Source organism: Coloeus monedula (genome assembly GCF_965178545.1).
Source record: "Coloeus monedula genome assembly, chromosome: 10".
Lineage (NCBI taxonomy): Eukaryota > Metazoa > Chordata > Aves > Passeriformes > Corvidae > Coloeus > Coloeus monedula.
Genome location: NC_138790.1, coordinates 5,129,686 through 5,653,659, shown reverse-complemented (window position 1 = coordinate 5,653,659; position 523,974 = coordinate 5,129,686). Strand labels below are relative to the sequence as shown.

Genomic DNA, 523,974 nt, shown 5'->3' with positions numbered 1-523,974 from the left:
GCAAAGAATCTATCCTGCAGAGCTGAAATCATAATGACAGGTAGAAATGGGCTTAAGTGCTGCTTTAAATCAGCCAAGTCACTGCTTTGCAGACACGGTTCTGCACTCTCCTTTTAATCATTGTTCACTTCGTCACTCAGGGAATCAGCAGGAAAACTCACCTGCAAGTGGAAAAAGCAGATGTGCATTCACATTCAGTGGCATCAGTGACCCACAGGGAGAGATTTTACAGAAGCTTCAGGTTCACATCTCACTAAAGGCTGAGCTGCAGCAGACATTCAGAAAGGCAATAAACCTTCATTTTTACCTAATAGCAAGTGGCTCAATCATATAAGATTTCCCAAGGTTTTTAATCACACAAGTGATTAGAGGATCTGATAACGATGATCCCTGCTGGCTCAACATCTAAGAGCACTTTATACAGAAAGCATCTCATTTCATCTCCTAGTTTTTTCAGCAGCACAATTACAATTAAAAGAACATTCAAAGGAACCACTTGTATTTCACACTTCACTGACAAGCTACCCAGTCAAGTAGCACAGACTTCAAGCACATCTGAAGCCACCAGGAATGCTCTTCAAACACAAACATGTCCAGCAGCTGGGCCACCCTACCCTAGGAAGCAAAGTCTGTCCTTGGTGAAGCAGTTATAGTGAAAGCTCTAAAATGTAGGTCAGCATTCTAAGAAGGGCTATATGGTTAAGACAAAGCATCAGATTGATTCATAATGCTCTCTGATTGCTAATCCTGTGCAGAATTGTGATTTACATCACTCTTCCAAAATCTGAGGGCTATGGAAAAGGTCTGGATACTTCGTAAATGATCATCAAAACAATTCTGTCAGACCTTTTACACTGATCTTTATGAATGTTGAGTAGAGAACAGGAAAACGACATTTTCACCAGCAGCTGTGCACACCACTGAACCTCTCCTGTGGAAAGGGACGAGGACCGTGACTCTGCAGCACCATTTCTGTCCTTCCAAAAACTGTCAATGCAACAGAGCAAGGGTGTGAGGAGAAGCACTGGCAGTCAAAGAACTTTAGTTCAAACATCTCCTCCACATCAGTCAGCTTGAGAGCAAAGGGAATTTGCTCTGATTCCTCCAGCCCGGAGCAGGACAGGAGCTGGGTGAGACTGTGCTGCCCAAGTGCTCTGGTTAAGGTGTCTGTGTGGGCAGTGTTGGGGACACACCCCCTCGGCGCAGAGCTGCCCTTCAGCGCCTGCCTGTCCTCCGACAGAGGCCACAGGGACAAAAGCCTCTGAATACACAGTAATCTGCTCCTGCAGCAGTTTCCCTTGCACCGCTGTCTCAAGGACAGTTAGGATTCAGAACATTACTGGCTGCATCTGCTCTGCCCTTCATTATACCACCCCTGCCCATCTCATACTGGCACCTCTAATTCCTCTCGTGTATTCCCAGCTCCTGCAGGAAATGACTCTGCCAGCAGTCACTGCAAAACAAGGTTTAAGTAACTCACCTATTTTGTCCCTAGAAAACTAGGTCTCCGTGAACAATGATACACCTACATTTCCACTCTTTGGTTTTAACCAAGTTAAAGGGCTCAAAACCAGCAGCCACCAGAGCAGGCAGCCTGCTCAAAGCCACATCAACAAATATTTTTGTGTCCAGGAATTAAGTTGATATGATCACATATTCCTCTTTCCTGAAACCTAACCTCACATTTGCTGTCAGCAGGAGACACATACACACCAAACAGAGCACTGCAGCTCCAGTGATAATGTGGCAACTCACTAATGTGCTGATCTCAATTTTCAGGCCACGCACCACTTTTGCCAGAGGCACACGTTTCAGCAGAGGACCCCACAATGTTCCCACAAACCCACAAAACACAACTCCTTCCACCGTACTTAGCTTACCTAAGAGAAGCAACCATTACATGAGAAAAGAAAAGCAGCACATAGATTTATCTGGAGCCAAGCTGCAGCTTTGCATGGCTGTCCTGTCCCCAACACTGACAGAGCACACACCTTGGCACTACAGAGCTGCTCATCCCTGCAGCACCATCACCCAACCAATGTATCTGCTAAACCAGAAGAAAAGAGACGATTTGTCTCGACTCAGCAGCTGCATCACCTCCAGAGCAGTCGCTTATGCCCAGGTGAGGCAGTCAGCTGCCCAGAGCAGAGCAGACCTGGAGATGGGCTGCCTGCCCGCTGAGATTCCCACATCAGCTGACTCCAAGCCCCCAAGCCTTCACCCTCCCACATCAAGAACTGCAGCTAACAGGAAAAGTCTGCCTCATTAGACACTCTTGGCCTCCATCCCAGGGGCCTTTTGGGGAAGATTTTTCCTGGTAATATTCTTCCTCTTGGGGAAGATTTAGCATCACTTTTATCTATATGAGCGCAGGTATTTAAAGCTCCACTTCAGCCTTCCCTGACACAGTGACCCAGGGCACTGTGATGAAACACAAGGGATGAGTGTTTGTTACCTTATTTTGTCCTGAACACCAGGAGATGAGGACAACTTTCCAGGATGCACAACCAAGGTCAGTACAATACTCAGTTTTTGCAGCAAAAGCTGAGGACAGAAAGCTGTCCCTTTCCCCCTCGGTAACACACCTTATGTACACTTCCCCCGCCCTGCTGGGGTCTCCTTCCACTGATTCCCCTCTGAGAGCAGGAGGATGATGCAGCCTTGCATCACAGCACTCCCATCTATTTAAAGTTATCCCAGCTCAGAAAAATTATTCCAGGTTAGCTACCAGTCTTTAGGCAAGTGCAGTCCTGTGAGTGTGCCACTAAAGAAGGAGTCACAGAGAGAGAGTTAGACTCATTCCTCACACATTAATAGGCAGCTCTGGTTTCTCACTCCCTCACAGCCAAGAAAATCTCCTGCTACATCCAGCTGCTATCCCATGGCACCTTTCTCCTTGCAGATTATTTCTGTTTTGACACTGTCAGTGATTAGATCCAGTTGTGGCAAGCAGATATGGAAACAGCATAAAGCAGCAGCAGTTCCCACTCCTTCACCCCCTGGTCCCCATCCACTGCCCTGATTTACCGGGGGCTCATAAATGCAGGAACAGAGACTTGCCCTGAAAGACTAGTACGCAGCAGCACAAAAAACACGCTACACATTATTTATTCTCTCTGCAGCCTGACCTGCTGTGTGCTATTAGAGACGAATGTAGGTACTTCTAAAATTACTCACATAGTAAATCCCTTGCTACGACTCGCGGGTCCCTGCGGGCTGACCCAGGCCAGCAGGGATCTGTCAAATTCAGGCGAGGGTGAGCACAAACCGGAGGAAGGCAGGAGCCGGGGTCTGCCTCATCCCCCGCCCATCCTCTCTCCCGCGGTGCCGCCACCGGGCGGGCTCCGCAGCCACCATGTGCTGCCAAAGCCCCGGCGGGGACAGGAGTAGGAGCAGGGGGGACAGGCAGCCCGGGCAGCCGCGGCCATACACATCTGCCGCTCTTAGAAGTTTATACTGATGGGGTTATAAACATAAATAATAAGAATTAACAGAAGTTACGCCGCAGCGGAGCTGGCGCTCGTCCGCCCCACGCTGCCCACCGGAGCCCACTCGCACCCGGGGGCCGCCTAACGCCGGAGCCGAGACCCCGAGGGCGGCGGGACCGGGCCGGGCGGGGCACGGCCCTTCCCGCCCTCCCGCGGCACCTGCGACCCCGCTGCCCCTCAGTCCTGGCTCACCGCCGACGCTCGGTCGCTCATTCACCGCCACTCCGGCCCCGCTGCCCCTCGTTCACCGCCGGCCCTCCGTCGCTCACCGCCAGCCCGGCCCCGCTGCCCCTCACTCACCACCGACCCTCGGTCACTCACCGCCAGCCCCGCCTCGCCGACCCTCACTCGGCCCTCACTCACAGCCGCCGCCCGCCTTTGTTGCCGCCGCGGCCGAGGCATTTAAAGCGCTGAGGCGGGGGGAGGCGGGGGCCGCCGCGCGGGGGAGGTGCCGCCGCCAGCCCGGCTGCCTCGGCGGGCACGGGGCATCCTCCTCACCCTCCTCACCCTCCCGCCGCTCACGGCACAGCTGCGGAGAGGAGGAGCGGCTGCCCGGGAGCAGCAGCCCCCGAGCCGCCCCCCAGCACAGCCCGGGTGCTCCATCCGGGCTGCGGAGCGCAGCCCCAGCCGAGGGGGCTCGCTCGGTGCCGCACGCGGCTGGGACAAAGTGCCCCACACCCTGCAGCACCCTCGGTGGCAGCCCCAGCGCCGGCCCTGTGCGCCCGGCTCGGGAGCTCTGTGTGGAAAAGCACAAAAAAGCGATCGTACCCCGTTACAGACAGGGGCAGAGCCCCGCGCTGGCAGAGCTGCCATCTAACTCCATCACTATGGGCTCATTTCGAATATACACTGCAGATACATCAATACTTCATTAACGAGCCGCAGGCAGCTTCCCCCAGCACCTATTTCAGTGCTGCCCAGGGAGAGCCCTCCGGGCCGTGGCTCCCTCAGGGCCCACCCTGCACCCCCAGGGATGCCCACATCGTGGAAAATGGGGTGCATGGCTAACGTCTGGCTGCAGCTGGCTTCAGCCTTTAACTCCTTTTGGCCTCTTCTCTGTCAAAGTCACAAGCAGGGATCAGTGCATGCAATACGTTTTGCCAAGCTATGTACTAATCAGGCTCCAGGCAAAGTAACCTGATTATTGTGATCATAAAAGTTCAAACTCTGAGCTCTTGCCGTGCAAGCCAAAACAAAGGTCCTGCTTAAATCAGCGCCGGTCCCCACTGGGGCTGCAGAACACAGTACCACTGTACCTATCCTGGCTGCTGTGCTTCCAATGCTTAACTGGAAAGAGCAAGCAAACTGTATCTGGGGTTCATCCATGTTTTTCCAACTTGAAAGGAGTCGGCTTCTGGTGTGGGTTATAGGCTTATATCCTACAAGTTTGTGTCCAAAATCAGCATCTCACTATGCATTACTCCCACCTTGGCTGCAGATGATGTTCCCTCGTACAGTGCACCTCTCTGCTCCCACTGGACGGAGCAAGGTCTTCACAAGCGCTTTCCAGCATCAGAGATCATGTAACATCTGCAGAGATACATAAAGTATTACAAAATAAACCCTCAGAAAATAAATATCCCACAGTGCTGTTGCAGCATTCAGGTTCACATTGCAACCCTGTGCACTCCCCGGGTACTCCCGTTATGGCTGGTACCAGTCTGAGCCAGGTGCTGGGGGGAGAGCTGACAGGGGAGAATTGTGGCTTTCATGTGCAATGCAGCCGTTTCCTGGTGCCTCTCCCTGGCTGCAGAGGGGCTGGATGGGATGTTCCCTGCAAGCAGTTTGATGCACTGCCCGGGAGAATCAGGGAGGCAGAGCCTGCTTGCCTGGACAAGGTGCAGGACTCGGGTTCTGGGTGGGTTTACACACCCTGTGCCCTTCAGAACCCTTGGCTGAGAGCGCTGCTCTTGGAGCATGAGCACTGGAGCTGGGGGTTCACAGCAGGCAGACACTTTTCTGGACAGGCAAAGTGGTTTAAGGCACTTTCTGGCCTTTAAAAGCTGGTTAAACCGTACATATGTGCTGAACCCGAAGGCAGATGAGTTCCTGTGGCTCTTTTGAGTAGGGACATAAGTGAGATGGGCAGCTGGCCAGCCCACACTTACCACTAATTGGGGTATGTTTATGTGGATATTTGCTCAAAAAGGTCTTAGCCTGGGCTGAGATCCTTCACTCAGCATCTTCTCAGTTCTTTTGCACTTAGACCGTGTGGAGGTAGGTACCTGCTGTCAGTGCAAGGAGCTGCACAAAAGCCTCCTGCCCTCCCCTTCAGGGCTCCAGATCAGGAACACACAGGCTTGCTTTCTGCCTCTTCTCTCTACTCACTCCCTTCTCGCAGAAGTCCCCTTCTCACTGGTCCTTGGCTCAATCACAGATTCCCCTTGTGCTGTGCTGCTTGCAGAAAGGAGCATAATTTAACAATTTTACCTGCCTGGATAGTACAGAAATCCCCAAACCACTGTAACACTCCCCCAACACACACACACACACACACACACACACACACACACGTGAAGTGCTCATCCCTCCCTTCTTGCTGTAATGAGGTTTCAGACCATAAGGGTACCTGAACAGGGACCACCCATGGTAGAGAAAACCTTTCCCCTACCTTTGGAAACTCTTACAAAATCTGCAGATAACCAAAAGCAGTGTGCTGGAGCCCAGGAGCCTCTGGGGGGTGAACCTCACCCACTCACCTTGCCATGCCCCCGGGCAAGCAGCACAGGAGACCACAGGGAGAGTGAGGGAGAGCATCCAAATTCCAGAGGGCTGTGCTGAGCTGTGCTGGCTTTCTCAGGCTCATGACTCCTACCTTCCAGCAGAGCTTCTTTCTGGAGAACAAAGCTGGCATCAGCATCTTCATCCAAGTAATTTTTTCCTATGTTGCAGAACAAGCAGTTCAGGGGAAAGTGCTGGGAGTCATAGTCACCCCTCTCGATTTGTCACTCTAAAGAGATGGGCAGAGTCAGAAGAAGAACAGCATATAAAGGTGGCTTTTGTCCAAGCATCCTCTTGTCCTGTCCCAGCCACATCCCAGGCCAGTTCCAGGACTCCTGTACCACCCCCGGCATTGGCAGCTGCTGCTGCAGGTCCCAGCAGGAGTGATTTTCTGGGCTGTATGTGTGTGACTTCTACTCATGACTGAATCAGTGGGGAAGGGGCACACTTACCTATGCAGTGCTAGAAACATCACAGACCAGCACTCAATGAAGTGATTAATATTTATGCTCTGTGCCTGCTAATATTAGAAGTTCAAGAACAATACATAATGCTTTTATGGGGGTTTTAAACAGAATCTTCCTCAAAGACTCCTTCCTTTACCAAGAGGTCTGTAAAGGTGGATTTGAGTGGCTCTTACATGAAAAAATATTTTGTCACATCTTCAATTCCTTAGCTCTTTGCTTAAAGCTCTAATAGCTTTAGGATAAAAAGTTGTCACTTCCTCAATTGCCTGACCTGACTGTCCTTGAACTGCAGGGAAGCCACACATGCTGGGCAGAGTGGTTGCAGGGAAGTCCCAGCATGCTCAGGATGTGCATGAATAGCTTCACCCTGTGCAATGGCAGAAATTTTCTCCAGAAGCTTCTGGCTTAAACACAATGAAACCAGCTAACAAAAACCACTGAAATTAATCTTAACACCCCACATTGTCCTTCCTTGCTGCCAAAACCTACATTCTTGACAGAGGTTTGTCTAACCTGGTCTTATAAACATCTGTTCAGGGAGATATGCCAACCTGTATCTTTTCCAGTCCTTATTTATCCTGCAGTTGGAAAGTTCCTCTCAATGTCTTTTCAAAAATATTATTGTAATTTTCCCCTATCCCCAGTGGGAGACCGATTTGTTTCTTTACTCTGTGGTAGTCTTTTATTCACTTAAAGGCTTAACTTGTCTCCCTAGTCCTCCTTCCTCATTAACCAATGCCAGTTCACTCCACCTGTTCTCACAGGTTATGTTTCCAAGTCCTCCAGTCTTCCTTGCTGACCATCTCTGGTTCTTCCCCAGTCAGGCTTTGTCTTTTGGCACCTATCCTGAAGCCTGCCCTGAGCAGGGGGAAAGTTTTGCATGGTATGTACAAGTGCACTTTTGTCTGTATTCTTCATTTCATTTATTCTTCTCATAGTGGGAGTGTTGTTAGAGGCTTGTGTTCAGCTTGCTGTGCTCTGCACTGACCAAGGAATTTTTGGTAAGACCAATGCCCTCCAGCCCCTGGCCAGGCTCCTCAGGCAGCAGCAGCAGCCAGACCCCTCCTCAGAGAGGGACATTGAGCAGAGAGGAGCACGATGCCACTTAGCCCTCTTGGCCCCTGCACATGCTTTTCCTCCTGGCCCATTTATGATCCTTGGATTCTTACACAGGCAGGATGAGTATTGTTTTCTGAATCCCCATGGGTGCACTTTTCAGGCAATAGTGAAGGAAACAAGAGTTAGACCACGGTGTTTCATCCCTTGGCCTGTTCCAGTCTCCTGGGACTAAGCAAGTCCACCAGAGCCTGTGATTCATTATGCCTGTGTTGTATTTCTCTCTTTGGTTGGGACGTTGCTATTCAATAAAAATATGACACATTTAACTATGGCAGAAACAGCACACCCCAGGCAGCAGGAGCAAGGAGAAGGGAGGATGTATAATCCATGCTGGCACACATGCAGCATATACACACAGCAACAATTAGGCAGGTTCAATTGTCTCAGATCACAGTTGCAGACATTACAAATGCAAGTCTACACACAGCCCAAGCTAAAACAGACACATCCCATCTTTTTGGCTTGAAAATTCTGTGTCACTGAGTTGCCTCCCATGGAAGAAAGCAAAATCTCACTCTGAGCTAGGATTCTGCTTGCAAATGAATGGGTCAGCACAAATCCCACCAGCCTGTGGGCCATGGTATCTTCTCCAATTCTACCAGCACAAGCACAGAGTTTAGGATGGCACAGCAGCTCATCCTCCCTTCATCTGTCAGAGGAGGGAGAAGGGACCAGACCCTGAGCCAGGATGTGGCTCACCAGGGATGTCCCTGTGCTCAGCTCCCTGTCAGAGCAGCCCAGGTTTGCCTCTGTGCACAGCCATGGGGTCAGGGCAGTGAGGAAGGGTGTGAGGCTAAGTACACAGCACATCTTAAACACAGCAGTCACTCTTTGCTCTGCCCAGGCACTGCATTTACCAGGGCCTGGCAGGGTGTTGGATTCTTTGCACAATCCGGCCCCTGCCCAGCAGAATGAGTGAAACCCAGTGTGGCAGGTCACAGCAGCTGAGCCTTTCTCAGATGTGGTTTTTGGTCACGGGGATTGACCACGTTGCTCCTCTGCCTCCGGGGCCCCAGGCCGTGCTCTGGGCACAGCACAACCCCATGTACACTGTTTTATAACCTCCCAGGGCTGTGATTATTATTTTACAGCAGTGGGGCAGAACAGCATATACACAGACACAGATAACACAGCCCCACTCACCACCCACTTCCTCCCATGCTGGCACTGGAGGAGGTTGCTCTGGAGCCAGATCATGAGATGCCAATGAGAAAAAGCACACCGCTCCCTTTGCTGTTATGCTCCACCCAAGGTAAAAATAAACTGCAGGTAGAATTTTCTTTGTTTCCTTCATATGGTTGAGAAGATTCAAGTCCAAACAATGAAGACCTAGAATGATTCCTGCAACCAGTATCCATGATTATGTACATTGCTGATGTCTTCAGCTCTTTGAGAGTATAAAGTGGGGAAGAAAACGGCATTGAGAGTTATTTAGGTAAGAGAAGAAATCATATATTTTTAAGCTTACTAGAATCAGATTATGAGTGAGTTTTTCCCCTCACCCTTGCACATTATCTTGATCATGGTTAGAAAAAGAAAAATAGGGGGCACGTTAGCCTTTCTACAAAGAAAATAAGGAAATCCTTTTCTGCAGATCATGGAGGTTACACAACATCAGCAGGGAGAACTTGAGGCCCTTGCTGTTGCCACAGAACCCGCTGTCCTCCAAAGACCAATTTGTAGACTGGTTAAGTTCTGAATGTAACTGAAACATCTTTAAATTACTGCCTGAACATCTAAGGTAATGTCCTAATTATGGAAGAAAGTCCAGTGTCACCTACCCTGCGAGCCATAACCCACTAAGGCAGCAGCAGGAGGCAACTGGGATTTCCCAGGCAAAGCTCTTACCAGCAGAAAGGGATGGGGAGTACTGGTAATTTTTCACTAACTCTTTTCCTGGAGGTAAGGCTGCTGCATCCACATCAGTGCTCTAGAGGAGGATATCTTCCTTGGAGCGCCGCCAACAGTCTGGGAGGTCAAGAGATGAGCAAGAGAAATTTCCTTGGACAGGAACAGAGTTCCCCAACCCAGGGTCTTGGTCAAGAGGAGCCCTCATGCAGAGTCTTGTTTCTTTCTCCTGGATGCTCGTTTTTTCAGGCTGGCAGGAAGAGTGCAGTTGACTGCAGCCACTCCATGGTCAGTGTTCATTCCTGACAGCAGAGGCCAGTGCCCATCCTTGAAAAACCTGGCTGCAGAAGAGCTGCCCTTCCTTCTAGAGATGCAGAGTGCAGCTGTCACAGCCAAGACATGACCATCAGCTGTCCCCAGTCAGCCTTCAGTTGAAGACAGTCCCAAAACTTTGCTTACTTTGTGGTAATCCAGCTTCAGACAGCTTTGGATTAGCCCCCTGGCCCAGCTCGGAGAGCAGCAGTTTGCTTCTCCACAAAACCAGCCCACATCTGCCTGACTTTGCACTTAAGTGCAAAGAGCTTTTACAGGCTCTGTTCTCTTGCTCTCTGGGGTCTCTGAAGTGTTTGGGTTTGTGTTTTGGCACTTTTATTTTAATTTTTTTTTTGAGCCGGTGGGGGGGGAGTGGGTAGAGGTGGAGAAAGGAATGACTGGGGAGGCAACAGCCTTCCCCATGAAGGTGAACTGCACATCCCTGAAATAGTAACACACCAAACCCTTCTTCTCTTCTGTCTCTACTGTAAACCATCACAGATCAAAGACAGAAGCACATCTGACATGGTCACAGTGCCCTGAAGTTGTGCAGGGTCTTTCTTTTGTTGTCCAGAGGAATATTCTGAACCACAAGTTGCTTTTACAGGAGTATTATAATTTTGTCCCCTGTGAAATGCAAACAGTCCACATGGCTCAAAAATCCAATGAACTTAATCTGGGGCTGGCTGAGTTATCCTGTTTGATTGCCATTCTATAGTAATTAGACTGAGAACAATAAACCATTTCATTATAAGGCAGTCCAGAGTCAGACCCTGAAAAAAACACTTCAGCCACTCTGGTCAGCACCTGCCATTAGTGGTAACAGAATGTTTTAATGAAAACCAAAAACTCCAACATGAAAACCACTCAATTCAAAGTGCTTTTATTGATGGAATGTAATAAAATAGTTTTCTTACATTTGTTAGGGGAAAAAAAACCCCACTCGAAACACTCAGAAAAGGTTAGTTAATTGGAAAAATAAATTCAAGAAAACATTTTAAAGTAGTTCTCATCAGGACACCCAACTCCTCAGAATCCTGGACAGATGCAACATCTCCTACAGAGATGTTTCTGCCCAGCCCAGAATTAAGCAACAGCGTATCCAGACTCCCTATTTCATAGCCGATCTGGTGTATGTTTGTGGGGAGTTGCAGAATTAGGAGCTTATCTGAGCTGAACTCAGATACAGTAGGTCTAAGAAACCTTTAAAGATGCATCAAAACAGCACACACTGAACAGAGAAAGGTGGCCTTGGCAGAAACCACCATTTTCAGTGTCATGTGGACCGTGGAGTGTGTTTGTACCCACCATGTGATCCCAATGTACGCAGGGAATGCTTTGGCTTGGGCCAGAGATTCTGGGCTGTGCTCACCAGAGGGTACCACTTCTCACAGTTCCTGCCTGTCCGCTGCAAAGAGAGGCAGCGATGAGGGGCCCTGCACAGGCTCCATCCACACTTCTGCAGGGTGTTCTCATCTGACTCACTACAGCAGGCCTGAAATTAAAGGATATATTAGGCAAAATTTAAGAAATTATTACTTACCTTCCTTTTTAGTGAACTCATGATAAGCCAACTCATGTCCAAACATATGCCATTCCTGCCTGCTTCTCCAAACTCTACATTACCCCTTCTTTCCTTTAAATCTAGAACTGTGCTTTGAATTGATGAAAGCGCAACATTTCTTCCTGAAGTGATCAGCTACCTGACATTGAGCAATGCTGAGCTGGAAAGGGAATGGCTTTGTACCACCCCTAGCAGGGAGGCAGCAGGATATTTTTGCCATGTATCACTCACATTAAAAGTTTGCAGTTTCCCCTTGGTTCTCCCGAGTATAGTTTTATTGTCATACATGTACCTGCATTCTTAATACACTCTATACCTTCAGATCCTGAACTCATCATCCTGAGATATGCAAAATAAATAACTGCATTTTCAAGTCACAAATATGGAAGTTCAGGGACTGATTTTAAAGCCCTTACCCTGTTGATCCACACTCCTTTGGGAAAGAAGCTCCACCTCACAGTCCCAGCAAGATGTTGCTTAACACTGCAATGTGCAGATTCTGCATTTCTAAGATTTCCAGAGAACTGTCTGGGGTAGTGAGAGGTATTTGGTTTCTCATTTTGTGACAGTTCATTGGAAATTCAAGTGTACTTCCTCCTGATTCTGGAGCCTGCTATTCAGGGGATTTTAAGATCAACAAATAAAATTATTTTGCATTCAGTCTTGATGCGGGTTTCCGGAAGGAGTGCAAGAGAAGGTTATTGTAAGGGTGCTGTAAATGCTGATTACAGCATGTCCTGTGCCCATGCTTTGAATCCTTGTTTGAGAAAAGACAATAGGGGAGGCAAGGTATCCAACAGGATGCAGCTATCTGGTGTGCTGACTTTTTAAACTACGTCCAAAATAGGCTTTAAAAGAGCTCACACAGCACCTACTTCAGCAGTGCCTGAAAAGGCACTTTCCAGGAATGACAATGCTTGTGATACTTGGTTGCATTTGTAGCATCACAGCAAAATTTACTCCAAATGAGCCCTGATGTGACAAACTGGGGACTGGGACTGTGCTCACTCTGAGCCACATAGCTTCATGACTTAATAAAATATCTAGAATTTCTTCTACTAGAAGCATAGCATTGAGATTGTCAGGAAAGCTTGTCAGTCCATTACTATAATTTAACATTAAGATGCATTTTTTTGGGGATGATTTCCAAAATACTCTCAGGGGAAATGTCTGTCACTGCTCCAGTGACTGGCCACCACATGACTCCTGTGTGTCAGACCACTCCATGCGGCCACAGTCCTGCTTGCCTCCTGTCACAGGAATGAGACCTAAGCCCACCAACAGCCACCTCCCCCGCGGTGTCCACTGCCTGCATGGTGCCAATTAGGAATGAAAGAGAATCGGCAGTGGATTTACACAAGGCAGAGGCATCCCCTGAGCCAGTGGCTGCTCCTTTCCAGCCTCTTCCCAGAGCAGATGGAATCTAATGTTTGTCTCAATAGCATTTCGATGCTGCAGCATCACCAGCCAGTTTGGGTATTGCGCTGCCCTGGCTGGTGCCGCAGGAGCAGCTCAGCCCTGCTCTTCTCCTGCACCAGCAAGAACAGGCTCCTCTCTGCTGCCAGGATTGCCCCTCCTGCCCACTGCTCCCAGAAAATTCCCCAGCACTGCCACTTGTATGACAAGGATAATTAAAGTTTTCTCTCTTTAAAATTCACAGCATGCATACTGTTTTAGAGAAATTGCTGTCCTTCACCATGTTTCCAGTGGACTCACCCAGCAGCACTAATTACTAGGTGACTGCTGGTTTCTCAGTAAAAAATTGGGAAAGAGAAGGTGCAAAAACAAAACAAAAAAAAAAGCAGCACATCCAGGTGGATTTTTAGCCTTGCTGTCGGAAGTGTGGCTCCACTAATGCAGGACATGTGGTGCAGGACAGACCCAGCATTTCTTTTGAAACTTCAGCAGCGTAACTTGTCAAAGTAACAAAAATAAAATATTTGAACTTTAGGTTATACTAGTTACACCTGTGGGCCAGGATCAAAAAAAACCCCTTCCCACTGTCCTGCAAAATGCAGGTTCTGATGGCCAGGCTACCTGTGCCTTGGTCCTTCCACATCCTTTGTGCTTCCTGGCACCAAGAGGGACCACTCCCCATGCTGGAACAGGATTCAAGGGTCAGAGAAGAGCTCTGGCTGCAGGGGAGTGCTGTGGAACACTGCTGACGGCAAACCCTGCTCTGCAGGATGTCCACTAGCACCAGGGCACTTATGGTAAAGCCCAGTGTCCCTAAAAGCACCAGAATTACCCTGGGGACCCACAGCCCACTGGAAAGCATGCAGCTGAGGCAAGAGAGAAGTGATGTTTATACTGCTGAAGGAAAACACATACAGGATTCATCTCTGACCTTGAGATTCCAGATAAATAAGGAATCAGGGCTAATAAAGATGTCACCGGTTGGTAACATATGTACAGGAATTTCAGACAGTGATTTATACTTACTGGTATATTTAATTACAAAAATACAGTAACAAGCCAAGCAATTGGGAGGCAGCACTCCTTCCTCCTAAGGCCACCCTGCCCATGCCATTTGCTCTGGTTTGCTGTGGAAGTGTTTAAGTGAGGCTGTGGGGGTGCCTCCCAAGCATCCATGCAGAACCATCTTAGCTGGTGGCCCTTGACACCTCGCTGCTTTTGTGCAGAGTACTCAAGAAACTCAGGTACAACCTTCCTGCCTTACTCATGGCTGGTGTGGGTACCTGTTCAAAGTCCCTGATACAAAGAGCTCTCCAGCCCACAGGCTTGACCATCCCTTGGCATAGAGGGTTGTGTTCAAAGCACAGCCTGGATGGCACCCACCTGCCCTGCTGTACAGCACAGCTACCTGCCTGCAGCTGGCCGTGCCTGCAAAGTAGCTGCACACCTGGCTTTGAAGCACCAACCCTTTGCTGTCCGTCCCCTCACTTGCAGCTGCCAGTTGAGCTCTGCCGGACCCGTGGCAGGGTGAGGATGTACCCTGTGTCCCTCTCAGCAGCTTTCACACAGAATGGATGCACCTCTTCAGACAGAGGAGGGACCATCTGATACAGGAGATTTAAATGCAGTGTAGAAAATCAAACAAAAACACTGTCTCCTCGTGGCACTGACTTAAAACTGTCACCTCCTTCCCAGCTTGACAAGGAATACAGAAACCTCCCACCCTGCACATGTCTAGGTGATTGCTGCTGCTTTCACTTTAATTTCACTGCTTTGCCTCCTTGCAAAACTAAGAGAGAACTTTACAAAGTTGAGGAAAATGGCAAAAATTTTCCATTCCCTGCTTATTTCCTACCCTGCTTCCCTTTCCAGTCTGCTGAAGCACAAATGGTATATCAGAGGAATTGAGCCTATTCTTAAAACAGTCTCCGTCTCACCCACTGCTTTCTGCAAGACTGACCCCAGTTACTGTCACCTTGAATTTTTATAGTGCCAACAATAACCCTACTCCTCTAGCATCATTTGGGTGTGTAGGATCATATTTCTTCACAGTTGCTATAACTATTTTCTTTCACAAGTTTTAAGTGCTGCCTGCTTTGCCCATGCTTTCTTGATACATTTTATTTTTAATGCCACGACGATTTTGTCTTTCATGCATTTAACACTTTGTTCCTACAGGTATTACAGCAGCCTTCTCCTCTTTCTTTTCACATATTTCCCACTTCTAACAAGGAACACTTCAGCCCCCATGCCCACACTGTCTTGCAAGGTGCCTTTCTCATATCTCCAACACTTGGGCTCTTCTTTTACTTGCTCACCATTACATTCTGAACTGCCTGTGACTTGATCCTGTCTCCATGCCACAAAACCTTTCCACATGTTATTTTTATGCCTACCTGGCTGTGGTCGTGGCTTTCTGAAGCATTTCTGGAGCTGCAGGCTTCTCAGCAATGCCTTCCCTGCCCCGTGCAGCCTTTTGCCCACACTTTCCCTGCCAGATTGGCTTCACTGCTTTCTCTTAGCCTATTTCAACCTCAGGAAGGTCCCATTTCCACCTAGGCATGGGCAGAATCACTGACACCATTTAGGCCCATGACACAGGCCAAACCCCTCTCTGGTGGGAAGCAGTGACTCTCCAGGCTCAGGCACAGGCATGAGCACTTCATGGCCAGCTCAGAAGCTCAGCATCCTGTGAGCTCCTGCTCTCCTTTGTTTCCACAGTCGTACAGCTGATGCAGAGGTACACAAGCTTCAGGCCCTCTCCTCCTGCTTGTGAGGCTGAGATGGCAGCAAAGGCAGCACCATCTCTGCCCTTCCCCAGGGACTTGTGTGGAGACAGCCCCGAGGCAAGGGAAGGGATGGCATGGATTCTATGTCAGCCATCACCCCCATGGCTGTGGTGCCTTTAAGACCTGCTCAGCTGGTCTTAAAGCCACCACCCAGATTTGGGGGCTGCCATTCCAAGGATGATTTATCTCCTGCCAGGGAGGTGGCCTGTGTGTCCAAAAGGCAGAGGGAGGAGAGCAGTGATACGGATCAATGTGCTGCAGGAAATGTCAAAACATGCAGTGTTTTAACAAAGTGTTAAATGCATGAAAGACAAAATCAGTGAACAGAGGCTCCCCACCAATACTCCCAGGATGTCTGCATTAGCACAGGGTCCCCAGGGACAAGGCTTTCCCTCCAAAGGTAGTGCTGTGATTAATTTTCTAATTAAAGGAGGGGGCAGAACATCTGCCCTTGCAGCCTGCCCAGCTCAGAACACAGGAAACACAGCCCTCCGCTCTCCTGCACCCTTCATCACATTTTCTAAGAATTCTTAGTGTCACCAAATCTATTTACTTAGAACTTCCCCGTGCCAGAGAAGATGATCAAATACATTTTTCTTAACACTTAATGAAATAAAAGCTCAGACCAAGCCTGATAACTCCAGTCTCCATGGGCATCCTCCAGGGTGTCCTTCCACCTGTAAAGGCAGCAGACCCACTGCAGGAGTGGTCTGTCCTTCTGGGGGCACAACACCCACTCCCTGGATGCCAGCAGCCTGACACGTGCTACCCCAGCCCAGGCTCTGCCCCTCCACACACCCATCAATGCACATGAGACTGTTCACAGGCACTGTGTTCTCTGCCTGTTCTGGAGCTTTATCCTTCCATCTGTTTGTGCACAAACAAGGCACCAACTGCAAATCCCCAAACCCCATAGCTCTAAACAGGGGTTACCCTTGGCCTCCCTCAGCCCACATCTCTGGCATCTCTTCTTTTCAAGACACAGCTTCAGAATCAGATGTGACCAGAGAATGTTACATAATGGGGTGTGAAGGGGAAGCTGTGAACTGAAAAAAGATCCTGCATAAATGAGGTTCAAAAGGAAGACGACTTTTGCATTACCTACAATAACACAGGAAGCAAAGACTCACTGTTAGTTAAGAATAACAAATAACTCTTCACTTTCTCAATAGCCAACCGAACCCTAAAAAAAAGTTTAGCCTCTTACCATTTCCTGTTTCCATGGAGGCAAGGTGCATCCCCTGCTGACCTCTGGCAGCAGATTTGGCCCTGGTTTACTGCAGGGCTGATGAAGCCAAATGTCCCCAAGGGGAAGATGTGTGGTCACCAGCCCTTGCCATACAGCAGAGGGACGAGCACCAGAGCCCACTCCATGTGTCTGGCTGGAAAGAGGGAGCTGGCCTGGACAGCATCTTCCTTGAAGAAGAAGTCAAGATTTACCCAGGCCTGCTTTGAATGTGTTGGCAGAGGGCCACCTGCAGCCACTGTCCCCTTCCCTCACGCACAAGTATTCACTCCCAGGAGCCCAGGGGCAGGGCCAGGCTCTGCACAGATCCCTAAGTATGGAGCTGGAGGAGGAGGCTGAGGTTTGCAGCCCCATCTGCAAGGGGTTGGGATTGCAAATGCCAGAAAGCTCCAGCTGAAAGGTGGTTTGGGTTTAGAGCAGCTGTTGTTATTTCAGCAGCTGCAACCTGAGAGAAACATGCAAATCTTTCCCTACATTATATTAGTGACTTGTCCAAATCACCTTGCAAAGTCCTTCCTAGAGATCACAATGATGCAGGGGACAAAAGGTGAGGGTCTAAACACAGAACAGGGAACAGGTGGGAAAAGCAGGTATGGAATGTGGAAGAGAGTAGCTATAAAATCTAATCTACCTCAGCCTCTCCAAAATACTTGTGGCAGTTGAAAAAGATTCAAGCAAAAACTTCAGCTTTTCAAGGAGGCAAAGGGAGCCTGGAAGGGGAGATGAATAAAAGCCACATTTTTTATTTAATATGTCTAAATCAGAGGCAGGTCTGCTCAAAAGTTAAATGGAGAAGAGTGAGCAGGTTATTGTAGTGTGCCACAGAGATTTTAAAGATACTGAATTCATAGATCAAACTCCAAAAAATGTTGGATTTAAGAGAAACAAAAGGAGCATGAAACTTGTTAAGAAGCTTTTATACACTGCACAAAACCACCCAAATTATACATTCACTTCTGGAGGACAGGGGAATTCTTCACTCAGGCTCAGAAATTAAAAAGAAGAGATTCCCAGAATATTCCTCCTCAAATATAGAAAAGCACAGCTGGAACAGGGCAGCATGCACAGCACAAGAAGGAGTGGGGCTGCATGGCCGGGTGGGAAAGCAGAGCAATATCACAGCAGACCAGCATGGAAACCACAGGAACGTGCCAAAGGGGGCAGAAATAGGAGCTCTGAGGAAATGCTTCCTGCAAAATTCACACCAAGCAAAAAGGCAGGAGACGGTCAGAAGGAGCATGGAGATGGTGGGAATAAAGAGAGGCCAGAGCAGGGCCAGCCTGTAGGCAGAGCTGCCACGTGGGCAAGGTGCCAGATAGAACCTGAGGGAACGGTAAAAGTAATCATCTCAGAAAAGTGAGAGAGACAACAGAGTTGGCTCCTTTTCTATGAAAAACAAAGGATGACAACGCTTGCCTGTGTTCAGAGCTAAACAAGTATGCAGAACAGTAATTTCCCTCTGCTCAGTGTAAGAGGTTGTATTTGGTAGTGAGGCAGGCAGCAGATGCTTTTCGACACTGGAGGCTTCAGCTGATTTCCTCCAGGGGTAAGAACAACCAACTTCATCCCACCCTAAGATCTCTCTGTACTCTTAGGAAGGCATTGATTTAGGAAATAGCCATTTGGACTGCACCCTGTGCCTCAGCCCTTCCACAGGCAGGGGGGCCACCATAAACCTTAGGGTAATATAAGCAATACACTGATGTGCTGATAAGCAATAGAAAAACACAGCCAAAACTTCAGAAGCCTTATGAAAGACTGCTGGTTTAAAACCCAACAGCAGCACCTTAACAACCTCCTTAGAAAACAGAGTAACCTAGAGATGACTGTGGGTAAAGTCCTGTCCTTTGCAAGGAGTCAGCCACAGACCTCACCTTCAAAACCAGACTTGCTGGGAAAAGAGAGTTTTGCCATGAAATGCAATATCCCAGTCTCTGCTGCAGCTGCACACTCTCTGGCTTCCCTGCATAAAGCAGAGGGGCAGCTACAGGGGACACTCTGGGGAAAGCACATTCTCAATTCAGGAGTAAGAGAGGCTGCAGAGGAACTGGCAGCCCAGACAGAGAGGATGGAGCTGAGCAATACTGAGAGCAAATCACACTAGAGGTTTCCACACTGCCGCTGACTCACCGGGGCTGCGACAGCGCTGAACCGCCGGGTTTCACTGCCTGCCTCCAGAAGGAAACAGCAGCAGGGTTTCTGTATGAGGCCAGGCCACCATGCAGCAGCCTCAGCATAGGCTGGTAGAGAGGAGCTGCAGCTGAGCCAGGTTCCCACACACACTCCTTTCCTACCTCTTGTCATCAGTGCTTCCTTACCCACCTGTAGCAAACCTCATCATGCGTAAGGTCTCAACCATAGCCCTGTTATTAGCCAGGTTGATTTATGCTTCTGACACTAGCAATGGAAAATATGATTCCAATGCTGCCAGGTTCATGTCATGCTCAGGACTGGCTGCAAATAACAAACTGAATGTACAGAGGGTGAGGAAAAAGCAATCACTGGCTGAACAGTGCCAGAAACAAGAGTAACAAACTGATGGAGAGAAGCTGGATAAAGTTACCAGGACAGGGACAGAAGAATATTTCTTCTGGGCAATGCAACATGGCCAATGCTCCTCTTTGATAAGCATGAATGAAACCTTCCTGCAGGTGACAAAGCTGCTCTGGGAAGCTGGAGAGCCAAAGCTTTGGACCTATATGGCCAAGGAGAACCCTGTCACCTAGGTGAGATAGCAGAAGCCTATTGGGACAAGTAGAGAACTTTGTGGTTAATTTAATTGTATTTATTCCTCTTCAAAAATCAAGTAAACTCAGTCTTGGAAAAATGCTTTAGCAACGTCCTTGGGGCTACATTTTATCTCTATTTCAGAGCATCAGAAACACTCTGCATTTGGGAGTCATTGCAGTGCAGCCAGAGCATTCTGTCCCAGAGGGAAGGGCTGGTTTAATACCTTACACTCACAATGTTATCAAGGTAGCAAATGCTTTGCCAGGATAGTGGCAGGGTCTGTTGGGGAAATGTCATAACATTTTTAATTGAACCATAAAGACACACACTGTGTGAGCAGCAGTCACCAGGGGACACATGCAGAGATGCTGCTTTCCTACTTTCCAGAAAAAAATACAAAAGAATGACCAAGATGTGAAGTCAATTATTTTCAGAGGTATCAGAAAAGGCACCATGCACTGAGGGCAGAGTGGGAGACAAACAGAGTCCAGAAACAAAAGCAAGAGATGACAGAGTCACTGAGCACAAAAGCACCTGGATTATCTCCGGCACGCACACGCTGGTGCTCGCAGGCTCACAAAAACCCCCACGGCAGAGCTGTGAGCAATTACTTCTGGTTCAGCTGGGTACAAATATTTACAGAGAGCAAACCAAGAGACAACAAACAAACAAGCAGTGGGGTTCAGGGGCTGGATTTTGCCCCTCATGCCTCCAGAAACCCAGCAGGGACAGTGATGGCACTGGCGCAGTCTGGTGCTGGTGCCCACTGGGGCAAGTGACACCTGCATTTTTGGAAGACAGACCAGTGCTGCACAGCCATGCGGGGCAGGTGAGGTCTCAGTGCCCACATGCCACCAGCAGTCCCCTCCAAAGACACTGATGGGAAGTTTGCCCAAGGGTTTCCTTGCTGAGAGAGCCAGTGGGATGAAAAGGGCCTGGGGTCAGCAAGCACCGGCGCCCTGCCCTGCTGTGGGAAAATGAGGCAATGCCATTCCTGCCTCCAGTCTGCAGCCTTGATCAAGCACAGGAATGGCTTGTGTGATGATAGGAATTAAATTACTTTTTAGCTGAACCACTTGCCCACTGCAGTCCCAGATTGCAGGCCCTGGGGTGTTTCCCATGAAGAATACCTATACCATATCTCATTTGGATTCTCTGAATTTCCTTACTCTTTCCTCTTTGGCTGTGGGGAAAAAAGCCCCTTTCTCACTCCTCTCCTCCTGTGAGACTCTCTCTGATGTCTCCATCTCCATCTATGAGCCAGCTGTGTGCTTCACTGGCAGAGCCTTGTGGATGCAGGCACATGAAAAGGAAAAATCTAAAGTACTGGGGGGAATTTTCCATGAGGCGGCTATGTGTATCATGAGGTGGATATGTGTAGCTGGCCTGGAAAAAGAAAGCATCTAAGCTGTTTCTTTTTGTTTTCTCTCTTTGCTATTCAGAGAACTTCTGTGTCATCTGAGCAGAGACACAGCAGGGAGCTGCTGTTTGCTTTGCCAAAGCAATGAGAAGGAATAGTCTTTGTTAAAGACACCACCCTCGTAGGGATTATAAATACAAAAGGAGATGTAATTATCCAGTTGAACCCAATCCACAGAAAACACTGCAGTGAGGAGCAGGAGGAAGGGGAGTGCCTGGCTGTGGGCGATGGGCCAGGCAGGGACATATGAATCACATTAAAAACCTATAAAGGAGCACCAGAAAATGTGTTTTCTATAGAAATACTTTCACTCCCACCTGCCTGTCTAGCTCTACAGCTTTTGCAGGAGGAGACTCCAATAATGCCAAGATGGCAGGATCTAGCCCAGCACACCAGGGCACCCTGAGGCTCACGGTCAGTGTACCCATCCTGCCAGGGGGGACAGCCAGGTCATGGCAGGAGCAGGAGGCTGTGTGAAATGGCAGGAGAATTCAGGACATCTGGTTTGCCTGTGAGTTCAGTGTCCAGGGGTCCAGTCCCCCAGGACTGCCATGAGAGCACGGAAGCTGTCTCAAGCCCAGATGAGCAGCACTAAGGGTCTCATGGCTGCTGTGTGCCCGGAGCAAAGGGTCTTCAGCATGCAGCCATGACTGAGCTCCAGCTCAGGGGCACTGGCACAAAACAACACAAGTTTTGTGCATGCATTTGTAAAGGATTTTTAAAACATCAGGTCATAGCTCTGCCCAGGCCAAGCTGCAAGCATGAAGGAGCAAGCTCTCACTAGGCTGCTGACCACAGCCTACCACAGCTAGCACAACAGCCTGAATATGTCTTATCAGTCCTCCAGAGTTCCTCTAGTTCCTCATATCTGCTGGGACAGGGTGTTGAGGCCCCCAGTGTGCTCCCAGCTGCCAGATCTGCTTATCCTGCTCACATGTACACTCCTGGCAGCCACAAGGCAAGGTGCTGCGGGCACAAAGGCTGCTGGGTCAGCCGGCTGCCACCCAAGCTGCCAGAATGGCGTTCCAAAGAAAGGTGCTTTCCAAAGCCAGAAACATATAAAATGTTGTGATGGCTGAGGGAACCACCATTGTTTTTCATGTGGAACAGAGGCAAAGTGGAGGCAAAGTCATCTGATTCCAGAAAAAACCCCGTAATTTACTGCCAGTAACAGTGTGGTTTTGACTGTTCAAGTCAGGAGAACAAGCACTTATAAAAATGAATAATTGAAGATACCATAAGCCTTTATTAGTCCTATGGTAAACATAAACGCCTTCTGCAAAACACAAAGAAATGCCCTATCAAAAGTGTCACGGATGTGTCATTCTCTGTGACTTCCCAAAGAGCACTTTGGAATGATTTACGCCCAAAGTAAAAATGCAGAGTAATAATTTTTTAACAGATTTACAGTTTCTTGGTGAAACATGCATCGCTCAGACTGAGCAATTATATTTCACATTATAGACAGTGTAAGATTCCTGATGCCTTTAATTAATCACACTCTCATTTCTAAGTGAATAGATTTTGTAGATGAGAGAAACACGCAAACTTATCCCTTAGCACCTCACTGGTGTTTTCAAAGATTATTGAATTTGAGCACAGACCCTCTGTGCAAGCAGGCAGGGAGTAGTTGCCTGATCTGAGAACACAGTGTCTCAGTCTCACTGGCAGCGGAATGACAGTCCAGGAGAGTCTTGCACTGGGAAAAGAGCCCCAGACTCCAGCAGGCCAGCGCCAAATCCCCCCCGTGCCCTAACGCTACACCCATCATCATCCAAAGGTGGCAAGCAGCTAATGCACGGCAGAGGTTACCGGGCTCTGGATCGATACCTCAGTGAATGGAAAAACCTTTATGGCCAAAAATTGTTCTGCTGAATTTGCATAATGCACAGCAAAGTGTGATGGGAAGCAGTCATCTCCCCTGCGGGCTCCTGACTTTCACCCCAGTGCTGGGGTGACCACGGACATGGATCTGTGACCACGGACATGGATCTGTCACCAGGCAGCGCTTCCAAACACAGCCGACGAGGGCTGTGGTTTATGGAGCCATGAGGAACCCTGCCCGTGCCCTCCCTGTGCCCTGCCTGCGCCTTCTCTGCGCCCTCCCAGTGCCCTGCCGGCTCCCTGCCTGTGCCCTCCCTGTACCCTCCCTGCGCCCTCCCTGCCTGCGCCCTCCCTGCACCCTCCCTGCGCCCTCCCTGCACCCTCCCTGCCTGCACCCTCCCTGTGCCCTGCCTGTGCCTTCTCTGTGCCCTCTCTGCGCCCTCCCTGTGCCCTGCCTGTGCCTTCTCTGTGCCCTCTCTGCGCCCTCCCTGTGCCCTGCCTGTGCCTTCTCTGTGCCCTCTCTGTGCCCTCTCTGCGCCCTGCCTGTGCCTTTTCTGTGCCCTCCCTGCACCCTCCCTGCACCCTCCCTGCACCCTCCCTGTGCCCTGCCTGTGCCTTTTCTGTGCCTTCCCTGTACCCTCCCTGCACCCTCCCTGTGTCCTGCCTGTGCCTTTTCTGTGCCTTTTCTGTGCCTTCCCTGCACCCTCCCTGCACCCTCCCTGCACCCTCCCTGTGCCCTGCCTGTGTCCTGCCTGTGCCTTTTCTGTGCCTTCCCTGCACCCTCCCTGCACCCTCCCTGCGCCCTCCCTGCTCGGGGCTGCACTCGGGAGGGCACCAGCACCCACACACCTGCCTGCAGTGAGAGCAACTGTCCTGTTTGCAGTGGGGGATAACGGGGGGAAGGGACAGAGAGAGGGAAAGAAAATCCCCTTGCGAGGAGTCCTAAATCCCAACTGGCTGCTGTGTGGAGGGCTGGGGGTACTCTGAAATGCCAGTAACAGGAGCTCCAGCATCCCACGGCTCCTTGCTACCTGCACTGGGCCCTAGCGTGGAGCCACCAACTACCCCCAGGCTCTGCCAAACCGCTTGGAGTTTTGCGGATCCACATGCTCCCTTTGCCATCAGACCCAGAGCAAATAGACTCCTCTGGTTTGTGCAGTTCCCCCAGACAACCCGGCAACACTGTTACCCCAAGTCGAGAGCAGCAGGTATGGCATCTGAAAGAAGAGATATGTCCAGTGATGTGAAGTGCTGACAAGGGGAGATGATGCCATTTCTGTCCCTCAGCAACCAAAAGCGAATAAAAATAGGGGACTGGGAGCAGACACCTCTTTTAAAAGGACAAAAGCGTGATGTGGACCGGGAAGACCGTGGAAACTGTGCTGGGATTACCCCCACCACATTGCGCAAATGTTGCAAAGCCCCAGACACAACCCAATTTTCCTCTTCCACTTTGTTTGCTGCTGGCTGGGGTTACAGCTCCCTCACCCCTACTGCCCACCCACCGGCAGAGAGAAGTGCCTGGCTGCCCCCGGAGGGTCTTGGGGCTCTCCCCGAGCTCGGTGGCTCTTTGGGGGTGTCTTCGGTCCAGCAGCCTCGGCCAGGCGTGCGGAGCCAGGGCGGTGAGCTCCATCTATTGTCCAAGCCGCGGAGGGGCTGGCTAGGATAACTCCTCTGCGCGAAGGAAATGCGCTTTTCCTTGCCTGAATGACTCAGAAACGCTCTCCTAATAAATAATTCCTGTACTCTGTAAAAATGCGGTCCCGCTGAACGCAAGCGGGCTGCGGGGGGCTGCGTGGTTAGCAGCTGCCAGCTCTCCTTCCTTGCCTGCGCTGAGCCGCTCATTTCAGCGGGCAAGTGGCAATCTCATTAAGTACCTCATTAACAGCTCAGCCCGTGGAGCCGGGCTGAAGAGGGCAGCCGGGCAGAGGTGCGCTCCCAGGTGCCTCGTTGGAAAGATGCGATCTCTGCAGGGAGTGAAAGCTGGGGGGGCCGTTTCGGCTGGGGATGTCACAGGGGAGTGACCCGCATACCAGATCACTGAGGTTATTCTGTTCCCTGCCCAGTTTCTTCCCAGCTTAGAGTGAGCGCCCAAACGAGACCAGATTGTGCTGAAAGCCGCCAGTACCTTACTCGGCTGGGGGCTGGCGTGGGAGCAGGGGGGGAGCTGGATGCAATCGTGCAGAACCCCCTCCCCGGGCCCTTGGCTGCCTTCCCCTGGCCAGCCTGGGGAGGCCAAAGCAGCACCCTGAACTTGCAGTGCAGAAATGAGCACCCTGGGAACAGCTATGACATTCATAAAAGAAGCATTGAGCAGTGTTTACAGGGCTCCGTTTCCTGGACAAATGCATCTCAATGTCCCTTTCGGCATGAGAAATCCTGCTGTGCCAAGATCCCTTGCCGGGAGCCAAGTGGGGATCCCCTGAGGCCAGGGAAATTTATTTGCAATCACCAAGAAGAGAAACGCGCTGTTGCTCAAGCCTGGCAAGGAGCTGTTCTGTCCAAGCTGCCCATCACAGGGAAGAAAAGAGCCCGTTTGTGCGTGTGAAATGGGCCGAGAAATCGGTAACCCCAGTGCTGAGCAGGAGGGTGGACTCAAGCAAAGGCAGAGTGTGGCAGTGGGTCCTGTGTCCTGCAGCCAGGGCCAGGCTTCCCCCCAGCCCACCAAGTGGGGTGTGTCACCTTCTCCCTGGACCCAAACGCTGCCTCAGCATCCCCACTGTAGCATGTCCTGTCCCACTCCACCCCTTATCACACTACCATGGCCTTGGGGGAGCAGCCACCCTGCACAGCCCAGCTGGGCCTTCACATGGCCACAGAAAGGCACTGTCCCCTGCTGCAGGCTGGCACCCACACACTGGCCTTGGGCACTGGTGCCAGATCTGCCTGTCCCTGTACCTGTGCCACCTCCCCACGCTCATGTAGGAAAATCCAGGGGGAACATCAGGGCCAGTAACAGGAAAGGCTGTGTCACACGCCATGTCAATGACCCTTGTGCCTCCCTTCTGGCACTGCTGGGGACATCAATGGCACACGGTGCACCCACCAGCACAGCTGATCCCACAGGATGCAGCTTCAGGGGGAGGGGGCTGAGCAGGCCCCAGAGGCACGCAGGACCAGGCTGATACCCTCCAGCCTGGCACAGGGAGAGCTCTCATTAATAATTAGCCACTAGAGGGAAGTACAAGGCTGTACAGGGAAGGGTTTGGGCGTACAAGGATGCCTGGGATCAGGGGGAATTGCAGTTTGGTGAGATGGCAGCACAGGCCATTTTACTGCTTTTTCTTTGGAGCTGGCTCCTCAGCACTCGCTGGTGTCTTGCACCCAATGCAGGTGCCCATGAGGCAGTGGCAGGAACAGGCACAGGTCTGGCTGGCCACAGGAGTGGACTTGGCCTGAGCTGACTTTGTCCGAGCTGCCTGCAGTGCCCTGAAATGGAGCCAGTAGCACCCTTGGCATGGAGACTGCAGACCCTGGCATAGAGGCCATGGTCCCTCCAGGGTGCATGGCCTCAGACAGCACCAAAATAGCAGGGAGCAGCCTGCCAGGCCGCCTGCCAGACAGCATCAGCAGTTTTGGCCATTTTTAGCAAAGTGGGGAATGTGTGTTGTTTCTGGGACATGCGGTATCCAGGGCCAGAGGGAAGACAAGGGAATGACCTGGCATCCCGGGGGGACAGCAAACTGGAGCACAGTGCTCGGGACAGATCCCAGTGGAGGAACCCCAGCTCTGGATGGGAAGAGCAGTCTCAGGAAGGGACAACTAGGGGGATGAGGGTTCCCATGGAACTGGGCTCCACGGTGGTGCTGGTTTGATCCCGTTGGGAGAAGACAGTGGTGGGCAGCTGAGGGCTCCTGCCCCATCCCCATGGCACAGACCCTGCCAAACAGGGCCTGGACAGTCACCAACCATCCCAACCTCCCTGGCCAAAGCAGCTTTCTACCCCTGAAACAACACCAGCAGGGATCTGACAGAGCATAGCTGATAATGAGCCTCTGCTCTATTTTATTCCTGTTTACAGACGGCTAAATATAACCTTGTGCTTATTTTTAATTCTTACTGAAAGCTGCGAGCCACAATCCATCAAGTCAGTTTTGTGTTTTTCTTATTGGCTGGCTTGCATCAGATCCAAGAGAGGAAACATCCAGGCTCAGCACGAGGCCTGTAGCCAAGTTAGGTACGTGTCCCACACAGGAGAGCTGTTGACCATGGAGCAAAGCAGAGAAGGCATTGCAGGACTTGTGAGCAGCAGCCTTCTCTGTGCCAAAACACCCCCAGTCCATCCAGAGCTGCTGTCCCTGAGCACCGCAGCTGTGGGCACTGCCAGGACAGCCCACATTTGGTGGCAGGTTTTTCTTGTCCCCAGGCAGAGCCAAAGCGTTTGATTTGTTTTCCTATCACAAAGCCAGAAGCAACTCCCTGGATTGTACAATATCTCCCTCTGCAGCAGGAACAGGAGCCAGCACCAATCTGCAAACCAAGTGTGCAACATAACATAACCACAAGCAAGTGTGCCAGGGGGTGTATCAGCTGGGTGTACCCCCAGAGATAAACTTCCACCTCTCTCCTGGGAGGCAGGGATAATGTCTGGGAAGATGTTTGATGGACCACTGAAAAATTTATCACTGTGGTATTTCCCTGACAACTGAATTGAAAGACCATGAGGTAATTGCAGCACTACCTGTTAAGCACCTTAGGTCCAGTCCTCAACTCCTGGCAGCCTAATAAATACCCCAATCATACATTTCAGGGTTCAACCCAAAAGTTGGCAGGGGAACCAGCCTTGTCCTGCTCACACCTGGGGCAGGGGCAGCTGAAAACCTCTCACTCCACAGCAAAAGCTGATCCAATTTCAGTTCCAAGGTCTTGCTCCTCCATTCATTACTCAGGAGACTTCAACGGAAACATTCGCATTGCATGCACACAAATGCACATGGCTCTAGAAAATCACATTTATAACAAAACAGATCCAACTAGATCACTGTCATAGTTTACTGGGGTTGCATGAGAGATTCAGTCTCAACATTGCATGGAAAACCCATCATCCAACAAAAACTAAAAATATTCTTCAAATGCTGGGCTAAGGGCTTGACCAAAACAAGGCAGGCAGTATGCAGTTGTCCTGTGGCTCCTCCCTTCTGCACCTTCTCCTCAGGCTTAAAAATTCACTCATTCTGACTCCCAGCACTACATATAAAATGTTACTTATGTGCTCATTTATACATCTTTTTAGTCTCTCCAGTTAGCCAGCTCTTGAAAAGAACTCAGCAATTCAGAATACTGCCATGCTGGCATTCACTTGGATGAGTTTCCCCTCTCACAAGCACACCAGCTCCCCATGCCCAGTTGCAACATCACACATCACATTGTTTTTTCCTGGTATGATTTGGGAGCTCAGGTTTGCCAAGGTTCCACCTAGCTAACTTTGAGCTGCCCGAGAGCAGCTGCAGAGGAAAGCGTCTGCTAGCTAAGGTTCAACCTCTGCTTTGGAAGGAGACAGATACAGGGAGAAAGAGACTTTGTTTTGACCTAAAGCCAAAAATCTCGATAGGTAGAAAGCCAACCTAGGGCGGAAATTACTCCAGTCATTTACAATAGTGCTGGCATATGCTTGGGTGCCTTAAAAAGGAACTCTCCCCCAGTGCTGCTCTCCCCCTCAGGCAGCTTTGCCCTTCTTTGGTGTGGCAGCAGCCTCCAGGCAGGAATGGTTCTTGCAGTTAAAAGGAGAAGTCCAAACTTATTCCACAATAATTCATTTACTAACACACTGAAAGCCCCATGTGCGTGCATTACTGCAAGCTGGACACACTTTCTCCACCAGCCACTAACAACATTTCCCAATTTGCAGAGAGCAGCAGCTGGTGCTGGGCAAGCACAGCCCTGGTTGAACAGGCTCTCACACAGGCTCTCCAGGAAACCACTGCTCTTCCAGTTCCCGTCCAATTCCCAAACCCATCTTTTCCCTGTAAGGCCATCTTCACAAGCTATCCCAGTGGATTATATATGTGTTCCAAAACTTAAGTTATGTCCAGGAAAAATTAATGGGAAAATCCAACTTTTAGGTCAGCATGCGCAATAGCAAATGGAAACAGCAGTGTCTGAGCTGACAGCTCCCCGTGCCCTTAGGGATAGCGATGCGATAGCCAGACCTCATTCTCTAAACAGACTGCAGCAAGCCAACCAGGACTCAAAGCAGCTGGTAAGCATGATTTTTTTTTCCCTCCTTACTAAGTTCAGGAGTTTCTTTTCTTTTGGGCTGAATTGGACAGACTTTTCTGCTTGCAAGAAGTTATCTTTCTCTGAGTTATTCTTGTAATAGCCAGAGGGTATTTTAAACCAAGAATAGTTGATCTCCTTTAGATTCATACTCCCCTTTTTGGAAACACTATTTAGAGAACAGAACTCCTAAATCAAAAAGTAGTCAGGAACAACAGTGAAAAACGGCATGGCTGTAACAGTAAATACTGCACTGGCACCTTTCAATTCACCTCTTTCCTCAAAGACTCCAGGGAAGATTGGGTTTGCCCCAAATCTCCTTGAGTCGCATAAGTTCCTCACCAGAAACCTGCACCACTCACATTTAAGGTGTGAGCCTCTGGGACAAGCCACTGCTGGAACATCAGCAAAAACTATGCTAGGAGAATTACAAAAAGAAAAACGTTTGACATAAGCCAAAGCCCTGGTTAATACCTTTTGAGGGAAATTCTCTAGTGGGAAAACAGATGGATTTTTTGGTCTGTTTTGCACAGAAAGGTGTGGGGGCTGTATATAATTTTTATATAGTGCTATCTGAAATTTAAATTCTGAATCATTACGTAGCCCTTAGGAATGGCATTGTTCTCACAGATGCTACTCTGGTTTCTACTGATAAATGAATAAGCTTCATATAATGCATATGTGCTTTTAATACAGCAGCTGCCAAGGCAATAACTGAAAGCCACCAGCAGTACAGAGTTCATCTATTTCTTGTTCATCTATTTCTTGCCCGAAAGGTTTGACTGACATTCAAATATAGCAGATTATTTCATGTTAAACTGATGCTAAGCATCAAATGGAAAACCAAGACAAAATAGGAAAGACCAAGTAAAGGGATGTCACTTCTAAACCAGAGTTTAAGCTCAGATCTAGTAGACACAGCTTAAAACTTCCCCTTTGTAAGACATGCTTATGCCAGAGAACTGCTTGGCTTCTCAAGCACAGAAATCACCTGTGCTTGAGTTAAACTGTAGGGATAGAAGTAGTTTTCTCCTTGCATATTACAGCACTTTTCTCACGAGAAAGGAGAGCACTGTGTGTGATGAGTGTGCACTGATGCTGGGGAGGGCATGGCTCTGAGCCCTCCAGAGCAAACTGGCCAAGCAGCTGCCAGAAAAGCTCCCTGCAGCCCTGCTTTGGGCTCCTCATACCTGCACTGCTTGTGACCTTATAGGAGAGGGTTATTTTGCACCAGAAGACCTGGTTGTGGGGCACACCACAAAAATTGAAATGGTATTTGAGTTCTAGGCAGCACACCAGAAAGCAGAACTAACCCCAACAAAATCACCAAAACATGGCTCAAGAAACACAATTTTGAGCCAGATTTTTATGGTTCACCACCATGTTTTAACAGAGTTAGGTGTCCCCAGGCAGCCTGGGCTGATTTGGAGGGGTACATATATGTGCCCCCAGGCAGGGGGGACGAAGATCCCTCTGCTTGGTGCCAACCACTGGGACATGGCAAGGGGGTCATGTCTCAGTGTGATCACTATGCACACCCTTGCTTAGCAAACCAAGCCACTTTCAAGATTTGTAGACATCAGTTTCACTGGTCCACGCTGGTTCATGAACAATCACTACTACATCCCTTGCTGCAAAGGGGCATTTCACTTCCCAAAGCGCAGGGACACAGGAACACTGCCTAAGGCTCAGGCTGTGCTCACTGGACCCCACAGCACACCCCCAGCCCCAAAACTGCCCCCAAGCCAGGGCACTGGCCCCATCTCAGAGTGCTGTGTGGCTGCTGGATGGCTGGAGCCTGGCTGGGTGGGCGGGCATGGATTTTGGAGTTTTCTGATTTTAGGTGTTAGGCACTGCCCACCAAAGCCATTAGACAGAGCTTTTAAGTTTTTTTTCAAAGCTCCTTCAATGTCCTGCAAAAACTGAAATCATGGCAACCTCTTTGTTACTGTTGTGGTTTAACCCAGCTAGCAGCTGAGCCCCACAGAGCCACTCACTCACCCCTGCTACAGCAGGATGGGAGAGAGAGAATTGCACTGGTAAAAGTGAGAACACTCATGGGTAGAGATAAGAATAATGCAATAATTGAAATAAAATAGTAATAATAACAAAAAGAAATTGTTGTGGAAAGGAAAATAACAAAGAGAGACAAATAAACCCCAAGAAAGACAAGTGATGCAAATGGAAACAGTTGCTCCTCACAAACTGACTGATGCCTGGCCAGTCCCCGAGCAGCAGCCCGGGGCCAGCCTTACCCCTGCTTTATAGCTGAGCGTGATGCCATGGTATGGAACACCCCTCAGGTCAGTCGGGGTCAGCTGTCCTGAAGGTGTTCCCTCCCAACTCCCCGTGCACCCCCAGCCTCCTCACTGGTGGCGTGAGGAGCAGAAAAAGCCTTGATGCTGTGCAAGCACTGCTCAGCAATAAGAAAAACACCCCTGTGTTATCAACCCTGTGTTCAGCACAAATCCAAAGCACAACCCATGCTACCCAAAGAAAATTAACCCTGCCCCAGCTAAAACCAGCACATTCCTTTAGCTTTCTTTGAAGCAATTACACCAGAGCTAGTAAGACATTATTTAAAGTACGACATTTGAATAGCTTGCCTAGGAAAATCAACCCTGCAAAGAAATTGCTCCAAAATATTATTTTTCTTGAAAATTACAGAGGTAAGGGACTCTAATTGCCATGATGTTGCTCACTTTTTATTGCCTATTATGCCACTTACAATGCTTCTAACAGGATACTCTTACTGTTCCATAGTATAAACCCTGCCCGGGGAGCAGTATCACACAACAATGGTCATTTTAAAATATCTTGTGTTCTAAAAACCTGACCCAAAGCCCACCAAGGCCTGGGAACACAGGACAAAGCCAGGCTGGCTGCAGGGTGCCACCACCCACCTGATTTTGGGCAGCTGCACTAATTGCTCTGACCAGCAAAGCAGCCAGATTAAAGAGAAATACAGTCCTAGAATGCCTCAACACTGTGGAATTTGTCTTCCTGTAATCAAAAAACAATTCAGATGGAAAAAACTCCAGTATCATAATTTTATATGGTGGCTCAGAGGAACTGGGAAGCCTGGCTGTGGTTCCTGTTTGTGTTAGGTAAACCCAGATGAGCAGGCTGTTTGTGCAGTGACAAACCACCCCTGCCTGGCTTCAAGGCTGTAGAGGGTTTGAGACAGGCTCTGCCAGACCTGTACCTTCCACTGGCTGCTCATTCACCCGGGGAGGAGTCAGGGCTTATTGTGGCTAATTGAGCAGAGCTTTGCAAGGACATCAGCCACAGATACCCTGGCATTTGCCATGCTCAGTCCTGAAACATCTGTGCCTGTGCACAGAGCCCGTGAAGCTGGAGGAGTAGCTGGTGTTTGCTCCTCTCTGCACTGGATGTGCCCCCAGGGGTCCAGCTTGGCTCATGGAGCTCACACCAGCAGCACGCTGGATGCAGAGAGGCCCTTGGGGCCAGCAGCACTGCTTTCCTTCAGATGTACTGACTCAAACTTCAGTCTTCTGTGCCTCTCTGTTATTTGGGGGGGGAGAGTGTTCACTTTTTTTCCCTATTAACCTATAAAGTTAACAAAGCCATTGTCCACATCAGGAACCAACAATGAGGGGCCCGGCAGGCTTCCTGCTGTTCTCGTTGCTGCTGATGGCCCCCCACTCCACAGGGGTGGCTGCCCAGGACACCCAGCCTGACCCCAAAATGCCATGTGCCAACTGGATGGGAGGAGCACCGGGCTACCCTGGCCACAACGGGGTCCCTGGCCGGGATGGGAAAGATGGAAGAGATGGACTAAAGGGAGATAAAGGAGATGAAGGTTGGTGAGGAACAGGTGGTATGTTGATGCTCGAGTCCACAGGCAGCCCCAGCCCCAGCCCCAGTCCCAGTCCCAACAGGTTTCATGTCTGGTGGGTTCATGCCTGATCTTTATCCAGATGGCTTTTGATTATCTCCTGGGGTGGAGATTCCATAACCTAAATCAAACAGTTTGGTGTGGGGTTTGTTTCCCCAGTTAATGATGTTTTTTCTGACATGCTGCTCTCAGCAGCTCTGCACACAGCCAGGGTGGGGGGTGAGCAGAGTTTCCACTCGCTGCCTCAGTGGAACGTCCTGGGGGCTCTTGAAGTCCCTGAGCCTTTCCTCAGCTCCGTGCTGCCAAGCAGGGCTCACGCCACAGCCCCCTCTGCATTTCAGTAGCAGCCGCTAACACAGTGCAAACACAGCTCCCAGTCCCCACTCTGTCCTGCAGGTCCAGCAGGTCCCAAAGGTGAACCAGGCCCAGTAGGAAGCCGAGGCTTTCCCGGACCTCCTGGATCTCCTGGAATTCCTGGAACCCCAGGGCAGAAGGGCAAAGATGCTTTTGTCCACCGCTCTGCCTTCAGCGTAGGGCTGACAGAGCGAAGCCCTGCCCCCAACGTCCCCATCCGCTTCAGCAAGATCTTCTACAACGAGCAGGGCCACTACGACCCCAGCACGGGCAAGTTCCTCTGCAACGTCCCTGGCACCTACTACTTCGCCTACCACCTCACGGTCTACCTGTCGGACGTCAAGGTCAGCCTCTACAGGAAGGACAAGGCCGTGATCTTCACCTATGACCAGTTCCAGAACAACAACGTTGACCAAGCGAGTGGCTCTGTCCTGCTGCACCTCAGCTCCGGGGACGAGGTCTGGCTTCAGGTGTATGGGAATGGGGACAAAAACGGTGTCTATGCTGACAACCTCAATGATTCCACTTTCATGGGCTTCCTCCTGTACCCTGACCCAGATAACTACTAAAGTAGGGGGTGCTGCATGGAAAAGGATCAGGTGGCTTAACCCCAGACGTGTCCTGGGGCACTGGCGCTATAGCTATAATGTATTTACCAGAAAACTGCCTTTTACAAGGGCAACGATTGCCAAGGGGGGGACCTTTTCTCCTGTGAAATCAGTGAGATTGTACCAGTACTTCCATGGAACCAAGAGCTCACTCCTACCTCTGCTCTTGCTTTCCTGTGGAAACCTCAGCCCAAAGTCAATACCACTCCTGCCATGTCATGAAAAAGTAACTCTCAATATGGCTTAACCTTCTTTTAAATTTAAAAGTGAGAAGAGAAAAATTGGTTGCATTTAAATATGACATTCTAAATCTCCCCTTTTTAGCCACCTAAATCAATTTAAACCAAATGTAGAAATTTTAGCCAGCATTTTAAAGTTTGAGTAGAAGAGGGAAAATACTACTCACAAAAGTAGAGTGCTCTTGTTTTCAGCTGAACTGGTAGCTCATTTTTTTTAACTCCCCCTTGTTAGGGCCTTTGATTTCCACTCCTGGTTTGTTGTCTCCCTTGTTTTAGCCCAGATCTTTGAATATATTCAGGTTATTAACTTCCACTGATTTTAATCCTTTGATTTTCCTTTTATGTTTATCCCCTATTGTTATCCCTAATGCAGACAGCAGGCTGGTTTAGGGCAGGGATCTTCTCTTGTGATTTATCTGAGAAGCCTTATGAGCACCGGTGAGGCCACACAACAAAAGCAGCCCACTGACTGTGTGATTTCAGGGGCCCTGAGGTGACCACAAAGATCCTGTCCCATCTCCCCTCTAAACAGCTCCCAAGTGCACCCAGAAGTTGAGATCTATCAGCTGTGTTTCTACTTTTCCAGGCCCTAAGTGTGCCATAAGCCATGGTTTGCTCACCAGCTAGGCAGAGCTTCAGGTGGTTTTGAAGCTTCCCATGTGGAGTGGGCTCCTGGGATGAACACCCCCAGGCCTGTCCCCAGCTCTGGGCTGAATGCAGAAGATTTTTAAGGCTGGAATTAGTGTCAATCCCGTCAAACTGCTCTCCAAGGAGCTTGCTTGACTTTTAGCTGAAAGAGGATTTGATGGTTTCTCAGATACATTCAAGAAGACTCCTGCTACTAAGCTTCAGAACAAGCTAACACAGATCAGAGCTAATGCAGTATTACAAGCACAAAACAGCATTAAGAGCTTCAACTGAAATTACTTGCAACATCATTTTCCACACTCCAGTGAATTACCACACTGCAAGTAAAAAACAATAAAAAACTCTCTCAATGAGAATGTTTCCACATTTTTGTGTGAGTTGTTGGGAAGGACTTGAAGAGAGGGATTTACTCCTAGCCTCACCAGGCAATTTTATTTTTTTTCCCAGCAAGGTGGGGGCATCATAGGCTGGCAAACACAGGGATACCCCCCCCTTTTGCTTTCTCAAGAAACACTCCACACTCTAACTTTCATCAAAGCTTCAGCATCTCACCACCTTACACTGTATTGCATCCTTTTTGGATAAAATGAGCTCTGGTTTTCAGACTATTTCCCCAACCAAATATCCCAAATCCAGCCTAAATGGCCATCCAGAGCAGGGGCCTCTGCTGGCCCTGAGGGCTTCAAGCACACTGGATTTAGCAAGGGTGAAACTGATGCTCAATCTGGTCATGCTAAATTCAGAAATCTGGGAAAAACCCTGCTCTTATCGTGGGAATTAATGGGAAAGGAACAGGGCAAAGGTTAAAAAAAAACCAAAACAAAACATAAATCCATAAATCCACAAACAAAAGGAGATTTAAAAATGCAGCATTTGCTGGATCAAATGCCATAAGAGGCTTAAATTGAAAGGAGCAAGTCAGAGCTTTTGCACTGTTTCTTTCAATGTTTTCAGATGGATCTTCAGAAGACAGGGAAAATTGAAACAGCCACAGTACTAAGAGGCATTTGGGATAAACATTAGGAGGCTATACAAGTTTAAAGACTAGTTCAAGAGGGAGCCAAAACAAATTACTGCTTTCTTTGCTGCCATGCAGCAGGAACAAACATGCTTACAGCTCTATCCAGTACACCAGTACTCAGAGGTTTAGACCCTGGGAAAAATTTTAAAGAAAGCCATTAAGGCACTGCTGTTCCATGTAATGACTCTTCCACCTTCTCACAGACACAAATACTGAACTGCAGCTTCACCATGATACTCAAGGAGAGTACCTGCATTGCTCATGCATGTCCCAGCCAGGCACCTCAAAACCCAGCAAACACAGCAGCCCAGGCAGCAGGCTGTGAACAAGGTAAACACCCAGGGCATGGAAACAGGGGTCAAACCCCGCCCTTTAGGGATTGGGACTGTTTTAAGAAGTCTTCCACCTCAAATCTCTGTAAGATTCTTGCTCAGCTGAGACATGCACTTTCCCAGCAGGCACCAGATTCCAGTTTAAGCCACCTTCCATCTCTCCTATAAGGCACATGCTCCCAACAGAGACTCACTCCATCAACAAAGCAAGCACAGACACAGGACAGGCAGAGAAGCACCCCCACCTCTGCCCCACTGCAGCCCCACAGCTGCCCTTTTACCTCTGTTCCTGCCTCCTGAGGCTGCCCAGCCCCTGAAGGAGTCTGCATGGGGGTCTCAGCCAGCCAAAACCTGCTGACAAGCTTTGGGAGCAGCAGCTAAGCATGGCCATCAATCACCCTGGGGAGTCCTTATAGCCCAGCACATCCAAATTCCTGCATGTGGGATGGATATCAAACCTCCACCTCACCAGCTCTGCCACGTCAAGGCCACACGGCCAGGCTGACCATGGTAGCCCATGGACAGAGAGCTGCAGGGCACCATGCTGGCCTTGGGCTGCTTTCAAGATAGAGCTGCAAATAGGGTTTGGGGGGGATAACAAGGTCCTGGGAGATGAGCTCAGGGGAGTTCCTAAGGAATCTGGCCTTTTTCCATTATGGAGTTGCTGGGGTTTTACTATCCCTCCATGCTTCATAAACCCATGGGAGAGGAAAACCTGGCCAACATAGGCGCATCTCCAAGGCCCAGGCTGGCTGCTGAGGATCACACTGCATTGAACACACAATTACCTTGTAACAAAAGAGCAAGAACAACACTGACATGCTGAGAGGGCACAGAATCACCTACTCTCTTAACAAATTTAAGTTTTAGTTTGTGGTTTTTAATCAATCCTGACAGTAGATGCCTTGTACAAAGTTATGTCTCACTATTTACTGCCTCTCTGGCTGTGGTAGGTTTAAATGGACACTCTTCCCTTTAGAGGCTAATATCCTCTTAGAGCCAGAAAGCAGGAACACTCCCCAATGAAAGATTGAAGTCACTGCACTAACAATCAGAAAGAACTAACATGGAAAGCTGGAGACAGCTGGAGAGACTGGCCAGTCTCATCCAGCAGGGAAACCATCTGTAAAAGCATCCATAGGCCTTTCAAACACAATTATAGGCTGGTCCTAATTGTACTTCAACCCCATGTAATCACTTGTGCCAGTAATTAATTGGAATACAAATAGCAGCTGCACTAAACCATGAAGAGCTACAAGAAAAAGATAAATTGCTTGCAAGGCTTGCATTTCTGAAGTATAAACTCACTAGAGGGTTTTTATCACGGAAGCAGGCAGAGGGATTAGGATCAAGTCTGATATTTGGCTAATCAGCTACTCTTCTTCCATACAAGAAATGCCATCAGGTTTAAAGTCTTTGAAATACTGTGGATGAAACCAGAGCATGCCCAGGCTGCCACATGCTTCTATGACTGTATTTGTGCTGGGTGTAGGTACTTGACGAAAAGACTCAGGCTGCCATGGGACTGTGAGTCAGCAAACCCACCCTCAGCTCATCCGAGGATGATCAGCCCAGTCCACTGCTCTTTGAGAACACTGTGAGACTTCCTTACATGGAGGTGCAGTTCATTACCCTCCAGCCAATCCAGGGGGAAAGAAAGCTTTATTCCCAATGAAATGGAAGCATTAAATGTCAATATTTATTTCTTCCTGCAGGGATTCCCACCCTCAAGGAAATCTGTGGGATCCCTCCCATAAAGCAGGACAGATTTATGGAGAGGCATCACGGAGGGAGGCAGAGAGATCACACTTGAAGACAAATCTTTAATTCCCTTCTGGAGTCAGGCAGGGAAGGAGAGGGGATATGAGCCAACACACCCAGCTCCCTCTGAAAATCTGGGCATCTGTGGAAGTGGAGCTCTGCCTAAAGGAGAGGACAGCACAGCTTCTCTGCTCCTTGACAGGGATTTCCAAAGAAGCCATTCTAGATCTGTACCATGTTTTGGCAAGTGTTGTAAGGCCAAGGTGGATCTGTCATCCTGGATGAGGTACAACACAGGGAAGGTGATTCCCACACCACAGCACCTGTACCCCAGTGATGCAGAGGCAGCTCCAAAGCAGTAGATCATCAAAAGGCCACAGTGGGACACTGCTCAGCAAGCTGCACTGGAAGTTGAGGCACACCCTGACTCGGAAGCTCTCTGACAGGACAGAGCCACTGTCCTGTGACAGGAGTTGCCTCCGAAGTGCCCTCGCCAAAGCACCCCCAGCTGGGACTCCCTTGGTGGGACAGCTCTTGTCAGCACCAGGGATGCTTTGTCACATTCCCTTGGCGACAGGTATCCCCTTGCCACATCACCCACCTCATACACAACATTCTCAGCTGTGCATCTGTTTATTCACAATATTCAAAATAGAGTCCTTTCTTCCACAAGGCTTTAAGTTAACATGAGTTCATACAAGATTACCTAAGACTTTTTTCATAAATAAGGAAGCATCATTCACAAAATAGTCCTACTTGTGAATTTTAAAAACTTTAAAAGATACTGCTCCTGTCTCCCTCTGTTCTGAACTCCTTATAGCAGCTTGACTAAAAGGTTTGTAATAAGGGTCAGGATTCTAACCCTGCTGCTTGGCAAAGGCCAATGAGCAAATATAAAAGCCAAACTAAAAAAAAAATAAACCTGGAAGCAAAAACATGGAAGCAAATTTTCATGCTCAAAGCCACCCCTGCTGCCAAGGACAGACTTGTATTGTGCTTTTCCAAAATATCCCTGATGTGATGCTGGCATTCCAGCCCCATCACCAACAGGGACACGCAGAGAACAGGGCTGCTCTATCGTCTGCCCAGCATGTTCTTATGTGCTGAAAAACTGCACATTGAGAGCAGGAAGATGCCTGCCAGCTTCTCAACACCCCAGGGAAGCAGGAAGAAGTCCATTTATTCATCTAAATGAATTCCTTCGTTATCAAGAAAAATACCTTCCACTTCAATTATTGAAATAAAATATTAAAGGGAAAACTTTTAATTCCCCGGAAGTAAACTAAGCAAAATGCCATCAAGGAAAACCCACTATTGCCACATTAGGTCTGAGCTTGCCTGTTCCTGCTCATATGAAGAACAGTGCAGCACTGGATACTGCATAACCTGGAAACCAGCCCAGAAGCAGCACTGCAGAAATATTATACACAGATGACAGCCAGCTTCCTTTAGCATGGCAACTTTCTCTCCCTCACAATGACTGGATTCTTTTCAGCTCAAAACAGATTGCACATTCTTATTTCCAAAGAATGTACTGGGACAGTCTGCAGTTCCCGACAAACAGAACCCTGGCCTGTTGAGAGTCTTGAAGGGAACAGGCTGGCATTTAAGTGTTTTGAAGCAATTACTTTTCATCTGTGCTGCACCACTGGCTACACCCTTCTAAGGCATTTCAGCACTTGGGACCTCATCCTGCCAAGTCTCAGGCAGGTCAGCTTTATAGATTGCCAGCTGTCCCACTGCAATCACTGGGACAATTCACAAATCCATTCAGACTAGAGCCTTTATCTGGATGTTGAAATACCGAGCAGTACCCAGCAGCTTATAACCTAATACACATCAGTCTAAATGTGTACTTATTGCTGTTAGAACAGCCTTATTCCCTAAGAAACACTTATTATGAAATGTGTCAATCTCAACAAAAGGGACAGGAATCAAAGCTCAATAAGTGAATTGGCCAAGGCAGTCAAATGCCCTGTACATCAATTTTTATTAGAGATTTTGACATCTTGTGATTATTTCCTGACAACAGGCTGAGTGCCCAGACTAATTAGAATGAAAGCCTTGACAAATGGTAACACAGAAACAATGTGAAGCTGAAGGGCATTTTGTTCTTCATCTAACACCATTCCAGAAGGGACCCAAACAAATTACAGCTCCTGCTGGAAGTTTAACACACTCAGAGTCCTCTTTAGAGATGATGTGATACACACCCTCAGCCTCACTGTGCAGGAGGGAACTTCACACTCCAGACAGCTACAAGATGCATGTTTGGCAATATCCCATCCCAACTCTGCACGTTCCTCCTATTTCATTCCACCCCAGGAGACCCACACAGGTATCAGATTGAAGGCCAAGCTCAGTTAGCAGGAGAGCAGCTGGGAATACCCAAGAAACCCCAGAAGCTGCAGCCAGAGCAGCATTAGCTGCACACCCAGGCAGTTAATGAGATTCCACAGCTTTCTTCGTTAGGACTTAAACACTTTTAAACACCCACAGACTAGGTTCCCTCCCCACAGACACACATACCATATTTCCCAGGTGCCAGCAGTACTATTTATGCTGCTTTTCTACATGAAACCCTGAGTTTCTGGGAATCTTCACAAAAAGGTATGTTAGCTATACCTACCTAGAATGGATGGTTATATCCTACCAGGATAAAAACTCCTGCTGGACCCAGGAGCATTATTTGCCCTCTACCCAGTTCCTCAGAGAGAGTTCCATGTTTTGATCAGGTGAGATGTTACAAAACTAGAACCACTCACCTTTAGCACCTTCAAACCAATGTTCACTGAGGTTTTAGACATTTTTAAAGGAGAGAACACCATCCATACTGAAGTGTAACTGTTCAAGGTGGGTTTGTATCACAGAATATACCCTGCTGCTGTGATCAAACTTAATGCTCAAGTTTCTTACAGATTAAGAAAGCAAATGAAAAACAAAGAAGTATGTACAAAACGTGGACAAGGATGTTTTCCAAAACCAAGATGACCATAATGAGAAATCAGCAAAAGTAGATAAAAGAGCAGAGGAGAGTTGCTTCTTGAATCTTATTTCTTCTTCTGCACCTGCCCAAAATGTTGCCTCCATTTCCTGGCAGCAACTCATTTCTCAAAAGCTAGTTTGGAGAAAGCACAGCACCAAAGCCAGAGACAGTCCAAGCACACTTGCCACCACTCAAATTGTTTTACCTTGGTCTCAATGAGGAAAACTGGAAACCCCAGGCTCTCAGCAAAGCAAGCACTAGGAGGGAAAGGACACTGCCTGAGCAAGGCTGCTCCTTCAGGGACACAGCACAATGTCAGGCACCAAGCAGAGTAAATGTCAGAATGCTGATTTAGAGTACACTGCATGATGAAACACAGGCTGTTCAGAAATCCACAGCAACACAGTCAAAAGACGTCTAAACCCTACTGGGTTTATTGTGCTTACAGTTTTAAGTTTATTTAAAAATGGTCAGAACAGTTACTGTTAGATTTAAGATTTCCTTTTTTAAGGCAAACTAAAGAAATAAAAATGTGATAGAAGTATGAAAGGGTTTCCCTGCAGGTACAATTTTAGTGTGAAGTATTTAAAGAAAGATCAGTCACAGTATTACGTTTGTGATCAATTTATGGAATACAGATTGCATTTGAGATTAGACAGGATTACACTCTTGACTCTGAGAAAATATACTAAAAACTCACCTGTTCTTTTCATTCTGAGATCCAGTTTGGTCACTGAAGGGTAAAAATGAAACATTCCTATGTTCTGAAAAACTTAGGTCAAAAATCTGAACTAGTATTTCAACAGCCTGATTCATATACACTATACCTCTAAGCACAAATAAGTGCATTAGCATCTGCAAGAGAAGAAAATAATTTTATGTTTCTTTTTCTATAAAGTACAATTTCAAGAATGAAATTATATTTTTAAATCCAAGCATTCCCATGGTCTGGGGTCAGAACATTTCTCTGCTTAATGTATCAAGGTGAAATTACTTTTTGTTTCTGTGTTCCTTAAATTAAAAATGCAGTACTGATGGTAGCTCTCTGTCTTGAAACAAAAGACAACCCACACTCTTCTCAGTCCAACCAACAAATGAGTTGGACTATACAGAACAAGCAACCATCTTATCCCGAGACAATCTTTTACAACAAACTTTTCTAGGCAGCAATGTGCCCTATTGCATATCTTTTACGTAATATCCAAAAGGAACAATGATTATTTAATACCAAAATACTCAGTCTAAGGGAGCTCAGAAGACAGCAATATCTACTTTTAAAGTATAAGCCAGAGAGAGAGGGTTTTCTTCAGTATTTTATTCAATAAGCACATCAGCAAATAAAATTTCCAGGAAAATCTACACACCGCTTCGTAGAAATAACAGTGCACAGCTCCCTCCTTAGTTATCTTTAACCATCTGGTTTTCATATTCCCCAAGCAGCTTATACAGGTTTTTTTCCCTCCCTCTGTGATTTTCCCATTTTGATTTAATTTAATAAATAATGGACTGCACAGGCAATCCTAGAGAAAAATCCACATCTCGGCACTGCATAGCTGGACAACTAAGTTCACTGGATGTCATCGTCATCAAAGAGATCTTCAAAATCTAGTCAGAAAAATAAGACAAAAATTAACCTCAAGTTTCCATGTTACAAATGCACATACAAGTACAGTACTTCATTACTTGGATTAAGGACAGAAGTAAAGGTGAATTCAGTGAATGAGAGTTACTGCACCATCAGTTACTAGAAATGTGCATCAGGGTGAGAAGAGACAGCAAAGGCAGACAGACCCATGCACACAGTCTGTAGCACGGACAAATTAAACTGCTTCACCTGCACAATACAAGCTTTGCAGGTAAATTCACAAAAGCAAAGCTTCAAAGGAAGGACTTTCATAAAGTTATTAAGTATCCATCACGAGGGGCTCAAGCACGAATCCCAAAGTTCAGAACTGAGCAAGTACTAGCTTTATGCATGCAGCAAGTCTCAGTGTAGACAATCCTGCAGAATTCTGGCTTTTGGTCATAGCATCCAAGCACACCCCCTCAAATTTTGCAGATTAATGAATTGAAATTTGTGTTAAAAACCCCTTCCTTAAAAATATTTGATTGCTTTAAAGGTGCCAATAACATTTCTGTCTCAGAACACATCTCCCACTAGTGAAATGGTTCTAGGCCCCTTTGGAAGCACTTTTAACTACTCAGCTTTGCATCTTCTTTGTATACTGAACATAAACTAAAAACCTAACTGAATACAAGTCTTTATCCTTACAGAAAGTAGTTTACAAGTACTGTGCAAAGAACTGAGGATGAATCTTCATTTAGAAGAGTCCTAAACTACCACTGGAACACAGTGCCACAGCGTGATGTTAAAAATACATGGAAATAGCTACTCCTGAATATGCTGGCTCCAACAGAGCTGGGTGTCCCTCACAACTGCTGAGAGTAGAACTGCCTTTTACTCCTGTATTCTAAGTCTTGAGCAAAATGAGAAACATACTTTATTTTGGAATTAACACCAGTTTGTGATATTAACACAGTAATACCACAGCAATCAGATTTAATAACATCTAAAACTCACTGCTGAAATGTCTAAATGTGTTTCTTCAGAAGTGTAAAAACCCCTTTAGCAACTAAGTGCATAGTTGTATATTCTACCCCTAAGTGGCCTAATACATAGCTCTTCTCTGTAAAAGCAGCTGTAAATACTTACATATAGGCCGAGAGAATTGAGATTGTTCAGCCTGGAAAAGAGAAGCTTCAGGGTGGCCTAACTGTAGCCTTTTAGTACCTGAGGGAGCCTACAAGAAAGACTGAGAGACTATTTGCAAGGGCCTGGAGTGACAGCATAAGAGGGAATAGCCTCAAACTGACAGAATGCAGGCTTAGGTATTTGGGAAAAAGCTCTTCCCCGTGAGGGTGGTGAGGCCCTGGCACAGGCTGTCCAGAGAAGCTGTGGCTCCCTCATCCCTGGAAGTGTTCAAAGACTTGTGGGATGGGGCTTGGAGCAACCTGGGATAGTGGAAAATGTCCCTGCCCATGGCACGGGGTGGAACGAGATATCTTTAAGGTCCCTTCCACCTCAGGCCATTCTATAAGTCTATGATTCTATATTCATACAGCTGACTTTCAAATGCAGAAAGTATATTAAAAACAACGTTTTACTTCCATTTGGGTACATATGCACGTATACTTTGAGAATTAATGAACTACCTGTAAACTACTAACACTCAGAGATAAATTTTTAAAGTCCTGCCCACATTTTTACACGTATTTGCACTGTTTAACATAAGCTATTTGTTATGCGAACAGACGAAGGTATTTTTCCTTGTAAAGATTAATACGCTAAACCTTCCAGGAGAGAAACCCCCGCATTTTACCGCTCCCACCTGCATCATTTGGCACTGAAGCGCTCTCACACCGCTCCCCAGATGGGGTGAGCGACAAGTTTAGCGAGCACCAGGCACCACAGCCACGAGAGAGAAACCAGGCGAGGTTTGCTGAGATAGCCCTCCAGCTCCCCCGGAGCAGGGCGGTCCTTACCGTTGAAGAAGTCAGCGTGCACCGCTTTCTCGTTGGCGGCCAGATCCATCAGCAGCCCCGTGCTTCCCCCTGCCTGCGAAAGCAGCCGCTGAGCGCCTCCGCGCCGTGGCACCACAGCCCCGCCACCGGCACCAGAGCACCCGCCTCACCTCATCCAGGTCCACGTAGGGGCCGGCTCCCTCCGGGAACATCTCGTCCACCGCCGGCTTCATGGCGGCCCCTCCGCGCCGTCACTTCCGCCGCCGGGGCGGAGCCGCGGCCCATGGCCGCCCCCGCGTGGGGCCGCGCCGTTGCCTTGGCGACCAGCCCTGGGGGCCGCCATCTTGCTCCTCACGCCCTGGTCGCCATGGCGACGGTGGGCCCAGCGCCTCTTCAGGCCTGAGTGAGGCATCACTTTGCAAAGGATGTGGGTGCGACTGACACTCGCGGCCCTTCCGGCCCCCAAGATGAATAATTCCTGTACACACAGAGCGGTAAATAGCTGTCTACGCAGAAAGCAGTTTCCCAAGATGAAGCTGAGAGCATCACCTGTAAAAAAACCCCAAAAAAACTCCCAAAACCATGCAGCAGAATGGAGGAGTTTATTGTTTCATACAGAAGCATAAATTGTAAAAAAGAGACTAATTTAAAGCCTGAAGTGCTGCATGTAGCTGCAGTGTCATTTAGTGGCTGAAGCGCAGTCCAGGTACATTTGCTGGCAGTCAGGTATTCACTCAAACACCCTTACAAGAAATGGTAAAAAAGAGACTCATCAAAACCATAAAATGCTGCACATGACCATGGTATCACGAAGCAGCTGAAGGCAGCCCAGGAGCATTCACTGGCAGACAGCTGCTCACCCAAATACCTGGGCAGCAGCGCTGACGAAGCTGAGTGAGGCACTCAATGCTCATGGTCAGGTACGTGGTAGCCAAGGTGGCTCCCAAAAGGGAACTGGGCAAAGAAGGCTCTGGCCATGTCATTGATCCTGTTGTAGGCTCCCAAGGTCCGGAAATATTCCACATATGACCAGAAATCACTGGATGAGAAGGGCCAGTACGGCAAGGCTGCAGCTTCCTGGTAGAGATCTAAAAAACCCAACCAAAATAAAATATTGCAGATTACTATAACATGAAGTGCTTTTGTTGAACTGTTGGGCCTGGAGCCACCATGGTTTGGGGTTGTGAGTTCCCTTTGGGGGCTGCTGTGCTCTTCTGGCAGGAGAGAGGCAAGGAAAGCCATTGACCCCTCTCTCCATGACCCACTCTGCAGAAAATGGAGCCAGTATTCCTTGTTCCAGATGCATCAGGAGTGACAGAGTGGGACAAGATTAGGAGCAGAAATGAAGGGACACATCCACATTTATGCCAATTAAAGAATTCATCAGGCTGGCTTAATTTCTAGAAGGCTGCTGGTTATTTAGAAGCAAGGAGTGATTGCAATTGAAAGCCATTTTTCCTCATTCCACATAATTTGCTTTGCCCAATATAAACATAGAAGGAATAAGGCACCACCCTCTATGCCATGCCCCTGTAGCTGACTGCACTGCCCACAGAACTTCCAGGGACTGGGACCATCCTTCCCTGATATTGCCTGGAACTGCAGAGTTGTGCCTCTTGTGAGGGGACTGTAGGAAATGAGGTGAGGGGATGGAGAGGAAAGGCTTTGCCACCTGGGAGACAGCTGCTGCATTTGGGCCTGGTCTAGCAATATCAGAATTTGATATAATCATCGAAACAAGATTTCAAATTCAGCAGGAAAACAAAATCAGTTCTGAAAATGCAGGAGCTGACCACCCATGGGCCCAAATATGGGCCAACATAGCAAAGCATATATAAAATATAAATAGCAGCTGAGACCACAGTCACAAATGCCTTTCTTTGCAGCAAAGCTAAACATAGTATTTTATTTTGATTTAAAGCCCATTTAGATAAATGAAAGTTTTCCACTCAGCTTGGAGCCAGAGTCTTTAGTAGGAATTAAGAGCCTTCAACAATCCTGTTGTCAGACTTAAATTTTATGGAGTAAAGTTTGCAGCATCTGCAGAGAGGGACTCACTGTTTATACCAGCTGACCTTAGAGTCACTTTGCAGGCTGCTGCTTGGTCCAGTGTGAAAGAAAACAATAATTGCTGGTAATGAGAGCAACAGGACACTGCCTTAACAGTGTTCTAATTCTAGATTGATGCAGGCTGTCCTGACTGACTCAAAAGTTGCCACAAAAATATTTGCTGTACACAAACAGATGATATATTAAAAATATTTTAGAGGCATAAAGAAATAGAATGGAGCATAGGGAAAAAAGGTTTGAATTATAAGTAATCATATTATTAGAGCTTATTCTGTATTTGTCCTGTTCATATCTGTTATAATACTCTCTGCATATTTGTGCACTGGAGATGCTGCTGGCTGTCCTGCTGGTTAACTGAGATGTACACCAGCAACAGCAGTTACTTGGTTATTACAGATACTTCTCTGCAACTTTGTTGACAATTCTGTCAACAAAGCCAAAGAGAGGTTAAATAATAGAATCATCAGTAAACCAGTATAAACATCATTAGGGTGTTGAGGGTTTTTTAAATCAAAGGCAAACACTAATCCAATGGACTAATCACACAAAGTGACATGAACCACAGGGTAGCTGTGCTAAGGGATTTAGTCCAACATTTCTTTAATTGGTTTTATGGCAATTTGTAAATTTTAAGCTTTTTGTCATGAAAGTCCGTATTTCTTGCCAAAAACCAGATATACATACAGCATTATTGTCCAGGACAGACAAAATTCTCAGATGTCCTATACATTTATCAGTCTGGTGCTTTCCAGTTATCATTCTGTACAACAGAATTAGTGACTTGACTGTAATCCCTTTTCATTTTAAGACTGGATATTAGCTCTACTATTATACATTAATATGTCACCAGCTTTTAATAAATTCTAAAGGATTTTTCTTAAATTTGCTATTCTTTTTCCACCAGAACTAATTGAAAGCTTTTCCATAGTCCACTGAGGTTAATAAGCATTCCTACCAAAGTCACTGCTGGGCATCAAGTCTGGGAGTTACAAATTACTCTCCTAATTATTAGCGATACAAAGGAAATAAAGACACATTAGGAATTACCATCTCCATCCTGGATGGATCGGGCATCTGTAAACAAAGAGGAAATGCATCAGTACCAGCTCCTGCACCAAAAGACTTTCTGTTAACAAAACATTCTCCGTGTATAACTGGAAGCTGACAAGTTCTTTAGTGCCCACATAGGACCCTCTGTGCAGGCAAAGGATTTTTGTTTCTTGAACACCAGGGCAAGGAGTTCCCCGTTTGCAATCAGTCAGTGCTATGAACCAACTTAGTCTGGCTGTTAGTCATAACTCACAGCCTAAACAGTTAGGATTAATATGTGAGCAATACTAAACAGAAGATACTGTATTTGTAACAATATTTCTGGCAGCTTGCAAAATAAACAAGAATATAAATTCAGTAGTAATCTTACCTGTTAGCATGTTCATCAGCATACAGAAGAAAAATAAGCCAGTAAATGTCATCTTGTCTGCAAGATACTGCTTGTGCTTCTGAAAAGTAATCTGTACAATTGAGGATTATTACAAGAAATTAATAATTATGCAAACTCTATGTTGCATAATTCTATTCTATAAACTCTATGTTGTTTTAACAGAATAGACTCCAAAATAGATTCTAGTTACTAATTTAGGCATAAAAAAATGCAATTACATTTCTTACAGCTTCTGAAGTGCAACACAGTATTAAAAGACCATCAGTCCTGAAATGCATATTGATATTTTGGTTTTAGATGGCATAAATCCAAAAGGTGCCTCTGAATTGACATGAAATTAAGTGTCTTTGGAAATGTTTGATTTTGTGGTTAATTTAATTTCACTTTAGAAACTACCTCTCTCTTTCTCTTTTCTTCTTCTTGCAGCTCTGAGTCAGCTACAAAACTCCAAAAGGATTTCTATTGCTGTAAAATAGCAGTGCTTTGTAAGGAAGGGTGGGGGGGAAACGTCACTGAGTTACTACACCAATCTGATTTTGTCTTCTTCAGGTATTTTAACTGCTCACAGCTGCGTTATACTTCAGCACTGCCCATGGAAGACACAGTGGACAGTTTCTGAGAGGAAATCAGAATTAACTTTGGCAATAACACTTGTTTTTGGAAGACAAAGAGAAAAAATCCAGAAGCAAATTCAATGATTATTACAGTTGCTGCCCTCCTGATTTTCTTTCTGTCCCTTCAGAAAAACTGATTTTCAAAAATACTACTTGAGCAAATTGCTAAAAGGTTATTGAGTTCCCTCTCCAGCTCAGTCACAAAACCCAGAAATACTTGACACTGCTTTATGTTCTTACTTAGGATCCTTAAAATCTAGAGCTTAAAATGTACACAGGCACCAAGTGCCCACAAAAATCAGTTGGGTTACAGTATGTAAAGAAGGCAGTCCCCGATGACTGCAGCTATGCTGATGGTGCAGGTACCTTCAGAGAGTCAATAAAGTACATTGAAATGCATTTTCACATTATACTGATTTCCTGGAAAGACTTCTTTCCCACACCAAGCAGGTGCTTTGGGCTCCAGCCTGTGCAGGTTGCTATATGGATCTAGCACTTTGAAAAACCTGGAGGGGAGACACGGTTTGGAGAACATTCAATTGACACACACATCTTGATTGATTTTCTTTTAGCACACAACCCCTGATGGCAGCAGGTGTGGTCAAGGACTAAGATGTAGCAGAAAGTGTGCTGTGACTCACAGGGAGATGTGAGGATTTCCGTGCTTCTTGAAGATGTGGCCGTTCAGGTCATCTTGCCAAACCTGGCAGCTACTTCCAGATGGCTCCTCTCTTGAGAGGAGCTACTGAGATGCCAGTGCAGAGCTCACTGTGCATGTTCATGCTGTGAGATCTGACTACAGATGCTGATCTGAGCTGCACCCTCTTGCTGGGCATTTTCAGTTGCCTTTATGGTCTACAAAATAATTTCTCTGTGTCAGTTCTAGGCACCTGCATTTCCCAACTGCATGTGTGGGCCCTGACATTGGTGCCTTTGCTGTACCACATCCACCCATCTGCCACAGGAGCGCAGAGAAAATCTACGTACTCACAGAGTCCTGGAGCAGAGAGACCCGGGTGAGTGGCCTTGCAGGAGGACCCAGCTTGGCTGGAGTTTGTTCCTATCTACACACAGAGTTGGATAGCTTTGCCAAGAATTAATTCAAGATGTTCTGAGCAAGGGAAAAAAAGGGTGCTTTGTAGCGCACTAAGCTGTGCCAACTCTTGTGGAGACTGAAAAGAAAAATATTATGAAAGAAGAACCTGTTCCATCTTTGAAAGGCTTTAATCCTCCTGCTTAATATATTTTTCCCAGACCTGTAGGAAGGGTCCCTACATGAGCCACATTCTTCCAGCACCTCAGCCCACTCACCTGGGTTGCAGCAGCTGTGGGTGGGAAAAGGCACTTCCCTGCTTGGAGTCCTGTGGTGCATCCATGTACCTGGGCCCACCCACCAGCACTGCCTGCAGAGCCAGACTTTCCCTTTTACTGCCTAGTCCACGTATCCTGCTGAAATAAAAAATCAGAAGCACTGAGGTGTGCTGATACATGCACAAAACAGTTATCAGCTGTAACTGAATAATTGCTATAGAGCTACTTTCACACACATCCAAAAGTAGCTTTTTGTTTTGGCAGTTGATAAGGCAGGTATAGTTCCAAGTGGGAGGTGAGATAACATGTTTTGGATGATGACAAAGGAGAATAATGATACTCCTAATGCAGCCACACCCTGCAGCTCTCTCCTTGGAATATTAACAGTGTTGTAGGAGGATGACAGTCCCAGAGGTTATCAGATTTAGGGTCAAACTAGTCACAATATGGTCTGCTACAACACTGGATGATCTCAGGAGGACTTGCATAGCTATTGGGCTGACATACACCTTTACACCTTCTTATTCTTTCTTGTGAAGCTTGGAGTTACCCTTTTCCAGAGCTAGAGGGATCACTGATCTGACATTGTGTGGCAGTCTTCTAACAATTACATGCTTGCAACTTAATTCAAATCAAGTTTTTCCACTTGCTAGTGCACATATTGGAGATGCAAATAAGTTATCAAGGTTTCCATGCTAAAGCAGACCTAGGAAATAAAAAGGATGAGAATTAGCACTGCAAACAACTTGCATTACACAACACAACCTCTTCTATCAACACTTCTGTTGCTGTACATGAGTACTTGTCCCAACTGGGTCTGTTTTAAACACAACATTGGACTAGAGAAAACTGATGAGTTTGATGAGCTCTCATCAGCTGCTTGAAGGACTGTGCCTGGTGGGTTCAGTGTGCCAAACAGTGCACAGTGTGCTCTCTGGCTAGTCCCAGAAGACATGTTGCTCTGACTTGCAGCATTTGTATCACCCTGCAAGCACATTCATTTCATCCCCTCTCTTTTTTTTCCCCCCCCTTTTCTTTCTCTAGGAGCACTTTCCTTTTTTCAAACTCAACACTGATACACAGGACTCCTTAAACATATGAATCATACAACTCCCTTAACATAAGTGCTTTAGTATAAAGTATAGATTAATAAAAGTTGGGTGTCAGCTGCTATGCTCAACCCAACTGCTTTTGCAAGACAAGAAGCCTAGCCCTGGAATGGGCTATGACGAAAAGTGAATAGGAGATGCTATGCCTAACACTAACTGCTCTTGAAAAAAACCAAACCTGAGTGGACTAGGATAATAAGGGAATGAAATGCGAGCTAATGGGTTTGGCTAACTGCTTGTCTGCAAAACAAGGGCCTAACCCCTACAGGCTAAGCAATAAGGAGGAAGACGCATCCCAACTGCCGTTTTAATGACAGACAGAGGAACTGTCACAAAAGGGCAGAAAAATGTAATAGGAGAATAGGAATATAATCAACACACAATTATAAATGAAGCATAACTAATATAGCAACAAAGTGTGTAATAGTAGAATTAAATGTGTATTAGCAAAATAGATGTGATAACATATTAAGAATAGTGTGCTGTGTTTGTAACCCTAAGATAAGGAAACCACAAGTCATCTAAGACCCCTTAGGACTGTAACTTTAGAGGAAGTGACCAAAACAAGGGCAGAGGACAAACTTGTAAATGTATAAAAAAACCTCTGTAAGATGACCATGGCGGACACACACATGGAGGTGTTAACCCCTGTGTGCATTAAAGGTGTGCTTTACTTTACAGTACCTTGCTGTGGAGTAGATTCCTTTGAATCAACACAGAGGGCAATTAAAATAACAACACTGGATGTCCAGCACAAGTGCTGGCATGGATCAGTTAGCAGAGCCCTCTTCTAATAGTTGCTGCCCTGCAGGCTTCTTCACTGCTGAGCAGTAGTTGGAGATGCCATGGTGCCCGTAAATGCAAATCTTGCTCAGCAGCAGCCACATTTCAGCAGACACTACAGCACTTAACAGGGCAGCTGCTTAATGAGTTCAGTGTCTTAATTTCTACTTATTTTGGAAATAAATTTACTGTTCTACTCTTTTTCAGAGAAGCCCATTAGCTCAAAATGCTGTTAATCATGCTGACAAGAAGTTATTTGGATTCTCTAAAGTTTGCATAAAGTTTTTTAGCTAAGGCCATTCACTCATAAAAGCTTTGCTACACAGTAGAAAGGGCTGTTGTTTTTTCCTACCCACCCATCCCAGGAGGATCCAATCAATATATACTTTTTGTAGATGGCTCTCAAAGCCAGAAAATCCCACACAGAGCTGTGTCAGAGACAGAAATCAATTGGAGCACAGAGGACATTCCCTTGGGAATAGGGGAATGCAATTTGGGCAGCACACTTGTTTGTGTGACTCGATGGGGAGCAGTCCTGGAGCTGCCAGCCTGCCTTCAGATAGGCCTCTCACTAAAGGGCTGTTTTATCCAGAGCCAACCCCCGTGGAGGAATTCAGCTCTCCTTGTCAATTAACTTGAAACAAAGATAAAGGAATACATAAAAGCAAGTTTATGGATGCCTTTGTTTTCTCAATAGCTATGTTAGACTAGGTATCACACACACGAAAATCTATAATCCTCCAGGCACTGAAAAACACCTTGTACATAATTTTAAAAAACCAGAATCTTTCCTGTTTAATCAATAGGCAAAAGCAAATGCATGCAGAGCTCCATAGGAACGTATTTAAAAACTAAATAGGACTTACAGTTGCCTCTGAAGTGCTTTGCCCTTGGACTGAGCAGACAAATGTTCTCCATAGGGCTACAACACTTTTGTACATCAGAAACAACTAATGACAGTGATATATTGACCATCCCTAAAAACAACAAATGTTTGATTATTTCTTCCAGCAATTTGTCCAAATAATACAGGTCAAAAGGGGATTCCTGTGACTAGAATATGATTTGCTCAGAAAGGTGTAAGGACCTCACAGTACCAACAAGCTGAGTAACAAAGCGGCCAGAAGAAGTAAATGTAAAATTAGGTACCTGTGTAAATTTCTCCCACTTTCAAGACATGTGGTTTCTGACCATTCCCACTCAAACTAGATTTGGAGCTACAAAAGATAGTAATGGTATAATATCCTTTAATGCTCAGTCACAGAAAAAGACAAATCAAATAAGAAGACAGGAAACAAAACCCATAAGGCATCACTTCGCCATTGTGCCAGTTGGTCCCATTTTGAGTATTGCCTGTGTTTTTGGTCTCACACAACAAAAGGTCATGATTGAACAAGACAAGATACAAAGAACAGCATAAGGGGAATTAGCAGACAAGGACCAGCTGAAGCTGACTGGGACTCCTCAGGCCAGCAAAAGGATGACCTTGATTTCTACTAAGAGATACCAAATTAGTCTGGCAATAGTGGGGGTTTGATACAGTTAAGCTGTGGAATGTCTTGTCATGATGTATTATCAACTACACAGTGTCCTGGCTGTAGTGTCTGAGCCTGGCCTGGGAGCAGAACTGCACTGCACTTTTGCTCTGTGGCTCACTCCTCTGATACCCTCTGCTGCTGGGCCAGGTGAGCTCCCAGGCTGACCCTGTGCTTGATCTTACAGTCAGTTTTACTGAAATATTACATATTTCCAGTTCTTGTGAACAGACAGCTTTCCTGACAGCAAGTGGCTTGATCATCCTGGTAATAGTAGCCCTGGAAGCAATTGAAAGGAGACATAGCAGATGGATTTGGATAGTTACAAAACCATTAACAGAATAACTGCAGCACAATTAGAGAGAGCCCAGTGAAAATGAGCCACTTTCAGATGTCCTAGAGCTAATTGTGAAGGTCAGAGTTACAAACCATAGGGTTAAGGAGTAGTTCTACATTTAAATCAATCACTCTTAAGAGCCAAAAAGCAAGTGCATCTGTCCACATGTATTTCAACTAACCATTTTAACCTCTATCTGAAGAAAGGTTATATTCATAGATGCAACTGAGCTTCCAGGGATTTACAGGTAGCAGGCAGTGCCGCATGCAGCAGCAGGTACCGAAAGCAAAGGAGGGGAGCAATTCTACTGGCATTGGGACTAGTGCAGCTTGCCTCCCAAGGAGATGATCCTGCCAGGTATCCCAATGCCACTCCTCAGGAACATCCTAGGTATCCTTAGCTCTCCCCCACTGTGCCTTTCCCTCTCAGGGCAGCACTGCCAGCTCCAAGCACCAGGTTTGGCTTTCTCCAGGATCCATGCAAGGCTGCTGGCACAACACAGAAGGATGGTGCTCCTTCTCACCAGTCAAGCAGATGCTCCTGAGCCAGCAAAGAACAGCTGCAGGCTGACTTCTCCCTTCCTATCACCACTGACACCAACAAATTTTTTCTACCATCCATCTGCAAATTTTCATATGAATGCCAAGAACCTCCCACCCAGCCTGCCACCCAAGTGGGTTAGGATTTGATAACATTTCAAACTATTTTTGCTATAGGCAGTATTAGAGCCAACAAGTCCACTTGGTTTCTTGCATCTTGTTTCCTCAGGAGACACAGCTGGCAATGCCTGTCAGCATCACAGAAGGTATGGGGCAGTGAGGAGCACCTGCTTCCAAGCAATTGTCCTGCAGGGAGAATAAGAGGCAGCAGCAATGGTATTCTAGTAGCAGGACATCCAGGACTTGTACTCTCCCTTCCTGCACACATATTAGGCCTAAGCTTGTCCACAGCACCTTTTTGGATAAATTGGTCAGTTCTTTGCTTTAGCCTTACTCAGCTATTCAGCACAGCCACAGATGACTGAACTCAGGAGGGAATCTAATAAACTGGTCACCAACTAACAGGTTTATTCAAGAACTCTCAAGAGAGGATATATTTTTCCCATTGCCATTAAGGTTAGATGTATCATAGCAATAACCTCCACCATTTTGAAATAAACTCAATATTTTCAGATTGATTGAATGCTCCAGCTACACTTAAGCTATTAAGCCATCAGCAGCTGTTTATTGTTTTCATTTCACAGAGATGTTTCTTTACATAAAAGTTCATTAAATATTTCATTACCGAAGTTAAGATTTTAGTAGGATAAATAGAAGCTTCTTTACACCCAGAGTCTCCTCTTCCCTTTGATTCATATTCCAAAGCTACTTCAATATCACCAATTATACCTGTCCACAAGCAGCTCTGCCCTAGGGACAATAAAATTGATTAACCTGATGGATGAAGAGATGAGCTTGATTACAAAAAATCCATCACAAATGTGAGCAAGTTGCCAGTATATTTGATACCAGCAATCAATGAGACCTGTTAGTGGATGTATCATTGCAGCTGTTGCCAGACCAAAAACCACATAGGCAGGGAGAAAGTGCTGCACAGTTCCTTGCCATGCTGGTAGCAACCTGGCTATCCAGAAGCAGGGCTTTAGCACAGGGAGACCATCGAACTGTCAAGAGATTGTTTCAGCTGCAAGTGGAGATGTCTACATGTGAAAGACTTCTACCAAGGAGGCAGGTTCAATATATTCATCTGGGTGGTGTGACTGAGGAGTGCAGTCACCCTGCGTGCTCCCTGCTGGAGATGCTGCTCAGCACTGCAAGCAGCACCTACACCCTACCTCCCCTCAGCCTTCCAGCACTTGGTGAAACAAGCTCAACTTGTTAAAGTTTAACAAGCACATTGATGCACTGGAAGGAACAGCTGAGAAGCAGGGAGAATTTGGGAACACTCTTCTCTGTTTCCTCAAGGTTAGGAAACCCAAGGAACATCACATGTGGGTCAGGAAAGAATTATTCTGTTTCTCCACCTTACAAAGTTCTGCTGTTTTAAAGACTGGCAGGGTGAGGACTATCGGTCACCATCCCAAAATAAAACAGTGGTTACCTTCTGCCCTAGGTTTTCTGGGTAACAGCAATCAGTACTAACACTGCAATTGGAGAACAAACCCTGCACAGCTCTAGGAGCTTGTAAATTATGGTTACTCAGATTATTGTCTTGTATATTGAAGGCAGAGATTAGCCTTATAAATTAGTGGTCTTACCAAGCTATACAAGCTACTTTGTAGAGATAATGTTTGAGGTTCTAGTTTGGACTGCTGTGATAAACTCCAGTGCACTTGAACAAGACTGAACCTGTTATAAAGGGTGACCAAATAAATTAATCTCTAAAACAGCATTGCTGACACTCAAATTCCTTGATGCATACAGTTAAACACAGGGAAAGCAGTTCTTGCCTGCAGCATTTATTGCTATGTAGATCATAAATTGATGATCATAGCCCATGTTTGACACACAACTTTGCAGTCAGTTCGCATCTGACCTTGCCTGGCAGCTCAGACTATGACCTGCTTCACCATTCAGTTTAATACCATTTTTGTTACTGTTACTGAAATTCAGCCATATGCATGGGCAGGGCAGCCTTACCAGGGTCCTGGCACGGACTTCATTCATGTGGGACCACACAACTCACATGAAGCGGGGACAGCTACAGTTGCTGGCGATGCGGGCTCTGCCCGAGACTTCGCGGTTGCACGGGAGGCTCCCCGGTAGGACCGAGCCCAGGCCGGGGCTGCTGTGCGGGGCTCCGGCTCCCTCTGCTGTCCTGGGCCCGTGATCCCCGCTCAGACACCGAGGCTGCTCACACGGGCAGGGGGGCAGACCCTGCTCGGATTTAGTACGCTCGCAATTTGAATAAAGTCGGGGTAAAACTTCAGCTGCATCAGGAGACTGATAGAAAGCAGGACCAAAGTCACAAAGGTGAAAATCCCATTTCAGCAGACTACTTTTGTGAATGAAGGCTACATCAGTTTCTTTCTATACAAAAAGGAACTAGGAGCACCTTACATCCTCTATGCAGACACCACTCACCTTTATAGCAACGGGGGGGGGGGGGGGGGGGGGGGGTGTGGGAACAACCACTGCCACATTCCTAAACCCCCTGCTCCCCCTACTTAGGCTCCATCAGCAACTACAAGAAAGCAGTACTCACCTCAGCCTGCTATGGATTAGGGTTTCAATTATGCAAGCAGGAGCCATAGAACAGAAACACTCGTAAGTCTAGCAGAGCCAAAAACTAACATTCCTACAAAAGAAGGTATAGGATTTGTGGCCCTGGGAAGGGCTTAAATGCTTCCTGGGACCATGGGCAGGGGCGTGGGAGGGGGCTTCAGGTGAAGCTGCTTGAGGCCGTTAGGGTATATTAGTGCCCTCAGCTCCTAGCAACATGTTTGTCACTTAAAGGGAAAACTGCTGAAATTTTTGTAAAGAAGATAATGGATGAATTAGGAGAGGAATTATGAGGGCAGTGTTGCTGGCAAAACTCTAAAGCATTCCTTGGCAAACAGATTCAGCTCCTGGTATTGCTCCTGTCTTCCCACATGACCCTGGAAAACGATGAGGGTACTTACATGTTTATCAATACATTTAATCTATGGTCATGATCATATCTATTTTTAAACCCTTTAAAATGTGTTGAATTTTAAACTCATCTTGACTTGTGGCTTATAGTGTTGGTGGGAGCTTAAGACAGGAATAATAACTAAACCTGCTACCTAGGGACTGAATCAAGGTGATTTCTTTTTGTTGCCCAAGCTTCTATGCCTGTGATCCTTTCCAAGGCAAATGTCTGTGAATTACATTAGAAGGCAAAGCATACAAAATGCTGCAGCTGCCAGGCATGTGGTGGCTTGTCTCACCCAGCACTAGAGCTGGGCAGCACTTGGGACAGTTGATAGAAACTGGGCAGGCACTGTCAGGCCTTCTTGGGAAAGAAGGGCAGGAGTTTGTCCTTTAATGCTTGATTCTTACCAGTGCTTTGATTTTCTTGGTCTGGACAATGTGCACAGTGGTACATCCCAAACCTCCCTTTCCATGAGCACTGTCTTTTTGTGCAAGGCAGCTGGTGCCTGAGTGCTCTGCTCTCCTTTTCCTTCAGTAAAGGTGTGACTCCTGTACAAGCACATGCAAAGCACAGCTGTCATGAAAGAGTGTTTTAGGTTGCACAAAGAATCACTGACAAAGGTATCAGCAAAAGCAGGTTTAATGTTAAAATGAAAACATGACAAAGTTCATTGACAAGGTTCACTCTTCTGTTTACTAGATGGTTAAAGCACACAGAGAAAAATTGGACTAAAACCTAAAATCAGTCAATTTGAAACTAAAATCAAACTAAAATTATCTACCTGGAGGATGGGATAGGAAAAGGGTAAGGATAAGTAAGAATAAGGGAGACCCTCCTGTTGAGTCACAATGTTCAGAGTGAACCCCCTTGCCAAACTTAACCCCAGACTTCACCAACAATTTAGGTCCAAAGGTTTTAATAGACTTAACAGCACTTAATCGAGAGTTTAATTTAAACAATTTAACAAAATATTCTTATAGGACTTACAGTAGCACAGCAATAACTCACTTACAGGCCTAATTTACTTATGACTCTAAAGCATTTAAGAATCTAGCAGAGCAGCATTGACTGTACATTGGCTATAGCACATTCACACCCACACAGACCTACAGGAGGATGTACAAGGTAAATACCTGTGAAAATTCCCCTCCAGTTGGATGTCTTTGCATCTTCTCAATGGGCAAAGGGTTGAACCTTGAGGAGTGGTCATATGTGGCTTAAAGCTCTTTTACAATAGACCATTATCCCTTTCTATGAATCTATTTGACTTACCCAGTAAATTTTTCCGTTACTGATATGTAGGGGTGGTGCTTTAGCAGGGTAATCTAACTGTAATTTTAATCTACACTGAGGAGATTCTGTAAGAATAGTTTCACAAGTTTTCCTGTTTAGCCCCCCCCTTTGCTCTGTGCAACAAAATAAAAAACTTCCTCGCCAGTGTGATCTAATATCTGATGTAACCATTCTCCCAGTCTATGCCACTCCTGATTTAAGGAATCCTCTGGTTTTATCTCCCTAATTTTAGTTAAGTTGTTGCCTAAATTCAGTAGAAAAACTTTCCAAACAATATTAAAATTGATAACATAAGAGCAGTCTTTTAATGAAAGCTTTCAGGTGCACACATTATACCTATGCACACACACAGCATCAAATTGTCATGATTTTTATAATTTAACTAATTAGCATATCTAGCAAGTAAATCCGGTAGGAGAGTGGTTGCCCTGGTAACCCACCCTTGCATCTGCCCCACTGGAGCCCTCCCCAAGGGTTCTTAGCCCTGTATCTTGTTATGCCTATGAAGTATCTTATTATTTTGGCCAAGATGCTGGTAGAAAGCAGGATATTCTTGTTAGAAATTCTTTTTCTTGAAAATAAGACCGAACAGAATTTCAAGAATGTGGCATAAAATGTGAGAAAGACTACTGTTCCAAAGTGTGAGAAAGTCCTAAAAACTATACAGCTATATGTTAAAAATCTACAAAGCTACAAATACTTAAAAAGCTAAAAATCTTTAGGCATCATTTCTCCTCTTTAGAGACTTGACAAAAAAATTCTATCTTGTCTAGTCTCTACCACTTATATTTAACATTAATCCATAAAGATGACCAGAAGCTACAGCATCGAAACATACACCAAGTCATTATGCAGACACTAACTACAAATACAACTAGTATGAACAGTTGTATTATCCAAATCCGCTTTGGTAACTGTGAAGTAAGTGTATGGTTATTATTTTCAAAGCCCAATAAGTCGTCTTCGAGAGTTACCTGATCTAAAATTTGAGTTTGTTTCCAAATTTCAGCCAAATCTTTTTTAATTCTTCCAGTCTCATCTATATAAGAACAACAACTAGTGTTAATGACTCTACACATGCCCCCTTGTGAGACCAGTAGAAAATCGAGAACCAGTCTGTTTTGCAGAATCACACGAGCCAAACCCCAAACTTCTTCTCGTGAGGCCATGACTGCATCTGAAATTTGATTCTCAGTATGTTCAATAATGGCCGAAATGTTAACAATTGCTTTTTCCAATTCATTTACTTCTAAAGAAGGAATAGGAGCCATAATTGCACTATGGAAAATCATGGGATGCTCAACAAGGGGATTATTGGATGTTTTTATCCTTCTTACATTAGTCCACCTCCACCCACTTTGTTCTTTGAGGTGATCAACTACTGTTATGTCTGGGATTATAGCCCCAAGGGCACAGGCCCGGTCTTTATCAAGGGGCAAAACTTTCCATGCTTCATTTTTACATATCCAATACCATCCTGAACCCTGCGGGGGAACCATTCTCCAGGGTGTCTGTGCCAATCCTACTATGGCTTTTGGTACCAGCCTTATTTTAGATTCAGTTTTATGACAATACGGAGGGAGAGTGACCTTTCCTGTGACATTAACCACCACGCAGGGAACCTTATAATTTTCTTGATCAGGAATTAAGCTGCTTAGAGTTACAGGTAGGTAGTCCTTAGTGACCTGTTCCCAACTGTTGTTAAGGTTTGTCTCATTCATTAAAACACCAATTAATGGCCAGTTGTTATCCTCATTAATTCTTGGCATTTGAGTACAAATCCAACAACTGTTTTTATGAAGAGCATTGGACACATTTTGGACTAGAGCCGCATGCAAATTTTGGTTCCAAAGCTGAATCATGGTTACCGACTGTGCAGAGAGTAAACACAGAAAAAACAATTTAAACCACATCATCTTCATTTGTATCAGTCTCTGTTTCTCCAGGTGTTCCAGGAGCAGAGGCCCTCTTAACTCTGGAGTAGTCCAGGGTCCTTTGCCAGCGACTCTGACTGTGGTGAGGGTAGTCAGCAGGACCTGGACTGATCCTCTCCACTCAGCTTGCAGAGGGTCACTGTCCCAGCATTTAACATTCACCCAGTCTCCAGGCTGGAACGGATGAGCAGGGGTGTCCAATCCTATGGGTCTGGATAACACGATGAACCTCTGGAGCTTCTGCAATGTGAAACTTAGAGCCATTAAATACCTTTCTAAGTCAATTTCCCCCCTCCTGTGAATTTCTCCCAGCATATGTGGAATTTGATATGACCCACCATACAATACTTCAGGGAGTTATGTTGTCCCTCTGCCTCGGTTGTCTGTGGATTCTCAGTAAGGCTATAGGCAAGGCCCGAACCCAGGTCATGGATGTCTCTTGACAAATTTTGCTGATTTGTGTTTTGAGGGTACTATTCATACGTTCAACTTTGCCACTCACCTGGGGTCTGTAAGACATATAGAGATCCCAAACAATTCCCAGAATTTGACTAACCTCCCCCACAATTGTTGCAACAAAGTGTAGCCCTCTGAGGACAACCCCAAAGGAATGCCAAATACTGGAATTATATGATTGAGCACAATTTATACCACTTCTTTTGCTGTGTAGGTACGACAGGGGTAAGCTTCAGGCCATCCACTAGAGGTGTCAACCAACACCAGTATGTGCCCATATCCTTCTTTGCTTGGTAACTCAGCAAAATCTATTTGCCAACAATCTCCAGGAATGTCTCTGGCCTTTGTCACCCCTAGCACTACTCTTTTGCTCATATCAGGATTGTTTCAATGGCAGATTTCACATTTGCTTACTATAGATTGCACAATTTCGGTCATTCCCCTTCCTATTACTGTCTTCTCCAAATGTTTCAAGAGATTTTCTGTTCCCCAATGGTACCTTCATGTTCCCACAGAGCAATCTCCTGAAGGAGTAGGGATGGGACTACAGCCTGTCCTTTTGGTGTAACAGCCCACCAACTTCTTTGATTTTAGCCTTAAGGGACTCAGTTAACTGGTGGTCTCTCTCATACTTTGATCATACTTTGGGGTAAACCCTGACAGATCGATTTCTCTCTGTGGTATTACTGCTAGGATACCCCTTTTGCCATTTCATCCGCAAAGTGGTTTCCTGCTTTGGGAGTCATGTGCCTCTTTTGATGAGCTTTGCAATACATAATAGCCTCCTCTGTAGGCTTCCAAATAACTCTGCAGGAGTGCATGGATCTGGTTGGCATGCTTGATTCCACTGCCCTGAGTGGTTAGCAGCCTTCTTTCCTTCCAGATGTCTCCGCTGGTACGCACAACACTAAATGCATATTTAGAATCAGTCCATATATTTACTTTCCTTCCTTTGCTTAGTTCTAGAGCTCTCTCAGTGCAATCAGTTCAGCTTTCTGTGATGATACATCTGGTGGCAGTGTTTGCCTTGATTACCTTGTCCTGGGTTGTCACTGCATGTCCTGTCATTTGTTTACCATCCTGCATGAAGCTACTTCTATCCATATACAATTCCCAGTCTGGATTTTCTAGAGGCACGTCCTTCAGGTCTGGTCTGCTGGAATAGGCCTCTGCTACGATCTGTGAACAGTCATGCTCGGGCAGGGCACACTGCCAGTCAACGGTGAGGACAGAAACATAGCAGGATTGACAACAGATGTTGTTTTTAGAGTAATATCATCCTGTTCCAACAACACAGCCTGGTACTTAAGCATTCAGCTAGGGGACAACCCACGTCCCCCCTTTTGTTCTAGTACAGTTAGTACTGCATGGGGTACATACACTACAGTGTGCTGCCCAAGGGTGAGTTTCTGGGCTTCCTGGACCAATGTAACAGTAGCTGCCACAGCTTTCAAACACCCAGGCCACCCTTGGCTAACATTGGCTAGGTGCCCTCAGATCATGAGGGCAATCAGAACCCTAGTATGGGAATTAAAAACATATCAATCACTGGGATCCATATAACCCCATGATCCTACTACAGCAGAAGGGGTTTTTGCAGAGCATGGTACTTACTGTAACCTCTTTCAAACTGGCCCTGACAGAGCAGAGACCTTTAGTATTTGGCTCAACTGCATTTGAAGAGACAAAACAGAGATCTTTCAAATGCAAAAAGGTAGTTTTATCTTTAGCCCAAGCAGTGAAACAAGATGAGAAAATACATCAGGAACATCATGTACAAACCAGAGAACCATTTAATTTGTTGGAATCTCTCTTACAGGGAACTTTTCCCCCTGGAAAAAAGTGACACAAAACTCTACAATAAGGAAATAGTATGTCTACGTAATGGCAGCTGCAGAAGGAATTAGCTGAAGAACCTACTAAAGTTTACAAATTACAAATTTCTGTAAATGCAAATCCATTACAATATTACAACAACCTTTCAAACCTTCACCAATTTTAGATGCACCTCCCCTTACTAAGGGGATGTCAACAGAAGACACTTGGTTTACTGATTCCTCAGCAAAAACAGTAAATGATATATGGCAATATGAGGCTCTTGCAGTTCACTCCAGTGATTTTAAATCTTTGCTATACAGGTTGCACACCCAGCTTTTGGGCATCCTGCTGTGTGAATACTGAAACTTGGGCTCCTGTACATAATAGAAATTTTATTATTGACAATGACAATGAGGAATCAGAATGTATGGGCCATTGTTATCTATCCATTGATGAGCGCTGACCTGCTGGACTGGCAGGCCCAGGTACTGTCCAGATGTTACTCATTTTTTTGATCCCTGATTTTGGGGAGAGAAAGGGTTATTCTCCCTCCCTGAATCTGATGCTGGTGTTGGTGTCTGAGTGTTCAGAGTATATTCTCTCTGATTGTTGTCATCTTGTCTCAGGAATGCATCAGTTAGGCTCTGGATAACACCAATAGGCTGTCTCTGAACTGGAGTTTTTGCAATACCTAATGATAATGCTACCTCTTTCTAGCACCTCTGTTTTCTGGATGCATGACCTGTAGGTCCTGGTTCCTGGGAATAGTCAATTTGTCTAAAATTATGACTTTTATTTTCAGTTTTACTGGATAAATCACTCCATCCGATCTCTCGACTGTAATTTATGCTGTCACTCATTAGTGTTGCCCAGGTGAGGATTCCTCTGTGTTCTAAAATTGCAGCAACACTCCCAGCCAATTCCGCATTAAAGGCTGTGTTTCTTTTAATTTCAATTCATTTTGAAGCCAGGTAGGATTTGAGTATGTCAAGGGCTCCCTTAATTAGCAGCTTTAACATTTCATAGGTTACAGGTGCTGTAATGGGAGCATTAATAGGGCAACGCTTACGCACGGCTTGGACACGGGCAGCTTTCGTAACAGTGAAGAGCTCACTCAGAGATTTAATGGGTGTGATCAGAGGCTCTCCTCTCTCCCTCACATCTATTTCACCAGCCCAGTATGCCATCCTGCTTGTGATCAAATGGGGATCATCTGGGGGGTAGGGACCAGAAGTTAAAAAGACAGCAGGACCCCAAAACCCTTTAGCTTCTTCACCACTTGATAGGACTCTGTCTCCTCCAGATCAACAAACTCGCCATAAATATTCAGTTTCAGTTTCACCTGGCTTATGGCTGTAGTGTTCTTGCAAATTTGCTATCTGAATCCGATCAAACAGAAGTTGGCATTTGGTTATGATTTCTTCATCCACCCCGAGGTCCAGTAGTTACCTCTGTTTTTATAATGGATCTGACTTCATACACAGGGGAGTTTGAAGGAGATAAAAGATCATTTTCCCCTGGTATGTTATCACAGGGATCACCCCATATATTTCCATCCCAGTCTTCAGGGGACGCAATTATCTTTCTAATCTGCACAGTGTCAGGAGGATTTGGAGCTCTTTTTCCTTCAGCTTTTGTTTTCCTTTCTTTTCTTCTTGTAACTGCCTCTGCATCTGTTCTATTTCAAGGACAGTAATAGTTCAGTTCTTTTCCTGCTTTCTATTTCAGTTTTCAGCTCTTGTTTCTCTTTAACTTGATCTTTCCTATACTGGCGGGCAGCTTCTAGGCAGGTGCCTAATATTTTACAAATAATTCCTTTGTTTTTTCCAGCCTTTATATGGCCCCTAGCTGCTTCTAGACATTCCTCCATAGCTTCCCAGTCATGCCAATTATTCCAAGCCCATTCATCTGAGAACTTAGGACTTGGACTTATTCCATGCTTTTTAAGTAGTCAGTGACTTAATTTCCCATCCTGCTGACTACAATAATTTGTCACAAATGAGTATTTTAGGTTGCTCAAAGAATTGCTGGCAAAGGTATCAGCAAAAGCAGGTTTAATGTAAAAGTGAAAATGTGACAAACTTGTTGTCAAGGTTCACTCTACTGCTTACTAGATGGTTAAAGCACACAGAGAAAAATTGGACTAAAACCTAAAATCAATAAATCTGAAATTAAAATTAAACAAAAATTATCTACCTGGAGGATGGGAATTGGAAAAGGGTAAGGATGGGAAAGGGCAAGGATAAGAAGGAATAAGGGACACCCTCCTGTTGAGTCATAACGTTCAGAGTGAACCCCCTTGCCAAACTTAGCCCTGGACTTCACCAGCAATTTAGGCCTAAAGGTTTTAATAGCATTTAGACTTAACAGCACTTAGTCAAGAGTTTAATCTAAACAATTTAACAAAAGATTCTTATAGGACTTAAAATAGCACAACAATAACTCACTTACAGGCCTAACTTACTTATGTCTCTAAAGCACTGAAGAATCTAGCAGAGCAACATCCATTGTACATTGGCCATAGCACATTCACACCCACACAGACCTACAGGAGCATGTGCAAGGTAAATACCTGTGAAAGACTCCCTTGAGCTCAGTGAAGGACTCACACTGGATGTCTTTGCATCTTCTCGGGGTTGAGCCCTTAGGAGTGGGGGTATTAGCCCAGGCTCTGTTGCTGTCCTTTGGTGATGGTCCTCCAGGAGCAGCAATGCTGAGAGCTCTTTTGCTGAGGCCCCACTCAGAGAGAGGTGCTGGTCTCAGCCCGCTGCAGTCCAGGAGAGCTCTAGGGTCTGTCTTTGCACCGCTGTTTATATGGCCGTGAGGGAGTGGGCTTTAGTCACAGTAATTTTCCATCCTGGCTGCAATTTAGGTCAGCAAGTTTCTTTGAAAATTTGATAACAAAAATATTGTTTCACTTGGGTTGTTAAGCAGGCAAGAAAACTAAGTTTTCAAGGCTGTTAGTTAAAACCAGGAGCTCGTTAGACAACACAAGTTCCCGGGAGCAGACAGTGTTTCTGATAAGCTCAAGAGGAGCTGAGTCCAAGTGCTGTTTGTCAAGGCCAAGGCCTAACAAACATTTCTGAGATCACAGTGCAGCCTGAGGAGGGGATAGGATGCTGCACCACTACAGCACTTCGACTACTGACAGCTGTGGCATTTCACAGCTTCAGACAGGAGTGCATGTAAAGGCAGTGACCCACACGGGCCCACCCAGCTCCCCTCTGAGCAGGGCTGCACCTGCACCGTGCTGTTTCCTGCCTCCTCATACCACTGTGCCCTCCCAGCAGCTCCTCAGTGGCCTGGCCCGTGCTGTGGTCCCCATCCACAGCCCACCTGCGCTCAGCCTTGGCCTCACCCAGGGGAGCAGGCATGCACTGACACCCCTGTGCTCCCCTCAGCAGCCCCCCAAACTGGGGACTGGTAACAAGTGGTGATTACTGGTTTTGTAGGCTGTCCATGCTCAAGATCCAGCAGAAAGAGGGTCAATAGGGAAAACAAAAAAGGCACATTGGGAGCCCACTTCCAACCATACTTATTAAACGGGGGCATCTGTCACATGTACATTGGTTATGCTTGTTTCCTGATTGCTAGCCCAGGGCCTGGGCTGCTCTGTAAACTGTGTGCTTCCCAGTGTTTGTACGTCCCTGCTGGTGTCTCTGCTCATTTCACCACTTCCATCCTGTCCATTAGCAGGTGTGGAAAAAATTCCTCTACACCACAAATTTCTCCTTTTTAGCATAACCAACCTGCTATGTTAGTTTCTGACTCCCGCTTAACAAGGTGCCAGAATACCCCTCACCCTTTGTATAAAACGTCCCTGCTCATTATGCAGCTTTCCTTTTGCTTAGCCTAAGGGCAGAGACTTTTTGTTTTCCTCTCCAGTCCCCAGTGTCCTTCCTCCCCTCATTATCGAAAATTCTTGTATGGGAGATAACAAAGTCTCATCACCTTCTCACTGCCTGAGCCAGCACAATTCCTAATCCCTCTCAAACTGTCAGGGAAGCCAGGGCCTGACACACGTAATCCACTCCTGACCTTGCCAAAACACTGCAGACATGATTAACTATCCCCACCACGCGCACCTCCCTCCCCCAGCCCTCCACTCAGTCAGAACGGCCAAAACTGCTCCACAAACTGCTCCCACTCCTGTCCCTTTGCCAGCAGCTCGTAAATGTGAGCCCACCCTCACATCAGTGCTTTTCACCTTTGCTTTGAGTCAGGCCCACCTCTCTTCCTTTTTCTTGTTCTCACATGCTTTTTAATGCTTTTATCATCATGCTGATGATTAGATGCCCATTTTCATCTACGTGAAACAGGAGGACCCAGCAATACTGACTATAAATCCTTCAACATTAAGTATTTTTCACTCTGTGTGTATATGTGCGTGAGCTTGTTTGCATGGGGTTTTTTTTTCCTCATCTGGAAGAGGCACAGCTGTTACTTTTGTATCAACTCTGAGGCAGATAATATTTTACATATTACTTATTAAAAAAAAAAAGGCGAGTGCGGGCACATCAAACTTCTGGAGGCTCACAGGGTTACATTCTAAAGTTTACAGACATCTCCGTATGTAAACTTTGGCTTCATTGTGCACTGCTTTTCTTCTGAAGCCCTCAAGATGCTCTGGAGCAAAGGGCTCAGTCTCCATGGGGCTGCCTCTGACCTTGCTCCAGCACAGCCCTTACGCACATGCTTAACTCTGAAGACAGGCAGAGGGACTTGCTGAAACCGGTGGGCGGCTCATGAGGGGCGAGAAACACAGCCTCTAAGTGCTCTGCTGGACTGGGGCCAGAGCCCAGAGCATGCGAGGATGGAGCCAAAATTAACTCAGGCTCGCTGTGTGCATTGCCGTGAGAGCTGCCTGAAACAGGGAAATACCCTTCTGTGGGAGATCCTGTTATTTGAATTTTTTTTTAGCTAAGGACAATGCAAATGCGTGAGTACAGGCTTTAAATAAAATAAAAGCCTTTCTTAAAGCTTTAAAATAGAAATTATTTAAATGTGCTCCCCCTCCTTCCCATTACCTGCAGCCTTCTCTTCATCCTTAGCAAAAGATTAAAAGAAATAACAGGAGTTGTTACAATGGAAATAACAGGTTTAATATAAAACCTTTGACCATCCTATCTGAAGTAAGCTAAGATTTTGTCAACATATAATCCCTTTCAGGCCCTGTGTTTACATCACAAGGAACTTAGAAGATGATTTATGGACAATAAAGAGGACTAAAAAACAGCCTTGCTAAGAGCAGGTGAGACCTTTTTGAGGGTGCATGAGTGTGGAAGGCAGATGGCAGCAAGGGGGAAATGCCCAGGCTTACAGACACAGGAGAGGTGGGCACGGCTGCCAGAACTGGGAGAGAATGCGACCAGCACCATGGGGACCCAAGAGTCTTCCCATTGCAGTGTGGCCATAAATCCTCATTAATTCTGGAAACAGCTCCACAGTGGTCCAAAGCCAGGCAGAAAAGGTGTGGAGTACTTAGCTCTGGGTAACAGGCAGGCAACAGCTATTCCTGACAAGCCCTGCAAAGCAAGTAAGCTAAACACACATTCACGTGCCTGATTGTCCAGGGATGGGGTAGTGGGAGGTTTTAGTTCAGTACATGCTTTAATGTCTATGGAATCATGGCTTCTGCCAGGATTTAAGCCAGAATTCTAGATCTCCAATATCTTCACCCTTTGTGACATCAGGTAACTTATCCAGATGATTGGTTTTAAGCCTTCCAACAACTCCATTCATTTCTGTTGGATTGCTCCTGCCTGCCAAACCCCTTGCAGTCAGCTGTGCCAAGCTCCAGCTAGGGAGGCTGGTGAAGATGGCACTAAGAAGGAAAAAAACAAAATCCAAATGAGACCCAGGAGAGCCAGGCTCTATTTGAGTTCTATCACAGCTTTCCTGGGGAACCAGAGGCAGTTCATGCTATTGCTCCTAGAGCATTCAGTTTGCATCAGTGTATGTGCTGCAAGATGATGAACATGGCCAAAGACTAATAAATTGTTACTAATAATGCAAGGCAAGGGCAGAGCCAGCGGGAACCCAGACTGGGTGGGATTACTCTAGACCTCATTCTGATGTGGAGCTCTGTGCTAGCCTGCAGCAACCACACAAGATTATTTTTAAGGTACTTTTGTTTTGCTTTGGGTCAAGGGTTGATGGTGTACTGAGAGGAGTTTCTCTCAAGTTCTGCAAGGGCAAGGGAAAGCAACCATGAACGTGATAAAAGGCCAGACAAGGACTAAGCCCCTTGCTGGCTTCAAACATAAACGCATCCTTATAAAAATAAGGCCATTTCCTTGTAACTGGAGCGTGCAGGAAGTTTGTTTTTATAAGTAGAAAACAGAATCTGTTCTTAATGAGGAACACTTGTCCATGGCCAAACGTCTTGTCAACAATGGTAATTCTTTCAAGTTCCTCTGCGCTTGTGACATCCCAAAAGAATTATCTTCTAAGAAATATGATCAAAAAGTCCATAAAACCCAAACAAGGAATTTACTGGACAAGATTCTAAGAGCAGGAAATAGGAAAAAAATGAAAGCATGGTTAAAAAAGAAACCTACCATAAATGCTACTGAGCCATAGCAGCAAAAAGTGCTGTATTGATGCTGACATCAATTACTTAGGGAAGGCTGGGAAACCCTTCCCAACAGGAATACATATGTCTTTCATTATCTGGTTCAGCCATTGAGGAAGACTGAACACCCCAGTGACTGCTTGTGTCCTCCTGATGATGATGTGACCAAATTTGGGAAATGTGCAAAACCAGTCTGAATGAATGTCTAGTGTCAAAGGCAGAGAGGAACAGTTAGAGCTTCTGGGCAGGCTTAGGAGCTGTAGTTTTTCATCCTAGAAAGCTGCACACTGAAAGTTCAAAGTACAAGCAGGAACTCAAGGCAAAGAAGGGGTGCAGGGCAGAGCCCCCAGTCTGTGCTGTCATCCCTTCACTCTTCATCCCCTTGAGGAATGATGCAGCTGTCTTGCTGTGCCACCCAGGTGGCCCACATTTTTGGGGCACAGAACATTCACAGCTCACTGTCTGTGTTAGTGAGGTAAATCACAGGGCCTTTTCTAAAGTCTGTGACTTATGGGTGCAGGCTATAGACCAAAAAGAAGAATGTTCTCATCACATGTGTGGGTAAAATTGGTAATGGGCAGAGTAATTTCAGAAATAGTTTATATGATTGATTCTCAAGATTCAACATATTGCTCTGCTATTCTCTTAGAAACTCCTTTCCAGGCCTGAACTCTGCATAAGACCTGCAGAAAAAGGGTAATCTCTGATGTCAAACAAGTGGCTGTGTAGAGGTCTCTAGTTAGCTGCCACTGTGTAACTGGTTACATTTGGGGACTGTGCACTAAAGAATTATCACCTTCTTATTTTTGTTACTCCCTCCTATCTCATTCCCTGGAAGGAAGGACAGACAGAAAGTCTGATTATACTGAAGCCAAAACATTTACCATTAACTTTGCCAAGGCCAGGATTTTGCCTACTGTATGGGTCCAGTGCTTAATTCCGTGTCTGTGCGACCTGGCCAAAGCTCCAAGGTACACTTTTATCAACTGAAGCACACCATATGCCATGGTTGTTTGCTGAAGTAATTTAAATTAACTACATAATGCAATTCAGGGAGGGAAAGAAAATACAGATTGAAGGTTGCAGCAACTTGATTCAGTTCAGCTACAAAAATGACAAATAGCCCCATCTGACTTGGAACTCTTTGAAAAGGGCAGTTCCTTGTGTATTACATTGAAACAGGCTCATTATTATTTCATGAGCTAGCTGGCCACGGTGTCACCATGGATAAACAAACATGGGAAAATCACTCTGACCACTTCTCAGAATTTTACGCTGCAAGCCATTTGTGAATGTAAATATTAAGGGTGGGAAAACCTCAACGTATCTGACCCCTATTTCCAGGATCTGGCATCTTGTGAGAATTGGTTACATAGTGAGAAATTCAAAGCCTTGACAACTTGGCTTCGAAAGTATTTTTTTAATATACATCGTTTTCCTGTCACTGAGTAGGAGAGAGACAAGCCTCTTCTCCAAAGCACAGTTCAGGATTAAAAAGAACCTCTGTAACCATGGGAAATTGTGGGCCAAAATGCTGCTTTGATTTAAATAGTAATAACTGTAATATTAAAATATAGACTAGGCATTTCTATCTTTAGTCATCTCCCTGGATCGAGGATGGGGCTTATTCCTGTATTTATGCAGAACTTAGACTAATTTCCCTGATTTCACCTCAATTGCTGTGTTCTGCTTCTCTTTCTTTAAAACTTTATGCTTCACTTTCTTATTCAAATGCTTTGGGGTTTAAAAAGTAAATATACCTGAGTATAAATCAAATCTTTTGTAGCTTTGGTTCCGCTTAAAATAATTGAGAGCAACAGAGAGTTAAACATTTCATCAGCAACTGGCAATTTGCTTCAGACTTCACCCAATCTGGAGCACGTGTCTATATGGTATATGTCCTGGAAAGGACAATTGACTGGGCTGTAGCAGTGACATGCTCTGTGCATCTCCCTTCTTGGGAAAGGCACTTTTTTTAGCCTGGTCTGTCATCATAGCAAGTAACATGTGCCACAGTCACAGATCCAATCTTGAAACACATTTTGAAAGCTGCCAAACTGTACTGCATTTCCTTGCTTTCCACTGACAGTCCTAGTTGTGCCCTGCCTATGTGGGACACTTGAAGGTCTTATCTGGATGAAAGAATTTTCTATCATCAGTTAGGATCTGATCTTGACAGTTATGATCTGACCTTGAGAAGGAAGGAAGGAAGGAAGGAAGGAAGGAAGGAAGGAAGGAAGGAAGGAAGGAAGGAAGGAAGGAAGGAAGGAAAAGAAAGAGAAAAAAAAGGATTTTACATACTTCAGAAACTGATGCATAGAAATATTCATGATTAATAAGTCTTTGCAGAATTGAGAGCACTTGGGGAGATGCACTTTTGAGCATTTCTTCTGATCTGCTGAGCATTTTGGTGTGATATGGAGAAGAAATTTGAGACTCTTCCAGGTGGCTGAAGGCTGTTCGTTGAAGGAGACAGCAACCATGTAAATTATAGCTATAGTCCTGTCCAGCTTTTGGATCGAATGCACTTGCATGGGATGAGCCGGGGAGCAAAGGGGCTGCTCTGCTGCAGCAGAATGCTGAACAGCTGGAACTAGACCATGTTGAGAAAATGGTCAGGTATTGCCCGTCACCTAAGCTGTTCTACTGCTCAGGAATATTTTGTAGATGACAATATTCAGGAGTAAATCGAGCCCACACAGGAGCATAGCCATGCACATGCTTTTGTTTTCCAGCCTGTCTGTGCTTTGGGTACTAATGTGTCCAACAGCACAGGAAAGGGCAGGTAGGGCAGATGCTGTTTCATCTGGCTCCAGCACTATACGATGTGTTATCTCAATGATGTCATACACAGCAGTCCATGTAGGCAGTGTGGTTTAAATACAAGCTGGAGCCATGAAGCTTGAGTTTCCTCTCACATACATTGGCTCCATGCTAGCATTGCTTCATCATTTTCAGTGCAAATTCACACTGGTTTAGATCAGCAGCAATGAGATCAGAGAACAATTATCTTCACCAGATGCATACAGTCTCCTTTCTCCTGGATGTGTGTCAGGCAGCAAGCATTTGCCCTGAGCCTCTGAAAATTCCTGTTTCCCAAAGTGGAATATGGTGGCCAAGGCAGGTGCAGAGCAGAGGGCCAAAGCAGACACTTGGAGGGGTCCATTCCCCTTCAGGGAGGCAGATATGGGGACAAATGGAATTAAACTTGCTGCTCCACAATGGCAAAGAAGGAGTCCTGCACAATAAAGCCCCTTGTGAGCTGCTGTCAGTGACCATCAGCCCCAGGAAAGAGCTGCATTTTTACCTTCTGCAAGATTTCACCTTGTGTTGCTGCAGAGCCCCTGTGGCTGCCAGGTACCCCCTGCTCTGAGGACACTTTTAAAAGGTCACAGCTGGGCCTTTCTCTTCACCTGCCTTTCCATAATGTGGTGGCTGTCCAGGACATCCTTACTGGGCTCACCATGCCCAACATTTGCTCCCACTGAATTCAAGCTGGTGGTGAAATATTTTCCCTTTCCACTTTCAGGCAAAAGGCTGGCTGTGACCCAGTTCCCTGTCTGGGAAATGGGGATAGAAAGCACTCTGTTTGTTGGTATGGAGAGAAAATAGCCTTTGAAGCTGGAGCTGTGTTTTAAAGTCTTTCTGGCTGTAATTGACACAGCAGGGTCCAGGCCTTGACTGCAATAATTCTCCCCAATCAAATTCAGAGGCTGCATAAATGCAATTTAATAATTAAGCCATGATTTTGGCTCCATTGACACAGCAAGAAAATCGAGATGCCCAACAGATTGTTTGAAACCTGTTAATTTTGCATAATCTCAAAGTGACACATTTTTCTGTACAGGTATCTCAGGAATACATGTTTTTGCAAGAACATGGCTCAGCATTTCTGTCCCCTGCTACGTTAATCACAACCAACTGGTATCTGAATAATAAAGCAAATTCCCCACAGGATAAAGCTGACATATGAGAGTTTGAATTCGGCTGACCTGGAAATATCTCAGTCATGGATTCTGACAAGCTGCATTGTCAGAATAAGGCAGAGATAATTGTGGCTCGAACTAAAGGGCAAGGAGGACAAGCAACCATAAGATGGTGAGCATGAAAATAAATAGCCCTCTGTTACAAGAACAGCCCCATTGAGGGATGCTGATTTTAAACAGGAGAAAGAAACCACTCTAGGATGACCCTGGTTATGTGTTAGTTCTCCTCTTCTCATGACCCCCAGAGCTGCTCTCTGGGAAGCCTCCTGCTCCCTGATCCCCCCCCCCCCCCCCCCCCCCAAGCTGGGGCTGGAGAAGTCCCAAGGGCAGCCCTTTGCTGCCCTGAGCAGAACAACCCCCCTGGCACATCCCTCCAGGTCTGCCTCTGGCACTGGCAGTGAGCTTCGGAGCACACATGGCTGGGCACCACTGGAGCGAGTCGGAAGCACAGAGCTGGGGGCTCTGTCCAGCTCCAGTGCACTGGGGTGCCAGGACACTGACACTCCCCTGCTCCTCCACAGCACCGTACAACTGACAGTGGAGTTTATTTTGGTGATCCTGCCTTGCCTGCTTCCCCCCGAGCAGGCTGAGAACAGAGGCTGTCACCCCTGGATTATGCTGAGCCATGGATCTGCTCAAAAGTGTGGACTACCCCCTCCCCCAGTCCTTGCTTTGGGATTGTTACTATCTTTGTTTTCATTTATTAAGTCCTCATTAAGACACTGACTGAGTGCAGGTGTGGCTTCAGGTGCAGCTGCTTAAGGTGTCTCCATTCCCACTGATGGCCTCCCCAGGGCTGCTGGGAACACCAGCCCTTAAAACCAAGGGTAGGACAAAAGGGTTTGTTTCTGCTCCTGGTTTCTGCTCTTGGGGCTTCCACTGTGCTGGGTGAGTACTCAGGAGGGGGTTTCCTGAAAGAGAAAGCCTTTGATCCCTGAAGGGCTAGAAGCTTAAACTCTTCCTGTCTTATGGCTTTGATCCCTGTCTATCTGTGATATAAATGGGTATCTTCCACATGCTGATGTTAGTGGAACAAGCAGAATGAAAGGAGGAATCTGTCTGTTGTGTGGGAGTGCTTTAAGGAAAGAATATTTCTGGGTGTTTCAGAGTTTTTTGTTGAGTCTTTTGTTTTAAAAACCAACCAAACAAAAAAGAAGATAATTGAATATTGCTGCTACTTGTGGGAACTTCTGCCCTCACTTTGCAGAAGGGATATTCTGAGAAACTAGTGAGACTATTCATTAATTATTGTATGATTAACCTAAAGAGGTGGTTCCCTTCAATGCTTTCAGGGCAGCTGGCTTCAGTTCTTGCTGGAGAAAGCTGCCTGAGGGGAACTGGAGCTGGGGAGGTTAGGAGAGGCTGAAATGAGCACTTAGCATAGGTGTGTGTGTAAACTTGCAGTCCTGGGAAAGTGGGGGGGTTTTAGCCAGGTGGTCATAGCAGACTGTTCCCTAGAGTTAACTGACTGGCATTTTCAATTTAAAATTCCGTGATTAAGTTAATTGATGAAAGCTTTTGATTGTGGAAATTTATTTCCTCTAAGAGATTGACAAAGTAGTCATTTTAAGGTCATTTGCCTTCAGTTAGAGGCAAAATAGAAGTATAAGGGTAAATTCATGGATGGAGAAGGGAAGATGAGAGTGCAGAAACCTTAACTAGGCACTAGACCTTTTTACAGAAAAACACTTTTGTGGCTAAGTTATGTTCATTGTAAACTGTGTCCTAAAATGATTTCAGTGTATTTTGTAGGTCTAAGGGTAGCAAGTACATGCATGTTTACTGTTGCCTACAGAACTAAGTTGTGTTGGTCCAGTGGACACTGGAATGTAAAGGGAGACATCTGTGTAGCTGTGGGCTCCCCCACGTGAACACTCAGGGCTGCTCTTTAGGAGGGTCAGTGACTCTGGGCCCTCTCTAAAGAACTACATCTGAGTCTGGGCAAAGGCACTATTGATTTAAGCACCTTGAATGAAAGACAAGGGGTGTGTTTGCAATTAACTTGTAAGAATTTTTACAGTTGATGACTTTCAATGCTTGACACCTTTTTGTTTAGACATATGAGAGTTAATATAAACCTCATGTACCACCTACTTGCATTCCAGACTGGCTTGATTTCCAGGGTGTGAAAGGGCTCCCTTAGAAGTCATTAAGCTGAGGGACCTAAGTATGGAGACAAATATTTTTTGGTGGGGACTAATGGAGTGACTCTTATTGCAGAAGTCTGCAATAAAAATATGGGAGGTCTGGCATTTTGTGTTCCTAGAATTTGGCAGGCACTCTCCTTCCAATATTTTAACCCTTCATCGAGGTGCGGCCTCTGCAGCTTTCCCATGCTTAATGGATGTTCTCTAATAAGTGTCTCTGGCTGTGCTCATCAAGGCTGGTAGTCCTGAAGCACATGGTGGGGGCTGGTCTCTGAGAAGGAGCAAATCCCCTCTGCTGGGGTCTCTGAGATGGCACCCTCTGCCAGGGGAGGGCCACAGCACTGCTGCTGGGGTTGGTGGCAGCTCGTACTCCCCACCCCTCAGCATGGGTGTTCTGTTTGCCCTTTCACCACAAGGTGTGGCTTTCCTATTTCTTTCATTTTTATTCTTCCCTGGATTTCTCTTTGAGAGTGGTATGGTGTGCTGAGGGGAGGGAGGGCCAGATTAAAGGCCAGCTGGATGTTACTTGAAGACAATTCAAATGTTTAAGTTTTCTCAAGTTCTGGTAATTTCTCAGTAATTTCTCCTTGAGGAGCATCTGACTGTGCTTGTAGGAGCCTGGGGGCTGCCATGTTCCCCTCAGTCCCTTGGACCTTCTCAGGCCTTGGGCTTGGAGAGAGCTTCCCAGGCTGAACTGTGTTGGAATGCACTGAGGCTTTATTCATGTTCTGGTGTTATTACCTATATTCTGACATAGAGGGATGGGACTTTGAAGATGCTTTTTTGAACTCTGTATTTCAGATCTTTGTTTGGGGATCAGCTGGCCAAGCAGGGCAGTGAGGCTTCTCTCCCACACACCCCAGCGTAGCTCAGCTGAGCAGACTGAGGAGCCCAGCCATGCTGCTGCTTTGTAGCCCACTGTATTCCCAAACTGGCATTTCTCAGGGAAACTGGGATATGAGCAAAGGCAGCTGTTCTGGCCTAAGGAAAGGTGCAGGAGTGATCAGTGTGACTGGGGGACCAAGGGCTAGGGACTGACTGTCTTTGCCCCTGTTCCATTCCAGCCTGTTCAGCTGATAAAGCACATTGGTCTCAGGAAAGAAAGAAGGACCTGGCAAGGGGCTAGTTAATGCAAAAAGCACCGATGACTGAGCCTGGAATATAAAACACAAGTTAGAAATGGAAAACTTCCCCAAAGCTTGTCCTGTGTACAGTTCCCCATTGCATCATTCTTTCTCTCATCTCTGGCACAGACCCCTTGGGAGCAGGGCTGTTTTCCCTGGAGCCACCCTGGCAGGGCAAGGTGGTCTTGGGGGCCAAGGCTGTAATGGCTGGGCCTGAGAGTAAGGTGGGTTTGGAGAGAGAAATGCTGCTAAAGCAACTGAGTGAGCTCATGATGAGGTGGCTGTAATGTTTTAAGGTCCTGTGTTCACTGTCTACCATCTTCTGTTTGTACAGCACTTGCCTAGAGGGTCCCCAGGCTGAACACCTGGAGGTGATGGTGATACCAGGAATCACAGTCCAGCCTGGACTGGAAAACGTGAGCAGCAGCTTTGGGCCTGTGTCCTGTGTGCTCACACAGGGCTTTGGAGGAGGAGGTGCAGATAAATACTGGGCATAAACATATGTTGGAGTATTTTTCTCAAGTTTGAGTGGAAGCTGGTTAAGTTAGGGAACAAGAACTCCTCTTTCAAAACTTCCTTTGCAGCTTCCCCAGCTCTGTGTAACCTGGGGCTGCAGTGGTCTTATGTGATTGTTATTATCATATTATTGTCAGCACCTGAACTTAGAGCAGCTTTGATCGTGACAGCAAGCTCAGTTAGTTAATCATGGGTTCCTTGCTAACCCTGAATTCTGTATGTCTCCTCATGACTTTTTATTCATGAGCACATGTGAAGACTATTTTGTGCTAGTGATTGGGACAGAGTCCTTTTATCAACAACTACATGAGAGTGCTCTTGAAAATTCTGACTTGAAGTTTTGCTTGTGATTACTTGTGTTAGTTGTGGGTATAAGACAGAAAATGTGTAGCTGGGGAGCTAATGTGTAATCAATGTTCATATAATTAATACTGAAGGGACTAATAAGTAGGCCAGTTCTAAAATTCTGCTAGTTTAAAAGTAAAGAATTGGAGATACATGTTTGTGTGTTAAACTGACTTCTGTTTATAGACAGGAGGCAAAGGCACTTTGGTGTAAATACTGAAGTTGTCTCTGTGAGCTGCTCTTGTGCTGTCTTGACCAGGATTGTGCAGGATACCAGTCCTGCACAAATATACAGTGAAACTGCAATGCTCTTTATAGTAAACTTCTGTACAGGCTTTCAACCAGAGAATGATTCTGTCTGGGGCAACGTGTGTATTATCTGTTTTGAAATCTATCACTTGCAGCTACATGTCCTAGTAATAGTTAGCTAGTTCAGGGGGTTAACTCCCAATTCCAGGATAAATTATCCACTGCTCTTTAAGATAAATTCAGAGAGAAATGTCTGGATCTTGGGGACTTTATTTGCATTATTCATTGGTTGAGGAGAAGTTCTAAAATAATTGAAGGGCTTTTTACTAATCAGAAGTGTTTCAGTTTCCTTTTTATAAGGCTAGGAAGCTTGCAATCCAAATTAAACTGTCTGTTCCTCTGGGAAGCAGGAAGCTTGTTTCCCCAAACATGTTACTCTCAGGAAATCTATACCGAGAGAAAAAAGTTATTCTGTCAATACCTTGTGCTCCTCTGCTATAAAATTACATTTTCAAGTGTATGATTTAACTCATTTCCACACAGGGCTGAAAATAGGTTCTGAAATACCCTGAGTGTCACGATCTAGGCAGGATTTACCAGGCTGTGTGGCTGTTGGTGCCAGGAGAGGGCACCAGACATCAATGACAGCGCCTGTGTCCTGCTCTGTCACCGCAGAGGCAGCCGCCCCTCCTGGTACCTCTGCAGGGAAGGAATAAGCTTCCCTGGGACGGCGGCTTTTTGTGCAGTGACTCTGCCTGTGTCCAGTGTTTGTGGTTGTGCAGTATGTTAAACTGCCACACCTGGGGTTTGGGCAATCGGTTCTTGTATGGGTTTTGGGAATGGGTATTTGTGTATGAAGGAATGAGCCAACTCTGAGACTTTCCAAGCAATGTAAAGGAATTGCGAGCTGAGCTCTGCCTGCTGAGGGGACCCGTGTCCTGTAGAGCCCCGTGGAAATGCCAGGCTGGGACACAGCTGTGCATGAGTGTGGTGCTGTGCACCTGAATCCTCCTCCCTGGACAGAGCCAGCACCTGGGCAGGAGTCCCCCGGGAGCAGAGAAAGGTGACCCAAGATGAATCCCCAGAGTCTGGCCTGGGGAGATATCCCTGCCAGTGGCAGTGCTCTCCCACCTTCCTCTCCCTCCTCTATCCCGAGGCTGCCCTTTGTCTGTTGCTTTGCCCTGTTAAAGTGCATGGGAGCTTGGTGGACTTCGGCTGTAATCCAGTCAATGACTTTTTGAATAAAATAGAGTATCTCTTTAGAACCATATGAATAATTTAACTGTAATTCTGATCCTCTATTAATGGAAAATAAATGCCTACAGAGACATGTCACAGTGGAGCCTTAATTACTGTACCTAGAGAATACTTACAGCTGACTTTTCTCCCCACCTATATAGAAACACATTAACAATATTTAGGCTGAAATACAGAATTTGACTGCCCCTCGTTTCCTCTAATTCTTTGGAATGAACTATTAGCTCCTATTATTGGCTACACTTCCACTCTTCAGAAGCATTAACTAACTGTATCAGGATTTCATAACATGGTACTCATCCATTTTCTAATTTACTCTGATCCTGTGCTTTATGGATTCTTTGACTCTCTTGACTTCACTGGGAATTGAGGATAGCCAGCTCTTCAAAGAGTTGGCCTCACAGTTAATTTGCATGCTGAAATTGGCATTTATATTAAATTACAAAAAAGGCTGTCTTGGTGAGACCTGTAGAAGAAGTTCCTGCACCATGAACCGGGCTTTGAACCAGCTGCAGGACTGAGATCTGATTTTGGGAGCTGATGTAAAAACATGTAAAAATACATTTATGTAGACACTCTTATTCAGAGCTTTCAAATTGTAAAACTGGTTGCCAACTGCCAAAATTTCCTTTTGGACATGTTTTTCTATTTCTAAATATTTACTTTGAAATCCTATTCTAACCATTACCCTCTTCATGACTTTGGGTGCAACCTGTGTCTTAGCTGCTTGTTTTGCTTCCTGCATAGCCCCTTCCAGACAGGTGTCACAGAGGTGGTCTGAGTATTCCAGAACCTTCCAGAAACTGGTTAGTCATTCCCTTGGGGATGGACAAGGTCATTGACTGCCTGAATAAAACTTCCACCATATTAAACCAAGTCTAGGGAGCAGCCCAGCAGAAGCTGATGAAGGGTGGCTTGAAAATATACTTTTCCTCTCTCTGTTCTTGAGCAGGTGTGGAAATGTGAGTACAGATGCTGGGAGAAAACCCTCTTTGAGCACCTGAAGCTGGGCTGAGACCAGCTGCTGACCAGGCAGGAGCCTCCTGTGCCTGCAAACCTTGACTTTCATGTCCTCAGAGTAAGACTGTCTTTTGCAGTATTTTTGACCCTTTCAAGTAGGGGCACAATATCTATGAATGCCTTTCTGTAAAGGTTTTTGTACCAGAAGGATTATTTTCATAATCTTTGCTTTGCTTTTGTCCAAATTAGGTGACGGAGTTTCAAGTTGTCAGATAATTATTCCCAAAACTAGGAGTATGTATCAGGCTTAATTTTTATTCTTGAAAGCACCAAGCAACTGAAAGGAAAATTCCACCCCACAAACTCTGTTTCTGCTAGCTTGGGAGCCAAAAGCAATGATACCATTGCCCCAACCCTTGCTGTGAGCATCCTTTTCAGTCTAAAACAGAGGACTGTGCATTTGCCCTCCCATCCTGATATATTAAAGCTGTCTCTGTTTTCTGTCCTTAAACTAACAGGTACTCCCTGACAGCTTCCCTGTCTTCTCCCCTCCCCAGCCACTTCTGTGGTCTGGAATTTGTGCAGCAGCTTCAGCTAGCAAAGGCTGAGCAACAGCACTTGCCATGAGTCTTCTTGCATGGAGCTAATAAAATATTCTTGGCCACAAGTTGTATGAAATACTGCACAGCACCTGCAGAAGGGAATTAAGTTACCCCTCCTGAATTGTGGTTCTTCAATTAATCTTTACACTGGGCACATACATCAATAGCACATAGTTCATACAGGGTGACAACAATGCTAAGAAATGATAAGAAAATTGGGACTGAAGCTGGACTGAATTTTTATAAAGAGGCATAAAGCCAGGCATGAATATTTACTTGTTTCCTTTTGTATTGTACCTGACCTTGGCCCAAGTTTTGAAAGTCTCCATGAGACCTGAGATTGTCTTGTCAAACCCAAACCTCAGCTTTTGCTGAAGAGTTTGAGAAGGACTTTTGTTCCCTGTCACCTGTCTCAATTTTCTGAAACAACTGCTGGTTTCTTTCATAATATTTTCCTGGCTTTTGTTAGCCACAAGATCCTGAAGGCATCAAATGCTAATTCTGTTTCTGGCCCCAGTTTTCATCTTCAGGCTGCAGGGCTAAAGTACTGTAGGAGGTGCAAATGTGTGGTACTGCAGGTTCTGGGGGTCTTGGCTGAGTGTAAAACCAGTGTCAGGGAAGAACTGTGGCATTTAATGTTGATAGATACAAGACTGAAAAGGATGTCTGTGTTTAGCAAAGGCTTTGCACTCCCTGCTTAGAGTGCCAAAATTAAGAATCTTTGATTCACCTGTCTGTTTTCCTTACTGCAAGTGCTGGGCAAGAGCCCCTTCTACCCACTAAGGGTAAGGATGAAAACTGGTGATGCTATTGCAAAGGGACATTCACCCCTGGGGTGACACCCTGAGACATCCTGAAAGAAGCAGCCTCTCTCGTAAGTGTAAGGGCTTTCCTCGATTTTGCTGCCCAGCCCACGAGCTGCTGAAGGACTGGTGCACAGCTTTATCTGGGTCTGCTGTGCTGAGTAAGCTTTGTCTTGACTTTTGGACAGGTTTTAACCTGAAATACTCCAGGTGATTGCCTTATGCAAACTGCCACTTCAGGGTGATAATGGGAATATGCCAAGGAGCTGGGAGGAAGGTAATCAGCAGAGTGCCTTCCCTGTGTGTTTCCAGATTATTTAGGATCACCTCTACTGCTGTTTTAGAGGGCACAGGTTTAGGAGGAGTTCATTACCCATCCCTTAACCTTCCTGCACCAGCAAAGCCTGGTGTTATGAGGAGAGAGCTCGGCAGTTTCTTGCAGGTTAACAGCCAAGCACAAGGGACAAGGGCAGCGCTTGTTCTTACAGGTACCAAATCAAAATAGATGCAAGCCGAACTCCAAGGACTGATGTTCCAGTCCCAGTGCAGCTGGCTGCAGCCTTAGCATGAAATCATGTTGTGCCTTCTGCATGTTAGTTTTTGAAGAATATGTGTAACTCATTGGGGTTTGTCTATCCTTTAAATAAACTTTCTGTGCTTTCAGGGTGTGTGGCAGAATTCATTCCTCATTGACTTCATGAAAGCCTCATTGTTAAAATGGCCATATGTTGTCTGATTATCCAGACTACCTATGTAACTCCCACATGTTTTCTTCCAGCCTGGTTGCTTATTACTCTTCCCTCTGGGTAATAATGCCACCTTAATGCCCATATTAATCTTTTTTCCTCTGCAACTGTCACTGTTCCTATTCTCACTTTTTTTCATGTGAAGTGCCCCATTAAGTCCTTCCTTTCACCATCAAAATCCTTTCTCAAACACTTGGGTTTTTTGCCAGTAATGCTGAATCCATGTTACCTCTTTATGCACAGGTGCAGGTGTGAGGGCATGGGTGTCAAACCATGACAGTGTCATTGAGAAGCACGAGAACTGCCTCTCTTGCTCTTGGCTGTCCACAGCAGGGCTGTTCCTAGGGCTGCATTCCCACTAGAGGCTTCCTCTCAGTGTGCCTGCTTCATGTCCAGCAAAAGCTCTATTCCTTTGTCTGATGTGCTGTGGCACTGCTGCTGTGCTCCCCAGAACAACAACAGCCCTGGGAGAGGAGAGAGGGTCACTGATTTCAGTGGCTGGGTCACTGGGGTGCGGGTGGTGCAGAGCAAGAGCACTTGTGTTGCATGGTTTGGTGTCAAAGTCTCTTGTTTTGACACCAGGAGATTGTCAAAGCCTCCAGTTTCAAACAGAGTGAGGAAAAGGTGGGGAATGGCTGCTAAAAGAGAAATGTGCAAAGCTGGTGGTTGATATATCTCATGATGCTTCATGGGCACCTGAGAATGTTATCTTTATTGCAAGCTCCCCAGGGGAAGCTGTGACTGAGCTAAATCAGCATCCCTGAAGGCTGTCCTGGTTGACTAGTGCCCGAGTTTTGCCTTGTCGGTACATGATTGCCACTGACCCAGTGCTGCTGTGTGCTAGGAGGGCTCTTCCCTGTCTGTTAGTGCAGGGTGAGTTACTGGGGAGCCACAGCCCAGGAACAGCTGCCTGAAGGCAGGGTCATGGTGATGGGCAGCTGGGGCTATTTTCAGATAAATATTGTTTGCACTGTCACTTTTGTCCTTGCAGCCTGACTGAGAAGCCAATTTTTCTGCAGTTGGTTGGAAATCACATTGCATCAAACAAATAAATGTTCTGGCTGTGCTTATTGCTATCCTGAGGGGAGGAAAGTCAATTAGGCAGTACTAAAATAAATGTGGAATACTTTGACCAATCTGGCATGAAACAAGAGCTACCCAAGGTATGTCTGAGTGTGCCTCACGAGCGATGTTAGAACACGTAGCACTGGAGGCATCGGCATTTGAGGTGGGGATGGACAGGCTGACACTGAAGTCTGTGCTCATCCAAAGGCAGATTCCAGGTCCAGCACAGGGCAGGCTGCTTTGCCAGTCCAGCTCAGAAGGCAGGCCTGCAGCATGCATGCAGGCTGTCTGCAGGCTTGCTGTAAGAGTATTTTAAGTATGTTGCCCTTGGTTTTAGTTTCATGGATAATTTTAGAAAGCATATGCCTGGGTCTCTAATTTCCAAATTACTGCTGCTGTTCCATGTGTCAGATGGTATCTGTTCTTTTGTGACAAAATTTTCTCATCATCACCAGTGACACTCAATACTTTTGCTCCAATGTTGCTACTTTTAGTTCCTGGGAAAGCTGCAGAGCTTGCTATGCTGACTGATGTGCCCATGGGGAGGCAGTGGGAGCAGAGGCACTTTTGTGTCACCTTTTTGTCACTTTTTTGCCTGTTTTGTTATTTAATATCTGTACTTCAGCACAGGATACTTAAGGTGTGGTGGAAACACCAAAAGTGTTGAATTTAAAGTTTGCAAGTGTATTTTTAGATGTGTGGTGGACAAATGCAACCCGACATATTGGTGTCCTTTAGTTGCTCATAATCTGTGTGCAGATGTTAATTTGAGTTCATCTGTCTCCCTTTCAGCCCCACTTGCATCTTAGTGCTGACACCACCTCTGTTTCCATAGCAACTGGAACATCTGTGTGTGTGTACAGCCCAGCTGCACCCAGGTGACAGTTTGGGCCCCTGGGATGCCCTGTCAGGCAGCAGTGGGCCTGCTGGGAAGCACTGCTTCCACTTGTTCATGCTGCAGGGGTTTAAAGATTATCTGCACAGTCAGGGATGGAGCTGCACCTTCAGGTAGTCTGTTGCCCCTTCTTCTAAACCTCATCAGACTGTAAGTACAGTGGACTAAAACTTTCCAGTTTGCATATCTGCATCAAGCCAGATGTTTTTGGGAAGCTTCAGCAACAATGGCACCTGTATTTATATACTGTTCATTTTATAAACTTTTCTTTATAAAGGTTTAAGACTACTGGGCTGCAGACTAAGCTTTCCAGTACAGAATGCTTTGGTTTAACGGCATAGCCTCTGCCATCCCATCTTCTGGGGAAGACCAATCCAAACCCGACCAAGGGAGAGGTCTTAACATGCTTTCCAGTCTTGCAGACTGAAATGATTTGGTTTGGTAGCTGCCTCCCAGTTCATCCTGACAATGCCTGAGCTCGGCTCCTAGGGTGCATAGCCATTTCCCCAGAAATGTGCTTTTCCACATCCTTTTCTGTGGCCACATGACACCCAGGAACTAGAGGATGACTGTGGCTGGTCTGCAGAAAGGATAAAAGCTAAATGGAGAGATGGGAAAAGAAAACTAGGAGTGAAGAGTCTCAAAAGTTGGATATGGAAGAGTAGTTAACTTTAAAACAGTTGTGAAACCACACAAAACCAGGTGAAGTGGTGAGATCTCAGAGGGAGCAGGCAGTGTGTGCTGTGGTGGGATAAAGGTTGCCTCGTGAACCTTTGTTGCCCCTTGAGTGCAGGATTAGGGGATGCCATTTCCAGCAGAGTGCTCACCCCTTCCCTGGCTGTGCCCAGGGAGTGACTGGTCCTTCTGCTCCCTGAGCCTCTGAGTGGGCACAAGGTAAGGGGAGTTCAGGGGAAGCTGAGAACTGCAGGGAGAAGAGGTAAGTTATATGTAAGGGGAGTTGGAGCCTTGCCTTTCAAATGTGCTTATCTGTGCCCACCCTGGGAGGGAGTCAGCACCATCTGCTATTTTTATGTCCATTATTTCTCAGTCAGTTTTGCTCAGTGCCCGGAGTCCTGGGCTTCCCCTTAAGCCAGTTTTGACTACGTATTGTTCTGTGTCAAGAACCAAATACCATGTCAGGAGTTCTGAAAGCTGCCGTTAGCTGGCTGAGATGAAGGTCTGGAGTGCATTATCTTAGGCGCAGAGTCTGTTTTGTATGCACAGTAAAAGCACCTCATCTCCCTGTTTTATTGTGAAAATAATTTGTTTGAAGTGCTTGGATGCAAGAGCTGAGCACTGGAAGAAGCCATAAAGAAATAGTTTTTCTTTAGTGCATGCTCTGAGCAGTGTGCAGTAAAGAGGAGCATAAGGGTAAGTACCAGTCACAGGAGATGAAATGTAATATTGCCATTTTTTTTGTCTTGAATAAGATGGGGAACTTCTGGAGAAAAATAAGATGTGATCACGTAATTAGACTGTATCATCATACAGGCTTTTCAGGAAGCAACACAAAAGCTTAGCAGATCTCTGAACTATTGAACACCTGCTTTGCAACCTTGCTAAAGTGTTTTTAATATAGATAGGTATGGTATAACACCTCAGACTCAAATAGCTCTAGTTGCTAGGATTGACCTTTTCATTACTGGTTCAGCATCCCAGCACTAGTTAAATGTGTTACTTCTATAAAAAGATTAAAATAGACTGAAGAAGCAATTTCCAGAAGGATTTTAAGTGCTTGTTGATAGGGACTTCAGTGCTTCTGGAAAATACTTTTCTCCTTTTTGCAAATACCATGATGCGATGTTTTTGTGCTATAGAATGATTAGGGCAGTTAATGGCACTCATTTAAGAACCTGATGTAAGCCCACACTCATACAAAAGTTTGCTGGAAACTTCTTTTGTTTAATGTCTTGTGATCAGATATGTGAAAAAAAAGCTGTGGAATGTGGGGTGTCCCAGCATGGGCTGTGTTGTTCAGCTGTGCTGATTAGAAGAGGGTTTATGGATGGTTTGTTGCTGAGCACTCTCCCTGTGTACCAGTTACGGATGCTGTAGGAATTTTCTGAGATGGAGTAGAAGGAAGAGGTTGGCTGAGTTGAGAAAACAGGGTCACAGGAAGGTCTGTATTGTATGTACAATATATAGCAATGGGTCCCTTCCTGGGGAAGAAAAGACTCAGTTGATGACTGCATCTCTAGCAACAGTCCTAAGGGAAGAAAATGTTGGATTCATTGGGTCCTTCCTTGAATAGTCACTATGGTTTGGGGTTGTGAAAACCCTAAAGCTTGAAAGAAGATTGTTGCAAGGTGGAGTTTCCACCTTTGTTTTCTGAAGTGTATTGAGAGTCACATTAAAAAATGTCCAGTGCCTACATATGTGTAGTATGATCCTCCTCATCATTACAGGGAAAAGCTCTTTTTTAGTAATTTTTCAAAGAAATAAGGTGAGCTGGCAATGTTTTAGTTTCAGGAAGCTCATTATTTTCACTGTTTTCCCTTGTTCCCTTTGAAATTCTGTGTTGCAGTCTAGTGCAGGTCTCATTCTCATAATCTGCCCACCATTTTCAGAGACCCCCACTCTTCCTATACTTTTATATCTCCCTGCTGTTCTTGAGCCAGCATCAGCATCCTGTAACACCCAGGAACGGGATGAGTCATATCACCTACTCTTTGGTGCTCAATGACACCATCCCTTAGGGTTGTTCCTGGTTTGCTGTGTTCTCCAAGTTCTCCAAACTGCTGCTCTGTTACCTTGAAGTAATTGTCTGACTGTAAATGAGGTTACACTGGTGTAGGTCAGGGTTAATTTTGTGAAAGGCTGGAATGCAAAATCATGATGTGCAGACAGGCCTGGTGGTGCTTGTGTAGTCTTACAGTGCTTTATACCTGCAAGAGCTGTACTGGGCAGAGGGGGCAGGGGTGCCAGCCCAGCTCTTCTCCCCCCTCCTGATGGAGGGCAAAGGAGATTCCAGCCTCTTACGGGCTCCCCAGGGCAGTGGTGGAGTCACCATGCCTAGAAGTATTCAAAAGGTGTGCAGATGTGGTGCTTGTGGACAGGGTTTAGTCCGTGGCTTAGGCTCGGCAGTGCTTGGTTAACAGTTGGACTTGATGACCTGAAAGGCCTTTTCCAACTTAAATAATTCTGTGATTCTACCTGAGTGAGGACAAGAGGGCTGAGCTGATGAACTTTTCTGTTGTTATGCAGGCTTGCAGTTCTCTAAGTCCTAGATTTGTGATAACAGATTTACTACACAAGAAGTTGATCTGTTTGCAATTCCTTCTTAATCTGGGTTTGCTAAGACAGTCTTGTATAAGCTCATTCTGACTTTGTGTCTATAAATAATGCTTGGCATTGTAGCTGGCATAGGAAGGACATTACAGCAGAAAAGATGTAACATTGGGTTTTCTGCCAAGATGTGATTTTTAGGAAAAACAGCAGGAGCAGAACATTCAGCAGCCCTTAATTGTGACTTTAAAAAGTGCAGATGTTGGGAAGAGCCTTTGGAGGAATATTTTTGTAATAGTTCTGCACAGTGTGAGCTGCATCTGAACTACTGAAAACTTTGTGAGTTTGTTTTGTAATCTAGATGCAGTTCTTCATCTTTTACTGCCACCAGTTAGGTTTTTATGTCAGTCTGGCACATTTGAAAGCCTTTCAGACCTCTGCTTGGTCTGACCTCCAAAGACGAGTGCTGTGTGCACAGACAAACCCCAAACATCTAACAAGGCTGGGTTGTCCTCTTCTATCCACTAACTGTGAAACCTGGGAATGGGAGAAGAACTGGGCCCTTACCCCACTGGTTTCTTTTCCCAGTGTGAAAAGGCTGGAAAGGGCTTTCTATAGCTTTGCATTTGGTTCAAAGTTTTCTCCCAGCTGAGGCTCTGCAAAGGCATCCACAGTCTTAGGTTCCTCTTGGAATTCCAGATTTACAATGGAAGTAGGGCTGTTGTCAGACCAGCTGATCACATCCCTACTCATTAAGTGCACGAGTGAGGCTGCTGTGGCCAGCAGGGTCACCTTGGCCACCCGGGGAGATTTGTGGCAGGCAGGGGCTGGAAGGGTGCACAGCTGACAAACCAGCACAAACCCCCAAGAGCTCAGTGTCCCCTCCTAAGGTCCCAGTGCAGGATCTCCCCAGCAAGACTGGCATGGAACAGGGAGAGGGTGATTTTTTTAAAGCCTGGCAGGAATGTGTGATGCAACAGATAGGAGTTGGGGCTTACAGGCTTTAGCATTTACTGGCTAAGAATGTTGCTGGCTGTTTGAGGGAAGTTACATAGGTCACTGAAAGCACCATTTTTTGTGCTTGTTTTCTTTGCTGCTACTATTATTTGAAATCCTGGAGTTCAAAACAAGATTTTTCCTAGGTTTGGAATTGTCTGTGTGGTGTGAAGCTGACCACCTGGAGAGCAGAAATTCAGTGCATCAACAGAAAGGGGGGTTTCTTTTTTTCAGTGTCATGAATATTTACCAGTCAGCACATCTGACAGGCTTTTAGTAGTAAATATCACTTGAAACCAACTGCTGGAATCCCTGACTGTAATAACATAAGGGAATGAATGGAAAAGGGAATTCACACTCCAAATCCAGAGTAAGTTATTAAAAATAACAAATTTGGAGTAAGACTAGGAACAGGCTTATCAGCACCAGGAGAATGATGAATTTCATGATTGCTAAAAGCTGTTTGTGCTGTTTTAAGTAATGTTAGTGTCTGGCACATGCTGACCTTGGAAGTGGTCAGTGGTCCCAATAAATATTGGGAGGAAGCGGACTCAGTTCCTTGGGTGTAAAAACCTGGGAATCTCAGCCCTGAACAGTTTTGACAGCAATCATATGCTACCTTCTCTGACTTTACTCCCCACTGTCTTATTTTTCTTCCTTCTGTCAACCTCATGTGAAAATTTGTCCAGAAATGGTAACAGATAATTTCTATGGTTTTTCAATGGGATAACTACAGATCCTATTGGAGAGAAGAAAAGCCTGTCTGAAGGACTGGCTGGGAGGCAGTTCTTGACTTTAGCCCTGGGCTCAGCTCAGGACTTTTTGGGTAATCTGGAGGCAAACTGTTTAATCTGTCTGTTCCCCACCTATAAGCTCAGGCTAATAATGCTTCCTCTAGACACACAGCATGAGGGATCTGGAGGCCTTGATTTAGCTTGGAAAGCCACTGTACTGCAGGAAAAGCAGCAAGACAAGGTTAACAGATGGACCACACTGTTTCTCAAGGAGGCCTTGACAGGGCAGAGCTTTAGCCCATTTTGGGGCAAAGGAGGAACGAAGGCAAGAGCAAATGCAGTCCCATAATCTTTTTTTTAGCTCTACTCAATTGTGGCATCAACTGTATCTGCTTCACCTTTGCAGCTGGAGGCTCCTGCTTGAGCTAAGCCAAGTCCCACCAGTTTATCACAGAGGAGTTCTTTGAAGTTGCTCTTGTGTCTGTGTGTCAAGGTGATCGTACTGCAGTGCATCCAGCTGAGACAGGCTTCAGGGATCAAAAAAGTGTGGGAATAACCACTTTAATACCTGCATCTGGTCTTGACCAGTATGTGCTCCAGTTACTGTTTGGTGTCCTGCAGCTACAGCATTTCAGTAAGTTGGAGCCAGCTTGGTCCATGCTTCAAAATGTCAGATGTGCACTTCCAGGTTTGGGAATTATGTACCTAAAAATCTTAATTTTAGGCTGTGGCTTCCTGCACTGGCTGGAAGTACAGCAGAATGGAAGGAATCCTGCCCCAGGACTCTTACATGCTATGCCAGCCCTGTTTCCTGTAGGGTAGAGATGCAGAATATGATTATGTATTTATATTTTGATAGTGCTAAAGACCCACATGTTCAATGTTTTTGTACTTGGTGCTGTATAAATGTATTGAAAGCAATGATCTCTGCATAAAGAGCTCTTGATCTCAAGACAAGTCAAAATGCGAATAAAACAGGCAACGAAAATTAACTGACAGGGAAAAAAATTAAGGAAACTTTCTTACTTTGATGAGATCAGTAACTGCAATATATTTGGAAATAGCACAGGTTTCCAACCTCCCCCCCTTAAAAACAGCCTGCTTCCCATAGCAAAACAATAACAAGTGTTTGATCTATAATCTCATGCTGCTGTGGATTAGGCATGTCTGCACTGCAAGAGACTAAACAATTTATACTTACCCAAGCAAGCTTTAAATGAGCTCCTTTGGAGGCCATTAATAAGCAAGTGAGGACATGCAGATGGCTCCTGCTTCTGGGGAGATGTGTGGGGTTTCTGGGGTGAGCTGTGTGCTGCTGTGAGTTGCAGCACAGGCAAAGCCAGCACTGCTCTCTCCTCCTGCACCATGAGCACAGCCTGGCCCATCACAGAGGGGCTATTGCTGCTGCAGCCCTGGGGTTGAGGGGCTAAAGAGGTGCTTCTGAGATAGCCAAGAAGGCAAACACAGTTGAAGAGAAACTTTGGGCTATGCAAAAATTGAGGGGGGAAGTTGAAAAGCACTGGGATAAATTGGGGATGGAGGCTGGTGAACTGGAAAAGCTGACTTGAGCTTTCCTTGATGCTGTGTGGGGGGGGTCACTGTCAATGTTTGAAAAGGGACACAACAGCCCTGTGGCTTTCCTAAGGAGAACCAGACCCTCTGAACACTTCCTTGCACTGGAAAATGTGGGAGATCAGGCACTGCTACTGAGTTTTTCTGAGTTGTGCTTGCTTGTGGAATTTAATAGCAAGACTACTCCTAGTTAAGATAAAAGTGTGTGGCTGAGAGACTCACTTTAATCCTCACATCCCTTAGTTCTCAGATTGTCTGTGCTTCCTTTGTAGCAATTGACACGCATTATGTCACAAGTGCAAATTGCCACAGCATGTTTTCTGAAGTTTGATGTAATGAGGAAAGAATTCAGATAGCATAAATACCTCATCATTTTGCACTGAGTTAGTGGGAACCAACAAAATCAGATACAGCTTTTCTGTATTAAGTGTACAAACAATCCATGGGATCAAAACCACTGACTTCAGTCGTGTCAGGTTTCATGATTAAGTCCATGTTTCTAGGACAAAAAGCAACACAGATGAGAATTTCTGTTCTAAAGGGGCATTGCCACAGTGTGCAGTGTCTGACTGGCCCTGAATTGGTTTGGGAAGGGCTGGGCTGTGCTGGGCACTGCCTTGGTGAGCCCCTTGTGTTAAACCACTGTTTCTCTGCATTTGAGTTCAACTGTTTCCCCACCCTGTTTTGCAGGGAGCTGTGTACCAGGAATTCTTTGAGACGTGCTCTTGTCTGCAGGCAGTCAGTACTTTCCCTGGAAGATATTTCCCTACAGTGGCTGGGGGAGCACATTCTCCAAACACAGATAGGGAAGGGCATGTGGAGGGCAGCTCTGGCTGTGATCAACAGGCCTGAGCTCTGCAGGAACTGAGCCTTTGTGGGAATCCCTTCTGCGGTGGTCTCCTGCTCGCAGCTCTCCTGTTGATGTGGCAGCTGCATGCGGAAAGGGTACTGGTAAGGGAAACCTCTCCCAGTACAAGATACTGCTTAGTTCGGAAGAGCTAGCCCCGAAACAAAGCTTTTATTTCGGTAGTAGTGCTCTGTAATACTAACAGGAGTCACGAGATGGGGCTATTTTAGCTGAATCGCCCCCAATTCCGTGTCCCAGGCTGTGGGGCAGCGGGGTGGCAAAGCCCCGTGCCCGGGAGGATGTGCTTGGCTGGGAGGTGAGCCCGCACCTGCGGGATGCGTGTGCCAGTGTCTCGGCAATCCATCACTCGTTTGTGCAGATACAGCTCTGACAGAGGCTTCCCCCCGTGCAGAAGCCCAAAACAGTGTGTAAGCTTGAGACAGGGATTTTCCTTGTCTCTCACTGCCCCTTTGCACAGAGGAGCCCCAGGGCACAGATTTCATCCTCAGCACGGTGTGTAGGGCAGGTGAGTTTTCCTAGGGGAGGTCTTTTGGCTCACTTGGCAGAGATTTCTGAACACACAGCCAGGAAAAGGTTAAAAGCACATTCATTTGGTGTTCAACATCTTTAAACAGTCATATCTTCTCTTTGAAATGTATAAAATGTAGCTTTAAATAGATCTTCATTCTTCTACACTGTGTGTTCTTAGATGCAAACAAGCTGGACTTTCTCCCCAGGTATTGTGTGCCTCTAAAAACCAGCTGAAATAAGAGATTCCTGTGACCTGAATCACCTAATTTAAGCTCTGTGGGACTCTGCCATCCAATAAGCTCATTGCTCCAGAGCTCAGAAATAATTTTTTAAAATTGCATTAAAATAGCAGATGTTAAAAATACGCAGTTTGTGAGAGGGAAAGCTCCCCTCCCCCAAGGCACTTCTAGAATAATAGATAACATTAATATGACATCTGAGTCTGTGCCTTTGTGCAGCTGAACATCTCGTGGTATCTGGACTAAGTGATGATAAGGAAACCAAATTGAATGTGGCTTGGAAGATTTTGTCTGCATCTGTAATTCATCTCCTGATTTCTTTTTCACTATGAGGGGAAAGGCACAGTGAGTGCTGTAACAAGCACCAGGCACTGTAGGCTGGATTTAGCCCTAACATGGATCCTCTGTGGGCAGTGGAGTTGCATGCTGAGTGTCCCAGGTCCCTGTTATATGTAGATTAACAGCTAATGATGCTAATTGCATTCCCAGTTGAAGTTCAGAATCGGTCAGTGCTGTTTGTTACTAAGTATCAGCTCACTGAAACAAAAAAGTGTGCTATCTCTGAGGCATGTACAGAGATTTTTTTAGAGGATATTCTTAAATTGCTTACACTTGATGGATCATGGTCTTTGCCTTCACAGCTCCTTGCATGAGGAATGAGCTAACATAGAGCTTACCTAGCTACAGGCTTGATGGCCAGAACAGTAGATGTCCAGATATTAGCAGTGCTGCTGGGGGGTTTATATACATATGTGTGTGTGTAAAAAAGTCCTCCAAACTATAGTGCTTCCAAAATAAGTTGGGGTGAGCTTGCAGCTTTGGTTTGTTTTGAAGTATGGTCATTAATCCATACGAGTTGGGCAGCCACAACTTGTCCTCTGTGTATTAAAAATGGAAGAGGAGAACAAGGCTGTCTCTAAAACTTTTGGAATGTAAAGTACTGTATAGAAGGGAGGCTTGGGCGAGAGGAAATGCTGGATTGAAAACAGGAGGAGACTGGAAACTGGATAACTTGCTGTCTTGGCTTATTGCTTGGGACATGGGAATTGCAGGCTTCTGTCATGGGCATGAGTCATGCTGAAGTATGTGTGGTTATAGCAGAAAAAAGATGCAGACGGTTGCAGAAAATAATGTTTATACAATGCTCACTTAAAAATGCATTCTTTCCAGTCATTACATTGCTTGAAGCATTAGGGCTGAGAAACCTGAACAATCTTCAGGGTTTCTTCACAAATATGTATTGATGGCTCCAGATAAACCCGGGGTCTGGGGTTTTTGCAGTTGGCTACTCTTACAAGAAGCTTGATCGCTGCACTTCTGAGGGAGAGCCCACAGAGAAGAGCAGATTCCTCCCATTGTGCCAGCCCAGTCCCACTGAAGCCAGTACAGTCATGCCAATGTAAATGAAGGAAGAATTCAACCTGTGGCTCTTTATAGTGCATCTCAGGACATGGGATGTGGCAAAATAAGATGTGCTGCATGGATGCAAGTGAGCCACTTGTATGCCAGTATCCAGAGCACTTCTGCTTCTGTGCTGTAGCACCCAGAAGCTTCTTGAAACAAGTTACTTAGAATGTTTAGAATAGTGGTTAGGGTTACCCCAGTAACTCAGAAGTACAGCATTTTCATTGCACTAATCTACTTTTCCTGTTAAAACATTAGCAAATGAAATGTTGTGGTTTTATAACTTGAAGCACTAGATGTTTTCTGAAGTTCCCCTCTGACTTAATTGCACTGTCAGGGGTAAAATTTCTATCTGTCATAGAAATCTTCCTAAGAAGCCTATTTTAATCATTCTTTGCTGCATTTATCCACAGCTGCTATGATAACTCCTAAATGAAAGTAAAACTGACACATTTGTGCTGGAAATCTGGGCTGCTCTTGTTGGATGCATGCTAAGGATCAGATGTGTAACAGCTGCTTGGTTTATGGGTTTTTCTAAAGGTGGCTTTTCAGTGAAGTAATGCATAGTTCATCTTTTAGTGTAACTCTGTCACTGCAAAGCTGAATGTCCTCCACTGCGGGAAGAGATTCCATCTTGGAGCTGAGGGCGGGGCAAGGTAGGAACAAAGGCAGTGCATCCAAGTGCAGGTCGTTCCTAAAAGCTATAGTCAGGTTGAGTCAGCAAGTGATTAGTTTTCAAATTTGATTGATTTTTCCCTCTCTAGAGAAGAGTAGGGTATTGTTTGTGGGGTTTGGCTGCAGTCACTGAAGAGTCCAGAGCCCGAACAGCACGAAGCCTGTCTCCCATGAGCACTCAGCCTTCAGAAACTGTTTGGGCAGATGTTTTGGTGCAATGTGTGTGAAAAGCATGAAAATGAGGTGCTTTATAGATTGCCCCTTTGTAGTAGGGCACAGTCCTGATAGACTGGCACTGGTAAAATCACAGGACAGCTAATTGTGAGCTTAATCAAACCTGTCCTTTAGTATGCCATGAAGAGTGGTAGTGACCTCAAAATTCACTTTTGGGATACTGATGTAGATCTACTCTGACCTTAGAATCATGTAAACCTGAGAAAGTTAAATATTACCCTTTAAAATGAGGGTGAAGATAATGAATGTGCATGTGCTCAAAAAATGGTTGTCAAACAATGCTCACTAACACATGAACTATGTTACCAGTTGCTGCCTTGTGGTATGGTAACCATTGGAATTACTCATGGACACCTAACTCAACCTGGCACAAAATACTGCATCTTTTCACAGAGAAAAATTCTCCTACTTGTTCCTGTACAGTTTAAAAGATTCAAAATCACATTTCCTTATAATGTTATATATATAGACTATAGGCTGAGAAGTTATTTCAGTCCTTTAGGATTCTGGTTGTACAGAAAGCTATAGTTAAGAAATGAATTACATGCAAAAAAGATCTCGTGAATGTGACAGTAAAATGGCAATTCTTGAGCACTGGGGTCAAGAAATGAAAATATTCTGGTTTTCACAGTGGCAGTTCTGTGCATGGTAGCTTATATACCAAGGCTGCCCCTGAGATGGGTCTGCTGTGCTGTAATTAGGACTGTAGCACAAGGGCTGCTCAATAAAGAAGGTAATTTAGGTAGCTCATACAAAAGGTGGGAGGAAAGAAGCAAAATAACCTTGTTTTGCAAATAAGCTCTCTGAAATTGAGCAAGGACACCCAAGCATAACATTGAGGATCAGAGCCATGTTCCTGCCTTACTGAGGTAGCAATGCTGCAGCCACATTTCAAGTGCTCATCTCTTAAGAATGTTTTCAGATGAACCTCTTGAGGGAAGTTCTCTCTGTGACTTTAGCTAGAAATAAGAATAAATTTAGTGAATGATATGGAGCTGACTTTTTTTTTTACCTGCACTTAGCAACTTGGCTATTGCTCCTGTGAGCTCTTCCCTGATACGCTGTAGGGAATGATTTAGAAACTGGACCACCACTTTTGTAGCAATTGCAATAAATCTCATCTGTAGCTTCCAAAACATACCTTCAAGGGCAGTAAACCAACCTTGATGTTAAAGCCAATTACCCCAGTGTACCCAGGACAGGTTACAGGCCAGGAATTAATTGTTTAAAATCACTGATTATTTGTCCAGGCTAAAGTCCCTTTTGGAAGCTTCCTGACAAGTGGTGAGGGTGTATAGCATGCCTTCCTCCACCTGTTCAGGGAACTTGGAAATCAGCAGAGGGGTTTGAACATGTGTGTCAGGCTTGATACCTATGACATTTACTATGTCTGAGCATTTCCTTTTTTTTTTTTTTCCTAATCCCAAAGTGTGTTTTAATGATGGTCAGTGAGATTGAAGTGCCTCAAACTGTTGAGCTTTGGCTGTCTTAGGCTCCATGTGTGTAATACAAAATGCAGCACTAGGTGAGCACTGAGGATACTCCAACTGCTGCTTGTAATGCCACATGTAAAGAATTAGTAACAAGAGTTAATCTTGAAAAATAATCTAAACAAATAAGGAAATTTCAGTCTTGTATCTGTTACCTATAAATGCTTCATTCTTCTGTTTTATCATATACTTGCTATCAGGCAATGGAATGAGAAAGGAAAGATATCAGACATTGGCTGTGTGAAGTTTCCAGAAATAATAAGATGACTAAAGTAAATATTTTTGCACTCAAGTCTTATCAAAATATCTTCTAATTAGCAGTGTGTGCAGGCTAAATTTTCTGAAGTTTTATTGCCAATTATTTATGCAATAAGTAGGACAAAATATTCTTAGGAACTATCAGCTTCTCTAGCCTCTCTGTAGGCTTGCATTCTTGCCTCTTTGCATTTTTTTTCTTCTTGCTCCTAGAAACTGGAGGCATTTTCTGAAGTATCCAGAACGAGCTTTAAAAACTAAAGCCAGACTCCCCTAAGGAAAATTCCCACCCTGAATTAGTCCAGCTGCACTTGCTTTAGAAACTCTCTCAGGACACTGTTTTTCTTAGGAAGGTAGGACAATATTGCCAAGGATATTTTCAATCCTTAAAAAAAGATTTACTGTGGCTCCAGTAAGCAAATGCATGGTTACATTTGTCTCAAGGCAAATTGAAGTAAAGGGGACACTGCAAGCATAAAACCAAGAAATATAAAACCTGTTTCTGAAAATGAGTGGTAAAGTGAGAGGGAGTAACTTACAAATCACCAGACAAAGAATAGCTTACAAATTCCAAAGAATCTGAAGAGAAGTGAAGTGAACGCTAAGTAAATATAAATGCAGAAGCTATTGTGTTTTATACCAGGTGAGGAACTTGTCTTGATATCAAATTATTGTGTACTTCATATGAAAGCAACCAGATGACATTAACCTCTATGATGTTAATAATTTCCTTTGATCTATGGGAGTTCTAAGCTATCAGGAATGTGTTCCCTAAGAGAAGTTTAGCATTTTTAGGTAGATTGTCATCCCCAGAGGAATAATGAAATATTATTTTGGAAACACTTCTGTTTTTGTTGTGTTATCAGTGTTGTCAGAGCACCAAAAGAGCTTGCAGCACAACCAACTATCAAATTACCATTAATGTTCCAGTTCAGAGAAGTGCTTCCAGTTCCCTGCCTGCATGCAGGTATCGGTTCTGCTCCAGAACCTGAGAACCTGCTGCTGCCTTGTGGTGAACAAATGCATCTGAGCCTGGAGCTTGAAAGCAAGATCGTGCTGTGACTCCTGGACTCCCTTTGACTCTAAATCCTCAAAAGCCAGGGCAGTTCTCTGCAGAGAAATCTACAACCATGCACTAGGGCACAAATACACTGAAGAAAGTGCATAGACCTGTCCTTTGTGTGATTTGATGAATTCCACATCAGTTTCTGCAGTATACTGGAGTCTTTAACAAACAGGAGCAAGGTGGAATAGTTGTGAAGCTTTCTGTGATATGATGCTCCTAAGTTGTTAGCACAGCAGGCAACCCCCAAACTGCTCTGGAAGCTGAGAGCTTTATAGATAAAAGGTTTATCAAGGAAGGCTGAAGGCACTGCAACTGTCTCTACTTTTGACTCTTAGCTCTTCACTATTGTTTTTATCTTTATTCTGATGGAGGTGCTTCCTCAAAGTTTGATGCCTTTCTCACTACATACCTACTGACAGTTATCCCACCCTTATGTTACCATTTACTCCCCTGCCACTGTTGATATTTATGTTAGAGGCCTGATATGCCACCAGGAGAATCCAAGGGTTTGGATATGTCAGAGAAAAATGTTTTCTGTCCTGAAATGATAAATAGGTATTGTAGTTTCTTGGCTTAAAGATCTGACTACCAGGCTCGGCTCTCTCCCAGAATTACAGCATCCTAAACTGGGATCCCACTAAGTCAGGTGGTCTCTGTAAGCCAGATATGTTTCAACCCTTCTGATTCCTTTAATACAGCAACCAGCTCTCAGTATTTGAGAGGGCTTTCAAGATGTGACTCAAACATGCTCCTTTTAAGTTTTTTATTAGTGTGGCTTTTACTGGCTGGTTTCCTGAGAAGAAAAAACTGAAGGGGTTTCCCTTTGGTTAGTGAGTGATTTGCTCTTGATACACCTTTAAAACAGATGTTATCTATCAGTAGTAGTGTTAAGCATTTATCTGATAATGACAGTACCTACTTGAATATATGGAAAGTGTCTTAGACATGTTACAAGACCAGGCTTAGGCCATCATTTTCAGGTAAATTTTCACCATTAAAACACTTAGAAGGGCAGGAGGGTGTGAGGTGGAACCCTGTTCTTCATAAACTTTTTGTAAGTTCAATTATGCTTCAGAATGGATTGAAAATGACTGTGAGGTGTTTCTTATGGGAAACATGAAGGATTTTGAGTGTCCCATGGAGAACATAATTTCCTTCCAGTAGGATACCTTTCCTATAAGCCCACCTAGAAGATACCAGGAAGCAGAACATCTAGGTGTGTATACCTTAATAACTGGGCCTGAGCCCTTCTGGAGGTGGGGGGAGAAATGAGCTGGTTTGTGCACATGCTGAAGAAGTGAGACCACAACAAAACCAGCCCCTTGGAGATGTCCCAGCTCTAGCAATGAACCCAAGTTCTGATCTCAGCAGTTGGGTTGTTTTGTGCCATGTCCAGTGCCTTCCTGCCAAGTCTCTTTCCCCATGGTGGCCTGAGGTTCACGGCTCTGGCCATGCCCCTTGGAACGAGCCCTGGTGTTACTCTAGGCTTGCACTGGGCAATCCCAGTATTGATCTTCCACATGCTTAGGAAAATGCATTCCCATGAGTTCCTCTGGTAAAATTTGAAAGGGGAGTTGTGACTAGAAATAAGCTTTGTTTTTCAGAGATGAGGATTTTTGTAACTTAGTTGTATGTTTCCTAGTCTTTAAGAATCAGGTACAGACCTATGGGACTCTGCATATTTCTCTAGAATTGGTTTTTAAGTGTTTGGAGAAAGCTGCCTAATGTACATAGCAATCTCTTGTTGCAATTTCTGTGAGTGACTAAATTGTATGAAGGAGAATCTGAGACAACATTCAGCTGCAAGCTGAGTTATTGCTTAATGCATCTGCTCTGGGTTTTGGGTTATTACTGGGCTCTGTCTGCTGAAAAAGCACGGTTGTTCCCTGTACAACATCACAGGAGAAGCTGGCAAGTAAACCTTGTGCCAACCTATTTGATGCAACCAGTTGAGGAGTTGTGTTTATCGAGCAAAAGTTATAAACAAAATTGGGTTCTCCATAACTTTTTCCTTCTATTTAATTTCCAAGTTTAGCAGATGCATTTCCTTCAAACATAGAAGGTACCAGATGATAAAATCCTAGTTAAACTCTGAGGAGGTTTTTTATTTTTAGTGCTAGCTTCCTCTAGATCAGTGGAAACAGCACAAATGAGAATGGATGCATAACATCTTCCAACATGTTCATCATCCTTATTCTTCCTCAATGGGAGTTTCTTCCTGTCACTTTATATAACAGCTCCTCACACTGCTCCTTTTAATGAGTAGCCAAATTGTTGCAGGCAGTAGGCATGTTGCAGTTTCACTCAATGTGAATATTCCCCACCATGCCATTTTGACCTTTTATATTTTGCTAATTAATCAGCTAAATCAAAATATCATTGGCTGTTCAAATGGGTTTGCTTAAATGTTAGGTCAGACTCTAAACTTGCTCTGTAAAATCCTTGTAGCACAGCTCCTGCACTGCTTTTTGTTGGCCTTTACCTGGCCCAGAGCTGGTCCAGGCTCCATGGCAGTACAAGGCCTTTTGTTGTGAAGAGCATCCCAGTTACTTGTGTTGCATCTAGTCTCCTATGTTATTTCTGTTCCATCTTGTTTGATAGGTGCTAAAGGTTGATTTAAGAGCTTTTTCCCAGTAACTTTATTATTAATTTACATCTAGTCATAATAATGTGAATGTGTTGGTGTGGTGGCTCCATGAGGTCAGAGCTGGTCTCACTTCATCTCAGAGCTGGAGGGGTCAGCTCTGGTGTCAGCTCCTGACCTGGTTATTGAGGCTGCAAACAAAACACCTGCAGGCATCAGTGTGAAGCTGGTGGTGGCATAGTCACCTCCTCACTAAGAGCTGGACTGACATCCCCTGCCTTGTATCTCAGAGGTGGCCACAGAGCCATCACAAGACAACTTCGAATTTAACTTGGAAAGAGAATTGGAGCCTTACTGGGTGTTCTGTGAACTTCCCAGTGCATCCCAGTTAATGACTGTTGTTACAATGAGGCCCAAATCAGGGGAAGCAACTGCCAGTTGGTAGTAACTATGTATTTTTCTTTCAGCTTGTTGTTGGCAGTGGACAGAGGGGCTTCAGTAAAGATCCAGAGAGTTGAGTGCTTGATTGCCCACCTATAGTCACATATTTTGTTCTTCTCTGATGACATGCCTACAATGAGCACAAAGCTTGGTTTCTGTTGGTGTATTGTAGTGATTTTCTGTATGGCTTATAACTGTTGCTTCATCTGCAAAGGTAATTATTTGGAGTTTTCCCTTTTTTTAACGTCTCCTTTTTTAGTAAGGAAGCATATGCAAAGTGGAGAAGCCCAAATAATACAAATGCTCAGAAGCCCTAAGCATAATTTATCTTTCTAGTTACCTCGAGCCTTTCCTTAAAAGGCTTCTGTCTTATTTTGGTCACTGACACTGAGATCTGAAAATTCAATTTTTAAGATAGAGTTGTATTCTGGATTCTTACCTGCTTGCCTTAGGATGAATCTGGATTCCTAACAGAGGAACTGAGTGTCTGCAGATGGTAATCCCACATGAGATCGGTCAAGGCTGTCATATTGCTGATACCTCAACCTGAAAACTGAGTGGATGATGAAAACTTGAAGGTGTTTTTAAGGTAGATGAGCAGCATAGAAACATGAGTCAGCTCTGCCATGTCAGGATGTTAGAGGGAAACTTCATTAAAGCAGGTTTTGGGGGGCAAAGGCCATTGTAGAAAATGGGTGGGAACCAGTGATAAGTTTAGCATCAGTGTTATGAAGAGGATGGAGCAGGCAGAATGTGAGTTGGTACTTTATCATTCCATGGTGTGAATGTGTGAAGAGGCCATGTGACACAAAGTTAGCTTTGCTAATTTTATATCTTGCCATTTTCTGTAATAAAATGGTTACCTGCTCCTCTGTCCTTGTGCTGATGATGTTTCTAACCATTTGTTCATTATGTGCTTATTCAGTCTGCACTAATCGTTTCTGTTTTCTTCAAATAATCTTTCTTTATCCATTAGCAAGTTGTTCTCCCTATTTATATTTTGAGTGGTGTTTTACTCAGATTTGTCCCATTAGTTAGCTGATGGCTTTGAGCCAACACATGTAATAGGGGAAGATAAGGAAACAGATTCATAAAGTCATTGGAGCAGCTAAATGTGGGTAAATTCCTACCAGGGATTTGCACAGTTTAACAAAAGAGGTTGTTTTACAGTGAGGCAAATATTAGCATGTTCAGGTAGCTTTTGTAAAATCCATTCAGCATATATACACGTGTGTATATATGGTGAGTCCAGACCTTAGTCATTACTACCCATGCACAGAGTTCATGGCTGTCAGCTATTTATCCTTCTTGTGTCCATACCTGCAGATTGCAGATGTTAGTTTTTATATATAAAAACCTTGGTGTCTAAGTCCTCATGTACAGAAAGCCTTACCTTTGAATGACATCTGTGACAAGATGAGTTTGACCATGACTTGGGGCAAGAAAGAGATTCTGGAAGTTTTATTTATAACACAAACATTACTGTTTCCTTGATCTATGTGAAATAGAGATGTTGACACATACATTTTAAATTGTGGCATTTGCACTGGATTGTGTTTTTGTTCTTTGTCAAATGTGTAGTTTCATTTTTGACTTGTAAAAAATAGGCAGTTTTTCTTTCTGTAGCCCATGTAACCTTAGTCTTGTCTGAGATAAAAGAATTTGCTTTTTTTCCCCACCTTGTGGCTCATTGATTGTGCTGGAATTTCACCCAAGATTAACGTCTAAAGTTTGGGGATAGCTGTTTTCTTAAATTGGACTGCTGAACTTGGGGGAAATTTAAACCACTTTTCAGCATGGGAGCCAGCAAAACAATTAACCCATGTGGTAGCATTCAGATTGAGATCACTGACATGATCTCATCCTGCATGCAACTTTGGATGTTTGGATGTCAGCAAGGAGGCTGAAGAGTAGAAGAATAGATTCAGCACCAGAAAGGAGTGAGTTTTCCTCTTGCTGAGGGTTCTGCAGTGTGAAGAATCCTTCAGCTCCTTCCTTTCCCAGTACAAGTTGTCACAAAAGCCAGATGTGAGTAACACCAAGCCTGTTCAGAAGCCATCAGCTCATCCTGATATCAGTTGGCACAATTTGTGCTTGATAATCTGCTGACTCGTCAGCTGTGACATCTTGCTCCAGGAGTGCTTGTTCTGTCTGATTAGTCACATGAAATGGAATTTGTGAGGACAGGACAAAGAGCAATAGGAGTATGTTGTTTTTCTGTTTATTCTCAGTCTTACAGGTCTGATCATAGCTACTTTTAAAAGACCTCCTTGAAGACCTCAACTTGGTGGTGTGCTGAGCATCCAGATATGATCCTAGTTTCTTGGAAGTCATAAATCAGCCTGGATTGGCAGAAAAGTGGAACAATTCTGGCCAACTGAATGGCATTTTAATGCTTCCCATATCTACCTTCCCTGATCTCAGACCTCTATTGCTGGTTCTTAGCCTCTTCTCTTTCTTCAGACACCTTTCTCAGCTGTTCTTGTGGCCATGGTAGTCCCAAGTGGTTTTCTCTGTTAGATGTTTTGTGGATTTATGTCATGATTGCTGCCCATAGCACATGTAGGTACCTTAGAGTTTGGTTTCTGTATTAGATGTTCACTGCTGCAGTTGCAGTCTGAGCAGTCATCTGTGCTGCTTGTTTGTTTTTAATTCTAGTTTTTGTTTCATGAACTTCAGAAATATAAGGATTAGGTGGTATTTGTATCTGACTCTCCAGGCTGACTTGTTAGAGGGAGGTACAGGATACTTTCCTTGCTCATGAGGAAGCCAGACTTGAGGCTGTGCATGCATCAGTGGGCTACCCAGGGGTTAAGGGCTATTTAATGACTTTAAGGCAATCTATCTTCTAATTTCTCCTGAGTGTATGGTATCCCTCACTGGTGGAAGGGATGGAATAACAGGCCTTTTCCTCACGTGCGATCCTGCCAGAGCTGTGCTGGTACTGCTGGGTCATGTCCATGCTGTGTGTTTGGAGATCTTCACCTGGCACTCAGTACAGCTCCACTGTGCTCACATTGAGGACCTAACCCTTGCTTTTATCATCTGCCAAAGTGCTGGAGCATAGCTGGTAGCTGTTACAGATGAATCCCTCTCACTTTTTTCTTTGGTTGTTAAATTTTATTTACATTAGTCCTACAGGAACAGTGATGAGACCAAGGTCATGGCACATCAACATCTGTTACCTTTCTATCTTGTCCCCTGAAGATCAGATTCATTTGTTGTCTCCCCCACCCTCCTCCAACTGTACAGCTTAAAGCTGGTTTGTGCTGTCAGCAGCTAATCAATAGTATATTTCACCGAGAATAGCAGCCACCCATCTGGGTTGCAGACCCTGTAACCCTGTAGCTGAAGTATTGGAAAATTTTATAGATAGCTTTACAAAGCTGCTTTCTATCTATTTGGTAAAGAAAAGGATAGTATTAGGGCTGCCAGGGAGAGGGTCCACTGCAAGGCTTTTTAACTTCAGCAGGTAGCAAAATGAGTGTGTTGAGCAATCAGTAACAGTCCTTGCCTATTCATATGGCTACAGAGTTTGTGAGCAGCTTTTGAAGTTCAGGCTCTTCACAGTGTGCTCCAGTCAGCACAAAGTGCTCTGAATCTCTATTTCGTTCACCCTGACACACTTGCATAAACCAGAACTCTGAAACTCTTGGATAGTGATACATGTCCCTGCTGTTTTTTGAGATGGGAAGTCGTCAGTGTCATTGAGTACAGCCCTCCTGCTGTTGCAGCCACATCACAAGTATGTGCTCCCAGCTTAGTACTAACCTCAGCTTGTTCAGAGCAGCCATGATGCCACGAGCTCAGAGGAGCCTCACCATGCAGGCTTTCACCAGGTTCTGCAGGAGCTGCCCCAGAGTGTTTGAGCCAAGGGCTTCTGCTGAATTTCTACTGCCAGCTGCATCCAGTCCACTCAAGCTACAGAAAACTCAACCTGCCTTTGCAGTTTTGTGAGTTCTTGCTCAGCAGCAGGCATGAGGGGACGTAGTCAGACCCTGAACACCAGAGCCATCCCATTTCCCCATGTTCAGTGGGGTGCTATAACCAAGGGAGCACTTAGACATGCATTAGACATCATGGCATTCAGAGGCTCTCAGAATGAGTGCAGCAAGGTTATCACAATGTGATTCAGTGAAAAAAGACAAACTTTAAACAATCTTTGTTTCATTTGAAAAATTAAAAAAAAAAATCTTCTATCTACTTATTTTGCACTCTGTTTTTACCTGAAAGTAGCCTGTGCGAGGTACAATGTGGAACTGTTCTTGTAAGTGAAATTAGGACCTATGGAAAGTCCACTCTCTTGATCAAGGGGGCAAGGAATAAGTGCTACATTAAATGGAGAGGCAATTCATGTTTGTCTTGGTTCTTCAGACAACCTCATAGAAACTCAATGCCTTCTTGCTAGAAAAACTGATTGTCTTCTTCACTTCAACCTGTTTTGATGCATTCTAATAGAAAGGATTAATTTGAAAAGACATTCAAAGCCCACCTGGATGTGTTCCTGTGTCGTGTGCTCTAGGCAGGGGGGATGGACTGGATAATCTCCAGAGGTCCCTTCCAGCCCTAATGATTCTATGACCCTGTGAAATAGCTCTATATTTCTGGAAACTCTTTTTAGACAAACTTTGAAAGGGGATGGATGTCTCAAAAAGTACATTATTTCACCCTTCCATTTGCAGGGCTGAGCATCTTTCTCACACTGGACAGTAACACAATAACTCAGACACGTAACACAGAGGTTTTATGACCTAAAAGTATGTGGATGGAGGCACTTTTTTCCTATTTTTAAATGACCACAGAGGCATAGAGAGACCTTCAGTGTGATGGTCTGCAGCAGAACGAAAAAGCAAGATGAACTTCAACCTGTCCCTGCTCCTAAAGGTTTCAAGTACTTTACACTTAATATTAGATATCTATAGGAGATATTTAGGTATGCAGATGCTGCCTCTGTGAAACACCCTGTGAGCTCTGTCTAGTGCCCTTCTCCAAGCACAAGTCAATCTGCATAATGTGGCAGCAGCTCAGCCCTAGAGGAAAGTCTGCAGTCAGGCTGCTGATACAACATCCTTTCCTTTCAATAGAAAAGGAGAACACTGTTTCCTAGGGCATAGTGTCCAACATGCTTCATGTATGAACCAATTTGAGAACATAAAACACTTTTTTGTTTAAATTAATCATTAGGACCATTAGTGACTAAACAGTTCTCTCTATTTTGGCAGAAGGGGGGTTGAATTTAGGCTTTCTTGTACAGCTACAGACTTCCTAGAAGCTGGTTTTGTGGGTTATCTTACTGCCACTTACCTTGTGGATGTTATTGATGATCTGAGATGAGTTCAGAGCCCCTTTGTCTCAGGCACTGTACTCTGAGGGCCAGGAATAGAGCTTGTGCTGCACAGTTTGGTGAGAAAGGAGCAGGGTGATGAGAACTGTTATCTGTCAATCTCAGTTCACAAACAAAGTCCCACAGAACTGAAGGCAGTGATGCTTTGTGATGACACCTGGCTTTCTATAACTCCTAAAATTACCATTAAGATCTGTATAGATTTGATTTAAAAGGTTTAAACTAAAGCAACATTTTAATGAATGTCATAGCTGAGTGTACTCTTCCACCCTTATCTGCTCCTTTATTCTCTCTTTGAAATGGGCCTTCAAATCTTTTCCTGTGCTCCAAACTGAATGCAGATCTCTGTTATTCCAGGCTTGGATGTTAGTTTTGGTACTTCAGTTTTGTGTCTTGGCAGATATGACTTATATTCTTCAGCTGAAGTAATTGGCAGTGACTGCTAATGGTGATTAACTTCTACTGATGAATTAGAGAATGTCCTACCAAATAACAATTAAAAGGGATTTTTTTCAGATTACTTTAAGGCTCTTTTTTGGGCCGTATTGTAAAGGTTCTGTTCATTTAGGATCTTTCTGGGATGAATTTCTGGATCAGTCTTATCTCTTCTGAGCCACAGTTAGACTATGTTGACACTGCCTCTCCAGAGACTCCTCACTTAGACAAATGTATTTCTCCTTTGGTCTTGCTACTGATTCTTTGCTGCTGAAATTAATTGCAGCTGCTTTGCCTCCTTTCTGAAACTATGATCTGCCTTCCCTTGTGCCATCATTCTAGTGGAAGAAATACTTAAACCACTCAGACTTGTTTTGTTATGCATCTGCAGTATTTTTATACTTACCACCTCTTACCATGGCACAGCACGAGGGGAAGCTTGGAGTCTTCAATTCTTACTTGATGGGACAAGCTGTATTCTTCCCTTTTGGCTTCAGGCCCTTACCCTGCACTGTGGTTTTGGAACACGTTAACTAAGCAGCCATTTTAAGGACCTTCCAGCTACCACAGATTTAAGCCATTTCTCTTTGCTAGCCCTACTGCTTCTTCCTATACTTTTACCTGTGTTCATCCTAATTTTTCTGGTGGAAGGCAGAAAGTAACACAAGTGTGCTGAAAGCTATACTTTCCTTTCTGATAACTCTCCTTTGCTCTGCCTGCTTCTCTGTCCCTTTGACAAAACAAGTGCTGAAAAGACCAGTCTCCAATAGTAGATAAAGACCAGGGTATCTTGGCAATTCTTCACTATCTGTATGTCTTGAGGTGGTGGTGTGAGATTTTTTCCAAGGGTTTTTACTTTGCTTCTTATTTGATTTTACTACTTTTTTTCCATGGCGAGTCTTGGATCTGCTGATCATGGGTGACTTTCAGCCCACAAAAACACAGCATGGTGAGCACAATGTACCCTGCTTGACTTTCAACTCATATTTTTGCCCTCCCCACTGAGACACACACACATCTTACTCTTTGCCAAACAAAGAACATTTTGCACTTAAGATGAAAATAAGTGAAATGGCAATGGCAGAATGCCCAAGCTTGCTGTTTCTGCTTTTTGTGCAATAACAGTGCACAGTGGCGTTTTGGCGTCTGATGGGAACAATAGCAAAGCTCTGTGCAGGAGAAATGCATGCAGTTAAGTGATCAAAGAGGAAAGAAACTGATTATGCAAACCTGGAACAAATATAAAGGGGATGCTTTTTATTACAAGGTCAAAGTAATTAAATGCTCAGTTAGAATAGCCTTTGTCATTCACTTAAGTAATAGCTACTCACTCAGATTCATCTTCAGTGTCCTCTCTGTCTGCTGCTTTAAGGTGACTTATGAGCAATGAGGCATCTCTTTATTTAAAGCGTTTCTGCAAAAGTGGCTGTTGCCAAGACTTTTGCCTGCAGGTTCTTCCAGCTGTCCTTAGAACACCTTGGTGGCTCCACTGCTGGAGTGTAGAAAGCTCTGGGGTTAGAAGTCCTGATGTGGGCCCCATTCACAAATAGTGGCATGCAGGAGTCCACCTCATTCATTTTGGGAGTCTTGCGTTGGAAAAATGGGAAAGCAAAATCTAAATGACAAAACACTGTCACTGAGCTCTGAGTGCTGTGCAGAGCTGTTCTGGGGTGGGGTGTGGTTGTGTGCTACCTCCTCAGTGTGCCAGGTGTGGTGCTGAGGGCAGTGGGAGCACCAGCTCTCCTCTGGAAAATGGCTGCTTTCCACCCAAGAGGGGCCTTTCCTCTCTGACTGAGGCCTGTGATGGCCAGGGCCAGCCCTGAGGCAGGGGCTGAATTCATTTGAGGGGAATATTGCTAGAAATGGGTGCTGCACTTGCATTTCAATCCCCTAGCACGTGTGTGTGGGTATAGATGGGCAGGCAGCCTTCATCTACCACTGCAGTGTGTGGAACTGAACGTGTCAGGGGACACTGTACAACCATCCATCCTTCTGTCCACAAGTCTCTTCCATTATTACTTCTGTCTTATACAGGAACAGATTATTTCCTTCTTGTTTCTGGAGGACTGGCACAAGCCTGTAAAGAAATGGAGTGAAAGGATTTTGAGTTTGTTGGGGACTGGCCTTTACCAATAAGCTTAGAGACTGAGCTGTACAGAGATGGGCACTGTCTTCAGAGCTCTCTGAATAAGAGAACTAGCTTTGCAAAATAATCTACACAGACAGACTTGAGGAGATAGACTGTCCAAACTCAGGTGTACAAGCATTCCTAACATGCTAACTCAGGTTATTCAGGGCACCCATGCAGTCTTTCTGGGACGATCACATCTTTGGTTCAGTTTATTTCCACCAATATTTCTCGTGATTCAAAAATTAAGTACAATGAACTTCAACTGCAGTCTCATTTTTAAAGTTGGAAATTAAAAAAAAAACCCCAAAACAACGATTTGAAAAGAACCTCTGTTAAATACTTCAATCTTCAAATGAAAGTTTAGGAAATAATACAGAAACTAAGTGGGTTTGAACTGAAGAAACTTCAGGTTCTGGTTTCTTTTGCAAGCAAAATAATTTGCTAAGATTAGCAAAAGGCTTTCACCAAAACACCATAGCATTTGTTAGAAGTTTCATCATTTACAAGTAAAAACCCTCTTACCCCACTGCAATCCTCTTCAGTGTTTATCTTGAATTTCATGAGGATCTTGCTACCTGAAGTACCAGTAAATCTGAGTTGCTTTTATCTTATGTGACAAAACTAAACCACTATCTTAAAACTCCAATGCAATGATCTTCTTCCAATCTACCTTTCAACAGCTTTCTGTTCAAAAGGATATGCTCAGGAAAATGTTTATTTGGGGCCTTTACCAGTTCCATTTGTTAATTTACTTGAGTTTGACTCCTAGCCTATTTTTCTTTTGAAGTTATACCTTTGATTTTTTTAAAATTTTTTAAGTCTTGTTTTTTTTTCTTTTCTTTTTTACTCTTAAGTGTGATCACATTCCTGTCACTTAGAACTTCAGACACTTTCATGAAATTTTTACTCCTGATGACAAAGAGGAAGATGTCAAAACTCCAGAAACATGACTCTGGGAAATTTGGGTTTAATGGAGTTCTTTAGTTTGTCTGATATCCTACTGCTTTTTGACAGGATACCTCTGGCTTTGTACATTAAGAAGCTTTGGTGGTAATAGTGATAAAGAATGGTTTTATCCCTTTTGTAGAGATGAATGGGACTGAGTTTTCCTGGCATGCTCTAATTCTCCCGAGGGCATTACAGTAATCCTCACATTTGTCACTTGTCTGTACTATAGTGGCCTCCTTGGGGGGACCCTGACTGCATTGTGCAGAGTGGGTTTCATGCAGAGGTGATGAATACACAGCTATTCAGCTGGTGAGCAGCATAAGCAGGAGACATAACAGGTGGCCCAGAGTTTGATGTGAGTATGATGCTGATGGGGAAGAGCAGAATTTCCAGCCCACCTTCAGAGCAGCTAGTGGAAACTATCTTGATATCATGCAAAAAAAATTGGTGTTAATTTTTTCTGACTTAAGTCTTGCTGAAGGAAGAATCTTTTCTGATTACCTTGGGTTTCAGGTGTGTTAGTTTAGAAAAGCAGGGATAAGGACCATGTTCAGTGCTTCTCTCCTTCAGTTAGCTTAGAACAGAGTGTAACAGATACCAGTTACCTGTACTTTCTTGCTTGTTGGTAATCCTGTGGTCTCTGTCCCTGGTTGAACACAGGCTGCATCTCTGCTGCACAGAACCCTCTGATTATCCCACCTTGGAGTATTGTGGGGTCCCTCGTTTGTGAGCTGAGCTGGCAGGGTGGGAGCTGCTTTGTCTTCTCCCATCCTTATTCCTTTAACATGGAGTTGCTGCAGGCAGCAGTAGTGTGGTGGGGGGAGGGTGTTCCTACTGAAGGAACTCTGAGGGCTGTAAGGGTCTGACAAAAATAAAAGTATAAATAGGCAGGTAGGTGACTGCAGTTCACTTTGTCACACCCTGGAAGTGAACCTTTCTCAGGTCACAGGTGGTTTTCTGAAACTGGCTGCCTTGTGCTTGGTGGCCTCATTGTTGGCTCTCTAAAGAACGGCTGGACCTTGGAAAGGCTTTGCCCAGGGCAGCAGTGTGAGGAGATCAGTGTCCTTCCATACACTGACCTCTAGGCTGGATCCTCCTTGAGGCCAAGCGAGTTTTGCTCCCATAAAGGCTGTGCAGCCCCTGGCAGTGGGGCAAGCAGGAGAGGACTCCCATGGAAGGGGGGTGCACAGGAATTAGATGGGTGAAAGCCAGGTTGAGCAGAGACATGGGATATTTCCACAGCCCCTGGACCCACTCCTCTCTGTAGTGCTAGGTCATGGGGTATTCTGGCACATCCCAACTCTATGCAGGTTTATAACAACCTTGGTGTTTAAAAACAAATTCCTGCAGCATGTATGCCAAATTTTAGCCTGAAGCTCATTTTTACAGCCAAGTTATAAATCTTGAAAGTAAGGATTTGTAATAAAAACACTGGTACAATCTTGAAGCCCAACAGTGCTAGTGGCAGCTGCTGCTGTGGTGCAGTTTGAAAAAATAATAGTGTGTGGAATAGCTTGTGTTAATTACTCTTAAACCTGTTAGAGTGTTGTGCCTGGCAAACCCTGAGAAGCTCAGCTCTCTGTGACAGGAATGGTGTTTAGTTTGGGGTTTACTTATTTATAAAATGCAAACAAAGAAAAGATTAGACACTTTAATGATTTCATGGTTTAAAATCTCTGTGCTAGAAACAAGCTAATTAAATTCCTGACATCATCAGTTTTATTAGTAAATAGTAACCATGGATGCAGAAGAGTCTTGCATCTCATTACATTCAGCATAGGATTTCAATACAACAGCCATTAGATGTGGTGTGGAAATGGAAAAACAAAGGATAAGTATGGGACACATTTTTTTTTTTTCTCCCATTGATCCAGAACACAGTCCTGGAAGAATATCTGTAATTAATTAGCAGGGCTTTAATGTAGGGCAGTAGGCCATAGGTTTCCTCAAGTGAATTTAGTAAATGGCAGTACATTGCACAAGATAGAGGAGACAGAATATATAAGAACTACTTGAACTGCAGGAAATCAGTAATTGAACAGTGTAGTTAAAGCAAGTGCGTATTATACACTGACTTATGATGGTGTTTGTGGATGTCTCTGGAACAATGTGATCCAGATGAATAAATCATTTACTGCACCTGTCTTAATGTGGTTTAGTAAAAAAAAAATCTAGATTTACTTGGGTAAGTGGTGACAACACTGCATGTTTAAGCAAGGGTGAATTAGCATGCAGACAGCAAACATGGGCAGAAGGGAAACAGACTTTCTCATAAAGGAACTGATTAGAATTACTCAATGCCACTCTTTCTTTAACAGGAGATGTACTAGTTAGCACTTCATTTCAATACAAACAACAAACAAATGATGTTCAGTTACCAGGGTTTGGCATAAGACTGGTGTCTTCAAAGGAAGTGAGGCTGATTCAATGCAGTTAGAACAGATTTTGGTTTGGACTGGTGAATAAATTGGTGCACTGAGTCTGAAAGCTGCTGTGAGTGTATTTGTCCACTCTGCAGGCCTGGGGATTTATGCTCAGCCTTGCAAGTAGTAGAAATGGTTCCAAAGCCAGTAACAGGGTCCTCAATGAGCATATATGCAGGTGTCAAACAGACTTTAGTGTTTGTTAGTAAATGAGCTCATCTTATCAACAAAGGTGCATTGCAGATTGATTTGACAATCACATGTGGAAATAATGCAAAACCCACAGCACAACCCTGTTCAGGTATCAGTGACTTATTTTTCATCAGTTTCCAAAGGGAGATTTTCCTTGAAAACAGTGGCACAGGGCTGATTATCTTTCTTGCTGTTTTTCCTAATGGATCTGTCTTGTAAGCTTCAGGCCCAGTCGCAGAGGGACATTCCCTCCTTCCTTAGGACAAGATGAACACTGTGCAGCATTCTGTTAAATGGCAGTGCCCCTTTGCTTGTAAGGAAAATGGGATGATCTGCAGTAGATTGTGTGACTTGGTAATGAAACTCCCATGACTTTTAATGGGAAGGGTCAGAGGCCGCTCTGTGATTCCTTGCACACAACCCAGTTTTCAAAAGACTGTTTAGGTCTCTCCTGTTGTGTGGGATTCCTTTACTGGTGGATGGAGTCAAAGTACACTTCACGAGCAAGGATGTTTTAGAAACCTAGCAGAGTACAACCTTTTTAATATGAGAAAGGGTTTGCAGAAACTTTGTCATTGTTTAGGAGTGTTTTAACTGTCAGTGAATGGAAGAAAAAGACAAACAGGGGAAAAAAAAAAATCTCTGTCAAAGCTACAAACTATATGTTAGGGGATAAAGGGGCCTGCATTGGAAGCTGCTATCAATCAGAGTGTACCTAGCACATAATACTGCTCAGGAGACCTCTTAAACGTGGAACTTCGTGCAATAAATCCATTCCTGCAACATGTTTATTCCTTTATTACATTTGTGGGAAGAGGAGATTTCACTGTATATTCTGTATAGTGATGCATAAAATCCATATTTATAATCCTGCTGTATATATTCCACATTTCATCAACAGCATATTAATTTGCTATATGGATTTGTTCTTTTCAGACAGACCCTCTTTTAATGAGAAATTTCAGTGTCCTTGGAGAAATTCTTAAAATAAATATTTAGGGGTTTTTTTCTGATTTATTTGTATATCATGGGTTTATGTCATCTTGGTGCCCACAAAAGGACTTACTAAATCTAATGGGGAAATTACATAGCTGTATTGGTATCTTAAAGCATTGTTAAGCTGATTTCATTTGAAATTAATCATTAACACTTGAGAACTGTCTTTTTATAAGCAGAAATTCTGTTCTTTTTCTAACACGTCTTTACTATATCAGAATGCCTTTCATCAACCAATTGGAATAACTTCTCTGAATGGAGGTTTCTTTTCTTATACATCATTTTTGGTTCATTAGCTACAGTGTTTTGTCATCTGGAGAGAGGGTTTGGCTTTAGAAAGGAAAAACTTATTTTGTTTTAACCACAAAAAAAGTGAAAAGAAACAAAAAGAAACCTGTGACATTCTCTAAAAATGGGAGATGCTCAAGAATTCCTGCAGAGCATCCAGCCGGAGAAACCGATGCTTATTTTTTTTAACTGCAGAAAAATCTGCTTTCTTGTTAAAGTACTAAATAGCAGTAAAATACCATGTTTAGAATGTGAAGTTTGTAGTACCAAGGGTTTTGACTCTAGTCCAGCTCTGCTTTTGTTGGTATAGACCCTGTTATTCAGCTGGCAGTGCAGTGGATTGATGGCTGAGGCTGGATCTGTTACTGCACAGAGAAATTACCCTCCCAAAGTGATCTGATCCAAATGATTTGCTAGGCAAGAAGTGTTGAGGGGTAAGTACATCCTCCAGGTGCTGCCACAGCTGAGAGAGAACTGTGGTCCTCAGAAGATACAAGGTGTTAGAGCTTGATTTTTTTTTTTTTTTTTCTCTCTCTCTCCATATGAAATACTTTGAGCTGGCTTTGTCTTTAATAGTAAGTTTTATGTTTCTATTTGAAGTTTTACCTCCTCTGGAGATTTGTCCCAACTTGCTGAAATCTTACATTTTATGTGAAATTCCTAGCCTTTTCCAGGTGGAATTCTAAGTTAGTGACAGTGCCTTTTTCTGCAGGGTGCCTCCTAACAGAGAGAGGCTCCCTCTGAAGAGGGCAACGCCCTGAAAACAAGAGGCAGCCCTTGTGTGCCCGTTTCTGTCAGCTAATTGCAATTCCACCGATGCCCGGCCATTGCAGAGACCTCCAAGCCCCTTGTGCTCTGCCAAAGCTGGGGTTTTTTTCCTTATAGTCAGACAGTAAGGATGAGAGCTTGTTCTGTTGGCTCTGGCAGCTTCAGTGAACTCCACTGTCCTTGCAGCAGGGGAAGTGGGAATGCAGATTTATCCTAGTGTAACAAGGGGCACAGGAGGGAGTCGTTTGTATGATTTTCCTGTTACAGTGAACAGCTGTGGAAGTCCTGATTGCAAATTTCTCTAGATGTTCATCTTTCCTTTGTTATGAAACAAGGACTGGGGAAAAGGTGTCTTCCCAGAAAGGAAATAAAATGAGGAAAAATTATTCTGTGCAGGCAGCTTGACATAAAGAATACCTTTGTTTCAGAAAAAGTGCTACATTCCTATGGAGGAATGTAGCACCTAAAAAGTGCTTCGTGCCTATTTTCTCGTGGGTGAACTGAGGTATCTTTCCTAGCAAAAGAAATTCTTCAGTCAGAAGAATTTGGCGTGGGCATGATTGTAGGTCACAGAATTTTTAGCCTGGGGATTAAAAAATACATTTAGATTTTTCAAGAGTTTATAGGAAGGGGCTTGAAAGCATGAACTGATCAGGTATCAGGAGGACCTTAAATGCCTCGAAAGAGCATATCTGCCATGAACATCAGTTAGCAGGGTGGATTATCTCCCATTCCTGTTTCCAGCAAGATGTTTTCCTTGAGAACATTTTCAGAATATTCTTTTGGCTGTTCTCCTTTCTTCAAAAGCACTGGTGCTAAGGAGATTTAAAAAAAAAAATCAAAAAACAAGTGCCCCACTGATGAGGTACAGAAAGGAGGATCCCTTCTGGCCACAAGCTTGACATGGTACTGAAACGAGTGGGGAAAATAGAATGAAATTTGTCAAGTTCTTGTTGCCAGTTGTGGGAAGGGTTTTCTGTTGCATTGGGAAGAGAGTTTCTTTAAGTCAAATAGCAACCTCTGATGTGTTATTGCTACCAGATGCTCCTAGATGCTGCCAAGTTGGGCAGGTTTCCTTCTTCTATCACCTCTATGTAAGCATCTGCTCTCAGCTCCTCTGAATGAATTTACTGAATGAAGAAAGAAATCCATAGGAAAATTCCTGGTGGTGGAGTGTGGTGTAACTTGAAATAACACTGACCCTGGTAATGACAGGTCAACAAAAATATGAAAAAACCCCTTGAGTTCCTGTCTCCTGTAGTTCAGAGCTCAGTCTTGTAAAGTAGATTGGATATCTTGGAGGTGGGGCTGTCTCAGCTCCTGTGCTGAGCTATGATAGATTGAAACAGGCTTGCCAAAAAGATGTTTTGTTGTCACAGCTTACCTGTGGAGCCCTCTGTGCACAGTGGTAGTGATTCAGATCAGCTAATTAGACAATTAATTACTGCCTTGCTAAGGCAGCCCACACCCATTGCACAGCCACCTCACACTTTTGAGGAATTGCATCAGCTTTTTGCATTTGTTCTGTTTGGAAGAGGGGCTGGGAATTGGCCCAGAGAGAAATCCCAAGTGGCTTAGGGCTGTAAGTGTCAAAGGTAGATTACCCAAAATGTTGGCCCTAGGACAAAGACAAGAGCAGTTGTCTTTCCTCAGGAGGAAATGAAATGTAACAGTCTGCATGAGTCATGCATTTTTAGCCCATCAGCTTTCACTCTATTGCCAGAAAATGTACTAAATACATAAAATTGTGTTTGTCTTAAGTAAAGACATATTTCAAAGCTCTGGCAGAGGAAGTGCTAACACACTGGACTGTCAGTGCTATTGCTCTCCAAGCACCCCACAGTTCCTGCTTGGCTCTTCTTCATGCCTTCCTCCTGCATTTAATAGAGGCATCCTCTGAACATCAGAAAAGAGATGCTCAGCCCTATCTTGAATAGGGTCAAAAAGAGCCAGGTGTCCATTTGCAACAGCTTGGATTTGTTGTCCCCATGTCATCACCTTTAAAAAGGTCTGTCTGTGCCTCTCCTGGACTGAATGCTGCTGTGTATGAGGTTTCTGGATACTTGCAACTCACCAGAGCATTCTCCCCTGCTTTGGTGACAAACCATTTTCTGTGTGACCTCTGTAGCACATGTTCACGAATCCTGTCCAGGCTCACAGGGAGCCAATACCTTGTTCTGTGATCACCATTTCCAGGTAAAATCTTCTGAGTACTGATGTGAGTTGGTGAGTATGGCATGGATAATGGAGAAAGGAGAGAACTGGTTGTATCAAACAGCTTGAAAAATTCACTTAGCCAAATAAAACAAAAAGGAAAGACTTATTTTGGGTAGAAAAACATTCCTAGTTAAAACTTCAATCAAACTTTTACTTTCAACTAGCATCTTTGTTGGAGTTATTAACTTGGTGTCTTTTAAATCCAAGCTGCCCTCCCACATCAGATGATACAAAGGAAATTACAAAAGATCGATTTCACACTGTAAAGCTTGACCTTTTTTAAACACAAATCATGCAGACTCATAGCTGGATGATCATATTGTTGCAAAGAATGTTGCAAAAACAAATGATCTTGCTGAATCATTGTAAATAATTCTAATATTAAAGGTTCTGTACACAGAAAATAGTGTGCTGCATAAAAACCCCCAGCTACCAGAAGGAATATTAAGGAAGATTGTCAAAGGTCTATTAGGCAACTAAGGCAACTCCCTTTTTTATTCTCACTTTGTGCCCTTGGAAAATATCCCCATAGTGCAAGATGTATTGTTAATTATTGCCTTGCAACAGGCAGGTTCAGGTGGCAGTTGATGCAGATGAGCTGCTTGTGAGCTCTTCAGCCTGATGTACTTTGGTTAACACATCAGGCTAGAACAGTGAAGTTGTGCTCCATGCATCACACACTTCTCTAAAAAACAATACATGAGGAATAGGTTTAAGCTTGGAATATTCTTGGTCTTTGCTGGCACAAACAGTGTATAAAGGCTGATTAATAGTGGTTCTATAGAGCCTTATGCCTCTTGCCTCGAGTGCAGATATCAGAGTGTAAAATCTAGCAGAGAGGGCCATGGAATGGATTTGTAATGGTCTCTGAAGGGTCTTTGGCTCCTTAAGCCAGTTAATGGATTGCATGCAGCCATATGCAGCACTTCCATTTCTTATGGCTATAATGGAATAATAGTTTTCATTTAATAACCAACCCAAGTATAATTCAATACAAAGACATATTATATTCCATTTCAGCAAATGAAGCATGCCACAGCTTAAGTGGAATATTGGAGCTAAAAAAACCCCCCACTCATACCCTGTTATCCTTCACAACAAAGCTTGCCACATAGCAACATTTTTAAGTGCAAATTCTAGTTGTGAGTATATACTTAGTCTTAGTATCCAGTTTGTTGATGACTTTTAAGGCTTTATTTTGGATATATCTATGCCTGTATGTCATAGCTTAAAGGGCTAAATTCTTGCGTGCTGACTTCAGTCATTGAGAAGAGCTGTGGTTAATACATCAGCCTCAGGCTGAGGTTCTCCCAGTGAGCTGGAACTGCTGACTTGGAGGGCAAAGCTTGTGTAGATCTTTCCTGATGGGTCAGTCTGAAAACAGCAGAAAAGTGGGTGTGTTATCCTTAGGAGCCACAGCATGGCACCAGCCCTTGTCTCTGAGTGCTCAGAGATAAACGTGTACAGAGGGCACCAGGCCACAGCAGACCTGTCCCAAAGCTCACTGGGGTCACAGGAGTTTTGCACTGGTTTTGAGGAGTCTTGGATCACACACACACACAGTTGCCATTAGGTAGAAAATCCTGATTCATTCAACTCTCCAACCGTGTGAAGGACTTGGGGATAACAGGTGTCATGCCTTGGGGCCCACATTTGTCCCAGATTTACTGTGCAGGGCAGAAACCCACTTATAACCAGCCCTGGACTTGGTTTAGAAGAAAGAAAATGAGCTGTGTGGAATAGGTAGTGCTATCACCACTGAGTAATCTGTACTTCAAAGTCAAACAAAGCTTGCCTGTTACTTTGTGAAGTATGGGTGGGATTTATCCTCAGTCTGTCACTAAAAATTGCCTGTAAGGAATCTCGGCAGTCAGTGAGAATAGATGGCTCAGAACCCAGCTATGGCTCTAGGGACCATCACAAATCTCAGGATGTCTCCCAAGTGCTTGATTTGTGCAGATGATGCTCTGATTTAGCAGAAAGTTGCATATAAACTCGTGTCGCCAGCAGCCTCTATTGGCGTCATAGATGTAGAGGCTCGGGAGAGTACATTATTCCAGCAAATGTCAGCATTAATTTATACTTGCTCAGGGCTCATCTGCTTTTTCCTGCAGTCTCTTGCAGAAGAGAGATTACAGTCATGTGCATGAAAAATTCAGTGTCCAGCAGAGGAGGCCAGGACCTGCTCAGCATCCTGGAGAGCGGTGTGTGCTGAGGGAGGGGTGGCAGCAGCCTGATTCCCAAACAGAGGTGTTGTGTCATTGTTTGTTCCACCCTCTGTTAGTGAAACCACCATGAAACTCACGGCATTCAGAAGCTGCAGCGATGTGTCCCCAGATGAGTTGCAATTGAAACTCTGATCCGCCGGCAAGAAGTATGAGTACAGGGAAAAAACTTTAACTGAAATTGGTGGACATTGAGGGTTGGTTCCACAGCAGGACCGGAGCTAAAGGGGTTGAACAGCCCTGTTTTACTTATGTGAAGAACTGCAGCAATTGCTGTGCTACTCATGAGCAAAACCAACTAGGAAAAGTTTGCACTCACACACAAGGTTTAACTGAGCTGTTGCATTCAGGTTCTCTCACTTTGAAATGCACTTTTCAGCTCCAGGATTACTTGTTGCATTAGATCTAGAAGTCACTTTATGATGTGATGTGAAAACAGCAAAAGATGATTTTCAATATTTAAACAAAAGAAACCGGTTGCAGTGGTACATGTAGCATATATCATACATTAAAATATAACCCAGTGTGCTTACTCTTTATTTTTCTGATTTTGTATCACACTTGCTCAGTTTGCAAAGGTGTTGAGCATTTGCACTAACAATGATCCTACAGAAGAAGTTATGCCAGAGACTTTCCCAATTCTGCTATTCCCAGCTCCTACTCTGAGGGATACCTCTACAAGTCCATTTGCAGTGAATGCACTGGGCAGTTGCTGAACCAAAAAGAAACTGAGCTTCTTTTTTCCAGCCCTGTGGAACCAGGAAGTTTTTCCCAATTTTCTTGAAGTGTGGACTTCTACTCCAGAATTCTCCTATTGGAAATGTTTATCACAAAGTCTTCTGCAGTGAGATCTTTAGCAAGAGTGTTTGTCTAAAACCGACAGCAGTGAATGCCAATTAGAAAAAGCTCTTCACTAAGTGTATTTTTTTATGAATAGCATGTTTTAACCAAATGTGCTTCAGACAGCACAGGCAAACTTCCCAGGCATATTTCAACAGTGACTTGTGCCTGTTCTCCTACTGCTGATCCAGTCTCGAGGCAGTCAAGCTGCTGTTGCCTTTCATAATGAAGTGGAGCAGGGATATTGTATGAATCTAACATCTGGAAGTTGGACTTGGTGAAATGTGGTGCTTTTTTCATGTCTATCACTTTGTACATCCCTCCACTGCAGATTGTACTGGTAAATGATGGCCTGTCTCCATGCCAGCAAATTTTAACACAGTCCTGCCCTACAGCCCAGTGGGTCTCTCTATGCAGATCATGGATGACTTGTGCTGAGCAGCTTTGCAGAGGCTCTTGTCCAAAAGTGCAAGGCAAGCTGAAGGCTGTCTGCAGAGCCAATTGTCTGTCTCATTTGACCACCACCTGACCTCTGGAGCTGGGCTTGAATAGGAGTCTTGGCAGTTGGGATGGGTTTGGGCAGGATTTGACTTCAGGGAATGAGGCAAGTTTGTGGTTGTTAAATTTAATTTTGAAGGCATGTTCTTAGGCTGGAAAATATAATTACACAGCATCTGGTCCTCTAGAATACATTTTCTATAGAAACAAAAGTTACCTTCAGGACCTACTCCAGCTCCCTACTGGTTACTGGTGCCAGTGATGCTGTGTGCTGACTGGAACATGCTTTGTTTAAGGGCAGGTGCTATGTGGTAAACGTCACCAGGGTTGTTGTTGGATCTCCTGGGTTAATTCCCACAACCAAACCACAGGGAAAGGAGTGATTGTCGTACTGTGGCCAGAGCTTCCCATGGAGTCTGCATTGCTACCAGCATCAGGCTTTGCTGGTGGGATGCCAGAAAGCTGACTCTGCCCTAGAAATCTGGTCCTAGCACCCTTTGCAGATGTCAGGTGGGGGAAGTAGGTGAGTTGAAGGTATGTGTGCTGCTACCAGCTGAAGTGAGCAGGTGAGCATGCCATGCTGTGCATCAGCATGGTGGCAGCCAGCCTGCTTTTGTCACAGTTCCAGGAAGGGCTGTGCTTTTTCACTAGACTCAGCCTGTGCCATGAGAAATCCAGAGCACTCTCCTCCTCTGTTTCTCGTACTCCTGACAGACATAATCCCCTGGTGCTGCTGCAGTCCTGCAGCCCCTCATGCTGGAGGGCAGCTGCAGAAACTTGTGCCTGGCCATGTCTGCCCCTATTTAACCCTGGCATCCTTCACAGCCTCCCCATGAAGGAGGAGGTACTACCATTTTGTGTGATGCAGCACATGGAGACTTCACTCTGGACACACGAAGTTGAATGGGTCTGGGTGTATGTGGGAGCAGCAGCAAGGCTTTCTGGGTGCACGTGTTCTCAGTGAAGAGGTTTACATTGCACCCGTGTGGTAAAGATAACAAATGCTGCCCTACCAGTGCAGCAGTTCTGAGCTATAAAGTTTTGCTACAAAGCTGAGCACATAAACAAATATTCAGAGGACAGAAAGTGGTGGCTGGTGGGAATGGTAACGTGAGATGTCAAAGGAGTTCGTTTATTTTGATAAACTGGTTGATATTCTAAGATGCTTTTTCTCATGTTGATAAAGTGTCAATCTTAGTGAGGAACTTTGCTATTGATGACCTTTCAAGTAAAGTTCCAAGGCAGAAAGCAAAGATAAACAACTTGAACAATACAATTAAGGCAAACCCAGAATTCAGTCAATGAGAGACATCAGTTTTAAATAAGCATCCCATGGAAACAGAGCTATTTGAAAATGCGGTGGCATCGCTTACAGTACAGTGGGCAATTAGTTTTAATTAACTTCAAATTCTGACACATAGTTAAAAATCAGCTCTTCTAAGTGCCCAGCTAGAAAAGTGAAAGTTGGGGTATTTTGTTCTGCTAGAAAAAGCTATTACATATATTATAATGATGCTATTCACACTTGTAATAGAAGTTTTATGTGATCTCTTAAATTTTTTATGAAATAGTGGTTTTGGAAGATGATCTTGTTCCATACCATAAGCTTTTGAGTAAGGGCACTATTTTCTAAGAAGAATAAATTGAAATTTTAGAAGCCGTTTTGAATTCAATAACGATGTCTGTTAACGAAGTCCAACATGTTGTGATCTTCACCTGTCAGGGAGAAAACAGCCAGGAGTTCTTGTAAGGTTACCAGAAATTATAGGCAGCTTTTGATGCATATTTTAAAGTTAAATTCAGCACTTTAAATGTGATGTGTGTCTGTCACTATGGAAGCCCCAAGTACAAATTTTGTGGGTGGTGAGGGGGTGGCTGATCTGCATTACAACCGCTCAGAGAAGCGTGAATGCCCTGTCACAGCCTGAGTCCACACATCCCTCTTCCCTGTGTATCCGGTCTGTTGGACTATTCTGGAGAGCAAAAAAGTTACTTTCTACAAATATTCCTTTACAGTTTTTGTTTTGTTTTGTTTTGTTTTTTTTTTTTTTTAAGTTCAAAGTTTTAAGAGAATGTGGTACTTGGAAGGGCTGTACCTGGAACTGAGTGGCAGTGCTGGGTGTCTGTACAGTGCCAGCACATCCCTGCTCTTGGGGTGCCTGTCCGAGTCCCCTCGGGGCCTGCTGTGCCCTGAGGGAAAGGCAAGGCAGAGGAGCTGGGGCTCCAGCTGACCCAGGCTTGGATAACCACACAGCCCTCTGGGACGCTCACGGGGGGTTTGTTGTTCTGTGCCGGGTCATTTTCAGACCTGAACTGTTCCCTGAGGGGTGGACAGGATGTCCCTGTATTATCATCCTTAGCACTGGGGGTTTGATGCTGGTATTTGTTGAACCAGCTGTGAGTTCTTGGTATTTGCCATGATATTACCCTTCTGTTGTGAGGAGAAATGTCTGAAATGTGCACAATAAGCTACTGACTTTTTAAACATGAAACTTATTTCCATTATTAGTATCTGATGTATGTGAAACTAGAGCTAGATACTTCTGTTGGTGTCATGCAGCCTTTACTCCTTGAGTTATCTTCTTGATTTCCCTTGGGCTGTGGGGCAGCTTCTCACATGAGAAAGTTCAGAACCTTCTTGCGTGTCCCAGTAAATTAATTGTATGCTGAGCCATGCAGGTGAGGGCAAAGAGTATATTCATCTTCTCAGCTGCTCAGTGACCAGGATGATTGAGGAAGAGTTCAGACAGAAAGAGCTGGTATTACTGAGATGGGAAGACTGATCCCATGCAGTCACCTTCCCACGGTGTTCCTCTTGGATCGTATCACTTATCAGCCCTGGGAGGTGCTGTTTTTCTGAGTCATTAAAATCTGTGCCTTTTCCTCCCTTACATTTCCAGTGAGATTTTGAGATAACTATTTCTCAGGGCATATTTTTTATGACCAAAAGAAAAGCTGCTGTTCTGGGAGTTTAGGCTGATGTTCTCAGCTGATGTCAGAGAACAGACACAGCAGTCTCTGGGGGCCAGGATGGGACTTGGAACAGATCTAGAGAGGGAGAACTCTGATATGCTGTACACGGTGTAATCTCTAAATAAGCACAGCAGGTCTGATCTCTGCGACAGGAGATAAGACAAGGTGCTGAAGGATTTTTGGTCTGATGCAAAATAATTGTTCTCATGCTGTTGAAACACTGGAAAAAGATGAAAAAGTGGAAGTATCTTCAGCACTGTCTATAGGATGTTTTCTCCTAACTAGTGGCTGTCCTGACTTGCTGGCTTGTCACATCAATTGTATTTCTTTCACAGATCTTTGATTGGTTGGTGGTCTAGTAATTTTTTTTCAAAATTAATGTTACGGTACAGTTAACAGCTGTGCTTTTCAGGTATGATGGATTTTTTTTCCGGGAAAAACAAGTACCACAGGCACTTCTAAGTGTGCATTTCAATAGGTCTGGTAAAGTGGAAAATATCCATGAAATAGTGAGGCAGCACAGGAATACTGCATTCTAACCATCAAAAAGATCTGCACAGACTTTGTCCGTGTGGAGCACATGCAGCATGGGAAACAATTCATGGTATGGCAGCATGATCATTCTCTTTGTGCTCAGTACTTGGAGGGAAGGAAATAGGATCTTTAAACAAAAAAGAGAATTGTAGGCATATACTGGTAATTTTTTTAATAGTTTCATAATGTTCATCATTTAACAGGATGAGAAAATTTTGAGTAAAATTACCAGAAATAATTTCCTACCAGTACTTTTTAGTCTTGGCATATTTATGAATATTTCATGCACAACTTTTTTACTATTAAGATCTATATTTAAAATTTCATACTCAGCTTTAAAGTTTGCTCTGACTTGAAATAGTCTTCAGAAAATAAATTTAACTTTCTTAGAAACACCAGAAAATTATAAAACCCTGAAAAAGGAAACTGGTCTTAATTACAGATGGAGGATTTTGTATTTGTTTTGAGGATGATTAAGTTGTTTTTTAAATGAAAATCAGCATGCCATTTGGGCTTATTCCACTGACTTAAATAGGTTCCTTAATTTTACTTCTGTCCACTGAGTTCCTCAGGGGCTTCAGTGAAACATGTACCTTGAAAAATTGGACCTCCAAAGATAAAATAAGGCTGTAAAGACCAGATTGCTGGCTTTCCTGGAATGGCTGAGACACAAACAGTAAGGCTTTCCTCTGACAGCCGAATTGGCAAGAGCAGACCTTGTGCCCATTAAGTCCCATTGGTGGAAAGTCCAGTTGGAGATGAGCTTATCTTAAACATAAGGGAATTAGTCCAGCTTCCATTTAAATCACTGGCAAAGCTCCAGCTATATTCAACAAGAGAAGGGCTGAGGCAGGAGGCACACAAAACCCTGTTTCTAGGCTTGATCCCAGCTTTTCTTACACATCCAAAGCTCATGCTGAGTATTGTGGTCACTTTAGCAGGATTAGGCTGAGCGGATTGTTTGGGCAGATTTATATGGCCATTCATTGTAAGAAGCACTGATACAGTTCTCAGTGATGTACGGGTAATAAATATTCATTTGTTAAAATACAAGACACCTGTTGACAAGGTAAACTGTGATTGTTCCAAGCAAATTACTCAAGTGTTGTAGAATGTCATGTACAATAATTGGCTAAACAGTTCTTGTGTTATCTGTAGCCCTGTTCCAGCAAAGCAGCACTCAGGCGTGTGTTTGCCATTAAGCACCTGCCTACCTCCCCTCCAGTCAGTCTGACTGCCCTGCTGTATGTGGAGCGTGGGTTTTGGAGAAATGGGGGGTAAATTCCTTGGACTCCACTGTATTATGCCTGTGGTGTGTGTCCCCAGTCCTCTGGGAAGGCAGTGGTGCCCAAACATGACACCAGGTTTGAGGATGACTTCATAGGGAGAGATACCTGTCACTTTTCACTTGGTGGGTTTAAGTAGCAATCTTGGATGCTCATTGGTGCCAGAAGGTTCTCATTTGTCACCAAAGTAGTGTCAGGAGGTGTGACAGTTAACTGTCAGCCCTGGGATCCGAGGGCCAGCATTTGCCTGTGGACTGTGTGTGTGCATGCACATCACCTGGGGCTGCTCAGGTGATAACGACTATCTCATTGTTATGGATATAATCAGTGACAGAAACGTACACCTAAGCAGTGTGTGGAGGGTCTACTTTTTTTTTTTTTTTTTGGAAAAGGGAGAGAAAAAAAAATCAAATTCCAGCCTGAAAAATGTAACATGCCATCTTTGTTTAATGCTTCTCAATACAGACATCACAAAACCACAGCAAACATAAAAGTTTCCTTGTGAAATGAAGTAACTAGTATTACATGTATGGACGTTCCAGTTCACTGAGTTTTCTGCTGGGCACAGGAATAATTCTGGTTCCTTAGCAGGATTTTGAGGTGAGGAGGCGAACTGGAGATGATGTAATGGACTGTCCTCTGCTAACAATACGAGGACCAATTAAAAAATACAAATAAGTGACATAACTTAAAAAGACAGGTGACAAATAGAACACCCGTCATATAAAGATGAGGCACTAAAATAATTTTAGAAAAGAACTAGGGATTTGAATTTGCCACCCATGGAAAACAATAGCAAAAACCCCACTGAATTAAATGCCTCAAGCCCTTGCACAGGACTGATTTGATGCTATTCATAGAATAACGTAGATGCCAAATAATGCTGTTATTTGTCAAGTAAATTATTTGTCAGATCCATCATCCTGCCATTTCTTTTCTGGCAGAACTCCCACTGAAGTCAATGGGGGTATTGTCTGAATAAAGTCTTTTAGGATTGGGCCTGAGGTTAAATAAAATGCAACTGAAGGCAACTTGTTCATCTTCCTTGGGTTCATAAACCCACATGTTGGACAATAGTTTGGCAGCTGGGGTACTGTGCCTTATGATGCTAATTTGTTCTGTCATTGATGCTGATTATTCCCTCATCTCTTTAGTCTACCTGTTGCCACCTCGATTCGTTAATGCGTGTGTGTGTGTGTAACCTCAGCCGTGCTGGCTGTATAGCCCGTCTCAGGGGCTCTGGACTTCCTGGGGGGGTCAGCCCTTTTGGTGTGCTGTCTTGCTCTGTGGTGTCCTGGGCTCTTGTATGACCTTGGAAAACTGCAGGATGAGCCAGGGACTGCAGCTCTAAACTGGGTGAGCAGAGGGCTTTCAAGGTGACTTGTTCTCTACTTTTGAATTAAGAAGCCTGATTGTATGGCTGGTCTGTTCTTCCACTTTGTTTTTATCTTTTCGTTTACAAGTTAAATGGTCTACATCAAATTGTTTGAGGTTTTTTTTTTCTTCCAAAAAAAGTGGTAATTAATCTCTTGTTGTCTTGATAGAAACAAAGTTAATAGAAGTAAATTGCTTAAAGGATTTGCGTTTCTAGCTATTAAAATACAACTCAGGCAACTTCGGCATTTGAGTTCTGCCTCTCATTACTACCTATGGGAATGTATAATGGTTAAATTAGCTGCAGGTGGACTCCCCCGCTGCTCCAGAAGCACATTAGAAGCATCTTGAGGGTTGCAAGTAACCTTAAAGAAATCAGACATAATGGCCTCAAACAATAGTCATTCTTGTAGCTGGTAACGTGCTCCATATGCCTGAGAGGTACTGTGCAAATGGGACTCTTTGTGGGAGACTGCTTGGGTCTGGCTTCTCTGGAAATTGAGTGTTTTTGTCAAATGGAAAATATTCATAGGTGTTGAGCGTAGTTCTGTGCTCAAACGCGTGGTAAAGCAGTTGACACTGCTGGGGGGCAGTGGAAAGATCGCAGACCACCTTTCTGAAGGTGGTGTTATCCCCAGGAGGGGGCTATGCCCCCCAAACCATATAGGATGGAATTTCTGCTGGCTTTCGTACAAATGAACAATTTGTATCTGCAGTCGGGTGTATAACGATATGTTTCCTTGGGTGAAGTTTCTGTTCTCTGCAGGGACTGTTGGCTGGAGTTAACACTTGTCTCACGAAGACCCCTCCATATCGTCTGCTAGCAATTTCAGGATCGAAACAAACCGCGCACGAGTGTGCAACCTGCAGTGCTTAGGGGCTTTATACCTCCTGCTCTGTTTGCCCTCTGTACCTTGTTCTTAACAACCCAAGGCCGAGAGTGCGCATCTCCCTTGGTACTGATCTCCCTTCTTCTGGCACTCCTGGGTGCCTTGCATTGACCTGGCTGTGCTGCCTGGGTCCGCAGGGACCGCACCGCAGCGATGCTCAGCGCAAACTTCAGCGCGGGCGTCCCGCGGGGCCGGACGGCAGCGGCGCTCCCGCCGCCCCCGAGCGCTCCCGCACCCTCCGCCCGGTCCCCCGCACCCCCCGCCCGGCCGGGGCTCCCTCCCCGCTCCCGGCCCTGCCCCCGCCGCGATCGGGGGGCGGCGGCGCCCCTCGGGCCCCGCGGGGAGGGGCGGGGAGGGGCGGCGGCGGCCGCTCCCGCCGAGGAGGAGCGCGGGCGGCAGGCGGGGGCAGCGCTGCCGCCGCCGGGACCGGCTGAGGGCCCGCGCCCCTCAGCGTTCGGGCCGCCCGCGGCCGTGGCCGGGGTGCGAGATGGCCGCCGGCGGATGCCGCACGGTGCTGGGGCTGTGGCTGCTGGCGGCGGGGCTGTACGGCGCGGTGGCGGCGGGCAGGTCCCCCAGCTGCCACGAAGTGCGGACGGCGTTCCAGCTGCGGCAGATCGGGCCCCTCAAGCTGGTCCCCGACGTGCCCACGGCCGGTCAGTACCGACCCACCCGCGGGTGGCCGCTCCGCGACGGGAGGGTTGCGGGGGCTCGGGGCTGGGGCGCGGGATCCCGCGGTGCCCCCTCTCTGGTGCCGCTGTCCGCCCGGCTCCCTCCGACCGGCGCGGCTTGCCCGCGGGCTCGGGGAGCGGGAGCGAAGCGCCCTGGGCACGCCGCTGGCTAAAATAACTCAACATTTCCCAGGAAAGGAGAGCGGGAATACTTCGGCGCTTTTACATTGTGCAGGTGTTGCTTATGGGTCGCCACCGCAAGCGCCGGGGTTTTCATCCCCGCGTTTCAGACCTGTGCGGTCCCTTTGAGTACCTGAGGCAGAGCGCTCCTCGCAGGGAGGGTCCCTTTCGCAGAAGGCTCGTCAGTAGCCGGATAGTTTGGCAGGCTTATTTTGCTGACCAGATGTGGGATCCTCTGACGGGTGGTGAATTCACCGCTAAGTTCTGACTTGCGAAGAGTCATCTTGCAGTTTAATTCAGGGGAGCTGTCATAAGGGAAGGCAGAGGTGACACCTTGGAGGGATACAGCCAACAGAACTTGGCTTTTGCTTACTTAAGCAGTAAGTCTGCAGCACTTGTGAAAGTTGATGAGCAGAGTGTTGTTCCATTTTGCCTTTTCACAGTTCAGAAACAATGCCTGTCAGCTCTGAAAGGGAAAAGTAACACAGAGATAATAAGAATAGCCTCTTTTTTATTGCATATTCTACAACCTTACCCTGGTAAGGGGATGAAATACTTCATAATTAAACTCTCATGAATGTATCATATATTTAGATAATGAAGTCACATTCCTCAGTTTTACATGTTTTCCAATCTAAACAATTCAGTGAATCTCTTTTAAGAAAATGTTTACAGGCATTGGAATAAAAGAGACTGTCAACTTCCTAATGCAATTTCTAGCTACCTCATGCTACTGCAATTGCCTGTTGGTGTGTGGTGGTACAAGTTTCAATTTGGGTTGTTGTTTTATTATTTTTTCTTTTTTTCTTTTTCTTTTTTTTTTTGAGAGCAGTTCAATTCAAAGCCTGCTGAGTTTGATGGAAAGACTTCTTTTCTTAGATGAGTTTTGGATATGTTCTCTGGCACAGGTTTCTGTCTTGGGGATTAAATTTGATAGGCCATTGGGCTGATCTCTTACGGCTGTAATCGATTGCAGAGTGCTGGTGATCTTCACTTTGCATGAGGTAGTTGAGATGACACAGGGGTGTAGAGTTATCTGTGGAGAAGGAAGCATTTGTCATTTTGTGGCAAGAAGAGATTTACAGGAATGGCATTTTGAAGCTTGGTTATGACTGTGCTGTGCTGATAGAGGCATCAGATGGTGGTTGTTTTGGAGAGCTAAAAGAGAGGCAAAACAAGGCTTTCCATCCATTTTGATGAGTGCTTAACCCTCTCTCCTGAGCTTTTCCTGGGAGAAGTTCCTCCAACTTTAAATCGATTCATTTACATTTTCTATAAAACTTTAGTGCTGTAGAGGAATCTTTCTCTCAAAGTTGTCTGCTTTCAGAAGGAAGGTGTAGATCCTGTGGTGCTGCAGAAAATCACAGAATGGTTTGGGTTGGGAGGGACCTTAAAGCTTCATTTAGTTCCAACCCTCCTGCTGTGGACAGGTTTCATTGTCTTCTTGTGTCCTATTGAACTTTACTGTTGAATAACAAGCTCTCGGAAAAGAAATGGTGAGAGAGAAGGTGAGGGAGGGTAATATGCTTTTAAATTTTAGCTCATAAAGGTTTCCTTTGAAGAGGGTTGGAGCACCGCTGAGGACAAGTGGTGCATATTGATCTTCCCTGTTCACTGAGTATTACTCTTGCTCCACCAAAACTTGTGTGCTTTAATCCCTTGCCAGGCAGTACTGCCTCCTGTCTTGTGCCCTCTTTTAATTAAATATTGAAGTGTTTTCCAGCATTTTCATGGGCAGCTGTTATCAGTGAATGTATCTTAATACATATACACATTTCTCCTGACATTGAGGCTTATTTTATTATGTATTTTAATGCCACACGAATGTTGAAGCATGTCCCCTGAAGATGTCAGATGTCAGCTAAAGTGGAGTAGTGGTGGGCAGCTGAGGGTGACACTGGGGAACAGTGTGCTCAGCTGAATGGAGCCCTGAGCGAAGTGCCAGGAGCTTCCTGCTCGATTCTGCCCATGGGGGCCAGACCTGCCCCACCCTGGAGTGCTCCTCAGTCACCTGCATGTCGGTTTTGGCTTATTTTCTCTAATAAGTGAAACTTTTGCAGTCCTGTTGTCTGTTTACTAGATATTTTCAATCATAAGTGTTGAAAGCCCTTGGCTAATCTCCAGCCAGTATTTATAGGCTAATAAAACAAATCTGGCAGAGGTTAAAGTCTTAATGATTATTAGGTCCTTAGACCCTTCAGGGAAACCAGCAGTTCAGTCAAGGAGAGAGGCCCAACCCAGCGCCTGGAGAGGGACCAGCACACAGACTGTCAGGTGTATATTTTCTGTCTCCTCTTATGGGTGCTGTCCATTTCACTTGTAATAAAATGAAATAGTTGGGAGAGTTAGTAGCCTACACCCTCCTGTGGCTTTAGCTGTGGTTGCAGTGCTGAAGCTGTAAGGCGGTGGATCTGGGGTACAGCAGTGGATCCTGGATCCAAGCCTCATAGCGACTGGTGGACTGGGAGCTGCTTCCCCGTGTGCACCTGGTCTGCAGGCAGGTTCCTGGGGTTGCTGAGTGGGTGTGAAAGGGGTGTCAGCATGGCCTGAAGTGAGGTGAAGAGTTGATTTGGGCAGGACCTGCTAGCCTCCTGGATAAAATGTGGTGGCAAGGGAAGGAGGAAGACTCCTAAGGGGAAAAAAAAAAAAAAGGCTTTTGTTTTAAGGAGTGCTGTGAATCTGGCAGCAGCCTGCCTGAAAATCGTCACCTGAATGAGCTCTTGGAGATGACCAGGATTTGCTTTCAAATTTCTCTTCCACAGCTTCCCCCAAAAGACATGAAGTATTTTTCTTCTCTGAAGTCTAGTCCACTGATGATTGCAGGGCTAAGGACATGTTTGGTTTTGGGGTGAGTAAGACACCGAAATAGGAGGCATTTTTAAACAGCAGATCTCCTTGGTCTTTCTGTAAGACCCCCTTCTCCTCTAGTGGAATCTGTGCTTCTATCTGGTACCCTACTTTTTTTGGAACAAATGGAATATTTCAAGGGTAATCTGCTGCAAATAGCAAAGATTGTTCAGGTAAAGGTACTGCTGCCTTGGCTGTGATCCACATGAAGGGTTTTTTGTGCCTTCCACAGACTGAAAAATAAGGTAATATGTTCCTGATCTTGTACTTTGATCACAGGCTGAGCTGGGATGTTTTTGTAGGAGCTCCTTGGTTAACATTTTGATGAGGGAGGAATTCTAAGCTGTCTCCAAGGGTGAAGGGCTGTGTTAATCCTGCCAAGGGACTAAGCCTTTGGTTCCAGGGAGTCTAGATAGCTCCAACCTGACGCGTGCTGCCACGTCTGGAATGGCTCCCAGACAGGGGCTGCGTTGGCGATACCCTGCGAGCCCTGGGTTGTGTTACAGCGTCCACCGCGCCCTGGCACGGGCTCTGGGAGGAGTTCCGGATGCTCATAGGTTTTTCTGGGGCATGGAACATGGTGGTGCCTGCCTGTCACTGCTTTCCAAGTTCTCAGTAGGAAAACTGAATGAACCCAGCTGTAATCTGAGACTTGACTGCATTCAGGCAGTGAATCGTAGCAGAACCAGAATAAAAGTCCTCTTGCGATTCCTTTGGTAATCGTGTGACCACGAGAACATCCTACTCATTTACATATGCTCAGTTCTCCCTTTGGCTTATTGACTACTGTCTGAGCATGCAAAAAACCCCAGTCTGTAAACATATGGTAAGTAGAGAGAGAAGAATTGGGCTGATTTCTGGGAAGCATGGAAAATGTCATTTGTGAAAGAATTTTAGGAGCTCTTTGCCTTGTAAGTAGTCATCTTGTAGAAAACTACCAAAGGTATGATTAGCTTTATCTTGCTGTACTACTGCTTTACAAGGAGCATGGAAAATGCCCAGACTGTGTTCAGGAATTTGCTTCTGAAGGGCAGGTTTTGTTTTACTAAAAGCTGCTTCATTCCCCTGTGTCATCCTGCAATCAGCAGGAGTGTTCATTGCTGTGTATATATTGAATATCCCATAGTAGAGCTAGACATGCATTAACAAATGCACATTAAAACTGTTTTACTTTCTGATTAATGACAGGCAAGTCCTAGATTCCCACCAGAAGCCCCTTGCTGCATGTGTGCATGCATTAGACTGGATCTCCTCCCATCTCAGCCTGTGGCACAGCTCCCATGTGTGTTGAGAAAGGAGCATGAACTAGGTACTTATTTTGTATATGTCCAAGAATCTCTATTAAATTATCCATTTTATTATGAAGTGGGTCGTGCCATACTTTATTTTCCTGTTTCTCTTTTATTATCACTCAGCTTTTTAATTCTGTGTTCCTAATAAGAACACCTTGGATCCCCTGGTAAAGGTGTAGTGCAGAAAGGCATTTTGCTCACAGCAGCATTCTGTCGATGTCTGCTGTGTGCCAGATGAGACATGGACTTGCTGCACTGGCTCTGGGAACTTTGTCCCATCAGAATGAGAGACTCAAATCCTCTGGTGTGAGCTGCAGTTTGTACTTGGGTATTCTGTCCACACCTGCGTGTGTGGTAGTGTGGGGCTGCCTTCAGCAGGGTGGATGAAGGGTGCATCTGGGAGGAAAGATTGCTGGATGAGCATAGTTCTGCTTATGCTTAAGAACTGTATAGGGGTGGTTAAGATTTTTAAAAAGTTGCAAAAAATAGTCCTGTTTCCATGGGGTTCCTGTTTCTTTTTGACAAACCTGATTATTAACACAAGTTTGAAATGTCCTTGGCATTACCTTGCAGCTTGTTATAGCAGAAGGTGTTTTTCCTGTTACACTTTGTATTTGCTTATTTATGAACACACAGGCTTCTTGGTTATTTGTATCACAAAGGGGGTGATATACCTGTTGGAGGGGGGTGGATTGATCCAATGTGAGATGGATTCTGTTCCCATCTTTGTCCCTCTCCGAGTAGCCCAGAGCAGTTGTGCCTCAGTTTCCCTGTCTACAGCTTATATCACAGTATATTACTGTGAGCAACTTTTATCACTGAAAAGCTGCCAGGAAAGGGTGGTAGATCACAGCCAGAAAAAATATCACTGAGCTATACCTTCACTTCTTCAGGCTGACTTTCACTGAATTTTTTCTTTAAATGAGGGAAAAGGCTAGAAGTTATGTTGGTTTCTGAACTGGAAGCTGAACCTGAAAGCTGTCCTACCTTCACTTCTCTGATCCAGCCTCTGAGCAGTCTGGGGCTGTGGTATGTACTTGCTGAAATAGCTGTTCTGAGTAGAAGGAAAGCTATGCTTTTGCAGCCTGCAGCTCCTCTGGAGTAAAGGATCCTTCCTTCATTAGTCTTTGGATTTTATAGCACTCTTCAGGCTCAGACTGTCACCAGAAGTGTTAACCTAAAGCTGGTGATGACTGTGGATAAAGGCAAGATCTCACCAGCAGTAACATCTTTTTTTCCCCTTCTTTTCCCATGTCTTAAATTTCTGTTTGACGCAGGACCAGCTGCCCACTCTGTAATGGCCTCTTGGGAGTAATCTATAGGCAGAAAAAATGTGTTTAAACTTACTTAATGCCTCATAAAGATGGAATTGCTGTTCCACTGCCAGATGGAAACCTGTAGTTTTTGTGTCCATAAGCCCCAAAAAACATTGTTCTTGGTGACTTGCATGAGCATTTGGTCCAGGTGAGAAGAAAAATGACTTAGTTACTCAGATCAGCCTTTCCTGTAAATGTCTTGGGAAGGTATCCAAGAGTCAGCAAAGAACCTACTCTCCCCCAGCGCACAATCTTCTTGTCAGACTGAGTCAAGTATTGCTATAATTCACATGGTCTATTTAGTCTCTGAAAAATCTCTGCTGAAAAGAGTATGTAGCAATTTTTTTTTTAATGGTCAGCTCAAGATCTGGTGATTCTGGTGTTGAACTGGATTTTGGGATGGAAAACAAGCTTAGTAAGAAATGATTCATCCTTAAAATACTGGTGGCTCCCAAGAGCTGCCTCTGTAATACTTTATGTGCCACTGAAGTTTTGCTACCAGATTGTTATCAGAAAATAATATAAAAATAATGTTCCCACACCACCATGCCAGTGTGGCAGGTCTGAGCAAACAGTTCTTAACCAAAGAGCAGTACTGATGAAAAGGCACTAATGTGGTAAGTGGAAACAAAGTTTGCATGATAATCACTATATAAATCAATAAAATAAATATATCAAAATAAGTAAGAGCTTTTATAAGGATAAATCATGGAAAAATGGCATAGCCTGAGGATCTGTAAAAGCAAGGATATGTGTAAAATGCCCCCTGGGTGGTGAAAGGGTTTTGCTTTTAAACCATGTAAAACTAGAGCTAGAGTTCCAAATATTGTAAAGTCTTTGTAATTGAATCTTTGTCCCATGAAAGTATAAAATGTCATAAAGAGGCATATATTTCATAATAGTTGAAATGCATACTCATCACATACCAGTTTAGAGCACAGCTTTTGCTTCTAGGGGAAAATACAAATTTTGGTGGACCAGAGTCAATTCCCAGACAGCAGCCAGGCCTGTGACAAAATTTATACTGAGTGTATCAATCTGTTGATTAGGTGTCAGTATTTAAGATGATAGCTTCATTCTCATATCCATGAAGATATATTTAAAGGTATTTGCTTTGTTCACATACAAGTTACTTCTGAGCGGCACCAGTGGATGAAATAAGGCATCTACCTAGTATTTACTGGTTTATCCTAAGGATAGAATAAGATAGGGAGGCAAGCCTGTTAAATCTTCTACCCAAGCAGTTAAGATTTAGTGTTTTGAGGCAGTATATTATTTGATGGAAAAACAGAAAATATTTCTGCACAGTGTCTTGTGTTTAGATCCACAGAAATAACCAGAGCCTCAAGCTAAGAGCTGGGTGTGCAGGATTACATAGCACAGACCGAGGGGGACAAGGTTTTTTTCCTGTTTTGTGTCCTTCCTGACCCAGGGTGGTCTGTAGATCTGGGTGTGCTGGAGACTGAGCCTGGTCTGGACAGGGAACTGCTTGAGTTGTGCGTGGAGTAGCCATAGCAGGACTGTGCCAACCTGCTCTGGCACTTTTTTATGGCTGCATTTTGTTCCTTACAACAGCTCAGTATTTTTTATAGCAGTGCTGATGGTGATGCAGTGAGCCCTTTGTGTCTGAACTGCTGTAGCTGGTCCACTAGACTATCCTGTAGAAGAACCTAAGGACCATGTTTGCCACCCTATTTTAGGATGTGAAATGAAACTCAGGTGGCTTTGCTAATTCCATACTGAGTCCAGTAGTCTTGTGGTGTTTGATGGCAGGTGAAGCTATACAGCTTAGTGGGGTGGCACCCAGAGGATCCCTCTGGCTCAACAGTGGTCTCCTGTACAAAGTTCTGCCCAAAGGCTTACCCTGGCAGTCTGACAGATGAGTTTTACAGAGTGCTGGCTTGTCCTGGACCCTCCTGGGGCTCTGTGCCATTCTACAGCACCAAGGAGCTCAGCAGTGTTACACAAATGATTTATGATGGAGCAGTTGCAACCTTGCCTCTTATGGATGCACACTATGCATACACTTCCAGGAGAATAAATCTGTTTTAGTCTTTTCAGTACATTAGTCTTAAAGGACGTTTATTAATTACCTTCTTGGTGTATTCATACATGCATGATTAATGTGTAAAGTTTTAACTTGTGAAATTTCATGACACAAGCTGGAAGAATACAGAAAGAAATTAAGACAATGGAGGAATTTTGAGTATCGCAGATGATACCATTACATTTATTTTGTGGACTCAAAAGTCTCAGGGGAGTTTCACTGATACATATCCTCAGGTTCTGTCTTGCATTTTGATAGCTAAAATATAGAAATAAAGAGCAAGTGTAGCCAGGCAATTGCATGGGAACTTCAGACCTGTAGAGGACAAAATTATTCCCCTGGAAGTAGTCTTTCCACACTTTTTTCTTTTGAAATACGGTTTTCAACCTTTTTTATATAATTCTGTGCTGTATTCTGCCTTTCTCTGCTCTTACTGAGTTTCTATTAATACTGATGGCCAGCATATATATGCACTTAAATTATATATATGTGGGTTTTTTTTGGTCTTCTGATGACTCTGCTTCCTTCCTGGGGTCATGGTCTTTCTCTCTGTAGAATTCTTCCATTGCATGGTGGATGTGAAAGCTTTTCTGGATGCCATCCTTCTGCAAGGAGCTCCTTCTGACAAAGAGCTCCTGCGCAGACCACCGTCACCTCCTTTAAAAACAAATGAGAGACAAATTTCAGAGAGCTGCACTTGCAAACCTGACAATATCAGCTAGGTCATGGTAGCTTTGTTTGGCAGCTAGTTAAATTGGATAGTTGGGCACATCCCTAGATGTTAATGGTTAAATGTATTCATTGTTCCAACAAGGCCCCTATTCATAAAGGGGCTATTCTGTGCTCGTTATGCATGCATAATTCCCATTAATGCTCCTGGGGGTTAAGGGTGTATAGTGGGGGGGAAAACGAAGCTGATGTTTACACACCCGTGTTTGCACTCAGAGAAGAGGTTTCGTAACACAGGAGAAACCGATTGTGTTTCCACAGATCCCTTAACTTTAAGGAAAACTCTAAATCTTTGGTTTAGAGAGGGAATGAGAGTGGAGGAGAAAGTGACACTTGCATAAGCACCTACTTCCTTGCACACCATACTTTGTCAATGACTAGAAATACTACACCAGTGCTATTATTGTAGAAGCTTTTGAAAGTGACTAAGTGCTTGGAACTTCAGGGTTCTTATTTGGGTATCAAAACAGCGACTCCGAATTTTTAACTTCTGGCAAAAACTTTTGCAAACTTTGACTCACATTAATCAGGGTGATGAGATCTTGCAATTTATTATATGATAAGGGTGTTTCCATAGAAAACCTTCAGATTTAAGATTCCTCACTCTTAGGTGCACATCAAAGTCGTGTAAAAGCCATAAAGAAGCTAAGCACTGCATAAGAAAGCCTTTCAAGTTCCAGCAAGTGCTTGAACTACTGAAGGTTTTGAAGTGCTCTAATCTCTGACATGGGTGACGTGCTAGGCTAGCACTTTTTTGTTTTGTCACAAATCATCCATGCACATAGTGCAAAGGGACCCTGACAAAGTCATTTTACTTTTGAAAAGGTCTGCTTTTTTTCCTACCATTATGTCTCCTATTCACATCTACATGTTTGCTTCCACTTTGTTCAGGTCTAAGTAGCAGGGCATTTGCATAGTCTTCCCTTTGTTCTCAGTAAATATGGAGTAAAATGAGCAAGATCCGTGCTGTGAAATTAAAGCTCTACTCTTGAGAGATCTTAAGGGCCAAATCCTCACAAAAGGTGCAGCAACGTAGTGCCAAAGGAGCTGGTGTCCAGGAACAGCTTGCTCTGGGTGTTTATGCTAGGAAATGTGAATAAAGGGAGACTAATCTGTTGAAAACTGGATGTAATTAGAAAAATACACTGCTGAGAGCTGCTGAAAGATTAGAATAACAGAAAATTGTACTGAAATAGACCTGAAGTGATCATCTGGTCCATTCCCTCTACTTGTGGCCAGAATAAACTGTTCAAATCAGTGAGAGAAGATCACAGCCTTTTTAGTCTGTTTGTTCCAGTGCTTAATTACCTTACTGTATAGGTTTTTCCTAATGCAAAACCTAACTCTTCCTTGCTAAAATACAGGCCTTTTGCTTCTTACCCTATCCTGAGGACCTTCCTCTTTGCAGTAACACTTAATGTGACAACTGCTCTGGTGTGTTCTGCTCTGAGACAATGCTCTGTGCTTTTGCACTGGTCACAGAGCAATAAGCTTGTTGGTGTAAATGAATCTAGCTTAAATGCACCTGGAATGAGGTGAATTCCAGATGTGGTGACTCATCAAGGATTATAACTTGACTTGGTGTTGGAGCCCTAAGAATAGGTTTCGTCCTCCTTTATAAGTTTGAGTATTGTGAAGAAGGAACAGACGTAGAGTGTGGGGATATGAAATTCCAGGATCAGGAAGGCAAAATAACAAATTCATAGATTTGCTATGTAGTGGTGGACAGGAGCATGCAGAAAAAGCAGTTTTCAAGTGATCAGACTTTGAGCAGCAGTCGAGTTGCAAGGCTGCTAGTGGGAAACTGCATTGTTGTAGCAAGGCATCATGGAGATACCTGGAGATGTGGAGCATTTGCTCCTAACTTAAATAAAATATTCACCCTAGATTTTGCTGGTTGGTAGGCAGTTCACTATATTGCAGGTGTGTAGGTGAGGTGGCAATTAGGCTACTGAAAACAGAAGACAGTTATCAAAATTTAAGTCTTGCAAATAGACATGGGATTTCCAGAGCAAGTCTGAGTATCTCTAATTTTCCCAGTCAAGGGAAGCTCTGGTCCTTAACCCTCTGTTTTTCAGTGTTTCACTGTTTTGAGGTGTTAATTCTTGAGCACTGTTTTATTGTTACCGATGTAGGGAAATTATTCTTTGTGGCTAAAAAAGGCTCGACGTTTGTCTCCAGGTTGATTGGTCTTGCTCCAGATCCCTATAATCCAGTCCTTTGCTGCCAGCAGTGTAGCCATACCTGGCATGATGCTGTGCCTAAATTCAGATCGTGCTCCACTGCTCCAGGTCAGAGCTCATGTCTTGCCTCCCCAAAGCACATCTGTCTGTCTGCATGGCTGGACTTTACATGGCTTGTCCTGGGACTCTCTGAGGTTGAAATCATGGAATGGTTTGGGTTGGAAGGGATCCTAAAGATCATCTCATTCCAAATCCTACCACAGGCAGGGACACCTTCCCCTAGATGAGGTTGCTCAAAGCCCTGTCTAGCCTGGCTTTGAACACTTCCAAGGATGGAACATCTATAACTTCTCTGGGTAACCTGTGGCAGGGCCTCACCACCCTCACAGCAATTAATTTCTTCCTAATATCTAATCTAAGCCTACTCTGAGTTTGAATCTACTCCTCCTTGTCCTGTCACTCCATGCTCTTGGGAATAGTTCCTCTCCATTTTTTTTTTTTTTGGTCGGTTCGTCTCAGGTACTGGAAGGCTGTAATTAGATCACCCTGAACCCTTCTCTTCTGCAGGCTGAGCAATTTCAATTCACTCAGGCTCTCATTGTAGGAGAGGTGCTCCATCCCTCTAATCAAATGTCAAACCATTATGTCCTGTGTTCCTGCCCCATTGTCCTTCCATAAGGAAACCTAAAAAAGTGGGAGCTGGAAGGATGGAGTGATGGTTTTAGAAGGAACAGGGGCTTGCTAAGTAATATTTGGGGAACAGCACCCAGAGGTTGATATTGTTGCTCTGTGGTGGTGGTGAAAATATTTCCTCCCTGCAACTCACAACAAGAATCCAGCTTTCAGAAGAGCAGTGTTTCTTCTCTTTTTATATGGGTGGTTAAAAGGAGTGGTGTAATGAATGTGAAGGCAAGAGAACAAAGCATATGTAGAAAAACCACTGGCTTCTCAAAACAGAGTAGGGCTTTTAAAAAAGAAATTGGAAGCACAGCTCTCAGAGAAAGGCTTTCAAACTTCTGCTCAGAGAAGGCTTGACTTTAATCTCCTAATCTTAGTTTTGAAGTTTGAGAAAAATATATCTGTTACCATTGGGAGCAGCCTACAGTTGTATTTGGCTAAAGCATTGCATTTTCAGTTTCAAACTGCAATAATTTAATTACTCTTTCTAATCTGGTTTGCCTTAGATATGTCAGGAAATATAAACATTTGCATTCCCCAAAAAGCAGCTGTGGTTTGGCTGTACCTGGTTGGGATCTAAAACTTACTGGGAGCTTCCCCCTTACTGGTAACAGACCTGCTGTGCTCTGTGGCCTTCTCTGATAGAAATAAACCCCAACTGGGATGAAAAGTGTTGGTGTCATTTGTTGGCAGGGCTGTTGGCTGACATGTGGAAAGTTTGTTCTAAGTCACTATCACAGGTGCCAAAACATTAGCTGAGTAGCGAGGGCTGCCTGGGGCCAGCTTGTGTCAGCTTGGCTGCTGTGTCTCCGGTGGCTGCCATCCCCAGCCTGGCTGCCTTGTGAACTGCTGGCCTCTGGCTTTTCCAAAGGGAATTGAGTGGAGCCAGCACTGCCTGCCCGTGTGTCTAGCTGGCTTCAGGCAGCTCTGGGACATGGGGGCTGTGCTGGGCACCCCCAGTGGGAAGCTCTGGAGCTCCAGGCTGGTGGTTCTGAGTGGAATAGCACAAGTGGGAAGGGAAGGATAATCAGTTCAGTGTGGTATGAAGGTGCCTTGTTGGAGTGATGTCAGGGAAGAAACAAGATTTCTTAATTTATATAACAGGTGCAGAGGGTCCAAATCAAAAGCAGGCTCCAGGAAGACCCTGAACACGGCACATAGCAAAGGGCACTCTCCACTAGGAATTGCTTACTTGTCTAAGCAAACTAATGGAAGAGGTCTTCCTCTTTTCCATGTCTGAAACAAAGTGTGGAGCCTAAGGTCAAACATACATTTTAATATTGGCAAGTGTAGGAGCCCATCAGAGGTTTCCACACTGGTTTTTCAAAAGTTATTTGCCTGTGGTCCCAGCTTAAAGGCTTTTAGGACATCTTCCTGCTTCCCCTCAGCCTTTGGGAAGCAGCATCTGTTTCAGAATCCAGTATCCTGGCTCAAGAAATCCCAGAAAGATACAGTTTTCCTGCTGAACACACTGCTGGGGTCCTGGAGAGGGTGGTGGAATGTGTCCTGTGCAGTGAGCTCGGCTGCTTTCCAGTTTAGGGTTATGGCTGGTACCCAGAAGTCAGGGAATGGCCCCTTCAGGTGAGATTTCATTGTGGATGGTCTGCAGTTCTTCAGCTCTTCATTCCTGTCTGCTCCTGGTACAATCAGAACATCCTCCATGCTCTATGCAGACAGAACAGAGCACAGCCAAAACAAATGAGAAAGGGCAGAAGGCCAGTCCCATCCTGAGCACTGCCATGTGCTTAAGGGGAAGTACTGTTGTGGCCCTTAATTTCATGGGGGTTCGATTAACTTTGCTGGTGGGCCCTCACTGCTTTTTAGACCACTGAATGCTGTCACCAACTCCATGATGTGTTTGGGGTTTTAGCTTCTTGACCTTCCACTGGTTTTCATTGAATGCATGCAGCTAAAAATCACAAGCAACTGTCTGAAATCAAATGCAAGTTACTCTAAGGTAATGAAAGTTTTTCTAAATTATAATTCTTTGTAGGTTCATTTTTCTCTTTAATTTTGATTTTTCTTATTAAGGGTGAGTTTTCTCAGGTTTCCTGGCTGTGATCCTTGTTCCAGGATCTGCTTAAGAGTTTGACCCAAAGCTCTCTGGGTACAGAGCTGTGTTAGTCTCAAACTGCTAAATCCCACAGAAGCATGAAGCCCAGTGCTGTGTCTAGCTGTGTTTCACTGTATTTTGTATGACTTCATGCCACTGGGTGTCTCCATTGACATCAGGGGGTGCTGAGCCAAGTTCTCTCTGATGTTGCTTACCTTTCCTCTTCCCTGCACACGTTGTCTAGCGTGGGAGAAGTCATCTGAGCATAAATCTAGGTTCAAACTAGACTATCAAAAACAGCCTCCTGGTGCCCTGTGTGTGACCAGTGGGGCTGTCAGCTGGTTCCTCTGCGTGGTTATGCTGAATGAGTGCTCCTCTCCAGTTACTGTCACGTATGTTCTCCCTCTCCTGCTGTGGGATGCCTCCCAATGCTTGTGGGTCCAATTGGTGGCATCAAATTCCAGTTTTAGAGCAGTGACAGCACAGTGGCATTGTCTGCATAAGGAACTACAGAAAGGGAATGAGATGCAGAGACCTCGTGATGCTGTAGTCTTGCTGCAGCCTGTTTTAATTAATTACTGTGTCATGGGTGATGAAGTTGAAGAATTGGCCCTAGTGAGGGATGTCTTGTCTAGTAATCAGTTGCTTAGTTCTGGTTCAGCTCTGTAAATGATTGCTCTTCTTTTTGTGTAAATAGTATTAAAAGTGCAGTGTGCTCTTCTTAAAATTCTTGGGTATTTCACCTAGGTTTTTGTAATTCTCCTCTTTCTTCTCCCTAAAAATAAATTATGAAACTGAGAATGGGATCCTAAAGAAATCTGCTCCAATAATGGTAAAAACTGATCAAAACCAGTCATTTCTCATTCTTAAGTCATGCATAAAAATGAAGTTACAGGCTTGCAGGACAAGCTCATTGAAAGCATTAGGATTTGGGTTGTAAAATTAATACTTAGGAACGATCAGTGTGTATTTTTAAAGAGGAGAAAACAGTTGTCTGAGCACTTGGCTTCATGTATGGCTTTGGCAAAACAGAAGTACTCAAATTTTGGGAGGAAAGGGAGTATTGAGGAGTTGCTTTGCTCTCCTCTTGAATACTGTTCTTGCGGTTTCCCTTTCTGAGGCTGTGGCTCAAATGTCCAACAGTCCCATGGTTCCTTTAGATTTATATTTGCTTTTGTTTCTTCTAGTCTAATCTTCTTACAAATTTTTTATGTTGGCAGATAAAATGAAGAATAGGAAGTACATTTTATCATGAACCTATCAGTGTCTTTGGAATTTTCTGTGCTTTGCCACCTTATATGGATCTTACCACAGCAGGTAAAGCATATTAGGAAGTGGTTCCTATTAAAAAGTTGGTAAAACAGTTGTTAACATCTGAATTATCATTAGGGTTTGAAGTTGAGATGAATGAGGTGATTCACACCTCTCATAAAGAATTTTATGTCCTCCCTGTAGGACTAGATAGGCAGCCTGTGTGATTTGCATTCAGAAGGTGTTTTGTCTCACTGTACTGGGCTAGAGACCTGCTTCTTTCATTTATACACAATTCAGTTTTGTTGTAAACGCAGGGCTCTACATGCCTGTGTTCCGGTTTAGGCTTTCCACCTCTTGTGGTTTCTGTGGCTCATTCTTCAGGTAAGGCAGGGCTCTGTGGCAGTGAAATGCTGTCCCCTCTGGACAGCAGAAATGCAGCTGTTAGTTTATTGTTGTCCTTGGATGATACGGAGTAGGAAGGTTATTACTAGACTCCTCTCAAAAATATTTTACATGTGTTTATGGGGGTTTTTTTTGGTGGTGGAGAAAATATATGGGATTTACTGCTTGGAATGTGATGAGACACAGTGAAAGATGAGTCATAATACTCTAAATTAATGAAAGTTCTTGTGATTTTTCTCTCACCTCTGCATTCAGTTATACGTGCTGTCCCAGGAAAACAGAGGAAGGAGCTGGCATTGCAGTTAATGTAGAAACCCCCTTGTTGAAGATCCACCAATATCTACCAACCTAGGTTGTTTTATAATGTGCTTTACATACATCAGTCTTCATGCTTTTTTATCAACTGTAGGAGATAAAAGGATGGATCCTTGAGAGTATAAATCTCTTGAATTTGCATGTCCTGTGTAATTAGCAAGCTCTTTAGCAGTCAGAATCTTGCTGCCTTCCAGATAGAACCACATGCAAAGAATATCTCACTTAGCACTGGGCTCCTGGGAAGTTATTAAATGTAATCAGCGTTAAAGAATTTCACCCATTTAAGGAAGTACCAGACCTGAAGAAGTGGCCACAGTGCAATCCCTGGGCATGGCAGGCAGTGCTTGCCTGCTGCACCTGCATGTACCAGGCAAGAGTCTCTTCTCAACTGCTCAGCTGTTAAATTTAAGAGTTTGGAGTGAAATTACTGTAAGGTGGGTTTTGTGCCTTCCTACTGAAATTTTGCTGGTTCTGAGATTAGGGCTGGTAGGGGGGAGGACCGGAGGGAGGGGCTGGTGAACTGTGGGAAGTTACTTGCTCTTTGTTCCTTCAAGAGATGATTTCGAGCAGTAGCATTATGGCCATTTGGCATTGATGCCAAAGATGTGTCTTCCAACACCCTACTGAAAATCAGGCTGTTCTGGGGAACGCTGGAAATTCTCTAACTGTAGGTGCTTTGTAGATGTGTTACAGGACTTTTTATTCCTGTGTATGTATGTGTTCCACCCCCTATTCCTCCTGTTTATCAGACTGAAGATCCCTTCCCTGGGAGGTGGCTGCGGCAGTGAGTGAGGGGTTTATGGCCCAGCTGCTCTGCCTCACCCACTGCTGTGACAGTCCTGTGGTGGAGACTCCTGCCTTGCTCCCCTCCCGTTTAGACCAGTTAAGGCAAATCACCTGTTAAAAGCAACCTGGCTGAAGGTGCCTGGGGCAGGTGGGGGGGCTGCTCTTGTGATCTGTGCCACAGGTCTGGTAACAGGCATGAGGTGAGGAATAGTGACTGCAGCTGCCTTCTTAGCTCTTTGCCTTCAGCTTCCTGGGTGCAGCCAGACTTTGTAAGGAGCAGCCTGGAAAACTGAGGATGAGTGACATGATGAGTTCTCTCCCTGCAACAGCTGTTCCTCCTTGCAAGGAAGCTGTGGCCCATGGGCTGAAAATGTGTCCAGCTGCTCTAGGATGTCCCACAGGTGTGCAAGCAATTGGAGGAAGGCGGGGGAAGGGTAGCTGAGGGGCCCCGGGAGGAACAATAGAAGGGAATCTTGAGTGAGGAGAGGGACTTTGAGGAGTGAAGGGAGTGCCTGGTTTATGCCTGTGTAGGTTCCAGTGAGTTGGAGGGACATTTGGGTTAGAGAACTCAGATGCTTTTTTTGCTCATTGGGTCCAGGAACAAGAAAGGTTCTGTGGGGCACAAGCCAAGGTGAAAAACCTACCAGGCAGTGATCTATGGAGTAGGGCAGAAGGTGCTTTGCAAAGTACACCAAAAATCAGCATACAAGAGCAGTGAGAACCAGGCAAGCAGCAGAGTGGGGAAAACTTGAACAAGATGCACCTGTGAACGGGCCTAGGAACATTTCATTGTGCAGATGCTGCCCTTAAGAGCTGTATATTTGGAAGAGTTCCTGCTCTGGAAGCTGATCAGGGCCAGTGCCAGATCGTCTCCAGCTGTCCTGCAAGCTGTGGCACTTGATGATGCTGCCAGCTCTCTGGAGTCATGACATCTAGTGTTTCTTGCTGTCCCCCCTCCTGTCCCATTCAAGGCTTCTACCACCCTTAGATTTGCAGGTGTAATTCCAGTGCAATCAAGTGGTCCTTCTATTTTGTGGGGTTTTATACCTTTTTTTTTTTCTGGGTCTAGTCAGGAGCTCTTGAGCAAATGCAAGCTGTTTGACTTGACAGAATTGGAAGTAGCTCCACTTGCTAGTAGTTACATTAGTAGATTATCTAAGCTGTGCTTGATAAAACTTGAGGTGTATTTATCTTTTAGCCTTGATTGTTTCAACTGGAATAGCGCATCTGGTCATGGCTTTAGTCATGTTTCAGTGTATTTCAGAAGAACAGTGAGAAGGCAAAGTCTACTGATCAAGTTAAACAGTATCTCTGTTAATGTACATTATGAAAGAAGGGATGAGGGGAAAGGAAATTTTCATAACTTCTGTTTTGCAAACTGCACTTGTAAGGTTTCTTGCTGGATATATGCATGTTGTCAAGTTGCATGTAGATGGATGGGACAAATTCAGGCTCTGCTTTCATATTTTATGAGCTTTTTGTTTTCAAGGGACCTTGCAATGTGCTGTTTGTCTGTGTGATCTTTAATATAAAGATGATGATAGGATTATTTTAACAAAATAGAGGAAAGAGATTGGAAAGTTCTTTCTGCCTAGTCAGAAAATGTGTGTGGGAGGGCCTGGCAGGAAGAACCTGATGCAGGAAGAAGAGACACCTCCGTTTGACTTAAACTCTGCTCCCTGGAGCTTACCTGGCTTCTTTGCCTAGCCCAGGGAGCAGAAGGTTTCTCGAATTAGCTGCTATTTTATGTCCCAGAGCACTGTGCACTGGCTTGTTGATTTTTGTGCTAATTCCTGGCACTATTTCAAGCATAGTAACTACCATATTTTACACATTGACAGATCAAACTGTAGCTGTTTGACTATGCACATGTTGAGTTGATGACTTTAAGATACTTTGCTTGTCTTTCTAGTTGAAAACATTTTATTACTTGTGGTGGGACTGAGCTTGGTGTAAGGCTGTGCATGGGCAGCTGTGCTCCCTGCTAGGTGAGGGTGGCCCGTGGATGAGTTTCTTGACAGCAGTCTTGCAGGTGAAGGTGGTGATGGTTTTTGCACTGCTGAAGCACAAGAGCTACATGCAAAAAGAACCTACAAGCTTGTGGCAGCCTACAGTGGCTGGGTTCCCTTTCCTTGATGTGGCTGTGCTAGTGTGGGCTCTGCTCATTCCCCAAGTAGTTGCAGGGGGGGAGCCCTGGTTGGAAATAGCTCCTTTTTCCTTTGATTTGGCCTCCTCCCCTGAATTAGTTTGTGTTTAATTGCTGAATTTTCCTCAAGCTGAGGCAGCAGCTATACTAGACAGATGAGTCTCAAGACGGATGAAATGTTGGCTCCTGTTCAGCTGGGCCAGGCACAATGCAAGGTACTTTTGGCACCCTTCTCTGTGTTACTAAGGCATAATCAATCTTGGAGTCTTTGAAGACATTTGTACAACACCAAAATCTTGGGCTTTGGACTAAAGCTTTGTTTGGAAATACTGTTGAAATGTTTGTCAAAATACAAAGGCAAAAACTGTTAGAAGACAGATTGCCCTGAGCTCACCCTCTGATTGAGCTTGCTCAGGACTCTTCTGTGCAGTGGAAATTAGAGGCTCAGCTTGTTTGGGGAAAAAAAAAAAATCAGCCTGTCTTTGAAAAAGTTGGTGCAGGTAGATCAGTTAGTGTGTGTTAAAAGTTTGGTTTTCTGGTTTCAGAGTATGGCTTTTACAGTGTGTGCAGCATTTTAAAGACAGAACTATTAAACTACACGGTCAGCTAACAAAATGAATATATATTCAGCTTTTGGAAGAAGTTAATGTTGTTTGCTAAACAGGCCTCTCTGCTTTTGGGAAATGATACTGAATCAGCTGGTTTTAATGGCCAAAGTATTAGATTTTATTTATACCAAAGTTCAGAATGAAGTCCCAAACTTTTTGATTCAAAACAAAAAGTTCTCCAATCACCACATAACAAAATAGTCCACAGCTGATTTTGATAGAGCTGGCCAGATGGATGTCAGGTAAGGATACATAGTTTTCTGTGCATTTAACACTAAAAGTAATTTATACTTGTGACAGGGAAGTGTCTGAAGGTGTTGCCTTTGGCATGTATTGAGTGCTTTGGGGTCGCAGAGTAGTTTTCAACAGGGATCATTGATGCATTCCAAAACACACATGCTTTAGACTCAGGTACTTTTTTTCCTGCACTTCTGAATGTGACTGTTTTTCAAAGTGGAGCAAAATACTTTATCCTGTTTTTATAATAACAGTAAGGATTTAAAGTCTGTAGTTTTTCTCACTTTAAAAAATAAGCTGGGCCTCAGTTTTAACCAGTACTCAAGGGAAAAAGACGTGAATGGAAAAATAATGTACATAATCAGGAGAGTAATCCTTACATCTGATCTGAAGAAGAAAACTAATTTGTTTTAGGAATGCTTTTAATAAACTTTTTGGAATTGAAGGCCAGGCATGTAGAATTGAAAGTGTTCTCTGTCAGTAAGTTAATGCATAAGAAAATGAAATGGAGAGGTGCCTTGGGGTGCAGGTGCTTTGCATCTGTGGCATAAAGTAAGAGTCTAGCAGAGGGCTCCCATCATGGTCAGGGGCTGGAACATGTGGGAATGGAGAGCTGGGTTTGTTCCATTGTAGGAAGATTAAGATTAAGGGAGGCCATACTGCTGTCTTCAGCTACCTTTTGGGAGGAAGTAGAGAAAGTGGAGTCAGCTTCTTGTAGGTACATGGCTGTATGCTGAAAAACCACAGATGTGAGATGGAACATGGGAAATTCTTTAGATAGAAATTTTTAATTTACTTATTTTACTGTGAGTGGAGTCAAATGCTGAAACATGTCCTGAGAAGCTGTGGTGTTGTTGATCTTTGTAGACACTTGAAGCTTGATGGATGAAGCTCTTAGGTAGTTAGACCTGCTTTAAGGGGAAGGTTGAGCTTGAGGTGCCTCCCAAACTAAATTACTAGTTAGGAAATGAGAGGCAGCTTGGGGAAAGCTGGTAAGCAAGTCCTAGAGGGAAATTAGCAGGGTGAAATCCTGAAATGATGCTGTTGGTAACTTCTGTGTTTTGGGAATGGTGCTTTCTAAACTCTGGTGTATTGAATGGCTTTGTTCCTTAAAAAAGGGAGGAGTTTTCCCTTAAGGCTGTGTCCCTATGGCTGGTGGGCAGCACACTCTGAGCAGGGCAAATGGGGTGCTCTGTCTCTGGGGTGCTCAGCCCCTTGGCCACCCCTCTGTTGCTGCTTCTCCCCTCTTCCTGTTGGAGAGGGTATTTTTCATTAAGATGAAAGAGATGAGAGAAACTAAAATTAGTATCAGAGTTATTAGAGACATTAAGATATTACTAATGAGTTCTAATTTAATCTCGGCACCCAGGCATGTATAGCACTGAAACCTTTTATTAGGTTTCTATAATTGTGTTAAAAGTGATACCCTCAGGCTAATACTGGAGCAAGTGAAATTGCCAGGCTGTGTGCATGACAGCAGTGACCTGACAGTCCTCTGAGGAGAGTGGGGCTTGCTCTTCGCTGTGCTTTCAATGCTCTGTGTTTTACATCAGGCTCCTTAACTGTCAGGGGCTTAGTGCCGTTTCTGTTTAAGAGTGCCTTCTATGTCATTTTGGCTCTGGATCAACAAATCCTAGCCTTCATGCTCTGGGAATATTCATCAGGGGAGGTAGCTGGGTGGGGAATCCCAGGAGTGCAGTTCCAGCTGAGATATCCCTATCTTTAAAGCTTTCTGAAGGAGAAGCAGGTTCCCATGTGTCTCGTTTCAGAGGGGAATGCCAGGTGCAGCTCTGATAGCCATGGATTGCCTCCTTGCCAGGGTCAGCACGGAGCACCTGAGATTTCAGACCTTTTTTGTTACAGGTCTGAGCTTTGCAAAACCCCATCAAACAAAGCCGTGGAGGGCTGCTGTAAGGAGAAATGCTCTGGGTGTCAGCAGCTTGGCAGTGCAGATGCCGAGCAACATTTACAACCCCTCTGCTCAGACACCTATTTGTGCGTGACTGAGTCGCTCTGCAGTCTGTATTACAATTTCACTCATGCTTTGGTGGTGCCAGCTCAAGAGAAGTGGTCCTTCCCTGACCCCAAGTTCCTTGTGAAAGGACAAACGTGTTGAGGGGGTGAACTGGATCAGGGAACCCATCCAAGTTAAAATTAGCCTGGCCAAGAAGCTAATTTCAACCTTGGGACAGCTTCTCTGGCAGCCGGGAGCAGACGAGCGTGCCCAGCCGGTGACGAGCGTGCAGCCCTCCCGCTGCTGCTTTTGGCAGCCTGCTGGCTTCAGCCAGGGCCTTCAGCAGGGTCTGGGACTTCCCACTGGAGTGGGGAGAGTTTTGTTTCCTATATTTGAAATAAGATTGAAGTGTGAAACAAATCCACCCCCAAAATGGTGTCCTGATTCAGCTCAGTCTGTGACAACTTCGATCTTTGTTTGCAAACTTACATAAAAATGTAGCGAATTGAAATATTTTACTTTGGTTTTGACCTTCTTGACATAAATTAGCTGCACTTTCCAATGAGAGTTGCTATAAGCTGGAGCAACATTTTCAAGTCAAATAAGGTGTTTTAGCTAACTCGGTGTTTTTATTTTTTTGCCTGGTGAGGGAGATTTATTGAAGCTCCTCCCTCCAGGTTTGGTCTCAGTGAGCTGGTGACCTGGAGCTGGCTCTGAGCAGAGCCTGGTCCTTTGGGGGTGTTTACTGATTTTTCCAGTGTGTGTCCTTGTTTTTCCAGTGTGCATCCCCCTGTTTTTAATCACTGTCAGTTATGTGGAGTATTGCTGTGCATTAACCTGCAAGGCTGCACTACAAGAGGTAGTGCAGGTGATGGTTCATTAATATTTCTATCCCAAGGCCTGGTCTGGGTTCTCTGCAGTGGCCTGGGTGAGAAATCCTCTGAAGGAATTATGGCCCTTTGGAGAATCAGGTCTGTTTTCATCCATGTGTGCCCTCCAGCCCAACTGGTGCTGTGTGGGGAGGGATTGCCAGTGGTGTTTGCAGTGGTTTAAAACAGAGGCCCACCTTGGGCACAGAGAGGGCAGTGTGGGGGCATACCAGCTCCAGTCCAAAGGGCACATACAGCCAGTTGTGGGGTGGGACTGGGAAACTTGGCCACCTGTATGGCACTGGCCTTCCTGGGAAAGGCTGTCTCCTTCCCTGGAGCCCGAAGGATGGGATGGAGGTGGACACCTGCAGCCCCTTTCCCCCAAGGCATCTGTTTCTGCCTTGAGGTGGAGGGAAGGAAGCTCCTGACACACTGTCATGCTTCATACTGTGTGACTGTTTGGGCTCTGGTATTCATGTGTGCCTCTGGTTTTGGATTTACTTGCTTAATAGTCTCTTGCTTTTTTCCTCCCCTTCTAAAACATGTATTTGTGAAGCGTGAGAAAACACTCATCTGCGGTCTGTACCAGATCCTTTCTGGCACTTGCGTATCCTGTGCTGTAGAACAAATAGACTCTGAGTGTGTCCATCACAACTCTGTGATGTAGGTTTCCTTATTGAGGATATTAAACTTGCTGAAACACATACAAAGATGGAATGATTAAAAAAACCCCCCATTCTACAAGAATGAAGCTTTTAATCAACTTTCTCTGTAGTTGCAAGGTGAGAGTGATTGCAGTGCCTTTAATTTTTGTTTTTTTTGGTGAGCTGCCCAGGAGCTCAGATTTTTTAAAGAAGGTTCCCCTAGTGTAAGAGGTGAATAGGTGATTCCTTGAGACACAGTCTGGGTGAGTATTGGATCCTAATTTGAGGCATGGTTAACATTCAAGTTAACACACATTCAAATTTTGATACCCTCAGCACCAGATGTACAGTGGGAATGTTGCCCCTTTGATGGTTCATCTTCATGATGATGATTGTTGTGCTGCCACTAACTGTGTTCAGGTAACTTTTGTGCCCAGTGTTCTTAACAGTGTAAAATAACTTAGCAGCTGATAATGTAATGTTACTTAAATTTAGATGAAACAATCACAACTTTGTGTCCTTCTGACAACAGCTGAGTTTCATGTTGTCATTCCTTGTGGGTTTTGTCTTGTTTCAAAATTTAAAATGTGGTGTTTCTGATGTTAAGAAGCATTACTTCGGTAGTGTAAGTTCAAGCGTTTTCTGATTATTGTGTTTTTCTTGTTTGCTTTAAGAGTCAGATTTACAGATCTGTCAACACAGGGCACCAACATGTTGCACCAAAAAAATGGAAGAAAGCTACCAGGCAGCTGTTCGAAGGGAGAGGACTCAGAGTATCCAGGCACTGAACTTTGAACTGAAGTACATGATTGTTGGTCACATCACAGCTTTTCAAGGTAGGAAATTTTGAGTAGTTTATAACAGTATCCTCTGCAAGCCAGAGGAAAGCTCTTATCTTTGTTTTTCATTCCTCTTGCATCACATGCTGTTGTCACTGCCTTATGGTTTGCTTCCCAGTTCTTTGATTGTGCTTTTGGATAAAGGTGATGGCACTTAATCTTGTCTGGTATGTTAAGCATCTTCCTAAATCTAATCAGGAATAGATTGAAGCCAAGACTTTGTTCCTGGGGTTAGTGTGGATTTTTTAAGGCATTTTCAAGTGTCTTTTCGGTGCCTGATGGTCTTGCTTTTTGATACTCTCTTGTGTTGCCAAACCATTTGCAGGTGTAGAACATCGCATGAAGGCGCATTTGTTTGTTGATGCTGAAGAATAAGTGCTCTAACTGAGGTGTCAAATGAGAACACAGCTCTTGCTTCATGTCTAAGTGCAAGAGTACCTTGCTCTAACAGGCACATATGAGACTATTTAGTTCCTTTGTACAGGTGGTTATTGTACTATTACAAGGAGGAAAATGCTTGGGTATAACTGTGCACTGTAGTGTTGAGCACTGGAGACTTTTCTCCAGAAGGGCATTTAAACATAGGCTGTGAACTTTAAACTTATGAGAGTTGAGTGATTAAATCACTCAATGAGTGATGAATCCTGCTTAGTGACCTCTGTGGGACTAATTACATGCTTAATTTTAACACTCTGCTTTGCCATGTTCAGTGCTGAGCACTCTTACGGAATGGGTTCTGAAATGAAGCCAGTAGTTATTAAAATACCAAGTGTTGGGGCCTGGATGATTAAGCCTATTGTTAGAAGGCAGGTTTTATCAAGTAATATCTTTTTTTGTCTAGTTTCTCCCATTTGAGTGAAAATACTATAAATAAAAGATGAGACTGACAGTTAATAAGAGACAGCATATTATCTTAAATTGACAATAAGTGATGGTGGAAGTCTGAAAGAGACATGAAGGGACAAGAGAAAAATTTTCTTCTGCTTTTGTTTTTTTACATCTCTTTCCTTTTTTACCCATGAGTGAGAAATAACATTTTGGTTTATTTTACAATTAATTTTTGAAAATGTTTGATACCCCCTTCATTAAAAAATTGGCTTGGAGGGCACTTCAGAGGAGCACTGTAGTGAAAGGGTGGCTGTTGGCATTGTTAAACGCTGGTTATTCATTCAAGCAATCTTTCAGTATTATGACTGAATAAAGGTAAGGTCAGAATAGATTAACCTACCAGCCCTTTTAGGTCAAGCCAGAGGCTTTATTGTCCATTGCTGATGAAGCCTTTTGATGGAATGAAAGCGGTAGTTAGACATTTCACACAGTTTAAATTTACAAGCATTTTCTGGAAGTGGGTAAATAGGTTGTTTGTTGTGACTTGCTGTGGCTGGCCTTCTGTCTGCATTAGGTGGGAACACTTGAAAAATGTAACTTTGCTCGCTTGCATTGGGAGCTGCTTTTGTTCTCTGGTTTTGTCCCAGGTGTCAGTGAAAAGCCTCTCTATCTTGTGCTGGATAAACATTCTGTTGCTAAGAGTGGTGCTGTGCGAGACATTTACAGGGGGAGAAGATTGTTGCATTGAATTAACTCTGTCCTTTTGGTCTGCTTTCATGTGTCGCTATTTTCAATGATAAAGTGAGTGTGCCAACAGCACATTTTACAGCCTGAGAAAAGGAAACCCTGATTTTAGAAGCTTTCAGATGCTGTTTAGATTTCATGTTTCTTGCAGCAGTGAGAAATGACTCAGACTTTCTGAAAAATAGCACTTTATTCATTTGTATGGGGTGGTGTTTACTTGTACAATTTTCATGCACAATTTACTTTTATATATACACATTTTTAGTACTGTTAGTTTAGTCAAAGCAAAGCAGTAGTTAGCCTTGCTGCCTGCTTCTGGGGAAAGGAAGTCTTAACTGCTTTTTATGCACTTAAAGCAGACAATACCACTAATATTATACCAGTATTAGTGAAATAATTCTCAAGATTACTGTGGTGTAAGAAATGGATTTTCAGTAGTCCATCTCTGAGAACATAGTAGTGGGAGTTGAATTTCATTGGGAAAAAGAGATCAACTTTTTTGGAAGGGGAGACACCCAAGGAGAATGTGTTTTTGTTTTTTTGGGTTTTTTTAAGTTCTTATCGCCTTAGATTCTTTCAAAGAAGTCAAAAGGCAGTTCTGAAGACATTTAAGTGTCACAAGTATTAATAATAAGGAACTTTCTCACGTGAGTAGAAGTTTTGATATGTGTTTGGTTAAATATTCCTTCTGTACTGCCTCGGTACTGCTCTTGGCTGTGGATATTTTGGACTTGAAGAGATGCTTTCTTGGGTTTTCTTCTTGAAATTGAAAATGTTATTTAGTAGCTTTTCCTACAGCTGAAATAGGACAATTTTCACAAGTGCTGGATTTAGCTGTGCAAAATAATTGGTCTGTAAGACCTGATTAAATATATCGCAGCTGTGGGCAGGCTTGTTTTATTTGGGCTAGTGCCCAATCCATATATACGGGCAGCTTTAGCACTAAGGTTTGGTCCCACTGTATTTCCCCATTTAAAGTTTTCAATATTAACAAGCCAGTCTTTTGCTCAAATACTTTACTAAATCAAACTCCTGGTTTTTGTTGTGTTGTTTTGTTTTGGTTTTTTTGCTTGAATGTCTGTCTCGAGTGCTGAAAGCACTGATAGGAAGAGGCCCACTGGCATCAACTGCAGGCTGCAAAATGTCCTCCCCATGAGTAACAGGACAGGAGGAAGGGAGAGAGGCAGGAATGAAAGCACCAACTGGCTGTTTGGGAGGCACAGCATCAGAATTAGCTCCTGCAGAATCATATAGTGACACAAAATGTTCCAGGTGTCTGACACGTTGAATGCAAACAGGGCCCTGTGGGAGGGTTTCATGGAAAGCTGATGCATTCGCCTTCTCTTCATGTTCTGGTCCATGGTGTAGCCTCAAGGTTATAACCATGGTTTTAGTCCCTCGACAGATGTGTGACTGCTCCACATGGAATCACAGGCAAGGAGGAGTAAGTGCATGAGATGAGTAAGTGATCCAGGCTGTAATAGGAGCAGTGTAATGGAGGAGAATATGCCTGTTGTAATGATCCTCCCGGTCAGCCTTTGTCTCTTCACAGCTGGCTTTGTTTTGGAGGCATTTTGGAGCAGGTCACTTTGTCCCATCTAAAGATGTGCCTGCCTTTGTGTTTGCTCCTGTGGCTGCAGCCTGAAATGCCCAGCAGAACTTTTAAATGAATGATGAAACAGGACACTTTCATTTTGTATCTCACTTTCTCCTTTGATGATCCAAAGATTCTCTTTTGAACTTACTCTTTTCTTTGTCCCAGTGGTTATTTTAGGCTTGCATGTAAACAAGTGTATTGTTTTAGATGGATGTCTTTGTGGTGAGGATACGTGTTATTTGGCAGTCATCCATTCCTGTCCCAATTTCCTCATGCAGTCCCTCCACTCCATGGGGACACTTCAAGTAAGGCAACTGCTTCATTGTTAGTGGATTAGGAGCGGTGTGGGTGTGCAGGCTGAAAGTTGCTGTCAGAAGAGGTATCAATAGTCTGACAGGAAAGCTTTGTTGTGGTCAGACAGCAGAGAGAACCTGGCCTCCCTTTTCTGTGTCCTTTATGGAGTGCTAACAGGTGCCACATAAGGACCCACAGACAGCTTGGCTCTGCTTCTGTCATCTTATGCTGAGGCTAATTTGTGGTAATGAGAATCCAAACACTGTTAATTTATTTGTTCTGCCGATGGTCTTTCCAGAGAGGCAGAACAAGATACTTTTAAACCTACATACTTTTCAGTGACCAAATTAGAAGCTATCAGAGATATGGTGAAAAACTTTGAGCTCAGCAGTTCAAAAAAATGACTGTTCTCTGCAGTTGGTTTTGCAGCAGGCAATAGGAGTTGTTCACTTAGCCTCTGAAGGGAAAGCTTCCATGAATGAAAACTTCTTGGTCATAAAGCACTAATTTGTCTTGCTTTTCTGAAATAACATTCATTTGACCTTGAGGGTCAGGTGGTGGTCCCAGTTCCAGTGTTCTCCCAGCTACAGGAGGGAAGATGAGCTTTGGAGCACTGTTCCTCTCACTCCTAACCCAAGGGGGTTTGGCAAAGCTGTGCTTACCTTCTGCTTTATATGGAATGGAAAGATGCTAGTTGGGAAAGCACCTTGCTGCAGTTCCTAATAGCTGCAGTTGCTCAGACATTGCAGTGCCTGCATATTGTTTGCCTTGTTGCCATCTGATCCAAGCAGGCAACTGGGAAGGACATGAATGATATGAGATGGAAAGGGAAGCTCGTTGTAGCAGGCGTGGAGTCCAGGACTTCTGGTTATCAGTAAAATGCCTGAAAGTTAATGCCTAGTTGATCCATGAAGTCCTTAAGCACAAATGTTTTCCTCTGAAAGCCTCCACGGGGAGTGAGGATGACTGGGTGGTTTCAGGGGGTCTTGGGATGGATAGCACTAGTGGCCCCATTAATCAACTGATCCAAACTCTCCCAGACATGAATTATACACTACGCTGCACTCAGAGCTATATGGAGTCAAAAACATTTTCCATTTTCATTTGGCTCAGTTGCAGTGTTGCTGATACTTCTTTTTACTGAATTTAGGAATATCAGCTTGAAATAGGGGTGTCTGGTTAATGGTGTTGAAGTGCAGTGACATTTACAAAACAAAGACTTGGCTGTAGAAATGCACTCTGGATTGAAGTAAATTACTACATGAAGTGTAGCCACAATGCTGGAGATGGATGCAGTCCAAAATCAATGAGCTTTTTAAAAAAAGCCAACCATCACCAGCAGAAACCTGCCAAAGCTTACCACCAGTGCTTCTGGTTCCTGATTTTACTGCTGGATTATAGAAATGCAGAAGTGTTGTTTTTTGAATAGGTTTTTGTTGTCCTGTACTGCTTGGTCATTTACTCAGACAAATTGTTACCCGCCCTTTCCACTTGTTTTGCACTCTGCTGACCTTTGAGCTGAAAGTTGGCCAGGATGTAGAATTTGGTTTGGCTCTTGGCAAAAATGATTTCCTACAGGAAGAGAGGCTCCCCTAGAGTGTTTCTGTCCCATTCCTGTTCCAGAGGACCACTGGATCTACGTTTTCCAGCAGGAGTGAGAGCTGGGGTTACGGATGCAGTCCAAGGCTGGAATATCCCTTCTTAGCTGGGAGCTGCCTGCTGGTGGAACACTGCTGGCTGTGTTTGGGGCTGTAGGTACAAGAAGCCTGTTTTCATCCCTGTGACAAAACCAGCCTTATCTTGGCTGCTGCTGGTCTTAGATGAAATGTAAACTCAGCACTTTATGGGATACTCTTTGTTTACAGACTTCAAGCACTTTTGGAAAGTACCTCAGTGTGGGTGCATTGGTGCTCCAGCTAGGTGAAGGGAGGAACATGGAAGGGAAAATGTGTTTCCTAAAGTGGCACATCATATGCCATAGGATCCTTCTAAAAAAAGTATTTTTGATTTCTAGAGACCTTGAAGGGAAAGGAATTTTGTCTGATTTTAGTCTCCTGAGGTGTTTGCTGCAGGAGTAGGAGATGCTCCTTTTGTCCTTGATCTTGGCACGGTTGGGCTACTTTGCCCTAAGTGAGGACCGGGTCAGTGTTCCGGAGCAGGTGCAGTAGGAGAAAAGGGATGGCTTTCATCAACTCTGTGGAAATAAGATTCCTCCTTTGTATTTTGGTGCTACCTGAAAGTTCGTAAATACAGTGTGCCATCCATTTGGAGACAGGAGTTCCACTAGTTTGCCATCCTGTGTAAAACAATTTGTGTTGGGTGGAGGCAATGGAAGATGAAGAACTGTAGAGCAGTAGAGGCGGAGTCCATCAGGAATAAATGTCCTGTGTGACCAGGAAACTTAGGTGCCATGGTAGTGAAGCATTACCCTGTGGGTAACCAGAGGTGGTCTTCTGGTTCTGCCACCCAGATTTTATCCCCTCTATTGCCACGTGTTTCCATTGCTGCACACAGGACTGTCAGATCAGGTGAGGCTGCAGGGCCACTTCACACCGTCGTGGGCAGTAAATGAACAGGGAGATCGACCAGAAATATGAACGTGCTTCCCTCTTACCCTGGAGACTGATAATACCAGAGCTTGCCAAGTCTAGGCCAAGATGTACCAATTATCCAGTGGTGCAGTTGTCCATTGTTGGGCTCACTGTCCCTTCATTCTTCTTTCCCCAAGTGATCTTTTGGTTGCCACAACAGATTGTTAATGTTGACTGTGTGCTGATGGCAGCTTTATTATGCTTCAGGTTTCCTGCTTTGAACACATTGCCTGCTTGTTCCATTGTGTCAATTGATCCTGAAATTTTACCATTACAAATGTATTATTTCCCATAAGTTTTTATCTTCTATATGCCACGTATGATTTTAGAGCCCGGGGCTTTGCTAAGACTTCAGTCTTTGCATGTGGGCTGATGGAAGGGTGTGTTAAATTCTTTCCTGTAATTGTCCTTTTCTCAGCAAAATAAAAAGTTTGCAATGTCCTGCTCCCTAATGCTCTCACCTTTTATCTTCTGAATATTAAAAGAAAATCTTGGTGGTGGTCCCAGGACTCTGAGTGAATATTAACATTACATTGTGAATGGAGATTATTGAACTCACTGTGCAGCTTGTGTATTCTGTCTCTAAACATTCTGAATGGCGTGAGGTGGCTGAAAGACTACCTGTGATGCTTTGGAATAATATATTTTCAGAAGTTGTGTGTACACTTTTGTCAGGATTCTAGATTCAGATTGATGCTTTCATACTGTATGTTACAAAAGAATCAATAAGTTTCTTCCTTGGTGTCTTGTATTGCTCCGTTTTTCATAGATATTGAAATCAGTGGGATGATCTACTATCCACTAATAATTTAAGAAATTGAGTTTATTTCTATGTACATACAAGTTTAAAATTAAATGTGGAAAAACCCCAAATAAACTCTCACCTTTAAAATTTTCCTGTAGTGCATATTAAACACAAAATGAGCTTGTGCAGAAGTTAATTCTGGCTTCTCATGTCCTCTGAGACTGTGTGCCTCTAGATTTTTTCCATACTGTTTCATTTCCCATAGGATACATTACAGAAAGCAAGTATCTGATGGGTTTTTATGGTTTTTCACTGTTTATTCAAGGTTATTTAAATCGTACTGAAAAGATAATTTCCCTAATCAAACTACTGATGCCATTCTGTGTCTCTTTAATAGTGCCACCCTCCTGCATCTAAAAGACACCTTCCATCTTGTATTTTCCAGTGTAATCCATGCTGCTGGTCACCTGTGATCTAAATATCAGGTACTGTCACAGGCCAGTAATTCCAGCCTTTTCTCTTAGTATAAAAATTCAGATGGGTACAGTTTTGGCTTCTCCTATGCTCCCTTTCACATTAGAGATGTGTGAGCTGTAAAGATGCTCTGTGCCTTCACTGCCTTCCTTTACATGCTGTTCTTAAAACTCTCCTTAAGGTCATGGTAAGCAAAATACTTGTGAAAGGCCAACCCAAACTCTGATGCATCTGCTGCCTCTTGCACTGACCAGGTTTCTCATGCTTTTGCCCCCCTTCTGTCCTTCCTGCCTGTGTGTCAGCTGTTGTCTGCCTTGACTCTTACTGGCAGCCCTGAGAGAGGCACCAGGATTTATCCTGGATCTCTACAGCACCTGTGACCCTGGTGTTTTATCAGCATCTCTGACTCCAACAAAATGTAAATAACTGATGATCTTGGTAATTTCTGTGTGCTTCTGATTGCATTAATATATCCCTTGGCTGCTTCTTGTCATTTGGGCAACTTAAGAAGAAGAAACTACAAGTCTTTAAAAGAATGCAGGAAAAATCAGAGGAATAATGGAGGAAATAAGAAAATTCTGATGGCTTTTTTCCCACTTGATTTGAAAGCATACAAAACCTAGGAAGGACACTTAATTCTAGCCATAGAATGGAAATCGCTGTCCTGCAAACCATATCTAGCAAGGATCATGTCCACATAAGTCTTTATAGGATAACTACAGCTAGTGACTGTATTGTTAATAGTGGGTTTCTCCTTAAATATAGGAAAACTCTACATTAAATCTCACCTATTACACTAAAATAACCTTTTATCCAGTGGCAATCAGCAGTCACACTTGGGAGTCACCAGCACTGTGAGTAGCTTGCTGTTACGAGAGTTCCTGTGTGTTGTATGCAGGTTTGGCTTCTGAAATGGTGCAGTTCTTTCTGAGGAATGCATATGCAGAATGGTGCTTGTGGATAACTGGATAATATTGCCAGAAGCTTATACTGGCAATCATTATATACTTAAAAGTGTTGAAGTTTTTGGCTTATTTCTGGAATTGCAATGCTTTGACTGCCAAGCAAAAGTGCTGTATTGTTTAGGTATCTTTGTAACATTCAATTTATTAAATACAGATTTTACAGAACTTTGGCCTGAGGCTTTGAAAGGACAGGATAATTCCATGTGAAGTGCTGAGAGAAATAAACATTAAATACATTTAAAAGGAAACAGCAAATCGTCTAGATAAGATATCATCCATTTAGCCTTGATAATCATCATGTAAACTTGCTTCCTGAGCTTGTCTGGCTGTGACTGCCATTTGATACCTAGAATGCCAGCAATTTGGGGCAGGGACAGTCTCTTCATCATCTATTTATAACTGTTGTTCAGGCAATGTGGGTAGGGCATCTTGGTGCTCCAAGAAGAAATGTAATGAGCGCACACACGTATCATGTGAGCGTGTATTTGGTTATCTTCTATCCCTGTCCCTATTTCACCTGTTGGTGTTCGTATTTCTTTTTTTTCCTCTTCATTCTTCCCAGTACCTTGTCAGGCTGTTGGCTTTATTTTCAGAGTAGAAAAGCATGGTGGAGCTGTAGCCCAATAAACTAATGGTATGTTAGTGGAGATACAAAACACAAAGATGGCTGGAGACAATGTGTTCATTCATTTAAAAAAAAAAAAAAAATACCAAAAAGCCTGCAAAAGCAAAGTGAGCAAATGAATCTGAGGGCTTGGCTACCTGGTATCTCCTTTAGTGTCCTTTCTTCTGGAGTTAGACACTTAATTCACAACCGTGTTGTGAAATTTCTGTCATCATCTTCCTGTGGACTAGAAGGTGGGTGGTTTTCTCCTGTTATTTCCCTTTTGTTCTCAACGTGGCATTTCCATCAGGTGTCATTACTGCTCAGTCTGATTCCATCAAGTCCCTCAACCCAGTGATTCTGCTGCTGGCAGGATTTGGATTTGATTTTCAGGAAATCTGAAATCAAATTCTTCTCCATGCAATCGAGTCCAAGTTCCTGCTTGCCAAAGTTGGTCTGACATTTTGTGAAAAAAGTGGGTGAAGATCTGAGAAAACAATGTGTTCTGACAAAGTTTTGAGTAAGAGTGTGAGTGTATGAAGATCGTGCACAAAACGTTTTTGGAATAAAATGATTACTGTCTGTTAGTTTGGGGGTATTTCAATGATAATTCAGCTTTTTATTACACATTCTTCTCTCCCAAAGATGATCAGTTGTTTAAAACTCCTTTTGTTGTTTTATTAGTCCTTTTCATGTGAATTTGAAAACAGGAGAGGCATTTTCTTAGGCCAGTTCTGGATCCAAAATTGTAGATCTTTTTTGAGCAATAGTGTTGGTACTGCAATATTGTAAATTTTGGGCAGTTCAGTAAAAATAGGAGTAAACCCCTTGTAGATAGTTTAGTGCAAAAGGAGTAATTTACGGGAAGTTCTTCATTTTCACCACTGCGTTTTCAGACTTAAAAAGAAAATGACTGAGAGTGCAAGGTTAAGAGAGCAGAATTTCAAAGCAAGTATGTTCAGAGGAACACAGAAAATATAAATAGCTCCTTGCCCCAGTGATGGTGGCATTTCAGTTTGCAGTGTGCCGACTGTAGACTGAGTGGATGAATATTGTACTCAGAAAATTAAATATTTTTTTTAGGTTTACAGATACACACTGCCATTGGGGGTTTTTTTGCCTTGGTTTAGAAGGCAAATGTAGAATGACTTAGATTATTTTGCATTTTTTAGACAAATTAATGAATCTGTTATGCAGATGTAATCTGTTTTCCTTTTAGAGTAATTTGATTATATGCCTTTTAATAATGCTGTGTACCATAACACATTACTGATCTAAACTGTTAGGTGTGAATAAAGTTTTTCTTTTCAGCCAGTTATTAACAGAAAATGACTTGTTGCTGTTGTGGGGTATTTTATTTACGGGCTGGGGCTGCATAAGAAGCCCTAAGGCACTGTAATAAGAAGCAATTGATGGGTCCCAGGCAGATTGCAGTTCCTGTAACACAGGTGACAGGACTACAGACAGATGGAGGGGGTGTGAAAGCAACAGGCTCATGTTTTTCAGTGTAAGAGCGAGCATTCTGAGTTACATTGGGATTTTTAGGTCAGATTTCAGAATTTGCATTTGATCTTAGTTTATAATTTTCTTGGTACTGTGGAGTGTCATGGCTTCCTTGGTCACTCATCAGTTGAGAGCACTGGGGTTGGCAGGCTTGGAGGATACTTTAGTTTAAAAAGAGGTGTACTTGATTTTAAATAAGCTTATTCATTCATGTCTTTCAGACAAAACATGTTCAAAAGTTTTTAGAATTGTAGCAGACTATGGAAGTAAGGAAAGTAGAACTGCTGTTACGCTTGTTTTGTGATTGTGTGCTGGTGTGTTTCAACCCCCCACAGCACAAATGGACAAGTACATAGGTCAGTCCTTTTTCACCTCTTTGTCACTTCAGCTTTTCCCCCTTTATCCTCCATGCTTTTCCCTTAGGTGTCTCTCTAGAGGAGGAAGAATGTATGTGCAGAGCAGGGAAATCCTTGTTGAATGTTGTCCCTGTACTGACTGGGCACTAGTGTAGGATCCCTGATTTGGAGTTGGACAGGTGCCCTTCCCCATGGCAAGGCTGTCAGAGCTGCTTTGAAGCAGCGCTTGGGCCAGTCCTGTGTACACCAGTGTGGGGAGACTGGCCTTTCTAAGGATGCAGGGATGAGGTGACATCAAAGTAGCTGCTATGCTATAACCATGTAGAGGTGTCTGCTCAAATCCATGGTGTGTGAACATGATTCTCACTGAAACTGACTCCTCCATATGACTTTTAATGGGCATGGCTTTTCATCTCTCCTCAGAAATATCTATGAAATGACACATGCAACATACCAGATTTGGAGTTAATGTGGATTCCTGGTCCTGTGCCTTTTTCATGGACATCTGTTTGGATTGCGTTTCTATACTTTGGGCCATGCAGATGGAGTGTAAATATTTTGGAAGCAGCTATTGGATTATGCCTTTTGTTTGCTATTTTCCTGAGAGTTGGAGTTTACTTGATGAAGTACTGAATGCCTTAATTGTTACCGGCCTTACAAAAAGCTCAAGACGTTTTCTGTAAACTCAGATATCTTAGATTTCGGAATTAGGAAGATCTGTGTGGTTATAGAAAAAATCTGCTCCATTATTTCCTATCCATTTCAGTGGGGAAAGGATTGGTGCTGCTACCTAGCAGCTTCCCACTGACCCTCCCACTGTTCTTCAGGCATTGTGTGGAGGAGCTCTCAGCTTTGGTGTGAATCTGAATGAAAGCAGTGTGAGAATAGGACTTGGAAGTAAGGAACTGATGAGTTATGTCTTTCCAGCATACTCCCAGATCTTTCCCGCAGTCTTACAGGCCTATTTACAACAATTGAAGGGTGGTTTTTGTCAGATGTGAGAGGATCCAGCAGCTTTGTCCTGCTGAGAATAACTTCATCTGCTCTGAATCTTTTAATTGGAAAGGGAAAGGCTTGAGGTTGGCTCTGTTCATTTTCATGTATTGAGACTTTTGTCTTTGTACTGTGCTAAAGTTAGAATCTCTGCAGATGTTTGTATTTGGAATGTAAGTATTGATGCAAACCTTCATGGATTCTTAATAGAAAGAAGAGCTTTAACAGTTCTTACACTTTTTGCCATGACCCATGACTGTTTTGCAGTTGTGTAGCATCTTTTCTGATTTGTGCTGTGAAGTGCTTTTGAGAACTTCCTTTAGCCTGTTTTAGATTGCTGTGGGAAAGAGGTATGTCTGTAGGGGATATAATAATTTCTTTACCTTTTCTATTGCTGTTTTTGTTGGGTTTCATAGTGTTCATTGTAAACAGGCAGCCATGGACAGGAATAGAGGCTTTTTATAACGATACGTTGTATGTCTCTGCTACCAGGATTTTAGAGATGCGTATGTAGAAACATGGAACTTCTGGATCTCTTTTCCTCTTTTAGTTGTGTTCTCAGAAGGCTTCTTTGTGCTATCAGCATTTTCCATATGTGACCAGTGATTCCTGGAATGTTTGATGCCCTGTGCCTCACTGGCACCTTGTGTAGAAGTCACTGCTATGGGAACCACTCCTCATTTCTTCTCTCCGTGACCAGGCTTAGCTTGCCCTAGCCCAGCTGCAGAGTCCTGTTTCACCCAACAGTGCTCATACAGCTGGGAAGGCAGTAATTTTGGGTGGACAAATAGCACTCTGAGAAGTACAGCTGTCAAGCAGACAGAAACCAGTTATCTAAGCTAGAACGTCTGTTCTACGTGCATTTAATCACTTCCTCATGTGTTACATCTTCCTTTTTTCTCTTAGTAGTTTTGGGCCAGGTGGTTGTGTGAAAGTCATAACAGAAAATGTGGTCTAATCTCTCTGGAAAACCTTCCCTCTGTTTCTATCCATGCAGGTTGCTCTGAGGAGAAGTTTTGGTGTGTGGCAAAAAGCTGATTTTTTTTTTTTTTTCTCCTGTGGACTAGAAGTCAGAAATCAGGGCAGTTTTTGCATCTGACTCAGCAGGAAATGATCCAGATGCCAGTCATATAGGTGTGCAGTTAACATTAGATGTGAGAATTTTTTGTGTTTTAAAGGCACAGAGATGCATAAGTCTCTGAAATGCTCTTACAGTCTGCTAAATCTGAGGCACTTCTTTTTGCACAGTGAATGGGGTAAAAAAAGGTTATTGGGGTTTGGCAGGACTCGTCTCCTGTAGCACACTGCATCCTTCTTTCGTCAGTAAACTTGGCAGAAAAGGAGCACATGGTAGTTGTAAATACCAAGTATGAAATGCTGGAACACTGCAGATAAAATAATGGCACACGGAATGGGGAGCAGGTCTGAAGGTACAAATATAAAAACGAATTTAAGGAATAGTTTTAATTTTTTTAATGCTTTACACTTCAGAAATACTAACTTCAAGTATAGTCAGCTGGAAAAAAATGGTCAGAAAAAATGAAAGCCACCAAATTGATTGCCAAAAATGTTAACATTTTGGGGGCACTAGCAAATGAGTCGGAAATTAAAGAAACAGCAGACCACTTGCAGGAGGGTGAATCCTTTTAACCCAGACTGCTTTTCTGTGGATTTTTTTGCTTAGTTATGAATATATCCATCTTCGTGTATGTAACTAATTTCAGTACCCTTGGGAATAATGAAAGAGTGTATCTGTGCCCTGGGAGTAAAGTGAATGTTAGTAATTCAGAAGTGTTTCCTTGAGAAATTCCTACCAAAGCCACTGCTGTCCTGGAGTCACTGTAAGGATTTATGCACTGCTAAGGTGAGAGTTTTCAGGCATGCAGGTTCTGTGCCTGAGTATGGCACTACTGAGTAGTGCTGGCAGATGTTATTAGGTGGATATAGTACCAGCGACTGATGGAGTAGCTCTTACCAAGATGAATATTGTTTCTTACCTGAAAACACAGGAATGAGAAAGTCTTCTCTGATTTAAATGTATGTAGCCTTTACAAAACAGAATATAGCTTTCACCTTGGCTTTAGTCCAAAAGGAGTTAAAAACCCTGATAATCTTTGCACTGATTTAATTGATCTTGGGCCCTGCCTCCAAGGATAGAATGAAACTAAAGCTTTTCAATTACGATGCTAAAGAAAAGGGAAGGGTTGTTTCCCCAGTGAGGATTACTTTATTGGGATGTGCCATAGAATATATTGTTAAGTGGCAAATGAGTGAACTGCAATGGGTACGAGCCAGCTTGAACTCATTACTGAAAATCCTCCTCCTGGCTGCCTGCAAAAATGGATTCCTGAGAGAAGGATCATTCATGGAGTCTTGCTGGGGGACAGGAGAAAGTCAGGAAGTGCCAAAAGAACATATGAGATACAGAAAATGTTAAGTACTGACATATACATATGCAAAGAGATGCAAACACATGCTCTTTTTTATTTGGATTTAATAATTCAACTTATGGAGATTTAGTCCTGCAGAAGAAGTAAATGTATAAAGAACCAAAACCCACTGTAGTTAATTCTTGTTGAAAACAAAATTACTCTTACATGACCTCCTAAGGTTTTAACTTGCATGCTAAATATAGCAGCAAAAATACTCTTTCACCACCACCCCCCCTCCAGATTTTAAGACTGTTTATCCCACCTTCCTCACTCTGGGCTGCTTCTATATGTGGTGGCAAAATTTGGAAAAGATGGAGGAAGAGGACCAATGCTTTGGTACTCAGATGTGCAGAGTAACTTCTGCAAAGGGTATGAGAGAAGGTTAGGGCTCAAACAAAGCAGAGGTATTTTGTTTCACTGGCTGTACCAATATAGTGGGGAAGGAAAAGGGAATATTTTTCTGTGAGACCTTCAGAGTTCTGTGTCCAGAGTATCAAATCATGTAATAACAGATGCCATCCTTCCCTATTAACCTTTCATTTGCCGGTATCCTCAGTCTGGCTTCCTTACAGCAAAGCTGTTACTGTTCAATACCAAATCTGTTTTGAGGCATTTGTGGCTGTTGTGCAGTAACACACCTGACATCCAACTCATCCAGCCAAGCACACGAGCTCAGGCACACCCAGAGTTTGCTTCTGCAGCAGATGAGTCTGGAGCTGGGGGCATTGGTTTAAGGGGGAAGAAAAGTCATCTTATTTCAGTCTGTCCTGCTGGTGGGGAACTCTTGTGTGTGTGTGGATCCTGAGGGTCAGTCATTCTTTCTTGCACACCTTAACCCTGTGCATGTGGCATTTCACAGCATGAGCTGTCATTTCTTCTGAGTGTACAATTAATTAACTTCAGAGTGGGGGGGAGTTTTTCAACGAGTCAGGTACACTTCAGTTGGAGAACAGGAAATATCATTTCAGTGGTTCAAATCAGAATTTGTTGTAATTTTTTTCTTTGTAATCTAGACATTGTCCAATGGGCTATGAAGTTTGTCATGTCATTTTTTTTAAAGTATTCACCAAACTTCCTTCCTTCTTTTTTTTCCTAAGTATGTTCATTAGCTCTAAGCAGCAAGACTAGCCTCAACAATGATTTTACTTTTGCAGAAAGAAATACCCAAGAATTTAAGGACAAATAAAACATGTAGAAAAAGCTATATGAAAAGAAGTAAGTACTTGCACATCTACCCACTGTAGGCTTAGAAATAATGTGCTGATGAGTAGCAAAGATAAAATAAGGCTGGGGATGGCACAGCTTCAAGGAAAATGCAAAGAACTAATGAAGATTTCAAAGATTTTTAAGTTATCTCTGTCTGAAAACTGATTCTCCCATGGCTACTTGCAGGTGGAGTAACTTGAGTGAAGGCTTTTGAGTTACATCAGGTGTAACTGGTGTAAATTACAGCAGCATGAGACCCACGGTGATTTATCTTGTGATGGCAGAGACAAATCTTACCTGAAGATTCCTGATTCTGTAGAGGATGAAACGTTCATTTTCCTGTCATCACTCAAGGCAATAGATAGTTTGATCTAATTTTATAATCTGTCTGAACAGAGCCGTTTTGAGGCTATAAACATTATTTAAGGATGTGCTTTCTTGTATTTCTGAAACCATCATCAAGGTCTTTTCCTCAAGCAGACATCTTTTCAATAGGTCTACTTTTGATCTTATTTTATGACTGATTGGCTTTATAGCAAGTTTTAGTGAGTTTTTATTTCAAGATCGATAAAACTGAAATACCAAAAGCAAAGTGCAGGCTTCCAGCCCACTCACTCTTCCCACCACACACTGTGACACACCTTCTGGGACTGCTGTCATATCAAGTGCCACCAGAACATGTGCTGGGTTTGGTGGTGCAGCACAAGGCCCTGTCTAAGCAGAAATCAGAATGGAGCTGATCTGGCCTTTGCATGTTGTTTAAAAATGTGTGTGGTAAGATTACAGGCCTGGCAGGATGGAAGCACAGTCAAATGGGAATATACTAATCTGCATTGCTGAAAGTAACAAAACCAGGCATGTCATCCAGTACCTCAGAGTTCTGAGGACTCGGGGTACACTTGCAGTGGGTGAGACTGCTAGATAAGGAGAGGATTAGGGAAGGCAGTTCCCTCTGTTAGTGTGGTATCCAAGCACTTCTCCTGCATGAAGTGCTGGGGAGCAGCCCCACACGTCTGCACTGAGGCCCCGGAAGAGGCTGCATTGTCTTTCGATGTCCACTCCTGAGAGAAGGGATGTGCTGTTGCTGCATCAGCATCACTGCCTGCTTGTCCTGACCAAAGATCACTGCAATGTGAACCCAAGATGAGTTTCTGAAGACAATCCCCTTCTCCTGACGGAGATGTCTGCACTGGCACTACCCTGGATGGTGTCTCAGAAGACTTGAAGTTCTTCCAGAGTCTTAAAACAGCCTTCCTTCCTTGGAGGCAGCTGTATGATTGCAAACAGCTACTGCCTCTTGACTCCTAATTGTACAGGCTCCTTTTCTTTAGTGAATATCTGTGGGTTTATTTTGTGCATCAGAGCAGCCACCTTAAAGCCAGCTTTGCTCTAACACAGCTGTCATCTTTTGTTTTCATGCTTCATGCAGTGCTGTCCAGGCATGTGCCGTGAGTGGGGAGTGGGCTTGGTTGGCCACCCCCTCCCTGTGGTGTCTCTCTTCACAGCCTTGTTTGGCTTTCAGTCTCCTGAGAGCATTTCCACACAGTTGTCCAGTTTTCTTTGTGACCATTCAATAGTGTCACCACAGCTGGAGTCATCCTGGGCTGGGCCCAGCCTCAGCAGGGGCACAATGCTCCACTTGGTGTCTGCAGCACATCAGCTCAAGATGCTTGGGGTCTTCCAGCTTAGGAGGGCTGTGCTGCACAGTACAGGTCGTCTAAAAAATAATCTGAACACTCAATATATTGTTGTTCTGTCAAATAAGTTTCTTGATGCCTCAGGACAGCTCCTCATTCTCATCTTCTTTCCACAGCCATTTGTTGTGACTTTGCTGACTGCACAAGTCAGGGTCAGCCCTGGATTCATGTGCTTTAAAGACAGGCACACACATGCTTAGGTTCTTTATTGGCTTGGGACCAAAGAATGTAGCATTCTGTAGATCAAGCATTTTGATTTTGTGCAAGTTTTATTGGTCTGCCAGGATATGAGTTTCAACAGCCTGAGGGCTCTTGAGTGAAGTAACTCAAGTCTATTTATAGGCTAACCTTTGAATTTCTCAGATTCACATGCATGATAATTTGTTTAAATAAAAAATTGTATATAAAAATGGAATTAAACCTTTATGATGACCTTTAGAGTAATTTGGACACATTCTCATCTTGGCTTGCTATTTAAAACTGATGCAGTTATTGATCCATGATGTGGGAAATGCAACTTTATCTGAAACTGTTCTAAGATTGTGTTGAGCTGTAAGTGACAAAAGGCTTTTTCTTGTTAGTATTTGGATGCTATTTCTGGTTGGTTGTTTTTGTTTCCAGTGTAGCTTATAAGCGTGAGAGCTGTGGATGTCTTCATTCTTTTATCTTCAAATTTGGACTTCATTTAGATTCTGTCTTTGGTTTTATCTCTTGTTGTGCTCATTGCATGGGGGGAGGAGGATCTTGACATTTTAGTTATTAAAGTGTTTTACTCTTCAGCTTAAAACCAAAATCTATTAAATATGCATACTGTATGAAATAAAATTCCAAATATTTTTCATCCCACTTTGTTTTGAGAACCATTTGATGTTGTTGGGTTAAATTGTATTAATTAAAGCATAGATCTACATGTGATGTTTTAGAAGTGGCAGTTATAGAGAAGTGGCAGGAAGATCCTTTACAGTGGAAAACCATGTGATAACTTCAGCTCTCTGGGGTTTTTTTTGTTTTGTTTTTTAAAACCTTGTAACAGAGAACAAGTCCCAGAATTTATTTCAAAAACATTCTGAGTTAGGACACTGGTCAGTCAACATAAAATTATAGATCGAATTGAAATGTATGGGAGTGTCACACCAAACCATTCTCAGAAGAATAAAAAAAAAAAGTGTGAGAATCACTTATATTCTCTTTAAAATCTGTTTTGAAAATGTAAGTAGTAATTCTGACACCAGCCAGTCTGAACCCATATAATCTGTTGACTGAAAAGAGTGTGCCTTGTGATTTCATTTCCACCAGGAGATTGCCACCTGCAACATCTTTACTCTCAAGGCCTGTGCAATGACCTTGTGTGATCTGTTAAATAGCTGGAAAAACACACAGTGATAAAGCGCATTAAAATTGGGTAATGTGGACACATAATATTGCTTATAAATTGAGGAACAGAATTCATCAAAAACTGTTTGCATATCTTTGGCTGGTGCCAGGGAGAATTCAAAAAAAGTAAAAGCCCTCTTATTTTTTTGTGGAAAATGAAATTTTTTTCAATCAGCATTCTTGAAGTGTGGCATTCCTTTCTAAAAGAACCCATTCAGCACATCAGAGGGGCTCTGGAAGTTCCCTGCTGTCACTGGGTGGGATTAGAGTGTTTCTATTTACAGTTCATCAACTTGATTCAAATCGGAACCAGACAGAATCTTAGCTCTGTGAATGTTCTTCAGCATCTCTGGCTAAACGCATCTGTTTTACCCTGGAACAGAACCCGTGTGCTCTGTAGTTACACCTGCAGTAGGAAGACTCCTGTTGATAATGTTACAATTCCAGAATAATAGAGCTAAAAATCCCACCTAGATCAGCATTAGCAGCACTTGGCATTCATTGCATTTTCAAATCCAAATGCTGTTGTTGAGATATCAAAAGTCACATGCCTGGTGCCTTGTTAGTGAGAAAACCCCGCCCAAAACATCAACATACATGCACATGTCAATGTCTCAAACTAACCTTGGATAGCTTCTCATGTAGGCAGCAGAATCTCCTGGTGAAAAATAATGTTTATTAACTACTTTCCCAGTCATGTTGTTATTAAATCCATATTGGACATGTTTGCCAGCTGAACAAAATGATTTTGGCTATATGGCATAACAATGAGCTATTCCAAAAAAATTTAAAAGGAAAAGGCGGAAAAAAGCTACTTTTAATAAAAGAAGCCAGATGCTGACTTCATGTATTCTGGGTAAAGAAACCCCATGTAAATTCCATGCTCCTTGTTGATTCCCCTTAGTGAAATTATATCTAGTGTTTTGATCCAGTGCAATTTTTAAGGCACTAGCAGCTCTTGGCTCGAGAGGCTCCTTATTCTTTCCAGACCAATAAATCTGTGACTGCTGCACTAGGTTGGTTTTAGTGTTTTTCGCAGTATGGTAACTCATGTTGCCTATTGATGATTTCTTTAGGTTTTTTAGTACCTTCTGACATATTCTCTTCATTCAGTACATCTTCTAATAAAAGAAAGTGATGTCTTTTTTTTGTTTTCATAAATCTTGAAGTGTATTTTCAAATAAAACTGTTTAGGTCCCAGGGAGAAAGAGAACATAAGCAATAAGATAATTATTATAGTACTGTCAAGTTCTAGAGCTTTAAATACAGGTATGACAAATGTGTGTTATGGCCATGATTTAAATCTGTCAGCAGAGATCTTGTACTGTTCCTGCAGGCTCTGATTCTGCAAACACACAGTGTTCTTGACGGCAGAATTAGAAGCACAAAGGTAAGACCTCAGGAACAGGATTTAGTGCCATGTCTGTTCCTGTTGTTGTCCACTCCAGTCCCAATTTTCAGTTAAAACATGTTCTCCTCTAAACTGGATAAAGTTATTGGATGGCAGTGGACAGAGTTGAGTTTCACACTTTTTTCCTGTGGGATGTCTTGAAATAAAGGTGACAAGGTCATCTAAGGAATGCTCAGAAAGAAATCTGCTCACAAATGCTCTGGGGAATGTTTTTAGAGCTTTACCTCTCCCAGGTTTTCTATGTGCCATGTCAGTGATTTACATCTTTAGTGTAGGTCTTCCAGGTCAAATTCCATGGTAGTGAAAAATTGAGCTTTCCAGCAGCAGAGCAGTTTTTGGCTGTGTGTTTTCAGTTGTGTATGCAGAGGATAGAGTGTCGGAAGTGCAGTTAGAATTGCATGGAACACTCCAGATTTACTGCATTAGCAAGTGGCTGCTCACAGCAACATTATGGGATAGTGGCTTTCGGGACAGAGGATGGACTGCATGATACTTTGAGTCTTCAGGGAAAGAGGAGGAAATCTCAGGTCTCCCTAGTGAAGCTTTGGATGAAATAGGTGAAACTACGTTTCTGAAGGTGAACAGTCAGTGGTAGGTGAGATCTTTTAGAAGAGGAAAAAGTTGCTGAGCAAAGAGGGGCTTGGACTTGGGAATTGAGGGCATTGCAGTTTGTAGAAGAGGGACGGATTTTTCTACTGCAGATGTAGAGGATTGTGGAGCAGAAAAAGAAAAGTTGGAAAGATGCAGTGTGTGTGTTAATGATGTCCCTGAAGAGGAAACCAGCAGTAATCCCATTCTCCTCTTTCAGGAGCTTCTTATTCAAGAGTGAGAGCTTCCTGGCAAGGAGATTTTGGAGGAAAGGTGCTGACTTCTGAAGCTTGGGATTTTGATAGGAGTCTAAAGGATTTAAGCTTTTCTTTTTTTAGTAGGAGCAGCTTAGGTAATAGCGTAGTGAATACTCCACCTTGATTTCAAGTGACATAATTTAATTTTGTCCTCAGAAGGTAGTTCTGTGCATATGGAGGAGAGAATATTGTCAGGAGCTTGTTTGAGATGTGCAGTGCAGCCCAGAGGTAACAGACAAGCTGATCTGTCAAGGCCAAGATACCCTGAACAAAACCAGGGTTTTCTAATGAATCTTTGTAATGAGAAAATTTTTGCTTGACTTTGATTTGCATACTGATAATATCACCAAGTCTGGACTGCAGTATTGGTTTTCATGGATCTTGCTTTTTCGCCTTCCTTTTAAGAGGACTCAGCACTTTCTATACAGAAAAAGGAAATCAAGTGCTCCTATTGATAGGATCTTGTGACTCTAAAATGAGGGGCTGTCCATATTGGAAAATGGGCATTTTCAAAATTCTTTTGTGTAGTAGAAGTTATATTGTGGCAGTAAATGCTCTAAGCTGTGTTAGTATGGCCAAATGTGTGTGATGATTCAAGGATTATTCAGTATTCTGTATATCTTGTAGAGCATGACTTACAATGGGCAATACTTTTAAAAAAAGTGAGTTCATTTTTCAGTATAATATTTCTTGTTTCTGTAAAACTCAGATGCATGCAGTGGTTCTAAATGGACCAGTACTCCCTGCAGCATGGCCATTTTCCCTGCTCCCAGCCTCCTATATTTCTGTTTTAATAGCCTATAGAAATTGAACTCTTCTCCACTTTACACATCATTTACTTTATGTAGTGAATCACTCAAAGCAGCAAAACTGAAAAGTAATGAGCCATTCACATGATTTTTACTGAAATTAAGACTTCAATACTGTGCTGTTAGTTTCTTGTGATAGCCAGTTGAATGCTTTTCTGATCAGAACAATAATCTTAAGAATGGAATGTCCAGAGAAGGGAAGGGAGCTGGGGAACAGTCTGGAGCACCAGGAGCAAATGGGGGAGCTGGAGGGGGCTCAGCCTGAAGAAAAAGAGGCTTGGGGGGACCTTCTTGCTCTTCACAACTCTCTGGGAGGAGGCTGGTGAGCATGTAGTGAGATGGGAATCAGTCTCTTGTCCCATGTAACAAGGGACAAGAGGAAATGGCCTCAAGTTGTGCCAGAGGAGGCTTAGATTGGATATTAGGAAACATTTAGTCGTTGTCAAGCATTGGAGCAGGAATGTTTTCATGGGAAGTCATTGAGGAAATAGGAGAGCACGAAGGCATTGCCAGTGAGACCAAAGAATTGCTTCAGGCAGGAAGCTGTGGTGGGTGCTTTTTTTAAGAAAAAGATGTAAGAAAAAGGAAACTATCTTAGTCAAAATCACCTTTGCCAAATACTGGAGAGCTTAGTGACAGGTATGAATTATGATTAAAGTAGATACTATTGAAATTAATTCCAGCTTTTTTAATACGGCGGTAGCTTCAGAGGAAGCTTATCTGTAGAAAGCCTTGGATTTAATCTCTAGTGATTGTATGAAGACCTGAGATTTATGTAGAGTAATGCACTCAGGTAAAGTATCTAAACAATCCAGTGTGGTGTAAGTTTTTACTTGTTTTGAATTGTGTGCAGAAATTTGGTATTAAAAAAATGTATTCCCCGAATGTCTGTCATGTATGTAGAGAAAGCATGGGCTAAAAGCAATGACAGAAGATTCCCAGGGTCCTGAAAGACCAGAATGTGCTTAATTTAAAGAGCATTTTCATCTGGTCCCAAGAGATCATTTACATTCTCAAAATCAAATGCAAGCTTATATTTATATAATAAAATTAAATACAAACTTACATCTATTTGACATAAGCTAAAGCAAAAATTAAGAGAAATCAGTCTGTCCTGGTACAGTAAACTCAGTGCTCTTTCTCCTTTAAATGATTCAATGCAAGTTGTACATGCAGCTTACTCGAGGGAGACTTGAGTATTTACAGTAGCTCAATAGGAGGTGCTTGTATACTTAGGAGTTTGATAAATGGGCATGAATGAACAAACATTCATTCCAGAGTATCTGTTCTTCATAATGCTTACCTGTGAGGCATAGTACAACTGAAGTTCAAACATTCAAGGGATTCCCAGAAAAACAAACACTGCTTTCTCTTCCAAATATTCTCATCACAGTGTTTTCCAACACTGCTGTGTTCCAACACAGCAGATGTTTAACAAAAGGACTGAAAGCGTTACTTTTTGCTAGTGATACTGTGCAAACAACAAGGTCTGTTTGCAAGATCTTGTCTTAAGCCATGTAATCGACTACAAGTCAACACGTGAATGTGTCTAATATCCAGGATTTTTGATGAAAATCCAGCCTTTCAGAAAGACTTCTGTAGAGGTATTACATCCTTGTAATGCTATGTAAGAGAATGTCAGGGCTCAGAGGTCTGAAAGCAGTGCCTGCTTGATTCCAGGCTGTGGTTCCTTTCTGTTCTGAGCCCATGGCACACTCCCAGGGAGCAGTTCTGTTTCCTGTCCCTGGGCTGCTGGTTCTGGTCACTGCCACCTCCACTGGGCTTGCACAGGTGTTTGTGCACGTGGACTGTGAACCTCTTACTAAACTGGCAGAACAAATGGTTCTCTTGAAGCTGCACAGGGACCTTGGAGGGGTTTGCTGTGGCCTGGGTCTCCTCACAGGCAAACAGAGTGGTACCCTGAAGCCTTGGTGTAGATGTGCAATGTGCTGGGATGAGTTCCTTGCCAGGAACTTGCTCAGCTCCAAGCAGGTTAAGAATCATCAGTGTGATGAGTGTCCCCTCAGAAGGCTGAGATACCATGGCTGATGTATCTTGAGTTCACCCTATACCGTGCTGTGTGCTGAGTTCTGTGTTCAAAACCTTAATCTGCTGAGGTGGAACAGTTTAAACTAATTTCTCTAATTACTTTTCTAGCATCTAGTTGAGTTTCAGATGTGACCTACATGAGTTTTTCCTAAGAGGTTTTGGATTCATAAAATCTTCATGTCTCTAATAAAAGACAAGCTAGGAACCTCATTAATATTATTGCCATGACCACAAGGCAGATTCTCAGGCAAAGCTCACATCCAACAGCCCCTGCTTACTTTGGAGCCAGCATTCTTTCCTGAAATGCTCAGTATGATCTTGAAAGGCAGGATACCCCAAGGAGGCTGGTAGGATCTGCAGTCTGTGGTCTTGAGAAATTTCCTAAATCAATACAGTGGGTATGAAAATTTATCTTAAATGTCAAAACTTATCTTAAAAATGCTTTTTCATTTCAATTGTGACAGTTTAATCTAAAATATATGGTCAATGACATTTTCCTCAGTGTTTAGAAAACGCACAGTTTTTTCCAGGTAATATTGAAGTAATAATTTTTAAAAGCACAAGATTTAATGCCACTTTAATGCCTGTAATTTTATCCCAGTTACTGTGTATTCTTATGAAACATACACACTTTTGTGTGTGGAGGTGAGCAAAATACCTGCTTTTTAACACTTAGGATAAGGGCCTCAATTCTGAAGATTGTCAGCTTTTGATTACTCCAAGTGGTAAAAGGATAAGTTTATTAGCCAGATAGGACAGATTATTCAAAACACATGTAGCTGAGGTTGTGAGAATATCCATGGAGGATGAAATGGAGAGAAGAAAGGTCAGTGACACTTGCCTGTGGTTCAGAGATCTCTCAGCTTGTAGTGACCTGATCAAGTCAGTCTGGCCGCATGGCGACAAAATAAATGCAGCTGTATTGCTTCCAGACATGAACTGTCTTGTGCTGAGTGAACTTGGGTGTCGTTCTACTCCTGGCATGAGGGAGCTGCAACCTTGAGAAGCCACAAAAGGATGATTGAAGACCAGTTCTTTTCTCGCATAGACGCTTAAAAGCTTTGTGGAGGTACCTCATCATTAGCTGTGGGATGAAATAGAAGTTAGTTCCTTGCAACAGTTGAATGTGATTTGCCAGCCCATCAGTTTCCTAATTAGTCTTTTGCAAAACTTCAAAATAATTTAAAGCAGTAATTTAAAGTTATGTAAGTATCAGTTGCTTGAAATCAGCATTTTGCATTATTTATGTGTTCAGACTAGGGCATGCAGCCACTTGAACTGCAGCATTTGGTTTGCACAGTGCCCTGATTCCCAGAGAGTGGGTTAAATTCTGCTTTCCAGGCAGCCTGCAGAGCTGGGGTGCTGCACACGGGCAGGGTGGAATGGGAACATGCATTCCCTTGGTGGAGGAAGTGTGGAGCTATAACTTCTAACATGTTCTCTCAGCTGGAGTCAGCAGCACAGACTGCTGTGCAGGGCCATCACTGCTTCTTTCATCAAGAAGATTTTTAAGTCATGACTTTGAAATACAGTTTTGGGAGAAATACCTGAATTCTTTCAACTTTATGACTGTGCTGATGAGTTTAGTTTGTTTTAGGCCTTTGCTTTTTGCAGTAGAGGTTTGCCAAGGTTAAGTTCTGTATGTGTGGATTAAATTCAGTGCTGTCTTCTCTATTTTGCCCCCTCATAAGAAAATGTGCTCTGGCTTGGCAGTTGTTACTGTCCTGTGTTTCTATCCTATTCTCTCCCTTTCTGCTTTTGTATCTCTGTGAATCTCCTGCATTGTTTTTCTTACTATTTCTGTCCTGTGACAACTCCAGCCCAGCCTATCTGGCATCAGCCCACAGTCCTGTGTTAAAGAGAGATGGTTCTGTTCACGGTGTTGGAACCCAGACACTGTCACGGGCTCCAGCTTTTCTACTGCAGACCTTGGAGGGGAGCATAAACTCAATGTCTTCAAGCCTTTGTGTCAGGCTGTGTGTAGATGTGATAATTGTGTGCTCTTCAATGTAGGCAAGGTTCTCCTTTATTCCCATGGAGGCTGGGAATGATGCAGAAATCGTTAGATACTGGAAAATAAGGATGATGGCACAAAATCCATATTCACAGGAACCATGTCCCTCTGAAATGTAGTGTTAAGCAAACACAGATTTTGATGAATGTTCAAAATCAGCTGAAATAATTGTGGAATTAGTGTCTTTAGTTGATGCATATCCCATTATTTCTGCTTAAGATGTGATTTGGTGCAGACTATTTGCCTGCAACCTGCTCTCTGTATCCTGTGAACCTGGTACAGGCTTTCGTCCTCCTTTCAAACACCTGTCAGCAGAGCTACATGTCCTGGTGACATTCTGCCCACAAAACGAACAGCGTTTCATTATATTGGTTTTCAAGTAAATGCTGGATATCAGCAATGCCACTAAATGGTACTGCAGGGTGATGTGCCTGGTGTCCTGTTGTGCATGGCATAATGTGACAGTGTTCAGTGAGGAGCCTGAGATGAGCAGGGTGTCACGATGGGAAAGATCACGTAGCTGCTCATGGCATGAGCTCACTGCATGGCACGGGGTTCATGGCCCACAAAGACATTGTTTCACACAGACCATCTGTGGTATTTCCTAAACTCTGGATTCTGGCAGTGCCCTGCCAGTTGGGGGGAATAAACCAACCAAAAACCTGACATGAAAACCATGTCATAGTGCACAGTGAGGGGAACAGTGTAGAGCTCAGGAGCTGTGTTTTTGTGGATTCAGCACTGAGGTGTGCAGTTGAGCAATGTGGGTCATGGCCAGAGGTGCCTGAGTTTAAAGGAGGGGACTGCTGAACTGGGTGTCCCCACAAAGTACCTCCTTGTTTCACACCATCACTGGAGTGTGTGGCCAAAAGCCAGCCCCTCATCTGGTGCAGATCAGCCTTGCACCCCAGAAATCAATGCTGCCACTGAGATCTGCTGCCAGGCTCTGAAGCTGCATTCACATTTTGTCTTGTACTTAGAGAAGAAATACCTTTCTATGGAGCGTGGTCTCGTCATCTTTGCTAAGGCTGCAGCTGAATTAATTGTGTATTATTGATGTAATTAGCTTAACTAGATGATTGGTTTTGTTTATGTTATACTTCAGAAACAGTACAGATGAAAAATATTTTTAAGCTTGGCATGCTTCCAAAACATTTTATTTAACTTTCTCAGCTTTCAAAATCTCCCCCTTTTCTGTCTAAGAACTACTGTTTTTCTGTCTTTAAACCTTTTATTTACAGTCTGCCTTAAGTGTGTGTTAAATTGGGGTCTTTATTACTACTAATGTTGATCTTTCATTGTAAACCCTTAGGAAATCCAAGTTGCATTTTTAACCCTTTTTCAAGCTATCAACATGCAACTCTCTAGACACTTGTGAATGAAACAGTTTTATTAAGTAACTTCTAAGAACTGTTGTAGAACCCTCCAGGTCATTTGTTAAAGATATGCTGTGTGTGTCATTGGTAATGGGGGAGAGTGATATGATCCTGAGAAATGCTGGAGGAGGAAATTAAAAGTTTATTGTTATGTTAGAAATGGGTCATGTGGAGGTCTAAGATCTGTTTGAAGTGAAGCACTCTGACCAAGGTGGGTTTTTTTACGTAATGAGTGCTTCTTTCAGTTTTTCTCCCCGTTAAGGAGTATATTATGTATAGAAGAGAGAGACTGTATTTACACAATACTGAGATTGCCCAGATAAAACGTAAGAAATACAAAGAGTAATGGGTTCCCAAAACATTAATTTGGTAGTATTTCACAGCATCTGAACTGTGTTTTATCAGCATTACAATGTGAGCAGGAATGTATCGTGCTCTCCTTCAGATATTCAACATTCCTGTTGCTTACCTGGAGCTGGGTGGAGCTACATAACCCTAATCTCAGTGCTATTTAAATATGCTTCTCTGGCATAATCAAACTGTTTAGGTAGCTTATTTTTCATGCTGGGTTGGGATCGATCCTTCAGGACTTGTTTTGTGAGCTCTGCCAGGTGTACTGTCAGGAAACAGATTATTAGTCTAAAAAAGGAACTGGCAACAGTGAAGTCTCCTCTGGAGCAGAGTTTTTCTGAAGGTGTAACCAGCCTTACAGTGATCCCAGTGCTGGAGTGTGTGTCCATAGTCCAGTCCAAGGAGTCCATCCAGTTCGCTCCAGCTCAGATGGACGCAAGGGCGTCACCCTGCAGCAGGACGGGATCCCTGCTGTGGGCTGGCTCAGTGGCTGCCTCACCCGCAGCTCTGCAGTTTGGGACTGAGCCATGTGCTCAGGAGGTTGGACAGCCCTGGAGTTCGGGTACACAGTTCTGCTTGGATTCTGGATTACAGCTTTGGCAGTTTAGGATAGTTGACCCTACTTTAATGGTGCTACCAGACAGCTGAGCAGTTGTTCTGATTGAGTCTGGCTCCCATTAATTTACTGAGGACAAGATTTTGTGACAAGTAAAGTTGACATGGGATTAATTATTAAATGTGAAGTTTTTTAAAATGGGCCTAAGGGAATTAAGTGCCTTGTTTCATTAGTCAGCTTTTAAATAATCCCAACAGAAAAGCCTAGATAATTCTCTTTTCTTAAATTCTCTCAAAAACTATGGATTCAGTGGAAGAATAGCATCTCTGCAAAGGCTTTGCAGCTGCTTTTGCTTGACACTCGCTTTACACACAAGGTCTTTGAGTTTGTTCTAATCTAAACATCCAGTTAGATAGCAGGAAATAAAACACCTATTCTATTGTATGCATTTGTACAACTGAAAACAAGAGAAAAATGTGCCTGGGAAAGGAGTAAGTGGTGACAGGCCTCCTCCATACGGAGGGAGTGGAATGATGGGGTCAGGATGAGATGGGTAATGACTCTCATTGCCACACTGATAATGCAAGATGAATGAAGGAAAAAATCTAATTCCTAGACTGAAATTAGTGAAGTTAGAGAAGGGTTGGATTTTTCTATGCTTCATTAAGTGAGGGGAAGAAAGCAGGATGCAAGTGTAAGTAGTGCAATTAAAATGAAAATTTATCAAATGCATGAAGAAGTTCCTGTATCCCCCCATGCAGTGTTGCCAGGTAACTTTTGTGTGCAGTTTGCAGAAGCCATTTTGGTTATTGCATAATTTGTGTCAGAGCAGTGAATGTCAGTCTGTGATGCTCCCTCTGCTCCTCGCCCGGTTACAGTACCGCAGTGGCCACCACAGGAGCAGACAGGCTGATGCCAGCAGCAGGGCATTCCCTTTTCCAGCTCACTCAGCCTCACCTGGGTCAGCTATTGCCATTTACAGCTCCAGCTTTGTTTCCTGAAGAGATCAGTTCCATTTGCTTCTCACCAGACTCATCACAGGTAATGTTGTGAATCCAGCACTGTTACGAGAAAGAGACAATCCAGTGTGGAGCTGGCTGAGGTAATTCCCCCCACGATTCACTTCCAGTGGATGTGGGTTGTTTTATTGTTGGGTTCTTCCTCCCAGTACTCGTAAGCAGGTCAACCAAAGATGGGAGGGAGATCCTTTTCTTCTTCATGGGTTTCTTGGGGTTAAAGACCTCCTGAAACTGGAAAAACCATCTGGTGTGAGGAGTTGTCCAGCAAATACCAGTAGGTAATGTGAGGATGCCCACTGTACAGTTTTAAAAATCTATGGCTGGGAGATGATTAATTGCAGTTGCCCCCTGTTTCTCAGATAGGTTTTAATGCAAAATTAAAGCCAGCAAACATTGCCAGGTCCCTCACACCAGAATGATTGTTTTCCAAAACTATGTTTTACTATTTTTCATGGAGGACCAAAGAGGGAACGAGGGTTCTTTGCCAAAGAATTACATTTTGTGAAACAATTTACTCACTAGATTGCTCTTCTGGTTTCATAATAAAATTCCAAAACCTTGTAAAGCCTTGAAGTAATTTAATATAGCTTGAAAAGGGGAAGAAAAAGGGTGGAATACTTGAAATAAATATGGTGAACACTATATACATCCAATTGGATTAGTCCAGCTAATCCAGTAGTGATTGGAAAAGATTATGTATTTGTTTGGACTCATTAATGGATTAACCTAGCCAGTTGAGGTTGATCAGTTTAGACATTGTTCTTCTAACTGGTCCTTCCTACATCCATAACAGATGGACAATATTCTCCTTAATTAGAACATAGCCTTTTAGTTACCATTTTAAGGTATCAGCTGAGCTTCCTCTAACAAGAAACCATGAAAATTATAGAAGATGTGCTTTTGAAAAATATTAGTGAAATCTTTATCTACTTTCATGAGAATTGAAGTTCTTTTGTGGGAGGTGATTCTTTTTCTGTTGAGGGTGCTTAGAAGTTACACAGGCTCCCTAATTTAGTCTAGTCCTCTCATGTGAAAAACACACCAGTTAATGAAATATTAGTATTTCAGTTGTGAGTGCTTGTAAATCTCAGTACTTTAGAGCATCTTCTCTAGTCTTTTGGGTAATAAAACGGTGTTTTTTGATTGGCTAACTCTTCTCCTCAGAGGCTGTGCTGAGTGCCCTGTTCTTCTCTCTGGATCATGTGGTTTCTGTGCAGGCTTCCTCTGCCAGATTCTTGGCTTGGTGTGGCCCCGAGTTTCCCTGACTTCTTTCTTTTCATCCATGTGATGTTCAGGCCCTTGTCTTTGTTCCTGGTTTTATCAATACTGCAGACCTTGGCCGTGGCATCCAAGGTTATGAACTCAGTGGGTAAAATTCCTGGAAATGTCCATCATGTTGTGTCAGGAGGTGGGGAAGTTAACTGAGCAATGTTTTGAAATGTGCTTGTTTCTTTGCAAAGTTTTGTGACCCTAAATGGGTAAATATTTGGTAGCTTGCTTTGAGGTACTGTCCATTTGTAGTTTTGCAGAGGTAATTTCCCTAATGGGATTTTCATCATAGCCTAAAAATAAACTAAAAAAAAAAAAAAAAAAAAAAAATCCTTCTTTTATGTGCTTGTTCAACAGCAAGTAACTCCTCGTAGTACCAGTAAGCATTGTGTGCATACAGGGCACAGTTTTCATTTCCATGACAGTGAACTGACATCCTGGGACCAATTCTTTAAGTCATAACTCTGCTTTTACTCAACCGTCATTCACAAGAGCTTGACTAATTTCAGTTGGGAATCAATGACTGGCTGTGCATTAAGTAAAAACTGGCTGAGCACCGCTGGGATTAAACCACTGGGATTAGCAGAAGCTTGTAAATGGCAGTTGTGTCTCATTAACTTGGTAATTTTTAAACATTTCTTACTCCTGACAGTTTTCTAGTGCAGGTGTAGGTTTTTCAGGAGTGAACTTGAATGCATCTGATAATAGACATTTTCTTATTTAAACTTTTGGACTCCTGAAGTGGGTTCATCAGTTCTCTTCTCTTGCCCTCTTTCCAGTGTTCTGTGGATCTATAGGAATTTTTCCTGTAGGCAGATACATCTGGGGAATTTTCACTTGTGCTGTTCTAAGGGATAGAAATCACATGACATTCCTGGAACATGTTTTCTGTGCAGGAGAGAACTTTACCTGCCTCCTGTCTCAGATTTTCTACAAGAGAGCAGGGGACAGGATGGGATCAGCAGTTTAATGCAGTGTTTGTCACTGGTATAATCTGACAGCTGCATCATTAGGGCTATCCAAAGTTTTTCTCCCATTTCTGGTTAGGATTTATTACTCTGGGGGCTTTGCTGGCTGCCTCCTGGGTCTCCTGTGTTGTGTGGAGTTTGCGTGTGCCTTACCCCTTCTCCATGGATGCAGTCCCTGTGTTGGTGCCTGTTCTGTCTGAAATAAACTGGTTGTGTTTAGGCTAAATAAGCCAGGCTGCTTTCACTCAAGCAGGTGTCTATTATATTCATGAGAGATAGCCTAGAGTTAAAATTTCAGATCCCCCAATTTGTTATTTGAATGGTCAGTGCTTTAAACCTCTCAGGTGACACAAAGGAAACCAACTATTTTCACAAAGGAATTTCAACTTACATATATAAATATGTATTTTTCTGGCATCTGTCAGACTGGCTTAATGACTTCTAGCCCATCATCTAACTATTTTTAACTGTTGGGTTTTTTTTTTTTTTTTTTTTAATTTGTGCAGAGAGATACTTATTGAGAATGTCTTAGGTGATTCTTATCTGCAGGTACAATTTGTGAAGTGTAATGGTTAGAGGTAGGTGAGGTGAAAGCAAACATTCCCCAGCCAGCGTGCACCATCCTGCCTGGGGCCTTGGGGTTCATCCTTGGGATAAATGCTTGAGAGAGGATGGAGCAGCTGCTGGGAAAGTTCCCCAGCTCAGGCAGCTTGGCCACACAGGACTGGATCCAGGGCTGGATCCACTCAGTGCATCCAGGCAAGTGGTCCTCACTGGTACCATGGCACAGCAGGTGATAGCACCCTGTGTCTGTAAAGCATTTGTGCTGCTTGGATGGCAGGCTCCTGTAGAAGGGAGTCATTTCCAGAAATAGGAAAGTGTAAGAGAAGTGATAAATTGTGTTAAGGTTTTTTGTCAAAATATTTTTCAGTGAACAGTGGCATTTGAATCAGCATGTGAAAATGTTGTTTTCTGCTTAAGATGTTTATGAACATAAGTGTTTGCAAAGCTAAAGTAACTTCTGTTGAATGCTTTGAGCTTTGTCATTGAGCAGGCAGAAATGTTAGTAAGAAATTAAAATAACCAAACAAAGCCAACACCAGCCACTCAGTTTTCTGAGGAGAAAAAAAAGTAACTGGGATTTCAAAGCTGGTTCAGTTTCACTTGGGACTGGGGAGAAAGGAGCTGAACCTTTTGTTACTCCTGGTTTATCAACTAAGGTGAAGCACAAGATCTGTGTAGTGACTGTGATTTCAATTTTTCATTCTCTGCTTTCCTTCCTACTTGCATCTCAAGTGCTGAGGAGGAAATTAAATCCTGAGATTGAAGTAATAACTGAACAACAGTGGATTTGTACAGGAGAAACTATATGACCATAGGGAAAAGAGCCTTAATTGAAGCAATGCTGTTTCTAGATTTCTCTGTGATACCTATGATGAATCTTTCCTTTTTCACATTTTGTTTTACTCTGTTTTTTGTTTTACTCTTGTTATTCTTTTGTGGCAGCAGGTTAATTGCTAGCCTGTCAGTAGAAAAGTATCCCACCTGTCAGGAAGCTGGTGGTAGGGGAATAAGGCTGCAGAAAAAATACAGGAAAGCTCAGAGTACAGTTTCATATCTATACAGTAGCATATTCCAGTTAAATTACAGAATTTTTGGAAGCATTTAAGGAGAATTTGACCTCAGGTTTTATATCTTAAGTCTGTGCTTTTCAGTCCAAATCGTGGTGGTACTCACACTTTCAGTTGTGTACATGTGGGTACTCCTTTAAGCTCAGTAAGGGTAACTATAAATAAATTAAGATTGCTTAATTTCTTAAGCAGCTCTTAATGGCTTAATTTCTTAATTGCTTGATAAAGATTTTTTTTTTATTTTACAGTTTGGGACTGTATAATATAGGTGTTTATAGTAAGCAAACATTGTGAACTCAAAAGTTGTTCATTAACTTTGTGCATAAGACAAACAGCATTGAGTATAAGGGATTTTGCTTCATAGCAGAGGGAGACCTGAGCTGAGAGATGAAAAAGATGTGTTTTACCCCAGTTTTAAGGAAATTCAGACCCTGCTGACCTCGAGGTATAACTTGTGTATCAAAGGAAAGACAGAAGGATAATGGAAATGTGTAGGTAAATCAGTGCTGGACCTGTGATGTGGGAACAGCTCTGCAGGCTTTCCTTTCTGCCAGCACAGATAACAGACACCTCGTAAAATACTCACTTGTATTCACTGTGGCCAGATCAGAATTTCACACTTGCCCTCAAGAAAACATCTTTCCTTACGTGGTATTGGAGTCAGATTTCCAGTCAATCAAGTGCAGATGTGGCCATACTGCAGGGAATCTTTGGGAATGCTCCCTTAGGTATCTGCTGCTTTTGGTATACTTGCTTGGCTCTGGATAATGTGAAAGGATCTGTGACCTTATTCCTGTGTAAGAGTATGCTCTCTGAAGAGACAAGTAGTTACAATCAGTTGATTTTAGATGATAGCTTATTCTATGCTGATGCTTGCTCCTCTTTTTAGAGTGTTTTCTATTTAACGATTCATATTTTGCTACTGTTTCTGTATTCTTGAAAAAACCGTTTTTTCAGGAAATCAGGAAAAAATGGTTGGTGTATCAGTTTATCATCAGAAGATGAGTTTAGTTTTGTGGGTTTTGAATGAAGATGTTAAGGAATGCCTCAGAAGAAAAATAACTTTTGAAGGCATTACCATATTTTACCCCTAAAGCCAGTTATGCTTTCTTATCAATTCCTGAGAATGATGATAATGTTCAGACTCTGGGGCTGAACTTCAAGCTAACATCACTGTATTCCTGTGTTTGGATACAAATGTCCTGTTGCTGGAGTCCTGAATATTTTGGGAAATGTCCTTTATTACAAATGTCTAGGCCAGTTGCACAGCAGTGATTTTAGAAATGTCTGATGCTTTTTGGTAGATTTAGCCCTTGTGCTCAGCAGAGCAGCACTAATGCAGTTTTTCCTGGATTATTACACACAGCAGAGGGATACAGCTCGAGGCACATGTGTGGAGCTTGGAGCTGCAGTACATCAGTGCTTCTCAGCAGCTCAACGAAAGCCTGCTGGATCTAAGGGATGTGGGGGAAAAGACTTGGATGAATCTAACTCTTAAATTCAGACTTAAGAGGAGGAGGAGATGTCTGGAGGAATGATACTCCAGCCTCTGATTTCAGTGATCTCTGAACTGGACGCTTCAAAAAAGTTGAAACTTGGTTCTTTTATTGGTGTGTGGGATGGTGTGGTGATTTGTGTTCTGTTGGTGGTGGTTTGTGTTCTTTTTTTTAATATAGAAATCTGTATTCATCAGCTAGTCTGTCCTCAGAAAAAGGAGAGGATGTTACCCCCTGACCTGACAGGAAAGGTTTAGGCTGATGTTCCAGGAATCCCTCCCTGCAAAGTGGCTCCTGACAGAAGGGAGACAATTTCATGGTGGGAAGCAGCTAGGAAGACACAGAAAGAAAGGCAGCTTTTACCATGCTGTCTTGGACACTGTGCTTCCCCCTGTCAATGGTACATTCCCAGTTAAATGTCCTTGATCTTCCTGAAAATGGTTACAATTGGTCAATAGTCAAGATTGTGAAAGTACTGTGCAGTATGTAAAATATGTAGGCTGATGGCTGGATAAAGCCAGAGTAGTAATTTGTATTGTTGAGTATGACCTTTCTCATATGTAAATTGCATAGAGTATTAATAACCTAATAATTCCTTAGAAACTGCAGAATTACCTGCAGTTGTTTTCTCTAAGCCACCTAAGCGAATGCAGTTTTCAATGACTTTTGTTTGCATGTCCACTCCAGAATTTTTGATGTATTCCTGAGGAGTTTCTCCTCAGTGCTGGAGGTGTATCAGCCAGCAAATGCAGCTGTGAGATGCTCAGGTGTTGGGGCAGTGCAGGGTGCTGGTGTTGCTCTGTGCTTGCAGAAGTGTCCCTGACCAGCAGCTTTTTCAGCTGTTCTCTGGGAAACCCCCGCCTCCCCTTCTGGCCTACCAAGGGCTTGCCTGGCACTGTTCCATGGGAGCCAGGCTGTACAGGACACTTTTGTGTTTGCTGATAGGTGTGACAGTCTTTCAATAGAAGCTCCTTCCTCTCTCTGGTACAACGTGGGAAGTCTTTATTACTCACTGTAAAGCTTTGTCATGCTTGTGTTTAGCAGGCAGCTGTACTTGTTTTTTATGTGCAACACTAAGTTGTAGAAAAATAATTTTTTTTTCCAGAGGTAGCTGTAAAATGGGCAGGATTTCATGGTTTTGTCTTTGTCTTCACTGCAACTGTGCTGCCCTTCCCTCCTGCATTTACTATATATGTGGGACTGAAATAGGCAGTACATCTTTAAGACTTAGCAAGAACCAATACTTCTGTCTTTGTTCAGTAAGATTGCAGAAGATCTATTAAATATTGTTCATTGATGGTAAAAAAAATATAATGTTGATATAAATGAAATTTTACGATTTGCTTGCATCTTGAAGATCTTTATTTCAATCTTTTTGCATGATATAGTTATTTTATGTGCTGATCAGTGTATTCCAAAATGCTTTCTGAAGCAAATGTACATTTAAAAGATGGCATGATAAATTACCTTTTTATTTACAAGTTTCATATAAAAGGTCTAATCCCCAATAAGTGCATTTCAGCCTATTTGCAGCTGTACAGCTCAGTCGGGTAAGCAGTATGAATTTACTGCTTTTTATTGTATGTGTAACTTCTGTGTTGTTCAGTAGCTGAACACAAAGGAATGTGAAATGACAAAATGCTGTTAGGAAAAGATTTGTGGAGGTCATCTGGCTGTAGGGAGAATCATCTGGAGATAGGGATTAGCAGAGTTCAGGAAGCTGTTCCAAAATTTGACTGCAACAGAGATGAAAGACAGTCTGTGGTATAAGGAGATAGGGAATCAGAGTGGGAAAGAACATGATGGATGGTCTGGAAAAGTGGAGGGGATTAATTCATAGAGGCTGAAGGAGGTAAATCCATGGAGGATACTGAAGATGTGAGAGGGATGATATATTGCAATTTACTTTTGTCATTAATCTGTGGATGAAGTGATTGATTGAGGGAGACCCCTGAAACCAACCATGCAGTGGTGGGGGGACAAATTTCAATATTCTTTGTTGGAGAAGGACTTTCCTCTCAGAGCTGCCCTGATGAAAGGAATTGGATGATTTTTGTAGCAAGGAAATCAGTCTCTAATTAATTTTTAACTTTGTGTTGTCATGTTAGTTGAAATGGAAAGCAAGTCCCAGATGCCTAAGAACTCTGGGCTGAGATGTCTGCCAGCATCTCAGGAAATGGAAAGTTTTTTAAAGTTGTATTTGTCACTTACATGCAAACTTCTAAGATCTTGATGGCAAACCTTGCCCAGAAGTTTTAATAAGCAGTATTTCCAGAGATGCTGTGGTTTTCAGAGCCTAGGGCACTTTGAGACTTCTGTTACTTGAACTTTTGCACAAATACACATAGCTAAAACAACCTACTGCTTATCCATATGATATGGGCAGACTTTGTGGATGCCACTGCTGTATTTGATTGAGATCCCAATATTACTTGCCACCTTTATTGCTTCAGTTAGCTGAAGACTAGGTCTGGTTTATGGAGGCTTGCATTTAAACATGCAGGTCGTCTCATACTCAGAGTTTTACAGATGAAGTTCAACATAGATCGTACAGAGACTGGAAAACATAATGACCAACATTCTTGGGGTCCCCTCTTGATTACTAGAACAGTGTGAACATTGTTTAAATATATGGCTGTGATTAAGTATAGAAATTAAAATCTTGGTTTAGGCATAGTAGCTACTTAAGAACCCCGCAGCCTGTCACTGCAAATAGGAACAGCACCCTTTGAGAAAAGGAGCAGAAAGGCAAATGAATCCATATGCTTAAACACAAAGTTCAGGAGGTTATTCGAGCAAAAGAAATAGCTGTCAGAAACTGGAAATCCAGCACTAGTGAATCCTAAAGACAGGGGCACAGACCAAAGTGGGCACTGTGAGAAGGAAACTGAAGAGCTTGAAATGGAATTTGAAGAGCAAAGAGTCAAAGACATGAAAACAAACAAGAAGAAATTCTTGTGGTATATTAAAGACAGGAAAAGGACTGTGAGGGATTGGGCAGGTCCCCTGGGCACATTGCCCTATACCCTGGAGCTGTCAACTGCAGGGCTCCATCAGCTTTGTGTGAGGCAGCTGAGGGGAGCTGTCAGACCTGGGACTGCATCCGCCTCTGTTTCTTCCTGTCTGGCAGTTCCTTCATGATGACTGCTTCGTCTCCCAAAAGTCCGTGCCATTGCATCCCACTTAACCTCCAGATCCAGAAATAATTTCTGAATAGTCCCTGGATATTTCTGTGATATTTAAGCAGCTTTCAGTGAAATCAAATGTCACATTCTGAGGAGCAATGGGTGTACATTTTTGCATCCCTCAAGGGCCCACTGTAATACCAGGCCGAGGAAGGGGTAGATGGATGTTTGTCTTGGCCAGTGGGACAGATTGCTTGGTTTTTGTTCTCTCTCTGCATGGTGTGATCAGGATTGGGAAACAAGCACTCAGGTACTGTAGAGAAATTTATAATGTTCCTGAGCCTGCTTTAAGAACCAGCATTTCCTAAAGTATATTAAACAACTTCAGATTTTATAAGGCTTGTAAATAGTGATTTTTTTCTGTCCTGCTGAGAGTCAGATTAAGGGCTCCTATGAAGTTCTCCTTTGCTGAGTGCTCTGCTCCTTCATTATGTTGAAATTCCCCAAGTGGCAAATCTCCAGCACCTGGTCTCTGAAGAAGAGATTGAAAGCCAGTCCTCAAGGTCATGTCCTCCAAACTGGGAAACACCTTCACATGATGCCACTTCTATTTTGATGGTTTGTGTCTCTTGCTCTGTGTGTGTTTGCTAAATTACTGTTTGGTGTGTTGTCTCTAGCTGTGCCTCACTAAATTACAGTGCAGGCTTTTCAGCATCAGTGAGTTGCCATTTAAGGGATGCTTTGACAGTCTCTCGAACTGGGAAACTCTTGGTTCTTACAGAGCTTCCCTCCATTAGGATGGGGTAAAAACATGTGCTGGGGCATGGTATTTCCACAGGATGGGAGAATTTTTGATCAAAAAATTGGTTCAAAGCTGTGCCAGGTGAGGTTTAGGCTGGGCATTAGGAAGCCTTTCTCCACCAAAGAGGGTGGCCAGACCCTGGAATGGGCATTCTGTAGGATGCTTGGTGCCCCAAGCCTGTCAGTGTTTTAAGAGGTGTTTGGACAATGCCCTTATCAAAATGATTTAACCTGATGAGCCCTAAATTGGTCCAGCAGCTGGACTAGATGTAGTCACTGTAGGTCCCTTCTAACTGAAATATTCTATTACAAGGGAGCTGGTTCATAACGTTTCCCAGAATGGATTAATCAAGTCAACATTTTGTTTCATAATCTTGTGAAGAGTATCATTATATAAGATTGATCTAAAAGACTTGAAAGAGAAAACTCTTCCACGAACTGACCTTTGTGGAACAAGAAGGCAGGAGATTTGTCAGAGGAACAGAAATGGCCTTACAGAATTCAAATGATTTTGCAAAGTCAAAGGTCCCTTTTTACAAATCTGCTTTCTTGGCAGAAAACTTAAGCGAGCACTGAAGTTCCGTGGGGATTTTGTGGATCAAGAACAGTACTGCAGAACTAAGATAAACCTCGTGTATGTCAAAATGTTTTTTTGAACTGGGTCTGAAATGCAGAAATGTGCTTTTCTTCAGGGCCCAGGATTTCTTAGGTGTTATCTGTTACCCTCTCATTTTCAGCCTGTAATTTCCTTTTTGATTGGGTGGTTGTTCCTCTCTTGGTTTCTTTCAGTGCTTCTGAAGGGCTTGATCCCATTTACAGAGTTATGCAGATAAAGTTTCATGCCAAAGGGTCTTTTTTAAAATAAGCAATCAATTCTAGGGCTTCAGAGAGTAGAACTTAAACAGTGGGAGGTGTCTTAAATTTAAAGAGACAGAAAAAAAAGTGGAGAATTTACGTGCTCATGAAAATAGCGGAATCTTGAAATTTCTCCTGAAACAAAACCAACAAAATATCTGTCAGAATATTTCACAGTTATTCTCCCACCACCACCACCTTTCTAAAACGTAATGTTTACTTTTTATATCTGTTTAGGCTAGAAATGTGATACCTAAATGAGCAAGGTACAAAAAATTATTTATTTTTACTGATTCCATGTGACCTTGAAATGAAGATAGGCATTTTAAGAAGATATAAATCCTTCTTAAACTTTACCTTCTAGTTAAGCGTCTGTTTGCTCTCTGTATTAAATATTAATGTAGTATGAATTATGCAAATTTAGGACAGTACTCAGTGACTAAAATCAACTGAGTTTATAGGATAGAAGAGCAAGTGACCATAGTGTGAAACTCTGTCAAGAATTAACTTTTTTCTCTCAATGAGAGAATAAAACTAACTGATTTGCTTTGGTGTGTTAAAAAAAGTGCTGTTGAAAAGCTGGGACTGTCATGAGTCTTAAAGAGACTCCTGACTTGGCTGGGGCTTGTCAAAGCTTATGGTACCATTTATGTAGATCATAGTTTTGGTGCTTTAGTTCTGAATACTTGTTTGCTGAACTTCCTCTAAAGCTCCCGGAAAGGGAAGCTTGGAATTGGAATTCAGGAGAGCATTACATTATATTGCTGCAGTCAATCTCAGCATACTCATTCGTGTTGGAATTCTGCTGGAGCAGAATGGCTAATTTGCTTTCATTACCAGACTGATTTATCTGCAATCTTTGTTTTTCATTAAGTTGTTGAGTCAAAGATTGCAAAACTTTAAACAGAACTGTAAAAGCTGCAGATATTTGAGAGGTTTTAACAATTGCCTATTAAAACTTCAGTGTGACAGATGTGATGGATGTTTTGGCCCTCTATTCCAAGTCTAACATTTCTGCAGTTGAGTTCCCATCACTAATGACCTGTGTTTAACAAAAAGTCCTCAATAATTCACAAAATAACCCTAAGCAATGGAGGAAGCAATGTAATGATTACTTTGATAATACAATGTGAGAAAGCAGGAGAAGGAAATGAATGCATTTCCACAAAAATCTGCCCTTGCATTCTTTTGTGATGCCAATCCTGAGAGCACTGCCACATGTAGTGGCTAAGCCACTGTCCATCATACTAGAGAAATCTTGGCAGTCTGGTAAAGTTCCTACTGACTGGAAAAGGAGAAACCCATTTTTAAAAAGGAAAAAAAGGAAGACCGAGGGAGCTACAGGCCAGTCATCTCACCTCAAAGGGGATGGATAAGCAAGCACGAGGTTGCAGTTGTGCAACTTCTTGAATATAAGCAAATTCTATGATCTTGTGAACCCTGCTCATCTGTAAAAGTGTCTGGGTATGTGTGGCAATGTTGAAATGCAGTGTCACTGTGGTTTTATTTTGATCAAGGAGTGTGCAGTTTTCTGCACATAAGTTTCACTGCTTTGGTCTTTGTTGGTGTGATGGGAACTTTCCCTGTAAGATGTCTGTAGTTGGTGTGATTGGAAAAAACTTACCTTTGTGTATTTTCTAAGGAAGGAATTTCAGGAGAAAAATAGGTGTTCTGATTTATTAGTGCTAACGGGTTTCACGTGCCTTCCCTTAGGAATAGCTGGAGCTAGTTCTCCACAAACATCTGGTCAGCTATCAAATCACCAGCATATGTACTTCTGCCAGCTCTGACCCATGTGTTGAACACATGCCAGTCACTTTACTTGAAGGAATTTGGAGGAGAAATTGAGGGGAAACTATTCACCATAAAGAAATATATGTTCTATTTTTGCAGGATTATTTTAGCTATTGATCCGTCTTTAATTTTTTCCATTGAGTGGGGTTTTGTAAGCATGGGAAATTTTAAAAAGCAATACCCTGAATATTTTCCTAAATTTACCATGATTTGGATTCAGTCTCCATTGAAATCAGTCATGGAAGTCTTGTCCACTGTTTTTCTTCAATAGTCTAGTGAAATTCTTTGTACAGACTGGAACGAAAGTCCATGAACAAGGTCAAATTCTTCAAGTAAACATATCCTTTCAATTACCTTACAGTGTTATGGTACCAAATATGTCTTCAGAGTAACCTGCAAGAGGACACAGCCAAAAATAGATGCTGCAGGAGTGGTTTCTGTTTTTCAGGCATTGCTTGCTTGTGTCTTTTCTCCAAGGGCAGTACCTCTGCTTTTAATCTTAGATGAGTTAAGTGTGTTTTTGGAGTGCTGCTGAGGACCCCTCACCCTGCTTGCCCACACATTGGCCACGCTGGCTTGCAGCTGGTCTGTGCCACAATGCCAAAGGGTGTTTCCAGCTCAGATTTGGGAGAGGATACTTCGTGCTGGTCTGTTGCTAGTTTTTGTGGGTAGGAGTTGTCCAAGGGCCTGAAAAACACAAAAGCCACTTAATTAAACTGTTTGCAGAAGATGGCTTGTATGAAAGACAGCCCCTGCACCATTCTTAGCTACGGTACTTTTATGTTTTCCTTAGTTTGCTTTGCCAAGGCTTCCCTGCATAGAGAAAGAAGGCTGGGTGAAGTTGGTCCTGGGAAATGAGGTTAGTGCTGGTCAATCCAGAATCAGAAGAAACAGCAACAAGGTTCTGTGGCCCATGCTTTTGGACACATGGGCAGTACACCGTGCTTGTGCAGGCTGGTGTCTGGGTGTCCTGGAGAGCTGTGCTCCTGTTTGCTGGGGCAGCTGAAGGATGTGCCCACACACACTCAGTGTGGGCACAGGGAGCGCAGTGCTCGAGCCAGCTGGCATGCCTGGGCTGGAGAGGCTCCACTGCTGATCCCACGGGGCTACATTATTGCTGCTCTCCACTTAGAGAGTTTTAAATTTGTTGATAAATACAGATTTAGTCTAGATTTTAAGAACTTTTTTAGTCTTATTTATGACCTTAGCTCTTTAACAAAACTTGGACATAACTTCCTATGTTAACACAATTCCTATGTTAGTACCTAAACAAAAAGGGAAAAAACCCAAACATGAAAAATCAGCCATCTCCCCTCATATTTCATCTTTGTTAAATTAATCCTGCCTCTTGTAGCTATTTTATGCTTAGATTTTTAGAAATGGATCTTAATGGACCACCTAACTAATTCAGCTGGAAATCATGAAATAGTTCATGATCTTACGAAACTAACGTATTAGTTTTCCTGCTCCCAGTTGAACTCCTTAATCAGAGGGTCGAGAAAATTCTCTCTAGAGACCCCTGTCTGGTTGCTTTTCTGTTAATGAAAAGATTCGCAGAAGAATGAAAAGTCTTCTGCATCTTCCTGCTTTCTCCTATTTAACTCATAAGATGGATTTTTGGTTCTTTTTTCTTAACTACTGCAGGTCTTATACTATTTTTTGCTTTCCATTCTTGGTAGTATTTACTACATCAGATATATACAAATAAATATCTCAATTTCTTCTGTTTGCCAGAGTTACTGGCACCTCTGAAGTGTGTTTCTGAGGAAACATGAGCCTGCAGTGCAGCAGTGTTCCAGAGACAAGTTTTAGAGCGTCCTGGGTACCCTGGTCACCTCTGGATTCTAAAGATAGGTTTTGTATTTTACACTTCTCCATAGGTAAATCCAGTGCCCGGTGCCTCAGGGATCATTAGTGCCACTATGCAAATCAAGCAACAGAGAGAAGTCTGTCTGCAGTGTTTTTGGCAGGCCTGGCTGGCTCGCTGGCCAAGCCCAATTGTGTCACTGTGTGGTGCCTGAGCTTCAAGAGACCACCAGCATTAAATGCCCTGTCTTTCTCTAGCCATGGCATCTGCTCTCCCTGGTATTAGTACCTGGCACAGGGCACAGTTGGCACAGCTTTTACTTTCTCTATGGTTTCCAATTGCAGTAAGGCTGCAGAAGCAATTTTTGGCCTTTTTTTTGCCTGTTATTTATTTGAATAGTCCCTCTCCTCAGGCACTGTAAACCAGCAATATCAACCAGCAACATCTCTACACAGCCACATTTTACTTGTACATTAGCTGTGTCCACAGTTGCATTTTGGATTTTCTGGCCATAGCCCACTTGCTTGCTTCTGAATATTTGTGTGTGTATGTTGTCACATGTTATTTAAATGTTGTCCTCACCCTTACCTAGGCACAGGTTCCAGGTAAGAGGATTTTTTGCTCCATAAAGGCTCAGAGCATTTGGAATGCCACAATAAAGGATGTGCTGCCTCAGACACTCCAGCCGGCCCAAACAGTAGTCAGGAATGTGCAGAGATTCTCCCACAAGTCTCGTTTAATTCTGGAAACTACACTATTGACACTAAATAGTTCATTCCAACAGTCTTCTGATAAGAGTAGTTTGGGAAGTCCAAGGAGAAGTGATACCCTTTTGTTCTGTCCAGCAGTGTGTGGGAAGAGATTACCTGAAAATCACAATCCTAGAGATTGCAATAAAGGCATTATTTTCACTTATCAACCAGCCCTGTGCTGGCATGTGTAGTGCAGTGATTCTCAGCTCTGAAAAACTGCTTAACACATGGAAAAATAATTGCTATGGAACCCCAGGAAGAACGAGGTAAGGGTTTTGCACCATCTCCCAGCAACAGCAGCATTTTTGGGTGCCAGTGTGTGACGTGTGTTGTCCCCAGTAGCAGTGTCACCCCTCAGCTCACCCCAGAATCAGACATGCCCTGATGGTACCTGGAGCTCCATCCTTCACTGGGCACTTGGGTAACAACCCGGTGAGCTTTGAGAAATGTACAGTTGTGGCTGAATAACCAAACGGGTTGGGTACTGCAAATAGGAACAGAAATTGTGCAGGTCTTTGGCACTGGGGGTTCTGCAGGTTCAGAGGAACTGCAGCCACAGATACCAGGTGTCTACTCCAAAGGCACCAAACTGTGGGCAGTCCATCTTTTAGAGCCAGTATGCATCCTGTCTGGGGCCATGCAAGTCCTGGATTTTTAGGCCAACATACTTTTTAGGGCTCTGTTTTTATAATAGTGGTAAAATTTGGGAAAAATCCAAACCCACCCCACCCCACAGCAAGATGGTTACTTGCAAATACACCAGGGGTTTACCTCATCCCCTGATGATCCACAGTTCAAATTTCTAAGAAAATACTGTTCAAGATGTTTCTTTTTACCAGAAAAATTTATTTTATAAGGGAAAATGTTGTTCTCAGTTGACGGTGCATCTTCACAACAGTACACAGGGTTTTAGCCTGGAAAAATAAAACTGGTTGCTTTTTTTATGTGGCAAAAACTTCGTTCATTAGACAAATTAGATCAGCCCTAATTTAAGCAATGTAGACTGTTCTTGTGGGTTTATCTTGAAAGAAACACTAATGGTTACAGAGTTGCCATTCAAAGCTATTTTGCAAGTGCTTTGTGCTGTAATCCATCCTGGGAATTGTGTGCTACTTGCTGTAGCTGTGGCTTCCAGTCATCGTTGTCTGTGTGACTGATCAAATAAATTGGGTAACTCTGTTTCTGCTCCACTAGCTGTTGAACCTCCAAATAACTTCAGATGATTATAGTTATGTGACGAGCTGGCTACCTACAGATACAACTGCTTGTGGGTTTCCCCTCATAGATTGTGAGAAGTGTTTTTTATAAATTACTTGTCCTTGGAAAGCAAATGAAGGGCACAGATGATGTTGTTGAAGCACGGCCGTAGTTCTTTCTTCAGTTATCTTGGTCCAAATCCTGTTAGAACTGTGAATTGATATTATTAAGTAACAGCTGACAGGTTTGAATTTGGTAGATAAGAATTACATGAACCATCCTTTAGAGTTCTGTTTTGACAAGAGGGGAATAAGAGCAATAGCCACGGCTTTATGCTGTATCCAGTTGGTCTCTCAGGGCTTTTACTGCTCTTCTAGATCATCTTACCATGGGGATGGTAGGTGTCCATCAGCCTGCTACTGCACTTATATTCCCAGAGAACTCCTTGCTTTATTTATCTGTCAGCAGAAGCCCAGCAGTGTCATAAAAGGTTAATTCCACATCTGGTCTCCAGCTTTCTGCCAGCCAACTGACTTAGTTTTACTTGAAACTGCTCACTTGAAAAAAGCATAAGTAATTTTACCCTATAATTACAGTGTATAAAATAATGTACAACTGTACTGAAATCAAGTATGCAGAAGTAATAAACAGCTAAATTTAGTTACCAGCTCATTCATTGTATTCACAAAACGTTTGAAGGTGAAATATGTAGTGAACAGTCAAAGTCAAGCCAGCAAACTGTAACTGATTCTGTGAAGTGTAACAACTTAATTATTTTCTATAAACTCTTCCATGTAGTGTTTTCTTTAAAAAGGGCAGTTTTGGTTTGGGGCAGCAGAGTGCAGAGCTGTCTCTAGTCTGTTTTTGGCCAATAGTTTTGCAGTTAGTTGTAACTTGTTAAGCATCGCTGGTTTGTAAGTTATAAAGCCAAGGCCATTAAGTCTGAAGAATATGTGCACTCTGGTTTCCACTTCCAGTAATTTGGATATATTCCCCAGCACAGTCTACAGAAACCATTATCTGTGATTTCATGGCAAACTGACCAGAGCAGAACAAAAGATTGTATTTATTGCTGGCTCATTCTGTTGTTATTAAGGCATCTCCTGGGCTTGTGCATCTACTGCCTGTTTTCCCCTTGCCCCCCCAGCCTCTGAAGCAGTTGGCCTATTTTAAACCTGGTGTTATTTCTATTGTCAATAGAATCAAATACTAAAATAACCTAAAGTTAGTGTACATCAGTGTCACCAAAATGAGCTGCATATTCACCCCCTTTCTCCCTGTACAAGAATGTGTAACAAAGAAACTGCTTAAACTTACAAAAAAGTAGAAGAAGAAATAGTAAAATAAGAAAGTGTCCTGTAAGACTGTGTGGTTGAGCAAAGGGTGTGGGTTTGCTGCCTGGGGCAGCAGTCTGAGGGGGGTGGTTGTTTCCTATGCAACTGCAACGCTGTGCCAAGGCTGCCAGAGTAGACTTGTGCTTATAAAACAAGCAAGACTAATCTTCATCCCAAGACAGCAGTTTTCAGATGGTCGTTCAGTGGTGTGTTTCCTGTTGCTGCTCTTGGAAGTCAGTCTTCCAACAGAACGTTTGGAAATGGGTTTTCCCAAGTGTCATGGTTTTGCCCACATTCCCAAATTCCAGCAGTGGGTCAGCTGCTCTGACACTCACATTGCACGAGGCTTTCTCATGTCCAGTGTTTCCTGTGGCAAACCACTGTCGTAGCTCCCAGCACTGGAGGAAAGGCCAGGAAGGAAAGTGGTTTTATGCTCCCAAAGTCTCACTTCTAGAACTTTTTAAAGCCCTAACAACTTTTCATAAGTTTTTTAAAGTTAAAAACAGTATTGAATTACATTTAGAATAGAGCAGTGGATTAAAGGAGGTAATAGAAGCCTGTAAATAATTCTACCTGTTGATTTTTGGTTAATCAGCAGTGTCTGTAGCTGTTGGGTATAAACAGAGAAGGAGGCACAGACTTCTTTCCAGCTTGGGCAGAAGTTTCTATCAACAGGTACACAATAGGATATTTATCTGATGTTGTCAATGTAGACAAGCTCATGGGGAGAGTGTTCAATAAAGACCTTGCCCCTATACACAACAATGGAAAGCTCTTCTCTTCCCCATCTGGTCTATATTCTGAAGGACTGATGAACTCTAAAGACTGTCAAGGTGAGCAAATTCAAACTTCCTTTTCTCCCCTCTTCCAAAACTGACTTTGCTTTCTTAATTCTGAAACTGTTTTGGCCCCTGTCTTGTTAAAAGCAGCTACAGGAGCTGAGTAGGAAGCAGGAGATGCTTCTGCTCAGCCCGGATTCTGGGCACTTTCAGGGTTTCTCTGGCCCAAAATGGTTTTGGAGCAAGGTTGCAATGTTTCTTGCAAGTGTTGATGATCTGTCAACCAGGATGTAGTGGACACTGTTGTGTCATTAGACATGTTTATTAACATGTCATTTCTCATCAGCTTCATCAAGAGCAACTGTGCTTGTTTATAGGAAGACTGCCATTCTAAAACCAGTAAGGCAGATGGGAAGCTAGGGTATTAATAAAGAGCTTTGGGCCTGTGCTCTGCAGAGGGGTAAATGAGGAGGATAAGAAGAAAACTTGAAATGCTTGGAAATTTTGCTCCTAGCAAAATGTCACAGAATTGAAATGAAGCTGAAAGTTACATGAAGTTGTTTGCAAAAGCAGTTGAATGAATGAATGGATTTTGGGTTCTGTCTTTGCAAACATGATACAATTTCCTTACATCCTTTTTTAAAGTAATCTGAAAAAAAACCTAAACAAACCCAACCACTTGTTCATCTTGTTTAATGATGCTTTTTAAGCACTCTTTGTTCATATTCTTTTAAACATGTTTTGAGATCATTGTACACCCTAAAAGCAGAGCGATAAATTTTATCATTTATGTGTCATGTCTGGGTGTGATTTTTCTGCTTTGTGCATTGTTCTCCCTGTATTACATTCCAAACACTCTGTACTTAAATTCTACTGCTACAAAATATTAATATGCTGTCCTCTATTTTGGCAAGCCATAAAGATGCAGAAATCTTAATGGACATGAAAGCATGAGAGGGAAGCCATTGTTCAACCAAGTCTAGCTTTCATTCATTCTGTAACTCTATAATAAATGCAAGATGTTGAAAGGAAAGGAGCCAATGTTAGTGTGGTCCTAAGAGACCAAACAAATAATGGAGCTACTTAAATTTGTCATTCTTCTTTCATGATTACAGTCAAAATCTAAAATGTACACAGATGTTATTTTTGTATAGATTCTGTATAGATGGTTTTGGGTTTTGAGCATTGTTAAAATCTTTTTGTAATGTTTATAATAGAATGGTTTTCTTTTTTCTTTTTCTGAGGAGTTTGTGGATTTTTAAAACTGAAGTCCAGAAGGCAGTCAGTAACTGCAGTGTCCAAGGAGTCACTCATGTAGTGGAGAGCTGCTGCATTAGCCCAGTGGTCTTACATGGTCAGTTCTGTGAGCAAGAGCTGCCAGCTTGCAGTGGCACACACAAGTCTGGTGACAGTGGCAGTAACCTCCGTTTCACACAGGCATGTCATGGTTTGCACTGGGTTTTGGGACTCTGGTTTTTGAAGACATGGGAGTTCAGGCATTAATATCTGAGGCTCAGCTACTCTGGGGCAGAAATAATCCTCTGTGAGCAGAGGTATCTGGTGTTTAGGTTGACTTCATTTTGGTGAAATTGTTTCCATGCTAATATTCCTGCGTTGGACCTCTGGAAAGAAAAGAATGTAGGTTTGGGCTGATTCATAATCCAGCAAGTTGGAGGTTGCTTAACCTTGCCTAATGCTCTCCATCTGAACCCCACAGCTGCTTACAGAGTAAGAATCTCAATGGCATGTGGGGGTCTTGTAGGAGTGAGGAAAGCAAATGAACCTACTCTAAGCATGGCTATCATATGTCAGTCCAGATTTTCTTGGAAAACTCCTATCTGTGTGGGTTCCCTGAGACCACATCTGCTGCCTTCCATGTACTGTAAGAAATCTGGGGCTTATGAGATGAAGGCAACCCTGCATGCAGGCTCTCACACCACCATGTATGCACCAGCTCTGTGCCCTTTGCTGAATCCTCTGCTCACGTATTTCCTTGAGCTGATGTTGCTGTTTGTCTTGGAGCCTGACAAAATAAACACACCCAGAAAGATTTTTGTGGCAGAAAGAGTGGCAAATTGATGTGTGGCACTTTTGCGTCTTTGGTTCTTGTCTGGAGGATAAGGCTGCAGGAGAAAAGGTGGTGGCCTGGAGACAAACTTGGAGAGCTGTTGCACTTGGTTGGACTAAAATAGAAGTGACAGCAGTTTAAAAACTCAAGCAGCTATTCCTGCTGAAGGGAGGTTGTGCAAGTTGGTGAATGCAGTGTTTATGTGACATGAGACACTTAATACCTACCTGTTTTTCCGCAAATAGATCCCCAGGTGGTGGAAAAATAGAGGAGATATTTGGAAAATGCTGGTACACCAGCATTGAGCAGACTGACACCTTCGTCCTACATCTGTTTTCTCCCTGTAGCACTATTCTTTAGCAGAAACACTTCCATTCTTGCAGCATTTTGTGATATGCAGTGGGTTTAAATCAGGATTAAATCCCACTGAAGGAGTCAGTGGTGTTACAGTGCAGAAGCTGGAGTGAGATAAGTCAGGAATCCTTTGTTATGCTCGTTGCATGAGGTATAGGAGGTGTAGCTGCTGGCTGAAGAGAAGGGAAATGTACTTGTGTCAGGGTGGATGTATTTCTGTCAGAAGGGAGCCTGTGCTCCAAACCAAGCTGTGCCATGCTCGGGATGAATAAGCATGAATGCTATATATGCAGAGCAGTGTTTGTCCATCTGTGTGTGTCAGACTGACCATAATCCAGTTCTGGTGCACGTGAGGGCTGGGGAGCAGGCTGGAGGCCCAGCATGTGGACCAGGTTGGCTGCCTGGCCCGGCAGGCTCGGTGCTGCTGCTGGAGCAGCAAACCCAGCGTGGCATCTTGTCAGAACTGGGCTTGTCTCCAGGAGCTCATTCCATAACCCTGGCAGTTGAGATGGGCAGTTTCCAGAGGTGAGCTGTGTTTGATCAGCTGTGTTTGAGTGTCCAGGCACATCAGTGTTGGAGTCAAGTGTTCGCTGAGCACATGATGAACAGTTTGAACAAAATTCTCCCCGTGGAAGGTGATGCTGCCTGACTTTCATGAAGTAGTCACCACTGTGTGTGTTCAAAATTCAAAACTAACTGGTGTTTCACTTTTCATGTAGTCCTAAATCAGAAAGGGGCTTCTCAGCAACATGGGAACAAACCTTGTTCTCCACCTTCCTATTTGTTTTAATATGAGTGGAAGACGAAAAACCTCCAAATTTGATTTCTTCATCAGATGTTGGATTATTTCAGTTAAGGCTTATTTCTGTTCAGAATTGATATATTTGCAATATATTTCTATGCTGCTGGTAGGGTTTTGTTGAAGCCAAAGGCAGTGAAAGATGATCAAATAATTCTCCCAGTGTATCTTTAGGCTTAGAATTCAGCTTTTTGTGAGTTCATAACTGTCTGAAGTTTGCTGTATTTGACAGTATAAATGAGAAATCTGGTCTTGCAGATAGTGGTAAACCTTCCTTGGGGTTTAGAAACTTTGTACAAAGTACCACACAAAGTGCACTGAAAGGCACATGATTAATCACTTCAGCAGCTCCTGCTCTGCAGAGTCACAACTCAAGCTGTCCATTGTTGCCACATCATTTGACTGCATGAAGCCCCGTTATTTCTGATTTAAAGGTCTAAGAACAGTAATTTGATTGTCTCAAACATCTCTTAATGCCTTAGCAATGAAAAAGCACCTACATATTTCCTTCTGAAATGTAATTGACTGCAGGCATGAGTCACTTTTTGTGTCTGACCAGTGGTGATAAGGAAGCACATGATACCTTACAGGGGTTTGCAGCACATCTATAATCACCAGCAATATTTTTGTGCCATGTTTTTTATGTTAGGGCTCTTTTTGCAGGAGGAATGAAGCTATATGCCATTACAATTTTTCCCTTATGTAATGAAAAATAAATGCCATTATTACATGTCATGATTTCACACTTGTCTCAGAATAATGCACAATTTTATTTAATAGCATGCAGAATTTTCACAGTTATGAGGTTTGAAAATAAAATGCTACATGGTTTTCTAACCTAGTATCCCAGGAATCTGCTGAAATCTCTTTTTTTGGGGTATATGTTGTCAGTGGATGTTTTGCTCTTTTGTTTCACTGGGGCTTTTTTTTTTCTCAGAAAAATAAGGGCATTAGCACATTCATGAATGAATTTCATTTAGTTTTCAGGTAAGGAGAGCAATGCCTGCAGTTCTGCCTTTATGGATATGGAAGGTAAAGGAAGAGAGTAAGATTGATGGCATTGTAGACAACAGTCCCTGCTCCCATAATTTAATGATAAGCTGAATATCTGTAAGGGAGCATGCATAGGGAGGAAACTTAGACACCTGTTTTTATGTTTTGTAATACTTCTATTGAGTTTTGTAGTATGATAAAAGTGATGTTTTGGTTTCCTTTAGAAATAAAGATAAACACGTAGGAGTGATGTGGCAAACAAAAAACCCTTTTAATAGTATGCAGTAGCCCACAACAAACTGCACTACTGTTTAGGTTGCGTCAAGATTTCTATCCTGGATCCAATTTTCAGAATTGTCGTCAGCTCTGAAAGTCTGCTTCAGTCTGAAACTTGGCAAGGTGTTTCTCTGCCAAGAATGTACTGTCATCTTTTTCAACTGAAGTGTATCTGGTTTCTTAATTTCTAGGATTTTATAAGCACTTCCGAAGTATTAGTTGCTGTAATACCAGTGGGAGTGCTGAAGTGATTTTTCTGGCAGAAGGATGCAGCGTGTGTGTGCAAAATACTGATGATTTAATGTACAATGAGATATGCTGTATTATCTGTTTAGCTAAAGCACACTTTTTGGTAAAAGGGATTGTAATGCTTATCATAACAGGCAAGTCAGTTGCCCAGGGAGCTGTCACAGGGAAGGCACGGTGCAGGCTTTGCTGCAGAACTTTGCCAGTGTGTGTTAATCTTGAGTTCTGTATTGTGTCTGCTCCTTTGTGGGGCTGATCTCTGAGCGACTTTGGGCTGTGCTGCAGAGCAGTGAATCGCATGGTGATGTTGTGATGAATGGAGAGTAGGATTAGACCAAAACCCCATTATCTGGCCAGTCCTCAGGAGGTATGGAGTGACAGGTCTCCTGCCTTGACTGGAACTACTTGCTACCCAGAGGAGTGCAAGGATGATTTATGTCAGAGGCTTTTTGTTGGAGTGCTTCCAAAGAAAGCAGTGGGAATGGTGTGGATTACTGTCTTCTGTGTCATTAAAAATAGTCTGGGAAACTGATCCCTTCCTTGTCCTGTCCATGAATTCTAGCACCCCAATCAGTTGTTTGGGTGTATAATACTTACCATGTGCCATTTAAAATGTGTTAACTGTGACGCTCCTTAAATACTATTTTTTCTTAGGCCACTCAAAAATGGTGTAGTTAAAGGAGATAATGTTTTCCTGATTTGTTTCACTTTGGTTTTGGGTCATGGTGGACATGATGTCAAGTCCTCCCCAACCACCGGTTGGTGTCCAGACATGGGCAGTGTTAATGGGGAGAGAATTTATTCACCCAGCATCTTTTCCTTCATCTTGGAGTTGTACTTTGCGAGAAGTGCCTCTCAGCCACCTACTCAAGCACTGTGAAACAAAAGCTTCAGCTTCTGTTTGTAGTGGGTTACCTCACAGTTGAGCTGAGGGATGCTTTGGAAGTATAAGCAGCTGAACTGCCCAAATGCAGTGTGAGTTCTAAAAACCATCTTATGCAGCCCTGGCTGGTGCTCCAGCCCTAGCCTGGAATCCGTGCAAGTCCTTTGTGGACTGTGAAGTGTGGATCAGGGTCTGGCTAGGGGGAACACAGTCACCTTTTTAAAGAAAAACTATTGTGTGTTATGTGTTGCCTTTATTATGCACAAGCAATACTTTGGGGTCTCTTTAATCACATTACTGCTGAAAGCTATTACTTGTATCTATTACTGCATTCATATTGCAGATTTCATGTAACTACTGATGTTCCTGTTCAGGACAATGTTACTCCTGTGACTGAGATGTCAGGTGCCTGCCATTAACCTCTAGTTCTTTCTCTCCCCTGCCCCTTTTTTAGAGGCCTTTGAGTCTTTGCTTCGCTTTGCTGAAAACCGCACAAGTTCCCTGTTTGAGACAGCTTACAGACCTATGGCAAAAGAAGCAGCAGAGCCTGTTAAGGAGCTTTTTACAGACATCTCTCTCTACATTCTGGGCGCAGAGACCACAGTGGAAAGTGCAGTACTGCGGTTCTTTGACAGTCTCTTTCCTCTGGTGTATAGCCGGCTAATAAACCCAGGAATTACAGATCTGTCAGAGGACTATACAGAGTGTCTGCGGCTTACAAGGCAAGACATAAATCCTTTTGGACACTATTCTAAAAACATGGTTACAGAGCTGTCAAAATCTCTTTGGGCCAGTAGGATGCTGAGCCAGGCCCTGAGCCTGGGCATTGAAGTGATAAATACTACTGAACACGCCGCTCTGACGAAGGAGTGCAGCAGAGCCCTGGTGAAGATGCAGTACTGCCCACACTGCCAGGGCCTGACGCTCATCAGGCCCTGTGTGGGATATTGTCTCAATGTAATGAGGGGCTGCCTGGCCAGCGTGTCTGAACTGGATGCACAATGGAGGGAGTTTATCTCCACGCTGGAATATCTGACTAATGAAATGGCTGCCTCACACGATCTGGAAATTGCTCTGTCGGGGATCTGGAACTCCATCAACGAGGCCATCCTGCACGCACAGCTGAATGGACCACAGCTCTCTGCTACAGTAAGTGCTCTCTAATTGTTTGCTACTCCCATTTATCAGTTTCCTCATTCAGTGGATAAGCATTTAAACAAGTTGGTGTTGTCTTTGCATCAGTTTTTAGTCTTTCATTAGATCTGTGTTTAATAATCCATGCAAACTTTACAGAGAATTATGATGGGGTTCAACAGAGTCTGCTTTGAAATGAAGGGTTGGGGGGATTTGTTTCTTTAGAAGGAACCCTGCACAGCAGAGAGCTCTGCCTTGTCTGCACAGTTTTCTAAACAAAAATTTGGGGTGGTCTTTGATAGTGGATATCAATCAAGTGTTAGCCTGGCATGTAATTGTAGTGTGTGGGGACATTCTACAGGATTTGGTATAAGGGGTTAGAAGAGTGAGCTTTTAAATAAAGGCAAAAGAATTGACTTCCACAATTTTACAGTCCCTTTATTTTTGTGCTGAGACATCAGGAAGGTAGTACAGTTCTGTAATAAGTACACCTATCATACAGAAGTTGGGAAAGGAGCATGAAAAAAATTCAAACCGATTTGGCAGCATTTACATAAGTAAAGGATAAAAATACACTTGAAGTGGAAACGGCTTTGTGAGTGGTGTAAATTAAGGAGGAAAGAACTAGGATGGTAGAACTGTCACATAAATAATAGCAGCATATGACTGGCAGGTGTTCTCTCAAGGTGTTGAAGATTAGACTAGCAATTACTGAAATGACTAATGATGCAGCTGACGACATCTGTATAAAGTTAGCACAACTGTCAGTGGACAAACCTGTAGCAATGTGGCCTTACGAAGGGTATAAAGACTAATCTAAAAAATGCAGATAGAGCTGCCTGTTTTGAAAGTAAGGGAATTCTTGGAGACAACAAATGAGACAGAAATGCACAAATTTAAATACGTAATTTCTGTGTAGAACTTCGATCACTGTATTCTGTAAGAGCAAAAGTAGTCTGGAGGGTCCACAGAAAGAACCTGTGTCAGAGTCTATTCTAAATGAAGGATGGTTTTTTAATAGGAGAAAAATGCTTCTATGTTTGCAGCCTTCCAAAATCCCTAATATTGCAGCTCCCTTCACTGTAGAACACCTGACTGAGCAAGACTTAGTCAGTATAATAAATAAATTATAAAAAAACCTCAACCACTTGTTGTAATCTGATAGCATTTCACTTGTTATGTTTAGTTACAACTCAGTTCGTATTGCCTCGGTTTTCCTTTCCTTTTCATGCATGACAAACTTGCTAGTTTATCTGACATCCAAAGATAAACATGAAAAACCTCTAGGAAATATGTCCAGGTTCTTGAGCAGTGGATAGTGGGCACTGGGGCCTGCGTGTGCTGCAGGTCTGCATTGTGCTAAAGCCTAGTTGGTGATGTCATGATGTACCCCGTAGAGCAGTGTTAAACTTAGAACGTGTCATGAACAGTGTTCCTGCATCTGCCCCTATTTTCATGCAGAAGTTGTTTTTATATGAGTCTAGAAGGGAACCAGAAATCGAAGTACACTACTGCTGTATATTGGTTTTATCTGACTATAGATGGATACCTCTAAAGTCATTGTAGAGCTTCATTGCTGATTACACAGACAAAATGCTAAAACATAACTCTGCATTGCATTTATCAGCCTCATAATTAAAGTGCAGTTCCTTAGCTTACTGAGGGGTAAAATTCATGATCCAGGTGAATACTGGATAATTATGGATGAACTCAATGAGTGTATTGCTTTTAGGTGATTTGGAAGTAGAATTCTCTCTACAGTGTCTTTCATGCTCAGGATTCTCTTTAAAGATTATTCAAGTAATTTTATTTGGGGACTTCTTAGTTCCCTGGCAATACCTTTAAACAGCTTCCTTCTTCGAAGCATTTGGAATAAGTTCAGAAAATGCTGTTGTGTTTGAAACTCCATTAATTCTTTTTTCCCTGAAGTTATCTTTGTTTTCTCTCATTGGCAGAATCTCCATGTGCGGAAGAAGGTTGTGTCTTGTTCTAGGGGCTGCTCAGTAGAATGGCAAAGGATGTTTTCTGTTTGAAAATAAAAACTATGTTTCAGTGTGTTACCCTCGATCCTTTCAGTTGTCTGTAGAGTAAGGTTATATTTGGAAGACAGAGCATGTTTCACCACTTAAATGAGCATTCATCTGATACTGGTTTAAAATTTTCCTGATTAGTTACAGAGGGATAACCATTATTTAGAAAATTGAGCCTAATTAAGCCGTATTTTCTTCTCTGAAGAAGTGGAAAGGAGTTCAATCCCCAGGTTCAGGATTTCTGGCTGGAGATGGGTTCTGAAAATGCAGGCTGTGGTTCTCAATTACTCTGGGGCCATTTGATTTGTACCCAATGTGTTTACGGGATTCTTTCTTTTCCCCAGAAAAGATATCTTCTCTTTTCCTTTCCTAAGTGTTTGGAGACCTTTTTTTGCTCATGCAGTGTACTCTCCAGCATCTGCAAAAGTGGAAATGTTCAACTTAGGTACAGTTTCCATTACAAATGCAGTAATTGGTTTCATTCAATTATAATGGAAAACTCATCCAGGAAAACAGAGCACTCCTAGTCATCTTCATTTGTCCCGAGGCAGCCTTAATTAATGTGCCTGCCCTTTTAGGAAACATTTTACATTTTTAATAGACAATATGGCTAAAAATTAGGGTTCTTTTTTTCTCTTGTTGCCTGCCTGGATGATAATGAATAATGGAAAGTTAGATTATGTTTTCTTTAAAATGGGGAAGGGGTGAAATAAACCAATAAAGCACTTAGGATACTTTGCTCAAATGAGGTGCAGTCAATTGATATTAAATCTAAAAATAAAAATCCTATTTGTATGAGGAGTGCGTGATTTAAGGAGAGTGGCCTCTGCTGATCTCGTCCATTACAGCCAAGAGAATTGCCTGATTTGCTGGGATAGCAAGTGTGAAAGGTCACCTTTAAGATATTGGTAATCTCTCCTCAGATTCCTGGGGAATGTGCCATGCCATTTGTTCAATGATGCTGGCTTGCATCCAGCTTACTTAACCTAATGCAGGCCAGCCCCAGTCTGCAGCACCAGCAATCATCATCATTGCTTTCATCTGCTCAATCTAATTGTCTTTCTCCTGGTAGGAGCCCTGACTGCCTCGTGGTGCCAGCTACACACACACCAACTTGGTTTAACCTTCCTTACCATTTTCCTCTTTGTTTATTTCTTTTTCTGTCTTTGTGTTTTAAAGCTGATCTCCTTTTTGATGTGTTCAGTTTACTTTATTGCTGTACAAACTCTGTATTTATGCATCATTTCTGATGTTTTCAAAGTGAAACAAAACTATTCTCAACTAAAATGCAGAGAGGAGCAGGAGGAGAGGCATGCGTGTGGTTGCTGGCACTTCAGGCAGATGTATCAGCAGGTGGGGTAACAAACACTGCCCACACTCCCTGGAGCCAAATCCCAGTGAGGTGTTCCCATTGCTTGTGTAGGGCCAGCAGGGACTTGCAGCCCAACTCCAGCAGGTTGTGTATGGGGATGGGTGTTGGAAACAGAGTAAGAGGTAAGGAAGATTTCTGTTGGGTCAGAAATGGCTGGAATCTGACCAGTCCCACCAACTACAGGTGTGCACCTCTGCTGATACACAGGACATACCTGAGTGCTTCAGTTTGGGCCTTCAGTGAGGCTTGGCCATCTTGCCCCCACAGTGGCACTGCTGCTTCTGACAGGCACCCATGATCTGTGGGATGGGTTTCCTGCTGGACCAATGGGCACTCACGAGTTGCTGCCCTGCTCAGGCACAGACTTCCTTTAGCTTTGCCAGTTCATGGTTACAGAGATTCCCCTTTCCTGTCTCTGGAACAGAATCCCTTTGCCTGCCTGCCCACATGGTGGGAAATGCAAAGGGGATGTGTGTTAGCAGAGTATTTGGAATGTGGGAAGGGACATACTTCTCTCTGTTCTTGCTGCAAGAAGTTCATAAGCATAAAGTATTTATCTTGTTGCTAATGTTGTAATGGCTGAAAAAGCATTAAATGAGGAGAATGTAAAAAGCCACAGACCTGTTATTTTTAGAATGGATAACTGTTAGGCAAGGGTGGAGTCCAAAATACTGTGTTTTGTGATTTTAGGAGTAATAAAAGCAAAACCTAATAAAAGGCTTGATAGGGATTATAAAACCGAGATATGATCAGAGATTAAGCATTAGGAGAAAGCAGAAAGATGTGCCTTGAGGCAGTTAATTTCTTGGAGACAAGCTCACCAGTTAATGTGATAAAAATGATATAAAAAAGTCATAGAAGAATAAACTGTGGGAAGAGGAGCAGATAGAGGAAGGAGAAATACAGGAAGGGAGGGGTGTTTAAGATGCAAGATGCACAGAATTGCAGGAGTGTCAGGAAGCACAGAAATAGTGGTTGTGATCAAAATCAGATCAAAATCAATGACAACCTTTCTACAAGTTGTGAAGACATCAGGGAGAAGGATGGATAATATTGAGAAAAGATCCACTAAATACCAGTTGTATTTTAAAGGGACTGGTTTCAGGTTGTAATGAAAGAGACTCTCTGATGCCTATTTTTGGCAGATCATTTGAGTGTTGTTTCTTAAAAGTTCGTGTGGCTCAGAAGAAATGCAAGAAAGGCATGAGAAGGTGAAAGCTTCTAGCAAGGACTCTTGTCCTCACTGACAAAGAAAATTATAGACAAAGGAGTTGGGCTTTCCATGCCTGTTCAACCATTTCTGCTGTGGTCCTTTGCAATTGAGGATGTCATTAGGACCTGGGAGGCAAATTACACAGAATTAACAGCAAACTAGAACTTAGGGGAGTTTAAAAAAAAAAAGAACAGAAAATACATATAGATAGATGGTTGTTCTTGGTGGCTGGTTGATCAATCTCCTCCCATCAGTGGGTTTAAATGTTGCATTTAACCAGATGATGATCTGCTGAGAAGCAGCACAAAGTACCTTTGCACTGAACAAGCAAACCATATAGATATTTCCTAGATTCAAGTTAAGGATAGAAGGGGGCATCTGCCTGTGAAAGAATATACTTGGGGTATCCTGGAATGCCTGTGTTACTGCAGTGGCCTTGAGCCAGAACTTCCAGGGGAGGGGCCTTTGGGGAAAACAAATATTAAAAGCTTACTATAAATTTTCTGGTAAAAATTCAACAGCATCAAGAAGGCTTATGGAAAATAACTCAGGTGTCTTAAATTATTAGGAGTGCAGGGAAAAAAAAATCCTGAACAATAAAAGACTCAAGATCTGTTAAACAGTCACCTTTAGGGAAAGAAAAGCTTAGAGAAAAGAGTGCCAAATTTGCAGCAGCAGGAGATTGATGCACAGTAACCTTACAAATTTGAAAGGGAAGCAGCAGTACTATGAACAAAATAACTTTGTGCTGAGTGAGTTCACAGCAACAAAGAGTTTCTGCCAGCCAGTAATGAACTACTTGATTAATGACATTGAATGGCATCATAAAACACTCCTGGAGACTTTGGAGAACACTCAGAGCTGAACTCAGGTGCTTCCTTCCTGCAAGTTTTCCAATTCAAATGATCAACACCAGCTGTCAATAAGTATAAAAACTGTACTTAGCAGAGGTTAAAGCAGTATATTCAATTCCGTGTAGTTAGATTGCAGAAAACAACTGTAAAAATGGACAGGGAAAGTTATGTTTGTGCAGTATTTGCACTAGAAATGTTATTTTAAATGGCATTTTGCTTTTTCTAAGCACTTAGCAGGAAACCTCCTCTGAAAACAGAAACTGGAAGAACAGTCAGCTGTGATGAGGTTTCTGTTCAAGGTCTCCAAGCAGCCCTGTCTGATTTAGCAGCAATTTTAGCAGTCCTGGTATGTTTGGTTCTCATGAACCCGGGTTATGTGATTGTACATCAGGTTCAAATCCTTTGTGAATCCTAGGGCAGGAGGAGACCCTTTAGAAGCCAGGGGAATTGCCCCAAGGGCACACCTTGTAATGACCTATTTCTGTGGGAAAGGTAAGAGGATGGCTTTCACAGTGCTGTAAAATGTGCAAAAATAAGTCTGCATTAAATTTTTGGTTTATTTCTCTTGGGCTTTATACTCATTAAGATACTGCTCTCATCTTATGGGCAGTTACGGGTGAGTTTTTAAAAAGCAGCAGTGGGACTACATATCTGGAATCAACTGAATTTCATGGAGTGTAAGCATCTAATTCTTGCAGTCAGCTTTGTAAGTCTTGCCACGTGCAATTTGCTTGATTTAAAAGCATTTTGACACTTGAGTACTGTAGAAGTATTTCTGGAAATAATCATCTAAATTGTTTAATGCATTTGCCTTATTTCCATCTGTTACAGAAGTCCTCTGGAGAATTAGAGCTCATGTAGCCTTGAGCAGCTCTCTAAGGGGACACAAGGAGCTTTCTGGCCCCTGTTGGTTAATGACAGTTCTCTTCCATGCAGGTGTTTGATAGCACAGAGTAGCCTTATTTCCTGGTGGTAAGGATCATCTCATCTGTAGCAATGGAACTGCTTGAAATTTAGTATTTGTGTCAAAATGAAGTAGGTTAAATTGAAATACATACTTCCAAAAATATTATTATCAAGTGGAGCAGGAATTGAAGAAACACCATGTAATTACAATTGAGTTAGTTCTGAGAATATTTACTGGGTATTATTCAGCTGTCATGTTGTTTGACTAAACATGTAGCTAAGAATTTGATTTGATGTAAACTGTACAGCCTTAAGTTGCTTTTGCAGAAGTGATGATTCATTTGCATGGATGTGTCTCTTCATCCCCAAAAGCATTCCTTCACAAGGCCCATCTTGCCTCCCAACGGGCTGCTGACTTGCTGATAGTGCTTAACCACACTATTAATGAGTTGTTAATCTGTAGTAAGATAAAAAGCTCTTTTCTGCCTGGTGGAGCAGTATTCAAGTTCTACTTTTCATCCCCTAAATCTTGGATTTTGTGTAAACACATAACCTAAAAGGCTTATGTTAAACATTGATATCAGTGGAACTGATGGATGTAGCTTTTTACCTGCTTTTGATCTGAGACCAGCTTTATCTGTGATTAACCCTTTGTGGTTAATTACTGTGATTAAGGTTTTAGGAATGATAGTGACTTAGGGGTACTGCCTTTTGAGAAAGGCTTCTGCCTTTGAGAGGGATGACAGCACCATTATTTTTCCTGCTTACAATCAAGATACACTTGTTTGGCCTAATCTTATTGCCAGAGTGTTTGTAGAAAATGTGTGAGGTATTTGTGTATGTTTGTGGGGTCCCAGAAACGCTGTTAAGTGAGTGTTTTCTGGAGATGTGCATGCATGCTGGTTCAAACCAGATGAAATTGTGCATGATTCAGGTGCTGCTTCTGCGTTACATATGCTCATGTATGCTGTAGGGCCAGATGTGGAGAGTAAGGACAGTGGGTTAACGATAAGGCCAAGAAACAGTGTTGTAAAAAATGAATTTGAGAAAAAGAAAATCACTCCGTATTATGGATACTGTCTGTATTTAGGGAAGATAATTTAGGGGTGATAGATTCCTGAAAGATACGTTTTACTACTTCCTTGTTGTTTTCTTTAAGCTTGAAAACAATGATACCCCATTGATGTTCATTCTAAATACATCCTTAAAAGTGCATGGTTGATGAAGCAAGTGTCCTTGGCCGTTGCAGGGCTGTTCAGCCTGTCCCCCTGTGATGTTCAGTGCTAAGACTAACACAGGCATCCACAAGCACTTGTGCACACACTGACAAACACAGCCCACTGCTTTTCTTCATACCTTCAAAGCTGTGTCTTTTCTAGTGTGGATAATCAACTCAGCTCTAAAAGTGCAGCAGCTATTTTTGTTTAGTAAGAATGAACTCATGAGTTCTACTATGAACTTGAGTTTACTTTTTCTCAGGGCCATGTATCAGCATGATACGGCCACTTTTTCTCAAAGCAGCTGCTTTGCTTCACTTTGTTTTACAAATCAAGGCTCTGGAATTTTTCAGCACCACCTTATGGTTCCTAGAGAATTAGGTCCTGGGAACTTCAGCAGCAAGTATAATTAAAAGTAAACCCCAGAGTCATAAGCTGTGTTAAATATGGTGAGAATGATGCTTGTTTTCCCCCCAAAGCTGAAAATGCTAAAAGGATACCTTCACGGTAATGTGTGTCCTGTTTGACTTTAGCTTGATGCTGTAGAAGAGGAGGATGTGCCCAAGGCAGGATATGAGCTCCAGAATACAAGGCCTGTCAGAGCCATAATCATAAACCTGCCAAGAGAGAACAGTTGTAATTTCACAGAGCCAGGGTTGTCACTGAGCACTCTCTATCTTCCCTGGAATATGAGTCTGGTGTCAGCGCTTCACCATTATTAGAGTTGAAAGATGAAGGACGTAAATATGGTAAGAGTCCAGGATTTTGCTTGAAGCACAGCACTGAGCAAGGCAATCAATGGTTGGGATAATATTTATGGAAATGATGATACTCAAGATGACAGATGATGTGCTTAGTGTTTCAACGAGAGTTGTGTACACTTTATTCATTGTTTGTACTTCTTTCTTTTTTATTCTATGCACTTATTGTAAGCCTTCCCAGATAGTGGAAGTCGTCTGCTGAAATTGTTATTTTCTATTATGAAATCAATTTAAACTACTAAAGAAAAATTAGATGTGCAGGTTCTTTTTACAAACCTGACTTTCTGTATTGTGGTTTGTTAAATATGATGAATTTTGTAGCTGCATTGCTTTAGAATTTTGGTACTTCTGTTTGTTGTGGTTAATTTTTTGTCTTATAAATTAACAAGGCATCAAACAATGAAGTTGGAGTGTTGCCGGGTTGGGGTCCAGACCCTGGTAAAAAATGCAGCTCGAGCATATTGGCAGCGAGGCTGCTTGTTATTCATTGTAAGGCGTCTGGCTATGGGGGTGTTAGATGTTTGACAGCATTGAATAGATTCCAGTCAGCCATACAAACTACCTCCACTGAAGTGGAAAGGACCATAAAATTGTTTTAGCAACAGCTAATTCTCCTGAGTCTTTTAAGGCTTTTTTTCCCTTATTTTTTCTTTAACCACTTGGTTGCCAGTAGAGGATTTGCCAATTTAAACAATAAATCTTCCTGGATTCATTTAATTTTTAAGATAGTTAAGAAAGCTTTTCATTGATTTTGCATTTAGCATAGTTTAGATTTTGGGGGAAAAATGACCAAAAACCCCAAACAAACACCAGCCATCTAAAGTGTACCTTGAGCAATGTTACATTTCTTTGGATATAAAAGCTGAACTATAACGTAACTCTTAGCACTGTTTTTTCTACCAATAACTTCAGGTCCTGTTTTTATCAACAAGGTATTTGAGGGCTAATCTGTTAACTTGTAGGTATTTGTTTCATGTCCCTGCTCACCTTTTAGGTGCTCAGTGCCACACAAGCTTGGTGCTGCAGGTTCTTGTACAAACAGCTTGGGGCGTTGTCTTTTCAATCTCCAGCTGAAGATGTCTGTTAATTCTTCTATCTTTACTTTGAATTCCTTTGATTTTTTTCTTCTAAGTAGCTTAGTCTGTGGATTCAGTGTGTGAAAGAACATAAAAATGTTTTTACCTGTCAAATATTTGATATTGTAAGTGCTGGCTGCCTCACAGTGTGCCATAGTTCAGTCGTGAACTGTAGTCATGTCTGGCAGACACAGTGACAATAGTATTGGATTATACCAAGGGAAGATGAAGAGTGAGGATCCTCAGCTGTTACAGCTTCATTGAAGGGACTTACAGGAACCTGGGGAAAATGTTCAGTTTTTCCATTTATCTGAGTGCAAGGCTGCAACCTTCTGACATTAGATGGGGCATGAGATTCGAGTGAAAAGCCAGTTGGTTCTCTTGTGACCTTCTGCCCCAGAAGAGGCTGCCCCTTGTCAAGACCTGTGTCTTGTACACTGAGAAAAAAGACAGATTTCATCCAGCTGAGTACAAAATTTCCTTTTCCTCTCCTGTTTCCCTGTAATTATTCAGTTAGGTTAACATTAATTGGAAAAGTTGAGAAAAAAATCGCAATTACCAGCATTTGGTCTTACACTAGAAATGCTGTAATGCTTCCTAGCTGTCCTAGGGAGGCACTGGGGAGCAGCAGCAGCATCAGCACATGGTGCTGCTCTGGGTCAGGGCTGAAATGGTCATAGTGTGAATAAACCTAGGGCACAGCCTGGAAACAGGAGCCTGGTGACTCATGAGCTGTTGTCCCCTTCTGTGGTAGGCAAGGTGGAAAGCCCTGGTGATTTTGTTGTGCTTCTCTAGGCTTTTATGAATTGTAGTGAAGCTTTACTTATTTTTTATTCTTCTAGTCTATGTATACAAAACCTTCACTGAGTTTTCCTTTAGTCTACCTCTGACTATATAAACCAGAGAAGTCAGCATAGTTTATATAAGGGAAAATGGAACTATAAATGGTAGTTATTGAATTTGTTGTACCTGCATTTAGAGAAGACCTGCCTTTCCTTTTAAATACTTGAAGCCCAGAGAGATATGTGGCCTTTTTAAGGCTTCATCCCTCGTGTGCTGCAGCCAAATGCTTTCTGCAGCCATGGGACCAAGTGGAGCAAGTGTCTGCCCTGACCAGCTTAAGGGGGCTCTGCTCAGAGCAAAATTTACCATTTATATGGAAAGAGACACAAATTTTGTTGTCTGTGATATCAAGCAAGTGTTGGCTCATATGTCACTAACTGGAGATACTATAAAATACCTGATTTTTCAAGTTGGGACAGGGCCTGAACATCCTGACAGCTGTGTTACGTCTTGAGTTACTGGCAGTCACCAACACAACTTCCAAAGCTTATTTTTTACAATGGTAAGAGCCTCTGTCTCCTTACCTGAAGGGTATATTGGTACCTCTAATCTCTGTTTCTTTGCAAACCTCCTCTGCTCTACACTATCCCCTGTAGTTGTTTTCTGTGAGATCAAACAGTTTTAATCCTCTCTAATGAAATTGTGTTGCTTTATTGCAGACCTGTGGCTCATGAGCTTGTGAGCCATGGCAACATGTGAATCCTCATTTTCCCAGAGGCGGGCCTCATTGTTGCAGAGTTCCCTAGAAGGCATTTACTGCTGGAAATACTAATAAGGAGCGGAGGATAGGGGAAAGAGAAAAAATACAGTAATTTCTAGACTGTTTCAAGCGTTCAAGTCTGTGCTTTGTTCTGTGTAGTTGGAGTGGAATCAGGAGTGGAGTTTGAAAGATGAGCACAGGGCCCTGGTGTGTTGGACTGGCAGGAGGCAGCAGGAAACTGGATGTACAGGAAGATGATTGAGGGGCAGACGTCTGTCTGGATAGTGAAGAGGAGATTGGGGCATTTCTGTCCATCGGTGTGCTCTTACAGAAGGACACTTCTTTGCTCACGTGGTATCACAGTGGAAGTAATCAAAGATGTGCCCATATTTGTTTGAAAGGTCCATTGGCCCTTTTTAGGGAGATGTCCATACTTTTTCCCCTGTTTTCTGTCTTTGCAAATACTTTTTTTTTAAAAACTTCACTCAGTAAGACAGTTTGCTTTGACTCACCGCTGTACTCGATGTATGGAGTTTACCCTTGGTTCTCATTCCTAATATGCTCTCTATATTTTAATTACATACTTTCCCCCCATTTTTTTCTAGTGAGTGAGTGTGACACTGCTGCCTTCTGTGGAGGCAAGAGGAAATAATCCCTCTGTGCTTTGTACTAACCCAGGCTGTCACACTCGAATGTGGCACTAGAGCAGGGACATGCAGAGCTTGATGGATTTTTACCTTCTCATTTTTACGTACCAAGAGTTGGAACTCATCTGCCAGCAGCAGAACGGACAACAAACATTTCCAAACAAGCAGCAGAGAACAGCCCTGGGCCTGGGGGCAGCTGGAATTGGCTGTGTCTGGGACACAGGGCAGCCCCTTGCCCTCACAGAGACCCTCCCACCACCCCCAGCCAGCGCTGGGCACTGGCAGCTGACACAGATGGAAATTTGGGGAGAAGGAGCTCAGACTCGAGGAGCACATCTTCTAGGGAATAGGAGATTGCAGGAAGAAGTTAAGGCAAATTCTCAGGAATTGTACATCATGTCTGGGAAAGCCTTTGTGACATGAATTTGTCATTTGTGTTTCTGAACTGCCGGACATTGGCAGAAGGGGGGAGAGGCACATACGAAGAACTGAAACAGGGATTTGAAGTAACAGACAAATTACGCTATTCATAGAATGAGACAGTGGTTTTGGGAGAATCTTTTTTGTGTGGAAAGAAAAAAGGGTTAACCCAGGAGAAAGAGATGTAGAAGAATATGGAAGCAAAGCAGTGGGAAAGGAATGTACGAAATTGAGACAAAAGACATGGAGAAGAGCTAGAAAAACAATTATGGAAACCCTTCCCCCCTGTATTTGTAGAGTCAAAGAACTGGAATGTGTTTTAAGATTATATAAATGATAGTTTTTGCTGACTGGAGGAAGGTGTCAACAGATGGTCTGGCCTGGCTGGTCTTACAAGCCATGAAGCAATATAAACTGGTTTCACTTGGGCTGTTCTGAGAAAACGGATTCAACCCAACAGGGGAGACAGTTCCAGCAGCAGCACGGCCATGTTTACAGGTCTCCTCCTCAACCAGGCTTAGCAGCCTGACCCGTGTTATACAGAGAGAGAGTTGTGCAAAGTTATGGGAGCAGAGCACTGCTCTGTTGTCCCCTCACTGTGATGGCACCCCAAGCAGTGGTTTTCCTTTCCCAGTGCTGCTTGGCTGCAGTGCTGGGTTTTCCAGTAAGGCACAAGACATTCTATGTGATGGGTTTCCTTTTAAACCCTGGGGGAAAGGGTGTCACATCAGCCAGCTCTCGGGGTGCACAGATTCATCTAGAGAAGTCTTTTCACTGCTTGTATTCCAGTTACTTGCCTCCTTTTTTGTCAATTTGGAGTGCTGGTGAGGACTTAACCTCAGTATTGTCTGTCTTGCCGTTAGAGTGTCCTGCTTGGTTAATCCTACCATTTCAAGCTGGTTTTAGCCATATTTTGCCTATGCTAGAGGATGCTTGGCTGGATTAATCTGTATGTGAGTTCTCCAGAGCAGTCAGCCTGACCTTCTCAGGTGTGCCCTTCCCTGCTGCTGATGGCTGGGGAGGGACAGGAGTGTGTGAATGACCACACAAGCCCTTGCACACCCACACAGCGGCAGATCTTCAGGGCTTTTGGTCAGTTTCTTTTGCTCCTCTCCCATTAATTGGTTCTATGTGTTTTACAAAAAAGGCACTTTGTGTTTTGTTGGTTTTTTTGTGAGGTATGTGATGCATTACTCTGCAAGCTTTAATCATTAAGTATATACAGTTTATAATTCTCCATGTCTAAACTTGCCCAGAATATGTCCTCAATTGTGGGGCTTCATCCTTGATGGAATTATGAAGTCAGCTTCTTGCAGGATCTGAGCTGCTCCATTGATAGACTCTGAATTTTGATATGAGCTTAATTCTTCATGATAATTAGTTGAACTGACATTTATCATGATCTGAAAGTAAAAAAGAATGGCTTGTTCATTATAATTAACTATGAAAATGTGTAATCAGTCCATGATTCTATTTTGAGACTACATGTAGTGACCCAGGATTTCCAAGTCATAAGATGTGATACACTTAAAAAAGTCTTTTCATGTTTCTCCCCAGTGCATATGATCCCATGAAAATGTTTCATCACTTCTTTACAGTATTCTATAGAATAAATACAATTTTTTGACATCAGACTCCAAAGAAGTTGACTTTGTCCCATCATTACTTTGTGCACTAATGAGTGAGTGAGACTTGAAATACTAGCTTGTCATGGCAAGGTCTGAGTGGTTCCAGTTTTCCTTGTGTACACTGTAAAATGCTTTTTTGAAAGGTTAGGGACAGAACAATAAAGTCTATGCCTCACTGGTTTGTTGGCAAAGATCTCATGACCACTTTTGCTTTTGAGCATCTAAATTTTATTGAGCCAAGCCATAAGACAGTAAATTCTTTATCATTTTTGGGTTGGTTTTTTTTTTTTTTCCCCTCCACATTTCTTAAATTTCTGAGGAAAATTTCTCCAACGAAGTACACTTGCTCAAGCAGCAGAAGGGAAAATAAGATTTTAAAATTTGCTTGGATTTCATAACCTTCAAGGCTGTGTGGCCTTGCAGAGGGTGTGGGATAGAGCCCAGTCCTGCTCTGTTCCCCACCTGCCCTTGTGGGTATCCTCCACATGGCCACAGTGGCCACTGTGTCCCCTCTTCAGCCTTGTCCCACCCAGCCATTGCTACCAGCTGGGACAGGTGGGAAGGTGTGATACACAGACGGCTTTCCCACAAAATTCCTGAACCCAAACTATCTCTTGCTTTGTTTTTTGAAGCTGATTATCTTTGGGTATAAAAATTTAGGGTTATTTTAGGGTCATTTCTTGCCGACACATTGGTCATGACTAGAAAAATAATCTCTTTTTGAGTGATTTGAGTGGTTTTGCTCAAGTGTTTGCTTCTGAAGTTTTTTTTTCCAAGTACTCCCTTATTTTCCTTTTTCTTTCATCTTAGAGTTTTAGATTTTTAAAATATACAGAGAAAAATTACATACTGAAAGCGTAAACGATCCAATGCTGTGTTACTTGTACTTGGCATTATTTAATTTACTTTTTCATCTATGTACTGTCTGTTCTTTCACAGATTGAATCGAGAGCCCTACTTTCACTTATCCCTGTGCTGCTTTGCTTGTCCCATGCAGAGATAGGGACTAATAAAGTGAGCATACTTTATAACTGCCTTTTCAGTATAAAGTGCCTTCAACATATATGGCAATCAGGCCATTGTACTTGAGGTTAACCCCCAGCCCTCTCTGAGCTCAATCCTGAAAAATAAACAAAACTCTGGGAAAAGAGGTTTACTTGGCAGAAGGATTGAGCTAACATTATGGATATAAAAACATTTCTGCAAGAAACCGAGCATTCTGGCCCCAGTCCCATAAAACACTTAAGCACAGGCTTCGTTTTCAAGTGAGTAGCAGACTGACTGACGGCTAGAAAGGCTGCACTCCTAATCCCTGACCCTACGTGTGCAGCAGGACTCGCGTTGCTCGCGCAGTCGTGCCCCAGCCAGGGCTGCTCCTCCACGCCCAGGTGGGATGGCAGGTCCCAGGTGACAGCACTGCGGTTTCTGGGAATGGGCACCTGGGCAGGTGTCAGGTTGTGCTGCCAAAGCCTGGTGCCTTGCACGGGGTGGGCAGAGCTGCAGAGCTCTTCCTTGCCGGGGAGAGGAAGGAAAATGTGAGGAAATGCTCCCTTACACCCGACAAGAAATTTCCACCACCCAGCAAATTCCCAGCTGTCATGTGAGGGCTTTTGTGCTCAGTCTGTCCCCTTTTTCCTGAGCTAAGCTCTTGCTTGCAGCCACTGTGCACATGATTTGTGCTGTCCAGGAGGAACAGACACATTGAATCACAGGGGCTCCTCTGCAAGGGGAGCAGGATTGAGCAGAGGGCTGATCTGTCACTCAGCTGTCAGGCATCCTGGCATTTTCATGATGAATTAGGCTCTGTAGATGCTTTGTGGCTTGGCTAACAAAGAGATATTTTTTTCTTTACCAGATTCCCCAGTGCTACCCCTACAGTACATGATTTTACCAAGATGATTTTTAATAATTTGAAAATGTAATACACAGCATTGAATGAAAAGAGAAACTATAAACATTTATAATTTTATCATGTATTTTTTTTTGTTTAAGATTGTGATAAAGCTGCATTCTTGATACATCACCAGTGTCTGCTTAATAAGGTTTTCTAATTTTATATGCTTTCTGGTTTTGTGTGCTTTTCCTTCAGAGACCGTGGGTTGGTTTTTTGCATTGCAGTGTACTTTTGTGTGTGTTTATAGTTTTATATGCATTTATGATGTTTAGTGAGCAAGCACTAATTTTGTGTGTGTGGTGTAAGTTACAGGTACTTATTCCTTCAGAATATTTCTTTTCTGTAAAGTGAAGTGCGTACTGTAGTCATCAATCTTCTTTTGATCTCCTTAGTGTGTTTATACGTATCACAGGTGCTGATTGTTATTATGACCTTTCTTCTTTCTGAAACTGATTTGCTGTCTGAATCTTGCTATTCAGTTGGTATTGATGAGTAATGGGAATCAGTCTTCTGGTCTTTAATTTTTGGACCCTGGTATAAGTTGGTGTTGGAGTATGAGATGACATTCCCTTTATTTTTGCATTGATGAGCATTCACAAAGTGGAGGTGACAAACTTAAGGCCAGACATTCCTGTGTTCTGCAGAAAGTCTGTACTGGCTTTCCACAAAACCATGAAACTTTCTTATTTTGAACCAGCTTGGAAGTGTTGTTACCTAAAAGACAACAAGGCTTCAAAAGTATATTTTTTTGAGGTGGCTACTGATGGCAGAAAGTTGCAGAGAAAATAAGTGGAACAAAAGGTTAGTTCTGATTCGATAGACATGGCTGGCATTGCAAGCAGACTTACCTCCCACACCGCATAGCAATGAGCAGGCAGCTTGGTGAGAAAGTTCAAACTGCAGAAGATTATCCTTTCACAAATGAATTCTTTTAACAGGCCCCTGTTGAAAAGGGTAAGATTATACCTCTGAGGAGAAGTACCTCTCTGAAGAAGTGCTTATGCCACTTACAGCTTATGGAAACTCTTAAATCTTTTTGAGTAAAAGTAACAAACTTTTCTTCCTTTAACAAGATACACATTTTCTGTGAAGAGCAGGCCTATTAATTGTGAATTACTTAGGGACCTGATACTCTGTGCAGGAAAAAAATACTGAGATTTGCATAGCAAAATACTCCCTTTTTACTGCTGTGCTTTTTCAGTGCCTGAAAGTTTCTACAGCTTCCAAGCCATCATACCTAGCACATTTTTGTATTTCAGCTCATTTGATTGTTATGAGTGTGCACTTTGCGTTCTTTTGACACAAAGCGTTGAGTTACAGTGCCATCCACATTCAAAATTATGGACTGGGAATATCCAAATAAAGGTTGTCACAGTAACTTGTTCACTACTCCAGTGTAAATACAGAAGCTCTCGAAATACACTGAACATGGGCAAGATCATATTCCTAGAGTTTACTAAAAGTGGAAATGTAAAAATTTTGGTTAAATGAAATTATTTTGATCTGTTTCAAACACATCATCTAAAGAAAGCAGTAAGACTTAAGTGTGACAGTGATGATGATATGCCCAAAGCATATGTATTGCATTTAAGTACAAATTTGGAAATTGGTGTAATGTTATTTACACCTTTGAAACTTAAATTAGGTCCCAGTTCTGCTCCAGGTAATGAATCAAGAGTGAAGTATGGTGAACCCCAGTCGTAGGAGCCATGGTGGATGTGTTTTCTGGGATACTTTGGTGATGTGATGTCAAACATCCATATTTTTCTGTGTAACTGATCAGTTTGATGTTTATGTGACTTTTCTAAATTTGCTTGTGTGAATTATGTCCATTTACTTGAGGCAACTGAACTTTTTTGAATGTGAAGATATTTTAAGAGAAAACAAGCCCCTCTTATATTTAAAAATCAGAACTAATAATTTTAATTTTCTGCAATTTTTCATCTTTTGTTAAGGAAAATGTAACATGTTTCTAATAAAACATGCTGACATGGTTGGTATTGTGCTCTTGCACATTTTTTTTACTGGAAATTGTCTTGCTTGTTGCTTTCATAAAATTTGCAGTCTTTTGATTCCAAGGTCAGATTCTTGATGACCTTGACATTATTTAGATTTTATTTAGTAAGTAGATTCTGATACTGATATATGAGTAAAACGTCCATAATAAACTCTGGTAAAACATGGAGAAAATGAAAAAGAAGGGAGGATTTTCTGTGACATTTCACCTGAGCTTTTTGATCTCCATGTGGTTGCAAAGGTTGGAGAGGGAGCTTGTGTCTGTCAGATGTTGCTGCCATGATTGGGAGTGAGCTCTGGTGCTTTGCTACATGAAGATTTTGCCCTGTGTGGTGAAGGCAGTGCTGTCCTGCACGTCCGAAAAACTGGATCTCGTTGTGAGTTGCGGGGAGGGAATATTTTCACCACCATCACAGGGCACCCATGTAAGAGCCTGGGTGCTGCTAAATATTACTTAGCAAGCCCCTGTTCCTTCTAAAACCATCACTCCAGCCTTCCAGTTCCCACTTTTTTGTGTTTCTTTATGGAAGGACAGTGGGGCAGTGGGAGACCAGCAGGTCCTCCAGCAAGTCAGGGTGTCAGAGGGAAAGTTGAGGAGTGAAACTAATGCTTAATGGGTCATAAAAGAGTAATCTGAAATTCTGGAGTTGCATCAATCCCAACTCCTGTAGCCAAATTAGGTGAAGGCACTGGGATTTTGAGGAGGCAGGCAGCTGTTGGAGCTGCAGTATTTACTCCTGAGGATTATGAACAAATAAAGCTCCATTTCCTCTCTTGTCGTCTGTGTGCCATGGCTGTCACGGACAACTTTATGCATAACTTGGTTACATGAAACCCTTGAGAATTATTCCTTGCAAAAAACAATGAAAGCTTATCTTTGTGCTGGGAGGCGTTTTCAGGAGTGCAGCATGGGGACTGTGTTGGGGTTTGGTTTCGATTTTTCCCCAGAATGCATGGAAATCTTTTCCTACTGTCTCCATTTGACGGCATTTCGGATTTATGGATAGATTCTAAAAATGATCTTCTGGTGTTTAGGTATAGTTAATATTGCCTTATTTTAGCAATGGTTATGGGCTTTCAGATTTTAGGCTAAAGAAGACATCTGTCTTTTCACTCTAAGTGTTTTCTTTAGACATGCAGATGCTACAGGGAGATTAAAACAGAGTGAGAAAGGTTTTCATAGGAATGGCTTTTTTAGGATGTGGGTTCATTTTTTAAGATAGCCAGGTTTTAAAGGTAAATGAATTGGGGACAGACAACTGCTTTTTGACCACTGTGAAATTAATTGCTCAAATTTTTGCTGTCTTCCTGCCAAGTACAAAGGAAACAACACATATACGTGGTTTATAGTTTTATCAACAAAAACATGGCAAGTATGAAAGCTTATTCAATTCACAGTGCTGCAGAATGCTCTGTGTTTTGTATCCCTCTTGAATTTCCACGGAATCTGGTAGATTTGGGAATAGAGGTTCAGATTTCCAAATAAATGGTATTTCAAAGTTTATTTGATTAGGGCATTTCCACTGTGATGTGGATATCTTTTGTTTGGTAATTCAGTCACAAGTGGAAGTGAATTCTATACATCTTGTTAATTTTGCCCTCTGGCCTGCTGTGCTGGAATAAGTCTTTTTCATGTGTATCGGTAATAGAAGTAATTTCTTCTCCTGTGTCGCTTTCTCCTATATTGTTCCTCTGTTTCTCAAGCAGAAAAAAATATATTTTTTTAATGGGACAAATCCTTTTCATACAGGAAAATTCTCTTAGGAATCTGTCTTTTTTTTTCAGATTAACTCTTAGGGAAATTAATTAGCAGTCTGTCTTTTTTCCATATGATTATTTGGCTTTGAGGGTTGCCATCAGAGCAGGAGGGGGAACTTCATGAACCTTAATGATGCATGTATTTCTCTTAGGCCCTGTTGCACACAGAATTGCAGCTACCAGAGTGAATAAATTTATTTGGTGGTATAATCCTTCACCAATGGAAGTAGCAGTGGTTCTGAGTTGTCAGGCAAACATCTATAAAATTAGATTGGCTTAACTAAATGCCAGCAGTAGCTACTGTACTTTGCTTCATACTGGAGTTGAATATAGTGAATGCCAGTGAAGTTTTAAAATCTAAAAGAAAATAGCCAAAAGCAGCACATGTTCAGATGAGGAATTTGGTCATGCATGTTTTCCAGCAGCTGTTTTTATTTTAGGTTTAATTTAAAATACATTCAGCTTAATTCCATCTTCAGAATCATCAAAGCCTACCAAAAATCCTCAGATTTTGTTTCACAGAGATCATTATCAACTTCTGAGCAATTGTATGTTTATTACTTTCATATTTTGCATTTCTGGGGTTTCGTATACTACCCAAGGGCATGGTCTAACTCAAAGAATAACAGGAATCAGCATGCTTTTCATTTACCCTTTTTCATTATTACAGGCATCCTGTATTAAGACCTGTTTTAGTAACAAGCCAGGTTTACTTTTTAACCTTTCATGTGCTTTATTAGGTTGCTGAGATTTTAATTTTTTATTTTTTACTGGTTATGAAAATAAACGAGTTTTGGTCTTGATTCCTATTCATGCTATTGCCTTTCTAAAAAGTTTTGTCATACGAAAGTTGTGTATACAGATCTTTTCAGCAGCTGATCAAAGCAGCAGGAAGGCTACAGTATAAATGAGAGGAGCCCTTTGTGTCTGGCTCTTTTCCTAGGAGATTGTTGCACCCTGTGGACAACTGTCCTCAGCACGTGCTTCACCCACTCCAACAAGCACTTGAGCCCCACTTTGCTTCTCATCAAGTGTTCTGTGCTGCAGGGTAGTTCAGAGTGGCAGTGACCAGGCAGACAACTTTATATAAAGGCAGCAAAAGGTGTTTGCTACAAAGCACTGCCCTCCTATCCCAAATTATATTTCTTACATTAAATAATCTCAACCCAAGACATCTGAGATCTGGGCTCCAGGAGACACTGAAACCCCCTGAATTCAGGAGAGAGTTTTCTCTCCATCATTGTTTAGTCCTCTTCCTCCGTCTCATTATGGTGACAAGTTTTGTTACGTCAATTCTTACCAACCAGAAAAAAGTGGGACTAACAGTTTTTAACAGTTTTTGCTTAGGGAAACAAATAGCAGCCTGCTGTTTGCTGGTGTTTGATAAACTGTGGCTGAAGGGTTTGAGTGAGCTGGTTGCTGTAGTCTAGTTGTTATTCTATTTGTCCTGCATGCATACTGAATAGTGAAAGTGGTCCTGTTTACAAGACTCTCAAGATGCTTTCAGCATATTTTAATAACCAGTTCCAGTTAGCACAACACTGGGCCAAACTGGGCCCCAAGTGTACAAGATTTTACAAGTAAGTGTCTTGCCTCTATCTAATCACATTTCCTTGCAAAAGTCTAAAATGGAAAATGAAGCTGTAACTTGGGTAGATTATGTGGTAATTAATTGACCCCAGGTATGTGTATATTCCCCAGCTTTAACTTTTTTCTGCAACCAGATGATGACTTTTATTCTCACTGGTCTACCATGCTCTTGCATCAAGAACTTGCTCCTAAACAAGACCTTCAGTTCTATCCCAGTAGATGCTGAAAATTGAACTTTTGGCTGATTCATTGGCTACATTTGGGAGAATGTACCCCAGGATCTGCAAGATCAAAACCTTGCTGGATCCTTTTAAGTAATTTTTATCATCACCCTACTTAAATGAGGAGGTGAAAGGATGGAAGCTGGGTGAGCTGTGGGCACCAGGCTATGAGGATGGAATAACTGCGCTGCTGGTTTGCAGTAAGCATCTGCAAATGACCATTTAGTTGGATGTGCCACTGAGGATGCTGTAAAGAAGGCAAGGCTAGGGCTCTCCAAAATTGTCAGTTCACAGGGAAGTTACTAAAGAAGTTGCAACCCCTGTTAGAGGTGTGTGAGTGGAGTGGGTGCAGCAGTGGGAGCAGTGTGCTGTGCATGTCTGAGGTGCAGGGCAGCCTGGGGTGTGTGACCTGCAGCTCTGTGTCCCAGACAGGACCTGCTGCCCCCCGACCACGAGTGCAGCTCGCTAGCTACAGAGAGATGGGCTTCAGACTAAGCCACCTAAACACTACATTACTTTTTCCTTCATTTTACGCTGTTGTGGGCCAGCTTTTCGAGGGCAGTGCCTCTTGGCACGTGTATTGAAAGGACCAGCGGCTTAATTTAGCGTCAGTTTGAGCCACAGTAGTGCTTTCTTCTGGCTGGAGAAAAAGGGAAATTAAGCTCCTTTCTGCTGTACTGAAGGAAGTAAAGAAATAGATGTTATTAATGAAAAAATTTGGTGCATGTTTTGAAAAGCAGATGAGCACAGACCATGTGGCTGAAATCAGCTGCTTCCAGTTCCTGTTTTGGGCAAGTAAAACAGTGAATGAAACAAGTTTGTGTTTTCAGGGCAGTTTAATTACAGCCTTAAACAATAAGTTGGGTTGCAGTGGTGACTGCCAACTCCTGTTGCTATGCTGGGCTGCTGGGTGGTCTTGGACATTAACTGGATGCATCATGCCTGCATTATCTGTCTGCACATTCGGGTCTGCAGGGCAGCCGTGGACCCAGTCGGATGTTTGTGAGACCATGCTCTTGAGATGTGTAGCCCAAACCCACAAGTTAGAGACAGGCAAGTACCTAAACATGCAGGCAGTTTGCCAAGGCTTTGGACCTCAGAATGTGATTTAATTGTCAAAGAAGTAAACTGGTTGTCAGGAGTTGGTCAGTTCCAAGCCTGCCTATGTGTTTTTTCTCCTCAGATTTGTTAATCTTGCTGCCTTAGCCTCCTTGTCTGAGAAATGGGGATAAAAATACAAAGGTACTGCCTGCCGTGAGGTGGCTGTAAGATGGAAAGGGTGCAGTGTTGATAAATGCTATGCAAGACTGGAAGTGAACAGATGGCTTCCCAGAAGCATAGTGGTCTCATGGAGCATGTAATTGTCCTGGGAATGCTACACTATGGTGTTTGCTAGGCAGGCAAGTTCTGGCAGGGAACTTTTACTGTGCTTTTAGATAGTGCTTTGCTTAATTTTTTTTTCTGTCTGAATTGAACTGTTATTTTCCCTTCTAAAATTCAAATATATTTTTCTTCTCTTCGGAAGTGCTTAGAACAGGTGTTGAACAATAGCAATTTGACTACACCAAATGTCCATCGGCCTTGGGAGTTCTCTTGCCTCCAGTTTTTGTCTGGTATTTTATCAAGTTGCAGTGGCTTAAGCAGTCAGTGTGCTGTAAGGAAGGGAAGCCCTGTGTAACTTCTAGAGGTGGGAAACAAAAGCACTGAGTCTTAATCTTCCATTGTTGACTTCAACAGGGGCGAGATGAATCTTTAGTAAAGTACATAAACATGAGAGAAAATGTAGAGGTTTGTCGATGATTATGTACCTTTTGTTGTCTTCTGCTTTGGGTGTTTGCTTGGTTTGGGTCCCTTTCTGACATTTCTTGTGCTGCAGTTGAGGATCCACATCTCCAGCAGGAACATCCAGTTTTTAAATTTCCTGCTCTTAAATGTCCTTTGGAATGTCATCTAGTCTAACCCCCATGCTCGAACAGGGTCATGCAGTGCTCAGAACAGGACACGGCCCTGCCAGTGCTGAATAGAAGGGAAGATCATCACTTCTAAAATACTCTGGGCTACTACTAGGCTTCGCCTGTAGGGCTGGCTCAGTTAAAATTTTCTGATCCCCAATCCAATGCCCTTTTGGGACATCTTTTCCATGCAAATTCAGGTTCTGTGCTGAGAATCCAGATTTTCTGTCAGTTTCCCATATGCATTCAGTGGGCTGTGAAGTTTCACACATGTTCACCGTGCTGCTTTTGATATGATATGATGTCTAATGTGCTGCTTTACTGCATGGTTGATAAAGCATGATTGATTCTTGACAACACTGCTGACATTAATTCTGCCTGTAGTCAGAGCTTGTAACTCTTTTCCAGTCAGTTACTAGCAAAAGGTTTTTGGGAAATGAATGCAATTACAGTTGGTGGAGTGACTGTAACTCACTGTTGACTACAACTACACTCCATGTCCCTTCTTGAATTTGCCTTTTTTTAAGTATGACTCCATTGTAAAAGGAGACTTACTTTGGATTATGATGTGTTTCTAAAAGTAAAAATATTAAGTTTTCACTACCCTCCAGCTCAAAAACATCCTGTCTGGTTTCCTTCATGTTTTATGAGATTGTATAGAAAGTCTGGGGAATCTCAAGTTGAAAGAAAGGCTATTATTTGTTTGCTCTTATTGCAGAACTACATCAGAAAAGGTTCAGAGAGGTACATGAACACATCTCAGAAACTTCAGTGCGACATCAGCGAAGAAATCATTCCTAGGCTTGTGAATAATGGCAAAACTCCTTGGCTATATAGAAAAATATATAGAATGGTTTAAAGTAAATCCTTCTGTTGATTTTGTTTTAAGAAAGCATGGATCAGAAATAAAGTTTAGAATTAAAAAGGCCTGACTACCATAAATGAGGAGTCGTGGTCTTGGATGCTGTTCTAAGCATCTTTATTCCTTGTTTTCACGCTGTTGCTGTGCTCTAACACAGATCTGCCATAATGGGGCCATTCCTGCACCTGAGCACAGTCAGAATGAATTCTGCAGAGCAGCCAGTCTCAGACAGTTTTCTTGGGACTGTGTTTCCTTTATTTATCAATTGGCTCTTGACTCTTTAAGTTGAAAACAAGATGCCCTTACTAGTAAATAAGTTGTTGTCTTGCTAGAAAGATCTCTGTCCTGATATTCAAAGGTACAGTCTCAAAGGTCTGATCTGAGCTTTGCACTTAAACTTGCAGATTTGGTATCTTCACAGGTTTCAGCTGCAGAACTGCTCAGCCAGTGAAATGACATGACTGGTTTAATAGTCCAAATAGATCCCCATTTTAATTAATCACTGTAGTGAATGCTCAAAGCATCCATCCTTTCCCCACGTGTGCAAGGTGAGTCTGCCTGCCACATGTGCTTGGAAATCAAAGCCTGGTGATACAGATGAGGCCCAGGAGATGTGATAATTCAGGTCCCCAGGGGCGGCTCCAGGTTTTAACTCGTGCAGGGTCCCAGTCCTCTTTGCTAGTGAACCTGAGGTCCTAAGGTAAAGGAGCAAAAAAAGTGGCTGTTTTGGTACCCACTATAAGCAAAACATCTCTACTGCCCAAGGAGGGATTTCCTTGGGAGACAGGGGAGATGTCTGACAATTTGCCGATAAATATAATGTGTTTGTCTCAGCGGGAAAAATGTCTTCTAAATATTTTTTAAAAGGGTGGCTGCCTGCTTGCCTGATAATTGTGCTGCCTACTATTGCTACAGGCCTTGGATAGTTACTCAAGTGTTCAGTCATCTAAAGTTACTTATTTGTGTTCAGAAAAAAGGCATGCGAGAATATATTTATTTTGACAGCAAATGTCAGCAAATCATAATTGAAATATCTCATGAAAAAAGAATTGAATGTGTTTATCAGTCTTTTCTAATTATTATGTTTGTTAAATGCAAAATGGAAGGTTATTCTTTTGCTGCAGGTCTTGACATTATTTTTGACATGTTTATTTAAGGACTGCATGAACTTAACAGCATTATTTCGTCTAATAGGACAATGTGAAAATCTAATGACCTTCTGACTTCCTACATATTTTTGTTAGGTAACATTCATGATGTTATTTGGAGGAGAAAGCTCAGGCATTTTGCCTATCCAATGAAATGCTTGCAGTAATGATGAACAGAAAAAAATAATCAAAGAAGGATTTAAAATTTTTTGCTGAAAATTGATTTTTTTCTGCTCTTGATTGCTATCTTTGGCAACTGTTTTCAGGGTTGATTTGTAAGTGCTCTTATAAATACATAGGATAGGCATAACTTCATGTATCTTAAAATCTGGTTTCCATTTGCACCATCAGCCGTCCCTATGAGGGATGCTCCCTTCCCTCTTTTATGCATATGTATGTATGTAATGACACATTTTTTATTTGTATAACATATTTAATTATCCCCTGAACATACTCGGATGTCAGTTTAAAGTAACAGAAGAAGTTTATCTCAAGAGATTTGGAGTAAACTCTTTTACTTAGGGAATGTTTCCCCCATTTATTTTCCTGACACTTGGTTCTTAGGCTGTCTCTACCTTCAGAGAAAAGGGAGATTTTGTCCAGGAGCTGTCAGACCTGTGAGTCTGAGGACATTTCTCTTCTGTGTGGACATTCTGCTTGTCCCTTCACCACTCTGGGGCTTGTCCCAGCTCATGCAACTTCCAAGCACCCTGCAGAGGAAGAGGGACCCACACAGAACACACACTGGTTCTGAGAGGCATTTCAGATTGTCTGAGAGCCTCTGGTACAAAGTTATGTAGCCTATTTGCATGATTAAATATCTAAGTAATGTACTGTTTTACAGACACCAAATCACTGTAAGTCATGGAGTGAGCAAAAGTAGATTTTGCTCTGTGTTGCTGTTTATTGTCTTCTTTTGGATATTCTGTAGAATGCCAGCCACATGAAAACTGCTAAGAAGCAGTTCTGCTTGCATTATACAAAGCCTGGAGACAAAACACTTCACTGAAAGCTGTCTGTTGTACCAAAAGGCCTTTTAGGATGTTTGTTTTGTATGTCTGGGCTTGTGCCTGAATACCTGAGTGGTGATGGCCACCTACAAAAGTGTGTTAATCTGAAAATGAAGCTGAATTGCATGTTCAGAGAACTACGTGACTGAGTTGTCCATGGATCAAATCTGGCTCAGGTTCCTAGTAATTCACTGCAAATTACTATTTTTTCATGTATGAAAAATGAGTGTCTGCAGTCAACTCAGCCAGTTATTTAAAATCATAATTCCTGCAATTCTGGTGTAATTATGATTGCAGTAAGTATGTGTAGAGGAACATGAGACTCCAGGTGGGTCAGACTAATGGTCTTTCCTACCCAGTTGTCTTTGGCCATACCAAAAGGAGATGCTTTTTATAGGGAGAAACACCCCCTCTTTCAGTAACCTCCCATTAGTGTCGGTTCCTTATGGCACTGGGCCATCCTGTGAGTTCTGCTGCTGGGCAGCTGAAACAAAGGGGACTGACTGTGCTGGGGTGGTGATCAAACTGGCTATATTTAGTGAAAAGGGTACTGGAGAGAGAGATCTTGTCTTGGGGAGCTCTTGGGCATCATCAGCAGGTCATGTATGCCTCAACATGGCTAAAATTAATTGGAGAAGAACATGACTTACCTATAGGGACTAGAAGGGTGACACGCTCGGTTTTGGCTAAAGGTGTGTAGGGAGGTACCTGAGCCAAAGGAAGGATGTTGATTTTTGGAGTTGCCAGCTGGTGAACTGCCTGAACCACAGGTATGATCCCTCCTGCCTGTCAGCCCCGCCCTGCAGCTCTCTCTAGCTGGGCCAGCTCACAATGAGCCTGGGTAGCCCAGCTGAGCCCTCATACTGACATTGGGCTGCTGTGGCTCGCAGGGGGCCAAGGAATGTCCCCAATGGAGGTGCTGGTGCCAGCCCTTGCTGCTGGGCAGGGACAGCTGGTGCCAGGGGGAGCCAGTCTGTGCCAGGGACCATCAGCAGGGATTGCTGCTGATGTTTGGGTGCACTCTGCGCACCACTGGGGCAGCCCTAAAAGCATTTCCTTATTTTATGTATGTGTGCATGTGTGTGTATTTGTACAATTTCTCTCTGCTACTTTTTGTACTTGGTTATTGAACCTTTGAAGAACAAACTGTGAAGGGTTTTTCTTTGTTACATTTTAAAATTGCAGTGATAAAAGAAATTCCAGGAATATTTGGATAATTGCTTTCCCTTAGGAATGGGTATAAATAGTAAACACGGTAACAGGCAATACCATTTTGATATACTTTAAGTAATTTGAAAAGTGATTAAAGGGAAATTTGAATAAAACCTTTTAATTGATTTTGTTATGTTATCTTTAAAGTCACCTCATTTTTCTGAGAGCTCTTAAAGTGGCTCACTTGGATTGACTCCCAATGGAATTTTCTTTTAATAGTAGATTATTGTAATTAATTACAAAATTTAGCTTAACCTTTGTAGGTTTTCAATATCTAAAGACAAATGTCACAAGTAACAAAGGCCAGGGAAGATTAGTCTTGAATCTAGGGGGGATTGTGGAGGAGAAGGGGAGATACATTTGACCTCTCAGGTGTTGCTGGTATTTCGTTTTGGCTTTGTAAATAATTACGACTTCTTTTTTCAGCTGGACAAATATATATACAGTTAGAACAAAAAGGTTTTGAAAAAATTCTAAAAAGACAAAGTTACTGACTTATGTGTGCTTAAAAGATTGTGGATGTGGAGGTGCACTGTGGATGGTTTGATACACTGACCAGTATATGCAATTTTAAAAGCCAGTGAGAGCAGAAAATAATAGCAATGTAATTTATGGTAAACGTTTGTTAGATACAAACTGTGTAGAATTCTTGAAATGCCTGATGTCATGTAAGGTATTTCTTTATTTTACGTTTTTCCAGGAATTCTTGACTACTCTCTCTGTGAACAAAGGCTGTGCATGTGTGTTTAGATGCAGTTTTGTGGACAGGTTATCTCCCACTCTTTCTTAATGGTGTTATAGAATAAGGCTTCAAATTCTCATCATCTGCACTTTTATCTGGGATAAGGTCTTGTAGAATTTGATTCATTTGGATAACTGCTGCAGAATTTGACCTTTCCCTTTCCCAGTGTTGCTACCTGAAAGGATCTCTTCTGCCCTAGACAGAACACATAGAACTGTATTTTTTATGGATCTAAATTCTGTGGCTGAATTCTTTGATGTCTAAGTGTGAAGTCTGACAGAAGGTTTTTCTGCCCCTGAGGAATTCATAATGCTATTCTCCTTGGAGGAATCTCTACTATCTAGTAAGGGTCAACTTCTCTAGCTGCCAGATTTCAGAAGATTTGTAGGAAATTAATTTAAATTGAACTATTCAGTAGACTCAAGATGAGAGAGAAGAGAATGCTCCTATCCCAAGTGAAAGCCAACATATTCCTGTAGGAAAATGAATTTAATAATCCGTTAGTTTGTTTATGGATTGCTGAACTCTGCTACCAGCAAAATGCTCATAATAGAAAACATAATCCATAGGGAGAGAATATTTAAAAGAAGGCAAAGTCAGAGGTTATTTGCTCTCTTGTCTGATTTTGTTCAGTAAGATAAAGGCAGTGGCAATGAGCCATGAGCCCTGACTTGTCTTTTATCATATGGGCTCCCACTCAGCTTTTGAGCACTGGAAATTAATGTTTTACAGCAATACTCTAGTAGCAGATGACAGCCATTGCAAGGAGGGGATTCTGTGTTTCCATCATAAACTCTGGTTGGTGCTTGGACAGCATAAAATGACCAATGATGGTTTCTTTCACCGTGGGTAATCAAGTGATACAAGGATATGTCTGACCCTGAGGAAGTGAGACCTCCTGGTGAACGTGCAAGTCTGAAAACTCAAGCCTGATTTCCCCATATTTCAGTGTTTTTTGCTTCCCTCACTTCACTTCAAACTTGGCAGCTGGAACCTGAATTGGAGCAAACTCCAATTCTGCTTTGAAGAGTGTTTGTGGCACTTGCAAGGCACAGCAATTGGGCAATGCAATGGAATGGAATGGGGGCTGGGGGATGCAATTTGTCACAGGTGTTTTACAGAGCTGGCTTGGGTTGGGGACAGATTGCCAGACAGACACCTGCAGGCAAATGTGTCAGTGTTTTAATAATAACTCAAAACCCAATCACTGGAAAAATCTTGTATTTTAAAACACTAATCTTCCCATTACAAAATCAGAGAAAATTACTGTTCCGAACTAGTGAAAAGGTCTCCTGCTTTAGAGAGATAAGATTCTCTTGGTATCCAGAAGGGCATGACATTTTTCCCATGTTTGATTATATCAAATATATTAAATATGACCTCAATGTTTAAGGTTACTCAAGCTGTTAGAGTTCAAAAAGATTCTGGATGAGAATTTTTCGATTTATTTTGTTAAGCCTCTGTAATAATTGTAAATAGTCATTCTTTTTAATAACAAATAGTAAGAGGTCAAAAAATGTGTATATATATGATTCTGTACTTCATTACCATGAAAAGTTCACAGCGGAAAAAATGTAGCTATGGCTAGAAAAACAGATCTTTAAGAGGAATCATTGGTGTATAAAAAAAGCTTTAATATGAATAAAAATGTCAGAATTATGAAACATGATTGATTATTCAGAAGATAATGAGGTATGGGGAATACCAGTTTTCAGCTGTAGATGTTCGCTGGTGGAAGACAGACTTTCTTCAATATCATGGCAGAGACGAGCAGAAAGGCCTTAGGCTTAGGGTCTCACCATCAACGAGGGATGATTTTCTGTCAGTTTGTAATTTAAGAGTGGCAGACTTATTTTGGGTTTAAAAATCAAAGAACTGGGCTCAGTCATTCTTTATGTTGATTCCTGATTATTCAGAGTTCTAGACCTTGAAATTTGGGTAAGAGCTTTAAGATTCTAGTCACCATTTCCAGGTGCACTGTTTCTCCTGTGGGTGGTGAGGATTGATTCACCATCTCTGGGTTAAACTGACAGTGAAGTTGTCCGGTGCCCTTAGGATGAGAGGGAAACTCTGTGTCTCTCCCTGTTGTTAACACCCAGGGAACTTGTAGATTCCAGGTGTTGCAGTTCCAGAAAACACCTTTTTGGCTTTTTTATGGCATGTCTCATGTTTTTCAGTTCACACAACATTATCTTATTTTTCATAAATGTCCCATCTGGAAATTTAGGTGGTTTTTAATACATGAGTTGTTCTCATTTGTGCCATCAGCTTTGTGACTGCTCAAATTAGCTAGCAAAATTCAGGCTTTTCTGGTGTTTTATTTTGCAGAAAAATACACATGTCGGAGAGGTGTGAAAATGAGTCCACATGAAAAAGAAAATTTGAAAGTCAGGTTTCTGTTTTACTTATTCAAAATCTGAAATGAATATGCCAAACAGGGATAACTCAAGAGTCATGGGAGTCTCCTGGGAGGGAGTTTATTTAGTCTCTGCATCCAAAGGTGTAGGGTACACCCACATTCATGGAATTAAGTTTTCAAACCACCTGCATGTGCTGCAGGAGCAGTGGTGGGCTGAAATCCTCCATCCTTGCATGCCCCAAAGAGGTTGGGAATGAAGAGAAGCTGGTGATCCATGCTAACTTTCAGGGCATGTCCTGTAGGAAGGGGTTTGAGTAGAAGAGGTGATGAGTGGCCAGCCTGGGGCTACTGGGACTGCCTGGCCTGGGACCAGGTGGGGGAGCTGGACTGAGAAGAAAGGCACTGAAAGCTTGTGTGACAAAAAAGATGTGATTTGCCCTTTTATGTAACAAATTACTTTATTCTTAATGGACTAGAACTGGTTAAAATTTTCCACTGAGAAAAATTTTTCCTTCAAATAATGTGGTTTTGTTTGATATGCAGGAAACTGTTATTACTGCTTAAAAAGAGAGCCCTGAAGCATAAGTTTGGCATAGAAAATACTGAAACCTGGGCAATCTAAAGAGTCATTTCTATAGTATCAAAGATTCTAATCAAAACAAAGAATTTTTTTTTTCAGTTGGATGCTTAAACTGTTGATTCACAACAAAAATGATGACTTAAATATCTTTGAATCTTCTTTCAGGAAAAACAAAATTCTTGGGTGTTCTTCATTGCTTATGTGTATGAGAACATCATTGCTTTTGTGAACCACTCTGATTTTAGTTGGTAAAAACTGTCTCAAATGCATAGTGACATGATTTGAGGTGTATGTAATTTGAAAACATGAACTTTAGTGGCATGATGTAATCTAAGATGGATTTTGCAGAGACCTGTGCTGGAAATTTGGGTCTGTGTACTGTAGGAGACCTGGGAAGCCTGGGGTGGAGGGGAGAAAGCATCCTGTCCAGGAATGTGGTCCAGCTGTGTTATACCCTCTGTCCAGCTCTAGAGGGTTCAAAAGGCTTTTTTGTTTGATATTTTCATTTGCATAGAGTGGGGTTTTTTTCTTTTCAGAAGTTTAGAAGGGACTGAAATAGACTATTTTATTTCACAAAGTTGTGTTTTAGAACAGTGCTGTGCTAGTCCCTGGTGAGACCAGAACAATATACACAGTGCATGGTGTTGAGTGAGGCAGCTGGCTCCCACCCTGGCTGCTGGAGATGTGTCAGGATTAATCCAGTATGTTCCCATTCAATTGCTTCAGTTTTAGGTTCTTCACGGCATATTATACTGCATTGGGCTGTAACTCATATAACTAAAGCTGACAGTAACTGTCATGCTTATAGAGCTTCCAATTTTCCATATTCAGTTTGCTGTTTTTTTCAGCTTCACATAGAATGTCTTAGCTTCACATAGTAGTGGTTTTCCTGGAGGAAATGGCTAAGGCAGAGAAAATTGTCCTGTGCTTGTGCTGACACCTGCATCATAGTGGTGCAAAGGGACAGAGAAAGTTATCTGAAGTCATCTGTGGGCAGAGTCTTCAGCAGACTCGTAAGGGTTCTAAAGATGCAGGAAAGTGCACAGAGCAGTAAGATTCCATCTCACCCTGGTTACTGTGGACGATTGAAGAAGGGATACCAAATCCAGTGCAGTGTGGGATGATGGATTCTGTGTGATTCAGGTCACTGGTAGCACCATGCCCACAGTAGGATTTCCTTTGTGGTCTCTTCGTGTTTGCTTGGGGATTTAAGTGTAGGTTAAACATTACTGGTTACTCATTTGTGGATTAGAAAGGGAAGAGACTTGTCTTACTATTGTCACTTACAGCTGTTACAGCAAATAAACATGTCAGGATACACGAGCAGTGTCAGATTCACAGTGCATAAAGGATAAACACAAGCTTGCTTTCTCCTGGACTGATACTAAATCCCTGATGAGAGGCTTCGGGAAGGGCAGTGAGGACTGAGTGATGTTACATGGCCTGGTTAAAGGCTGAAAGAATTGGTTATCTTCTGATTACAAGCCCCTTCAAACTACAGATAGACTCTGCTCTTTATACATGGGGCAGATGTTCCACCAAAATCCACGTACCTTGAAACTCCTTTATGTTATGTTTCTAAAGAAAAGCTTGGTTTGCCAATATTTCGTCAGTCACTGCTTCAGCCTGTTTCCAAGTGTGCTGTAGTCCAGGTAGCCACTGACAAATCCATGACTGCTGGATTTGACTGATGGAACATCCATTTCTGGTGTTCTTTGCCCTGCCTCGTAATTTGGTCCTTCTTTTGCAAGGCATTTGTTTCCAGCTCCTTGAAGGAAGAATCCTTCCTAATCTTTCTCTCAGCCAGACAGTGTCTCATGCACTGAACACCAACTGCAAGGAACAGGCAGACTTTTTTGGGGTTGTAAATGCATTTCTCCATTCACACCCTGTTTTCCTTTCCCTCCCATCCTTACAGGTCGATAAAGTGTGTGGACAGCCCAGACAGCAAGAAGGGAACCTGTCATCAGCCAATATTGTGCCAGTGAAGGAAGTGACTGAAACCCAGACATTCATGATGGCTCACACCAGCCTGAACAATAAAAGAAGGTAACCCTAGGCTGCAGTTGCTTTGAAACAAACCCTCTGCCTCATGATCTGCACTACTGGTTCTTTGCCCTGTAGTGTTTAAGCCAAAGCCACAGCTCTGCCACCTTCTCTGTGTGCTTTCCAGCCACTGCCGTCCCTGGCAGTTGCACAGGTGACTTCGTGGCATCACATTGTGGGTCTCTCCAAGAAGGGCTGGACTAGGTATCGTTGCTTAACACCAAGGTGTTCGTTATTTCCAGAATCTTTCCGTGAAAATGGTGAAAGCTTTTGCTCAACAAAGTCTGAGGAAACTGATTTCCACAGTTGAGTCTAAGTACTTAAAATGTAACTGCCCAGGTCTGTAAGGACATGAGCTTATCCAGGGGCAGAAGTGGGAAGGAGGAAGGGGTGAAAAGGAAGGATTCATTGCCCTGACACCAAGTCAGCTCCGATTCCACTGGACTGGGGAGGAGTGATAAGATCCTTTGGAATCTCCTTGATTTGTTACATAACAGAGAAAGAGCTGATGGAGTTTTTTAGGCTTGTGTCCATCTTGGCTCCTGTTCTTCAGCTGTGCCTCATCTGAGACACCTGCAGCTGAGTTACTGCTACTGGCCTAGACAGGAGTATCCCTGCTCCCAGATCTCCTGAGTTCTTCTGTCACTTTACCTTGTGTAGTTCCTGAATTGGCTTTCTATACATTCTAAGTGGGGAGGAAAGGATGCTTTTGGAATCCCACTCATGATACACGAGTAGATGTCAAAGCAAGCTGCCCATACAGTCACAGTGCCTGTTTCTGGCTGACACATTGCCCTCTGTAACAGCATCATTAATCTGGAACAAGCCACGTCAGTGGGGCCGTGCTGGGCTTCCACCTCTGTCCAATACCAGCATCTAAACCACCCAGGCAGTCCATGTGTATCTCTGTCTGTTGGACAAGTGGATGACAGACAGCAATGTTAACATTTCCATAGCCTGGGTTCTGGAGTTTCAGTTGGGAACATGAGATTTTTATCTATTTCTGATTTAATTCTCAGCTTGCATGAATGGAACAAACACTGCTTTAAAAGATAAAAGTAGTAACAGCAAACGAAGTTTTTTGAGTGATGGTGATAATTTTATCCTTTTGTAATTTAAAATCAAAGCATAACAGCTTGTGCTAGTGCTTGGAGTTAATCAGTTTTTACCATGCAAATCAGAAAAAAAGAGCTTTAAAGAAATTAGTAAGTTCAGCAGCAAAAGTCCAAAGAACAGTTGTAGTACAATTACTGAAATAGGCTTTTAACAGAGCCCTGGGCCATTTTCTGTGTAACTCACTGGCTTGGCTGGGGCTTAACACTGGCAGCCCAAAAGCCAGAGTTGCCAACCTGTAAACAAGTGACCTCTTAAATAGATGCGAATTTGTGTCTTTCATGGCATGACAGCCATTCTTTCTCACCTGAGGATCTGCTTCCTCTCCTTCCTAACCATCTAGAATTATTTGGGTATTGGCTTTTCAAAATGTAAGGCTTGTAGATGGAAAAGAAAATAAACTAATGCCCTGTAAATTAGACAGTTTGCCTGAATTGGTCTGCAGACTGAAAATTAATTTATCAAAAAAATCTAAACTACGTCCCTGCTTATATAATTAGCATGAAAAATTACTGAATTACGGTGTTGATAGGTATTGTGGAGAGCCTGTGCACCAAAAATGAATGATGGAAATATGCCATAAATAGTAAGAAGTGGAAAATTTGAAGCTATTCTCCACAACTTCCTATAAAACACATGGCCTGAAGCTTGTACTTCTGCTTCTTGAAAACAATTGTGAAACCATAGAGTAAAAGACACAGTGATTGGCTGCATCACTGCATTGTTCATTCTCCATCATTTAATCACATATAATATCAATAAAAAGCAATTTAAGGTAATAAAAATCTATAATACATGGGTGAAATAATTTCTGCAGTGGGTTGTGTAAAATGCACTTAGAGTGATAGATAACTGCTACAGGGGAACCAGATTATGAGAGCAATTATGTCAGTCTTTTGTGATGCCCTCCTTCTGGTGATTTTAAGAAATGAAGAGCAATAATGTCAGCTGCCTGTCAGTTCAGGTGCAAGGTCAGACTGAGCCTGTCTGTTGGTCTTGTCTGGTCCTGGTTCCAAGTGATCCTTTAATTCAAGGGGAGTATGGAGTGTGACACCAGCCTTTTAGAGTAAGGAAAGAAAAAGAGAAGGAATGAGCCAGCACTCTCCAAGTGAACAGAAAAGCTGTGGCTCATTCCCTAATGTGCTGGAGCATTCCTGAGCTCAAAGAAAAGAACCTCTGTGGTTGGCACATCTGTAGGAGAAACCACAATCAAGTGGGCTCTCCTCTCTTGTATACAACCTGCTCAGAGATGCCCTTAAAACCCCAATGCCAGACAGCTACAGATGGATATTTGCTCCAGAGGTATTGAGTCTCTGCTAGGCCACATAAAAAATCAGGTTCCTTTTCTGAGGAGTTTGAGAACCTCTGTTTTCAGCTGTTGTGCAGAGCCAGGGCTGCTGGTGCAGTGGGTTGTTAAATGGTGTCCCTTGGCCTGACATGGTTATTCCAGGGGAGGTGTTTAGGGTCTGACTGGAGCCAGCCCTTCTCACCCTTCACTCTTCTGCACAGCAAGATCTGCAAGGTCCTCAAATGCACAGAGCAACTGGATCCTCTTTTGCAGTAGTTGAACCTTTTTCTTCTCCTCTTACTCTCATGGGTTCCTGGGAGATTTCCTATCTCTCTCTATTTTTCTCTGCATTCCATTCTTGCATATTTTTTGTTGTGCATCACTTAAGTGTCGGGGACAATAATGAAAGAAGCTGAAACTTGAATAAATGTTGCACGATCTTGCAAGAAACCATTTCCTATGATTAAACTGGAAAGCATAAAATTGATTATTAATTTTTTTTACCATTACACAATCGTAGTTGGGGATTAACTGAAACTGGCAGCATTGCTGCTGTAGTCATTTTTTAATGTGGAGGTTACTATAACATGTAATAGAGATGACAAGAAAATTGAAACCATATGATGGTACAGGGAATGTAAATGGCATGTACAGAGTCTCAGTAAATAGGAATGTTATTGCTGAGTTCAGCACAAAGAACTGTTCTGGTCAGGGTCTGGTCTCCTAGCAAAGTTGAATACCTGCCTTTTAGCATCTCTGCTCCATGGAACATTTCAAACCACTAAACACAGACTGGTTACAGAGCTATATATAAAATATGTTTCACAAGGAACTGTAGCATATTAGGTCCCTAATTGGAGGAAGAAGGTTTTGAAATTACATTTTGTTGGGATTTCTTTATTATGCTGTGAGTTTACAGATGTTTTATACATCTTAAAATTAACAACTTAGGCATTCCTTTGGGAATGCTTGAGGTCAATGATATCTATTTCATTTAAAATAAACTATCTATTGGGTCAGACATCACATGATTTTATTAAAATTTGGGTAATAAAGAGCTAGTAAGAACAGATTATTAATGTCAGATGCACGTTAACCACTGGCCAGGGCCGACGTTTCAGCCGATCCAGATTTTCCCTGTTAGAAGTTTTCATTTGGCTTTTTGAGTGGCTGTGTTGGAATTACTGCTGGCAGGTGCCACTCACCTGATGGTCAGTGAAGGTCCCTCCTGTCCTGTGGCCACTCCTGCTAGAACTGCTGCCAGAACATGTGATGGCAAAGCTGCACCTCAGGCTGCTGAAGGTGGTGCTTGCTCTCCCCAGTAAGAGCACTAAATAATTACCAGGGTTATTTCCACAGTTCTTCCTCCAATATGGCCTCAAAGTCTGTATCTCCAGTTTTGCAAAGTTGGGTGTTTTTTCAGTGGTGCAATCCCAGAACAGCAAAAAATACCTGTATTTATATTATTTATTAACAGGCTGTAAATTGCTCGTTGTACCAGAACATGAATGCTACTTGATTGTATCCCCCTTCCCATGGCTCTCAACTGTTGCTGATGTTTTCTTGTACAGCTTTGTGTATTTCCAGTGCTTCCATTTGGTATCAGTTACAGTTGATTTAAGTACCACTGAATTTACTTTCAGCTTTCTGCTGTGTGCGCTGCATTTGTAATTCTGCTCTTATTTGAAAATGATTGGGACAAACAATCTCTGTTGTACTTCTTTCCAGTATTGAATTGACATTTTTGATTGCATGTATACTTTGCAAAAATCTCATGATAATTTTCCTGCTTATTTATTTTCTTATATTGTCCTATGCATGTGCTCGATGACCTTTCTTTCAAATAATTTTTACTTTTCTCTTTTGTTTCTCATTTCTTTTCCTCATTTGCCTGAATTCCTGCTTCTCCCCTACTCCCCAACCTCTCCTGATTGATGCTTATTCTCCCCGGGCTATTCCAGTTCTCTGCCTCTGAAAGCTTCAAAGAATGACAAATCAAGAAGTTTGAAAAAAATCTCTCGGTAAGAATGAAAACAAGGTGACATGCTTTGTTGTCTTTACACCTAGCTCATCTCCAGCTGTAATCTAGGAGCTAGCATACTTTTGATTGCTGGTTTTACATTGTGGGGCACTGGGAAACTACATTTTCTACCCTAGTGTGTTTAGTTTTATAGTGATGAAAAGTAAATATTTTCACTCAGTAAGATGGAGAGTTGGACACAGAATTCTGCATTTGCTAAAATACTACTTTGAAATGTCAGAGCCCCACTCTGATGAGAATGCAAACGAGTTTAAACCTCTGGGGTGAGCTGAGTAAGGCAAGCTTTAGACTCTTAAAAGGGTGCTAGTTTCCTCCTTCAAAGAAGATTCTGATTTAGAACCTGTAGAATCTTTGGCATCTGTGTTTCCTTTTGGAACTGATCCTCTTAGGCTGTTCTGTCAGGCAGCCTTCTGGCTGGACCTGGCTCTACTCTATAAATACTCAGAGCTCATGTTTGTAAGTTGGTGCTCAAGAGGTGGAAATGCTGATTACCTCCTTGTAAGCCCCCAAATTCCTGCTTTTTTCTTTGCTTTAAATACCAGCTTTCCTGCTCTGTTAGGCTAAGTTAGTTTCTTAGGACCATGTGATGACTGATTTATCTAGAGCAGGATTTCATCACAGAAGGTAAATGGGATGGTTAAGCACTTTTGAGAAAGTATAAAGATAGCTCTGAGGAGAGATGACCACTGCCTCAGCCTTGTAGGGATAGATATTTACCAGTGGATTTGATGTTGTTTAAAGCACTTGTTGCTCCTAAGGAGTGATAAATCCTGACTGGTGGTGTGCTGAGCTCCATCCAGCTGAACCCCACGCACCTCTTCAGTGCAGTGTCCCCTCACAGCCTGCCAGGCTCAAACACTGGAAACTAGAATGAGTCCTTTGGCCTCCCTGGTGGAGCTGCTGAGGGAGTTCTGAGCCAAGCACAGAGCTGTGATAGCTCGAGCTCAATCTGTGTCCGGCATCTTGTTCTCTGTATCTTTAACATACCAAAATGGAGCTTCTAAAGCAGTGGAGTAGGGTAATTTCTCATTCTGCAATACTCTCAGTTGTGTGCTGAATTAACACTTGTTTTGTTTGTTTTTATGGCTACCTCAGCCAGGTATATATTAGAGGTATAATCAGATTATAAGAGAGACAGCAATTTGCCCTCAAGGCAATTTTCCATAAACAGTCATCAGAAATACACTGTCTGTACTGGCCATGCCTTTAATGATGATGTTTTCTCAATGTTTTTTAATCTGTTTATAAAGAATAGGTGTAGCCTTTTTCAAATTTTGTGAGAGACCTGTTAACACAATGTGTTAAAAGCACCCCTTATGTGTATAATTACGTGTATTGACACTGGGCTAATTAAAACTGGATGATTTATAAGGAGTAGAAATACACTAGAAATAGAAATTACTCAGATTACTTATTTTCTAAAGTCTTGCTCTGGTGGAGGGTTAGGCTGGCAGGGGGTTTAGCTGCTAAGTTTACTGTTGTGTTGTTAAATGTGTTCTTCCTACGTTACAGAGAGTTCATCAATTACATGAAGCGGTCCCGAACCTTTTATGCCTCTATAGCAGAAAGGCTTTGTGATGGAGACCTGGTGATGAGAGACAGCTCAACCTGCTGGAATGGAGAGGATGTTGTAGAAAGGTAAAGTTACAAGTAAAAGCTTGCTGTAATGGTGAAAAAGGTGTCTTCACATCCTTCTGATGGTTCAGCAGCATTCTAAGACACTGTTGCCATTGTAAGTTTTTTCATCGCAGTGATCTTAGTGAATTGAACTTGTTTAATTGAGAGAGGGTTTTGTTGAAGTAGAAGCTTGTAATTCCTGAGTTTTAGGTATCTGTATTAGATACAGTGAATGTCTTTCTTGAAAGGTTGCATTGCAGGTCCTGTCCTCTCCCAGCTGAGACAGCTCTGTCTGTAGGATCCTGCCGTGTGTGGCTCAGTGAGGGAGCAGCACCTCTGGGACTGGCTGGAGGCCCCTCACAGGGTGCTCTGGATGGGCTCAGCAGTGCAGAGCTGAGCATCATGTTGGGCCTTGATTAGATAATATGAAGCTCTTCCTGTAGAGGTGTCAGAAAAACACAGTGACCAGACCACTGTGTTTTTAAAGAATTTCCCTTTTCAGAATTTCTGCCATAGCACTGTGAATAACAGCTGCTCTTAGAATTGCCCAGCATCCTTATCAGAGCAAGTTCAGCAGGCATTCTTAGAAAGTAACAACATTACATTGTTCCAGGTTGGTAGAGCACCTGGAAGCTCTGTAGGGTGAAAAGACCTTTCTAGTTTCTCAGCTAATTTTTTTCCCCTCTGTATTTTATCAGTGTCTTTCCCATCACCCTTTAGACTCTAAACTGGAATATACACTTGCATTTCCAGAAGCCAAACTTGTTGCTGTCATTTCTTTTACTGTGTATAACATGAGGCAACATTGCCCTAAGGAGAAAGATGTTTAGAACACAACTGTATCTTTACTATCACTGTCAGAGTATACATCAGTTTTTGCAGGAGAGCTGGTTGGAAGTGTGCCAGTGAATGTTCTCCAAAAATTTCTTTTTTGTCAAAACAGAGAAGTTCCACGGGATTGTGTTGGCTTTCATGATGTTTCTTTTTGAAGTGGATTTTGTGGTCTGTAGCAGTTATAAAAGATAAATTTCTAGTGTTCCATTTTCTTGCTTTAAAACAATTTTCATGATTGCAAATTGTTTTGTAGGAGCTTACTGAATATTTCCGACATGGAGCAAAGATATGGCACTTACTGTTTGTCCCATTAATGGGGGTTCTGACTCCCACATAGCTCTGTTTAGTTTTCTCATGTGTAAATAACTTCAGCTTAATTACATCCGAGATATTTGGAGATAAATGCATCTCTAACACATGCAACGAACTTTAATATTTCAATAGATACTGTCATTACAAAAGAATTGTAGAGCATATGTTTGAAGATTTTGGCAACAAAGCAGTATTCTAAATATTTATGTATACTGATTGCAATACTGGTTGAAGTTTTTACTGTAAAAATAATGGAGAGGAAACAGGAAGAATGTCAATATTTCTAATCAATATTTCCATATCAGAATCTCTTTTGCTTGTGACATGTTGCTGGATGCACAGTTAACCTTTAGAACAAACAGCTTTTTGGCCAAAAGAAAAACAAGAAAAGCCAAACAAATGAAAACAAACATTTTCTGTATCCGTTTTCTGGGAAAAAAAAAGTTACATTTAATTTTTATTTTTGTTTAAAAAAAAACCTCAAACCACTCAAATTGCTGATATACATGTTTTAGAAAGGCATGAAGGGGAAAGCTGTTGTTACGTTCCTTTGTCAGTCTGTAACTTTCCCAGAGCTGAAGACTCATGGAAAAGTTTCAAGTTTGAAAGGAATAGGAAGCTGGGAAAAGTAGCAGGGAAGAGACTAACAAGATCCCTCATATTTTGAATAACAAAGCAAAAATAAAGGAAAAAGGAAACCTAAACAACCTACCCCCAAAGATGACAGCAGCAAAAAACCCAACCCCAACACCAAACCTAGACAGATGTTTGTAGTTAACATATTAAATGGGCAAAATGGAAAACAAAAAGGTTAAATTGATGTGTTTAACCAGACAGCTATAGGTAGATAAATAATATAAAATACAATAATATATAAATGTTATACATTTATATGTTCTCTCCCAGTATTGATTACCTTAAGAGGAGGAGACTTTCTGGGCAGCCTGAGCTGCCAGCAGTGCCACACCAGCAGCACAAACAGGGCTCCTGCTCGCTGGCACATTCTGCTCCTTTCATCACCTATTTTATAGGCTGGACTTGTCACAGCTCTCCCCACGTGAGACATAAACCTGTCCTGGTGATGCCTGAAGATGCATTCCTCTTTGCTCTTTCTCCTTTCCCAGGGCACCAGGGCATTAAATAGCAGCAGTAGTAAACAGCTCTGAACTCAAAACAGAGCCTTTTTATTAACTGTGGGTCAGCAAATAGATCACCCCAATGGGTCTGGGCGAACCCGAGTTTAAGGTTACTGGGGCTGTGGAGCTGGCACAGCTGCAGGTCCTGTTTCCTCCACACTGCTTGCATTTCATAATGCTGCTGGAAAGCTGAGCATTATTTATGCTCTGTGTTAATTGGCATGCAGGCTCTTTAGGAAAAACAAACTTGAGCTTTAAAAACAATTTGACACACAAATGCAGCCTGAAACAATATGAAACTAATACTCAGAAATGAGAATAGTGCATTCAATTAGTAGACAGGGCACTTGAGGTCTGATAAACAGGATTAGTCTTGTACCTTTTTATTTTAGTTTAGTTCTTTGGATTGGATTTTGCCATATTTAAATCACTGTGTTTGCAGAAGAAAGAAGTTTGAGCTGCCAGTTAAATTCACCGTAAAAAGAGTCAGATTCCCACTGGTTTCTGACTATGCTTCTGGCCTGCTCTTCAGAGAACAGGAAGAGATGGCTTTGCTAGGAATCCTCCAGTGTCAGTTCAGGACAAAATTAGAAATACTTGCACCAGGAGTACTGTCTTTCTCTTAATTGCTCTTTTGAGCAGCTGATTCCTGAAGCAAGACATTCATCATCCATGCACTAATGAATGGTCTCAGCTTAATGATTGTTGAGCTACAGACATTTCTAACTTGGATCCTACACAGAATTGTTGGACTAGAAGATCAAACTTAGATTTATTTGGAGTGAAGAAAGAAAAACCACTCTAAAAATCACTCCAGGGAGTTTTGTGTTTGTTGCCTCTCCATTTCAAGAGGAAATTTTCTGAGTTTCCAAATGAAATGGTCTTTTTGTTATTGCCAGTTAGCTTTGTCTGAAATATCATTAGTGATGGTAGAAGTAGAAAGATTCTGCTGGTCAGACACAGCTTTCCATTGCATAGGTGTCTCCTCAGGTGTGCATGGGTGGATTTTAGCTGGAATGGGTTGCTCTGAATGTGGCAGACCTCGAGGCTGGTATTGCCTAAACATATGAGATGCTAAAGTTGTCATTCTCCTTTGTCCATATCTGCTGTGATTTTGTAGTGCTATGAGGAGTTAAAAGGTATAAATACACACTCATATCACTGCAGTGTACAGGTTTGATGTGTAGTACCCTGATTTGATGGGGGACGGGGAGGAGATCTTTTACAGCAACTGTTTTTCCACTTGGAGTCACTTTCTCAGGAACCTTCAGCTGTAGGGTTAAAAACTTGGACATGTAAATGGTTTTTAAACCAGGTTACCTGGAACAGAGAAGGAGGATGTTTTTTAACAGCCAATAGGGACCCACATTTCTTTTCCTTCTTTCTCTCCTTTGTTCCTTAACTTGTTTTTGTTGGGATTTTGCACTGAGTGGGGGGATTAGGGGACACCTGTTCACAGGCTTGAACAGATCATGTCATGGGTTGTTAGGCTCTCAGGGCCTGTGAGAGCTGGCTGAGGAAGGAAGTGGCAAATCACAGTGACTTCGTTTTCTCAAAATGTGTTCCTTTAGGGACTTTCAGTTTTTATGAGTTTAGCACTTTCATTGTCCCCTTTCTCATTTCCTTAGTAAGCAGCCATCTGCATATGGAAAACAGAGAGAATAATTTAGCCTTAGAATACTTAAAGCATGTTTAACTCTGTTGTTCTTGTGCCATCAGTGTAAACAATTTCTAGAGATATACTTGTGACTGTAAACTGTGAAATGCTCTCTCTCTTTTTGCAGTATTTTTCAGGTTTTAGGGTATTTTCCAGGACTTGGGATGTTTTTGTTGGTGTTTGTTCAGTTTGGGGTTTTTTTGCAGAGAGAGGGTGAGTTCTTTGGTTAGTTTTTTAAATTTTAAGCCCCACAGAATAAACCAAATACACACTGTCAGAAGTGACCATTTAAGACACAAATTTGCCTGAGTTTACCCTTCAGAATGATGCAGAGCTCTGACAGGCTTGGAGTGGCAGACTGTCCTTCTGTCAGGATGGTTGAGGGGTGAGTGCTAAAATTCTTTGCCATGAAAGCATGTAAATGTTAATAAGGCTGCTAATTACCTCCTGAATTGTGAAGGCAAATCACTTAGCAGCAAAGGACAGCACTGGGCCCTGTTCTCCCAGTTCACTTCTCTCAGATGGAAAAATAAGTCCTGTGGTTTTGGTCACTGAAAATGAGACATTTTGCAGAAGTAAAGACAGAAGGGTTTCATACAGAAACTGGTTATCTTTGTTAGACACATACCTCATCTGTTCCACAAAATACATCCATGTGAGCATGGTCAGATTCCCAAGGGACAGTGCCAAGCCACAGAATAAGAAGGAAGGAGGAAGAGTTTGTAGGGAAATCCATCAGGGAGCATAGGTGGGGGGTATATGGAGGTCAGCTGTGTAAGAGGGGAGGAAATAGGAGTAATGCTCAGTCCAGAGATGCTGGAAGGAGAACAGCTGAGGGGGCTGAGCTGCCTGGAGAAGTCTTTGCTGGGATACCCTGTTTCAGAGCTCCCACCCTCGGGCAGCAAAGACTGATCTCTGTCTCACAGATCAGCAGCACAGAGGCTTTGTTCACTTCTGGGGAATACTCTGGCTCATGCTTGATTGACAAGAAGGTTCTGGAATTAGAGCTCTGGGATTGGTCACATAAAGGAGGATGGAAAAGCCAATGTTCATTGCAGTGGTTCTGCTCTCTCCTGCTTTGCTTGGGAATGGTGTGCAAATTCCAGTGTATCGCAGTAGTACGGTACAGACTGCGGCGTAATACCTGAGACTCTTGAAGGCCTTGTTAACAGCAGTCCAGCGTGCACCAGTGCTTAGCAGGCCCTTCTAACAGCTGAGATGCAGAGACATGCAGCAATCTGCACTGTTTTCTGTGTTTACAAGGTGAGAGGCTTCACTGATGATGGAAAGAAGCATTTACATTTTAAACACAGAGCATTATGCACATAATTAGATTAGAAGTGTTCTTACTCTCAGCCACTAACCTGTAGTACATAGATAAAAATATATATATGCTGTAGGTAGTGCCACCACAGGGGAGTGTACTAGGTTTTAAAAGATGCTTATAAAAGAAAATCTGTTCAACTAGGAAAACAGCAATATAAGGAAATAAGTGCTTCAGTAAGGATATAATATTTGTCCTTGTTTGTAACAGGAATAAATGCAATTTCAGTTTGATTTTAGAGAGGATTTCTTGAAAGTGTTAGGCAGCTTGTGGTTATGAACAGAAAATGTGGTCCAAATGAATTGGTAATAGACTGTGAAAGTGAAGCTGTTTGGTTGCATTTCAGCAATTTCAGCAAACAGAAAAAGAACTGGTTAGCACTGGATGTTCGGTGTGTCTATAACCCATGTGAAGTGATTCCTTATGAAAAGGAAGCACACAAATTCAACCAACAAGCTCTGTTCCACCTGCTGGAGTTACTAAATGCCACATAATAACACCTGCATGACTTTTCTTCTGCAGGATCACAGAGGGCAGCATAGTAGGCTGATACTAATTGAAGGAATTATTATGTAGTGCCAGAAAGGATGTCCCTAAAATATCTCCCAGGGGTTACAGGAATACACAGATGTAGAAAGGGGTGACTTCTGTGGTGGTTTGAGATTAGTGCCACATAGGATCCTGTGGCTAGGTAACTCTTCTGCCTCTGGGTCTGCCTCTGTGAAAACCACGAGCTGTTCTATCCTCAATCACTTGGAGACTATCTTTCTGACAATCAACAGGGACGTTACAATGCCAGTAAATAATTAGCAGAGAGTTCCTTTACCTTGTTTGTTTGATGACAGTCTCACTCTAACTAAAACAGAGTGGGCAAAAATGGAATTGGGAAGTCTCCTTCCTACTTGTAAAACTGTTCATAGTGAGGCTCAGTGCTTTAGAGATGTTTGAACACATGGACAGCAGGAAGGGGTGAGTGTCTCAAAATCTGTTACCATCACAGCACTTCCCAGCTGTGAGAATACATTAAAGTTGGCCATTGATTACTACAAGACTTACTTTTCTCCGTAGATTGGGAAGATACATTCACTTCTTTGGTCAAGAGCCATTTCTAATATTGCAAAACATTAAGCTGTGAGACACAAGCTTTCTGCCCCAGTTTTCTGTTCTGTCAGAAGGGTCACTATTACACTTTTGGGACCATTTGCAACGAAATGGTCATGAAATACTTTGTATGTATCCCATAACTACCTGTGAGTAAGGTGCCTCCTCTGCTGAGCTGCCAAGATCACAGAGAGTGTGGCCCACAGCTGCTGTGCTGTGTGCTGAGACCTTTGGAATTCCAGACAGAAGCTTTTTAAGTACAAATGCAAGGCTGTCCCCAGAGAACCCTTCAGAACCGAGATGCTGCAGGCAGTTGGTGCAGTCTGGGTTCAGATTTGCTGTGGGACTGTGCTGTGGGTGGGAGCAGCAGCACCCTCAAGTGCAGGCTGGGTTGAAGCCATGTGCTTGAGGACAGGCATCATTTTACACCCTACATATGGACACAATCTTTCTCCTTATGCTATAAAAGAAACCTCTGTAAGCATTCATCCTGAATTTTAGTAACAATCCTTCCCTCTCTCCCCCTCCATTGAGCAAGGAATGGTTGCACACGTGCCCCTCTGCCACATTGTATTTAAAGTTGCTTCTCGTGGCACTTCAGTGCCTTGATTTAAGGATTTTCTGTTAAGTAGTAAAATCATGACTAAATTAAGAAGGAATGATTTGCTTCTGAATTGCATGACTTCTGAAAATTAATGTTTGGGTTTGAAAATACAGATTGAATTTCCATTCTTCAGGAAAGATTTATGAGTTTGGTCATAAACATAAGAAATTTTTTTATAGTTTTGCCTAGAAATCATGTTTTCTGGTGAGGCTTTTTGTTAGGAACAAGATTATTTTAAGTTCCTTCTCCTCACCATGAATTTCAAGAAGGTCAAGGCGCATCTTCACTATGATCCATGTTGGAAAAAGGGTGTGAAGAAAAGTGACAGAAGTCAGTGATGTTTGTACATGGTGTCTAACCCATAGATGCTTGTGTCAGACTGTTTGGCTGAATTTCACCTTGGTAAGATAAACTGATAAGTCTGTATGCTTAAGAGCTTTAGTTTTGTTGGTGGTGATGAAGGGGTTTGTTTGATTTTTTTGTTTGGTGGGTTTTTTTAATGCAATTGTCAAGGAAAGACAATTTTAAGTATTTCAGTCCTGGAAACTATCAACAGATTGATCTCAGTGTGGGTAATTCCTTAAATGTAATTATGTGCTGGCTATTGGGAGAAAATTTAACACCAGGAAGGAGCAATGTGTTGAATTGTCCAGGACAGCTACAGATGAGAAGCTAATGTGAGTCAGGAGGCAAGTCTGGTATGAAGGTACAGAGAGAGCCAGGAGCAAGCTGGGAGTTCTTCATGTGGCACAAAAAGAGCACGAGAAGCCTGACTCAAGGCATGAGGAACTGCTCAGCCAAGGCCTGTTGGTGGAGTTTGATAGAATGATTGTGTCCTCCTGGGCTGGACTGCTGAGGGCTTTGGATGACAGATCTTGGTGCACATTGTGCATGACCTGGTGGGCAGCAGGAGCTCCTGGTGCTCAGGCTGGGTTTGGGGTCACTTGAGGAACTCTGCTGGCAGCTTCACTAAACCTTTTACAGTACAGCCTAGAGGAGGAGCACAGAATTGAGTCCAATATTTGGTGCTTCCCTCTAAAGATGGGGTTTTTTTCCCCTTTTGTTTTAAAATTGTGCTTTGGGTTGTGTTCTGTGCATAGTATAGTTATAAATCACACTGATGTAGTGAATGCAGTTCTGGGGATTGACTCATGAGAGCCCATGCCACTGCTGGTGAAGAAGGACCTGATTGTTGGAAGCAATCCTCCTGCTGTGAGATCACCCTCTCATCTTACTTGCAGTGGTAGACTTGTTTCTTAGTTTATGTTGTTACTGTGGTATGTCCAGGCAATTGAAATGGATGGCTTAGGTCAGTACTTGAAAAACATTTCTGTAAATGCAAATGGACATTTGACTTGCAAAGGCATTTTTTGGACACTGCAGCACTCAACATTTTCTTTCTGGTTCAGGGACATGAACACAAATAATTAATACTTGATTTCAGAGTTTCTTGGGGGACACCTCTGGATTTGGTATCTACTCAGTATCTACTTCACTCCCTTGAGCAGAATTCATGGAAGAGTAAATCTTGTCATACAGTCACCACCTTGCTCCAGTGGGACAGTATTTTTCAGATGCAATGTAACAGGGACCAACTTGATAGTATCATAATATGTCTTTTATTGTGGCAAGTTTGGGATATTTTTTATTGAAGAGTAAAAAGGAGTGATGGGCAGGTACTCTTTCTTCTGTATGCTATTTTTTTTTTTTTTTAATTTCAGAAGGAAAGAACAGCCCTTATTTAGTCAGAAAACTGAAGCTTTCCAGTTAAAATACTACAGTAATAATATAGCAGTGCTCCAATCATTGAAACTCTTCTAACACAAACAATCCAGATATGGTTAAAGTCTGTGGAAAGTATCCAAGGTAAAGTTTATTTTCTCGTGCAGGGTCCAACACAGTGACTTTATACCTATTCCTCTTAGGAAAGGTCACACTCAAAGTCCTATTGAAAAGATAGAAAATGAAAGTCTTATCTGATCCTTCTTTGTCTTAGCCAGTGATTCTTCCAGGAGGGAAGTAAAATTCATTTTCTTTCATTTGCAATGGGTGTGCAATACAACAATATAAACAAGGAGGAGAAATTCTATCAAGGCCTGGAGATATTGGACTGAAAATGTATTCTTGAGAATATCAGTTAAATGAGATATCAGTAAGAGTGTTTTTAATACTCATATAGCTAATCCTTTCTCCTAAAACTATCGGGTAGGGTTGGAAGTGGGGTGCTTTTGTCTGTTAGATGAAAAGGATTACCATATGATGTTTGGATTTTGGTATTTTTCAGAACACTGAATTTTTGACCTGATTTCAAGTCGAAATTGAAGGCTTAAAAGTAACAGTGTATTTAAAAAAAGTAGTTGGAAGCGAATTTTCTCATTTTCCTTTCCTAGTCTTCTGTCCCAGCAGTGATGAAAACAGAATTTGTAGAGTATGGAATGAGCAGGTCAGTGAAAAAAAAACATGCATTAAATTCTCTGGACTTTGAAACAGGAATCCGTCAGTGTTTTAACAGAGCCGATTAAATAATAAATTTTATATTTTTCAAATGGAAGGGAATTATGTGAGGAAGGTGTTGCTGAGATAATACCTGTAGTTGGCTAAAATGAAAACCTTTTAGTGGAAATGCAGAAAAAATCTCTGCATAGTTCTCCAGCCTTCCTCCCACCTTGGTGCCATGTTCAGTGGAATTGCTCTGTGTGAATTAATTTAGATATAAGTTGAACTGTATATATATACCCCTGGCAGTTCGATGCAGGTTTTACTGTGCTAGTGGCATGATCTTGCTGTAAATTGTCATGAAGGTAAATTAGCCCTTCAGGTTGGTTTTATTTGTGTTATAGGTACTTTGTATCTGAAGAGTGGAGGAGCAGTCTGTTTCTGCTGCTCTCCAAGCGTAAGTGCCAAAAGACACAAAATAATCTTTTTGCTGGTTTGTATTCCTTCTTTAGGCTTGGGGTAGAAGCTGGCAAAATATCTTTGGTCTAGTGTAATGTGTGTATGATTTAACACATCCAGCTGCAGCCAACTTCTTAGAGAAATTGCTGTGGCAAGGCAGGGTAGACTCCAGAGTTAGAGCTGGAGTCAGGGAGAGGCATTTTTCTTGTATTGAACTGGTTTTCACTGGAAACATGTTGATTCATTGAAATGGGGGAAAAAAAAAATTCTAGATTCTGGCTGGGAAGGCTGAAGAGTCTCTCAGATTGCCAAGAAACCTGTTCTGCTGTGGGGAGATGGTCACTCTCTCCTGCTGGGCCTGCTCTGGGTGTTAGGGATAAAACATTCACCACACCACTGAAGGGTGCCCAGTGTGGAGCTCTGCACTTGGGGGATCAGCTGCACTGGGGTTGGCTGGGCTATCAATCTCAGCTTTAATAAGCGAGGATGTGGAGTGGACTGACATTATTCTCCTGTGTGAAAGGTTTTGTGTTTTCCCAACACAGAACAGGTAAACTTCTGAAATGCTGATATTTTTGGCAGAATAAACCCCATGCTGCTGCCTCTTTCTAGCCCCAAACTGATGTCCCAGTAACACAAGGTTATCTCAGCATGTTTGCTGCCTCCAGTAGGATTCAGAGCCATGGCTTGTGGTTAGAGGCAGATTTGCCTAGATTAGATGAGTAGACACAAAGATAGTTTGGCAAATGTTAAGTATCATTTAAAAGTAGTCTAAATTTGTACATTGTTTATCCCACAGCCTCTCCAGATTATTGACACAAACTCGTCTTGCTGGCGCTGTCCCTGCCTGGTGTGTACTTTCACTGACCTCCCCAGTAATGCTTTTTAGAACGGATGAGCTCTTCTGTGCTGAGACTTGGTGGTTTACACACGGCCACAGAAAGAACCCCGTGGATTGATGGGAATAACGAAAAAACGAGCTTTGATGGAAGTTTTGCCTTGCTCAGCTGATGAATCCAACCTGAGCCTCCCCTGTTCTGTCCAGGCAGTCTCTTGCCAGCTGAGTGTAGTGGTGAGGGTGAACTGTGATTGCATTTTCAAAGTGTTTTCTCACCCACGGTGCTACCAGAGACCTTGAGCAAATAAGACCCATTAATAACCCAGTAGCTTTTTGCATTGATCAGTTAATACACAGAAATGACACCCAACTTGTCAAAGTGATTGCTGCAAATATTTCACAACTTAGTAACTGTCTGGCTCATCTCTGTGCTATTCAGAATAAAAAAATACAAATATTTGAAATTATGCCCAGCATTTAAAGGTATTACCAACACCATTTTTTCCATGTGCTAGGTTTAAATTAATTTTTTGGAATGCTTAAGTAGGGAATGTTACATCTTTCTCAGTTCTCTGCTGCACTTATTTTTTTCTTGACCCGGATTTGTTTCTTTGTGTCTTTGCTTTACTTGCTGCAGAAATAATTCTGTTTGTAGAGGTGTTCCTGGCATCCCTACTCACTTGAGCTTTGATTTGATTAGAGAAAGGGGAACATGGGGTCTGCAAACACCTCGATGTCTTTATTGGCAGCACTTATTGTAGAAACATTTGAAATGCTCTTGAAAGCCGTGCTGGTGCTGGAAAAGCATATTTGAGCAGGATGAAAACTTTCCAAAGCTGGCTTTGAAAACCAACAAAACCCCCAACTCTCTTATTTTCTAGGCTTAAAGGAACTGCATGAGCTTTCCTGAATATGAAAGAATTCTCAAGGCTGTTGGTAAATTTACTTCATTCTTTGAGCAGAATGTTGTCAAGTAATTATCTGTAGAAGAGTTTATTGCTTTGTAAACTCTTCTGGCATGAATGTCATCCTTTAATTAGAATAAATATGACTAAACATCGAAGTGCATGTTTGTTAAATGTGAAAAATCAGAAGTCTTTTTTTAGTGAAAATTGGTCCAATATTGCAGATAGTTTAGGAGGCTCTGATGAACTTCACTACCTGAAGAGACAGAGATGTTGATAAAGGCCCATCTCAGACTTGCCTTTGATTTCTTATTTATTGCAATAATTCAATTTCAAATCATATTTTAAATACAAAATGAATGCTTGAGAGTGAATTGCTAAAACTCACAAGTGAACAGAGGAGTTAACTTTGCCTTTCAGGTCACGGATTCACCCTTGGATGAATTAGTTTTACAGTGAATGATAAAATGTGTCAGTGGTCTGGACTGTGACCTCATAATTTTCCCAGGGTTATTGTCCAGATAATAATTAAGTTTTTTATAAACACATTTATTTACAGAAAATGTTTATCTATAAATATTCAGTTATTATTTCTGTTCATACCCAGGACTTGGCAGTTTACTTACTCTGAAGAATTTGGGGCATGATTGGAACAATATGTTTGTGGAAACTTAATGTAAAAAAGGCAAATCATCACTTCTGGTTTTAATAAATACACAATTTCCACATACAGAAATTTAAAGCAAGTTATGTATTCCTTGCCCCGCTGTGGGAGTCCCTTCAAGTTCCTTGTACTAAACTCCTTGGGACAAACGCTGTAAGTTAACTTGAAAAATACAAGTTCATGTTGACTGTTAACCTCTAACCTTTGCAGGCTCTTTGTCTAAAATCAGAATTTCACCTTGCTTACTTCAGAAACACAGAGGTAGATTTGCATTTTGAGACTCAGGATTAGCAGGCTTGTTCTAAGGAAATGCATTTGAAATGTTATCCCTGAAGTGCTACGGAAATTCAGTGTACATACTGGGATTTTGAGTGCACGTTAGGAGATTGGATTTCACTAAGGAAAACCAGCAGACCTTGCAGTATCTTAAATGTCTGTGGTTGATTTGTGATCATGGAGTCTTCATTAGCTAATTAGGAAATGCTTTAGCTAAAGCAAGACAAAAAGTGATACACTGCTGCAAAAACACCTGGGGCCAAACCAAAAACAGCTGCAGTTTTATTTTCCATTTTTGCAGAGGCAGGACAGTCGAGCACAATTAGTGGGATGTAGCACACTGCCATGGTTACTGCAGCATTTTTCATATCTCCTCAACCTCCTACCGATGTGCAGGAGAAGGAATGCCACCAAAACCTCTTAACAGACTCAAAAAAAAAAAAAAAGGAACAACTGGAATCTACTGGGGCTCCAGTCACAGCTTCTCTTTAGCTGTGTTTGCAATACCTGGAATACAGAACTGGCATCCTTTAAGCTGTTTTAATTTAAATAGAACTGTGCCATTTTAAACCAGAAACAGATTTGATCCTTGATAATGGATTGCTTCTAGTAGCCACGTCCCTTGGGGATAGACTGCTCTGTGGGAAGGCTTGGGTGGCTGCACTGCCTGGGAACGTGCTAAACCCAGAAGAATGGACACTTCTGTGTAGGGTTACCATGGCAGAGATAGTTTTAGAGAAGTTCAGTTGAGTACAGCAGATGTTCAAGCACATCTGTTTCCCTGGCATGGCTGTCTCCCGTGGGTATACTCTGACACCTTGTCTGGTTTTATTGGAGAGGCTGGGTGAGTTTATTTGCAGCTAGACTGGAAGGAGAAAGGATTGAGGTCTTTGCTATGTAGTGTCAGACAGTTCACCCAAGATGTTTGAGTGGGTGTTACAAACCTTGCTGTTTAGGGAGAACTTAACTACAGGGCAAAGACAATAAAAGGAAAGTTGTAATCCAGAGATTTCTAAGAGAGAGTGAAGATCATGGACAACAGCAAATCCTGCTGAGGTGTGACTCTGCCAGCAGCCTGTCAGAACATCTCCATGGTTTGGCTGTGAGGACTCAGCTCCATCAATCCCTCCAAGAGTTTGTTAGGCTGTGTTGTTGTACCTTTATAATGTTCTTGGGAACATGGCTCCAACATGCAAAAAAAAGCTGGACCTGGCCCCACGTCTGCAGAAAACACAGGGCACGTGTCAGAGTCATCTTGCTCCGAAAGCCCAGCGTTCAGAACTGGCAGCCAGGAGTTAGGGAACCTGAAGGCAGGGTTTGATAACCTGAAGCAACAGTGCTGTGAAACGGCAGTGATACCCTGTCACTGATGTTTTGGGGTTAAGAAGTTGAATTCTGTTCTTATGCAGAGCGCATGAGATCTGCTGGGACTCTGCAAAGGTGTGAGCTGTGTAGCTGCTGTCTTTGGTGTCATACAGGCAGAGCTGGAGAAAACCAGACGTTTTTGAGGGGACAGAATGCCCTTATGCTTAGGGATGTTTGCTTCCTAGTGTGGTAATTCCAGAAGCACAGCCCTCCTGAAACATGGAGTTGCAACAGTTCATGCTACCGCAACAGTAAAGTGCTCTCTTACCTGGAGGAATGAATTCTTCTGTCAATGAAAGTCTTGGCAAAAACTGATCTTTCTAAGCCTAATATGTAAGTTCTGTTTCAGTTTTGTGTGACTCCTGACAATCTCTCATTGCTTTGAGGAAGGGAATTACCTCCCATGCTGCCCTCAATATCTGTCAGGAGCAGGCCAGGGCACATTGCAAGCGAGAACTCTGCTCTCCTGTGAGAAACTACTGTCTTTCTGTTGGTCCCAGCCCCAGCTCCTCATGAAGCCCTTCCAGCTGAGCATTCAGCTGTGAGCATTCCTGAGAGGAATGGACCATGGGAGCAGTGTCTATGCTTGGTGAGTTCAAAATGCATCATCTGTCCTGGGGGCATCCCAGGTGTCCCCGCCTGGCACCCACTGGCCAGTGCTGCCTCATCAGCACTAGCACTGGAGTTGGGGATATAAAAAAGCAGAGTTCTCTGATGAAGTAAATGTTTAAAACTTCCTGCTGTACTAATTTCAACTATGTGGAACTAATGTTGCTTTTGCTGATCAAAACCACAGGAAAAATGCTTTCTGGCTGATTCTGTAGGACTGGTCTGTCTCATATTTTTCTTCCTGAAGATTAAGAAGTACTCAAGCGATTCTTTAAATTTTTTTTCTTTTACATTCAATAAGTAGACTCTTACAATTGAGAATTCATGTTTAATTACAAACTGTACTGGGCTGTTAGCTGTTTTAATCCCTTCCATTTTAATTCTTGGAAATCCATTTAATAATGTGTTCTCTGGAGTTTCCTTGTTATTCTTGTATTAGCAATGAGTTCTGTCTAGAAAGCCTTTTCAGTAGATTTCAAAATACAGTAGCATGCTGTGAAATTCCAGGTGAAGTGCTACAGACCAAATGTCTTCTACAAAACCCTCTGCTGATTCCTTGTCTGTTGCCTTGGCTAAGCTCTGTGTTATTCACTGGGTAATGCAGCAAAAAGCTGAGTATCATCTAACATTCAGTGCTTTTAATTTTAAAGCACATTTGGTTAACTGCCCGTGAGAGTTTTCATCAGAATGTATGGTGAGACAGACTGGGCTGGAAACAGGCTGGATGTAGAACTACTGTGGGTTTTTTCCATGGCTCTGACCCCAAGTTTAGAGAAAATGATGCTAAGCTTCTGTCAGTCCCCAGTGGATTGTGTTGCTTGGTGTGGAAGCCACATCACAAAGTGGTGTCCATCAGCTCCATGCACATGGGCCCAGAATGTGTCAGCTGTCATGTGATGAATTGCACAGGTCATGAAAAGAAATTTAAAACAAAACCATAAAAACATGAAGGAAGTAGTAGCATTATTGAAAAACAGAGAATGGATATGTTTGTACCTGAATTTTCTTCCTGGGGCAGAGGCGCTCCCTCTGCAAGTAGAGGGCTGCTAAATCAGATCCTCTTTCGCTGCCACCAGCGGGCTTGGGTTATGAAATTTTTATTCTTGGTTCTTTGCTGATACACAGAACACTTGGAAAACTTTCCCAGACCCTCCCTAAGTGGCCTCCCTTGCAGCATTCCCTGTTAGCATCCCGTTTGTTCCCCTGGGGTGGTTGTCGGCTGTGGTGTCACTTACGTGACAGTTGTCTTCCACAAGCCATTGAGTGCCCGAGCAGGCAGGCGTGGCTGGAAACATTGGGGTTTCTCCACTAGCATTACACTATGAGGGGTGTTCTGTGACTGCAGGGTGATGGTGGGGAGTAATGGTAGGTGAGCACTGAAGCTCTCTCCACACCTGTGGAGTACAGGTCTTGCTGGGTGCTACATCAATTGAAGCAGTGAGTTAAATGTTTCACAGCCTTTCATAACTCCTGCTGGAATTAGCACTGAGCACAGCTGATGCTGACATACCAAAAAGTTAAATGTGAACTGAATTAGGTGGAATAGATATAAAAACTAAGAAAAATAGAAACTGATGTAATGCGCATTTTTCTACATATATATTAGCTACATCTGAGTCAGGCAAGTTCTTTGGAAAATTAACTATCCTGAGAATTCCAAGTGTATTGATTTAGTCAATTTTATGGAATGACCACACATTGGGATTTGGCAAAGGACCTAAACCATCTTATTGCCTACAAAGAACTGCTGATTGCAAGCAGACTTGGAACATAATGAAGTTCCTTTCTAATAGGAAGGGGGTTTTTGAGTTGCATTTTCACAGGCTGATGAGAATTATTTAGAGTTAATAGAAGTTCTCTATATAAGGGTCTGTGTTAGGTAATAGAACTTGATCCAGCATAAAAATAAAACTATATTCAGTTTGTATGACAACTTGTGTGTGTGGTTTCTAAGTATTTCCAGAGAATTGTGTGTAAATCAGTGCTTTTTAATTAATCAAGATGCTCACATTGTATTAATAATACTCTTCTCAGCTTTTCTGTGTGGCAGAGTTAATAGCTATTAAGTCTAAGTTGTTCTCAAAATAGCAGTGTGTGTGTGTCAGTAGTGCTGGATGATGTTAACTGACTGTTCATACAGCATAAAGCATCTCAAGCAGTTCAGATAACTCGTTATAAGAAGAGTGGGAGCAGGAAAAGGCTTTATTTAAATAGTTTAGGTGAACCTTTTAGATTATTAAAGTGGTTTTTTTAAGTGATCACATACCAAACATATTTTAATGTATCAACAGAATGCCAGGGAAGAACGAGATACACATGGTTATTGGACAACTCTCATTATAAATCTTCAGTTTGTAAAAAAAGAAAACCCAATCATTAGAATTTACTTCCATCACCTTTTTTGCAGTAAGATCTGTTAAATAGCAGTGAGATTTCCACCCAAGCTTTATCTGGTGTAGCTCACACAGGTTTTGGTGAAGGCTGTCTATAGTTTCAATGTTCTGAACTAGAGCTTTTTGGGAGCCACTGTCCACTGCAGTCTCTGTCACTTTAGCTGCTGCAGCATCTGCATCAGTGGAACTGCACGGTCTCACACCAGCAGAAAATTGAATTGTTTTTAGTACATGATTGCTGTTACGGAGTAGCTGTATGTTTTGACAGATGTTGGTTTCGTTTCTTGTCTACCAAGTATTCAAAAACTTGTACTTCACTGCAAAGTAATGCCATAGGCTGCTTCATTTTATTAAATAGACATGAAGAGGTTCAGAAATCAAACTAAGACTCTAAATTTTTATTTTAGCTTGTTTTCCAGTATCTAACTGAAAATAATTTGAACAAAGCTAGGGAGCCCAGCTAGGGACGTGGGTATGGTCAGCAGCAAGCCAATGAACTGGGAACAAAGCAGGGAGGGCTGTGAACGCTCCCTGTGTTCCATGGATGTGGGGATAACAGAGCAGAAACGTGGCAGAGCAGCAGGCAGGGCTCAGAGAAGTGGGAACTGTAGGGCTGTCAGGCACTGTACATTAGACTCCAGTCGTATGTAGTGAAGCTTGGGGATGTGTGGATAAAGTTGGTGATGCTCCTCTGTGCAAGAGAAAATAGCACAGAGAAGAATTAATGGAGCCAGGGCAAAACTCGGCGACTGAGCAGGTCAGCTCTGGCTGAATTCAGGCTGGGGACAGAGGGAGAGCCTGGCTCACAAAAGGCAGCAGGGTGAGCATGGCTTGGGCAGCTGAACAGAGTGAGGGCACTGAGGGGCTGCAATTGCTCTCTCTCAATGCCTCACCTTAGAGGGAGAAGAGTTATTTAAGTGGAAAAGATTGTTGGCAAAGGCACATAAGTGGGTATGAACTGCAGATGGTAAATTTAGTCTGGGAATTAGATGTCAGTCCGTTGGAGAACCAAACTGCTGGAACAGTTTATTAAGAGGAGTAGGGAGGGGGTCAACTAACCCATATTGTTTTAATATGAACCATTTTAAGCATGGCTATAGCCTAGGCTGTGAGGCTCAGGAGTTCAGTTTCCATCCTGTGTCCTAGAAGGAGTGCTGTCATCTGAAAGAGCCTCCATTATAAGGCTGGATATAGGAGAGCAGAGATTTCTGAGTTACTCTTGTGGGACAGAAGTCCTGATCTCATCCACTCTCCTGGTTTCACGTGCAGATCCTGGAAAGGAAGGAGGAATGTGAGGCAAAACCCACCAGGACGTCACTGGCCATTGCTGTAGAGTCTTGCAGAAAGTCTAATAACCAAGAAATTTTCCCTGGAAGACTTTTATCCCCCGCTCTACTGCACTCAGGTTTATTCCCTGTTTATTAGTACCTCAGCAGCTCCGTACGGTTAATTTGCCATCACGGTCTTTTATATTTCCCTTGCTCAAAGGACAATAAAGCTTAACATTTCTGCAGATTCTTGTGCTGTAAGATATCTATAGTTGGTCCTATCTAGTGTTTCCTGTCCCAACAAGGACCCCTAAACCTCACCTTTTGCTGTCCTGTGCTGACTGAAGAGAAACCAGTGGAAAAAATACTCTTCCCCCTCTTTCCCTTAGCACAGATTTACTTCCTATGGGAACTGCTGACTGTAGATCACAAATAGCTTGTTAAAGTGATCAATGGTTTCCCTTATTGAAATGAAAATCTGGTTATAGGATGAAGTGTGGGTTTGTCAGATTTACTATGGTGATAACCCACAGAAATGTTTATGAGATGGTTGTACCAATTCATTTTCTTTTATAGCATAACCTTGTGGAAGTTGACAGTTACCATGGTTTCACAATGCTCAACATTAGTTCCCCTGGAAAACAAAAACAACCTGTCTTGCTTTTTCATAGCGAATGAGGTATTGTTGTGTAAATTAAAATTTGAATTTAAAAGGAATTTCAACAAAAATATTGAAGAGAGGGCAGGAGGAGACATGATATTTTGCAGAAACAAACTAACTTGGAAATCGGAACTTCAGTAAATTCCTTAGAGCAGCACAGATGTGTTTGCAATGACAGGGCTTTTCCACCTGCCAGCTCTCAGGTAAATCTCACTGCTTGAGATGGCTCCTGCCAGGGGAAATTAGTGTCGAGGCAAATTACTCAATTGGAAAGGCCGCATTGTGTTTGTCTTCATTGGATGTTTTCCCTAGAAGGAAATAGCTGCTCTATCTCATGCAGAAGAAGTGATTATTTATACAGTTTAAATGAAAGGAGCAAAAACAAACAAGAAGAGTGATCTGTCTGGGAAGAAAACACCACTTGATTGTGTTGTAATTGCACTGCATGGTTTGAGAAAATGCTGCACCTTGTGTTTGTTGTGCTGGCTTGGTAAAGGAGCCCCTTTGCTTTTGTGGATCCCTGTGGGTGTTCTCAGCTGCTTGAGCCCCTCGCTGCCCATCCACCTGCTCCTGAGTGTGCCATTGCCCAGAGAGTTTGGCAGTGGCCAGGGCTCTGCTTAAAGTGAAGGAGAGGGGGTGGAGGCATTAACTGTCTGTCTGTCTGTCTGTCTGTCTATCTGTGATTTACCAGATCTGACACAATGTGTTGTACTGACCCTTTCCCCAGGGCCTCCCAGGGTGTGGGGGTGTGTGTGTGTCTGCAGAGCTCTGAGGAGATCAGTCACTCACCGCTAAGCCGAGGGGACAGGAACACCCACCCTCCTGGATTGCTGTTTTCCCTGTCTGCCTTTTTCCCATTAGACATTCCTGGCAGTGCAGGTCGCAGGGCTGGACATCGAGAGGCCTTGAGCTAATAAACAGTGTTGGAATTGATGCCTTCTAATTGATCTGCTGTTGGCAAAAGGTGAATTGCACTGCTGAGTCACGCTGGAAATAATGATACAAATCTTTAGGCTGTTTTAATCATTAAGGTTAAAGGTGTAATTAAAAAAAAATTTTTTTTTGAATGGAAAACTCGAAATGGGCACTGCGTGGTATATATTTTAGATATAACAGGGTCTGAAAGTTAGTTGAATGTTTTGGTAACACCAGGTGGACCAATTATGAGTGGATACTTAAAATCCTTTTGAAAGTCAGCCTTGTAATCTATTTATAGATTTATTCTCTTGGGTTTTATGGTACATCATCTTAATGTACTAATTACTAATTCAAATTCAAGAGTTGCCTAAAGCACAGTAGAAATTGTGACATGCTGCTTGTCCTTTTTTTCCTCTGGCCTTTATAAGACGATAAAGTACAGGGAGTTGTGTTGGTAGATGTAACAAGTACATACACAGCATCTGGATACAGATCTGTTAAATACTGGTTGATTCATGATTATAGTTGTAGGTAGTAAAAATCAGCATTGTTATTAGCAGACATAAACACAAACAGTGTGTGTTTGAATGGCTGGCTGTGTGTGTGTGCAAGATGGTGTGTATTTGATAGCACTGCACAGGAGAGACTGGAGCTCTGTGCCATTTGCAGTGGCCCTGATCTGGGAGAGTACAACTTTTGGGGTGTTTGACTTGTACTAACCCTCTCTGTCCTGGGGCTATCATTAAGTAGAAGCTGTTGAACCTGAAGTCAGACTTTTAGTAGAAAAGTAGGAATACCACTGAAAAAACCCAATTGTTACTTTGTCGTAGCCCCTGGAATTGCTGTTGGAGGTTCAAAGTGCTGTAAAAAAGAAAAACCCAATGCAGGTATGCATATATAGGCATAGCTGCCTTGTAAAAATAGCCCTGTCTGCTGCCATTTGGAGAGAGTGGTGTCAGCAGGAGGGGTAAAACATGTTTCTGTGAGCAAGTTCAAGTGCTGCTGTTCAGAGGAGGCATCTTTTCCACTTCGATGGTTGCCAGAGCCTGCAGCTCTCTGTGGGGAGAGCTGACACTGTCAGCCCGTGACTGGAACACAAGTGGTGTCCACTTCCATGTGCAAACAGAGTGGTATTTCTGGGTGAAACTGGATTGAGAGGATTGTTTCCACTGCAGCAATCTTGGCTGAGGTGTTGTCTGAGTCTTTGGGTGTTAGCTCATAGCAGCCTTTAGTACGTGTGTGTGTTAGGAATTACTCATTCTCTTGGTCTCTACATGGTAGCAGTGGTGCCAGTATATGTGATATAATGAAATATATTCCTGTTTTAACCCTGCTATCTGATAGCTTAATTTAATGTCCTGTTCTTCCACAATCACCCTGAGACTGTGTAAAAACCAAATTTCCTCCTTTTACAGGCCATTCATGGATTTTATTGACTTTAATCATACCACTCACAACTATCTAGTTCCCACATTAAAGAACCTTTATGTATTTAGCCTGTCCTAGTATTCCAGCTAGCCCACATCTTTAAAATATTTATTGCCATTTTTATACCCCTCTGTACTCTAGCAGTGTCCTCTTTGAGGTGGGATAACCAGAATTCTGTGGAGCGTCCAAGACACAGGATTACTATGGCTTTGTAGTGGAAAAAAAAAAATTATATGGGGGGGAAAACGGCTGGGAAGAAATCTAAGAAAGAAAATCTAAGAAGAAGTCATGTTTGTCCTTTCTGACAGTGGCAGAACAGTGAGCTGATGTTCCCAAACTGACCATAATAGTCCTCTGCTCTGTCCTGAGTAGTGGTGGCTGATTGTGTGTCCCACACTGTGCTGGTATGTAGGGCAGCTTTTCTCTGGCTGCATCTAGTGATGTCGAACTTAATTCATCAGTTCTGTGGCCCAGTCACTCAATATCATGAAATCCTCCCCATTGCTCTTCTAGGACAGCTGTGATTTTCCACATGCTGAATAATTTTGTATTATTAGTAAATTCTGTTATTTCAGCAGAGCTTAAATCTAAACATGTTCTTGAGCTGGTTCGGAAGAGGAGGTCAGAGTCTGTCTCAGAGTCGTATTTCTCCCATGTTCTTTTGCAAGAACAATTAACTGTGAAATTGGTAAATTTAAAGATGGTGTCACTCAGGGAAGTTTTGCTGTTTTCTGTGATTACAGAATGGTGTCAGTGCCAGCGTCCCCAGTCTGAACTGATGACTCTGTTCAGTGGGGACAGTTAACTCAAGAAATTATTCCCTTACTCAAACACTCGCATGCATGGTTTTTTTTAGCTGACTTAACAAAAAACCAGAAGAGCAGAAAAAAAGTTGCTTCTAATGCTTTCAATTCTTTGAGCAGTTCAGTTTCCTTCCATTCTGCAAAGAATTCTGTGTTGACAGCATGGCTGACATCCTTTTTGTAGTTTGTTTGCCTGTATATAGATTCAGATTTCCTCTTGCTGTGTGGACAGGCACATAAACACGTGCATGCACATACACCTCCCCTTGGTCAGTAGTTCTCTTGTCTTTGGCAAAATCAGCAAGTTGTCCCCTTAAAATGATGGCTCTTGGTTGGTTACAAGATGGGCTTGTAGAAAGCCCAAATGTGCTGCTTGTAGGACAAACTCAACCCGTTTAGTCCCCCGGGCAGTTCCAGCCAGCTCAGGCTTGCTGGACTCCACCTCTGGCAGAGCCTTTGGGATCTGTGTGGCAGAGCACCTTCAGTACAGAGTCTGCCACCATCCTTCTGAGCTGGTAGGTGGGGTTGTGACTTGAAAAATTGTCTGTCTTAGCCAGAAAAGGGAAAAATACTTCCTTTCTACGTCTCTTAAATATTGACTTAATCTTTCTTGTAGTGCAGTAATTGTGAGAGTATCATAACAGCACTGACCATTTGGAATGTATTACAGACCTCAGCATATTTAGCCACAGGCATTTAAGGAGACATGAACAACCAACTTGAAAATCACTGAATTTAAAGTAATGCTTTGTTAACTCTGTACTTTGAAAATAGGCATACATCCTCCCACCTCACTTTTTTTTGCTCCCTCAGAGAACTGTAAAATACAGCATTCAATGTTTCCAAAGCTGAATTCTCTTAAAATTTAATTGAGGAAACTGTGATCCCATAAAAAAAAGTTCCCGCCTTACTTGGTTGTTAAAACTAAATTTTATACATCTGGAAAGAGCTGTTCATTTCTTGTGTTACACAAAATTAGCACGTCAGCTGAATGGAAAAGAAAACACGGGATGACACACTCTGCCAGTTACATTTATACTGTGCTGCTGGTATCAAATATAAAGAAAAAAGCCAACACAAGACATGTAGGAACACAACAAACGCTAGGTAATAGACCATTGAGTTTATACGAGCTGCATTTGTTACTGCAATCTGTTCTGGTAAAGATCAGGTTTCCCAGCAAAGAGGGATACTTATTCTGCATCCCACTCCCTGGAAGTTAAGGCTGTTTGGACATAGACCTCTTCTCATGACCCGTTGAACAGGTGGATGATGAATTGGAGGTGCTTACTATAAATACACAGTCATTAGGCATGGACCATTTGTTTATGTTTTGTGCCACCTTTCTGCTTGTAGGATTTGTTCATAATATTGCAAGCAGCTCAGCTGAATGGAGTGAACATGTAGCAGTGTCTGCACGATGGTTATTTGGCATTGTTCCAAAGAGCGATGCTTGTTCTCTTTTGCTAACAGAGATCCTAGCAAAAATAGCAGTAAGCTTTTTAAAAGAAAAGCCATGTGTCACTGGAAGCATGAATTGTGAGAGAAAAAAGCAGAGAGGACTCTGTTTAGTGCCTTTGTGCTGGGGCTGGATGGATCACAATCCATAAGCCTTTGGCACCTTTTGAAGTGTAATAGCAGTGACAGATACTTCGTGCAGAAGTTTAATGCTGTTATAGATAAGCTCCCACTATTCATCAGCTACCGAGGCACAGAGCATCCCGTGCCTGTACCAGGCAGTCTCCTGACCCAAACCAGACCCAGCCAAGGCCCCCAGAGAACAGCACTGAAGTATTAGCATTGGAGGCAAGATGTAAGGCTGATGCAGTTTCTCCACAGAAAAGGAGCAAACAGAAAAGGGAAGATGATGGGATGGCTGATTCTGCTGTTCATGGTTCCAGATTTAGGGCACTTGAAGCAACAAGGGAGTCAGATTCAATGAAGTCCAGTCTAGTGTGATTCATGGTATGTTTTCTACTGAAAATGATCTTTATGCTTCTGTCCTGTCACTGGTGGGCCATTTGGGAGTGAAAAGATTTCTTTTGTGTTCCTGCTTTTGCCACAACCTAACTGCTACCATAGTCAGATAACTTAATTCTCATATCTGTCTCCCATCTCCAAAGCTTGAACTGCAGGAAACTCTTTTCCCCAGTACGTGTTCATACTGTGCCTTACCAGGTACGGCCATGATCTCTTGATAGAGTCTGCTCATTGCAGAAGTGATGCATTGCTGCTGTTAGAACTGGCAATAACACCTATGGGGGAGCAGTATCCAAAAATCCCCTCTTCCACACTGGAACACTCATTCAGCTGCTTAGAATGCTCTTGCTTGCTCTGGTTGTTATTTCTAGTTTCAAAGTTGATTCATATGGTTTTAGTATAAATCTTTTGAGATGTCTTTGCTGTTGTATTATTGCAACAAGAAATTCATCCTTGTGAAGTTCACAAATTTTATGTGTATAAAACCATTTAGCTTTCTGTTAAGGGTATAGGATTTAAGTAAATGGAATAGTAGTTTTAGGAAGTGGTGGCAGAACACACCCTGTAGGATCAGGGACTGCATCTGAGCTTAACTGATATTTAATAAATCATCCTTACTATCAATATTCCTTGCTCTAGCCTATGATTGTTCTGAAGAAGTTTATGCCTCTTTGTAACACTTCACACAATGTCTGAAAATATCTTTTGTGTCAACGCAGAAGAAAATAGGTCATTATACTGATGGAATTGCTGCACAGCAGATCAGGCTTAGCAAAAGATGAGGTGTTCAGGTTTCCAGCTGGGATTCAGTTGAGTGATTTTCAAAAGCCCTGCTGCTCCTTTGCTGCTCTCCAAACACTGGCTGTGGCGGTAGAGCCAGCATGGAGTAATTAGAAAAACTTCTGAGGGAGTTTTAGGAAAGGCTCTGGATACTGGGCATGCTGTAACACAAGAACAGCACAGAGAGGTGGGTGCTGTTGTCTTCTTCTTCAGTTGTGTGAGTCTTGAGAACAGATAAATGCAAAAAGGGCTTCTGTTACTTTTCATTTTCTTTTAACACCTGGGGGGTGCACTGCACTTGTAAACATGCAGATTAAAACTCAGTTCTGAAATGTAAGAAATGTATGACAGGGAATATTTGAAACAGTATTTTGTAACAGTTGTTAGGAGAAAAAGCTTCCTCAGAAGAAACAACAGTATTTAGAAGTGCACACATGGTCCTTTCATGATTTTCCTTGTTGTCCCTGTCAGTGTATTGTTTTTACCTTACTGCAGGTGACAGAAAAGAAATTGAGGGGGTTTTCTGTCTTTTCAGTATGATCCTGTGCAATGTAAGTGAGCAGAAAGAATTGTGTCTGCAATTTTCTGCAAGCTTGATTTAGCTGGGGTTGTGGCTACCAAGAAGCCAGAGAGCAGTGGAAGTGGAGGGTCTCACACCAGCCCCCTAGAATGAGTCTGGCTATTTGGGAGTCTTTCAGCAGTGGAAAAGTAGTTCCATTTCTTTTTGCTATGTTAGCTGTACACACATTTATGGGTAAAGCATGGTTTTAGTCTAAAAGAGTAGGCAAAATGCTGCAAATGGCATCAAATGTCCCAAAATGTGTAATCTGACAGCACTGGCCAGGAGTTAGTGTGTGAGGTAAAATGGCATTCAGCTGAAAGCAGATTTTGAAAAATGTCTGCACACTTCTGCATCTGTGAAAAGTTAGGTAAAACGAAACAGTTTTGTAAAATAATCTGAACTTTTCCTTCCATAAAATATTTTTCTCATGTTACGTGCTTCTAAAGGCAGAAGCTCTGGTACACTGGCAGCATCCATGCCCACAAAGGCTGGTGTTCTACGTGCTCTCTGCAGCTGGCATTGCAGAGAGAGCACTGCCGCCCCTGACAAGGCTTGCTCTGACTTAGCAACGTACAAATTTATAGACCTCAGGAGTCCTTAGAGATAAGTAATTATATTTCATCCCTTTTTTATGAAGAATGAACCTCGAGCTTTCAAAGAAATACAATGCTAAGCATTTTCTCTGGCAGGAAGGGCTGATGCTAACCCTGGCTTTGGCAGTGAGGGGTTGTAGCCTTGGGCGAGTCACTTCACTTCTGGGAGTATCAGTTTCTCAGTAAAATGGGAGGTTGTTGTGTTTACCTTAGAGATGCACTTTGAAGTATAACCAAATAGTCTTGATTCAGTTCTAATTAAGTGCAATGTGTTACTCAGGCCAGTGAAGTGGCTGGCCTAAAGTAGAACATGCAGAAATTCCTGGTCCACCATATGCTTTTAATCCATACTAACACTTTTCTTGGATTGAGACAGTACTGCACTGAAGGAAGACTGCTGTCATTGAACAACCAACATTAGATTTTTAGTAAGATCAAAAATCTGGTTTGGGGGGAAAAAAAATCAAAAGAAATGGTAATTTCTGTGATATAAAAAAAACCTGATATGAATTGTCAGAATGAGCTACAGATCTTTTTGTGAGATTGTTTCCATTAGATTTGGGCTAACAGTATTTATTGGACACCCCGTCTGGAAAGGGATCAAATGAACTCCAGCTCCTATCTTCCCAACAGACCAGAAGTCAAGATTTCCCAGAGCAGAGGTGTTCTAAATGATCCTCAGACAAAGCAGTATTTGGCATTTCTTTCACTTATGAGTTGACAAATAGAAACTTTGTTCATTTTTCCAGTTAATAAGTTTAGCTCTCGCAAGATGTGTGTGTGTGTGTATATATGCTAATGGAAAATGTTAACTGTCACTATGAGAAGGTGGTGGTGGAAAATATCTTGGTTTTGACCAACTTCATTTGTTTAAAAATAACCAACCCAACAAACAGATCAAACCAAAGCACAAAACCAAAAGTGTATGGGAGTTTTAAGGATATTTAAAAAAACTTGGGTATTTTATTTTCAGTTATAATCTGGTGTTTTATTAATGCTTGTGCATATTGTAGAGTTAAGCTTTTTAATAAAAGTATGCTTCAGGCCAAATCGTATTTTATCAGAAATCTTTTATGCATTATATTAGGCACTAATGATATGCCAGATCCAAAAGGGAAATAACTGTTCTTGTACTTCAGGAGGGAAGTGAGAGCTGATGAGAAAGGCTGACACATTTCTTTGCTCCTAGTGAGAATTTTTGTGGGATGTGCCAGCGAAAAGGGAAACTGGAGGTTGAACGTGGTGCATGTAGAAAGTGCCTCCTAATGACCCCTCTGGAGTGAGGCTGCACAGGCTCCTTGGGGAGTCAGAGGAACTGGGAATCCTGGGAGTTGCAGCCTCATCCAGCTCAGCTCCTTGCTGTGGAGAGGAGCCAGCACCATGGCCCCACTTACCTGGCCTTGCTGGGAAGCAGAGGGCTGACTCTCCTCGCAGCCTCCAGCCCACAGAGCCCCTCTCAGCCATCCCAGTCACACCTTCCTGTGCAGAGCCTCCCACTGGGAAGGGCTGCAGTGCTTCTAGGGCAGCTTGGCCTCATTAGCACCATCCTCTTCCTGGGTTCATCCTCACCCGAGCACTCGTTTTCATTTAGAAGGACTCGTGCTCCATGTCCCATTGCTCATGCTCCAGAAAATAATCCCCTTGGCAGGTAGCTCCTGCCATGTGGGGGGTGTTGATGATGTTGCTGTTTCCTGTGCACAGCCATCAAGCAGAGTTGGGATCACTGGAGATATTAATGCGTGATTTGTGCGACCATCCCCTTGGCTCCTCCTTCAACACGGGTTTTTTCCAGTAGCCACTGAGGGAATGGATGTAACTATCAAATGTGTTTGTCCAGGAGTTCATGCTGTTCCCTTCTTGTGAAGAGCTTTAAGACTCCTTTGGAATATTTCAGCAACTGGGAAGGCATGTCTGCCATCATTCTGTGCCACGCAAGGCCAGGTTTGCTGCCTGAAAGACTGCAGCAGTGTTCTTCTGTCCTGGATGTAGCCTCAATTCCCCTTTCCTAATTTTAGCTGCTTATCTGAGGCGAGTGATTTAGGAGCCTGTTGGCCCTGGTCACTGTTTGCTGTCAGCAGAGAGCATCAGGCACTTCGAGGGGGTGATTCAGCTCTGCAGTTGGGCTGTGCTGGCTGCCAAAAATGCCTCCTCCCCTAAATGAGAGGCCAGCCTCAGTTTTATCCCTGGCTCCATCCCACCCTGCCATATGACTGCTCCTACAGGGGAGGAGGAGTCCTCTGTCTGGCTAACGAGTAACTGAAGAATTGCCATCCTCTTAGATGTCTGTCTTTACTTTGGCCTTTTTTAGCTGTGTGTGAAAGGGGATATTTAAATACAGGGTACTATGAGGACTGTAAGACCTTAAGAAAAGAGAAAAAAACCCTCCTTTTCTTCTGTGCTTGTACCTGCTTTTGATTCTGTTAGAGACAAGAAATAGTTAAAAGTAAATCAAACAAGAAAACCTCCCTCCAAACCCCCAAAACAAAGCCCCAAACAATAATAAGAACCCCCCAACAAAACACAAAACCAATTCCTCATTTTTCCATCTGTATTGGATATTTTGCTTTAAAAGCTGGATTACTGTTTATCTTCCATATATTGGCTCCCTAGCTTCCAGGTGAGCAGGGCACATTTTATGTTGTTACCTTTGTAAGCAAACACATAAATTGATATTTCTCAGCAGTTCCACCAGAACATGGAACCTGCCTGAATGTGGCACTTCATCCTGACACTTTCAGGCATCTTTGTCATGTGCCATACAGTCAGATTCTGCCTCAATATAATTTACAAATCTGTTGTGTATTTAAGGAAAAAAAATACCATTTTTTATTAAGGTTTCTTATTTGATAAAACATTTACCCACACCTCTTTCGTATTTTCTTTGTTTCCTTTTTCCTCTTTTCCTAATTTCCCTTCTTTCATCAGGGTCCAATATGCTCTATGCTTCCAGTCTGTGTAAAAGCTATGTCATCTGGTGCAGAACACATGCTTTCAACATGAATTGTCAATATTGGTTAATATTGTTATTGTTGTCAGCAACATCTTAAGGCTACTTGCACCAGAATCAAGTACCCTTTCAGTAAACTTTGGCATCCATTTACATTTTCCAGCTTGCTTATGCTGGAAAATGCAAAGTAAGGAGAGAGAAGTTAGAAAAATACTCCTAGAAATGTTTGGCCTCTGCAATTACTTCATGATTTTTCTTTTTATATTGTTTTCCTTTTCTCCCCCTAAAGTCTGGTGTGTTTATAAACCACAATTTTAGTCTCTATTTCCATTCAGGCAAATTGCCTCACATTAGCAGGCCCACTCAACAGTGACCTACAAGACCTGAGGAGAAAGACCTACTCAAAATTACCGTTTATGTTTAATTACCATTAATTTAATCCGTGATGTTTTGCAAATCTCATGGAATAGTGCTTTGAAAGAGTCAGTAACATTAAGAGGATGGTGATTTTTTGTAGATATTCCCTAGCAACTGAATCAGTTGACTTAAGTTATCAGAAATGAGTTTGCTGATGGAGTTTAATGAGAACAGTTTTTCATTACAGCCCATTTTATCTGAAGCCTCACATGCACAGAGTTCTGCAATCTTGGGTTGCAAACCACATTCTAGTACTCAATTCCAACCCAAAAACTCTTTCCTGTCACTCTTCAATTAAAATTTTTGGCATTCTCTATTGAAAATGTTACAGGTTCCAGAGACAAAACAGAAAAGAAAAGGACAACTGCAAACTCCCAGTAAAGAGTAGGAGGACATTTTTACTTTTCTTCAGTTGCATGGAGTCAGCTCTGCTCCACAAAATGCCTGTAGGTCAGTTCCCTGGGTGTGTAAGTGTACAGTGCACTAAAAAATCTGAAAAAATCACCTACCTGTGCTTCACACTAACCTCCTTTGTGCAGAATTTTCCTGGAAGCACATCCAGGTCTATCCCAGTGCTTAATCTGGTCATAAGTAATTCCTGAACTTCCTCTGCACAGCAGCACCTAAATACTTATTGTATCTTGTGAGTACAGCTGGTTGTTTTCATTGCTTGCACAAAGGTGAGTACTTTGCTCTTGCTCTTCTGTGAGGCTGGTGTGAGAAGAGGGGCTGAGGGCAGTGGTGCTGAGCCCTGTCCCAGGCAGCCCCAACAGAAGCAGTCATGTTAAAGCCCTGTTGTGGCTTTCAGGAAGTAGCACAGTGTTCTTCTCAGTCTCAGAAGAAGGTCACAAATTCAGAAAGGCTGAATGAAAGCATTACCTTCTGTTGGGTTTTAAAGTTTTGATGTTTTGTTTTCAGTGTTTGGTTCAGCTCTTATGAGAGAGAAAAACAAAAATAGATGATTCTTTACAGTATCAAACCACAACTTTCAGAAGAAAATGTTCCAAAGAATGAGCTATTCAGGCTGTATTGGCTGTGTTTTAAGAAGTCACAAATGTTATGACCTAAATAGTTCCATTTTGCTGATTTTTATGCTGGAAATGTGTTTCATTTGTGAATGTGAAAGAGAGAAGCAAAAACCTTAAGGACAAGAAATACTGAAATGATTTCTGTTTTAGCTTATTTAGCATTCACTAATTTTCTGAAAGATGTCAAAGCATCACTTTGTCCATCCATCTGCTCGTAGAATACTGTCACCTGGTTTAAATGTACCTCAGCAGAGTTTGAAAAGATTGTATTATTTGTGAACTGGAAAGCAAAGCAGAACTCTTACTCAGCAACTGAAATGTTGGATAAATCTTTGTAACATACTGTTAGAACTGCTTCTAGATTTCACCAATAAGAATTGCCTAGCCCTCACAACCCAAAGTTTATTTTCCATGGCCCAAAACAAGAGCTGTGAATCAATGTTGCCCTGCTCACTTCAGAACAGCGATGTTGATTTATTTGGTTGGGAAGGTGGCCTCATTAGCCCAGCTGGGCAGAGGTCAGTTGCCACAAAGATTGAAATCAAGAGCAGTATTTTTCAGTAGGAACTTTAAGAAGCTTTTCTTCAGGAACATTAGAACTTTAAAGCCTGATTGTATGGACTTTTCTGAGGCAGGCAGTGTGTTCTGGGACATGTTTGGCAAGTCAGAAAAATCTCTTCAGTCGTATCAACCTCGTATTTTTTATACCATTCACTTTAAGGTGAAAGGTTGTAGAGTTTGGTTTTGTTGTTTTTCTCCCAGAAGATTGGTCAAGGAGTCTATAAATCCTTGTCTACTTTTTGGCCATAGCCAAAGATGACCTAAAGTCTACTGTTTATCTATTTTTCTTAAAAATTCAGCAGTAAAGGCTTGTAATGGCAGGGGGGTTGGAGCTAGATGTTCTTTAAGGTTCTTTTGACCCCATTCTGTGATTGTATGTTAGAATGAATTGTTGTGAGGTGAATTGGTCAGGACCTAGTGCTCTTCTAGTTTGTTCTGTTTATCATCATCCAATACAGTGTCTGTGGCTTCTTAGGGTTCAGCTGTGCTATGTGGCAGCACCAGGCAGGGCAGAGGGGATAGGCCCATGGGCAGCAGGAAGGCACCCATTGCCTCCTCACTGCCTCTGCCCTGAGAGTCAACACCACCTTTTCCCCTTCCAGCCTTTCCACACTGATTCCTTGGCAAATAGTCTCTGGTGCTGTGTTGCCTCAAATCAGATTATTTTTTTCTGTTGGTCCTCCCTAGTGTATAAAAGCTAATGTAAAAAGTGTAGACGTGGTGCTTTGGGACGTGGTTCAGTGAGGGACTTTGCTTTAGATTAATGGTTTGACTTGATGATCTTCGGGGTCTTTTCCAACCTAAATATTTCTCTGATTCTCTGGGTTTGGTTTTTAGGTGGAATATCTGATGCACAGCTATGGATTATGAGTTACTGGTGGGACATCAGAGGAGCCAGAGCAGGCATCAGGAGTAGTGCAGAGCGGACTGACCTCACCCTTTCCATTTCCTCGAGTTTCTCATGAGCTCAGGAAATGTGGTAATTGGGAATTTCAGTAAGGTAGCGAGCAGTACAAAAGAAAACAAACTGCACCACCAGTGCCTTTGCCTACCCGACCCTAAAGTCCACAAAGGGCTTAAGCCCTTCTCCATCAGAGCTCCCAAAACACACACGGCCTGGGATGGGAATAGCGTGAGTTGGAGATGCTCTCTGTGCTCATTACTTGCAGAGTCAGCCACCCTTGTGGGAGCCCTTTCACAGGCTCTGAGCGTTGCTGTGACCCTTCCACAAGGCTCTCTGGAGGAATCCTACCCTCCCTGTTACCTAACAGTTCATAAGTAGTTGTTGGTTAACCAGGAATTTTACCCCATGCTTCACATCCAGGAACAGATTGGAAACCGCTATGTCCATAATAGGAGGGAGAGGCTCAGAGTTTTATGGAATGCATGGTAATAAAAAGCAAAGCAATTGTCACATGTATTTTGGCTTGAATCATGACAAGAAGCAGATGTGTGGCATGCCTTTTCCTTTGCTTGTATGCATGCCAAATGGTGCAAAATTCTTAAATGTTTTCTGCTTTTTGTTGCAATTTAATCTTCTCCTGAATAAACTGAGCATGACAGTGAGTCCATCCAGAGCGGTTGCACAGTTTGACATTTCTGTGACTTTTCAGAAAGTGCTGATTTACATTTATTTTGAAGGAAAGTAGGGGAAGGATTATATTTGTTCTGTGTTGAAAAGATAAGTATGTTTTCAGGTTAGAAACCATAAAAAGCATACTCGCTGCTTACAAGTAATGACTCTGTATTTTAGCAGCTCAGAGACACTGAACTCTCTTGTACAACTCTCAGCTTTAGTTGTTGGTGTGTTTGGATGCACAGAAGTCTGCTCAAAAATACAGGTTTTGTTAAATTCAGTGAATCCAATGTGAAGGTTGTGGCATGTGCACGTCCACCTGTGGGTGGGGACAGAGCTGTCTGGAGGATGTGTTCCTGAGGAGTGCCTGCCCCATTCCTGCTGGGTTTTTCAGACAAGTTAACAGCGAGTGCACATTTCCACTGCTGTGTAAATGTGTTATCCTGGTCAGAGTCCTCCCAAGCACTTGTACTCTGTGGTAGTGAGTTCTCTAAGCTGTTTGTGCATGGTGAAGAAGCTCATTTCCAGTCTAATCCTGTGATAAACAGGGTATGGGGCTCATCCTCATGCCAAAACCTGCATGGCCCTTTTGCAGACAGTCATGTGATAATGAGGCCAGCCCTCAGTTCTTAAGAAACTTTGTAGATATAGCCCACAATTTAGACAAGTGAGTCCATTAACTGAGAGAACTTCCTTTAATGAAATAAAGCTGGGTAATAAACTCAGAATAATTTTCAAGATGCCTCTTTTGAGATAGTTCTATAAAAGATGTTCTATTTAAAATATCCAAAGCAGACTTGTAAAATGGCTGTAAAGCTGCAAAGTGTTTCTGAGCCTGAACTACATTTCAAAAGAAAACAGCCTTTCTGAAAACACAGTATGTGTAATTCCCACTGCTTTCAGTGCATCTCTTACTTTCCTAGGCAATAAAAGTAAACTGCGGTTCTCTCTATCCTCTGGCTTCAATGATTGCCTGAGATTCAAAAAGCAGTGCAGAGATCAGCTTAGCTTCTTGTATGCGGGGGTTTGAGCAAATGCAGTTAAAAAGGGAAGATCTCAAAATCAGGAGGAAGAGAAATGTCACTAAATATTGTAATGCTTGACTGGGAGTGGTCCAGCTAAAACTTGCTGATAAAGAAAGGTTACCAGAATTCTTCCTCCCTTTAACCTTTCTCTCCATGACCTTTTATTGATAATAGCAATAATATAACAAGGTGGTTTTCAGTCATCTAGGAAGGGCTCCTTATCACTGTGTAAAGCCACAGTAAGGGGTGGATTTCATCACAAACAGCAGACTCAGCTTTTTGAGAACTATTTTAAATGCTGTTCATCCCAGCACACCTGGAAGCATTAGATTTGTCTCTGGCTATTGCTGGTACATGTCTCAACTGCTTACATAACTCTGAGAGATGCTGAAGAATCCTTAACATATGTTAAATGTTCTTAATGCTCATTTTTTAGTAAGATTAATGATTTGAGGCTTCTCTACTGAAAACCATGAAATAGAATTTCAAATAGAAGTCTTGCTTTAATCAAATTACCAAGCTAAGCAGAAGTTTTCAGAGACTCCAGTAGTGTTAAAGTAGTGTTAAATTCTGTTCTACTGGGGGATATAGATATTTTTGTGACAGTTCCATGTGGGGACTAGAGCTGGTTTCCTCTTTTGAGTTCATTAATACCTGTTGTAACTTCTTTTTGTGGTCTAGGTGACCTAGTTCTTCAGACAATTCAGGAGAAGAAATCGAAAAAAACCAAAACTACGCCACTTGAGGCATTTTATATTGTAAAATGTTGTCTTTGTGGTGTTGTATAAGATTTTTCCATTCTGATTCTCTTAATTAAAAAGTATCCTAGCCTCCACAAATAATTCCAAGAAAATGGGGGGACCATGAGCAGAATTTACTGCACACAGAATGATCATTTATATAATCAGTTACATACACCAGTATATTCTGTTACTGAGGAGAGCAAAGATGCAAATTCAAGATTAGCTGAATGGCTCCTTTTGAGCAGTGTAAAGGTGATTGATTGAGGAGGCATTGTATTGCTGTGGGGAAATGGCTGCATCTTTTAATTGCTCAAGGCCAGGCTTTTTTTCTGTACAGTTCTTTTTAAGGGATGAATTTTTGTAGGTATAACGGAATGCCACTGAAATTCTTAATGTAGAGCACTCAAACATGATCTCCTGGTCAGGTGAGAAATCCTGTAGGAATAACAAAATACATTAAGCAGTTATTTAAAGTAAGCACAAGATCTGTTAATTGCATTCCCTACAGAAATGGTGATAAGGATTTCTTATTCCTTGTTCACAAAAATAGTGAAATTATAGCTTGTTTTGTGAGAACCTGTAAGAATAATTGTCTGAAAAAATCTCCCTGGAAAAGAAAAGATTGCACATTAGTCCTGTACTTCTCAGCTCTGGAGCAGCTCAGCAATCCCACCAGAGCCACCAGGGCTGAGAAAGATGTGGAGATTAGGCAGCCAGCAATATTTCATACTGATGAGAGATGTGTGTTTAGTGTTAAGTATTCAAACCTGAATTGTGTGAATGTGCTGCCCTAGAACAAGAAACCATTTGCTGGTGGAAGATGTTTGGGAGTTACAAAGTTTAGATTGCTTTTCCCCACTTTATTCCCACCACACGTTGCAGTTTAATATTGTTCAGATGGGTTTGGGTTGGGTTTTTTTTCTGCAGGATGTGCACAATTTTGCAGTGGTTTTTTTTCAGGGACTAAAAATGCCACTTCTGAAAAAAAAACCCAAAGCCCTAAATCTAAAAGCAGCTTACTTGATGAATAAGAGCAATCTGTAAATTCCTGAGGTTTTTGCAGAGGGGGCAAGTACTGACCTGAACTTTTGTCTGCCCCATGCCTTCCCCCTCTGCCTTGCACTGAGGATGGATGTAGCAGGTGAGCTCCTGTGGCACCTGGAGTGTTCTCTGTGGTACCAGTCACCCTCCAGGCTGTCTGAGAAGGAGGGAGAAGTCAGTGCTAAGTACCTCCCAGAAATCCTTCCATTTTTATCCCAAATACCTTTAATTTTTCACCTGAGAAGCTTCTTAAAAAAATTATCTGCATATGGAGCAACTTTTCCCCCTTAACTAGAATGCTGTTTTAGATGAAAATAAAGAGCTGTTGTCATACACTCTTTTTAGCAAGCAGTCAGCTGGGTACGTGTGCAGTATGATACGATAGCAACTAAATATGTTTCTTGCAGAAATTACTTCTGCAGTGGGCATCTTAAGGTTATTTCTTAAGTTTGTTCTCATTTGCCTTGTTCTCAGTGTGAATTGTTTCGGAATTTGTCTGAAGTTTCCAGCATTTAGCAGCTCTGACTGTTCAATAATAATCACTAATTACACAAACACAAGTTGCCCCTCTTCCACGTGGAAAAGTCAAGTGCTGCATTTTTCCTGTTGCCTTGGAGTTATCAGTGCTCTGTGTTTCCCCACTTACACAAAAAGTGTTCTCCCCTTGCCTCCCTGGTGCTCCTGCAAAGCAGAGTGCAGCCAAAGACGTTCCCTGGCCAGCCCTTTCTGAGTCACATTTGTTAAGTATTCTAAGAGAGCATCTCACGTCAGATTAAGCCTGTGGGCTTTGAAGTTTGGTCACTGGCTGGCTTAATGCTGAATCAGAAATTCCATCTTGCTGTTGTGGTAGAAAATACAGTGATCCCCTTAACACAGCTTCCATCTGACACGTTGGCAAGCGAGTTCTTACTTCTGCTTCTTGATGCACATTCCACTTCTCTCAAAGGAATGGGAGACTAATATCTTGTCAGTGCTTTGATTTATGATTAATTGTTAAAGGACCACATTTTCTGCAGTAACGTAAGATTTGAGAGTGGAAGTATAAATTACTGTATTGTTGTCTTTGACGCAAATAGCTGCTTTGGCTTCAGGGAGTTTTATCTTGCCGTGTTTAAGTCTCTTAATGATACTAGCAGGTACTTTTTCCTGCAGAAGATTTATTACTTTCCAGTGAAGAAAGGGATGACAAAAGTATTAAAAAACCCCAAGACAAACACAAACCTCTCTCCTGATTTTGCTCTGGGGCTTCCTACCTTTTTTTCCCCCGTAAGTCTGGAGATCTGTGTGGAGCTGTTGCTGAAGCAGCTGTGCTGTTGCAGTTTTGCACACAAGTTACCTTTAAAATTGTTTAAAATGGTTTCCTTTTTTGTTTGTTTAATTGATGGTTTTGCTTGTTTTTTGTTTTTTTTTTTTTTTTTTTTTTAAGACAAGCATCCTTTTAATTGCCAGAACTTTCTTCTTCCACTTTGACATGCATGGGAAGGAGAAAGAACAGTGAGACTGTGCACTGGGAGGTGTAATGCCCTAAAACTTATGGGCATAAATTTCACATTCCTCTTTCCTTCATGTCTGTTCTGTAACATTTTCCTCTGCCTTGACAGAATGAACTGTGTGTTCATAGCCTTAGAAGCTCTAGCAGGCAGCCCGCAAAGGCACAGACAGGTAGATAACTTGTGGTGACATTGATAGAGGTAGCAAATGAGCATCTGTGTCACTTTGCCTATTGACATGGCACTGGGCTACAAGCAGTTGTGGCAATTAAGAATTAAGAAAAACACTGAAGAATTAAAATTCATCTTACGGGAAGGCTCTCTAAAGGTTACATGTGTGCTGGCTGGAAAAAACGTACTGAGGGACTTTTAGCAAATGGGAAGATGAATCCAATTCGTTCTACTCAATGGAACAGCATCATTTTGATAAACTAATTAGCAGTGACAGACTCTGTCTTTGGGGAGACTCTTAACCAAGTCCTGGATCATTTCTTTGAGTCAGCCCCAGAAAATGTTTGGCTGTCAGCTCCATCCTGATTGCTGCCAATCAGCAGATTTCCTTCCAATAAATTAATTCCAGGCACACCCTGTTGGCTTGGCTGTTCTCTTTCAGGCTCACTGCTAACATCGGTCTTTGAATAAAAAACACCTACAACTTCACAGGGACATCTTTGCTACTTCTCAAGCCTGCTACAGTGTTTGGGATGGCATGCAGTGCAACCCTTACAAGACTTTTCCCATATACTTGCAAACTCTTGACTGTTTTGGCATTCCTGCAGGGTTCTTAATTAACTGCTCTTTCATGAGGAAAAAAAACCCCATTACGCTTTAATGTATAAGATTTTTCTTGGGGTTTGTTTGGGGTTGGTGGGGTGTTTTTTTTGTTTTTTGGGGTTTTTTTGGTGTGGTTTTTTTTTTATCTCAAAGGAAACTCAGAAGTCCTTAAAATGTTGATGCGAGAGAAGTTACTTCTCACTTTTGTTGACCATCTGTTTAGTTCCTTGTGTAATTCTCAATTTTACATATGGCTTGAAATGCGGGTTTATGCAGTTCCACACTTAGAAAGACTTAGGTTAGTTTTGCACACAGAAAGGTGTTTGTATGATTTTTTGACTTTCCTCATAGCTCTGAAGGCAGAACATCAAATTGCTCAGAGGTACAGAGAGCAGGAGTGGGTATTCTTTGCACCAATGATACAGAAATGCTCAGTTCTTCCTTGTTGTGTTTCAGCCTTCAGAGAACTTCTGTAATTTTTAAGGCTGTTTGAAAAAGATGGTTGTGGGTTTTACACCCAGCTACAGTCCAGTTCTTCAGCATCTGAGGGCTGAGTTGACTGCAGTGGTAGAGAATCAAGATCTAAATCAGGAGTCATGTGCTGATAAAGTCAATAATGCAGATCAGAGTGCTCCAGCTGCCTGGCTGCCCTGCATCTGTCTTGGAGCAGAAAGGGTGGCTCTGTCCAGGGCCACAAACCCAACTGCTCAGCACCTCTCCCTCCTCACAGAAGGTATCAACACTGTGAGCAGGAGAAAGTGGCCAGACAAGGATTTTTCTGCCATTCTCACCCTCTCATGTGTTGTCCTTCCTCTGATGCTGCCAGGTACCAGTGATTTCCGTGGTGACTTGGAGCAGTCCTGGCTCCTTGCAAGCATTCCTGGCCAAAGCCAGGCATGGGGGTGATGATTTTTCGTTGAGACTGGGGAAGAAATGACAGTAAGACTAAAAATAAGCAGTAGAGATATCTGTCTGTTTCCTCCTCTGAAAATACACCCAAGGTGAAGGAGAGGAAAGGCAAACACATTAGTTTTCTTCCACAGAACTGCCTGTAGTTGGGAGTCTTTCCAAGATGAGAGAGCATCTCAAAAAAAACCCCAAAAAAACAACAAACAAAAATACCCCCCTAGAATATTTTTTACTCCAAGCATGAGTTATTTGAGAGGAAAATGGAAAGATGTCCACAGTTGCCGCTGCATCTCTGTCTCCTTGTGTGCAATCAAGGACTTCCATGGCTGGTGGAAGTGCTGTTGGAAGTGCTCTGACCCACTGGCACAGCTTGCTCTGGAGTAACAGCCCACAGTAAGTGCTCTATGTTTTTCAGAAAGACGTGAGGGTTTTTAGGGAGTTTACATAAAGAAGTAATGGAAAGATTGCTGTCCCTTAAGCCCTGCGAGGCCAGTAACACTCCTGTGCAGCCCACATGGGAATTGCACAGAAAATGGTTTTCATATGATGTGGAGAAAATATGACAGCAATTCCATGGTCTTGCAGAATCAGTTAAGGTGTCCCAGTTATATTGTCCCATCCTCCCAGGCTGTTTGATGATTCTTTTTCATTATACAAGAGCAGATGGTGCCCTTCAGTCAAATCTAGCAAGTGAAAGCAATAATACGTTAACAACTACCAATATCAGTAAAGTAAGGTTCCTCAGACCAGTAGATCTATATATATATGTAAATATATATGCACACACCTTCCATGGAACCCTTAGTTTGAAATGACTGCTTCCCTGACCCACCATGCAAGGCAAGCTCTCCACAGCCCCTTGAAAACGGATATGAGAACATTTCCCAAAGCGCCGCTTAATGAGCTGTAAAATGTTTTGTATTTACCAAATCCCAGCAACCCAGTCACAGCCCGAACAATATAACCAGCTCCCTGCTCCCTAGAGCTTTGAAGTTTTTACTGTACATAGAAAACAGGTTTTTAAGAGAGAATTCCTCACCCTCTGCTCTCTTGGGGCTGCATCTTCCCCCTTTTCCCCACAAGCCCAAATAGCTGTGCTGTCATGTGTGGGGCCCTGCCACGCTGGAGGGAAAAGGCTTTTCCTCCCTAACCGGTGGGTCTGCTGTGTGATTGTTGCCATGATCCTTAGTCTTCAGTAGCCCTTATTCCTGAGGGACATTAACAAGAAAGATTTCTATTACGTGCATGCTTTGTCTGTGCCAGATACGACAATGGTGAGGGAGGAATGCCAGGCATTTTTGGATCAGTGTGAGTTTTGGTTCTCAAAGAGCTCAGTTCTTGTCCCAGTTGCACCAGTCATGTTTAATAATATCTGCACTGAAGTTCCCCAGACCCTTTTTCAACTGCTGTAAATTAGTGTCTCCATGACAGGCACACACTCCTCCTGACTGGTGTTTTATGCCCACTGATGAGTTGGTAGAAGGACTGAGTCTCTTGAAATGAAAACTGAGTCAGGTCCTGTAGTTTTAGAATGGATCATCCTATTCCACATGCGTAAGCTTGGAGTCAGCAGTGAGTGCACCGAAGGCTCTGCATTGTGATTCCGTGGAGGAATTGCTGGGAAAGCACTGAGTGTGTCTCTGAGCACTGTCCCAGATACTTCTCTCACTCAGAGCAGTGTTGCTGCCTGTAAACATGGGCAAAGTGAGAGCCTGAGAGTGAGTGAGGGTGCCATATTGTGAGGATAACATATTCTCTGGTCACAATTCAAGTTGGAAAAGAGGCTGATAATCCTTTTGAAAGTTGCTTGCCATTGGTAGAATTGAAGAAAATAGGTTGGCAGAGGACCCAAAGAAATCAGATCACTTTTTCTAGAGGTACTTAATGCTACTCAGTACAGTATTTTCAGTAAAATTAATGCATTTAGTGCCAAGGATTTTTCTGATCTTTACCTCCAGCTTTGAAAAGTTCCTACTGGAAAGAGTTTGAGACTTATTTTGGCTACTTTGATGGTTTATGATGCACATGCCTTTTCTAATATTCCAGCAGGAGCATCAAGGTAGGAGAAACAATATATGCCCTAGTATTGCATTAGTGTAAGTCATGATGGAGTTATCAATAATTCATGGATATGAACTTCTGCTCAGATCACAGTGTGTTGTGAAGTGGTGCTGGGCTGTCCATCACTCTCACTGGCATCAGCAGCTACAGTCACACCATTAAATGACTGCAAAACAGTGCAGAAGCCATACTGATAACATATTCTTCAGCTCTATATTTTGGAATTCTGGTCCTATTGGATAAAATTATTCAAACTGATCATCTGATTTTAGATCCTGTTAGGAGAATGACACCCAGGGCCTGATGCTGACACCCAGCAGGGTGTGTGAGCACAGAGCTGAGCAAGGCTGGGGGATGAAACTAGAGGGCGTGTGGACCTTGCCTGGTGTAGAGAAAAGGCAGAGGGGAGGGTGGGGAGGTGGTGGTGCAGGGTGGTAACTCCCCATAGTCAAAGAGGCTCAGAAAAACCAACAAAGATTGTGTTTCTTCCTTCTTATGGGAAGAAGAAGGAGGATTTGGCAAGTCTAATGTTCAAAGTGTGGATCTGAGGAGGTATATGAATTAAGCTACAATTCCTGCTCACAAACATGACTTAGTCTCCCTTTGTCTCAGTTTATTGTCAGTGAAACAAGGATAACAACCTTGCTTTTCTCCCAGTTTTGATTTCTCTTTCCATCTAAACCATTTCAGACAAAATGAAGTCGAAAAAAATTTCAGTGGGAACCAGCTCAGATGGTGGAACCCACAACCACTGCTTCTCCAGGTGAGGAGTCACTTGTGGCAGGAGGGGTGCAGGTTGGGCAGCCAGGAAGAAACCACTGGAAGCATCATACTCTTGTCTGTAGCCTTGCTGGTTTATTTTGTTCAGATGCTTCCAGTTTCCTCAGAGTTAAACAACTTTACTATTGCCAGTAATAGAGAGTTGCTGGGTGATAGAGAGTTGTATTCTAACTCAGAGGTGTCTTTGAGGTGTGTACTTCTCCATGCCATCTGAGCCAGCGCACAACCCATGAACGTGCTCCAGTAATTTATTGCTGCTTTTCAGGAATGCTTAAATTGTTACCCCTGTTCAGGGGCCTTTTTTCAGGACAAAGAGATGGCTTCTTCCTAGAAGTTGAATAAGCAGCTCTGACCGTGTCTGGAGGTGCTCGTTTTCTCCCCTTTCTCCCCCTGTGCTATGTGTTAGTTTTCCTCCTGTGCATTTCACTGGTTTGGATTGCTTGTGCTGTCTGGTTTGAACTCTGCCAACACAATCAGGGTGTGTTTTCAAATACTCACTCCAACACCTTTGCTTTGGGAAGGGGCTGAAGTGAATGCACTCAGGAGGATTGTACTGAATCCACTCAGGAGACACTGTGGTGTCTGGCATCTCCTGTTGAGCCCATCCTCTGGCCAGCCATTCATTTGTGCTCCCTCAAGAGCCTGTGAACACTTCGCTTTTGCATCACTGGTGGTGTCCATCTCTGTTGTATTTTCTCATCTCAGGAAGAAAAAGAATGTTAAAATTCTCACTTCTGATCTGTTTCTAAAATCTCAACAATAACTTCCCTTACACAACTTCAGTGCAGCTTTCAAACAATATTGTTAGTTCCTGAGAGAAAGGAAGGAAAAGGTCAACTCCCAATCACCTGCACCAGCAGAAAATCTGCACAAGGTGCAACCACAGTTTTTTAATTACACATTTGCCTACTTTGGAGAAGCGTAAATGATTACACATGGTACGAGGTGATTCAATGGGGCCTTGGATACGTGCTGGGATAACTGAAATAAAACGCACCTACATGACTTCATCTGTTATATAAAGCCCCTCAGAATTTATTTGTGCCAGTTCAGAAGTTTGTAACTTGGGTGGCTGGGGAGGATGAGTTCAGACATCATGGTGAGAGCACATTGAATCCACTTGACCTGGATCACTCCCTGAAAGCTGTGGCCCTTTCGAACAAGCTCAGCTCCCTTTGCTTTCCCACAAATGGTGCTGTTCCCCAGCTGGTGGAAAGTTGATAAACTCTTACAGTCAGTGGTACTATGATCATTTATTCCAGTTCAGCAGCTCAGCCACCATTTTTCCTCCCAAGACCATAAATACTTTCTCAGCATCATCCTGATTTTCAACTTTTCTTTAATATATACTTTTCTCACCCAAGGCCAGCCCTAATTTTCTCATTCTTCAGCGGACAGGGAAAAAATTTGGCAGACCTTGCTGTCAGCTTTTTCCTCTGCCTGTTGCTTCCATTAAATATCTACTATACACCCATAGCACAAATACAGAATGTGTGGGAGGAGGAGCCGGAGGTTCAGGTGCCTGCACTGAGTCAAAGGGCTCCATATGTGTGAAAGGCCTTTAGTGAAGGAAAGGAGACTTCCAGAAGAAAGAGAAAATTGTCCACCTTCCAGGAGAGCAGCACTCTGGAGAAAAGCTGCCCTACACCCCTTTTTTTCTGTAATTGCCCCTCTCAGTTCTGCTATTCCTCATTCAGAAGTAAAGTAGTAGTAACCAATGGCCTGTTGAGTGTGACAGGCACATGAGCAGGACCTAAATGCATTGTAGTACATCACCTCTGTGTTGGCTCATCCACGTGCCCCTTTTCCTCCTTCCCACGGCTCTGAGAAGAATTTTGTAGCTCACAAATGATTAAAGCCTTTAGGCTGGCAGCAGTCAGGTGAGAACACTTTTAGAACAGGTGTACAAGGACTAAGCCATCTATTTTCATAAAAGTAATTCCATTGAATAATACGTGCACTGATTGAGGGCTTGGTTTTTCTGTCATCTGTATGTGTGTGGGATGGTGCTTTACTAAAAATAAAATAAATAAAAGCAATTTCTTCATCCAAAATGTTCTTGGCATTAGCATATCCCCCCACCCCTCCATGTTGGTGCTTCCATCTTCTTACTGGTTTTCTTGTATAAAATCCCTGTTCATTGATAAGTACAAGCAAATTCTCCCGTTTAAAATCATTTGTCAAGCCTAAAATGTGCTAAAAATGTCCCTGATGCAGCCTTGACCTCAAAAGGCTGGTTTTCACACACTGTTCCTTGACCTGGCCTGAAGACACTAAAATCTTTAATCAAACATTTCAGAAGGAGAAATCCTAATGCAGTCTCACAATTATTAAATGTTTGGGACAAATGTGTGTTTAAAACCTGAGCAGAACTATCCAGGCATTTACAAGGATCCCAACTGAATTGTTTTTTTTTTCCTGCAGTTAAATATTATAAAAAAAGCCTTTTCTTCTTCTTTTTATTGGCATAGTTTCCTATAGAACAAGGTGTCTGCAGTCACAGTGTTCTCCTCTGCTCTTAACTTCTCAGTTCTTGGATAACTTCAGTGAAATTTGAACTAGTCTAAGCCCATTTGATGGAAAGGAAGAGCTCTCAACAATATTAGCTTTACAACTCCTGCAAGAATAGGAAGCACAGAGAAACCACATTAATATTTCCATTCATTGAAAAACTGTAAGGTGAGTGCAGCTTTATTAAACATGAAAAAATCCCCAAAGGAAAGGCTTCATTAGTTCTGCTGCTCACAGAAGTACCTGTGTATGTAGCAAGAACACCTTCTGAAATACTTAGTCACAATTTTCATAACTAGAGTGTGATGCAGCAAGTGGCAAGGCTGTGACAGTCACTCTGGATTGCAACTTCTGGAGTCCAGAAGTTCCTGATGTGCACTGAGATACAGGTGTTTAAACAGTGTTTTGCTACAGAGGTGAGCATTAAGTATTCCTGATGGGTTTGGAAATTCTACCCTAAATTGTTTAAACAGAGGAAACAGACAGTAGAAAAGGGATTTATATGCAGAATTCATGTATAAACTCATTTCCTTGACTTTGATTAAATGACCAAAATAAAATTTTGCCTAATGAGACCACTTGCTTGCATGAGAGATCACTTTCAGTTGACAGCCCTTTGCAATTCACTATCTAATAAATATCTTTTTGTAGGACATTTCTATGGAAAACATAAGCTCCCGTTAGTAAGGGACTCACAATTTCTCTTCAGTCAGGCAGAGTCCAGGGAAATCAACATTTGCAGTGGATTTATTGCCTGACAGTTCCAAGTCCAGTCCAGAACATGTCATCACTTTTTATTCTCTTTGAAGGACGTAGGAGACATGGCATTTGGGCTCTGACTCCAGCCAGTAGCAAACCTGTGAGATTTCTGGTTCCTTTTTACACATTTCTACTTTGGGTGTAACATCCTTCAGGGTGCAAAAAAAGGAGGTTAAAATCTTGCTGTCTTCAACAGCGTAGGGCTGTGTGGATTTTACTTGTGTATGTCTAAAAGGCAGGGCCGTTCTTACCTCAGCGTTAGAAATTCTGTTTCTCAGTAAAAAGGTCAGTAGAAAGGTGGTATTTGCACACTCAAAAAAATAAATTGCTACCAAGGGTTCCCTTGTGTTTAATATTTTTCTCTTATGGACTCCATTGGGTGACAATGCTGGTTTGAACATAACAGTCTAAGCTGTTCTGCCTCTTGCTATTTGTACATTGTTTTGCCTTTTGCTTTTAATTCCTAGAAATTGCAGGGGTTTTCCTTCATGCCTCGAGGGCCAAACTTCTACACTGTGTACAACCAGCCTTTTCCTGGAGCCATTACATGCTGTTCCTAAAGTAAATCCATCACATCATTGTGGTGGGAGCCAAGACCCAGGGTGGCTGTTTCCTCCTTTCTGGAATGAAACTGCTTTTAATTCACCAGGGATCTCCCACGTAGCCTTTTATTTTTCAGCCTCATTCCTTCTGACTGGATTTTGACCAGAGCTGAGCTAACAGTTTTGAAGCGCACAATTCTCTCAGTGTAATCAAGATCCATGTAATTCGTGGTTTGATTTTTCTGTGTATCATGCCCGAAGGAATTATTTTCCCCAAGAAAAGATCTTTCCCTTTTAATAGCACTTGGGCTTTCTAGATTACTTCTCAAGCTGCACAGATCACACCAGAATGAAGGCAGCACTATTGTTCTGGTTCCTGGGGTGCCATTGTAAAAACTTCTTTTTTTCCCCGAATATTAAAGGTGCCTTCTGCCAAACTTTGTTTCTTAAAGATGTAGGGATAAAATCAAAATGCAAGAGTATTTTATTAACTGTAAATATGTGCAGCACTGGGGTGGGACAGGTTTTCCACTTCTTTTACCAATAGGTAGGTGGGTACATGGAGGTATTTTTAAATGAGCGTCATTTAGGTTTTTAGGAAGGATCACCTTTGTGAAGAATATCTTACCTGTCCTAGCATGTAGTAAATAATGAGTATATTGAGAGCCTCTAGGTGTGGCTTGGTTTGGTGGGTCGGAGCTGGGCAGTGCCACTCAGCGTCTCTCAGATTCATGATGAAGGAGCTTCCGTGCTCCCCACAAACCTACCTAGGAATGAGATTCTTAGTGGAGATATTCCCTGGGTCTCTGGAAAAACCCTCCAGGCTCTGTGCATGCTGTTCCCCACTCTCTAGGGGAGGGGGCAGACAGTGACTTGGGGCTGTGTGACCTCCCCCAGCCCTTGCTGGAACTCCTTGTGGTAAAGAGCCAGGGATATTGTGGAAATCCATGGAGTAGAAGGAGCTTTCCATGGACAGGACTGGGAGGGGGCACAGCCATTGTCCTCATTTGTCTCCTTCATCCCATCAATCTCCACCAACAGGAGGAATGTCAGAAAATTTGGTGTAATATTCCATGTTGAGAAGATGTTTGGGAGTAGTTCTGTGGTAATGTGAGCTGGCACAGCTGTGTGGGTCCCTTTTGGCAGAATTAATTGGGATCTTTTCTTGTTATGTTTTCAAATAGACCATTTCCCTGTGCCACCTGCCCTCAGCTGAACCTAAGACCACTAATGGGGGACCTGCAGAGCTGCTCAGAAGGAATCTGCCAGCAGTGCCCTTTCTGCCTATGGTATCCTGCAGAAATACATTGGATTTAATTTATTTGGTTAGGACATCTGGTTTCTGTCTGCTATAACCAATTTCTCTGACTAACCACATCTGGTCTAAGCATCATGCACTATATTTATGTGGCTACACCAATTTCACCCTGGTTCTAAGATTGCAGAATTTTGTTCATTTATGAACAAACGCTCAGAATTCTTTTGCTAGCACTTCTGTGGAATGGCTTTTGCTCAGGTTACCTTGATAGACACTCAGACACTGTATGCCAAGAACTGGCTTTTAACATGAGTCAGACTTGTTCTTTGGCAGCCTTATTTAATTAAAGATCCATCCTAAAACTTGCTTTGTCCTCACTGGAGAATTCATTTCTGAAGGTAGCAGAAGCAGCTCTGGAAGATTTAATGACTTTGTAAAGAGGTGTTCATTTCCATGGTGAGACTTGGCCTCAAGTGATCCTTCAGGGACTCTGTTCTCAGCCTGGGAATATTTCACTCAGTTTTATTTGCAGATTCTAGAAGTTATCATTGATGTTTGATACTGTGTCAGACTGCCCCTGTGACAAGTAGGTATTAATGCACTGTCTCCCCAAAACAGCCAGTCTGGGATGACAAGGCTCTGCAGTTTGTTTTCCGGTCCCTCTGACACCCAGGGCTCCAGATCGAGGTCCTTTGCAGAGCTTGGCCTGTAACTCTTGTGAATACAATAAATACAGCACTGGCAGGCAGCCAGCATTCATAAAGCAGGGTGTGTGTTTCCTCATAAATAATATTAGTATTTTGAAATACTACCACCTTCTGGCAGCTAGAGGAGAGGATATTCAGACCATTTCTTGGTGAAAAACATTACAGCGTCTTATGTTATGAGAAGATGTACTTTCCAGTTAACTTTGAATTCTGCATTCTATTTTGAATCATAGAATATTTTGAGCTGGAAAGGACCCATGAGGATCACTGAGTCCAACTCCTGGCCCTTCACAAGTCATACCATGCGTCTGAGAGCATTGTCCAAACCCTTCTTGAACTCAGACAGGTTTGGTGCTCTGCCCACTGCCCTGGGGAGCCTGTTCCGGTGCCCAACCACCCTCTGAGTGAAGAACCTTTTCCTGCTATCCAGCCTAAACCTCTCCTGAGGTAATTTTCTGCAGGAGTTCTGCTCTCAAAGGCCTATTGGTATGGATTTCCAGTGTGTTCTGTCAGGGAAAATGTCATGTGCTGCTTCTCCTTCATTTTCCAGCTTAGACATTTGTTTCAGCAGGTGCCCTCAGTCTTAACCAAGTGTCATTGGGAAGAGGTACTCCTTCCATGCCTCCTTTTTTCATTTCCCCTCCAGTATTGGTACAGAGTTTTTGTAAATATAAGATGAATAAAGCATTAACATCTTACTAATTTTACCCACCTTTGAGGCCAACAGTTCAGTTTTTGATAGTTTAGATGCTGGTATAGCTTCCTTGAGTGGATCCTCAGTGTGTGTTTGACCTCAGAGACTCAGTCAAGGAGATTGCTTTATTTTGCAGTGCAGAAGGAAATGGATTATGTTCTCCTTGTGCAAATCCATCCAATGGATTCCCAAAAAGTGCTGCTCTTCTGTAGGCCCCTGCAGGGGCTTTGAGATAGACATAAGGCTCCATTTCTTTACAAGGGCCTGGAGGGATCAGCTGAATTGTCATGGCAGAGCTGCGCCTCTCTGCTATGGGGGACAGAGGAAAAAATTCTTTCCCCTTGGTCATTTATTGCAATCTGAAATATAAAGGTATTAGATAACCAACCTTCAGGAAAGGGGAAGATTTCTGTGTCTCAGGTTTCTGATCCTGTGGCCGGAGAGAAGTCCACTTACTGGATTCACATAAAAATTCACAGCTGGCAGTCCTTGTTTCATGGGGAGAAATTGATATGTGTTACATATTTGTTTGGACTTGAGGGTTTCTTTTTGTGTGTGTCTTGGTTTAAAAAGACAGGTTAATCTGCTAAGGAAGGTGGGAACCTCCCTTGGAATGGTAAAAATATGACCCCGTTCCCTCCCAATGTAACTTTCAAATTAAGGGGCTTTCAGGCAGAGATATGAGAAAAGGAATAAAGTGTGTATGTGTATAATGAGGCAAACAAACAACCACAACGGCAGCACCAACAAACAGAAAGAGACAGCCGGTGCCAGCCGCTCTCGGCCTCAGGCCCTTTGCCCTCGGTGCAGCTCCGCTCACGGCCGCCAGGGGCGCTGGTGGCTCCCGGCCGGGCAGGGCGGCTGCGATGGTTCCCCGCCTGCAGGGGGCGCTGTGCCGCGAGCGCAGCCGTGTCTCTCCCTCACGCGGCGATGGCGGGCGGGCAGCAAACACGGGCTGCGGCAGCAGCCTCGGAGCGGCGGCTGGAACGAGCAGACCCTAGAGTGGCAAACGAAATGTATCAAACGCTCCATAGTTATAGCTGGAGCTGTGGAGCATCCTGGTGGGCGGGGGTGCGGGGCTACAGTGTACTGAGAAGCCTGCAGCAGTGACAGAGAAGTGGCGGGGCTGGGCAGTGGCAGCCCAGTTCCCAAACAGGGCTGGGAGAGGCTCCCTGGGAGGGGGAAGGGGCTTGGGGTCCCTTGGTTTACCCTGAGGCACCTGAGTAGATGGTGAGGGACCTTTCCAGTGAGGTCGGGTATTAATAAGGTCCTATTGCAATGGCTGCTCCCATGAGCAGAGCTTCACTCACAGTAGGAGAAGGCAGCAGGAGATGGAGCCTCGCAGTGGTGGCAAATTCTCCCCACCGTGACCACAGCCTTTCTCTGCTCCGATGCCAACAGCGAGAGAGAGCGAGGAGCTACACCTTGCCCCTTCCCTCCAGCCCAAAATCTCAAGGTGTCTCTGCCCTTCCCAAGAGAAAACCCTGCCAGTAAGAGAGTAGCCAGCTGCACCCTTCCCCTACCTTGGCCATTACTTTTGTCTCTCTTTAGTACTGGTTGTTATTGTCTCTTAGGAACAGATGGGACAAAAGTCCATGAGAGAAGGAAACAAAAGGAAAAATCCTAACCCCCAACAGTCTGTTCGGGTTTTTTTTCCCCCCAAAAAAATGTTTCTTGTATAACAGTACAAGAAGTTGTATTTATATATTGTTGGGGTTTACATTTTCTGCTCTGGACAGCCTTATAGAAATACATGTTCATTTTTTAATCAGGCGTCTCTGTAAATAATCAATTTCTAAACATCATTTTAATTTTTTTATGCTAAGCAAGAAGGCAGCGCGAAACTCTGTACTTCATATGTAGAAGTTGCAGGGTTCTGCACAAAAGGCATTGGATAAGTCACCTGAATTTTTAAGAAGGTGCTTGAAATAAAGGGACAGGCATATAGAATGGCCACTGTAAAACTGGAAGGAGAATCCAGGTGGTCTGCCTGCAGTTGCTCATTTTTACTATAACACAATCTGGTAGCACAGCAATTTAACTTTAAACATTGTGATAACTTGTTTATTCCATTTGGCTTTAATGGTGAATATAATCGTGTCTTCATCTGATAAAAAATGTAGATATTTCCATGCTGCTGAGGTATAAAGATGGTGACTGTTTTCTCAGAGTTGAATAATGGCATTTCAGTGTTGTGATTATGCTGACTATGAAAGGCGCAGGTCCCTGTGTAAGTAATTAACAACAAAAGAAAAAGATGCACTCCGGGAAACTAATTATCTTTATTCCTATCTGGCAGTGATTAATTTATAGTTGAACAGATGCTACACAATGTCTAACTGCAGTAAATTCTGTCTTGAGCTGATAGGCCCAGTGCAGGAGACAATCAGAATGTAAGTTTACTGAGAGAGGAATTCAATCCGTTTGAATTCGAATGGGTGTGAATTTGAGTGTCACATGGGAAGTAAGCTGAGAGTTGGCATGAGAAGGCAGCCCAAAATTAGGGATCCTTGAACAGATCTGGTTACCTGAATGGAAAGAGGTCTGTTTGCCATCTTGGGCACTGAGGTTTTGTCAGCTTTCTGGCTTTTCTGGGTTTTGAATGGCGTGTTGAATGCCGCAGTCATATCAGCAGGACCAAGAAAAGAATTACTCTTTTAAGCTCTCCATACCTTAGAACATTTTTCTCTCCACTTTCTAAGTCCAGAAGGAGAGGAGGAGTGGAATATAGCATTTCCCCACTTCACAAGTCCTGCTTTTTTTTTTTTTTTTTTTTTTTTTTTTTTTACTTTCCGGGGGTGGGGGGGGAATATAATGGATTTGAGAACCTATCACTATTTTAGAACCTATCACTATTTTAGAGACCCCTTGATGGGATTTGTGTTTTCAGTGCTTTCTTACACAGAACTGGGGCTCAAATTCCAAGATTGCTTAAATTTTAGCCTATTATTGCAAATTTCAGGAACAAACATTATTGATGTCCCACTGAGTCTAACCATTTATAAGAGCATACCTGGAGAAGGGGCACCTGTAGATCTGTTGTCCTCAGCTGGTGATTTCATTAGAATTTCAGGTGAGAAATGTAGAAGTCAAAGCAGGCTATGATCCATTGCAGTTATGCGACTGTGTCAGTCTCCTGGGTTACTCAGTTGGGTTTTGTCCACGAGACTTTGCTGAAATGCCTGGTGGAACTGGGCCCGTAAGAACAGTGGCTTATCCTGTAAATTAAAACAAGCACTCTGGGACTGCAATCAGTGGGGTCATTGCCAGCAGTCTGAGGAGGTTTTTTTGAACAGTATTGTTCTTTGCTAGTGGTTGCTGATGCAGGTGTGGAAAGGCAGGTGCTGCTCGTGTTTCTGATGCAGAAATGTCCTGCTCTGTTGGTCAGCACATAGGCAATGTGGGCAAGACAGGACAGGGAGAAGTTGTTTTCAGAGAAGTAAGGTAGGATGAGAGAGGTCAACTAACTCATTCCAGGGGGTAACCCTGAAAGTGGGAAAAGCTGCTCAGGGTCATAGGGAGCTGGGGGAAATTTAAAATGGCCCCAAATGCAACTTGATGATTTCTGTAGAATGTGTCTCAAATTCAGCTCCCTCGTGGTCACTCTTACTTGCTGTGTTGCATCTGGCTTTGAGACATGGAGGAGACAGGGCTGTGTTTTATCTGCTGGCAGCCCAGACCTCATTAGAAAAGGGTCTGCACACGTGAGTAACCGGGAAGAAAGAAACAAAGGAACACGGTCAAGATGGCTCCATTTGCTCTGCTGGGATGAAGGCATTATTATGTGGAGTAGTTTGATGGGCAATGTCTGCTGCTCTGGGGTGACTGCCTTAAACAGAGCAAAGGCCCAGAATGTCATACACAATCACTCTGTCATGTAAATCAGCTGAGCTGCTGGGAGGAAGGTTGTAGCTCTGAGATGGAGGCAGGTGGAGGAGGGGGTTGTTCCCTGTGGGGAGTTCCAGAGGCAGAGAGAAAAGAGGAGGCAGGTCGTTCACAGTTTGCAGCTTGTGAAGATGGGCAAATAGAACATTCTGTGGAACCACTGTGTATAAACTGAGACTGATTTATTTGTGTTCTTTAATGTCCATCAGAGTTACGAATTTTAGTTCCAAGGCTTGTGTTTTAGAACTGTTTTTGAAGATCCCTCGTAAGGGGTGAGAGGTCAGAGATGCACTGGTTGGTTGTGAATTATGTTCTCCCATGGGTATCTGGGGTTTTGTCTGTTACTAGGAATCTGAGTGATCTCTTGGTGAAGAGAGATTGTTTAGCTGCTAAGAGAGCATTTAATGCACTGGATATAATATACTACATGCAGAATATATGTCCAAGATCCAGAGAATTTAATGCTGTTACTGTGGGGCATTTAGTGTAGTGGTTCCCTGCTAAACTTGATGAGTTCAGCAAGATTGGAGGATATACTTGAGAGTTCATTGGACATTTTTCAGTGGAAAGGCTGCTTTTAGAATAGCCTGAAATTGCTTAATGATTGTTGCATAGGTTACAGCCTAAGGGTCGTTCTTTATTTGATCTACCTTTTATATTAAAACTGGCGTGTTGGCATTTTGTTGTTTTACACAGGCAAAACACCCAGGAGATGTGGGAGCAAGTGGCAGTTCAGTGTTGAGAGGAAAACTGAAATATAATTGTAAAAATTCTCAACAAAGACATTCACCCATAACCCCCTCCTTCTTTTTTAATAAAACCTTGTCTCTGCCCCTGGGACAAAGGGGAGGCTTATTCTTCTTTTGATAGATTGCTTTTTAGGGTTTGTCCATATGTGAGATTGCATTATTGAGCCGGCAAGACCAGTTGCTAGCAGTTCTCCACTTCATCACTGCCTGCAATTATCAGCAGATAGCACAAAAAGTAACAGTCCAGAGGAGCTCGTAAAAGGGCCAAGAACAATAGGAGAGAAGGCTGAAGAAAATTAGTAAATGAAAGCAAAAAATTCCATTTGGTGTCCGTTTCCTAGTGGTCTTGGTCCTTTTAATCCACTGTTTCTGTAACTCTTTGGTCAGTTTGTGCTAAGTGTAGCTTTACCAGTGCCCAGTGTAGAGCAGAAGGACATAAAGTGGCACCACTGAGACACTCCTGCATGCCTGTTCCCAGCAGCATGGACTGTGCATGCACACAGAGCTGGTCTGTGGGGTTATCTCTGTTCCCCACTTCCCTGAACTGTGGGATGGTCAATCACTGCCTTGTTGGGGGCTGCTAAAGTCTGCCAGAGGTGTTGGACAGGCCCCACACCGTGTGCAGTTCGATCTTTCCTGGTCATAACAGAGTCTTGTGGGAAGTGGTGAGTGGAGGGGAGCATCCCCTACACGCAGGCAGGCAGCTGTGCCCACCTGCACCGTTTCACCCACAAGGTGTGGGGCACTGTTTTGGGACAGGTAAACTACAGGTGCTATTTAAACTTGTTTTCTGATACAGGAGGGCAGCATAGTTGCTGTATGTTCACAGGCAGTGATTTGATGTAGGGTTGGTGCCATTTTCCTTTTCAGACTTAAGGCACTACAATGCAATGACAGGCAGAAATATGCAGATGCATTAAAAATGTCTAAATGCACCTGCTCTGTAGCTTAAAAATACCAAAAAGGGGCCAGTATGCAAATATGAAGGTAAGCTATTAGACTTGGTGTGGAAAGGTGCAATGTCTGTCCAGTTTCAGGTTTAATGTTAATTTTCATTACTTTCCTCAGATCCACCATGAAAGCCTTTTGCATTGTGCTGAGAATATATTTCTTACACAATACTTATGGTAGTAATTCCTGCCAGCCAAGGATTTATAATCAGGCTTTGAAAAATGTATTCTTTAAAGTAAGAATAATAAAAAAGATTTTTCCATCTACTCAATTCCTAGTGCATAGTAGTGAAGCTGTGTAGTCTAATCCAAAGAGCTGATGAAATAAGAGAGAGATAACAATAGATTAACTTTGATTTGTTATAATGTATTACATGTTTATCTCCCAGAAACACACACTCTTGAGCTCAAGTTTCACAAGTTTAATTTAAGTTTGTGTGTCCAGGCCATCTAATGGTCAGCCTTTTGCTGTGGCCTTTTTAGAAAGCAAGGGTGCTTGATCATGTATTTTTCTTTTTTTGTCATAAAACAGATGTCTGAAAACTAGCATACATCTTCAAGAGACGAGATAAACGTGCTCGCAAAATGGTGGTTCTTTTTAATTCACAGATGTGCAAGCCCAATCAACAACAACAGCAAAAAAAATCCCAGTTTTGGAGTTCTTCATGACAAGGTTTTGAGGGTTTATTTTTCATTTAGCATTGAACAAGAGAGAGGACAGAATATGTAAAAAAAAATATTTTATCTAACTTTTTTTTTCTCTGGTTATGCAAGCACTTCTATTTTTTTTTTATTCTCTGTCTCTACTTTGCTATGGAAAATAAGGAGAAGATTTTTTTTTTTAAATCTAAGTATTCTAAAATTTTCCAAATATATTCTCCTGATCTTTTATTGCTGTAAACAGTGATTGACAAACTCCAGTTGTGAAGGCAGAACGAGCTGTGGGAAAAGTTGTGGTACGTGGGAGCTAAGACATTCTTCCTTATGATGGTTAAGGGGTAAGAGGAGGGAGGAGTGTGCTGGTTATATTTAAATATTTAAATCTGTACATTCATCAGGCTTCTTGAAACTTGTAGCAGTGAGTGTGTCATCAAACTATTTTTGCAGTGCTGACCACAGCACCCAAAGAATGGTCATGCTTAGGAATTGAGGGTTGCCTGGTCCTGATCTTTCCTGGAGATAGCATGTGGGAACACAGAAACATTCAAATTTCAGCTATTTCCCCCCTAAGGACAAGAGGCTCAGGTACACAAATCCCAGGGAAGAGTAGAGAAAAAGGTAAAATCAATCAGGTTTAGCCAGGTGCCCTCCTGATATCAATGCAAGTCTGACTATCTGAATTTTTATAGTAGCAGAATTAGGCTAGAATTACATTATTTTGAAGAAACGCAACAAATTTGTTTTACAAGAAAAGGGAAACAGCAGTTTCATGTGCAGTAGATATGATCCTGACAGAGGTTGCTTTGATTTGCTGAGGATGTAAAAGATGGGTAGAAAGGAACCCAATTCCTGCAAATACAGGGCATCCTTTGATTGCCACGAAAAGTGGTTGCTTTTACTCTCTCCTTTATTTCTATACACAAAATGTGCCACCACATGCACAGTTTAGGCTTGAAGTACAAATGTAATTGTTGAAGGGTGGAGCAGGGTCTAACCCTGGTGGGTGTTGTGTCTCTCCAGGGGCTGCCCCTGTGCAGTCTGTGTGGTGAAATTCTGTCTGTAAGGTCACAGAAATGGTTTCACTTGTCAAACACTGCTTGGAAAACCTGGGAGGAAAATCTCATGGCATGTCACTGTTCCAGAATCACTGAGTGGGTTGTTTCAAGCAGTTGATAATTGCAGTTAGGAAGGATCATATGGGACCTAGAGGTGGAAACATAATTCCAGGGAACACTGGTTTCTAAACAGGATCTTAACAGACAGTCTTGATGCCGGATTTTTGTTGGCATTCACAAAAGTTTGATAAAGTTAATTCTGTTAGTACATTTAGATTTCTGTAGGGCATTTGACATAGTGCCAGGCAACATTCTGAGTAAAACCATGTGTGATTATTAAATCCATATTGCCCATATCCACTGGATTAAGGCTGCCTGAAAGATCACCAAAAAACCCCGAACTGGAAATGAGGAATCCTCATCTAATGAAGCTGCTTAATTAGTGCACATTCCGTGGGGATCTGCATGCAGCCCATGCAAATCAAGTACTTGTGACTGGGAAAAAATATAAAATCATTGTCATAGAAAATGATGGGAAAATTAGGGGAATTATTATAACAAAGCAAAAAAACTCACTCAAAACCTAGGAGGATATCCGAAGGCTACTCATTGTCAACTCCTTGCCTTTATGCTGGGAGCCCCTGGTTCAGAAAGCAGGGCAGGAGAGTGGAACCAGTCTCAGGAAAAGCAGCTTTACAGCAGCCCCGTGCAGAGCTGTGCTTGAGGGCCCAGCAAAACATCAGACCACAGACTTCTAATAAACACAGCTCCTCCATATTTCAGTATAAATGCAATTGCTAGTGTAATTCCTCCTTGGTTGTAAGGTGAGCAGCATTTCATCTTGATGTAATCTCTGGTGCAAGGAAAGTTCTTGATACACATTTTTAAGATGTATTTTATATGTGCATTAGTTTGGTTTTTAAGCAGTGTCACCTTTAAGTGGTTTTTATTTGTATGGGGTTTATAAGCTAAACTCAGTTACAGGCACAGATTTTCCTTATGAGAAAACCAGAAATATTTCAAACAGGGAACTTTGCTTGAAGAAACACTTTCCTGTTAGTGAAATGGATGATTGTAATTCTTGGAGCGCTCAGGTGTCAGCATTAGTTACCCACAGTGTAGTAGAACTAGTGTAACCAACCTGTATCTTCCTTACCAAGTCATAGATGAGCTATTACTTTAGGGTAAAAGAATAAATCTCGAATAAGGGTTTAGAATGACTGGCCTGAAAGACTGTCTTTGAAGCAGTCTAATTTGTTGTCTACATAGTTATTGCCTGTGGTGGTCTCTGTCTTTAAAACATTAGACTGGCTCAGGTTGGAGGTGACACTTGGTTTTTCAGAGGCTGTTTTTATGTAGCACTGTATGCCTCAGATTATGTGGATTCAGGGAAAAAATATTCATTGAAAAATGTGTTACAAACAGTGTTTTGGTCAAAATGAAGGAATCCATGAAGAGAGTGAATCTGGATCCTACATTTTGCATGTCACATGTATCATGTGTATTAAGCTGCAGCTGCATTTTGATGTGTCAATAGCATTACGAAATATTCATACTTTTGTGGCCTGAGCACAAGTACAAGCCCTTGTTCTTACCTACCCTTAGTCATTTTCCCAGTCAGGTTCTATATGTGATATTAACCACTCGTGTGGGGATGGGCTTGGATCCACTCTCCCACCAGCCAAGGCAGTAAAGGAAAACCCAATTACTCTATTCGTAATTTGGTTGCATGACACAAGGGGGAGCTCAAGGTTCAAATTGCTGCTGAATATTCATAGATTGTGCAGAACATCCCCAGCCAGGTTCTGTTGTAAATTGCTCAGTGTATTAGACTTAACGATAAAATTACGATTTCAAGAATATAATAGTTTAATGGAACTGAAACTACTTGATTTTTTCAGTAGAATCCATGCAGAGTGGCTTTTTCCTCTCTGCTGAGTTAACACAGTAATTCACAAAGGGTTGCTTTTTTATAAAGCCACTCAGCTCTAACAATGATGTATGTACAGGGAGTCACTCTCCTCACTGAATGCAGTGTAAGAACTTTAGAGATTCTGTAGGAGCAATCGCTCCACAAGCTTTACTAGAGAGCTGAACTTCAGCAGTAATATTGTGCTACTTAGCTTGTGATGGAAGTGCTGGTACTAATCACTCTTCAGCAATAATGTGCTGTTGTTATTCGAAATTACATTAAAATGGAAATATGGTTCCTCACCTGTTGTGATTGGCATGTCAAATGAGCACAGGGAAGTGACAGAAAATTACTGCACTGGCTTTTAAATTAGAACTGAGAAGTCTTGAGCTTCTTTCGTACCCAAAATCAGTATTTAGTGATATGTAATTATCAGTATGAGTGTGCTTCACTCACTTTCAGTGTGCTGAAGCAGCAGCAGTATGTTTGCAGTGCTGTCTGTGTAGTGGCTGTAGGAATGTCACAGGCATCCAGGGGAGCAGACCAGCTCCTGTCCCTGGCTCTCCTGAGGTGCCTTGGGCACCTTGGAGGTGGGATTGGTGCTCTGTCACAAAAACTAGAAGTGGATTTTATTTGGATATTGCCAAGCTTAAAGATTTTTTTTTTTTTTAATCAGAAATTTCTGCTTGTTTGCTTTGTAAGGAAATGTGGTAATAAGCTCTTTTTAAATAAAACCATGGGCAAGGCCAGGAGTTTGGTAGAGAATTACAGCTGTAGGTGTAATTTCAGTCACTGGGTGCTTTGGGTCTCTCTTCAGTGGCTGTCTGTAACTCCTAGAAGACATCCCAGCCCTCTGAACCCTGGGATCTGCCTCATGACGTCTTTCTTGTTGGGGAAGAAATTCCTTCTGTGTCTTGTTTTTGGGAAAGCCAGTGAAAGGTACACCAGCATAACTAGAGTGTAAGGGACAATGTATATCTTTGGGAGGAAAGATGGGGGCAAGATTTAAATTTAAAGGTTGAGGCTACAAGCTGACATCCTGGTTCAGAAAAATACCTTTGTTAGCTTTACAGTGCAAGTTAGAAGTCTGGCAGTTGCCAGAGGCAGGAATTCAGGGCTAAATGTGCTGGAGAGCTGATCTTCTCTGGCAATTCCAGTGTGCCTCCTGCAGTTGGGAGAAATCAGAAATGAGACAGATTAGAGCTGCTGGAGACTAACCAAGTAAAGCTGCAGAAATAATTTAAGCAACAGCTCTCCCTTTCCCATCTCCCTGAAAAGTACAGAGTGGGTAAAGGTTTGTTTAATTCTGTATTGGATTTAACTATGCCATTGCATTTCCAATTTCCTTTCTACTTGGGGGCTAACTGAAGAGATACTAGGACATCTGTAAAAGGGGCAGTGAATTTACCTCCTCTTTGTAAAAATAAAATCTGGGGGCAGTTTATGGCACACTGGGCTCTAATTATCACTAAATGATGAGGATGCCAATAAAAGGCTTTTCATTTCCACTCCCATGGCATACAGCTGTGTGATTAATCACTGCCTCTTACTGGAGGTACAGCATTTGTACTCCTGAGGTCCTTGCTTGTGAGCCCAGGTCGCTGCTGGGGGGTTCCCAGAGTCCTTGCAGGGCTGTGTGATGTCTGCATTGCTGGTGCCTGTTCCATGGAGCATGGGCTGGGCTCTGCCATGGTCCCAGCTGGGACCCTGAGCTTCCCTGCCCTGGGACAGCTTGGAGCTGTATTTACATGCCAGCCTGTTGTGCTGGCAGCCTCTGATTGCTACTCTGACTAGTTTGAAGGAAGCACACAGCAGGTTTTCAGTGAGGCAGGTGAAAACAGGTTTTATGATTAAAGTACTTCCTCGGCATTAAAAAAAGAAAAAAGAAAAAAAAAAGAAGCCTGCATGGACAGGTGTGGTCTCCAGAGCTGCTCTCAGGCAGAGAGATTCTGCAAGTGATGTTCAGCCTTTTGTTGTGTCCTATAGCTACCAAACACTCTGAGATACTGTCCCTGCTGTACCATCCATGTGTGTGACAGCCGCTGCTCTTTTCCTGCAGGGACAACAACTGCTACTAAGAGCTGCTTCTTTCATTTCCATATCTTACAAAGGTTTTTTTTCATCAGTGACAAGCTGGCAAACCACCCCATAAACCTGGGGGTCCCTGAAACACAGCAAAGTGAAACACTGCCCCGGGCTGGAGGGGTTCTCTAGCTGTGGTAGTATCAGCTATCTCACTGCAGGCTTGTCACAGGCTCCAGCCACTCTGCTCTGCCCAAGCTGACAATCAGATTGCAATGGGAGAGGAGTTAAGCATCTTTATGTGGGATAGGTGAAGTAAGCTGGACTTACCTGTTGGCTTTCAGCTGTTTTCTTAAACTAGTTACTTTCTTTTCAGTCTTTTTTCCTCCTTTGATTGATTCACAGAGGTTTTAGAAATTTAAGAGGGGCATAAGACATGGGGTTCTCATTCCCTTCTAAGGTCTCCATGTGCTAAGTAAAGTAATAAACTAGGATGACAGATGTGCAGAAATTTGCTCTGCCTCCTCAGCAAGGCAGTCCTGCCATTGCTCCTCCACTCTCCTCTTGTGCCCAGGCTGAAATGGCTACTGAAGGGCTGGGTTGGGATACCTGTTAGGGCTTTGGATGGAGCTTTCAGCATTCAGCAGAGATCCTGGACTGCTCCTGAGAGCAGCCTGTGCTCCCAGACTTTGTTGTGTTAAAGGTGAGAATGATACCTCTCAGAAACACCGCACAGACCCTCTGCTTGGTTCCTCATTAATGTGCATGGTGAGCCAGGAGCATCATAACATCATCCTACAGCTTCTGTGAATGGGATGTCCATCAAGAGCTTTAACTTGCTGATTGTACTAATGGATTTGATGTGTCTCTAACTGCATTCTGACACAGGCTCTACTCCTGCAAACTGTCTGTGTGTGTCTAGCTCTAAATCCATGAGTATTCCCCACGCAAGATTTTTGCACACACAAGACCAAGACTACAGTTTCCAGCCTGCAGTCCAGTCCATGAGTGTGGGAACTCAACTGTGCAAGAGCAGACAGGTTTGTGAAGGAGAAAGTGTCAGCTGGGAGCCAAGTCCCTGGCACTCAGGTGGCGGAAGATGTGGCTGCACAAGAGCAAAGGAATGCAGTTCACAGCTCTGCTCAGAGCTGCAGTTCCTTTGGATGCATGCTGGGCAGGGAGGCTGGATCCTCATGGTGTGACCGTCCTGTTGTGCTCTCACAAGTGGCTCTTAGTTCTGCTTCTACAAGTTCCAGGCTCGTCCCTTGTAGAGCAGTGGCATTAAGTCACAGACTTTGATTGCCTAACAAATTTGGCCTGTGCTGGGCTAATCATCCAGTAATTTGTAATAGTTTATCTTACCTTTTTTTGTGGATCATGTATTGCTCTCTTCAAGATGAAAACCAGTAAAACACTGATTAAATGTTTTTTTCCCTAAGCAATTTGCTGTGTTTGCACCATTTGCCAGGGGGAGAGCTGTCATTAGAGTTTCAGATGCTTTTCCAAAGTAAATGAGAGACCATTATTGCTGAGCATTACTGTCTACATGGAGGCAAGTCATTTCTGGTGGTATTTAGTCTCATGCCAAGGCAATATCCAAACAGAAACTTTTTAAATGTATGTAAAACTAGACAGATGCATTGGAATATCCTGTACACCACAGGGATTAATAGACTCTTAGTTTAGACACTAAGAGAGAAATCAGGTGAAATAATTTACCTTTTTCCAAATTTATCCTTATTTTTTTGATTAATTTTTTGCCCGGTAAAAAGAGGTGATTCATCTAAAATGCAAGCAATAAACTACCTCTTCACCCCCTGCATTTCTTTTGATTAATTTTAATCTAATTTAAAAACCTTTTATCATTAATTGTTCTTTAAATGCAATCTCAAAGTAGAGGATTGACATGTCTAATAGATGTCTGCAGAAAATACTTTGCCATTCCTGATAGGAAACACTTGGTTTGAAGTCAGTAAAACAAGACAACTTGGTTCATAGCTTGTTAACCCAGTTGCTTTGTTAGAAGATTTTCTGTGCACTAGTAGGACATGAAAGTCAGTGCTTCCTCCTTCTCTTGCTCCTATTGCCTTTGTCCAGCATAACTTTCAAAGCTCCTGGATTTGTGCATGTAGTAATTTCTCTGTAAATCTCTGTGAAACAGATTCAGACATAATTTCTTGCTCACGTTTTAAGACAGTCCTTAACTGGTGAAAACCTTTCAATTAATGATGACAAACATGTAAGACTCTTCAGCCACTCCCTAAACAGAGTATTCTTGTGTTTACTGCCACATCACGGCCTTGTGCAGGATGATGATCACAGACAGAAATTTGTCCATGCAGATATTGCGCAGATCTGAGTAGTGACTGTGGGTGTAGGGTTGTCTCTGTACTTTCAGCTGCTTTAAATTGTCAGTGTGTGATCCAGAGCTTCTACAGGTTTTGGTGTGACCCATCCTTGCCTTTATCATGTTAATGGAGGGCACAGCAGTGGGTGGTTCCATGGGGCAGGTGACCGGGCTGGGGCTGTCCCCTGCTGCCATGGGGACACACAAGGACACACATGGACACCCCCTGTGCTGGCTGTCCTTTGGGTCCTCATGCTCTGCTTGGCCTGGAGGGCCTCAGAGGTCCAGAGAAAGGGCTCAAGGAAGGATATACATCCTTTGCCTGGACTGTGCTGCTGTGGGTGTGACCAGGTTGGTTCTGATGTGGTACAGGAAACAGGCTGGGAGGTCTGCCTCTGTTCAGGGAGAGGTGTGGGATTGTCCCTTCTCTATGCTGGAGCCAGAGCAGGGCATGTGGCAAGAGGTACAGACAGGCTGCAAAAGCCCTGGGTTTGCGTGTATCTCTACCCTTCATGGTGTAAGAAGGGCCATCATACAAGTCAGTCTCTGCCAGCTGCTCAGCAAAGGAGGTGTCACAGGTGACTGTCCCTGCTTCATCTCCAATTGCAGAAGCTGGAGCCTGGGCTGGTGCTGCCTTGCCAGTTGATGTGGTGTTCAAATGGGACCTTCCCAGGGTCACCCCAGTGGTACCATGGCAACCCAGGCCTGTGTCCATCCCCTCCTCCTGCTCAGGCATGCCTGTGTAAGCCTATGCCATAATTAAAGAACTTAGTGACCTGAAGGGGACAGAAATTCTCTTTTATCCTGCTAAAAGGTGCCGGCCCTACCAGCAGTCAGCCTGCCTGGAACTTCCCGAGCACAGACAGGCTCTCCAGCGTTCCTCACAACTGTCCCCAGGGAAGTGTCCCCAAGGGCTGCCGAGGAGCCAGCCAGCACGGCAGACACTTGGGGAAGAATTTGAGCTCAAAGCCTCAGCACAAAAAATTGTCCATCACCAGTGTCCTTGTGCTGTGCTCGCCATCATATTCAAAAGAGGAATTCAGTATCCAATGGTGTTAGCTGTGTAGACTTGCAGAGTTTTTTCCCATACTGAAAACCAGCTGTAATATTTGTGTGCTGTTCATAGTGACTAATGTCTGTTCCATTTGCCTTCGGTCACAGTAGTACCAGCCCAACCCACCCTCTGTACAGTTCTTCAGGATACCTCAAACATGGATGTTGCTACAGACAACTGAAGTCTGTTCAGATCCTATTGTAAATGTTGAAATGTCACATGCTTTCTTTTTTTTAACATCATTACATCATTTATTCTTCTATTATTTGTTTTTTCCTTGGTCCTTGCTGTTAATCATCACAGTATTTTTAGCACACAGATAACAAGTGGTGCTTTGTAGCTGATAGTTGTGCTGCAACAAACTGCCTGCTATTCTCTCATTCCTTTTGTCTTGTGTTCAGAATGACTTTGGTTCTCTGTGTTCTTTGATATTGTACACAGCTTAAAAAAAGAAAGAGGAAAAAAGAGACTTCCTGTCTATTTTTTTTTCTTTTTCCTTCCTGATTTTTTGGCAGAAAAGCAAAGTCAGTTCTCTTCTTGTGGTTTTTTTTCCTCCCTGGTATTTGTAGGCCTTTCCTTATGGTTGAGCACAGGCCGGTGTGTACTTCCCATGCTGAGGGGTGTCAGCTTCGCCATGTGTGGTGAGCAAAAACTCTCAGCATCTCAGGAAAGACTCGAAAAACACACAGGTCAGGGCAGCTGTTGAGCTTGAGGAAAGAATGCTGTGTCTGCTCAGCCAGTGGCAACCACTTGAAACGATCAGCTCCTTTTTTTACTGTGGGTGGTCACACTCAAGCTCTCAAGTGCTTTGTGTTGCACCTTATGTCCACAGAAAAGATAAGGAGCTGCTGGATAGCTCCTCACCTTTGTCCCTTGCTCTGGGAAGTGCCTGGGCTGTGCAGTGAAGTTAGGAGTGTTCTCTAGGAGCACTCAGTAAAAGGCAGCTCGTTCACTCCTCCTGCAGGCAAGTAGGGATTGCTCTGCCTGGGCCATGGCAGCCCTGCCCATGGGTACTGCCTGTTCAGGTGTCCCCTTGGCCTTGTGCTGGGAGGGCAGTCCTGGGTACTGCATCTTGATCTTCACAGGGGGCCAGGAGGGCTGAGGAGAAATTCCAATTGCACCTCTGCACCTGGAGGCAAGAGTATTCCAGCAATGTATTGGTGACAGAGCAGTTGGATTGGTGTGCCTTTGCCTGGGAGGGTGGAAGAGGCACCTGTTTTTCATGTTGCTCTGAACCAGAGAGGATCAAGAGGGATGTAGTGGGTGGGTGATGGCAGGAGAGCGTTTGGTTCCTTGCCCACTGGAACCTTTCAAGTATGAACTTACGTTTTTTAGGCCCAGATGATCAGTGGGAACTGGATGGAACAGGGTCCTTTTAAGATTTCTGCTTAAGGCACCATTACTTCATCCCCTGAATATAAACTGAGTATAATGTTATTACTAAACAGATTATTTGTGATTATACTTACATGCAAAGAAAAGGTCAGGTCAACTTGGGCTTTCTGTAGGGGAGGGCTGTAGGGCCATCACTGCAGCATCAGGACCTTGTTGAAGGGGCTTTCGCTGTTGTGTTTAGCTCAATGTCCTGTCAGGCTTGGGTTTTTCTGTATTATGTTATTCATTCTATTTATTTGTCTGTTTTCAGTTGTCTACACCTTTTAGCTGAAAAGTAAAAAATGCATGTTTGTGAGTGTGCTACATTATATGTGTGATGGGCAGGTTGCTTGAGTTTACCTGTCCTTAGTGAGCCTCGTGATCTGCCTTGTGTTTCCTTACTTGGGGGTTTTATGCCAAGGATTTTGATTTTGTCTGCATCTAACACAGAGGTGTTGGAGCTCTTGCAGAGGTTTAAGGAAAGGGAATCTCTGCAACAGAAATCAAGACTGTAGGGGAAATATGCCACTAACTTGCAACTATGTCAGAAGTAGTTACTCTTCCCATTTGCTATGGTCTAGCTTAAAAGTAACTGTCAAAAGAAAGATTGTGTATCAGACGATTGAACTGGCAACTTGGTTTTTCAAGAGGACTTTTGTAGCATGGGGAAAGGGATTCCCTGCCCTTATTTTTCTGCTTAGTTCTTCTTCTGCACACAATATTTTGTGGTGCATGCATTTGTGTGCATTAAATATATTTTCCCCAACAATGTGGTTCTTGCTGTTGTTTATCCTGCAGCGAACTTGTGCTGAATTTGTGTTGCTGTTTGTCTCTGTGGCAGCAAAGTATAAAATCATGAACTCGGGACTGTGACCTTTCTGCAAAATCAAGCGGGAGAGACGCTGAATTGCAGAAGGGAACAGTTTTAACCAGACATAAATCTCCAGCAGTATTAGCAGAAAAATTGAACAGTGTAGGTCAAGTAAATTGATTTTTGTATAAGTATTCTCTGTTCCAGATTTGTGATGACAGGAAAATCTTTCTACATTTGACCTCTCTTCTAGTGCAGCTATTTTGTGAGAAGTACCAAACACTTGAGGAGGAAAACAATGCTTTGTATTTAATGACAAAAACATGAATAGAGGCTGCTCAGTTTCCCACATTTCTCTCCAGCTCTTCAACCTTGACCTGGGTAAACATTTGTCTTGGATAACTGCAAAGACCTTGTGGTCTCCATAACTAGGCCCTACTTGCCCTTTATTACTACTAACATTTTCTGCAGTGTTTTCAGGAGCAATAAAAACAGTGATTTTTTTCTACATACTGAAATACTGCATCAAATACTGAGTTAGGTAAACTCTAGAACAAATTAAAAGCACTACTTTTAACAGTGCTTCCAAACCATGAAGCTGGCACCAAAAAGGTCAGTGTTGAGCACATCCCCCTGTGGTGCCAGTGTGGCAGAGGCTTTGGTGTGCCTGTGAGGAATTCCAGCAGTGAGGATGTCTCCAGGCTGAGCCCAGTCTGGTGCCTGTAGCCATCATCAGTGGCACAGGATTAGCTGAGTGCAGTTGGGCTGTTGTTTTACTGTTAGGGGGACAGTAAGTGTTAATAGTCCTGATCCATGTCAGGCGGTTGCAAAAGGAAGGAGTTGAATGAAGTGTATAAGTCTGGTAGTGAGATGAACAGGTAGCTTCTGCAATAAAATACATGTTCCTCTCTAAAGAATAAAACTTGGATGCTTTGGAATAATGAATTCAGCTAGCCTTCTTGCTGGGGGAAAAGAAGAAGCAAAAGGGAAGGAGTTTAACAACATCTCCCCCCAGGAGATTTGGAAATCTTAGTGTCTGATCTCTTTCTGTACAGCACTAAGGTCTCCTGTTTACTTTTTACTTACATAAAACTTAGCATCACCATCCTCATGATGAAGTTTTAACCTGGAAATAGGAATAAATTGGAACTATGTACCTTGGCAGCCCAGAAAGGTAAATAACCTTTTCATCTGTGACTCAAGGACCAAACACCTGCTGTAAGACATTAAGACCTGGGCAAAAGTGGAGACACTGGAGCAGATAAGAATTGCAGCGAATATACTGCATAAATACATTGGGAAAACAGTATAAAGGAATGAAATAGAATGTATGTGCATTATTGCATGTTCAGAATCCATAATGGTCAGAGACATCCCTAAGGAGCCACAGCAGCCAGGGGAACTGACAGTGCTTCAGAAAGTGCAGATCTCAGCTGCCTTATGCTTGAGCCTGGGAGAGAGAGTGGGCTGGACTATCCAAATACCTCCTCAGCATAAGATGGGAGGGAATGGTGTATCTGGTGTGCTCCATCTGCCCAGTGCACACCCAGGGCTGCTGGGGCAGGAGCTGCAGGCGGAGCGAGAATGGTGCGGGGCCAAAGCCAGGGGGATTAGCAAAGACTGTTGGAGGGCAGAGTTCAGTCCCTGAGTTGAGTTCATACAGAGCTGAGTTCATGTACTCATTATTGACATCTGTTCTTTAATCTCCCATGTGTATCTAAGTGCATTTGGAGAAACTGGCTTCTGAGGAAAGCTGGAATTTTGACCTCAGTATTAATCTGTTTCTGTTTTGTTTTGTTTTGCTTTTAATGAGCCACAGGCAAGTTCTTCTCCCTGTGACATATGTCAGATAGTGTGCAAATTAGGACATTTTCCATTTTGCTTCATAGAAATTCCTATGCTGGGAATATCCTTTTGTATAACCATGGTCATCTGTCAAGACTAATTGTTAAGTATCTGCAACCAGGGTTTTCAGAAAGGCAATTGGATTCTTGCTGCCCTGGCCTGTCAAAAGTCCTGTCAACCAAGAACTGTGAGTCCGTGCTTGGTGCTCATTCTCTCTCCACTGCTAAGTTTATTTCGTCTGCTTTTCCTTTTTTCTTGTAAGAGTTCCAGTCCTCTCCTAAGACTGTATTTTCTGCTGAGTCAGTCGTGTTTTTCCACCAGTGTCTTCTGTCTGGCAGGTACAAAAGTTAGGCAGTCATCTGTCTCCATTTGCTTTGCCCAGTCTTCGGAACAGAGTGGAAGCTGCCAGTCTGCAAGAGGGGCAGCATTAGTTTCTCTGTCAGGATTTATCTTGGCTCTGTTTTGTTTTTACTCAAAGAAGGCTCTCTCCTGGCCTGGGAGTTGCTGAGAAAAGGTGTTTCAGATTAGCTTTACTTTTCCCTTAGGAATGGCCACAGATGTTACTTTGATAAGTATATAGTTTTTGTTTACTGTTCTATTTTCTATTCTGTTTCTCGAGTCATTATAATGGGGAATGCTCTTTATGCCTCCACTTCCCAGTTAGGATATCAGCTTTTGGGTTTGTATCATTTTCATTGCTCATTATATTCAGTTTGATGGGTATAGAGGTACCATTTGTGTGTCCTGAAGAGCTTATTTCACTTGAAACTAAAGAGTTTCCTATCTGATGGTATTCCAGGCAAGCACCTTCTTTCCCTTGGCATAATAAAGATTGTCCAATTAACTTCTACAAATTTCTTTGGTGCCCTCAGTGTGCCTTAAGGTAGTATTAACTTCTCGTACACCATGAAGGCTGTTTCACCAACAGTCTGTAATAACTTCTTTTGCAGCACTCTTCAAGCATTTTGCAGTATTCTGTGAAGCTCCAGTCAATACATTTTCAGCATGACTTTGGACAAACTGATGAACACATCTTTTTTGAGGCTGAGATCTCTTACATGTATGCTCTCTCTTTGTTTTTCACTCATTCTCAGGGTGTTCATGGGCTGGCATCATCCGGTCACTTGAAGCCATCTGGTAACTTGATTTTGTAGCTGCAGTCTTAAAACTGTCTATAATCTAGATTACAGGAAGTCTTTTTTAGCCCTGTAGAAGTGGAGAAAAACCATTATAAATGCTATTCGGCTTTGTGATTTTCCTTTTCTAATTATCCCATTAGCACACTGTATTTGTCTCATCGTTTTCCATAATTGCTAATAAATAAGATTATTTGTGAAACTTCCACTGGAGCCCAGTTCTGGCAGAGATGGAATTCACATTGTGTCAGTTCTGCTTCACAAAATCTTCAGGGCCGCTGAACTCATTATGTGCCAGACTTGAGCTTTCTTGTAGTCTGTTGGCAGTTATTTAATCATTTCAAAATGAACTCTTTGCATAGGTATTTTTCAAAAGAGAAGCCTTTCTCTTGGAGAATGTTGCAGCAGTTGTGCTCAGCTGATTGTGTAGAATACATGAAATTGTTTTCCTTTGTGCATCCAGATTTTACCCTGGTGACTCCATCTCCTTCAGTAGAATTGTACACTGGCATAGATGCAATGATTCTTTCCTTAAAAACAAACCAAATTCCTTGCTGGCTTTCAGGTTTCCTGAGAAGCATTAAGATGTGACTTTCAGCAGTCTCACAGGAGCCTGCAGTCTCCATGCAAGGGCTTGGCATCTCTGCAGCCCTGAGGATTTCCCAGCATGTGCCCTTGCCTGGTGTCACTTCCCAGAGTTCACCGGTGTCAGGGGCTCCTGCTGCAGTTCTGCCCTGAGGAGAGGCCTGACTGAAACCTTCCTTGCAAACAAGGATCAGATCCACTCAAGTGAAGGCAGTTAATTACAGAGTGACCTAATGAATCAGGCTACTGAATAAATGTTAAAGTCATGAAGATCCTCTGAGATTTAGTTCTATGAAGCACTCACACACTGAATCTTCAAGGGGTGGGTGAAAAGAAAAAATTGTAAGACAACAACAAACTCTGCAAACTGTTGCAGTTTTTTTCTGTCATGGCTACTGATTGTGACAGTAAACTTATCAAGATGTATTTATTTTCTATTTTATTTTTTCTCTTTTTTTTTTTGTTGTTGTTGGTGTTTGTTTGTGGGGTTTTTGTTTAAATAAAGTGTTTATTTTGGCAGCTTAGTTCCTTAGAGAACAGTACTGGTCATGGGTTGATCATCCCTTTCTTGGAGATCTATCAGCCATGTGATGCTCAGTGACTGTAACCACATTTGCTAAGCTGGTACAGAAATGACAAAATGTGTGATACGAGACATTTTTGTGAGCAGTGCTGTTGTGGGAGTTGCTCAGAGATGAAGCACAGCCTGTCTGTTGGTCACTTTTAGTGACAAAGCTCAGGAGGAGGTGAGGGGACTCACCCCTCTCTAGTTCATTGTGCAGAGCAGCTTAAGGAAAGCTGAGTCTGAGGGGGGTCCTGCTCTGGCTGGCTTTTCCTCATGGAGAGTCGTGCTCAGAAACACTTCAGGGAAACGACATTTTCTTTTCCTTCCTTGAAGTTACTCACAGAGTGACAAGCAACTGTGATAACCCGGCAAGGGATATGCATTTGCCATGTGTTCTGCTTGTTCTTGCCACTTTGTGAAGAAGTGGGCAGAGGGGTTAATGAGATCAAAGCTGATAGTCCTGATGAATTATGTCACAATCTGCAACTACACAGTTTTTGTTACTGCTCTTACTAGTTGGTGCACATTTCTGTGTTCCTTGAATTGGGAGAAAACCAAGGATTGCAGAGCCCTGAAGGTCAGAGGGTCACACACTCCAAGGGCTGCATCTGAAAACTGCAAGGGAAATGTCCAAAAATTAATTTGGGGACACCACAGGCTGCTGTAGATCAGCAGTGGATTCACATTATTGAATTTCAGGCAAACCATTGCAACCCAAGGGTCAAATTGTGAATAAATATAAGACAAAACACACCATCTGGTGAACCATCCCTAATGTAACTGAATTAGTTTTTCAGTGGATCTCAAGACCAGTTAAGTAGCTTATCCATATTTCTCATTGCTTCTTACTGAATGGCACATTCAGAGCTCTTCCCTTCCTTCTCCTCCATCACCCTTTAACCTCCGAGTCACTCAGTGGTGGGTGGTGTCTGCTCTGGTGCTGTGCTGAGTATTTTGCTGAGGTAAACCGGCTGCTGCAGTCAATGCCTCCCTGTCAAACACATGGGCCGAGAAAGGCACAGTTTCAATTCCCTGTAGTTCTGTCCGCACAGTGCTGTCTACTTCTGGGAGGGCTTGCAGACAGCATGGATCTCTGGGATCATTTCTTGCTTAATAAGTTATGCACAAAGATGAAAGAAGCAAAGCTGGATGTGAAATGAATGCTGTAAACTCTCACTTTGTCTCAACACTTTATGATTTTGCTAGAAAATGAGTGGCTTACTCTAGAGCTCTCTAGCTTTAGCAGGCTGCTGGGCAACTGCTGAGTTTTAGAAGACTGCGAATCCAGATATTTCCTTTTATGTGGTCCTGTCTGTAGATTTCCAATGTGTTCTTCTCTTTGGGGGGGGGGGGGGGGGGTGTGTGTGCTGGTTTCTTACAGAATAGTTTGTACATTTGTACAGAAAACAGGACAGTCATATTTTATAATGCCAAAGAAATAAATGGTGAAGTGTGATTTTTAGTCTCAGGAAGAGTTTGTACTTCCTAGTATGTCTCAGAAAGGTGTTGTTGTTTTAGCCCTTGTTGATCATAGTGGAATTATTCAATCAGTACCAACAATACTGATGAAAAAAATGCATGGCAGATGACAAAATATTTGTGCTTAGGTATTGCTGTCTTGATGATATATAGCGTGTAATTAATTTTTTAAAAATGTGATTACAAAATTAGAAATGTCTCAGCAAAATAGATTCAATTTCATAGACAGTAAATTTTACTCGTCTTCTACATATATGGCAACTCTTAAGATTGTATGGCAAATGATTTTGTCAAAAGCAGTTTTTGTCCCATAGAGATGTTTACTGCACTTCCTGAATTCCTATGAACTGAATATAAGACTCAGATTTTCAGCTTTGCCATGTGATGTTTGATGTTCCATTTATCCCACAATTAAATAAAAATTTTGATGCCTCTTGTACAGCTGTGTTGGGTCAAATACTCAAGTGTAGAACAGAAAACTAAAATTAAGAGAACTGCATTGAGATGAAGTTCAGGTTCCAGGTATCCTGAATTTCCAATGTAGATAATCCTGAAATGCTCAGTACATGTTCCCAAGCATGTGGAATATGCTGGGGTCTTGCTCCATAATCCCTGGGGTGAGTGAATGTGGTGGAGCTGTTTTAATTCAGGAAAGAGAGGCCATTGGACACAGCAGCACGGCACTGTGGCTGCTGATGGCACAGCTCAGGGTAATCCCTGAGGAATGTGGCGCAGTGGAAGCCGTCTCCCAGCTGGAGGCTGATCAATAAGCTGCCTGCAGCATCCTGACTGCTGTGGTCTCCTGCAGGGAGGCAGCAAGGAAGTGGTGTGAAAACAGCACCCTGTTTCTTGGGCTTTTGTGGCTAAATATCACTGCTGGTTAGATCTGTCTCTAAGGCAGCTCCTGCAGTCATTTGCTGGAATTTGAAGTTATTTCTATTTTATATCGGGGGTTTTTTGGCTTTTTTTAAAGGCATATTTGACTTTGAGAAAACCCTGTCCCTTGATTCCTTTTACCATTAGGAGCTGAAAAAGACACATTTCAGAAGAGTATCAGGCTTTTTAAAATAGGTGGTTTTACTCAAATATCTTAATTTATCTTTATTTATTTATGAAATAAAAACATATATCTTCAGTTGAAATGCAATCCCATATGTAAACAGTATTTCACTTTTTACCTTTTTTTAAACTTGAGATGAGCCTTACCTAAGATCTAAAATAATTGAGACTGTTCTTCTGAAATACTGAAAAGCTGGGTTTGGGAGGTTGTTGTTTTTATAATTTGCTTTTGGTTTTTTAAAGTATCATAGCTTAGCCTGATCAATCAGTGGAATAGCATTGGCCTGAGGCTTGAGATCTAGATGAAAATTCTGTCTGCAGAAGCTGTTCATTGGGCTCCAGTGTAACAGTTACTTTCAGGATTGCTCCAGTGACAATATTTTAATACAACTTTCCTGGCCATTCCTGCTGACATTTCTGGGTTTAGTTTGAATAAAGTACTAGAGCTGTAACCAGAGTTAGCAATTCTGTACTACAATATTTCAGTTAAATTGCAGGTTATTAAATAAAGCAAGCCAATTTCTGATCTCACTTAATGTACATTTCCAGTAATTCAGGATCTGATGTCAACAAAAAAAATGGTTTAGATAGTGCAAAGAAATAAAGTAATCAGATTATCTTTCAGGAAATGTATAGTGTTTATTTCAAAGTATTCTAACGTGGTACAGAGATAGTAGAAGGATCTGCAGTTTGCAGGGTGGTGGTTTGGGTCAGATGGACATAATGTCTGCTTCTAGAGCAGGCTTTGGCTCTTGGCTGGGATGGACTGGGGGAATTACTCCCTCCTTGCTGGGTGCGCAATTCTCCTGCTGTTCTCTGCCCTGTCTCCTTCCCCTCAAGAGCTGTGGCCCCTTTTCTCTGAAATCACCATCTCCTAATTCCTCTGAGTCTTTCCAGGCTCAGGTTTGTTCTAACGGTGATCTCCCAGTGAGAACACCCAGGAGAAGCAGAGCTCGTAGCAGGTTATTATGGGAAAACCCAAGAGCTGGTTTTGTGCTCTGGAAGTCTTTTGCCTTCTTTTACACCAGCTTTTTACCTCATTCATAGGGCAGATCACATCTGTTTCACCTCTCCAGTTGGTTTTCTGGGGTTTTCCAGTTGGTCAGGACACGTTCCAGACCAGAGCTGGGCCAGTTGTGATGCACTTGGCAGTGGCACCAGGGAGATAAAGGAACTGAAGCAGGATTCACACAGGTCATGTGTGAATGCAGTCTCTGACACGTGGAATTTAGTTAAACTGTGTTATGAATCTAACTGTAAACAATCTAGGCAACAGAAATGTCTGTGCATAATGTACGCTTATCTCCAGAGCTTTAAAGAGTGACTCCTTAAACATGGGTGGAACTCGAAGAATACGGACACCCGCTTTGTCTCCATGGACTGTGAACTCATTCATTCCAAATGGGCCTATTTTCCTGGTAATTCTGTATGTGGAAGAGAGTATGTATTTAGCAACAGCAGTATGAGTTGGCTGAGACTGACTTTCCCCATTCTGGGTCCCTTTGAGGTTTCTGGCATTAATGCTGCTGCTGCTGTCTCTGAACTGGTGGTGTTTATGCAAACTCCAAGCAGTGCTGTAGGTTTGTAATACCACTTAGGGGCAGTTAATGGAGGCTTGTGATTTGTGGGGAAAAACTTAATGTCATTTGCCAAAAAACACCCCAGCCAACCCAGAAGTTTCTTTATCCAGTATTATAGTGACATAAACGTCTAGAGAAATTCCAATAGCTCTAACCAGGAGTTGAATGGAGAGCAGTCAAAAGCAGGGAAAAGGAAAACCCTTGCATTTTGCTGCTGTTGATGAGTTTCTGATGAGACTAAGCAGCACACTCGGGGAATCCCCAAACAGACTGGTAGAGGCCAGGAGCTGTCCCATTAAGTTAAATTTCTCTTGTATTGGAACTAGATGGTCTCAGGAAGCTGTGTCACGTGTCCCTGTACTTCTGCAGTGGGTCACCATGTGTTTGTTTTCACATGAATGAACTATGTTGAGCATTCAGCAAATAATATGATTCGTGAATAAAGGTAAAGGCAGGTAAGATGCAGCAGTGTTGTTCTGTTGTCCAGATGAATTGATGTAGATGGATACAGTCCATACCAGCCTTGGCTTCAAAGCAGTACTTAAGCTGGATTCGTCCTGGGGACATCCGTCCATCTGGGTCTGCTTCTAAGATCTAAGCCCTACCATCATTTTGGGTGTGCCATTGCATTGTGAAAATTTATACTTTAGATTTGTTTATACATATATGAGTTACATATCAAGAAAAAATAGAACATTGTCTTTAAAAGGCTCAGTGAACAAAAAAAATACCATCTCAGTGAAAAAGGTTTTCCTTAACATTTGTCCTCTAAATACTATATGGCTATTCAGGCAAAACATTGATTTTTCTCAATTCTCTGTTCTAAACAATTTTTTTCTTTTTTTTTTTCCCTGAGAAATGACATTTATTGAGTTTACTGAAAAAGCAGGCCATTCTCAGTTATTTTTTTCTAAGCCACACCTTTAGCAGCAGTGTACTACAGTGTCTTCTGCCAGCAGTTTGCACAAATTTGTGGTTCATCCTAAATAAAACTAAAATAGGATGAATATATTTGGAGAGCTTGGTCTCCCCCCAATTCATTCTGTTGCCTTTCTACTATAGAATTTGGGCCTTTTTTTCTGCTCAGAAGTGCTGTCCTCAGCTTCAGCACGAATTGGTTTACAGTGAAGAATTTACTGATAGGAGAACATCTGGCATATCCAAGTGTGTAGGGATGATCAAAGTGAAAGATGTAGCAGGATATGTCTCTCGACATTTCAGTCCAAAGGAGCAGAGCCAGTGGCTCCCTCACTTACAAAGATTCCAGTTTTGAATCTTTAATGAGGTCCTCCCTGGTGTGTGTTTGAGTCTGGGAGAGTTTGGTTTGTGAACAGTCATTGTCCAGTTCAAAGCTGGTCATGCAAAACATCCCTGATCACCTTTGTTACAAATGAGTGCTGAGCTGAGGGTTTCATACAACCATAAAAACCATAACTCTCAAAAAAATGGCTGCTCTGTAGCTCTGTGCAACCTGCAGTCTGGTTGGAGGGGTTGAATTTAAACTGTACACAGATAAATGCTGGAGCAAATATGAAGGAGTCTGGATACTTCTAGGAAGCACTGCATTCAGCAAACACGTGCTGATGAATTCACCTCCTCAGCTGTGGTATAGATGTGTAGAGAAGGAGAGACCAGGTGTGCACAACCCTAGGATTTTCCCCATGAGGGTGCCTGGGTGGAGCCCCAGCCCAAGCAGGATTGAGAATACCTTGTGGGGGTGTTCCTAGAAAAGACTGGCAGGAACTGTTCAGTCAACAATCAGTGAGAGAAGTGGGTGAGACAGATCTGTTGTTCCTCAGAAAAAGCAGGGCTTGGTCAGAGAGAATTGCTGTGTGTGGCCCATGGCAGGTGAGGCTCCATGGGGAACTATGGTAGAGCAGCACCTGCTCCTTTATAGTGTCCCCAGAGAGTTTTTCCCTAGTGTCCCCAGCTGGTCTGACAAGAGGACTCCAGTTCACACTTTGATTATGAATCTTTTTCAAACCAGACTCCCCTTTCAGTGGAATTTGCTTCAATCTCATGCAATGTAATTTCCGTCTTAAATTCCCTGAGTTTCTGAAATAACAAAAGAGTGAATTTTTGGAAGCTATCAGCCTTGACTGCTGTATTGAAGAACTTGAGAATGTTAGTTACAAAGGTTCAAATATTAAATTATGAATGAAACAAACCTCTCTGTGATTTATGAAATTGCTGTTGGTTCATGACTTGAATAGTTTGAAGTGGTAAATGATGCTGCAAGAAACATTGACTGTTATTCTGGTTGGTGTATTTAAAAACATAAATATTTTTTAAAAAATTTATTCCCATTTACAAAATATTTTCTTTTTGTAAGTCACCTGTAATACGGTTTTTGATTCTGGTGGACATGGTTCCAGTCACTGATGTGGTATTTTTCTGTTTTTCAGTTACACCAGCAGAGTTGTTTCCAATGGACTGAAGGCACAAATTAATAATCCAGAACTGAAAGTCAGAGGATTGGACCCACTCATCAACAATTTAATTGAAAAACTTCAGCACTTCAATCAAGTAAGTAATTTTCCAAGGTAAAAGCATTTTATCATGCAGCTGAAGGTAAAATCTCTTAAGTGGTACTGCTCATCATATTCCATCTTCCAGGATTATAGGCCTGAAGTAGCTATGGTGTCTGTGGGTTTGTACAAAAGGCAGCTGAAGATTCCATTGTCCCAGCTGGGTTGTGAACTCCAGCGAGGCAGAGTGACTTCCCTTGAAGTTGCTCCCTAGCTGTTGATGAACTGTCCTATAGCCCACAGCCCCAGGAGCACGGAGGAACTCCTGCTCCCCACAGTTCACGCGGAGCCTGAGACTGCAGGCAAGTCATGCTGGTGCCTTTAGGAGTCCTGGGATACTCCTGGGTTGGAGGACTATCCTTTGTTTGTGCAGCTTCCTGCTCTTCAGTGGTGGAGATACAAACAGATCAAACCCAAAATGAGTCTGTAAGGGCGTGACAATGGAATTATAGGGAATGCTGAAGTCAGGACGGAGGGTGCTCCAAGATGAATTAACCTTGTGCCTTGGAAAACATTTCCTTGACAGGCCTTTTTCTCAAGCCCCTCAGTCCAAAAGGAAAGATAACCTTCCAATGGGTTTTTCAGAGATGTGATTAACCTGTGTCTGCCTCTGGCATGTATTTGGGTCCCTCAGATGCAGTTGGCATTCCTGGTGCTCCTGACATCTTCCAAAGCTGAATGTGTGATCCTCCTGCTAAGCACAGCTCTTTGTGAGCTCTAAAAGCAGCGCCAGTCGAAGCAAGCTGGGGCGAACAGATTTAACAGAGATTGATTTTCATTTAGAGCAGGTGTGTTTTCTTGTCAGCCTGGAAGAATGCTTACAGCAGTGTGTTCACAGCAGAGGTGTTTGCACATCAGTCTGCTCGTTATCTTTCACCATTAAAAGCGATGGAGCATGGGGATATAAATAGTAGGAAACCCACCCTTGTGGGTGGGGTGTGCAGAAAGAAGAATAATCTGCGCAGGTAAAACTGAGGAGGAATTTCTTAGTCAGGATGTGGGAGGTTGTTAAGGCTATGGCTGTGCCTGGGAGTCAGGGATTCATCTACTTGCTTCTGAAAAAGTCCAATCCTTCCTTACCTCTCATCAACCAACAGTGGTAAATCCATAATCTAAGCAGTAATTGTGTTTTTGTTAAATCTTGCTTGGCTCTAATGTTTTTCTCCTGTTCTGAAGGCTGCAGTTTAGGGATTCTTTGTATCACACCCTTTGATTTAACTCACCATGGGGGATTACAACAACCAGTCTGGTGCAGTACTCAATATTACAATGAAATAGACATTATGTGGTCAGATTGATGAAAAGGATAATTCATTATTTATCTGTCTTTGCATGTTATAAAGGAGAGTGTTAATTTACTTTATAAATATTAGATATATCCATCTGTGTAATAGTCCTCTATAAACACTGACAATAGGAAATAGTTAGAAATAGATTAAATTAAAAGTAGTTGCGTATTGGAAATTCTATTTCTTTGTCTGCTGTAGAAAAATAAAAATCTGCCTCGTCTGAGCTGCATACCAATTTTCTTAAGTTACATACATTTTAAAAACAGCTTTAAAAAGCACTTTTTAGCCAGAAGAATAAAATCCAGCTCTTGGCTCTGTCTCTAAGTTGGGAGTGTTGCTTTCTGGTGCTTCTAACTCTGTGTTACGAGAATATCATCATTAAGTAAATGCAACTCCCATCAGATTGAGGTGCTTAGCAATAATGGATTCCAAGGGTGAAGGATTAAACAGAATACTGATTATTGCCCTAAGATGGTTCGTTCTTAAGTACTTAGAATAATATAAAATCCTTTGATCATAATTTTAGTAAGATTTCTTTGGAGATCAAAGCATCAAAGAAGTTGCTAAATATCTAAGGCTTTCACATACAACATCAAACACATGTAGCTGTTTTCTACTTCTTGGATTTTTGTTTCAGTTGTGATATTATTGTACAAATAAAAACTGACACTGAGAAGCCGATTAAATCAGGAGTTTAAAGTGTCATCAATAGGGTGTGTAGACTGTAGAGTTGTACAGAATTCCATTACTAATTTTATGGACAAATTGATTTTTTTCATAAAAATGTATTTTAAAAATTTTTTTTAGCAATGTATGGGGTGAAATTTAAACACTGCTAAAATAAGGTGTTGTCTTTGTATCTTTTTAAGCACTTCACATTTGCAACACTGTTTGCACACTGTGCACACAGAAGCAGTCCCAGAGGGGCGGGAAGCCTGGGGAGCAGAGAGCAAAGCAGTGCCCAGAATGTGCATCCTACAGGATTCGGTGTGTCTGGGCCCCAGCAATCTTCTACAACTTAAGTAATATTGCTAAACTATCCAGAAGAAAGCATATTCTTGGATAAGAGAAAGGTGTGATGAAATTTTTAAAGGAATAACATTTTTGTCTCAAGAAAACGAGCTCCAGCTGTGCTGCATCTTTCCCTTAGGGAGCTTGGACCTGTTGGCTTTCACTCTCTCCCTCTGTTTTGCAGAGGTGTTTGAAATCAGAATAACCTGCTGCTGGCTCAGTTTGCTGAGGTTGGAGAGTGCTGTCAACTACAGCTACGTTCAAATCAACAGGATTAATTTTCCTAAAAGATTTGCCTTAGCTCAGCAACTCTTAATGATTTCTGGATCAAATCTAATCGCTGCTGTCTGTGATAGTTTCTCCTCTGCCTTCTTTTTCCACTGCTGGAGCCCAGCTCCTCCTCATCCCTGAGCAGCCTCGGCTGCAGCCGGGCCAGCAGGGTTTGGCCGCTGTGAGCAGGAGAGGCGTGGCACTGGCCAGGCAGAAGTGGCAAACAATTCCCTCATTCAAATCCCAGCCTGACAGGCTTTGGTGTACAGCAGCCCTTTCTTTGTTAGCTCCATATTACAGCTTGTCCACAAAGGTAAAAGACCTAATAACTTCATTGATCCTAAATCCTGTGGATGTGAACAAAGCTGTTGTCCTGCTCTTGCTCTAGTTGGTGCATTCTAGCTCCAGCATGTTACAAATAATCTGTATGCAAGGCATCTTCCATTTCTGCTGTCATTTAGGCTGAAATGCCAGTTTGTTGGAGATTATAGCAGCTCCTCATTTTTTTTTCATCTGGGACTTAAATCCTCACCACATAGTTGTTGTTTTTTTATAAAATGATTATGCAAATAGCAGGCTATTTTATATCCACTTGGCAAAGCTGAAAGTAAAGTGAAATTTAGAGAATATTATTCAACAATTACTGTTATTTGCATCCCTGACAGATAAGGTGGTTGAAGGGTTTATTGTAGTGGCTGATTCACATATCAATAGAGGTACTGAACTACAATTTATGGTAACTTTTAGTAATGCAAAAACAGATCAAGTGAAGTCCCAGGTGTATTTGGAAAAAATAGCAGAAATAACATCTTTTCCTCCCTCTTTTTTATGAATAGAACAGATGGGAACCCAAACTGCTGGTAAACACAAAAATCACCCATTGCAACTTTTTTGAGTACTACTTCTTGCCACAAAATCACACTTAATTGTTTTAATGTTTTTCTTCAGCCTAATGCTTTTCATAGTTCAAATTAAAATGGTTCTTAGGCCAAGGTTAAAAATCCTCAAGGATCAATTGCTCTAAAAAGAAATGAGAATGCTGGGAAAAGTGTGACTATACCTTTACTAGCAGAGAGGTATCAACATTCTCAAAGGATTATAATTCAATAAGTATTATACAAGTTTGACTTATTTGGTTTTTGTCAGCCTAAATCTACTCTTGACAGGTTTTGTGAATGAGTGTGTTTTGCTGTTGTCAGAGATGAATGCTTAGGGCATGGCTGTAGTTCAAGACACTGCAATAACCTAGCACAGAAAATGAGAGTAATGTCAAAGCAAATCTTCCTGAATGGGGACCCGTGTATTTTATTTTTTTTTCTCTGCCAAAGTCTCATGGATCTGCCAGCTGAACTAAGAAATGCATGTAAGTTAATTCCTTTTCAGACTTCTATACAGAGGATTCCATTAGAGCCGAGTTCAAAGCAACAGCACTGAGATGTTTCATACCAATAATATAAGCCAGCCATAATTTAATCCTGAAAGTGAATTTAGTTGAGTTATACAATAGGGAATAATACAATAAATAATTTAAATAGTACTTAATTTAAAAGTGTGTATTTTTTTAGACATCTATAAAATTTATTACATTATAGAGTTTTTAATGAGATATGAGTGGAGACAAGTTGGTTTGATTTTTAGCCAAAGTTGTAGCTGACTTGGAGTAGGATTCAGAATTTTCTGTTCTTCGTTTCATCCAGTGAAAGCAAGGAAGGGAAAGGCAGTCACCTGAGAAAGACTGTTGCTTTCCTACTTCTATCCCCTGGTATTTCAAAGCCCCAGTAGCCTTAGAGGTAACACTGCTTGTCCCCCCCATCCCTCCCCAAACCAGCCCTGTCACTCTCACAAAAAAGGACATTTTCACCCTGCTCAGCCAGTGAAAGCTGCTCAGAATACAGCAGAGATGTAAGTTCTCCAGGGCAGCTTTTCCACACTCTGGGGCAGAGAAGCCTCAAAGATGAGTCTTGCCTCAGCTTGTCTGCAGCCCAGGTAAAAGGGACATTTTCATTGAAGCAACCACCTGTGCAGCTGTGATGGTCCTTTTTGAATTCACATCACTGTGTAGGCATTAACAGCCCTCACCACCCTTGTCTCCTAAAGCAAACAGCAGTGATAATTTAATTAATACCACAGTTACTGGCTGATTAATGAACAGCACCAAGACAGGCATATACTAGAATAAAATAAAGATAGAATTAATGAAGCCTGAAACAATTATGTTTAAGATCTTGTGAAGACCAGGAAAGACCAAATGAACTATATGGTTTTGTTTTCTTCTATTTCCTGCCCTGCTGTATAAAAATTGTTCACCCTTATAAGTCAAACTATCACTTCAGATTACTTCATCAGTTACACAAAGCTTTTCATCCTGTTTTTTGGGGGTTTTTTTTCCCCAGATGTTTGTTCTTAATAGATTCATGGGTAGTTTTTCTTCTCCCCTGATAAGTCAAACATGTCTTTGCTCCCAGATATAGATTGTGAATGCTCAGGTCTGAGATAAGTTATGATCTTTTTCATAATCCATATGCAATGAAACAATTCATCCCAATGCTTGAAACAATCCAGCTTACTCAAAGACTGAGAACAATCTTTCTCAGTGTGGTCTCTTCTGTATGGTTTTCTCTTTCTTAGGAAATATATATATATTTATATATGTATACAAGCAGAGCAGATGACAGTGATTCAGTCACTGGGCTGTTCATCTGGAGATGTTGGATCTCCACATTCAGGGCTGGGCAGCTCCAACCTGTGGTTTTCTTCTCTCCAATCCTCTTAGATTTTAAAAAGGAAAGTAGTTTGGAAGCTCTAACCTTCATTCTGTTGTGGCACTAAAACTCCTGTCAAACCCAGAAGTTTGTCCATGAATCAGAACAGGAGAGTTCTTTCTAGTCCAGCACACTGAAAAAACATCACTGGAACACTGTTTTATGGGCAGCTGTGTTAACATTGTAATTTGTTGCTAATGGAGGTATATATAATCCCTGGCTGAAATCAGTGAACTTTTGCTGGTCTGAGGTCTGCATGTTATATGTTTGGTTTTGTTAAATATAGTGACTTGAGACATAATTAAATAATTTTCATTAGAATTGAGAAATTAGCTTTTAATTGGAATTGAGAAATTGAGAAAGTACCTCTTCCTGGTACTAGAACCAGCATCAGGATTTCAGTTGAAACAGTAATGTGAAATACTGGCTCCACTAAAGTAGAATTTAGCATTTTAAAACAAGACAAATCTAAATCTCAGTGTAAATCCAGCATATCTTATTATATGCTAGCAAATATATAATGCTAAAATGGCCTTTTATTATTCATGTGTTGTGTCTCAGAGTGTGCTGTGCTATTTGTCTTGCAAGCCTTCTCAGAAATTATTTGCCCAGATGGACCATTGTATGTGTTTTGTTTTGCTCATTGCAGGAAATTAGTCTTAATAAATCAAAATCACATCTTGAATCACAGTAATGACTTGAGCCAAGTGGGGGAGAGGAGGGCAGAGCTACTGTTTCAATCTAGAACTGAGCCAAAGCATTTCACATACAGAAAAGCCCAGCTTGAAGAGTCTTATTCTAAAAAAAATAAATATGGGGTCTGTCTCTTGGTGTGGGTGCCCAGTTCTTCTTGCAGCTGTTAAGTGCAACCTGAGCCCTGGAAGTGTTTTGGATGCTCTGGTGGAATTACTGAGGAGAGGATGGTGGAGGGATCTGCTGTGACCTGACCAGGGGAAGGTGGGAACATGAGGGCTGGAGTGAGCACCCCAGGCCAGGCAATGATGCGAGCATGAGGCATTTGGGGCATGAGGGAGAACTGGCAGGTCTTGGAGCATGGGATTGCTGCCCAGGGCAGGGAGGCAGCCAAAAGGAAGCTTTTCCACCACTAATGGAGATGCTGTGGTTTCTTGCCACCCCACAAGCAATGCATCACTCTGGTAACTGCTCTCTCTGTGGTGTGGGGTGCTAACCAAAGTCTGCTGTGTTACTGTTCAACGACTGCTAGGAATTGTTACTGCTCTTGACCAGCACTGCCCCTTCCTGCGGGTCATAGAGGGGAGGACACATGGAGCTGGCCTATTGGTTTGGATGGTAATTGATATTTTTATAGACAGAAAGTCAGCAGTCATCGTTGAATTAATTAACTGAAATTACAAATTCTCTTTTATGTAAATACTTCTTTTGTTCTTTTAACCATATTTTTCTGATCACTCTGGTAATTGTGAGTTACGTACATTGTTCAAGTAATTATCATTAGAAGTGTGATCATGGTATTTACTTTTGATCTAATTCCTGAAGTACAATAACATGCTTATTTTTGGAGGTGGTAAGTTTAGCATAATAGGAAAGGAAAGCAGAGATTTATTGTTTTCTTTAGGGTAAAGGTCTTCAAACAACTGATTGATCATTGTCCAAAAGCAAGAAAAGGGTCATTTTCCTCTCTTTCTGTTCCACTACTGAAGGAAGCAGACAGGCAGAAAAAACAGTGTAAGAGAATAGGACTAAAGGCCATCTAAATCCCAGACTTTTTCTGTAAAGCTCAAGTGGAGCTGCACTGCTGGTGACAAGTGGATTAATGAATACTAAATACTGAAGTATTCATCCACTTACCAGCTAAAGCAAACAGTGTGGTTCCAGCAATAATTTGGGTTGTGTTGTAGCACAACTTGATGAATCAGACCTGGACTGGAGAAGCCCCAGCTCAGGTGTCCCTCTGAAAGGTTTCCATTACCTGGATGCCCAATGTTGCTGCCCAGTGCCAGCCTCAGAAGCTCCCTGCACAACCCAGCAGCTCAGGAGCAGGTCATGGACAGCACCTGCAGCCCTCTGATTTGTGTTGCTTAACTGTGACAGCTTCATGTGAGTTGTTTCTTACTTGTCTGCCCAGGCAAGCACTCTTTTAATCCATCTCCTCAGTGTAACTGCAGTGTGTAGGGAGTTAAAACCTGTGGATGTTTGGTGCCATGTGTGTTCATGTGATCAGTTATGTACTTCTTGGAGAGCAAAGGAAGAGCTAATGGTGTGAGGTGAGGTTGTCCACACTTTCCAGTGTCCCTGTGTGGTCTCTGAAGGAGAAGATAGGGCCATGAGCAAGGTAGAGGAATTCTTGATCTACCTTGCTCTTCTTCAGTGTCTACTGCCTTACCCTTGGAATTTAGAAAGCAAGCCTGTATACTGGAGAGAGGCCATGTCAGGAAGAGCTTTTCTCTTCTGCTAAGGGAACCATTCACAAGTAATGAGTAAATAGGAAAGACTAAAGGAAACAATCTTTGTTTCAGGCAGAACCACTGCTGTGAAACAGCATTATTTGTCAATTTAAAGAAATTCAGTCTTAAAATAGGCCTGTTTTGCTTCTGACGCTCTTGCACTGTTTTGGTGTTGTGCACAGTACTTGTAAAGGTTTGAGTATATTATGTCTCACACAGCCCTTAGCCAGGCTGAGAGGAGTTCACCAAAGTGAGAATCGATCCTAGGTTATAAGACTTGTTTCCCCCATCTCTTGATGAGTTCCTCTGCCAAGTTGGAATCAAAAAAGCAAGATGTGTGTGGGTGCATCAACCCAATTAGTAAAATCAAAAAATGCCACTTTGGCACGATCACTGTTGGTACTGCTCTTTTATCAAAAGCATGGTGCAATTCTGTAATGGCCACAGACCTCCTTGAGCTTCATTTCAGTGTGTTCCCCAAAACAAGGGGCATCTCAGTGTTCTGGGTGCTGAGCAGGGTGGTTGGCTGGGCTCTGCTACTGCAGGGAGGTCCCATCCTGCTCTCTGCCCCACAGGCAGGCTTGGGAGGCCATCCTGACACAGAGACATCTCTCCTCAAGTGTAGCTATTCGTGCTTCTCCAGGGAAACACTCCTCCATCAGTAGCATTAATTCTGTGTGGCTGACATCCTGTTTTCTCTCATTTCACTCATCAGAATTCCCACAATGAGCTTCCCATCAGATACCAGAGGCTGAGTGTTACCTGCCAGCCTTACCTGCCTGCTGGCTAGCACTAAGTGCAAGAGGACCATCTACTAGGGAGTATCGCTTCTCTTTATAACTGTTTGTTTCTTATTTTTGTCTCCTTGCTTTTGTGTCAAGACTTGGAGATTTGCAAAGAACATGAGTTCAGCTAATACAAAAAGGTTTAGTAGGAATTTTACAAACCTTACCACACTCTAGTTTTCACACTCTGTTACTTTTAGGAGCATATAGCTAGTCTTTAACTTCCTTACTTTTTTACTGGCCTTTCTTACCCATATTGAAATGTTTTGGTCCTGAAAATCAGCCTCGTTTGAGTCCATTTTAAAATAATTTGGTTAGTTTTATTATTTAAAGGCACAATAAACTGAGTGTATCAGCTGATTTCATTCTACTCTAGACAGTCTGTGCAGTTTGCTCCTAACTCAATTCAGTCCTGTGCAGGTACAAGGCCAGCATGTGGGCTGAAGAGGAAAACGTAGCAAGGAATGTCTTTGGTCATAGGAGACTATGGCATAGTTTTCCATAAACAGTGTTCTATCTGAATAGTTAGAAATCATGAAAATCAGCCCTTCCTCAGACTTCAGTAGAAGTCTAGGTCCCAGCCAGCATTGTATGGGCTGGCTTACATGGTGCTTAAATGACAAAATGCAGAGACCCCCACAGAGCACTGATGGGAACGGCTGTCATGTAATAGTCAGTTGAGATTGAAGACTTTTTTTTCAAAGTGCATTAGCAATAAAACTATTTTTAGAGGCATATATTTTAATTCTGAGTCTTCTATCATCTTGTACCAGCATTTACCAGACTGTAAAAGTTACTACAGAATAATAGATAATTTGAGATTGGAAGGGACAGTCTGGAGACAATCCAGCCTTCTGTTGAAAGCAAGGCTTTAGATTAGATTATCCAAGGCCCTGTAAAAACAGGTCCTGCATAATTCCAGAGGGAGAGGTTCTATCTCTTCCCTGGTGCCCCTCTGCTTTGTGTTTGTTTGCTTGCTTATCTCTATGAAAATAAGTACACTAGTCTTAAATACCTCAGTTCTTCCTGTTTATTGTGTGTATAGGGTTTGGCTTGAATTCAAGGACAATAAGTCTTAGGCACAGAATAGGCATTTTATACCTTTATACACTGAAATATGTTCTAGTGTATAAAGCAGGAGCATTTATGTGACTCAGTAGTGGGATACCTGGAAGTTCCTGCTTCCTGTAGGAAAACATCCAAAGGAAATGACAACCAAAGCAGACAGTATGTCTCCGTACCTTGCATGAAGCAGATTCCTGTTGCAAGTCCAACCTGCCTGGATTCCCTCCAGCAAGGTGGACATAAATAAATGGAGAGTACTGATTAAGCAGCAGCAACCTCATTTTCAGAGCACAGAATTTGCATACACTGGCGGGTTGGAAGAAAATTTACTGTGCACATGGTGCTGGGAAAAGCCTGGGGTATTACAGTGAGAAGCCATTTGCTCATTACTGTGCTTTTGAATAGCAATGAGGTGTGTGTGTAAGAGCCTGTGTGCCACAGCTCTGGTGGGTTTGCAGACATCTCTGCCTCCTGAACACAAATGGGACTTCTACCTTTGATTGTGATTTCATGGTGGAAAATGCTGCTTAAAGATTTGAGCTCTGTAGTCCTGAAAACGTCCAGGCCCACAGTTTCTATGCCCCTAACCACCTCAAGCTTTGGCTAGCTGAAGTGTCTTGCATTGCAAATATGATTTATTTACTATGCACTGTTCAGTGACACCTCCAATCTATCCTGCTTCCTGGGACTGTATGCATTTTAAATGAGATAATACATTTATTTCATTTGCCTTTTTCCTGCATCTGAAATGAGCCTGTGCCTCAGTGCAGTTATGTGGGACTGGGTCTATTTGGGGCTGAGTATTCCCAGTCCCAGATGTCATGGATGAACTTGTCATTATGCAGAACAGCCACCCAGGAGACCACTGAGTTCCTTCAGAGATGGGGAGCCTTAGTGTTGCCTTAACACCAATAACAAAGTGAGAAATGAGAGGCAGTGAATAATACAGTGCCACTTCACGTGTAGAAATTGCACACCTCCATCACAGTTTTGTGAGGCTGGCTTTTGAGCTGTGCAGAGACACCAGGTGTCACTCTGGAGGAAAGTCAGCCTTTCCTCAGGGAGGAAAGATGGGTCTGTTACCACGTAAATCTCACACAAGTGCTTCCCCCATTCCAAAGGTTTGACAGCTGCCAGTGCTCAGTAAGCATGAGCCTCTCACAGACAAATGCAGAAGGTACCTGCCATGTTGCAAGGCGGCTGTGGAGTTCTCTGCCTCTTGCAGCAACTGAGAGCTCTCAAGAAGTTTATGTAGAAACGTTGGTGAGTGTTTGCGAAAGGTAACATTGGTCTAGTAAAGCAAACAAGACCCAGCATGTGTAACCATGCTCAAGCCCAGAATCAATCTTTACCTGTGTCCCTAACTTTAAAGATGTAAATAGTTCCACTGGCTATTCACACTGTGTGTAATTACAATTATATGCCTGCTCAGAAATAAAAAGAGACGCAGGGCTTGTGAGCCTTCTGAAGTTTTACTCTTGGTGTATTTGTTGGAGCAGATGCTTTCTTTGAGAGGATAAATGTAAATCTTGGGGCTTTTACTCCATCACCCTTCTCCATTAACAATAAAGGGAATCTGGGGAGGGTCCTTTGGCAAGGCTCACAGTAACCTGTGCCAGCCCACTCTCATTCAGCCCCCGCAGTTTGCTCCTCATCAGAAGCCTTTATTCAGCATGGCATTTAAACACACAGCTCACTCAGCCATCCTGTGTCAGTGTGTGAAGAAGTGTTTGCTTTACTGATGCCGAGTGTACTCCTGCCGAAGTGTTTGTGTGTGTCAGGCTCATGGGAGTGTGCAAACCACATCACACAGACACCCCTAGAGAGACAGGTAATGGGCTTGAATTGTTTTGAAGCAGCCACAATGTGTCCTCAGTCTTACACAGTTTGGTCATATCTGAAGATGAATTTAAGTTGGCCACATGATTTTAACATATGTAACTAAAAGAAAAAAAAACTGATGTACACAATCTGTTGTTTCCAACATTTAGAAAAGGTTTCCAGCTCTAATTTATTAATAATTCTGATATGGAAGATTTTTTTTTTCTATGTGATGAGGACTTTTTCACAGTTATAAAAGTATGTCTGATAACCAATTGCAGTGGATTTAAGTGATAGTCAAATTTGAACAGAGCTTTTAATAGCCAGAAGCAAATAACTAGAATGTAGCCTGCTGATAAGGAAGCACAGAGTGTTTTGAATGCTGCCGTATGTCCAGATACAAGTAATCAGCCTTGCAAACAGAATCAGAAAGTGCTCAGCATCGTTTCAGGGCTATGTCTTATTTGCTTTCAGGACCTGTAAGAGGAGTCTCTCACGGCAGTTTTTCAAAGTGACATGTTCATGGGAGTGAACTGGAGACAAACAATGTCATTATTGGATAACATAATGAAATATGGCTTGTGCTTCACTGCAGTAAAATGACGCTGAGCCATATTTGATGTGGCATTTGAAATAAGAGAATCTAATAATATTGAATGGATTTCAGAAGGGTAAATGGAAAGCTTGAGATTTGTCTTAGGCCTTATAATTGGGGCTGGATGAAGTCATAAAGAGAGGGGAGAGGGCCGGGGGCTGTGGCAAGCTGCAGGCACTTTGAACCCCTTGATGAAGCTGACCATTTGTGCCAGTCCCTCAAATAAAAGTTTAATGTTTAAGAGCTGTGTTGCATGAAGTTCTAGTCTCAAGGGTAATTCTGAGTCATGCAGCACCATACAGAAGTTCTAACTGAAGTGTATAAAATTAATCACTTTGAGTATTAAAGTTCAATTTTGGACTTCAGTTAGAGTGTTTATGAACCATATGAAGCAATATTATACTTCCTTATTATAAAGATTATTTCAGTTATTGGTTAAAATACTTTTTGAGGGTTTTTTTGTCTAGCTTTGCTAATCACTTCCTAGCACTTGGTAGACTACAAATTGCACACCAGTAATCAGCCATATAGATACTTTGTGTGTTGTTAATATGATATATTAACTAATAATCCAAACAAAATATAATAAATTGCTATTTAATTCTGAGACGGTCAAGCAGAACTAAATATATTGCATTACTTTGAAAATGTGAATAATTTCTTTTGGAAATAAGAAGTTTCTCTTTAGCTTCTAAGCGTAATGGTAAAAGCCAGAAAGTCATGAGTGCACATTCAGGAAACGGGGTTAGCTGGTCATAAACCATCTCAGGTCAGTGGCAAAGGAAAAGCACTTTACAATTTCAAAGGCAGCAAAAGTAAGAGAAGAAAAATACTGAAGAGAATGAAGGAGAAATTATGACATGTAAAATTCAATAAGGAAAGCTAAATGGTGCAATGTAAAACCTGTGACAGCTAGGGCCCAGGACAGCAAGAACGTGCCTTATTTAATAAGGAGGCAAAAAGTAGCTCTGTGCAACATATCAATTCTAGAAAAGGTTTTGAAATTTTTGGTCCCTGTTCTTTTAGGCAGCCCAAGCTGTCCTGCCTGTCGGCTCACCAGCCTGCTCCTCCAGCAGCATTTGAAAGTGATGGAGTCCTACCACATTTCCACAGCCAGTTTTAGCTGGCAGGTTTCTCTCCTTGCCCATTCCTCCTGTTTCAAAAGGTTTTGGACTGCACTGACACATTAGCACATATTGCAGCTTGATTCCTGAGAAAAGATTCTTGGAAGAAATGCCTGAGAGTGATGCACGCTGAGCATGTGAACAGGGGCAAAGATTGCAGGGCATTGTGTGCTGCTTGGGAATTTTCTGAGCACAGACTTTCAGCCGAGACTCTGGCCTGGTGCTGTTTTGATTAACTGAGAACAGGTTTATGTTTGGATGCTTTTTTTTATCAGTTCAGGCAGGGAAAAACTTGAATGACTGTAATCTGGCGGTGAGCTAAAATAGTTCTATATGAACTGTCAAGCTGGAGTTAAACCGATGAGCAGGAGGTAAAGCGTGTGTAGTTGCTGTGCTGCCTGCTGTTAGGCTCTGGCAATTTCAGAGAGTTCATATGATCAAATACATTAGTTCCTTCTGGCTGGTACACAGAGGAACAATAAGATCATTTGCTGGAACCTCAAATCCAAGGAAATTTTGGTCTGTGGAGAATACCTGAGGAGATTGGTTGCATCCCAGGGCAGATTTCAGCCACATTTTTTATGGGGGATTAGAAGGTAGCCTAAAAGAGAAAGTCTGGCCTGGTCTCTTGATATTGTGGTTCTGGGTGTCAGAGAGTGTTCCCAGGGTGATCTAACTGTGGAGTAAAAATGGCTGTGGACAGACTGTAGAAAATAAGAGGAGGCACTGGTTCTCTCCTATTCTCATTTTTTCTCTCTCCCTTCTTCTCAATCCCTGCTGTAAATGAAATGTTTAATTTTGCCCATGGTAAGTGGGTGACAGGAGCAGGGTGGAGCAGAAGCCCCATGTGTGTGAAGCAGCCCATCTGCCTGTGGGGGTGTGGGTGAGCCTGTGGACATGCTTCTCCAGGGAAGATTCAAGTGCGCGGAGGATGCAGTTTGGGGATGTGGTAATTCACTGCAAACCCCAGAATTCAGGTCAGTCTCAGCATCCCTCTGTTCTGGTTGTATCAGCCATTCAAAGTGGTCAACAATAGGAATTTAGCCGAGCTGAAACCTCAGCGTGTGTCAGAGGGAAGAGCAGTAAGAGGGAGATTGAGCAAATTCACAGTTAGTCCCTGGCTTCTGCCTTGGATTTGGGTTAAACCCTTGACAACAACAGCCACAAGCCCATAACAGTTACATTGCTGCAGTTAAATCAGCCAAGTTTCTCCCACCATTTTGGAAGCCCTATAAGAGAGGTGGGAGAAAGCAGTGTTAGTCTGGCTCCTGAAGAAAAAATGGCATTGATTTCTTAAAGAACACAAAATCCTGAAAATTCAAACATGCTGTATTTTCATGTTCCAGTCTAGGACTAAACAGAAAATAGCAGCATGAGTCCTGACGACATGAGGAACTGAGGATGAATTTTGTCTTTTTCCGCCCAGTCTCTCCCTCACCCCAAAATGCTCATTAGCACCTGCAGATCTGCAGTGCTTGGTGGCAGTTAAGTCTGTGATTTTAGGGTGCTGTTCCTCACTGTGGCTTTATACAGAGTTTTAGATGAGACAGACATCAGATTAAATATCTCCAACAGCTTGAACAGGCTTCCATCATATCTGGACTTCGGTGGCTTTCAGAGAGGCTGTCAGCTGTAATCTGCTGTGTTGGCATCTGTGTATGTGTGTATATGTATGGGTATAGCTTTGAGCATCACAGATTGAAAACAGCAGAATCAAAAGCTGCTTGCTCAGTTGGATGCTCACATGCCATTGCAAACTGTCAGTAGGTGGTTACCTGTGGCTGTCACACTGAGAAAATTTTTTTTTCTCTCTTCATCTCTGAATGAAGACAAGTGGCTGGTTATCCACAAAGTACCTTTTTCGATCATCTGCTACGCTTATTTCTCACACAGAGGGTTCACTCTGGACAGCAGCATCTTCCATATGAATCCTCTAGGCCCACTGCAGTTCCATGGTTGGTACTTTATCTTTAAAAAGCATCTTATACCTTCTACCCTGCCCTCTGCTCATCTTCATGTATAGTTTATAATAACTGTTACTTGAAATTCTAGGCAAGACAACATCCTCTCTTTAGGGTTTCTAAGCTCATTGAGGGTTTTGGCTGGATGTCACTTTTTGGAGCACTGCTCTAACATGAGACAAAAGTCTGAGCTGCATCTGATGGCATTGCTCAGGTTCATTTGTTGCCAGGGTAATTTAGCTCCTAAGACAGAGGTCAGAAATGCCTGTTCATGTTTTTAGATTAAAACATGACTTCCCAAACCTAATTTTGCTATGGCTTTGTGGAGCTGCATCTGTAGGAGACGCAGGACTGTACATGACTGTACAGGCAGATAGGTTTTGGCTCAAAGCTGCCCTTTGTACATGGACTAGGAGAGGGTAACTCCCTCTAGCACCTCCAAAGCAGCAGCTGAGTTCTGGGTGTTTCTTTGTGAATACTGTTTGAATTAATACACAAAGTGCTCTGCACATCCCAGTGGAAAGACCCAGTATAACTGGTCTTATGGCATTTTAATATAATTTAGTGGATATTTTCAATCTACAAGCAAGAATTTATGTTGTTGAGTGTTTTGGGATGCCAAGTTTCTGCACGCTTCTGTAACTTTAAATTTTACCCTTGTAAAGTGTGACCTTCACAAAGGGTGCAGGTCTGAAAAGGATTTTCTGTCCTTGAGATCTATATTTTTCAGGTCTTTTGGGAGTTTTTGTAGACACACTCATTGTTCTGGATTCTTTTAATTAAAAAGGTATCGAGAGCTGCCCATTAATTCCTTGCTATTCTCTGTTGGCCTGCCCTATCTGATATTCATTGTGCAGTAAGATTGTACTATTTAAATTCAGATCTGTGCAGCATCCTTGGAGCTGGTTCCTCTCCAAAAATGAGAATTATGTGGCTAATTTTGTGTGGTATCTTTAAATAGAGGCATCTTGCCGCTCGTTATTTTCTTTGAAGATAAAGGTTGCCTTCCATCTCTGCTCAGATTGTAAGGGTATAACTTCAGGCAAATGAGTGTCTTTCAAAGGGTTGGGTGGTTAGATTGTTTTGTTTGGTTTTTTTCCTCTCAACATTGCAGAAAATGTCAGATTGTTGCTGCTGTTATAAAGCGGATAATCTTCTCCTATAGTTGCAAATTCTTTGTGTTCTTTTAATAACAATTGAAAAAGCTGGAAAGAGGAGAAATGGTTGCATCAGAAATAACAGGGAAAGTTCACTGGTCAAAATGCTGCTCCCATGCCATATCCATGTGTCAGAAGCTCAAGTGTTTCTTCTGGAAGCCAGGGCATAGGCCTGGGAAGTCTTTGCAGCAGATGCCCAGACTGGAGCGTAGGGGAACTTCCCTTCACTCCTGGTCGTGCCTTGTAAGCAGTGGGTGAAGCCTGAGAACTGCAGGGATTGCAATTTGTCCCCCCCATGGGACTGGCATCCAGGTGCAGGGAGGGTCAGCACGCCCTGCTCAGCATCAGGGAGTGGGCAGCTTGGTACATTGCTCATCCTCCCAGAAACTCTTGAACCTGTCAGTCATTTCAACCACTGTTTCAGCCTCAAAAAAAAAAAAAAATTGAGACCATGGAAGTTGGAGAATAGGTGTTTGGAGAGTGAGATCCTGCTCAGTGCCCTGCTAACACAGAGGCTGAAAGGCTGGCAGGGTGGGTTGTGTTTTATATCCCAAAGAATCCACATTAAGGGGAAGGAATGAGGTCTCCACATGGCTCCGCTGCGAGAAGAGCCTCACTCAGGTCTCCTGCTTCAATACAGGTGAGGTACTCCAGCCATGAACACAAAACCAAAGGTACTCAGGCTGCATTCTGCTTCCCACAGAACGTCTTGTTCCATTTGTGCCTGTGTGTTCAGTTGGGCTTTCCCTGTTACACTCGGCAGTTTGGTGAACAAAAATGTGGATAAACTTGGCTGGTTTCTGGGCTAGAGAGTGAGAACAGTTAAACTCCTTACTGTCAAATAAGTGAACTCTACGTGCCTGTTCTTACCCTTTCCAGGCATTGCTTTCTGCTGTCTCTTCTGGGGGAGTGTAGATTGATCTGCAGCCCGAAACACTGAAGATTTGAGTGTTGGTTTTTGTATTTGCATAACTAACACACTAATGAATAAGAATTGTTAAGAGCTTCACTTCCTTGAAAGGAAAATGTTATCTCTGTATTTTTCATAGCAGAATTTGACTTTCTCACATAGTGTACAGTAGCCTAATACATGATCTTGGACCATTATGAGGTAATGGCTATGTGCTGAAAGTTAATGTCATTTCAGAAAGGCCTTGCTGTGCTGAGAACTGCACATTCCTACTGTTTCCAGAAACTCTAAATTAACAGCTCGGGAGGGAATTCTCCCTTGGATGTCACCTTTAAGTTTCTGTGCTTTTCTGTGAATTGTTCATTTTATTGAACACATTAGACTGTAAGTTGTTATATTGTACAATTGAGGGGTGATGTCATACATTTGACAGCTGTCAGTCACGTGTCATGTTTTTTGGACTGAAAGACTCTGACTTATTAATGTTTCAGATGCCACAGAGCCTCTTTAATGCTTCATATGCAAGAGAGCTTTGTTAGAGAACTCTCAAAAATATAGCTACTGTTTTCACATAAACCAGCAATGTGGCAATAATTAGCAGTGAGAGATGATTACTATACACACTGAAAATGATCTTCAGAAAGCCAATTCCATGTAAGTGCAGTTCCCAGCTTAAAATAAAGGAAAGCTGAGGTGTTCAGGCGGGCAGGAAAACGACCAAAGAAATCCAACAGAAATCCCCCTGAGTTACTGCCTGCAGTGCTACAGCTTTCAGCTTGTGATCAAGAAACCAGTTACTGTAGCCTGTGACTTTTGGGACAGATTTGTCCAACAAATTGTGCAAAATTGCAACTTTTGAAGAAGCCCAAAATGGGAAGAAGGGGAATGTGTCTGAAGCAGCCTTCAAAATCTAAGCAAATATATCTGTTTGCCAGTCAAAACATGATTGTTTCTGTAAGTTCATGTGCCTGATATTTGGATGCATCCTCCTGAACACTGATTTAATGGCTGGAGAATAGAAACCCGTTCATTCCACAGGGTTTTCATGAGGGAGTTTGTCACTGTACAGAGCCAGAGCAAGCCTGTGGTGGGGAACATGAGTCCTGAGCCTCCAGTCCTCCTTGCAGGCTGGCTCCTGGTCAATGGGGGCAGACTTTGCTGTCTGGCAGGGCAGCTCTGGCTGGGATTCAGTGGTGTGGCATATCCACATCCCGGGCTGGGAAGCTGTGATGGGCTCTGGGAAAACTCTGTCTCTGTTTGGAGGAAGTAATCACTTGGTCTCTCAGGTCTCCTTAACACTCCTTAATCTGTGGCAGTAGCAAATCCATGAAGTCAGCGAAGTAACTCAGGGCTAACTAAATTAGGAGTAAGATCAGGGCATGAGAACAATTTTGGTTCTGGAAAATAGCTCAAAAAGTGCCTCCTTTCTACACAACTAATAAGAGATATCAAGATACGCACTGTAATCACGGTTTAACTGGAAGCTGTACGTACATGACACGTTGCTTCATAACATGATATACTGAAAAATTCAGAATTCACAAAAGTTGCACTCTGATTTTCTTGTGCCATTTTTTTGAACACGTCTCTGGATACTTAAATAGAGGCTTAGGACACGTAGATGCTAGAGCTCAAAACCAAATGCTGGTAGTTTGAACTCGTTTGGGTTTAGAATTCCATTTCTTTAGAGAAGAGTTGTTCTGACTCATGCTGAAAATCAGAGCCGTGTATTTGATAGATAGATAAATATGAAAGAAAACAAAGAAAAGAAAGAGAGCGAAAGAGGAGAGAAAGAAAGAAAATTCAAGCCTGCTGTAATTACATTTTGGGTGTTGCTGACATTTGACAAGTTTGCCTATTGCAGATTAATGGCAAAGGTAAAGAGTTGGAGAACAGGCAAAAGGTTACCCATAAAGAAAAGAAGAAAATAAAGAAACAAAAAACCTTTTCAAGGAGGGGAAAAGCTCTAAGTTTTGATGGATGAACTGCCAAAGTTTCAGGAGTTCACATTGCTGAACATGCCCGAGTTGGGAATGCACGTAGGAACTGTCCACTGTGTTTGCACCCACAGCCCTCTATTAGGAGTCTTGTGTAAACAGGTTTCCTCATGAAGTTTCAATACCTCTGTTTCTGACAATGATCCAGCAGGGGGAAATGCCAAGGAAGCAATGGGAACACGTGTTACCTGCATCTATGTGTTTGGTCCTCCCAAGATTTTCGGCTTCCTTCACATTTTTGGGAATCATTTGCCACTTGCCAGTGGAAGAGGGGCTCTTTTCAGGATGCAGTGGTATTGAAGCCTTATATTTAAACCTGTTTCAAAGATTATATTCATTGTTTGTCCTAGGAAAAGGAAATGCTTCAGAGAAATATATAGTTCTGTTAAAAAGGGGGGTTCCTTCCTTTTTTTTTTGGTAGCTATTGTTTCATTAATCATTCAGTGCCAAGCCTTTGCACAGAGCATTGAGTGCCAGCTCCCATTCCCATGTGGAAGTGGAAGGAGCCTCTCTGTGTAAAGGCCCTGAAATCTCTGTTCATGTCCCACAGAGAGGAGAAAAGTCATGTCACTGAAATAGTGTTTTCTTCTTACTCTGTATTCTGCGGGAGAGGGGTAAGGGTCAAGAACTCCCTGCTGGCCTTGCCTAAGGAGAGACACATGTCCTACATTAAGTTGTACAAGGTACTTTTAAATGTATTGTATGGAAGGTGTGTAAACTGGTATGGAAAGGGAGGGGGAGAAAATGCAAAGCCTCAGTTGAAGCAGTTTCATGCTTCGAAGATTGTGCTGTCAGATGGTAAATGCTGTTAAGTGTAAACAAGGAAGACTCTCTAATTATAATTTTGCTAATCCAGACAGAAATAGTTGATCTTTCCCACTCCCTGAGAAAGGCTGAATAGGTTAGTAGTGAAATTTCTCATCATCACTACTCATGGTTATTATTACAAAATATTCCATAGGAGCTTGCTGAGGCTGAGCTTCTAACAGCCCGTTTACTACCAAGGTGATCAAATAAGGCTGGGAACTCCATAGCCTGACTTTTTTAATAAAAGTCCATTTATTTCCTCATGAGCATCTCTCAGCATTCAGCTTGAGGAAGGCAGCCTTACAGGAATTGGGGAAGTCAAATGGAAGCCAAGGATGATTCTGTGGCAGAGATGGAGAAGTTTTCAGGGTAGATATAGAAGACAAATGAGAACTCAGTTTTAATTTCCACCTTGGAGACAAACCCCTGGTGTTCCCAAGGACATGTCTGTCTTTCACAGTATTTCTTATTTGGTAACAGACAGACAGTCCCTTCCTCCTGTGGTGTTCTAAGGGTGAGTGATTGTGCAAGACCAGCTGTTGTGTGGAAGGAGAACTGGAAATGCTCAGGCTGTCCTGCTGATGGGGCTGCTCAGAGCACCAGCTGTCAGATCTGAGCAGGGGCTGGGGACTGAGCACAGGATTCCTTCCTGCCGCTACCCCGAATCTCCCACCACACTGGAATTAGGCTGAACATGTCACAGCCTCACTGGGAGTGAGTATAAATTGATGGCATCCTCAGGTCTCCTGGGAGCAAGGAACATGACATGAACGTGATGGAAGTATAGCTTCCTTCCTTCCCCTGGGGTGCTGGGGATGAGACTGTCAGCGTTCACGGGCAGAATACTGTAGCAACAAGGCAGTAGAGGTTTCTAAGGCTGAAACCTGAGACATATTGAAAGGGAAACCAGATTTCCTGGGAGTTTGAGTGTCTCTGCTTGGGCAAAATGGGGTTTTTCTAAGTTTATTAAGAGGGTCATCAAATAGATCTCACTTTGGTCTTACTGAAGGCTTTTGTAAAAAGTAAGTTGGACAAAAAGCTATAATCAAAAAAAATCGAGAGTAAATAGAGAATTACGAATCATCGTTTTTTGCAGGAGTATCATTAGATCACCTGTTGGAAATGCAGTTGAAGTAAGAGATAATGGTCATTGGAAAGACAGCTGCCTTTGTTTCTGGGTTAGAAAGCAGTAGTGGACATTGTGATGGATGAGGAACACTGGACTGGAAAGATGAGAGAACATATGTTTCATAGAAATCACCTTTTCTTTGCCAGCATTTCTGACCTTGCAAAATTCTAAGCTTTCCTTGAAAACTGGGAATTAGAGGAGTGACTGCAACTTCCTAATTCACAGTGCAGTATGGTTCCCTCTGGACCACTTGAGGGAGGGGACTCTTTGTACTAATTATACTGTCTTCTACTATTTTGTAATCCCATTGTTTCAAAATGTTTCTTCTAAAGAAAATTTATTTCAAAATACAGATTTATTTAGAGAAAAGTGTCCCCTAGAAATGAAGCAAACTTGCTTCCAGTTCAAGATTTTTCTTCATCTCACTTTCCTCATAACAATGATAAATTCAGCAACAATTAAAAGCAGAATTTTTTTTTTTTTTTTTTTAATGGTACAGGTAGAACAATGCTGTACAATGGCTATTCTGTGTACATAACATATTTTTAGCACTAGAATATATTTTAAAAGACTCACTGAGATTCTTCTGTGCTGTCTATACCTGAAAAAACTGAAGGGCATCTGTCAGGATAATATAATGGATAGATAGTGATAATTAATGCTTGTTGCAAGAAACATGCTAAAATGAAGAACTTAAGCAAAAACATTGTGATCTCCTTTTTTCTTCTAGGTGGATAGAAAGTAGAAATAAATGAACCATATCTTTGAAATGCCATTCAAAGCTATTTATTTTGTACAATGTCTGTTTATCAGGTGGAAGCATCTCATAGTGCTTTGGACAATGGGAGTATATGTTTGCAAATAAATTTTGTTAGCATCAGGAGGACAGATCTCATTCATTATCTAGACAAATATTAATGAAGCTTGATAATGGTAACTGAATTCATTATTACACAGAATCTGTTCTTTAAAATGTACTTTTGATTTACTTTTCTCAACTAGCTTTTTCTTAACTAGCTTCAGGATTTATAATAATGGATTCACAGAATATTTTTTATGTTCTGAACATTTTACCTTGGTGAATAGTCCAACACCTGCCCAGGTGGGTGATCTCAGCCTGCAGTGAGGTGTGTAGCCTGCCTTAGTGCTGCTCCAGCTGGCACCTCCAGGGCTGCTTTGGTGTGCAGGGGAGGATCAGGAGCTCTCTATGACCCTGGCAGGAGCTGGGTGACCGGAAGGTTGCCCTGCAGTGCCTCAGAACTCTGTTAAAGCCCTTTTATGCATGTCTGGATGGGGACCTGGGACCGACTGACAGCTATCTCAGGGTCAGAGGTTAATTCCAACTGGCAGTCCTTTGCTCCTCCAGAGGCTTTAGTATAGCAAAGAAATTGGTGCTCTCTCTTACTCCCTTTAATCAAGGCTGCTTCCATACTAATGGATCCTGGGTGGGGAAGCTCAGCCTTGTACAGCTGTACCCAGAAAGGCACATTCTGCTTCACACAGGAGTTCTGCTGAAGCTGTTGCTGATTGCAGTGCAGGAAACAGAGCCTGGAATTTCATAGCCTTTTAAAATCAACACACTGCAGTTGATAATGCAACATTCAGGATATTTTAGCTGACAGATTAAATTGCAGTGTAGAGCAAACTGGGTAGTACTTGAAATATGCTGATTTACTCTTCACCAGCAGAGCCCGTTAATTCCTGTGGGATCCAAGGTGTTCCAGCTGTGGTGTACCTACTGAAGGGGATTTTGTCATCGTGTGCTGTTTATTGTTGTCACTCTCCCTGTTCACAGCAGAACCTGAGTTACTTAAGATTTTAATTAGATGTAACAGTAGTATAGAAGCATAAACTCAGTAACTGTATTTACATGTATTACACCTTCACTTCAGTTGTGATTGTGTTTTATGAGGTACCCTAAGAAAACAGGAGCCAAGACAAGTCTGGCTAGAAGGAAATGCAGAGCAAAGCTGATCTATATGTTCTTGCTCAGGTGATTTCTAATGGCTGTGTCAGATACATCTATCTCAGGTAATTGCATATCCCTTTTAAAGTATCTGTACAAAGAAGGGCTCTGCTCATTGGTTCTGTTGTTTTCTAGGCCTGGTTGGAAGGAAGATGCTTCATTCCATTCTTTTCAGCAAAGGACTTAAAATAATCTAATTTTTATCAGTGGCTAGAGGTGGGATGTAACATCTGCTTAACAGTAAAGGAGATTGAAGACTGAAGTGCCTCAATGCTAATTCATTGCCTGATCCAGGTAGCCTTAAAAACCTACATGGATTTCCAAGGACGTTTGATCCTAGGTGTGTTATCTAACAACAAAATGTAAGCCATCTGTAGTATGGTTCAAAGAGATTGGAGATGGAAAAGAATACTGTGTGGAGGCATTTTTTAAGTTAAAATCATGATCAATAAAATGAAGCATAGAAAGGTTAGCAGAGGTTCCCTCCAGTGCTTAAAATTGTGATGCTAAACCCTTCCTAATCTTCTAAAGTTCCTAACAAGGCATGAATGTTTCCTAGGAGCAGCCAGGTTTTCCTATAAGCATTTAATCTGGTTAGAGTTTGTTGCTAATGCTTCCTAGCGCTTTCAGCACTTCCACGTTTCAACTTGCCTGCAGATGACCCACAGCAAAGTTCATCCTCTGCTCAATTTACTGAGTGCCTTACTGACTGCTTCTTAAAAAGTTGTAATCAGCAGCTTTTTTTCTAAGAAGTGTTTCATGTTTGAAATAAATCAGTTCCTGAAACAAGCCCCGATATCTCTCAGGCATGCTCTCTTCATGTCAGCAAGGATCAGCTGTGGGTTTGCAGTGCTTTGAACTCTTACTTTGATAAAATTGCGTTCAGCATTTATCATTCTTCTGTCAGAGTCAAGTTACTTTTTAATTTAGATTTTTTTAATATTACTTAAATGTTAAGATCCATCTAAATAATGTCAGTTACTCCATTTGTAGAACGAGAAAGAAAAATAGTTTGTATTTACCTCATATTAATGTTATGAAGTTCGTTTTGTGAATATTTGTAGTAAATTTTGAACTTGGAGTCACTTTAGACATTTTCATCTAATCTCTTTGATGAGGAGATACAGGAATGCTGTAAAGGCCAATTTTAGTCCTTTTTAGTGTCCACAGAATCCTTCTATGTTTAGGGTAGAGGAAGAGAAATTCTAGAAGAGATTCAGAGCCCTTTGAGTTAGGTTCCTGCTTCGGCATCTCGCTGTGAGGAAGGAGCCTCTCTCTCCCTTGGCTGTGCCAGCGCCTTCATCTTCATTATCATCTCCTGTCTCTTGGGCTTGTAGAGGACCCAAAGACTCAAATCTTCACAGAAGCCTTTAGTATCATTAAGTATTAAATCCCCTTAAACAGGTAGAAGCCATACCAGTTCTGATATATTAAGATAAAGGAGGGGAAGTATTTTCTTCCACGTGCCAATAAAGACATACAGAATGCATTATGAAATAGGGGAGCAATGTGTTGGACCACAAGGTGTGCCACAGCAAACAGCATTCCCACCCATTTCTGTGCACTGCTTTAGAGGACATGAAACTGTGCTCCATGTGAGCAGATTGTGGGTTCAGTTGTTCTGAATGGGGCACTTCTCCAACACAGCCAGATTAAAAAAATAATACAGTGTAGTAATGCTGCCTTGCTACACTGAAACAAGTCAGCCTAAATGCTTCTGTTACAGATGCCAGTTACAATGTAAGAGTGCAATATTATTTGTAAGGAACACTCCTAATATGCTATGGCATGTTTTATATAGTCATTTTAATCGATGCTGTTATTGCTGCTGTTGTGTTGTTTTGTGACAGTAACCCTCTCTGAAACTATCCAGTCAATTTTACATTTTGAGAAATAAACCCATTCCTTTTATTGCAGCTGACGGAGTGCTCTAAGTTCCACTTAAAGAGAACTCCTTCAACCCACCTGCAACAAGTAGTGTCTCCTTCCATACATGAATATTCATTTGGGCAGCTAAAGCAGGATGTAGGTGCTTTATTTAGGTCACCAGTGCAGATTTATGTTGTGTTTCGAAGGACTCCGACTCTCCTGGAGTATATTTAGTATTTTGTACCGTTCACTGCTAGAGCCTGAGCAATTTGCGGTGGTTTCTTTGTGGACAGGGTTTCAAGCAGAACAGCTTGTTGTCATTTTGCAAATGCTGGATACAAATGCTGGTAGAGTGTAACCGACACCTCACCTAACAGAGTCATTGCAGTCCCAGCTGGACACGTGTTCCCATCCAGGCTGCCCCCACAGGCAGTGTCATGGGGAGGGGAATGGGCACGGAGGCGGCACCGGTGCTGCTGGGGAAATCCCACACAATACCCACCCTGTGATCTGATCAGACCCAGCTATTGATACGTGTTCTTGAGATCTGGGAGCTCAAAGAGGTGAAAACTTAAAAAATTAATAACTTGGTTTGTGAGAACAGACTTCCCTAAGTTTCTCACGATTCCAGTTGGAATTAGGTAGTTGTCACTTTGGAGGCTGGATTAGTGCAGCGTATCAGAAATGCCCCCTCAGTTTTCCTTTCTCTGTCACGATTCCAATGCTGAATTGTCAAGTAGCTTTTTTTCCTTCCCTCCCAGGGTTGCATGTGTTTAAAAAAATACCGAACACCAATTAATTTGTCTAATTTACATGAAAAAGTGCAGAAGATGTCTTTTTTCCATAATTAACTATATTTTGCAATTCATTAAAATTCTGCAGCTCTCCACATAATGGAGCCCTATTCACTCCATAGGAGATAAGTGCTTAATTCCAAAAGGGGCAGACGGAGAAGGCAGAAAGGAAGTGGAGGAGGGCAAGATTAGCATTTTCTATATTAGTTATGCATATTCATGAGGGAAAATGAAGCCCTGCCAATTCATGTTGGTTTTAAGTTTATTTTGTGGGGGTATTCACAACACCTCAACAAATGGTTCGTGTGGATTTTTCCTGGTTTTAATTGAGCAGGAAGACGGTGACAGGCTTTTTAGTGAACCCAAAGTACACAGGGCATAGGAGGAGCAGATGGAGGTTGTGTGTCAGAGCATGGCCTGTTCCCCAGTGTTGTCTTTCCCTGTGGTACCACCATGCAGAGAAACTGGAAGAGCAGGATGGGAGCCTGGAGCCTCCAAAGGGACCCTGGATCCCTCAAATACTGCTGAATTATCTTTGCACAACAAATCAGTAGATTTAGACTCAATAATAGGTGCCTACACATTTTTCTCACTTTGGGATTAGATCAGCCCATCATGCAGTTTGTGGTTTTTTCATCAAACAAGAGCATCATCACTTTCTCTTGCAGCCAACTGCTGGGTGAGCCCTGACAGCTGGCTGTGACAAAAGTTTGCCCTGCATTTTGCTCTTCACCTCCATCCTGGCTCTGTCTCTCTCTCAGATTTCTCATTAAAGAGTTTTTCTTTTGTAAATTAGCTCTGTTGTCAGATGAGCCTCCACTGTGCACATCAGCTGGTTGAAGTCCCCTTCTAAGTGGCATGTTGCTTGTTACCACTGAGTTGGCAGAATGGTTTTCCTTGCCCATCAGGCCTATCCCAGGTGGTGCTGAGCATCTGTTCTGCTGTCCCAATGTCTTCAAAGCAGTTTACAAGCAGAAGATTAAATAATAAACTGAGATATCAGTAGTGCTTAATGAAAACAATGTAGCTGTTTACATGCTTTGCACAATTTATGTCTATGTTTGAAAGAAAGTCCCAGTAGAAAAGTCCAAGCAATATGAGAGAAAATAGTTGTTTTAATGACAGGGTTGGTGATAATAATTGGCGTTAACTTAAAGCCACACTGCACAAAATGCTAACTAATATCTAATGCTGGAGTTCCAACACCAAACTCTGTCTCCAAAAATTGTCTTAATGACTCACTTTGCGATTTTCTACACAATATTTAGTTATCATTTCACATTTCAGAATATGTTACCCTGCAAATCATGGGGTTTTTTAATTCAACCCATGGTGTGTTGTGCGTTTCTGTCTCAGTGTGTGTATGTATACCTGTGCAGAGGATGGCTGGAATAAGGGGGAGATGAAAGGAAGAGGGAAAATTGGAGAGGGGAAATGAAATCCAGAAAGCTTCAACCAGGTGTAAATGGCAAAGTATTTATATCCCTTCAGCTGGCTCTGGAGGAGGGGGAATCTTGAAATCTGACGGGGAGAGGGAGTTCATTTTGACCAAGTCACACCATTTACTTTGGCTGCTCCATTAATTTCCCCTCACATCTGTTTTATTTCATCTGGAGATCAGGAGGCAAGCCAGTGCTATAGACACAACTTCGGGAGCCACTAATTTAATTGAGTTCCCTTTTTATTTTGTTCCCTTGCATCTGAGGTTCCTGAATGCCAAAACTTGAAGCAGTAACATAAAAGAGAAATTAAATTTGAAACAATATTGCTTTTCCTAAAAGCTTACAAGTTCAGACTGTCACCCCAAAATAAATTGTAAAGCTGCTGACTTCTGCCTACCCTACAACTTTGCAGGCATGATCACACACAGTAAGAGAAGCACAGGTCTCTGTCACTACTACAAAATGTGCAATTTAAAACATCTCTGGAGGCATCTGGGTTCAAAAGTATCAATACATAACTAGGAAGGAGCCTGTTCTACAGAGTTATGATCTGGAAATGAGAAGTTTCCTAAGGAACAGTAATGCATGGCAAGCACAGTAATTAGAAGCAGGAGCTGTGGGCTGTGTCTGGCTCCCAGCAGCAGCCGGGGCTGCAGAGCTGGCTCTGGAGGGGACCAGCGCTGCCGTCTGTCCCGGTGTGTCACTGCAAGCCCCGGGCAGCTCCTGCCGGGACAGCGTGTGATAAATGTGTCACTGCTCCGGTTCCTGAGGTGACAGCACACCTTGGGAGTGTGGCAGTGCTCACGGGGCTCTCAGGCCTCTCTGGTGTGCGCTGCAGTTCCCAGTTGGCTCCGGTACAGCGTGTCTCTGCTGCAGGGTGCTCTCACCTCGTGCCAGTTGCTCCAGAGCAGGCAGTGTCTCAAGAGCACTTGAGACACGTGCTAGTGCTGCCTTTAGTCCTGCAAGTAATGCTTGTTGCTGGGCTGATTTTGTCCTTTCTCTTCATAAAAACATAATTTGGTGGGTTTTCCTTACCTTTTTCTTTTTTGTTTTTGATTGTTTGTTTGTTTTGTGATACACAAACCTTCGGAATGTAATTCCTAAACAAAAAATTTACAAAGAATGTGAACAGTTGTAGTGTGGTCCTGAGTGTCAGCGTTCTTGTTTAGCTTGTGCTCGCTCAGCTGGCTAATGAGTGGAGTTCCCTGTATGCGTTCTGAAAACAAAATTATCTGCTCAGTTTTGGTTGGAAGCACTGTGAGAAGAACAGAATTTTGTATTTTCACAAAATTAGGCTCCGTCTTACCGCCATTGCTGTGCTTGGACAAGTTACCTGCTCTCAGTCTTTCAGGTGATAAATAGCATCTCCTGTCTAATTAGGGGCATTATGAGGGAAAACCTCACAGGAATCATGGAGAGGTGAACCCCCTACAGTGGTGGAGCTGTGCCATCACCCAAGAGAGGCTGTAATGCCAGTCATGTTTTGAGCACCTAAACTACACGAACAGTAAAACACAATTCCCTCTGCTTTGAGGAAGTTACATCTGCTCCTTTGAGAGCAAACTTATTCTCCTTGCATAAATCCAGTTATTCTTCTTAGGAATAAGGGAGGATATGGGGAACAGGCAAAGCCCAACCACGTCCTCCTTCTGCTCCAGTGCCTTCCTTGGCTAGCAGCTGGTGATGGAGAATACCTAAGAGACCCCCCACTCTATGCAGGATAACCAGGCAAAGCAGAGTGACAAGGAATGAAAGCCTTTGCTTTCTTTTACTCCTTAAACAACCCAAGAAAAGGCATGACCCCTGAGCCCTGTGGAGCTGGATGCCAGCTAGCCTCCTAGTAGCAGGAGAAGATGCACTGAGGAGAAGTGATCCATCTTCAGATGACAGTATGGCTTCCAGCAGTGTGAGCGGCTCTGCCATCAGGATCACAGCTTTAAGTTTCTGGAGACTTCACTGTGTTCTGCTAAACCAAAGGCTGAAGAGCACTTGCAGAAGAGGGAGCAGAAAGCAGAAAGAGCAAAACAGCTGAAGATTTGTCATCTGCTTCCTGCTGAGGACAGGCCAAAGTGATGTGCAGAACGAGGGGTGGCAGGGGTGCAGAGCTGGGAGAAGCAGTGGGGGGCAGGGGTGAACCTTCCCAAGAGCAGCTGGGGGGAGCATCCCTGGCTCCCAGGACTGGTTGCAGCTCCTGTGTGCTTCCCAGAGCTCAGGGAGGCAGATTGATTTGGTGCTCACTGGTTAGCTTGATCATGAAATATTAAATGGATATTGACTGGGATTGAGGACTACATGAGGATTATTGAGCCAAGAGTTAAATACTGACTGTTGCAAAAGCAAGCTAATACTTGTACAAGTGACCATTTGACCAGTCTAACATTTGGTACATGTCTTGCTGCTTCCATTTTGGGTATCTTCAGTTAAGTGTCCAAAGAAGACATTCAGGGCAGAATTATATATATAGATATATTATTTGTAAAAAGTACAGGCTTGCCAAGAAGCGAAAGAGAGAAAGAGTCAGGGGCTGGGATTAACATTAGAAGAAATACAGCAGTCACTGGTGTGCAAAAATGTGAGTGTGGTGACAGTGAGCACAAAAAGAGATGCTTTTAACCATGTCTCCTGAGATAGCGAATCTTTTAGTTTCTGTGTGGGACAGAACAATGCTCATAACTAGATTTCGAGATCTCAGATACATCCTGTGGGACACCCCTGCTGCCCCACTGAATCCAGGGAGCCTAGGGGAGAAGCCAGGAATTCATGAATGCCTCATGAAGCACTGTTGTGTGCTGGATTGAGAAGATTGCGCCAGAACTTCCATAGCTGCAAGGAGCTAAAATGATCTCTCCTACATGGAATGGATGTTGAGCTTATCCATCTAGTAAATTAGAACATTAGTAAGGAAATGATTACACGTGTTTCTATTTAGTTTTCATTCCATTCCCAGCTAGGATAATTGCATGTTCTTGAAAAACATTTTAAAACACTGTTTGAAAAGACAGGAATATTTTTTATTTGTATTGGTTTTTCCAGGGATTTAGTATTACTAATGAGAGCGAGATGGTCCAGAGTTCCACATAAGAAGCTCATGTGCAGCTCTTATATGAATACTTTAAAATATTTACTTGCAGGGAAAGCAAGTACTTCATTAGGTCCTGTATCATACTATGTAGCTCTGCCTGACTTAGATGCTGAACTCAAGGGTTCTTGTTCTGTCAGATTTGTTTAATATCCTGGTGATTTATAATATAGATATTCTTATCATAGAGTGGTTTGGATTGAAAGGGACCTTAAAGATCATCTCATTCTTGATTTGGGTTTTCTTTTTGTTTGCTGTAGATTTTTGTTGTTCTGCAGTTCGTTGCAGCGCCATTTAAGTATTCTGTTCAGGTCAGTGTCCTGCTGACATCTTTATCTGCCACAATTAACATGTATTATATTTAGAAAAAAGCTACATTTATGGTGTTATGATGTAGATATCATGGGATTTTATCTAGCAAAATGGAGTTGAGGCCATGGATCTGCATTTATAGTCCTAGCTGTGCTTAGTATGCGTCAAGGTCACATGCCAGCATTTTGTTAAATTTAAACACTCTTACTGCATTTCCAAAAATGTAAGATAACTTTTGTGCTGAAAATTGTCGTTTATGTTAGTCACAACAAATGACTTCCCATTTAACTCACATCCCAAACATGCCACTGCTGTACCTTTCACAGCACAGCCACGCAGTGCTACCATAGGAAGGGAATATCAGCACTTCCCTCCCACCCTCCCTCCCTGAGTGGCTCAGAATTCAACTGTAAAATCTCATTCAAAGCAGAAGCTAAATGGACCAGGTGTTAACACAATTTGAGGGGGTTACTTTCATCAGCTGTTCCATTTAAGCAGAGCAGCTTTTTGCATGAAATACAATTTTCATTTCTGCAGATAGTGATAAAAACAAGCACTGCTTCTTGTAAGCCTTGAAAAGCCAGTGCAGGGGCGTCCTGAAGTCACCAGGCACTAACATTCATCTTTAGTCTGCTTTCACTGATCTAACCTTTGAGTGGATTTCTTTACAGTGTCTGGCTTGTTTTGGGCAAACTTTTTATGGTGATGAGGGGCTGCTCAATCCTGAGTAATGAAGAGAGCAAAAGGCAATGTTTCACATGCTTTTCTCCTACTACCTGACCCCGTCTTCTCGCTGTACTTGCCCTGCATCTCATGTCTGTGAGAGCTGCCAGCTGTGTAGCTGTGGTGGGGTTGTGCCTCCCAAAATGCTGTGCTGGACACAAGAGAGTAAAGGGCTGTCAGCTGCATGGTAAGAGGCAGGTTCACAAAGGATTGCTGCTCCTAGCTCTGCTCAGGACTAGGGAAGGTGCATTGGATTCATCCCAAAGAGAGGCAGTTCTACACTCCCAGGGTTGAGCACTCAAAGTCCAGAGGTATCCGCTTGTCTTGAAAGACCTTAGGAAAATTTTGCTGTGGTAATTTTGAGTCCTTGCTCATTGTGCACGCACAGCTCAAGTGATACGTGTTGCCCAGTGCTTTTGCTGCCACTGCAAGTTTGTCTATAGCATCATTTTGTACACTCTCTAGGGCAGGAAACCTCATTTCCTTTATTTCTTGCAGCTTTGTGCATATTTATGGATAGACGGTTAATGATTCATACAGATGAGCCACTTTGCTTCTTTTGAAAATATTATTACCTCTTTTGATAATGAAAATAACCAAATAAACTATATTTCATGTTAAAGGTAATTCCTTCCACTGCCATCCCTTTATCTCAGGTGTGCTCCATAATTGCAACTGGGAAGAATCTCCCTTAGGAAGATTTCCCATAAATCTAATTAAAATAGGCTTGTATCATTTTTGAAGCAGGTAGTATAAGCACCATATGTTTGATAGCATGAATCCTTTGGAAGTTTAAGACAGAAAAGAAAGCTGAGCAGCAGAAATGAAACCCCTTAATGCCTCTTGGAAAAGGCATCATCTTACAGGACAGTGCAGTAAGTGGACAGTTTGCAGGGTAGTTGCAAATCAGTGTGGGAAGCTCTGAGAGGTAGAAATGCTCCTCTCAGCACCATTGATCCGACCTAACAGTGCTGGTTCTCAGCGTAATTAAGTCATAAACTTGAATGTACTCTGCATGTTTGAGCCTGCCTCCAACTCTGCCCTGCCTGATGGCACACAGGTGCAGAGCAGCTGAGTGTTGGAAATTTCCTGACCACTTATCCCATTACCTCTGCTGTTCCGTGCAGTCCTGAGCAAGGAGATATTTTCTACAAGGAGAAATAAGGAAGCTTTCAGTCTTGCTTTAATACCATATTTTGCACTTAGTATTGAAGTCTGACGAATGAGTGCTGATTTAGAATTCCTTTCCACTTCCTGCCACAGCTTGCTCCATAAATCAGATAGATAGGACCTCAAATGGAACGAAGAGAAACAGGACTCAGGAGTAACATAATGATAGGCAATGGGGGAATAAGCATCACTGAGTCTAGTGCTCATTTTTAATGTTTAGTTACATTCTAATGGAGTCTAGTGGAAATAAAAAATCAGATTAATATTCAGTCAGCAGCTATGAAAGATGTCTCTTTAACTATGTCATAGTTAAAATTTTACTGGCAAAATACGATCAGTGTAAAAAACTTACTGACTAGCTAAAGTTTTCCAGCAGTTTAAGTAACGACATACCGTAATCAAGAGGATGCTGAATGATCTTAAATGAAGAGTGTGCTGGTTCTGCTTAAGAAATAATTTAGTAGCTCAGAGGCTTAGGGTTAGCTTCAAAAAATAGTCAATGCTTTCAGGCCTAAATTTCACACTCCCTGATAGAGCAGCCCTCTGGAAAATATAAAATGAAAAGAAATAATATGTCACTGTATGTAGAGATTGTCCTGATGAACTAAACATGAAATTCAGAAAAACATTGAATGAATATATTTTCTGGGAAATAGGTTGGCTTTAAGAGTACTGCAAGAATTACCATTCTTTATTAAATTACTCCCTCAGGGGTTTTGGGTTTTTTTTGCAAGGAGTACTCTAAAAATGCCTTTTTATCATTTGGGGAAGCCAGCGGGTTTATAGATGTGTAGGGGTAGATCCTCTCAGTGAAGCAGTATAGCCAAGCTCATATCAGGAAAGGAGGAGTTGCACTGGGTCTCACTTTCAGATTAATCTCTCACTTCAGAAAGAATGAAGCCCCACAGGGAGTCAAATGAAGAATCAACTGCATTGATAGGAAGTTTTATGCTTTACCTGCCTCACTGAGAGACGCCACAATCACCTTTCCCAGGATGGGGCTGGCACCTCTGACACTCCTGAAATAACAGCATCTTACTATTAAGATTTTTGTCTATTGGTTGAGATGCGAGGGAGGAAATCAGCCACATGTGTATGCAGAGGGTTAAAATTGTAAAAATATGCGCAGAAGAAGCAGGGGTGAGAAACTCAACATCTTTGCATAACAGCCTTGAATGAAGTGAATATCCCTCCAGCTCTGGAATCCAGTGATTTGGTTTTCTTGGATCATGGCATTGGTTTCCTGAAGGTAACGTAGCATTGGGATCAGTTCCTAAAATTAAATGCTCTTGTGACTGAATAGATTGATTAATAATAAGGAAAGAGGAAAGCAAGAAGAAAATGAAAAAAGCCCCGTGTAATAGCATGCCAGAAATATTAAATCTCCTCAACTGGTTGAGGACTGTTGCATAGTAATTGGCAAAATTATATACAAAATGATATTTGTGTGCTTTCTTGTCCACCCTCTCTCTTTCATTCATCAAATTGCCCGTTCAGGCTTCAAATAAATAATTGAAATAGAAAAGCTAAGGCAGATCTGTAAAAACTGAATGAGCCTTTCAGACTCACAAAAGCTTGAAGTACTGGAATTTTTTTCCATGAAAGGGCTAAACATTAAGATCATGAACAAATCATTTTGTCCAACTAGTGTGAGCTTCAAACACACAGCTGCATGATCCAGGGAAGTGACATATCTTCAAAGAATAGAGCAGCCTGAGTGATGAAAATCAGCCTGCCAGTCTGTACACATTTACATGAGTGCTTACACTATCAGTCAGGCATTTCCTCTACACCCGTAGTTTTATTTAATGTGAGCTATCAAGGATTACAAATGGACAGTTTGCATTGCATTTCCTCCCAGCTCCCAGCCGTGTGCTGTGAGCAGGACTCAGGCACATCCAAGGCGCTCTCTGGTCTCAGTGTGTGCCCTTTGGTGGGGGCTCTTTGCAGGGTCAGCAGGACCAGATGTGAAGCTGTGATGCTTAAAGCTTGTAAGGAGCTCTGTAGGAGGCACCCTGGCATGTTCGGGACATGGAGACACCCGACCTGGTGCTGCAGCGCTGTAGAGCTATCTGGCCCTGCCTGACAGCCCTCATGGAGCTCTGCACTGCAGTGCCAGACATGCCCACTGGGAATACGGGAAACTGGCCAGGGGAAGACTCGGGAATGCAGCAATGCAGTGTGACAGGCTCAGCTGCACATACTCACCTGTAGGTTTCCAAGAGCCGTGTTGTTAAAAACCTTATTGGAGGTATTGGACGGCAACCTGCAGTTCCCTCATGGTCTTCAGCTCTACCCAGCATGTCCAGTCCATCCTGGTCTTCAGAGTCCCGCAGTGGGGAGGAATCCCTCAGGCAGACCTGAATGCTGGGAGAGCAGTAGGTTAGTGAGGAGGAAGATGCAGTCTGGCCACAGGCTCCTGAAGTCTTGGTGTCACTCATCCCTCTGATTCCACTGCAGTCTCCCCCATCCAGAGGCCCCTGAGGCTGTCATACCTCCTGGTCCGGCCAATGTCCCACAGCACTCACCACCAGCTACAGTTCAGCTCCTCAAGGAGTGAGTCAGTGAATTCCTTTGCCTGCTGTCATCAGGATGATGAACATACTTTGCCTGAAGGGAGACAGAGCAGTATCAGGTTTGTGCCACCATCAGGAGCAGGATACTAGGCTGGATGAACTCCTGTCTCAACCTGTAGGGCCATTTTTATTGCATACTGATCATTTTGATCCCGAGCCAGCTATCCAGCAATTCACTCTGGCTCTGAGGACTTGTAGTACATTATCATACACTTTGAAATTCATGCAGGGAAGATGTGATATTGCAAGTATAAATCAGGAGGTGACAATTCTCTTTTGGAAGGTCATGTTATGTGGGGCTCTGCTTTGCGTTCGGAAAGCCTCTAGCTTGAGAAGTTTGGTGTGTTTATTGTTTTATGAAGAATGGATGTTGTTTATCTCCTTTTTGTGCTTGACACCTCCAAGATTCAAAAGTTTTTTTTAAATTCTCTACTTGGAACAAAAACCTAGCCCTGCAAAGGTGGCCTTACACTGCCAGACAGCGATGTGGAAGCTTGTCAGGGGGGTATTTTGCAGCCATGCCTGTGTAGTTCCTCATTTCCTTGATCTAGCCCTTCCTCCTGCAGGAGTACGGAGGGCAGAGAGGTCCTCATGAACCTTCATGTGAATGGGAACAGAGTACAAGGATCTGGACTGTGGCACTCAGGGTGGACATGGCCAAAGTTCGATGATGTGGTCCTGGGCTTGTGGGAAGAAAGGGGAGGAGAGGAAACTTTGGGACATGGGGGAGAGGTCCAGTGAAACTCTCTACATTGTCTGAATGGTACTTGTAAGAGAGAGGACAAATCCTCTTCTCTCTGCCAGAGGCACTCTTGACCTACACAAAATGTGGGAGATCAGCTGTTGTCAGATGGCTGGGGGCAGAGGGCAGTGGTGTCCTGCAGCTCCCTGCCTGCTGCACAGTGGCGGTGAGGATAAACGCCCACATGTGCCAAGATTAATGCTGCGATAAGAAAGCAAACACTTCTGTAGGTAATTCACACAAGTCATGATGTGTCTTTTGCTTTGTGTTAGTGTCCCCTGAGAGCATTTCCTCCTTAACATCAGCTTTTTTGTCTTCTGACTAACTCTCTTACCTGTCCATGCTATATGACATGGGCACGTTTTTGAACAAGTATTCCCGGTACGTTTCAGAATTGCTTAAGAACTTAACTAAATCCTCCAAGTTCTTTGCACAGCCAGTGATGAAATAATCTACTTAATTGCCCAAATAAATAAAGCAGAATTTTGGTTTAAAAATTAAGAATGTAAGTGATAGGAAATAGTAGATATGTCTGCTTATTTCTTTTCAGTGGGTTCTTGGCTCCCCCTCAGCTGTCTGTGATGGTCATGGTATTTGCTCTAATTCCAAGTTTATGTCATCCATTTTAATCATTAGGCCTTGCCCAGTATTACTGCCCAGTGAGATCACTTTAAAGCATAAAGTTAGTGAGGAGTGAGAGTGGGAGTTGTTACCACATTTTGTTGGTTTGGTCTGCACTTCTCAGTTGTTTGCAAGACTGTGGTGTCCACAACTGTAACAGTGAGGACACGATCTGAGGATACTTCTGTCTTCACTCATCTAAACCTGCCCTGATACCGTTATGGAACTTGGCCTTTGGTAAAGATAGGTGTCCTGCTTCAGGGTAGGAGTCTTTCTTGAGGATAAAACCTTCAATTTTAGCGAAAATACTGACAGCAGAGAATTGTGGACAGAAGCCTGATGGCAGAGACACATCTGTAATGCTCCATCCACCTAATGATACTCAAGCTTTGAGGAACAGTTTGCTGAAAATGAGGTGATATTGCTGGGGTGTTAAGCAGTCTGACATTCCTGGCTCATTAAAACTCAGGAAAATCAGAGCAAGAATTTTGAGCCATAATGGGAATGTGCTGCCCAAATGTTAACAAGAACCCCAGTAGGAACTTAGGAGGATTCCAGTGGATGTAGACAGTAAGTTGTGCTCCATCACATTTTTATGGAGATGTCATTTTGCATACAGAATGATCGTCTTCACATGCATGCCACTGTCTGTCGGATTAATTTATTCTGGAGAAGTTGGAACTAAGAAGGAAACCATGTCTGAATGTGTTGCTAGAAGACATCAGTTGCCTTTGATGGAAAAAACGGAGTTAAACATAGTGTACTAAACTGTGAGAAACAAATGTGACGTCTCTATAGAGGAGTGAATGGTTTCCATTAAGCTTGCTAAATCTGTCTTTCTCAGAATACCCAATATAACCTCATACACTCTTGATTTTAACAGGCTTTATTATACTGCACCTCAACTACATAAATATAAAGCTAAAATATCTAAAATATTTAACAGATGTGGAACAGTAGAGAGAGACCTCTATGGCATACAGTATGGGATTGGTCCAAATTAAATAGTGATCACGGACCATTAAATATTAAACTCTGTTCTGGAGGTAGATCATTATTTCTCACCTTCTGTTGGCAGTTCTGGCGCTTAAACGAGAAATGAAAAAACTCTTGACTAATACGATCTGTGAAAATGAGTAGCCTGAGAGTGGTTAGTTCTGATGTTGCAGGCTGCACTAACTTCTGAAGAGTTAAACAGGATTAAATCATGCTCCCAGTATCAGGTACACCACGATTTAGAAGACACTGTACAAAGGGAGTTGTAGTACAAAAAAAAGTTAACAAAGGCAGCAACTCCAGATCAACACCCTGAGTACTTCCACTCATTCATAGCTGAATAAAGGGACTAGCAGTAGATGTGAGAAGCAAACTGCAGTGATGGAGGCTTTGCAGGCAGCAAGAGGAGGGAGAATAAAGTATCTGTGTGAGATCAGGTAAAGGGGCAAGAAATAAACCTAGAGTGGTGTGAGAGGGAAATGGAGACATATGCTTGTGGGAGCACAGCAGGGGCGGGATGAATGTCTGAGGAGAAGCCCTAGGGTGTTTATCTAGGATGTGTATTACTCATCAGAAGGGTGTGGGAGAAATGTAACAGGGAGGAGGGAGACATCATGAAAATTATAGCAAAATATGGTTCAGTCAGTTTCCCCTTCCTTATAAACAATAAGTGAGCAGTGACTTGGTCTGCTCTACACTGGCCACTTATTTTCAGTATGGACATAATATAGGCATGATTTATTATTAATATAAAATAAACATTTATTAAAGTTTTCTGCTCCTGTGGTAGTCCCACCTCTGTTGTGACATGAATTCCCTTTTTTGATAGAATAAGAAGAATCAGAGGGTATAATCAACTATTGCTGCGTATTTCCCTTTTAGAGACGTCTTAAAAATGTGAACTTCTGAAAGAGGCCACTAATGTAAAACATCCACTGTAGATCCAAAGAAAGGATATAGAAAACACATGGATGTAGCCCATAGTAACCATTTATTTGGAGGTAATAAACTGCCTTTTCTAGAAAGCATTAGAGTAGAGGATCTGTTGAAAAAATCCTCCCTGGCTTCTGGCTAATGAACAGAAGAGAGATAAACAAAACATAATAAAATAGCAAAACACCACCTTACGATGTTTTATCAAACATCATTGTAACTGTTTTCATTCCTTTGTTAATATTCATTCTTTCATTTCCCATTCTTAAACATTTAAATATCAGTGGCTCTAATATCTGACAGAAGACAAAACATTTCTTCATTACAAGACAAAGAATAGCTGATCAGCAAAGCAGCACACACCGTGCTGAACACCTTCACAAATAGATCTGAGACGCACAACAGATTGCAGCAATTAAAAAGTCTCTCAAGCCCTTCAAAACACAGATACCTCAGCTGTGTGCTTCACATTAATCCAACCTCCTTGAAGATAAAATTTGACAAGTTAGTCCTTCATTATGGTTCCATATTGCCATCTCTTTTAACAAAAACCAGGTGAAGTGAGTAAGAATCAGGACACCATGTATTTAAATAATCACAACAAGACTTACAATATATGTTGTCATGGTATAACTGATATAACTGGTATAACTCCGTATTACCTGGAGTGTAATGTGTCAAATGAAGGGGGGTAAGAGGAAATATGATTTATAAAAATGGGCACAATTAAGCACCATTCACCTTATTAAAATTTCACTTATTTAACTGATGTGTACCTACATTGCAATGGAGAGGTGGTGAGATCAGACTTGAAAGAAAAACCCAGCATAGGAAAGAAAACAGAAAAAAACCACCTACCATCTGTACAGCAATAAAAGAACAAAAAAGCAGGGGGATATCCTTTTAATTATTACAATTAATCATGTTTATTACAGATGGAATAAGGGACCAGCTAAGAACAGCTCCCTGTAGTAGTAAATCCAAAAGAGTAGGCAGTCCCTGCAGAGCTTGCAAATACAGGAGGCCAGGTAAAGCTCTGGGGAGGGTAACAGCGCAAGAGAGAGCTTTGTAGTGGAGGTGGATCTTAACACAATTCCCACAATGGCTTTTTGCCCACTTTTCTACATAAAAAGGCTTGTAGCACCATTCTCTTTGTGTCCCTTTGAGTGCTGTGTCTGTCTTGAGCCCTATGACAGCATGGGGAGGGCTGGGGACTGAGGAGGGAAAATTTTTTGAGTGATGACCTTGAGTGCAATCGGTGAGCAGGCTTTGATTTGGTAGTCAGTCATTCAGGGCATCAGAGTAATTGGAATGAATAGCACAGGCCTGCCCCATAACTTACACACCAGCCAGGGAGGAGAGAGAGAGAGGGAGCATTAGTGCTGCTGAGCCTTTCCAGCTGCCTTAGATTTCCCTGCGGGTGTGTGCCCCCACAGTTGTAATCACAGCCGATCACTGTGAGTCCTACCTGCCTGACAGTAAGAAGCATGGCCTCGGCTTTGAAGTTAAACTAAAGATAGATTCCTTCTTTTTCATGCTTGATTTGGATCAGATGACCAAATACACAGTGGGGCTCTTGCTATACTTCATGTTATGTTTCAGCAGCTAAATATAGCTGTATTACCTCAGAAATACTTAAAAGACCCAGACTAAACAACTCCCCCAGATACAGTAGTGGTGCTGGGGTTCTTTGGGGACTGCTGTTCCTTCCCAGTTGGGTTACAGCCAGCACTGGTTTGTATGGCTGCTGCCAGAGCAGCCAGTGCTCAGGGCTCAGCACAGCCATGTCTAAGCTCCAGGGAAAGAGAGGAAGCCACAATGCCAGAAGGGTAAATTCTTCATAGTCTCTTTATGCCATCTCTGCCTTGTATATTGTGATTCATGGTTAGGAAAATGCCCAAGGCAGAATGAAGGCTCTGTAATGTGATTACTCAGGCATCAGGTGAGAAGACAAGGGCACGGGAGTCTGCCTTTGTTTGCTTAGATCATCCTTTGTCACCGCAAATAATCGTTCCTCCCAGAGCTGCGTGTGAACACACCAGCCTTGTGGGGCTGGAGTGAGGCTATTGTGAGCTGGTGGAAGTGACAATGCCACAACTCGTTCTTCACTGCAGCGGGAGTGCCTTGCCAGGAAGGAAAATTGACAGGCTCAGTGTTTGCTGTCAGTTCTGAAATCCAGGACCTCTCACCCTTAGCTTTTTGTTTTGAAGCAATGGCTTATCCAGCTGTGTGTTTCCTGGTACTTGCTGCTGTCTCAAGCCGCAGTTAAGTGGGAGCAAAGCAGGACATCGGTACAGAACCAGCACGTGATGCGTGATGCAATCTCAACTCTCACTCAGAGGAGGCCGGAGGCAGCAGGAAGCCGGGGCTGGCAGGCCAGGTACCCCACATGGGATGCTTGACAAGCAGGATATAAGCTTTCCTAGAGCCATCTTACCTTGAATAACATCCCTGCCCATGAAAAAGTATGAGCTTTTCCAGCCTACATTTCTCCCCTAGAGCACTGGATTGCGGAGAAGCTCATCTAGGATTTCCCGGACAGTGGGGAAACTTGCTGGTGGTCAGTGGTGAGATCCCTGGGGTTGATTCCTCCTTGTTTCCACTGAGAATCCCTGCATAAAGGAAGATTCTGAGTGGTATAAAAGCTGTGAGAGAGCAAAATTTAAAGGTAGGCCAGCCTTATTCTCCAGAGGTCTAAGGCAGGGAAGAGACACAGGTGAGAGGATGGAACGGTCCTCGCAGGCCTTCGGTGTGTATCTGCTGGGCAGAGCTGCTGCAGTCCACAAGGGACTGGTCTCCAGCGGAAGAAGAGCTTCCACGTGTAAAACCTAATGATGCATTCAAATAGAAGTGACCAAGAATCCTCATGCTCAGCTGAATGGATGACTGCATTTAGGCAGGAAAGAGAATGCTGTTCCATGAGAAGGCAAAAATGACAGGGGTGGGTCACAAGTAAGCAGTGAAGAGGACCTGGCAAGAAAGATTAAATACAAATGAAATGGAGAGCATCTTGCTGAGAAGGAGGAAAACAATATCAGTAGAATGTTTTGTTTTCCACTGACTGTCTTATACTGGTGGTTCTCAGGTCATTTTTCTGGGTTTTCACCTATTCCAGACTAGGTCTTAACAATAACAGAAGCCAGCTCCAGTCCAGAATTCTCTCTTGTCTTTAGCAGAGCTGACATCTTTCCTTCGCTCTTTTGGAACACTGCTTGAAATTTAGGTGAAGTCTACAGAGCTGTACAAGAGTAGAATCTAATTGAAGCCCATCAATGGAGAAAATAGGATGATTGTTTTAATTAAAGGAAGAATTAAATTTTTTGTGAAATAAAAAATGGAATGGAGAAACTTCAGAAATCTCAGAAGATACATCAGTGAAAATTATTCTGTTTGATTAAGTGGGAACTTAGTCACTTGTCAAGAAAACATTCTGAATTAATAAGTATAAAATATAAGTGTAAAACATCAGGGCAAATGATGGTTGCTTGGATGTGCTGAAATGGCTTAAATGAGTCCTGCAGTAAAGTGCTGGTAGCACAAGTCTGGAGCCCTGTTCTGAACATTCCTATTCTCTCCCTGGAAATACCTTTATATAGTGTGAATGAGAGATAAAGACAGACTTTCAAAGCCACTTTACATCTTTGGTAAATGTGGGCCAGTTCCCAGCTCTGAATTATAGGATATCCAGCATAGGAGGATGCAGTTATCAATTTCCCCAGTGCACCACAAGAGAGCTTTTGATCTTTGCGATCAGATTATCTTGTTAGTGGCTCTCAAAAGGCAGTAGGAGCAGATGATATTCCGTGAAGACCGATGCACTGACCTTTTTCCATTTACTGTGCCTGTCTGAGCCTGAACAGAATTTAAACCTGTGAGGGGAAAAGCAGAGCTGCATCAGACAAAGAACTCTTCCTGCTCTCCAGAAATTTCACTGGTGATCTGCCAAGGGCAGTTGGTTGTTTGCCCTTATGTTGTATTTTAACCTGGTTTCATAAACAAACACGGCTTATGTAATGTGTTCTGCTGTGTCCCTGCCTCTCAGCCTTGCCACTCCTGCTGTAGCTTTTCTACTCTTTAGCCAATTTTAATCAAATTTAACAGATCCAGAGTTCTGTGAGGAGAGAGACTCACTGGTAAAAACACAGTATTGTGAACTCAATCTTTGTGACGGCACAGAACCTCCATGGAAGCCATCAGTGAAAAGCTGTAGGAAAAACCATAAGAAAAAAGCTGCAGTGACAGCTGCTGCTTGCAGAAGGATATTTTCTTCCCTCTTCTTCCCTTTTTAAATAAAAATGATTTAGCAAAAGCATTCAATCATGTCCTCAGATGTTACCATGAAACCATGGGAGTACAACATCTGGAAAGAGAGTCTTTTCTTCTGTCAAACTTATGCAACATGAAATGCATTTTTCTGTTTCCAAACAGAAAAAATCTGGGCTGGCCCTTCATGTGGAACCAACTGGAGCAGCTCCACAGAATTCAGTTTGCTGATTCATAGCAGCATAGGCTCCAATCCTTTTTTTTCCTCTTTCTTTTCCTGTACATGTGGCACTTTCTAAATAATTCGACATATTTATGATATTCAAGATTTCAGAGAAGTGTGGTGGCCCTGAAACAGTGGGATTATTTTTATATGTGAGTTTGGGTTGCAGTGTCATTAAAGCTAGTTAGCTTATGTAATAAATAACTGGTGATTTATCTCCCACATTGATACATGTTAAATGGATGACAAACATCGTTACCCATCTTCTTACCGTATTTTCCATACTTCATTCCATATTGTATTTTAGTGCTTCGTTGCTGTGATTTAGTGTGGAGGAGACTAAGCAGATCCCTGTTTCTGTCATGTTTTCACACGAAACGTCAAATCTGAAGCCTGGGTCCATTGAGTGCTACCAAGTAATGAGAGACTTTGATGGTTCACAAGTCTTTCCAATGAAATGTCAAACTTTTCATACTAAGAAAATTATGTTCCCCAACATAGAGCTTGAAAATAGATAATTATCCAAGAACATGGAACAGTATTAACATGCACTGGAGCATGTCATGAACATTTCCCTCAGTAAATAACAAAGGTAATTGCTGTCAGAGTACAAAGCAAGGAGGAAGGTTGGCTCTGCTCCTTAGACAATTTAGATTGGCCACTGTTTACTCACTTAGCCCATAAAAACGTGCAGCCTATCAGAAGGGTGCCATTTCAGGGCTGATGGAGTGTGACCAGCCTGCTGATTGCGGGCACTTGTCATTTCACACTTCCCGAGTCTGATCAGACAGAAGGTCCTTGGCTATTATTAGACATCTAAACCCTGATGAGTCAGAGCTCATTTGTAAACCATATTAAGCCCCAGTAATAATTAATACATTTTTTGAACCACATTTTGACTTCAGGCACAATTAAGAGGCTTCATTCTTAGCCTAGAGGAGAGAAAGAATGGACATAATTTGCTAGGTGGACAGAATTCTCCCATATAGAAGTCAGAGAAGCAAGGAGAAAAACCCACTCCTAATTGCTAATGGGGCTAGTTCTGGTTTGGGATTTTACAAATCAATTTTCTAATATTAGAAACTAGTGGAGTGTAGAGATACAGCATAGAAGTCTGGAAGATATCTTCTAAAATACCATGTGTAGCTCATTGACATCACAGGCAACTCTCCTCACGGATTTATTCATCCAGGTCTTGCAAATGCTTGAGAATTTTTGTCCTCACCTTCATCATGGGAAGCTGCTCCCAGAACTCATCACTCTGATAGTTAAAATGCTTGTTTCCACCTTTTTTTTTTTTTCTATGCTTCTTTTATTCTGAGAGATGTCTCTGCATTTAAGGGAAAGGCAGGATACCTTTTACCAACAATACCCAGATTCTCCCAGTCATCTTTGGGCCATGGTCTTTTCAGGGAAGGCTCTTAGTATATTGTATCTATACAAAACTTGGAATTTGAGCCATACTGTGGTGAATATCGTGCACAGACAGCTGAGGGGGAAGCAAGTACCCACTGAAAAGAGACAGACATACCTACTATTTCCTATCATTTACATTCTTAATCTTTAAACCAAACTTCTGGTTTATTTATGTCATTCTCAGTACCTTGTGGTCACTCACAGCAACCCTCTGCCTCCGAAGCTGTTGTATCAAACAGACCCTGTCCCCAGTAATGAACTATTTTGAAGGGTCAAGGGTCTCCTGTAAGCAACTACTACTAGATTTTATTTTTGGGAAAGAATCACTACGCTGTCTAAAGGTGATTTTTTTTTTTCCTCAAAGTGAACTATTTTGAAGAGTCAGAGGTCTTTGTAAGCAACTACTGCCTATTCCTCACCAATAATTGTTTATGTTACATATTTATTACCATTTATTACAATTTTATTGTAATTGTTTACCTTTTTTTTTTACCTTAACAAGATGCAGAGAGTCTTCAATGTAACACGACAGATTTTTTGGCCATATGCTCTCTTTTCAAACTACATGTACTGCAACTTAAAAAGACAGTTATGTTTTTGGGCAACACTACACTACATTTTATGTCTAAAGGTGAAATTCATACCTCTGACAGAGAGTAACCCAACATCTATGTCTGAGTTAAGCATATTAGATACCAGATCAGAAGGATTTTCTTTAGTGCATCACGTAATACCAAAAAGTTACAGTCCAACACCGAGACAAGACATCAAGGAGAGGTGTCTGCTGCTTCCTTGCCCCAGCTGACTTGTTGAATTTAAATCAGATTTTCTTTCTTCTCTTTAAACATCTGTTTAAGCACATTATGAACTAGAATAAGTTGAGGTTTTTTAATTTGTGCTCACTTTACATCAGTCACAATTAATACTTTTTAGGTGACAGTTTACCTAAGCTGTTACTATGAAGCTCTTGCTAATGGCGATAAGATTCTGTGAGTGCACACTCTGGTTGCTCCTTCACAGTGTCATCAATAAATAGGAGAACATATGTAGCTTGTGTAATTTAATTCAGTGAATATTAAGCTGCTCCTGGTGCTAGCACTTTCCTAGAAACAAGCTCACCTTGAAGAAGCAGTTGAAAAACAAAAACCGTAAACTATAAAAATAGAAGCATTAATTGTGCAGTATAACAAAGTGAATCTCTAAAAACCGTCTTCACATTCCTGCTGAAACATTTGTAATCCAACCAGAAAGAAATAAATACTTTTAGTTCCTCTGCTGTGGGGTATGGATCTGCAGTGGACTATCCAGGAAATCAGAGAGACAGAGCCGGATTGGAGGAAGGACTCGGAGGAGAAGTGAAAAGTAGTCAAAGATAAGTGAAAGTCTGGATTTGTAGGTACACAGTGTGTCATCTGGCAACAAAAATATCATGGAGAGGGTAACGAGTCAACCTGCATAAACCAAGAGAAAAAAAAGAATCACAGATAGAGACAGACTTGGGCAAATACAAAGCCTCAATGACAGAGGATTTGAAAGTGTGTGTGGAGAAGCTAGGGCTCTAAAATCAGGAGAAAAACATACAGAGAAAATAAAGGAATGTTTGCAAGAAGCTTCCACTGAAACCATAAGAATCTAAAGCAATGGTAGGAATACAGATGTTGTTTTTCTGAAAGCAGTAATTTAGTGATTTGATGTGAACAAAAGCAAGTCAGAACAAATAAAAACACCAATTCCAACAGCTTTTTGGCTTTAAAAAGTTGGATAAAGTCAGAAAACAAGTCCTGACCTTCCCAAAAGATGGACACCTCATACTAAAGATGCTCAGAAACAGTGGGAGGGTTGGTCAAGTAATAGATGTACTTGGAACAAAATAATTCTAGAGTGAAGCAGAAGATGAAAAACAGCATGTAAAAGACATTAGAAGCAGCTGTGTCATTTCCCCTGCCACATGTAGTGATCCCAAGGAAACTTTCTGTTACTGTGACCCTTCTGCTGCTGGATCTTGTAAGCCTGTCCTGCTCAACCAGAAGTTTGTGCCATTTATCCAAAAGGTGGCTCTGTGGGGAGCTGCAATGTCACAAACCAAGATGGAGCAGGTAGGGTTATCCTGAGAAACTTGATGGGAGAACAAAGCAAAAAAAAAATCTGGAAAAAAAAATACCAAAAATGGAAAAAGAACTTCGAAATTGCTGTGTAGCTTGAGTGGAGATACACTGAGGCAGAGGGCAAAAGAAGGGTGTCAGGCCCCACTTTCTGAGACTTGCACTTGGCACGTTCCCATGTGCTTGAAGAGAGCCTTCCCCTTCAGTGTGTGTATGTATTATTGTCTATGCCGGTGCTCCTATATTTATATGTGCTAGGAGCACCGGCATAGACAATAAATACAAATATCAGTGGATGTAAATGTGAGGTGCTTAGGCTGGAGAGAAAACCACAGAACACAGGAATCCACCAGTGTTGGTCCAGTTCCCAAGCTGAAAAGGTCTGGTCTGGAGGGATGTGAATAAAATTCTAAAGCCATTGTCAGCCTATAACTGTGTCCCATAAATTATGTATAGCTGTTCAATTAAATTACTGTAATGTGTCCAGGTGACTTGTAAAGCAGGACGTGTCATGCAAAGGTTATTGTAAGGACCTGAATAAACACAGCAGAAGGAAGGCTGGGGGTGTTGGTTGCTACTGAAGGTTGGATGTCTGTTCCCTTCAGGTAAAAAGGGGATTTAGGAGTTACCTCCTTGAGTTGTTCTACTTCCTGAAGAAACTAGAAGGGGATAATGCATCAGGCCTTTTTGGGGTTCTGTGAAATAGAGACAAGGGAAGAACAAACCAAAGAAAATGTCTGACAAAGCTGAAGCTAAGTAAGTTTATTTTTCTTACTTACGTTGTAATATATGAGTGCTAGATAACATGAAAAGAAGAAACAAAAGCAACTGCCAAATGCTTTTATAAAAGAGCTAAGAGCATATTTGGAGAAAAATTAACCATAAATGTTATCTCAGAGGAGAGGTCCCACTTGGAATAAGCATATATATGGCAGTTATGTCTAAAATTTGTTATGGTGCTATTGTTTTGTGAAATGACAGAACATCTGCTCAGTCACAAGGCACCAGTAAAATGCAGCTTTATGCCTAAAGCAGTATGTCAGTTCCTAACAAAAAATGTATATAACAGGCTGAAAACAAAGGCACATTGTCTTTTCCAGTTGTAGTCATTTCTGACCTAATAATGGTTTAGAAAGGATTTTTTATTTTTAAATAAATGAGTGGAAGGATTGAGTCATTTATGACTTTTTTTCAAGATTAGGCTTTGTGCATTATTTGTGCATAAGCTGGAAAAAATGCTTTGTCTCTGCAAATCATATTTGTGTCACTAGAGCACTTTTAAAAAGGCAGCTACTTGTAAGTACCTTGAGAAAACACATGCTTAGCTTACAACTTCTAAATGCAGTGTATAATCAGCTGATTTTTCCTCCCACTGGAAACACCAGCAAGTGATACATGTGCTCACATGGCGAGTGGACACAAGTCACATTTCACCTCAAAGCTGACTCTTCAGTGGGAAAAAGCATTCACAGTGCAATCTGTCATGTAGAAAACTAGTTAACAAATCCCTCAGGAACAATTATTCTATGGAATTTGTTTCTGGATATTACAAGCACTAAAGTTTTAGGTGGCTTTTTTCAATGAGAGTATTTTCATTGTTGTGTTCACTGACCTGAGAAGTCTGAAACTGTGGTGTAAAATATAGTTTTAAAACCTATTTTCTGATTAATTTGGGTTATTATCCTACAGCTTGAAGTCATCCCCTCAGATACACATGCATATATGACCCCTCAGAAAACAGACTGATCGATGAAACAGATAGAAATTGGCACGTTTTTATAGAATGGTTTTCATGCAGTGAAACAGTTATTATTTAATTAAGGTGTGGAAGTATTCAAGTGGAACATGCCTTCATGAGAAACTGTGAGAATGAATTTGTATTGTGACACACGTGTGTTCAGAGTGAGAATTAGGGTTAGACTCATTGTGGAGAGCTCAGGGGTTGTGTGTCACGGACTCTTTGAAGCTTCTGAAGTCTGAAGGACTCTTTTATGTGACTGGGAGTGCGTGTGCTACATCATGAAGTATTAATAGGGGAGAAATACAGGAGCCACTCTCATATGAATTCTTTCTTCTCCAGAAAACCTTATGTCAGCAGAACTTTTTTTTTAATATCACTTAAGGTTGGGGCCTTTGCTGGAATAAATAAAATCCATGCGGGAGAGTCATCTGTGTCTGACTCAGAGCTGAATAGTAATATGTGATTTTTACCTTTAAGCTGAGTCAGATACAGATACTAAAACTTTCCCACAGAAGCAGTATATAGTTTCTCAGAAACCCTTCAGAGGTTTATGAACCTGATCCAAAGCTTATTGCAGTTGGGAAAATTCCTGATTTAAGTCAGTTTCCAGTTGGACTGTACAAATCTTATTGATCTATTTATATAACCTTTTCAAGAGGAAAAAAAAAATTATCTTTCACATATGGCAAAAACTTGAAGACTTAATTTTTAAGCTGTTAACATTCTAGTATTCCCTGGAATCTTAGGCAGCAGATATCTTGTGCTTTGTGAAGGTAAAGGCACAAGCTCCAGGGCCCAGCCTGCAATTCACTGCAGTTATTTAACCAAGGCATCAATTCTCAGCCCCAGAACAGGACACTTCCAGGCAGGAGCTGTTGTGCAGAGCTGCCAGAGGTGGCTGGATGGCATCATTTGTCAGCTGGCAGGGAAAGAGTCACCAGAATAAGGCGGGTTTAAGAGTGGCTTTTAAGCAATGATAGAAATGCCACAACTGACTCCAATCTCTGCTCCTCAGTGTTAAATACGAGCAAGGGGCTGTGGTTCTCCCTACAGCCATCTGGGGAAGCAGGGAGATTTGTGCTTGGTGGCAGTGGCCTGGAGAATTGTTGGGGGCTTTTTTAACAGATCTGTGTCTGCCAGGGTGTCTCAGAAGATGACCTGAACCTTCAGGTGACCACCAGGTTCTCTGCTGGAGACCTCCCAGTCCCACAGCCACAAAGTACAGCAGGCATCCCCTGCCCATACCCACCCCCTGGACCCAGAGAGTAAAAAGTGATGGTTAATGTCTTGCATTATGATCTTCTAAAGCCTGCACCATCCCAGTCCAACCTGATGCAGTCTGTGCTATTTTGGTGCAGTTTCAGGCCTTTAGGACAGGTTTCTATTATTCTGTGAAAAAAAGGAGATTGGCACATGCTGGCATGAGCTTTGCTATTGCACTGAAACACGGATCTCAATGAAGTCCTGTGGCAGTAGCCAAAGGACAGCTGTGCCTTCAGAATCTGAAAATGAGAAGGGTGCTGGGTCACAAGTCCCTATGAAATGATGCCATTGCCTACTCAGCAGAGTTGCATGGTGTGTGTGAAGCTCCTCACTGATGTGGCTACACTATTCCATCTCCTGGAATGATTTATTTGTAGATAAACCATTACTGATGCACAAAGTCAGGCTCTGGTCCATCGTTCTAGATGAGTGGTAGCCACAGGACATAAAAGCTCTGTTGTAAAGAGGCTGGGAAAGGGTATCCAAGGTGAAAAGGGTTGGTAGATGGCACCTGAGTTGATGTGAAGTGGTCATGGTGAACCTGGATATCAGGGCTCTGGGTAATTTGGTGGCCCTCTCTGCTGACAAGCCAAGAAAGGGCTGGATGCACCTTCAGAGATGCAGAGGAGATGCAGATCTGGGCTACAGCTCCTCTCTTGCTGCAGTGAAGGCGCTAGAACCCAGAAATGCTGCAGTGCCCCATGCTGGAAAGTTCAGCTTCTTGTTTGGAGGTGGGGCCTATTTGGTTCAAATATTACTTGTTTTGAGCAGAGGTCAGGATTTGGACCATGGGCAATGAATGAAATCAAATTTTTGAAAAGGAGTTCCTTAACAGGCAGTAAACATTTCTGCTCTGACTGGGAAACAGTCATTAAAAGCTTTTATTTAATTTTGTGTCTGTTCTGTGTGCCACTCAGCCATTTCTTTTCATTCTGAAGAATTATAACTAAGAATGAATGAGTCTTTTCTAATATGGTCAGGACCCAATAAATCTGTGAAAGAGCTGAGTTATCTTTCACCCTCGTAGGCAAAATTTTCCAATTGTTTAAGAAAATGTTGTTTTGTATTGCCATGACATCAGTCTTCATGGCTGTGAATAACAAGGCTCAACATTAAGCAACTGGTTTATAAAAACCAGACATGCAGTAACAATTAGAGAGTGTACAGTGCGCTTCCCCACTGGAGTCCATACCCTCTCCTCCCACTTACTGATCTTCCCACTGCACTGTGGAGTTACTTGTGTCTTCAGAAGGAGCAAACTGATCTCTTCAGTGAAAGGCTGCAAAGTTTCCTGAGTTCTGCCATGTAGAAGTTGGCATCTGTTGTTCCACAGAACTGGATCTCTGCCGCACTGCTCCAAGCATTTGTCAGCCCCGGAGCGGAGGATGGCAGCTCCCAGCATCTGAAGAAGAAAGAGACTGTGACACAAAGCTTCCCAGCACAGAGAAATTGCTGCATCCATCACCATCCTTTCAGTCCAGTTAATACAGCTGTATTAGCCTTGTGCTCCAGTTCACCCACAGCTCCCAGAACACCTCCTTTTAGTGTTTGAATCTCCAAAGTGTTACATTTCAAAATACGTTTTGCTCAGTACCAAGAATAATCAGTCCTCTGGGATGAAGCAGATCACAAAGCCTGAAATGGATCTGGAATTCTTTAGGAGGAAGATACTTGTGATTGAGGGTGCTGGATAGATCCACAATCTGACAGCAGTGCAGAGTCTCTGAGGGCAGTACAGAGTCTTTCCATTTGGTCAGTGCTCCTCAGGTGTGGGGGAAAGGTTCAGGCTTCTCCTGGACCATCCTTGCTTGACGAATATTTGCCTTATAACACGGTTTATTAGTCTGAGCCAATTGGGTTTTTTTTTTTTAACCAGATAGTTCTGCTCTTGGTGTGCCCTGCACAGGCTGGATTTAGATTCACTCCCAAGGAAATAGGATTTTTCATCTTTTGGAACTACCAGTGAGCTGAAAAATCATTTATTTCCACAGTGCTAATAGTAGGCAGCTGTTTGTGGTGACAGCAGGAGAAAGAGTTACCTAAAGATCAAACAGCTGAGTTTGGGGGGTAAATATGTTGTTGGAGCAAGCATGACCTAGTATGACATATTTAGATTTATTTTAGAAAAGGTTTTCTTATTCTATACTCAGTCCTAAAAATATATTTTAAGTGAAATCTAATGAACAACATGCAGTTGGTACAGGCATCTTAAATGACACCATCTTAAAGGTCATATCCGGGGACAAGGTCTCCAAGTGACCAAGCCCATCATGAAAAGTAGCAAATGCCCTCAGCTGTGAAGTTTATCATGGTCTTCAACTGTAAATCACTCAAAACAAGTACTTGGACAGCTGGCAGATTGTACCATCATTAGCAAGTGTTCCCCAAACTGTGGTTGGCAAAGGAAAAGGTGTAGGAACAGCACTGGTAGATGTGATGTTTTCAATTAAAAGTTGCAAAGTGCCCCTGGTCATCTACGGTGGAGAACATTTGGTTGCATAATCTGTTATTCCAAAATATTTGAATGCCATTGCCAGAAACAGCCTCCAGCTTGAGGAGCTGCTCTTGAAAGTACATGAGAAAGTGTTTGTTGCTTTACAAATGAGGTTGCCAGGGGTAGGAACTGTGTAAATAGTCTGACCATTGTTGGTTTGCCACTTCTTCCTTTTCAGCTGGATGCTGAGAAGGCAAAATTGAAGCTGGAGAGATGGGGTCCCCGAGATGCTGGCAGTGGGGGTGGAAGAAGTGAGGAGATGGAGTCAAGCGGAGATTGTGATGATGAGGATGGCTGCCAAGGATCCGGTGACAGGATACACACAGCAGGTAAATACATCTTCTGTGGGCACATAGAGAGCTTAGAAATGCATGTGTCACAATTAGGTGGACAGAGCTAAGACTTATGCTGCTTGAATTGCTGTTAAAATCCTACTAAATTCAAAGGATTTGAATCTTAATCTGTGAAGAGCTGCAGTAAAAATATAATGATACAGGCAGTAACCCAATATTATTTAACACTTGGCAGACAGATAAAAGGCTTAAATTTGGAGTGAATAATGTCTGCAATGAAATCTGGATCACAAGAATACTGAAAAGCCTTCCTAGATAATGTGGGCTCTTCAGATAAGTAGAAAATCGATGACCTTATAGAGTATGCTAAGTGTTAACATAAACATTTATTTATTGCATAATGATACTGAAGGATGATCCAGAGTTGGCTGAAAGCATATATTCTTGAAAAAAACATAGGATGTACTGTGGGGTTTTTCCCTAGTGGTGAGCTGCTGGTTAAATGAAATTTCTTGATAGTTTTCAGATATTGCATTCTGCAATATTTATTCATTAAATTACTTGGATAATATGCCATCAAGTGTAGAATCAACTTCAGAATCTGGCAGCTTCCACCAACATACTGGCAATATAATATGTAGTTAAATCCTTTCAGTAACTTGTTAAGAAGTAAAGTGTTTCTAAATACTTGATATTATTGTTTTACCTCATCTCTAAGTTGTGATTCATTTTAACTCACCAAAATGTAACTGGTTTAATTTACCTTAGTGTATGTAAATGTAATGTGGATTGGATCATAAATACATGAAATACAGGTATAAGAGTGTTGAAAACAGTGTTCATTGAGATGGCTGGAGCTCAGATAGGTTTTAAACTGCTGCTTGGTTCGGCTGAGATAAACAGATGCCTTTTACTTGTCTCTTTGCCACTGAGTGGAGAGGGGGAAGAGGTATCTCATACTCAGGTAAGGTTTGCAAACATGCTGTGATAAGCCTGTGGTCAAGACTTCATTTGTCCCTATTGTGAATATTTGTTTGGGAAAATCAAGCTTAAAGATGTACTTTGAAATGTGTGCAGCGTGTTGCAGCTAATTTGCAGTATCAGTTTATAAATACTTGAATTATAGTTTGCTTTGATGGCCTGTATGTTCAAGGTATCATCACATAGGGACACTGTTTTTAAAAGTTAAGTAATTAAAATTGTCAGATCGAACACAGGTTTTCACCATCTACACCAATATTTTTGAACAGAGGAATTTTGATACAATGTTGTTTTAAAACTCATTGCTTAGCTTTTTATTGTTTACTGTATTTGATCCATAAGCAAAGAAAAGACTTTTAGATGTTTTCAACCCTGGGGATTTAGGAAGATAAATACTGTAATATGATTTCCTCTCTGCGTGGAGTAATAGAAACAAAAGCCAGGTGCTAGGTAGTCTTCAATGACCAATCAAACTATTAATACAGCATTTGGGGAGGATGTGGATCCATGCTTCCATGGACAATGGCAGAGTTCAAAAATAAAACCTTGAATACTTTCAAGACTTGACTTTCAGCTGGCTTTAGTAATGGAAAGCTACTTAATGTCATTTTTTCTCCTTTTTTGCAATCTATTTAATTAAAATATTTTATGCTGATATCATCCTGGATTTAAAAGAATTGTATTTATATAACTGGCTGTTTCAGAATTTAGCAGGGTGTATATCCAATTAAAAATGTAATTACAATAAATTTTAGAAAATGATATTGATTCATAACAGTAGAATAAGTATTTCATTGTGTGGCAGTAGTAATGCTCTATCATAATTAGCTTTAAAATATTGTACTGTATACAAGCCACTAGCTGTAAATCTCTTTTCCATATCTGGATACAATTAAGAGATAAAACGCAGTAATCTCATTATGGAGCTGCTTTGCTTTAATAGAATGTTAAAGAAAAACAAACATCAGATGAGTTGAATTTCCTCTTTCTGCATGTCTGTGAGATGATGTTGGCAGTTGTACAGCCTGTGAACTTGTATTTCCTAAGCTTAAAACCTGTCCAGTACATCTAACCATTGTTTTGTGGAAGTAGAACATGACAACATTGCCTGTTCCCTGCTTGCCTGGAAATTGAGTCGTGAATTGGCACTAAAGCTAGATCCCAAATCGAGCCCTGATTTGAAGCGTGGTGAAGTCAGTGGGAACGTCCTTACAGGTGTGGGTGAGACACAAATGAGAGCTGTAAAATGCCACCAAGCTCTTCAGGCCATGCTGGAGCACAGAGTCATACAGGAGAACAAAAGGAATAAAAAAGGAATAAAAGCCTTTCCAAACACAGACTTTTTGGTAGAGCAGTCATGTTTCTAACAACAAGCCTATGAAAAAGAGAGGAAAGTATTTCAATGTCTACCTCTAAAATGCAGAATTGAAAATGTAGTAAATATGTACTACATCTGTCATTTATTCAAAACATAGATGAAAATTGTATTTACTGCTCTGTGTGTGTTGAGAGCATTGCAAAGGACTGAGATTGCTTTTGGTTTTTGAAAACCTACCAAATGCTCATTTCTTTCCACCTCCCAGAAAAAAAAAACCTTTTCCTTACCGATAAATGGCCAGGAATTTCATCAATATATGGGTTACCGTCATGAAACATTTCTGTTCATAGCTATTAGTAAAGATCTCCCCAGACAGGGTCCATTGCTTTCTCCCCATGTTGCTTTTCCCAGCTGCTGACAGAGGGCTGGGCTCCTGGGTTTTAGATTTCAGCATGTCCTGAGTGGGTGAGCACAAATGTGAATCTATGTGTGTATATTCCAGCCAGGTCATTGTATAAACGCTTTTCCCTCTGTTTGTTTATTTTAATTCCCTTCTGCTTGGGGTTTTCAGTCTCTGTAGTTTACCTCATCCTGCAATGGACAGTACAATCCTGTCCTTTTGTTTGCCACCTTCTAGCCTTTGAGACTCATGCCTGCATATCAGTCAATAGTTTTATTTAATGTCTATAATTAAGATACATGGCTATCTATTAGCTGGGGTTTTGTTTATCTTTGTTTCAAATAAGTCTTTGTTTGAAACATGCGCTATTACCTGAAAAGATCAACACTTCTTTAATGATAATGGGCTAATTATCTATTCTCTATCACGTGTGTTTATCCGAATGATTTTATATGAACAAGATAAATTCTCAGGAAACCAGCATTGTCTTCAAAAATTATGGATGGTAGAAGAGGCTTTATAATGTCGTATTCTCACAGGCTTTACCAATTACCATGAGTACCTCTTCTTGGGGAAAGCTGTGGGAACAGCAGTTTCTGAAGCAGGCCCATGTGTTATTTGTTGGCAAGTACCAACTTTTTAATGACAACATCTGTGACTCATCTTTGAACAAAGTTTTGTTAGGAGAGATTTAAGAAGAGGAAAGCAAGCCATATAAATCTTGAGCGTGGATGGGGAAGTCGCTCTGTGGTTTGCCCTGCTGCAGTCCTGCAGGTTTCTAGGCAGAAGGGCAAAGCAGCATCTCAGGCTGAGCCTTGCTGAGCCCAGCCTGCTCGCAGAATCACAGTCTTAACACGGACCTGATCACAGCGTGAGTCCACTGGTGTAAGTCCGTGTTCTTCAGCCCTTACATGAAGGTGGTGGTGCTGGAGAAGAGCAGGGACTGCTCAGTGCCCTGCAGGATTGAGGGAGAGGGATGAGTGTCATGCTGCTCATGAAAATAGAGCAGCAACGGATTCACATTGTGCCCTGCCTCTGCTGTTCAGAGGGGCAAAATGTTTTGGCCTGTTTGGTGAAAAGTGGGAAGGAAGTTTATGCAAGGAATTCTGATTTCCAGCTCTGTGTTGTGATGAGGCCCCACCCAAGCAATGACAACCAACATTAGGTTTCAGTTCAGGGAAATCATCAGGTGATTCGATGCTAAACAAAGGTGGAGGAATTGTTTAGGCCACAGATAGGGGCCTGCTTTTAGTGCAAGCCCAAGCCAGCTGTGTGGAGCTCTGGGCTGTGTGGAAGTTGTGAAGCATTGTGGTGAAGAAGGTGGTGCTGACACCACTCTGGGCATGAGTCCATGAGCACACCTGCATGCACGGGGGACCCAGCTATTCCTGTATCACTGTATATGAGGCTGGATGTCTCACACAGTCAGTGCAAGACAGAAATTAATCCAAGCTTCTGTCTAGAGGAGCCTGATACAACATCATGCAAAGTCCCAGGGAGTGTAGCTCATGCTGGACTACAGCGGTCCTCTGGCTGGAAGGGCAAGCAAACAGCACAGGTTAAGGAAAATACAGTTCAGTCCATCCTTGGGCCGTCCTCCACTGAACAGAATAGACAACCCCAAATGTCTGGTGTACTTGAACTGCAGTCTTTGCACCAGATTCACCTCTCTGAGGTTAGAATCTATATATTGCTCAAAAAGCTCAGCCCTCAGGTGGGACAGGTGTTAACCCCACTCCTTTTGACATTCCTTGAAACTTGATATCATTGGGAAATGGAAATGCAGAACTTTGCTTTCTCCTGGCTCACTGCCTTGCTCTACACAGAGATGGTCTTCTGCTTTGTCCCCATTGCAAAAGCAGTGGATTTCCATGGAATAATAAGAAGTGACTGACCACTGCTGACCATCAGGCATAGCAGATTTTATACAATACTTTAAATCGTGTCTGTCAGTGCAGGCATTCAGTAAGCAAACATCCTGGGACATCCCAGGCAGACTTTGACCATGACTGTGGGTTAAATGGTTTTTTATTACTGTGATGTTTGCCAAATGCTTACCCAATCCCAGTAACAGTTTTCTTCTGTACTTCTTCCTAATTCCTTCATGAAGCTACCTCCCTTTAACAAGAACTTTCAGATTTCAGACATCCCTGTTGAATATCTTGCCTGTTGTCACAGTTCATTGCCTGGGTAGGAATTTGTAACAAATCTGCTTAGAACACTCAGATGACATGATTCCAACCTTTGGCTTTCTTCTTGGCTGTGTGGACAATCCCCATCTTTCTGCTTATCTTTCAGAGTATCTGAAGAGATTATCCTGGTTGTAGATTTCTTATTTAGGGCTTATGAGAAGGATGCATTTTTGTCCCAATATGCCTTTACAGACAAGTAAATTTTCTTTTTTCTTATTGTCTTCTGTCTGATCTGTATCTGCTCTCAACAGCAATGGAACTTTAATGTGTTTCTCTGACTGCTTATGAATGTTTTCATTATCAGTTTTTTTCTTTTGAATATCAATATCCTTTAATGCTTTATTGTGTTATCATTCTCCCAGCTTGTCTGTCGTTTTTTGGCATCAGTATTACTGTATGACCTATCATTTTAGTCATACTTCATTTCCATTCACCGTGTCACGGGATGCACTTACACTTGTATTTATCCAAATATGCGGTTGTACAGCTGCTGATTTTGTAATTATTAGTACAAAACATCAATATTCTGAGATCATAATATCTGCTGGCAGTCAGCCATGCTCATCAGCTTCTCATCGCCACACATCCTCACAGATGATCCTGGCTCACAGAAATGCTGCATTTTCAGTGTCTTCTATCTTCCTGCCTAGAGAAACCTCTCCATCACACCTCCTCCCCATCCTGCTGCCTTGAATAGCCATTTTTCTACATCCTTTGTTGCTCAAGATATTTCATCTCCAACTCTGTTTTTAGAGAACCTATAAATTCCAAGATTGCCCTCAGTGTAAATGCCTCATTCTGTCCACAAAACAGCACAGTAGCAGGTTAAATAGAAGTTAGATTTTTCAAGAAAACTCAACCTTATGTTTGCCATTTGGGGTGGTAGAGAGACATGAGCCTCTGTCAGGAGGAGCATAAGCAAACCCTGCCAGGGCCTTCAGCACATGTGGGGGAGAGTGACTGGTAGTTCCATAGCTGGTGAATTTCTGGCTTTGGCTTCTGTTTAGGATACAGTTTGGGAAGAGACATAGGAGCAGAGAAAACCAGAGAAACCTAAACAATCAAGATGAAAAGTACAGATTTTTGATTATTAATTTGAACTTGGTAAGATCTGGTCCTGAGATGAGTTACTTTGATCTCTTAGTGGTGCCCCACTCTTCCCTCCTGGGTACACTTTGCTGAGAGATTCTCTGGGTGACAGTGGCATTTCCTGCAGGCTCTGCTCTGTGCAGCTGGGATCAGAGGGCAGCTCAGAGGGGCTTCAGAGAAGGGAAGAGAGTGTTGCAAGGGCAGAGAAAAAAAAAAAGACAGAAGGAGGTTTCCTCATCTCTTTCCCTGGATAAATCTATGTTATAATCTGCCAATACAGGAATAAGGTGGGGTTTTTTTGTTTAGTGTTCTGCATTACACAGTATAATTTTAACTGGAATGAACAGGAGAAGAATATTAGAATCATTCCTCATCCTTCCTCAGCCTCAGCATTTGCATGACAGTTCAAGGTGTAAAGGAATGGGATTTCAGTTCCTTCAGATTGTGACGCCTAGACGTGAGGTGAGAGTTCCCAGTACCATCAGAGCTCCTGCTTAGATCCATTCAAGACAGGAGTTTTTGCCAGGTTGTAGAAATTACTTTCTGCACGACCAGATAAACATGTTCCCTGCAGGAATTTCTCCTAATGCTAATCAGAGCAGTAGCCAGAGGAATAACAGACCGTGTGCCAGCTCTGTGACTCTCTGAACAGCTTTGGAACTATCTCTGGTGCCTTCAAAGAGGTAAAATGGTAATTGGGGAAATGCAATTTTACCATTTCACCAGAGAAATTTAAATTACAGCACATTTCTGATCATCTTAGCACCATTTAGACAAATTTAAAAGGTAAAGCATTTTAGTTGCTTAGGGTACCCTAAGCCTTCCAATGCATGTTCTGTAGGAAGAAATTAAACATTGGAGAGATCAAGATAAAGACATTTGGGGCTTAAGTGTTTGCAGTAGTTCTGTATAAGCAGTCATCAGAGACTGCATTGGAGATCACTGAAGGGTAATGCGCTTTTACCAACTTCCTATTAAAAATATTACCAGTAATCTCTGTCCCTTGAACACACTTATTACAGCAGAACAATTTTCACTGCCGTTGTCAGCAGTATTTTATCTAGTTACTTTCCACAGGAGCAACTCCATGTGTACATATGTTTCTGAGATGAGTTTTAAAAACAGTCCTAAACTGAAAACTCATTGATCTCATTTTCCAGTGAGTTCCCACTCAGTAGCATTTCTCACAGGTATTAATAAAATGGACTTCTTTTAAACAGAAGTATCACAAAGCTGAATGGTCCCAAACAGGACAATAGTCAAACCACCAAGAGCATGAACAAAAGTAAGCAACTTAGTGATTGATGGCTAAAATATGAGAGACAGGTTTCCAAGAAAAATTGTATTGCTAAACACATGAAACAGAACATCTTGATTCAGGCTATAAGAGCAGTCTGCAGGTGCATACTTGGACCCTACAGTCGTGGTGGTTTTTTTCTGAGAATGTCATTTGCAAGGAGCAGGCTGGCACCCAGAGTTCAGAGGCCAAAGCTAAAGGGAGAGTAAAACTTTCACATGGAGCTTTCATGAGCTGTGTCGTTTAGATCCTTCTGAAGAGAAATTCACCTAAGAGCTCTTGTGGTCATGCCACCTAGTGATAGGATAAATGTGAAGGCTAAGGCAATTTGCCCCCAAAATACCATAAAGCCAAAATTAATTAAGAGGAGTTAACAATGAAAGGTCCTTCAAATTGCTCCAGAATAGATAACTCATAAAACTTAAGGCAAACTCCCTTTAAAATAGTGATGCCATTAGATTATAAATTGTCCAAACAATCCTGTAAGCCCCAGGTAAATGGTCACCTGCAAGTTGCTCTTTGTGCCACACAAGGGAAGAATACCTGGCCAGAGCCAAGTGACAGGGATGTTGGTTCCTGCTCCTTGTGCTGCACCCATGTCACCTCTGCCACCTCTGCTCCTCCGTGGAGGCCTCGCTGCTCACTGGAGAGAGCAGAGAGTGAGGAACTGAACACAGGGAATGGCTGTGCCATTTCCACCCCACACTGGTTTGGAGCATTTTCTGCGCTCCACTGTTTCAGGAGTTCAGTCCTATCCACAGCTCCTGCTGTGAGAAGCAATGTGTTTGCACATGGGGATATCCAGGGGAAAAACACCCACACATTTCTCCAAGGAAAGAAGATACTAAAATCAAACCCTGGGCCTTGTTTCTTCCAATGGTAAATTCTTCCAGGTTAATTAAGGTGAGGTTATGAATTACTGCAACCTTAAAGGCTTTAAGAAGCCCTCTGTCATCTCCCATTGCACACAGCAAGTGTAAGGCAGGTAGTGCAGCTGTTTGGCAGTGGAAATAGAACTGAAAGTTACTGACAAATGAAAATACACTTTCTGTTTCTCCCTGCTTGATGCCTTCCCTTGTTTTATGATTCATAAGGAAAGCCTAAGCAGTTGCTGTTCTTTCAGAACAGGAAAGAGCTGCTCTGGTTTGTTTTTTCCCTCCCTCCCTTTCTTGAACTAATGTTTCTTGGGGGTGTTTTGTGTTTGCTTTTGGGAAGAAGCTGCCTTGAGTACACCAGGTGCACATTTTGAGGTTTTCTATTCCTTGACTGTCCATTTTATGGTAAAACAATACTCCTTAAAAGAGTTCTATTGTGCCTGAAGCCAGCAGGTACGCCATCAGAACGTCTCAGCTGAGAAATTTAGGACCAAACAATACCCTGAAAGAAAGCACAGTTTAGTTTTGCAGTAATAGAGAGCGCAGCGCAACTGCTCTGTACTCTATACTTGATTTACTACAAAAAGAACAGAACTTCAGGCTAAAGTATGTGACATATCAACAGGATCAAGAATTTACAGGGCTGGATCTGGCTCCCTTGAGATCAAGGTACTTTAAAAGAACTTAAACCAGCTGATGATCTTGCATGTACTAAAATACCTTCCCTGAAAAGTGTTTGAAGATTAAGCACATTATTCCTCAGCGGGTGATTTTGCATCTGGTTTATCCCACAGTGTCTCCTGTCTGCTGTTTTTTAAGAGTGTTTATTTCTGTCCTCTGATCCTGAAAGCAGTCAAGTAACATTTCCCTGAAATTTCCAGGATGGACAGGGCAGTTGACACCTTTCAGAGGCCTTTTAGGGTGTGTTAGGCTGTAATATCAGCCAGTAGTCCCAAACTCAGGAGCCAGATATAACTTGCAAAAGAGGGAAGTTAGAAACCTTTTTGGATTTATATGACATGCTGAAGTGTGGACCCTGAGTCTCTACAAACAGGGTGAAGTCTCTAAATTATGGATGACTAAGAGTCATCAGCATAGTTCTCAATGATGGAAAAGTCAGCTGGATACAAGATCCTACAGCACTTCTTCTAACACCGTTGTTAGTCTGGTTTCCTCTATTTGCCTCCAGTAATTGCCCCTCATACTTACTTGTATCAGAAGCTTTTATTTTTCTGAATTACATTCTATTCCTAGTTCAGGCTCCTAAATATCACAATCAGAAAATGTTTTCTTTCCTTGTCTTCTTGTCTTTTAGGATTTAGACAGATTGTCTAACCTTCTTTAGGCTGTCTTCTTTAATCAGTTTCTCAGCCCCCTATTGTGCTTGTTCTTCTGTGAATGCCTAATAGTTTGTCAAGCCAAATTTGAATTATTTCTTAAATAAAATGCCACAAGGAACCAACCAAACTTTGAATATGACAAAAAGGTATTTTGAAATTAAGAAAATGTTCTTAGTTTGGGGTTTTTTAATCTCTTGAGGTATCTTGTGTCACATTAGTTTGTTCATCTTCTAAATAAACAATTCTGTCAAGTTTGCAGATTAGTCTTCATTTCTGTGAGATTTAAGTCTGTTTCCTGCTTTAATGCTTTCTGAAATGATGCACATTCTTGAGCCAGGTGTGATTTGCACAAGCAAACCTTCCTTGCACCAGCAACCTGCATGGACAGCTACATTGCCCAGAAAGGGTGAGACACATTGGTCTGGTGCCTTTCAGGAGAAACGCCATTAGCATTTTGGAGGAGGTGAAAGCAGTAACTGTATATTCTGGGGAGCAAACTCCTACTTTGGAATATGCAGACAGTACAATCTGTGTCACTGTGCAGATCATAAACTCTCATGTGAAGTCCAGATGAGGTAGGAATGTTAAACAGTGATGAGGCAGGTAGCGTGTGAGGGTAACAACTACTCCTTCACAGTTTATTCAATTTAGTTGTAAAAGTCGTTTAACATTCTCACCATCACAGCTTTAGCCCATTTACCATGGAATTGCTGCCCACAGTTAGCAGTTAATTCAGAGATAAGCAGGATTGGGTCAGTGTGGGCATGAAAACCTCTTGGAATCACTAGAAGGTGGAGGGAGACATTGAAATCAACTGATCAAGCTGTTACTTGCATGGAGAACCTTAGAAGTTCTCAGCTTTCAAAACTATTTGCCATTCATCTCAAAATTAAAGACATTAAAGAGAATTTGCTCCTCCAGTATTGCAACTGCCTAGTAATAAATCATCATCTGATATTTATAGCCCAGAATTAAGACTGGTGACTCAGACACGCTGCTGACCATTTCGTAGTGAAGTCCTAATAATCCAATCTGGAGCAGCAGGGAAAGGAATAGCTTTCTGATGTGAAGTCAGACAAGTAATTTCCTATTTAAAATTTGATTAGATAAAATCTTTTGAACATGTGCTTGTAAAGCAACAGCCTGTTTAAATATGTATGGAGCTGCAGCACACGCAGGATGCTGCTACAACGACAGCCAGCACAAAGAACATTTGCAGTAACCTGAACATGGAGGGGCAAGCACAGCGCCTTGGGCTAAACTCTATCAGGATAAATCTCTTCCACAATAGAAAAACAGTAGAGCTGATGGGAGGAAAACAGTTTTCTTCCTATTAAAAAACCCACAAATTTGTTTCTGTATCGAAAAGAGATCATTTTCCAAAATGGAAACATTTGTTGTACATATGCAATTGGAAGAACGTTAATTTAAGGGGGTATTTTTGTAGGTTTTGAACACAAAAGGGAAAATATCGATTCAAGCTGGAATATTTTGCCCCCTGTGTATAATATATAGTTTTTATTACAATAATAATAATAATAGTAGTAATATTATATAGCAAGCTTGATGTTTTTAGCCAGAAAGTTCTTGATTTAAAGGCGTTATATTCTGAAATTCACAAGAAAGATTATAAAGGCCAGAAAAAAAAGAGATGAGAGAGTTTGGCCTGATTCTGACCCGGTTATCATCACTGGGGATTTTGCTTTTGACTTAATGAGACAAAAGCTTGAGCCAACAAAGGGTTGGATTCTGCTGCCCTCCTCCTTCCTGTCCAGGTTAGTAACCCTAAGGCTACTGCAAAGGTACTGCCCAGGGTGATCTGCAGCAATGAGCTTGGCCTGTGCCAAAGCACAGAAATTATATTGGTTCCAGTTAAACAACACTGACACTGTCTTTTTTTAATATTCTGATTTACAGAGGTCATGGCCGCATTTCAAACTATTGGTGGTAAAGTATCCTCCCAAAAGTGGGATACAGCCCCAAAACTGGGATACAGCTCCATTGCAAGTTCAGACAGAGATTTTCATTACAGTAGTTTAGTACAATTGCATCCAAGCAGGAACATTTTATCACTCACCATAAAAAGTACTTGCAGAATAGTCCTGGGAATTGAAATATTCATGTTATATTCACACATTATAAAAATTACTATTTTTGAAAGTGACCAGCTACTCATGTTCACTGGAAGTCAGTTTTTCTCTTTCTGTCTTCAGGGAGCTCTTTATTTTTTTATTAAATCTGTGGGAACTTCTTTCCTTTTATTGGGTCTGCGGTGTGAGAAACATCCACGTGTTCCAGGCAACCTGGTCAATACCTGCTGCATCTGTGTTCATTCCATGGACCTTAGATGGGGGGTTTTTCTTCAAAGTTCTTTGCCTTATCCTTGCCTTCCAGGGTCTCTCCAACCACTGTCCTTGCAGATTTCATTCCAGCCCTCCAAGGGATGAACTGGAGCATGGAACCAGCCAGGTACTGCCTGGATTTTGCTTTTCCAAAGCAGAAGAAAAGCCCTGAGCATCAGCAGAGGCTCTGAGTCATGAGGCTTAGTCATATTCAAAGCCTCATATTTGGAGGCTTTTCTTGTAGTTGCAGAGCAGTTCTGTGGTTGGCACTATCACGTTTATATGTTTTTCCCCTCCGACAGGGTGGAATATGGCACTGCCCTGTAAGAAAGCCAGACAGCTTCTCAGCAATCTGACCTACTACACTCCAGTCATTGCCTCCACAGTTTCAGTGTCTGCACATGGAAGAACTCCCTCCTTTCTCTCTCCAACCCACAGACACTGGTGTGTGTTGTTCCCTGTGGCCTCCTGATCCCATGGGGTTGGGAATGCAGATTTTCATAGAGCAGTGTTTCCTGCTCAGGTCCCTTGGTGCTGAGAGGGGATTCCTGCACTGGTGAGCAGCATGTGAGATTCCTCTGAAAGCAGCATCCCCGTGTGGTTCTCACCTGTTCCCAGGGGTTCTGCTGGATGTGCAGTCCTACACACTTGAGTAGGAAGGTACTGGCCGTCTCCAAGCTGCCTTAAGCTTTGACATAAACTCTACATGGATATCAGGAATTGAAAAGAGCTTTATCAAAAACCCCCACTTTAATCATGTTCCAGAGTCCTATGACATGTTAGCAGGTCCTTGGCATCTTGTCAGTAAACGAAAAAGATGCGTGACACTAATGGGGACATAGCAGGGGTTGGGTATCATACCCAAATGCATCACTGGGAAATGCCCAGTGGGAGCCTCCCCATTAATCTAAGAAAAGCCCCAAGTAATCAATGTCCATCCATGGGACTATAAACCCCCAATCCTTTTGAGTTCACACAGCAGCCTGGGCACTGTCAGCTGAACTTCTGCTTTAAAATCACTTTGCATCCTCTTTGTTGAGCACATTTGCATAATCTGTGTCACAACAAAAATTGGAAGTATGTTGTATCAAAGAAGATTGGAAATGAATTTTTTAAACTGCAGATAAATCATAAGCTTATTTTTGCAAACTATATGAAAATGTATTGCAAACTGTAAAGAAATCTATTCAAAGGAGCAAATACACAACCATGGAAAATATTTTTATATCTGTATAAATACACTGAAACCCTATCAGTCTGCAGAATACATCAAAAGAAGGCTTTATAAGGAATAAGCAAATTATAAATTCCTAGAGTGCCAATTTTCTTCCACAGATTATGCAAACATTATGTGTGCTTCAAGTAAAGTTGCATTTTATTAAAAATGTAACTCGTGATAAAATAGATGTAACACTTGAATAACGATTTAAAATTTATATTATTCTCACCTTATAAAATAATATTGAAAAAGTGTATTGCGCTAACACAAGTGTATTCATTATGCATGAAATCTCTGTTTAGTCTGTGAAGTGCAGAGCAGATAGATAGTGGCCATTTTCTGGTGCTGTAATTACTGTGTCACCATTTGTGAAGCATTTATGTAAAGTACAGTGCTTCTGACTAACCATGGACAAAATCTGTGCATCTTGTTAAAAATCAAATGATTGTTTTCAAATGCTTTATGTTCTGCTGACACTGGAGTGCAGCGTAATCTATCACCAGTTATATTTTATATCATCAAACACAATCCCTTTCTTTCATGTGCATTCTTTTTAGATGGATTTATGGATTATACACCTTAATAATGTAATTTTTTAAAAGCAGAATACTATTATAAAATAGAGATTCTTCTTTATTTGTTCCCTTGTGTTACAAACCCTGGCACAGGTGTGTCTTTACTTAAGGGTTCCTTCTCCTTTTTTGCAGATATGTGCCTTGGTTTTGGTGCGGATAACTTTTCTGTGTTTGCTCTGTTCCCCTGAAAGAGCCTTACAGTTAAGTCTTTGCAATGATCCTTTTCCATGGTGGTCACAGCCGCTGGGTAAATGCCAGCAAGTTTAGAAGGTAAATAGTCAAAAATCCTCCTCTGGTGAGCGTTCAGGTCCTCTGCTCTTTTCACTTCACCCATGCGTTGCACATCTCATTGATTCCTGAGATTTGGGATGTGGTCATAAATCACCTTCTGAGACAGAAGGCTTTCCCATGGCAGTCTCCTCTTTGGGAGTCTCCATGTGCAGGGCCACACCAAGCCCCAGCAGTGCCCGTGGAGCTGTGTGGCCATGGCAGAGCTGTGTAGCCATGGCAGATCAGGCACTCTCTGCCTGCCTGGCCTCTCTACCTGGCCCCTGCAGATCTCTTTTCTCCTGAGGTCTCATGCAAGTTAGTTCTCATAAATGTGCCCTAGACAAACTGCATTAACATTGCTTGCTTAGAATGTAAGGCTTTTGTTCTTGGAAAGCATTAAGATATTACGAGCTTAAGGAGATTGGTCCTGAAAGGAATTTTGAGAAAATTGCCCAGCATTAATGCCTTAAAATGCCCATCATCAAAAGCTTGACAGCTAAACTCCCAGGCTGTAGGTGTTAATGTAATAATTGATGCATCCCTGGGAAGCTCACACCTTTTTCTTGAAAATGCTGCATTAATACTTCTTTTTAAATTCTTTATTGGGCTAAGGTAGTGCAAATGTGTTAGTCTGTGCTAAGGAAAACTGGTTGTTACAGGTTGTAGATAAATTCATTTTGATGATTGCGTTAAGTTAATATTTTTTAGGAAAAATACACAAATATTATGAAGTTAAATGACTGCAGGTTAATAATGCAGTGCACCAAGAGTGATGTTTGGCTTATTTTTAACATATTTATTAGAGTTGGAGACATCAATAATATAACTTAACAAAGCAAAAGTATCATTTCAAAATGGACAACCGGAGGCATTTTCAAGAAATCCAAATTGTGCCTGTAAATTACCAAAGGCTGTGCATGAGAATTGGTCAGATACTTTTAATTTTATGTAGCTGCTAAAGCAGCTGTCTGTACATTAAACCAGCTACATGGTTGCACTCATCTTTTATCCAGTTCAGTCTAATAGCTTGTCAAATAATGTTAGGAGTAAATCTCAGGAAGTGGTGAGATGCATGTGGTTAGGATTTTCTTGGGGGCTTCACTTGAGACAGTTTCTTGAGGAAGAAAACTAATTGGATCTGTTGGCTGGAACCAGATGTGTGAGCACGTGTGGATTAATGGCACTGAGAACAGTTATATTTTGAATACTGGCTGAAATTATCAAGGTTTAAGATTAGGGCATGTCTAAATTTCTGTTTAATGAAATAAATCACCTTTGAGCTGACTATAATGAGAGTTTCAGAGTAGCTCTGTGGACTAGCTGGAGGTACTAAACACCTATGGCATTTTTAGGTCACAGGGTAGTTCTAATTCCACATGGAACACTCCCAAGCAGTGGTACAAAGGGGTTGTATTCCCTCCAGCACCAGAGAAATGGGGAGCCCCATACATACCCCGTGATCCTTCCAAAATAACATTCTCCTTCTGCTGTCAACTAGTAAGAATCCCGTGGAGATCTCCCACAGTCATTGTTTCTCATGATGCCTTGTGGAAATTGCTGAGAAATACCAATAATTAAGAAAAAATTATGCTGAGTTCTTCTCTTTTTCAAAGACTCTTCCTCAAATCTTCCCCTTTACTACAGTCAGTCAAAAAATTCCAGACTGTTAGTGTGCCGATATGTTAATACAGCTCCACAGGATCTGTCATCTTAGTTAACATCACCTAAGTACCTGCCTTTAGTGTCTCCACCTCTTGAATATGTATTAAAAATATCAGACAAGTTTTCAATGCAATGGTACATTAGCAAAAAAAATTAATTGCTGTATGTAATGAAGAACGTACATTGGTATTATGTGCTCTATTTAAATAAAATTATCTTCAACTTTAAATAATATTTATTTTAAAATTTAAAGCAGGTCATCTTTGAAGATGAACAGGCATGGCCCCTTGCCAAAAGAACAATCAGATTTTCTGCTGCAGAATATATAGAAAATCATAACAAACTTAATTACCTGTACGACTGCTAAAGGCCCTTCATATCTTAGCACTCTTGAGATTTAGCAGATTGTATCACATCTTCCTGATTAGCAATTGTGACTGAGAAATGAAACATTCTGACTTACTGAAATTAAAAAAAAAAAGGTTCCATTTTAAAAGAAGACAATCTGTGAGCAGCCTCGATTTTAAAAGTATAACGTCTACAGAAGTGTTTAAATTTCAGTGCATTTTCTCATACTACCTTAATTGTGCCATGTGGATAAATGCCCCCATAGTTTTTGTTTTCTCAGATCCCGTCTCTTCTGACCTCTTTAGAGGTCAGTATCTCAGCCTGAGGATTTGGGGAATTTTTTGTTATTATTATTTCTTTTTAGGTTTTTCTCACAGAAAACTTAGTACAATGATCCATTTTCACAACTTTTAGATAACAAGAATCCATGCAGTATTCAAAATCTCTTATTTTATCTGAAAGTCCTGGGCGCTTTTGTCAGATGAGTATGTCTGAAGATCTCCGAAGTCTCAAATGTGAATTTTCTCTGAGGGATATTAGAGGAACACCCAGGTGCTGGACAGGTTACCTTGGAAGGAAGACCCTCCTGGTTGAGCTGAGGGAAGGAGCCAGGACAGCATTTGTTGCAGAGTGCAGAGGTGTGGGGAGTAGCTGAACATTTCAAAGGGAAGGGCTCTTTTTGTGGCTGTGAGTTGTGAACCCATGTTTTGCTTTCTGTTCTGTATTAACATTCCCTTGGTATTGCTTATGGGTAAAAACTTAAGTACTGATTTTCTGGCATATTCTCAGAAGCTGTCAATGCCTTTGGATGCAGATATTGGCGTTTTTTATAGGCAGAAAAGAATGTATTCAACGGGAGCTTGGTGTGTGGAGAAAATCACCAGAGTCCCTTTGCCACTCACGTAGCTTCGGAGGTTCACAGAACCAGCTGTCCCTGCTCCTCATTTTCCCAGTCCCCTTTGGCATCTCTCTCCAAGCTCTTGGTTTCCCCGTGCTGGGCTCTGCTGATAGCATGTGTTGCCTTTTCTCCACCTGTGCCCAGGCTCATGCTCCATGGCTTGGCTGATGCCTGCCTTCCTTAAACATTCTTTCCTGGAAGTGCTGCAGCCTGATCACACCCATTTGAGCATGGTAACTCCATTTCAGCCTAATTCTCTACTAATTCTTTGCAAGCTTTCAGTGCCTATCAGAAATATCTTTCCAACATCCTCCAGACACTGTCCTCTCTCTCAGCTTGAGAAATTCCAGTTCCTGCAGCCCGGCAGCCTGGAATCCACAAAGGAGATCCTTCACCCAGCTCCTCTGGCTCAGCCTCAGCCGGCTCCAGCTGCAGCTCGGCTTGCCAAGGCCAAATGTAGAGCATGGACAGAGGCAGCTGATCAGGGCAGGAGTTCTGAACCCCTCTGGAGTTTGGCTTGGTAACAGGAACAGTCATCAGGGGCATTCTCTTTGTCTGGTAGTGATTTTGGATGAGAGGAGAAATGACAACTCAGTAGTGTGGAGAAAGCATGTGATGCTGATCTTACCGTTGTGTAGTGCCTGTGAGTGGCTCATGGGGAGAGCAAGAGCAGGGCTCTGGGTGTTTGCCTTCCAGAGGCTCTGACCCACAGAAAACCTACTGCAAATACTTACATCTCTCTCCTTTACAGTTAGGGCTATTCGTGTGCCTAATTTCAGCTGATTCGTTGGGTCTAGAGCAGGTAAGAATAGGCTTTGTTCCTTCTGAGCTTTCTCTTGCACCACACCAGGTTTCCATAGTGTTTCCATCTGTGCAGTGAGAGAATCACAAGGGATTGTCCCCGCTGCCTGCCTGTGTAGCTCCCTGCTCTGCAGAGCTGTTATGTGCCAGGGTCTGGTTCTCCTGCCACTTACCCTGATATGAAGTGAGAGAGGTGATGGACAGGGAGAGGGGGGCTTTGTTTCTTGACTGGTAACTCTAAGGTGGTAACTCTAAGGCAAGCCCAACAGTCAGTCTGCTACCTAGGGTGATGAGATATCTGGTCATGTCACATCAGAAGTCAGATTATCCTTCCAAATCACTTGCTTTTCTAATCAGATGGCATTCTGAGGAGAGCCTGTCACTGAGCTGCAGCTCTGGCCCCAGTCTGGCTGTGTCAGGCCTTGCTGGGTGCACATGTACTCACTCATGTGTGCATGCACACCCTCCCACTATTCTGAGTGTTTGCATCATGTGGGATCCCAGTTAATATCCTCCTTTTACTTGTCTTCAGCATGTGTTTATCAGCTGAACTAATGTCTGTTTGCTTTCCCAGCTGCTTGTTACAGACTCAGATTACTCTTCACTTTAAAAATCAACACTGGTTTAATTAAAAGTAATTTCCAAACTGTCACTGGAGTGCCAGATGCAACAACAGGAATCATCCTGCCCCTCACTTCTTTTCTTCTCTCCTCTCTAAAATACCCAATACTAATCAAAAAGAAATTGGCAATATTAATCCTATGAAAGAAAAAAAAAATAGCCAGAGAAAAGCAACATTTACAGGTATGTCAGCCCCGCAGAATGAGCTGCAGTGTATCAACCCACCTTGAAGAGCTGAACCCAGAACTTGTCCCTGCTTCATTTGCCATCATATTCATAAGTGTCATATTTATTGCTCCGTATTATTTGAAGTTGTATTTTTAATGTTGAGGAAACTATCATAAAATGTATTGCAGTACTTAAACATCACTATGAAAGTGAAAAATTGATTTTTCCATAAAAGTATACTCTCCTGTGGAATCATGCCCTAGTGAAAATGTACTCCCTCCTCTAAGGTGTGCTTCTTGGATAGTGTGCTAATACTCTACCTAGATGTATTGTCTGCAGGCACTGGACACAATCCTCTGGGTATGCAGAAATTAGATGAGGATTAATTCATTTGTATAATAGCATCCCTTGTGTAGTCTCCTGTGCAATACTGTAAAATTAATTCAGGTTCTCTCCATAGAGCTTATCTGCTGTCCCAGCATCGGAGTGTTCTTCTCCTGCGGTTTACCTGGGCAACAACTATTTTCTTACTTCATTCTGTTAGAAAGTCCAGCATGGGTCATTTACAGAGCAGCTCTGATCCTGGAGTCAGCCTGTATCATCCTAAGTATTTTTGCAACAGGTGGCTTCTGGATTAAGTTGAAGAGTTAAAAATAAATGTGCCCCAAAGCAGGGTGATCTATGCCTGGTGTATGATGAAGGGTGGTCATCCTGCCTGTGTCAGGGTACATTCTGGAGCACTTCTCAGAAGCTTGGACCCCCATCCTTAGGAGAGCTCCTGTGCATGCCCTGGGTTATTTACAGTGCTGCTGACCTGTAATTCAAATACCCTATTACTCATGAGACTGTGTCTGTGTATTTTTAAATATAAATTACCATTTAGCGTTCTCTTTGGGGGATTCATGCAATTAAGGCCTGGTTGGAAAGAGGAGAATCTCTGCTGCTTGCTTTGAGCTGAAAAGTTCATTGTCCAGTGCCGGAAATTTGATTCACCTTTCCCCTGTTGCAGAAAATAACTTTAAGCCCTTGCTAGCAAGGTTTATACCAGAGAAGCCCTTAGCAATACAATCTGTCTCTTGGTCTAAAAAGTTTTGAAGGCCAGAGCGCTAATCAGTCCCATGGGTTTCTACCCTTACTCCCCTGGAGATACTTGCTTCCCTCAGCCAGAGTTTGTTACAGCCTTTGATATAATCACAGTTAGACCTGGAGTTATGGACTGTTGTGGTTTTCCATCAGAGGTATTACCATGGATGACTGCTTATGGTGACTCTCTGTCTTCCAATGCTTCTTCCAGGTGGAACACAGGACATTGGGCCATTCCCATATGTATTTCCTACTAAGACATTCTGGTCTCTGTTTCCAGTTGCACATATTCACTGGCATAATCACAAATAATCCCAAAGCTGAGGGATTGTGTAGCCACATAGTGAACAGTGTGGCAGCTTCTCCTTTGCTTTACTGTTCTCTTTTAACAAATACAGCTGCAGAACATCTGTGTCATGGGCTTTCACATCTGTAGCCAAGTCTCAGGTTGACTTTTGGTATCTCACATTCTGCTCTTATACTCCTTGGTCACTGTAATCTGCTTAGTCATCCCCTTTTCCATTCTTTGCAATATCCCACTTATTTTGGGTGCTCAGCTGGGGTGATGTTTTTTCCTTGGTGCTGCCAGAGGTTCTCAAGTGACACCAGACCGTGAGTGTGTGCAGAGCCATGAACACCTCCCGTGAGTCCTGTGCTGTTAAACCCACACTGCAAAGTACAGTCCTGCTTCTTTGAAAGTGTGCAATAATGAGGAAATACAGCACAATATTTAGAGCTTTGTGGAGGAGAGAACGCTTAGGTCCCTTTAATAGAAATAGGAAAAACCACTGGAAATGTGGGGCCTGGGGAAGGGTTCACACAGAGCACTCATTTTGGTAATATCTAAATGAGTTGTTACAGCTTTTACCGTATTGATGTTTTCTAACTATTGCTATTGTGAATTTTAAGATGAAAGGTCATTTTGAACAGAGTGGGTTTGAGTGGAGTGGGCTTTAAGGCAAAAAAACTTACAGAAAGGCTTGTGGCCAGCGCTGCCATTTCATCAGTTGAAATGGCACATTGCCTCTCAGCGGGCTGTGACTGAGCCCCAGCTATTCTGCTCTCCATCTCCTGTGGCAGGTTCTTTCATCACAGTGGATTTCCATGGAGATGTGCCTTGCTCAAGCAGGGCTTCCCATCAATCTCACAGTTCTCCTGGTGGAAGCTGAAGATGAGCTGAGTGCTTCAGAGGGCCATATACACCTTGTGTAGCTGACAGTAAACGATGACAGTCTCTCTTCTCAGCATCTCAAACCAGCAGATATTGTCAATCTTTTCTCCCTTATGTGTGCAAGGTACTTTGATTCATGTGTGTTCCATATACTTGGTGTAAAATACCCTGTCTGGTGCAGCTTAGGAGCATGTCACAGCCTTATTTATTTCTGTCTGCTCAAAGCTCAAGAAGAAGGAGCATTTTGGTAGCCCAGATCTCACAGGATGCAGTGAGTAGGTGACAGTGGCCTCATGGCTGTGGGTAGGCAGTGTCAGTGTTCTACAGAGGGTTTGGTGTGGCAGGGGGGAGTGGTGGAACTCTCAATATGTCACAGAAGGTGGGAGCAAGCTGAAGGGTGTTGGACTTCCTGAGTGAATCTGCACTTGCGGACTGGATGGCCCCAAGTCCTCTTCTAGTATTTGTGGTATTTCCTTCCAAACAAACACAATTTTGTAGTACTTGGATAGTGATCTCTAGCCCTACTGGATCTCTAGCCTACTTACATGGTATCAATTACAGCTCTACTGGAGTTCTTTAGTCTTTCATCTTTTTTTTCCTCATTATGCCCCCAAGACTTGTTTTCTTAATTTTACAGCCGGAGAACTGGCATAGGGAGGCAATGGGAAGTAGGCCAGTCATTCCACATGAGTTATGTTTTGCATTGGTTTTAACTGAGACTCTTTAAAATATAATTAAAAGCTTTATTGTTCCTTGATTAATATGCTGCTCTGTTTCTAGTATAATGCCACATTATCCGTAGTGCTCCTCAGCTATTTTACAAATATTTCTATGCTGTGTTTATTTTGGCAACTGCTGCCAGATGTTGACTCTATGAAATCTTGCCAGCTTTTTAAAAGCTGCATTGCTGTTCTGTCTGGAAGATGCATCCATGCCAGTGTATTGTGACACAAGGAATTGCACTTTCACCTGGGAGACCTGGCCTCTGCCCCAGGTGTGCCAGGCTGAAGGGATGGGGAGCAGGAAGGGGGTCAGAGCAGGGTTTAGATTTGTGCTGCCGTCACCTAGCCCCAGGATTGGCAACAGAGCCAGGGTCTCTTGATCCCTGGCTGCCACCCCACTGTGCTGCTGGTCACTGAAGGTTTTTTTTGAGGGGAGGCACAGGAGGGAAGGTGATAAAGCGAGCAGAATGACCAGCTGCACCCACTTCAGAGTCTGATAGGTAATGAATGACCAGCTGCACCCTCTTCTGAGTCTGATAGATGATGAGGGCTGAAACAAACTGGGAAGGTGACCGAGGGACTTTAAGTGTGTGTTTTAGTCTTGGAGAGCTCCAGGTGGAGATGGGCCTCTGTAGAAGTAGCATGGGGTGTGACCCAGCCTGCCATACCAACCTCTGTACAGCATTCATGGAGTTACTGGCTTTAGAAATCCAAGAAGTAGCAGGACTGCGCAGTGTTGTGGTGCTGTGTGAATCCTTGTGCATTGGTTTGAATTCTACACAATAAACCTCCATGGAAATACGTGGCTCAGGCCAAGTTTTTGAGTGATGTTCATTGGCAGCACTCACACAACCAGATACAAATCTGGGCCAGACCTTGTAGTTCAAGGTATATATTAGATGTATGACTCCATGCTTCTGAAGTTTTTGGGGAAACAACTGGTTTGTGTTGCATTCTGTGGCTTACATAATCTTGTTCAGTGTTCTGTGTGCCAGCTGCACGTCAGGAGTTGGAACCTCGTTTGTTCTGGGTGAAGGATAGTTTCCCCCTGGAAAAGGGAAGGGAAAAAACAAGCAGCGACTTAACTTCTGTAGATTTTATTTTTCTTTTTCCACAGACCTTTTGCTCTGAGTTTCAAGACAGAGAATCTATCACAAATGCTTTCTGTTCAGATCTGGGCATAGAAAAAATGTCTGGAAAATCTGAAATATGGGGCTACTGCAAATATTGATGCCCTTCACAGGCTCCATCATATTTTAAATGACCTGTCTGGAGCCAGTGGGAAAGCTGAGGCTGCCAGGCAAAACAAATGGGACAAAACCAGCAGTGTCATCCCTTCCAGATATCTTCCATGGTGTGGCTGTCACTTTTGGGGTTTCAAGGCATGAAGCGTGTCCCAGCGATCCTGTGGCTCTCTGACCCTACATCAAGCATTTCACTCCTTCTCACTGCTTTAGGTAACAGAACTTAGAGTAAATAAAGAAGTCATCTGCTGCAGTGTGTTCATCTGGAACAGGCTTTTCCACTGCATGTAATATTAGAAAGTATAATTTGATTGTTACCAATTAGCAGACCAGCCATGCCTCTGGTAGTTGCAGGGATTAGCAGTCTTTATTCTGCATCATCATCTGAGACCTTTCTGTGGCTGACAGGCTGTGCCATGGAGGACCAGACAGCCCATCTGAGTGCTGCAAAGCACTTTCATGTTAAGAGATCATTGTTCTGTTGAAATCACATATGTAAAATAAATCATCTAAGGTTTTGCAGGCCATAATACAGTGATCAAATACCATAACCCTCATTTTATTAGAACAAGGGGCTGATTAAAACGCATCCTGCAACATCTCTGAACGGACTGGAAAACATCCCAACAGAAATGTAGATTTCACAGCCAAATGAACAGACTACAGTAATTCAGGTTTAAGGATGTGACCCCTGTAGGTAATTGTAAATGCTGAAATCCACATGATTTCAGGTTTTAGGCCCATCCATGTCCCCTTTGAGTTTTATATTGCCAAGTTACTCTGGGTTTTTTTCTCTAAGTCAAGCTAACATTAATAAACAGCAGTTTGTTCCTTTCCTGCAGTGGTTTAAAAAACAAAAACCACAGTACAAAATCAGCCTAAAATGTCCTTATCTTTGGCCATGTGTGTTGTAAGCAATGTTACATTATTTAAGGGTCCTTTAAAGATTAGCCTAAACAATTCCCCATTTCCTTTATATACAACCTCCAGTTATATTATTACCAGTCACTGTTTTGTTGTTGTTGTTTAGGAGGAAGTCTTTAAAAATACAACATGTTTAAACAGGTTGTGGTCTTAAGTTTTGGCTTTGACATGAGCCCCATGTGTGACAGTGCATGTACTCACCGAACTTTTGGAGCTGTGCCGGGGCTGAGCCCTGCCCTCGTCAGACACCAGGGTAATGCTTTTCCCTCACTGCTCTTGTTGGGAGGAAAGTCTGTGTCTGAGAACGCTAGAGGAATTATCTTCAGATAATTCATGATACCTGAGCCTGTCTGTGATTGGGTACCCTGCACCTTCCTCCCATCCTCTCTGGCCACACTGAATCAGCCCTGGCGCAGGGTCTTGCTTGTTGAGGGTACTTTATCCAGAGCAGAATCTTTTGTGTGCAGGCCTCTGTAGATTAATGATTTACTCTGGGCGACTGGAACCTTTAAAGCTTCCTTCCAAGCCAAACTAGTCTGTGATTCCATGACTTTGGAAGGGGGTGTGTAGAGGAAGCCGGTGATCTGTAACACCTGGGTGGCAAGAATTCGTGCATTTCCCCTGCTTTGACTCAGTAGCTGTTTTTCTCACAGAGCTCCTGAGATCTGAGGAGAGGAAAAAAGATGCCCAGCCACTTTTTCAGTGTGCTACTAGTTTGCATACGCTGCACATTTTCTTCAAAATTAAGTGCATTCATTTGCAATGTTTCTCTTCCTTAATTAGGTTTACCGATTGCCAACGTGAAGAAATGTGGTCTTTGGTTTTGAGGATAGTTTATGAAAACAGCCTGTGCAATACATCTCTTAGCATGGGGGCTGGTTCACAGCACTGCTTTCAGGACTCGGCTGCTCTAAAGGAACAGGGCTAAACTGCAATAAATATTATTTCTTTGGATCAGTTCTGGCATCTGAAGGAAGGTTCTTATTTTCTTATTATTATAATGAGTTGATATCAGAGAGATGCAGGGATAGTGTGAGAGTGTTGTACATGCCTATCTTTTGTTGTTGCAGATCTTTTTGCACTCTAACCAACTCCATGGAGCTAGTTCCTAAACATATACCCATTTTAGCCATCAGTAAAAGCTCTTTGTGGAGATTCAGTTTAAGAAATAATGATTTCATCAGAAATGAGTAAACATTATTGTATTGGGAAGATACTGTATCAACAAAGCTAGCAGCTTCTAAATTTACTTTTACTGGTTACTATTTTGGGGCTTCATCAGTTTATTTTAAGCATCTCTGGATGTATTAGGAGTTCTTTAGCTTCCTTCTAAAGCACATTTGTTCTCTTGCTTGGTTTACAGTGCAGGGCTTTTTCCTGGGTACTCAATCAACTCAGGAATGGAAGTGACTCTGTGATGGATGCTGTGGCCAAGGCTTGAGCACAGCTAATCAGGGCCTGTTTCCTTATCACTGCCTCTGGCAGTAAATGAGGCTGCTCTTCCCCTCCCTGCAGGCAATCCCAGGCACTGGGAGCAGGCAGGGGCTGCTGATGTGTCCCAGGCTCCCTTCTAGCCAGACCAGACAGGCAGCTCTGCTGATTCAGAAGAAACACATTGAAAGTCAGAAAGTCGAAGGAAAAAAGACTAAACTCAATGCACAAATCAGGAGCGGAAGCCAACACTACTGGTCTTTGGAATTCCTAAATGTAGAGCCTTCAGGACACCCTTTAGGATGGGGTGGTTATAGTATCAGCCCGGTTAGAAGCTGTGATGTTTTTCATTTCCCCTGGGGTGTAATGATACCACGATAACAGAACAGATGAGATGCCCCAGTGACATCCTGTGTACTCTAAGGCAGAGTGTCCAGAATGTGGTGCCTGGCCCTCAGACCCCTTGCCACCAGCCCAGGAAGGGCTGGCTGCAGTTTAGGTGCTGAATTTGCCATCTCAGAAGTGTAAGTGGAACAAGGAACTTCCCTGATGTCTGAGACTCTGCAGTTGTGAGCAGGCTTGTGCTTTCCGCTGTGGAGGAGGAAGTCTAGGAACCTGGAAATGCAAGGATTCTGGATCTCCAGCCAGGTTCTCTGTTAAATGAATGCCACTCTTTTGGACTAAACTATTCCAGTGCCCAAACAAAAAAGCAAAACAAATAAGCCTTAAACAAACAAAAAACCAACACCAAAACATAAAACCCCTTTGTAATGGTCAAGAAACTAAAGGGTGTTGGCTCAGAGAACGCTGCTGAGTAGCCAGCTGGGTTGACCTTTCAGTGCCAGAACCATTTTCAGTCCTATAAATGAAGATAAAGAGTTGCACTTGTTTTTTATGATGCATCTTCTTTTAACTAGGGACAGTGAATGTTTTGGATTGCGTCCTTATGCCAACTGAAATTAAACTACAAAAGGCATTTTCAGTAGGGTTGGGTATCCTTGAATGTAATGCTGGAAGAAGTGGTGTGGGAGCCTTGGCAGTGCTCTGGTGTCAGGAACTGAGGCTGTGCCTGGGGTTTAGGTAGGATGGGGAGCAGGAGGTGTTGGTTCACCTCAGAATGTGAGCTGAGTGCTTCTACTTGCAGGTCGACATCTGTGCTCCCCTTGAGGGGAAAAATGTGCAGGGGGAATTTATTCCTCACTCCACAGGAGAAATTACCTGAGGAGATGTCTCCTGCCCTTTGGCTATGGAGCAGTGCAGAACAGGGCTTACCCTGCTGAGGGCTGCTTTACTGATGGTAGGGGAAGGAATGCCTCCCTCCAAGTGGGAAACAGGGATCCTGTTAACTTCATTTGCTGATTGTTGGGAGAATAGTGAAATCCATCCTTAACTTGGCTATGTTCCGAACAAAGCCAGATAAACAGTAATTCTGTTTTTACAAGACATGCCCAGAGGAGAGAGGAAAAGCTCTGCAGTGTAGGAATGATTTTGAGGCCAGCACAGGTTACTGTTGGAAGGAGATTATTCCAGTGCATTGACCAGAGGCAAAACCATGTCTCATTCCACCAGTGCTGAAATTCTGAGTGCTGGAAGGGGGTTTGACAGAAACAGGTTCTACCTTCATGATGACAATGATACCTTCCTTGTTTAGCTCTTTGTACCAAAGACATTCAATTATTGCCTAAGAAAGCATTTGGGTTTATTAGCTTAGCTCTATTAGCTGAAATTATGTGTTTTAGTCCGAGTTCTGTTGGCACAGCATTAAGTTGCGTCCTGTAGTTTAACTCTTTAAATACGTTCAAGCATCCAGCAGATGTTACCAGGAAAAAGGGATTCCATATCAGGGTTGTTACAACAAGGATACTTGATGTGTATTTTTAACTGGTAGGAAGGAACAGTTGTAGTGCTGCATGTTGAGTCAGGCTTTCCTCAGGGTGGGTTTCAGTCCGCAAACCGAGCCGGGGAGAACTGCCCATGTGAGTGTGCCCCAGCTCCAGGGGAAGAGCTGGGGGCAGCGCCTCAGCCCCGGGGCTGTCTGTGGATCTCACGATTGAGGATGTGACCTTGAAAATAGGCAACAAGTGCAGAATGCTGCAGTGCTGTCTGGCCCAACCTGTGGGCACACAGAGGCAAAATCACAGCGGGGGAGCCCATCCAGCTGTGCTGGAGGCTGCCCTGGTACCCAGGCATAGACCTCTCACAGAAACAGTTCTGCCATTGCCAAGGAGTCTGTGCATTCCCAGCTCTGTCTGTAAGGCCAGGGCACTGAGCTGTGCCCTTTGCTGGCACTGGCATCGTGCAAGGGCCTCTGAGCAGGCTTATTTAATACAGATTCACACCCCTGGCCAGCAAAGTGTTAGCAGCAAAAGGTGGATATAGAGCAGCTTTGAGAAATAGCATCCCTCTTTTGCAGTCTGTTGTATGAATGGTGGAGAAAGCCTCTCAGTTTTGTCACAATCGGTGTCTTTTCTAATAACTTAAAGGGTTGAATTACTTACATGTGGGGCTAAAATAGCTCTAAGTGCGTTTTTATTGCCTGGCTCTGGAGCTGCCATTTACAGGTTTAACAGCCCTAATGCTTTTAAATAAAAGGATAAGGAGTGTATGTGGTAGAGTGTTCAAAAATGATATATGTCTTGTTATTTGGACACAAGTACAGCACTAAAAGTCCTGTTCTGTTTTCTACAGAATATTTTTCTTTTGCAGACCCTGGTTTTAAATATCCTACAATGGACCAGTAAACATTGAGAGGCTTTGTAAAAAATGCTGTTATATAAATCTTATGGTTAAGAAAATTAAGTTACTCGTGTACAGCCATCTACTGAAAATATACCAATTTTGTGGACTGTTTTAACACCCAGAGTTAGTTTTCTACTGTCTGTGAAATTAATATTATTTTTGCTTTCTGCTTCTTCCCTCTTGTTTTGGTGTATTTAAGAAACTAAAGTCAGGGAAATAGCACACTGGAGGAGCAGAAAGCTCCAGTATGTTCTGCATCTGGAAAACCAGAAGAGGTGCTAAAATAGCGGTACTTTTTTTTTTTTTTTTTTTAATTACTCAAAAAAGGAAAGACTGACATTCACAGGCTGCTCAACTTCCTTTATATTCATAAATACCAGAGTAATTCAGCAGAGATAAGGGTGATAATCTCCCTTCTATAGATAAGGTGAGTGAGGCACGGTGGTTTTCAGTTCACACAAACTTAATTGTGCAGAGATCCCAGATCTGTCCATCTGCATCCTTCATTACTGGGCTTCGTCCTGCCTCTCCTGCAGGCTTGTGGTTGCCCCCTAAGAGCACAGGGGCTGTGGCAAGAGGCTCTGGCCCTTCTGACTCCAGCACGCAGTGGCTGCTGCAGAGTGCAGTTAATCACAAAAACTTACAGCCTGAGCTTTGAGCAAGTGCTGTTGATTTTTTTTTTTAATACAATTAAAAGCATTCACTGGTCTTTCTTGTAGGTACCTCCTTAAAACTTCATATTCTTCTTTTTAGATACAGAGCACGTTTCATACCTCTGACAGGTTGGCAGATGCGTTGCTTTTAGGCTTTAACTGACCCCCATAAAATTAGTGAATAAGCAAAACCCTGGAAGGCAAAATCAAAAACTTTCTATATCAAATGTTCCATGATGCCTCAGGAGTGGTGTCATGTGCACTTACCTTCTGTCAAGCGGCACCTGGTCTAGATTCTTGCATATTCAGGATGCCATTTCTTTTCTATAGAGAGTTTTTAATAAACCTCGTCGGAATAGGCTTTGAGTAAATTCAGCATCTTATGCAAAACAATTGTTTTTGGTGGAAGATGTGGATGGCATTCTGAATCTACAGTGATGAGCTTTCAAGAAGTATCATCTATTTGCCTGTTCATCCAAGTGTGCTGTGTTTAATATTTTTATAGGTCCCTGATTCAGTGTTGTGACTTGAGGTTTTTTTGCACTTTACTTATTATGAAAGAGTGTCTTAAAACTGTGAAATTAGCACTGCACATACACTGACTAGAGCTGAGCCTAGCACTGCACTATTCTCTGTGAGGAAGGAGAATTATAGCAGAAACAAGCTTTTTTCTTTTGTATCTCCCTTTGCAAGAAGTCATCTCTGCTGTGCTGATGTGCTAATCATTCTTCTCTGTAGTGTAATTCCTAGAGTATTCTAGCCTTTCCCATTTCCTCCAGCAAAACCTTAATCATGATGTATTTTGCTTTTCTGTTGGCCATTAGATGTATAATTGTTCTTCCTTAAGTCATATTAAATTATCCAGCTGATTACGTGCTGGAGCAGATTGTCTGGATCATCTTGCACTTTACCCACCATGAGTCCCTTCTCTGCAGCTCTAAAAAGGGAAGCATGTGCAGATTCTTCCTAACAAGTATCTTGCAGCATTTTCAGATTACCAGGCATTTATTCAAACTCTGAATGACTCCACATTTTTTATTCTCACTCATGAAGTTGTATTCTCTTAATGACTGCACAGTTAAACCCCTACAATTTACTTTCCCACTGCAGAACTCACAGAGGATGCTCTGCCAGGGAGGTGTTAAGTTGGGCAAAGAACAAGCTCTTTGAAACTGCAGTGCAATGGTCACCATCTCGCGACCTTTTCTAGTGCCTGCTCTGCTCTCTTGCCTGATGTTCGTGACCCACCAGTTGAGAAACAGTATCATGGACAGTTCACACAACCAATAAAGAGAATTTTTCAAGTTTATTGAGCCTCAGGGCATATTCCATTTGACACTGTTTTCCACGAGCTTTTGCTGCTTATTAGGGAGAGAGCCTTTGATTGTGATTTCATGTAATATTCCTTATAGAGAAGCCAGGGTTTCAGTGAATTTTTCAGGGAGTCTAATATAGTCCCCTGCAATTCAGACTTTTCCCCACACTCCTAAGATGTTTGGCCAAGGCATGGCTTGGTCTCTGTTTGGTCCCTGCCATGTCAGATAAACATTTTTGAAGGTGCTAAAGCATCCCCATCACCTTCCACCATGAGGCTTCCACTCATTTTCCCTGTGCTTCATCTCCAGTGCTTAGCTGGTCTCAGTGGGGGTAATGAGGGTGTAGATGCAAGTCTGTTGTTTTGAAACAAAAGCGGGGAAGGAGCAGCGCAGAGTTTCTCAGGTGGGTGAGCCACGGTCCAGCAATACCTGCTTGTATCTTCCAGTGCTGTGCAGGCTGTAGGGGATGGGCTGAATTAAGAGATCAGATTTGTGCCTTGAGTGAGGAAGGGTAATACAGTTCACAAGGGGCAGAGCCCACATGGTGAATATTTTATTTATATGCTACCTGTGCTGAGCTGAGCAGAGCAGAACAGACTGGGATTCTTTTCTGCCTTACACTTCTAAATCTTACTGTGGCTGTTCCTGAGCAGAGAGGCAATGCAGAGACGACGAGCTGGGCCAAATTCATGGCTGGTGGAAGTGGTGCTGCCTCTGCAGTTGAGTTGCACCAGATTGTGCTGTCTGAGAAGTTCAGTTTTCTTCAGTAATGTTCACAGTCATCTGAAACAACATTGCTCAGGATCCTTTCCCATGCCTCTTATTTTCACTGCCTCTTTCTCCCTTGCACTAACCAGTATTTTAAAACCCTTCCTTCCTCTTCAGGACCTGGTCTGTAAGTGAGCCCCCCAAAGCCAAGCTGTCTCACAGTTGGCTCAGCCTGTCCTGTGAGGAATGTGTGGAGCTACCATGGCTGAGCCAAAGCTGAGTTTGACCACACATGTAAACTCCACGTTTTTGGTACATCTGATGAGGGCTTCAGTATTTTTTCTTCTCAGCCTTGCCATACCAGCCAGGCATCAGAGGTCCCAGCAGCATTCACTGCCCCAGCTCTTGACCCAGAAGGATGCCTGTATATCCCTCTGCCTGGAATGCTGCTCCTTGTCCCCACACCTTGCATGGCTCTTGCTGCTTTCAGGTTCCCACTTGACTTTCTCTGAAACCTTCCTCTCCCTGGAAAAGATCACAGCTCTACTGCTGTGATTGTGTGCCAGGTTCTTCCCTCAGGCCTTTCAGGTGGTACAAACTGCCTGAGCAAATGCTTCTCTTTATGTCATATGGGGCTTGTTCACTGCCTTTTTGTAAACTTTCTCTCATGTTATGTGGCTAAGAAAACGTGCAGTTTGAATTCCTTATTCTGATAAAACATTCATTGGCGCTCTCTCTCTGTGTGTGTGTGTGTGTGTGTGTGTTGCAATTCAGAGGGTAAACCTAAGGAAACAGGCAGACAGACAGATTCTTGTGCTGAAATCCTGTGTTAGGCACCTGGGTTAGCTAAAGGCTGCACTGTGTTCTAACTCCAGAATTTCAGTCTGTGCAAGTGACAGTTTGGGTTGTAACACCCTGGAGAAGCAGGATTTAACGTGGTAGTGAAGCACCACTCTTCTCTTGTGTAGGTGATGAAGGCTGACTGTTACTGAAGAACAGCAGACTTTGTTTTCTCTTCTGGGGCAAGTGTCAAAGCTGGTTTGCTTTCCATACCTGGTCTTGCTTGCAATTTTAGTTACTTTTGTGTTCTGTAGTAGTATATTTACAGACAGGAATACATTAGAAAATGCTTGTTCACCTATGTGAGGTGTTTTGAAAGTTCATTAGACAACAGAGATTGAGAGGCAATCCATGGTGCTATAAAAATAGAATCACAGAAGCTATTACAAGGATATAATGTACAAAGAAATTTATTTCCTTCAGTTATTAATAGAAAGGTTTGGGTTTATGCCTTTGTGCTTTTGCAAGCCACAGACACTTTCCTCAGCCTGAAGCATGGTTTTGGCCACAGCACGTTTTCATCCACAGCTGAAAAACACCTAAGGAAGGAAAAAGCAGAGGGGAGGGAGAAAATCCCAGTGCTCATGTTAAGTCGTTGAGGGCTGAAGCAAACTCAGTGTTTCCTTTCCTCCAGTCAAACAAGGTTTTGCAAAGGGCAGGATATGTTCTGAGCAGCAGCTACAGGGATGTGCTGGGGAGTCCTGCTGGGATCAGAACTCGCTGCCAGTCCTAGTCCTAAATTGGCCCACTTGAATTCCACAGTTTAATTTCACAGGTTTGAAGCACAAGGAACATCAAGTGTCACTTGCTCAAGTTTCACACAAATTTTTCTGCAGAGGCTGCTCTTAGGTAGCAGTAAAACAATGCTTCAACCTGACAGACTTACTCAGCTCCTCTCCTGGGTGCAGGGTGGGCACCACCAACCCTTTGGCAAAGTCCCAGAAGTGCCAGTCCTGCCCAAGGATATTTGTGGTTCAGGATTCCTAATTCCTTTGGTGTGTCTGTGATATGTGTGCTTTCTGGAGAGGGATTCCTCAGCTGCCCTGGTTATCAGGTTGTGCTGTGGAGTGCAGGATTTGGTACTGGCTATGGGGAGTGGCTTCCAGGGTTTGGAGCATCCTCTCAGTTCCGCGTGTTTGCTGGCTCTGCCTGCTCGGAGATGACACGCTCCAGAAACTGTTAGGGATCTTTCCAATCTAGACCATGTAATGCTTTCCATATTGAGTAAAATGACTTTGGTTTATATTGCTTGTTTTAGAAAACATAAATGCACTAGTGGTGTGGCTTCCTATGGAAACCTTTGCTTGTTGGATAGGGAGCCTGTCTGTGACCCCATCAAGCAACTTCTGTCAGAGGAGTGGCAGCTTCAGATCACAGGCAGAGCTTCTTTGCAGCTGCAGGAGACACCTCCATGGTCAGGGGTTTCTGCATGTTGGGAACAGTGAAATCCATTAATGCACAACATGGGGGTTATTTATGGATTCGCTGTTTGTGGTGGATGTGCTCGTGGGGGAAGAAGGAAAGGTTGTGTTCAGTGCTGAGAACATTCTATTTATAATTCTGTTTCCTTGCTAAGGTTTCCATGCCCAACACAAGAACTATGAATGTCAATTCCTTTGCACGAGAAGCAGTTTTCCCTCTCTTTGCCTGATGTACTAATTACACCAAATTTGTGCCTATTCCTGTAGTATTAAATCCATCTCTTTTCAACAGGAAAATTCATCCATATTCTAAAAATATTTAAGTAGTTTTATTCTGTTATTTTAATAGATAAGACTGCTTCTCAATACTAATAATTCAAGCAGTAACCCAGCTTAGACTAGGTTGCCCTCATAAATTGTATCTTCCTAGGAGGGAGAGAAAATCAGAAGTAATATAAGAGCTTTAGCTAGGGAAAAGGCTAATAATGTCACTAACCTCATGATTTCAAGTATGGAAATTGTCTTGCAATGTGAAATTTATTATGTTTAACATTCATGATACTGTTGGACCATTTAATTAGAAACAGCATAATTGATTTTCCATAATGAGACATCTACCAAAAATATTGGGGGGAGAATTGTTTGTTGGCCCTTCAAAGAATTTTCTGAAACACAGTTTTGGTGCTATTGAAATAAGGAACTTAACCTTAGAAAGATTTAAAAAAAAAAAATTAGAAAATTAGATGGTATTGCAATTAAATTTGGAAATTAAAAGTGGATGAGTTAGTATAGGCAGCTCTCTGAATTTCAAGCTTTACATCAGAAGCTCAAATACTTACCAGCCCCTGCCCCCCCATAATAAGTGTTATTTGAATTAAAATCCCATTTTGGTGTTTAGTGGTTGGTTTCATTGATAGCATGTAATGGTGTTCAGCCCCTTTGTGTTTGTGGATGCAATGTCCATGTGATGGCTTGGTGTCCACGTGGTGGATCACCATTCAAAGGGCTCAGGCCCAGGCACTGCTGGGCCTGTGTCACTTATTCCAGTTGCAGTATGTGCTGTGACCCACACATGCTGGGAGACACCCAAAATCTCACCTATGTGCCTGGGAACAGGATCATGCTCAGCTGCCCCTGTGGGGAACCTGATAAAAGGAGCCCTCAGGGCAAAACAACTTTCTTGGTGATGCTCTGTCCTGTTTGTCACTCTGAACAACAATAGGATCAGCAGTACAAAACGCACTCAGATGCCCCATACCAGTTTCTGCTTTAAAGCATGGTTCAGAGCTGCACATCCAGGGGCTCCTCATGTCCAGAGTCCCATCTCTGTGAAACAACACCTAAATTTAGGTGTTTATTCCTAAACCAGCTCATAATCTACAAAACTTCCTGGAAAGATTTAGTGGCCAAACCATACAAAGGGCACGAGCCTGGAGGCCTTGGAGAGCCTGGGAGTCTCCATTACCCTGACCTGCCGTGCTGGATGCTGGGCACAGAGCAGGAAGCTTTTCCTGCCCTACAGAGCACGTAAAGTGCATACCCAGAAGGCAGAGGGACTGTAATAGGGCTAGTAGACTTCAGAAGAGCTTTTTAGTGCACATTAAGATGCTTTATAGGCATTTAGGTCTGCCATTTGATATTGATGAATAGTCCTGTAGTAGCCATTAGTAAAGGAAGGGCTCAGTCCTGATGGCCCTCTGACACCTCAGTCCTGTTCATGCTCAGGCTACCACTCACACATCCAAGGAGACTCATTTTTTCCCACCAATATGATTTTGAAGCTTGGGCAAGATCTGCCTCCAGTAGGCTGGAATTTCACTACCTGACACTTCTTTAAAAATTGATACGATTTAAGACTAATACTCCTTTTCATTGATTGATTTTGGAAGTCATATACTAAATACCTCTATAATGCAGTGGGTCTGTTCCATTATGTTTCATTCCTTTGTTGAATTCCATGTTTTATTGCTGCTGAAGTTATCTGAAAGTGAATCCTGTGAATATCTTTGGACCAAGTTCCCTGAACTCTTCCACTGGACAGATGATGTCTGGACAGTCACTAGAAAAAGTCAGAAAAAATGCTGCTTGAAACCCCTTCAAATAACTTCAAGCATTGCTTTAGTAGTCTCCAACGTATTGCCCATGGAGGCTGGCTTCCCTCACTGACACAGTACAACCCGGTCATTCCACTGGATGGGAACATAAAAGAGGATTTTGGGAAAAGCATGTTTCTGAAGGAAATACTCAGCATACCAGCCACTAGCACTCTCCAATACTGAGTTTTATGCAGCCGTATTCAGCAGTGGCCTCATGATTATACTAAAATAAAATGTTCTGGTTAAATTGTTTCATCCTTGAAATAGTTCTGAACTGAAAGCCCTTGGGGGAAAACGAGCGTGTAATTTTCTAGCTATTTTAAACCATGTAAGCACCAAGAAAAATAGTATGATTCATTTATTTTGGAGTATGTTGATTAACTAGCAATTAAAGCTTTATACTATTTTCTTTATGGAACAACAAAGGACAGTTTAATGCTTTTACTTTAGTTTCAGCTCATCGGACTGGCTTCATACCTGGTACAGACAGATTAATGCTCTGAAAGCATATGAAGTACCTGCATGCAGCTGAACATGGCCCACTTAGCTCAAAAATATGATGGGTCTTCACAGAAGGAACTTTCATTCATTCACAGCATCTGGTTCCATTACATTCAGCCCAATCAAGCCATGAAATTGAAATTAAATTACTTTTGACAGTGGTGGTGGTAGTGTAAGAATGAAAGCAAGGTGGGGGGAAGGAAATATCTGCATGGCAGAAGAGGCTCTAAGTGAGGACAAGCTGTGTAAAGTGCCTTTAAATTTTCAAGTAAGTGACTGGGTACGTGGGAAGATGAACTTGGAACTATGCAGTCTTTCCAAAGTGCATTTCACCTGCTCTTTAGAATTTAGATTGTGTCTGTGTAACACGGCAGTGTAGCATAACCCTTTCCGGCACAGGTTCTGCTGCCCACCTCCAGGTCCCTTTGGTGGGTGACAGGGGAACACCCCTCACCTGCAGCAGCCTCTCCAGCACCCCTCTGTGCTGCAAACCCTGTTGCTGCCCAGCATTGGTCCATGTGGATACGAGTCCTGCTGCTGCTGCCTTCCTCAGCTGTCCTGGGGCAGCAGCATGGAAGGAAGGGCTGGAGGGGAGCAGGCAGACAGAGGTGGGTGGGGTGGGCTGTGCAGGAGGATGGAGGGAGGGAGGATGGGAAAATTCAAGCAGGAGGAAGAGGTGGGTAAAGAATAGGGGCATTATGCAGAAGCTGAATAGAATCAGCATTGGAAAACGGGCTGTGTTTTCTGTCCTGAGGGCTCTGGCACCTCGTGTGTCACATGTGAGCAGGGGGAAGGTGGGCTCTGTCTGTGTGGCTGTTGGGAAGCATCAGGTGATAGTGTTGCTTGCTGCTTTGAGGTCTGTGGTGATCTCTGCACTCGATAAAAACTTGGTGCAGCTTCTAAGCCACCATTACAATAATCTCCACTCACCACAACTTGCCAGTGAATTGTCTGCAGAAGGGTAGGAACCTATGCAAAGTAACCTGTAATGCATTATATGAGGGGTTTGTGCTTAGTGTATGCACATTACACAGTTACAATGTCTGTTTTTAAGCATCCAGGTTCAGAAAGGTGCTCCCAGCTCTGTGGGCAGTTGGCACTCAGCACCTCAGGGCTATGGCTTGTTCTCAGTGACACTGCCTGGGACAGCTTTGAGGCCTGTGGAGAGGAGCTCTGTTCAGACACACCTGTGCCAACCTCTTACACCAGGTAGGTGCTGTCAGATTGTTTCCCAGGCTGAGCTGCTGTGTCTGCGGGGGGACTGGACTCCATTTAGGGAAATAGCGATGTGCTGAAGGCTGTGGAAACACTTCCAGCTTACAGGTGTGGCTGTGGTTTGTGCTCTGCACAAGCTGTCCCTGCATGACATCTCAGTGCCGTAGTTTTCCATCAGTACAATGGCCATGTCCTGTGTCTGAGGGCTCATTTCCAAGGTGTTGGTAATGGGGATCACAGTCCTGACAGCCCAGGCCAGGCTCCATGCCAGTGTCCCTGGGGCAGCTGAAGGCTGGGGCTGTCCAGCCTGCCCGGGGTACCCAGTGGAATCGGGGCTGTGGAAGGAAGCTTGGGTGTGAGCTGCTCCCTCCTTTAGTGCTGAGCTTGTTGCAGAGAACAAGTGCTTCGTTTGGTTTCTCTAAATACCTCATTACCTCTGATGAGAAGCTGCATTTTCCCTGCAGTTTCCGTGGTCCTGAACCGAGCCTCCTGCAGCTGTTGTGTATCCTGTTTGTGCTCAGTCACCACATTAGTCACCTCCACAGATTTTTTCTGTACAGTTTCTATACTGTTGCTTTTTAAACTGGCTTCTGAATGTTTCTGTGATTGTAAGGGAAGGATTTATTAAGCATTAATCCATCTGGGCTTGCATGTACCCACCTCAGGCTGGCTGGTTGGGTCACTGCCACAGCTCTCAAGTGAGAGCTGTCTGCTGCAGGGGCTGGGGTTCTACCCTCAAACCTGGATATGCTTTTTACTCCCTCCTTCAAGCACTATGGAAGAAAGGTACCCACAGGTGGAAATGTTGGACATCCTATGCGTGCTGCCCCGTTGGTGAGTCAGGACTTTACTGAATGTTTTGATAAGTATAAAAAATGATGAAGACATGTCAAGGAAGGAGAGAATGCCAGTGTTTCTGTTGATGTGTTGAGTTTCTCTCTTTGACAAGGGTATGTTGCTGTTTTGGAGGAATTGTTGGTTTTGGTTTTGTGTTCTTTTTTTCCTATTGTATTAGAATACACCATTTATTTTTCTAGGTTAGTGGGTAAGATCTCATGCAAATTGTTCCTGAAAACAGCTTGCTTTCCTTGTCTATGAACAGTGTGCCTTTTCATTACTATATTTAGCCTTCTCATAAACATGGATAGTTCCTAAAGCCAGTGTCTTTCTCTTTACACATCCAAGTCTGCCAGAAAACAGTCCAGAGAAAGCAATTTTTATTTACCACAGCATTTCTCCAGCCTCACTATTTTTGGAGGTGTTTTCAAAGGCAAATGTACAGAAAGCAGCAGCTGTTTTAGTCACACACATGAAAATCAAGTTAGCTGAGGAATGAATTTTACAACACATCACTTTTACTGTCATACCTGAAATGAATGATTTAACTGATGACTATAATTTAAATCAAAATATTGCAGGCTTCATTCAGGAAAAGTAGGTGATATTTAAATGAGGAAATAAATCAGGATTGAAACTTGAGACTTTGTTTTCTGATGCTAATTTTGAAAATAATGAACACAGTTCATCTTGTTGCACACATTGCACAGCACCACTCCCCTGAGGCTCGTTGTGCTGTGCTGGTGTCACTGGCTGGTCCCGCCAGGGCTGTCCTCAGCACCTTGCCAAGCTGACAGTGCTGTGCCAGGGTGGATTCTCTGTGACTGCAGCCCACCCTGGTGTGTGTAATTGAACAGGCCTTTTCCTGCAGGAGTAAATACCCGAGTGGTTACAGAGACACGGAGAACAGATCAGCTGATAAGGCTGGGGATGGGTGGTGGGGCAGGAGCATTCTGTATGTGAATAACAGCTGGCCAGAAATCCAGCAGGAGCAAGGTGAATCCCTGCTTGGTATATGTGGAGAAAAAGACCAATCTGTTAGGATCTAAAAGGGATAAAGACTGGTGCAAAGGAAGCCAGCTGGGCTAAGGCTGCCTGGGTGGAAAGGCAGGGCAGCAGCTCCCACACTTACCTGGGATACACCCCAGGTGTGATGTGTATGTGAGGCATGGTGCCGTGTCCATGGTGCTGTTCCTGCCAGGACAGGAATCTTCCCTTCCCAGCTGAACATATTTGTGTTTCAGTGAAGAGAATACATCTCATCAAAAGAAGATGAAGATTATCTTAAACCAGCAGGAAGAGATTTCGAAACAAAACCCCCCAGAAATGGGATAGAACCTGTGAGTCTCTGTGCAACTTCAAATGCACTGCAAACAAAAGTGCCTCTGGGTACCCTGAGCTCTGAAGAATATCATTAAAGGAAAGTAAAAGAGATCATTGCTTGAAAAGGAAATTCAGGAGTGGCACAAACCCTTCATAATTTCAAATATGAAGTCTCTTCTAGGAGAACAGTAACTCGGGGATCCTGAAAGATCAACGAGGCTTTTGTGAACTTAGGATTTTTCTGTGTGTTTTTGTGTTGGGGTTTGGTGGGGATTTTTTGTGGCTTTTTTTTTTTCCTAAAAAAAAAGGCTGTATGCTTCATCCCTTCTCTATAACCCAGAGGTGATTAGAGACCTCCTGTGGAGTATCAAACTGCTATACTGAGATGATAGAAAAGTTGTGACTAACCATATCTTGGGAAAAATCTTTGAGCTTTGCCTAAAAAAAAAAAGAGGGTAGTAAGGACAAATCTGCCAGAGAGGTAAATGTGTGCAAGGAAGAGTTTTATCACCTGAGATAGAAACTGAATCCTGTGCTCCTTAAAAATAAATAAATAACTAAGTAAAAGTATGTTTAATCATTCCCTGGAAGTGAGATCCCTGCTGTAACAATTAATTCATAAAGCTGCCAGGGCCTCGCAGGCCTGTGGGAGCCTGGCTGGCATCGGTGATTAATGCTGCCTGCAGGTGTGTGGCTGGGAACCAGCCATGGGGAGGGATCACAAATTACTTAACCCTGCCCAAGCGGGCTTTGTCAGGAGCCCCCTATGAACAGGTAACAAGAGGGGAAATTGTAATTTAACAGCAATTCAACAGCAGCTGTCAGATGCCTCTCGGGATGGGTTTTTCTTTGGCAGACGAAAGGCCTTAGATAGGATGGAAGGGCCCTCTCAGTGTCACAAGGCTGGAGTGACTCGGCAGAGCCTGCAGGGGGAATGCCCAGAGCTGCTGTGCTGGGCTGCCCTGGGCAGCTGCACCTGAGGGAACCAGAAGAGCTCCTCTGCTCCTGTTGTTTGTTACAGCTGTCCCCTGGCAGAGCCAGCAGTGTGGGGATGTCTGGGAGGTGCCTCAGTGACTGCAGCCTGGGGAGAGGCCTGGCCAGAGCCTGGCTGGGCTGGGTCAGGGCTGTGTGGGCAGCACCTGCTCCAGGAGCAGCTCTCCCTCCAGGAGAAGGGAGGACAGCCCGGGGCTCTGGACGTGATCACCATTTCCTTAGGAGGGAAGCAGCACTTCTGTTTAATGAGGGAAACAGGCACTTTGCTAATATAACTGTGGCATAACTAGACTAAGAGGAGGTTTCTTCTTCTCTTTTTTTATGTTTTTGTGACTTCTCTAAACAAATGTACCTGTGCTGTCTGTCCTAGACAGTTTGGCTTTTTGTTACCTTAATGTGGATTATTGATACTTAAGATTAACAAATCATTTTTTAATTTGATATGGCAGATCCATAAACTAGATTTTTTTCAACTCAAGGAGTTTAGCAACTGCTCCAACTCTGCAGCACATCCATGGGGATACATCCATGGTATCCAAAGGCTCCTGAGCCCTTGCAGCTGGGAAAGCCCTGGGAGAGGAGCACAAGTCCTGCCTGGTTTGGTGGTTCTGCTGAGTGCTTCCATTCTGGAAGATCAGCGGTGTGCATTACACTGTCCATAGGAAGGTGCTGATACCAGAGGAATCTTATTCAGCAAGGTGTGTGATACTCCTCAGGAGCAGCCCCTCTGGGCTTTCCTAGGGGGCAGAAGATGTATGGCCCCTGACTTTTTTAGAGAGGAGGCTGTGTGGAGCTTGGGAGGAGTATCTGTCTGGCAGGGGAGCCTGGCACAGTAGGTCCCATGTGGAGCAGGGAGAGGCCATTGAATTGACCTTGAGTTGCTGAGAGAAGCATGGCCAGATCTTGAAAAGAGAAGCACAGTCACTCAATTGTCTGAAAATTTCACACAAGGAATTAAATGCCAGCTCCCGAGGGGTGCAGTACAGGGTGCCAGGCATTTTAGGTTGGAGTTTTGATTTTGACGTGGCTGGCAGCATCCCCGCATCAGTGTGTACCCTCTTTCCCTTGCTACCCAAAGGCTTCAATTCACTGTAGTCTGCCTCATTAATAAAAGAAATGTTCTTCCAAAAAGGCTGTGCCAGTTCACCACAGAGTCTCACAGGCTGTGCAGCTCCCCAGGGAGTGAAGTCTGATTTGTAAAGACTTGGGGAGTTCCTGGATTCCCTGTGCAGGGCACAGCATACTGAAGGCAGGTGTTTGAGAGTGAAAGGCAAGGTCCCCACCACTCCCCAACCCTGTGTGAGGAGGGCTTGTGTTGTTTGCATGATCAGGTACTTCATATGAAGAGACTAGCTTTCTTTAATTCAAACACTAAGTAATTTGAGAGGGCATCTAGCTTTTTCCATGTTGATACAGATCTGGTTTTATGTTGACATTAAACAAGATTAGGTGTAGTTTTGTGTTTAATGCATATTTTAAATGTACTGTGATAATGGAGTACTATACTTTTCAGTCAGTCTAACCTGAAGAGAAATGGAGAGTTTATACTGAAATGAGAGGAATATTTGTTTTGGTAAATTTTTCTTAAAGCATCAGCAAAATAAAGAGACTGATGTCTAATGAAGCTCTTTGTGTGCCTCAGAATTCACGACAGCTAAAACAATTCTGTTAGCTCACAGATTAGATTAGAAATGTAAAAATGAAATAAAATGTCATCTGGGTAGATGATCTACTACCACAGGTGTTGAAAAACAATCCCGAGTAGGAATGGTGTAGGCAGCAAGTAATTAAATTACTGTGACAGATGATAGTTTAATAAGGTGATTGTTATGAGACTTGTTGCTGGGCCTGCCATCCTGAGCGCTTCTCAGCAGCACTGGCTGGCACGTTTGGAGCGTGGCAGCACAGAGGATTTGCAGTGAAATTTCCATATGATGACTCTCAGGTTTGCAGGGAGAACTGCATCATTTGTTTCCCATAATACTGTCTCTCTGGACGTGGTAAGCAGCTTCTTCACGTGACATAGCCTTAGTGGGTTCAAATGTTTATTTTCAAGGGCTGTAAAACAGTCAGGTTTATCACTCCTTTTTAATAGATTAAGAGGGCAGTGCGTAACAATTAAGAACCAGTCCTGTAACTACTGAGCACATTCAAATCTGATTCTCAGCATCTGTGGAGATTGACAGAGTAACACAAGCTGACCAAAAGAACTCCTATTAAATCAGAGGAAGTGAGGAGTTTGCTCTGCCCTCAGCAACACTGAGTTCTCACACTGCAAGCCAGCAAACCTTTCCTTTGAGCTAGGTGAGCTTGCATGCAAGAGGAGGAAAAAGCAGTTGCTGTCCTTCAGGCTGACAGAAGTGTTTGGGCTCAGAGCCCCAGTCTGTTTGCTGGAGGCACTGCAGAACCAGCACGCAGCAGTGCACATTAAATACTTGATAACCCAGGCCAGTGCCTGTGGTCAGATTAGAGGCAGAACATGCCCTGATATCACTCTGCTGTTGACACTCATTCAAGTGTTCCCTCGTTTTCCAAAGACGGGTCACAGGGCACAGGAGACAGGGTGAAAGGGAAAAACTTGGTCTTACAATGCAACATGGAGCCCATAGTAAGTGTTTTCTTGGGGGAAAGCCAAGCTTTAAAAGACCCAAACAAACAATAAAACCCCAAACTGTGTTTGTTTTGGAATCTCATGTATTTCCTGTCTTTGGTTTTCTGCAGTAGCACACGTTCTGGCATCAACTGGCTCACCTGGGCAGCCGTGTGGGTGGGCCCATTGGAGGCAGCTCTAGGAGGCCACTGCTGGCACCAGCACAGGAGCTGTGCTTGCAGCATCTCAGGACATAAATCACTCTCTAAAGAGCAGTTCAGTTCTAAAAGACCTTCGTTTCCCACTGAGACAGGACAGGTTGCAGCAGGGGCAGCTCTACTGCCATAAATCAAGCATCAGGGTGGTTTGGGGTTCACAGTTGCTCTCTTGTTCACTCGGGGGAAGAAGGGGATGAGTTAGAGATGTCACAGAAGGTGTGAGTCGGGAGAATACGGCTTCACTGGTGAGCTTTGCTTTCACGGGAGAATTTATTTGGATTGTCCTGCTGCCTGTCGTGATTGGAATGTAGTAGATGTAACTGTACAACCTTGAACACTAAGGCAAATGTTGGAACCAGTGGAAAGCCTCTCTGTTAGATGGCAGAGTAATTGTTACCAATTTTCATGAGCCTTACTGATTTGAGTGTAGAACATATTAGTTGGTATATCTAACACTTTGTAGTGTTAAAATTCATCAATACTCATAAATGCCAATATTTAACAGTAGGTGCTGCTGTGATTTAGTGAATCATTAGGATTTCTCTTTAGTAAATCATTTGCCATCACCGTTAATGTTTAATTTGTAAGTTAGTGCATCACCCAGCAGTACAGGAGGGATGAGGCTGCAAACACATTTTCAGTAAATATGATATAAATACCGTGACTTCTGCTATTCAGTGCAGCCCATATGTTAGCTGTTGATAACGATGATTTTTCTATAAATACAGCATTGTACCCTGACCTTTAAAAGGATGAGATGTAAAATTGAGAAATTTACCGCGATAAATATCTTTTGAAGGAAAGTGAAAAGGATCTGAATTTAGGCTAGAGCAAGGCAAATGTTTATTAGAGATAAGTGTGTGCTTCTCTTAATGAGTTCTTAGGTGTTAACCTGGGTTAAACAGGAAATTCTGGTCTTGAGCACATGTTTGATCAGGAGCAGTATTTCTCCTGACGTGAGCAAAAATGCCAAGTCTTGGTGTGTTTTGATGGGATTCCGAGGGCTCCCAAGTATCTGGTAGTGTTGTCGCCCCAAGGTAAGATTGTGAGAGCTCCTGGGAAGGAGGGTGGCAGAGGATACCTCAGTCCAAGGGAACTGCAGTGGCAAACTTCCCCCATACTGCAGCCACCCTTGTCCCAGAGGGGTCACACCATTGTGCCTCCAGTTCAATAAGTCAGTGATAATTACTCACTGCCTTGCTTCACATGGGCTGCTGATATTGAAAAACCTGCATCAACATAATCCCTCTTGAAGCTTGTTTTAAGATGGCTGGGGTCGTGACAAGGATGTCAGTACTGCCCATATCAGGGGCTCTAAACGAGTGAGCAGTGAACAAAGGGTCTCAGACTTCTGAAAGTCAGAACACACCATTCCACAGCAGGGCCTGTGGTAAGCACTGCCTTGAGTATTCACATTTCAGTCAAAAAATCCAGAGGGATTCTTACTTCTCTGTTGGAAAAAACACTTTGAGTGGGTTTTGATCCCTGAAAGGTGGGAGGTTTTAAAGATGATACCTGAGTAAATGGGGAAACTTCCCCCAGTGTGGCCAAGGTTTTTCTGTCCAATTCAGAATCCTGGCCATCTTCTGACCTGGGTAAAGGAGGAAGCACGTCCTCTGCCACAGGTGAAGGGATGCAGAGATCTGACTGGCAATGAGAAGGAGTGTTTCCCAGAGGGATAACCCATCCTCCCTCTCAGGCCCCTCTGCCTCCTGGGCCCTGCAGTGTCAGAGTGAACTTCGGGGCAAGTGCAGCCACCTGATAAACTGTTTGCAGCACAGGAGCCCTGACTTTGGGTGTGTGGGTTGAGTATTCAGTCTGGGCCTGGTTTTTGAGACATTCAGGGGTATTTAACCCAAGACTAGCATAGAAATAAGCAATGTTCTGCCAAGCATATTTTGTAAGTTGGAGGGGGAGTCAAACATTTAACAGACACTGAATCACTTTAGAAGCAGCCAGAATTCAGTTTTCAGAGATAAATCAAGGGCTGCCAGAACTTCTCCTCAGTTCCATACCGACTGTCTTATCATTGCTATCCATATTTCTATAAATTTATAGAGAGTCTGACGTTTAAATCAGCTATTTTACTAGCCACTGCCCAGCTTTCACACTGGACAGTGACTAGTCACTTTGGGGCTTTCCACACAGGGGGGTGCCATATCTGTTAGTCTTCAGTACAATTTTACTGTAATTCCTGTCATCCTAAACCCCCTCCTTCCTCACCCATGAAGAATCTGCCTGGTGTTTGTTCTTTCTCTCCAAGTGCAATAAATGGCATGGAAAATAGGCTGGAGTATCTAGATATTTTATTGCTAGCTATTTGCAAATTCTGTCAACTTAATCCAGAGAAGTTTGTTTATGGTCTTTTTGTTGCAATTTTTTTTTTTTTATGATGAGGTATAAAGAGAAGTCCAGTATTTGCCAGAATATGTCCCCTTTGGAGTTATCTGTGAGGGTACAGGCAGAGGTGAAAGGTGCTTCAGCCTTGTTGTGCTTGCTGTTGAGCTGCACAAGACACTGGCAGCTTCTCTTATACTGAAGGTTCCCTCAGCTCTCCTGCTGAGCCTTCGATTTGTGCTGACAACATAATTTTGTCTGGGTGATTCATCATTTCCCAATCATAAACCCTTATACAAAGGAAACTACTTCAGCAATGAGCCCCCATCATGCTGTGAGGTGCTCTCCCATCTGGATTGAGAACTCCCAAAAAGGGAGTTCTCACTCCTTCCATTCAGGAGGGTGTCTCTACATGTGCCTGGCAATAGGAGGAATGGCAGCATGGCATCCTGTCTCCACTGAGGGAGAGTGACTTGGGTTCATCCCAGAGAAATCCCCTTACCTTTCTTTCTTTTCTCTGTCCCTCAGAAATGCTTCTCCCAGAAATCCATTGCAACAAATAACAAAATACTGCTGTCATTTTTGAAGTGAGCTACTTGTGGTGCCCAATTTTGCAGCATGTTACCGAGATAAAAAAGTACTCAAACAGAATTAAAACCACCTTCTTCAGGTTAAGATCTTATCATTGAAGAGTCAAAAAAAAAAAAAGGCCGAATTTTCTGATTCTGATTGTTTCAGTTAAAAATACTTCTTTCCGGTATGCTTCCTGCTAAGTAAGCCTGCTAAAATAACTACATGAAACTCAGCTGGGGTGGTGGGGTGAAAATCTCCTATTTCATTTGCTGCTTTTTCTGCCCTTAAGGCAAAATTCATAACATACAATATGGAAATGCTGGTTCCAGTGACATGTTTTATACCACTATCCAATCTGGTTACAATTTTAATATAAGCATTGCATTAGCAAGTGTTTCATCTCCCTAAAATATCTCCCCAGTTTTTTTAATTGTAGCTCCTTAAAGCTTCCACGACAGTTCACGTATGTATTATTTCTTCTTTCCCCATTCTTTCCACCTCCTGCCTCCCTCACCAGGTTGGCAATGTTTCCTTGGCCCTTTGGTGACCGAACTTTCTCTCACTGGTACAAAATTATAGCTCAGCCTGTTTTCTCCCAGTCCACAGGAGGCGGGAAGAAACCTCACATATCATGACTAAGTGACATTTAGCACATTGGGTATAATCAGTTTCAGCCCTCTTCGAGCAGGCACTGGTAGATTTAAGAAGTCAACACAGTAGGAAGTGTCTTACCGACAACAATCTGCCTACTCAGAAACAGCAAGTTGGACTTTATTTAATCTGTAGTTCCTCTAAAGTGACAGGGTTGGTAAATGGGATGCTCGTTTGCATCTCTATTTCTGGAAAGCCTCTTGCTGGTTCTGCTCCGTGGTGCGTTGCTGATCCGGAGAGCTGGGATGGCAGGGATAATGTTATTACCAGCAACTCGCACATCTCCAAGGAACTGCTGTGGGTTGTGCTTTCAGGAGACCCTTAACAATTCCTCCTGCACCCTGGAGGCACCAATCAATACCTGCCTTGCTCTCGCTGGTGTCATCTGCACAGGATATTGGCAGCATCTCTTGCAGCAGGTGCTCATTAAGAACACACAAGCTTTCCCTGCTCAGACCTCCATTCACACAGCATTTTGTGCTCTGCATAATTCCTCATGCTTAACATTTTCCAGCAGAGCAAATGAGATCATAGAATCGGGGAAATGTGCTTGTGGAAACTCCCCCTGGGGACCTGGCTACGGGCTACCCCCAGCTCACGTGATCAAACTGTGTGTATGGTTTATTGTTCACATGCTTATGCGTGCGTGGCCTTCTTTGGAGGTAAAATGTACAACAGATAACTTAGTGAAGCTGTTCTGAGGGTACAGCGTGGGGGAGTACAAGATAAGGGATAAGGAGGGGATGGAGAGATTTGAGACATGGGTTAATGGAGGAAAGGAAGGCAACAGAATCAAAATCTTACTGTATTTAACAATTTCCATAGCAGTCATATCCCCAAACAAGTCAGGCCACATGCTGCTCTTAATTATACAGCTTTCAGGCAACAGAGAACAAGTGATGAACTCTAACAGTGACAACTTGTGTAGTTAGAGGGTTAGAACAATTAAAGGAGTGGGAAAGAGATCTCCAAGTTGCACATTGAACTGGAGAGGGGCACATGAACACACTCCCATGGGGCAGCACAGGCAGGTAACAAAGGCTCACTGCTGGCAGCAGCTTGAAGGAGCAGAAGGCATGTGAGAAAGCAGAAATAAATGATGAGAGGCAGGAGGATTTCCTTTGTCAGGCGTCGCTGCAGCCATTTACACTGGGAGCACAGCAATGTGCAGTACAAAATGTGCAATAATGTTTTTCATGACTCAGATTGCTTTCCCTGACAGTCCTTTGGTATTGGGAATTACATATCTGAGTGGGTCAGTGCACTTAATGTTGGAATAGTAAACTATAAACTGCAAAAGCCAGACACAAACTTGTTTTTACTGGGCCTCTCCTCCAAGTAGCTGCCATGTTTGAAGTTGTTTGAAGGCCAGAGGAAGTAGTGAACTGCAGGCAGTTTAAAATGGAGATCAGGATGATTAATATGTTCAGGCATGTTTACCCGGTCACATTTGATTCTGTTCAAATTTATTTTCTGTAACTGAGATGGGTGATCTGGATTCCTTAGTATAGACACCCAGGTTTTCCTAGCAGTTAAAAGGTATTTCCATCTGAAGCATGGGTGAAAGTGTTGGAAAATACAGGGAGACTAGTAACAATTCATTAGGAAGCCCCATTAGAAATTTCTTTTAATGATGATCCTTTGGCAAGCTAGCACTTTAATTTTTTTCAGTTGACTTGTTATAATGTGTTTTTAACCAGAATATTATGCTGCACTAAATCAAACCCAATATAAAACGTTATCACAATGGTGAAATGATCATTACTAATCAAACATGGTCTTGTAACAGAGTGTAACTAGGGAATTTCCTTTCTTTTTATTTTGTTACTGACAACACCTATTTTCCATAAAAATATTAGCTGACTTTAATTGTGCTTACCTACTCCACAGCTTCATCCTGTGCATTACTTGCAGTCTTGCAGGTTGCTTGCAGTGTAAAAGTAACACTTGTCCTCATGATCTAGTCTGTGTCTAAAAGCTGAGGCCGTGCTGTGCCACTAGAAAGATGTGTTGTGTAGATTATTGATGTCAAAGCAAGTCTTTATTTGCTGTGGAAAATATGAGTATTTCATCTTATCTGTGGTTATCACAGGAAGCAAGAGATCCCTCAGTGACACTCACTGCTTTCTGTGTTTCTCTCACAATCTCTAATTTCTGCTTTGGTTTCTGTGTGCATCTCCTGCTCTGTGTTGTCTTTTTTTCCTAAGTGGGAAACAAAGTACAAGGACAGTGAAAACGAATCTGTGACTCATACCTTAAGCCATTAAATATTGTCAAATACATTTTACATATGGTATCACTCCTGTCCATGCCTCAGGGGCAGCTGCTCCTCTGCATCTTTCAGGCTTCCTGTGCTGGCTTTGTCTGGGCTGGATGTGTTGCACTGTTCTGCCCTCCTTTGTCTCAGCTCTTCCGTTCTGGAGATGCAACTGAGTTTTGGGAATCCCCACACCAACAAAGCCTATAGTGACCTAGGCACATTTCCACATTGGTCTTCCTAAAACGAGCAAGGCATGAAGAGTAAAAGGGTTTTGAAAAGGCAGTTTGCATTACTGTCTCCTGTTTACTTCTGTCCTGTTCTTCCTTTTCCATTATTTCCACGTAACTCTGCCTGTGCACATGCGATGAAATTTGAAGAACTGATCTGGGTTGAAAACTTGTCATTTCTCCCATCCTGCTTATCATGATGGCACATAGGCAGGTGCACTGGGATGGGAAGGGATTGTCCATGGGATACAAGCTTAGGGCACAGGGGACACTCAGTCTGGCTGTGCCCCCAGGAGCTTCCAAATCTGTCAGCTCTACTGAAGAAACTCAGACCTTTTGGGAAGCCACAACTGCGGCTGTGGTTGGGCCTTTTGCTGTGGCAGGTTTGGGAGTGGGTTTCAAGGCTGTACCTTGAGGAATGGTATAAAATAGGGATGTGGATTCTAGTTTCAGTATTTCTTAAGGGACCTTCTGAAAACAGGCTCTCAAGTGCATTTTCCTTTGTTTAGTAATCAATAGATACTTCTTCGGCTTGCAGTTATTTCCAGTCCTCTCCTTGAGTGGTCACAGATCACTAACCCTGGCTCACACTGTGCAGCTCAGCTGCGTGCCCAAGTGGCTGCAAACGCTGGGACCTGATCGATGGGGCTGTGGTAGCACTGACAATAGGAGTTATGCTTATTACATTGATTCTGGATGGGTTTTTTCCTAAAATGTTTACCACTGCTAGCTTTGATCTCCCCTGATGAGCTGTTAAAGGTATCTTTCCAGGAGAAGTGTGTGAAAAACAAGTCATGACTTCTTTTATCAGTGCTGGGGCACTGGTAGCAATGTTGATGGGAAGGTGATACTGCCAATAATATTCACACTCAGCTCCATCCCAGCTACCAGCACCACACCTGAGGCTTTTGCCCAATGCCTGATGAAAATCATCTGCCTTAGGGAAAAGGCATTTGTCCTAGATCCAGAGTGAAGTTAAGTTACATTTGTGTTTCAGAAACTTAATGTATAGTGTCAAGGTTCAGGAAGTTGAAAAAGAAGTATCTCTGCCTTCAGAGCCTGATCCAAATGCTTTTTCTTATGGAGAGTGTTTATGCAGTCAGATTTTCACATGAAAGGTCCCCAAAGCATTGTTGAGCATTACCAGCATATAGTCACATGTGAAATTCCTTATGTTCTGTATTGACATATTGAAGACTTACTCTCGCTGCTCATTTTCAAACTGACAGAGTCCCTGTCCCCCAGTGCTATAAATACTCCATGATGCAAGGTATCCCCTCATCTGAGGTTTAGTTACACTGAAATCATCAAAACTGGTGCTTGGAGATTACAGACTGGGGTCCCACACTGGAATGAGGAACTGTAGAGCCAGTTCAGTGCAGGTAGGAGCAGCATGGGTACCTTAGCAAAGCTGGTGGTTTTCCACCCTCTCTTCCTCATACTAAATGAAGACAGGATGGAATGTGCAAACCAGAAACATGTCCTTGCTAAAAAACTATTAAGTGTAAATTTCAATATTCTCTACCTCTAGATATTAGTGGGACTAATTTGAAAGGGAGATGTGGGAACTGCTAATTTAAATGAAATTTTAAAAAGAGCAATCAGTGTTTGATCTTCTATTAAATATTTTGCCACTTGTGCTGAAGAAACAGTTGGTAGTTTTTCAAGTAGAAAGTTGCCACTTTGCAGAGGAAAAACACACTTGACTGCGAAATGTACAGAAATGGTGACAGGAGCAGTCATGGTGGGAGCAGGGTGAAATCTGATCTTCAGTCTAACATGATTAACAAAGTAATTTATTTTTCATAAGTGTATATGCAGGGTTTTTGTGGTTCTGTTTCAAAGCTTTGTTTGTGTTTCCAAATGGGGTGGAGGGTAATTTAGTGCAGAAGGATGGAAATGACCTCTGATTGCACCTTACCCTGTTGGTTTATATTCTGGTGCAGCAGTGAGTAACTTGTTAATATGGTGTATTTCACACCTCATTGCTGGCCATATTAAAAGTTTTTATCCTAATTCCTTAGTAAATATTAATGTACAGTATTCACTAGTATCTGTCTGTTTCATTTACTTTCCCCATTCTTCTTTGTAATTCTTTTTTATTCCCTTTATTCTATGGTGATTCTAATCAAAGCCAAATCCAGTTGTTTTAATGATCGGTTTTTATTAGTCCTCCAGGCAAACTGTACTGCAGAGATACAACATTGGAGCCCAGTATTATTATGCTTCAACAGAAATGATTAATTTAATGTTTTTGCATATTGCAAGAATCAAAAACATAATAAATCAGCAGAGGTTGATTATACTAAGTGATGTATGTAACCTATTAGCCATTGTGTTTGTTTTAACTGTTCAGTATTTATCAAAATTTCTTAAAAATCATCATTTATGCTCCTGATCCAAAGGCTGCTGAGGCTGATGCATACATTGCTGTGTTAGCTGACTGATCTTGGCTGCTCAGATATGAGACTGACAGTAAAGAAAATTAAAAAAATATGAAGTTAAACCCAGAATTTCCAGAGACTTCAGCTGGGCTAACATTGTGGAAAGTTTGGATTTTCTTAACAATGAGGCTTGGTTAGTTTTTTTCAAATCAGTGAATATAAAAGCTCCAGTGTGCTCATATAATGATACGTATTAGGGGCTACTTGTTTCTCAGATCTCTGCTGTCAGCAGTGCTGTGGACAAAACCATTTGGACAAGTGGCTCTCGTGTCATTCCTGTCACTGCAAAATGCAGGAGCTGTTGTCATGGATCACAGCATTGGACAAACACTGATCCCTCCTCCAAAAAACCAAAAGTTTTTACTCAAGTGCAGCAACTTCCATTCCAGCAAACAGTGCCGGCATCAGGAGAGGCAGAGGATGAGGACCTGTCCAGGGCACCAGCTCTTGGCAGTGATCTGAACCCACCCTCCTGGGACTTGTCTATGCCCTGGCTGCCTGGGCCACTGGCATTGTTCCCAGGGAATTACTTTGGCAAATAGACACTGGTCATTCAGTTAAAAATAATCAGTGGTAGATTGAATAAGAATGCTGCATCTCACATGAGTAAACATGGAGCCATTGGGTGAGTCCCAGAGAAGTGAGCCAGGGCAGGACATGGTGACTGTCCCTCCAGCCTGCCCCCACAGCCGGCCAGGAGGGGATCCCAGCAGGCAGAGTAGCATGAGTGACACTCATGTTCTTGGTACTCTCATCATCCCAGGGAGGGCAAACAAAACATTTTCATTGGTTTGCAGTTCCAAAATGTCTCACTAACACCAGACTTCGGTAACTTTCCAGTGCTCCTGAAAGGTCCCAAATGTGAGTGCAAGAGGGAGGCTGGAGTGCAGTGAGTGGGACAGCCCGGCTGCTGCCTCACTGGCCACAGGGCAGCTGCTCACCTACCTAGCCCAGGGCTTGCTCAGAGGCTCTCACTGGTGTCTGCACGTTCTCTTGACTTGCTTTTTCCTTAAAAACCCTGTTTGTTCAATGGTGTTTGACCAGCCCTTCTCTCCTGTGCTCGCTGGTCCTGGCTGCTGCAAGAGTGGCTTGTCACAGGGAGAGGGGCTTTTCCAAAGGATGTGGATTTTGGACCTGCCTGCTCATGTGTTTGAGAGGCTGATCTTGAAGGTTTGATCTTTGAAGGTTCACCTTTCTGTGGCAGGTGCTGGAAGTTCATTCTTGAGCAGCAGGAGCAGTGAGGAGACAGAGTGCTCCCCTGAGCCAGCACATGGTGTGGGATGGAGCAGTGCGAGGGGAGGAGGAAAATAGACAGCAGGAGAAGCTCAGGACAGTCAGAGGGAAGTTGACCTGGGCTCTGCCAACCACAGTCTGAATGTGTACATGCAAAAAAGACACTGGTTTTTGGCAAGTCGAAGGGGAAAAAATGACTGTCAGGGTGTTAGATCTTTCCAGAAGCCCCTGGGAGATGGCAGGACCCCTGCAGCCACACCTGGGGTCAGTGCACTTCATAAAGCCTGGAGTGAAGCTGAAGGGAAGTACAGGGTTCCTCTTCCCCAGCCCAGCAAGAGGGAAGCCAGGGGCAACCCTGCTCCTCTGCTCACTGGAAAGGACAGGAAGTCATCAAAAAAGAGAGACAACCTGTTGGGAAATTGGACATGTTGATGAAGGACAGCAAGGCATTGAAAGGCACGTGCTATAAAGGGGCCTGACTTGCAGCCCCTGTGCTGTGAAAGACTCTGCCCTATCATGTCCCCACAGCATTCTGGGGACAGGTGCAGGGGTGGAGGTGTGCCCAGCACAGGGAGGGAGGAGTGGGGCAGCCAGGGGAGTCCAGCTGCCAGGACATCTCCTATTGTCTTTCCTTCCTTTCTCTTCCCCTCTCTCCTTTCTTTGCCTGCAGCACAGAGCTAACCCAGGTGAAAGTTTTAAGGAACTTTCTTCCATAGGCCTGGAAGAGCAATGGGGGTACCTGAAACTGCTCCTCCAGGTCTGAGAGGGGCAGCTCAAATAAAGGGAGCAGGTGAGAGGAGACAATCAAGGCTGGGGGAGGAGCAGCCTTAGCTGTGACCCTGGGGCCTGGAGGGGCTTGGGAAGCTGAGCTCCAGAGCTGCTGCTCAATGGGATGAGTAAAAGGAATGCTCAAGGACACACAGTGGGAGCAGGTGTTGGTGGAGATTGGGAGTGTGTAAAGTGTGTATGCAGATACATATGTACCATTAAGGACACTAGTATAAATTCTTCCAAATGAAGCTGAAGAAACAAATGAAGCAAAAAAGATTGTGTCTTGCATAAAAAGACTTCAGTTTTACTTAAAGAAAGAAGCAAATGAAGCTTTTGAGTACTGATTTGTACTCAAAGTAGAAAGGAATAGATTTTGGAGAGGTAAAATGAGCTAGAAACAACATGCATGACATTGAGGCGTTTTTATTGAATCAAACAACATTTGTTGAATGCTACAAAGAGAGGAGATGAAAAATCAAAAGGCTAATAGAATTACATTTTATTCTAGGCTTTTTCAACTTTGGGAGCTAGCCAAAATTTTACTCTGTGGTATAGCATATCTTTTAAAGAAACATCCATTTATAATTCTAAAATTATCAGGAATTCTTCCAGTGGTTTATTCCTCTATTATTAAAAGTGTGTGGCTTTTGCCTGCCTAAATTTGTCTGGTTTCATATTCTGCCTCTGGGACTGTTGCACCTCTGCTAGGATGAAAAGGCTCTTCTTATCAGTTTCCCTTTCCCCAAGTAAGTATTTACTTGGTGATCAGACATGCCTTAACCTAATCTTTGATAAACTAAATAAATTGAACTCCTTGAGACTGTCACTGTAAGATGTGTTTTCCCATCCTTTAATCAGTCTCAGGACTTGGAGCCATACAAAATTTATCATGCTCTCCCCTGATGTGTGAACACCAGTGCTGAATGTGGGATTTTGCTGGCAGCAGTGGCAGTGCTGCAGTGGTAATATAATTTATTTGGTTTTCCCCTGCTCTATGCCTGAGCCACTGTGGTCCCTGCAGCCATAAAGCTGCTCAGATCATGGGCTGCTGGGGTGCTGCAGTGAGGCTGGAGGCTTTGCGGGTGTGTGCCTGGCTCTCTCTGCCTGCTGCCAGGCTCCTCAGGTGATCCAGCACATGCAGGGCCTGGTGGGTGTTTCCCAATGTCTATTCTTCGCTATTTATCACAGACATGATGCCCCAGACAGTTCTCACTGTGCTGATTATGGCTCACGCAGACCATTAACCAGCAGAGATGGGGTTTGCCACCATTGCTGTGCTAGTAGCTCTTCTGATTATATCAAAAGATGATGTTCTAACATCAAAACACTTCGGTTTTACTCGAGGAAGGGAGCATTTGCTCTGTCAGCAGTTTCTAAAGACTTTTCTTTCTTCTTCATGCTACTCTGTAGCTGTCCAGAAAGATTTTGCACAGCCATGGACAGAGCTGCCTGAACAATCCCTCTGCACTGACCATGATATGCCTGCTGTGGGAATTCCCATTATAAAAATCCCTTCGCCAGTCATAGACTGGAAGGAAGGAAGTGATTAGGTTTGTTTGTTTGGGGGCTTTTTTTGCTGGTTGGTTTGTTTTTCTTCTGTGGGATCAGGGGCTGGGGAAGGAGGAGGGGGCTGGGGCTGGGGGGTCGAGGTTAAAAGGTAATTATTTTTGTAACAGAATTAAAACCTGAAATACATTGAACCGACTTCTAATACAAACAGGATCAGCATTAGCTTTTAAAGGATTGCTATTATCATTTCAGGACTGCAATGTGATTTAAACTGTAATAGATATTGATTTCTATATTAGTGTTCTTGCTCCTTGTATTGCGTTTCTGCTGCCATCTGCTAAAACAGGAATGGCATTTTTCACTTTATTGACTGGACAACGAGTTGGAGTACTGTATTCCTGCATTCACCAGGATGACCACATGCTTACAAAGGTTGGGACAAGGCAGCTGCTGGGACACTTGCATTTTAAAGTTACAGGAACCAATTAGTAAGTGTATATACAAAGAGCTCTTAAAGGTCTTCTAAATCACTTATGGAAAGGCAGAAATTTACTCTAAAGAGCATCACAGCTGTTCCACAGGACACTTAGTTGTAAAGGAGAAGTAATTACTGCAGTGTCCTGTGCTGGTGGTCTAAAGCAGCATGGGCAGGATTTCCCAGGCAGTCAGGTTGGCCTTAGCTGAGCTCCCACAAAAGCAGCAGAAATCTCATCCATGTGGGCAGAGGCAAATGCTACCATATGCTGGTAACCCACAGATCTTCCTCCCCAGTTCAGACTAGTATCAGACTGAGAATCTCATTTTCCTCACTGAGCCCAACTTAACCAATCTCACTCAGATGCCTTCTCTCCTCTTTCCCAATTCCCCCATCTGTCTTCTCATTCAGCATTGCCCTCATACTCCTCAAGGGCAGTTGTCTCATGCTTTTGCCAGACACACAGGGGTCTCCTTTGAGAGCTCTTAAGATTCAAACTGTGGCTCGGTCCTGTGGCCCTGCCTCTTGTCTTTCACCCCCAGTGATGTGGCAGCTCCAGAGCAGCCTCCTGCTACATCTGCAGGCACATCTGGGACGGTCTCTCCTGTCACTCCCCGTGCTGGGGACGAGTTGCACTTTGTCACTTCCTCTCCTCAGCAGACCTTGCTGTGGTCCCCCTCAGGGGAAGCTGTGCCCAGATAACAAATGTGCTGTTTGTGCTTTCTGTGGCACAGACAGGCTCTTTGTTACTGGTGTCCCATGGCCCTTTAAAAAGGGCTGCCCCATTCCCTGATCCTCTGCCTTCCCAGGGCTGCGTGCTGGACACTGCCCTTGGCTGCACACAGAATTTTGGTGAAATGCTGGCGGTGAGGTGCTCTATAAATGAACTTTATTACAACATGCTGTTCAGAGTTGGAACACTCTGAAATGAAGTTTCCTCTTGATTATGACTTTTCCCAGAAAACTGATTTTGCCTAATGATAGAGAATGGTGTTAAGCAGTACTTAATTAGCATAAATTAAGTTTAATGGGAACAAATTTTGTTAGTGCCAAGTAGTTAAGAGCTGTTTAATAGAACTGAAATTCTGAGAGTTAATTTGACACTACCTGAAGGTGCCAACTAAAGATCTGTGTTCTCCAGGGCATTCAGGAGTCCTCTGTCAAGTGTGCAACTATTGGTGGCCTTAATTCAGGGACAGCTGGCCAAATCATTCAATTTCATGAAACAAACTTGTGTAGGAGAATTTTTTTATTATCTATTTTTTTAAGGTAAACATAGAAATTTATTTTAAAATTTAGAATCAGAATATACAAGTATAAGGGTAGTTTCATTATGCCAGAGATCTGTCTCTGGCAAAAAAACCCTTGCAAATGTATAAGTGACAATTCCCTTGGTGTATTCTCACAGTTTCCATCAGTCTGTATCTTAGGGACTTCATAGGATTACTTCTGTATTATGAGAAACTTTATTTTAAATTTTTCTCTCTTTTTAGTCACTCTTGGACAGAAATCAGAGTGTATGGCAAAAGCCTAAAATTGAAGACAGTAAATTTTCCACCTTCTGTCTACATTTCCTGATCCCTGAGTGCTCCATTTCTCAAACTTCAGTTACATTTTTGCATGTAGTTAATTACAAGGGTGAAACATCAGTTTTCCCAAGTGAATGAGACACACCGTGTTCCTCCTCACCAAGCCCTGGGGGACATGAATTAGGAGCTTTGGGAAAGGTACCCTACTGTTGTGCTGTGTCCACATCAGGCTGGTGCTACTGACACCACATGGCAACAAGGAACAGGGAGCTGGAAGAATCAATTCCAGGAAAAAAATGGAATATTCTAAAAATATCAGTCATGGGAAGTGTAGAAGCAAATAAATTTAAATACTACACACTTTTTAAACAAAAAATAAATTAGGATTGGTGTGGGTTTTGGTTGTGGTGGTTTCTTGGGGGTTTTTTGGTTTTGTTTTTGGGTTGGTTTTTTTTTGGGGGGGAGGGTTGTTTTATTTTGGTTTTGGGTTTTTTTTATCTAAGAAAGAAAAATCTTTGTCTTAAGACTCTAATAATTTCTAAGCTGTTCAGAAAGGTCAGGGAGAGGCCATCCCACAAGCACCACACCTGCCCCATGTGTCAGGAGTTCTGCTGGAAGGAAGGAAGGGTGTCTCTGCATCTGTAGGTGGAAACTTGAGTGTGAGCATGAGTTCAGTGCCAGGGGAACACAGCCCTGGGGCAGAACCAGGGTATCATCTAATGAACAGCTAAACCCACAGGATTACAAAGAGGGAATGTGGTTTTACTTAATTTGTCACTGTGTTTTTGGGCAGACTAGGTCTAAACTTAGCCTCTTATATGCTGTGCTTACCTAAAGCAGACTGATCTATTCCCTGGTCAGCTCTAACCATGCTGGTTCAACTTCCTTCTGCAGCTTCTGTCTTCTTTCTTGTCCTTTTTTTGTCCTGACTTAGACTAAAAGCTTTAGTGTACCAAGTCTGAACTTTGCTCACCTTCCACGAGGCTGGCTGCAGCAGTCTGCTGGCATTACTACAGTCCCTCTGGCATTCTCTGAATAAATCCCCTATTTGTTCTTCAGATTAGGAGCAAGTTTTTTAACTGTGTGCTTGTAAAGTACATAAGCTTGATGTTTTTTTAGCTCAGGACTTGGCCTTGTGGCTACTATTAAAGGTTGCTTTGAGCTCTGTGTGGATAGTAAATAACTTGCCCATGTTTGCTGTGAAAGCTTCTAATTTATAGGCAAATATGTGAGTAATTCATATTTGGATTTTTAAGCAATTAATTTTCAAGTTGAGCACAAAGGGAGTACATGGAGGCAGCTGAACACTACGTGTGTTTTTGCACCTCGCATTGAACGTATTCTCCAAACGGGGCATGTCTGCAGCTGCTGCTTTGGGGTGGGGGAGTTTATTACTCACACAAAGCAGGCTCTGGGCCTGAGCTGCATGTTTGGGTGTGTGAACAGTGTGCCACGGGCCTGGGGCGAGGGGATGGGGTTTGATCCTCTCTGTGTTGGGCCATGTCAGAGTCTAATGAAGCCCAGCTCCCCAGTTTCTCAAGAGTCCCCAGCAAACAGCTCCACTTCCCCAAAGCATGGCAATATCTCCTCATACCCTTTATGGAGGCTAAATGAAAATTCTTAGAAAACCAGGATTGCTGTTACATTTATGGCATAAATCCTTAACACTCTGAAGATGTTTTTGTGGCCAGTTGCTGTAATAAAAGAGGGCCTCATAGTCCTCCTCTGCATTTGTTCTCCCGTATGCAGGCTGGGAATGGAGAGACAGAGCAAAAGGTTCATTTTTCCAAGGCTATGGGGAAATCTTTCAAGGGCAGGGGATGGAATGCACCTCTTGGGAATTCCAGCCTGAGGTCCTTGCCCTGCAGTACGGCCAGGCACTGTGTGCTGTGTCACTGAGCTGCTGCTGAAGTGTAGCTCCTGTTCAGTAGCTGCTGCTGAAACAGAGCCTGCAGTTGGGAATGTTTTATCATCCCGCTCATAATGAAGCCATTACACTGCAGTCACAACTCTGAATTGCAGCTAATAGATTTTCATTTTGTTTTCTCAGTTAAGTCATGTTTGATAAATGCAGAAACGTGTAGGGAGCAGCTTATCTCAAGTAGACAGTTTCTCTTTAAATGGGTGGCTCGAATGTGCTTTGCATGAAGATTTTTGGAAAGAAAAAAGGGGTTCTGCAGGAAATCTTTACAGATATTAAATGGCAAACCCAGAGTATCCACTTGCTGAGTATAAGTCTTCTACCTTTTAGGGGTGTGTTAACTTGGCAGCTGCTGAAGATAAACATTATTTTCTTTGTGCATGTGTACCTGTACTCGTGTACTTGTGCTTGTATGCAAAAATTTTATGAGGTATGTAATCCTGTGCAATGCATTCTGTGGGGTCTAAAAGATTTGTTTTAATGGATCTTACTCAGGTTCTTTTTTAGGAAACAAAACACCATTACTTGCTTCTCAGCAGACAAACGCATAAGGACGTAGTTCTTCTCTAATGTTTTATCTTTTTCTCTTATTTTGAGCTGAAGTGGAACAGGGTAGTTTGTAGCATAGCAGTAGTCTGGCAAATGACAGCACCAGCATGTGGCATATCGTTGCCCTGGGTTGTCCTTCCAGAACTACTCTGAAAAAGTTCTCGTTACAAAGTACCTCAGCATATGTTATACAGGGAGCTGGAGGTAATTTTTTTTTTAAATCCTGGCTTGAAAGGTTCTTAGCAGAATTAAGCCAGCATTCCTCGATATACTGAAGCTAAGCTGGTCTCCCAGCACTGTCCTGGGCAGCTTGGTCAACACTTTGAGGCTGGAACACAGCCATGCAAATCTGTGTTTGGGGCGAATTTTCAAAGGACTTTTCTAGCTGTAGAGGGGGTGTTCAGAAGTACCCAAGCTAATCCACAGCAGACTTTTTGCAGAAATGATAAAATCATGAAGAAAAATCCATCCAGTGGGCATTTCAGATACCATGAATTTCTGAGGTGCTGAGATCCCACGGTGGCAGTGAGCCTGGCACGGCGGTGGGGTCCATCCCAGTGCAGGGGAGCCGCCAGCCATTCCCAGAGGCGCCGTTCCCAGGGCAGGCGTGTGGCAGGTTGCAAATCAGGCCCTGTGTGTCTGCCCTGGCCCTGTGCCCAGCTCTGGCTACACAAGGCAAGTCTCTGAATGCTGTTAACGGCATCAAAAGGCTGAAGTGTTTCTGTCACAGCCACCCCTCTTTGGCAACAGTTGCCCCATTGTTGGTGACGCTCTTGTCACCCTTTTTTCTTTTTGCCTCCTTCCACTTTTTTCCCCTCCATTTGCCTTCTGGGCCTTCTCCTCTCACCCCTGTGCTGCCCCATGTGCTTTCCCATGGTTTTCTTTCTCAGTTCTTTCTTCTGCCTCCGCCACTTGTTTCGTTGCTGGAGTTCTCTCTGCCACAGTTTCTGCTGCAGGAGATGAGTTTGGAAAGCACATCTCTCCTTATCTGGGGTTTGGGTTTCCTGTGCCTTCACCCACGTGCCACATTTGTGCTCTGTCCAGCTTCTCCTTTGCCCCATTCCCACACGGCTGTGTGTCTGCAGGCTGCTGCCTTCTGTCCATCTGTCCCTCCCTCAGTCACCGCCACCAGAACTGCAGACCCGGCCCCAGTCTGTCTCCTGCAGCTGACCTTCACCCCAGCCCAGCCCAGACATATAAAACAAAATTAGCCACTATCGCATATTTCGATAAACAAGGCAGCCAGCAGATCGTGTAAACTGTGAGCTGTGCACCTACAGTAACATGACCTCAGACCATTAAAATCACATACTTTGGTCTGGTTTAGGATTTGTATATAAATGTTGTACAGAGACACTTTATTAGAGCTTAGTGAAGCAAAATCTGGTCTTGGATTTCCATAGTACAGGGTTTAAGAAAAACGAATTAGAAGTTTGAGAGAGTGTTTGTTGAAAGTCCTGATGAATTGCACGAAGTCAGTCTGTTTATCAGAGCACTGTCATCTTTGTAAGACTAAATGACGGGAAAAATACACTCGGTGAAAAATCCCACATCATTAAAAAATTGATTAATCTCTTAAACTGTTCTTTCAAATGTTTTGTTGGAGCAAGATGTACAGAAAATCAACCTTTGGAGGATGTTGTTGTTAACTTGAGAGAGCTCTCGCTTACCTGAGAGCTTCTGCAGTCACAGACCATTACTTCACATTGCAGCACTGCTAAGAGGAAAAGGGCACATGTTGAGTTCAAGTAGATGGTATGAAAATGGTGGTGAATGTTTTCAGCAGATTCTTACACTGAAGTTGCATTTCTCTGTATTTGTGATGGTAAAAGTAAACGGCAGTTGCCTTGTCGGAGCCGTCCGGTTTCTCCACCTCAGAAACTGCCAGCATGTGCTTGCAAAAGGGCACTGTTTCCCCAGGCTGCTTGTTGAGTCAGTTGCTGCTTCTCTGCCAGATTTGTGTCTGAACTCTGAATCACTGCTTTCTAGGTCACTGGAGACCAGCAGTGAGGGAGGAGTGATGTGTTAGAGATGTTTTGTTGGCATTCCAGGCTTCAGGAATGTATGGGCACAATCCTAACAGGTGCTGAGATCCTGCTGGCCTTGCTGGCCATGGGGCTGATGCCTCTGAAGACAATCTCTTTTCTTCCAGCCTGCATGGCCTGGGCAGGAAGATGTGTGAAAGCATCAGGCACACTCGGGGGTGCTGTTCAGCCCCTTTGAGATGTGCTGTGCTGCCCTGAGGTTCTGGTGCTCCCACAGTGACGTCCAGTCCATCATGGGCACACACAGTGGTGACAAACTCAGAGTGGCAGAGAGCAGCCACCTCCTCAGTAACAAGGGATAAAAAAGTTCGCTGTCTGAAAAGAAAGCATGCAGAAGTCCAAGGAATTGTATATTCACACCCAAGAAAATCCTAAAATCTTTGATTCAAAGCTAAGTGGCAAGAGTCTTTTCATTGAAGCTAGTAAAGCTGGCCTGAAACAAATGAGAGGTATTTCAGCCTAAAACTGTCCAATTCTTCTTTTACTTTCCTCATACAACACAGGCACTAACATTTTTAGGGAGTGCAATCAAATGCCTTTTGTTTCTGTGTAGAAGTTAATTTTGTCCATGCAAATAGTTGCAACTGCAATATTTTATTATCAGTTGTTTTGCACTTTCCATGGAATTCAAAATTCCTTTGTGCACTCCCATTTTTTCTTTAATTCTTCTGTTTCATTAAGAGTAGCTTCCTGAGACTTCAGACCCATCCATCCATTTTTTAATGATTACATAAGAGCCGTACTCTGTCAGCAGCAAAACAAAAGACAGTTATTTATTTGCTTGGATTTAAGTAAAATATACCCCCTGTCCAATGGAGCCTTCCCTTTTCACTTGTACAAGTGCCTCTAGCACTCCCAAGGTGGATGCCTGGGGCCAGAACAAGCTGTTCTGGCTTTCCATGCGGATCACCTTTCTGCTGGAATGGCTCACACCAACTGTGTGAAGGAAATCCAGGTACTGAGGGTCATTTGCTCTATGATTTCCTTCTTAGAATGGGTCTCTTGGGTCCTTTCTCCAGCTTCTGTACATAGACATGGCCAAGTTTCATCTTCCTCAGGAGATTAAAGCACCCAACCTCGTAACTCTGGGCTGAAACAGCCCCATGTGCTGAGCCCCTTTCTCCTCCCACAAGCCTTCCAGGCAGTCCTGGTGGCCATCCCTGTCACAGTGTGAGAGCCAGAGGTGCAGCCCTGTCCCCAGGGAGCTGTGTGGCTGTGACCTAGCTGGGAGAGCCAGGGCTACAACGTGCTGACATGGTCGTGGCTCCAAGGGGAGGGCAGCCCTCACCAGGGCATGGGTCACTCATGTCACCATGGGCTGTCTCCACTCTGGAGAGCCACAGAGAGGCCCCCTGCCCACTTCCTACCTTCCCAGAGTTGGGCCGTCCCATTGAGGGGTTGTGTGGGAGGCTGGCTGTGTGGTGACTGCTCATTTGGATGTCTCCAGAGACAGAAGGACAGGTGGGACAGAGCTCTGTGTCACTCCCAGTGTGACTGTGTGGAGATATCCCAGCAGCACCTCTGCAGGGGAGTAACCTGCTCGTGTCTCTCAGTGTTCCTCCAGCACTGGGACAAGCTGTCAGGAGATTCCTCTGGAGCTGGCAGAAGCTGATTCGTGGCAAATATGTCCTAAAATGACCAGACTGTCCCTATTCAGCAGGGCATTGAAGTGTATCTCTTTGATGTTAATAGGATGTAAATATTGACTTGAGGTGTTTGGTGCAGTAAGAATTTTAATTAAAATATGCTTTCTTCAGTAATGTGGCTTAGATAAAATCAAGCTCTTGGACAACTTCAGTAAAGAAAAGTTTCTCACAACAGTTGTAAATTTGTGGTGGAACTGGTTTTGATTTTTAGTGCAGATGCAAACCTTAATTTATTTTCTTGTTTTCACTACGTTAGCAAATCTCTGAAAAAAATTTTTGGAAGAGTTTTCTATTGCCTTCATTCATTCATTCAAGTTTATCATCACTTTGATGTCTTTCACAACAAAGAATCAAATCCATGAGATTTTTTGGTGTATTGATGAATGTTTGCTTTCAGTTGAGAAGTAATTAAGACTTCTCAGCTAGCAGGTCTATTTACATACAGTAAATATGTTGCAACAATATTTTCCTGTTAAGGCTAACTTTTAAAAAAAAACACAGAAGTTTTAAGGCACCAAACTTTCCAAATTTCCTTGAGGCTTATGCAATTGTTAGAAAATGGGATTTTTCTCTTACAAGTTTGATACAAGCATTGAAGAATCATACCTCCCTAAATATGAAATTACCTTTAACAAAAAATACAGGATTTATCCCCTATTAGTATAGAAAAGTAACCTTTTGATCAAATGCTAACATGAATAATTTGGGGGGAAATTCAGTAAGACCCTCATCAATCATCACCAAACACCAAGAATCTCTCCTGTGCTTTTTCTATTTTTTAAGGAGGAAAAGGAATGCTATTTAGATTAGTTCATTGTCAGTCCCTCGGGATTAATCTGTTTCCTATGCAGAAGGATGTAGGACATACTTAAAAGAACTGAGTTGACTTGTCACTGGAGCATCTACACTTACGCAGTGATTTTATTCCCTCGCCAACCTTGTGAAGAAGATAAATCGCTTCCACAATACTGGAATTGGGATGCAGAAGAGATTTGATTTGCCAGATTGTGTCTGTGACTGGAGCTACCCCGGGCTGAGCCAGCGGCTCTGCCCTACTTGTCTTGTCCCCAGAATCCACAAACATAAGAACGACCTACAGGTCGCTGTCAGACACTGGTGAGACACAGCACATCTCCTGTAGTCTCATTTGGAATGTTCACCACATTATTGGAAGAGTTTGGGCTTTATTTCACTGCTGCTGTGTAATCATTTAGCAAAGCAGAGTAGTAGTTACTGGATCACAGCAGTGGGGTCCAGCCAGGCCAACAAACTCCCTGTCACCACACACTCCTTCTGAGCAGGCCTGGAGAGGAGTGTTCCCTCAAACACACCTGAAACATTTGACATTTGGTTTGAAATAGCTCTGGCGATTTGCAAGGATGATTTTCTTACTAGCTGGCAGGAGGAGGTGCCAGTTAGGGATGTTTGTTTGGGGAATTGCTTTGCTTTGAAGTCTGATTTTCTAGGGCAGTGTTTGGGGTACAGGAAATGTTTCTAGGGAGAATGAGTTTCCAGTCCTTTTGCATGTGTTCTGTGGCCTTGTTCGTGACATGTCCATGCTGGGTGACAGCTTCCTTCTGTCAGAGATGTCATCTTTGGAAGCAGGTCTAGCACACAGCACTCTTCAGGAGATCCTTCACAGCCTGGCTTTTCTGTGTTTCCCACACAACACTGAAGAAGACATCACCAGAGATGATGCTATCACAGTTTACAGGACTTCTTTTCTCATCACCTCAGTACCCACAGACTTGTGAGAGAAAGACCAGAGTGCTGCCCTTCATGGGAAGTTACAGATAAATCCCAACAGGGATGGCAGCAAGCAGGGAAGAGAGCAGTGTGGCTTCTCAGCTGCAGCTGCAGCCCCCTTGCATGGTTCACCTGGGCTCACAGTGCTCCTGTGGCATGTGGAATTGTGCAGGATGACACTTCCTAGTGCCACTTCCCAGCTGGGGGTCAAGCAGCAGCGTTCCCCTCAAGATGTGCGTGTGGTGTTCTGCTGTGCACTCACAGCAGAATTAACTCCTGTAAATCCTGAGGTCTGGGGACACCGTGGCCATGTGAGTTATTGGATCCTATCACATGGAAAGGGATGTGTGAGCTACCAGGGGGGAAACCATTGATGTCAAGTCAAACTACTGATCAGATCAGTTCATTTCTAATGAATGCTCAGGCAAGTCATCCATGCAAGTTTGCTGTAGAGGCAGGTGGCAGATTCAGGACAGAATATAATCCCTGCTATCAAATGGTAATTATGAGAGCAAATACCTGTCTGTACTCATTTTGAGCTGGATGCTGAGCAGGTAACACCACTGTGCAGGATTGCCCAGGGAATACAGAGAACTGCAGGATCTCATAACATCTTTCCTTAAAGGCCGTAGAACTGAGAGGTTCCATCTGCTTTACTAATGTGTTCATTTCTGAGCCAGACCAAGATGCAAATTGTATTTCTGATAGAGAGAAATAAGCAATAGAGGTTCTAAATGTGGTTGGTTTGGGGATTTTCTTGCTGGTGGCGCATTCCCACCGGAAACTGAAACCCACCAAGGTTTGTCAGAGGGACAGCTTGTCATGTTGGGGCACATGTTGTTGTCAGGGATATTTTGGTATGTGTGCTTCTCTTCCCCATTGTCCCCATTCTTTTCCTGCTTGGCACTCTAGGTTATATTTAAAGAAGGAATAAATGCATTGGAGCTTCTTACTGGAGGATTCTGAAGGTTTATTTCCCCACAGGGACTCTTTTGAGCTGATAAGTGACTACTTCAAGAGGGGGTAGAAATCTCCTTTCAAATCTCTTTTATTTCTGAGGTTCTGTTAAAGGACCGGGCTTCTCTGTGCTCTCTTTTGTGCTCATGCATAACACAATGTGATACCTATCAGACTGCATAGAAAAGTTGCTGGGTACAAGCAAAAAGTGCCCTCAGCTTTTCTCTCGACAATGTTTTTAACTTGGAGCAAGTCACAGGCCCTTATTTCTCCCCAGATTATTCCAGGCAGCTCTCCAGTAAAAATAAGTAATTCATATTTTGAGATGCCAGAAGTCTCAAGGGAAAGATTTTTCCATCAGGCCTTTCTTTTGATTTAGGCGTTGCTCCCGTTTTCCTGTCTCTTTGGTTTTCCACTTTGTCACCAAATGAAGTCACCTAGAAGGAAATAAGCAGAAGATTATCAAGGGATGGAGTTGGGTATCATGTGAAGTTCTGTAATTCCTTTGCTTTTGGAGTGAAAAGAAGCACATAACAGGGTGCAGCTATCCCAGTCCTTCACTCTGTTGTGCTGCAGCCCAGGCAGTGCTTGCTGTGAGCTGCCTTTGCTCTTGCTCTGACAGCTGGAGGTGCTGATGGCTCTTCATCAGGCCTGGGGTTACAGCTGCTGGGTGGGGGGACTGAGTGTCCTGTGGGCACCCCCATGGCCTGGCAGGTGGTCACAGGGGGACAGGCAGCTTTGCCCTCCCAGCAGCTGCCTCCTCACAGGTTTGTGCCCTGTGCCTGAGTATAGGAACAGCCCCACACTGCTTCCTGCACAGAGAGGGACGAGCAACCCCTTGCTCTCCATATTCAACCTCAGCATGGCATCCACCTCTTCTTCACTCTCACCTCGGTTGTGGGTGACTGATTACCTGGGTTCTGACAGTGCTAACAAACCCAGCTGCCAAATAAACTTGAGCAAAGGAGACAGCAGTAATGTACTGGTTTGTTCATTTGATTTACATTAGAGCAGGTTTATAATGACCATAAATGATTATTTTTACAAGAGGTACATAAGTAAAATTGAAATGATTGCTCTGCGTGCTACTGCACATTCCTAATGCTGCATTTCTATGTGTACAAATGAATTCTTTCACTTCCAGTGGCTGATTACTGCAAGAAAGAACCTGTGGCTGTGCAGGATGGCAGTCCTTCCTGTGGTGTGTGTATATGGGGAAGGCCATTCCATTCACTTCCACGGAGAGGGGATATGAATGAGAGGTTTGGATTGGCACAGCCTCCCTCTAAAGCTTAACCATCTTTTGTCTTTTAAAACAGATGATACTCAATATTTTTGTGCATTAATCAGTGTTCTCTCCTGTTCTGGATGCAAGGCAGTTGTTAAGGTTTTACATGCCAGTAGTCCATGAAGGTCCCTTTGTGCCATGACAATGCACTCCAGCAGAGCTCCCTACACAGATAGCCAGTCCCAGATAAAGGCTGAGCTCTGTTTCTACACAGGTGTTATTGTTGATTTAGTGTCAGGCTGTATCCTCCCTGTCAGAGAACTTGTGCTGTTCCCTTGAGCACACAGGGCACCCAAAAATGTTTGGAGCAAACAGGACAAATAGCACTTTGACGAGGGGAAGCAATCAGGATGTGCAGAAAGCCAGAAATGTCAGAGGAAAAAGCAAATTGCTTAGAGATACCTAAGGAAAAAATCTTCATTTCCTTCCAGAAACTTGGGGCAAGTGTTCTATGCCCTCAGCATCTCCTGGAAAGTACCATGATTTCATGCAGGTGAAAGGCAAAACAGGCTGGGATGTGAAGAGAGAGAAGCACAGCCAAAGGCTGACAGCTGGATTGGATCTGTACCACACGTGACAGCAGGAGAAGCCCTCACTGCCTGTTGTGGCTCACAAACATCAGCACCGTCACTGCCCCATTGTTGCTGCAGTGGAAGCACCCCTTCAGCTCTGAGCAAGGAACATTTCTGTCGTCTTTAGTCCTTTCTTTATCCAGCATAGTACTAAGCAAAGTGTCACACTTGGAGATTCAGGTGGCTTCTGGCTGCTTCAGGTGTGTGGGAGCAGAGGAGAATATTGCACCTGTGATGAGCACAAAGCCCCTTGGAGAGGTTTAGGTCCAGGTCTCTCCATTCTCTTGTCTCTCACAGAATCTAGCCCATAATTATGAACATGTGATGAACATTTATGGATATTGTTTCCATTTCATAGTGATATTTGTAGCCCACCCTTCACCTCATACCCATGTGCTTCTCCCTGTGTCTGAGCCAGCTGGAAAGGAGCTGGAAAGGGATTTGATAGCTCAGTGTAGGCCAAGGCAAAAACAAGTAAATAAGTATTTGTCAGTACAGGAACAGGGACAAAGATGAAGACAGCAGTAAGATTAGACATGTACCAAATGGCTTTAAAATGTTAATTGCATTGCACTGCATACTTGGTCAAGCATGAAGTTCTCTTTACATAATCATTCGGTGTATTTCAAGGATAATAATCTAACAATGCAGCAGGTGGGACAAAAAGCAAACTACTGCCTATCTCAGCCTGTGCAAGCAAGGTTTGATGTGTGTGCTGCATGATGATTTCCAGATGCTGAGGCATATGTTGTCATTGGATACCTTTCTTTTTTAGAGGCAGGTTGGATGGCTTTGTAACTTCTCACAGGTGCTGAGAATGTCTGAATTAAATAGATGTTTGTAGTAAGTCTGTCAAATTGTGCTTCAGGAATCTGGTACTGTTCATTTCCACTGTAGGAAGTAAAACCCAAATCATACACACACACAGAGAAATACTGAACTTACTACACCTTCACTGTATCACATGTGATAATCTGTATCACATCACATGTGAAACTTCTAGTATGCTGCATGATTTGGGGAAAGCTATTTCATCTTTCACTGTTTCATGTCTGTTTGCTGACAGCTTTCTCCATTGTAACTCTGCCTTTGATACTTCCAGCTTGTACTTCACTGTACCTCACAAGAGCAGCAGCTGTTGTGTACTTCTGTCATCACATCTGATTATCACTGTTTATTTTTCATTCCGCATTTTTTATTTTTGATGCCCATCTTGTTTTCAGCAAGGACAGGCATTCAGTTATGGTACACCCTAGCTAATTACAATAAATGAATGATCCTGTTCCAGACACTCCTGGAGCCCCAGTGTTAGATCAGACTGTACAAACAGAACAAAGACAATCCAATCCCTCATCAGCTCTTGTGGGCTAAGAACCATGAGCTATGAACAACAGGCTTGAAAGCTAGTGTATCATTACCTACAGTTTGATTTTGATTTGGACATACAGTAAATTACCTTTTAGTAAATGGCCACATTTGGAATGAAATGACATTTGGCTGCATCAGTTTCTGGATTGAAGGATGGAAGTGTAGTGCTGACTCTGAAGGCCGTTGCAGGTTTCTGCTGTGACCACCACCTGGATCATTTTAGCCACTTCATGTCTGTTACTGCATCTGAAAAATGGGAATAATACTTCCCAGGAGTGCTGCCATATTTGCTGTTTGTAATATCTGTTAAGACTCCGGAACTAAAGACTTTATAAGAATGTAAAAAGTTACTTCTTCCATTGATTATTCCGAAATTACTGTCAAGACAGTCATGCTTTGATTTAAGAACTGACAGGGTCTCTTGTTACCTGCTTTAGGGAGTCAAAACACTTGGCAGCTACTGAAATGGTTTTCCATCTGCCCAGGTCTCTTTAACACATGTATTGTAGTGGTGAGTAACTCTATTCATTTCAGCTTATGTCATCTTGGATCTTTCTTCAGGCCAAACTGAAACACTCCTGCTCACAATGAGTAGTACCACACTCCATAAAAAGTCTCATTGATTTCAGAAAGGCTTTCACTGATATGTTGTACTATTCATTGTTAAGTAAGGGAATAAATATCACAGTCTCTCTCTGTACACTGAGAGCAAGAGAAACTGGAGGATGGGGAGTGGGAATTACAGAGACAAGGAAACCTTTTATTTAAAAAAGATGCAAAGAAAATGTGATTCATCTGAATGTCTTAACTTTAAAGAAAAGCTTTCACTGGCAAATGATAGAATATAGTATAGAGGCTGACATCTGTAGTAAAGCAGAATTTAGAAATCTCATTCCAAACAAGAATATAAATCACTTGGCTGTTGCATCATAAATTTTACGTAAACAGTGGAAATTCAGCTGAAGTATTACTTTAACCACTGAAGAATTCCAGGATGTAAAAGATAAGGTGTTTCTGGGAGTGAGGCAGGAGTTTGTTTGGGTTTAGTTGCATTCATTTTCTGTCACATTTTACAGGCCGTTCCTTCCGAAGTCACATAATACACTTGCAGCACAGCTTCAGAACTATTGAAAAAAACAAGAGGTTTTGTGGTTTTAAAGGCTACCTAAGGGCACAATAACACCTGAGCCAAAAGTGTTTTATACCTCTAAATGTTTTGACCTTAGTTGCTCAGAGCCCTGCAAGAGTAGACCTGACTCTCCTGGTACACACAGTGGTGAGCAGTGCTTGGCAGCAGGCTGGCAGATGTAGCTGTAGGAGGATGTAAAGAAGTGGAAGAACCCCCCACCTGCATGTGCAAGATGCCATGCTGGTTTAGTCCAAAATACAGGTCATACTGGGAAGGTGCAGAAAACAGCTGTACCTTTCCCTCCCATCCTAATGCCATCCCCACACACTCTTTCACAATCCCCTTCTTGTTCCACTCCACACAGGAAGAGTAAAAACATTGCCATTCACATCTGTCCCTAAGTGCTGATGTTAATCTGTGCTTAACACTCTGGCAGCTGCAAAGTGTGAGATGGTCTGTGGTGAGGGCAGGATGGGCTCTCCAAGGAAAGCTGTCCCAGGTACTGACCTGGCTGAAACAAGTGGTGTTCATCTGCTGCTGTCTGTGCCCTGTTAGAAGATGCAGTGGAACACACTGGGAAGCGTTTCTGGGCACGGAGTTGCTGCTGCTTTGCTTTGGCGATGCACGGCAGCGAAAACTGCTCAGCTGTGCTCCCTGGCCCCGCCACAGCACCACAGGGGGATTTTCTTGGAGATGCATTTCAAGGTCCTGATTTTAGTGGGAGTTACAGAGACTCAGTTTGTGTGAAAACAAGACAATTACTTAGACATGCCCTTGGAATAGCATTTGGCTGTTGTTTGCAATTGCCTATTTCCAGTTATTTTTGACTGTAGAGTGATGAAGTAAGTTGATGAAAGTTCAACAATCAAAATCTCATGCATGCTTTATTACTTCCATTGCTGCTGCACCTAGAATCCCCAATTAAAGCAGTTACGTTTGTCATTTGGGGGGGGGGGGGAATGTCTTCCTTTTCAATAGGTAAGCAAAAAGACAGTAATGAATTTTTTACCAGGCTACCTCTGCCTACTCACCTTTCATTTAAAGTAGACCGTCTCAGAAAAGGGGAAAATTAAAGCACTAGTAATTTTCAAATGGACAGGTAAATCAGACATTTAGTCATGTTTGTGATTTTGCTGTCTTCAAGTTTTCCTGGAGAACTGGTAAAGCAGAGTATAGTCTTCCAATACAAGCCCTGAGTTTAATCAGTCCCTTTGTGACTCTAAGCCAAGCTCATCTTTCAGTTACATCAAATTCAGTCCAATTAATTTTTCCTTGGCACAAGCCATTATTAACAGTACTCAAATAATTCATATTTTCATAAAATCATAGAATAGCTTGGGTCGGAAGGGACCTTTGTTAAAGGTCATCTAGTCCAAGCTCCTGCCCCAGAGCTTAGGGACATAGTTTAGTGGTAGACTTGGCAGTGCTGGGTTAGCGGTTGGACTTCGTGATGTTAAAGGTCTTCTCCAGTTTAAACAATTCTATGGCTCTTGAGATGACCAGAAAATCATTTGTTTCTTCTCTAGTTAGTAGGTTAAAGAGCAAGGCTCCATTGCATTTAATTAGGAGGAAGTAGGAAGAAGGAATGCCTTGAGAAAACCCAGGAAGTGAAAAATAAATAAAAATCAGGCTCCTGGGTTTAAAGAAAATCAACAGCTGTTGGGCTTCTGAGGTCTTACGGCTATCACCTCCCTCTCAGGTTACAAATGTACAGGGTAAGGTGTTTAGCCTTAGTACAGCCCCAGCAGCAGAGCCTCCAAATGTCACACACTCGAGGTGCCAGTGACGCACAGTACATCCAGCCACGCGCCCGGCGTATTCCTCGCGGGGGAGTTCAGGAGCTGGGCCTTTCAAGTCTCCCTCTTTGGCATTTAGCCAAGAGTACTGAGGCTTTGAAAAGCAGGATTGTTCTGAAAGGGGGATGGCAGTTCCAAGCAGCCATTTGCCATGGTATTGCACATCCATCATCTCCCTGTAATACACACTACGTGTGCTCACATCACAGACAGTGCTCTTTTCACTGGCTGAGCGTCTGCAACGCCTGCCAGAGAATTAGGAGGAACTGGCCAGCCTTCAAGATTTCTTCACAAGGACTTCTTAATCAGCTCCCATGCCTCTGTGCTCTCATGGCTGTGTGTCTGGTAATTTGTTGTACTTTATGTACACTCTGTTCATCATACAGATTGGCTTCTTACTTTCTGCAGCAATTCCTCTCACTTTGCCAACACCTTGCCATTTGCAGCTTTAATGCCTATCGATAGCACTTCATCAGCAATAGCTGCCAGTGTATATTCTTTTTACAAGATGTTTACCCTTGGTTTTTATAGATAGTTACAAATTTAGTCACAAACTGATTGAATACTTCGTTTTCATTTGCTTTTTGCATGGACTAGATTCATCAAAATGAATGGATCATTGGAAGATTGAGAACAGCGATGGAGAAGCTTCTCTAGGATGGATTAGTGTCCCAGGCCAAAGTCAGCTCTGCCAAACCCATCCCTGTGTGCCTTGTCTGGGTTTTAAAACCTTCACCGAGAGAGTTTTCACAGCATCCCATAGGCAGCTGCCTGCATAGCCCTAATGCTGGTCCTCATCCCACTGCCAACACACAGTCCCTAATTTGATTTTCCTCTGCCCTGGTAATCTTCACTCCCCAGGCTGAGCCACAGGAACCTGAGCAATCGCCCTATTAGCGAAGCCAGAGCAGAGAAGGCATTTAATACCTCAGGTTTTGTAGTGTCCTCTGTCACCCTGACATTTATCACATTTCTCCGTGTCTCCCTTTCACTGGTGATGGGCCTTTCCTGTGGCCTTTCACATCCGTGCCACTTTCAGTGCAATTAGAGGTTTGGCTCTCCTGTTTGTCACCATGTGCCCCATCCCACCATCCTGTACATCTCCTTTTCCTGTCTGGCTCAATGGGGACACCTGGTTGAGCTGTGTGGGGCCACTTCTTCTATGCCTGCCCATGCTCTGCCACACTAATTGGAGACAGTTTGGTAAAATTATTTCTCTCTGACAGTTTTAAGCAAAACCTATTACCAAAAAGGATCCCTGTGTAACTGGATAGTGAGAGTAAAGTCCAGAGCAAACTTCAGGCATTTCTCCCAGCTGAGTTTCAAGCGCACATTGGTGTAAGGATTGTAACTCATAAGTCAAGCAATTTGCTTCTAATTTTTTAATGGAAACTGGTGGAAATGTGGGATGGGGAAGAGATTGTGCATCAGCCCATGTACAAGGAATTTTTTTGCTCCTAAGGGATGATACTACAGTAATCCTTGCACAAACAAGGCGTGGTATTTTAAAAGGAAACTGTGACATTAGTTCCATTAAAGTTGCATAGAGTTGCGTGACCACTGTCACTCCACAGCAATTTTTTTCATTTACTATCAATGGCAGAACTAAACTGTCTTTTGATATTCAGTGAGGTACGACAATTTGTTGCAGAGAAACAGATACAAGATTGTATCTTCTCCTGCCTTCTCTTCTCCCACTCCCTGTCTAGAAATAAATGCTCTGAGTGTTGCAAGGTCTCATCTCACAGTATCTTCTGCTTTTTGGAATAGCCATGGCAGAACTGAGGGGTTCTTATGGGTGGGTGACACATCACAGGAGTACTTCTGTTTCCTGTTACAACAGCCTTGACTTGCTTTCAGCTTTGGAGATGTCAGGAGCCTGTACTTCTTGAGTGTGCCAGGTCAGTGATAGAGGGATGTCATTCAGTGCACATCCCAGCACTTGGATACACAGTTGGTCAGTTGGAGAAGATTCAGTGAAATGATTAGTTCTGTCTCTTCTAATTGTTTTGAATGGTTCTTATCTGAATTTGTAACTAGAGGGCTGTATATCTGTGGGGTTTCTAGTTTAGGGTTTGATTGCAGCCTTATGGATGTCTGGTAACTTGGTAACTGTTCTGAATACCAGTAAATGTTGGGGTTTAATTGAATTTTAAAGTGTCCACTGTTGTTCTTTGCTGTCCTTTAATTATCACTGTTTGTATTTTCCCATTTTTAATTTGACAGTAGTGCAGGAATGCCCCAGTCAAGATCCTGACCTTGGCTACTGTAGGTGCACAGAAATGGTTGTCCATGTCCTGAAGAGCCTACACAGGCCAGAAAGAAAACTGAATGGTTGCAAATCACCTTCTAAGCTCCTTTTCTTTTTATAGTTCATGGCTCAGGGAATACTACTCAGCAACAGTGGTTAGAAAGACTCTTCCATTCACCTTGTACTGTCTCTGCCTGTCTGGGAAATCGTTACCTCTGCTTTGTAACACACCAGTCTTTATGAACCTGTGTTTCAGATCTCTAATCTGTCCTTAAATTAGGTATTTTTCCTCGATACCTCAGTTTGCAGCGCTTTCTCCATCAGCTGGCTCCAATTATATGATCCTCACATGCTATCTCTGAATAAATGGTCTTTGAAGTTATAAAGCAGAAAGATGCCCTTGGTAAGCTGCTTTGATTCAGCTGCTTCAAGCAGGAGGAGCACAGTTGAGGTATGAAGGTTAATTTCACTGATCTCAACTCAAGTTAAATAAGAATTTAATGAAGTCCAACAGATGCTCAGTTTACTATTCCTGAAACCTAGTTTCTCCAAATTCTTTATCCAAATACACAGTCTATGATGTTTTCTTTTCCAGCAAAGAATATATTACTTGGCCTAGATTTTTGTAAGATGTCAGATGACAGGAATGGGCCTACTGAGACCAATCCAAGATGCTTAGTGTTCTCTGGGAAAAAAAAAATCCAACTGCTTGTCTAGTTTTCAGATGGGATAGAGTTAATTTTCATCTTAGTAGCTGGTACAGTGCTGTGTTTTGAATTCAGTATGAGAATAATGTTGATAAGACACTGATGTTTTGATTGTCGTTAAACAGAGCTTACCCTGAGTCAAGGACTTCTCTGTTTCCCATGCTCTGCCAGTGAGGAAATGCAGAAGGAGCTGGGAGAGAGCATGGCCAGGACACCTGACCTGAGCTGGCCAAAGGGGTATTCCATGCCACAAGCCCAGTATATAAACTGGGAGGAGGTGGCCAGGAGGCATCAGTCCCTGTTCAGGGACGGGCTGGGCATTGGCCATCTGGTGGGGAGCAACTGTGTAGTGCATCACTGACGTGTCTTGGGTTTTATTCCTCTCTCCTTTTCATTACAATTATTGTTAGGTTTACTTTTTCTTTTTCTGGTTCTCTGCCCTCAAAGATAGGGGCAGGGGACTGAGCCAGCAGCTGATTCTGGGTACTACATGGTTTAACCCCAGTTGGGGTACTTAGCTGCCAACTGGGGTTAAACCGCAACACTGCTTGACCTGGTTCCTGAATGGGAGCCCTGAGGAGTAGACCTCTACCTACTGTGCCAAACCTGGGACCTGGGCTCGTGGTCTAGCCCAAAGTCCTGTTTGTCTGTGCTGGTTATGACTCAGGTCTCACCCAGGGCCAGGAGCAGATTGGAGGGGTGGAGAACCAGCACTCAAACCCTTGCCCCCACAGAAGGACGAGCCACCTGCCATCATACAGGCATGTGGATGTTTGGCATACATCAAAGAAAAATCAAATTCTTAATTAAAAAGGAAGATCCTTTGTAATCCTGAGTGAACAAGTATATACCTGAATTCCAGATGGGATGTTATGGAGCCCTTCTGCAACAGTAAATTCAAGGATCTCTTACAACCTGTGGTGTCAGTGAAATGTGGCTTAAGTAGATTATGACACAGTCAACTTTGACTGCAAATCTCTTCTTACCAAGATGGAATCTGCATGTGAAATAAGGTTTGCTCGGCCTAGACATCCACAGGCTGGCCTGACTTGCACAGCAATCCCGAGTACAGGTTCACATCAGAGATCTTAATTATTGTCTCATAAATATTGTCTCAAACATCAGGCAAGTAATCTGCATTTTGAAAAGTCTCTAAATGGGTGTTTACATAATTTATGTTTTAAGAAGTCCACTGATGTGTATTTGCATAATAGACTACAGCAGTGCCAACAGATCCATCACAGCATACAGTGTCAGATCTTATGAACTTCCAGTGGGTTTTTCCCTTTATTGGAGCTCCTGTGACAGAAAGAAATGGCAGTAACTGATATACCTCAGAGCAGACTGAGTGCCTGTCAGAGCTTCTTTGGCTGGCTGGAAACAACGGAAGTCAAGCTGCCTGCTCAGTCACCTGAGAAGTGCTCTATGTATGTTCATGCCAGTTCTGTGCATAGAAACAGCAGAGATGGTCCTTCACATTCATCAAAGTCCATTGAATTCCCTGATCTGGGGTCCCCATTGCTCTCCACATGCTTCCAGCAACACCCTGATGCTTGCATGCTGTCCGGCTTCCTCCTCCTTAAAAACAAGTACCTTTTCACACCACCACCCTAAGCCCCTTGTCATGAGCCACTGGATCCATTCACAGGTGCCTGCAGAAGGACCATGGGCTTTGTCACTGGTGTCACCTGGGCAGTCAAGCTTGAGCACATCAGTGTAGAGAGAAGCCAGACCTTTGAGTTCCAATGCAGGGTTTATCACTCTCCAAATGGTGTTTCTACCATTCTCATGATGGAGATAATGCCTTGAGGAGGGTTTAGCCCATGTGGGCTAGCGGCAGAAGTGTTTTTTCCTTTTGGCCAAGTGAGAGAACCCTGGCCAATGTAAAGTTGAGCGGTGCTGTTACACAAAAAAGGGGGATGATCTGTAGCCCTCAGTCTGTTATGTACCAGTGTTGGCAGACTAGTTAAACTCAAGTCTGGTGTTTTTGCATCAGGTGACTCCATGAAAATTGGAGGGGGCAGTTCACATCCTTACAAAAACAGAACAGGGAAAGGGGTCATTGCCAGCTCCAAACAAGAATTTCCTTCCTTTAATTTGCCCCACAGTCTGAACACTGACAGAACATAGCTTTATGCATATCCTAATGGATGGGGCTTCATTTTGTAAGACTTTCTACTAGAAAAGTTTATTTTTTACCCTGGTTGTATATGTCCTTTCCATTTATGTTGATTTGGGTATTCATCATCCTGCTGTCTGTGATAAGGGTTCATCAGTTTCACTGCATGCTACTAATAAGATAATGCTTTTAAGCCATTTGGTATTTTCACATGAAACATGTTCTTCCTGCTGCAGATCCTCAGCAGAGTGATGGCTCTAATCATCCTCCCCGTCAATAACTGTCAGCTGTGATGGAGCTGGGGTTCTGGCTGGCCGGATAAACCAGCAATGTGAAATAAAGGCTATGCAATGCTGAAGAGTTGCCAGGCTAGAGCAGGAGAAAAGACTAATTTAAGCTTCCCACACCAGTGCTGAAGCAAGCCTAATGCCATGATGTTTTTCTATACTACTCCTGATGTTCAGGCTAAAATGATTAATCCAGGATAGTATCTTGCCACAGTTTCTTTTGATTTCAGTTCTGAGCGAAATTAAATACTGGAAAGATTCAATAAACAAACATTTCCTACTGATTGATACAAGGACTAGAACTACTGTTTGGCATTACAACTAATCCTTTTTATCATCTTTGGAGGGCTGTGAGCCCTTAGCACAAGAGCCCTCTGCACTCCCTTGGAGGAGAGAGGCCTGAGGGCAAAAAGACTTTCCCCAGAGATAAGCAACCTTCCTCTGGGTCATGGTGACAAAGTGAACCACCCCTAGCATGCCTTGCTTCTATATGGCAATAGCCTGTACCCAGTTGGCTAATTGGTTTCTACCCCACCCCCTGCCTTTCTCATAAAAAGCCCCTGTTTCTGCCCCTGACTAGAGAACCTTTGTCCCTGGCCTTTCTTCACAGGGGCTGCTGGACAATAAAGGCTACCTCTGTGGAACTACCACATGAAGCTCCTGTCTCTCTGTTCCCGAGTTCACCTTGGGTGATTTCACAAAGAGCTGAATCACAAGAGCTGATATCACTTGTAGCAGAGTAGTTGCTACACTTGCTGAAATCACCTGCTGCCCAGGGAGGCCTGCCATCACCCCTGGCAGAGTTGTTCTTTGCAGGATGCTCTCTCTAGGAAGGTTGTGGCATACAGATGCTGACCGGCATCGGACCCCCTGAGATAATAATCTAGATTAAAAGAAGTCAGATGCTATGTAGATTGAAGTGATTTCAGTGTTTATTCTATAATTAAACATCAATTATTATTATTATATCCTATTTGAACCTCTTTAAAAGATTTTTAGGATAAGGTTCTATGGCTGCTCAAGAAATGACAAATACAGGAAGCATTTTAAACCCTCACGGCTGCCATTGAGATCTGGGGACTTCAGAATCTTAAAGCAGGAATTGTATCTGCCCAAGTTTCTAAGGGAGCAGTGGGAATAACTGGAGGAATTTTGACTGGCTTTTAAAGGATGAGTACTGATGAGAGCAGCCTGCTTGCAGGGTGAAAAGACCCTTTCAGATATCTTTTAGAGATACTTGTGATTATTTTCCTGTGCCTGCCGTGCTGGAAGTTGATGTGAGTTATTCACTCCGGGTTTGGCTGAGCTGCCTGCAGTGCCTGTGTTGAGTTCTCCCTGCCTCCTTTTAAAGGCTGCTGAGCTAAAAGGGCTCTGCCCTGAGTCCCAGATCTCTGGTGGGAGGGGAGTTCTGCAGTGGCTTATTTTCTCCTGCTTGCTCCTTACAGATACGAGAGCTGCTTATGCTGTAATGTGAGAGGATGGCTTCCTAAGCAGAGAGCAGTCTGGGCTCCTGCCCCTCACTGCTATCTTCTTGGGGAGGCATGAACAGACCTCATGCAGTGGCACAGAGCAGATTCTGTTGTCCCTTCTCTTTTGGCTGACAACCTGTTAGTTAATTTGAGTAGTTCTTTCCAGTGTATTTTGGGCCAGTTTGCTTCCAGGGTAGACCCAGGTAGTTCAAGCAGAGCCTGCTTCAGGCTGAGGTATACCTCCTCTGACTGGACAGGGCACGAGAGACCTGGGTTCAAGCACCCTTTCTAAATCACTCACAGGAAGGATCTGAGCCTGGTATCGTCTGTCATGGGAGCACAACTGAGCTGCTGCCCCAGCTGGCAGATTCCTCTCTGCTCTCTTACCACTTGGTGTGATCCCACAGGCCTGTGCTGGCAAGGTCTGGCCAAGGAGAGCAGACCTGCAGAGCATCCTCCACCTCCAGCACAGCTCCCCAGGGCTCATGTGCACAGCCAGCTGCAGAAACACAAACAGTGCAGGGCTTTTGGAGATGGAGAAGGATCTAGAGAATCCTTCTGCCCCTATGGCTAGGCAACAGCCTAGACTGGGAGAGTTGAGAATCTCAGTGGTGCATGAACACAGCTCGGGCAGCGGGCCTGGCACATGGAAGACTGAACTTCCTTGGGGATTGTGTTGCTGTACAAAGGTTGTAGTCTACTCAAACCTGACCTTACTCTCAAGCTATGTGATTGTCTTCTCATGGCATGATGAAATTGTAAATGCTGCTTAGGTAGGACCTGTGAGTGTTTTCAGTATGAGTTTTCAGTTCTAGACCTGAAGGCTGAGAGACCTGTGCCTAACTTCAGCACGTGGGGTAATAGTATTTATCTTGGTGCTACAAGTTTTGTTTAAAGTTAAACAAAGGTTAAGGTAAGTTCCAACCCTGGTTGTAAGTTGAACTTACACTGCTGAAGTATAAGATCATATCCAGGCTTTTTACAAAATGGAGCTCTCTTGTGTTTAGAGCAGCAGAGCTAAATTAAAATCCTTATTACAAATTTCAATTTCAAGTACAATTAGCAGGTTATGAAAAGGTTGGATATTTGTAACATGTAAATTTTGAAGCCAGAAAAGGTGCAGTTTCTCCTTAAGGAAAAGAGTGCCAACAACACATGCTCCTTTTCTTCCCAAGAAATTAAGGAGTGTCTGGGGGAGAGGAGTTGGGATGGCTTTAAATATTTTTGTACTCCCTTCCAAAATAAGTTTATAGTTTCCCCACATACAATTTAATTAAACCTTCGATTTGACCTTTGTATTGAGCAATAAAAGTTAACTGGGAAAGATGTGGGTAGGAGAGCACAAACAAAGCATGCCCCATGTCAGCCAGTGTGAGAACTGTTTCTGTAACCAAAACTAATGAGATCATCAGGACAAAAGCAAAAGCCAAAGCATTTTCAATTATTACTAATATTTTTCTTCCTCGAGCCAGTTTATATTTTTCCTAATTACAGCTTTGAGCTGTGGTGTGATATTTAGCAGATGCCTTCAGCACTTGGCGTGCTGATCACTTGCACGCTCCAGACTGGCAGGGGCACCTAATCTTTGAAGTCTGGAGCTCACATTCATCTTTAACCATAAAGGTCAGCCCTGCATTCCTCGCATCCCCCCAAACTCCCATTAAGTTTAATAGGAGTTTGGAGCATGCAAGGCATGCGGCATCAGGATCACTCTCAGTCTTCCTGATATTGCCAGTGAGGCATGTACACAATTTCTAAACTTAGCTAATTAATTGCACCATACAGTGAAGGCAGAAGGCTGTCACAGGGCTTTTTAGTTGTTTCTTTTATTACAAGAAAGTTACAACAAATGTTCAACAGATTTACTGGGAACATCATGTTTTACAGATATTTCCATGCTGTGTTTCAGGATATCATGTCAGCTGTGCTGCACTACGTATGAGGTATCTGGCAAACTAAACAAGCATAAACATGCAACCACAAACATGTGCCTAGGACTAGACTAAAAACAGATGTTTCCAGGAAATGTAAAAGATGTTTGGCATGTTTTAAGCTTATACTTTCAGCTTGTCTCCATTTGAATAAGTCCCATATTAATATAAACAAAATGACAAGACCTCTTCTTGCAAATGACTGATTGATTAATGGAAGTACTTCTGAATCATGTGAGCTTTGTTAGGTTAGATTATTTCTTCCCAATAAAAAGATGGACTGTTCCTGCTTGACATTTACCATGGCAGGAGCTGAGGCAGTTCTATGTGTGGGTTTACTTTTTAACCCCCAGAACTAATACAGTTGTATTGTGGCTCCTGAAAATCGTGCAAGGTTTGCTATGGCCACTGTATATCACAAGCCAAACACATACAGTGACAGGTTTCCTTAGAGCAGGACAGATGAGATAATATCCTGTTCTCTCTATACACATATATATTGCATTCAGATGTATGTGGACTAAAAGATTGCTTGGGAAATGGGGAAGGAGTTGGCCATTTCATGTACGTGTGGCTTCTAGGCACCTGACATCTCAAACTGTCTCATGGTTGTTCCTGTCTTTTCTTGATTGCATTTGAATGAGTTCCTTAAAGTTCCAGCCAATGTTATTTCTTGAGGAGAGTAGGTATGGCTCTCAGATGGAAGAGTTTGCATCCAGAGTGCACAAAATGTGCAGGAAATAAAGTAGTTCTCTCACTGGTTCACACGGAAAGGCGACCTGCCAAAGATCACACAGAGCTTAATATAGAATTAAAACCCAGACACAGATAATCCTCGTCCCAATTTATGATTATCCCCCCACACATTCCTTAAAAGAGAAACTTCTTAAAAAGAGAAATGGGAAGATCTCCAAATCAAACTGGGACACATCAGCTTACCCCCATAATCTTGTCCCACAGGTCTTCTGGAAAGGCTGGCCTGAACTTAATGCCACTTAGGAGTTCAGTGGGGAGAGTGCTCTATGCACTTGAAACTCCTGGAGTTCTTCCTTCTTCTGCTTAAAGATTTTTTTTCCTCCTAACACCAGGTTTCCATAAAAAGGTGTGTGGGGCAAAGGCTTCTGTAGACACCACGTTCTCAGGCTGAAATAGAAAATGGTAGAACAGTACATACATGGGAGGATGCAGAGCTTTTCATTGCTCTCTTCTTCTGGCTCCAAAAAAGCATACATTACACCCACCTTTTACTGACTGGTATTACATAGATGACAATAATAGACTCCAGAATTTGGAGAATTGCATCACAAGTTATCATACTTCAGGAGTTCTCACATTCCCATTTCCACAGCATTCCTGTTTCCATTTGTTTGTTGCAGCTGTAACTGGAAATAATTAGTGCTGGTCTTAATGTCAGGATAATGGATTATTTGGAAATTGTTGGTACATTTTATGGTGACAGCATTGTTTTGCAATTTCAGAGCTTCTTCCTTTGAATATGTAAAAGTAATTTCAGCTTTTGCTACCCGAGGTGATAAAAAGCTAATAATAACACTGCAGCATCTACTGTAATTTAAGAGCCTGTTCCACCAAGTTGCACCTAGCTTTAATTTTCTTATGAAGCTGTCAGGCAAACCCAAGCCCGTGATCGAAGGGAAATTTATCATGCAACTGAGCTCCAACGTGGAGAGTAACTGCAGGTGCTGACCAGTTCACTTCAGACCTGCATTATAAGTGTCATTACATCCATGATGAGGCATTCAAAACCAAGGCATTAATTTGCTATCGTAGATGCTGACAGTCTGTCTTCTCAAAGCACAGTGTTTGCATGAAAGTCTGGAAAGAAGTGGACAGGTCTGACTTGATGTAATTAATGTGGGGAAAGCAGAAATAAACAATCTCTACTTCTTTTGTCTCCCGAAATAGCTGGGTTGAAAGTTCTCTCTAGCAGCTCATGGTTAAAACTGATGGAAACGTGTCCAGAATCCCCACTTTGTTAAGGGCACGGTGGATTGATGAGCACGGATTCTCTGCTGTCAGTGCCCCACTCCATTAGAAAACAGGCTGCTGTAATTAACATTTACAGGACTGGTCTGGCAAATCTCTCTGGTTTGTTTTTATTCAGCATCCCCTCACAGGGGCTGTACCCCTGTCTGGTGAGCGGATCTGTAGCCTCAGAGGCACGCAGGCTGTTGGGCAGTCACAAGTGTAGTGCCTGACGAGCAGAGGTCCAGTCATTTACAGTCACAGAGAAAGGACTGAGCTCAAATCAGATCAAGAGAATGACAAAAAAGGAAGGAGGTTTCTATTAAGTAGCTAAACGAGTTCATCCCTTGGCAGGACAGTAATGAACAGATGAAAGCAGACCGTGCTGATAGCGCTCACTAGAGAGCAATAGCATGCAAATACACCAATAAATAGTTTTATCTTTGACAATCCCTAGCAGTAGCAAACTGCAAATCACTTGGCCTAGGAAGGGGGAACTGACAGCTTGGGTGCCAGTACGACTTTAACTTCTGTCTGATGACCTGGTAATAACATAAAAAAATCATAATTGCATTGTTTTGCCCCGGTATCTTTACTGACTCCAGTTAAGGTGTACTTCAACATACGATTCACTGAATGCATTTGAAAGGCGTAATCAGACCTCACTATAGGGGAGGTTTCCTGTTCCTAAATTAGATGTCAGTGACAGTTTTGGTTCTCCCTGTCATCCTAAGCTGGTTTCTCTGAGGAACAGTATTGATCCATAGAAGTATTTATGAGTAGCTCGGTGCCGTCGGAGTGGCACATGCATTACTGAGCAGCAATCTGCGGTTACATCTCGGAGGTGAAGATAATCCTGTATGCTCTAAACAGCGAGGTCAAGTCATTTTCATTATGTGTTTTGTTTGTACTGTCAAGATGTGAATTTAGCAGCAGTTAACACAGATAAGAGTTCAGCTAAGGAAGTGGACTCAATCCCCTGGACTAACTGAGCTGTAATCACAGGGCCTGGAGGAACTCTGAGCCATCTTCACTGACTCCAGCAGACCCTGTCCTCAGCAAGAGTCCCGAAAGGCTGCTCAGAAAGGCTGCTTTGGCAGTCAGCTGCCTTCACTAAGCACCCGTTTTGGCAGGATTTGAATATTCTCACTGAGAGCCTGGATGAGGGAACAGCACAGTAGCTACTGCAGTGGCTGTATCACCATCGTGGTGCAGTGGTAAATAAACAGCATAGAACAATGTTTATATGCCACTGTCCAAAGGTCATCACATTGTCAGGCTGAGGTTAGCTGAAGCCTTCAGAGAGTTTAACCACTCCATTTCTGGAAAGGAGAGAGGGACTGATGGTGAAAGGAAGTTTCTAGCAATGGCGAAAGCTTCTAGTTGTGAACCATAAAGCCTTTAAAACGCAGAAGGTAAATAGGAGAACAAACCAAAGCTGTGGGGTTTGGTTGGTTGGTTTTATGAAGTCATGCTCTGGAGGCTGGATTCATGGGTGCTGAACATCTGGGGTTTTCTGTGTTGAGACTGAAGTTTCATTTCTGTGCTAGTCTTCACACTAACACTTTTTTCTTTCCTAGCATGATCAGTACTTTTTGCCTTTTGAATGTCAGTAGTAGACTGAACATAACCATCTCTGACTCAGAGAAAAAAGATTTAAGAGGAAAAACTCATTTAACTCAGAGTCTCTCAGCCAAAATCATGGAGTGAGTAAGCAACAGGAACTCTGAGGAAACTGTAATAAAACATGAAATCTTTATACTGCTGAAATTTGTGCCTTAAAAACTAAATACAGGATTGAAAACGATTTTGAACTGAATTGAAAGTTAAGCTATTTTTGTTTATTTTTTAGAAAGGAGAAAACGGAGCATTTTAAATAAAATGCCAATTTTGCACAATTAGATCCCAAATTAGAATTGGCTATGAATAGCATCAGAAGATCCTCTGCTGTGAAGACAGAGAGAGAATTCAGAACGTAGTCCTTCCCCTGGAAAGGATGAAGGCAGAATTTCCTAATGTATTATTTAACGCTTGTTATGTAGTGCATTAAGCAGTCACTGAGAGGAAAGCTTTTAAAAACCAACGGTCTCTCTGATAGCATTAAATCTTACCTTAGATTTTTGGTTAAGTCAATAGTTAGAAAATAAACGAATTAATACATTTCAGTCTGCCCGATTTATAGACGCCAATCAAGTTACAATGCTGGACATGGCCAGCTGAAAGAGGGGAATAGATTTACCTGAGTGAGGTCTTAATTTAATCAGCTGGCCCCAGAGAGCTGAAGTCAGCAGGCTGGGTTGATATAAGAGGCAGCAGAGAAATAGTGCCTTTACTGCAGTTGCAAAGGAGAGTGACAGTGATGGAAAGGACTCTAGGCAGTGTCAGAACACACCTATTTCCATGATTTATTCTTAATTTACTTTAATGACAGTCTGAAGGTTGTCCATTTTTCTTTAAATGTCCTCAGAATACTGATATTTTCTAAACATTTAGAGCATGCTTTTTCTCCCCCTCCTTTCTGTGAGCTCCATTGCAAGTTGGAATCAAAGAGGAGATATGCCTGCACTTTGCCATAAGGAATTTTGAGCACAATGTCAGACTACCCTTTTCCCAAAGTACTCCTTGCCAGCTGGTGTCCCTTCACTGCAGTCACTCTTGAGTCAGGTGTAGGAATCACACGTTCCTCCAGGATTAATGTTGATATTATGGTAAAATGGAGGAATTCATTGTATTTCTCTTACAGTTTATTCTGGCAAAAGAACAATGTGTGCTTTCCCAATACAATAGCTCATTTTTAGTATCAAGTGAATTTATTGATGGTTGTTCAGAACTACTGACGTGCAGACAATGATCTCAGATTGCATTTACATTTCTGGAATACTTTCCATCTTTCCAGTTTCTGCCAGGAACTTGCTTCTGTGATTCAGAGTTTTCATTTTAAGATTGGACTGCTGTTTCATCTGCATTACAAATCTATGCCTTTTGCTTTCTTTTTTATGTGCACTGCATTCATTAGTATCGCAAATCCTTTAAACTTGGACCTGAACATTTATTGTTAATTATAAATTCTTCCAGGTAGGCATTTTTTCTTTCCAAGCACTCAGGTATGCTTTTACAGATTGACTATAAAATCATCATCCCTTCAGCAGGTGAAATAGTCTGGTTGGTTGGTTGGTTGGTTGGTTGGTTTTTTCTCCACAATGCCAGTGAGAGGGTTTAAGGGCAATATGGTCTCAGTAATATTTGCAAATGGCTTGGAAATGTCTTCATAACCAAGATTTATTATTTTCTCTCTTTTAAAAAAATCCATGTTTTTGCAATAAAGAGCTACTTCTACTTTCTTCGGAATCCAATTCTTTATATAAAAATACATGGAATTGCCTCAAAATGCATCTGAAGGGAGAAGCCTTCCAGTGCTTAAAGGAGACAAAAAAAGGAGGGAGAGTGACCCTTTACACAGGAGACACTGAAAAGGACAAGGGGTAATGATTTTACATGAAAAGGTGAGAGATTTAGTTTAGATACTTGGAAGAAGTTCTTTACTCAGAGGGTGGAGAGGCCCTGGCGTAGGTTGCCCAGAGAAGCTGTGGATGCCCCATCCATGGAAGTGTTCAAGACCAGGTTGGGCAGGGCTTGGAGCAACCTAGGATAGTGTAAGGTGTCCCTGCCCATGGCAGGGGGGTGGAACAAGGTGGTCTTTTAGGTGCCTTCCAACCCAAACCAGTCTGAGATTCTATTAAGTCAATATCCAATCTCCTGTAGCAAACCACCAACCTGAAGGGTGTTTCACTGTGACATGTTACAAAGTCACTCAATCCTAAAACCATGTTTTAAAGCATGAGCTGGTTCCCATCCCAGGTGAAACTGAAGGTACTTCTGTGAGAGAAGATCATGTTCTGAGCCCAGCCACTGCAATGCAGAATACCTATTATTCTGCTAAGGCTGTGTCTGCAAGTAGCCAAGGGGAGCCAGGCAGGCAGAGAAGGCTTGTTATGCGGAACAGTGGGTGCTGAGGACAGAGTAGCCATGCTGAGCCCAACTAAAACATTAGTGCAAGTGCCTCATCAGTCTCCATACATGTTTCAGTTACTCAGTGTGAGTGTACAACAATGGAAAGAACTTAAAGCTCTATTTAAAAGATGTGTGATTAATCTCATGTTTACTTTCATGTTTTCAGATATACTTAAGGACAAGAAAACCCATCCAGAAAACAGAAATGAACCAAAACCAACCGTGAAAAAGATTGACACCACAACCACCACAAGCACTGTCAAGTCATCCTCCAAACACAGTGTAACTGGAAATGGGAGCAGTCCAGCCCTGAGTCCCTCCCTTGCTGTTCTGGCAGCACTAGCAGTTCTGTGGCACTGTCCCCTGTAGCTGTATTGCCGTGCAGATGCTGTGCTAGTGCTCCTGTTCACTGTCATTTATACCTGCAGCCTTACCTGACTGGAAACAAATGGAAATGGCTCTCTCATTGATGTGATGTGTTAGAATAAATAAGCAGTGATATGCTGGAGTTGGCAGATACCAAGTGTCATCACTTACAATGTCTGAAGATAGCCTTTGGCAAAGCCCATCCAAGGTACAGCAAGGATGATCACAAGGGTCTGAATAGCTTAAGTTATGGGGTAGAAATAATTGAAAACACAGAAATTGTGTATGTGTGTGTTAACTGTTTTTATCAATTTCATTTGCTAGAATCTGACTGGCTGTTGTTTATTTGTTTAGATTTTCTGATAAGTTATATGAATGGTCACTCTTCAAATTCTAGGCAATCCATACTTTGGTTTTTTTAGTGAACAGCTAACAAGCTGTGCTACAGTTCATAGAATCATAGAATGTTATGGGGTTGGAATGGACCTTAAAGTTCAGCTAGTCCCAACCCCCCTGCCATGGGCAGGGACACCTCCCACCAGAGCAGGTACCAGGTTGCTCCCCTGTACAGTGAAGTGCTCTCTACCAGCCTGATCAAATTCCTGAGCGGTCAAGAAGATCAAAGCATGTTTGAAACTTCTTTTCACTCTTACTGTTTAGATTGTAGGAAGCAACATAAAAACATATGGTGTGTCTAATATATCAGTATAGTTGCCTTAACTGTGGAAAAAAATAGAACCACTTTGTTTACTGAGGGACATAGATAGTGAGTTTCCCTGCCCCACAAAATGTCATTACCAGATGCTTAAGCATATGCTCAAGGCTTATTGGATGAATGTCCAGCAAAGGGAAACATAAATAAACATAATAATGTTTTATCCACTTGAATGCAGCTCTGTACAGAAAAAAAAAGAAAGATAATTCACTTCAAACTTACTTTGCCTATGAGATGTTACACAGAAACCAACTTAAGTTTTCCATAAAGGTCCCAGAGATATGAATTATTGGGCACTCCCATTAGACACTAACTAGATTTTGTGCATTATGGATCTCTGAAACCAACTGTTTCATAAACTGTGTATTATTTAATTACATTTAATGTTTAAAATTTTGTATCACGTTAGGTGTAAATGTAAAACGTTCTGAAATCTAGAACATTCTTTGTTATGCTTCATCTTGATTGCTACCCTAGAAAATGTCAAATGTGCATTATATTACAAGGCTATTTTTTTTAAATCAATGATACATTGATGCATTTTAACTTTTTGGATGAAAAAGTACTATAATAACTTCTAATGGGTTAAGAGTTAATGTGTGTTTTCCAACAACTGTTTACAGTGCCATTGAATATATGTGTACAAACACAACTGTATGAATACAGTGATTAATATGATAAATATATGAAACATTAGAATTGTTATATTTACTACATTTCATAACTATTACAACTGTTTAATGGCCATTTTCATGTTGTAGACTATTATTATGTACAGTTTTGTAAGATTTAATGTAAAACACTTGACTTTGGTTTTTTGTAAAACATCTCTTTGATACTTGGCGTTACACAGTCACTGAGATTACTCAAAAGAAGAGCCCTGTATCTCACTAACCAGCTTCAGGCATTTTATTGGCAGCTTTGATTTTAAAAGCCTGACTCAAAGAAGGTGCCATGGGCCAATATTACTGCTGGATGTCATCACACAGGAGGTGACAAGAGCCCAGAACAAGCAGACAGTAAGTGAACAAAGGCTCGCTACACTTGCACATTTCCAGACAACTATTAGTGAACATGTCTAATTATGTTTGCAAAGGTGGGGCTTGAGTTTAATTTCCAGCTTTGGCTCCTAGATCATATTTACAACATAAAGGTATGATCAGAGCTATGGACTCACCCAGCTGCAAAGGCAGCTTCTCTAAAGTGACAGCAGCTAAGTTTTCTAAAAGATAATTCAATCTTAATGTTGAAACAAGGAGATAAGGAGATACTTACATTAATATCAAGTATTTTATATTTTAAATCTGATTTTTCACAATGGTAAGGATGTTAATATCCCTAAGGAGTGCTTCCCAGTCCGATCAGTGAAAATCAGTTTTCCCACAAGTATTTAAATGGCTGTCCTGTGTTTTCCAGGGTTTGTGAGCTGCACCAATCTATGGAACCATAATTAAAAATGCTGCTTCTTGTATTCATTTTCAGTGCCCTTTGGAAAAGTGCTGTTTTACCTGAGGAGGTGTGCAGGTCCTGTCATTTGTACAGTGGAAGGACTCTGTAATGCCTGGCAGCCTTAGAGAATCCTGCACTGTGATGGCTGCGTCAGACAGGCAGCTCTGTGCACACACACAGAAATGTACACTGGGTGCTCACACTCACCACCTGCCCCTCAGCTCACACCAATCACTCTGGCTTCACTGGAGCAGTTCACATCTGATGCTTGGCAGCCTGACTCCTGATTTAGTGTTCTCACGCTTAACAATGCTCTGTCATCATTCAGGCAAGTGCATCCAGTTCACACACTGAAGCCTCCGTCAGGATTCCTATGGATAGAGGTTTCAGGGCTGGGCTCTGATCCTGCCAGATGTCAGCTGTGCAGTTTGGAGATTTCAGATTTTTCTCACCTGCAGAGAGGGAACTTGAAGGCCCAGAGCCAGGTGTGTTTCTGAGGTCTGTTCTGTAAAAGGTTTTAGCGGTGATCCCGCCAGCCACATGTTCAGCTGTAGCAGAGGGAGCTGCAGATGCCCTGCAGGAGGCAAGTATGCATTAATTCACCCAGGGGGTTATTTGTTGTTGCTAAATGTCATAATTTTTCCAAACAGAAACCTCTGAAAAATCAAGTGTTGGAATTTGGGGATTGGTCAGCAAATATTTGTATTCATCTCTCAAACTAAACAAGACAGCCCTTTAAAAATTTCTGTAACAAAACACAACAAGTTCAAATCATGGGGTGAGATAGAATCAACTCATTTTATTGGATTCAGCCAATATTTTGATAGACAAAAACTGTTGCAGAATGAGGCAAGAGGGCTCTACATCAATTAATACATTTTCATGCAAAAACACTTGTACACTGTAAGAAGAGTTCTGGTCAAACCAGCGTGTAATATGTTCACAATGAGCATCAAAAATGGTGCCATTTTAAAGGGCAGTGCATTTTATTTTTACTGGTGGTTTATGATATTTTTTTTCCTCAGGATCAGTTGCATTTACATATATAAAAAAGAATGTTTTCCATCAAACAAACCATCTATACCAGCAAAGGCAAAACCAATTGGCTGTGTCAGATAAAGGAAGCATTCATTTTCAGATGAAAAAGATACCTGTTTTACAAAGTCTTAATTTGTTATCCAGGACACTGTAATTACGATGTAATTACAAATGTCTACATTCAAAATACTTTGGAACTTGTGTATGTAATCTCAGTGTAAAATAAGATACCAGTCTAAGAGCATTGCTGTAGCCTTGCCTAACAGTTACGAATTGTATTTAGCCACTGCTTTCTGATTGTTTATTGTTTTGCTATGACTTTCTTTGAATATTTTGCTGTGCCCACTTTTGTGAATGCCAGCATTGGAAAGTAACTGCTGTTACACATTTGTGAGTAAAATCAATGTACAATTTTCTGTTGGTAGTGATGCAGGCTTTTTACCAAATAAGACAAAGCTGCCATGGGCATAGTGTCAGTTCTTAGTGTTTCACTGCGCTTCAGGCTGTGTGTTCCTGTAGGAGGCTCAGCATGTCTGTGTGTCCCCAGTCCCCTTCCTGGCTACAAAAGCACCAGGGAAAGGGTGAGTGTGGGTGGGCAGAGGCGTGTGTGGCTGCAGGGTGCCAGGGCCTGGCAGCCTCCAGCTGGCTTCTCTGGGGCCCTGAGCCCAATGTTCTCAGCTAATTTCAAGCAGCTTTTACACCTCTCCAAATCGTCTCTTGGAGACTGGCCAGGCAAAGAGCAGCAGAGAATCAAGAGACTGCACTTTCAGACAACTTCACAGCCACCTGCTAGGAATTGGACTTTTTTTGCAGTTTAGATGCTTTACACAGTCTGGCCTCTCGCACTTTTTTCTGGCTTGCATATTGCCAGTGCTGTGCCCTGGCTTCTAGTGCAACTTTGTCATTGCATAAGGAACTGTGATTCTGATCTCTCAGTAATGAACCTTTTGAGGTAAAAATGTCTGTCAGAGCTTGATAAGGGAACACAAATAATAGTGTCCAGCTGCATTGACTTTAGAAGCTCTGTGCATGGGTATCTGGCTGTGAGATTCACATCTCTCTGATCTCTTAAATCAGATCTGTATTTAAAACAGCTCTATTCCCTTTTGGTACCAAGACTGCAACATATATAATAATTTTAAATTTGACTCTCTAATCCTGTATGAGTCCTCTCAGTGTTGTCCCAAAGGATGTTGTGCACAGATTTGATTTTAATGTTAGTCAGGCCTTTTTGCCCATATTTACTGAGATACTCAGTATTGCACATTATTAGGTTTAGGCAAGGTCTGTTTAAGTGAAAGGAGATGAAGCACACATTGAAGTGAGATACTGAGTAGGACAAAAAATCCAGAAAGTTCCTACGTTCCTGAATGGAACCCTTCACATTGAACAGTTTACAGTCAAAATTTCCTAGCTAGCATGGTGTCAGAGGGATTTCAGCTTTTTATTGGAAATCAATAAACAGTCTACCCATTTTTAAGTGGAAATCAGTTGATGTACAATGTTTTCCTCATGTCTTCTCAACATACTCAAGTTTAGCTCTGTAGGAGACATTCCCTATCTTGCACATTGAGCATCACAGCTTTGTAAGTGCTTAAGGTTACAACTGGCCATAAGTACAAAGCATTTATTTTCATTTATAGCATTTTACTACTCTCGGTGCTTCGTGTAATGACATATGGCATATGTGTCAGTGAAAAGTGAAACATCTTACAGTCAATGTCAGAGTCAAAAAGAACACAATTATGTCTTCCATTGCCTCAGAAGTCTAGAATTATTCTCAATACTGAATTATCTTCTGTTTTCCACTGTCACTCTCTAAATAACTACATTTGAATTGTATTAAATATTAAGCCACCAAAAAAAAATACTGGCCAAAAGATGATAGTAAATAGAGAATAAATTCAGAAAAAGATCCCGGACTTAAAACAGAGGATAATCCTAGGAAACAAACCACTCATGGACTAGAACAATTTTTCAAGTCCCTCTCCCTTCTCCAGGTTCATCACCATTCCACCTTCATACAGCACAATAAGAAGCGTGCATGCAGGAAGCTGGTACTGAATTCAGCAAGTGAATTAAAACTATTGCATAGTAATATTTCCAAGTATCTTGCTTGCAGTGGATGTCCTTTTGCTGTTTGCAAGGAATGCATTCCAATTGCAGCTGCTTCAGTCCTTACTCAGGAAGCAGCTGCAGTTGCTGCAGCTTTCAGAAGAGGCTGCTGGACACAGACCATGATGCAATATTTTTGTGTCGCTCCATGTCACTGAGATCAAACTCAGTCCTTGAAATAGACTGGCTTAGGCATTCTGGTCATTATCAACACTACAATGATTTCCCCCAGTGGAAATCCTGTAATACCCTTTCAGGAGAAGGGCACGTCAAAGGCCACTGATGGTCTCACGATGTGCTTGAAGTACTTCATTAAATAGCTGCTAACAGCCACGTTGGTCTCTTTTTTCCCATGCAGAAAGTAGTATTACCACCTTGCAAAATTATGCTGTTTGCACTTAATAATTTCAATTAATCTTTAGTAAATTACCCAGTACTTTGTAATTATAATATTTGCAGTTAATTTAGTGCCATCCTGAAAATAATTAGTTGCATAGTGTAAGCAATTAATATTTATTCAGGGTTTTTTTCTCTTGCAGGGGATATATAAATTATCCTCGGTGGCCTTTCTGTACACCTAATTAGCACCTGTTTGAATTATACTACAGGCTATGGACATTTCATTTGAAAAATAAATGCACTGCTAGTTTTGTGAACTCCTTGCAAATACACAGTTGTAAAAATTACTTTTCAAGGGAATGCAAAAGCACATTTTCATACATCTTCTGGGTTTATGAGCTGGGCTAGGCTTTTAGACTATTGCACCTAAAATAGTTACTGACATTTTAAATGCAGTTAAAATGGAAGAAGTCTGATACCACTTTCCCATAATTAAGTACAGTATCCCAGATTTGTAGCCTGTTTTAATCAGTAGTGAAAAAGGAAAGCAGTAAAACTTCCAAGAATATCGATACTAGTGTAATTTTCGTATTTCTGTATATGCATATACAGTTCAGAAGTTTTACTAATCAGGCTATCAAAAGCCCTGCTGTGCTGGAGTGTTGAGGACACTGGGTTAAACTTGTGGAAATTAAACCAGATTGCTTCAATCTTGTAAGGAAGCTTCTAGGTAAATAGTAGTTTTCTATTTAAATGCACAGAATATTGAGAAAAATAATTTGATTTTTCTAAAAAGGAAATTGAAAAAAATGTTTATATTCTCCACAAATACAAAATTGAGAAATCAAAAAAAAAGAGACCCTTCTGGAGGTATGAATTGTTGGAACAGACTTTTCAGCTCCTATTAATCAGTGCAGTTCCTTTGATTTCAGTTTAACAATGTAAATTTACCCAGACCTACATATCTAGCCCAAGAATAGCAATTCCTGCCCATCATTTTGCAGGTACAGAAAATCAAGAGTAACTGCAGAGATTACAAAATTTTCTTAAGTTTTGCATTGTCCCAGCCACTGATCAGACAGTATCTCATGCCTGAAAAAACAAATCTGGAAGACATGGGATGCCGCAAGTCTTCTGGCATTTTCCCTTTCCAGGGGCACAGCAGGGGCCTTTTCCAGAAGCAGTTGGTTCAACACCTTGTAGCTGGGCTACAAGGAGATTATTTATTCTGTGAGTGTCTCCTAGGGTAGAAATTCTTTCTCAGAGGTTTGCTGATATAGATCAGGCTTTGAGGCAGATGAAGTTTGATTTTCCTATTTCATGTTAAAACAGGATCCTGAACTGGTCTCAAAAACTAAGAGACACTTGTTGGAGAAGACTGATGGTGGCTTTGATGTCTTCAGGGAAGCTTACACAGCAGAGAGGGCAAGCAGCCATGTTCTGCCTCAGCTGAAGCTTGTGTGGCTTTGCATTCAGTTCCAGGTAAATTACCCAGGAGTTTCCAGATTAGCAAAATGACAAATTCCTGAGTTACTGCAGCCCAGTGTTCTATAGAGAAGAAATGAAATTTCCTCCTAAGCAGAAACAAACTTTATTCTGTATTGTGCTAAACATCCAACTTGGAAGGACACCAAAGCAGGATGTTAGGCCTCCCAAAGACATAGATCCCCCCCTGAGTGGGGATGGGTTTGGTGCAAGAGTCAGAGTTTACCTGGTTGTCATGGAAGAGCACATCTACCCTTTGGTTCTGTTTTGGGGCTGGAAAAAAGCTAAGGTTTATGGCTCACAGGTGAAAAGCCATGTATAGGCAAAAGCTGTAGACCAGCCCACAAAACAGTGAAGAAAGCAGGCATTCAGTGGGAGGCTCACTGAAAAAATGAGAAGATGCATTTAACTGACTTATTTGAGCTTTTGCATTAGGGACAGGCAACAGGGTTGAAACCTCCTCCCAAAACCCTGCAGCTGCAAATGGGAGCAGGCTATTGGAGCAGCAATACTACAGAAAGTGTTTATTGTATCCCACTTATTCTATGGAGCCATATTGGAATACAAATGGAAGCCAGTACACTAAACCTTACAGTTTGTGTTGCATAATACAACTACTTACTGTACTTTGGTATCCAAACTAACACAGCGTGAATGTTTACACTACACTGGCATAGAAATTCTAGTAAAATACGTGCTTTGCCATTTAGCTTTTTAAATAACTAGTTTATGGCCTCCTAGTCTGTTTTAGTTCATTTTACTTTACAGGAATTAATAGGCTGCTCCATTTGTATCTTGCATTAGTTGCATCTTGGGTATTTTAAGTTCCAAAATAGATTGGTTTTGCCTTAAGCTGTATTCAAGCTCTAATACATATTTCTGTTTCCCAAGCATGTGTTTTATTTGCAGTATATCTGCTTATATTTTCATTGCATAAATTTGTCAATTTTCTTCAGTTTGTTTTCAGCATTGAATACAATAAAGGCAATTTAAAGAAACAGTCTGAAAACAATGTCTTAAAAGACGAACAAGGCTACTTTGAAAAGGTAAACAGGGTGCTTTGTAAAGGACAGTGAACTATGATTGGGAATAACAATAAATACTCCAATACAGCAGGAAATTGTCATTGTCTATTAAAATTTCTGTTCTTTTTCTTGGAATGATTTTCATCATCAGTGATGTAAGTTACAGAGCTTATAAAATTTTAAACATCTTTTAATCTGTTCAGATGATGCTTTGACTAAAGGATGCAGACCTTGGGAACTGCTGAGGAACTCTTAGTATTTTGGCCACAGTCTGGCAAGGAAAGGTCTGTTTCTTCAGCACATAACTATGTTATTGTTCTTTTTCCTTTCTTGGAATAAACACAGTGAGGTGTAAAGGTACCTGCTCTCCTGGGAGCTCTCAATACCCCTGAAGAGATGCAATACTTGCAGTGGTCTCCTGGGTAAAAGCCACACACCTCTCACAACAGGTAGGATTTTCCAAAAAACTTCCATTCCTACACAGATCTGAGTTCTCTATTGACCAAGTTCTTACAATCACTGTGTGCCCTATTAAAAGCCTTTTCCCCGGTTTTGATTAGGAGCACGTTACTACTCTGTCTTCATATACGCCAGTGTACTAGACAAGGGAACTCCCCTCTCTTAGTGTTTTCATTACTTGTCAGTTACAAACTTTGCAGTTTTCCTTCATTTGAGGTGGGGAAAAACAATTTTTTTTTTTTTTTCCCAGATGCCTCTACCTTAAGTGACACAGCAGAGACCTTTGCTCTTACAAGCATTTCTTAAAGCTCATTTCCATGAGCTTCTCTTCACTGCTCTGTCAAAACAGCTGGGGTTTTTTCCTGATTAGAAGTTGGTGGGAAAGGTTTTTTCTCTTTTCCTTCCTGTTCTGGTACTATTGGTTGAAGACTGTAGGACAGACCACTGAAGTACAGTAGTATCATGAAAAAAATGTTCCTTGACTGTGTTTACATGACTGTGTGCCTCCTGTCTACCTACCCATTTTTTTCTTAACTCTATTTGGTTTTGATTCCATAATGATTTGCGTGTTGCCTCCTAAAGCATCCATGACTCCAGCTGTCCCTGATTCTTCCAAAATGTTTCCTATTTGAGGTCCAGGAATTGCATACAACTCATCCCACCATGTATGGAGAGTGCTTTTTGCTAATACATTCGGTTTTGACCCAGCTCCAAAGATAATAGCCAACAGCTCTTCTCTGCCGATGCTAAGGGGATGCTTGTTCTCTGAAGTGCTGCCTCATAAAAGCCTTTTAAGGATTTCACATTCATCCTCTAATTAAGCAGGTGTCTAAATCTGCAAAGCTGCTTCATTCTGAAATACAACCTGCCTCCACTTCAAAAGATGTTGTTTCTTTTCCCAGAGATGCTTAAAAAGTGCTTCTTTGACACTTCAAATTTGTAGGGTTATTTAAAGGCTTTGCTTCTCACCTGATTCAGTAAGTATTTTCCAAAAATACACAGAATACATTAGATCTGATGAGGTGCCTCAAGGACATTCTTTAATAGTGGCACTGGAGTTCATATCTTGGACTGAAGATCTTTAATTGCAGTGAGTAACTGGCTCTTCTGCTTAGCCTAATGACATGTGGTTGCAACTGTATTCATGTTTCTCCCATCAGGAATCTAAATCTTTCCTCTTTAGTTTTTTTTTTGTTCTTGTTGTTGTTTGGTTTTAGTTATGAGCAATATATCAGTTTGGCTTTGAAACATCTAGAATTTGTCCTACCCAAACCGTGGGTAAAGAAGAATGCATTTAGCCTACCTTGTCCCAGGGGTTCCAATATGGAACAGCTCCAAATACAACCACTGACTTACCAGAATGATGTTTTGCCTTATGATACTGAGAGAGGCACTGTGACTTCAGTGTAGGAAGTCTTCCTACACTTCAGTTTTACATCTGAAAATAAACAGTCTTTTTTTGGAAAGAACGCCTGTGAAGTCATGATTAACTCAGGATCCAACATGAACTACCACCATCCTAAAAGAGCAAACTGAAAATGCTCCTGCTTGTGTAAGAAAAAGACAGGTTTTATTTGCATTTATTATGTCCTCAAGGAGATTCAGAATTAACTTTAGAAGAAACAAGGAATTCCAAAGGAAGAGAAACCCATGTCCTACACCTACAGGATTATGTCCTGTAACCACAGATTACTACTTTCCCATCTTGCATATTTTTAAGAAAACAACATATGGATTAAAGGAATTTGCCAGAGCAAGCAGAAGGAGATTACACCAGATGTGTGAGCCCTGTTCACTCACAGTGGTTACTCAGTGTTTTCTTGTGCATTTTTGGCTCCGTAGTCACTGATCCAAGGTAACATCTAGAACCTGAAAACCTCCAGAGAAGACAGAAGACTCAATCCTTATGGTGTTGCCTGCCCTTGTCCCACAGGCATTGTACTGTGATCCCTAGGGGGTAAGGACACAGGGTGCCTCTCACAGCAGGACCCCATGCTTTTCCCCAGAGCTCATGGTGGGTCCCACATGCTGCTGTTCCCTTTTTTAAGGTAGATGCAGACAACATTATGAGTGCTCCACAGGTAGTCCACAGGGCATGAAGAAAGGGAGAAGAGTTGATGCTGATCTTCCTCCACCCAAGAGCAGGAAGGAATGAATTATGCATGAGACAACCCTTCAGTTTCAGAGCTATCCTTTAAAAACTAAAGGCAAGTTTTTTTCCATGACTCATTATTCGTTGATTCAAGCAAGTGCTGGGGCAGCAAGCAGGAGGCTGCTCCCTTATCCTATTGCACAAACTGTTACAGTGCCTGCCCTCTTTTCTCAGCCAGAAGTGGGTAGACTTTCTAGCTGCAAAAGCAACATTTTTCATTACAGAGTAACTTGGTCTGCAGAACTAGAAAGTATGCTGGTCCTACTGGGTCTAAAATGTGAACTACCTCAGATCTTTTTGGAATTAGAAACTTCTAAGAGTGGCAGTGGCTTTGCTTTTCCCTGGAAAGTATCCATGATATGCACACACCTGGTATGTACTGCTGTGTTTCTCTGAGGTGAGGTCACAGTTCAGCACTTGTCTTTCTCAGTTCCACCTTAAATTGGATGTAAAGTTCTTGAGACACATTTGGTGCATCAATTTCCTCAGGGCATTTCTTTAATTTAAGGAAAGGTGCAGAAACTCCAATTAACCTCAGATGAAGAGCCCCATAGTTCATTGTCTGTCTGGGAAAATGAACCTCAGGGAACAGCACTCTTACCTTGCAAGTGCATGTCAGAACCACAATGAGAACTCATGGTTTTGGCTCCTACTCTGGCATGTAACCTATTAGAACAGTGTGAACAAACAAGTTCATTAACCTCCCAGAGCCTTAAGTTTTTTCCTATGCAAAGAAGAAATTATATTTGTCATGGGTGCAATCTGGAAAAAAAAAATCAACACAAATTGAGATCATCAGCATGTGCTAACTGACTACACAGTGGTAACTACCCTGACCTTTTCTTACAGGCAGAACAGGAATTCTTAGGGGTAAATGGACTAGTAAATACTGACTTTTTGATGTTACTCACAGGATAATGTTCCTACCCACAGATAGGCAAGTAACTAAGAGTAGCAGCTTGTTTTGTCTGAACAGGCAGTCAAAAGCACAAGGCTGTACTTGCCAAGAGCAAAATGAGCTAATAGGAATATGATTCCTCCTGTTCAATGCTCCCTGCTAACTCCAGATCACTCATCCCTGGGCAAAGCAGAACCTACAAATGTGCTCCATCCTTACAGAAACACATGGCAGCACATGCAACAACAGCAAGATTCAAACCTGTATTGGCTGAAAAACCTGTCAAGTCACCTGCTTTGCCCCAGTAAACAGCTACAGTCAAAACTGAGGGCCCCAAAACTATTTTACTAATACTGGAGTAAAAGGTGGCCCCAAGATGATGCAGAGCACACCTATAGGGTCATTCTCCCTTAACCTTTTTTCCATGCTGGCAGCCAGGAGACATCTCCAGCCCTGCTATTACTCAGTACTCAGCTCTGCCTCAGAAATTAGGTTTGTCTTGCAGGTGGACAGATCAGCAGGAGTCTTGCACTATTACCAATTTCTTTTTCCATATATAGACAACTAGCTGTGCAGAAACACCTGTATGTACCTGCAAGTTTTTCTGGGTCCTTTTGTAAGAAAAGCTGCTTCATCCAATAGACTCCAGAGGGTTGGCTCACATGGAAATTTCAAAAGGAAAAAAAGTATTAAAAAATAATAATGCCACTAAAACAAGTGGAATATCCCTCTCAGTGAAAGAGCTAATTAGACACACCTGAGCTTCCCATCTTAGGCAGTCCCTTGGGGTTTGTTTCTGGGCACACCTCTTGCTCCTCAGACAGCAGAGGACCGTGGGATCTCACAGAAGGTACGACAAGAGACAGTTGTGCTCGCTGCTGCCTGTTTTCTTCTCCTGAAAAAGGACACAGAAATCACTTCAGGCCATGATTTAAACAGCCAAAAGCACAAACCACTGTGGAACATTTCATACTGGCCAGCTACAGAGGGCAGTCCTCTGTGGACAGCTAAGCTTGTAGTCCTCAACATGTCTGGGGCTTATTCTAGGGAGAAATACAAAACAGAGTATTTCTGCTAGCATTTCTGGGGAGCCAGACTTGGGGCATGAGGCTGCAGAAAATGTGAAAGTGGCTGAATTACAGACTCTGGTTTAGATATAAAAGGGCTTAATTCATCATTTCCTGAGAACAAAACAAGGCAGTGATATAATAATTGATTTCAAGGTGCTTCACTTTAATGATGGTATAAGATGGTGCTTTGTGTTGTCACATGAGCAAAGGTCAGTGAACTGTCAGCCCTCATTACTTGGGCAGATGTCTTTCTGTGAACTCCCAAATGACTTCATGGTATACAGAAATGACTACATGTCTTTAATGGTTATCTTCAGAAATCAATAAGCATAAAGTTTAGAAAGAAGGCAAATCAGTAAATGGAAGGAATCATAATTAAAAGGTGCAAAAAAATGAAAAGCTTAAAAAGAACACCAAAAAAAGCACAACTCAGAGAGTCCCATGAGAGAAGAGTTAAAGAGTTAAGCATCACCTTTCCTGAGTGAACTGGTGGCTCATCTCTGTCTAAAATACCCTGTCTCAGAAAAGATACCCTGTCTCAGAAAAGAAAGTAGAAAAGACAAAGGTATGAGGAAAGTTCAAAAAACTTGCAAACTCATAAAGGAGAATAATGGAATCAGTCATGCATGGTGTGTATTTCATCTACCTGCAGGATTTATTCACTTCATGCTCTGAATTTGCTCTAACAATGGATCCAGAGTCCCCAGCATCCTTATTCCACCCCATGCAGGGCACATTTTCCTGAACAATTGCAAAACCCCAAGCTGGTTTTGATATCCCTTTTGCTTTGTAAACATTTCCATTTCCATTTATCATGTTGAACTGCCTACCATCATACTCCTAGATCCCAGCTGTCTTCCTGAATGTATTTTTTTTCTCATATTCATTGTTAGAATATCAACAGATATTCATTAACCTTTTGCATGCTATTTACTAATCATTCTATCTTTACAATATCCTCTTACTAAAATAATCACTCTAGATCTCTTTTTCAGTTCCACTCCAAGAGGAGATTTCCTTCTGCCTCTTACCAGTATTTAGCACCTGCCTTTGAAGGGAGGTCTACAAATGAGCAAAGTCATTCAGGAGGGAGAGCACCACCAGCTTTTGATAGCAGTCTTCATCCAGGCTCTTAAGCAGGGTTATGGAGTATGCACAGCAAGTGTAAGGCAGGTGAAATATTCCCTTACCTAAGCAACAAAAAAAGAGGTGGTGTTTTCCCCTCTCCCAGTTTCAACCTCTCGCTTAAATTCATCACCACCAAATTCCATATATTGGTTGCCCCAGACTTCTCTATTCTGGAGGGAAGAAGAAGGAATAAAATGAGAAAGAGCAGCAGATCATAATAACAGAAGAAAGCAAACTGCACAAAGTCATCCTTTTTCATTTGTTTGCCCTGGATAGGAAAAAACCCAGACTTGGTCTGATTAAACTAAGCAGGAAGTTGTAAAATGTCATTTGTGGAGCAAAAGGGAGGTTATACTCTAACACCAGAGAAAAGTCACAGGGCAAAAGCATTCTCATATGTTACTCCTGTTATTGACACCATATATTATTACACATGAAGGAAAATTCACAATCTGTCAGGAAAATTCACAATACACAGAAAAATATGAAATTCTTTGTGTTATTGAAGGGTAAATATTTTCTCTTAAGACTACTTTATATTGGATTTGCTCCTCTGTTAAACTTCACCTTTTCTTTCTTACTTTCCTTCCAGTACAAATTATACAGAGGAACAAATTTATTATTCCATTCAAGAGGCAGTTATGAGTATATTTAACTCATGAGCTGAGGTGCAGGCTTAAGTTTATCTTTAACCTATGCTTTATTGTATAAAGAATATTTGATAGTTACTGTGCTTTCACCAAAGAGAGACTGTCCATGGGAAATAGGGATGTGGTGCCGGTTGGACTTGATGGCCTTTGTGCAGATGACTAATTGATCAATGAAAAAAACAGATTACACAGTCCTCCAGTTAAGGAATAAGTGCTTTTTTTCCTGTCTGGGACCTAATGAGAGAAGGATCCCCAAGAGTCATCCACTAAGGAAGAAACAAGCAGTACATATAGTATAATGATGTGAATTCAATACTCACCCAATTTATTTTAAAATACATCTGTGCACATCCTTTGAAGATATCCTCTGGAAGAAATTCCTTTGTAATCTGTCATGTTCCACTGGGGTTGGCAAACATCTGTGTGTGCAGCAGGGGAGAAGATGGGGGAATTCATTGTATCAGGTTTTCTCTAGCGAGTTTTAACCTTCCTTAGAGTCTTTCTCTCTCCTAATGGCTTCCCTCAGACATTTCCTTTTAAGCAGTTCTACTATGTGCAAGATCCACATTTGACTTAGATACTTCATTCAAGCAATTTATACCAAGGGTTTTTCTAATGCCAGGCAGCTGGACCAAGCCCACTTCCATATTAAGGCAGATGCATGTGCCCAAACCCCTTTGATCCTGCTTCTCATCTTCTTCCAGATGAGCTAATCAACAGCCAGCAGCAAAGCAACTGCTAAATAATATTAGTTTATCTTTTGCTCCTTCAGCAATAAACCCTCTCATTTGCTACCAAAGGCAAAGATAAGCCTTGTAAAGAGGTCAGAAACCCCAGCATCTGTTGCACTGATTTATTCCCACATGGAATAAAATAATTTATTTGACGTACCTTATTAGACAGTTGCATCATGTGGCATTTTTCTTCTAGAAGAAGATAGGAGATGATGAACACAGAGAGAGAGAAAGAAGATATGTACAACAGTGAGCAGTGGCAAAAGCACATAGCAAAGCAAAGAACGTACAGGGGAAAGGAAGGTGAGCTGAGGAAACAGGAGTAGAAAATGATAGTGAAAAAATACTTAGTAAACTCTGATTTCCAGAACTAGGCTTGCTGAGCTCTTTCCACACAAAATTTCACAATAACATCAATAAAGACTGGAATACTTAAAAAGTACTGAAATAGAGCAGGTGTACAGACCCTGTGAGAGCTTCACAGCAATATGGTTTGAGTCTGCTATATATAAAAAAGCCTGTCTAGAGAGTTTGGCCTATTTGAGTGACTGTCAAGTGGAGAAGAAAGAGGTTGCTTTTAATGATAGTTTGGGGCTCAAATATAGATTAGAAAACAGACTGGCTTTGTCCCACCCTTCAAAAAGGTTGGCTGCTCCAAAGGCATGGGTGCCTGATTAGCACCTTAACATGTGTTTTTGTACACTTTCCATGGGTTCAGGAGAGAATGTCTCTCCCTCATGGACCTGGCCCACATGTGGAAGGAAAGGCCATGGCGAGTGTTGTCCCCACATGGTGGCTGACCCAAGGGCTGGGGTTGGACACAGGGCCAGACAGTGCCCAGGTATGTGGCCCAAGAGCCCTGGGCACTCCAGCCCTCTCAGGAGGAGCTGGGCAGGTGGCCATGTCCCCCTCAGAGGAGCTCAGGAGTCCAGATCACTGCTGCCAGCACAACTCCAGCAGCCCAAAACACACCCTGCACGAGGCACCCCTGTCCGTGACAGGAGGGTGGAGGGGACACGGCCCCGGCCGTCCTAGCGAAGGGAGGGAGAGAGGGGAAGGCTCCGGGCTGCCCGGCACATGGAGTTCATGTGCCGGGCAGCCTGAGAACCTGTGCACCTGGGAACTGGTGCACACCTGGGGCTCGTTAGGCGCATTATCGACTCTACCACCACCCTCTGGTGTAACAGGGTGGCTCTTGGTGATCACAGGGAGCAGGTGGAGTTGTGTGAGGGACGTGGCTGCCACAGCTCCAGCCTCGGCTACCTAAGGAAAAACAGGAGTGTCCTGAACAGACAGCAAAGGTGCGGGGGGTGTCGGGCAGGGGGTGCGGGGAGCGCCGGTGCCTGCTCGGCTCCTGGGGACTGAGGGAAGGAGTGCCGGAGAGCGGCTCCTCCAGCCCGGCCCCTCTGCCCATCACGGGGCTTTGCTGTGGGCTGGTTCTGGTCCGTCTGAGTTGTTTGCCCCGTCCTTGCAGTTGCGTCGGCGAGAGCTCGGCCTGGGGCGGCCGGCGGTGGCTCTGGGGGTTTGCTTTGGGCCGGGACACCTCCCTTCCCTCCCGCTCCCCCCAGGGCCGGCAGGTTCCTCTGTGCCTCTGACCGGGTGTTTTGCCTGCTCGGTTTGACACCTGTGGTGTGGGGTCGCGGCACAGCTTGGCACGCTCGGTGCTGTGTCCCTGGGGCGAGCAGGCTCGGGAGCGGCAATGTCGGGGTTATCTCCCTTCTGGGTGTTCGCCCTGGGGGGCTGAACATCTCCTGCAGGCTCTCCCTCTGCTCCGCTCCACCCTTCTGGTTCCCTCACATCTTCCCTCACTTTTCACCACAAGCCCCTTATTAAAAATGGGTAAAACAGAAACATGAGTGTAAAATGCTGCATTGTGCATCGATGACTTGTAGTGCACTCTTGGGCATGCATTGTTCCAGCTCGAAACCTAACATGAGAAAAGCTCTTGTGAATCTAAAGAGGCAATGTGAAATCTCTCTTATACCACATCTCTAATTTCGGAGACCTTTGTCATCGTTTGCTGCCAGTACTTACTGCTTTGAAATGAGAGATCCACAGTGGTATGTGCTGTGCCTATTCACACACAGGCCCTTCCTAAAGATGATAAATCCCAAGTAAAAATAGAGGGGAAGTGAAAGAAAGAGAAAACAGCTTGTGCAAGGTCATGCAGAGGTCATTGGCAAAAAAAAAAAAAAAAAAGGTTAAAAAAAATCTGATCACTCCAGTGTTTTCCACCTTGATCCCTACGTCACTGGCAGTGATGACATAGCAGTGTGTCCAGAGTAGATGTCAGTGATCTAGTGTCATCACTAGATCTGGTGTCACAGGCTTGAAGGTTTCTCTGACATAACTCAAATGATTTTTCAGAAATAGAAATATTTGGGGAAGAGCTCCTTGGACTGTGCATGTGCTGGCAAATGCAAAAAGAAAAGCGATGCTCATGGTTGTGTGTATCTGTGTATTTTTAATCTAATGGACAGAAAGTTGAAGAGAATTTAGAGAGTGATAATCAGAAGCAGTGTAGAAGCACGAAATATGCAAGGAAGCTTTCAGTCAAGGCAGATTTTTTTTTAAGACCTCTTAATGAAAGCTAAAGCTGTGTTATGGTACTCCAGACAATAAATAAGAGAGAACAACTAAGTAAGAGTCCACAAACCCCGAGCACAAAACTTGATAATGGAAATTCACTGAATGTGCACTTGGAGATACCTTCATCCCTTGGTTGTTGATTTGAACCTGAGCAAGACAGAAGAATGAAAATAATTTTATCTCAGACACCCCACTAAAAATGCAGAATGCCAACATTCTTTAGTTTGTCCCTTGTTTACAGGTCTCCCTGTTTCCATCTTCTCTTTCTTTCCTCTGTATGCAGACATACACAGAAAATAAAATTAATTAGAGAATTTGTATTAACCCTTAGCTGCAAAGTTATCTTGACTTTTTGAGAGTTAAAGGGAAATTTACTCCTCCACAAACATCTAAATAATGTTCACTGTCTAGTCCCTTGTCTCTTCATGAAAATTTACTTTGTCGGTTCTTTTTAAAATTAGTCTTAGCAAGTCACCAATGCATTTTTAAACCATGGTGTAAATATGACTGAGTTTTAGTAGGAGTGGTGTCTCCTGAAAGGCTACAGAGGCAAACCTAGAGCCAAAACCAGGGTAAAATCCTAACTAATTGGCTGCTCTCTTAATGCATAATCAGATTCCCTAGCTCCAGTGATTTTTGTCGGTACACCATGCTCACTATATAATGTTTTAGATCCATTCCCCAAATGCTTCATTCACACTATTCAACATTCCAAGTACCATTCCTCCCACCCATCTGCCTGACACATGAATTGCCAAACACCTTTCCTTAGCCGGGTCTTTGAAAAGTTCATGCAAAAAGAGATTCAGGGTGGTTCTTGCTGAAGTCCTGCACAGCCCCCAGGACCATGTGCTGGAGGAGTAAAATCCCCAGAGTTCGCCTTGGAGTCCAGCAAGCAACACCAGGTTTGGTTCAGTGGAACCAGTGCTGCTGTCTCCCTGGCAGATCTGGAGATCTTCAAGCTACATGAAATTCTTTCACCACAAGGTAATGCATGTCCTTTTCTAACTTTGAAATGTGCTTTTATGTAACCTTTTTTTTTTATTGTGAACTGGATGTGTTTTATCCTCCTACTTTTCCGCTTCCTTTTTTTTTCATTTGTAGTAGTCTGAAATGAAATTAAAAATAAAATAGCAGTATTCAACCAGCAGATGGTCAGTGGGCCACCAATGCCAATTGCTTTTTTTAACAGCCCTTGTTCAAGTAACGAGTGGCCCAGTTACTCTGGTCAGGTCCAGAGGCTCAGCAGTTGGCTCAAGTGGATCAGAGACAGCACATTGAGCCAATCCTTAAATCATCCGTTGCTTTATTGCCTGCTTCGTATGGATTATAAAATGAAATAAGGCAAAACTGATCTTATGCTGATGGTTAAGTTCTGCCACTGAGCTCTAAAGAGAAGGTTGATAGATCAGCTTTTGAAGATGCTGTGTGAGTAACCTGGAAATGCAGGCATGGTCTGGCAGAGGGAGGTTCTATATTCTTGACTTTGTATTGATTTTGATTGCCAGTGCAGGTACTATTTAAGCAAGAAACTATTCCTCTAGGGCCCTCAACTTAATACAGTTATTGTAGCCTCCTTATCCTGTTAAAATGAAGAGAATCAGATTGCTCTGGGTTGAACAGCTGCTTGAAGTCAATCTCTGTGGCCACCGTTAAGGAAAACAATGTTAGTGAAGGGAAGCAGAAGGCAGCATATCAAAATGATATCCTCAAAGCATTTTTTGCAGATGTCTTGAGAGTTCATGGGCTATTATGAAGCATAGAAGACATCTGGTCACATTTTTATAATCTCATCAGTGTATATAGAAAAGTCTTCTCCTGTTTACCTTGTCAAGAGCCGTGAAAGGCTTATATATTTTTTTATATGCTTATTTATCTTATTGCTATGGGAACATACTGATTCTTAACTATCCAAATCAGCTTAATGTGTCATTAAGTCACCAAGTTCTTTCACTGTAACATCTGACTCTCTCCTGCTTATTTATAGCTCTTCATTGAATCACTTGGTGAAGCAGGAGGCTTGGGGATATTTTTATACTGTGTTATGGGGTGTGTTGTCTTTCATCTGCAAGTGCTGTGAAATCACTCTTTCCGGCTCAAGAGTACTATTGTACTTTTGTTCAGTGTTAATGACACTGCACTGTGGTTTGTGGGAACACTTTACTTCTCCCCTGGAACGAGAATACTGAATTGACTGGTTCTGCAGGCAGCACTGCTGCTTCCAAAATCCAGGCATGATGAATTGTTTCTAGTGCCTTGCTCCCACAGGTTAACATGGGCTGTCCAGCCAGGTTTACTGGGTGCTGTGGAATTCCAATTAGACCAAAAACATATTGCAAGCCTAATTTTGATGAACCAACATGGCAGGCTTTATTTACTGTGATTTGTCATCTTGACCTAGTTTGATGTGGACATTTCTTTCCTAAGAATTAATTAAAGCATAAAAATAGAAAAATATTTCAGTCAAGTCAATATGGCTTTGTTTTGCCTGGAGGATAGCATATTGTACGCTGTTGCAACTATATTTCTAAAACCAAGACTTTTTGTTTAAATTGCCAGCATACTGGACAATTTATTTCATTTACATGACCACATAAGCTGTGCTGCTACCCATGAGGAGTGTTTTTGCTGTCTGCCTCTCATTACCTGTTTAGACAGGTCTGTATGAAATGTGTTCATTTATCTGCATAACTAGTCAAGTCTGGTTTTTTCTTCAGTCTTCCCTTCCACTTCCAGACCAACCCCAGACCTGTATGTGATGTCCCATCTCTGTCCTCTTCCATCTCTGCCAGGGATACAAGCAGTTCCTTTGGAGACTGTCTTTGGAGAATGACATGGTGTTGCATGTCAGTGCTCGCTAACACTATTTGCTGTAGTGTGAGGGGGTTTGTCTGAGCAAGGGCCAATTTTCTGCTACCTAAACTCTGCATAAAGAAAAGCAGTTACTTTATAGCTGTACCGTTAGATTAAAGTCTCAGACCTGCCTCATTGCTATTCCAATCTTTGGGTCATACCCACAAAATAAAATAAGCTACGTCCTTTACGAAGCAAAGTTGCTCTCCCTTCTCACCCTGAATTCCAAAGAGACAGGATGTCTTCTAATGTGTTGTATTCTTCCTAAAGGAACAGAGGAATTGGATCCATTCGTGCTGGAGGTCGCTCCTTTGGCAGTAACATACAATGCCTCCTTCACAAACACTGGTAATGGAGCCTAAGTGGTAATGCACAGGTTCCAGGGCTGGCCTGAGATGCTTCCAGGTGGTTTGTCACATTTTCCCTGGAGAGAGCAAGCTGTGCTCAAGTACTTGGTGCAGCAGGAGCTGCCAGGAAGCTGCCACAGTTCAGTGAAAAGCATCAGCTGATGATTCCCCCATAAAGGCATGCAACTGGATGCAGTATCCAGGATCTGCTAGATCCTTCCAGATGTGTCTCTGCCTTGTGTCTCCCTTCAGCAGGAGATCAGGCAGTTGCAGCCTTCCTGGCCTAGGACTCTGCACCACTTCCCTTGGCAACAGCCTGGAGTGGATACTAGATGATGGTGGCTACTTGCCTAAGGGTCTTGGAGAACAGGCTTCTTCTGCAAGAGATAGGTGGGAGTGGCTTCTTTGCTTGGGGTGTGAGGATAGACACTAATTGGAGTTGAAGGGTTGCTTGCAGAAGGAGGAGTGTTTGGCCACAGCTCATGAGAAAAGTGTGAGAAACCACTGAGGTGAATTGAGACACTGGAGGGAGAAAAGAAATCAAGCTTAAAGAACGTTCAGCCCTGTTGTTGTACTGCGGTTTAGTCTCACAAGAGCTTACAGTTTAGTTATAAGCAGTTCAGCATCTTGAAAATTCAAATATGTGGATCTGACCTTTCAGCCTTGATACACCTGCTGTGCCTGGAGTATTGCAAGAATAATTGTTGTTCAGCCTGGAGAAAATGAGGCTTAGTGGGACCTTATTGCTCTCTACAACTACCTGAAAAGAGGTTGTAGCAAGGTGGGGATTGGTCTCTTCTAAAAAACAGAACAAGAAGAAATGGCCTCAGGTAGCTCCAAGGGAGATTTAGATTAGATACTAGGAAAAAATTTCTTCACTGAGAGGGTGTTCAGTCATTGGAACAGGTTGCCAGGGCAGTGGTGGAGTCACCATCTCTGGAGGGATTTAAAGGACATGTAGCTGTGGTACTTGGGGACACAATTTAGTGGTGGGCTTGGCAGTGCTGGATTAATGGTCAGGCTTGATGATCTTAGACGGTTTTTTCCAACCACAGTGATTATATGATTCTGTGAAGATCCAAAGTCAAACTGAGTTTAGAGCATATTTCTTGCCATCCTCTCACACAAAGACTAAGCTAAAGCAGCCAAATGACGCAGCTTTTTGCTCATAGTGAGCAAGGCATCTAGTGTTTTAATGAGAGCTGTGCTACCCCAGAAATGTCTCGTCTCCTCCCCAGTGCATTGGCTCTATTGCCAGCCCTGCAGCACAGACTCATCATTGAAATGGTGTTGGAGATGAGGCCAGAGTAGGTGGTGTGTTCCGAGAAAGGGAAGTTCCCAACCATCCAGTGGTAATTGGCTCATGCTGTCCACAGTGAGAAGAATGCTTTGCTCCCTTTCTCCACAGGTGATGGCGGCACCATCTGTGAAGTATTTTGTTACTAAATGAAAAATAATGACCTGTTTTGTCACAGTGGGATTTTATTTTTTTTTCTGCTTGTCCCCGTGTATGCCTGTGTGTCCATTGCAAAGGGACAGTGCCCTGGGTTTGTGCCTGATGTGGTGCCCTGTGGGGATCAGTGGCTGTTCCTGGAAGGAGGGCCAGCTGAAACAGAGCTGTTGATATTAGGTGTGTGCTGTGTGTATGTTTCATCTCCAGGGTTTTTGTGTCAGTACTTGAAAACTGTGTTTTGCTGGAGGGATGCCATCTGCAACTCCCAAAAGAGCAGCTAATGAATGTGCCAGTTCCTTCCTGAAGTGGTGCAGGAGAGCCTGTCCCACCTGGGTAAACAGAGACTGTGCTCCCACCAAGCACAGGCCCCTGCTGGCATGCAGCTCTGACTGTGGAAAGCGCTTGGACAGTGAAGGGACCTGGCACGGGTGACTTTTGGGGAACGTGTTGGTTTCCAGGTTTTAGGTGCCTTATTTTTCCAAGGCTAACACACCCTCACAATTCACACAAGTTACATATTTGTCAGTGTGAGAAGGCAATAAATTTCTCCTTCTAACTTACCTGTAGCAAGAATAGTAAAGCTTTGACATGAGGTGTGAAATCATAGTGGAGTGCTTTTATTGATGCTCACCCTAGAGCTAAATTACATTTTTCCAGGACTTCAAATGGAGCAATTTTAATCTTGTTCTGATTTGATAGTGCAGTCTGTTTTCAGTTCCTTGAAATGGGTTTTTCCAGCCGTGTTCTTTGTTTTTCCAACATTGCTCTCTGCTTAGCCAACAATTGAACTTAGCACTAGTAGGGAGCTTGTCTTGAAAAAGCAGAAGAGAGCAGGAAATCCAGTCATTCACTGAAAAGAGCAACTCTCTCATGTTTTAAGAAATCAGATAATTGTATCCTTGCAAGGGGTGACCTACAGGTGAGTTTGCTTAGTTCAGGTTCCTTGTGGGCAAGGAACCACAGGGGAGAGCTCCATTATAAGCAGAGGATATTTACTCAAGAACTACTTAAATACCTTTAAGAACATACTATTTTTCTATTAAAAGATTCAAGCTTTTCTTAAAAACAAAGGGAAAAATCCAAGTAGCCTTTAAATGCCAGCTTTTTTGTTGCTATGGTTGCTAAAGCAGTCTTTGTGTGGTTCCCCCCAATAAATCATATACTTTTTTTTTTTTTTTCCAGAAAAGCCTTGAAAAAATAGTTCAACATTACCCTGTTATGTCAGCATGGTCAGTATTTTTTTTTTTAATGCTAGTATGTTCTCAGGGTTACCTCTTGTGTCAACCCCATTAAAAAAAAAATCTGTTGCAGAAATGCCCATTCTCTCGTATTCTGTGTTCCAAAGTCAGCTGTCCATCCTGGCCCACGCTCGCTGAGGGATGGGAAGGTGCTGGATACTCTTGATTCCTTAATGGAGTGCTTCCCATGGAGTCCTGGTTAATTTCCTGCATAGCACAAGTGTGAGAGTTTCCCATCTCACTTCTGTCTCAAAAGTTTCACAGACGTCAGGCTGAGAATAGAGCTGTGCTTTGTTGTTCCTGTGCTGTTCAGTCATCCAATGTGTTTTTCTGGTTGAAGTGTTTTTAAGAGCCATTGAGGGATTCTGTGGCCATGTTATGTAAAAGAGCTTTAAAGAGCAATCTGTTTCTCTCACTTGAACTTCCCCCAACCCACACACACAGGTGCTGATTTTGTGGCCATAGTGATTCTCCCTTCAGAAAGGGGGATACAGAAGTTAAAACACAGGCAAAACTCTTTAAAGCTGTTTGGGAGAGTTCTTCACCTCTATCAATCCCCTCTTCTCATTATCCCATGGATGTTCCTTTTGTTCCTCCTGCTTAGAGCAGAGCTGCTACAGTGTTTTGGGGGGACAAGGTGAGAGGTGGAGTGTCTAGGCACTGAGTGCTAGAGGCAGGTGCTGGCCTGGTGGTGGTGCCCTTAGCAGGAGTGTGTGTATTGGCTCTGTGCCCTGGCCCTGTTTTTCCTGTGTTTGGTGTGTTACGAGTGGTGCACCTGCAGTTTCAGTAGGACCAGTGGTGGTCTCTTTCCAGCCCTATGTGTTGTGAAGAGTTGCCATATACTTTGAAGAAGGTGCTGTCTTCCCGCATGAAATTCCCCAGGTGAGCCACTGAAATGCAGGTAAGAGGGATGCACCATCAGGTTGGAGTGGTCCTGCATTGCACTGGATGTTTAAACACAAAGATGGCATAATCCAGTTCCCACAACTGGGGAACTGTGGTGATGTGTGTGTGTGTGTGTGTAGGAAGAATGGGATGACATATCTAAGTCATCACTGCCAGGAAAATGTGGCTACAGGATGACTTTTCATTTCTTTGGAAATGTAGGCAGGGAGGCAGCATATGTGAAAGTTACTTTCCCCACCCCTCCCCCCCCCCCCCCCCCCCCCGCTTATTTCTGGCACACAAACAGGAAAAGTCAGTTTAAGGATGCCTGGGTGCCTGTAATTCCTCCTATCTGATTTGACTGCTTCTTTACTGCTGGTGAGGAAACACTTTCCTTTGCTGCTCTATAAAATATCATCTAATGCATATATTTAAAGCAGTGATTAGGTGTTCTCTGCAGTCTCTCATTTGATGTGCCCTGTCAGTTTACTGGTCTTCCTTTCTGTGTCTGGTGTAGCCCAATGCTAATTGCCTGGTTCATGGGCAGTTCAAGTAGTAAAGTTTGGTAAAATCCTTATTTTGACTGTTTTGTTTGCTTCTGTGTCTAGCTTCTGCCAAATGACTTTGGGCCCAACCCCAGAACAAGGAGGACTTTTAATATGAATATAAAATTTGCAAACTCAAAGTTCCCATTCTGGAGGTAACCAAAGGGGATTGCTTGTATCCTAACGGAGAGTGAACATCTGTTTTCCTGCTGCCTTGCTGGTGCTGGGAGACTCAAGGACTCACAGTTGAAGTGCGGGTGCTGTGTGGGGGCTGTTGAGATGTTTGGGACGTTCAGTCTACCAGAGAAGAGCAGTGAGGTGCTTTGACCAGAGAGCTGAAGAATATGATCTGTTCTGTGAGATCCATTCTGGGTCTGGAGTGGGATGCTGCTGAGTGAGGGAAGCTGTGCCTGTGTCAGATACTGTCAGGTAGGACATTAAAGACCAGAGGTACATTTGTAAGACTGATCTGCTCCCCAAGGGTCCAGCTGAGCAGGGAGGGATGTCCATGGCAAAGAGCATAATTCTGATTCTTTGGTGAGAGCTACAGATATTGTACCTGCTGCTGGTCACTTCACTTTAATCCATTGCCACTATCTCCTCTGCTCAAATGCTGGCAAACTCTACCATACCACTAACCTGTGTCAATTGCTGTTTCATGGCCTTTTCTTCAGTGGTTATAATTGCTAGTTCCATCCTACATTTTTAGAAATCATTTTAGTGTAACTAAGACAGTGATTCCACCTCCTAAAGATGACAAAAGGTTGTCCTAGCCATCGTTAGGTTTAAAGACACTGCTGCTAAATGACAAGCTGTGATTCTGTGAGGAGATTGCACCTTCCTAGGGTGCAGTGATGTATAAAACTGGAAGAGAGCAAAGTTCATCATCACTTTAGTAATTCTGTTAGTGAACTTCTGTCTGCAAAGGTGTCTTGTGCTGTTATCGTTAGGTCATTAACCTTACCAGTACTTCTTGGTATGCAGTCTGCCTGAGCAAAATATGTCAGAGCATCTCTAAACTCAGCAGAACTCCACAACCTGCTGACATTTAGTGAGGAGACATCGTATTTTGAAGAGCAGGTAGAAAGTGTGTAAAAGTGATTGTGGATTCAGGAGTACTGAGTCTCTTGTGGTGAGCATAATCCTTTTAATACTCACTCTACTGCAGCCCTGAGATTCATTCATTTAATCTGAAACATCTTGAGGGAAATGAATGCAGGCAAGTTCAGATCAATTATCACACCAAAAAAAAAGAAGAAAAAGCTTGCACTTCTCTGGGCAATCTGTGTGCGCTGTAATGTCAAGCTGTGCATGAGACTGTTGCCACAAAGGAAGGTAGTATGCTCTAATTAGCAGTCACAAAAATGAAATATCAAGGTGTTATTTTGGTGACTAAGAGCCAGACATGTACAGATTGTGATACAGGAATGTTATGTAGATATGCCACACTCTGAGGTGCTTTTTCCCAGGAGGATATTACGTGCTATTAGACACTCAGCACATGCGTTTGTACTTCTTTTTTTGTAAGGTTCATATAAATTAAGCTTGAAATGGCTTTAAATGCAGTGCTATTTCTGTAGGTGTATATCACAAGTACAGTTGGATGGGAACTTTCCAAGAATGGGGGGGTTTTTCCCTGCTAGAAGAGAGAGTCTGCTGGAAAATGTCACTTATGTCAAAACCAAAATGTTTGAGGAAACCTGGCTGTTTGACAACCTATTGCTGACACATTTGTGAGTTTTTAATAGAGAGCTGTGTGGTTTCTTGTTGCCTTGTTGATGCTGGGGAGCTGAGGGACTCAGTTCAAGTGCAGACTCCATGTGTGGTCTGAGAGCTTTGGGATCTCCTGGCTTCCTGGGTTTGCAGATATGGGGTCTAGAAAGGAGGAGCTTTGGGCCCCCTGGCTTCAGTGTGAGGTGGCTTACTGGAATCTCCTTGGCAGAGACCCTCAAAGGCATATTCTGTGTAGGATCCCACTGATGACTTTGAGGGACTTCACAAGTCCTTGGAGTAAGAAAGCAGGCAGAAAATCCTCCAGAGCTGGGAGCAATCAACTGTTCTGTTTCCTTTGGGGGGGGGTGGGAACCAAACCAAACTGGTTTTTCTTCTCTACTTTTCTTTTTTTCTTCCACAGTGTCCTTAAATCTGGATTTTTCTAAATTTCTTCTTGTTCTAATTCAGACCAAAGTTCTCACAAAATACCAGAATTTCCCATAGGAAAGAAATCCTGAGCTTTTTCAGTCTGTATACAGTGTCTTTGGATTTGGTCCCTGTGGGAATGGTGCTTGCAAAGGAGATAAGGCTTCAGCAGGCCACTAACTGGATCTTTCCTTTTTAAGAACCATTTCTGGACCCACTGTTGAGATGAATTGAAAACATTGGTGTTCCTGCTTTTGCTTAATTCCCTCACAGCACTCTGAAGCCATCGTTAGAACTGCATCCTGTTACCCCTTCATATGTACTTTGTGGTGCACATTAGCCTCATTTCACTTCATTATTCCATCATAGGAATGTCTCATATTTTACTTGATTTTTTTTTTAATTAAACTATTTCTAGAATTAGAGTTCATACAGAAGAAATTAAAACACAGAACACACAATAAATCCTTTCATTGCATTAGACCCTGTCTGATTTCTCATTGCCTGTCAGGTCTAGTACTTAATGATTTTAGATGTTGTTGTGGGCTGAGCTGACAGCAAACCCCTAGCTAAAGCTATTGCCTATAAGGCACAGGGTAGTATTTCTTCTGTGATGAAACTGAGCAGTTGTTGCTTCTGTCTCTGCCGTGTATTTGCTCTGTTTTGCCTGGTCTGCATGCATCTGGAGTGTGTTATTCACGCTGGATTCTCACAATAGTCTTGTCGCAAGAATGGCTGCTAAACAGAGCAGGCATTTGGGAAGGAGGAGTAAAGAGGAAACTGCCCAGTCCATTTTATTACTTATTGCCTCACTAAATTTTAAAATTTGAAAATAAAACTGATTTTGCAACATTTAATTATCGAGGTCAACAATATCAGTTTTCCAAACTACATATAGTTTATGCAATGGAATATGAGGTGTCTGAAATAACCCATGAGTACAATTAATCCCCTTTGATGTCTTATCTGATAAATAGTTTCAAGGGCAACTAATCCTTGTAATCCAGAGGAAAGGCAGGACCACAGAACCAAAATTCATTCATTGAACATTCATTTAGCCTCTAGCTGAAGTTCATAGTGCTGAAAAATTAGGTCCTCCTCATGTAAAGGTTTTTTGAATTGAAGACTGTGGAAGCATCTTTCTAATTTAGGCTTCTGCAAAAATGAATGAAATTGTTCAGCCAAACCCTTGTTTAGGGACCGCAGCAAAACACGGGTCTGCACAGGGCAACATTAGTGTTGCATCTCATCAGCAGTGCTGGCTATCGCTGAGAGTTTCTCTCTGGTGGACAAATGCTTGACATGAGCAAGAAGAAAAAACTCCCTTGATTCCTGTTGGACACAGTAAACAGCATAACTAGGAATAGGTTTGGTCGGTTTGATCTGTTACCTGAGGCAGGAGGAGAAGGCACTGAGGAATGTCAGCTTTCAGATCAGCTGGGGCCACCTCGCACATCAGAGCCAGTGAACACTTTTGTCGACCTTCTGAGAGGTTTGGAGCTGACACACGTGTGAAAACCAGTGTAGGATCCATGCTCAGCAAAGGAGAAAACACTGAAATAGATGTCAATAAGCTCCACTAACAGCTTTAAAGCATCAATGTCAGATGTACTCAGCTGAGTGTAACAGGCTTCAAAATACGAACCCCCTGGAAGGCAGGTAGTAAGCACAGTTCATTGCTGACAGGCTTGCAAAATCCTTCTGCCCTGGAAAAAATGAGAAGGCTGCCAGCACGTTAGTTTCCTGGGAGACTTCTGTTGCTGGCATTCACTTCTCCAGAGGCTAAACTTTATGTAAATGGAAGAGCTAACTTTTCAGCCCATGCTAAGAAACTCTTTTGAGCATGAATGTTGGCAACTGCTTGACAGCGTACAAATGGTTTCTAAATCTGTCTCAGTTCAGCAGTGAAATAAGTAGTGATATTTCAGTAGCCACTTCTGCAGGTTTTTATTTTGAAGGACTCTACAGAGGGAACCATAGCATGGGCTATTCCAGTTCCCTTTTCTCCTTGGAAACACTCATGGGGTTTGTTCTGCACTTTAGCAGCAGCAGAATTTCGAAGGTTTGGTGTTTCCAGCCCAGGATGTTTCCAGGCTTTTCCAAAGGACTTGAGAGGGAAGTATCTCTCCAGGAACAGACAAAATGACCCTGTGGTTTTGCTGCGGTAAGTAAGCAGACTTAAGCATGTGGAGTATCTGCTTATTGAGTGCAGGCTCCAGAAGGGATTTAAGAAAAAAAAAAAGTTTGGGAGCACCTTGCTCTTCAGATGAAGAATGGTTGGAGGCTGTGCGAGGGTGATTGCATGCCCCCTGCTTCTCCCAGAGAAAACTGGGGAATCATTTCTAGTTCCTGCAAATAAATCTTCACTTCAGATTTTATAATGATTCATTGAGCACATGGAGCTGAGAGAATGCTCTGGCATTAGTGAAATGTCATACGTAGGTGACACATGTCTATGGTGTGTCAGGAGCAGAAAAAGGTAAAAAACCAAAAATACTGCAATTGTTATAAATAAATTGTTGTTCACATGGTGTAATGCCTGTTGGAACTGTAATGTAGTGGCTGCTTTTCTCCCTTTATACTTTCCTCCTATTGCTTTGCAAATTTTGCTGATAAGGGGAACCATGCGTCGCTTTCTCTAAGTCCTTCAAAACAAAGCCATTTCTTCCATGTGGCTTTTTACTTCTTTCTTCACAGCGTGATTATCAATCATGGCCCATTTTCCTCCATACCTATGTGTCCACAACTCTCCATCCCTTTTCTGTTCACAGTTGCTTGTTGGGCTAAAGTACTGGCCTTTCATTTCTACTCTTGCTAACCATTCTGCCCAGCAGTAGCAGGATTATAATAATTTATAATTTCTAATCCCAGTAGCAGTGTGTTTGACTTTTAGTCATTCACAACATGCATCAGAGCAGGGTGAAATGAAACATTAGCAGTGTGGTTTTTCTCTACTCTGTGAACCCTCTGAAGCATTGGGAACAATGGGAATGAGCCCTTGCCAGGTGTGGATTGGTTAACTAGAACAAAAGAATTATTTCATGAAACAAAAGATCTTAATATACAAGGGACTTAATTTCTTCCAACTCAAAAGCAGCAGGTGCGTGTTTGCCCTGTGGTTATTTTCTTTTGTCTTTTCTGTTTGCTGTGGGAGTTTAACAAATAATTCAGCCCTGCATGTGAAAATGAGGGGTTTTAACACTTCCTAAGGCCTTGTCCTTTGCTGGCATCTCAGGACTCAGCCTGATGGAGGGCTGTATGCCCTCGGTGCTGTCTGTGTGGCTGCTGCCCCTCCTGTAACCTGTGCTGTAAAACCTGATAGAGGAGCACAGTATAGTGGAACAATGGTTCTTAGCAGATTGATTCATGCTTTTTGAAAGGTTTTGTAGAGTGATGGTAAAAAACAAGTGATAATTTACAAAAACCTGAAAAATATTTTTCTGGGTTCAGGTGTTCAGCACTCTGTTCTGAGTTTTGCCTGAGTAGCACAGGTTGTCCGTCTGCCGCTGCTGGGAAGCGTGCAGAGTCATGATTTCCTGTTACTGCTGACGTAATGGAGCCTGGAACTGGTGTTTACAAGCAAGTGTGAGGAACTTACTTACAAGGATAGGCTTTCTTTCCTCCCTGCCTTGCCAGCAGGTTGCTCAGATGTGCTCTGTAGGGGAAGTGGACAGCTCTGGCAGCACCAACATAGCATTTCATTTTCTTCCTGTTTAGCCTCTAGTACCAATCTCTGGCCATTCTAGAGACAGAACTGGAACACAACATTTCTTACACAGAGCAGGGAAAACAGCACAGCACTGAAAGGAAGACACAAGGAATCTTCCTTTCAATAAGTCCTCTGCTGTTATGGTCATTGATATGCTATATTTCATTCATAGCAAGCTTACTGCATGTTGTACCCCACGCTGTCTGATGGGGTGAGAAAACAGGCACAAGCCCCTTTGCTTCATGTGGTATTAGTCATTGCATTTGGTACTCAGAGACAGGTATGGCTAATGGGCCCTAAAGGCGTGCGTCTTTTTAACTCTGGAAGTACATGCAATTTAGCTTAGCTTTCCTTCTTTCTGTGTGTTTGCTGCCTTGAATGCTTTTTGTTGCCTTCCAGGTTGTGGTAGTAACACTGCAGTCATATATGAGCAGTGCTTGTAGCTGAAGCAAGGTCTGTATGGAGAGGAAATGAAATCCATAGCTCTGAACATTAAACAAAGATGCTAACGGGCACTAATGCCCTTTTACACGGCTGGACAGAGATGGAAAGGAAGTCAAATTGGCACTGGAAGCCATGTCTCCCAATCCCCATTCGTGTGCTTGGTGATTTCTCTTCAGTCTTCATCTCTGGATATGTGAGCAGAAGGTACTGACATAAATTCAATAAAAGCTGGATACAAAGTGAATGTCATCCTATAGTTAATGTCCAAAAAATAATGGTCTGGTATTCACATCTTCAAATATTAATCCTCAAAGCACACATTAGTAATAATGACTGATTAGAATCCTAAAAGGATCCTCTCCTTAATTCTGTTGTCTTTGACTGTCATTTTTCATTCCTTGGATGCACACATGTATTTTGTGCCTCAGTAAGTGTACAACCCACGTTGCCTGGCCAGATGGTAACTTCATAGTCGAGATGATGAAGATATGGACAAGGCAAGAATTAAGTGGGCTGAATGTGAGACAACAGTAGGTTGTGCTGAAGGGGGGAGTAAAGGTCAGAGGAGATTCACGGATGGATTGATCTTGCTTAATATGTTTGTTAATGGCATGGTTAGGTGAGAGTACACATATAAAACTGATCAAAAATTTAGCAGATCAAAGCATACAGGAAAAGCAGGAGAACTCTAAGAACTGAACTTTAAAAAGTGAGCAGTAATTCCACAGTGCCCAGGGCAAGTCTGTGCTGCTAGGGACCAGTAATAAGTTTATTATATGCTGTTGGAGCTCTACGTTTGAAAAGGAAGAAAAAGGAGAAGCAATCATAAATATATTCATTGGCCAGAAGATGCCTGTCACTGTAAGCAAGATGAGTGTGAACCTATAATATCAGGCCATATTATTCCAGAGGAGATAGCACAGAGCCATAGGTTCTCTGTTGACTGCATCTTCAACAGTGTGAATGATTTCAGGTATTTGTGTTAGAAGGGATTCATTCACAGGTACAGGAAAAAGCTACAGTGACACTAGGGGGTGGAAAGCCTATCCCTTAAGTGGAGACTAAGCATACTTAGCTGACTTACTTTGGCAAAATAACTGTTCTCCAGGTATATGCTGTGGGGTGATATCAGAGGCAGGGTGTAGAACCAGTTCTATAAAGCAAAAAACCAGGATTCGATGGCTGATGTCTAGAACTTAGAGGAAAAACCTGAATGTAGTAGTAGTGTAGGCATAGTAATAGTAAAAACTGTAAAAGAAAGGAAGCCTGATCAGTTTGTGGAAAGATTTGGTGATGGGGTCAGATGCTGTAGCCCATAATTCCAATCTTGATATTATTTAAGGCCAAGGGAGACTCACAGGATTTATTTTTAAGTGACTTGAAACTACTGGGTTGTCAGATAGTCCTATAAACCCTAAAGTTCCTGAGAAGTCTGTGAAATAAAGTTCAGTGCTTTGGAGTAAAGTCAGAATGGCTTAATCAGATTGCTTCTGGCTGTCACCAAAGACCTGCATGCTCAGATTTAATGTGAAATTCTGTTGCACTGTGGTTAATAGTTGGATCATCTTCTAAAGTCAGTTGGTATAATTCCTCTGGTTTCAGTGGAGTTACGCTGATTTCCAACAGCCCGGTAATTTGAAGTAATGGGATTTAATGAATTTTACATTAAGTCAAAGAAAATATTATAGCTAGGGCTCCCTGCGCTATCTGGAGGATTATAGTAAAGAGCATTTTAAAAAAAGTTTCTATCAACCTGTCATTGTAGAACTTTGTGATATATAGAGACCACTCAAAAATTTAGAAGTCTGGGATTTTAAGTTGTCTTGCCGGTTCTCGGAGCTTGTTGGCAAGAATCACAGCATCACAAAATTCTAGAAAAGAAAGCAGTAAACAAGGTCAGGAAGGGACAGACCACATAGGTCACATCTAACTTCTTCCGTGCAATTATGTGTACCTTGTGTTCATGGGGGAAAAAAACTGTTTTGGAAAAAGGTAATCTTCCATTTGATAGTCCATAATGCAGACCTTTCAAATCTAAGGTCTTCAGACTTGAAGATCATAAGAGATTTGAAAGGAACTTTCAAATCTTCAGACAGTCTGCTAGGAAAATAAATCCAGGAGAATCTAGTCTGAACTAAAGTGTCCAGGTTAAACACAAAACCAGAATCACACAAAATCACAGAATCCTGGACTTTGGAAGCAACCTCTCTAAAGTAGATTGTTCAGAACAATGTCTGTTTGGGTCTTCAGTATTTTAGAGAATGGAGACTCCATAAACAGCTTGTTTCAGGGTTTGACCATCTTTATAGTAAAAGACGTGTTTGGGGTCTTTTTTCTTGTATTTAGTAGGGTTTCATCTATTCAGTTTGTGTTCATTGCTTCTTGTCCTTTCACTGGGTGCCCCTGAGAAGCATCTGGCTCATTTTCTTTATACTCTTTCATGAGGTATGTATACACACAGGTAAAGCCCCACTAAGCCTTTCCTTCTTCAGGATGAATAGTCCCAACTCTTTCAGCCTCTCTGCACCTGAGACACTTCAGTCCCTCAATCATCTTTGTGACTCTTCCCTGGATTTGCTCCTTCCCAGGGATCAACATGAGGCTGACTGGCCTGTAGATCCCTGGATCCTCTTCCTTAGAAGGAGCATAAAAGGAAGATTTGCTTTTCTAATTCTGAGAAAAATCCCCTGATCACTTTCCAAGATAATTGAGTGTGGCCTCACAGTGACATTGGCAGCTTCCTCAGTGCTTGGAGCACATTCCATCAGGCCCCACAGATTTGGATATGGCCAGATTGTTTAAATGCTTCCTAGCCAGCTTCCCCGCTACAGAGCACAAATCTCCTTTTTGACAGCACCAAACTGAAGGAAAGCATCAAGAAAGCTGTTGTCCTTGCAGCCATTGACCTCACAGCAGGATTTCCCCAGAACTGTGCCAAGTGCTTGCAGGGATGTGCTGTACAGAAGTAGGTGGGAAGCCATAGTACTCTTGCACAAGGAAGTTTCCCAGTACAAACCAGTGGCTTAGTGCCCATACATGGAGCAGTATTGTTCCATGGGTAACTCCACAGCAAGTTGTGAGCTGTTTTTGAAAACTTACTAAAGGAACTTATCAATTGAGATGGATTTGATGAATTAGGGAAAGGAACAACATGCAAGCAAGCCATTAAATGGATTATTTTCTCACTTGGACTTTTATCAATTTAAATATCTATATGTAGTCAATGTGCTGTCTGACATAATCACCAACTAAATTTTCCTTCAATCAGCCATGTGTGTTTTCCTTTCAGAAGAGTCTTCCAATGCCACTTTATATTTTCTGGTATCTTTACTTGTTTTAATCCCTGTTACATCTGGAGGTGAAATCCAGTACTCTCATAGATTTCTTGTTGTAGGTGACCCTTTGAGTGCCAGCTGCAGACTCACAGCTCAACAGACTTTGACCTGATGTGGCTTTTTTCCCTCTGAAACTTATTTCTAAATCACATTTCAGTAAGATCTCTGCACGCCCGCTCTGTTTTTTCCATTGCTTGGTTCAGCTGATATTTTTTGGTTCAGTATTTGAAACCACCCCATCAGACTGCTGAATTACATACCTCTTAACAGCAGTGGATGATCAGCAAGAGCCTCTGAAAAGAAAAATAAATAAATTAACTTTCATAGGTTTGGAGAGTGATTCTTGGTATGACTCACACTTGTTCTAACCATGAAATCTGACTCACTGTGTAGTGTAGCAGTGAAAAGTTATGATAGAAAGCAAAAAATCTGTAGTCAGTCATATCTAGTCAGTCTAATCCAGGCATACCTCAGGCTCTATATGGTGATTCCCGGCATCTGGAGTTCACCCATCCCACCATGAGACCAGGAGATGATTATTTTTGGAAGCTCTAGACTCCAGTACTCAGTATCTTCTACTTGTTTTCTCCCCTGGGCTTCATGCACAGGGGTTTCAGTATGGCTGGGCTGCTCCAGGCTGTGAACCCGAGTGTGAACAAGACTTCTCTTGTGATGCCTTTTGAGTGAATGTGGGGATGCCACTACAGCAGGTGGGGAGGTCATTTTGCGACTACTGTGTAATAACCAGGCTTTCTGGTGTGTTTCTGCTACACACCTTTGTCCTCTCAGATTCCCAGTCAGACTTTGTCTCATGGGCAAGCCAGAATAAACAGTGCAAGCCACTTCACTAATAATAATAATAAGGATAAAAGAAGGAAGAAAACACCCTACCTTCATTTTAAGTGTTAGTGCCCTTCTGTTAGGTATGAGAATGCATATGTGGTATAAATTATCTTGCAGAAAATGATATAAATTTCACTGTGTCAATGTGTCTCAGCATCCTACCAAGTTAACATACAATAAATTTATTTTAGTTTGACTGTAAGGCTTCATACTTTGATGTTTTAGTCTTGTCTAGATGCTGGTACTTCTTCAGTATCTTACGTGTACAACCTCTGTATCTACTTTAACCTTGCAGCAAACTTTCTGTATTGCCCAGTTTCAGAAGAGCTGGGCAGCCAGCACTGCCCTGATTCCTTTCAGAGGAGTGGCCACTCTGGCCCATTCCCATTGGTGCTGCTGGAGCCTTCGGCAGCGTGCCTTTGGATACCGCCCAGGCCTCTCGTGGGTCCCTTCTGTGTTTCTGTCTCTTGCTCCTGCTGGTCTGTAGCTTGCTGCTGCACCAGTATATCCACCAGGATAACTTCAGGCTTCTGTTCCTCCGGTGGAAATAAATGAGTACAAATAGGTGGTCACTGACAGTTTGCCCCAGAATCTGAGCTCTCTGGTTTTACTCTATGGGGTCCATCGATTACTTTGACTTCTCTTTCATGCAATATTGCACCAGGCTCCTAGTCCACATCATTCCCGAGGTAGTATAAGTGACTTGTGCTAACTAAACAATCCCAGTTTTTGAGGAGATGCTTCTAATACTTTAATAACCAGTTTGTCAGCTGTGTTCAATGTAATGTGATGCTGCAAGCAAATACTAAGCAGCTTGGTGGTTTGACCACAGCAACAATTAACTCAGGAGTGACTCCCTGCTATAGGCAGTCGCTTCATTAAGTATTTATGAAACTGAAATGTTTCTGTTAATAAAACACAACTGTAGCTTCTTAGGGAAAGATTGATATAAGTGCTTTGCTTCCTATATAATTTAATGTATTCATTGACTGGTACTGTCTCTGGGACAAAGAATAAAACAAGATCAAAATGAGAAATAGAAGCAGCAGCTTTGAGCTCAGTGATACCTCTTAGGAGAAGAGCAAGCAATAATTGCTACTCCATTGTTTCAGCCTCTGTCCAGTGGCATGCGATCCCATGAGCTCACAGCACCTACTGTGTTGGCAGCTGGAGTCATACAAGTTCTGTGAACTCAGCTGCAGCCTGGGCTTGTGTTCTTGTGTGAGCAGGGCCATGCAGCAGCTGCCAGCCAGCATCCTGTCCTCATAAAACCACACATCTCACAGTACAGCTGGTCCTGGGAGCCTCGGACAACACTTAATGGGCAAGGTGCAGTATTCCCATTAAATGCCAGATAGTTTTGTATACTGCTGACAAAGGGAAAAGAATGCATGTAACAAATCAAATCCCCTTTGGATTAATACTGAGATATTGGGGTCACTTCCTGTCTAGTTTTTAGCGTTTAACAAGTGTTCTTTCCTATGAACATAAGCAATAGAAGGGACCTAAAGACCTGGGCCATCTGCAGACTTCATGTTATGGTGGGGTGTGGTAGTCGAGGGGATGAGAGCAGCCAAGGGGCACAAGGCACGGCTCACAGCTTTAAATAGAGAGCAGCAGAGGAAGAGAAATGGAGCCATGAAGTGAGTGGTTCACTAAGACTTGGGCAATTGGAACCTACCCTAGTGGAAGAAATTCCCTGTTTCCCTGGATTAATTAAAAGCACTGCTGCCTAACCCGGAGGAAGAGAGAATGTCTTTTTCTTTCTTCAAAGGCTAAATTTCTCTCAGCCTTTGAAGAAAGTGAAGTGTCAATTTTTTTAATGTAGTCTGGCTGAGAGCCTGCCATGGGTATGGCAGTCAGTGCTCAGGCTGTCAGGAAGCAAGACTAGTTTATACAAAACCATAATTGCTTGAGCTAATTTTAAGCAAAATGAGCTCAAACAAAGCAATGGTATACTCCAACAGCTTCCACCTTCCTCCTGCTTCTGCAAAAGAAAACCAGATGAATCTGTAGCTCTGTGATCAGTGTGATCAGCAGGCATGCTGGGCCTTGATCGGGTAGGGATGTCTGGACTGATCTTTATGTGCTCAACTGGCCTTTGGACTTAAATGTGGCTACTGCACATCCATGCACTTGCCTGGTTGGGGAGCTTGGGTGACTTTAGCTTTGCTTCTGCTGTAATCTGTAGGAGTGTTTGTCTTTCACCAGAATGCAGAAGGGCCTGGCATCACTTCAGTCTTCTCACCCCATGGCAGGGTAACAACACAGCAAGGGAAAAAAAAGAAAAATTACAGTCCAACTGGTTACAGCAGTAAAACACTATTTGAGTAGGTTTATCCTTTTATGAGGTTTATAGAGTCAAATATGGACAAGCAAGATGTGCTTCACAGGGCAGAATGTCACCATTTAGTCAGGATCATTTCAGTTATCTGATGTAGTTACAAGTATTTCCTTAAGGAAAAGAGCAGTAGCCAAGGAAGAAGAAAACTAGATTCAATAGTAGTACTTTTTCTGTATTAAAAGATGATTTGATAAATATTTCCCACGTTCCTTGCAGCACCAAAGCTATAAAAAGTACTGATTGTAAAGTAGAGGTCTTAAAAGTCACTAAAAATTATTCCTTCCAAAAATAAGCAAGTAAATGAAATGAGAATTCAACCCACATTGCATTTTCTCCTTTTAGCTTTAGGTAAATACAGCCAGAAATTCAGTTCTCTATTTATTTGCAAACACTGCATAGTAAACGTAAATGTACTGCTGTTAAGAATAATAATGCAATGCTAATGATTCTGAAAAGTAAGAAGGGAATAAAAGAACCATCTGAAGGAAAGGGACCAGGTAATAAGGCAAAGCAGGGAGATGAAATGGTAGATAGGTACCTAAGAAAATTACACAGTAAAGGTGATTAAAAATAAAGGAGTATAAACTGTACGTTATATACTAGAACAGAAAATACAAAAAGTGCTGGCAAGGGTGAGCTGTGAAAGGTGAATCTAAACTGCAAGGGTTAAGGATATGAAATGTAGCTGTCCCCTAGATCATCTGATCAGAGAATTCACTCTTTTCAAAATAACTGGGGTGAGACCCTGCATTACAACAGAGAACATTGGCCACAGATAGAAGCAGAGCAAGCACAAAGGTTTTTCTCCCCAGATCTGGTGCAGACCTTTGGCTGTGCTGACAGCTCCAGCTCTCACAGCTCCTCCCTCCCAACTCCCTTTTGCATTTTGGCCTAGCAGGAGCTCCACTCCTTGCTGTGTGCTGATGCTCAGCCGTGGTTTTTCACTCGTGGCCCATTTCCTGCAATGTAGTTGGCCAAGAAGATTTCCATCTCCTCTTGGATGGACTCCCAGTAAATGGAAATTTAAGGGATGCCACCTGGATCAACACATCCAGGCTAAAAATATGAGGCTTTTGCATATGCGTGAATGAGGATGGTTCTCAGGCTGACGATTGCAAGACATTAAAAATCCCAGTGGATCAGCACAAGTAAAGGAGGGATCCTAATATGTAGTGACCAGGAGAGTACAAGAATTAATCATGATTTTAAGTAAATTTTTGGTCCTGCTCCCCTCTGTACCATTTTTTCCCATTGCTTTTGGTGGAATGACCTTATTTCTGTTTCCCTGGACTATATCTGGAAGAATACAGACAACTACAGGTGTTATGGAGATGTCAAGAGAAAAAAAATGTACAGAGCATTCAAGTCTTGAAAAGCTATTGTTAATTTTATTAGTAACCATAAAAATATTCTAAGTTTAATTTTAATGCTTCTCTTTCTTGTGGTCAACAATCAAAACTGGATTACTTCCCATTTGGGGCACTATAGTTTGTAATATTTTTTCTGCTGAGAACCAGCTCCCTTTGTAATCAGTTGCTACGGAGATGTTGCTGAGGAACAATAGTATGGCCAATGAATGTCTCTGATTGAAGGAAGTTTTAATCAGAAGTTACATCTTGAAAGAACAGTAAAATTGTAGAACTTTAGCTTTTCCCTGAAAAAAAGCTCTGGCTCAGCTGCCTGGAGCAGTGATGGTAAGCTCTGACTCCTTGAGTGCATTGCTGTTGTGTGCAGTGACAATTGCCAGTTTCCTCCTGAGGAAGGAGTGTCTGTGCAAGGACAGCAGCATGCAAGTGTTACCTGATACACAGAGGTGCAGAGAGCAAATGAAATGGGAAGTGGAGCCATACAGTGGCACTGTTTTACGAGAAAAACATCACATTTTTCCTGCTGCTAATGACAGTAGTTCATCTGTTCTCAGACTTGATTCCTCTGACCATTTTTCCCTGGCTATTGGTCTGCTGTACATGCCTTTCCTTTCAATTTTTTTGGCAGTAAAATGATTCTGACCAGCCACCTTTATATTTAATAATCACCTTTATGTATCCCAAGCACACCACAGAGAACAACTAAATAGCTGTAAGCACTCAAATGAAGGGTTCTCTGTGAAGTATCAGATAAAAGGTCAGAAGATTAGGCCTCATGAAAACCACTGGTTGCTTTGGAAGGTGTGTGCTGCAGGGCATTGCTTTCCCACCTGTGAAATGGTTAAGAGCATGTGATACTTATTTAGTATTTATTGAAGGTAAAGTGGTAAATATATCTAAACTACACTTTTCACAGCTGAATGAATACTTTCCTCTACAGAAGTGCAAACTTGACTTTTGTCTAAGATTAATGCTGAAGATGTTTTGTGAGGTTTAATGTCACTTTAATTTGGCTCCACCAACCAACCGTTGTTATTAGAATTACTTTAACATTTCTAACCAGATGTCACCTGCACTCCTTTAGCACATCATGGTAATGAAAATTCAGTTGATTTAGTGATTAATTGAGTTGATTTTATTATCTTAGGTAAATAATATTAAATGCTAATGTAAGGTAACATTTCTTTTTAATCTCTTAGAACCGTATATGCTGCAATCAGATTCTTTAAATATTTACTGAAGCGCTTAGATGTAATAAATCTGATAGAATTATTCTGGAATGACATGATGCTAGTGCCAGCATAAGTTCCTTCCCTGAGCATTTATGGAAAAGATAAGTAAAATGCTCCCGCTATGTTAGAAATGGAGGGAAATTTGGTTTTGAGGCATTCCCAGGCTCTCATTCATACTCTGAAGTTGCCTTTGTAGTTGCCTGGCCAGGGAAGCTGTTCCCACCAGAGCTGGCCTCCCTTCTTCCAGCCAGCATTCCCACAGCTCCCCTTGGGCAGAGAGGAAAGTGGGAGCAAGGGCAGCTGGCTTGGGCGAGGGAAGAGCGGTTGGTGATGCAATGGTGGCAGTGGGAGGAGGTCACAGGATGCAGTGGGACAAAGTGTGCTGGGGATTTCCTTTGGGAGCGTGGTGTTTGGAGTCAGAGCAGAAGCTCAGCATCTCTTCTGGCTCTGCTGCTCCACCGACTGTCCTGATTTCCACAAACATGACAGAACAGTGTGTGTCTCCAGCCAAGTGCTATATATCCGAGTCTTGTTGCATCTTGCTCCATTTTATTCCTGTTAACATTTATAAAGAAAATGAAATATTTACTGCTTTAATACACACAGGTCTTAGGAGTCTCATAAAAAAATCTCTGTTGATTCAGTTCTTTACTAAATTATTATATAAAACTCCAGAGATCCACAGTTTCTAATTACAGGGAAGGTTTTATAAGTCTGTGTTTGCCTTTTATAGCATTTTGAATGTAGTTGTTGCAGGCTACCTGGGCATTTTGTTAGGCAGACCTTTGCATTCTCAGATGTGTCCTGAGACTGACAGTGTGTTGTGGCTTCAGCTACAGCTTAAGTCTCCATTTCAGCTAAGGGAGACCATTTAAACTGGACAAGATCTGAACAACAAGAGTAAGGTGTTGATGGCTGTAGTAGCTGCTGGTGATGAGCTGTTCTGAAATTCAGACCATTTCAAGCAGGTACTTGTGTGAACATTAAGCCCGTTTAAAATGCCTGTCCATCTTTGTGGGCTGAATATTTGAAATTTTGACTCAACATCCACAAAGAGTTCATAGAACAGTTTCAGAGTTACTATATGACTTTCATGAATTGTAGTGGCAGTGTTCTTAGAAGTAGCAAAACTTGTATGAATGTATTTAATGGCTCCGGTCAGTAGCAGATTTTCAAATATGCAGACATTTGAAGAGTCCCTTTTCTCAAAAATGGGTAAAAACATTTAGAGGCCTTGCAGTCTCCATAGTGATGAAGTACATGCTTTCCCTTTTCCCCATCTTGAGTAACAGACTAACCTCACTGAACAGGGAATACTAATAGCAATCTGAGTTACATGCACATCTAAATATATCACCAAATATTTATTTCATCAACTTAATAGAGATTATAAAAGCTAAAAGTAATGATTAAAATTCTTATAATTAATAAAATTACTAGAAGTAAGATTGGAGATGAGATCCATAAAAATCAAGATGTAATATTCTTGAACAATATTTAGAAGAAATCCCAAAAACCAATGACCTTTTTTACATATTTTCATGGTTTGCTAAATGCAGGAAAACCCCCAAACTGGAGAACATCAGCAGGATGTGAGCCATCCCTAAATGCTGACTAAGGACTGATATGAACAACACTAACAGAGTGGTCAGCCTATTCAGCATTGATGTCCACAGAAATCCTATCACACTTGGATGTCAGGCCTGGTTGTATATCCTACAGGTAACTCATTTTCAGGCCTGGGCTCTGAAAAATGTGCAACACGTGATAATGGAAGTTACAAAATACTCTAATCTGCTGCTTCTGAGGAAAAAGAGAGTTCTATAACATATATTAGGCAGCCATTCCCAGGCACTAAGCTGTGACAGTGATAAGCCCACATGCATTGCTTTCAGCTTTGCACTATAATGACAGCTTATTGATATTTATATCATATTTTAAAGCATCAGGGTTCTTCACATTATTTACAATATGCATACCTCTATAGCACCATCCAGTCACTTGCAGATATAACTAGATGCACCGTGGAAACCAAAGCTGGTTTCTGATTTGTGTGCAGAGAATTTAGACTGGTGGTTGCCTATTTTGGGGGCCGAACAGCCAATTCACACTAGTAGATCTTTATAGCTTCCATATATCCTATTCTTGGAGGTGGCTTATTTTTAATTTCTTCACAGCTCAGCCAGGCAGATTTTTGGGCAAGGGTAGCCTGTGTTCAGATTTTGAAAATGTTTCCCAGAAGCAGAAGTCAGAACAATTCACATGCGGGGTCCTGGGAAGACACAAGTTTGGTTGGCTGGGGTGGGAAGTTAGAACATGGCAGTGAATGCAGGAGGGATGTCAGAGCTTGGATGAGGGACAGCAGAGGCCACAGAATCGAGTCAATAGCTGGCGTAAGTAGAACAGCTGGGCCACCAGCAGGGCTTGTGGTGCCGAGGTGGGGAGTGGGTATGGATGGAGTCATTAAGAGTGAAGGGATGATTTGGTGGGTACAGAGCCAAACAGGAGGGTGCCTGGGGGAGAGAGCAAGTGGAGATGTGGGACAGAAGCACTGAGGAGCTCAGGTCTGTGGCATAAGGGAGGCTTTTGGGTACAATTTGGAAGTATTGGCAAAAAAGAGGAAGACATGGGCTGGAGTAGATTTGGGACAAGAAGTCAGGGAACAGGAGTTCTGTACTGGGAGAGTAGAGGAGCTCAGGGCTTGGAGACAAACTCCAAGTATGAGAGGCCTGGACACTGTGAAGCACTGTGGGGCATGAGGGTGTAAGGTATCACAAACGCTTTCCACCTGGGTATCTTTGCCAGGGATTCTGGCTTGGGAGCAGGCACAGTTCTCCCACCCTTTCCCCATGCTGCCTTCCCTGCCTGATGCATGGGCACAGTGTGAGAACTCAAGGCGCAGAATCTGCTTTGGGTTAAATTGTGCTCTTTCTGCATTAAGGCTTTTGTCTGAATTTAGGGGCTATTCATGCACATAGGCCTGTCAGCTTAGTATCTAATCTTTAACATCCACATTTCATTCTCTCTGAACAGCAGAGAACAGTTAATTCACTTTAGCCCTTGGTTGTCTAAAGCTTTAAGGTGCAGTATAAAATAACAGCATAAACAGAGCTTTACTTTACTAGGAATTGCAAACTGAATTTATGAAATAGTGGTGGGAACTGGAAATCTTTCTCTTGTATCAGTAGGAAGATGTGCCTTTTCAGTCCAGGAAGCATGTATTTTGAATTGAGGGAGACAAAAACAAATATTCAAATAGTACTTTTTTTAGACATAAAGAAAACACAGAGCAGTTCTCTTTGTAACCTCCTGCATATAAAACACCTGACATGAAACATTGAATGGCAGCTAGAAGACAAGGTATGCAGGCAAATGAATTCATTTTCTCTTCCTCTACCTGTCATTTCAGACTGTCAAGTCAAAATCTGGCCCCAGATCAGAGCTTAGGTCAGAGAGGGGCTTCAGTGCCTGCCTGCCGCCGAGCTGCTGGAATCTGAGATGAAGAGTCCTCTGCCTGGGTGCTGAGGCTGTCTCTCAGCACTTGCAGATGTGCATTGTTTTGACAGTTTTGGGGGTAGGTAGGCATTTCCCTTGCATTTAATCCTTGCCAGGCTTCACAACCTGAGAGTCTGTCTTCATTTTCCCAAAGGATCCTGAGCCTCAGAGCAAATCTAGTGGTTTGGTCTTAGCACCAAATACAGCTGACAAAAGAGGTAATACTGGTTTTTCCCTGCTATCCAGCAACTTAGCAGTTAGGATTTGCTTAGGATGCAGAAGACCTGGATTCACTTTTGCTTTTGTTGTGCCACATGAATTTGTAAGTTTGGGCTATGTGAAGACCATCAAGTCCCTCTACTCAATTTGCTATTCCACTTTGCCTGACATAATTAAATATTAATTGGGCCAGACTGAAGGAGTAAATGACTTTTTATAGCCTGGCAACTAGGCCACTCACCCAGGAGAAAAAAATCTCAAGTCCTAGTACTCATATATTACAGCTAGAAGCATAAAGCTATTATTGGACCATGTGAATGTTAGATTTATGTTTTTAAAAAACGTTTAGATGTTGCTTCTTTAAACTTTTTGAGGACCAAGCCATCTTATTTGCGTGCCTAATGTAAGGATGTGCCTTGAAGCTCATGGCCCCATTAAAACCAAACCAAACAATGGAACAAAATAAACAAAAAACCACCCCACACCTTTCAGCTGACTTTGAAGAATCTGAGAACAAATGTCAGGTCAGACTGATGCTGCAGGAGATGATTCACCTTGGAGTTTTTTGAAGAAAATACCATGAATTTCTATTAATCACTGCCTTAATTGCCCAGTTCAAAACAAGGGGGTTGCTGTTTCTGGAAGCCTCATTGAGAACACTTACGTTTCCAGACAAATCTTTTCATAAATTTCAAGAAAAAAGTTACAGTTTCTTAGACGATTCAAGCCTGTATTTCCTGCCATTCTGAAAAACTGATGAATTAGGGTAGGCTTTCCAAGGTGTATGTTTGTGCTAGACAGGGGTCGAGTTTAACCCCCAAGCTGCAAATCACACCAAGCCCTTGTCCTGCTGTGATGCCACAGCAGTGTCCAGAGCTGTGTTTGGAGGGCTCTGTGTCACACCTGAGTCCCTTCAGCCTCAACTCCTAGGCTGGAGCAGCAGGAGCCGGCACAGGGAGCTGTGGTGTCAGGTTTGTCACAGCTAACCCACGCTCCTGCTGAGCACATCCTTTGGATTCTGGCAAGGTCCAAGCACAAGCTTTCGCTTTCCAGAGGCTGGGAGCCATGGGAACACAGCGAGCACTGACACAGCACTTCACACCCAGCTGGTTCGGTGTCTCCTCGGTGACCCAGGGCTGTGGAGGTGTGAGAGGTGACCGGCCTGGAGAGCAGGGCTGGGACAGACTGCCCTGCACACAGGGAGTGCCACCTCCCTGCAGGGCAGAGGTGCTCTGGGCACACACTGTGCAGCTGGAATTGGGGGTGAAAAAGAGCACCCAGCCCCCAACGGGGCTCCCAAACACCCTGTTCTGGAACTGACCAGCCAACAGGAGTCTTTCAGAGTTTAAATAATTGAACCAGCAATGCTGAATAATGAATGATCTTAAACATTTCATAAAATTTAGTTATTAAACATTAATTTTTTTAAACTTTCAATATCTTTTATCTGCAAAGCGTTTCTATTCACTGGTTTGCTCTAAAAGCACAATATCAATTATCTCTTCACTGAAAAACACTTTTAACTCACATGAAATATATAAAAACATAGCTCCTCTAGTTATTGTAGATGCTTACAGTAGATGAAAGTGGGTAATATTTTTGTTTATGAAATTAGATGCTACAATGTCTGTCTTGTTAAAATGAAAAACTGAGATCCTTGAAAGGGAGAGGATTTTGTTCTTCACCTTCAGAAATTAACTAGTGTCATACACAATTTCTAGGCTATCTCAAGCATTCTGTAAATATTCTGTGCACTTCAGAATTCCCATGCTGAAAATCTGACAGTAAAAACAATGCTGAGCTCACTTTATTCTTAGTGTTTCAGAAATGTACAGACTGGTATCAAGTGAGATGTTAATTTTATGATTTCTCTCTCTAATAAAATGTTCTGTATTTGAATAGTATTAGGGAAGGCCTTTGCAAATGACACAATTTCATGTCCAGTTGTTTTTTTTCTTTTGCTACAGAGATTCTTCATTAAAGATTCACAAGACATACCTGAATAATTTACATTGCCTTAATTCACTGGGCACAATAGTTAAGGTAAAAGAGACCGCAGTCATTCAGGCAACAGAAGGAATATGTTAAAAAAAAAAAAAAAAAAAAAGAGCTTTATTAGAGCCACTGGCTTTGAATAGCAGGTCTATGTGTGTATGTATCTACATTGTAACGTTGGCTCGTACTGGTCTGTTTTCTGTAGGTGGTTTCCCATTTTAAGATGCTAGATTGATAGTGGAATTGTCTGCTATTTAATAATCTCTGAACTATTTCCACTCAAATCCGTGTAAAAGGAGCCTTTGGTATTTTACATGCTTCCCTTATGTTAATGTGAAGGGTCACAGAGGAATGTACTCTTGACCCTGAAGGAGAGAACCTTACACATTTTCTCAGTGAGTCCCACAGTGATTCATGACAATGCAGAGTACTTAATACAATATGGTTTTCAGACAGTCATATAATAAAATATATAGCTCATAAAATTTAGCTCTATAAACAGAGGTCACTGCCTTGTGGGAACTCCCATGATTTAAGTGTGTGACAATACTGCTGTGTATTGTAGATTTGACATAGCCCTTACCAGGACTTTGTACAGAGGACAGTCCCCAGCCACAGAGGTGAAAAGCTTAAATAGTGAGATTATCCATGCAGTTGCATACAAACAGTGGAAGAGAGTTTTCAGATCCCATGAGAAACCTCACTGCTTTACAGCAAACGTGACTGTGTGGAAGATAATGTACATACATGCATGCTCAGCCAGTGAGTTATGTGCAAATCTGGTCATCAAATTGCTGGCTGCTGCACAAAAAAGGGGAAAAAAATAGCAGAGAGCAATGCTGAAATCTGAAACTTTAAATTGAGACCTTAAAATTTAAACTTTATGATGCCTCACTGATTTTCAAGTTGGAAACAAGCCTGGCAACTTTTGTTTAGGATAAAGCATTGTGATTTTCCTACAAAATGTGTGCTGTAATGTTGCAGTCTGTGCTTCCAGGTGTAATCATGTCTATATATGTATATATATTTGTCTAAGTTAATATTTGATGTTCAATGTGAAAACAGTGGCTAGCACACTCTATTTAAAGACAGCAAAATGATTAAGTAAATGCCTTGACAGACAGTAGTACCTGTGCAGATGTACCTTGTAATCTTCACTGAAGTACAGGGGAATATGTTGACATATTCCAAACAAGAGTGACAGTATTTTGCCTAATATATGAATTTCTAAATGAAAGTAGAGCAAGCTTGTTATTCATGCAAGAGTTTTCTTGTCCATTTCGTACTGCTGATATATGAATACAGCCAGATGCAAAGTCCACACAGACACAGGTTTCCCTTTAGCTAAATTCTAATGTTACTGTGAATACGTCTACAGAAAATATTACAGCACTGAATGAAGGCTGACTTCTGTTTATATTATGTTCAAGTGTTATCTCTCAGATAAGCAAATCTTATTAAAAATACCCTTTGTTAATTCCATCGCAGTAATTATAGAAGAAAACAATAACAATTACATTGTAATTTCTCTGAAAAGTAATAACCCAGAACTTTGTTTGACATCTAAATTAGATTATTGCAAGAAATTGCAAATGAATTAAAGTCAGCCCTTCAGGCTTTCTACTCTGAAAGTCTGAAACCAAAAATTTCTCTTTCATAAGTCACTGGTGCTTTAAAGGCTGGTAAAGCCTCAGTCTATCTCCCATGTTCTTTCAGCTTTCCAAAAAATATTTTCTGCGTTTCCAGAAGATGAACCTCAGATTCTTAATCACACTGGATGTGGAACTGAAAAATACCTATGTTTGGGGTTTTTTGGGTGGGCGTGTAAATTCAGTGTCAGCATCTTTTGGAAGGAAGCAATGCACTGAATCCATGGTCGCTCATTCTTTTCCACCGACTTGTGAAATACTTCTCTTCAAAGTGGAAGGTCAAGGCCAACACCTTCACAGCTTTTTGATGCTCACGGCTGAATCCACCCACAGGGATAAACCCCTCCAGCCTGCAGGCAGCAGCAGCAAGCCCTGTGCCCATGTCCCTCGTACAGGGTGTGGAGAGACTGCCAGGGCTGGGAGCAGGCTGGAGGCAAGGGCCTGCCTTGGACCAATAACGTGGGCAACTCCTGCAGCCAGGTCTTCTGCAGGACATCACAGCTGGATTCAGAGAAGTCTGCTGTGAAGGTAGCCTTGGGAAATGCCAAGTCCAGGAGCATTTGCTGGACAGGGGCTGCCCCCTGAATGGGAGCAGGTGAGCATTTTGCCACCTCCCCAGGATTGCTTGGCTTCTGCTGAGCCACCACATTCAGGCTGCCACTGTTCGTCTGTTCCCAAATGAGGCATCCTGCTCTTCAAAAGTGCTGAGCATCCAGAAATTCTTAGTCATCACAGTGGGAGATGTGGGATAAGTGGTCTGGAAAATGATATGATACGTCTCTTCTTGAAATAGCATCTCAGGAACTAGTTTTGAAATGCTTGTCTGAAATCCTTTTCTTTCTCCTTGAATGTGTCTGAACTGCTCCTCAATTTAGGAACTTCTGATTCAGTTGATTGGTGTCCTGACTATAATCCTGCCCAGAGCACCGTGTAAATCTTCCAGTGGACCGTTCTTCAGGCAGGAAGTAGAGGTATGCAGTGAAATAAAGGCACTCTGTTGGAACACACTTGGGGTTTTATTCACAATTCTCCAATGGGAACAGTTCCTTGTCAATCCATTTGTCTTCCCAGCAGTCTGCTGCTGGATTGACAGCCTGTTGGAGGACATCCTAAATGCACTTACGACAGTAGCTGCAGGCCCCAGTGGAGCTGGCTGGTGTTCCCAGGGTTTTCCCACTCTGGAATCTTGAAAACAGTCCTGACTCTGGAAAACTCTCCTCAGTGTGCTAGTTAGTGATGTGCTTGGAGTTTTCTTCAATTCAAATCCCTTTCTGTAGTAAAATTTAAGGATTATTTAAACAGGAGAATTCTTTCCAATGACATTGTGTCTGTGGACTTTAGTGGGAATTCTGAGCTCCTGTGAGCTGTAGGCCTGTGTCTTGTGCTTTCTGCAGCAAGTTATGATTGCTATTGCTGTAATTTCTTGTTTCTGCAAATGAAGGGTTGATCTTCCTTCCGTTTACCCACTAACCCAAGCAAAGTCTTATCCATCCATTTGCAGCAGAGAATACCATTTCTCCCACTTCCTGGCTTTTCTGGCAGCTGCAGACAAATGACTGTCCTGTTAATAGTCCCTCTGTTCCAGAGATTAGTGCTTTAAGCATGTGAAAACGGTATTTCTCAATTTATTTTGAAGGAGTTTTATTTGTAAAGTTTACAGAAAGCTTAACCAAGTCATGCTGTGACACCCCTTCCAAAATCATCTTTAACCAGTTCCAGCAAAGAATCTGGGATTTGCTCACCACTCATAGTGTTCTGTCTCCCTGTGCATCCTTGCTGGTATTTTAACCTTCCACCCACCTAGCACCAGTCACACTGTAGATTAAAAAAATATTTTTTTATCCTTTTCTTCTGTGATACAGCCATCTTATTGTATTAGAAAAAAGATTAACTACTAACTATATCTGACTGCTGCACAATTTTATAGCACCAGAGGTGACTTAGGCAGGAAAATGTTAGAAAGTTCTCCTTTGTAACCATTTAAACTTAAATTTTTCATGCTTAAGGGAGAGAAACAAATAGGCCTTAACCAAATATAAATTCTGGAGTGTAGATGGAAGTTTTTAGTGTAAGCATGGTGAGCTATAGGGCAACTCCCAACAGGACTGATGAAGGGATCTGATTGTCAGGTGGAAGAGATCACTTGGTGAACCTCCTTGGATGGTGTGGTTGTGTGCAGGAGCAGGGCAGACATGGTGATGAGCTTGGTGATAATGGCAGTTCCTTCTCTGTCACTGTGCAGGTGCTATGACAACAGCCTCTAAAAGCCACTGTGCTTGACTGGCTGTGGTGCTCAGTGCTGCGGAAGGTGCTGGGGAGGTGAAAAGGTGAGTGACTGCAGGTATCCCTGTGGATTCCTGCGTGCATGTCTGGGCTTGTCTGGGAACACAACAGGTATGGAAGCAAAATCCAAACCCTCTGGAAATCAGTTCTATCCTTTAAGTTTATGTAAACATCCAGGAGCTCTGTTTGAGCCTATCAGAAAGCAAGAAACAGCCCCAGGGGAAAGAGTAGCAGAAGAGAAGCACTGAGGACTACAGCAGTGAGCACAGCAAGCCCTGCTCCATCCTCCCGCGCACCGGCTCCCTGGAGTACACGAGGCCGATCCCCTGCCGTGCTGAGGGATGAGCAGTGACAGCCTGAGGAATGAGATGTCTTCCTGCAGCAGCAGGAAAATCAGGCCCTGTGCATAAAGACTAATGCTGACACCCTCCCCATAAAAGGGCAGGCAAAGCAGCAAGGGCCTTCCTACAGGGAATAATGCTGTGTGGAGACTAATGGAGCAGTCATTAGCAGTATCTCTGTGGTGTATAATAGCAAAAAGCATTCACAAACATTTAATTAAAATGAATTTAATGGCCGGATTTAAGCTGTTATTCCAGAAGTTAAATGCCAGTTACCAATGTGTTAAAATGCACAATCAGCACTGCATACATAAATACATCCCTTGGTCTAATCTGTAACTATAATAATTTTGTGCACTTGCTAGAATTGTGCCAGGGGCCCTGGCTTTCAACTGCTATTGCAAGAGCTGTCATCTATCACATTTTCTTGTCATGTTCATACTTCCGTTGTTGTTCACTGGTTAAGAAGGAGGGCCTTTTTGTATTCTGAGAAACTCTGGGAATTAGGGAGACAGGAGAAACTAGAAGCCAAAATTTTAATGTTCTAGGTGATCATCATCATTAGGCTAAAAAGACATATCTGTGGATTTTTTAGTTTGGGAAGTTAATTTAGACTCTAGAATTTTGATTTAAAAAGGAAAGCAAGACCATTTGGATCCGTAGAGCTCACTGCAGGCTACAGGGCTTTGCAGGAATTCCTTCATATTTGTTGGTGCTGTAGAAACGACCTTAGTAAAGCAGCTGTCATGTCTGTCCAGTCTGGCATCTTGTCTGCAGGAAGGGCTGACACTGAACGTATCAGAAGATACATGTGCTGTACTTCTTTGTTAAAAAGATTTAATTCTCAACGTAAAGAAGCATGAAACTTATTTTACAAATGTTCTGAGGGTGTTGTCAAACAGAAGGGAATTTTTAAAGAGAAGACATCCAAATTTTTACGGAATATTTTATCAGAAAAAGCCAATTTAAGGAAGCACTTCAATGACTAAGCATTTCTGAATAAAGACCGGAGCTCCATAAACAGTGTTAAAGCTTCCAAAATTCCTTGGACAGTGCTGAGGAGTCCACCTTGCTTGCCAGTCTCTTATGTTAGGCACACATTTTTCCAAGGTTTTGTTCTTCCTTGAAGATGTAAAATTTATTATGAAGTGAAATCACTGGGAAACATTATGTTATGCAAACTTTAATTAATTTCTTTCTGTTACTTGTTAACCTTGCAGGTTTCTCTTTAACTCTGAACTAAGCACTAGGCACAAAACTGTTCTGTTGATTCAAGATGCTGTAACATCCTGACATGGATGAAATTTGACCTGGTAAGCTCCACTTGGGTCAGGAATGGTCCAGCTTTTAGTCTAGTGTGGAAAAAAAAAAAAAAAACAAACAGAAAATGAGTGACTTGAAGTACATCATATGTAATATTAAAGAGATGCAAAGCCAATTTAGCAAATGTTTTCCCTTCAGTGGCTGAGTGCTGTGTCTGTAGCTGGGGCACTTTCCCTGAGGAATCTACTGAGACCATCCCATGGTACCACTGCTGAGGCTGGGGTCCCACCTCAGTGCTGGGAATCACCCCCTCCCTCGCCCCTTCCCACCAACACTGCCTGTGGGCCACTGGAATTAGGCTCTGTAACACCCAGGTACCCTGAGCTGACTGTCAGTACCTCCCATCCCATCTGCCACGGCCACTATGCCCAGGAAAGGAGCCCACCATACCCCACAGGCAAAGCTGTCCCACAGAGCAGTTGGAAATGTTGAGAAACAGACCTGGAAGAAGAAAGTGGGCTTCTGTGATGTCTACCTATCCCAAAGGGGACAATCAGGTTTTTAAAGCATATTGGTGTGAGAACTCTGCCAGACATAAGTATGAGAACAGTGAGTTGGCACATTTTATGAGTCCAGAAAGAAATGGGGTCAGTCAACCTTTTTGGCTCCTTCAGCATATCTTTCTACTGTACTGGTTGTGTTTTGTTCCTTCCCGTGCTTATTTAAGTAATAGCTGATTGAAATGAATTTGAAAAGGACTGCAGACCTCAGGTATCATTACGTGTTGGCCTTTGACACCGACAGCGTGTTTGACATGCAGATAGACTTCATGGGCTCTAAGCTGAATCATTTCCTGTATTATGATTCTTGGATGGCAGAAGATCTGATGGAGGTCACTTCAGCCTCTGAGCATTGCCCGTTAAACTGGGGACAGGAGGAGGGGAACATAAACAGTGTTCATCTGTACGTGAAAAGGTCATTTTAGAGAAACAGGGTCAGAGGCTTCATCTGCAGCAAAGAATTGTTCTGTTACTGAGTTTTTAAAAGAAAGAGCCTAAATTGGCACCCCAGTTAACCAAACTGGAGAATCCAGGTGGTCACTTTACCTGCACTCAGTCCCCAGGGAGAGGTGTGACCCTGAGCTGCAGTCACTGCCACACCCTCCAGCACACGGCTGGTGCTTCCCACTCCACAGCAGGCCTTCCAGCCCAGGGTCCCTGGGGTGCTGTGAGCAGGGAAAATGAGGCAGGGGGATGTGACAGTGTGTTATGCCCATCCACTCCTAAGTGTGTGCCTGTGAGCAGCCTGTTGGGGAGGTTTGAATGAAGGTTTTGATCATGTGTAGCTCCAAAGGGCCTTGTAATAGATTGCGAACGAGGCTGCAAGAGCATCCCAAATCCAATTCCAGTTACTGCACTGTGCCCATCTAAATCCCCCCGACATGTTATTTGGATATTGTGCTGCCTTATAGATTCTCCATAAACTGCCAGGCAGGGCTGCTGTGTGCAGCTAAATTATTGCTGTGCTGTAACATAGAAACTGCCCAGAAACTGCCTGTGCACAGCAATATACAATTTTATACAGAGTTTGTTTTTTAACGAGAGAGGTTGTCTATGCTTTTATGATCGTATATGGGTTCCAGGTCTGGGCATCTTCATTAATTTTACTCTCTCTTCTACTGAACATACCATATATTGCATTTATTGGTTGTCCATTGTGATTGATTGTGACTGTGACTTGGAGGGATGTTTATTTTTTTATTTTAATTCTGTGCAAGTCTTCACCCAAGAGCAGATTCGTTCTGAAGAGCAGGTGTGCTGGAAGTGAAGCACTTGAATTTTAGGAGATTGGGAAGTGGTGCTTTATTGTCAGAGCTCTTCCGTGTCTCTTCTCATCACCACCTTGGCAGTGTGCTTCTACTTGGAGGCTCATCAGTATCATAACAAATTTGTATCCTCATGTCTTGCTCCAGACCAGTTTCTTTCCAGTTACTGATATTGATCTGATAAGTGCTGGGAAGAAATTCAGAGTGCTATTACAATATGTAGTCACTGGCTGCTTTTAAATCTTTTGTCCTGCCATGGATGAGGAAGATTTCACTGAAGTAAATATAATGTAATCATATTGCAGATATAGATGACATATTGTACATTATGTTGTTATAATTGGCTGTGGCTAATCAACAAAACCTGCCATATAGTCTTTAATTTAGGCCAGGAAAGAAAAGACTTTATCTGGCAAGAAGAAAACAATAAAATTCCTTAGGATATCCTCAAGAAAGCAAGAGACCAAATGAAGAAGCTGAACAGCTTTAATACAATTCAATATTATTCCTTTGGATTATTCAGGACTTTGCAAATGACTATCCAGGCTTAATGGCATTCACTGACATTGTGACAACAGGGGATGCTCTGCAGACAGAAAGGGGAATTAGAAGTATGTGAGGTTAACTGAAATGATGCTGCTGGTAATGAGTCAGTGGAACTAGACTGTCACTCATCCTCTCCTTCTGCTTCTGGATCCTGATTATCCTGTCAGTTGTTCGTATGCTTCTTCCATCAGCTTCAGTAAGAGGAAGGTGTGAAAAAGATGGACAAGACGGACATACAATCAAATAAAATATACTAAATACTGTAAATATAGGGTGTGACATGTCCCAGATTATGTAGATGTTATGACATATCATTTTCCTGCCAAATTATATGAGATGATACAGGCTAATGCAATGTGAAATGACACAGCCTAACTACAAGTGCCATTTGATACAGAAAGATGCATTTAAAGAGCAATGTGGTGAATCCACCATGCATGAGGATTTTTAACAGGGTATCCAGCCTTCTTGTGCTCAGTTGTGAAGCTGCTGGACTCTCCTACTTTGGATTTCCTGGGGCTCTCTTCACAACTGCTAGCCTGTCTTGGTCTGGCTTATGGCTGCAAGCTGGTGCTTCATCTCACTGGTCTTTGACAGGGTGACATGTTTCAACTGAGCGCTGGAAGCCACTTGTGATCCATTACCATAATTAAGGTTGGATATACAGACTTTTTCCTGTGCAATTTTTTTTCTTCCCTTGTTTTTTCAAGCTCTTGAAAAAATGAGACAGTAGCTAATGTTTGCTGGGAGGTCCTTCCTGCTTCTTTCCCCCAGAAAGTTGACTATACATCTTCCTTCTATGCATCCCTTACATGTTTTCTTTCCATCCCATAACTGCAGGCAACTGTGTTTTCCATAGCATAGCAGTGGAAACAGAGGAGAAGAGAGCTGGAACAGCTTTGCTTGCAGAGGTAGACCCCATCTCATGAAGCACTGCTAGAAACACGTAGGACCACACACACGCACAAAGTAGAAGTGCCCACAGGAATCTGAACGGTTTAACAGCAGCAAAAAGCACCCAGATTCTCATGTGCTACTTACCTGACTTCACTGCCAGGCTGTTTTTCTTGGTCTGGTACTTGGGGAGGAGAACTACATGCACTGCAGATGTTCTGTCACGTCATGTCTCTCTCAGGCAGCCATGGTAACTAAAAGGAAAAAGATCATAGTGACATGTCCCAAAACAAACTTAACCAAGTTCTCTAAAGCCAAGTGAAAGTGGGATTCAAACTGGGTTTTTCTTCTGTGTATTTCAGGCCAACAGTGAGAACAAGGCTCCCCATCACATACGGGAAGGTGAAGTGTTCAGGCAGCTTGGCAGAAACTCAAGGGAACAGAAGAATTAAGTGTATTTTTTTTGGTGAAGTTTTGAGATCCCTGTACAAAGTTTTGGATTTGAGGTGAGTCAGTGGGGCTAATAAGGAAGTCTTAACAGAGTTTTGAGCTCTGGTATTTTCCTAAGTGCTAACAGCCAGACAGCTTGGAAGAGGACTGTAAGTGGTACATGCTGACTGTGGGATGTAAGAGTCCTACAGCTCTGCTGCTGTGTCCTTCAAAACGTGAAAGATTACATCTAGGAGAGTTAAAATTGTCAGCACACATTTGCAACATGAATAGGAGCAAGCAAATTTCCATTCTGCCTCTGACTGACTACCTGAACATACATTGTTTTCTGGTAGTTTTCAGTCAGCTGCTGTGAAGTTTTCATGCAGTTGCTGTTAGTTATGAGAGTGCTGTACACACTGACAGTGACTGAGGGCAGAACAATAATGTTTAAGGAATCATACAATGAAAGTTGACAGTAATCCATGCATTGAAAATTTGTGTAGGGGGGCTGGAGACACTGGGCACTGCTCTGTACTTCCCATCCCACCTCTCTGCCTCCTGTACTTAGGCCTGACACAGTGCAGGATCCCAGACAAAGCCCTGCTTTACCAGAGGCTCTCAGAAAGTGTTATGCAGAGCTAAGTAAATGTCAGTGCTGGTTTATATAAATTAACTGTATGTGGAAGAAAGCAACACAATCCCTGCTGTCAGGCACCAGTCTGGGGTGCCAGGGAACATGCTGTAGCTGGGACACATCTGGGTGTCTCTAGCTGAAGCCTGACTACATTCAGGCCTGAAGCAGAGCCAGTGGGAGCGGCAAGACTGAGCTGACTCTGAGAGCCCTCCCAGGGTGTCCTTGCATTGCTGGGGTGGGCAGAGAGCTGCCAACAGTGCTGACCTGAGCCTGGAAACTGAAGATACATAGCTGTGTGTAGTTATATATCAAGGGAAAAGAAAAATGGCGACTGCCATTACAGGCAGTGCCTTGCCTTTCCTCCTTCAAATGTCTTTGGCTTTATCTATCTGTAGGAAACGGGACGCAATGAAGTCTTGGTATTTTCATCACAGGCCAGGCTTGCCAGGATTTTCATTTCCAGTGATGGCCAGGACAGTGCTTCTGCCTGCTGCAGTGTGAGAGCAGCCCTGCAGCTCCCCACTGCATTGGGGCGGCAGAGACACGGGCGGTTGAGTGTCCATTGGGCTGGGCCTGCAATCTCCCTTAGTTTGGGTGCCAAGAAGCTGTAATACCAGGCAGTAGTTTGAGTCTGACTTGTGCCATGGGCTTTTTGCCTGTGTTTGCTGCTTCTAAGATGTTAAATTAAGCCTTTTTTCATACTGTTGAATGACAGAGCTACTGCCCTTCCATTTTTCAATCAGCCTATGTCCTATACTTCTCAAATTATTACCAAGGTGTGCCTAAATCTGTGGCTCTAGTTGGAGGGAGGTGTTTAAGTATGTCTTTAATAGATTTACTGTCATTTACTTACACAGTCCATTGTTGCTGTAGACATCAACAGCACTGATCAGTGTACACAGCATTGTGTAAAAAAGGCACGGCTGTCTCCAAAAACACTGTGTTGGCCAATCCCTGCTGGAGGGTAGTTTTGGGTGGAGCAAGGGAAGGGGGGTAAGTCTTTTTGAACTCATTTCTTAAGCAGTGACTTCTGCTGAAGTTTGAGGACAGGGGTAAAGTCTCCCTACATTACCAATCCTGCTCTGAACAAGAAAAACTTACGTGCTGCTCGTGACTTTAACAATAACTGTCTCCTTGGCTAATGGTGCACTTTAGCAAGATAGAGCCTGAAAATGGAGCCGTTTTCAGGTTTCCTTCATACCTGATTCTTCCTTTAAATTTTGTTCTTAAAGTCTTGCTTCATTAACATTCAGTTAATCATTTGGCAATTAATTTAGCAGACATCTGTCGTTCTGCATATTTTGTAATGTAATAACAGCTGCAGCCATTGGACGAGACCATTTGCCAATGAGTCTGAGATAATATGATGGTGTCAGAAAAACAAACAGAGATTGCACTTTCATCCTTGAGAGGAATCTTTCAAGTGCATCCAAGAATTCCACAGGGCAAACGCCAAGTTTCTGCATCTGTGTCTCCAAGCTATACTCAGACTTTTTTCCATTTCTTTTTTCCTCTGGGGATCCAGTAGCCACAGTACATCTGAATTGATCACTTACCACCAGCATCATCTCTGTTTTGGATATCTTTGATATCTTCAGCTCATCCCTCCCAGCAATATCTGAGGCAAGACTCTAATTAAGGACTGTTGTCTCTTCTCTTGGAGGTTAGTATTCTTGTACTTCTGTGGCCTCTGCTTTGAGGCTCCCTGACTAATGTCAAGGACTGAGCAAATTACTCAGAGCTTCTTGTCAGCGATGTTCGTTTTCAAAAGTTTAATTAGCAGAGAATAGCACAGCTTGAAATAAATGTGGCCAAACCAAAAGCCAGCTCCTGTGAAGGGCTTAGCTTGTTAGCAGTAAGGCTCTTAGGACTATATCTCTTTTTGAATGGTGCAAGCTTAAGACTGGTTGGAGAGCTCCATAATCAATGAGTCCCAGAACTGCTTTTACACACACCTGCAGACAAGCTAAAAATATAGAACATCTGGTTTGTGTGTATGCATGTATAAAATGAGCTTTTATTTTTTCCTTTGCACTGAGTGCTGCTATGTGGGCTAAACCAACATAATGTTGCTAGTGTACTTTAGAACTAAATCAGTCCAAAAGTGTGATTAATTCTTTGATCTTGGAGACTTACAAGACATTCTGTGGGACTCTGGAGTTCCCATGTCTGGAACAGAGACTACGTATGTATTTTTATTGTTACCTTGTGATGTGGCAGGAATTATTGCTTGAATCCCTTCAAGTGTTCACAAACCTCAGTGGAGCAGGTAAGAAAAGTTTAAAACAGATAAAAGAAAGTGCTTCTTTAAGCAGTGGGTGGTGAACTTCTGGATCTTGTGGCCACAGGTGTTTGTAGGTATAAAAAGGGATTAGACATTCAAGGACCAAGAGTCTAGAAATGGATACTAAGAGGACTGAACAAGACACTCTGTGTATTGCTATGTACCCCACCTCCTTGGTACAACAGCTTTGGGAGAGTGAAAAGTAAATGGAGAGCAGAGGGAGACCATGTTGACAGGGTCTCTCTAAATAGTTTCTCCTGCTGCCACTGAGTCAGGAAGCTGGGCCCGGGGATCTATCGGTCTCACCTGGGAAGCAGTTCCTAAGTCCTCCTGTTCATGTAACTTGTACTTGAGCAGTGCACGTTGTCAGGTTCAGCCTTGGCTCTAGAGGCCCATTCCTTGTCAAATCTGCAATCAGAAGGGGCCTCTCTCTGATTGCCCTCTTGCTAGCACAGGGAGCACAGGCTGTTTCAGAACACAGCTGAAGTGTGTTGGCGAGTCTCCCTAGGGAAAATGGTTACCTTGACTTTTCCAAAGCAGCTATACTTCATCATGCAAATAGCAAGGATCATTTCTCACCAGGCCTCTTACTTTCAGAGGTAATATATCTCTAGCCATTTCCATTAGTTCATTGTCCTTCCCCAGCACTGTCCTTTGGCTCAGTTGCTTGGCTTCAGAGTGAGGCAAGATGGATCTGAGTGGCATTTGGCTAACATGCTCTGAAACACTCAGTTCATCTGAAAGTCTCCGCAAGCACCAGCTATTTCTACAGCCACTTCAGTTGGAATTAGGAGGACAAATCAAGGGCAGTGAAAGCCTAAGAAAAGGGCTCTTTTTCCCTTATGTAGAGACAATACATAGAATTTATGAGACCCACGTCTTGGATTTCATTTTCCCTCTTGTATCCCTTCCGTGCTGCAAAATACTGCTTGCTTTGAATGAGAATTATCTTTTTGCATTCCCATGGCTTCATACTGTGCATTCTGTGATATCCATTTTTGCTTTCACAGAGCTTATGCAGTCAGAAATCTGTTTAGGGTCAGATCATCAGCTGACAGGCACGTGCCACTCAGGCTCCAGTGGAGCTATATTGACATTCTTTGGCCATAGAAAGTTGGGCAAGTATCTTTGGGAACACCATGTAAAGTACTTCATATTTCTTTTGCTGGTTCAATGCTTGGAAGAAATCCAGCCAAAAAACAATGTGAATTAAAAATGGAAACTTCTTCTCCAGCCCTGTCTGCATGCTGGCTTAGTGATCATATTAATTAACTGGGCATGCCTTTTGCAGTACAGGGCAAACATCTCCTCACGTGCAACTCCGTGTTAAGATGTGAAAAATCAGTGTTGATCCTGCCTTCTTATGACCCTGTCCCCAGAGCTGCATGTACTTTATCAGAGAGAATACCTTTTAGGTGATTGTACCCCAATAAAACTCTCACAGGCTGTCCTTCTTTTCCATTAGCTTGCTCTGTTGCATTGATTTCATCATTTGTAAAGTGCAGATCGAAGGCATCTCAGCGCATCTAACACACAATGCAGACCATTAAGAAGTGTGAAAGAAAAACCAGCCAGTTCATACACAAACTCAGTGTAATAAACCTAAGAACCTGGCACACAAGCAAACCCAGTAACTCTCAGAGAAACCACTTGTGTAGTAAAAGGGCACTTCAGATATTTAGAAAATACTGTTCCTAAAGCCTATTTAGGCACAAAGCATTCTTGTCACACTTTGCAACAGCTGTGATTAAAAACTATTTGAGGGTAAATGTGTTTTCTGGTATTTATCAGTGGGTCATTAACCTTAACAATATCAACATTTCAATTGTCAGCAAGATTAAAAAAGCCCATTATAGCAAAATGAGCACATTGTATGTAGAGATATTGGAGTGCTGATGAATTACTAGCTCTGCTCAGATACAGACTTCAATAAAGGTACAGCCTTCAGTGTAGTGAGAAATAGAGGATGAATTAATTGTTGTGTGAAATATAATGCTGAAGAGTTAGCAGCAAACCAAATGAGATGCCTTAGCACATGGAAGGACTTAGAAGTTTTATCCACAAAAAGGGAATATACATAAGCTTTTAGTTTTTGTAGGTGATGGCAGTAATGGTGGTGCAGACTTGAGTAATGAAGTCTGGGGATTCAGGCCCTTATTTACATACAGATGGGGGAAGAAGTCCAGGCAGGAAACAGGCTGATACCACACACAGGACTGAGCAGAGTGACACAGTAACAGGGCAATGGGTATCAAAGAGGAGAGGACCTGACAAGCAACACTGTACTGCATCTACCTGGTCCCTTGTTCAAGGGATTCCTGAGGAGGATAACCCAAAGGACCATCTGGGCCTCTAAATTTTGGGGTTGGAAATGAGTGCACGACATGCTGAATTTAGGGCCCATATGACAGGAATTTGCTAATTGCTACCTGGCAATGCAATGCAGGTATAACCCACTGAAACCTGCTCTATAGAGAACCATGGGCACAAAGCTTCTCTGAGAGGAAGTCTTCTCATTTCAAAGCCAGTGCCAGTGCTCCTGGGTGAATGCAATGGAATGGAGAGCTCAGAGGGGAGCAGGCTGTGTAGGGAAAGTGGTGGTTAGGGTAGGAAATATAAAGGCTGACTGCATGTTTGCTTGGTATACTGAGGTAGAAGGGGGACCTGAACCTTGCTGTGACAAGATCTTTACCATCCTCCCAGTGACAGAGCCATGATGAGCTTGGTTGGAAGGAAAGCATTAGGAGGGAGCTCGTTCCTGCATCACAGGGCCACATCTCCACTTGACACTTGCTTCCTGTGCAAGGGACTGTAGGATGCAGAAACAGCAAACTCTTGTGTGCTGCAAGGCGAGGAAGGCCAGGAAACAAAGGTCATGCCCCAAACCCAGGCCCTCCGACTGTTCTGCTCTCTAGTACAGTTTTTAAGTTGTAAAAGTAAAGACATAACAGAAGCCTTTGAGAGAGGGGCTTTTTTTGTTGCTCTCTTTTCCCTCTGCTGGTTATTTTTCTAAGTTTGTGTGCACACAAGAATGTTCTTAGGGGTTCATTTATTCCTGTCAGATAACTTCCATTACTGTAATAAAATTCCACTGTCTGACAGCTTTTATTTCTGGGTTCTGAGTTGTCACGCTTTTCTGAGGTTTCCCTCTGACCTCTAGGATGTGTAAGGTGAGGGAGAGACATGTCTAGCATTTGTGAATGTTTTAGAGATACTGGAGCTCAAAAAGCTTGGCAGTTCCTGTCTGGTAGATCTAATTTCAAGCTCTAGTTAGACCATGGAAAGAAACTGAAGGTCAGCTCAGAAGGCAGCACTAGGAGCAGGTTGATTCTCTTTAAAGTAAGCCTCAGTGCTGAGATGACCAGAAAGGTCAGTCACACCTGACAATTACAGATTCTCCAAAAACAGGTGGAGGTCTGATATCCAGAAGCCTCTTCTCCCTTTTTATATTTTCCTTCGGTCTGCTGCCAACATAGGCACCCAGTCCCTTCTCCAACAGCAGAGAAAGACTTGTTCTGCTAAGGAAACTCCAGGGACAGAGACAGGTTGGTAGAAAGTTCTGTTCTTGTACAGGGAGGGCTGAAATACTTTTTTTTGGGTCTTCCAAATGAAAACAAAAGCATATGCCAACCCTCTGCAAGGTGTCCTGCAGATGTGTAGTATGTCTGATGCTTTTTGAACAGTTACTGTGTAGGATTTGCCCTACCATCATCTGGGTACGTGTTCAACGCTTTCCTGGCAGTTCTGGTGAGTCCCAGGAGAGGAGTGTGTGTATATGCAAGGACACATGGCATGTGTGTGTGGGCTGTTTGTGCAATCCAGCCAGCAGGAGCTATAGCTCTCATGGAGCTGCTGCTCCCACTCCAGCCATGCCTGCAAACCTCAAACAACTAGCCAGTGCTCAGAGGGAATGCACAAAAGTGTCCCTACATGCAGGGATGCCTGCTCCTCCTTTCCTGCTCTCCTCCTATCACAGGCCCCTGTTGGAAAGTGGGACTGATCTCTCCTTTTCCGGTAGCTGGGGTTTCCATGTGAGACTGCTCAGGTATCTTGCACAGCACCCACTGCAAAGTCATAAACATGTGCCTTGTGCTGGGCTGTAAGAGTGAAACCTGACCTGAAAACTGGATTGTTGTGAATGAAAAGACTTGACTTGATACTAATGTGGTTTCTGGTGAAATCTTAAGCATAAAATTTAATTTTGAAATATTTTGGAATTCTTAAGTGTCTTTTGGTTGCTAACAGACAGAAAGGAAAGAAACAATTAGAAATAAAAGCAGGGGGTTGATGAAGATGATGTTTAATGAAAATTGCCACATTCATATGAGATCCATTATTGCCTAACATGTTTTCTGTAAATAAGAGGAACATTGGTGGCATTTGAAAGCAGATATGATGCCAGAGTGGACTTGGTATGGATGCTGCTCAAGATGAAGGAAAGATAAAGCAGAAAGGATAGGCACTAGAAATATTACTTAAATGCCACTGAATAAGAATCTGCTTAGGAAAAAAACAACCTGGAGGACATCTGGGAGGAAAAATAACTCCAGACCCAGAGATTCAGTGTCATGGAGGGAAATGTGCAGTCCAAAAATGATAGTGGGCAGCAAGTGAACTTGTAGTGCAGTGCAAAGTGGCAGGTACATTAGGCAATGGTCAGCTCTGGAAGCACGGATGCCATGTCATCAGAGGCAACAGCCTTTCTCCAGGTGTGCCCAGGAGGGAGACCAGCAGCTATAGGAATGGTAATAGGAGAAAGTGTTGGCAACTCAGAGTAATGCCAAAGACAGGAACAATTAATGGGATAGAAATCCACAGTTAAAGAATAAAAACTGCAAAATGGTATATGGCTTTCACACTACTTTTCAGCTGTAAAGAGAACTGTTCAGACTCTCCTGCCCTACACCTTTTTAATTGCAAGATAATGTTTGGAGCTTGGACGTAGCCATAGACTCTCCAAAAAGGCATGGTATCAATGCCAGCACCTGCTATAGATTAAGCCAGAGGAGACAACATTTTAGGTTAAGAGAAATCCATCATTCCCAAAGATTATAGGCCAAATTTGACTCTCTTCATGTCTCTGCACTTCAACTAAGGTAAATTGAGGTATTAAATGAACTATTCTGATTTACAACAGACAGAACCCTTGATGAAGGCACCATTCATAACAATTAAAAAGCCTGAACAATTAACAGTATGGATAATTGAGAGTGTAGTGTCTGATTGATTTATATAAAAATGCATCATTATCTGTCAAAACATTTATTGTTGGCAATACAATATTCATGGCATAGCATTGATAATGTTCTGTAAACTATCTGCTATTCAAACAGTGTCCATTTATCACCTGGCAAGATCTGTTGAATCATATCTCATTAAATAGTTTGAAAATATTTTTCAGTGTCCTCCATGATGCCTGAATATCTGTTGTCAAATACTCCACTAGCTTTGCTCTTTGCACAGCTTGACTTACTGAAATTAGATTGCTTGAACTTAATGACTGCCGATCTACCAATGGAAATGACTGAGCGGATCTGATACATGCAAATGTGAACACTGAACAGTTTTCTGGAAACAAAACCTATTTTAAGGAATACATTTAACAAGTATCTTGGGAAAAGTCATCTTCTCATATTTCTCTTGCTATTTTTAGTTGACTTGAAACAGAGAGGAAGAAATACAAGAAGAAAAGATAATCGTGAGGTGTGAAACCGAGTTCCTCTGTGACTATGTTTTATAAATATTTGATGTAACCCTCTGCCTGAATGGAGCTTTGTTTGGGGGAATCAGGCAGCAGATGTTTGGCCTTACCTGATAGCTACTTGGCAGCACGTTTTACTTCCCTGTTGTGTGTGACACGGTGCTGAGGCCGTGTTTTGTATTTATAGTCTTGTGGAGCATCCAGGCCAGATTCAAAAGCTGCAGAAGTGACAGAAAGACTTGCACTGACACAGTTGGCTCTGGTTCAGCCTTGCTCTTTCTCTGAGCAAGGAAGGGACAAATGCTGTGTTTTGCCATGTGACTATTATATGAAAATACTGCTTCTCATCTTTATCATCTTTCAAATAACAGAGTGCCATCCCTACCGTAATATCAAGATTCTATGTTAAAACTAAAAACTTAGGAGAGGTTTGAACTTACATCTGCATGTTTTCAAAGCAAACATGGAAATCTGATCATTTTAACTAGAATGTAGTTCTTGTAGCAGCTACTAAAATATTTGTATTGCTTTTGCATTCCCAGGTTTGAACTAATATTGTTTTAAGTACTGTGTGTTCATAACAGAGCTGGCCATTCTTGTAGAGAGCTATGCAGTGCCAAAGAACATTTCTTAGTGCTATTTGTTAGTGTCTGCTGGCTAGTTAAGCACCACTGCAGATGTACGATAGCCTGAATTTGCTAGAACTTAACCTCCAGAAATAAATCCCTGCTCTAAACAAAACTTGGCCAAAATAGTTGCTCACAATGAGCTATAAGCTAGTAAGGAGAGCAGTAGAGAGAGGAGAGATTTCACTATCACAAATGCAGGGTGGAAGAGGTGTTTCAGCAATATTAAATACCTTAGAACAGGAGCTGTCATTTGACAACAATTTGACAATAATTGTCGTATGCACACACCCATGTGCCATACTGTACCCTAGCAAAAGATAAAAATTCCTCAGCACTTCTCTGGTCATTCCTCCTGGAGTCTTAGCCTGCTTATGGTCTTGTGTGGGTTGCAACTTTAAAAGGAAGAGCTGGCAGCAAATGAGCCAGAGTCACTTGCAGGTTTTTTTCCTCAGAAAGCCTTCTGACCTTGAAAAGCCTTAAAGCTGCATTCCTCATGAAAAATAACTTCTACTTAGTGCTGAGCACGTGTATTGTTGCACAGACAAATAGACAAATAACAACATGAGTACATGCCTTGATCATTTATCCTCCTCAGAGAGCCATAAACCATGAGTAAATGCAACAAAAGCAGAAGATTAATAGTGGCTGCATAATGCTTTGTATTTTTCATAATGATTCTCTACAGATATAATCAGTAAGTGTCACTAATTGGTAGGCACTTGTTCTGCAGGGGGGCCCAATCCTCCTGGTGGAGTTGTAGGCCAGTGCCTGGTCCTGGTGTGGGGAGAGCAGGAGCAGGCCCCTCAGGAGCTGCACGGGCTGTGCCTTTCCCGATGCCGTAACTCAGGCAGGGGCTGTGCAATGCAGAGAAAGCCTGGCAGCCTGGCTGTGCAGGGCAGCTCCTGCAAACACACTGGTGGCTGTTCAGGCTTGGGGAGAAAGAGATGGTTGGCCCCAAGCCAGCTGCTGAATTTAACATGTATTCAGCTGAATGACTGGGCTGGCATAATAATATAATCCTGCAGTGTCCTGCTGATCTCCTTCAGATCTTGTTGGTTTGTTGGCTGCCCCTGATCCTTGTTCCCTGTGGATGCAGGGGTGCTGTGTGGGAAACTGCTGGAAAGATTACCTATCCATTGTTGTCCAAACACTGTCCAAAGCAGCAAGTCCATGCAGGGGTATCCATCCCAGGAAAAACACTATCATCAAACTTTTATCAAATTTGCTTTGTTGCTTGAATTGATTTTTTTTTTAAAGGCTTACATAAAGAATAAGAACATATTGTGTCTATTCTAATACTCTAACTCTGAAATTAGAGATCTGCATGTATCCAGTATTATGCCAAGTAGAGGTACCCAGGCTTCCTCCTTGGAATGGTGCTGTGTTTGGGCAGGAAGCTCTGCCAATGCAGCTGTGCTGCTCCCAGTGCCCAGGCAGATTTGGCTCTTTCTGTGTAGTTTGGGTGTAGTGTATGGGCTCAGGGAGTGATCATAAAATTGGTGCTCTGAGAGGCAAGCTGGTACCACCCAGCACTGCAGAGTCCTCCCTCAGACCTCCCACACTGAGATGATGATGGGCCCAAAAGCCATGAGCTCTGGTTTGCGTTGGCCGCTTGACTTCTGAAATTGCCACACACACATATTGCAAGGCTGTTCCTGTTGCCAGCTCTCTGAAATGTAAAGCCCAATGATTTGGGCTATGCAGCCAGAATTTCCCCAAGTGAACTCAGAGAACATAATCTTACACAGATTTATCTAAAAAGCTGCCTGGTGGTGTGGATCTTCTTACATTTCTCACATTCTCCATAATGCCATTTAGTGTCTTCCTGCTCTCATGTACCTCCAGGGATCTGTCCTGCTCCAGTCTGAGAATGCCACTGGAAGGGTATCTCCTC

At 42.8% G+C, this 523,974-nt stretch overlaps 4 protein-coding genes across 4 annotated transcripts; 2 read left to right on the top strand and 2 right to left on the bottom strand.

Moving 5' to 3' along the window:
- The first annotated feature begins 28,937 nt into the window (after positions 1 to 28,937).
- On the top strand, positions 28,938 to 35,176 carry LOC309576716 (adiponectin-like). Its single transcript, XM_082288202.1, has 3 exons — positions 28,938 to 29,143; positions 32,764 to 32,983; positions 33,416 to 35,176. Exons 1-3 carry the CDS (start codon positions 29,027 to 29,029, stop codon positions 33,940 to 33,942), a joined length of 864 nt encoding a protein of 287 aa, XP_082144328.1. The 5' UTR covers positions 28,938 to 29,026; the 3' UTR covers positions 33,943 to 35,176.
- Positions 35,177 to 42,263: 7,087 nt separating this feature from the next.
- COPS9 (COP9 signalosome subunit 9) lies at positions 42,264 to 44,753 on the bottom strand. Its single transcript, XM_082288409.1, has 3 exons — positions 44,661 to 44,753; positions 44,512 to 44,584; positions 42,264 to 42,573 (listed from the first exon to the last, which is right to left on the bottom strand). Exons 1-3 carry the CDS (start codon positions 44,721 to 44,723, stop codon positions 42,536 to 42,538), a joined length of 174 nt encoding a protein of 57 aa, XP_082144535.1. The 5' UTR covers positions 44,724 to 44,753; the 3' UTR covers positions 42,264 to 42,535.
- Positions 44,754 to 45,393: 640 nt separating this feature from the next.
- OTOS (otospiralin) lies at positions 45,394 to 48,032 on the bottom strand (the record flags this gene model as incomplete). The annotated part of the gene is made up of 3 exons (XM_082288415.1): positions 45,394 to 45,578; positions 47,608 to 47,634; positions 47,981 to 48,032. 3 exons carry the CDS (start codon positions 48,030 to 48,032, stop codon positions 45,394 to 45,396), a joined length of 264 nt encoding a protein of 87 aa, XP_082144541.1.
- Positions 48,033 to 127,217: 79,185 nt separating this feature from the next.
- On the top strand, positions 127,218 to 457,397 carry LOC309576577 (glypican-5-like; the record flags this gene model as incomplete). The annotated part of the gene is made up of 9 exons (XM_082287977.1): positions 127,218 to 127,383; positions 150,613 to 150,774; positions 203,492 to 204,186; positions 237,101 to 237,231; positions 241,591 to 241,650; positions 243,183 to 243,308; positions 318,490 to 318,610; positions 370,625 to 370,775; positions 457,111 to 457,397. The coding sequence occupies 9 exons, from the start codon at positions 127,218 to 127,220 to the stop codon at positions 457,311 to 457,313; spliced, it is 1,815 nt and encodes a 604-aa protein (XP_082144103.1). The 3' UTR covers positions 457,314 to 457,397.
- Between the last annotated feature and the right edge of the window lie 66,577 nt (positions 457,398 to 523,974).

What these genes read in the sequence shown, in the direction of transcription:
- LOC309576716 (XM_082288202.1), top strand. Translation starts at nt 29,027, where the DNA reads ATGGAAACAGCAGTGTCTGAGCTGACAGCTCCCCGTGCCCTTAGGGAT. An exon ending in ACCAGGACTCAAAGCAGCTG is followed by an intron (nt 29,144 to 32,763) that starts GTAAGCATGATT and finishes TGTCCACATCAG; the next exon opens with GAACCAACAATGAGGGGCCC. An exon ending in GGGAGATAAAGGAGATGAAG is followed by an intron (nt 32,984 to 33,415) that starts GTTGGTGAGGAA and finishes TCTGTCCTGCAG; the next exon opens with GTCCAGCAGGTCCCAAAGGT.
- COPS9 (XM_082288409.1), bottom strand. Translation starts at nt 44,723, where the DNA reads ATGAAGCCGGCGGTGGACGAGATGTTCCCGGAGGGAGCCGGCCCCTAC. An exon ending in CCTACGTGGACCTGGATGAG is followed by an intron (nt 44,585 to 44,660) that starts GTGAGGCGGGTG and finishes CTGCTTTCGCAG; the next exon opens with GCAGGGGGAAGCACGGGGCT. An exon ending in GCACGCTGACTTCTTCAACG is followed by an intron (nt 42,574 to 44,511) that starts GTAAGGACCGCC and finishes TTTTCTGACTAG; the next exon opens with ATTTTGAAGATCTCTTTGAT.